The 572,490-nt window shown below is 41.4% G+C and overlaps 2 protein-coding genes, 3 long non-coding RNA genes and 1 pseudogene across 22 annotated transcripts; 3 read left to right on the plus strand and 3 right to left on the minus strand.

Moving 5' to 3' along the window:
* The first annotated feature begins 6,476 nt into the window (after window positions 1–6,476).
* Window positions 6,477–481,113, plus strand: ZMIZ1 (zinc finger MIZ-type containing 1). Of its 16 annotated transcripts, XM_048856919.2 has the most exons (26): window positions 6,480–6,699; window positions 77,925–78,058; window positions 117,225–117,326; window positions 124,379–124,503; window positions 167,790–167,869; window positions 272,991–273,101; window positions 295,777–295,890; window positions 315,124–315,229; window positions 416,508–416,652; window positions 440,111–440,225; window positions 441,945–442,162; window positions 443,917–444,115; window positions 445,150–445,440; window positions 449,516–449,698; window positions 451,320–451,494; window positions 453,052–453,238; window positions 457,137–457,347; window positions 458,587–458,692; window positions 459,840–460,000; window positions 461,064–461,131; window positions 462,047–462,115; window positions 462,790–463,037; window positions 463,437–463,517; window positions 466,502–466,665; window positions 472,771–473,019; window positions 476,832–481,113. In XM_048856919.2, the coding sequence occupies exons 6-26, from the start codon at window positions 273,042–273,044 to the stop codon at window positions 476,937–476,939; spliced, it is 3,258 nt and encodes a 1,085-aa protein (XP_048712876.1). In that variant the 5' UTR covers window positions 6,480–6,699; window positions 77,925–78,058; window positions 117,225–117,326; window positions 124,379–124,503; window positions 167,790–167,869; window positions 272,991–273,041; the 3' UTR covers window positions 476,940–481,113. The 16 variants fall into 16 exon arrangements, with proteins under 16 accessions (XP_048712887.1, XP_048712884.1, XP_048712876.1 ...); XM_048856927.2 differs by lacking the exon at window positions 117,225–117,326 and having other exon boundaries at window positions 6,479–6,699; window positions 453,097–453,238; XM_048856918.2 differs by lacking the exon at window positions 117,225–117,326.
* On the plus strand, window positions 89,078–89,212 carry LOC125640704 (U2 spliceosomal RNA; annotated as a pseudogene).
* On the minus strand, window positions 394,820–415,097 carry LOC142072773 (uncharacterized). 2 transcript variants are annotated; one of them, XR_012669340.1, is made up of 4 exons: window positions 414,662–415,097; window positions 409,626–409,887; window positions 400,371–400,480; window positions 394,820–395,697 (listed from the first exon to the last, which is right to left on the minus strand). It is a non-coding gene; the product is annotated as an uncharacterized LOC142072773 (long non-coding RNA). The 2 variants fall into 2 exon arrangements; XR_012669341.1 differs by lacking the exon at window positions 409,626–409,887 and having other exon boundaries at window positions 400,371–404,925.
* On the minus strand, window positions 428,948–429,523 carry LOC142072774 (uncharacterized). Its single transcript, XR_012669342.1, has 2 exons — window positions 429,445–429,523; window positions 428,948–429,019 (listed from the first exon to the last, which is right to left on the minus strand). It is a non-coding gene; the product is annotated as an uncharacterized LOC142072774 (long non-coding RNA).
* A 3,283-nt stretch (window positions 481,114–484,396) lies between the features above and the next one.
* Window positions 484,397–510,603, minus strand: LOC125639339 (uncharacterized). 2 transcript variants are annotated; one of them, XR_007357464.2, is made up of 4 exons: window positions 510,390–510,603; window positions 489,541–489,673; window positions 488,960–489,196; window positions 484,397–486,528 (listed from the first exon to the last, which is right to left on the minus strand). It is a non-coding gene; the product is annotated as an uncharacterized LOC125639339 (long non-coding RNA). The 2 variants fall into 2 exon arrangements; XR_007357463.2 differs by lacking the exon at window positions 510,390–510,603 and adding an exon at window positions 490,664–493,872.
* PPIF (peptidylprolyl isomerase F) lies at window positions 510,550–527,554 on the plus strand. The gene is made up of 6 exons (XM_048856154.2): window positions 510,550–510,783; window positions 514,545–514,575; window positions 516,540–516,628; window positions 520,505–520,601; window positions 523,056–523,131; window positions 525,296–527,554. Exons 1-6 carry the CDS (start codon window positions 510,616–510,618, stop codon window positions 525,429–525,431), a joined length of 597 nt encoding a protein of 198 aa, XP_048712111.1. The 5' UTR covers window positions 510,550–510,615; the 3' UTR covers window positions 525,432–527,554.
* Window positions 527,555–572,490: the final 44,936 nt, after the last annotated feature.

Below are 572,490 nucleotides of genomic sequence, written 5' to 3' on the forward strand. Positions count from 1 at the left end.
TCCAGGGACCCCCACCCTTATCCAGCCCCCCCGCTCCCTGTCCCCTGACTTCCCCGCCCCCTATCCACACCCCCACCCCCTGACAGGCCCCCCGGGACTCCCATGCTCCCCGCCCCCTTACCATGCTGGAGCCAGCCACGCTGCTGCTGCGCTGCCTGGCAGGCTGAGGCTGCGGGGGAGGGGGAACAGCAGGAGAAGGCCCGGGGGCTAGCTTCCACAGCCAGGAACTCAAGGGCCAGGAAGGATGGTCCCGCGGGCCGGATGTCGCCCACAGGCCGTAGTTTGCCCACCTCTGGTTTACACCCTTAATCTTACAAAAGAGTTTGATCTCCAGTGACTATAAGGGGCCAGGACCTCCGTTTTATGTCTCTGCACATGGCACCCCTAGCATGACCATGGCCCTAACGCTGTACTGGGACAATTGATATTTAGCACAGACTGGGAGGGTAGAACAACACCTGATAAATCAACACTACCACTTTTTGCAACACCTTGACTTTTCCCAGCCCCCTACAAATCCAGTCCACATCTGCTTAACTGGGAAAAACTGCGGGATCACAGCACAAGGTGGTATGGTTGATTAAAAACTCCACACAATGCAGTGATACAGGGGTTCTTTGGTGGCAACGTCCCAAAGAATCTTTAAGAATTAAACCAGTTACTACACAACATACCAATAACACAGCTTCCAATTTCCATTTTCTATCCCGTTGACATCAGTGGAAATGATGTTTAAGTATAGAGGTTAGAATATGGCCTTGTAAACATTTTTTCCATCTCAGACAGACATTTAAGTTTTAATTTTATAATACTTTTGCCTTCAACCAGCACAGTTCTAAACCATTAATTTTTAGAATGTGAAACATTAAACCTAGTTCTGGCCTTTGCCTTTGTGAACTGTTACAACAAAAGTTTTGACTCCTTAGCAAGCTGATCATTTAATAAGAGGAAATTAATTGCTAATTAATCCACTATTAAGGTGTGATGCTAATGACATATCATCTGTGTGATTATAATGAAATGACTGCATGGGTACAATGTCATCATTAGTTACTTAGAAGGCTGGGTTTATGCAGCCCACGTTTCAATAATGGGCATCAAACGCAGGCTCGGGAGCAGAATGATTTATGGGCTGCATTGACTAAACAGTATCCATCTTTTTAATTTCTGGACTGCTGGGTAAAATTATTGGGGTTTATATGGATCTCAAAAGAAGGGCAATGAGAGGCAAAGGGGCCATCATATGTAAAGGAAGGCAAGACACATTGGGGCTGATGGTCTTGTCCTCAGGCTGTCCCAAAATCATATGGGGCTTTCTGCAAACAGGCATTCTCACTCTCCAAGAGATCCAGCTCAGTATTAACCCTGTTTCTGTGGCAGGGACCCCTCTAATGTGGTAGGAAGTGAAACCCTTGTTTTTCCCAATTTAAAAACATGTTATTTAAAATATTCTAATTTTATTGGTAATGGTTAGCTCTTGCAAACTACTGTACATTTTTAAAAGGCTGCACAAACAGCCTGTCTAATCCTAATTGATATAAAATAACCACCCTATCCAACTTTAATACACATTTTGTCCCTACAGCCATTCAATGAAAATCCACTGAAGCTATTAGTACTCTTCTTATGAGACTTTATGTGGCTCTTTACAAACATGAAGCAAACACACTATAACACTGACATTTTTGCACTTCTAGCATAATAAATAAAATTACACTCCCTTTTTTCCTTCTAGGGAGCTTTCCATCTTTTTCAGATGATATCACAAGTAAAACACCTCATGGCAGGTAATATATGATGATTATTCCTATTTTCCAGATAAGGAAACAGAAGCATAAGTTGGTTAAGGACTACATTTTTAAAAGTGAGCATCACTCTTTTTGGGAGCCCAGCTGGAGCCACTAAGGACCAGATTATTAAAGGCAGTAGGTATCTGGGGGGATTTTCAAAAGTGCCTTGAAATAAATGGGAGTTAGGCAGCTGCATGTTTTGAAGATCCTTAGTAGTGGGTTACTTTTTGTTTGTGTATTATTGCTGTGGTAATACAAATAATAATAATCGAGCAGCCCATGTAATGGACCAGATCCCCATTGTGCTAAGGGGACCCAAGATAATCCTTGCCCCCCAAACATCTTACAATCTACATGCCTAAATACTAGGGTTGCTAGGTGTCCGGTTTTGGACCGGAATGCCCAGTCGAAAAGGGATCTGGGTGGCTCCGGTCAGCACTGTTGACCAGGCTGTTAAAAGTCCGGTGAGCTGCGCAGCGGGGGCCTGAGGCTAAGGCAGGCTCCCTACCTGCCCTAGCTCCACGCGGCTCCTGGAAGCGGCTGCCAAGTCCCTGCAGCCTCTAGACTAATGGGCAGCCAGGGGGGCTCCGCGCACGGCTCCCGCCCAAAGTTCCAGCTCCACAGCTCCCACTGGCTGGGAACCACAACCTGGGCCGTCCTTAGGATTTATGAGGCCCTACGCAGTATTATGAAACTGGTGCCCCTATGCCTGACTTGGGACACAGCCACCACTCCCGCCCGAAGACCCCCAGAAGAATCCCCCCCATTGTTGACCCACACTGAGCTTCACACACAGCAGACACTGTGGCAGCCCAGGCTTGTAGCCCAGGGCGGAGGAGTGACGAGGCAGCAAAGGATACCGAGCCCTCCGGCCAGCCTCACAGCAGCGGAGAGTCACAGTTCCCCACAGAGACCCCCGTACCTTCTCCCTCACGCAGAATGTGCCGCGCTGGCACATTAGGCTCTGTGAATATGGCCCCTGCCTAGGAGACTGCAGTGTGTGCTGGGTGTGCGGAAGCTGACCCGCTCTTATTTGCTCCCCCAGTGGTGCCCCAAATTTTCAGGTGTCCTACCCCAGAGCCCACACTCTAACCCTCTGCCCCAGCCTGGTGAAAGTGAGTGAGGTGGGGGGATGTAGTGGGCGTGGGCAGGGCCTCAGAGAATGGACAGAGCAGGGGCAGGAGTGTTGGGTTTTGTGCAATTAGAAAGTTGGCAACCCTACTAAATGCCTTTTAAAAATCTGGCTCTCTGGGGCTGAGTACCCCCCCCCCCAACTGATACCTATGAGAGCTGCAGGTTGCTGATGCAAAACCCATTGAAATCAATTGAAATATTTCTCTTGACTTCATGGTGCTTTGGATCAGTTCTATGCACTGAGCACCTCTGACACTCAGGCTCTGGGTGTTCCAAAATGGCACCCAGCAACTGCGGCACCCAAACTCTGAGGACCCATTTCAAAATTTAAATCTGCTGCTGCGCACACTTTTACGCTTGGAAATTTTCCCCTTGGAAGTCAGTAAGCAACAACACCCCCAGGTGAAGCTGAATAGGTGCTTAAGGGGTCCGAAGGTAGTGGGTTATCTCAGGGGATTCCTGAGTGCCAAGCCCAAGGTCACGCACGTGGAGAGAGTGACACAGAGTAAGAGCCTAGATCTTCTAGGTCCTACTCAGATGCTCTGACCACAAGATGCATCATCCTCCCTTTCTGTTACTGACCCAGCAGAGCAACGTGGAAAAAAGGAGCTTGGCCCTTCACAGCAAGCACCCTGTGGAATGAGCACCATGGCAATTAATGGAACTACTGCAATGTTTTTTTTCAACAATCAAATAATCTAGGGCCATCTGGTGTGTGGTGTCTGGAGTCTAGGCTGGTGGCCGAGGTGGGGCCCGACCCTGCACCCCCCTGCTCACAGGTATGGCTTATGCTGGTGAGTAAGAGCCTGCAGGAGCGGACCTGTTGGGGGCAAGAGCTGTGTCCGCCTCCAGGCCTATGCAGCGCCAGCAGCTGCCTTGAGCAAATAAGATCAAGGCTCCAAAGAGCCCCAAGGCGGGTCGGTTCCCGCACCCCGGTGTGAGTGGCAGCCAGGCACAGCGGGGCTGGTCCTGCAGCGGGGCGCGGCCCCTTTAAGGCGCGGAGCAGCAGAGAGCCCCGCGCTGCGTGTGGCGGTGGGGCCGAGGGGGGAGCAGCAGCGGCGGCGCGGTGCGTGTGTCAGCGCGGCTGGCACCGGCATTGTTCCCTGACGTCACTCCGCCAGCCCTGCCGCCGCGGCTGCGGCTGCCGCTGCTCTCAAACTTGTCTTTGTTATTCAGCGCTCTCCGGCTGACACGGCGGCTGCCTGCAAAACGCGGCGCCCGGAGTGGCCCCGCAGCACCTGGACGGGAGCTTCCTCCACGCACGCTGCTCCCCGTTACCACAGCGCGGGCCTCTAGCAACATGCCGCTCGTTTCCCCCCGCGGGGGCCCTCCGGATCTCCCCGCCTGTTGTACGCTGCAATAGCGCCGAGCTCTGCGCCCCGTATTTCTTCCCAAGTTTCCCTAGCTATAGAGGGGACCTGCTGGCGGGGATTTATTATTTACACAGCTGCATGTGGCTGGCGCTTTGCAGGCGCGTCAGGAGACACAGTCCCTGGCCGAAGGCGCTCGCTCTGTGCATTAAAGGCTCTCTACGCCGTCTGGTTGGTCTGCTGCAAACACGGTCAGAGGGGTAAGGGGAGGCAGAAAGCACACTGGGTTGGGATCAGGGGAAAGCACTAAGACCCTTCCTTCGGTGGGGTAAATTTGGGAGAGGAACGTGGGAAAAGCAGCGAGGAGCTCAGGTGAGGTTACTTTGGGGAAACAGGAAAAAAAAACCACTCAGGGACTGATCAAAAGCCCCCCGAAGTTAATGCCCAGGCTTCCACTGACCTCAATGATGGACTTTGGCTCAGGTCTTGACAGCATTAGTTAAAGTGAAATGAAAAGCAGGGAGAAGAACACTAGGTTAGACGGATTTTGGTGGGGGCGGAAGAAGATGGGGCTGCACTTTTTGAGAGTTAATAACAGCAACAAGAACATGAGGAGGTTAAATTTTGGTTTGATGAGGGATTTATGTATTAGGAAGCAGGCTGGAGAAGAGAAGGCGGCAGTTAAGGGTATGACCCCTCCCCTACCAATCAACCCTGAATTCCTACTCGCCCTTCTCCTTACAGACAAAACACCCCCGTAAATAAGCACCACTGAAATGGGTTAGGGAAACAATTGCAGTCGTTAGTCGGCATAAGTGCAAAAGTGTTTCCACAGTAAATAGTGCAATGTGAATAGAGTGCAGTTTGATAAAAACGTAGTCCCTCCCCCTTCTAGTAACCCGACATCCTTTAAATACTAGATCTCTTTCTCCTCCTCCAACAACAAAATAAATCCGAGCCGATGAAGAGCTCTATGGCACTGTTTAAATTGCTTATCTTAATTGCATAATCTAACAAACCCCATTGGAACCGGAATGAATATATTAGGCTTATTAACAACTCATCATAAAATATTGATTGTCCTGGAAGTGTTTTGTCGGGGGAGTTGTATTTAGAGGATTGGTGCTGCTAATAACAAGAAATTGTCCTTGTCTTTTCTTATTGAAAATCACGCTGGATTTGCTCTTTTTTAAAAAAACAACAACAAAACAACAACTCACCCTCTATTATTTTTGCTATTCGATTGATCCGCCTAGCAGTAAGGTCTGAGAGCCCATCTTAAGGCCCCGAGATTTGCAGTGACATGGTCAAAAAGTGGGGAGGACAACTCATTGAACTGATGGCAAGGAACACGATCAAACTTTGAGGGACAATTGGACACCCGCATCCGGAGTGGTTGCATTTAAAATAAAAAACAGCCCCTCCTCTTTTTTTTCTGTTCTCCCCTCCCTCTTCCCTAAGCCGTCCTTCTTGGGAGAAGCTTGTGCGTGTAGTGATACCGCCACTCCTCTTCGGGCTGGAGATTGTTAGTTGGGGCTGCTACTGGCAGTCAGAAAGCTCTCCTAAGGAACGATTCTATTCTCTTGCTAACCCTCGAAAAGCTTCTCTCCTTCCCCACCAGAACAGAGAGTCTTTTCTCCGTGGGGCTAGGAGGGGAATCCAGCGCTCCTCTCTATCGGTTCCTTTATCCCTTCCTTCCTGAATCATTAGTGCTGCTCGCCTTGAAAATAAAACCCCACAGAGCTAATGTAAAGTGAAACGCATCAAAAAGGCAAAGAGCTTGAACCTTGCAACCAGCCATTGAGTAGTCTGTCTCCTCCACCCAGTCTTTCTCCAAATCCGGGCAAAAATCCCCGTTGAGGAGAACATAAACTGGGGCAGCATTGCACGCTTTTAATTACATAAATTCCAGAGTGGGGATCCCCCCTCTTCAGCAATATCAAAACGCAGAGGGGAGGATAGTCCCATGCGTTCACTCTCTAATCTGGGATGGTTTGCACTGCACGCTATTCACTAGGATTAAGAGGAAGTTTGTGGGTTTTTTTTAAATCGTGTAAAATAATATTTTCATTTTTAACTTTATGGGATGCGGGGAGGGAAGAGAGGGGGCGAGAATAGAGAGCGAGGGACAGAACATCCCTACAGGAGGCAGCTCCCTTTCAGATAGGAATCTGGGACAGATTTTGCCAACAGCCACAAAGCATGGCCCTTTGGTAATAGAATAGCCAATGTAATTTGACACTTCAACTTGCTGTGCTCTCTGCTAGTTGATTCACTTACTCACCCACTAACATTGAGCTCCTTTTCACTGTCTGTATAGGGGGGGAGCAGGAGAGAGAAACCGCTTTTAAATGAAAAATATTTTAAAAGCACCTGAACAGAGCTGCCAATCAGCTGGGGAAAGAGGATTTTTGCTGCCTGCTTCCTTATTATATTTCTTACTGCAAGCCTGCTGTGCAATCTAGGTAAGTTTCGTGTCTATTTCAGTCTTACGTTCACACCTCCCTGTGTTTGTGACCGGGCAAGGATTGTGTCTTGAATGAGGCGAAACAATGGAGTAACCAAGCTAAGGAAATATATATGTGTATATATATATATATAGAGAGAGAGAGAGAGAACATTTGTTTTTTATAAGATAAGAAAATGTGTGAAGACTTCTTAAAGGGACAGGTTGTATCTGTGTGTCTGGAAAAGGAGGAGAGGAGAAGGGGGAATGAGACAGAAAAAGAAAACAGGAGATCCAGCGGAAAAGGAAATTCCTTGCCTTTTTGTGATTGTAGCGAATAGAGATTAAGGAGCCAGAGTGTTTTATATTATGTGGGTGTGGGGCTCGGATCACTCCCCCAACCCCTTTGAGCTGGGGAGTGAAGGGGCTAGTGTTGGGGAAATAGGTGTCTTGTGTGAAGTGACTGTAAAAGGAGGAATCCTTGAAAATTATAGCAGAAGGGGAAAGGATCTTTCGTGTTGTAGATCTAAGTTTTAAAAGCTGAAACAATGAGGCGAATTAGGCATGCCTGAGAGAAAGAGAGCGAGCGATCTTGTGCCATAAAAACAAAGGAGGTTTTAAAATAATCCGGATAGCTTCTGTTTTCTGGCCAGTTTACCTTTCCTGACTGCTCCGGTTGTGCACCGACAGGCTCGTAGTCAATCGAGCTGGCACTGAAGAATCTTTGGGGGTAAGGGGTGGGGAGAGGACGGTTGCAATAGCAAAGTATTTTTTCGGGGGGAGGGAGAAAGCGTGTGTGTGTGGAGGGGGGATCGGGCATGTTTTCCGGGCTTTGGGAAGCTTGCCTGAGTGTAAATTCCTTGTGTCTGGGTTTTGAAAGCCAGTTGGGACTGGGGCCTCTCTCAATCACTAGGCAGGAGTAGTCTCTCTCTCTCTCTCTCCTGTGTACATCTGTCCAGGAAGCTGGGGGGGGGGGGGGGGGGAGAGGGGCCGATTGAAAGAACCCAGCTCCTGCTTTCTTGCCATTGTGAAAAGAAAAAGGAGGGAATCGTTTTCACGGGAGACTGGTTGAGCTAGCTGCAGTAAAAGGGAGAATGCCAGCCAGTTAAAAGACACTTAAGGAATGTAAACATAAAAATAGGAGCCATCTAGTCATGCTGTATTCCTTGCTCTAATCATCTGGGATGGGGTTCTCCAGGTTGATTTTCTGGTGGGGGTGGGGGAGTGGAGATGTAAAAGGAGGAACGGGGAAGTTGTTACTATACCCATTTTTCTACACTGCAAACTTTTGTTTTACACGTGTATAGTTTAATTTCAATCCTACTTTGGAGTCTGTGGTGGAAAGCATAAGACTAGTTTTTTGAGTTAAGTTCCATCTGTAACTGCAGACCTCATTCATATGCTTAATAAAACTGACGTGTATAATGGCGAAAACATAACAAATTGCTCTGATTGTGGGTCTTACTAACTGGTCCAGGCAGCTGGACTGAGAATTAGAAACTACCACATATAGGTAATTTATTGAGACTGAAGATAATTCTAAGCAATAGCCCTGCATTACTGTCTGATTGTGCAGAGTGTATATTCTTTTTGCTTCAGTTAATAATCTGCAAACGGCTTAATGGCTCTGTGTAGTGACAGAGGAATTGGTTTTCTCCATTTACTTCAGCAGGCCTGAGTGAAGCTGGTATTCTGATTGCTTTTTTCAATGCATTGACATGAGGGAGGAGGATTTAACTTGGCAGCCTGAACAAATGCTCTATCAAAGGTTTCCTAAGAGACAGTAAGAGAGTCGGTGGGAGATGAATGACCTGGAGTAGTTTTAGGGTGCTACCTATGCAAGCTTTCTTTTAAATATGAAATGGCCATTTAGAACCCTGAATAGAACTGTGTGCATCAGAAAGGCAACAGGCTTATAAAATTTAAAAGGGCAAAAGCCCATTAATGCTTTGGCAAAGCTCTGGCTCTGGCCTCTGGTTGAGTAGTTCCAACTGCCTTGAAGTGCCAGAGCTTTTAAGGAATCTTTAGCAACAGCTTCTCTATAGCTGCAATATGGAACTTGGCCTTGTAAATTGGAAGGTTAATGATGCAGTCTCCTCCTCTCCAGACAGGAGAATGGGGGGTGGGTATAGGATATGGATGCAAAGGTAAAAAAAAAAAAAAAGCCCCATGATAAATGATTAGGCAGGGCTCTTGCTAATGAAAGACTATTCCAGCTATAATACTTGTGCAATAATTTTGCACTGTGGCAAAAGTTCTAACCCGAAATTAATATACAGGCAACCGAGGAAAAGTTTGACAAAGAGGTTCAGCAAAATTATACACTTAGAACTACTAACAGTCTTTGGGAGAATTAGGCTTAATCTAGCAGACAACAGAGTTGGTCTCTGCCTCAAACTTGCATCCCCTTCTTTTGATCGAGGGAAGTTTACTATGGCATCAATCTTCTCTTGGCGGGGCCTGATTCAGGTTTATGAATGCCAGAAGACTTGCGCTGACCTTTTTCTGTTCAAGTCGAGGATGTTGAAACACCAGCTATCAAACAAAAGACACATTGAAAGCAAGATCTGCAATAGAGCACGTGTGACTTTGAGGCTGGTTGAGTGCATTTGGTGACACTGTTTTCTTCTGAGTTCGGGTGGGAGTTGGGGAGATAAAAGGCCATTTATTAAAATGAGATTGTGGAAAAAAATGACTTAAAATAATGTTAACACCCCGAATTAGAGGACACAATTTTGCTTTTGTTAAAAATCATTACATTTTTAGTTTCTTCAAAATTCTGAGGCTAAGGAAGGAGACTACAATGTTTTCCTCCTGAGTGCAAAAATGATATGAATTTTGAAGTATCTAGCCTGTATATTTTTAAAAAAAATAAAAATTGTTTTAAGGAACAAGAGAACTGAAATTCTAGAACTGCCTTTTTAGGATGTAAAAAGAAGAACAAAATAAAAAAATTGCTCAGGATTTAATTGCTGGATCTGTGGTTTTGCCCTATATTAAAAGTAGTTCTTGTCTACTTTGTAGGCTAAGCTTAAAGGAGATTTTATTTTCATTTAAAAATAAAAAACAGAGCCAGTGAATTTAGTATTTCATTTGTCTGTCTCATGCATGTCAACATGAATGGATGCTTTCATTGTTTACAGCGGCTAAGGTCCACAACACCTTAAATAAAATGTAATGTTTTCAAAAATTGAGTCTATGGCAAAGGCACAGTTAAAACTTTGTTGGGGAAAGAACCATGTTGCCGGACATCTATACCGTGCATGTTTTGAAGCGTCTGAAATCATGAAAACTGGATATGAGTGTGGTGTAGAACTTTGTTTTCCAAAATATTGTACCACTCAAAAGATAATAGTTATTTTTTCCTGTTACTTAAAGGACTTTTTTTAATACTCAGAAAGGTTTACAAGGAGTTGAAGTGATGGAATTCTAGGTACCATATGTTTCCATTCATAACTTTTCTCGGGAGTTGCCTGCCCTTTTCCCTATATCTCTTCCACTTTTTATAGGTTCCAAACTCATGGATGGTAATTACATCAGTGACACTACAGTTGATTCAAAGTTGGCTGGTCCCTAGCAACTTGACATGTGTGTTATCTGCCAGGAAAGCTTGGTTTCTCACTGTAAACTGGAAAAACTGACAAGTTTGTTAATTTGGTTTTTTGTTTTGCCTTCTCTCTTGCTAACATGTGCCCTAGCATTTGGAGGCAACAGGCGCCGTGTATTTCCAAGTTACCCGGAGTACAGTGTGTCTTGAGGAGTGAACATAAGGGTGGCCCAGGATCCACTAGTTTTTGGCCATCATGGCATAACAACTTGGGGAATCAAACAGTGCAGAGAGTAATCTAGTTATTGTTCTACCTGTAAAATCTGTTTTATACATACCTGGGACTGCAATTGGTGCCTGTGGTAGCGAATCTGACCACTGTGCAATTGACTAATTTGTTTTCTCCTAGTTATACCAATTTCTTTGAAATCCTATACAGTATTACTGTAAAGACATGGAGAGAATATTGCTGCAGAGTTGAGAATTGGTTTATGATTGCACTCATCAGCTACTGTGCTGACAAGACTTCTTTATCCATTTAAGATGTTGGTTTGTTTTTTAAAGAGGAAGCATATTTCATCAAGATGTAGTACAAAGCAAATATGCATGGGGTATATCCAGTAGTTCAATATGGTAGGAGCATTTTGTTGTTTCACTGATCTTTGTGTGAATCTGAACTTCTCTGCTGACATAAGGCTAGGAAGTGTTAGTGGAGCTAGGAATAATTTATTCTTCAAATGGGTGTCTTTTTGGTTTAAAAACAAAAGGTTTGCAAATCCAAGTGTTACTTTGTCATATTGATTTTATTCCTCTCTCTTCCCCCAAAGCAAAAACTTCTTATTTAGCAATTTTTTTTGTTTACATTGGATTTTATAGAACAATCTGCATTTAGGTTGGTTAATTTTAGGAGGTTTTTAAAGGGGTTGTAGGTTGCAAGAGAAATGTCCAGGTGAGGAGGTATAATGGATCATCCTAGTTTGACTGTTGGAGGCAGTAGTGTATTATGAGAGTAGATAGAGATGGTCTTAGGCTTGGTCATGTGATGCTTTGTTTCTAATAGGTTGAGATGCATTGAAAATGGAGTGGTTTTTACTCCTTGCAAATGTTGGGCTCTGATTATATGAGCACAGTGGTACAACTTTCTCCCAAGGAGAGAAGGAAGAAAAATATTGTAGACAGTACTTTTTGAGTGGAAGAGAGAAAACTGTCTTGTATAGGTCCGTAGTCTGCCTAGCTGAATTATCCAGCCCATGGTAATATAAATTAACTTTAATCAGAGGGAACAACCCAAATCTGCAAGGAACATACCCCTCTGCGTAACTCAGAAATGTTCATTTGATTCAAGCTGTCTTATGTTCGCATCAGCTGAGATAATTATACCTTTCAAACCTGCATATGGGGTAAAAACAGTAGCTTATATTCCTATCATTCAATTCTGGAACAGCTGGCTCCAATTGTTTCTGAGGTGAGGGAATGATAGCTTACTTTTTAAAGGTGGCTCTAAAGGGCTAAAAACAAAATAGATCCATATGGCCTTTGTAATGATAGTTCAATAATTCAGGCTGGGTGTTTTGTTATTTAATAATGTTAGCATTCAAGTGGTCACATCTAAACTATCAAGTTAACGCTTCATTAAAATGAATATGGGAAATTTATCCTTTTGTTGATACTGTGTCTCTTTGACGCTACAAAGATGCAGTGAATTGCTTCACAAAGTAAAGGTGAGCCTATTGGTTCAATCTAGGTAGGATTTTTTTTAAATATAAAATCCCTTTACTATTCATGGCACTACAGATATCTGTGGAAGTACCATAAATCTGTGGATTTGGATTGCCCCTACTGTTCACTGTTTGTCTGTGTAAGGAGCTTGCTATTTGATTTTCTCCTGACTAAATGTTTATATGTCAGCGGATGGTGGAGAGTCGATTTATAAAACAGATGTCATAATACTAAGACGTCCTTCTCCAGATATATGCAGCCTTGAATTTTCTCTCTCTCTCTCTCTCTCTCTCTCTCTTTTTTCATACACCGCTCATAAACTATTCTGTGGCTCCCTGCCCTGCTGGCAGAACTGTTGCTATCTCCTTTGCAATAGAACCATATTTCAGTTTCTCAGTACTGTATTGAGTGCAAGATCAGAGGCATTCTTGGTTGCTCTGAGCCTTCTTTACCGTGCTAAGGCCGTGGCGAGGTAGAACTAACTTTGGCTGGCCCAGCTTCCATGTATATTGTGGGTGCAGACTCAACTGGTTGCTCAGATTTTTGTTGATTGTCAAGGGCACATGTTTTTATCTTACTACTCTCCACAGCAGCCACTACTTCCTGTAAGCTTAACGTAAGGTAGGAACTGGGAGCAATACCAAACTAGATATTAATAAATGTATCTACTGAAAATTAGCATGAGAATGAAGCCAGCAGACATTATATACCTTCCATACAGCGTGATATGAAATCAACATGGTAATTTTCTAATCACTGTGTCTGGCCTCTTGAAACTGCTTCTTGCCTCTGCTATTGTAAACCATGTGTAAGAAATCACTGGAGGAGGTAATGGGGGGTGGGAGGGGGAGAGGGGAAGGAGCTGTGTGTGTAAACAGTCTCCTGGCGAGTTATTTCACAAGCATAAGTCAATCTGGACCAGGATGGTATTAATTGAGGGGTACTAACTGGTCTATCTGCTTAATACACAAATGCATACAGTGTATATAAATTGTGCCCTGATCTTGTTACAGTTTTCTGTACCTGGTGAAATATTATCTGCCCTTGTTTTGTAAGGACCTTTTGCTTAACAGCTTAACACACTTGTTGGCAGAGGGGACTTGGAGGGGTGAAATAAATGGAGAAGTGCATTGGAGTTTATTTGTTTGTGCATGTCTGTGAGACTGCAGAGTATGATGATTGACTGGCTGACAAAGCCAGTGTTATCAGTCTCCTAGGGGTTTCCAGATAGTCTCATAACTAATCAGAGAAGTTTATTTATTGGGGCTTCAGTGACACAGCTATATGACAGAATGGTAAGGGCTTCAATTGGCCATTTAGTAGGAAAAAACAATTCCTCTGATAAATATCTGCTTGTCTCATGGCTGTGCTCCTGTTACCCTCTGAGAACAGAAGAGCTTTTCAGCCTGCTCTGAAATGTACACCTTCTGCGCCTTAGCCAGCAGTTTTTAAAGTGTAAGCGTCTCTTCTCTTTTCCTTGTTTAAACACCCACCCTCCCCAAATACAGTCAGCCTGAGCTTTCTGCCTTCCTCTGTTAATAGGTCATGACTGGTGATAGTGCTACTATAGTTAAGGTTAGGAGTACTAGTGGCACCTTAGAGACTAACCAATTTATTTGAGCATAAGCTTTCGTGAGCTACAGCCCACTTCATCGGATGCATTCAGTGGAAAATACAGTGGGGAGATTTATAAGGTTGAGACTAGCTTACTGTTTAACAGCTGGTTTTTCTAAGTGCTTTGAAATCCACATCCTTACTTGGATTGTCTTGAAAATTGTGTGCCTCATGAGAATCCAGGGAGGGTTAATGGTCCAGATCTGAGATCTTTTGAGCAAGGTGTTCCTGAAATACAGTCCCCACCCCGCCTCCTAAAAATCACATGATTCAAAATTTTACAGTTCTTAATGCTCCCCCAAACAGACACACATATTTGAAGCTCAAATGATGTCTCTGATCCTCCCCAGTCTGGTACCACACACTTGCAGTTGATTTCAGTTTGGCATCCTCATGGCACCTCCTACTATAGCAGGAGGCATGAAGGAGCCAGGAAGAGGGCAGAGCAGGTAGATGAATGGCAGTGAGGTATGCAGTGTTCTTGTAGCCAGGCCAGTTCCAGGATATTACAGATACAAAGTGTTTGAGCAGCAGTGAGGTGTTCCCCAGGTGATCTCCTTCTGCCCTCCCATCATGGCCCCCTCACTGCTACCATCTCCTGAAAAAACAAGGGTAATTCACTGCCCAGAAATGGTTAATGCAGGGTTGAGGTTGACCAGAGTGCCTCTTACCCCGTCAGGAAGTCGAATGCACCTATACTTCAATCTATGAAAAATAGGAACTCCAGAACTAAAGTACTGCCAGTTGTGGCCTGCACCCTTAACTCTGCCCTCTTTTGAATGACACCCCAGCCCACCCCGACAGATAATATTGCAGCACTCTGTCCTTCCAGGTGATACGGAACACTCCAGGGATAGGAGCTGAGTACAGCAGTAGAAAATGTGATACTGTGTCCTCATTAAGGCAAAAGTTATATTTAGGGTGGGTTTAGTGAACACCAGCTGGCCGTGCCAGGCCTATACCCCAGCATTTCACCCGTTCAGCACAAACCACCTCAGAGTTGGCAGATGTTACCTGGAACATCACCCAAACTTACCTCTTTCCTGTAATGTATTATCATGTATGCTTGCAGCTTGCTACAAATCCCTATGGCAACAACAGACCATTGTGCTCTTCTGCCCACACAACCGACATAACTCAACACAGAAAGGAGGGGCCCCGGATCCATTTGGGTGCAGATGCACCTTTCCTCATATCACAGTATGAGCTGTGGCCATCTACAGCAAGTATCCCTGCACCAGTCAATACAACTGCTAATACCACACTGAAGAGCTGTCGGAGCAGCGTGCAGACAAATGAGAGAATACAGTTCTGTGGGACACAGCCAACCACTTAAAGTAGCATATTCACTTAGTTATTCCTAGTGTCTTCCTATTATAAGTGCAGCCCTGGCTGAAACATACTTACGCTTTATCACCAGTGGCTCTTGCCAGCTCCAGGGGGCAGAACTGAGGTTGTGGGGAGGGATTGGTGTGTACCTTGACTATGTATTCCCTGGTTTCCTGAGGTTTCAGGATAGGTGCACTCAACGTTCTGGAAAGGAATGAGGCACTGTCAGGCAACCTTAACTGTGTGTTAAGGAAGCTTTTGGACAGTGACTTAAGTTGGGCTTAATGAGAAGATTCCTTTCTCACAGTGAGGTTTTTAAGAGCTCGCCTTTTCTGCCTCCAAATTTAATAACGTTAAAGCAAAACAAAGCCTTTATAGTCTGGAACAGGCTCTTTTTTCAAGAGCTGTAATGTTTTCAATTAAGTATCACACACAGCATGGTCTCAACACAAACCTTAAGGATTCCACAGGATTGTAGTTGCTCATAAGATTTTGGCCGCCTTAGTGGCCACAAATTGGAATGCTTATCTATAAGAAAAATTTGCCTAGAGTGTGTTTCTGGTTAAGAGGCAGTATGAGAATGCTGGCTACCAGGGTAAGAAGTGTGTGACAGTAAAGAGCCATCACTGTTAAAAGCGGGAAAGTGTTCATAGGTCAACAGAAATCCCATCTGGCTGTCTTTTCCTCTTCCCAAGGGGGAAAAAAACATTAAAAATAATTTTGAGACTTCCTCAGTGGCATTACGTTCTTAATAGAACAAATTATAAATGAGAGAGAGGGTTTCTTCTGCTGCAGTTTGCAGGGGGAAAGAAGAATGATGTGACTGTCATAAGGTCTACCTGATTTCTTTGTGTCCTTCCTACAATTTCTATGTTTGTTTAATGCTCTTATAACTCTTTTCCCAACAGTAGGATCACAGGAGTTAATTTGTTTACAACAGGTGCACAGCTTACTCTGGCTGTCCTTGCAGCAACCCTGTGCCTCCCCCAAGCATTTTCAAAGAAAGCTTCCTCTTTTTGTTCTGCTGCAGGTTGATGCACTTTTACATTTGATTTAACAATTTGTATCTAAGATTGGAATGCTCCTTCTAAAAGGAACCTGGTTTAGTGAACTTTCTTCTGACAATGCTTCTTTGATTATTATATCTCTTCAATCCAACTTTATTAAAGAACTTCATGAACTTTAAGTACACCTCATGATGGCACTGCTATGTAGGTATTATCCCCATTTTATAGAAACTGAGGCACTGCGAAGTAGTTCCTTGTTTGTGAACGCTGGGTGCAGATAGAGTATACAGTTACTGAAAACTCTAATGCAACTTAACTGTGGACTCCCTGCTGCTCCACCATAATAAAATCTGCATCTTTGTGCACTCCTAACCAATTCATCATTTCTGCTGCTCCTCCCCAATAGCCCTCTTATCTGACAAGCTTTTAAAACTGCTTGTGGTGGTTCTTCAAATGACCTGTGTAAGGAGTGTTGAAAATCAAGAGACTGAATGGGGAAGAAATATTTGGTCAAACTTTTTTAAACTTTTGTTTTTTGTTAACACACACAAAGCTCTAATGTGCAATGAACAGTTGGGAGAAAGGACATCTTTGTTAACTATCTCACACCCACATCTTTCAGTTATGGTGTAAGAGCTCACTTCAGTCATCCGCGGCCTACAAGAAGTCTTCTAGCAAAATCTCTAGTGAGGAATCTCTCCACTATGGCAGCTCTGGCCGGGCTGGGCTGGTCCGGGGGAGGGGCTCCTCTCTCCAGCAGCTCCAGAGGGGCTGGGTCGGGCCGGGCCATGGGACATGTGCGGCCCTAAATAGCTTGCTGCGTGGCCTTGCAGTTTACAGGGAACCTAGCGTCTAAGGTATAAGTGCAAGCAAAGAAAAACCCATTCAGACTTTGTTTATACTTCATAAAGAAGCATGAGGCAGACACAAGCCCAATATTTTTTAAAATCCTGTGCTGGTGACTTTGAATTGTAATTTCCGTGTCAGGTCTGTGTGCTAGGACTTACAGGGTTACATTTTCCACGGTGATAGGCACCTATTTTTAGGATTATTATTTGTGTTTTGTATTAAAGTAGAAATTGGGGATTGGGACTGCATTATGATAGCCACTCTACAAACACATAGTAAAAGACAGTCCTTGCCCCAGAGAGCTTGCAGTTGATTAAAATAGATGTGGGCTCTCGGTATTTCAGAAAATCAGGCCTCTTTTAACTCAGACCACTGGTTTGACAGGCAGAGGGGTATGATAGTAATTCTAGTAACTTTCTTTTGTAACTCCCTGAAATACTAATAAATATTTTTCTGTCAGGACTGTCAGAATACACAGTGGTGTGGTGTGTAGCTTTTACTGGCACTGGTTTGAATTGACCTACATAACTGACCAGTTGCAAAGCCATTTGATAATAATGAGGACATCTTAACCACCTGCTGATAAAATCTGTAAATCAGACCACACGCCATCATATATTCGCTGTGTGTGTGCGCATAGTATTGTGTATGCAGTTTTGCATTATGTATGTTTTGTGCTTTAAACTCTGGATCTTTTGGTTTCATCAATCTGGAAGTCCTCTATGCAGGATTCCGATTCACTTTAAAGGAAATTGTGCATGCAAATGGTCGAATTCCAGGATCAGGACCAGAAAAGGCAAGAGCCCTTGTATGTTGCAGCTTTATTGTGATAATTTGTTCTGCTGTAGAAGATGGAGAAAAATTTGCTCAGAAGCATTTATTTGGGAAGCTAAAAAACTAGGACCTTATCTGGCATTGATTTAAATAAGTGAAAGTGGCACTGATTTGGTAATATCATTGACACAGATTAAAAGCAGAGGGTATGGAAATAAACTGCTCTGTAGGAACTGTAGTCTGAATAGATGACATCTGAGTCTATTTATCCATGCTCTTACAGTTGCCATTTAAGGGCAGATTCAACAACAGTAAATAACGTGTCTTAAATGTTTATCCAGAACAATTTACTAAGTAAATCTGCCAAAATATGTACAGATCCACTGGCTCTTACAACTTTCCCCCTCCACTTCTCTCTCAGCCTGTCTTGCCAGAAAATACTTCTTTGTGCTCAGGAATAAGAAGAGGTCTGCAACAAAATATTTAATGTGCTCAATTTGGGTTTTACTATTGTAGTTCCCTTAACTAAAACACAGAGATGTTAAGCATCTGTGTTGAAGATTGGACATATTTCCATGGGTTGCACTAGAATGTAAGTTGACTGATTGGTGCAGTGTGTTAATACATTGTCTTTAATCTTTGGATATCTGGGTTCAGTGCTACCTTAGGCCATAGGGATTCCTTGCCCATTTTAACTGATATTAGATCTGTTAGATACAACAACAACACTGATTCATGTAGTACAACTGTCCCACAAGCTTGCGCTGTATCTCGTAGTACCCTGCCTGGCTCTACTCAGTGCCGTTAGGTGAATGTAGGGTTGCCAACTTTCTAATCGTACAAAACAGAACACCCTTGCCCCACCCTATGCCCCACTCCTTCCCTGAGGCCCTGCCCTTACACCTTCTCTGAGGCCACTTCCTCCATCATCCCTCCCTCTGTTGCTCGCTCTCCCGTACCCTCACTCACTTTCACTGGGCTGGCTCAGGGGATTGAGGTGCGGGGGGGGTCTGGGCTATGGGCTGGGGGTGCGGGCTCTGGATGGGGCCAGAAATTGGGGGTGCAGGAGAGGGCTGTGGTACGGGGTTGGGGAGCGGATACGGGGTCCAGGCGACGCTTACCACGGCTCCCAGAAAGTGGCTGGATGCATGGGCAGCCAGGGAGGCTCTGCGCACTGTCCCTGTGCTCACAGGCATTGCCCCCACAGCTCCCATTGGTTGTGGTTCCCGACCAATGGGAGCTGTGGAGCCGGCCCTTGGGGCGGGGGCAGCATGCAGAGCCTCCTTGGCCGCTCATGCATCTAGGGGCTGCAGGGACCTGCCGGCTGCTCCTGGGAGCTGTGCGGAGCTAGGGCAGGCAGGGAGCCTGCCTTAGACCCAGGCTCCCGCTGCGCTGCTGACCAGACTTTTAATGGCCCAGTTGGCGGTGCTGACTGGAGCTGCCAGGGCCCCTTTTGACTGGGTGTTCTGGTCAAAAACTAGATGCTTCGCAACCCTAGGTGAATGTATTTATCATTGAAGTAAGGAGGGGAAAAAAATCACATGAATATATACTAATTTTGTTCCATTTGCAACAGTTCATTACTAAGGCGAAGTGAGATGCTTAACAATAGGTTTTTGATCATGGCTTCATGTAATTGTTTCACTAGATTCCTTTCACACTTACGTGCAAAAAATGAAAACACCCTGATAGGTTCCAATAATTTGCCCACTCCAATCCTTATTGACTTTATTATGATGTGACATGTCTTGAAAGAATATGAAAATTATTTTCTCAGTGCATAAATTTTGTTACAACGGTTTGTGAAATTCTTGTGTCCAGTTCCTATTTTGGGAATAGTCCTGTCATGAAAGCGCAATCAAAATTTCTGATATTTCTTTGCAGAAGAATTTCAAGTATTTCTGAGACTGCTGTATAGTTTAGTACTTTGTACCTCACTGAACTTGGTTTAAACAAAGAAAAACACAGGCCTGGCATGTCATTTTTAGCTCCCCGTTGTCTGAAACTGTCTTTCAATACAGAGAAATAAAAATATTTGTAATATTGCCAGCATCTTGTCCTAGTAATTTCCCAGTGTATTAAGTCACAACATGATGAAACATAGTTCATATCTCCTGGCGCATTAAATATATTTTAAAATACTTATATTTTTCTGTTTATTCCCCTCAGGCTCTTGTGAATTCTCACTTTATTTTATGGCAGAAATTGGTAAGGCAGGACAGTGATCTGACTTTTTTTTTATGGAAGAAGCAAAGAATTTGGAGCCAAGTTTCTTTCCTCACTTCCAGTGTGGATACGGAAACATTTTCAAAGGAGGCTAAAGATGAGCTACACATATGCCAATCCCTTTTAAAAGATTGCTTGGCTTCTTTCTTAAATACAAAACCCTAATAAACAACACTGAAAAGGCAGGTGTTCTCTGGCAACTGCTGTGTTTGAAGATAGATATGCCTTGTTTTGTGAATGTGTAATATTTTTAGTTTGAGATACAAACACACACCCTGATATAACTACCATACCCTTTCCATTTACTTTAAAACCTAAGGGGTCTAAGGTCCAATTTTCTTAAGGTATTAAGGTGTTGCTGTGCTGAACCTTGCAATGCCTAACTGATTTAGGAGCCTAAATGTTGATTGAATGTAGCCCCCCAAGTGCCTAAATCCCTTTTGAAAATGAGATTTAGTCTTCTATATCACATAGAGTTCTGACACTGAGCACAGGAGTGTCTACATACTTTTAAAAATCTGGGTCTCAACACTTACAATTAATGTATATTGGCCTGCCCTTGCCCACACATGCGGATGAGCAACTTAAGTTGCATGTATAGTACACCTAGATGCTTGGGTTAGTAAAGATATGTGCTTAAATGTTCTCAGGATTGTGCCCTAAAGGTTTCATGCCAGAAAGTAAGTTCAGATCTGTGATTTATGTCTTAAAAACAAATATGGCTTAAACCAGGGGTCGGCAACCTACGGCATCCGTGCCAAAGACGGCACACGAGCTGATTTTTAATGGCACGCTGCTGCCTGCCGGGTCCCAGCCGCCGGCCCTGCTCAGCCCGCTGCTGAACCCAGGCCGGGACCCCGGTAGGCAGCAGCGTGCCATTAAAAATCCTGCCCACCCGGGCCCACGGTAGCAGGGTGAAGAAGCTTGCTCCTGCTGGCTGCTGTTGCAGGGCAGGCGAGGTCCCCCTTCCCCAGCCTCTTCCTCCAGTGTGCGGGGTTCCTGCCCCATCTCCTCTCCCTCCCTGCTGCTGATCCGCTGATGGCCCTTGCAAGGGAGGGGGAGAAGTGGAGCCGCAGTGCTCTTGCTGCTTCGGGGAGGAGGCGGAGAAGATGTGGGGATGGGGGCCTTGGGGAAGGGGGGTGGAATCAGGGCATATCCCCTCCAGCCCCCTGCCGTGAGCTGCTCTGGGCAGGGGGCTGGGAGACCCCCAGAACTCTAGCCCACACCCCCAGCCCTCTGTCCTGACCCCTGCACCCCCCCACGACCCCAGCCCTGACTCCAGCACCCCCCACACATACGCAGCCCGCCCATGCCCTGACTCCTGCACCCTCTCACACATCCCCACACCCCATGCCCTGACTCTTGCACCCCCCACATTCTCACCCCCACCCTGAGCACCATACAGGAACTCCTGCCCCCCTCCCCATTCCTACCTGCACCCCTCACACCAAATGGGTGCTGCCCAGGTAAGCACTCCACACCCAAACCTCCTGCCCCAACCCTGAGCCCCCTCCCTCATTCTAGCTCCTGGCCAGACCCTACACTCCAACCCCCAGCCTGCTCCTTCACCCCCAGCCCTGTGCTCAGTGCACTCCCACCCTCAGCTCAGTGAAGAGAGAGGGAAAGAGAATGGGCTAGAACCAGGGAGAAGGTAGGTGCCCACTCTATGTGGGCAGGGCCAGGATCCCAGACCGGAAGCTATGTGAGCGGGGCCAGCAGCCAGGACCCTGGGTGGCAGGAGCTGGCGGACGGAACCCCAGACCGGCAGCGGGCTGAGCTGCTCAGCCCACTGCTGGTCTGGGGTCCCGGCCACCGGCCTCGCTCAGCCCGCTGCCGGTCTGGGGTTCTGGCTGTCGGCTCCTTGCCAGCTGGGGTCCCGGCTGCAGGCCCTGCCCAGCCTGCTGCCGGCCTAGGTGAACGGAACCCCAGGTTGGCAGTGGGCTGAGTGGTCCGGCGGTGTAATTGTAATTTAATTTAATTTTAAATGAAGCTTCTTAAACGTTTTGAAAACCTTGTTTACTTTACATACGACAATAGTTTAGTTATATAATATATAGACTTATAGAGAGAGCCCTTCTAAAAAACATTAAAATGTATTACTGGCACGCGCAACCTTAAATTAAAGTGAATAAATGAAGACTCGGCACACCACTTCTGAAAGGTTGCTGACCCCTTGCTTAAACAATACTTGTAAGTGGATCAGGTTTGAAAATGTTCTGAGGTGTGTTTTTTTTTCCACGTTGATAATGCTTAAATCCTCCTGCCCCAATGTTAAGAAAATTTAACGAATGAGGGATGCTCCAAATGTTATTAGTTTTTCATTGCTATTTTTGAGTGACTAGGATGAGGAACTTCAAGAGTTCAGTTCAACAGTTGGAGTTCTCCACCTGTGTCTTTCTGCCACATCAGTGGATCAGGACAACATCAGGTGAATTTTAGGCAATTGGAACAAACTCCCCTTTTCAGTTGTGGCTCCCACTGTTCTTAAGAGCGTGTGTGAGAGAGAGACTAAGTATTTGTGATTTTCTTAATTTAACTAGAAACATTTGCTCCAAGCTGAAAGCTCGCAGGGACAGCCTCAGCCTGAAAGCAGCCTTTAAATTTGTGTGTCCTTGTATATTTGTGTGTTGTAGCATCTATAGAGAAGGATAGAGAGAGAGTGTCTTCCAGTTACACACAGAGATGGAGGAAAAGGGAGCCTAAGTGCGTGTGAGAGAAATTCCATTTGTAAAGAATACAGTATATCGATTAAAAGCTAGGCTAGCTTTTAGGTGGTTACTTTTATCCCTAAAAAACTGCAGGTTTAATTTTAGAGTGAACTTTTTTCCTAAATGTTGTTAGGTGGAGGATGAGGGGTTTAATACAGATGTAAATGTCGGTATGGTGAGCCTAAAAAATAGTTTGAGCATCATACAACTTTGAACAGCATGTGGTTCTCTATTTAGCATACTATTTAAAAGCTAAAAGAAAAGGAGGACTTGTGGCACCTTAGAGACTAACCAATTTATCTGAGCATAAGCTTTCGTGAGCTACAGCTCACTTCATCGGATGCCTGTAGCTCACGAAAACTTATGCTCAAATAAATTGGTTAGTCTCAAAGGTGCCACAAATACTCCTTTTCTTTTTGCGAATTCAGACTAACATGGCTGCTACTCTGAAACCTATTTAAAAGCTGATTTTGTTTTTTAACCTGGAAAGTAGACTACTGTGTAGAAACTAATTGGTTTTTTAGGGGCCATTATTCGACAGGTTCAATTCGGTACACTTCTGGAAATACACACTGATATGATCAGACCAAACTTTTCTAAGGGTGATAATAGGATTGCACAAATGCGACTGATCAATATCTGAATACTACATGGTTTTACACTCCAGCTGTCCTACAATACCTTAATATGATGGTATGAGCCGAAGCATGGTTTTTCTTTTTGCTTTTAGAGGTTTAGGTCAAGAGCCTTAATTTGTCATTTGTAATTTGGTTTTTGTGTTTTTTATCATCTTTTAAAATGTAAATAATGCTTGACTACAGAAATGGTAGCCTTCAGGCATTCTCCTTCTGTAACTTGACGATTAACGTTTTTGACTTGAGTGTTGTAGTTTTAGGTTGTATAGTTTGAATAGTGTTTGAAAGAGTGAATGTACTACAGAAACGGTGTTGTCTAGTGATTAAAGCAGACAACTAGGTGTCAAGAATCCAGAACTGATGACGTCCAACATTCATCCATTATGAGCCAGGCCGCCCAAAATCATAAGGTTGTAAATAATAATTCACTTGGGGTTCTTTTTATTTGCCTTCTGGTTTTCGTTCCTTTAGAATTCATGCCTACAAGTTTTTCTCCACAACCATCTGTGCTAGAAATGTCCTTTGCTTTCATTGAAAAAGAAAAAAAGGAAAAAAAAAAGAGATTTTCATTATTGCTTGAGTCCACTGTCTCACACTTTGCCCAAGTTTGCTGTCTCTGAAATGTTTGTTTATGAACAATTATTTATGAAACTGGGGGCTTAATTTTCAAAAGTACAAAACACCTGCAGCTCCCACTGACTTAAGTGGCAGCTGTGGAGGCTTGGTACCTTTTGAAACTCAAATTCTAGATGTGTAGAAAATTCTTCATCAGATGGGAGGATCTCTATATGGGGAAATAACGTAGCTCAGCCCCCACACCCATTAGTCTGAAATAGCCTGAATCTGTTGACTTATAGGACATGTTGGAAAGTCCATCTATTTGAAAGGGGGAAGAATAGTGAGGGAATAGTAAATGGTGAGTGGGGTTGTTTTTTGTTTGTTTACCTTTTGCTTGGTCATTTTGGGCGAGAGTGGGAGAAGAGAGAGGGTGAAGTGAAAATGCTGGATTTGTAACCTTTATAACATATATATTGCATTTTTAAATATTTGTCAGGGGCTCTGAGAGTCTGAGCTGTAGAAATTTTTACCTTTTATTTAACAAATGCACATAAATCCATAGTGCTGCTAGATACAAATACTGTTGGAGGTATTTAATTGCTCATGTTTGTGAGAGAGAGAGATACGACTTTATCTCTGTCGGTCAAGTCCACTTTAATTGCTATGCTCTGTTCATTGTTCTAACATCTAAATGCAGCTTTTGAATCGGTTTGATTAAAATTGCACCTCTAGGTGTACGCTCTAAATACCTTAGGTACTTCACCTACAAACCAACTGTAGAATTGCTGGTAAGAATGACAGCTGCAGGCAATAAATGAGGACAATCATAGAAGTCTCAGTGCTAGAACATCATAAATCATGAGGAGAGAGCAGTATGCGTGCTGACAAATCAACGAGCAGCTGCAAACAGCACTTTCCAGGTAAGAATTATTGCACTGGCTTCTGGTAAGTACCCAGAATACACCTCTAGCCCTTATATGTGGATGACTTCCCTGCTGCATTGCCAGTCACGGTCATGTAATCAATAGAGTTCTGGTAGTTTGACTTGGTGTGGTAACTGTTTTGCAGGGTGTCATATACATTCTGTACTATGGACTTTCATTTTCATCCAAGGCATATTCAGATGTGAGTTTTCTGTTTCTATGAGGAAAATCCTAATGCCTTTCCATCAGAGAAGTTATTTTACTTAATTTCCTAAGAGACTTTGGAGAACAGTTCTTGACAGCTGAAGAGAATGGATTGTTTTCCACTGTTTTAAAACCAATTTACTTTGTTAGCTCGTGGGGGTGGGAGTGGAGGGGAGGGGGGAAGAGGAGAGAGAATGCACACGTGAGTGGTTTTTGGTTTTTTGCCTTGGTAGAAAAAGATGAAAATGCAGCCATGTAGGTAAATGAGATGGCAATATGCATCCTATAGAAAGCCAGCGTGTATTCTACTGTTAAAAAAACCTAAAACTATTTTGTGTGTTTGTGTGTGTAATGATGGTGTAAAACAGTTGTCTGTCAAAGAATTAAGTGACTAGAATGTCTCTTTTGAACCCCACAAACTGGAGTATCAAAATGCATGTCCCATATAAAATAATCTTTTATTAAGTTATATTCATACTGGATTAAAGTGCCAGAACATGACTTTAACATACAGATGTTTGTATTTAAATTAAATCTAAATCTCCTGATTTGTTGTCCATTAATTTACTTTCATCTTGCCACATCATAGGTTTAATTTTAGCTCAGATCAGTGTTACTTTAGTGCTGTCTCATTTTAGTACCTATTTACAATGAGCTTGATCTTGGTCTAATTCTGAGACCTACTATGTCCACAGTAAAAAAAAAAAAAATCATTACAATTGTCACTTATCAATAATCTTGATAGAGATTTCAGCAGACTAATGATCTGTATTCACACCTAGGGGCCTTGCCTTCACTAGGAAAAAAGTGCTAACACATATTAAGTAACACCTGTTAAAATCCTAATGTAGACAAGGCAAATTGTAGATTTAACATGTTAGCTGTCTGAGGGAAATAGTAGGCTCCCAACCCCTAAGATTTACCTCAACCAGCTGAGAGGTGTATCAACAACAGTTACCTTTGTCTACACTAGGATTGCTAACAGGTGTCACAAAGCTCTTAGGCCTGGTTTAAACCTAAAACACAAGTCGACCAAGCGATGTCATTTAGGGGTGTGAAAAATTCACTGCCCCCAAGAGTAGGATGGCCACTGGTGCATCTCTAGAATACAGGACATCATCTCAGTTGCACAAACTTCCAGGATGGCATGAGCCTACCACAGTCTGTGTTACCTCACATGCATGGTGAGTGCAAGGTCACGCCATAGAAGGATGCCGTTTTGAAGAGAGCGCCACGCAGCTCGTGGCAGCAAGGGTGGAGCCTGCGCTTTGCAAAATGGAATCCTCAGTGTGTCCATGATGATACCAGATAAAACCATGTCCGGTTATATATCCGTACCAGACAGGGACAAACCATACAAAACCAAAACTGTCTAGCTTAAAACTGGATGAATGGGCTGCGTACCTGAAAGATGAAGTTAAGATGACTTAAGCACTAGTGTAGACATCACGAGGTCGATGGAAGAATTCTGCTGTCAACCTAGCTACTGCCTCTTGGAGGTGTGGATTAACTAAAGTGACAGAAAAACCCATTCTGTCTCTGTAATAAATGTTTGCATTACAGTTCTACAGCAGCCCAGCTGCTGTGGAGTATGCAGTGTAGACATAGCCGGAGTGAACTACCCCTAGATGCATTCTCCTGACCTCTCAGTCCATACCTCCAAAGAGGGTACAGGTACAATAATTAAGCAGATGTGAGGATACTTAAATTTTGCTATATCTGCTCTGTGGCTTCAAGTCACTGGACTCCAAGGTCTGTTAAGGCAATCATATGAAAGGTGCCAGATTGTCTTTATAATTTTTTTTTCCAGTAGCGTAGTGCAAACAGTATATCCTAAGAGAAATGTTTCTTTTAAACAGACAGCTTTTAAAGCAGACAGAATCATGTGTGCTCAAAACTACAGATCCCAAGATGCACTTAAAAAAAAAAAGTCTAGAAATAGCCATAGTTAGCCTGTAACCACTTCACACCACTCCCAAAGCAAAAATCAAAGGAATATTGTCAAATCTCTGAAGAAGGTAAATTTGGAGGTCTTCAAATCCAGTGTGATGGATTTTCTAGGGAAGAAACACTTTCTTTAACATATGTTTCTCTTCTAAAGCTGACAGGGTAAGAAACTTACATATCTACTATGTAGTCATTCATGTGTAGATGGCCCATGTAAGCCTTGACAAACAGAGGTAATCTTTTCCTAACATCACTTTGGTATAAAGCTCTAAACAAGGGTAACATTTCAACTTGGTTGGTAGCATCATTATTATTAGGGAGTAAGTAAAAGTCACAGTAAATCTGTGCTAAGAAGCCGTTGCTGCCAATGGGAATCATCAGGGACCAAGAAAAACCAAGAACAAAACAAACACAGACAAAGAACTTAACCCTGCCAGTCAGTGAGACTTATTGACTGTAGCCAATTCCCGTTTGAAGCCCTTGGTCCAGTTTATGAACTTAGAAGGCTGAAACCCTTTTGATCTTCAGTGAAGTTATTCAGAGAACTGAAAGGATGCTGGAAACACTCTGCCTGAAGCATACCACTTCAGGCTGTGATCCGATCATGCCTCTGAAAGTAGACTGGGTTAGCCTGGCCAGTACAAAGGAGAAATCTCCAAAGAACCCCCTCTTCCCTCCAACTGGTGCTTCAGGGCAAATTGTGTTTGGTTCTTCAGTGTGTCATTCTTCCCTTTGTCAGTACTCAACAAATGCTACACTATGGTTCTATAAGATACTGAGCCTAAGGCCTGGTTTGCACTAGGAACTTGTTTCTCAGGGGTGTGGATTTTTCACATCCCTGAGAGATGTAGCTATACTGACCTATCCCCCAATGTAGACAGCGCTAGGTCGATGGAACCCTTCCTGTTGCCATAGTTAGTGTCTACACTGAGGCTTTGTCTACACTAGAGAGCTTACAGTGACTCAGCTTTACTGATGCAGCTGCACTGCTGTAAGATCTCTCATGTAGTTGCTCTATGCTGACAGGACAGAGCTCTCCTGTCGACATAATTAATCCACCCCCAACGAGCAACGGTAGCGATGCTGGGGGGAGAACCTCTCTGGCCAACACAGCACTGTACACACTAGTGCTTATGCCGACGTAATTTATATCGCTCAGGGGTTGGAATATTCCCATAAGTTTTGCTAATGTAAGTGGTAGTGTAGACATGGCCAGAAGCATTACAGCGGCACAGCTGCAGCATTTTAAGCGTAGACATACCCTTAGATGAGCCATAGAGCCAAGGTCCTGAGCATTCATGGCCATTTAAGATTCCATGACAATTCTGGCAAGTGTAGATTTAGTTAACACAGATTTAGTCATTTAGTTTTCTCTAGAACAACCAGTTCAGTTCCTCTGGTTCAGACGAAGTTCATATTTCCACAGATCCAAAATCTTCATGTGAATCTTACTAAACACATTGAGTTTTGCTATAAAACTGGCAATTTATTAGATAGTCTCCCCTATCCTGGGACCTTTCTCCCTGAGAAATTTGGTGAGAGACAGGGCTATGACCTTGAAGCTCATGTCCTGACACCTTTGAGGTGGGATATAGCTAGGGCCCTATCAAATTCACGGTCCATTTTTGTAAATTTCATGGTCATAGCATTTTAAAAATATTGAATTTCATGGGTTCAGATATTTAAATCTTAAATTTCATGGTGTTGTAACAAAGCATGAATATGTATTTAAAAACAGCAAAATATTAACATGTAAAAGCCCTTGAGACTTAATGGTGTTTCTCAAACTGGGAGTCTCGACCCAAAAGGGGATCACAAGAATATTGGAGCAGGGTTGCAGTCGCGGTATTACCACCTTTACTTCTGCGCTGCCTTGACAGCAGCAGCTGATGGCCGGGTGCCCAGCTCTGAAGGCAGCGTAGAAGTAAGGGGGGGCAATACCCGTGAGCCCTTTACTATAGCATTGCAACCCCCTTTTGGGTCGGGACCCCAGTTTGAATATGTAATATAAGATTTCACGGTCCGTGACACATTTTTCACAACTCTGAATTTGGCCGGGCCCTAGGTATAGTTACGGAATAAATCCTCTGTTATAATAAATGAACAGCTGGGACTAGAACCCTGGTTCTCATGCTCCAGAAACACAGGCCCCTACTCACTGAACTAAAGGAGAACTGCAGTACCAGCAGCTCTCATAGCCTCTTTGCGGGCCAGCCGCTAGTTATCAACCTTGCTCACTCATGCATACAAAACCAGTACAGTACAGTCAGCTGCTTCTTGGGAGGGACTAGCTGTCAAGTAGGCCAAGTGGCCGAATCCCTTAGCTGCTTGCTTGACCAACTCCCTGTTCAATTTCTGAAGCTTTAAAGCTTAGATTGGCAGGGAGGGGGCTGAAGTACTGCACGAGGAGTTTGAGGTATTTTGCACATTGTACAGTTCCTAGCATAATGGGGTCCTGGTCCCTTACTGGGGCTCCTAGGCACTGTAGTAATACACATAATAAATAATAATCTCTAGTGTCAACCTAGAAATTAGTTCTAATATCCAATTGATATTAATTTATCTGCTTGTTTAAGTTCCCCAAGAAACACTGAGTGCAATATTCTTTGCACCCTGATTTTAATACTGTTGTGTAGTCTACGCACTGCTTCTGTGCGTTCTTAAGCAGCTGCCAAGTTTCGCCCTAGAGGTGGTTGCATCAGTTCAGTATTGGTGGATAAAGTCATTAGGATTACTCTGTGGGTGCTTAGGTAATATATCTGTCATGTGCTTTAGAATCCTTGGGAATGAAATATTTCTCTTGATTATATAAAACGTGTGTGTGTGGAAGTGTGTGTAAGAGAGAGAGATTTAAGGGGCTCTTCCTCCACTGATGTGCATAATGGGAGGCACAAAGCATATGTTAAATGGAGAATAGAAATAAATTGAATAAATGTCTTCAACTTCCTAAAGAACAAATAGATGGAACAAATGTACATAAACTAGGGACTTGGTCCTGCAAACGCTTATGCACGTGCTGAACATTGGGCACTCTGAGTAGTCTCAGTGAAGTCAATAGAACTAGTTTCTGTTGTGTTTGTACAGCACCTAGCACAATGCAGTCCTGCTCCATAATTAGGAGTGCTAGGCGCTGTAGTAATACAAATAACAATACATTAATTAATAACAAAGTTAAGCATGTGTACAAGCATTTCAGGATCAGGGCTAGGGCTCATCTCTGTGTTGTGTAAAATTTTTGACTAGAATAGTGCTGCAAACAGAATAACTGTCCTCTCTTTTCAGCCTTTATTATAAAACAACCCAGAAGAATGATCCTGTCACACATTCTCTGTAGCTGCTGTCAGGAAAGCCTCCCATACCTCTCATAGAGCCTTGAATTATGCATGCTTCTCAAACTTAAGTAATTTTTTTTAAAATTTTTTTTTACTAATTGCAGCTGGTTGGAAAACAAAAAACACAAAAATCATTCACATCTTCGTATAATTTTCCCCATAATTTTCCATCAAAAGTTGGTTTGGACAACATTTTTCTGACCAATTCTGCACATTTTCCCAGGTAACTAGTTTTTTGGGTCCATTAAATGAGATTCTGTAAAAGTGGCCCAAATCTAGTATGTCCTAAGCATTTCCCATGTGAAAATCAGGCCCTTTAAGGTAACTCAAGTTGGACACCCAAAAAGAGTCTCCCAAAATCACTAGTCACCTTTGAAAATGTAGAGCAAACATTTTCTTTGTGCATAGAATTTGTCATTTTTCCTTTCATGAATGGTTGCTTTAATAATAATTCTCAGGACAAAATTTCATGTTGAAACCCCTCTATTTCAAAAGGATCCGCCTTAGAGATTTGTACGTTACACATATAAGTGCTGGAAGTAGAGGTGCTGTAGGTGCTGTTGTACCCCCTGGCTTGAAGTGGTTTCCATCATATACAGGGTTTACAATTTGGTTCAATGGCTCTCAGCACCCCAACTATAAAAATTGTTCCAGCTCCCCTGATTACACACACATTTGATTAACACTTTTCAGACATCTATCTGTTGAAAAATACAGATTGAATTAAGTCAAATCATATTGTTTAAAATATTTAAGCAGAGGACTTCATCTTTAAACTCTCAGAATGTGTCATCAGAACCCCTTTTTATATGAAAACTTTTTTCCTATCAAAGGGAATGTAATATGTAGATGCTATAATCTGTAATTATTACTAAATCTTACTTTTGCGGGTTCACTGTATTGTTGTTTGAATAACACAAAGTAGGAAATTCATTGAAAGTGGCACTCATAATTAAAATTATTAATAATTTTTTTACCTGTGCCATTAATAACTTATTTACAGTATTAAAGAGATACCAATCTGAAATCTAGTCAGTTAAAAAAAATTGTTTCAAGTATTTCATTTACTACTGAGTTACCCTACCAATTTGCATGGCTTTATAGTCATACTTTCCCCTTTTAAAAAAAAAAAGTGTTTCTTTTTCCTTTTGGTATGTATAAGATATAAACAGAGGAAACTGACATATGAAATGACGAAACTGACTCTACAGAGCGCTGTCAAATGCACAATATATTACCAGGCCCTGATCCCACAATGGGAGTTGGGACTACTCACTATGTAAAATTAAGCACCATGCATAAGTCCTTGGAGGATTTGAGCCGTATATATTTACACAGTTAAAGAAATATGTGTATATATACTCTTTTTCTGGAAACAATGGACCCAGCCCTATAAAAGATTTCTACTGGATGGAGTGAGAAAAGAGCATCTCAGGATTAAGGCGCTGACTGAATTGGGATTCCGGTTGTCCGGGTTCAATTCTGTCCTGCACTACAGACATGGGTGAATCACTTAAACTCTCTGGAAATTGGTGTCCCATCTGTGAAAAGGAAAACAGCAGTCCCATTCTCTGTCTGACTTGTCTGTCTGGAGCAGGGATTGCCTTCCTTCATTTTTTGTACAGAACCAAGCACAATGGAGCATCAATCTCTGTTGGGGCCTCAAGGTATTATTGTAAAATAACTCTTTATGAATAATCTCAATTCAGTCAGTAGAACTAAGGATACTCAGGTGCCCTGGGTTTCAGAGAAAGGCTTGTGTGGTAACTGCTTCTGTGGGTAGTTCTTAGGTGCTATTATGTGTTTTGAGAAAAGCTGTCAGCACATGGAAACCTGAGAGTCCAGCAGCCATGTGTTGATGTGACACTGATTTTAGTTCCCCCACTCTGCTTCCTTCCTTGGAGGATTGGCAAGCAAATTATAACATCAACCAGTATGCTATGTAGGAAACTGCCCTTCAGGGAGAGGGATGGTGGGAGAACACTTGGATGCCAAATCGGATTCTCATTAGGCATTTCTGCTTGGACTTTACAGGTCTGTGGACAGTAGTTAAGACTCAAATGGAGATGCATGCTCTTCTCAGGAGGGAGAGGGGGAAATTCTGTTGGATAAACACAGGTGTTTTGATTTACCTATGCTTATCCCGCACAGAGATGCAGCACTGTGTGTTCCAGCAGAGCTGATGGGGAGAGTTGGGTTGTGGGGGGGAGGGAGAGGAGGGAATGGTGGCAGGCTTTCAGTTCAAATCAGTGCTTTGTATTTAGAGACTATGTTAAACAATGGGAATTCTGCAGAGAACTCTGTGTGTGTGTGTTTCCTTGCAAGTTGTGAAATCAGACTGAATTTTCCCAAAACCTGCTTAATGAAGAGTAATTTTACTCAGTCATGTGGTTGAATCAGATGACTTCCAATGTGTCCTCAAGCCCAGGGTTGCTGTAAACACCAAGATGCTGTTTAAGATTCTCATATACAGAATTATTTTAATGTTCACACTTTTATTTTTCTTTTTCAAGGAAGATGCCCTTGGCGGTTATTGACCTGTTTACAGTCTCTGAGATGGTTTGTGGGGGAAGTGGGCATTATCCATGTTGATTCTGTACATTCACATAAAGGAAACAGATGCTAGACACTAGTTTTGAGAAGCCGCTGAAGGAGGTGGTATAAAAGGAGTGTGCATCCAGGGGAGAATTCATCTGGGGGAGAGGGGTGTGGCAGGGGTGCTGGAACAATTTGTACAGTGGGGGTGCTGAGAGCCATTGAACCAAACTATAAACCCTGTAAACTATAAATGATGAAAACCACTTCAAACCCCAGGGGTGCTGCAGCACCCTTAGTTCCAGCACCTGGGCGGCGGGGGGGGAGGGGGTGTTCTTTCCATGATGATGCCCCACCAGAAAAGAGGGGAGGATGGGAGACCTGCTTGGCTTGTGTGGCTTTGGACCCACGGATGGGCTGCTGGTGCTAGCAGCTACAGCAAGAGTGTGGGGCTTGATGTAATTGGCAAAGGGGCTGAAACGTGTGTGTCTCTCCTCTTCTCCCCCCTCACCCCCCCCAGAGAGGGGGAGCCTGGGACTGCTGATGGAAACACGATTAGCATCAGCTGGGTTCCCGCAGCCGGCTGTGATGTGCCCTAGAGCTAGGGGAGCGAGGAGGTGAAAGATGGGGGAGGAGGCTGGAAAAGGGATAGGTATGGGGGGAGGAGAAGGAGAGAGAGCCTCTTAAGTGCAGATTCAGTTCCTTGTGATCTGTGCAAGGCAGAGGGATTAATTGGAGGAGAAATGGCATCGCCAAAGCTACAGCATCCCCTTGCTCTGTGGCTGAAGATCAGGTCCTTCTGGGGCCCTGCGATCTGCTCTGTGTGTGGATTAAGGTTGTGAAGCCGAGTGCAGCTGACAGAAATTCAATGCAGGCAGAGAAGAGCAGCTGGTCTCTAGCCAGTGTGTTTTAAATGCTTTTTTTTGCTGCACAGCTGGAAGCTGAATGAGTTTGCTTCAGTGGAAGAAAACTCAGCCCTTGGTGCTTGTGTAAACACAGTTTGAGAGACAACAGCCTTGACAAAGAAACTGAAATGTGACTTGCACATCAGAAGTACAGTGTGAGGGAGAACTGTATTTATACAAGTTGGTAAAGTTTTATGTTTTTGTTGTGTTTCAATGAAAGAGGTTGGCTCTATTCTATGGACTAGAGTGGCAGGAATCGACTGTGTAAGACCTTGTATGTATTTTTTGCCCAGGGTACCGAATGCAAACATTGAATCCTTGGTAGCTGGCATTCGGTGGTAAAAGCAGAGCAAACAATGCCAGAGGATCTGAGCTGTGTTGTGGCTGTATTGCACTTACTATCCAGGGAAGCATTTAGGACACTTAATCTATGAATATTGTGTGCTATGTTTTGCCTCTTTTGTGCAGTAAACTATTACAGTGATGTTCAAGTTCAATTGAATGGATTTTTATCTTCAAATCCCATTAAGTATTACGTTTTTTGGGGGAGGGGCATTGGTAGTTTTTACTTAGGAATATAGTGGATAGCAGGGGTCGGCAACCTTTCAGAAGTGGTGTGCCGAGTCTTCACTTATTCACTCTAATTTAAGGTTTCGCGTGCCAGTAATACATTTTAACTTTTTTAGAAGGTCTCTTTCTATAAGTCAATAATATATAACTAAACTGTTGTTGTATGTAAAGTAAATAAGGTTTTAAAAATGTTTAAGAAGCTTCATTTAAAATTAAATTAAAATGCAGAGCCCCCCCGGACCAGTGGCCAGGACCTGGGCAGTGTGAGTGCCACTGAAAATCAGCTCGTGTGCCGCTGGTTGCCTACCCCTGGTATATAAATATCTTTTAGTTTTAAATTGCAGCATTTTTGTGATCAACAAGCTGTTCAGTGTTTTGATACCCCGCATCCCCCGTTAGTTTAAAAAGCAATTACTTAATACAGCTTTCATGCTTTATTGGGCTTTTTTCTCTTCCCCCTGTTGATCTGGATTGTGTGTGTTGTCTGTGGGGGGAGGGAATCATTATATAGGTTGGTCGAGCACTTCCTTTTGTATATGCTTTTAGCTGTAAAAAGGGTGGTTGAGAGGTTGTGACCACGTGAGTGGTAATTTTATTTATGTTGGTCTCCTTTCAAACTGTCACAGTAAATCTATTTTACTTGTCACTTTGTAAATCATTATACAGGATTAAACCTTTTACCAGCTTTTAAGAATTCTGCAATCATTTTAAGCACCTTCTCTTTCCTCCCTTTTTCCCCTCCCCCAGTTCTGCTGAGTGTCTAGTGCTCTTATTAGAAATCCTGACTCTTCGCCCCATCTTGAAAAAGATATATTAGAATTAGAAAAAGTACAAAGAAGGGCAACCAAAATGAATAGGGGTATGGATTAGGGATGTAAAATATTAAACAGTTAAATAGTTAACCCATAAGTATTAATCTTACCGTTAATATGTTGCAGTTAACGTTTAAAACAGATTGGTAAATGATTTCATAACACTTTAATATCTAATGTGCACATTAAAAATGCCGCAGCAATACCTGGGGAGCGCTGGAGGTTGCAGCGCTCTCGCAGCTTGGGGCACCGCTGCATCAGTCTATGCCCGGCAGAGAGGACACCGCTGGGGGCAGCCCCGCAACACCTCCCTTTCCCCCCCGCCCCGGCTCTGCTTCTCTTGCAGCTGGCTGCAGCAGTGGGTCTGCCCGGGAACTACTGGCTCTGCCAGAACATTTGGATCTTCCCTGGCACCGCTGCTCTCCTGGCAACGATCCGCCAAACTAGCTGCACTAGGCAGTGCCTAGTAATTGGGAGAGCAAGGGGTAGGATCAGAGCAAGGCGCGCAGTGCCCAGCCATACACATGTAAATGATGCCCCAACCCACTGAACTCCACCTCTGAGGAGAGACAGCAAGGTGGGCCCCTCCTCCCAAGTCTTGTTAACGATTAAACGGTTAACCAATATAATTTCAATAGCTTAAATGGATACTTCTAAAAATGATATTTACATCCCTAGTATGGAACAGCTTCCATCTGAAGAGAGATTAAAAATAATACTGGGACCGCTCATTTTAGAAAAGAGACAACTAAGGGGGGAACCTGATATAATCACAGAAAATCATGAATGGTGTGGAGGTGAATAAGGAAGTGTTATTTTAATCCTTCACATAAAACATGAACCAGGGGTCACCCAATGAAATTAATAGGTTTAAAACAGCAGGTTTAAAACAAACATGAGGAAGTACTTTAGACAGCACACAGTCAACCTGTGGAACTCATTGCCAGGGAATGTTGTGAAGGCCAAAACTATAACTGGGTTAAAAAAGAATGAGAAGTTCATGGAGCATAGGTCCTTCAATGGCTATTAGCCAAGACAGTCAGGGACGCAACCCCATGCCCTGGGTGTCCCTAAGCCTCTGACTGCCAAAAGCTGGGACTGAATGACGGGGAATGGATCACTTGACAGATTGCTTGTTGTTCTCATTCCTTCTGAAGCATTTGGCATTGGCCAGTGTTGGAAGATAGAATATGGGGCTAGGTGGGTAATTGGGTTAAACCAGTATGGTGGTTCTTATGACTAGTCAGATAATATTGTACACGATTAGGAGGAAATACTTTGTCTCCAGAATGTAACTGACATTTTCAAAGGCAAAGCTGGAACAAAGGAGACTTTGAACTGTGCAAAGATTTTAAAAGTTAAATAATATTTTGAATGGTATAGTTCTAATGTTTTTCCTATTGTCAGGGGAGACTTGGATCAGGTCCCAGGACTTTGGTTAACTTTGCCAACACTCTTAGGTCTTATTTAGTACTGCTGAGGAGTTCAAAATATGAAACTGTTCTAGCTAATTCTCTTCCCCCGAGAAGACATGACAATATAGGATAAAGGCTCCTTACTCTCAAATAAAGAGTAATAATTATGGGTTTTTCTTTTATGTATGGTCCAGTTCTATTTTTAGTAGACGCTAATGAAACTTACTTAGTGCTACACAGTGTGGCAAGCTATTCACTGACCACCTTTCCATCTGAGGGGATTATCTAGTTTGAGATGTTTTAGTGAAGTCTATCATCACTGGGTTGGAAAAGTGAATATAACAACAAACGTGTGACTTGGGGTGAATGTAAATTGTAAGGAATGGAACACAGTTTGTGCAGTGTTCTATTCACATTTTAGGCTTTCTGAAAGGAAATAATTTCATTGAATGGGTATAAATAGGTCGGAGGTCAAAACTAGGTCTTTAATAATAAAAGTAAATTAATAAAAATCATGCATGCTTCTGAATGCCATCCCTAACAAAAACTATGGTGCCTGAGGAGCAAAAATAAGGTAGGCTATGTTCACTTTTTTTTCTAAAGCTTATTTCTTTAATGTAGTGGTAAGTACGGGCCTGATCCTGTAAACATTTAAGGATATGCACAATTAGCTAATGCTAGTCATTCTTTTGATAACAGATTTTACTAACTTAGGTGTGATGGGTTGGATCACAGAAACCCCCTGGGAGCTGCCACCTGATGTGCCCAGACTATTTCTGCTCCTGCTTTCCTGCCCTGGCAGCTTAGGACTTCGGTGCCCTGCCTGGTTTGAACCTGCTGCAAACCCAGACCCAGGTCTGAACCACGGTCTCCTAACAGCTGTAGGCTTAACTGAAAGCAGCGTACAGAAGTGTTCCTTTCTTTAACACTCAGATGCCCCACTCCCATTGGGGTCCAAACCCGAAATAAATCCGTTTTACCCTGTATAAAGCTTATACAGGGTAAACTTATAAATTGTTTGCCCTCTATAACACTGATAGAGAGAGATTCACAGCTGTTTGCCCCCATACTCTGGGTTAATTAATAAGTAAAAAGTGATTTTATTAAATACAGAAAGTAGGATTTAAGTGGTTCCAAGTAGTAACAGACAGAACAAAATGAATTACCAAGCAAAATAAAATAAAACCCGCAAATCTATGCTAATACAGTAAGAAGCTGAATACAGATAAAATCTCACCCTCAGAGATGTTCCAATAAGCCTCTTTTACAGACTAGCCTCCTTCTAGTCTGGGTCCAGCAAGCACTCACACCACCTGTAATTACTGTAGTTTGTTCCAGTTTCTTTCAGGCATCCTTGGGGATGAAGAGGCTATCTCTTTAGTCAGCTGAAGACAAAATGGAGGGGCCTTCCAGGGGTTTAAATAGACTTTCTCTTGTGAGTGGAGACCCCTTCCTCTCTCCTATGCAAAGTCCAGCTCCAAGATGGAGTTCCTTACCAGCCAAGCCACATTCCTGGGAAAGCTCAGATGTAGATTGGCGTCTCCAAGTTCATGAAGTGAGCTGTAGCTCACGAAAGCTCATGCTCAAATAAATTGGTTAGTCTCTAAGGTGCCACAAGTACTCCTTTTCTTTTTCCAAGTTCATTGTTGGCTTAAGGGCTTCTTGATTGGGCACTTACTGAGAATAGTCTTTTCTTAGGAAGCTGACCAACTGCTTCACTAAAACCTACTTAGAATCAGAGAGGTATACAGCCAATATTCATAACTTTGAATACAAAAATGATACATGCATACAAATAGGATTAATAGATTCAGTAGATCATAACCTCTACAGAGATATGTTACATGGCATATGTAGCATCAAACATATTCCACTTATGTCATATATATACATTCATAAGCATATTTCCATAAAGCCTTATGGGGGCACTGTCACAGTAGGGCCTAATGCTGGTGTGGAGTTTTAAAAATTCCAATGGAAAGGTTTGTTTTTTTGTGTGTGGTGTTTTTAAAACCAAGTAAAGAAACATTATAAACCAATATGAAACTGACTTGCTTGTTTTTCCATTGCCTGAACTTAAAGAAGTGCAAAAAAGAACTTTTAGTTTTAACAATCCAAGACACCTTGTTAAAATAGTTGTACTTTCAACTTAGTGTCCCTTTAAAGCTTAAATTATAAGGAGTATAATTTAAAAGGGGAGAAAATGCTCTTAGTACATGAATTCTGTAAATGCTTTAAATGTATGTGTAACATTATTTATGTGACTGGTTCAGTAGAATTCAGTGTGATTACTCTCACAAGATAAACATTTTCTTGCATCTTTCAAAGACCAGAGTCTAGTTATTTAGCTTTTTTCTCTTACGTCAGTTATTTGATATAAGATGTCATTAATGTGATGTCATTTATGTGACATCAGATTATCTGCATATGGTTGTCATGACAGCATTTGAACTTGTAACTTTAAGGATGTAAGTCTAAGGCTTTTATTGGTTTATGAAGTCTCTTAGGGCTCATTTTCCATTTATATATCCTTCCTGTTCCTTCCCGAGAGGCCTATTATTATTATAAAATGTAATGATAGCTTATCAGACCAGATTATCCTGGTGTAACTTGCTTTTAATATGTTAACTTTAAAGTGAACTTGGTGGTTGAGTTGAAAGCAAAGCACAGAACCGCATTTCAGTCAGTTTCTCTGGCAAATAAACTTCCCCTTTCAAACTTCTTGTAGGATATATTCATTTCCTAGATGGTAAGGTGAGTGTATGGCAAATACATAATAAAGGTGTGTTACATAGCTTCCTGTTGGACCTGGTAAAAATGCAGTAAATCAAGCATGTGGGGGAACCAGAAAACTAATCAGATGCTAAAGAGATTTCATGACTATTAAGTACTTTACACTTAAGCAGTCTTTCTTTCTTTTTTTTTTAAATAGTCCAAAACATTAGTTACTATGTCTGTCTCCATGCAAGCTGTATGGGGAGAAAAAAGTCTCAGTTTAGGGTGATCTTTATCAGCTTGCACATGCTAGTGTTTGACCTATAGAATAAGTCAATTTGCATTTTGGAAAACCACTAAATCTAAAAGCCACACAGAGTCAGCAGTGTGTACAAATAAATAGCATAAGCAAAGCATGTCACTTTGATTCTTGATACTAAATATAGAATTTGAGGATAGACTATACATCCAATGTGCCCTCTTAAACACATTGGACACAATTAGGTAACCGATTGTAATTGAAATGCTTAAGTTACTTGTTTTTTCAGGCTTTCAGTCTTAGTGCCTAGAGTTAGTTGTACTCAGTAAGTCAAGAATAAACCTGTAAATGCATGTTGGGTGTCTGCTGACCTGTTTGTTCCCAATTGAGTGGAGTATCCATTAGAGTTGCACGCTTTCAGGCTGTTACAAGTATTGCAAAACAACTATTGTGAAGTTTTTTAGACAATTGGTGCATTAAGTGATTTTAAAATGTAAGATGGGCCCAAATCCTCAGAGGTACATTTAGTTTTATCCAAATATGGTGGCTCAAATGCATATCTAGTACCATGGAAACAATACTGGGAAATTCTGCTTTCAGGGCCTTCCTTGTTTTATTCTTTTCTGAAAAGAGGTGAAATATTCCCCATGCATTCCTGTATACAGACTGCTTTCTCTGTAGGGAGTTTCAGCATATTAAATTACTCTGTTTAATGGGAGCGAATACAAGGGAATAAAAATCCCATGCAATAGGAAAACTCAATCTCCTTTTGAAAACTTTCCCCAGTTAGCAGTGAACATCAGCCAAAGAACCTTCATTGTATCTATGAGGGGAAAACTTTTTGTCATTATACCTGTCCCAAAAGTGAATGCTATAGGGTATGGTTGTACGATTTGAAGTAGTAGTATGAATCTAGGGGAATGTTTGCTAAATATGTTAATAGCTTCAGAGTAAACAAGTAATTCAGCTGCCCTTACTCAAAGGTATATGCTCAAATTCAAAAAGAGAATTTAACAGAGACAAGACCTCAGCCCAAATCTATTCACCTTCATAGCCGTGTGCTTGGGGAGAGGATGAGGCGAGCCTTGTGGAGGGGGAAGATGGAGACTAAATATACTGCAGCATTCATTTCTCAATCTAGAAACAATCTAACTGCATGTATATCTCATGTATCTCCCATTCATAAATATTAAATTAAGAGAAACAATGAGTGTGACATTCCTTAGAGTTAATTTGCATAAAGCCAGTATTACCACAACCAGCTGAAAACAGCTTCCTGCCTTCTCAGTGAGTTGGCCAATGAGAGTTTTCTGTTTCCAATATACAATGGTTGTAATTTGAGATCCTGCTGCAGAGCTGGGAGGGGTTTCTGTGGAACCAGATAGCTGGAGTTAGTGTAACAGATAATGGTATCATTCGTCACAAAATTGCAATGGTTTGTTTGAAAGCATATGTGACATGAATTCTTTGGATTCAATTTTTAATGGTACTCAATGCAGTCAGAGTTTTCGGCCTACTTTTGTCACGTAAATGACATTTGTATTGTTAAGTGGGAAAGAGTGTCATTTTGCTTTTGTCTTGTTTATTCCACTTAACATATGCACACTTTTTACTGTCATGTTGTAGATTGTCCCTTCCTGTTGAAAACCAGTATTAATTACATATAAGTAATTACAAATACATATAAGTATGAGTAAACCAGTATTAATTACATATATGTAGAGAGAGACAAGGTAGGTGAGGTAATAGCCCAATAAAAGATAACTTCTGTTGGTGGAAAATACAAATTTTTGAGCTACACAGATATTCTTCAGGTCTGGGGAAGGAAGGAGAGTGTCTTTATATTGAGAGATATTTTTGCCTTTTGAATACTGAAAATCAGAACTGGCTTAAAGCAGAGCTGCAGGATGGGGGAGGAAAATTATTAGTGCCGTTTTGGTTTCTTTCCTTTTTTAGGAGAGCTGAAATCCTGAAAAGTGTTGCTCACAAAAATACTTCATGTGTGTCTTTTTTAACCTGAGAAGTATTAGGAATAGCAAGTCCTATCTTAGGTGTTTTTGTTAGAGGGCCCCTTGGAGGACCAGAGAACTGGGAACTGGAATGGGAGATTTCAGAGCTCATAATTCAACAGGAATGGGTGTTGGAACTTTCACAAAGAGATCTAGCCTTCCAAATGTTGATCAGAATGTTGAATAAAATAGTTATTAACTAAAATAGCTTTTAATGGTCTGACATGTCACTTTACTCTTTCTTGGGGTTTGTGGTGTTGTCATGCCATTTGTTCACCATTCATGAATAGTTGTCCATGGAGAAAAGGGCAGACAAGACCCGAATTTCTAATTTGAAGAAAATCTTTTAAGGCCTTCTTTATAGAATATAGAGAGGCAAAATGGGGCAAATGCAATTCTTCCACCGTGGCAGGTTAACTTCAACCATTATGTATGCCTTTTTTCATTTTCCATCATTTTTATCTCATATCAATAGCCGTCATCTGTAGCAAAACTGGCTTCCTTGGTGCAGGAAGACATCACGGGCCCATTTTTGGCTTTCTTGGCCAAATGAATGAATATTAGTGTGTGCCATTTGTCATATTACAGCGTATAAGTGATTCAGATATGGAACAATAACACATAGGTAACACAGTGGTGTATGAATGATTCCATACTCTCCTGGTGAGAGAATGGGGTGGAATAAAGCTATGCTAACCACATTTAGCCTCAGTGTATTGTGTGTCAGCTGTGTCGCATTTTTAGTTATTGCTAAAAATTGTGGTAGGAAGCTGCCTGAAATGAAATGTGAGGAACTCTGTATAATAATAAAATCAATTGGACTGTTTCCCCAGTAATTCTAGAGACTGATGCATCATTAATGTTGGTAATACAGTGGCTGTCAGATCACAAACTTCTCAATAAATGTGCAGCTGGCAGGCTTTGATGGAAATTGGAGGCAAGCAGAGAATGAGATTTAGGGTTTTGATATATGGGGAGTCAGCCATGTGAGGAAGTTTTTATCAATTTTTGTCCTTTCTGTCTCTTGTGCTCACTACATCTGTGGTCTTCCTTTCCATTTCTGTTGGTGGCTGAAATGCTAACTGTGCTTTTTTTAAATATTAAGTGTTGGGAACGTTGTTTAAAGGAAGAACCAGCTTTGTGTTTTCAATATGTTGTTTGATTATACCAGTACCATAGCATTAGGAATGTAATGCTATAATTGGCAGCGATTAGGTATCCGTTATCAGTAAAAAGACTTTTGATGGAAATTGGAAGCCGAATTGTCAGCTAAGAACTTCCAGTGACACATAGAACAGCAAGTCAGTTATTTAGTATCCTACTTAGCCACCTTGTCTAGGAGAGGCACCCAAAGAGCCGATTGATGGATTGGCTCCTCTTTATTTGGCCTCTGAATTTTTTTCCTTTCCATTCAAGCTTTGAACCGTCTAATACTGATAATTTCTGATTTATCTTTTAAATAAATCATTCTAGACCGCCTGCTCCTCTTGCGATTACTTCAAAAATCAAATGGGTATGTTGCAGAGACTAAATGGATGGAAAGTGGTGCAAATATCTGCAACTTTAAGGAAAAATAAACAAACTAGTTTGCTTAAAGCAAATACTGATAAGAGAGCTAATATCCATTTACAGCCTGTAAGGAACACACAGCCAGGTGGATTTGCTCCCCTTAGGGACTGCTCTGATTCATACTTTCATTAAAGCCTTGTTCCCCTTTTTATCCAATAACACAAAGAGGTCTCCATAAACAAAAATGGGGTCCTTGCCACCAGAGGGAAAAGTTTATAACTGCATATTGCAGCGGTGGGGACTTTTGCATGGCTTTGAGACAAAGTTGGCGTAAAAGTGTTTGCTGTTAAAACTACTTGAAAGCCGTTTAAGGCAGGTGTATTGTTGCATTTTGAAAATAACCTCAAGGAGGGCATTCCCCTTCTGTTTTACAGCATGAGATCGTAAGTGATTTCTATTCTGACAGGATTAGGGGAAAGTGGTGTTGTTTCTGTGCTGTGAAGCTCTGTCAAAATTGTAAACCTAGCTGAGGGTAAAACTTCAAAAGAGGAGCCTCAAATACTTTGAATCGCACTCTCTGAATTGTGCGTAAACAAACTTGTGGCCAAACTTCACACACCACATTACTAAAAGATCACCTTGATGATAAACACTCTGATGGGGTGAAGTAAACCTCTAAATCAAACAGCAAATAATAATAAAAAGGCAGGAAATGCCAAAGTCCTTGGAAAATATGACATTCCTCAGAAAGAAATGGATAAAGCCCCAAGTGAGCCCAGGTGTGAATAAAACTTCAATTATAAAACTGTTTCAATCTCCCCCTACAATCATTCCTGTAGAAGGAGTAATAACCAAATCTCTCACCTAGTGAAGGTATGAGTGGTATCCAATGTAGTGAAGTCCTATAGAATTTAATAATGATAGTGTTCTATAGAAAATTAATTGGAATCTAGTAAAAAATTATTCTAAAAATCTGTAGGCCTGGATTCTTCCCGTGCTGCAGTTGCTTTGCATTGCACCTCTGGCAGATTGTGGATATAAAGCTGTTCTAGCTGGTGTATAGGGAGATTACCTCAGTGTAGGCAGGGATCTACCAATGGCTCAGAGCTGTTTAATGGCTTCTAAAACATGTGCCACTTCGGGGGTGTGATTAGGGTTCATCCGAGTTAGAACAGCTCTGTTGTCTTCAGCGTTGAGTGGGTACACAGCCAGCCCAGAAGTAAAAGGTGGCTTAAAGCAGAGTTGAAACTCTGATCACTGACAGATTGCTACTTCTGTGAATGGCAGCTTGGGTAGATGACCTAATTTCTAAAGGCTGCTGGCCTGTGAGTTTGGGGTACTGGTCAACCCCAAGAATTCTACAAATGTGTAATAAATACAGGACTGGAATACTTGTGGCACCTTAGAGACTAACCAATTTATTTGAGCATGAGCTGTAGCTCACGAAAGCTCATGCTCAAATAAATTGGTTAGTCTCTAAGGTGCCACAAGTACTCCTTTTCTTTTTGCGAATACAGACTAACACGGCTGTTCCTCTGAAATACAGGACTGTAAGCCTGTTAAAAGCACATCCGAGAAGCTGTTCTCCCCTCCCCCCCGGTGCCTTTTAAAGGTATTTTATTAAAGTAAGGAGAGCTGCTATAGTTGACAAATAAAAATAAAATAGTTTGTTTCCCAGATTATGGTGAGTGCCCAATACTTAAGGTGAGAGATTTGGTTATTACTCCTTCTACAGCCTGAAACTGTAGGCATGGGAGGTAAAGCAGAGATACAGAAACATCATCAGACTGGAAACTGGATTTCGTAGAAGAAAAGACTCTAATTCTGGTTCCAACTAGTTTAATCAAAGTATCTTTGACTCCTCCTGTGGTCCTAAATATATACATATATCTGTTCACCACTCATCTGTTCCTACTTTCCCTGGAGCTGTAGCATTAGCAGCTGTGTTTAGAAAGAAAACTATAAAGCAAACCAGATAACTTCATGCGAGGTGACTTGGCTGATTTGCTACTTGTTTTTCAGATGTCCCTGCTGGCGCAAATGTAGGTACCCACTCTAATCCTCCTTTTGTTGATACTTACATTTCTCCTTAGTTCAGGGTAATAGAATATACATGTTACTAGTGATATCTCTTAGGTAGCTGGCTTTCTCGAAACAAATTGCAGCCAAATAAATGCTTTTCATTCCATAGAGTTTTTAACTTTTTTTACATACCGTTTAACCTTCCTGTTTGTCCCTGTATTCTTCTCTTGCAGAGGGTGAGCATTTAAGGCTCTGTTCCTGTGAATTTGATTAGGGTGTTATAGTACCTGTGATATATTTTAATGTGATTAGAGTTGCATGAGTTGAGCTGGTTCCACAGTAGCTGTGTAAAGGAGCTGCTCTGACCTGATAGATTTGATAGTTTCCAGAAATTACAGAGCTTGTATTCTGACAGTGTGTAAAGCTCAATGGACTTTCTCTGTAATAGGCAACTGTACGTGTGTGGAACATATTTATTTTAGTCAGGGCTAAGGAGGTTCTGCATCTGGCACTTAGGCTACTATAGGCAGCGAGAGTGATGAGGAATAGCTGGTGATGTCAGATAGAATAGATGATAAAATTATTAAATTATGTAGCATTGTCTAATCTGCTCACACAGCTTTGCCTGTTACAAGTGACAAACTAATATGCCATCAAACTTGACAGCCCTCTTAGTTTATTGTAGAAACTCAACACAAACTGTCGTTGGCGTTCTCTAGACGTGATGTGTTTCAGATAAGGAGAAATATATTCCTCTGGCACTCTTTAAAAATGTACACTCAGTTGTGAGTGTTCTGTGTAGGAAAACACGCAGTCCTGCTTCTAATAACAAATTCAATTGAGTAGATATACCCATTCTCCCTTCCTCCTTTTGTAGGGGTCTGCAGGACCCAGTTTTGTTAGAGTAAGGCTTTGGTTAACAGCAATTCAGCATGTACATTATGTTTGTTATTTTAAAAATGTGTAGGGCTGGATCTTATAATGGTATAAATCGGTGTAGAACCATGATTTCAATGGAGCTACACTGATTTAGACTGTTAAGTCTCACTCCCCCACTGAAGTAGGTATTGTACAAATTGCTACAGGTGAGTGGGTGGCAGAACTGCAGATAGAACCCAGGAGTACTGACTGACTCTTGGCTCTGGGCTCTAATCGCTGAGTCCAGTTTCCACCCACTTGTGATTGTCATCCTCACAAAAATGGGAAACTAATAGCATTAGTTTGAGCCAGGCCTAGTCCGGGGCAGATTCTGGGCAAGTTTCACTGTAACATATCTGCCAGTGCTTCTCAATTCTGGTCTGTACTATCCATATTGTTAAACTTCAGTCCCCTTTTATGAAGATCATGATAACTATGTGGTGGTATTGTAATGGTGTCGATGAAGACATGGACATTAAACTGGCTTCCGCTGGTCAGATCCAGGGCATAAACTTTCCCCAGAGGCAAAGAGCTTTGCTGTTACACTGACTCTCTGCTCTATAGAGATGACACTAATCTGTTAAGAACATGTTACATCTTAGAATATATATAGCCAGATATTACCCTCAGATATGCTGGTATAAATCTGGAGTTAATTTACAGTGCAATAACTGAGGGCAGAATTTGAAGATGTGATTAACTATAGAGAATGCAGATTGATGTGGTTTATAGGTTTTATTGGCATGTGTTTGGTGTGGCTTGCATAATTCTTGCTGTTAGAGCCTTTATCCCATTCACTCATGTATCCTCTATATCTCATCTAATCTGCAGAATTCTGCTCTCAGTTACTCTGTTATAAATTGGCTCCACCAAAAAAGCTGCTGGTTTAAAAAATAACTGTTTTTATTTCTTCCTTTCTCAAATGTAGTGTCTAACCATTTATTTAATAATGTTTTTTTTTTCCTTTTGGGGGGTTAAAAGCAGACATAGAGTTAGGGTTCCATAGGGGCTAATATGGTAATAGATTATCTTCCCTAACTCTTTCCAGAAGACAAATAAATCCTATCACTTAAATAAATGAAACCACTTGTTTTTATCTATCTGCTCTCTAGAGCATTGTCACAAGCAAACCTGTTGTTTAACTTTTTTTTTTTTTTTGACACCTCCTCATTTTTTCTTTTACTAAAAATTCCTAAAAACAGCCGATCCAGATTAGGAAGAATTTGGGACACCCGTGAAGTATCTAACATGATGTTAAAAATTAGAATTAATGTGTAGGATCAAGGCCATTAAGATCCCAAACTAATCAGAGACTGATTTAGCTTTGAATTACATCCGATTTCATATCTGCTTGATATGGGAAGACAAAAGGAATGGTTACAAGTGAAGAGGCTGAGCTGTTTTAAAGACCAAACTTCTCCAGTAGAAAAAACAGAAGGAGGAAGATGAGACTCAGCTTTGCTTTGTTTATGCCTTAATTTTTTTCAGATTTTTTTTTTTACTCTCAGAAGATAGTGTTAGCTTTTCTTTAATGTTCAGCCACTAAATGATCCTACTTGACAAAGAGGAGGAATAGCTTTGGCATCTCATTTGCTTCATTTGTGTTGATCACCAGGGGATGGGTCACTTGTTGATTATCTGTTCTGTTCATTCCCTCTGAAGCACCTGTCATTGGCCACTGTCGGAAGACAGGATACTGGGCTAGGTGGACACTGTATGGCCTTTCTTATGTTCTTATGACAGCTTTTGGGTGTGCCTTCCAGATACTGCCCAACTGGTGAAATAGTGCATCCTCTTCCATAAACGAAGGGTATTTTGTGGAATGAGTTTTCAGTTGGGTGTATTTCTGTTATAATCATACAGATGATAAAACCTGTTTAACATCCAACAGTAGTCCAGCATTGCTTTGGTTTGCTTCCACTTTGTTTCATGAGATTAATTTTGATGATGGAACTGTGAGACCTTACTTGGGTTTCCCAACTATAACATGCTGACTTGGGTCAGTTGCGGTTGAGGTTTGTTCTTATTCAAGAAATGCATCCCTTGGATTGCAGTTTTAAAATGGCTTATTGTTTTAAAAGGTAGATTGTTGTCTTGATCTAATAATCCTTAGGACCAGTGTCCTCCTTGATATGGAATCTTATCATGGTTTTTTTCCGTAAGGTTGAAAATACCTCCCTTTAAACACTTAACAACCAGTTGGTGCAATTCACTTCTGTGGGTGAAGTGGGAGAGGGTAGGAGAGGTGAAATGTACATGAGATCCCAGGGTAAAGGCTGCAGTGCACATTCCTCCATCCTATGTGGCCACTAACCCACCCATTGTGTGCTACTTTAGTGGTTTGTTAGGGCCAGTGGAGCTGCGTAAGGGCCCCAGTTCAGCAAAGCATTTGAACACGAGGTTAACTCCATCCCTATTCAGAAAAGCTTGTAAGAGTACATGCTGTGCTGAATAGGGATGGACTGCTGAAGTCACTTGGCTTGCTCCCACTGCTACCCTCCATGTTGGCTGACGTGAGGTTGGTAGTATGGGAGGAAGGGCAGAAGTCTCGTTTTGGGCACATCATTCAGCCTCACTTTGGGGTGTGAGACATGCTGGAGCAGTGGTGCTGGAGCAGTGGTTCTCAACCAGGGTACCCATACCGCTGGGGGTATGCAAACGTCTTCCATCAGCTTATGTAGATATTGGCCTAGTTTTACAACATGCCGCTTAAGAAGCGCTAGCGAAGTCAGTACAAACTAAACTTTCATACAGACAAAATGAGACAGTAAGCAATGTTTCAGTAATAGTGTGCTGTGACACTTGTGTATTTTTATGTCTGATTTTTAAGCAAGAAGTTTTTAAGTGAGGTGAAACTTGGGGGTATGCAAGACAAATCAGACTTCTGAAAGGGGTACAGTAGTCTGGAAAGGTTGAGAACCACTCTGCTAGAGAGACTAATCCTGTCCCTGTACAGCTTGGGGACTCTCCCCTCCTCTGGACATCAGGGTTGTGTTTATTGATGCAGTTGTGTTCAATGTTCAGAGGGTTGGTTTGACATTAAATATCTTTTAAAAAAATTATTATGAGGGATCTTGAGTTAATCAATTACTGATAATACAGAGCATGATCATTGTTAAAGATGCCGTATGGGAGGCTTTTTCTAATGGCACCATAAAAATAGCTATTCTATGTTTCAGTGGGCCTGTTAACTGTAATTTTTGCTCCAGGTTATTTGTGTGATTGCCCTTCAAAAAAATCTGGGGGTTTAACACGTGATTGGCAGCCCTTTCAAAATTTATTTTGCATCTTTTAAAACTACCAGCGTATGACGATTCTGCATGTGAAAGCTTTATTTTCTTCTTATCTGCAGTAGCTCTACGTCTTATTAAAAATAAATTATTATTTTTTTGGTTTTGTAGTTGGAACAGTTTTGCCTCAAAGAATGAATGGGAGAAGAGGAGGGAAATGGGACCATTAATTGTGTTAGCGTAGCCAAATGCAGCACTAAGATGTGGGCACGTTTCAACAGAGGCTTAGACAGCTGCAAACTAGCTGTCATGGTACAGTTGTGGCTACTTGGTGAACGCATCCGATGAAGTGAGCTGTAGCTCACGAAAGCTCATGCTCAAATAAATTGGTTAGTCTCTAAGGTGCCACAAGTCCTCCTTTTCTTTTTGCTGCAGAAGTGTTTGTAATGAAGTTAAAGCTGTTAACTGAATGCACATCTTAAAGTTAATTTATATCATTTGTTGCTTTGAAGGCTTTGGTTTTATATAAAATGGTGTTGGTTTGAAATGGAGACTATTTAAAGAGTTCGTTGTTCTGATAAATGGCAATCTAGTTTTTTAGGTATTTGTTTTGTTTTTTGAGTTTATTGTAAGCTGGAAAGCGAACTTTCTGTCTTCCCCACTGTTCTGATGAAACCATCTGGTGGAAAGTCGATGAAGGGAACACTGGAATTTCCTGGTCCCTTTGTGGGTGGATTTTCCCTTCCCCCTGTGCAGTGGCACGATCTGAGACTAATTTTTTTAAGAAGATACAGTTAGGAGCTGTAGTTCCATTCAAGCAAAGCATGTAAGCACATGCTTAACTTGAATCACACACGCAGCCCCCTTGACTTCAGGAGGACGACTCACATGCTAGGAATTGAGCACTTGCTTAAAATCTTGACTGGAAATAGGCATATGTGCATTAGTTTTCACTTATAAATTATTTTGAAAATATAATCCAACAAGCTTTTTTAACTATTTATTTAGGAAGTTTCAATAGGTTTATAAATTCTTGCTATGTAAATATCAGAGACAGTACAAGCATCATATCATTGCAACAGTAAGCTTGTGTTTAGAGCAGGGGTAGACAACCTATGACACGCAAGCTGATTTTCAGTGGCACTCACACTGCCCGGGTCCTGGCCACCGGTCCAGGGGGCTCTGCATTTTAATTTTAAATGAAGCTTCTTAAACATTTTAAAAACCTTATTTACTTTATAAAATATAACTAAACTATTGTTGCATGTAGACTTATAGAAAGAGACCTTCTAAAAACATTAAAATGTATTACTGGCATGCCAAACCTTAAATTAGAGTGAATAAATGAAGACTCGGCACACCACTTCTGAAAGGTTGCCGACCCCTGGTTTAGAGAAATATTACACAGGAATATAATCAGAGCTCTCTTTTAAACAGGTTGTTTCCATATTGCAGAGTGAGCATCTTTATTCTGCCCATGACACATCATTTCTAGTCATTTTCTTAAATTGAGTGAAATCTCTTATATTTAACAAACCAGGCATGCCTTTCAAATGTTAATATTAAAAAAACTGGACAGGTGTGCTGGTTTGTTTTTTGTTTATTTTTTTTGGCAGGGAAGTGTACTTTGTCTGAGTATGGTATAAATAATAACCAAATGTCGAAGTATCTTTTGTCCAACAAGCTCTTTAATCACAATAGTGAATGTCCAGCTAAAGTAATCCACATCCAACCTAGGTTGGCTTACTTAGTAGGGATGATTGAAAAATGGTAAGTCTCGTCTTCAAATATTTTTGTAAAAATTGAGATTATTTTTGTTTTCCTTCAAAGAACTATTGGGCTTTTTGGCAATATAATTTTTTTTTTAAATGACTGACATTTTGGTATCTTCCCCCTCCCTTCTCTTCCCCCCCCTCCCCAAATATGTGCACGCACAGAGTAAAAACAACTAATTTTTGTTGTTCCTTTTGAGTTGTTAATTCCTTTTCTGTATGCAGAACAATTCCATTAAGGGGCTCTGGTGACTTGCTAAAACCACAATAGGTAAGTAGAAAATCTGCGGTATTTTTTATGAGAACATCTATATAGAATTTCTTTCTATTAAATCATTGGTTATTCTATTTTAATTAGATTTATTTTTCCATATTTCCCACACTCTATTCCAAGAAAATAATCAGTGGTGATATTTTGCACAGATACTGATTTAATGGTGGAAGTGGTAGAGTAGGAGAGTTTGGCATAACATCTGTTGAGCACTGATGCGGGAGTGTTCAGCGCTGTACAGGGAGAAAACATTGGCTCTACTCAAAAAAGATAGGTACATGTAATTTTTATTTATATGGTTTCAGAGCTTGTTAAAATTTTAAAATGCACCAGAGTTTTTGGACAACAAAAGTCTTCTGGTGGATATTGAAAAAGGGCTAATAGTGTGGTACGTTCCAAGGCCAGTGAAAGAATGGTCCTGATCTAAAGCCCACAGAAGGCAGTCTGAGTCTTTCCATTTATACTAACTGACTTTGGATCAGGCCCCAGAAACGGGTTTGTTGTAAAAGGGAAAAATTAAGTCAGTACCCATTTTACCCTCTACACTGCCACTGTGGAAATAAAGCTCCACAAACTTACTCTAAAATCCTGTAGAATTATACTGATAGGAGGGTTCAAAAAAACCCTGTGGAAAAAAATGAAGTAATAGAATTTAATGAAGAAGTATAAGGGTGAAAACCTTCTTTCTGCTGACTTTGGAATGCTGACCGAGCTCATTAATGGGTGTTACTTACCAATGCTGAAAACATGGGTGCTTACAATGTTACAAAGGAGGTACCGTGGCCTAGTTGTTGGATAGGGCAGTGGTCCCAGATCAGTGTTCTATTCCTGGCTTTGCCACTGACTTCCTGTGTGACCATTGCTAGTCACTGTCGCCTCTCTGTGCCTCAGTTTCCTCTCCCACCCTTGATCTGTTTAAATTGAAAACTCATCAAGGCAGGGATGTCTTGTGTCTTCATGTGTTTGTACCAGGGTAGAGCAAATTGAATTAAGGCCATTTAAACCATGATCTAAATCTTAATTTTTTAAAAAATGGTTTAAATCAGGGTGTGGCTTTTGTAAAATGAATTTGTGCTATTGCCACTTTAGATTAACAGTTACAATTAATTAAAATATAAATGTTAGGGTTTTTTGAAATGCCACTACTTTTGTGGTATCTTATTTGAATTTTACACAATTGCAATAGGCACAAGAAAATACTAAAATCTATTGTCCTGATCATGTACACACTTGAAATCAATGTAATCACTGGAAGGATTTCACTGTTCAACTGGTACATGAATTTAATCATGTGTAGTCCCATTGAAGTCAACAGGGCTATCCTTGTTAGCAAAGTGAAGCATGCGCTTAAGTGTTAGCAGCATCAGAGGCTAAAATTGTATGTTAATTAAAAATTTAGTGGCATACCGTCTTTATCACTCTAAAACAGAAATGCTTTAGCATTAACAATGAAAAGCTATTTAGATTTTCAATAAACTTGCGAAGTTATTGTGCACTTCTTTGTACACAGGCCCAAATTGATTTGAGCACCAGTCCCATTGACCTCCAGATGGAAACCCTGATGGAAGAGTTTGGCCTGGTTGTCGAATTTCAGCTTTTTTGACATGTGGCAGTTCAATATATTGGAAGGTGGTGTCGGTTGCAAATATAGTCCAGGCTTTTTGCTTATGAGTTTAGAGTTTATGATCTTCTTGCAGTAAGGATGCTAATGAGGCATTGCACTTGCCCTTTCCAGCATAGATTAACATGTTGAGTGTGAAACTTCTTAGTAGAAACTGTAAAATCAGAAATTCTGCTAATAATCAGGATTGATTAGAGAAACAAGAACAAAACCTCCACTTTAACAATTTAATACTGTAAAATAGAAACAAAGGAACTAGCAATATGTAAAAAATAAAATAATCTGATTTTGAAATTAAAGGAAACAAATCTCTTTATACACCATGGTTTTTTTAATGCCCAGTCCAGTGAGGCCCTGGTCTCAGTTGAGATATGTGGGCAATACTGCAATATATATATAATAATTAAAATAATCTGCTTTAGGGGTGCCTGAGGAGTGATCTGGTATGGTTAATGGATGAACAAAGTCCCTAACCATGTTTTAGAATAGTGCCTCTTACTCTTGTTATCCAATGCTATTATAAACCCACTCAAAGACTAGCCCTTGGGAAAAGGAAAAGTGTAGGTGCAGGACTTGGGTTACATGCGCCTGTTGAGGATTTTTGTTTTATTTAGGTTTCTAAAGTTCTCCCAAGAGTGGTACTGCTTTAGTTTGTTGTGCTTTTTTCACCTTCCGAAAAGATGTCAAAAGAGAAGAATCTGTTCAAAAGCATGATCTGAAGATGGGCTCAAAAGTAGTGAGGGAATGAAAATAAAGTTCATTTGTGGAGCTAAGCCTGCTGGGAAAGTTATTTGGGGTGTCCCAGATTCTTCCCCTTACGTGGCTCTGGTGGAGTTGGAGCAGTCAAGATGGCTGTGTGTGTGTGTGTGTGTGTGTGGAGGGGAGGGTTTGGAATCAGTGGCATAAAGGACAGCGGTTTGCATTTGTGGTACTGGGAATTGGTGTAAAAGTGCAAGGCTTCTAATTCTCTCGCTAGGTGTTTTCTGGTGGTTTTAATCGCAGGTTCCCCTTTTCTTTTGTGTAGATTTAATAAAATTAAACTCCTGGCAGTTTACATACTGAATTTGGAGTTTCCAGGGCTTGATCCAGCTCCCATTGAAGTCAATGGAAAGACTTCCTTTGATTTCAATGGCAGCTGGATTGGGTCCCAAGAGACTGCATGCTGGAGTGCCTACATGCCACACAGTGCCATACAGGTAAGTGCCCTGTCTATATTATATACCTGCATGTTTGCATTCCACCGCATCATCACTGCATTTTGGATCTCTGGCTCGGTCTCTGCCTAGACTTGCTTCCTTTATTTTAAGTCTCCCCTCAGTGTAGTTCTACTGATAGTAATAAAGGGGAGAGCACTCATCGGGGAGAGGTGGCTGCCAGAATTTTTAACACTGTGTTGCTTATGCTAGCTCTGAGCAGGGTTAACTGACAGTGGTAGAAATGCTGGACCCTGTCTATGTTAGCAGTAGTGGCTGAGGAGCTGTGGGAGACTTCCAGAAAGTGCAATGTAGATACTTTTGCAGTGTCTGTCTCTGCTACTGTAGCCCATATAGAAGCAAGGTGTGTGGTGTGACTACTGGTTAACTGTGTAAATACGATAGATCTGGTCTGATTCTGCAAGGTGTTTTTTCCTGGCCAAGCCTCACAGGCCAGATGTCATATTTTGGGAGGGGAAGAAGGAATTAACTCACTTTAGCAGTGTCTGATTTAACATCTGTTAGCTCTAGTTAGTCTAAATGCTCAGTTGTGTGCATCTTTTTTTAAATAAAACCCCAAAACAACTCAAACTCAGATGGTTTGGTTATTAACCTGAAATTAGGCCTAGGTTTGTCAGGATTTCTCCTACCCTTCAGAAGAATTCCTTCTCTGTGGGTGCTACAAAGAAAAGGTTTGTGTCTCAAACCCAACTGGTTTTCTCAGCTGAATTTTGGTTGAAGTTCAGGTTCACTCAAACAGTAAACTCAAAGCGAAACTTCAGTGTGTGAACCCACACACACCAAAAAAGAAAAAGTTGCTGTAACCACCGTTTGACACAGCTCTCTAGTCATTACCTATTGCTCAACCCCTCTAATCTGTGCATGGCATCTTGCTTCCTCCCTTTCTGGTGAGGTAAACCTATTTCAGCCGGGGAATAGACTAGTGTTTTGAGATCAGTGTTACATTTCTAGGAGCTTGTTAAGTGGAGCCTTCTCCCACGAAAAACCTAGCAGATGGGTGTTTTAGAGAGGAGCGAAGCTAAACCTTGTTTCCTGTATTGAAATTGTCTAAATTGTGTATTCAGTGATTTAAGAAGGTAAAACTGAAAGGAGGCAGGGGATTTCAGCTATGGCTTCTTTCTCTGTGTCCTTGCATTGTGGAGCTGAAGCTGGAAAAGCTTTGAGGAAGTGCACAGGAGGCTCAGGTGAAAGGTTCAAAGTGCTTATGCCTTGGTTGTGAGACGACAGCAGTTTCTGTTTGTGAAAGCACAGCCTTCCCAGCACTGGTGAGGGGAGGGTTAGGCTATCAAGCTGCAGAGGATGTCTGTGTTCAAGGAGATGATTGGCAGGGCTGGAACACAACTCATTATACAAGCTGCAGCAGATAGGGGAAACATTAGTTTATGCCAATTCAAATTGCTCAAGTCCCTAGAGACTTGGTGATGTGATCCACCAGTATGAAATATTCAAGTTTTAATCATTGTTGCCTGGTGGAAGAACTGTAACTCAGTCTCCTCTAAAATGTTTACTCTATTCTACATAAACAAGTCTGACTATATGGAGAGTGCATGCAAATAAAGAGAGATGTTCCATAGCTATATTTTAAACTTCATTATACATAATTAAGAGATTTGATACTTTGTTTTAGAGACTGTTTGTATTACAGCATAACAAGCGTTGTAGGGAGACTGGTGGGAATGAGGTTAGTATTCTGTATGGCTGAAGAAGAATAGGGTATGAAATTTGATATTATGAGTACCATCAGCTTAGTGATGGTGCATTGTAAAGAACAGAAGCTGAACACTAGTGTTTAGAGCCTCGACTTAAACGTGTGCCTGAAATGCTTTTGACGTTTTTAGTAAAACCAAACTGTCCTTTTTTCTTTAAACTTTTTTTAATAATCCCAAATTTTAGTGCTTTTTACTTCATTTGGCCATGCAATATGATCTCAATTAGCTAAAAAGCCCTGTTATCCAAAGTAATGTCCTCTAGTAATTACGTACATGATAGTATATGGTCAGGGCTGTCCCTAAGGCAGCGCAGGGCCCAGGGTGGAAGTGACGGATTGGTCTCTTCTGGGACCGACCGCACTGGCCAATCGCAATGGCCTGCGGTGCCCCCCAAAGTGTGGGGCCTTGAGTGGAGGGTTAGGGGTGGGGAGGAGAGAAGTGATTCGCTGGCCAATTGCACCGGCCTGCGGGGTCTGGAGCGGTCGCCCCGATTCGCCCTACTCAAGGGATGGCTATGTATATGTACTCATGAAAGTAATGTGTTCACTGGATTAGGGGCGGTAAGTAAGGAGGAGAGAATGCTGCATAGACAGCCTGCCCCCCAATTGTATGACTCTTCCAGTGTGGTTCAGTCATTATGACTTTAGCTACGTGAAGGATAACTTAATAATTGCGACAGTTTTGTAAGTGACCTGTAAAGGGGAAAAATGGATTTGTGCCTCTCTTCACTTCTTAATTATATAAGGAACAACTTGCAAATCTTTATTCTTTTAAATTTCCTGCTTTAAAAAAAGTTAGAGAACTAGGTATTGCCTAACCTGGGATATAGTGGATCACAAATGGGGTTATGATAACATAGCATGATCACAAGGAAATGAAATCTATTTACATGAGAGATGGCAGTTTTTACTTTAAAACTATGGTTTGGGTTTATTTGGGTATTTTAAAAGACCAGTTTAACTCAATCACCCTACAAACATTGGGGTGGGGGTGAGGGGAGGTGAAGCAATTGCTGAAGATTCAACACTCTCCTTCCCTTATGAACTGACAGAGCTGTACTGTCCACATCTGACTCCCCAGGAAAACCTTTTGAAGAGATTAAAATCCCTAGTATTTCTAATGTAAGGTACATGTTTTTAAATAGTACATTTCCAGAATTTTTCCCTCTGCAGTCACCTCAAGCTTTCATTTGTGAAACCAAATTGCCAGTTAGAAATAGATGCCATTAGTTGGCCATATGTTTTAACATAAAAATATAGATTGAAGGTGCTGAGCAAGAAATACTTTCCATAGGCATAGTATAGTTACTTGTTCTGCTTGGATTCTTTTTTTTTTTTTAAACAGTCCTAAGTAAAATCATTTTTCTGAAATTGCAGTGAAGTATCTGTATAGAAGGTTAAGGTTTACTCAGAGAGCTGCTCCCTGCCACAGGAAGGATTCAAATACTGTCTGATTTCTCTTGCAAGGTACCAGCCCGTTGATTAGTATTGATTGCTGAAGGAATTGGCCACTTGACTAGGAACGAATCAAATAATCCCTCCATTCTTGCTTTAGGGTGACCAGATGTTCCGATTTTATAGGGACAGTCCTGATTTTGGGGTCTTTTTCTTATATAGGCTCCTATTACCCCCCACCCCCATCCTGATTTTTCACATTTGCTGTCTGGTCACCCTATCTTGCTTCGCAAATCCATTGTCATGGAACAATGTGCTCTGAAGCTTTACATACACACCACACCGTGATGGGAAATTCTCCCTCAGAGTGGCTGTTAAAATGCACGCTTTAAAAGAAAAAAAAAAGAGAGTTTTAGCAAGCAATGACTGTTGATTAAATGAAGGGTAAAGAGTTTGTCCTAATACCTTATTCTGGCAGGTTTTAAAAGAGTGAAAGGGGGAAAAAAAGGCAGACAGGAAATATGGGCTACTGGTGAAACTTTCAAAAATGCCTAAATGACTTGGAATTTAGGTTTTCAAGTCTCAAGTTCTTTTGAACATCTTACTCTGTATCTACACTAGTCTTTTTTCCCCTGAAAAATTTCCCCATTGTTACTGCCGCTATCAGAGTGCTAGAGTAGAGCGGCTCCTGTGACCACTGGGGCCCTTTTAACATCATGTTATCTAACACTGCTAAGAGCAGGCCTAATGCAGCAAACCGCAGAGCCCTGTCTAACCTATAGCACTCAATTGTTGCTACTATCAGGAGAGTGGAACGATGAGAAAGTATATAGGGGAAAAGTTAGAGCAGAAGAGCTGCGGTGGCTGGCTGGAAAAAAACATGCATGCTTCAGAGAAATTCAGTGGGTTTGGTTTTGGATTTGCTCAGACTCCAAGGGCACAATCCTGCAGCTCATATTTGCATGAGTATTCCCATTGAAGCAAAAAAGTAAGGACTAACCCCTGGGTAAGAGATGCAGGAGCAGGCCCTTAGGCCCCAATCCTGCAAATAAAACCACACAAAGCCCCACTGAAATCAGGATCCAGCCACATGATTTTATTTACAGCATCAGGGCCTTGCTTTGTAATGCTTGTTGTATGTAGCCTACCCCTGGATTTTATTAATCCACTGAGAGCTGGCTATTTCTCTTTTGGTCCCTAACTTCCTCTCCTCGCTGCAGCCTTTTCCGATAGTATTTATGAGAAACCCCAGCAGGGCTAATCTCCTTGAAACACTAGTTCTGTTGCTTTCAGTTGATCACAAATTTAATTTGTGTTAAATTATTTATCAAATAATAATGCTAGTAACCTTTTAAAAAATATTAAATTGCTAGGAATATTTCTATATTTCAGGTTTCATATTCCTCCATATGAAGCTTTTGGAAAGCCATAAAATCCCAATATAAATATTATAAGTGAACACGGAGGTCAGAATTATTCTTTTGGATGCAATTTCACAAAATGAAAACCATTCACCTGTTTTATCTCTAATGCAGATTTTGGTTATCATCAATCTCTAGGGCTCTAAGGGGACGTGCTAACATAAGTAATACAACGTGCCAAGTGATTCCCCCCCAACATTTACAAATATGTATTCAAATCCAAAATTGCCAAATTCCGTCTGAATATTCCTTACTTGAAATTTATCCCCGCTCCAATTATTTCCTCATTTTAAAATCCGTGATCGCAGCAAAGTTTTTAGCTTAAATAGGATAATGTGAAAATATTTCCAATTTAGAAAAATTGAAAACAACTTAATTCATAAAAGTGAGTTATGGCAGGCATCACCGGGTGGCACTGTTTTTTGTGCATGCACCAGGAAGACAAACCAGAGTGGTGGTGCTTTGGGTAATGCAAATTTCTGTGCAGAGGCTGTAGTTACTGGAAGGAGGAGCAGTGGGAACGGGAGAGTTTGCTCTCTGCCTGGTCTCTAATTAGAGTCCGTTCTTGAGGCTGAGTTACACTTTGCGAACCAGGCATTGGTATTGGGGTGAGATTCCTGAGAGATGGGATTACCTGCGTGCTGTAGGGATTGCAGCTGTTCCAGGGCTGGTGCATATGTAACAATAAAATAAGTTACATTAAGAATATATTCAGACTATGAATTGATAATTTCTCCTCCATTGGGATGCCAGCCAGCCAGCAAGGCCCTGGCCATCTGCTGCTGTTCGGCAAGACATGATGCTGGTGTCAGAAAGGGATCCTAGTATTAGAAAAAGGGCCAACGGTATTTTACAGAAACATTGAAACTTCAAGGAACACATGACTGTTAGTTAAACGTACAGGTCTTTGTCACAGAATAGAACTAAGTATTTTAACACAGTGAGCGCTTCAAAATACCTGTGTAATGTAGAAAGGATGAGGGGGAAGGTATATAAGTGAAGCATTGTTAGTCATAAAAAGAAAAGGAGTACTTGTGGCACCTTCAAGACTAACAAATTTATTTGAGCATAAGCTTTCGTGAGCTACAGCTCACTTCATCAGATGCATAATAAATTTGTTAGTCTCTAAGGTGCCACAAGTACTCCTTTTCTTTTTGCGGATACAGACTAAGGCGGCTGCTACTCTGAAACCTGTCATTGTTAGTCATAGTACTTTCTCTGAAGGTGGTAATTTGTTTTAACACACTTAGGATAATGAGCAGGCTAGGGTGTATCCCCTCAGCTTTTAAGGTCACCACATTTTTAACATCTCCAGACTGTTGAAATGATTAGAAAATTGAGAGATCTGGTTGAGGTGAATTTCCCTATATATCGCAGAGAAATGCAACTGGACCCACTGGCAGGATCCTCTTCTCTCTTTGCCAGCACCACCCTGTGATTTTTAAGAGAGTCTCAGGTAAAATAGGATCCGGAGCAGAATTGCCCTGACTGTGATATTGCAAAACCAGAACTGACCCATAGATTTTAAACAGCTCTCCTCTGTTGCACATGCAATGGTTTGAAGTGGCAATGCCATTAGAAGTCCTTGCTAGTGGGGATGCTCTTGCCGAATGATCTTTGTTTACAGATAATTACATTTTGTCTCTTATGCTTGTAATTTCCTCCAGGTGTTCAGACCAGTTTTATTTATCAACAAATGACTTATGAAAAGGACACCTTACTCTAAGTTTCAAATTAGCAATCGGTTGGCAATTGTTTGCTCTAATGAGTGGCCTCATTATTCTAAGACTTTCTTGTCAAGGGATCAGTTTCTGGAAAACCAACGCTTTTAAAAACGTAGTAACAGTTTCTGGAACACCAAAGTTTTTTTGGTATAGCCATATGAGAGAAGTCCAAAGGTAAATGGGTACACTCTCTCTGAAAGAGGCCAATGTCAGATGTGGACCCACGATAGTGCAGCTAACTGTGCAATGTCACAGTGGAACAGGGTATGAATTCTGTCTAATTTGCTTATACCCTAAAGCATGAGGACTTCATTGCCTTTATTTATTGGTTCACAGAGCACCCTTCCCATTTATCATAGGCGAGGTAACTGTCGATGCTGTAGATCATTTTCATATTATGTTTTTCTTGGAGAATTGAACTTTTTGTGACCTTTGGCTATGTCTCCTCTCCATGAGAGCTGCTTTAAGACATGAAAGAGGGATACTAGGGGAAATCTCAAATATAGCATAGGAATAGAAATTCCAGATAAACCTACAGTTGTTGGGGTTCCAGCACTGTGCTGTGGGCTTCACAGAATGGAGAGAAGCTTTGGTCTCTTTGAATGTGTATTCTGTGAAAGGAGAGTGGGATCCAGTGATAATATATTTAACCGTAGCACTATAGCTGGTTGAAAATTGGAATTTCTGTCCGACAGGAAACTGATATTTCAAAATGTTGTTTTTGACCTGAATTGGGGTGAAAGTGCAAAGTATCCGTTTCTTTTGTGGAATGGAAAGTTCTGAAAAATATGTGTTTGGAAATGTCTAAACATTTCATGTAGCCTTTTCCCATTGAAACAGATTGTGTTAATGTTCTCAGATCAAGAAATGTTATTTTACTTTGGTTCGACATTCATCTGTTCTCGATCCACTGAGCTGTTTCATGGCCCTATTCTCCTCTAGAGGAACTTGGCCTATAGAGAAAAAGGGAGGCATGAGGTACCCTAACTACAGCTCCCAGGAGGCATTATACGGCAGCTCAAGTAGCTACAGTTCATTATTGCACTAACCCAAAACAAAATTTATTTGATTTTCCAGATGGAAAATTTTCCCATGGGGAAAACCTAAATTTTCCAGAAATTGCAATTTCCATTCAGAAAACATTATGATGGAAAACTCACCATATACTAAATGCACCATCTCCTGTAGATGAACTGGTATGAGGTCTGTAGGCTTCCCCATGGCATACCTGTGCAGATCAGTATCACTTATTTGGAGTCGTGCTGGAATATTAAAGCAGTTTTTAAGGCACTTAAATGCCAGCGATAGATAACGGCATTTAAACAGTACCATATACAAGACAAAAGCATCAGAGTGAACAGAGGAGATGGAGATCAATTATGGTACTTCTTGTCGTAACTTTAAAGATATATAACAAATCTGATAAACCTAAGCACATGGAACTGAGAAAAAAAATAGGTGCAAGAAGCTTATCCTAATGAGTGAGATGCATTCAAATAATAATGATGAACCATGTGTTCTCAGTGAAACATAAATACAGACGAGCTATGATGGGTTACATATAGAATGCTACAAATTAATGGGAACAGAAAGCTGTCTCCTGTTATGGATCAAAGTAATGGGTGATGTATGGGAAGGTGCATGGAATACTGTGCTGTCTATCGTATTGGCTCATGGTAGGAACATGAGGTGTTCCACCGTCCTCCTGAGGACCCCAGGACTTGTTTAATAATTGGCTCCTCTGCTTCCAGTAAATTAAATGTATCGTATCCAAAGAAGAGTAATGCAGAATGTCTAACTTCACACACCTGAAGCACATAGACATGGAGGTATAAATAGTGCTATAGCTTGTATAAGTAGGGGCATAGCAAGCAGATCAAGGGATGTGATCGTTCCCCTCTATTCGACATTGGTGAGGCCTCATCTGGAGTGCTGTGTCCAGTTTTGGGCCCCACACTACAAGAAGGATGTGGATAAATTGGAGAGAGTCCAGCGAAGGGCAACAAAAATGATTAGGGGTCTGGAACACATGACTTATGAGGAGAGGCTGAGGGAACTGGGACTGTTTAGTCTGCAGAAGAGAAGAATGAGGGGGGATTTGATAGCTGCTTTCAACTACCTGAGAGGTGGTTCCAGAGAGGATGGTTCTAGACTATTCTCAGTGGTAGAAGAGGAAAGGACAAGGAGTAATGGTCTCAAGTTGCAGTGGGGGAGGTTTAGGTTGGATATTAGGAAAAACTTTTTCACTAGGAGGGTGGTGAAACACTGGAATGCGTTACCTATGGAGGTGGTAGAATCTCCTTCCTTAGAAGTTTTTAAGGTCAGACTTGACAAAGCCCTGGCTGGGATGATTTAATTGGGGATTGGTCCTGCTTTGAGCAGGGGGTTGGACTAGATGACCTCCTGAGGTCCCTTCCAACGCTGATATTCTATGATTCTATGATTCAGGGACTGTCCATTTTAAACAAATGACTTCATGAGCTGCAAAGGTGGCACAGGACAAAAGATACCTCTCTAGGCAGGCAAGCCCTGTTGATTTCAACACATAGGTCTAGGAGGCAAGGCCTGGGATGGCAGGAATATAGCCACCCATAATGTCCCTTTTCAGCTTGATTGCTCAGCTTGTGTGTGATTTAACTGCAGTGTTGTTGGCATGCATACCATGGAACTGTTACAAGCAGAGTGAATTGTTGGACCCACCCTGATTTTTATCCTCCTTATCTTTGCAGTTAGCTAGCACTGCGGTATACTGCTTATGGCCTGAGGATAGGCTAGCACAATACTTTGAGGTTGACACTGGTGCCTGGCTCAGTGTGAAAGCTTGCGGTTGTCACCTTATGTTAATAATCTGAGTTATTACTCTTGTTGTTAAGTGTAGAGATGAGGATGAAATTTTGTACTGAAATTGATTGTAAATGAGTGCTTGTGATGCAACATAAAATCACTAATTCAACATTGTCATACCTTTTCATTTTACCAGTATTATTGTATTACTTTCCACGAGACTCATTATCGTATGAGTTATAAGTTGGTTTGGAAAGAGAAATTTTAAAGAAGTTTGATGCGTGCCTGCACCGATGATTTGGAAAAAAAAAAAAAAAGTGTTTGGTGGGGGGGTTTTGATGACAGTTTTTGATTGTAAACAAACATTGTACAAATGTTTTGTTATGACAGCAGCTTTTCCTGGCTAGTTGGATATCAAGTATCTGGCACCATTTCATTGCTTGACTCTGCTTTTTTTAATTGATTTCAATGAAAAACTCCTTAGGATTTAGGTTTGGGAGCAAATAGACTTAAATCGTGTGTGTTTAAGCATAGTTCTATTGTAACATCTAAATTATCTTTTTTACATGGAGAGAAATGTTCTACTTCAGTTTTTACACTGACATGCAATGCTGCATTCTGATCATCAGGAATCTCTCCTGGCAGTAATTTCTACTTGGGTTCTGGATAATGGGAACAGAGGCTCACAAATAATAATGCACATTAGTGGATCTAGCCTGTATGTGGTTCTTAATTGCTTTAATTTATTGAATTTTTTAAAAAAAGAACTTCAGTGGATTTTGTGCTGGTTGAAAGAATGCAGGCTGACAGTGGAATATTGAAGTCTTCCTTTTTATTGGGCCTTGGCATTATAGGCTTAACATCACTGCCTGGCCAGTATGTCACAACTAGAGCTGTGCAGATGATGGAAATTGCATTTCATGAAAGATTTAGACATTTTTCTTTGTTCTGATTAGGAATGAAATCTGAAAATTTAAAAATTATCCAGAAGACAATTCAGAAAAAAAAGTTCTTTTTGGGTCTATCAAAATGTGGTTTTTATTAAGTCATTTCCAAACCAATATTTTTGGAACAAGGTTTTTGTTTTTGTTTCCCCCTCAAACAAAATGTTAGTGAAAGGATCACAGTTTTGCATAGCATTTCATCTTAGACCCACCTACATTCTCTAATGGATGGTGGATCCCTTGAAGTTTTTTCCATTCAGCTGTAGTCCGCAGCCTTGACCGTGGAAGGCTCATATATGGGAAAGAGATCAGTCTCCATTCAGATTAACCCTTGGCTTTTGTGCTGAGACTACCAGTTGCTATTGGTGGGGGTGGCTTGGCTTTGTGAACAACCCATTTTACATTGACTGCCAGCCAGTTATCAGTGTGTGGTGAAATCTTGGCCTCACTGAAGTCAGTGGACTCAGAATTCCACCCCTGGTTGCTACTGAGATAGATTAGATTTGAACTAGAGAGCAAAGGGCCCAATCCTCTGAGTTCATGAATGCTTCCTGGATGATACGAAGTGCCTTCAGCAACCACTGAGGCGAATAAGAGTGGAGGGTGCTTGCACCTTACGCATTGGACCTTAAATGAGGGGAGGTGGATAGCCTGTCACCACTCTATGAAATCATCCGGTCCCCTGTATTGCTAACGACAAAAATCTCCCTTTTCCTTATCTGTTTCAGCCCCTCCCAGCAGAACTTTTTTTTCTTCTCCATCCACAGCAAACGAATTCATGCCTTCAGGATTTGTAGTCTTTGCACTGTGCTACGTGATAGCTACCCAGTGAGATGCTCTGGAAACTGCATTAATGATTGATAAAAGCTGAGAGCTGTTTAATTTTTTCCCTGTTTAATGGCTATCAATAATTTAATGCACTTACTGTATGTTTTTAAGAAATAGCACCCATTTTATAGGCTTGGGTTTCACAGGTTAAATGATTCAAGCTTTACAAATGTTGTTTTGAGGAGCTAGAGGTTTTCCCTTTTTAATTTAAAAAAAAATCTGGGGATATGAGGTAGAAGCATTTCTCTTGAAACAAATGGTTCTGGTTTTTCAGTATCCTTTAGTTCTGTTGTAGCAAGATAGCTGGTTTTCTGAATCGCTGAAAACTGTTTCAAAGCTAAATAAGAACCTGTGTCTGCTGTCATGTTAGCATGCTGCCCGTCGATAATGGAAAGCACAGGAGCCTGACATGGTGTAACTAACAGGGGTCCCCAAGAGAACGCCACTCGAGAGAGTGTATCCATGTGCCTGACATTCCTGCCTTTTATATTCTAACCCAGGGCTCAAGTCACACAGAAATGTTATTTGATATGTTTTATCTGCATCCAATAATCAAATTCATTTACCAAAAAAAAAAAAAAAAAGAGAGAGAGGGAATTACTTCTAGATGTAACTGCTGGGATCATTTGCCTCAGCCTGGTACCGAAAACTGCAAAATCAAGCATTAAAGTAGGGTTGCCACCTGTCCCATTTTTGGCTTCTGTGTCCGGGGTGCCATTTAGGGTTGCCAGGTGTCCAGTTATTGACTGGAAAGTCCAGTTGAAAAGGGGACCTGGCAACCCAAAATGGCACCTAAACCAAAAGTCTGGTAACTGCGGGGCAGTGGGAGGCACCAGGTCATTAACCTGCACCTGCCCCATCTGAGCCAGGACCACCTCCTTCTTGCAGAGAGGCTCCTTGAGACAATCCAGCAAGCGACGGAGGGAGTGGGAGAGAGGAATGAGCGATGGGGGCGGGACCTTGGGGCAAGAGGCAGGGAAGGGGGTGAGGCCCATGGGGTCCAGTTACCAGCACTTAGAAATGTGGGAACCCTGAATTAAAGAGAAGGGAAAATAGATATTTGGACTGATATAACTGGGTCTCTGCTTCTCTGGAAGGCACCAGTCCTATAAAATGATGAGCGTCTTCATCGATAGTCATCTTTTGGCATGGAAGGCACTTGGCACGTTGCTAGATTTGGTCCTCCAGGCCTTGTGTATAAAATATACACACACTGCAAAATCCTACTTGCCCTGGGTGTATGTTACATTGATGAAATAGTCAATATAATTTGCTTTCTTCTTCTTGTTGGTTATTGTGGTTAAAGGCTGTGCGAGTAAACTTAGTGCCTGGCATGGTAAATTTTAATGTTTGTTATATAAGTGTGTGTGTATAAATATGATTATAAGTATTAAACTTTGTTTCACATTGACACATGGTTTTCTTGTCTTTTTCCAGGTTAGAAAACATTTAAGAAAGAAACAATAGTTCTTAGGGTGTATTTGGGGGAAGTATATATAGGTGTAACATGAAAATGACCAAAATAAACCTATAACGATGTAAACAATGGAGCTGGTTGGGAATCTTTTAATGAAATGTTTTTCCGTCAAAAAATGCTGATTGAACAAAATTGAAACTTTCTGCAGTGTTAACAAATTTCCAGTTTTGAAGAAAGTTGAAATGGCAATGTTCTGTTTTGATGCTTTCAAAATGAAAAGTTCCGTTTTAGGTTTGAAACATTTAATTATTAAAATTAAAAAGAACAGTTGGGAGATGTAAACCAAATTTTTGTTTGAATTTTTGGTTTGTGGAAGTTGTTGATTTGACATTTCATCCCCATTCGGGATGGGAAAAATCTTTGTCAGCTTGAACATTTGTTCCCAGGACAGAAAAACAATTTACTGCCCAACCCTAGTAAAAAGCACTCTTGCTTCTTCAAATGCCCAAAATAAAATAGTAAAAAGATATTTACTACATTCAGAAGTTACTCAATTCAAGCCATTGTTATTATAAATATATAATACTTTTTATTTAGTATCTTTCATACAGATGAAGTTTAAAGTGTTTTATAGATTTCTACTAACGGGCAAACCTGTGTGTTCACTGGAGCTGGTCAGATTATGGGAAAACATTATTAATGAAATCCTCTTGACTCATCTGACCATGCTCCTACCCTTTGTTTTCATTTCCATAAATGTTTTTGCAACTTTTCTGTTTGCACAGATATTTATAGTGGAGCTTTTATGTTTGCAAACACCTATTCCAAACTGTAGGCTTTAGAAAGCAAGGAGAGACTAGGACAGTGATTTCAAAATAAATACAGCATCTGTGTAATGAGCAGTGAGGGAACATGCTCCAGAAAGGTGAAGATCCCTTCATCAGAGACATGTGAAATGTGTACTAGCCTTATAACATAAAGAAATATGTCTGCAGTGTAGACAGCCATAGAAGTTGGAGAGAACAGTGGCTGGAGACAGCTGGCCTGTGGAGCCAACTCTGCATACAGCGCAGAGCTGTGTATGGTTTCGTAGTAAGATGCGTAACTGGCTGGTGCTTTGTGAAATGGCTGCTGCTCTTTGTGACTGGTGGTGGATGTGGGGAACAGTGACAGAAACTAGAGACATTATTATTGAATTTACAGATCTCCCAGAAACATGAAATAATGTTATAAGGAACACTGAACTCCAACTTGTAAGGGTATGCATTTGGGGAAAAGTTCATGCACTTTTTGCCATTTCATCATCTGTTTTTGTGTCCCCTCCCTCCTAGTGTCTTTTTTTTCTTTCTTTCTTGATTTTTACAGTTAGAAACTTTTGGTTTTGTCCCGAGGCGCAAACTTTCTGTGTTTCTGGGGGGTACTCGATCCCTGCTCCACCCCAAACCCCACCCCCACTTCGCCCCTGCCTCCTCCTGCCTCCGCTCCTTTCCCTCCGCCCCCCCCCCCCTGCCTTCTGCATACTGCAGAACAGCTGATCGAGGCAGGGCAGAGGTGCTGGGAGGAAGGGGAAAGAGCTGATCGGTGGGGCTGCTGGTGGGTGCTGAGCATCCGCTGTTTTTTTTCCGAGGGTGCTCCAGCCCCCGAGCACCCACGGAGTCAGCACCCCTTGATCAGGGACTGTCTCCTACTATGAAAGCGACAAAGAGTCCTGTGGCACATTATAAACTAACAGACATATTGGAGCATAAGCTTTCGTGGGTGACTACCCACTTCATCAGATTCATGTAGTGGAAGTGTCCAGAGGCAGGTATAAATATGCAAGCAAGAATCAGGCTAGGGATAATGAGGTTAGTTCAGGGAGGATGAGGCCCTCTTCTAGCAGTTGAGGTGTGAACACCAAGGGAGGAGAAACTGAATATATACATAGTCTCTTACTATGTTTATGTTCAGCACTTAATACAATGGGGCTCTGATTTTAGTTGATTTCTCTAAGTACTACTGTAACAGAAATAATAAACTTTTGGGCTTTGTCTAAAATAATCAAGAAACAAAAACAGATTATAAACCAAATCATCTTTAAGAGAAGAGTTACCCAAATCATCTCTTCTCCACCCAAAGCCCTGGCACGAAGGCTGTGTGTGTGTGTGTGTGTGTGTGTGTGTGTGAGTGAGAGAGAGAGAGAGAGAGAGGGTGGGGAACAGGTGATCAGTCTTGACCAGTAATGCAATATATGTCAGGTAATGACGAGGAATAACTTCCCTCTGAATTGTCATTTGGACAGCTTAGGTAGGCAGAATGGTATAGCTCTCTGGAATGGATATTGGCAGAACAACCAAGGTTGATACTCCTACTCTTGCAAGCATGATGGGATTTTTGAATGATAAGAAATGGGTGGGATATGTATGGCGCCTGCAGTAGAACAGTTCTCCCATAGCCTTAGTATTTACCTAAAATTATCTTGCCTCGGCTGAGATCTAATGAAACTGCATCTCAAGCTGCATGTGACTGTAGGCTTATTTTTATTAAAAGTTTGATAAATTATTGGAATAAATCCTTGGTGAATTTATCAACAGCTCTTGTGAGAAAGCTTGTGTTGTGAATATGTGGATCTTCCCTTCAATTAGGATCAGTTACTGTTGATTACAGTGAATATTGACGTTTCCATATCAGTACTGAATGTCCTCCATTCTCCATTTCTATATTCTCAGACTATGTTGTAGTTTGTGTGTATATAAAAATGCTTGACATTTTTGTAAGCAAATTATCCCTTCGGTCTTGCCAGGGATTTTATGAAGCCTCTTGATATAATACAGGTCATTTGGTTAGGCTTCCCCTTTTTATTAATATTTGTACTACTATAGCCCATAGGAGCAGTTATGGACCAGGACTGCACTGTGGTAGGTGCTGTACAAACAGAACAAGAAGATGGTGTCGTGTCCCCACTCCCACCCCCCCGTGTTCACACTGGAAGTAGAAGACCAGTGATAATAGTTGGAGACAGACATGGGGGAGTCACGTTTCATGGCTGCAGGGTGAACTGTGCCTTAGACCGCTTTAGTCCCTGTGGAATGTAGCTCTGAGGTGACAAGCCTGCCTTCCTGCACGTCACTAGTCCAGTCCCTCTGACAGGATATCTGGGCTGCAGCCACCCAGTTTCCAACAGAGTTAATAACACAAGCTCGACTTGGGTTTGCCACCTGTAATAGTTTACCTTCAGGCGCCTGTGACCGTAATAAGGCATAGTCTAATGTCTAGATCTACATCATTCAGGGCTGTGAAAAATGTTGTGCCCTGTGCAGCCTAATTAGTTCTAGCTAGGTTCATGGAACAATTCTTCTTTCAACCTAAGCATCACCGCTCAGAGAAGTGGGTTAACTACTGCATCAGGAAAACCCCTTCTATCAACGGAGGAAGCGTCTGTACTATGGTGGTACAACACCGTAGCTGTACCGGTGTGGCTGTTGTCGTGCAGGCATGTCTTAAGTATGCGGTGACACAAACAGCATCATCAAAACAAAGCATCGTTTATTCATTCCTCTAAGGTACAAAGCATGAAGAGCAAAGGATAAAAACAATAAAAGGCCTCTTGGGTCATATTTACAACAGCTAGCAAAGAAAGTTTAAGGTGTAAGTTCCTCTCAGCTCATCTAACTGGCATGGAGAAGCAACTTCTCTGGGTGCAGCAGACTCCCTTGGCTGACCCTTGGGAAGAGTCATCCATTCTGGGATGGGTGGAGCCAGAAGGCGTGTTCTCCAAATTGTTCCCTCAAAGACTCTTGTCTTTGCCATTGTTTCATTTCCTTTTACAGCCTCCTTTTGATTTAACTCCTGGCTACTGGTTGCTCCTGAGGTTTTTGACTGGTGAGGCATAAATCACAAAATAGGCTTCCCAATGTTTAATTGAATAGCTTCTAAAAGCTGTCCTTATTTACAGTGAAGAAGCAGCAGGTGAACCCAGGAGCTGGAGCCACTACCCAGCCCAGCATGGGAGGGTCGGGGGCCAAACATAAGGCAGGCACAGGGCTTAATGGCAGCTCCTCACGCGCACACATGGGGCCAAAAAGGCACAGGGTGTAAGCCCCATGCCCGTAACCCTCCTGCGGCCCAAGCTGCTACAAAGTTGCCATGGCCTCACCAAGCAGTGGTTACCACAGCAACACCATTATAAAGTGACTCCTGGGCGTTGTAAATTGCCATGGTAACAAGGCAACTTCTTGAGGCACTATTAGGTATGCCAAGATTTGAGTCTCACGTGGCACTACGTTCTTCAGAGTTTTTGGCATTGTGTTACGCCGCTGGAAAGAGTGAGTTATGACATTTAAGCCCAGTGACAATTTGTCCTTAAATCTGTATATATTTATCAATGAAATAAAAAAGAATATGAAAAATGTATTTTATGACTTTTGGGAATTCTTGGTTTGGCTGTGCCTCACTTGCCAGCTGCCTGGACTCCTGGCATGCAGGCAAGTTAATACCACACAGATAACCTGAGGGGGAATATGATGTTTATAAAAAGAAATACTACACAGAATTCCCTTTTTTCTCTGCATCAATTTTTTTTGTAAGCATTATGGCAAAGGAGGATAACGAGAGAGCTTTGCAGATGTTTTGCTTTTCCATAGGTCCCATTTCTCTTTTTGTTCATGGTGGTGGTGGGAAGAGGAATATAGATATCTCTGTAAGAGCAGTGCTTGTTGAGTCCTGTTTGTGGCCCACAGTGGGGCTTGTGACTAGAACTGGTCGGAAAATGTTCGAGAAAACTGGTTTTTGTTGAAAATTCTGATCCAAAGCTTTTCCTGCAAAAGGATGAGTTTAGGAGAACCATTCATCAGGAAACCATTTGGACCAGGATGGAATTGGACCAGGATGGAATTGTGAAAGCAAGAGATGCCTCCTCCCTGTGTCTCCCCCCCCCACCCCCAAAAAATCTAGAATAGCCAATAGCTGAGTGGTTAGGATACTTACCCAGTATTTGGAAGACCAAGGGTCAAGTCCCTTTTCTGTTTTAGAAGACTGAAACTGTGTATGATTTTGATATATAATATGTATTTAAAACATATGATGACATTTAACTAGTATAGCAACTCCTAACTGGCTCCACCTGACTGGTGTCTGTGGTGTTTTTTTTTTATCATCCGTACAGACTTTTCATCATAATGCTGCCTAAAGCGTGTCTTTGATTTAATAATGAAAAAGGAAAGAAGGATGTATTTGATTTGTATCACTGATGAATGCAAAATGTGTGTGTGTGTGTGTGTGTGTGTATTTGTTTTGCTGTCTTTCCCGACATGGTCTGTGGTGAGTCTGTCAGTAAATATTGATTAGTGCATTGCCTCAGGAAGTACATGTGTCACAACCAGTTCATTGAGGGTCATTTCTTTTCAGTTCTCCACAATCAGGGCTCTAAGCCTACTCCCCTTTGCATGAAAAAGTGTCACATTTTGAGTACTGTACTTATTGTCTGAAATTGGTTAAAGGCAATTTAGTGCGAACAGCCATGGTACCTGATGTGTAGAAGAGATGCAAATCGGGAAACTGTATATAATTGTGCTTTTCTACTATGTGAGAGAGTCTGCCGTTGGGGAGGTTTAGATGATTCTTTTGTATCTCAGGATCTATCATTCTGGATCACTGGTTTATTTTGTCTGGGTACTTCAATGGGCAGATGTAGCAGGGCACAACAGGAGACATTTTGTGCCACTGATCTTGTTTGTTCTTTATCTCTCTCTCTCCTGTCGCGTGCAGTCTGTGTCTTTTCCTCCAGGATCTTTGTTGAGGTTTTCATTGTTTATTTACACTACCATTGTTGCTTAGTGAATTCTTTTTTAGGCCCTCACGTATCTAGAGGGGAAGCTGGTCAAAATTATCCTTGCACCTTTAAGTCTGCCTCGAAGGTAGAAAAGGGTGAAGAGTGGGGGTTTAGTCCCCCTGGCAGATGCAGAAGCTGTGCCCTTTTGGAATTGGAGAAACTGTACTGTGCATTGAATGGTTTTAAGAACAGATTTCCTTATGATGAGATTGACTTCCCTTTTCTCCCTGTTAGGTTCCCCAGCATCAGATAAAAATGACTTCTTTAGAGAGATGAGAATCAAGTGGCACAGTTAGCCACTGTTCGGTATTAGATGCATTTGTTTTTTCTTGTTGGGGAAAAGGGTAATCTTAGTTTCTTCTGTGTTCAATTCATACTCAGATTTTCCAGGGAAAATTCTTTAAATAAACCCTTGGTCAGAGAAGGGCAGAGAGCAGTTGGCCATTTCCTCAAATATATTAATCAGGCAAATTTATTTCATATGTATCTCTTTAATTTCCCTCCCCCCCGCCCTCAACTTGTTTGCCTTTCATTTGAGGCTAGCCACTAGTGAGAGAAAGAGGACCATGAAATCTGAGACACCTTAGAGTACTCCCTAACATTGGTGGTAGCTGTGGGGGAAAGAATGGGACAGGCTGTAAACTCCTCTCTTTCTGACAGTGGTATGTGGAGGGCAAGAGTCCTGGCTGGGATAACAGAAATGAGTGAAACTCTGAGAAGCTTATTAGGTGGTGGAGACTGAGGCTGAGCATTGGGTTCCTCGTTTTAAGTTTCTCTTTCAGCGAAGGGTTATGCTTAGCCTGCCTAAGGCTATGTCTACGCTACGGACCTTACAGTGGCACAGCTGTACCACTGCAGCTGTGCTGCTGTAAGGTCTCCTGTGTAGCAGCTCTATGCCAGCGGGAGAGAGCTCTCCCACCTGCATAATTAAACCACCCACAATGAGCGGTGGTAGCTATGGGCATGGCTATATTTGCAGATGTAGAGCGCTTTGAGTTAAACCAGCCTTCGTAGAGCGCAGCAGGGAAAGCGCTGCAGTCTGTCCACACTGACAGCTGCAAGCACACTGGCGTGGCCACATTTGCGACACTTGCAGCGGCATTGGGAGCAGTGCATTATGGGCAGCTATCCCACAGAGCACCTCTTCCCATTCTGGCACTGTGGCTTGTGGGAAGGAGGCGGGGGTGCGGGGCATTCTGGGTCTTGTCCCAACTCCCCATGATGCATTGGTTCGCATCGCAGCAATCCCTGTGCTTCAGTCCACATTTGGCACCATCTTTGAACGTTTTTTGTACTGCGCGCTCTGTCTTCCCTTTTGGTCTGCGGGAATGGAGCCTGAACTGCTGGGGAGTATACTGACGAGTCTTGCCAGCATGTCACGTTTGGCAGTTGAGTTATTCCTTATGATCCGAAGTGACAGTGAGGGCTCCGACGATATCGACTCAAGTAATGCAAATGACATGAGTTTGTTTGTGGCATTCACGGACATGCTCACCACTGTGGAACGCTGCTTTTGGGCTCGAGAAACAAGCACTGAGTGGTGGGATCACATTGTCATGCAAGTCTGGGATGATGAACAGTGGCTGCAGAACTTTCGGATGAGAAAAGCCACTTTCATGGGATTCTGTGATGAGCTCGTCCCCACCCTGCGGCTCAAGAACACGAGATTGAGAGCTGCCCTGATGGTGGAGAAGCAGGTGGCTATTGCAATCTGGAAGCTGGCAACTCCAGACAGCTGCTGTTCGGTCGCAAACCAGTTTGGAGTGGGAAAGTAGACCGTTGGAATTGTGTTGATGCAAGTTTGCAGGGCCATTAATTGCATCCTGCTCAGAAGACCCGTGACTCGGGGTAACGTGCCTGACATTGTGGATGGCTTTGCACAAATGGGTTTCAATAACTGTGGAGGGGTGATAGATGGCTCTCATATTCCAATTCTGGCACCAGTCCACCTAGCCTCCGAGTACGCTAATCGGAAGGGCTATTTCTCTATGGTTCTCCAAGCACTTGTGGATCACCATGGGCGTTTCATTGACATTAACGCAGGCTGGCATGGAAAGGTGCATGACGCATGCATCTTTTGGCCTGTTCAGGAAGCTGCAAGCCGGGACTTTTTTCCCAGACCAGAAGATCACCGTAGGGGAAGTCGAAATGCCCATTGTGATCCTTGGAGACCCTGCTGACACTTTAATGCCATGGCTCATGAAACCCTACACAGGGAGCCTTGACAGCAGCAAGGAGAGGTTCAACAACAGGCTGAGCCAGTGCAGAATGACTGTGGAGTGTGCTTTTGGCCATTTAAAGGGCCGCTGGCGCTCTCTGTATGGGAAGCTGGACCTGGCCGATGACAGTATCTCTGCAGTTATATCTGTGTGCTGAACCCTCCAAAACATTTGTGAAGGGAAGGGTGAACGATTCACTCAGGCATGGAACTCGGAGGTTCAACACCTCTGCCTGTTCAAATTCAGCCTCCAGATCAGGGCTATTAGAGGGGCCCAGCGTGGAGCTGCAAGGATTAGGGATGCTTTGAGGGAGCAATTTGAGGCTGAAAGTCACCAGTAATGTCTGGTGCCCTGCACGGGAGTGAAGTGCAGTGGTTCCAATGTTAGAAGGAATCTGTGTTTGCTATGCTGACTTGCAGTGCCTGTTTCTTTCCTGGGCTAAGGTATCTTTTACTTATGCAATCATAAAGAATGTTTTCAAAGCCAAAAATTCCATTTATTGAAAAGAAAATTCATTTATTGAAAAGAAACACAACTGCTTGGGAAACAGGGCAAGGGGGTGGGGTGGGGAACGGTACAATCACAGATTTGCGTATGTCCTGTTATCATGCTCAGCCTTCCTGTTTGGAGTGTTGTGCAATGAGTGCAGCACTTCAGGATGGCTATACTGCATAGTGATGGGGGTTGAGTGCAGTGCGTAAGGGTCATACTTTTTAGGGCTGGGTGGTGAAGCTACAGGTGTTGGAGGCAGCTGGTGGTGGTAAGAACCACTGTTCCCTCTAAGCTGTGCGTATATGCGCACACACAGATCCTAAACCCCGCATACATGGCAAAACACTGCGCACACAAAAATTTGCACAGAAGTACAACAATTTGCACAGAAGAAATTTTTTTTGCACATGGCCTGTCAAAAATTAGAGGGAACATTGGAACCCGGATGTTGGGGAAAGTGAGTTGGAGGTGATATGGGGGCACAAGGGAAAGTGGGTTGGAGGTGACATGGGGGCACAAGGGAAAGAGTTTTGGGACAAGGGCTGCAGGGGGGCACAGGCTTGGTAGTGCTTTGCCTGCATGGCTACAAGCGCCTAGATAGAGTCTGCTTTGCACTCCATTATGCTTATCAGCCGATCCGTGCTTTGCTGCCCGAGCACCGCGTTTTGTGCCGGCACTCCTCATTCTGCTGGCGGATCCTCCTTTCACTGTCCCGCCACTCCTGCACTTTTTGATTTTCATTACTTGAATGCTGCATTACTTCATGCAACATGTCTTCCTTGCTTCAACGTGGCCTCTTTCTGATTCTTTGGAGTCTTTTGGCTGGTGATAACATGAACGGCTGAGATCTCAAGGTTGCATCTGTAAAGGGCAAGCACAGTCTACTCAATAGCATAATTTGCCCATCCCAAAGCAAGCGCGCACAACCCACAGGAGCCCCAAAATGGTGAGTAAGCACAGGGTCAAGTGTGATTGATTGTTTCATGGCTGTACTGTCCTCTGGGTTTCTGTGCCTTGAGGAGAGCCAACAACTGCAGGGGGCCCCTGTACTGAACACTGTCCCCACATTTTCCACAGGAGTTTGTCCTGGAAGATATCTTGCTGCTGAGGGTGACCTGGGAAGCAAGGGAGGGACTTCTACTGCAATGCGGCTTCCGCCCTGGCCCATATGCAGCTTGTCTGTGTGCAGCAATGGTCCCCCCGCCCCTCACGGCACTGTGGCGCAGACAAGTTAGCTTTACTGGGACAAGGACCACAGTGGCTCTCCTGAGAAACCCGCACAAGTGCATTGCCCAAGTTCTGGATGAGACCTTTGAAGAGATCACTGAGGCCAATTATTGCGATGTGAGAGAGCACATCAACGCCCTATTCCGCATCTAGGCACGCATGCAGCCCTAACCCTCCTCGCCCAGAGAGCCCACACCAAATAACTTCCTTCCCAAAATAAAAGCTGCTTACCGGGCACCTCCTCTGGTGTTTGTCCTTCCTCAAGCACCGGCTGCTGCGACTAGCTACCTTCCTCCTGGCTTGAGAACAGCTCCTGGCTGCATGTATCTAGGGATTCCGGGGTGTCTTCCTCAGCCTCAGCACCCTCGCTCCTGCTTTGCTCCTCCTCTTGCCTTGTTGAACTGGGCTCTGAAGTGTCCCTGGTGGTACTTGGAGTGGAAGTGGGGTCACCCCCAAGTATCGCGTCCAGCTCTTTGTAGAAATGGCAGGTCTCAGGGGCAGCACCGGAGCAGCTGTTTGTCTCGTGGGCTTTGTGGTAGGCATTCCGCAGCTCCTTCACTTTAACCCTGCACTACAATGCGTCCCGGTCATGGCCCCTTTCCATCATGTCCCTTGATATCTGCCCAAAGGTATCGTAATTCCTATGGCTGGAGCACGGCTGGGACTGGACAGTTTCCTCCCCCCAAACACTGATGAAGTCCAGCACCTCACCATTGCTCCATACTGGGGATCGCCTGGCGCATGGAGGCATGGTCACCTGGAAAGATTTCGCTGAGAGCACTCCACACCTGGCTGAGCAAACAGGAAGGGGATTTTCAAAATTCTCACAGAATTTAAAGGGTGGGTCTGATGGTTGGTCACCTGAGGGCAGGGCAGTAGAGTTCAAAGTGATGACCAGAGTGGCTAGAATAGGCATTGTGGGACACTTCTGGAGGCCGATCAGAGCGCATTAACAGACCAGGGTGTCCACACTGGCGCTGTGGCGCTTCAGTGGGGGCGCACCAAACGTTATTCCTCTTGCCGAGGTGGAGTACCAGGAGCGCTCTACGTGCCTTGCTAGTGTGGACGGGTAGTGACCTAGTGCACTCAGGGCTCCTTTAATGCACTCTCACTCGCACGTGTAGCCAAGCCCTGTGTCGGCAGGAGAGCGTCTCCTGCTGACATAGTGCTGTCTACACCAGCGCCTTTCTTGGGGAAACTTGTGTGCAACAGGGGGCTGTTTCTTCACACCCCTGACCGACAAAAATGCTAGTGTAGACAAAGCCTTAGATGACCTTCCTTGGACATCCAGTTGTGGCAGATGGGGCCAGAGACCCTCTGAGGGGAGGGATTAAGCTTTTATGGGAGCTGAGTTGGGAAAGTTTCTGTTTTGTGAACTGGCTTCTTCAGTCTGGAGAAGGGTTATTGGTTGTTCCTCATCTTTTTGGGTTGTATTTTAAAGTATTTGTCAAAGAACATAACCTGGATTTGGAGTTCTTGGGTGTTTGTATACATTGGAATGAAAATAAAAAATAAAAATATTTACAATTGGTGCAGTGGTTATTCAGATGCATCACGTGTTGGTATTAATGTTCTTTGATGGGATGAGCACACAAGCATTTGTATGTGTGATTTTAAAAGTCTGTGTGTGTGTGCACGCATGTGTGTGGACACTTGGGCGTGTGACTTTAAAATGTGCTACTGTTGTTTTGCCAGAAAAAGCAGCTAATGTGAATGTGGACCTGAACGTGATTGAGGCAAATTCATTTGAATGAATACTCAGGTATATTTTGGCATCTCCCTTGCAATTATCCTGTTGTAGGTTATTTTAGGTTCACTATCTTGCTCTTTAGAACACAACACCTCCCCCCTCCCGATGCCCCCACAAACGTTTGGTTTGGATAAGATATCTGACAGTTCAGCTCAATCCATGCTCTTTTTTTTAATAATTATTAGCAGTTGACTTGGCCTACACATTCTGGACCTTGGCATGGCAAGCAAATCAGTACAGCCACAGATGGCTATTTTGGGGTGGAGAACTGGGGAGGGACTATAGCTATGCTGAGGAGTTGTTGTAATCTGCTGCACCTTCAAAGGATGAGAAAGCTGATATTTACCTTCCCCTTTTCTGTTTTTTCTCTCTCTTAGGAAATACTGTGTGTTACAGACAGAGACATCAATCCCAGCTCACTCCCCCCCCCCCCTTTTTTTTTTTTTTCTTGCCTGAATTAGAAGCTCCAGGAATGTGCTAATTGGCGGCGGCCTCTTCAGAGAGGTAAAAGGTAATTGTTATCTGCCCGCTTTAGGTGTCTTGCCTGTTAAACCTCTTTTGGAGCAGGTGGGAAAGGAGGGGAAGCTTAGAATAAGCTTGTCAGTGTGGAATTTTTATTTTCTTAGATCATCTCCAAGTTGATCGCGATGGTTTTCCATCCTCTTCAATGTACTCATGCAAAGAGAGGCTTCTGTGTATGTTCATTCATGCATACAGTCCTGTCCTGTGCCTATTTCTATGTGTAGGACAGAGAGCTAGTTTTGAGCAACCGGAGGAAAAGGTTTGCTTAAAATGTTAGTAGAAACATATTTTTTTTAAAAGATGCTCAGTGCATTGGTGGAATGATGACTTCTCTGCATTAGCTTAGCTCCTTGGCCCTTGCCCTCCACCCCAGGTCCTCTTTGGTCATTTGCAATCTCTTGCTCCATCATCCATTATGTCTCCAGGGAAGAAAGGACTCCCATTGGGCAAAATACTGGTTCAGGTAAAATCACCTGCATTTGAATAACTCTACATTTGAATCACATCTTTCCTTGAGATTTGGAAAAGATTGGGTAATAATTGTAATACCTAGATCAGGGGTGGGCAAACTTTTTGGCCCGAGGGCCACATCTGGGTGGGGAAATGGCTTGCAGGGCTGGGGCAGGCGGTTTGGGTGCAGGGATGGAGTGCGGTGTGCAGGAAGGAGCTCAGGGCAAGGGGTTGGGGCAGAGGAGGGGTGTGAAGGGGCTCAGGGAAGGGGGTTGGGGTGCAGGAGGGGTGTGGGATGTGGCAGGGGGCTCAGGGCAGGGAGTTGAGGTGCGGGGTGCAGGAGGGGTTCAGGCTCCGGCCCAGCGCCACTTACCTAGAGCGGCTCCTGGGTGGCAGCAGCCTGCACCGGGGCCAGGGAGGTCCCCATGCGTGCCTGTCCCAGCCCGTGTCGTGCCATACCACGCCACTCCGGGAAGTGGCCTGCACCACATCCCTGTGCGGCCCCTGGGAGTTGTGGGGGTGCAGAAGGCTCCAAGTGTTTCCCTCGCCTGTGGGTACCTCCCCTGAAGCTCCATTGGCCGCGGCAACCCATTCCTGGCCAATGGGAGCTTTGCGGGAGGTACCCACAGGCAAGAGCAGCATGTGGAGTTCTCTGCTCCCCCACCCCCACCCCCAGGGGCTGCAGGGACATGGTGTGACCGCTTCCCGGAGCGGTGCGGCGCCACGGGGGTGACAATCCCCTGGGCCAGATCCAAAGCCCTGGGGGGCTGGATCTGGCTCGCAGGCTGTAGTTTGCCCACCCCGACCTAGATCTTACATAGCAATTTTTATCAGTAGATGTCAAAGTGGTTTACAAAGGGAAATCAGTAACATTATCCCTTTTTTACATATGAGGAAAGTGAGGCATGGGTGGATGTGACTTGCTGAAGGTCACCTAGGAGACTGGTGGCAGAGTCAACAATTGAACCTGGGTTTCCTGAGCCCAAATCCAGTGCCCTATCTACTAGGCTATGCTTCCTTCCAACTGAACTTGTTTTTCATGTATTTAAATGCTTCTAGTTCCAGGCAGAAGTGCCAGAATATGGTATGTGTGAGCCTCTATGTAATAAATTCCATGGCCATAAATGGTGGTGTGACCTCATGTAATCCTCACCTATCTTTCCACTTCTTGGAATATGGTTTATATTCCATATCCCCAGTGCCATGCAAGTTAATGGTTGCAAAACAGTTTCTATCCGTACAAGCATTTTAGATGAACCTATTTTAGAACATGTTTTTAAATGTTGTTACTTCCTGCTGCAACTTTCAGGGGATGCTAAGGGAGTTAAGTGCCCAAGTTCCATTGAGAGCCAAGTTGATTTGAACACCTAATTCCTTTAGGCTCCTTTGGAAAGCCCATTGTTAAGTCTTTAGCTCTCTGTATCCTACGATAACTGATTCCTAAATGAATCATTAGCTCTGTGATTCAGGGGTATCCATAGTCCCATAGACTGATGTTTGGTGCAAAATGTAAAACCTCAGACTAAGTGCAGATACTGCAGGGTATAACTTGCTGACCAAATGACAAACTGCAGGTAGGCAAATCTGCCTGGAGCAGCTCTGTCCCATGCTTGCTACCATGCTGCGGACGGTGGGGAAGAAAGCAAATCCTTTATTAGAAGGGCCCCTACTGGGTGACTGATTACCTTCTGAAACAAAGCAATGGACCTTTCGGGTTACTTTTCTGGGGCGCTTCAATTGATACTAAGAGACAAGCAGAAACATACAGACCAGTTGAAGCATTCTAATGGAGTCTCCTGGAATTTCCCTCAGGCTCCTTCTAGGTAATTACCTGTCTATCACTTTGTCTCCTATCTTTTAATGAGGGAGGGTGCCAGACTCCCAGACCACTAATCCTTATTACTGTAGAAAGGTAAGTTTCACTCCTCTGTTTCTCACCTTTGAAAAATGGCACCAGCTACCCAGCTGGCTTGGCTCTCTAAATCATTTAAAAATGGCTGATAACCTTTCTCCATGGCTGCCAGACTAAATCATGGGAATCTCCTGACTGCTTCAGGCATGTATTCCCTGAATTAGCCATACTGGTAAGAAAGAGGGAGTTGATAGGGAAGGAAGACTAGCAGAAGCCACCTTACAATCCCTAAATTCACTTTCCCCCAGACAGACTCTTTATTAGAGCTGTGGGATATGTTCATTTCAAACCCAGAACTTGGAGCAAATTGTCTGAGATTTGCAAGCCTGGTCTGACCTGGAGTTCTGGGCGAAAGCCACTGCAAAACCTGGCAGTTCCAGCTGAGCTTGCTTACAGTCTCAGGGTTCTTTCAGACCCCAAAACTCACAGGAACTGGGTTAATGTAAACCTGTAAACCCAAATCTCACAGGGTTGGAGGGGTTTTTTTGGTGGGCCTCTGCTCATTAGCCTTCTGTTTGTGTTTTGTTTTGTTTTACTCAATTAGATTTTTCTACTGGAAACTTTGCATGTACCCTATATTTCCAGTCTCTTCCTGTGGAGGCCCTGCTTCAGGACTATTGCCATTTCTCTTAGGCCAGGGTACTCGGTCTGTGCCTCTGTTACCTCAGCATAGTACTGAGTTTTTCCTTGGATAACCCCTTCTGTTCCTGTTGCTGGCTCACATTACTGTAACAAGTCAGAGATATTTCCCCCCTCCTCAGCTGTTGCTTACGCCGGGAGCTCAGGCATAAGCCCCATGTCCCTATATGCCCCTCTTTTCTTTATTCTTCACCTGGCCAACATGTCAGAGGTCTCGGGAGATCGTGCTGGTTTTGGAGGTTGTCCTTTTCCAACTGCTTCCATGTGTCAGACTCCAAGAAATGTACATTGTTAAGCTCCTTTACAGTGCCTTAGTGCAGCATGTGCTTCTAACTGTCTGCTTATGTATGGATTTAAGCAGCAGAGTCTGCTATCAAATGCTATCACCCAGTGTATATCCCTTCGGGTGAAAAGCTTTAGGAGAAGAGGAGGGACATGGTAGTGATATTTGGGAAACGAAGCAAAAGGAAATTCTTCCAAGTTTGTTGGGCTGAAACCTTTTGCGGGGGAGGGGGAAGGTATTCTTGCTGGACTTTTAAGTATTTTTTGAGGGTGAGTGTGGGAGGAGGGAATGTCTGATTGTTAAGTAGCCAAACATTTGCTGTTTCATTGCTATATGTGGAGTTACCTTTTTTGTCCTTTCTTCAATTAAACTTGGGCAAAGATTTTTCACTCCTAGAAAGTATAAATCATATACAAAGTTGAGATCCTGTTCATAATTGACACACTTAGAATAATGAGAAGAAAAAAGTGCTTTCAAGATTGCAGCAAAGTCATCTCTTTATTTTATTTTTTCCCTCTCTCCTGACCCATCTCCAGAGAAAAGGTGATACAGCTTCTAGCTAACATATTTCAGGTGGGTGACGCTGTGGTATGTTAAGCGGTGTCTGTAATAGCTTATCTATCGGTGGTAAGCTTACTCTGTTTGTATTTTTCTTTTCACACATAAATCAAGTTAACAGTTTTCAAGACTTCGAGCAGTGTTTCAGCAGGATATTTGCTTAATGTCTTTAAAAAAAAAAAAAAAGCTTTTAAGGTCGGTTTTGAGTTAGGATTTCTAATACAGGAAACATATCCAGTGTCAAAGCTATGAAGCTATCCAGCACCCAGCCAGGAGTCAGACTTCTGAGTCAGAATGAATTAACAGCAGAGTTTGTGTTTCCAGGAGTTCCAGTCTCTGGAGACCTAATCTTCTCACAGGCCTTAAATCCTGATGAAACAGTACATCACCACTGAGCAAAGCACTTAAGTGCATTGCTTAACTTTAAGTTATGCTATATTTTAAGCAAATGCATGTGCTTAAGTACTTTGATGAATAGGGATGGACTTAAGCACATGCTTAAACTATTTGCTGAATTGGGGCCTTTCTACACATTGACCCTGTAATAGTTCAGCAGCACTCCTTGGATGGGAGGAGGAGCACTTCCTAGAGGCTTGCATTTTGTCTTTGCCTGAAGAGCTCTCTTTAAGCGCTGAGTAATGCCTGTGCTTGGAAGGATTAGATTTTTATTGGTAAATATCAGTAAACGTCAATTCACTTTCCACACACAAACCAACGAAAAAATATTTCTATCAATAGTAATCAAAATTTACAGATCGTCAAAGTAAAAAAAAAAAAATGCTGCCTCAGAATTTTTTTTAACCTATTAAGGATATTTACTTTGTATATTTTGACATGTGATGCTGATCATCTGTTGTGACATTTTAATTGTTACAAAGTTTTAACATTTTGAATCTCATCAGTGTCCACTGTCATTAAATAACTATTGGCTGACCTCCTCCCCCATAATTTGCACAGCTTTGAAAATTAAAATCGGAAAAAACACTTGAAATAAAAATTGATAATGTAAAATTATATTCAAAAAAGTCAAATTCTGCTAAGTCTTGGTGTACCATATAGGACTGGGGTGGGAAAACTACAGCCCGTAGGCTGGATATGGCCCGCAACCCGTTCTAACCCAGCCCGTGAGCTCCTGCTGGGGAGCGGGGTCAGGGGCCGCACCACGCGGCTCGGCTCCGCTCCGGTGCTCCAGCTGGGGCGCTGGTTCTCAGGGGCCGGACCATGTAGCTCGGCCCCGCTCCGGCTGGGGCGCAGGGTTGGGGCTACACCACACGGCTCGGTCCTGTTCCGGCCGGGGCGCTGGGTTGGGGGGCTGTCCCAGCCAGGGCGCAGGGTCAGGGCCACAACACGTGGTTCCCGGAAGCTGCGCCATGGCACCCCTCTGGCTCCTAAGTGTTCCAAAGGGAGTTCCAATGGGAGCTGCATGGGCAGTGCCTCCGGATGGAGCAGCATGCAGAGCTGCCTGGCCATGCCTCCACATTGGAGCTGGAGAAGGGACATGCCACTGCTTCCGGGAGCCACTTGAGGTAAGCGCCGCTCGGAGCCTGCACCCCTGAGCTTCTCCCCACGCCCTAACCCCCTGCCCCAGCCCTGGTCCCCCTCCCGCTCTCCAAACCCCTCGGTCCCAACCCAGAGCACCCTTCTACACCCCAAACTCCTCATCCCCAGCCCCACCACAGAGCCTGCACCGCCAAACAGAGCCCTCATCCCCTCCCACACCTGCCATACAGTTTCTATTCCCCGATGTGGCACTCAGGCCAAAAGGTTTGCCCACCCGTGATATAAGAGAAGAGGAGACCCCTCTGTAGTCTGTGGAGTTGGGGACAGGTCATAGATAGAGAAAACTTGGAGTGAAGAGAAGAAAATGAACACAGAATGTGGAGGAAGTCAATTTGTCAGATGAGCTAAGTTTTTTACTTGCATGACATATGATGGCTGGCCATCAGCATCATAAAGTACATAGCACAGAGTTAGTGGAATAGATCTGTGTCTCTTACATTTGTTTTATGAATCTTAACTAAGTAGACTTTGAAGTAAAGAAGTAAAAAAACAAATATTTTCAGACTTTACATTTAAAAGGAGCTGGTTAGAAATTGTTTGAAACTGCATTTTGTCAGAAAACGGCAGTTCATCAAATCCAAAACTGTTAATGGGAAAGGATAGATTTTGATGAATGTGTTGTTTAGAAGAAACTTAAGGGGAGAAGAGGAATGTTTTGAAATTGTTCTAATGGGCTGTTTTGACAATTTGGATACTTTAAAAAAAATTTAAGATGAAAAATGTTTTTTTGTTTGAAATGACTTTGTTTTTGCAATTCAACTAATTACAGTAAAAAAGAAGTCCAAATAATAACAAAACATTTTGAAATTATCCAAATCAATTTTTTCACATTGTTGGTTCTTGAAAATTTTCAAGATTTCAACTTTTTGTCCGATTTAGAATGGGATGTTTCCTCCCTAAATTTTTAAAATTTCCCAGGCCAGGAAAAGAGTTTCCCGCAGAGCTATACATTTAATGTCTTTTCTCTTGTACATTGTCTTCTCACTAAGAGGAGCTGTGATTAATATACTTTGCAATGACTGCAGCAGAGTTGTGAGAGTGCAACCTAACAATCCGCAGAAAGGAGTTTTTAAAGTGTGTCCGTGGAACTAATCTGTAATCAGTGACTGGGAGGAAAAGTGTATATGTGTGTGTGTCTATATGTTTGTATATGTATATATGTGTGTATGACAGTTTTTATCATTACTTTTGCCTATGTTCCACATTACTTCTAATGGGAAAGTTTAAGGCCCAGTCAGGCTTAATCCCATTTGTGGAAATTAACAATGAAAAGGGTTTTCCCCCCTCTAGTGCAGAATTGTTCCCTGCTGTTAAGGAAGCTCTGGTGTGTGTACACATTGCTCCATTCTTCGGTTCAGTATATACAAGTGTGTGAGATTCTTGTACATTTCAATAACTTGCCCATTCACAAATACAAAGTCAAAGGGGAATTGTAATGTATGATTCAAAAATCATAAACTAACCCAATAGGTTGTGTGGTCTTATGGATAAAGTACTGGACTGGGAATTGGGAGGCCAGTTTTCTATTCCCAGCTCAGTTACTAAATTGCTGTGTAATGTTGGGCAAATCACTTGTACTTCTCAGTCCTTCCGTTCTAACCCTTTGTCTTGTCTGTTTGGACTGTAAGCTTGTTCAGGCAGGGACTCTCTTACTCCTGTTTGGCTGCCAACACTCTGGAGCCCCAATCTTGGAAGAGACCTCTAGGTGGTAATGAAACAAAGTATTAAAAAATCCTGGTCTGTTTGGTGGGGTGGATTACTCACCTGAGTAGTCGTGATCTTTAAAATATTTCATATCTAATTTTTGGTGGAGATCAGAAGAATTTCCTCCCGCCTTCATCCCCGAAATCATGAGACCATTATTATTTAGGTTTTGAAGGGGGCTGATTTCCCTTTGGTGGTCAAATGTACTGTGGGCCTTATGTGTGGGGAAGGAATGCTTAACCTTTCAATGAAGAGGAAGAAGGGCATTTTGCCCTCTGCTCTTTGGCATTTTGTCGTATAAATATAATCAATTGAGGGGAAAGAAAATGTAGATCTGATTTGTAGCTAAGAGTAAAATTGGGTTTGGAGGTGTGACAGGAAGTCCTGTTTATCAGACAGAAGTTTGAATGGGATTATTGCAGTTCTTAAATACTTAGTTTAATTGTGATGGTGTGATTTCATTTATTTTTTTCCCTCTTAGAAATCTAGATACAGGGGTCACGTGCCATGGTGAACTTTGCAGGTATATACGGTAGCAGGTCTCTATTCATATACAGCACATGGAATTTGGCTCAGGAAGGGAATTCTTTCCTTCTTTCCAAATGTAGGTTTTCTTAATGGTGCTACTGTTTGTGATTACCATGTAAAACTATATCCTACTCCTGATAGCTAAATAATTTGCATGTGTTAATGGTATCTTTTGACCTGCCCTCACCAGCCTGGTCTTTCTTCCCATTCTTTTATTTCTATTCTTGTGGTCAGTATGGAAATTATTCTAAAATGCAGACTATTAAATTGCATTTTCCTGAAAGTTTTAGGTTACAGCTCCTGTCTCTCTCTCTCTCCCCCATCTCACCCCCCCCCCAAGGGAAAAAGAAAAAGCATTTTTGTGGCATATTTGAGGGGGAGGGACAGTAAGCAGAGAGGTCTGAAAAACAATGTTACTGTGGTGTGAATGATCAGGGAATAAAAAGAAAATAATGGAAATATGTAAGCAGTGGCTCACCAGTGACACATTAATAGCATCCTGAAATCAAGCGTTCATTCATTTTAACCAGTGGTTAATTAATCAGAGAGAGTAGATAAAATGATAAGCTGCTTTTAATGAAGTGAAGCAGCATTATTAGCAGTAAGCAAAATGCAAAATATTTGGTCTCCTCCACATCTGGGTTTGATTGGGCCTGTAGCGAGGCACTGGCTTTGGAGATTACTAGCCTCTTTTGTTGCACTGTGAGTTAGGGGTGTGTGTGTTTAGAATGTATGGCCATATGCAATTGCTGGGAAATAGGGGACTGGAATTAAATTAAAAAGAGATAAATTGTTCCTTGTACATTTTTGCTGTATGCCAGAGGCCAATAATTACTGGCCCTGATAATTCAGATACTTATTTTGCCTTTGGAGGTAAGTGGGCTTTCACAAAAAAACTGCACAGCTTCACAAATGAAATTAGAATATGTGAAAGTAAACAATTTGGTATTGCTTAGTTAATGTTGATGTATCCCAAACTGGTGCAACACATGATTGCCTGCATAATCTAGGGGAGTTCACAACCTCTGGGTAGTAATCCACAAGGGAGTTACCAGCTATTTATCTAGACTCAGAGGGTCATGAGTCAGTGTGTGTTTGGCTATTAAACTGAAGTAGATTTGCTTAGTCCCTTCCAAATGATGGTCTGCCATCAGCAGTGCCTCTCAACCATTGGGCTCCTTCCAGTGGTGTCTCCTGAAATGCTGTGGAAACTGTAAGAGCGTGTTCTGGGATATGAATGGCAATGCAAATTACAGTAGGCAAAAGGCTGAGAAGCTTTGCCATCTACTGAAAAGTCATTTCAGTTATAACAAATGGGAACCTTTCCCCCTTACAAAGGAAAAGTGTATTCTTGGTGGAATTAGCAAATTTACTCTGAGCTATCCTACATTGTTTTAAATGTTTATATTTCAGGCTGGCATAAAAATTGACTGAACAGGGCTTTTAATGCACAACTCATGCTATTAATTTGTTCCTGAGTTGCTTTACATGCAAAGTTTTGTAGAATAAGTTAATATGCTTGTGTGAACTAGAGAAATGTATCCAATGGATTTGAGTGGCTTGATAGTAAGACATAAGCAAGTAAAAGAAAATGTATTTAAAAGACTAAGCTGCCTACAGTCACTCAAGTATGAATCCCCTAGCAACAAAGGAGAAACTGAGGTCCCTAGTGGTTCAAGGGTATAAGTGATATTGCAGGCTTAAGTGAAAGGATGAGTCCACCGAACTAAAGAATTCCACTATAGTGAGACAAACTCTCAAAAAGCTAGCTAGAATGGTAGGGGAAAGGCCAGGGAGAGCCTTGAAAGCACAGCTGAACCAGGGAAATGAGAAGGTGCTACTCGGGAGAAGCTGGAGTCAGTAACTCAGGAATTGCATTTTGTGTGAGAGGTTTCAGAGTAGCAGCCGTGTTAGTCTGTATTCGCAAAAAGAAAAGGAGTACTTGTGGCACCTTAGAGACTAACAAATTTATTTGAGCATAAACTTTCATGAGCTACAGCTCGCTTCATTGGATGCAGTGAGCTGTAGCTCATGAAAGCTTATGCTCAAATAAATTTGTTAGTCTCTAAGGTGCCACAAGTGCTCCTTTTCATTTTGTGTGAGGTTATTCTCTTATGAAGAGAGCATGCTACCCAGCTTGGCGATATTGCAGTCCAAGTATTTTGTTCAAAGAAGGTGCCAACTACCTCTGGGTTTTTTTTACTTTATGTTTCTGCATCTAAACCATCATTTGGTTTTTGAATAACTTTGGCATAAGAATTTCCTTGCTAGCTCTGGAGGAAAAGCTTTAAAAGTAGAACTCAGAACAAAAAATGGTCTGTTTTCCTGTAAAGCAAGAAAAAATGCATGCAATCTGTTTGGACCATGTGTTACGTTGGATTTAACAGGATAACATTAGATTAGACCAGCGGTTCTCAAACTTCATTGCACCGTGAGCCCCTTCTGACAACAAAAATTACTTCACAACCCCAGGAGGGGGGACTGAAGCCTGGACCTGCCAGAGCCCCACTGCCCTGGGTCGGGGGGCCAAAGCCCAAGCCTCACCATTCTGGGCAGGGGGGCCAAAGCTGAAGCTCAAGGGCTTCAGCCTCAGGCTTTGGCTTCAGCACTGGGCCCCAGCAAGTTGAAGTCAGACCTGGCAACCCCATTCAGAGGGGGTCGCGACCCATTTTAGGGTTCCGACGCACAGTTTGAGAACCAGTGGGTTAGACTGAGCTAGCTAACATAATCTTAACACCTTCTATAACTCTACTCAAGGCAAAATTTTACTTTAGCATGTGCTAAACTGGCTGAATTAAAGCCTAGCGGAGGATAAAAGCCACCAAACTTATGAAAATAGCATCAGTGGGAAATTGAAGAGGATTGAACGTAAAGAAGGGAAGAAGCCTAGAAGTCCGCAACAAATTTGGAACTGGGTCTGATGAAAAAATGTAGGGGAAAATGCTTGTGTTTCACAGGCTGAAGGACTAATGCATGTCATCTCCTCTAACATGCTGCTAGAAAATGATTAATGTTTCAGAATGATGTATTTCATAGTCGTGGTATCAATGGAATTTAACATCTTGGTCCGTTCAGGTGGATGCTAGAATTTCTTCTCCTGAGTTGAACTCTGTGAATGAGTTCCCACAACAGGCTTATAAGTTAGACTGAGCATGAGAGACTCTATATCTGTGGCTTGAAGGGCAAGGAAACAAGTCATTTAGCCAGGTTTCAGGGTAGCAGCCGTGTTAGTCTGTATTCGCAAAAAGAAAAGGAGGACTTGTGGCACCTTAGAGACTAACAAATTTATTTGAGCATAAGCTTTCGTGAGCTACTGCTCACTTCATCGGATGCATTCAGTGGACAGTCATAGTCCTACACAGGCGCCAGCTCTAATTTATTCTTACTGTACAGGAAACTAGAACAATTGAGCTAAGATCAAGTGTAGTATCTGTTCTTATCAGTTTAATATCTGATATGTCCTTTATTTGAAGACTATATATTAAATTAAATTTCTAGCGTTATCACGAATTTACATTTCTTATTTTGTTAATATAAATAATGTGAAATAGGGTGCTCATCCACAAAAAAGGTGAACGAGATGACCCCGGCATCTGGAGGCCCATCTCCCTCTGCTCCACCATCTACAAGCTGTATGCCAGCTGCCTCGTGGCAAGGATCATGGACTGGTTTGTGGGCGGGGGCGCGGTCAGCTCAGCACAGAAGGGCTTCATGTCCTGCGAGGGATGTTACGAGCACAACTTCCTTCTTCAGATGGCCATGCAGGCAGCCAGGAAGTCCAGGAGGCAGAGCGCCGTAGCATGGCTTGACCTGGCCAATGCCTTTGGGTCCATACCCCACCACCACATGTTCGCCACCCTGGGAGAGTTCGGGATTCCAGAAACCTTCATCCAGATCCTCCAGGATCTCTGCAAGGATTGCACCACCACCACCCGCACTACGGACGGAGAGACGGACACCATCCCCATCCGCTGCGGCATGAAAGGGGGCTGCCCCCTCAGCCCCATCATCTTCAACCTGGCCATGGAACCGCTCATCCGAGCCGTCTCCGGAGGCTCAGCTGGCTTCGACCTGCACAGCAAGAGAATCAACATCCTGGCCTATGCGGAAAATCTGGTCCTGGTCGCCGACAGCTCGGTAAGCCTCCAGCGGATGCTTGACATTGCCAGCGAAGCCGCCGAGTGCATGGGCCTTCGCTTCAACCTCAAAAAGTGGGCCTCCCTCCACGTCGAAGGCAGCGCCAGGGCTCTGGTCCGGGCGTCACAGTTCCTGATCCAGGGCAAGCCCATGGCCTCCCTCGAGGAGGGAGAGGTATAGCAACACCTGGGCACACTCACAGGAGTCCGCGTCCGACAGACCCCCGAAGACACCATTGCAGAGATCTTGCAGGATGTGGCCCAAATCGACTCCCCCCTGGCAAAAGATCAATGCCCTCGATACCTTCCTGATCTCCCACATCTCCTTCGTCCTCAGGGGATCAGCCATGGCCAAGGTCCCCCTGAACAAGGCTGACAGCACCATCAGGCAGCTGGTGAGGAAATGGCTCTACCTTCCCCAGAGGGCCAGCACTGACATCATCTACATTTCCCACAGGCAGGGCAGCGTCAGTGTACCTTGGATGGGCGACCTGTGCGATGTGGCGGTGATCACCCAGGCCTTCCACCTACTGACGTGCCCGGACCTGACAGTGAGGAGCATCATGGAGGAAGCTGTAAGGGACATGTGGTCAGAAAACGCATCGCCAGGGCCACCTCCGAGCAGGATGTCGCCACTTACCTCAGTGGCTCTCTGGAGGCTGAATTTGGGAGAGAGGGGGAGACCTGTCCTCTCTGGTCCCAACCCGCAACACCTCAAGATGCCTAGAAAAGAGGATCAGCTGCTGCTGGAAGTGGTGCGAGGAGTGCCGGGAGCTGGGAATACTGGTGCTGTGCATAAAGATCCCAGACCACACCATCATCACTCTAACCACCAGAACGATTCTGGAAGGACCCTGAAAGACTCCATCCGCTGCCACTATGCCGAGAACCTCAAGTGGAAGCGGACCAGGGCAAGGTGTTTGAGGTGTCCAGCAAGTGGGACGCCAGCAACCACTTCCTCCCCGGGGGCAGCATCACCAGGTTCACCGACTGGCGGTTCGTCCACTGGGCCCGACTCAACTGTTCCCCTCAAAGGAGCCATCCACCATGGCAACCGGGACAGGCATTGCAGGAAGTGCGGCTACGCCAACAAGACCCTGCCCCATGTCCTGTGTGGATGCAAACAGCACTCCGGAGCCTGGTGGCACCGCCACAATGCCATCCAGAACTGGCTGGTGAAAGCCATCCTGCCGCCCCTGGGGAAGATCACCGTCGACTCTGCCATCCCCGGGACAGACAACCGACTGCGACCTAACATTGTCGTGACTGACACAGAAAAGAAGAAGGTCCTCATGGTAGACGTCACGGTGTCATTTGAGAACAGGTCACTGGCCTTCCACGACGCCCGCACACAGAAGGTGTTGAAGTACACCCCGCTGGCCGACACCCTGAAAGCCCAGGCTATGAGGTCGAGATCCACGCCCTGGTCGTGGGAGCGCTGGGTGCATGGGACCCCCACAACGAGCTGGTACTGAGAGCGTGCGGAGTCTGTCAACACTACCGCCAGTTCATGAGACAGCTAATGGTGTCCGATTCCATCAGGTGGTCCAGAGACATCTACATGGAACACATCACAGGACACCGCCAGTATCAGGTCGAGTAACCGAGAACGCTGACCAGGGAAATAACCCACTTCCTTCCCTGATGAACCGAGAGACGCACCCCAGCCAAGTACTTATTCTCTACACCAATACTGACATGGACTCTTAATACATTCCATGGGTGGCGTACCTGAGCCCATTTATCCACTGACACTTTAAAAATTCCCACTCCCCAATCTGGATCTATGCTGGTTATGTGATATGCATGTACCTCATGAACCTTGTAACTGATACTTGCAATCCCCCTTAACCCAAGCCTGACTCCAGATGTACAGTACCTTCCCTCTTATGTAAATTTGATTTTAAACATTAACTTTAATAAAAATTTTAAATCTGTTCTTATCAGTTTAATATCTGATATGTTCTTTATTTGAGGAATGTATATTAAATTAAATTTCTAGTATTAGCAAAAATTTAAGTTTCTTATTTTTTTAATATAAATAATGTGCAATAGGGTATGCTACATTTGAATTGTTGCTGGTAATGTATTTTCCATGTGTCTTTCTTAAAGGCAATACTGTATACCAGTGACTTGGGAGTAAGCAATTTATATTTCAAAAAATATTTTAATCTGAGGTTTGCAGTGCATGTCCCCTGCCTGTTTATAAATCTAAATTTTAAAAAGTATAATAATAATTTCCATATTTCAAGTTTTACAGATACAAACTAAAGAATAAACATGTACTGTTTTTGTGGGCCCTTTAGGTGAAATATCGACATTAGGTGGTGACCTAATATTGAATTGTTGCTTATGTTGGCTTTTGAAGCAACACCCAGTACAGAATATCAGTGTTTATAATTTGATTGCCAACCCTTCTGCCTCTACTTGTCCTCAAAATATATACTGGTTGCTTTTTTTATGATGCCATGGTTATTCCATTCTTCATTGTCCTATATTGGTTCAGGTCGAGTTCCTCTCTGCCAGCATGTAGATTCAGTGTTCTGTCTCATCTTGAGAAAGTCATCCCCCCTGTATGGCAGGGATTTGCTAGCTCACCAAACTTTTTGCTGTCTCCAGTAGGTGGAGGTAATAATACTACTGGTCACATGACACACAGGAAAGAGGGGGCCACGTATCAGGAGAGAGCCTTCTATTGGACTGTGAGCCTTGCCTGTGGGGGAAAAGGGAACCCCTTCTGATTGGCGGCCTTGCCCCCCTTGCCTGCCTCCTACCAATCAGAGCTGCTATCGGAAGAGCTCTGTCTCTTCCCCTTCCCCTCAGCAACCCAAAAGCATTCTTGAAAGAGGGGAGAGGGAGCTAAGAGCCCAGTAGCTCAGGGATTCTGCTACCTCTACCCCTCCTGTGAACAGTGAGGTCAGGAGAGTTTCTCTGCTCTTCCCTATTCCCCCCTGCAGCACCCAACCCGGGGGCGGCAGGGAACACGACTCCAGGCCCCACATCAGGCCTGGGACAAGGGGGAAGAACCCCAGGAGCAGCCAAGTTGAAGCTGAGAGGTAGAATTGATGCAGGGACTGGGGGGACAGGATTGGTTGGGAGGCAGCATTAGTTGCTGGTCAGGGGATGGGCAGATGTTGTGAAGGGGTGCTCCTGCGGCAGGGACCAAAATCATTTTACCTAATAACGTTGGATTGGCAACACTAGCTGTCAGTCATACAGTGCTGCTGGGAAGGGGCAGGTGGAATTCAAAAATCAAAAGAACAGATAAAAAAACACACCCTATAATTTTAAAAAAAAAACTCATGATGTTGGGGGTGGGGAGGGCAGGGACTAACAACAGATTTGTTCTCTTGAGGTTGACAATAGTGGGACTGGGACACCCACACTGTAGCTGCCCCTGACTGTTCGCAAGAGAATTGTCTCTCTGTTTAGTAGGCTCCTTGGTGAGGGATTCAGCATGTCTAACTATTCCCATTCCTTCTGCGGAAAACTCCAGCAGAAGACACTGGGACAGCTGTACACAGTAACCGAAGTTGGTTACTGGGGATGTGGGGGGAATACTCCTTGAAGGGTCGGGAGGATCATTCTTGTGAAACAAGGGGCAAGATATTGTTTTCCTGAAACCAAATAACAGCCAGAGAAGACAGGCAGTACCCCCTTCCTACAGGGCCCATAGTCTGCATTCCATTGAGCTGGTTGTGAGCCCTTCCAGGAAGTCTTGGGAGCTTTTTGGTGGATGTCATTCTCAGGCCCAGGAGGGCCCTAGGCACCTGTGAATGTTCCTTCTGCCTTTTTTATAGATGAGCAAACTGAGACACAGAAAGCTTAAATGACTTGCCCAGGGTCTCATGGCAAGTAAATGGCATAACTGGGAATGGAACCCCGATTTCCTTATTTCCAGCCCCCCTGCTAGGATTACTAGACAATGTTTTCTTCTTATGCCTGTGAACATGAATCCGTCAGAAATGGCATGCACAGTTAGCTTCTTGCATGAAAGGTCTGTGTGTAGGGGGGAATATTGCAGTGCAATGTGGGAGGCGGGGAAGGGCATTCAGGGACAACTGTACCTGCTTGGGCACAATTTAATAAACAGCAATGAGCCAAGGAAGCAGTCTGTGTTCCAGATGCATTGTTATCTGTAAAGTCTCCTATCTAGCAGAGTGCTGCAAAAGGTTTAATGCAAATCCAAGGCCTCTACCATTGTGAGAGACAGATTAGGTCTCATTTGCATTCTTTCTCCTATAATAATTACCTAGCAAGGAGTGCCTGTTACCATTAACTTCATTCTGTTTGCCTGTGATAACACCATCAGCAATCTCTTCTCCACGGATTATGGACACTATGAGAAAGGGGTGATAGGAGAAAATTTGAAAGCTGATAAATTGAAATTCAGATGAAAGTGTGATAATAGCCATTAAATATATCTGGAGAAATACGTGAACAGAAGAGGAAAGGCCAGTATTAATCTATAATATTGATGAGCTGCGTGGTTTCAATATAATTTAGTAAAGACAGCACATCATTTTTACTTATCTTAAAACACCTGTGCAGTACTTGTCTCAATGGTTTTGTTCCATTTTAGGAATTGGCTTTGAAGTAACTCTCAAACTGGTACAATACAGAGACCAATTTTAACAAAATGGTTTACATTTTAGCCATCCATGAGTGAGTGTAAGTGCACACCAAAAAATAAAAGAAAAAACCCAACGACCCCAGTGGCAGGCAAATCTGCGTAGGACTCAATCTTGACTTTCAGATTGATGTTAAAAATAAGAGTGGAGATTATTTATCTCTTTTTTTTTTTTCAAATTACTGCTATAAAAGGGCAAAACAAAAAGTGCAAAGAAGTTTGGGAGAATGGTGATCCCAGGGAAACCAGTTCTGTCTACAGTTTAATTTTGTATAAAGATAAAATAAAATATTTCTTCCCACAATTTCTGTTTTGGTTATAGTCTCTTGTCTCTGAGTTTGTGTCATTCCTGATAAACCAGTGGGGGTCACTGCAAGAGAGGCAGAGATCCTATTATTTAATCCTATCCATTCTCTTCCTTGGTTCAATCTGTTTGTTTCTATGAACTTCCCAGTCATGGGAGCAAGCTCCCTACTCTGCAAATCAAACCCTGAACCCTTGCACAGTAGTAGCAAATTGCTACCATTAGATCTAGAGCTGATGGCCCATTTCAGAGCCTTTTATTGCATATTGCACATGCCTTAGTAGAAAGTCCCCTTTTTGCAAAGAGGATTGAGAGCACAGTAAAGAATATTTTGCAGGGGGAAACGTTCTTAGTATCGCCGGTGCCTTGTGGAGAGGGAGCGGCATATACTGCTGATGTGTGTAATTTTTCTTTCTATTGGTTAGTAGAATTTTGTGTATTTCAAGGTTTTCACTGGAAAAAGCAAGCTCTGTGTGTGTGTGTGTGTTTAAATCATGAGCAACTATCGATGTACTGCTAAGCCTCTTTCTTATCTGGAACAGGGCATCAAAGCAGTTAGTTGTATTTTAAATAAATTTTCCTGTGGCAAGTATAGCATGTGTGGGACATAAGCTGTCACCTTCATCTTACATCCCCAGTGGAAATAGCAGTGTGTGAATGATTGGGCTTCAAGAGCCTGTTATAATGTTTCTCCCTTCCCCCAACCTCCCTCCTCCCCTCGTGGAGGCTCTGTGGGGAAGAAGGGGGTGGGTAAAATAGACTGTTGTTAATCTGTGGGTTAGTCACATAACCCAGCTAATGAATTACTAGAAAAATCCTTTGTTTACTCACTGTCACCATTCTTGGCTGTTAAAGATTTGCTAGCGTAACACAAAGCTTTTAAAACTTGATTCAGCCCTTAAGAGTTTAAAGATCTGTTTGTGTGTGGACTTGCTTAGGTATATGGCTGGGTTTCCCTGTTTCCCCAATTTGATATACTGGATTTACAATCTGTAAACATGGCCAAACAGAAGTGCATTTTTTTGAATCATGAATGGAATACCTTCAGTCCCTTAATAAGCAAATTCGGGTGTTGGAGAACCGTATTCACTATAAAATACAGTGCAGTTGAAATGTTTGGGTAGAACCGGTTGTTCTGCATTTTTTTCCAGTTATGGCATTTGTAGTGCCATGTGGAAAAAGGCACATATTCCAAAATGCAGAGAAATGACATCCTTATGGAAGACAACCTCTTTCCTGATTAGTCTGTGATTACAGTTGGACATGTTTAGAAACAAGTAGTAAGGTAGTCCTTCCATGAAGTCTAATAGTTCTATTGGGCGGAGTTTGGGGGCAGTTTTGGATCCAAATATAAATCTCTGTGAGTATGAATCCTTCTTCAAAGGAAACTGTTCTGTTGAAGGACACCTGGGCTGTTTATATCTTGCATCTCTGCCCACACCCACAGCATCCGAGGTACTTGGCCTGGGAGAGAAATTGCTACATTTTTCTATACGTGGACTTCCTTCATTAGGCTTATTGATGGTGTTTAGATCCTGTTCCACTGCTCTGATAGGGAGTTGTACAATCTGAAGGGTGTTCTCCTTTTACCCTTTCTCCACCCAACCAACCTCCATGAGCTGTCCCTGAGGGGCCCCCTAATGAGTGGGGGGAGTTAGGAATGTGGGAAAAGGGTAGAAGGAATATGGACCATCACCTTGGCAATGAAATGTCTCTTGCCATCCGTGGAAGTCTTGTGGTGTGTTTTTTAAGAAAAACATCTGGCCCAGCCAGTTGGCCACTGGTGGGATATAGTGCTTTGAATGGAGATACCTGGAAGACACAGAAGATCTGAGGACTGTAGGAGGCCGTACAGGAAGTAGGGTATCTGTGTATTCTTCTCTAGGGCTAGAAAGGCATTGGGTGGATAGGCAATTTTTAGTCTTCCTCTTTGGACTGACCCTGATATTAAGATAACCTGAAGGCACAAGTTTCTCTGGTTTGGGGTTTTGTCCCGTTCAGACCTTGGCTTCAGTATTCATGACCAGAAACCATGCTTCAGACTTGAAGTTTAAAATCTGACATTTTAGACCTCTGGTTGACCATAATTTGCCATACTCTTTTGTTCAAGTTCTCCTATGCTAACTAAGGGTTTCAGTATAGAAGAATCAGCTATTCTAAAAGCTGGCATCCTAGAGAGAATGAGGAAGCTAAGTATAAGCCTGCAAGCACAGCTTGTGTACATATTTGTTGAAAGCTAATTGACAATGCAGTTGCCTTTCAAACTTGTTCTTTCACCTATCAGCGAGCACAACTCTGGTACTTAATGTACTGTTGATTACGTAAACACTACCCTGAAATATTTGCACAGGCAATTAACTCTTGTATTTTACACTACTTAGGGTTACAAATGGAATCCTGTTAGAGAGCCCAAAATTATTTATATTGTGAAATGTATTTAATCATTAGATTAAATAATATTCGTATATACAAAATATAATAATATTGTCCTTCAAGCTGGCTAGTGTCAAATGTGACAATGTAGATCAGAAATGTTGTAAGTCCTTCTAGTTAAATGGGATAAAAAGTTTCTTGCCAGGAGTTGACGTGACTTTCTTGATAATTATTCCCTTTCCTGCACCCCTTATATTTTAGTGGTGGTATAACTGGCTGAAGTTTACAATAGCTCAGATGATTTTGTTTGGATTGCATTTAAAATAGAACACATCCCCCTTCTATTAGTTCATCTATTCCATGGCTATTTAATCCTTCTAGTCAGTATCTAACACACTTAGCTCTATCTGTTATAGCAAAATTTGGCTGATAATGAAGAAACTCATAGAAAGCATAGAATGCAAGACTAAAGGTATCTGAATGAGACCGAGTGCTCCGATAACTATGGTGGTAGGGCACTGTACAAATACCTGGTTAGATGCATCTCCACCTTACCCCACTCTCAAGAGAAATGTGATCACACCACTGCACCAGGGTTTTCAGTCTTCATTAATTTGCATGCAATATGTCCCTGAAATTGGAAACAAAGTCCCTTAGGCCATGTCTACACTACCCACCGGATCGGCGGGATCGGGGATCGATTTATCGCGTCCACTGTAGATCCGATAAATCGATCCCCGATCGCTCTGCTGTCGGCTCCGGAACTCCACCAGGGCGAGAGGCGGAAGCGGAGTCGATGGCAGCTGTTGATCCCGCACCGCAAAGACGTGAAGTAAGTGATTCTAAGTCAATCTAAGATACGTCGACTTCAGTTACACTATTCTTGTAGCTGAAGTTGCATATCTTAGATCGATCCCCCCCCCCTCTAGTGTAGACCAGGCCTTAGAGCCAAAAAGCAGCAGCTCAACAACTTGTGCCAAATGATAAATCTGTTAAAAGTGTAACCACCAGCAACAACCATCATCATGTCAGGCCTCCACCCCCTAAAGGGACAGATGTTTACAAACTGTGGGCCTAATTCTGCCATCGAATGGATTTGATGGTAATTTCTAGTGTGGGTTAATAGCAGAATAGTAAAATAGTGCTCATGACACGTGTGCTCTTTTGATTTTGTTTTTCTATTTATGGACTACACACTGATTTTAATTCTGTGACATGCCATTTTTAATGTGATTGCAGATAAGAACATAGTTCTCTTGTAGAATGCAGAGTGAGTCTGTTTAATGAGGGGTTGTCAGTATTATCCTATATTTTATTTCAAATTCTCTCTCTCTCTCTTTCTCACACACACATACTCTCACACTCACACATACACAGAAATATTACACTCATTTGGACTGGAACACTAAAAATCCTTTATAAATTTCATTTAGTGAAAGTCTGCAACCAGGAACACAGTTTAATCAAACTTATAACATGGCTGGAGATTAAACAGACCTGTTAGATAATCAAATCCATCTCTGTATATGTACAGGATATAGTTTATCAACTGAAGTCCCTATCTGATATTACACTTGATCTGAGCTAAAAATTATTGAATGAAATATATCGCTATTAGATGGAACCTTCCAAAGTATTTCCATTTATAATGTTATAGTAGATAGATAGAACAGGGGACACAGCGGAATATAAACAGTTACAATTAGCCATATGACAGGTTTCAGAGTAACAGCCGTGTTAGTCTGTATTCGCAAAAAGAAAAGGAGTACTTGTGGCACCTTAGAGACTAACCAATTTATTTGAGCATGAGCTTTCGTGAGCTACAGCTCACTTCATCGGATGCATACCGTGGAAACTGCAGCAGACTTTATATACACACAGAGAATATGAAACAATACCTCCTCCCACCCCACTGTCCTGCTGGTAATAGCTTATCTAAAGTGATCATCAAGTTGGGCCATTTCCAGCACAAATCCAGGTTTTCTCACCCTCCACCCCCATACACAAATTCACTCTCCTGCTGGTAATAGATCATCCAAAGTGACCACTCTCCCTACAATGTGCATGGTAATCAAGGTGGGCCATGTCCAGCACAAATCCAGGCTTTCTCACCCCCCCACACTTTTTTTTTTTCCCCCCAGGGACGGACACACACACACACAAACTCACTCTCCTGCTGGCAATAGCTCATCCAAACTGACCACTCTCCAAGTTTAAATCCAAGTTTAACCAGAATGTCTGGGGGTGGTGGTGGTGGTGTAGGAAAAAACAAGGGGAAATAGGCTACCTTGCATAATGACTTAGCCACTCCCAGTCTCTATTTAAGCCTAAATTAATAGTATCCAATTTGCAAATGAATTCCAATTCAGCATTTTCTCGCTGGAGTTTGGATTTGAAGTTGTTTTGTTTTAAGATAGCGACCTTCATGTCTGTGATTGCGTGACCAGAGAGATTGAAGTGTTCTCCGACTGGTTTATGAATGTTATAATTCTTGACATCTGATTTGTGTCCATTTATTCTTTTACGTAGAGACTGTCCAGTTTGACCAATGTAAATGGCAGAGGGGCATTGCTGGAACATGATGGCATATATCACATTGGTGGATGTGCAGGTGAACGAGCCTCTGATAGTGTGCCATATATATATTCTTATAACAAGAAGTCAGAAAGATAAGGTCCGCAGTTATGGTGCATTGCAAAAAGAGAGGAAAGTCTATAGAAGCAGAAAAGCACAACTTGACATGTATTGATGTGTCTATTTAATTAAAATTATAATTAAAATAATTAAAATTTATTTAAAGTGCCTATTTAATTCCCTAAGTGTTACTGAGTGGAGGTTTGTTGAGTATACCATAAGTCAAAATGCTAATGTCTGAATATGTTTAAGAGACAGCACTGAGGTCCAGATTTTGCTAATGGGGGAAAAATTACCATTTTCATTTTGAAGGAAGTAGCCCATTTAGAAATTTTGAATTTCACTTGCTTTGCAGATGGTATGAATTGATTGCCTGTAAAGTTAAATTTCCCTCTGCTTTCTCTTCCCCCTCCCTCTTCTTCTGCCCTGCTCTGTCCCCCCCTTCCCCCACCCGCCAAAAAGAGTGAGAATTGCTGCTGATTTCTTATTTTAGAAATATAGGAAACTCCAGGCAGAGTGGTGGACCATGTGCCCAGAAGACTTATTTTGGGTTATTTGTAGGTTTTACTTTACTGATTTTTGATGCAAGCTCAGTGACATCTTGAGACTGATACTTACTTTCAGATGTTTTTGACATTCATGTAAATTTCACCGCGAGTGAATCTATCCAACTGATTCGTACTTGTGATATAGTGGTGGGCGTTTGTAGTATGCTTTAAGTGCCTGATTAAAATACACTTAATACCAATGTTTTTTTCTGTAAGGTAGTAGGGATTGTCTCAACAGCCATTATAGAAAAATGTTCATTTGTGAGTGAATGGAACCAAAATAGAATGTACAATTGTTGATAGTTTTCAGTAATACCCAGAGATGGTTTCACTTAAATTCCATGATAGTCCCCTTGGGCTGTAAGAAAAAAAATACATTTACGAAATCATTACTTTTTTGCCAGATGAAAAGAAACAGGAATAATATTTTATTTTGATACGTTCCCACCTGATTGCTTTTTCATTTTTTCCTAGATTGGTTGATTGAAGTGATACTTGGGAAATGAGTAGTAATACATTGTTTTTAATTTCGGAAGAATTTGGGCTCACTTTTCCTTGTTTTGTTTGGAAATAAATCCAAAACAAATGCTTCAGTTTAAAATGGGTGTGTTTGCACGTGAGCTAAATAACTTTTGATACAGTATTTGAATATGATTCATATCAGTTTTATAGTCTAACTGATCTCTTAATTTCTTAATTAACATTTCTTAATCCCAGTTCAGTAGCCTGTGGGTTCTGAACCTGGATGCCACAACCCCTTTCAAAGATCCGGTGGCTCAAGACCACCCTGCATTTATGCACAAATGGGAAGGGGGGGAGGGCGGGTCATGGTATAGAAAAAGTTGCAACCACTGCAATAGTCACTATTCCTAAACAGATCAATTTGAGGAGATTATACTGGGAAACGTATTTTGTATGAGCACTTTAATTCTATAACCGGTTTAAACAAGACCAAACCTTTTTTAAAAAAAATGACAAATGATTTTAGTTTAGCATCTTTATTTCTACGGTATGCCTCTGATCCTTCCCCCACTGCCAACATTGCCCAGCCTAAGGCTTTTTGCTTATGGTGCATTTGCTAGTCCATCTCAGGGACTCTAAAAGCTGTGCATCACTTGGTTACAGGGCAAGATAACCAGCTGGTGTAAATTGGTATGGCTTCATTAACTTGAATTTAGTTGGTCAGCTGAGAATCTGACCCATGGACTGGCCACTACAACTCGTCTTTCATTAAATTCCACTTTACTTCAGCATGTAGTAGTATCTTTCATGGTGACCGAGTTTTAAGGCAACTAGGCAGTGCTCGCTAACGCAACACTGATTTCTATGCAGGGGCAGCTTTAGGCAGTGCCTAGGGTGCCAGATTTCAGGATGTGACAAGAGGTGTGGGTACCATAACTCAAGGACTGGTTCCGTGACAAAACTCTAGACCACACAAACTTTTCACTGTGCAGTTGATGTCATCCTCTTTTGCCAGTGCAGGATACATGAATTTTCACTTTTGGTCTCCTTCTTCCTCCTTTCCCCCCAGTTATTTTTTTTAATGTATCTGGCATTAAAATCTTAGTTGACCCTACATTTAAAATCTTAGTGCACCAGACAGAATGGAAAAGGTAGTACAGCGAACATGGAGGACTGGCTGGCGGGAAGGAAGAAACTAATTTAGGTGACTTCATTTGATCTGATCTTTAAATGATAACATGGGTTCAGTAGTTCTAAATAATATATCTGTCATAAGGTCTTTATCTACTACAAATATGTTATCAAGTAAGCTAAGGGACTGAATAACAATGATTGGTAGTCTTTAAATTGGAAAGAACCTAGTTATGTGGATATCATTCTTTCTAGTAAAAAGAAAAGGAGTACTAGTGGCACCTTAGAGACTAACCAATTTATTTGAGCATAAGCTTTCGTGAGCTACAGCTCACTTCATCGGATGCATTCCGAGTGAAGTGAGCTGTAGCTCACGAAAGCTTATGTTCAAATAAATTGGTTAGTCTCTAAGGTGCCACGAGTCCTGCTTTTCTTTTTGCGAATACAGACTAACACGGCTGCTACTCTAAAACCATTCTTTCTAGTAACTTTGTAATTGATGGATGTAACTTGAGCCAGGATGAAACACCATATATTGGTTCTATATAAGGAAACAAAGCTTCTAAAGCATATTATGGTGTTAGTTTGAGTGTTGGGTTTCACCCACATATTGTGAATCTGAAAGCCAGGTAAACACCAAGGTTGTGCTTTTTTTTTTGCCCCCCCCCCCCCTTTTTTTTTTTTTTTCTTTTCTTTTCTGGAGAGAGGGAAAACAGTAACCCAGTATTTGAAGCATGCAAGTTATGCAGATGTTCAAAAGGCCAAATAAAACAAATAGATGGGCTGCAGCTGCTGGAGCAGTCATTTAGCTAGGCATGTTTTGCTGCTGTGATAAGACTGCTCCATCGTGCCTCTGGCTTCTGCCTACTAGAGGGAAATAACACGGTGAATTAATTTGCCCTATTGTGATTGTAAATATGAAATCCCAATTGCTGTGACTTCTGAAAATTATTTTTTCCTATTAAAAAGAAAATACACAGAATGGAGTAGGAGGTGATGATGTTCTTTCCAATTAAGGAAAGGGGAGATTTTTCAAAAGCACAAATGGGAATTGTGTACTTAATTCTCCTTCTCCTTCATTGAGTTAGGTGCCTAATTTTCATGGGTACATTTGAAAAATCTCCCCCAAATGGAATAACATAATATTTTAGGGCCTGAAAACTCTCTGAGAGCACAGAAGGAGACTGAACATGCTTCATTGGTTAGAATGGCTAGAGACCTATGTCCATCGTTAGCATGAGTGAGAAAAGTTAGTGAAGCTGTTTACTATGAATACTCTGCCAGCTTTGGATAGAATGTATCACAGGGGAGACAAGAATTATTGGCTCAGAAGTGATGAGCAAAACTTCTGTGACCAATATACTTGGCAGAAGGGGTACGGTATTGACAGTCAGCCAAATGAAATCAGCAGGGAGTTGAACTACAATCGTACCTAACAAAGAGTTCCGTTGCTTTCAAGAAGGGTATTCTAGTGACCTTGTGGGGGATTCTGGTGAAGTCTTCCGTAGGCTCCCATCTTTGCAATTGACTCTCTTGCTTTTATATATGTTTTGAAGAGTGGTGTATGGAAGAGCAAGCAGGATAGTGATTCTTTGTCCTGTGACTTTGGAATTTGGTTGTGTGTTTGGAAATTATCATGCTGAAGTGTCATCTTTCAAGGTGGGAATCAATCACCCAGAAGAGCTATCCTGTTCAGGGTTTTTCATTTAGAATAATCTCCTTTCACAAAAGGTAAACTGGAGTTAGACCAGATTTGGGTGAAGAGCACAGCTGCCAGGGCACCATCAGAGCCAGCGTTATTTGTTGAAGGAGTATGGTCTTGGACATTGCAATATATCGGGCAGGAAAGCTGAGCGCTTTTGGGGAGTCGGGAGCTCTGTTTAGTGTTTCCTTTTTGCAAAAAGAAAAGGAGTGCTTGTGGCACCTTAGAGACTAACCAATTTATTTGAGCATGAGCTTTCGTGAGCTACAGCTCACTTCATCGGATGCATACCGTGGAAACTGCAGCAGACTTTATATATACACAGAGAATATGAAACAATACCTCCTCCCACCCCACTGTCCTGCTGGTAATAGCTTATCTAAAGTGATCATCAGGTGGGCCATTTCCAGCACAAATCCAGGTTTTCTCACCCTCCACCCCCCCACACAAATTCACTCTCCTGCTGGTGCTAGCCCATCCAAAGTGACAACTCTTTACATAATCAAGGTGGGCCATTTCCAGCACAAATTCAGGTTTTCTCACCCCCCCCACCCCCATACACAAACAAACTCACTCTCCTGCTGGTAATAGCTCATCTAAACTGACCACTCTCCAAGTTTAAATCCAAGTTAAACCAGAACATCTGGGGGGGGGGGGGGTAGGAAAAAACAAGAGGAAACAGGCTACCTTGCATAATGACTTAGCCACTCCCAGTCTCTATTTAAGCCTAAATTAATAGTATCCAATTTGCAAATGAATTCCAATTCAGCAGTTTCTCGCTGGAGTCTGGATTTGAAGTTTTTTTGTTTTAAGATAGCGACCTTCATGTCTGTGATTGCGTGACCAGAGAGATTGAAGTGTTCTCCGACTGGTTTATGAATGTTATAATTCTTGACATCTGATTTGTGTCCATTTATTCTTTTACGTAGAGACTGTCCAGTTTGACCAATGTACATGGCAGAGGGGCATTGCTGGCACATGATGGCATATATCACATTGGTGGATGTGCAGGTGAACGAGCCTCTGATAGTGTGGCTGATGTTATTCGGCCCTGTGATGGTGTCCCCTGAATAGATATGTGGGCACAATTGGCAACGGGCTTTGTTGCAAGGATAAGTTCCTGGGTTAGTGGTTCTGTTGTGTGGTATGTGGTTGTTGGTGAGTATTTGCTTCAGGTTGCGGGGCTGTCTGTAGGCAAGGACTGGCCTGTCTCCCAAGACTTGTGAGAGTGTTGGGTCATCCTTTAGGATAGGTTGTAGATCCTTAATAATGCGTTGGAGGGGTTTTAGTTGGGGGCTGAAGGTGACCGCTAGTGGCGTTCTGTTATTTTCTTTGTTAGGCCTGTCCTGTAGTAGGTAACTTCTGGGAACTCTTCTGGCTCTATCAATCTGTTTCTTTACTTCTGCAGGTGGGTATTGTAGTTGTAAGAAAGCTTGACAGAGATCTTGTAGGTGTTTGTCTCTGTCTGAGGGGTTGGAGCAAATGCTGTTGTATCGCAGAGCTTGGCTGTAGACGATGGATTGTGTGGTGTGGTCAGGGTGAAAGCTGGAGGCATGCAGGTAGGAATAGCGGTCAGTAGGTTTCCGGTATAGGGTGGTGTTTATGTGGCCATTGTTTATTAGCACTGTAGTGTCCAGGAAATGGATCTCTTGTGTGGACTGGACCAGGCTGAGGTTGGTGGTGGGATGGAAATTGTATGCAGGAAATAGCCCGACTTGATTATGTAAAGAGTTGTCACTTTGGATGGGCTAGCACCAGCAGGAGAGTGAATTTGTGTGGGGGGGTGGAGGATGAGAAAACCTGGATTTGTGCTGGAAATGGCCCACCTAATGATCACTTTAGATAAGCTATTACCAGCAGGACAGTGGGGTGGGAGGAGGTATTGTTTCATATTCTCTGTGTATATATAAAGTCTGCTGCAGTTTCCACGGTATGCATCCGATGAAGTGAGCCGTAGCTCATGAAAGCTCATGCTCAAATAAATTGGTTAGTCTCTAAGGTGCCACAAGTACTCCTTTTCTTTTTGCGAATACAGACTAAGACGGCTGTTACTCTGAAACCTGTTTCCTTTTTGTCTTCATTTAAGTTTCTGAGCAAAACTCTTGTAATTTCTTTCTGTTCCTGGATTTCTTGCCCAATGAGAGCATAGGGTGTTTTTTCTCTTTGTCTTTGTTTTGGTGGGGGGGGGGGGGGGAGTTGTGTACACACGTGCCAGTGTACATATTGTTTCACTAACACTTTCTGTGTCCATTGTAGACCATCCTTGTATGTCTGGTCTGACATTCTTCTGGTCAGGAAATTGAAGACTTTGTATTGCTCAGAGAGGACAAAGAAAGAAAAAAAGAAAACACACACCACACAGAGAGACGTCGAGGCTTCAGAGATCTTTGATTATTAATTCTCAGTAGATTAAAGAGTCAGTGCAGCTAGTCCTGTAATGGCAAGGAGAGACTTCCATGTATTTGAGTGAACAGTTATTCCATTGAAAGTATGGCTGGCTGTTGGATCCCGTGGGCATTAGTGAGATGGGTCTGTGTTGGACTTCTGTAGAGCAGCAATATGGGCTTCAACCACAGAAATTAGCTGCTTATTACCAAGTGGACTTTAGCAACCACAAGAGAAGTCATCTGTGGTTTTAAGGAGGATTCTCCAAGCTGAATATATAAAGGCTTTTCACCACTCCTTGCTGGAGGCATCCAGATGTGGTGATTGAGTATTGGAGTAGCAAAGGCATCAGGAAACTCAGGAGAGGCACTTACTTTTTTCACATTGTAGAAGGTAAAGGAGGGAGGTGTGACTGGGGTGAGGGAGAGGATGTAGAGTGGGAGCAGTCTGTTACTGTTGTTGTGGTAGCACCAAACTGGTCAATAAGATGTAGTGTCTGTCTGCCCTTGATACTTTCTGTGGCCCTCAATTCCATCTGAGTGCCTCAGAATCTTTTAATTTAGTAATCCTCACAACACCCCTATGAGGTAGGGAAGTGCTGTTATCCCCATTTATAGCGGGAGAACTGCGATACAGTGGGGGGGAGGGGTATGTCTATATTTAAACCTCTACAGCAGCACACTACCTATGCTGATGGGAGGGGTTCTTCTGTCGGTGCAGGTAATCCACCTTCCTGAGAGGTGGTAGCCAGCTTGACAGAAGAACTCTTCTGTCGATGAAAGTTCCCAGTGTAGACCAGCCTAAGTGATTTGCCCAAGGTCACAAAGCAAATATGTGCCAGAGCTGGCAATTGGGTGTTCCAGCTCAAGGCTAACATCCGAACCATTGTATCATCCGGCTTTTGAAACCATAATAATTAGTAAGCAGTATGAACTTTGCTCTTAGGATGTCACCTTGGTTATGTAACTTGGATACCTTATTATAAATCACTTACTCCAATTCCAACATCAACTGATAGCAAAGGATGGAATTTTGAAAGATTATAATATCAATAGTTCATACCCACATATCGTGTAAAAAAGTAAAGTCACCAAACATCTTGAAGAACAGAGAAATGTACTCATCTTGGAGCTATAATATTAATCTCAAACAGTAATGGTTCAGATTACTTTCAGAATAATCATTATTTGAATATTAAATGATAGTCAAGTTTTTAAAAAATCAGCTCATTTTTTGAATCAATATTGTAAGCATTGTCCAGATTGACAAAACCATCTTTGTTTACTTTTAAGAAGTAAGAAAGTATATGATTAGATTTGAGAAATAAGAGGTTTTCACATCATAATGAAGTATTGTGATTTAGGTCTTGGATGAAGCTAAAATTTGAGGGAAACAAGAGAAGCAGAAGAAACAGGAGCAGTGAATTTTGACTTAGATAGGAGCATTTGTACAGTAATTCAAATAATACAGAATGGAAAAGGAGATACAGGCCTACAGAGATGAAGTGTATAGTGGAAGAACCAAGAATAGAAACAAGATTTCTTGACTCCGAGTCCAGAGCTCTATCCACTGGATTGGAATGTGTATTATACTGGAACAGCTCACAGTCTTTAACCGTTGCTGCTGCGTGTAATTTATAAATGCACTAATGTATCTGGCATTAAAATCTTAGTTGACCCTACATTTAAAATCTTTTGATTCATTTGTTTGCCCAGCCAATGGCACGTTGTGATTCGGCTGCCCTGGCTGTCCTTTTTCTGCATTGTGTTAGCTGGAATGGGGAATCTCCATTTTAATAACTCTCAAGCCTATTTTTTAAAAAAAAACCCTCCGTTTAGTTAGCATAGCAAGGAGGTTTCTTGCTTATCTCACTTTTTGTCTGAGATCTTGAAGTTTTCCCCTCCTACAGCTCACTGTTAAATTATTATATTTAAGCAAATCAATTTCATTGCAGAGTTTTTCCTGTCATAATGATCAGTTTGCAGCACAAATCTAATTGATTTTTCAGAGCCCTGAAAAACAGTTGATGAATAGCACTGGGATAACTCTGGAGAGATGCGTTTTGTGGAAGCTTGGAGAAACCACGACTAACCCCACCTCACTTTCTCCCTGCCCTCTTTCCAACACCCCTGCTTCCCCCCCACACACACACGCGCACATCAAGGCTAGGCACTGAGTGGAACAAGCTGGGATCCTGGTAGAAATAAAATGACACTCACAAGGGAATGTGAGCTTTCATGGGGACAGGTGGAAGAGACACTCTCTGTCTTACTAAGAGAATATTGTAGCTGAGGTCAGCTTTGACCTATTAACCAGGGCGTGAACTTCATCAGACCTGAATCTTTCACCAAAGAGAACCAAATCCTCAGCAGCCCGGCTGATTGGAATGTGAGCATCCTGTACTTGCTCTGACAATCTGACCTCACTGTTTACATTTTGTAAACTCAGAGTCAGAATAATTGGTGTGTGAGGCTGACTCTTCCCCTCCCCACAACATTTTCATAACTGTTTCTTGGCAAATTCAGCTTCCAGGAAAACATAAAAACAACACTAGAAAGAGGAAAATTCTCCCAATTGTGTGTGAACTTGCACTGACTCTTACTTGATCTTCATTGGGTGCTTTTGTTTTGTGTTCTGATTTTCTCCTTTTTCTGCTACCCTTATGCAAAGTGTATCATCTTAGGCTTTGTGCCTACATGGCAGGTGTAGTTAGCTTGATTGAAAATCTGATTCTGGTAAATTTCCTACCTTCCCTACCCTTTCCCTCCTACTACTTTCTTTGTCTAGTTTCAGAGTAGCAGTGGTGTTAGTCTGTATTCGCAAAAAGAAAAGGAGTACTTGTGGCATCTTAGAAACTAACAAATTTATTTGAGCATAAGCTTTCGTGAGCTGTAAATTTGTTAGTCTCTAAGGTGCCACAAGTACTCCTTTTCTTTCTTTGTCTAAACACTCCAGTACTTTAATATAGTAGCAGTGGGACTGCTGTGCAGATTCTGACAGCACTGCTATGCTGCTGTTGGCCATTGCTTACTGTGTCTTACCAATCATCCATATAAGGTACCTTTTAATTTCCAGTCTCTGAATTTTTTTTACACACTGGGGATGACAATCTGAAATGACCCATCCTTACACTGCAATAGAGAATCCTGCTACTGAGACCTTTCCAGCTTACATTGCTTAACCACAGTATACCAGTACCAGGAGTTCTAAGAATAGACTACCTCTCATCTGCAACAAGTTATGGAATATTGCATATTGTGCAGGGAACCACTCTGCTGCTTGAAATATAGAAGTAAATATAGGACTTTTTAATATGACTACCCAAGGGGGTTGCCATGTTTGCTTAAATATTTGTTGGTACCCCATGAGCCTTAAAAATCAGTTGGTAGAGTGCAGCAGGATGACTGCTGGGAGTGCCAATGCTTCTTACTTTAATAAAAAAGGAACATGGTATTTTGGATAATGAGACAAAGTGAAGCGGAAACATAGGTTTCTTTTTGCTAATGATACTTCCAGACAAAGCCGCTCACTTACGAAATGAAAGTGTTTCCCTGATGTCTAGCATCATGAAGCTTGAACTTATGAAAAGCAAATGGCGATTCACAGCAAATGTGCATTTGGCCCACCTGGCAATTTTGTATCAAAACAAGAGCCATACAAGTTTTCCTGCGCTTTCTCTTTTAACAATCATTGTATAAATGAAACACCAAAAGGTGTGCTGCACAGAGAGAGAAAGCAGGAATCCCATCTGGCTTCTCTTTATGTAGAGAAACCATGGTATGAACAGTATCAGAGGGGTAGCCATGTTAGTCTGGATCTGTAAAAGCGGCAAAGAGTCCTGTTGCACCTTATAGACTAACAGACGTATTGGAGCATAAGCTTTCGAGGAAAAAGACCCACCTTGTCAGGTGCCACAGGACTCTTTGCCGCTTTTATATGGTATGAACAGTGAGAACTAATAAGAGGAACTGGTGGGAGAATTTTGCCTGCGGACCCTTTTCTGCAATTCTAAAATTGAAAAAAAGTGTATGCAGTGACTTATAAGGCATGTAAAGATCAAATTTCTGCCCCAAGTTCCTTATAATAGAATGCAGAAAAAAAATACACAGGACAACGGATCAGACATGTCAGTGATTTCATTGTGTGTTTGCAAAGGATATGTGCTGATTTTTTTTTTTAAAGGACTCATTTAAAGGAATGGGAAAGTATTTGGAACACGGTTGTTCCAAGCATATTGGCAGGAAGAAGCTAAGAGGTCAAAAGGAAGCATGACACAAAGGGCAATAGTACAATATTTGAATTGGGGGTTGTGGTGGTTCAAAAAATCCCACAAGTGAATAAATAAATATCCATTGGAAGCAAAAGTTGGGCCATTTTGAAAGTTCTAGCAAAACTTCCATATAATCTTTTAAAATAATACAATTGTAAGGGCACTCAGTGTATACATACACAGTTGGGAACTGACTGTATCCATACATCAGACATTCTGTGACTTGTTTAAAGTTAAAAACCTATGGCTGGCCTGTGCCAGCTGACTCTAGCTCATGGGGCTCTGACTAAGGCGTTGTTTAATTGCAGTGTAGACCTTCCGGCTTGGGCTGGAGCCTGGGCTCCTGTCCCTGAATTTCTACACTGCAATTAAACAATCCCTTAGCCCCATGAGCCCAAATAAGCTGGCACGGGACAGTCAGCGTTTTTTAATTGCAGTGTAGACATGCCTAAAGAGAGCTATTAGAGGCTGCAAAGGAATGCAAGGTGACTAATATACTATACACTGAAACTCCTTAGATGATAGCTGTGATAGTTACGGCCATTCTCTGTCTTATAATATGACAGCGCTCCTTTTGCAAGGGAAGGCTAATGCTGGAATCTTTGGACGAGGATTATTTCAGTCTTGCGCAGAATGCTCTGTATCATTAGCCTTGGGAAGAGGCAGTGAATGGCTTCTTGCTGAGGCCAGTGGGCAGAATGAAAGGCAACCCCATACGGGGTCTTTTCTATCCATCTGCTGCAAATTGTGCTCTTCACAAATTAGATTTGGCAATGAACCCCCTATCACTGGGAGTGTTCATATACAGCCAGGTACTATGTAATTATGCTTCCCAGGCCTGCCCGTGTGTATGAACAATATTAACCAGGCAATAAAGGGCTGAATGCGTGTGTGTGGTGGGGGAGAGGGTGTTGGGGCTGGGGGGATATTTGAGAGTGAACTTAATTTAAAAACAAAATGATTAAAACATGAATGTGCTTTGAAAAGGGGAATATAAAGAGAGGTTATGGATGCCTGTGCCTTTCACAGACTGACTCTATATGTTGCCAAGAGTGTTGCTGGTTCTCAGTGTATATAAATAAAGAGCAGATATATTAACCCTTGCAACTCTGGCATCTTTCTGATTGCTCCTCTGTGCTTCCCCCCACTGAATGTGTAGGAGTGGGCGTGTACTTGCTCTCCACATACCAGTCTATAGGTATAAGCATTTGTGATGGTTCTTTTCTTTCACAAACAGTTGCTTAAATTACAAATGATTCTAAAAACAGAGTTAGTGCTGCAAATGCAAATGTTGCTCAGCAGCGTAAGCCCCCCGCCCCAACTGTTCCACTACCTAACAGACTTCAAATGGGAAAACTCAGCGGGAGACAGTGATTTTAACAACATAGATGACTGGGCTGTGGGGGGTTACTATAAAGTTTTGGGGGGTTCTGTTACCACTTTTGGGAAGACATGCGTAACCCAGGAATGGCTTTGCCACTTGTAAATAATGACAAGAGAGGAGAGAGAGTGACTATTTACAGAGAACTTAGGGTGAAATCCTGGCCCCGTTGAAGTCAATGGAGTTTTGCCACTGACTTCAATGAGCCAGATTCTCAAATTGAGATTATACAAACTCAGAAGAAACCCCTTTATTACCCGGAGAAGCTTACAGACTAACTCAGGTAGCTGCAATACAAGGAATAAAAGATGAGGGGGAAAGTGGGAGCAGACTGGATTTGAGAGATGAAGGATGAGGTGGAAGAAGAGGGTTTTAAGAAGGTTTCTTGATTAATAGAAAGGGGGAAGATGTTCCAGATGTTTGCGCCTCTCTCTCCCCCTCCCTTTCTCTGTAATCTGCAAAATTTAGTGAGAAAAGGACTACTCAACATTGAATGTATTTCATTGTGTCACTGACAAGCTTCTGGTTTTGCCTGGCTGTTTAAAAAATGTTATAGATTGAACTTAGTAATAAAAATACAAAAAGGGGTGTATGAATATCTTATGACATAAAATGTGACTGAAATAATTCCTGAGGCAGAAATTGTTCTGTTCACCATTCATAATAAGTTCTAACAATACTATTATTCAATTTCAAATTATGTTATATTAAATATGATCTCTGTCCATTAAAGAACATTGTAATAAAATGCTCATGAATATTATTACTTCTGATTAATTACATATAAATTCAAATATCTCAATTTATATTTGCTACAGAATCATAGAAATGTACGGCTGGAAAGGACCTCAAAAGATCATCTAGTCCCCCTCCCTGCACAGATTATATGCAGTTATAATAAAGCCAGGAATAAATGTGTGTACCTCCTATAATTGTCAATTATTTGTAATACATTCATTCATATAATTTTATCATTTACACACACACACACACACACACACGTGACAGAAACCAAAAGTCCTGCTAGTTGTGTCCAAAATTTCCTTTCTGTTGTTCTTGTCATTGAGTAAAGTCACAATTACACCATATAATCTTTTAATTAAGTGGCTATCTATGGGTGCCAGATGAGTAAAATATGTTTAACCTTATGCCTTGTCACATAATTTCCAGTTAGAAATAGTAAATATTTTAACTAAATCAAGAAAGCATATTAGGCAATCTGCCATATTTCCAAAGGACAGCAATTTTGCATTTGGTGTTTGTTTGTATTCCAGTAGCATCTTAAGGCCCCAGCTGAGGTCAGGACACCATTATACTAGGACCTGTACAAATATGTACTAAGAGGCAGTCAGTGCTCCAAAGAGTTTACAGTCTAAATAGATGAGTGAGAGAGAGTGGATTATATTTCCCCCATTTTGCAGGAACTGAGGCACAATGAGATTACTGCTAATAATACATAACTCTTTAAAATAGCACTTGCCATTCGTAGATCTCAAAAGCCATTTACAAAGGAGGCAACCATCGTATTCCCATTGTACAGATGGGGAAATTGAGACCCAGAGGTGAATTTACTTGCCCAGGGTCACTCAGCAGGCCAGTGGCTGAGCTGGGACTAGAGTCCAGGTCTCCTGAGTCATAGGCCATTGCTTTATCCACTAGACAATACTGCTCAAGAATTCTACCACAGAACTGTCAATGTTGCTGCTTCATTAGCTAACTATGAAACCATGTGACAAAACTTCTCCTTATGTTCTTCATTCTAGCATGGTTACATAGATTCCAGACATACATACAATTGGGCATGAAGGTCTGACCACTTGAGTAACTGTGTATAGCATGTTCACAACATACGTGAAAATTCTCTTAATGAAACACAAGAACACAGCATATAAAATAAATTGTCCAATGTCACTTTACATTTGTAGATATGAAAAAAGAATCTAGGAAAGTGTACTAATCATTCCAGAGTAGTGTCTGTAGAGGATATTTAATTGATCTGAGAACTGTAGGCAGTATATCTTCAATTAAGGTTTTAGTCATTACTCTTTCATCCATAAAATGGATGTTGATGCCATTGCTAGTTTACGTTTTGGTAAATATTGTAGAGCTTTTTTAATCATCAGAATTATGGACAAGCTTTCTGTATGGTGGAATACAGAGTTCTCCAAACTTGTAAATAAATTTGGTCCAAAATATTTGCGCTGTCTCATCTGTAAATATTGATGAAATGCAATTTAACTCTTCTAATTACTCTTCTAATTTTGGCTTTTGAAATAATTTTAGTACTGTATTAATTATATCTAACTGACAAGGTATTATTTTCTATCAGCTAACAATGTTCATTTGAAGGTGCATTGAAATAATTTCTATATTTTATATTGTCTAAAAAACTGACTTCTTTTAGAGAGCCGACTACTTTGTTTCATATTTTAATCAAATTCCTAATTACGAGGCCACTTTCTTTAGCTTTGATGGGCTTATGTACATTCATTTGGCTCGTATTTTCATTGACTAGTAAAGTGAGCTCGTTTTCAGTGGTAGGGTTAAACATGGGGATAACAAATCGCCGTTCCAAATATATACCCTTAGCTCTGATCTTGCTCAAATTTATGCACTGTAGGCCAGATCCTCAGCTGTTTTCAGTTGTTACAGTTCCATTGACTTGAGTAGAGCTGGGACAGTTTACACTAGCTGAGGATCTGCCCCTATGACTAGATCCACTGACTTTAATGGGACTACTCACAGTGCATACAGTTACTTGTGCGTGTGTAAGTCTCTGCAGAACTGGGTCGCATTATTTGGCTTTGTAATCACAAATCCCGTTTCCATTGGTAGACATCTTATCTAAATTTATTCTAGCCCTCTTAGTACACCATAGGGATGAAGATAACATTTTATTTGTATATAAAGTATATGTTGCCTTTTGAACTCTATGATCTAGTTTGTCATTTTAATACCATGAACTCCTTCAATAAAATTCAGAGGTAAAGAAATACTTAGCCAATTCATTTGTTTGGTTTTATAATATAAGGGATTAGCTTAGATCAAACAATGTAACCCAGTTTTTATTCATTTTAATCTCGTTATTTTTAAGCTTATTCTTAATTTTTCAAGAAAAACATAAAAAATAACCCACCCTAAAACCAAACCCAAACAATGAACACACCACAGTTAATAGGGTGGGTTATTTTGAATCAGTAGAACTCCAGATACTGGTGAAGAGTATTCATTTTTCCTCTGACAACATTTTCCATTTTATTCCTGTGTATAGCTACTCACAGGATGCTCAGACTTTAGGCAAATAAAAAGAGCCAACCCAAATGTTTAGCTACCTATTAACGGATGAAATGATTCAATCTAACACTCTGTATGTATGGCTGGTGACTTCTAGCCCATGACTGGCTGTCCTGCTAGTTGTGAAATGAATCTTTTACATCTTCCTGAATGCTCAGTTAGCTCTTGCATGTACAGTTTGTTAATAGTATAGTAGTCTACACATCTCTGTGGTCTGGTGAGATTCTTTTTCTTCTAATGGGTATTCATGGAATTTTTTTTTTTAAATTTCAGTCCAGATAAAAAAAATTAAATACTATCTATCCCCACTCGAATCCTTCAGAAGTCAATATATGAAGTCTACGCTCCCTCCCCTTTTTTCTGATGTACAGAGTGACTAACCCTAGGTAGTAGTGTCTAATCTTAATTAAAACTTCTACTCATGTTTCTTGAACTGAGCAACTTGGCTACCCAGCTACTACCTGCAGGGAGGGGAGGAGTTCTGGAGTGGTAATATTTATAATTAATGCACCAACAGAAGATTTATGGGGAGCTAAAATGCTGCTTGCCCACAAAACCTGAGTTGGTGGGATCAACCTTGTTTGTTCTTGCCTGAACTTTGGTTGGCATTGTCTGTCTTTAAAGAATAAGGGCCAGATTGTCAGCTAGTGCAAGCTGAAGTCAATGGAGCTACACTGACTTACCACAGCTCAGGATCTGGCCCTTAAACATTATTTTGGGGGGTGTACCAATGAATTGTAGTTTTGGAATTTAACTTCATCCCTCCTGGATTAACTGCACTTTTCATTTCATCCTGATGCATGGCTCCCTACTTTAAATGCCCTTCAGCCCATCTTAAAGCCCTGTATTTTGGTGGAGGCTGGCTGGGTATTGATCCCTTTGTCTGGGTAGCTCATATGCCGACTAGAGGGGTTTGGTATGTACCTGAGACAGCTCTCCTTTTTCCCTTCACTTCCATCAGGTTATGTGCATTCTCCGCTCAGAGGAGGAATTGGCTTTAAATGCTTACAGCTGTCTTTTGACAGGGACAGTCTGCCAAGGTAGCTGAGGTGCTGGGTTGAAGGCATGGTGGTCTTCACCACCAACCATTGTAAGGGGTTGTGTGCACTTGAGTGCGTTTTAAGTTATTTTTTTCCTTAGAATGGTGATAGGAAAAGGCAGAAAGAAAGAGAGAACTAAAATTCACCTGAATGCACATAGTCTTCCACCTGCCCCCAGATCTCTGGGTTGTTTGTAGCAGAATTGTCTTGTTACGTTGGCTATTCACCCCGGTCATTCACCCTCACTGCTGACCACTTTGTGCTCTTGCTCCATTTCTCTCTCCCCTCCTTCAAACTGGGACAGACCTCTATGCCAGCATGAAGTGCAGGCTTTGCAGCCTTCTCAGCCTAAAATAAGTGCTAGCAGCTGCTTCTCAGCTTCAGTCAGAGCATCCCATTGAGCACAGCTGCGAGGCAGCCCTCAGGAAGGCAGGCAAGGTTGGAGCTCTTGCTGCTGCAGCTAAGGGCTAGTCTACACTGGCAATGCTAACGTGCCTTGTGTGGTCACGGCACAGCGCTGGGGTACTTCCATGAGGGGCCTAGCTCCCAGCGCTGGGGCACTGTGTACACGGGCACTTTACAGCTCTGAAACTTGCTGCGCTCAGGGGGGAGTTTTTTCACTCCCCTGAGTGAGAAAGTTGCAGTGCTGTAAATTGCAAGTGTAGACAAGCCCTAGGGTAGTAATCAGAGGAGGTGGGGAGAGGATTACTGAACAGCAGGGAAAGGTGCTGCTGGGTCCCCATCCAAGACCAGTGAGGTTGGCTGGAGCTCCCATTGCCTGGAGTGGCTAGGTAGGATCATGGACAGCCCCTGGGGAAAATGGGAATGCTGCTACTCTTTGTTATCTATATACAGGCTTGGAAGAAGTAGACATTTAACCGTAAATGTTGGCCAATGTCGATTTCACACAAACCAATGAAAAAGATATTTCTATTGATGAACATCATCACAATTTACAGAGAGGCAAACCAAGAAAAACGCTTCTTGAGAATGTATTAGAGTTTTCCATGATTTCCTGAAATTGGAAATTTAACTCAGGTTATCTTAATCCACGTTAAATAACTTGGATTAAAATATCAGTGAAGATACAGCAGCTTGTCTTTAAGCTCGAGTTAGCAATTCCAATTCAAGCAAGCCCAGGCTGCCCTATCGGGCAGTGATATGTCTTCACTGGTGTTTTAAAATGCGTTAGCTAATGCAAGTCAAGAACACCCTCTCTTTTTCCATGTAGACATACATAAAGAAAGAGCGAGACCTTGCTCCAAAGAACCCAGTGTGTTTGTGTCCTGCTCTCTTACTGATCCACAGGGGAGGAGATTACTACAGCTCCCAGGTAGGCCACTTAGGGTACATCTACAATGGAATTAAAGAACATGGTGTGACACGGCTGGCCCAGGTCATCTAACTGAGGTTCAGAGTGTAGGATTGCTACAATTGCTGTGTAGATGTTCAGGCTCGGGCTGGAGCGTGGGCTCTGAGACGCTCCCCTCTTGTGGGGTCCCAGAGCTCATGAAATCTCAACATCTGCACAGCAATTTTACAACCCCACAGCCTGAGCCTGAATCAGATGGTCTGGACCAGCTGTGGTTGTTTAATTGCTATGTAGACCCTTAGGGCTTGATCCAAGAGCCATTGAATTCAATGTGAATCGTCTTTTGCTCAGGGTGTGGAGATTCATGCTGTTAGCTCTGGGACAGCCTCTGGGGTCAGTCCCTGGTGATGGTCCACTTACAATCCAAAGTTGGAAATGATGCAGCAAATGAGCGTGACTAAGATTAGGTATCAGAGTAGCAGCCATGTTAGTCTGTATCCGCAAAAAGAAAAGGAGTACTTGTGGCACCTTAGAGATGAACAAATTTATTTGAGCATAAGCTTTCGTGTGCATCCGATGAAGTGAGCTGTAGCTCATGAAAGCTTATGCTCAAATAAATTTGTTAGTCTCTAAGGTGCCACAAGTACTCCTTTTCTTTTTAAGATTAGGTAGGATATAATGGGGGGTTATAGCAAGAGAGAGAACTTCAGTTCTCCTTTTTTGCTTCCTTTTGCCAAGGCTGTGGGGTACTGGCCTCTGCAGAATGACAGCTATAAAATTAGATAATCTGTTAATCACTGGTAAATTAACCTCATGTCTTTACGGAGAACAAATACCGTATTTATGTAAAAGTTGTTAAGAGTTTTTCTCTTTTTAATTAGCAGAAATAGATGCAAAATGAATGATAATTAGGCAGCTGATGAATTCAGTAGTACAATTATGCCTAAAGCTATGCCCCAGTACTTAATGCTGGATGCTCTGAGCAATCAAAGAAGCCTATTTATATAATTTATTTATAAAACAAAGTTACAAATAAGAGTGACACATATACTTCAAGTGCATCAACTGCAGCTGCTGGCAAGATCTTTTAAAAATTGAATATATTAATTAAAAAAGAAAAGAAAACTCTTTGCTGTTTGTGAAGAGACCTGCAATTGAATTTTAACTTTAGTAATAGATAACTGTCAAATTTGTAGAAAGGCTTTTATTTAATACGCTGGAAAAGAACAATTGAGCATTAACTAGAAATGAGCTGAGATTTTCCATGATTCAGGAAGCATGAAAATGAATGGGTTTTTTTCCATGCCCTCTTTCTTGTTGTTTTGTTCCTCCTTTGGGGCAGTCTGTGCCGAGAGAGCATAGGAAATTGTAGAGCCCTGGCTGTCTGCTCTATGAGGCTTTAAGAAAATACAAGCCATTAGAAACAGCTGCCTCACACGCATCCAAGTGGGAAGACTAAACTGATTAGCGTATAAACGCTGGGAGATGGTAGGCAGTGGTGTCAAAGGGGCTGTGACAGTCATCAGATTGTGGTTTATTTCAAGCTATTGTTTGAATGATGGATCTCTCCCCGTAGAGGCAGCTTTACGGTTTTGAAGAGGTGTAATATAAAACCAGAATGACGGATCCAGCTTTGGTATAAGCAACTTCTTGCTTCACTATTTTGTACTACCAACCTTGGTGTTTCATGAAGAAGCCTATTGTTTTTCTTTTTACCAACCAAGCATTACAAATATAAAATGTACTCGTCTTAGCACAGTCGAAATTGGCACTTGCCCATTTAGAAGGAAGTATTAGACTGCAATACTAAATCCTTTTGGGAGGAAAATGTAGGGGGCATTTCCAACAGCAGCATTCTGACGTTTCCTTTCCAGCATCTGTATGATGAAATACTGATATAAAGGTTACAACTGATTAGTTCAATTCCAAGAGATGAGTGTAAGGAGGCAAGTGTATAAACAGACTAGCTTATAATGTCTTGAGGGTTTTATGTTCTATTGGGGTGGCCAATTAGCTGCACCCCGAGTGATGTCAGCAGCAGGAATCAAAACTAGGACCTTTAGGATCTGAAAGCATGAGTCTCTGTGGCTTGAGTTAAAAGACAGGGCTCCTTTCACCAAGGCTGCAGCAGGGTCATCAACTTGTATATGTGGCCCAGCCACGACTAAAGGGAGACAGAGCACCATCCTGAATGGGTGTGGGTTCCATGCAGCCTGTACTGTACTGTGTTTGGGTCAAACACAGTTCTATAATGCAGTGTGTGGCAACATCAAGCATTGCATGCTGGCACTCATGCAGTCTTCACACAACTGTGTGTTAAGTGAGTTGGGTTTTATGCAACCTCCCCCCAAATATCCACTAGCTCCCTCTCAGCCTCCTGGCTACTTGCTATTTTGGCCCTAAATTGGGCAGTGTTTATGTGTCTGGGTCATTGGTGTTTCGGGTGAGAATTTGTTTATCTAGTGGTGCTGATGAGGAAATAGCCCTCACTTCCCACTTTTTAACAGTACAGGCTTTCTATCACTGATTGGACTAATCCAAGGGGCATATACCAAGATGTGTGGCACATGCTTCCCGGAGGCAAGATATTAGGTTGTCTGGAATTTTGGGATTTTTTTTCTGCCTGATCGTTAAAGGTTGTTATTTTCCATTGTAGAATCCCATATGCTTTTCAGACAGCGGTATTTTTGCATTATCCTTTCCAAAAGAGGACTGGCGGCCGTGTCTGAGGTAGCGCCCCAATTTTTCTCCTTGGCACATAGATACCATTTCCATGCAGTGATTGTCAAATGGTGGAGCCTGAAGGCACTCAAAAAGGCACCCAGGGTTGAACTGCTCTGTGGTAAAGTCTCCCAAACTTACCTTGAGTCAGACTGTTGTCCCAATGGTCTGGAATTGCTTTGAGATGCTACCCAGCTGATGGGTGTTGGAATAACTCCATCTTCAATGCTCTGGGAGGATAAACTTTAAATAGAGGTCTAGTCTACACTGAAAATTAAGGTTGACTTAGCTGTTTCAGTCAGGTGTGAAAAATCCACATCCCTGAGTAAAGTAGCTATGCCAACGTAACCCCCAGTGTAGACACAGCTAGGTCACTGGAAGAATGCTTCCACTGACCTAGCTGCTGTCACTTGGGAAGGTGGTGCTCCTATACTGATGGCTGTGTCTTTACTACACGATGGAGCTATGCTTCCTTAGCGTAGACATACCCAGCGCATGGAGTTGCAGAGAATTAGAATGATAGCTTGTTATTAACACTTTTTTACAAGACAGAAGATGCAGAGCATAGGCAAGATTAAAATACAAAGGGGATATACCATTCTATTACAAATTTGATCTAGAAAGCATTTGATCATGTGTTGGGAAGATTTGTAGCCGAGGAAAAAAGTTATTGGCTTTTATAAAATTTGTAACCCCCATTTCTATGACTTTCTCTGATTTTTGCATTAGGGGTCAGAAATGCTGGAGCTGAGGGACCATGAATGACTGAGGGAGTGGGATGGTTTGGTGATTAGGACATGGGATTGGGACATGGGACAACTAGGTTTGATTGATGGCTTTATCACTGACCTTGGGACCATTTCACCTTTTTGTGCCTCCATTTCCCCTTTCACCATTTCTCTTGTCCATTCAGATTGTGAGCTGTTATCTCTAGGGACTGCCCAGTGTTACAAGTATATATAGTGCATAGCACAATCAGGGCCTCTAGGCATTGCTACTGTACAAATAATAATTGTTGTTCCTATCATTTGTACTCTATGGGAACACTTGAAATATCTTGCTTTGTCCCTTCCTTCCTCCCACATCTCCTAAGGGTAAGAACCCTTCTCTTGCCATCCTGGTGGGTCAATTTAAAATTCGCCATATTCTGGTCATGAGCTATTTTTTTAAAATGAGGTCCTGGAATGGCCCCTCCATATTTACTCAGTGGAAAAGTGCATTTGAAAGACACAGAATTTGATTTAAAAGCTCTTGGCAACCAGCTGCAATAGGAGTATTTATCTCTGGTGTCTAAGTTGAATATTATGAGTTGTCTGAAATAAGACAAGTAAGAAACCAGTTCTCCTGTTCCGACTGCACTGGGCAGCTGCAAAGGTGATGACACTGGCTACTAGTTAGTGAGGATAAGAGGATATTGATTTCTGGCAAATGCATTACTGAGTAAGGCAAACATGCATAAAGGCTGTGGAGAGAGCCAAGTAATATTCAGCAGTGGAAATAAAAAATAAAATTGATTTAACATATTTTCTTAAAACAACGCTCCCTCCCTCCATTCTTCCCTGCTCTTGAGGCTCCATCTAGGCAACCTGCAAAAGAGCTGAAAGTGCTAGCTGTTCTAATTGCTTGGAATTTTGGCAGGCTGGAAGGGATGCCACTCATGTTTGCCTCCCTGGACATTTATAACTTGCAGCTGTGCGGTCCAGGACTCAGCTTAGTGTGGTAAACCAATCTGGTCCTTGGAAAGCAACGTTCCTTCTCCTCATTCCCCCCTCCCCTTGCCACCACCTCTCACCGCACATGCGCGTGTGTCATCTCCTCCATCCTGGTTGGTAGAGCAGTAAGAGAGTTGACTCTGGCTAGGATTTTCTTTGACCGTTGTGCAAGTGGAAAAAAAGAAATTTCAAATTTCTTTGTAGTTGTACGTTCTCCCCTATTAAAATTAAACCATTTAGCATTTTAAATAATTATAATGTGAAATACTTAGCATTTATGTAGTGCTTGACATTTTTTAAAAGTACTTTGCAGATGTTTGTTAATTATTCCTCCCAAAGTCCCGATGTGGTAAAGATTATCACTCCCATTTTATATAGGGGAAGACTGAGGCAGAGAGGTTGATTGACTTGGTTACGTCTACTGAAGAAACAGGCCTTTGAGATAGGGAACTTCTAGCTTCCACCCCATGCTCATTCCGATATGTCTCAATGCCTTTTTCTTTCAATTCTAATGCAAACAGCAATAGCATGGCCGATTTAAAATGAGGAGCTCTGGTGGTGTAACATTCTGGATGCTTCACTTGTTGTAAATTAAAACTGAGGGTGTTTCCTCTGACCTCCAGTGGAGATTAAGATCAATGTTAGTTGTTTTGCATCTCCTGATTTTATGGATGTTTGCATTTTGTAAAGGCTTTTAAAAGAGATATGTGCTTGATTCAGTAGAGGATGCTTTTTTTTGTTCTGTCACCCAGAATTCAGGAGTGGCAGGATTTGGGTTTTGCCTTTGGGAGAGAGGGCAAAGATGCAAAACTCAAATTCTGAAATACCTCCATGTAGGAACATCTAAAGTTTAGGGAGCAGTAGAGTTCTAGCAATGGGTGTAGGCCTATTTCTTCTTTAAAGTACTCCCAAACCATTGACTCTCCTGGTCCCGCCTCCTGCTTAGTTTTTTCATCACACAGCTAAAATATTTGTGAATGTTCTAGGTAATAGGAAAGGGAAATTGTCGTCATCCTCCTCTTCTGTGGATCAAGAAAAGGAGTACTTGTGACACCTTAGAGACTAATGAATTTATTTGAGCATAAGCTTTCGATGAAGTAAGCTGTAGCTCACGAAATCTTATGCGCAAATAAATTGGTTAGTCTCTAAGGTGCCACAAGTACTCCTTTTCTTTTTGCGGATACAGACTAACATGGCTGCTACTCTGAAACCTGTCATTCTGTGGATCAGTTCATCAGAGAGCAACCTCTCTGGCCTATTTCCCCTCCTAATTACCAACCTCCTTCTTCTCCGTCAGTTCTCAGTGTTCTCAGTCAGTTGTGGTTCATGAGAGAGTGGCCTTCAGACCATAGATGGAGAATCCGGGCTTCAATTAATTAAAAGTCCCCCCAGCCCCCTCTGTTCAACTGGAAGGCATTAGACGCTACATCCTCTGTCTTGATTTCAATAGTCTGAAACAACGTTACGAGCATATAGCATTGTCAGTCAGGGCTTTGTGGACTATTTCTAGTTTTAGGGGAAACTATATGATTTCTGTGTCACCACACTAGCCAGGTGCAACATCATTTTGTGACCTTTAGTCCAGTTCTCCGCTTCTTTTTCTCCCCCATAACTAGTAATTATTAACCTCAATGTTGAATGGATCTAATTTAGTCTGGCTTGGTGCATAAAAAGGGTTTTCTACATAATTGATATATAAGTGACCTGGGTATGCATGAATTGGTTAAAACCTTGTATGATTGACAGTGCTCCCCATTAAAAGCTGTGCAGTTGCTGTTTGCAGGGAATTAACATTGCAGTGGTATTCCTTATACCAAGTACAGGAAATACTCTGGCAGCGTCAATCTTGTGAAAAGTAAAACTGTACAGATTTTAATGGAGGCCTCTGTATATGAAATCAACATTAAATATTAGACTGTGTAGAAGAAGTTCTGAATTAACAAACATGCACTAACTCATACAGATGATTTCTAAGGACTGTTGAGTTTAAATTATTTTCTGTAAGCTTTTCGGGGGGAGAGTTAATTTAAAAGCAGCCTTTGCCACATCACTCAGTGATTTTTTTATTTTGCAAGTCTTGTGTAAAGTGGAAATACAGATGTGTGCACACACACGTGTGTGTGCAGACACAGTCTCAGTAAGGAATCTACTAAGTAATTCATAGCTAGTAAAGAACTTTACAGCAGGTCAGAGTGCAGCGCTGGGAGTGGCTGCTGCAACCAATGCTACGTGAGATCATTCTGAAGCTGGGTTGATGATTTTGGGAGGGGGGGAAAGGGAGGAGAGAAAGACAGACAGCAAGGGCTTTGTATATTCAGCTAAAATACTGGCCTTTCCCTGTCATAGTGACTGTCATCTTCACAGGCAAGATATGGCTTTGTTTTTCTTAAACAAAACCTGGCAAGTTGGATAAATCAAAGTTTCTTTCAATTCATGCAAAAGTGCTTGCAGCACAAATGAGTTGCTCAATGAAAACATAGATTATCTGCATAAGAAGATGACGTGTAATCTACTTCCAAACAGATCTCTCTCTTTTGAGAGAACAACTCTAGCTTTTTCTGTCACTTTTCTCAAGCAAAGGCTCATTTTTTTACTTTGTGTGAAAAATCTGCTTTTCCTCTTAATTTTTTTTTTTTGCAGAGGGAGTGCGAGCGATTTGCTCTACAAGATCCATTTGTCGTCAAATTACACGTCTTGTCAGCAGTGTCCGACCAGTGACTCAAACCAGACACACAGTTTATTCCTAAATGCTGAACAGTGCAAAGGTAAAACTTTCTCTTTTTGAAGAAGTTACAAAAGTGCCTGGGTTATGTTTCCACATCCATTTTGATTCCCCTTCTAAGTAGCTCACTTGCACACAGGAGAGTGTGGATGCTATGTTTTGTCTCTGGCTGCTCAGCTCTAGTATAAAAAGGAAAAGAAAATTTTGCGGATTTTGAGAGTTCAGGGACACCACACTTGGTACTTGCCAATTTCCTGGAAGCAATGTTTACTTCAGATGCCTTTTGTTCTTTTGTAATTATTGACACATGGCGGGAACTCTCTAATCTTCTCTGCCACTGATCAGACCTATCTTTATGCAAAGTCTGTCTAGGACTTCTATTTCTGCTAAATATCTATTCCTCTGGATTGCAGAGGAAACTCTATGTTGTTACTAGCTGTGCTGGGTGAGGGCTGGTCCTGAGTTTGATATTAGTACATACATGGGGCTAGTTTCAAGTTAATGCTTGTACAGAGCTTTGAAAATATGAAGTGCTATTTTAAGTGCCAAGCAGTAGTAATGTGAATTGTGATACGAGTGCCAGCAAGATAGAGAGAGAGTGGATTGGCTCAGATACTAATGTGGTGCCTGGCTCTGCAAGGTACTGAACAATGCCTGTGTGACCTGACTGCTGCTCTGGAAGTCAATGGATGTTGAGAGCACATGGCACCTTGCAGGAGGTACTCAGCACTAGGCAGAGGTAAGCCCTAAAGGAGGGAAGCAGTGATGTTCAACCTGAATAATAGCACAGGATGGGGAATTAGGTGAGTTGAATTCTATTCCAGGCTATCCTACCAATTAACTCCATGACCTCCAAATAAAATGGGGACTGTGACAGTTCTTGGGGCAGCCAGGACTGTGGGTCACCTTGTTACCCCATCTCCCAGACATGAGGGAGTCTTGCCTGTGTCTGACTGGATGTCAGATCCCTGACACCACCAGCCTTTCAGCTGCTCACGTACTCTCCTCTGGGCTATGCCAGCCCTACCTTCGCCTTGCAGGTTAAGAATAGGAGCACCCCCATCCCCAAGTGCCTTTGAATCGTTCCCTTGTGCTATCTAGCCCTTGATACTGGCTACTCACAGAGATCCCAGATCCTCTGCTCCCCGAGGTGCAGCATACCCTAGTTTACTGGTTTTACTTTAGACCACCGCTCCTGTGAACCACACAGTGCCTGTGAGCACTTATTTATAAAACAAAAGTCAGTTTATTTAAGAAACAATAAAGATTTAACTAGAAACAGGAGAGAGTGATGGAAACAAATGTTTACAATACAAAACAAAATCAAAAGGCGAACCTGCATCTATACTTTATTAATAGTTACCTTTCCTATCTAATAAAGTAGGTTTTCCCCATCAAGTTCATTCTGTTACAGAGCTGGCTGGTTTCTCAAGAACTAGGATACAATTTTTTATGAGAACACCTTGCTCCTCAAGATGGCTCTTCAGTGAAAGGATTCAGTGGCCTTCTCCCCCCTCTGTGTTATACTGAAAACAGCCTTATGTTCCCATGAACAGAAGGTGAACCCCTGTCTTGCAAAGTTCCTTTTTTACCTTCAAGTGGTTTTGATTGTTTGCAGTTACTTCAAAGTCCATAAAGCACACTTTATATTGAAAGACATTATTCCTTAAATAAAAAGAAAAGGAGTACTTGTGGCACCTTAGAGACTAACCAATTTATTTGAGCATGAGCTTTCGTGAGCTACAGCTCACTTCATCAGACCTTGATGAAGTGAGCTGTAGCTCACGAAAGCTCATGCTCAAATAAATTGGTTAGTCTCTAAGGTGCCACAAGTACTCCTTTTCTTTTTGCGAATACAGACTAACACGGCTGTTCCTCTGAAACCTATTCCTTAAATATTATTCATACAGACATCTCACAATGATTATGAATCTTGACAAGTTATGAGCTTTCTGTAGATACCTTACATATTACCCTTTATGGATAAATATCTGAAAGACGTGTGTCTGCTGTCGTGAGTTTGTCAGGTCTGAGGTGAAAGTTGTTTGTAAAGAACAGGGGACCCTTTTCCAAGGGGTTTTGGTATCACAGGAGTCTGGTCCTTCACCACATTGGCTGATCCAAGTACCACGTTTACCCCACACCCCCCAGCTCTTCCCATGGTAGACCTGGCATTAGTTAAAATCTGGGCAATGATTGAGCATGTTAAAGAGATCAAGCAATGTGTTAATAATGATGGGAGCCTTGATGAAGAGCCAAGGGCATCTACCAATAGCCATCAGAAATGTCATCCCCTGAGAGTTAGAATTGCCCGGCGTGGCATCACTTGCATGCTCCCATGTCTGTTTTTCCCCCCTCTGTGCATAGGTCACATCAGCTGTAATGGGAATTGCGTGACCGCATCCCACAGATAAATTACGATAATAGATCCTAATGAAGGAGCAGGATTTCATACAACGCTCTCCCTGCTCCCCCCCCCCCCCCAACGCACCTTACATATAAAATAAATGGGGCGGGAAGCATGATATTCTGTTGTATTCATATCAGCGCTCAGGAGTAAGTATGGGGCTCACAGGATGTCCACGCTGCAACTAAAAACCCGAGGCTGGGGCCGTGCCAGCTGACTTGGGCTTTTAGGGCTTGGGCTAAGAGGATGTTTAATTGCAGTGTCGAGGTTGGGGCTTGAGCCCAGGTTCTAGGACCCTGCAAGTTGGGAGGGTCCCTGAGTTCGGCCCCAGCCCAAAGGGCTACACTGCAATTAAAGAGCCCTCGAGCCTGAGCCCCACAAGCCCAAGTCAGCTGGCACAGCCCAGCCCCCTGTGTCTAATTGCCATGTAGACCTGTCCTTAGAGGTTCGTTTTGAATCCAAACTTGCAAACCTTTTTTATCAGAGGGTTTCATTAACACAGGATTACTAGTGTGAATGACTGCTTGGGTGAAGGTGTCAGGATCTTGCCATTCATGCTGTCTTTCATTTTCTTGAGGAGCTAGTATTTTTCTCAGCGCTCCAACTTCTCTTAATCGTTTTCGTGTAGGAGGGAATTTAGGTACAATCAATACCTTTAAATGCTATGGTTGAATGTAATTCAAAGGTAAGAGTTTCATAGCTGGAGGTATATTGGTTTGTCTAGCTTGCAGTTTTTTTAACTTAATTTTCCCTGACAATTTGCCTAAAAAGAGGAAAAATCCCAAAAGCTTACACCAGATTGTCTGCTTATTAATATGTTGATATTGTAGTAAAGCAAATATTTCATGCTCTTTGTTTAGGTTGGCTAGATTTTAGCTAGTGATTTGTATTGATTAATTACAGTCAGGATTTTAAAAGCAAATTGTCTTGAGTTAGGAATCTATGGAAAAAATCACAAGCATTCTGAAATGGGGAACAAATGTGTAGTAGTAATAAGGAGAAAAAATGAGGGCAATTAGTGTAAGCCATTGAAAGAGTTATGCTAGTACTAGGTTGTATTTTCAATATTTAGAATTGTAAATTTTTTTAAAGGAAATATTTTCTACTAGTCAGAGCAGGAGGCTTGGGGTCAGGATGGCAGGGTTCTGTTATTAGACCTTGGTTCTGCACTGACTTGCTGTGTGCCCTTGAGCATGTCACTTAACCTCTGTATCTGTTGGTCCATCTAAACAAGAAAATGTAGGTGTTTTGAATAATTATGAGACCCTATGAACACATAGAAACATTCTCCTGCGTTCCACAAACACCCCTAATACTGGCATGACTGAACCATGTGAAACAACTCTAGCAAATGTTCTTCCCTCACTGGCTGAAGTCATACCAGGTAACATTTTCAAAACATGTCTAAGTCTCTTAGGCGCCTTGGTTCCATTGTCACTTCTCCTAGTCCAGGTCTAAAATGGTCCTGCCCATCTGTCAGAGGTATTGGCTCTGGAAGCTGTCAGGCACTGCTGACATACAGCTACGTTATCTTCACCAAGTCAGAGAGCTGCAAGTCTGCTGATTTCAGCTCTCTGAGAACCTTCCCCTCTGCCCAGAAGGATAGTATGGGGGACACAACAGCTTCATCCAAATTATACTTTGTTTTAACAAACTCCTTTAACATTAAATATTTATGGAAAGCTTTAATGGCTCATACCCTGCTCCTGAAATAAGCAAAATGTACATGAACGGGGACACCAGTACTGTGGCAATTTAAAGGCACTGGGTTGGGAGCTCAGGTGACCTGGATTTTGTTCTTGGCAATGCCACTGACCTTCTGTGACTATAGGCAAATTACTTCACCTTTCTGTGCCTCTCCTTCCCTTCCCACCTTGTTCCTTTCTGTTTGGATTATAAACTCTTTGGAGCAAGGATTGTTTCTTTTTCTGTGCTTGCGCAGTGCATTGCACAATGGACTCCCAGTCTTGACTGGGGGCTCTAGGCTTTACTCAAACAGAAATAATTGACAATTAGAAATGATTGGCTGGGGGAGGGTGTGTCATGAAATGTTTTTAAGTTTTGTTATTGTTTCGAATTTATTTATTTATTTGAAAATCAAAAAATTCTGACCAACTCAATAGCTGGTCAAACCTTCCACCTCACCCCACCCACCTATTTTTTGGCTTGATTTTTTTTTTTCCAAAACCCCCCCAAATTTGGCAAATTGCAGTGCGGCACACTGTAATTATCAGTCCCTCCTCAGGTGCCAGTGAGGGAAAGTGAATTGCAGATATTCCATATGAAATGCCTGGTGGGATGTGCATGTAGTCATTGGCTGCTGCAAATGGGATGTGGAATGTCTTGGGTTTTTTTTACTGCTACCATCTCCTCTGGGCCCCAAAAGGAGAATTCTACAGAAGCAGTGGTTACACTTCTCCTTTACTCCCAATCAGGTGACAGTTCATGTTACTCCTACCAATAATACTTGGCACCTGTATAGTGTCGTATAGCCCCACCTGGGGCTGTTTGAGACAACAGAGGCTCTCTCCCACTCTCCGTGCTACTGTCAAAAGAGTGCCTGTCCAGTCGCTGGTGGTCTTCCATCTAATCTGTATTTCTGCTTTCTGCTGTAGCTGCCCTTCTCAAACTCCGTCTTTGGTGATAAGAACAGAGGCAAGGTTGTTACATAGTATTATTATTATTGTCTTATCCCCAATTGAGATGGGAGCTAAGTTCCCTCTAAGATGCGCGGCCACGCAACTACCTATTAAGCCCCACGCAGGGGCTCAGGGCTGTGGTGGGGAGAGGCGCTCCTCCCTGCCGGCCCCAGCACAGAGCTGCCAGGACCAGATTAATGCAGGGGCTTTAGGGGCTGCAGCACAGGACCTTGGGCTAAGGGGCGGCCCCGCAAAAATAAATCCATAATTATGTACAATTCAGTGGTCACCAACCTGTTGATTGCAATAGACTGGTCGATCCTGGAGTCTCTGTCGGTCGATCGTGATCTCCGGGCTGCTAAAAGTCCAGTGGCACAGCAAGGCTGCTTGCATGCCATGGCCCCACACCGGAAGTGGCTGGCTGCTGGCACGTCTGTGCGGCCCCTGGTGGGGGTGGTGAAGGCAGAAGGAGGGTCTGTGCGCTTTCTCCGCCCCCAGTACCATCCCTGCAGCTCCCATTGGCCAGGCGCTTGCGGGCACGGGCAGCACACGGAGACATACTGTCCTGCTCCCCCAAGGGGCGTGCAGAAACGTGTCAGCAGCCGGGTGCTTCTGGGAGCGGTGTGGGGCTATGGCAGGCAGGAAGGCAGCCTGCCTGAGCCGTGTTGCACTGCTGCCTGGGAGCCTCCTGTGGTAAGCGCCTCCCGGCTGGAGCCTACACCTCGCACCCCATCCTGCACCCCAAACCCTGCCCCAGGTCAGAATTCCCTCCTGCACCAAACTCCCTCCCAGAGCCCGCATCCCTCACCCTCTGCTGCACCCCAACACTCTGCCCCAGCCTGGAGTCCCCTCCTGCACCCAAACTCCCTCCCAGAAAGAAGCTAATATAATAGCTGTTCTAAGGTATGAAGTAGACTATTTTGAATTAACTTAACTATATTTTACATGTTTTAAGACTGAAATGTAACCACAGAATGGCTTTATGTTAATTAAAAGGCAAGTTTAGTATAGAATTAATAGCCTCGATGCCATAATTGTGATCATTTTGTTTTAAATTAGAAAAAAGACTTGTATACAGGGGCCCCATAAAATCTGATAAACCCAGGCCCACAGGAGAGTTAATCCAGCCCTGGCCGTGGCAGGGAGAGGCGTCCCTCCCTGCCGGCCTCAGCGTGGAGCTGCCCCGGGCTTGCTGCAGCCTGGGGAGAGGAGCCCCTTCCTCAGCCTGGACCAGGTCCGCTGGAGCTGCTGCAGCCGGGGAGAAGTGCCTCTCCCCCAGCCCTGAGCTGCTGGTGCGAGAGACAGCTGGGGGAGTCCTCTCTCCCCACTGCAGCCCCTGGGCAGTCTGCTTCCCAAACCCCTCATCTGCACCCCAGCCCTGAGCCCTTTCTCTCACCCTGAACCCCCCCGACCCCACACCAGAGAGCCTTTGCCCCTAGCTGGAGCCCTCACCCCTCCGCAGCCCAGCCCTGAGCCTCCTCCTGCACCCCGATCTCCTCATCCCCAGCCAGAGCCTCTTCCCCAACCCTGAGCCCCTTCCATACTCCGAACACCTCAGCTCCACCCCCACCAATATGAAGGTGATGATGTAAAAAATTTGAGGGAACACTGATTGGGAGCCCCACATTGTGTTTACTAGGCACTGTACAGACGTAGTAAGAGACAGTCCCTGTTCAAAAAGACTCTCAGTGCAAATAGACAAGTCACACAAAAGCTGGGAGTAGAAACAGGAACAGAGAGATCCATTGATTTGACCAAGGTCACACAGCTGGTCAGTGACAGACCCAAGAATGCACCATTGGTCTCCTTTTTCTCAATCGAATGTTTAACCACTAGACCAGTGTTCCAGCATTTCTTATTGGAGCATTCCTTTTGCATGTCCTGAGGAGCTGGGCTGCACCCAGCATGAGGGCAGCACCCCTTTCTCATCTTGTTTTCATTGTCATGTATTTAATTAAACCTTTATATTTGCCATAAATGTACACAACACTTTATAGAACATAGACACATGGGCTGCACCTTAAGGAGATTACTGTCTAAAACACGGAGTGAGGCGGCAGAGACTGGAAAAGCGATGAGCTAAAATAAAGCACCATTGTTCGTAAAATCCTGGAAGCCTACTCTACGGCTGCCTTGTAAAATTATAATGAACGCCCAGGGACAAAATCTGCTTGCCCACCCAAGGTGGGGGAACATGATGATTATGTAAATGACTAATTATGTATTACTAGACAAATAGAATTTTGCAAGGCTCCTCTATGGACAGATCACCATATAAATGTACGTTGGTAAGAGAGGCAGTGTCTTCTAATGGATAGAGTGCTGGGCATCGGCTTTGGATTCCAGCTCCTGCCACTGGTTTGCTGGGTAAACTTGGTCAAGTCACTTTTTTGCCCTAGCTATAAGATGGGGATAATGATACAGATCTCCTTGGTAAACTATTGAGAGATCTAGGGATGAAAAGCATTTATTATTATTATGTATGTGTTATGTGAAGGGTGCTTAATCAGGATTTGAGGAACACTTTTTAAAACAACACAACCTTCCTTGGCTCATGTGTTGTCTTGTGGTTATAGAATATGTGGGAAGATTTTAGCCAGCATAAGACTTCCCTGTGCCTCAGTTGTAAAACTGGGTAACAGCAGGGGCCTCCCTGACCAGAGCAGATGCTGCACGTGAGCAGCATTCTCCTGGGTATAAATATATCACAGTATAAAAGGAAAAGCACTGAGAGGAGCATGCTTTCTGGTGTGTTGATTCTCTTCTTGGAACTGATGGTGATGATTCCTTTCTCCTGAGATCATCATTCCAGAGGGGGTCTAGGGACAATAACTACCCCAGCCAATTGGAGAAATCAGCTCTTAGAGTAACAAGCAGACCTTCCGGGATTATCTTCTTACCAAGACATAGATTTGTGTTAGGTTTATTGTACCACTTGTTTTACTTCTCACCTGACCTATATTATTGCTTGTTTTATTTTCTCCTCCAAAAGGAGCCCATTTTATGAAATGGGAAATGGAGAGATAACGGAGAAGTTAATTTGAGTAAATCTCAGCTGGGTGAAAAATCCTTAATTTATTCAATTCCACATAAAAACTAGTGTGTAATAAACAGGTTATTGTGTGCAAAGATTTTCAAGAAACATTACCCAAGGCAAAGCAGAAACATATAACCTGGCCACTTGAGTCACTGGTGCTTGTACAATTTTTCGAAGAGTGCCATGCATGCTCCCTCCCTGTGTCAGGGAGACAAAACCTGGGTGGATTTTCCAATGTAATCTATCTTTTTCTAAGGTTTCCCATCACCATGGTATGAAAGCAAGCTTTCTGCTCCAGAAAACATCTTTGGATGTGACATTGGTCAGTCCAAAACATGTGTTACTTACATACTTTGTGGAGTTTTTAATGAACATGTACCTTGTACATTTTATCTTTCAGAAATCCAAATAAAAGATGGAAATTCTAGGTTCCAGCCACCACATGGTTGTTTGGTTTGTTTTTCTGAAGTGTTGGTCCTCTTCCTCATCTATCCTGTAGAATTCTCCTTGAAGAGAGAAAGGCACTTTAATTGCTACTGAAAAGCTGTTGCAATTCTCTGCAGAGAATTGCAAGTCACAAAGGGGGAGATTTTCAAAGACACAGGTAGGCTTTAGGCCCCTGGCTGCCATAGATTTTCAGTGGGAATTTGGTGCCTTTGTGCCTTTTGGAAACACTCCCCTATATAACTTTTGTCCAGTGGCAAAATCAGTAGCAGTACAAGTACCTCATGACATACTACACTGAGCATTGGTTCATAGCTTTTCTGCTTAACTTTCTCAGCCAATGCCCACCACCTTCCATTCAGTTATGTCACGCACAAATGAGCTTGGACTGTTCCATACCATGATTGTGGGAATCCCATGTGCCATTGTGGGGAAGAGTATAAACAGCTGAACTGGGAGATGGCGCTGGGGTGACCTAGCACAGAAGCAGATCATTAAGATGGGGATGGGGAAGCATAGAGCACTAATCAGAAGAAGCCGAAGTATCTGTGTAGCAGTGATTGGAAACCACTTGTCTAGAGCTTCTCTTTTCAGTCCGTCAGTTCTATGATTTAAGCACTCTCAGTAGTTACTGGGCCTTTCCTCAAACATCCCTTCTCCAGACAATTTTTTTTTATTTTGCCATAGGCCCTTTTAGAATAAAACATAACTTTGTGCTGCTTTAAGCTCTTAATTTTTCAGTGGGAAAGAGCAGGAAAGGCTGAGAGGAGTGACTTTTCTGTACAGGGTACACACGGATGGCAAGAACCACAAGTTAGTTTTGGCTCCACATCATATTTAGCAGAATGTGATTGCTTTTTGAGTTGGTGGGGAAGTTGTGGGGTAGTCTTCTGAAGTGTCATCTTCAGCAGAGATCCCCAAAGTGTGGGGTGCACCCCCTTGCTCCTGCACCTGGCTTCATCCCCAGCCTCGGCATAGATCCACGGCCCCTTCCAAGCCTTGCCTCTGGCCATGGCCCCGCTCCCAGACCCAGACCCATCCCCAGCTGCAGCCCTTTACACCTGTCCATCTCCCCGTCCGCCCCCCGAGCTGCGGCCCTGCTGGAGTAAGCAGGGGTGCGATCCTCTAAGGTTTGGGGACCGCTGTCCTAGAGGAACAAGAGTCAGTCTGTAGTTATTGGTTTATTGCCACTTCTTAAAGTGTACATGTTCTATTAATGAACATGTTGTGTGCTTTCCTGTAGGACATGATACAATTGTAATAACCAGTGGGTCTAGAGTGCATTAGGGTCTGGGAAAAGGAGAAGATTTGAGAGGTGGGCAATATTATTAAACAAATGATGCTGGGAAGTTTGTATCTTTCTTCCTTTAAGTAATTTTAAATGGGCTCATAACTCTGTCAAGCATTGTGTCCGATATTGTAAAACAGTAATTGGGCAAAAACATTTACATATTGTCTCAAAGCCAACAGTCAACTCTCCCAGCTGTCAATTCTTCAAAATCACATCTCCCAGGAAAGACCGGAAGGACAAATGGGCCCTAAAAGTTATCAAAAAAGGCTCTGATGGATCAAAAAGGAAATTAATTTCCAGAGCCAAGGCCCATTTGAAGAGAGCAGTATCCTCATCCCCCTCTCATTTACACAAAGGGAATAAGAGCTTGATTACCTTGGCATTGATCACAACTGCCATGAAAAGAGGAGGCCTTTACAATAGACAGAGCCCAAACTGTTTAAGGTTTTGTTGGATAAAACCAACACCTTAATTGTGACATGGTAATCAGCAGGGAGCTGTGACTAACACCACTGCAAAATCTCTTGGTGTTTTTGGGTTTTCCCCTTGTGTTCCCCTGTTGCAGACTGATGGCAAACCAAATCGCTGGGAGAGGACACGTTTGTCTGTATGCCTTGATTGAGACCCAAGGGGGTGGGTTATAGGTAGACTTGGCAGAATTCAATTTTTATTTTTTTTATAATTTTGATAGCTATCAAATTTTTATTGTTAAGCATTTTAAAATATTTTTTCAAGTTTAAATTTTCACAGTTTCTGGAAATTATGGGGGAGTCAGACAATAATTATTTAATAACAGATATTGAGATTCAAGAAGTTAAAGGTTTATAAACGTTAAAGCATAAATTGTCAAAATATACAAAGTAAAAATCCTTAAACTCTAATATAATCTCAAGGAGCATTTGTCTTTGTGCAAATTACTATTATCGATCAAAATATTTTTCGTAGGTTTGTGTGTGCATAGTGAAATCTACATTTACCAATATTTACTGATAAAAATTTAATCCTTTCAAGCTGACCCTGCTCCTCGGCATCTCTTTAGAGGAGATGGAGTACTCTCTTTTCTCATTGGGGGCAATTACATGAAATTACCCATTCAACAGTAATCTTAGCAAAAGTAAGATTTATTTGAGAGGAGGTGGAATTAAAACAAAATAAATAGTTTGCTTAATATCTCTAGATTTACACTTCTCATAAGCAGGATAAGGTTGTCTTATCTTCGAGTGAGGAAAAAAGTGAATTGCTTACATCTCTTGAAAGCAATCCCCTCTCTCACCAGTCTGGCCTGACTGTCAGCATCAATTACTGTCCAGATACCAACAAAACCTCAATTTCCCCCCTGGACATGCTTATTACATTTTTTAAACGGAACAAGTTTTTCCAAACTCTTTTCTGGAGACAGAGACACACAATAGACATTAGTAAAACAGTTTCATTCTCTACCTTATAGGAGATTGTCCATTGTGAAGAGAAAACCCTAGACAGTGATGAGTAGCTGCCTTTCAAAGACTTGATAAGATATCTCAGATACAACCATTCACAGACCAATTTGGTTGGCAGTGCCACTTTTGGTAAATCTCCCATGCAGTTTTTTCATTCTTAATATTGACATGTGCTATGAATTACATCAATCAATCTGTAACAGTAGCCCATACCGTTCACAGAGCACTGGTGTAATGTGTTCCATGCGGAGTATCATGTAGTGCAACCCTTCTCTGCACTTGCTGAAGCTTCTGAATAGTCCAGACATATAATCCCATGTGGAATACATTGGAATAATCCAACCTTGAGTCACAAAAGCATGGTCTTCATTCAAAGGGAAATGTTTCAGCTTCCTTGGCAACTGCCAGTGACACTCCTGGCAAGTGATCCTATCTGGTCATCCAACAGCATATGGAAATCCAACAAGACCCATAAATAGAGAGTTCTTATAACAAATGGACAAGCTTTTGATATCCGGAATGAGACTATAATCTCCAACCTTTCCAGTTGCTATCTCACCATTTATAAGAACTACTTAGGTATTATCTGGGTGGAGCATCAACCTGCTAGTCCATACCTGCATCCCAATCTGTTAAACTGAACAAGTCTTCCAGCTGTGCCATCTGTGAATACACTTTGCCACAGCGCTTTCTAACGAGATTTTATTTTTTTACTCTGTGGCTCTTTCATCCATGCACTGATCATCTTATATCTTGATTACTGCAACCTCCTGATCTTTGGTGTTTCAGACATCCACATCATCCCCTCTCAGCCATACAAAATGCAGCTTGTAAAATTGCCTACTGATCCGGCCACTTATTATCATCATCTTTGAATAACTCCACTGGCTCTGTTTTCTCCATCACCTCTGATTTAAAGGGCTTGCCCTTACTTTAAAGGTCTTATGTCACTTTGACACTTTCCTATGTATTTCACCTAGTCTGACTGTGTTGTCTTTACTCCCTCTGCTCTGCCAGCAACATGAGCCTTGATACCTTAATCTGTTTCTACTACAAGTATCTCCATGCCATTGTTCATGCTACTCTGTATGAATCATAGGGTGAGAAGGGACAGCAAGGGTCATCTTGTCTAACTCCCTGCCAAGATGCAGGGTTTGCTGTGTCTAAACCATCCAAGACAGATGGCTATCCAGCCTCTAATAAATGAAATGCCCTTCCAACCTTTATCTGCCAACCACTGCACTCTCATCATTTAAGTCTGTTATGAAAGCACTTCCTCTGGGGTGACCACAATAAGTGAGTCACTTACATCCACTAATGTCAGTGAACAGGGGGGAGCACCTCCGTTGATGGGATGTGACTATATTTTGAGCAGTGACATGAACCTTCTAACATAACTCCTTGTTCTTCCTAACCTGATTCCATCTCCGCTGTTTGTCATCCTCTCTTGTTTTGGCCTGTCAAGAACATAGAATGTGGAAGCTTTTCAAGGCAGGGATTTTGTCATTCCATATTTGCAGTTATGTACTAAATATGCATGTGTGTACCATAAATCCCCCAGGAACAACCTTTCTCATTTCATTGTTGGGTATTTTGTCTTACAGTAGTGCCCAGAGGCCCCAGTCCAGGATCCTAGGCCCCATTATACTAGATGCTTATAAATTAGACCATCACAGCCTCACAAATCTCGCCATCCAGAATTATGGCAAAGTACTGCAGGTGGAAGACATAGACAAAATAGAAATTGGAAAAAGTGAACAGGAACATGTTATGCACAGTAGCGGCAGCAATCCCAGTTTACCACCAGATTAGCTCACTGCTGTCAGATGGCAATAGGCCTAAGAACCAAGAAGATCCTGAAAATGAAAAATAACGAGGGCTAATTTTTTGGATGAATATTTAAGCAGGTTGGGGAGAAGATAGACAGTCGTTCTCATGGTTATTGAACCTCTCCAAATGTAGGGTGTTTTTTTTCCTTGTGGAAGTGTCCTGGCTGTCAATGGGAAGGTGAAGTTGCTGGATGACTATTTAAAACAAATTTTCCTTTCCCTCTTAGGTTGCTCTATTAAATGGAACTAATTGCAAGGCTATAAGATTAATTGGCGCTTAACGCTGTGGCTATGCTGGGTTTTTAGCTTCCATTTCTTGTTTAAAAAGTAAATTGGGAGAATTTGTAGTTTTCTGATGTTAGTTGCTAATTTTTTAGAGAAGGGTAGAAGCTGGCATGACCATGAAGTGAAATGCCAATGGTGGCAGAAAGTAATGGGTACAACAGTAGAAGTTCTATTTTTAAAAATAATTGGCATGCTTTACCTGGAGTAAGGATATTTCAATAACATGTAAAAACAAGTGGAACAAAGAAGGTGAGTTCCCTTCTTTCTTCTCACTCTAGGCCTCCATTTTAACCTCAGTGTCTGTTACAGCTATGATGATGAAGTGGTCATCTATTTCCTCATGCCTCTGCCGGGCAGCTGAATTCTGCCCATGTCTGGATCATTGTTATATAATGCCATGGAGCCCATTGTTATTACTTCATTGTTGTAGTATGTATATGTATATTGGATAACAACTGAAAGGCATGCAAGGCATGTTACAGAGGGCATAAAAATGCATGGTCTGGATCCAAAACCCTTGAAATCTACACAAGACGTTTTTTATTGTCTTGGCTTTTTGATGTATTGATTTGGATTCTTCTTCTTCTTTTTTTTTTAATAGTACCTGTTGCCTGGTAGCTCAGGGACAATTTTTTTAGTTTTTAGGTGTCTAAAGATAAAAAGCCCAAAATGCAAATTAAACACTTAAGCACCTTGTGAGATTTACAAAAGTACCTATCTCCATGTTTAGGTACTTAAAAGCATTGAAAATCAGTACTTTTTTCAGAAAAATGAAATAAGACTATTGTTGTAAACTGCCGAAATGAACAGCATTAAAGAATTGTCGGAGCTGCCTAAATAAAAGTTGACCCAGTGTTCCTCCATTGTAAAGAATAAGACAAAAGATAAAATGAACTAAACCCACAAAATCTAATGAAATATAAGATGAATTAATGTCCTGCACCATGTTTTTCAAGTAGTTTTCATTGGGTAGTTGTAGTACATTTCTTTTCTTCCTCATCCGGTTGGCATTTTGGTTATTTCATTTGGTGATGAGTCCTGTTGAACTGAGACAAATTCACATTAGCTAAACATTGTGCAGGGATTAGATGCACTTTATAAAAATGGTATTATTTCCATTTAATATTTGTTTTCTGGCCTCCTTGTGGAATATACTTGTCTACGCATATAACAAAACGACATCGCTGCCCAAAGAACTTACAGTGAAGTGTAATGTGTAGCCAATAGAAATGTGGTTTCCTGAAGGCTTATTTTTAAGAAAAATTGGTAGAATCTTGGCTCTATTGAAGTCTCAGTTACGATTGACTAAGATGGAACCAGGATTTCACCCAGTGTATTAAGTTTAGGGTTTTGTACTCCTGTTTTCAACTCAGTTCATTTATAATAGCTGTACAGAAAGAACCTGCATTTATTTGTCCATTGGTTTCTTGTGGCTATAATCCATAAATGATATCCCCAAAGCTTGTTTGCTAATACACAGCAGTCTTAGTGATAGCAATGTCTCTTGGCAGCTATTGGAAACGGCTGTTATTAAAAACCCTATGTTTCTCATTAGAAAGCTCTATTGTGTGTATTGTTTAAATATAGATTACTAATGAAATGCCTTTTTATTACTTTCTCAGTGAAGACTTTCAGAGTAAAGTTAATTTGCAGTGTTATGTAAATTCTGTTTAACTTCAATCAAGTTTTTAATTATGTTTTTACTACAGTAATTTCCATTTGATTTGTCATTTCCTGTTAGGTATTTAACATTGTGCAGGGTGTGGTTTTTTTTCTTCTTTTCCTTCCCTTTTTACTTTTTGACCTGACATGGAATGTACTCTTCACTTTTAGACTGGATGAATATGATTTCCTTCCATGCATGCATGATAGAAGGAGGAAAAGTTACACAAAACTGATATTGGAAATATTGTATTTAATCTATTGATTAGCAAAGAAATACAATTGATTGAACAGGTGTAATGGTGCTATTCCAAGGACATCTTTTGTGCCCTTTTCATCTGGCCTTCTTTTGTTTGTTTGCTCTTTTTCAGTGAGCCTTTTATGTCAACAGCACTTGGATTTCATTTGAAATATCAGATGCATTTTAGCACTTAATGCATTTAATGATTAGGGTTGAGGCTTTCTGACATGGATAACAATTGTCCCAGCAAACACTTGCCCAACACAAGGCTCTGATGGATAAATGGATCTTTCTTGGCAACCCGTCAACTTACAAATCACTTTGGTGCCGATAGAACTTGTCTAGTTGCATTTTTGAAACATCCGTATTGAGTAAAAATGAACCTGAAATGGTCACAGTTGTTTTCTTGTTTGCACTCATGATAGGAAGGAAACCTCTTCCAGGAAACAAGAATATAACTTGTTTAGTTTCTTCAGTGACCTTTTAATAAATATATTCAGCAAAAACATGCAGTGGAGGGGTATGCTTTAGCATTCTTCTTCCATCTAGCCCAAGATTTTAAAAAGTGACTGTGTGTGCCTCAGTATTTGGGTCCCCAACTGGAGATGATTTAAAGGGCTTTGATTTTCAGAAGCTGAGTTGTAGGCACTTTATGAAAATCAGGCGCATTTAGGGTGTTTCTGTTTGGACACCCAAAATCATGAGTGATATTTGAAAATCTTTGCTCTAACAATGTAGTGTGAAACACGAATTGCTATTTAATGTTGTAGTCTGCTTTTATTCATCATATTTTCAAGGCAAATTTATGAAATTAACTCCCAGGTTACATGGCACAATTTAGGGTTTGGCTTTCTTTTTGCTTTCTTGAAAATGCGGATATCACCTTCCCCTTTTTACTTCATCAGACGGGGCAGTACATCCTAACATTTAAAAATATTTTAAGTATTAAAATAATATGATGGATTGGTGGAATGGAACGTACACTCTTGTGTCTGCCTTCCGGTTCAGTCTCCTGCAACAGTACATGAGTATGGAAGGGGAGGGAAGAGACCAAAGATTATCTACCCAGATTATCTACCCAGGATGTAAGCTCAACTATCTTACATCAAAGTCCCTATAAAAAGAACAGGAGTACTTGTGGCACCTTAGAGACTAACAAATTTATTAGAGCATAAACTTTCGTGGGCTACAGCCCACTTCATCAGATGCATAGAATGGAACATATAAAGTCCCTATGTCTACTTGGCATGTTTTTGCATCAAGAGTGGTACTGGACAGACTTTACGTGTGCTTAATGTGGATCTCTGTCTCTGTATCAGAGAGAGGTTACCACGAGTTATCTATTCTGTGGAGGTCACTTGTATACTCACAAATTTGTTCTTAGATATGGGGTGGTCTTTCAAAGTGTGAAAGACCACCCCATATCTACCTCTTCTCCCATTTCAAGTTAATGGGAGCTATACCAGTGTGATGAGTTGTTTTAGAATCCTACCAATAGTATGCCTGTATATCTTTCATCCTGAGTTGGAGCTACTGTTCCAATGCTAGTCCATCAGACCTCATTTACAGCGGAACTAGAGCACTGGAGGGAGATGAGGAAACCAAGGCTCCCTACAACCCCCCCACATTTCTATATACAATATACTCAGTTTGAGATGGGAACTGTAACAATATCTCGTGGGTGATGTTTGATTTTACATCATTTAAAGAAAGTTCAATTTGATGAGCAATCCCCTCAAATAGTGGAATCGGTTAGGAAGATTCAACATCACCTGTTGCACCCTATTTAATCTTTCTTTGGCAGGTAATTAAATTGAACTCATTGATTTGTGCAGATGTTTGATATTTCCCTCAGACTTCCCCTCCCCCTTCCTCCAGGTGTGCGGAACCGTCACTAACTCAAACCCAATACTACACCTGTTAATTTCCTCATCAATGGTATAAACTCTTCTGTGGGTGAAGCCAAGCAGAAATCTAGTGCTCTGTGCTCAGACTGGCAAACACAAGGAAGACTTTTTTTTTTTAATTGCTAAAGCTAGACCAGCTCAGCCTTTAACAGTATCTAGGTACGCTAGTTAACATTTAAGACACGTCAGGTTTTTTAATCACCCTGTAATCTATAAATCTGTCAGAGTTCTATGGACTCTGGAAGCATTTTAGAGATGTTATTCCATCACTTTATTTTGTAATAGTGATGTTCTCTGTCTCCTCAATCTCTTTTGATAACTAGGATTAATTTTCTTTGAAGGAATGGTTTCCATTTTAGTGAATTGAGTGCTGGTGAAAAGTCCCAGATTGACAGCCCTGGAGACTAAAGCCTCCTTTGTATTCACAGAATACATATGGTGCAAGTTTCCCTCTCACTGAAGTTGGGCGTGTACTATTGTTAAGTGAGATGGGGGGTTATGTGATGTGAATACTAGTTCAGTAGGGACTGCGCTGAGGTCACCAAATAGGATTGGATAACTTTTATTTGCTATCAAGGCTGGATTCCATCTTGTGATAGAGGCATAAGAGGTCCATATTCTGCTAGCAATCTCTTGAAGTGACATTTGAGATTCTTGTCATCTCTTTGAAAGGGTTCTCTCTTGTTGGTTGGTAAAGAATGCTGGTGGTTTCTCATAATTTGTTCCTGGAAAGCCCATGTCTAGTGAATACGCAGCCATGACTACAACATCACAAATAAAGCCTTTTTTATTTTTTTCCCCAAACCCCAGATATCTGTATTGTCTGAAATTCACATCCAACCCAAAATTCATTTTTATGATATCTCAATTTTACAAGTTTTAGATGCTTCCCAAGGCCTACATACAATTGTGTGTTACCTGGATTTCACTGTCATCCAGTGGGTTTTCTCTCTGGGACACCTAATCCTTTGGAGAAGAGAAATTTTTGGCTGATATTTTTAGCTCTCGAAGCTCATCAGTTGCACTGCTGCTTGGGGAGGGAAGCTAAGTGATAGGAATGTTGGGCCACCACATTGTGTCAGGATTTCAAGCCCGCCAATGATGGGATATGTCTGAAAATATGAGAAGAGGAATGCTGGAACTTATTCTCTTCCCTGACACTCTATATCTAGGTAAAGTGTCTGTGCCTAAACAGCGACAAAGTCATGACATATCTCTGCTAGGTTAGCAAATTAGCAGGAATAGTTCATGTTAATTTTTTTTAAAACTGTTCCAGACTATGTAGAATTTCAAAGGGACACCTAAGAAAAACATGCACATACAAAAGCAGAAGTCTTGTTTTTACTATAAAAAATTGACTCAGAAAATGACAGCCAGGCAGCTAACGATCTCTCAGCCATTATTTTCACATCTCTGCATTTTTCCTTCAAATATAGATGATATGAATGGCTATTTTTCTAAAGACACCTTATGGATGGAAAGAAAATAAAAACCCACCGTCAAACAGTTACTCCATAAAGCTACAGAAATCAGACAGTCGGGTTGCTGCCATATGACCAAAGATTTTTTGAATCTCTTCCAAAGTGAATGAAATCTTACCCAGTTGTGTGACTATTTTTCCTATTTGTTAAGTAAGCACTTCAGTCCTGGTGGAGTTGGAAGTGGCTGACTTTTTAAGCTCCGGTGAAAAGTGGAGAGAGGAGACCAAGCGGAAGGAATGCCATTAGCACACAGTGAAGCCAAGAGTGGTGCTATTTAGACAGCTGCACGTGTCGGATCATGCACTTGGGCCTCTGTCAAACTGCTATTTCTGTCTGTTTAGCACAAATCATAGTATCTGTGTATGTGGGGTAAGAGGGAGGGTTGTCATACTTGAGGGAGAGCACCAAAAAAGATACGTTCTCATATATAAGCATTTAAAATTAGAAGAGTAGTTATAAGCTGTCTGTTTGACTGTGATCCTTAAGTTAGGAACATGGTAGAATCTGCTGTTGTAATGTCAGTAAAGCCTCAAGTTAAACAGTGGACTGACACTTTACTCCATGTAGGCATTTTAGAACAGTACCATAGTTTACCACTCCTGTACTATGTAAATGGGTTCAGCCTTCTCTGGTTAATAGTATCAGCAACCCCAAGCATTCAAAAATCGTAAGTCAGACCCTTGAAAATTGAGATTTTAAAGAAAACACGTATTGGGGTCCTTTATATTAGCCTTCTGGTTTTTGACCCTTTACCCTTTTTAAGCTTTTCTTAACAACAATGAGAGTTAAAATCTTATTTTTTAAAACATGTGAAAGCTGCAATTTTCAAATAATGACCTGAATCCAGATGCTGGGGCTTTAAGAAAAACGCCATGATAAAATTATGAGCAGTTAATTTCACAGTGAAAATTCATAGAAAGCATGATTTGCCTGCAGCTGAATTAGGAAACCTCCGGCAGAGAAAACTGCTCAAGAGGTATGGATTTCTTTTTAACTAACACCGCCACCCCACCCCCCAAAAAAGAAATAACAACAACAAAAACCCCAAAACGTGTGTAGCTGCTCAACCATAACTTTCTTCATTGTGTTTTCTATCTGATGGCCACTGGCTAACGTGATTTTGGATTTTTGTATTTGCTTGAAGAATACTTGCTCAAACCAGTGTGTTGAAGTATGAAATAACTTGTTCTTTGCAGTTCTACACTGTTAGCTGATCTTGATATAAAGTTTCATACCCTTAGCCAATAATTAGTATAGTTATGAAACCCAGGCAGACCCTGCATTCATGTTGTGTAATAAAGTGGTATTAAGGTTCTAAATTTAACTCAAAAGAGCGCTGTTTTCTGCTGAAATATTGTTCTCCTCCCCACCCCCATAATATTTACATAGTATATTCTTTCCAGGGCTTGCAGTTTGCTATACAAACATTAAGCCTCACTACAGCTCCATGAAGGTAGGTGGTATTATGGCGAGATGGCAGCGATTCCAGAATTGGTCTCTGAGGCTGGGCACCTAAAATCACTAGTTACTTTGGAAAATTTAGTTAATTTTTACTAAAATAATTGCTAATTACTATTTAGCAGCAATTTACTGTACATTTACTGTTTTGTGGAATCCTACATTTATTATTTACTGTTCTTTAGTATTAATTCTATGGTGGCAGTTTCATATTTTTCAACGCTGCAGAGGACTTTTAAATGTAACCAAAACGAACCTGCTTTGTGTGTTTACATTTAATGATATTTGTTTTCATACTGGGTTTTGTAAAAAAAAAAAACAACCTTTCCCTTTCTGTAAAAACGGGGAATCACAGTTCAGTTAACCTCTGCTCCGACTCACCCCATTGTGCGTAGGTTTTTGCAGTGTATTCTCATATGTCCTACACGTTGCTTTCTTCAGATTAAGGCCCTTAATTTTAATACAACTTTGTGGGGTAATTATTTTTCCCAGTACTACTTTTAAAGCGAATAAATAAACAAAACTCACTGGAGGTGGTGAGACTTATTATACCATTGAGTTCTGAAGGAGTTGTTAACATGAGTGCTGTTGATGCAATCATATTGATGGTTGGAACTATTACAGTTTGATGTGCAGGCTTTGGCTGGCCATAGTAGAGTGTATGGATTTTTGACACAACAGTCAGTTCTGGTTTTTTTGTGTCACCTCCTCTTTAGACTCCTTAATTAACTGGCACAAAAGACTGATCTGGTTTTCCATGCCAATGTACTTGATTGTTGCTTAATCTGGAAAATAAAGCATTCAAAAAGGATATCATTTAAAATGCCTCAGTGACCTGGTCAATTTATATTGGCTGCTTTGATCTAGTTTCATGTAAACCAGTATTTAAAATTGTAGTGTATTCATCTGGTGCAAATAGTGAGCTAAGAGAGGAGCTGGGTGGAATGTGTGCCAAGAACTAGATTGTAGTATTTATGATACTGACTAGAGTGACATTCCTAGACCCTGAGGTCACACCCTAAAGGGACCCTTCTCTAGGTCTGAGAATCTAGCTCAGTTTCTGCCCCACTGGTGATCACAGCTGTGTTTCTTGTGCTCCTCTTTCTCCACCTACTGAAGCCATTTGCATGACTGAAGACTAATCAGATTTCTGTCCCTTATTCTCCTCCCTTTACATACCTGCCTTCAGAGACCTTGCAGTGTGGCAGATCATAACCTAAAGTAGAGGAGGGCTAAGACAGCAGCCTCCAGAGCTTCTCAGCACCACTCCTGGAATGGACCAAAAAACTTCACTTGAAAACAACTTGAAGTACATACCTCTGATGTGGAAACAGACATTTTTTATTATAGAAATGCCTGGAAATCCCAACGGCGATCAGCCATCTGTTTTTTTTTCTTGACACTGTACAAACACATAAGACAGAGTCCCAGTCCTGATCTCTTGTGAATCATTATGCTTTTACCCCATAGACTATAACAGAAAATACATTTGAAACCATTGATATCCACTCTTTGCCATCTTGTTCCTATAGTTTCCATCCATTAATTTCCAGAGCTTCATTTTTATACTTTATTTATATGTTATAGATACCTGGATAGGACAAATATAAACTTGAAGCTAGTTATGGTTTTGCCTGGTAAGCTGCAGAATTAGATTCTTTTTTAAAAGCGTGCAGTGACTTCTGTTCTCTTCTTCTCCCTTTTAGATTATGCTAGTGTTAAGATTTCATGCATACTTGATGTTTCATCTCAAATGGTCTATAATAAATTTAGTCTGAATGAGCTGCACTTTTTATATATCATAAATTTTGCCTCATAATTTCACTAATACACTTCCTGCCACCCCCCACAGCATTTCAATTATGTACTGATAAACTCTTTGACATTTAGATACTACATCAGCTGGCTCAAGGGGGAGATGTGGGTCACACAGAGCTGTCAAGAGAGCGGTGTCTCTTTTATATCCAGTTGGATAGGAAGCTCCCAGCTGCTGAGAGTTCTGTGAAGTAGAGGGCAGTAGCGCAGAGCCTAGAAGTAAAGTGTGTTTTCATCTTAATTAATGTGTGCAAAGCATTTTGAACATTTTCAGAAGTAGGTGAGTTTTGTCCCAGTTTTGCAATTGGGAAAACTGAGGCAGACAGGTTATGTGACTTGTCTTTTGTGTCCTCATGTGTTCTCCCTTCCCTCCCCCCCCCCCCCCCCACGGGTATGATAAAAAGGGAAGACACCCTGAATGCGCAAGAACTTCTTGTCTCAAGAGCTCTGTTGTGCAAAGCAGGCTGTATTATGCCTCAGTTGGTTCTGGAGAGTGGGCCATAATCTCCACACCCTAACATCAATCTGTACCTGGGTTGGGTATCTCCATAAGCTGGGAGCCCTGCTGCAATGTCAGGTTTTGTCAAAATCACCCTTAAATCACCCCTGGGGTTGACAACATGGGGGCACTGGTTCCCTTTAACCAGTAGGTAGAGTCCCCTTGGACAGTAGCTAGGTCTAGCACATGGGATCCTTTGGATAGTAGCAAATAAGATGGCATTTCTACAATTTATATTGTTACATTTATATTCAGATGCCATTTATAAATAGTTAATAAAATAGTAAATAAATAGTTAATAAAAACTAAGAAATGGTTAGTAGATATTTTAATAAATGATAGTAGATATAAAGTTATACAGAACTTAATATAAAGTGGAAACTTAATATACAATGGAAACTTAATATAAAGTGACCCTACCATTCTCTTATTCAGCAACAAGTCATGGGCTTGATTCATAAATACTGGGTGAAATTCTGTGGATTGTGTTACCTAGGACGCTAGATTAGATGATCACAGTAAGCCTTTCTGGCCTTATAATCTGTGCATCCATTTTTCATGTACTTTGGTATTAATTTGTTTAGGTGTTCTCTAAAGCAGCCATCTAATCCATTGTAGTTTTGTATGAACCTGGCTGCTTTAAAAAAAAAAAAGATTTGAATAGGTCTCTTCTTTATTAGTGAATAATGTAATTTAAAGAGTAGATATTCTCATTAGAAGACTTAATCTTGAATGTAATGGGGAAAAAAAAGGTCATTTGGCAAACTGCTTTATCCAGGATTTTCCTGTACTAGTTGAAACCATATGTTATTAATAACTGTTTACATAATCCACAAAAACTTGTGGGTAAATTGTAACTCAGAAACCTAAAAGGGGGGTAAACATGAGAGGAGACTGATCACAAGTCTAAATTCTAAAGTGAACAGAAGGTTGCTGTAGCATTTCTACTCATTCCTTTTGATTGAGAAGGAATTGGTGAATTGTGAATGCTCTTCTGGAAAAGTGGTGTGTGGTTTTTTGGGGGAAGTGATTGTATAAATCCCCTTCAGACTGCTAACTTCTGGCTGTTAGCCAGCTAGTTTAGTGAACAGGCTGGATTGATTACCCAAAACAGTTATTTTTGCTTTAATGCTGGTTTTGGTATGTATGGTGTCAGATAATTTACCTTCATATCTTTGCTAAATTTAGTTGCAGCAAGTGTATTTTATGCTGTGGTCTCTACGAAGGGAGAAGGAAAATGTATTTTTGACATATAGATACAGTAAACTGGTTAACAATCAAAAAAGACGTCAGTCTAGGTGGAATCCTCAAGCAAAGAATAGGCAGAAATGTGGCACTAGATTACACTATAAGAACCCCTTATCGTGTCTTTCAACAGAGAATCTCAAAGCTTCTTGCAAGCAACATGCAAATATCATGATTTCCCTGCAGGCTAGGTGGCATTGTCAATGTTATGCATGAGTAAGCTGAGAGACATAGGTGCTGATGACCCACTTACTCAGCAAGCCAGTGGCAGTGCTGGGACCAGAACATAGGAATCCTGTACCTCAATCCCAGCTCTAGCCACAACTTTTCCTCGGAGGACTGGTGGTTAATAGGAAACACGGAAATTTTTGGAGCAAAACTCCCATTCTCTCCTCTTCCCACCAAAATTTAAAATGATTTGAGAGGAAACCTTTGATGATAAAGGAAATGCCATTGCTTCCCCTTCCTAAATCACTGGGCTGAAAGTAAACATGATTAAGAGTATGTCTACACTGCAAGTGAAGGTGTGATTGCAGCTCGGGTAGGTATACCCATGCTAGCTTTAATCTAGCTATCACAGGCAGTGAAGATGTAGTAGTATGGGCAAGCAACCAGCGAATATACTGGAGTCTCTTTATATGAATCTATCTAGAACTTCAAGCTGTGATTCAAAACTGTTTTGCAGATGTTGTCTTGTTGATCACAAAAACAGTGCAATAAAACTGTATCAGTAAAGGTTTTACAATACATAATCAACCCACAGTTGCCATCAGCATTAGTTGAAGAGAGACTGGGAAATAGAGCTGGACTGCTGTGTTGCCAACATTAGTGATTTTATCATGAGTCTTGTGATGCTTTGTTTTACTTAAAGCCCCAGTTCCTGGAGTCATGTGACTATAAGAGAATATCAGCTGTCATTTAAAAAACGGAAAGTTTCTAACCAGTCTGGTTGCAGAGAAAAGCTTAAAAATATGACCCCAATACATCCTAAAGGCTCAAAAACTAAGGCAAATAAAAAGAAGCCCAAATGTATTATTTTGTAATAATATGAATTTGGGAGGAGGCTTGATTTCATTATTCATGAACATTTGAGGTTGCCGGTATTGAAATAGCTAGGTTTTTTTTTTTAAACCCATGAATACAAAAATTATAAACTTGTTTTTTCAGATGACAGTCTCCTTACATGTTGACTGTTCAGGTTTGAAAAGGAAGCATTATTGATAATAAAAATCACTTTAAACTTGGAGCGCTTCACAGGCACGCAGTAAGATACACACCATGGTGAGAAGAACTTACAAATCAAGGGCACAATCCTGCACACACTTACTCTCAGGCACAGTGCTCATGACTGAGGATGAGTCCTGGCTTCACCATCTTTGTCCCTTTCCCAATGCCAGCCTCAAAGCACTTTTTATGATCCCCTGCTTTAACAAGAACCTCTGCATCTACTTCTATACTGCTCCAATCGTGGAATGTCCCTCCTAAGCATCCGATGAAGTGGGTATTCACCCATAAAAGCTTATGCTCCAATACATCTGTTAGTCTATAAGGTGCCACAGGACTCTTTGCCACTTTTATAGATCCAGACTAACACAGCTACCCCTCTGATACTTCTCCTAAGATAGTCTGCCAAGCAGCTACCCTCCGCTCCATCCAGACCTAGTGCATTGCCAATAAGGAACTAACCAGGTGATCATAGCACAGTCCTGGGCATTTGGGGATAATCAATATAGTTCAACGTTAACCAAGGAAAAGAAAAGTGAAGAAATACAGTGTAGCAAGAACACTACCAATTAGGTAATGTAGCCTAGTACCCCTTTGCATGTCACTTGTATGTTTCCCTATTTCCCCCTACTGTGGTCTTTGTCAGAGGCTGTGATTTGGAGATCGTCTAGTAATAATCATAAATAGTTGTTTACAGGATAGACCTTTAATAAGTGGAGCTGGGGAAGATCAAATTTCTTTCCATTGTGAGGATAATGAGTGAAGTTCTATCTTTATTTTAGCTTAAACAACTTTTTATATGCTTCATTGTGACTTGTTTTTATGAAAGGTATTTTCCAGGTGGGCACCGTGGTCTAATGCAGTGGTGGGCAATCTGCGGCCCATCAGGGTAATCTGATTGCAAGCTGACATTGACCGCCCACAGGCATGGCTTCCTGCAGCTCCCAGTGACTGTGGTTTGCCATTCCCGGCCAATGGGAGCTGCCCACCACTGGTCTAATGGCTTGAGCACAGATCTGGGAGCCAGGAATACATTCTAAACATCTCTGTGGATCTGGACGAATCACTCAACTTCTTCATGCCAAGTTTAGTGCTGCTGTGAATGCAAGTCTATGGAATTGCATCACATTATGCCAGTCAGGAATGTCTTCCTTTTATTATATATATTACCCATCAGTAAAATGGGGGTGATAATATGTATTCACCTGCTTCTCAGTGGGATCTGTGAGGATTAGTTATGTCTCTGTAGCACTGTATAAGTGGTAAGTTTTATTACAAAGGGCAAAATTGTGCAATTACGCCAGAGGAGCAGAGAGCTGCGGGTGTCTTGTTACACTTTCATAGCAGAACAGCTGTCTGATGAGCTTCCCTGACCTGTGTAGTTAAACCAGATTTCAGCACAGTTGTCTCATTTATGGGCCAGTCTGATTTCTGATGTCAGGATGTCTTATTTTCTAAGGGGTGGCTTAAGCATAAACAGCAGCCATTCAATGTGGTTTGCACTTTTCTTTCACTCTCCAATACCTTTCTTGGACACTCTGACTGCATTGCACTTGTACTTGCCAGAAGGCTTTCTTTTTGGCAGTGCAAGTCTTGATGCCCCATTCATCCACTTTTCCCACAACAGTGTTCGTTCTTTTTGTCCACATCAACCTCTATGCATGGAATGCACTTCCAAATAAGTCGAGTCACTATGGCCTCACTTTGCTCAAATCCCTCCTAAAGACGCAGTTCTTTCATGATGCCAACAAGAAGTAAATCAATAATAATAATCCTATTTATTCTCTTTTATGGGCTTCCCAGTGCATCTTGTCTATTCTTGAGTCTGTCTTATTTATATTGCAAGCTCTTTGGTAGAGGGCCTGGATGGATTTTTTTCTCTCTTGTACAGTGTTGAGCACACTGTCAGTGCTTAAACAGTAATTAATAGGATTATCTCCTCCTGGAACACTGCACCCCACTTTATTTGGATACTTGGGGGCACTTCACTTAAAGGTATCCTAATTCATTGAGAATGATATGAAGCATGTAAGGCAGTAGGAGTTCCCCTTCAGTGGCGCTCAGTGTATGCTCTAAGGCCCTTGAGAGGTTAAGTTACAGTGACTGCTGAAGTTAATGAGAGTGAGTGATAAGAAAGAGGATTTACTTGTATTTCTATTAGGATCTATTAACAAGAATTTAATCAAGTGAGATCAAAACGTTATCACCTTGTGAGCGTCATTGTCAGCAAATGTAACAACAACGATGATTATTTTAGTGCTTTACCTTGGGGAAAAGTGGACATAAGAACATAATTTCAGACTTGTGCAGTGTATTTAGTTGCGTGACTCCCATTCATTTTAAAGGGATGTTATTAAATAGCTTAGGACCATGTTGATTCACATGCTGTATCTGGCTTTCATCGTGGCATATATAAATTAACAGAATCCCTGTGCAAAGAAATGCCCAATATTTAGGTTTTCTGTGATAAAAGAATGTTATTTATTTTAATGTCAGAAGTATAGGTCTGCACGTCTGAAAATGACCAGTTTTGAGTATCTCAGTTCTTACGTGCCCAGCTTGTGACACCATCAAGGAGCCTGATTTTCAAAAGCAGACTGCACCCTGTATTTTCTGAAAGCCAGGCTTCTTCAGTGTGTCTCAGTTTGGGCACTGAAAGGCACTAGTCACTTCTGAAAATTTAAGGTATACTTCAGTGTAAATGTTCCTATCAAATATGAACAATATTGTAATTATGTGAGAACCAAGTGGTGAAATTGGGGAGAAACTGATCCGATTAGTGTCATTGTGCAGTCTGAGTGAAATGCAGCACAGATGATGAACATGTCATTAGAATTTTAAAAAATGTTCACTTGAATGTAAGTTTAAAATATATAAAATCCTTATTTACGGCCTGATCCTGCCAATACATACTAGTAGACAATTCTGTTTGCGTTTGTTTTATATGTATTTAAATGTTGGCAGGATCAGGCCCTGAGGAGGTTAGTAATACATGATATTTATCTTGATGGTGTCCTGGTTAATGGAAGTTACTACTTGTGGCTAAAACATTGTGTGCCACTTAGAAAATGTGCTCATGCCACTTCAGTTTTCAGCCCTGGGATTAACATTGTGTATCTAAATCTCCCACAGACTGACCTGGAAATGTACCCCATAGTTATGTAAGAATAACATATTACAGATTGAGGAGGGGAGCATTCATCTCCACTGATAAAGAATAGACCCACATCTCATCTGTATGAAAGCCATGATTTATGGTCTTTATCTGCCCTGTGAGGATTAAACTGTTTAGCCTGCTATTTGTTTTGTGTACTTAATTTGTACTTGTTTTATATGTATTAAAAGTCTCTTTTTTTTTTATTATTTCGTAGCTCTGAAAAGAAGAGGAGAAGCTTCCTCAAAATGTATTTTGTTAAATACAGTAGTTAATGCTGACACAATATTTTAAAAGAGGAAATGGAGAAAATGTACTAATTATTTCTCTTCCTTGCTATGAAGGAGATTCCTATTTAGCTTCAGATCTTAAATATTATGAACATTTAAAAGCCTGATCTGAAATTAGTGGGAGTCTTTGCACTGATTTCAATGAGATTTTGGGGGAAATAAGTGATAAGAGCAGATGGCCTCCACCGGAGGCAGCAGGTCATGGTGGCATTCTACACACAGGGAGACAGGTGAGGGGGGGAGGCTACCAAAGAGACGAGGAACAAGAGGAATTCCACACAGACAGAAGTTTCAAATCTATACCAGGGCATCAACGTGGAAACTTTGGAAGATTCCTTTCAAGATCAAGTCGGTCTTAGGGAACGGAGAGATACACAAGGCACACGTGTGGATGGCAGGTTAGGCCAATCTGTAAGAAAATCAAGTTTGTGTGCAAAGAGTTATCCAGCTGTCTGAGGAAGATAGACAATCCTTGTTGGAGATTCAGTATTCAGAAGAACTGAAAGAACATTTTGCAAGGAACAGGCAGATTACAGGACAGTGTGCTGCCTTCTTGGAGCCAAGACAAGAGATGTCACTCCAAGATTGAATAGGCTTCTGAAGTTGAAGGGCAAGGATCCATTGGTGATGGTTCATATCGGCAGTAATGACACTGTGTTGCAGGATATCTCATAGACAATAGATGGCTTCAGGGAATTCAGAAGTATGCTGAAGAAAAAGCAATCTTCTGACATACTTCCTGTCCCACAAGCAAAGGAAGACAGAAGGTGGTAGATTGTGGATGTGAACTGCTTGTTAGGTAAATGCTATAGGGTGGAGGGTTTTGGTTTTGCAGAACCCTGGTCCATCTTCCATTGGGAAAGGGTTGACTAGTTTGGATGGCATCCACCTCAATACAAGGGTGACCAATTTCTTTGGGAGTAGGCTGGCAACAGTAGTCAGGAGGGGGTTAAACTAAGAACCAAAAGGGAGGGTAAAAAGAGGGAAGATATGAACACTCAGTACAACATCAAGATGTTGAGAACTACATGAATCAAGGAACCAAAAGGATATAAAAAAGGCAATTCAAGAATTTCTTCATCTGCTAGGAACCTAAGTAACAAACAAGAGGAATTGGAATTGCTCATTTATGAGCATAGTTTCAGTCTAGTTGGTATTACTGAAACCTGGTGGGATGATTCACATGAGTGGAATGTTAAAGTCAATGGTTACAATCTATTTAGGAAGGATCAAGTGGGAAAAGGGGAGAGGGAATGGCACTCTGTCAAAAATGACCTTTTTCCAAGTCACTGATGCCTCAGAAGAAAATAATCTTGAATTCTTATGGATCATTGTCCTAACAGATAAAACACTGAGGTGTTGCTGCAGAGGGCACATGATGAGGGGAGTGGTAGGAGGAAGTGGCAATGTAGCCTCATATTTTTGTTTGATTGTGTGGTTTCTTTATGCCTTTGCAGTATTGCCATTTACTGATCTTGATGGTGTTCCAGGCGAGTACAGTAGGCTTCCCTTGTGAATGCTCTCCTCTGAGGTAGTCAGGTCCCCTGGAGATTTGGAGCAGTGTGAACTGCATGGCTGGGCCTTCCTTCAGATCCCATTCGTAGCTTGGGGATCGTGGGTAGTGAGATGCCGATCTAAGCTTGAGGCTTCAATCAGCTGGGAAGGATGGGGAAGAGCTGATGCAGTGGTTCATGTGTTTGGAGCTCTTAGTGCAAGAACACTTCTTGCCTCAATATGACTTAAGTTTCTGAGGCTTTTTGATATCAATAAAACATTTTTGATTCTTTTAAAAGCCAAACCGTATTATTGATACACTGTATCAGTCTTTATTTCTAAATGCTATAATCTATATTTTTTTCAAATGTGTATACCAGTTACATACAAAAACCTAGATTCTGAGAGACCTAGAAGATGAATATCAAACAAACAAAACTTGCTAGTTCAAAATGTCTTGTTTATATGGAAACATGAAGGCATCTTGTCCAAGTGTATTTAGTGTCCTGTGAACCAGCATTCTGGGCCACAGTTGTGTGTGTTTGTGCCAGTTCAATGTCATGTGTCAGTAATTTTGCGGTAGACTGGCAGAGTCTCTGGGTTGAAACCAAATGTCGGTGGTTGGCAGGCTTGGCAGCCAGAATGTCTAATTGCAGCAGGGTATAAAGAACCCTTGTGTACTCTGACAGCACCATGGAAAATTTAGACTGCAAAGAAGTGAGATTATAAACGTGAAACTTTGTTCAAACCTTTCTCCCCCTCCCTTTAGCATAACAAAATTGGATTTGTTTTTGAAGTACGTTAAATATGGGGCATCCCTGTCTTAATGAAACCTGATCCCTATAATGTTTTAGAGAAGACCTTGATGATTTAGTTTTTGGACTAAGTAGAGTTTTGGGTGATTTAGCCACTGGAGTTATTTTTAGAAAAACAGTGCCTTATCTCTCCTATGTTTTCATAAAGTTAACAGTTTAAGAGATGATCGTTAAATAATTTTATCTGGGGAAAAACAGTGCTGTTTTCTCTCAGGTTTGAGGTAAAATAAGTGATCAAATTAATAATTCATTTTCAGGTGTCCAGGATGTAGTATAGAATTGGCTCTGTTCAGACCACAGTGCCATATGTGAAGAAGCAGCCAGCTCAATTATTGCATCATGCTCGTTAATAGCTTCCCTTCCCCCCACCCTTGTATTGAGTTTAATTGTAATCGCTTGCAGAGACCAAAAAGTACTGATGAAAGCTCCCAATGGCCGTGTGCTTTTTTAGAATGTTACCCTCTTGGGCAGATGCTGCTGTTATTAAAAGAAGACAGTCCCAGGAATGGAGGCAAAGGAAAGCCATCTGTATGTAGGGATTATTTACCATATTCTGTGTTGACGCCATACTTATGGTAAAAAATTTACTATCAACAAAAAGCCAGATGATCAATTTGTGTAAATGGGTGTAGCGCCATTGACCTCAGTGGAGTGACAGCACTTTGTACAGGCTGAAAATCTGGCCTAAAGAGTTTATTAAAGTCTTATCTTTCATGTTCTAGCTGTCTGGTTTTAGAGCTAATCAATTATGCAATAGAATTATGAATTCCTTCTTTTGCTTTCAGTCATCTTTTTGAAAAAGCAGCAACATACCTAGTAAAACCCCAGTATTGATGTTGAGCAATAACTGACATACAAATGCTTTGTACTTATGGAACGGTAAAGAATAAAATGACCATGTGAAAATTTCTTTAGTCAAATTTTGACTAAACAACAATGAAAGAGTGTCCCTCTAGCACTCTGGGGAACCTTGGTAATATTTTAAAAATAGACGAATAAACAGATCCATCAGTGACTCCAGATCAGATCAAATAACTCAGGGACAAGGTACACGCACACAACCAAAAAAATTGACTTCCCCACACACTGCTACCCAGCAGTGTTTACATCACTTTGGGGGTTTTAGACAGTAAAATATGCAGCCACTCAAAGAGTTGTGAAATTGACCAGAGCAATATACCTATCTGCTACTTCAAAAAATCCCAGTTTGTCCCCAGTAAGTCATGAATTACTAACAAGTAACCTCCCCCGCCCCTTAAAGGACACCTGATCTTGGAGGGTTGTCACTGTGCTGCGTTGGATACAAATCATACTAGTTTTATCTCTTTGCTACATAAAAAGAAAAAAATGTGTAAGTATTACAAAAGGTCAGGTAGTTTTTGTCCAAGTAATACACTGCTCATGGCTTTAATATGATGCCTGTTTATGATTCTGCCATCTGCAGGAGTAGCAGCCTATCATAAAGTTACTGTATTGATCTGTCACTAGGGCTGTCTTGTCTGCCAAATGAAAGATGGCTTAAACTCATAACCCGAGCCAGCAGTTTTCTTATTGTGAGCCAGACAAAAATGCCATTGATCTTCTTTGCTGAAGTGTTCTTTTCACAGCTTGCCAGCACAAACACTCTGTTGTCCTTAGTCAGGGATAATTAGCTAATAATTTAATGCAACTGAGACAGCAGTCTTAGTTTAATTCAGCAGTGAAAGGATATGCAGTAACTTTTAAATGATGAGGTACCTTCTTTAAAGCTTGGCCATGTTAACAGGACTTGTCTCAACTTTTACACTCTCACTTTAGGTTTGATTTCCTTGGTACTAAAGAATAATGTACTTGTTACAGTGGCTAAGATGGGTTGTCAGTTTAGGTTTTATAGAAAAAACAAAAGACAGATGGAAGATTGGTATCTCTATCCTTGAGTTCTTGGTTACTAAGTAACACCTGAGCCTTATGATCACTTACTTAGTGAAATCAAATATTAGGTTGATTTAGATTCATCATGAAAACCCAATGATCTGTAAGCCACAAAGCTTACAGATTTAGTGATATCCAATCAATAGAGGGACTGCACCTATCTTCATCTTGTTAAAAAGATACTGTTAAGTTGGTTTAAACTCTAAATTTAGGTTTTATATCCCTCTTTTGAAAATGAGGTTTGCTCACCCAATGTGAAAATAAAGATATAACTGTGAATTCAGAAGTTTCTAGTGAACTTTGGGGCTGGGAGCATTAAAGGTATTCAGGCTGCTGCTCTGGATTTGTAAAACACATGCAGGCTTCACACAACACGGTGTGTGTATTTAGTTTACGTTTTTTATAATTTGCTGTTTGGAAAGAGAGAGAGAAACTGAGATCCTGGTCCAGATCCTCAGATGCAATCAAGGAGCAGTCAGCACAGCTTTGGAGGAGGGCGATTAATATGGTATTAAACCATGTCTCTGTCCCTGTGCATCTGTGGCTGGGCCAACCCCTGGTATAAATTAGAGCAGCTCAAAGGCTTCCCTAATCTACAGTGCCTTCTTACAGCACCTACAGATTATCCGGGTACAGGGATACTTGGCCTCATCTCCTACTCTGGTTGCTAGGGAGGTAGTACTGATGGGGGATGATTTGTAATATGGGAGCTGCTATTGTGACTCTGTATCACTTTAAGGAAAAAAAAAACTTTTCACAGGGTGTGTGTATGTGTCTCTTTTCAATGGTTCAGGTCTGATGGGTTTAGGTCTTTGAATGAGGGACTGGCTCAAAACTTCCCCAGGATCTGGCCCCCTGTGTGTTTCTTTTAGAATGTGTGTGGTTCTCATATTATAGCAATGAGAGCATTATAGACACCTAGTGAAAAAAAGCAAATATCACCCTTCTATAGATGTGATGTAAGGGTATTCACCTGTCCCTGATTTTAAAGGAAGTTCCTTTTTGGAGCTTAATATCCTGCATAATGTATCAAGTCAATAGAAGTGGCATTAATTATGCAGAGGGTCATATGCTGTTTTTTCTACTGTATTATTTTGCGTTATAGTTAAGACTGTGTTTGCAAAGAGGGGAGCAAAGCATTCCTTAAGTTTTCCTGTATTGTTCACACTTACATTTAATGTCTGTGGAGCATGGGTGGGTATCCTAATTCTAGTTAAGAATGGGAGGTTAATCCATAGGGAATTTTAAAGTTGCTTTAAATTTGGGGATTTAGATTATTGTGTCTGAAACCACCTCAAAAATAGGCACAATTTACTATCCTGTTCTTTTGGTAAACTGCTTAGAACATATTTGTCAGATTTGGGAAACTGGTGTGCCAGTGTATGTCATTTTAACTGTCTGGCTATAAATAGAAATATTGGGATATATACGCCATAGTTGGCAATAATGTCCGTCTCTTAGATAGATTATAATAGTATTTCACAATTGCCTCTCTCTGAAGATTGCAATGTTCTGATGAATTATATCACTCTAACACTTGTGTCCTATCTTTGCAAATTGTTTAAGCTTTTCTTAATCTGTTATAATTTCCTTTTTTAACACACAGGCTAGAGAGTTGTATTTTTTAATAAAACAGAAAAATTAAGAATTTCTTTGTCTTTTTCTGAAGATTCCCAATAGCAAATGCAACTGATTTCAGGACTGCACTCCATCTGTCTAGGAAAGAAAAAAGACATTAGTAGTCCACACATGAGCAACTTATTAGTTCATTTGGTGAATGCAATACAGTGATTCAAGACTGATTTAAAATATTCATCCACAATTACTGGTGCAGCACAGTTCAAAGTGCTGCAAATCTGTGGGTTTGACTGAGAAATTTAAGGAAAATAGCTGCAAATTGATTCTGTATGTAATTAATGAAACATTTCATTCTAATGTAAATATTTAATGCTTGGGTCTTGTTTTGCTTGTTTCCTTTCTCTCACTCATCCCTCCCAATCCCCTTTATATGTTTGTTTGCTCAGGGAGTGTGAGTGGGGGTGGGGAGGAATCCCCTGGATAGGGAATATTCATTCTGTGGAAATATACCTTAGCTGAGCTGCATCTTCTGCTGCCACAGCCGCTGATCTGAGAGGTCCTAAGGACTAACAATGTCCATGGACTTCAGTGAGAGTGACAAATTCTCGTCACTTTTCAGGATCAGACCCTGTGTTGTGGAGGGAATAGACAATGATATAGATTAACTGTTTAGGTGGGTGTGAGAAATGGGGTACAAGGAGGTAGCTTTTGCCCTTAAATGCCACAGCAGTTTAACTGAATTTTGCCATCCTCATCAGTGGCAGAGTTTAGGAAGAGCCTGTAGTAAAACCTCAAAGATCCTGAGGCAAACTTCAGCTTGTTTTGGAATTATTGTCTTTCAAGTCAGTTCTGCACATTGGACAGAGATTTTGCAGTGTTTCCTGCTTTTAACTGCTTCTCTGTGTTGTTGACGGTTTAGAATTTCAGCGTGGGCCTGCTGATAGGGTTTGTCATGAGGGCAGGACCTGGATCCTAGTCTAAAGCTCTCCAAGATGATCAGAAACCCAAGATCAAGGGCTACCGGTTTGGGAGTACTTGCATAACTGCTTATTTGATTAAATCAGTGAGGAGAGTTCTTGACCATCATTTGTTGTAACTGAACAAATTGGAAAGCAATGGGGGAAAAAAGCCCTCAAGCCTTCTGCTTCTAGCCAACAAACCCCTGTATATGAAGGTTTTTCCTTTGAGGCATGGTTGTGTGACGAGTTGTTTTCTTCAGTGCTGGATTTATGTGACATTAATCCAAAGTAAAGGGCTTGGAACTGTAGAATCAAACTAGATAATGTGCTTGTATCTCCTTTAGGTTGTGATGCTGAAGCTTTTGCTCCTTTGTTCCCAGAAATAATGGGACTACTTATATGAGTAAGGGCTGCAAAACCAAACCTTCTACTGCTCTGTGCTGTGTATAGTGATACAGCCAACAGAAAGAGATGGATACAGTATTGTAATTTAGAATACTTTCTGCTGTGGTGAGCCAAAGTTGCAGATGCCTCACAGAAAAATGAGAAGGAAAAGGTTTGGCTGTGCACGTATACATGCAAGCAATGTTTGGATATTCTTGTGTGAAATACTCCAGCTTCAGGATCCAGTTTGATATCTCAAGGCTTTTACATATCTGCTAACCAATGAGGTTAGTGGATGATATATAGACTTATAATAATATATATTGGTTGGCGGCAAAATTGAGTTATCAGAATTATGATTTTCTTCTGGCAGGTAGGCCTTGGTTTTGCTAATGCAGGCCTTTAGCTTACCACCTAACATTCTCCATTCTTTTTTTTTTTTTTTCCTACAAGAATGAAGGAGTTTAAACTTTGCAAAATGACGAAACCTCGTCATATCATTATTTGGGAGAAACTGAACTAAAACAGAACTTTTTGGTCCTTCAAATAAATTCCCGATAAATAATTCACCTAAATAAAGAATCCTGTTCTTATCTGATGCAAAACTAAAGCCCTTGTGCTGGCTGAAGTATTTCCGCACATGCATAAACTGTTGAAAAATTCAGTTTAACCAAAACAGCAATATTTTGTGAAAATATTTTGATTTTTTTTCAAAGTGTTTCATTTTTTTGAATAAAAATTTGGCAGTTTTCCAAAACACTTAGTTTCCTTTTTGGTTTAGTTTCTTGTTTTCTCTCACTTTTGCACCCCTTCCCTCCAGTTCTCCGCTCTTCCCCCACTTCCCCCTTCAGAGTGGGAGAGTTTTTTTTCCTGACCAAAATGAAGCAAATTTTTTCATTGATGAGCAATTTGTTTTAAAAAAGTGAGAAATCATTTATTTCAGTCATTTCTGAAAAAAACGAATGTTTCTTTTTTCAATAGTTTTAATGAAATATACTTCTCTTTTTCAGTCAGCTATGGTAAAACACATTGGCTAAGTGCACTTATATATTAAACTCTTTGGAGAGTCCACACTGTTTTGCTCTGTGGTCCTTGAGTGGAGATCCCAGAGGCTCTTTAAAAATCTATCCATGTGTGGCCAGAACTACTATGATAGATTTACTAGACCCAGCAAATAAAGTCTTAAATTTATTAGATGTTGGTATTTTATATCTTTAAATTTTGTTTAATCCACAATTAAAATGGCTTTCATGTCAACTCAGTTTCTGTCCAGATTACAGAATCATCCTATGAATTGTGCATGATTGATTGTTTCTGGACTCTCAAACCAAGTTAATTTGTCCTTTTTGAAACATTTTGGATTTTTTTTTGCCACTTTACATTAATAGCCTACGAATACATAATTGCTATGTATAAAGTTAAAAGCATACATTCTGAAGGGTAATAATTTCGATAGTAAAGTTATGCTGTTAGCGTTTCACTGGAGAGAGAAATGAATGGTTAAAAACAAGCATGTCTAATCTTGTCTCAGTGTTTATGCACCCAGTAGCGATACTGTCATTTGAGAATTAAGTTTATAGCACATATTTGGGTGGGAGGCTCACTGCTGGATGCAGCAATAATCTACTTTAGGAGTACCGAAGACATTTTCTCTCCTCCCTACCTCCTCCCTGTGTTTGATATTGTATGTAAGTCTTGTTCATACATACTGCTTTCTTTCCTTGTTATCCTGCTCAGACCTTTTCTCTTAGCAGTAATAGCTGCTGAGCTACCTGGTGACTCATCTATATCATTAGTCTTTCCTTTAAGAGTAGTTTTAAGGGACTCCTTTCTGCCTACAGGTTATTTGGTATCCAACACATGCACCAAAAAAATCAGTAACTTCTGCTTCTCTGCAAATGTGTTCCTTGGCCATACGTAAAGAAGAATCTGATGCTCTAATAATGACAGAAGCAGAACCTTTTTGCATGCAAACCACTTCTATTGCTCTGATAGACTGGATGATAGTTTGTGTGTTTAGCTACAGTTGTGGGGGTGGGGAAGAGTTCAGTTAAATTAGAAATATGAAATAGACTAAGAATGCTCACGGTGGGGGTGGATGGCTGGTGCTTCTGGTAACAGGATACAGTGCGGGTTCTCCCATCTCAGTGGTTCAGCTCCAGCCAAGATTTGTAATGACTAGAGATGGGTAGGAAACATTTTTGCCACCATGTGAAAACTTTCACAGAATTTCTGAAATTTCCCTGTTCTACATGCAACTGACACCTTTCCAAAAACAAAAGAATTTTTTTTTGAGAGAGAGAGAATAGCTAATAGCCCAGTGATGAGGGTGCTCCCCTGGGATGTGGGGGGAAACAAATGCCAGTTCTTGCTCTCCCTGGTTCTCAACAGGGATTTGAACCTGGGTCCCCCACATCCCACGAGTATCCTAACCACCATGCTATCGGCTACTTTGGGATGTCTCTCTTTGTTTCTCTTCTTGGACCTGTGCCATTGAAAAATGCTGAACCCGCTCTAGTGATAGTCAGTATTAGAGTGCTCTCCACACAAACGGTGCTTCACATGCACTGCACCTGATGGGTGGTAGCCCTTTCAGGTTGGTGGTTCTTGGAGGGCTAATTTGGACATGGCATTTTGATCTGGCTGAACTGCAAAGCCAGGTTGCATGGGTCATGGTCTTGGAACACTGACCTCCAGGTCCTCAAACAGCAGGGGGTCAGGGAACAGATTTGAAAAGCCTGCCCCGCTAATACGGGGATCATTGCAGAACTGGCTGGGAGTGGCTGAACGGCAGCAGAGCCTGGGTATTTTGATGGGTTGGAGGAGGCTACTTAAGACACATGGAGAAGTCTGAGGATTTATACGCTTTCATAAAAAACTAACAGAATGTTAAGGTTCCACTGTTAGGCACTTAGAAGTCAGGAAATTACAAAGTTAAGTTAATGTATATGCAGTACAGTACCGTCTGTGATTAGATGCTGTCTCTCAAATAATACAATCCAATGTATAAACTTCTATACGTAGGTGTAGCATCTTGCACAGAGCTAGTTGAAAATTTACCCTCATTATTTTGTGATGGAAATTGTTTTTGACAAAATGAAAAAAAAATCTTTTAAAAATTGCCCACTTACTTTTAAACAAAAACAGGGTTTTGTTACAAAATGGAACATTTTTCAGCCATTGAAAACCAAAAAATTCCAGTTTTAAACCACTGGAAACCTGACAATGTTGACAAAATTTAAAAATGCATCAGTTTTTCACAGGGGAAAAAAATCCATTCCTGACCAGCTGTAATCTGTTAGTACTGCACCCACTAGGCAGTCGGTTATAGTCATTTAGGAAAAAAGTACATAGTAAGCTGTTTTTAAGTAATATGTTACGGTGTAAACGTAAAAAGTGCAAATTTGATAGCATGGATAAGCCACACAAGTGTACACCTAAGGCAGCTTCATAATCACTGCCTCATTGTGTAATCTGCGCCTACAGAATCCTGTGCTCCTGTTGGAAGAGAAATTATGTAGCACATGGCTGTTGACGAAGGGTTCATTTATGCCTTTAGGGCACCAGCCCTCTGCTGGGAGGAGAAATAATGGTAAAGAAATAATGGATATAGAGCTATCACTGCCCTTAGTGGGAGCTCAGGGAAAACAGGTTGCCTCCCTGAAGCTCACAAGCATGCAGCAGGGTCTGCCCACAACTACAGGGAAAGAGACAGCCTGTGGCCCCTGTGCAGCCAGCCAGTTCCCTTGGCTGATGAATGGGGGTATCTAAGCCTGTCCTGTTTTTAAGGTGATGTACAGGGAGTACACAAAGGGAGCAGTGCTTGTGCTTTGGAGAGAGCACAGACTGATGATGCACTGCTATACAGGAAAGCACCCATGTGCATTTTGAAAGAAGAGTTAACGAGGTTAGTTAAATCAAATAAATGGTCTTATTACATCTATGCTGTGACAGGGCTCTTTGATCTATATCCATTATTTCTTTACCAGTATGGCACTTAAAATCTGTACCACTAGGTTCTTAGGCTTTTCTTCACTATAAAACTAACAGACACTTCCCCCTTTTTAGGTGGGAGCTCTGTAAGGGCCTAAGAAATATGTAGAGAGTTTAAATGATGCTGAATATAAATTGCTACACCAAATTTTGCAGCAATAAAATTGCAAAAACTTTGCAAGCCTATAGAGGGCTCAGTTAACTAACTTATAACACAGTCTGCATAATGAAGGTTATATTTGATGTTTAAAGATGCTATTTTGTACATATTTGTTTGTTTTCCTGAATACCATCGTACACTTGTGAGTTAACAATCTTATTTAGGAAGTGTGTCTGTTGAATGCTTCCGGTGTGGGATACAACTATAATACCGGATACGGTGTTTATGAATGAGGAGGCAAAGCTTCTGGCACACTAAACAGTTCATTCTGGTATTAGGGGTATTCCTGATTTGAATGGTATCATCCATTTTAATGAGAATATTAGTGGAATCGGTAATAACTCTAAAACCAGAATGAAATTTTTAGTTGCACCCACAGTAATTTAGGTCTCAGTGAGACTGTGGTTGTGTGCTTAAGGCACATGTGTAAGTTTTTGCAAGTTTGGGGGCTAACTGAGGCCATTTTGGTTTGCCCGGGGTGGGAGGGAATGTGATTGTTCTTCTGGCTGAGGAAGAATATCTTGTGTTCCTCAGCAGTGACCTCTTTGGATGACTATGGAGCAGAGTTGCTTGGCTCTGAGAAGAAGTTTTGACCATCCTGTGTCAAAAGGCTGGTAGCTGTGATGTCGGACCACTGTATGTGAGAGGAAGGGAAAGTCTTCTTTTCTTGTGAGCCGCATCAGTAGGTTCAGATTTTAAGATCCAACACTGGTTTTCCACTGAATGCATCCGATGAAGTGAGCTGTAGCTCACGAAAGCTTATGCTCAAATAAATTTGTTAGTCTCTAAGGTGCCACAAGTCCTCCTTTTCTTTTAACACTGGATTGTGTCACTTCCCTATTTGTACCCTTTCACTGGCTTCCCTTGGCCTTCCAAGCTTTTGCTCAGCTCTTCTCCGGCTAAATCACTGCTTATTTCTCTCTGCTCACCTCTTTCTTTTTTTCCCTTCACAAGCCCCTCCTGTTTAAGAGCTCACTGTGTATCCTTCTCCCACTCTTGCCTTCAGACCTTCTTCCTTGCTGCCCTTTTGTGCTCGGAACAGGCTTTGTTCTAATCCCTCTTTAAAAAAACCCTGCTCCATAAGGCCTGACAATAAGCCACCGAGGAGATGCATTTAAATGAGAAATATGTTAAACTGGCCATCGTGCATGGTTTGCTCTGTGTGTGTCCTATGCACTCTCAAGCTATATTTTCCTTTCCCGTTGTTTACTCTTGCAGAATTGCTAATTACCAACCCCAAGTGTTCAAAAACCATGAGTTGGGCGCCCAAAATTATGATTGGCTTAAAAGTCATTATACTTATAAACCGCGCGCTGTCACCCCACCCCGTGTTTTGGGTTCTTTTTATTTGTCTTGTGTTTTTCGAGCCTTTCGGGTGTGCACTCAGGTCACGTTTCTGAACTTTTCTGCACGACGATGGGGGCTAGAAATTGGACAACTGCCTTTCTGTTTCCTTTTTAAAAGAGATTTTCTTGTAATCACAGGATTCCAGGAGCTGAGGCTTAAAGAAAAACACGACATATTGTCAGACTCGTGATAAAATCACAAGAATTGGCAGACAACTCTGTTGTCTTTCCATCACGCCCACAACTTTCCTAGTCTGTATGTAATGTGTTGGTTATCCTTTCACATATTGATCTTAGACTGTCATCGCCTCAGAACAGAGATTTTAGTCTTTTATAACTTGTAATGCACCACACATGCCTTTGGTACTAGAAATAATCTAATACCAAGTGCCTTGGATTTTAATGATTGAGCATTTCATAGTCAAGAAACTTTATTTAAAAAAAAAAAGTCTTCTTTGGGTCCCATAAACTGGTTATTGTGCTCCCTCTGCTGGCTCTACAGGAGCAGCAGATATACACTGTCTTCTCCAAGCCATGATTGCATTGACAGTGCTGACATGCAAACTGGAAGCTCTGTGAGGAGAGATTGTCCATGTTCGTATAACACAGTTCCTCTTCACAGTGCACTGCTTATACAACTGCCTCACTGGAAGTGCAGTACTTACATGAAAGTGACCAGAAGGACTGAGAGAAGTTTGTGATACTGAACCAATGGACTGGTGATAGCGAGTGTCAGTGGGGGTATAGGTTATGGGTAGCATGGAAGAGATGGGTTTGGGCCAATTTTTTAAAAAAGCGATGGAGAATCCATAATGTGGGATCATTAATAATGCGGAATGCTTTTCAGCCATAGGTCTGAAAGCACTTTAAAAAGGAAGGTCAGTAGAATCATTCCCATTTTACAGATGGGGAAACTGAGGACCAGAGAGGTGAAGTGACTTACCCAGAATCACACAGTGTGTCAGTGGCAGAACCTGAAATAGAACCCAGGACTCCTGACTCCTCTACTGGGTGGAACAAAAGTCTAAGCTCTAGTGGAAAGAAGTTAAAATTGTGGGGGGAGAGGGAAGGTATCTGTGGAAGGGAACAAATACATAATGGAGTTTTGAAGAGCTTATTGTATTGAAACTAAAAGATCAATTTTTCACCAATAGTGTCTGTCAAAATGCAGGCTTCTTAAAATGGTTATTTTTTACCTGGACAAGAAATACAGCCAAATCCGTTTTTGAGGCAGATTGTGTCTTTATGAAAATATACTTCTTTCAGTTGAGGATGCTGTTCTTAGCAAATAATTTAATTTTTAGCTTTTTTACTTTTTGTGAATTATCCATTAACAAACTAAATGCTCCTGCAATCCAAATAGGAAGTAATCATAACTTACATTTTTTCATTATTCTACATTTGTCATCTAACCCTGAATCTGGGTATTTTGCAGCGTCTGAGTTGTTTCCTAACTCTCTGGTTTCAACTCCTAATAATTGATCATTAGCAGTTGCTGATTGACTGGGCACTGAAATCACATGGGGTATTTTCTGCTTCGGAAGACTGGCTTTTCATGAACGTTCTTGCAAACAAAAAATCATTGTGTAAAAGTTAGTTGAAAATTAATAAAAAGGATTACAAACTGTGTTTGTGTGTGAACATTCTTCATTTTTTCTGCCTAGTATTCTCTGAGTTTTAGTGCCTATTAACAGGAGCCTATAAGGATATCTTGCTTGACTGCTGAGACAGCATGTAACAAAACCCATGTGCCAGTAAACATTCCCCTGTCCCTCCTTACAGTATTTCTTTTATGATTTAAACAGCATTTCCTAGAAGTCAAGGGGCCATGCCAAAGTAATCTGTAAATTTGCTTTGTTTTGCTTCAGACAGGGTAGTGTTTTGTGGTATTTTGTTATTTTGTCTCCTCCACCTAAACAAAGTTCAGGGTTGGATTTTTTTTTTTTTAAACGATAGTTCATAACATTCAGCAAAGAGTCTCCATTAAGAGAATGAAAGAGAGTTCAGCATGGCATTTAACTGAAGAAAAAATATTTACCTTTTCAGGTTAATAAATCTGGATACTCACTTTAGTAGAATTCACTAACAGCTTCTCATCTTCATTTTACAGATGGGCAAACTTTGAGGTTCAAACTGATAAAGTGGTTCACCCTAATCCCACAACGAATCAGTGGAATTGCTGGTTATAGAAGCTGGGGTCCCAAATCTTAATCCTTTGCTCCCACGTCTTGCTTTTTAGAACTTTTAAAGTTCCATGAGTTTTTGTAGATCTGCCTTAGCAGCTTAAATGCTTCGTTGTACCGATGAGGATGTGTGGGTAACGCATCTATATTTCATTGTAGGAAAATGGATCGTGTTATGTGAAGGCACTGAGAAAATAGTCATCAGATCCTGAGAGGAAGAAGGCACTTGTGGAACTCAGGTAGGAAGATTTTTATTCTCAGTTGGTAAAATACCGATGGGCCTCTTGTCTTTTCCAGCCAGTGCATCATGGTTTATGCTTTAACTACTCATCTGGTTGCTATCAAGGTTCATCAGCTCTTTTGAGAAGCAGTTCAATTGATGACAATGACAAAACACTGCAAGCAAAGCCCTTGGTATAAACATTCATTGGCTACCTGGGTTTAATTCTGTTGATACTAATATACAGTACAAACAAATTACGCGTGCACTGGCCTTTCCAGCTGTAAAATAGAGCAATAGCATATTCTGCACGCTCCCAGTAAACATGCACTTATAATAAACAAACTAGCAGTCCCTTAGTAGAAATTCAACAGTAGTTTCAATGAAGTGGTGTTTAGTATTTATATCCAGGAGTAGTGAGAAATGAAAAGTACACAACAAGTATTTTTTTGTTTATTTGTTTTTGTCATATTTAGTTATTTCCTTCAAACTTGTTCTACTCTCTTTGTTTGGTTCAATCTATTTTTTGTAGTAATTAAAACCCATAAGATGATAGGTTGTTGTGCCTCTGCCTTTGGCATAGTTCCAGAGTACCTGAGTGGATTTCAAGTGTTTTTGCAGCGTGGTTCATGTTTTGTCTTATGAATCAACTGCCCCCTCACTTGCTATTATGGGGACCATTTCCACTTCAACTCTCAAGAATGCCTGTGTGGCACTGCGTAGGTGGGGAAATAACTTTAGGGAAATGTTTAATGTATTTTCAGTTGTTTTTAATGCAAATTAGCAGCTGGAAATAAGGAGGAGGTGTTAGTACCACGTGACCATCCAGCTTTCTGCAGCTCACCAGCCAATGGTGCAGAGATCATAATTTGAGAGCCCACTTTGAGAGGGATTGGCATTAATGATTGAATTGACTTCCCTTGTCTATTACTACCAATATTTCTCCCCAGCATTTCAGTGATACATCTTGGTGAAGTGCAGACTGTTGATCTGAAGCATTTCTTCATCAGTGTTTCTTCCCAGCCTCACCTCCAAACACCCTCTGCTCCCACCCACCTGCTTATTTCAAGAACCAAATGAGAAAAAACTGTTTGACCAATATTTATACGCCAGGAGGGGGGGAAGGAGGTTATAGTGTAAGTCTTGCTTCCAGCAGAAAATGCCATCCCAGTTTTGCCTCTGATAATTAGAAACATTTTTTACATGGCCACTGGAACCAGTTAGTGATGTGTGCCTGCCGTTTGCTGTACTTTATTACTGCAGTGCTGTCTTCCTTTTTTGTTTTGTTTTTTTTTCCTTTTAAACCAAGAAAACAAATATTCACTGGTATAGAACAGCATTTTATGACCTCCCTCTTCCTCCTACATCATGAATGATTACTTACAAATACTGATAAAAATGGAAGGCTATTATTCAAGCTTATGCTTCAAGTGATCTTTGGTCACATTTAGCAGAACTTGAATGGGCAAATCCATTCATTAACAGTACTAACAAAAACCAAACTGAAAAATGGGAAGACCAAAAAAAATAAAAAGGGAGACCAATGAATCAAGTCTTCATTGCTGGGGGGGAGACGTCTTAATTATTTATACCAAGAAATAGAATAGCACAGAACAAGAATGATAAACCTTGCTTTAGAATACCCTGGGAATATTTTTGTAGCAGTCTCCTAAAAGGTACGTTCGGGTTTGTGCCCTACATCTGAATATATGTCTAAAGACTTGACCCTTTCAGTACAAAATAATATGATGTGTCCAGCCATGGGTTAGAGAATTCAGCCAAATAATCTTTAAAAACAACCTTGTGTATGCTGCCCTGGCCATGGATTCTGGCTTCAAAGGAAAAATTTCCTTTTTCCATTCCATGAAGAAACTCAAGGGAAAGAAGTTCTTGGCTGTGCCTTCAGATCACATGGTTTCACTGCTGTAGAGCAGGAATGTTTGCTATGGTATTTCCGGAGGCTTCATAAACACAGAGAAAGAGCAGGTTTTTTATTTTTTGCCAGCAGAAGGACATTACAATCTGGGAGTGCTAAGAGCTCAAACGATGAGGGGTTTCTGTTATAAACTACACAAGTGTGCCTTAAAGTGCATGTTTTTAAAGAAAAATCAGAAAAGCAATGTCAGGCAATGTTTTTGTTGTTGCACTTGTGTGAGAGAATAAATCAGTTGTTATTGAAATTTGATTCTTGGGAAGCTAAATATTAACGCAAACCCCTCTGTTTAGATGCTCTTAACAGTTCACTTTTGACATGTGTCATTTTAAAAGGCATTCTGGAATCTGTCTTGATAGCTGTCATCTTGCAAACCGGAGTAAATCGAAACAAAAGATGATCACTCAAACAAGGTTATAGAGAAGAGCCATTCCCTAAGTCTTGCTGTCACAGTGTAGAATCCCCAAGTCAAATTAGGAGAGCTTTGAATTAGTTCTGGCTCCTGGGATCCTGCAGTTAAGATTATGCAAACCTGCTCTTCCTCATTGTAAGAAGAGCACACATTCCTTCTGAGATTCTGTAAACACCAATCCAGACTGGGCTGTAGGATGAAGTGTGAGGGCCTCAATCTTGGACAAGATGGGGACCTTCCACTTGAGTGACACTAAACTGGGAGGAGAGGTAGATACGCTGGAGGGTAGGGATAGGATACAGAGGGCCCTAGACAAATTAGAGGATTGGTCCAAAAGAAATCTGAAGAGGTTCAACAAGGACAAGTGCAGAGTCCTGCACTTAGGACGGAAGGATCCCATGCACCGCTACAGACTAGGGACCGAATGGCTGTGCAGCAGTTCTGCAGAAAAGGACCTAGGGGTTATAGCGGACGAGAAGCTGGATATGAGTCAACAGTGTGCCCTTGTTGCCAAGAAGGCCAATGGCATTTTGGGATGTATATGTCGGGGCATTGCCAGCAGATCGAGGGACGTGATCGTTCCCCTCTATTCGACATTGGTGAAGCCTCATCTGGAGTACTGTGTCCAGTTTTGGGCCCCACACCACAAGAAGGAAGTGGAAAAATTGGAAAGAGTCCTGCGGAGGGCAACAAAAATGATTAGGGGACTGGAACACGTGACTTATGAGGAGAGGCTGAGGGAACTGGGATTGTTTAGTTTGCGGAAGAGAAGAATGAGGGGGGATTTGATAGCTGCTTTCAACTACCTGAAAGAAGGTTCCAAAGAGGATGGATCTAAACTGTTCTCAGTGGTAGCAGATGACAGAACATGGAGTAATGGTCTCCAGTTGCAGTGGGGGAGGTTTAGGTTGGATATTAGGAAAAACTTTTTCACGATGAGGGTGGTGAAACACTGGAATGCGTTACCTAGGGAGATGGTGGAATCTCCTTCCTCAGATATTTTTAAGGTCAGGCTTGACAAAGCCCTGGCTGGGATGATTTAGTTGGGGATTGGTCCTGCTTTGAGCAGGGGGTTGGACTAGATGACCTCCTGCGGTCCCTTCCAACCCTGATATTCTATGAGTCAATGATTAGTGGAAGCTTTATAGCCATATCAATACAGCTTTATGCATGAGTGAGATTAGTGATGAAATTAGAGGCGAACATACTGGTCCCATTGTAATCGCACTATATAACATCGTGGCATTGTTTAAACTTCAAAAATATACCCTCTCTCAAGGACTGTGTTGAAACAGCATTACAAAATTTCATACTGTTAGATGCGTCTAGCCAAGGAAGAGCCATTTGCCCCAAGAACAGCAAACACAGCCTTCTTATAGAGGAAGTAATCTGCCTTCTGTTAAAAAGGAGTTCTCTGGATTTCTCTGAAAACTCTCCATATATTTTACTCTCTCATTAGTGCTGTTTGGATAATGGTAAGTATAATCCATGAAAAAATGGAAAGAAATGAAAAAATTTGATTAAAAATATTGCTGAAATTGTCAGGGTTTTTTTTTGTTTGGGGAAAAAAATAGATTTTAAAAAAACTGTAACTTTTTCCGTTTTCATTGAAATTAGAAAATTTTGAACAATTTTGTGAAAATACTCACCTTTAAAAATGGAAGGTCATTTTTCATAAACAAAAAATGCTTTTGACATGCTCCATTAAATTATAACATCGTAACTTCTAGAGGTCCCAGCAGAGGTCTAGGACACATAGTGCTAGATGCTACACACAGAAAGACTCAGCCCTTGTCCCGGCGATCATACACTCAGAAGAGGCAAGACAGAGAAAGGACAGGGAAAAGAAGTAGCATTACCCCCATGTCATGGTTGTGGAACTGAGGCAAGGAGAGATTAAGTGATTTGCGTGAGGTCAAAGAGGAAGTGTGTAGGCGAGTCTAGAATCGAGCCCAGAGCTCCTGCATCCCAGACCAGCACATTAACCACAAACCATCCTTCTCTGTTAAGCTTTTCTTCAGCAGTGAATGGATATTTCTGTTGAATGAGACTATCTTGGTCTGCAAGTCTCAGTGGCTTTATTGAAATTGGAATATTTTTCTGTTCCAATAAATTCTGGGATATTGATCACACCAGGTGCCACCTGTCTGTCTCAGCTATTAGCGTTGAACTCCTGTGACTGCGTCCAGGGTCTGTTGGGAAAGTCTGACAGAAGGGAATAAAGGATACTGAGTGGAGAAGAGCTGTAAATGGGGAAGAGAGGGAGAGGCAATCTGCAGGTGGGCAGGTGAGAAAACAAAACAAAACAAAAGGACAATAATGGATGACAAAGAAAGAAGGAGAATAGCAAAGGAGAAGAAGAAGTAGGAGCTGTGAGGGAGGAAAGGAATGGAAGAGATTAAGAAAAAAAAAAAAAGCAAAGCTCACAGGAGGAAAATATTACATGAAAGGCAGGAGACAGTAACCTGTATAGGGAGAAGTAAATGTACCAAACCTTGGGTCTCAAGGCTGCAGGAAGTGTGGGTGGGAAGTAACAGCAGTTCTGGGTTTTGGAACTGGAAATGGGTGTCATGCTATTCGTTTTCTCTTCCATTATTTTCCCCAAGACCGAATGGAAGTACAGCTCACAGCTCTACCTCTTATAATTCTACCTCAGCAAATAGGGTCTCATTAGGTCTTCCTGCAGCGTGCACCATTGGATGAGTTGAATTGTTAAGGCGAGCGTTAAGGGATCATGTGATAACATCACTGTTAAAGATCAGTGATCAAAAAAGAGACTCAAATAATCATGTATGTATTATGTTAGAGAACAGTTAGAAAATCTCACATGTCACTCTGGCCTTCTGAGAGGCTATTTTTAGCCACAGTATGCTGGTCAGATCTGTGGGTGTTTGGAAAGATCTACAGGCATAGTAGAGGGCTTGGGTCAAATACTCTTCCTTGATAAACAGATGTTTCTTATCTCTCCTCCCCTCTACCATCAAGAGGTCACCACAGCAGATGTGTTTAGCTGTTCCTGTAGATTGGTCCCTGAAAAGCAATTGACATGTTCAGGAAATGGAAATGGTCCAGGAATGCCTTTAGATCAGAAGAGTTCTCTCCACACTCAGCGCAGGCTGCAGGTTATATTCAGTGACTTTTCGGCTTCTGTTGGGTACTTTAGCCTGGTTTAGAGGAAACTATAGGGCTTGTTACACTTACTTATCAAGGCTTTATCCTCTAGCACAGTGCTACTCAAAGTGGTGGTCTGCGGACTGGTGCCGGTCTGCGCGCCCATTGGAAAAAAAAAATTGCCGGTCCCCCACATCAGATAGCTTGAGAAGCACTGCTCTATCAGCTGTACCATGGTTGTGAGGGTAAAGAAACTGGATGCCATATTTTACAGCCCACCACTAACTAGTCCTGCTCTGCTTTTCCTGAGTGTAGCTTGAAATGAAGAAAGGGAAGTCTCTTTGCCTGAGAAGGGACTACAATTCCTCTTTGGAAGGGGAACATGGCATACAAGGCAATCTCAGTGAATTAATATTCAGTTTTACTCCAAAGCTCTTGATTGGCCTGTAAAAGTCATGCCTAGTTTGTCCTCTGAGACATCTCAAGAAAGAGACAGAGTCTGTAGGTTTGTCATGACCTAAGAAATAGAAGCCAACAACAGGCAGGTTTGCAGGTCAGAAAGCTATGTAGTTCCTGTAACCTGAAGAGCAGTTTGCACCTGGGCTGTATTCCCTTTGTACACAGTGACTGTTTTGGAAGTGTTCTCTTGAGTTCATTAAATTTTGTAAATTTAGACAGGCTGCAGCAAGCGCTACCTTGGGCAGCAGTGTTAGCACATCTGGTTCGTTAGCCTATCTTGCTTCAGTGTTTGAAACCCATAAGTTTGGGTTGATGCCTGCACTGAATCTAAAAATGGGTAGGTTTTTTAATGTTCTATTTTTTTTCTGGGTCTTATCAACCTGATGCAAGACTACTCACCTGACCCTAGTGGAGTTTCATTTAGGGATTGGAAGTGTGCACCATAGTTTTCCTTCATACCCGTAAGGATTTTCAGTTGAGGAATCCAGAGAAAACTACTGCGTCCTGAGGCATAAAAATCATATGAAGGTTATTGGTTGCCACTGTTGGACTGGCATAGACTGGAACGGGAATACCCATCGGTCTGTGACTAGAGAAGCCAAGTGACAGAAAAACAATCTACAGGTAAAATGACTCCTTAAATAACTCTAGTCTTTTACATGTGAAACAAATCCTGTCTTAACCAGGTTAAATATAAGTGTGCCAGAACTTTAAGTATATATTTCCTTCAAAAGAAAAGCTTGATACAGAGGAGAAATGTGTTTTCAATTCAGAATTATCTGCGTATACTAGGTTTTTCTAAGTGAACACACAGAAATATAGAGAAATACGCAACTAACTTTGAATCAGATAGAACTGAATAAACCTTTATTAACCTTATACTTGAGCTGTCTTCAAGGCTGTTGTGCTGTCACATGTAACACCCTCTTAAATGCCTAACTGGAAAAAAAGACAATAACATAACTTTTTAGATAGTGCAAACATTTGTATGAGTTTCATTTCCTGGAGGTAAAATGTCTCAGTGCTTTCCCTTGTCTCTTAGTTTATCTTGCCATTGTCTGAGAGCTGTGTCTTAGTGGGAACACCAAAGGGAGTTTCTGCAGCTCATTTTCATTTAACGGAAGTTTATTTTTCGGAGGCTATTTTTCATACACAGACTTAGCCATCCAAAGTCATCTTAAGCCCTCTAAGCCTTTGTAAGGAAATCTTGTATACGGTAGACCAAAGGGATTCACAGTTGAAACTAACTTTTCACGAGCTATACTTTCCTCATTGAATTTCACAGCAATTGGGAAAGATGGAGCTTCACTGTAACGCAAAGTGAGCAGAATAGGTTCTATTTTTGACCCTGCGTTCTTAGAACTGTCGAAGTTATACCGACATAACTGCACCAGGGTAAACCCCCTAATGTAGACCCGCTATGTGCTGATTCCATACTGGCTGGGATAAATTATACTGTGTAGCACTTCCACATCAGGGATTTGTGCTACGCAGGTGCAAAAAGAAAAACTCAGTGTAGACAGGCCCTTAGTTTGGTGTACCTTCCTCTGAAAATAGGGCTTCTTGTGGGGTGTTTTTTGTTTCTGTTTGGGTTTTTTTTTTATCTGCCCTGCTTTAAAGAAGACTGAATAAGAGCAATTTTTCAAATACTCTATCATCATGTAACCTTTCAGGATGGTTATTGCTGTATCCTGTACTACAAAACATTTTATTTTGCTATGGAGAAGATCCAAGCATATTTTCATGTCCTTTTAAAGGGTGTTAGTGTGCATTTTTTCTTTGTGTGCAGAGAAATATTTCCAAAAGAAATAAGATACTGCCCACATCTTTATTTTTTTCTGCTATATAAAAACAGTTTATTGGCTAACTGGCTACATTTTTACTTTTTTTCTTAATCTTTTTTATCTGTTCAGAGTGTTCTTCCAGCTATCAGAAATCTATTGTCCTAGGGGTCTTTCATAAGCTGTTCTAGCAATTGGCATGTTTTAGAGAAATGCATGTCGAAGGGATAATTGGGTAGTATGACTTGTGTGGCATATGTTTCTATAAAATTAAACAAAAATAAACAAAATTAAATTATGTATTAAAAGCATAATACAAACACATGGACTAGATTCTGGATGCTGAAATGTACTTCTGTTCACACCACCTTTATACCATATAAGCTTTGATACACTGGCACATTGCGAGTTCAATCTTAACTCTGAATTTCCTTCCCTTGTGTATATCTAGAGATGTCTCTTAACCTTACTTTAATCTTTTTTTTACCTTTAATCTTTTTTTAGTTACTTTAATCTAGTTTGTATTCTTAAATTTCCTCTAGATTTATTACAATAATATGTACAAATGGGAGGGAAGCGGGAAATCATTTGACGTGCACATTAATTATCTGTTCATGTAAATGCTGGTTAATGTCATAAAGATATGTAAATTGCAGTTTTTCTATTTATATAATATACACTTACACATACAAAGTGCTATGTAATATGGCTACACGTGAATGGAAGAGAGACAAGGTTGGTGAATGTACATAACTGATTTAACATGTGAATGTAATTTAACATATGAATATAATTGATTTCAACTCAAAGTAGATCAGCTGTTTGTTAAAAATGTCTACTTTACCCCACAAAAAGAAAAGGAGTACTTGTGGCACCTTAGAGACTAACCAATTTATTTGAGCATGAGCTTTCGTGAGCTACAGCTCACTTCATCGGGTGCATACCGTGGAAACTGCAGCAGACTTTGTATATACACAGAGAATATGAAACAATACCTCCTCCCACCCCACTGTCCTGCTGGTAATAGCTTTTCAAAGGACACTTTTTGAGTTAGCGAGACATCAGACGTCCCCACATACAAAAAAATCCCTTTTTTGAAATCTCCTAAATGAACATAAATAAAATGCGGCTTAAAAATGGTAACAAGAAAAGATCATGTCGTCTTGATGGTTTATTTGCACAAGGCAATTGCCTCTTACTGGTTTCTACCCTGAAACATATGCAGTATAAAGCCAAAAATAACAACCAACGTTAAAAATTGTACTTTACAAATGAGGTAAGAAGAGGTGTGCATGTGGAAGCAACAGTTTTGAAAGTTGCTGGACTAGATTGGATAGGACCTATTGTCCATCTAGTCTCCAGTATCACCAAATGCTTCGGACAATATGCAAGAAACATTGTGTTAGGCAGATGTCAGATAATCTGCCTCCTATGTTAGGTGTCTAGTACTCCCTAATAGTTACTTAAAGATCAGTTTGATTCCTGAAGCATGACATCATGTGGCAGAGAGTTCCTCTGTCTTATTACACATTAACAAAACAAAAACAGGCAAAAAGAATAAAAAAGTTAAGGTATTGGAAAGGGAGAGGAAGGAAGGGGGCAGGGATGGTAAAGGAGAATGACATCTTGATTTCCATGAGCCAGAAATTAACCAAGGATTTCCAATAAGTCAGGCCAAATCTTTTCAAATATGTCTGAAGCCCCATTTCTCTGAAATGTTACCTGCTCTTTAGCTGCCAGATTAGCCAAGTTGCTAAGCCAAACTCCTATCCCTGCAGGCAGTCTGCTCTTCCTGCTGAATAATGTGGCGTTGGGCTACAAGGAGTGCTCTGGAGAACCAAGCTTTCTGTGAATTGGAGAGTTGCAAAGATGATGGGATATATTTAGGACCTCCCAAATTCATGGTCCATTTTTGTCAATTTCATGGTCATAGGATTTTAAAAATAATCTGTTTCATAGTTTCAGCTGTTTACATTTGAAATCTCGCCATGTTATAACCATGGGGGTCCTGACCCAAAAGAGGGTTCTGTGGGGGGTCACAAGGCTATTGTAGGGGAGTCGTGGTATTGCCACCTTTGCTTTTGCACTGCTGCTGACTGAGGCGCTGCCTTCAGAGCTGGGCAGTCGGAGAGCAATGGCCAGTGTAGACGTGAGGGTCAGATGGTATTGGAGGGGGTGGTGGGCAGGACCAGCCTTACAGGTGGGCGACTGCTAAAGGCCTTGTGGTCAAGGGAGTACCGCGGTTCCTCCCCCACCCCGAGAATGCCCAAGGCCCCTTTGACCCCTGAGTGCAAGGCCTGGAGCCGGGGAGGTGCAAGGCTGGAGGCAAGGGCACCAGAGCCTTTGTAGAAGTGAGGGGGGGTCCCACTGGTGCCAGAACTGAGGAGGGCTGGGGGCCATGCTCCCCACTTTTTAACATGGGTGTAGTTTGGGGGATGGAAGGTGTTCCCCCCTCCCCCCGCCCCAAACTGCCACCTTGGGCAGGCATAGAGCTGATCACTGTTATCAGTTCCTCTGCCATGAAGTGTAGCCCCTCCCAGTGCCACTCTGCGTTTGACTGAGGCTTGCAGTTTGGGGGGGGGCGCAAAGCTGCCCCTTGTCCCCCCCAAACTAAGCCCATGTTAAAAAGTGGGTGACATGGTCCCCTGGATGATGCCACTCCCCCATTCTTGTGCCATTGGCTGGGGTGCCCCAGCCGGGGGCTTTTGCTGTAGGGTGGGCTCCAGCTGCTCGTCCCAGCTGGGCTGGGGAGGGATGGGACTTCCTCTTCTCCTGCAGGGTCTGCTCCCAGGGCCAGGTCAGACCCCCCCCCCCCCCCCGACCCCGCTGGAAACCCCCTCTACCCCCCTTGCTGCATGAAGCTTCGTGGCTTCTCCCTGTGCAGTGACCTGAGTGATGGGGCAGGAAGTGGGACAGGGATGCAGAGCAGCCTCTGCAGGAGAAGAGGAAGTCCCATCCCTCCCTAGCCCCATCAGGACTAGCAGCTGGAGCTCAAGGCATGATAGCAGCCCTGGTGGGGGCACCTTCAGCTCTGCCCTGATTTCACAGGAGAGATCAGATTTCACGGTTCATGACACATTTTTCATGGCCATAAATTTGATAGGCCCTAGACACATCCCAAAACACAGTTCAGGGCCATACGTTTTAGGAGGGCTCCATTTTATTATTCCTTCTGCCTACTTCTGTTCTGGTACAGTCTCAAAACATGAGCCCATGAGGCTCTGGGAGACCCACAGGCCCTATTAATTTTTGTTTTCTTTCTCTGACACCCCCACAGAATTGCCTCAATTCTGCAATATTCTGTTTGCAATGGGGTGACCAATACTGCACAGAGTACAGTAGGTGTGGCTGCACCATTGATTTCCATAGTGGCATTATAATACTTTCTGTATGCTCCTCCATTCCAGTGTGATATGAGATATTTCATTCTCCATACTCATTCCACCTTTGGTCTCTCTGCTGAGACGACCAGTAGGGCTGCTAAATAGGGTGTAGTTTTTCTTTGTTTGGTCATATTGATTCCTGCCCACTAGGAGCTGGCCTGAGCCCATCGAACATCTGTCATATGGTAATGCCTTTCAAACATTAGCATCCTGGACCTGGTTTGAACTGATGACCTAGAGGTGAAATGCTCCTTATTTCCATTACTAGTCCCCAGAGCCATCTCCTCCTTCCCATCCCTATACCCACAGCTGTTTATCTGCTGCCTTAGCTCTTGCAGCTCCCCTGAAATCCCCAGAGTGCCAGTGGTCCCTGTTTCTTCCATCTGCTGTCTGTAGAGGCACTAGTAAGCCTCAGCAAGCTTTTCTCTTATCAATCATGCAGTAGTAGCATTTGGAGCACTTCAGTGTCTATGCACTGGCAGGCAATAGAAAAGAAACAGGCTCAGAATAGTCGGGAGCAGTTACACAGGAGATCAGGACATGAAAGGGTCTGTCAATAGTAGGAAACTGTGTGTATGGGGAGGGGAAAATATTATGTCCCGGTGAGTGAGTGGACTAGGACAGTACTAATGAATGAGGAGGCAGGGAGCAGTATTAAAGAGGAAAAGGCCTGATTATTCCAGATGTAGGCTTGCCACCACAAATGGTTTTCATTCCCTGTCTTTGGCTTCAGTGCATTTTCTCCTGTTCTTTAGAATACTACCAAAATACACTCTTTTTCTTTAATTTGTCCAGGGTATTTTCTCTCATACTTAAGCTGCTTCATTATGAGGGAGGTGAGTAACCTAATGTCTAACTGGGGAATGAGAAGAGAAATTAACCTAAAATACAAGTTTAGAAACCCACAGAATTCCACAGGGGAAAAGGTTTGCTCTTGATCTCAACCCTCTGCCCCGACTACTTTCTGTAACGAATGCCCTTGCTTGTCTGTTAGCAAATGTTCACCGCTGAATTATACATTGGTAATAGGAGAGTACTAGACTAGTATCCCTCAGTGCCAGTAGTTATGAAAAAAGTTAAAGGTATGCAATACTCATCTAGAAACAGGACTTAATGTCAAAACAAAACTGAAAAGCCAGAGTTTGTGTATTCAGCTTTGGAAAACCATAGCACAGCGAAGCCTGTGAGCCACATCCTCAGTTGCCATAAATTGGCCTACTTCAGGAGGTTTAGCAGCAGCTACATGTATTTACGTCAGTTGAGTCTCTGTCCCTACATACGTGGCTGGTAATTCTTGGGAAATTTCCCAATGTTACTAGCAGTGGGGGATTGCCAGCGTAGAGAAGACGTGTGCATGCGAGAGAATGTGCATGCAAGTTTGTGTGTGTGTGAGAGAGAGAGAGAAAATTTTGAAACATTTAATGAAAGCTAGACCAGTCTAGTTTTTTAATGAAATAACAAAATGCTTCCTCAGCACATTTCATACCAACTCTTCTGTAACTCGATTCAATGGTCCTCAAATTATTTCTTTCCTCCAAAGTTTTTCTGTGTCGCACACAAACCTTAATGCATCGCTGGTACTAACTCACTTGCTGTTTAAAAAGTAATTTTTCCATTTAGCCACTATCCTTAAAAAGACAATATCAACCTTAATTAGTTGTAAAATTGCTTTTATTAAACTAACTTGGGGGATTGTATCTGTGCTAAAGACAGAACTGAATAATGATTTGTCTCATGGAATTAATTTGAAATTTCAGCAGCATTGAATAATATTTTAGTGGCAGCATAATCATGTACGTTTCATATTAAGTCTGCAGATAGTGCTGCTACTAAAAGAACCCTAAAGTAGTTAAATGACACTATACCACAGTATTACATTCAGGTCATTAGGAGGCATTTTATAGGATTGAGGATATTTGGCAGAATGTCAAGGGTGAGTTGTATAAACTGTGTTTACTTTGCCTCTCCAAATACATAGATTAGAGGTTTTATAAAAACAATTACACCTAACGGACCAAAGCGCTTTCTCTGCCTCAGCCCAGAAGATCATCTGTCTGCTACTTGTACCTCTAAGTAGCACGCACGCACACACACACACACGAACGACACGGGAAATAAGAAACATGGCCACTTAGATAGATAGTTCAGCTGCTAGATGACATAATTGGGAAAACCTGGATTTGAGAGATTTTCAGGTCCAGACCAGTTTTACAAAGAATATCTGCTTAAAGATTTTTTCTATTGAGGTCAAGTGATAATTCTACATTTATTGAGAGTTTCTCTGATCTAATCTAAGCAGTCAGTGACTAGGTGCATAGTTGAAGATTTGGTCTTCCTATAAAGCACCAGATATTGTCAAGGTTCAGAACAAAGGCCAGGACTTTCAAACATACAAGGCTAAATTTGGCTTCCTTATGAGGAGATTTTGAAAGGCACAAAGGGCAGTTAGGCCCCCATTGCCTATTGAAAGCACAATGGGAACTGGGCATCTAGCTTCCCTTCATGCCTTTGAAAATCTCCCTCTAAATTCATATTTAGACAGCTTAATCGGTGTGTTGATTTTTCAAAATGCTGAGCCCCAGAATCTCCTATTGACTTCAGTGAGAGATGTTAGGTGCTCAGCAGTTTTGAAAATTGAGCTACTTATTTACCTTGGTCTCAGTCAGGGGTGGGCAAACTTTTGGCCCGAGGCCACATTGTAGCTGCGAAACTGTATATGAAGGACTGTGCTTCCCCAAACAGCCTGGCCTCTGCCCCCTCCCACTTCCTGCTCCCTGACTGCTCCCCTCAAAACTCCCGACCCATCCACCCCCCCACCCCGCTCCTTGTCCCCTCCCGGAACACCACCCCCTGTCCACACACCCCATCCCCTGACTGACCCGACCGCTGTCCACACCCCTGCCCCCTGAAAGGCCCCCCCGGGACTCCCATGGCTATCCAACTCCCCCTGCTCCCTGTTCCCTGACTGCCCCCCCAGGACTCCCTGCCCCTTATCCAAACCCCAGCCCCCTTACCATGCCGCTCAGAGCAGCAGGACTAGCAGCTACTCCGCCACGCTGCCCGGCAGGAGCTAGCCATGCTGCCCAGAGCGCTGGTGGCATGGTGAGCTGAGGCTGCGGGGGTGGGGGAACAGCGGAGGGGGCGGGGGCTCAAGGGCCGGGCAGGACAGTCCCGCGGGCCGTAGTTTGCCCACCTCTGGCCTAAGTAGATAGATTCTGTACAGTATGGCAACTCTGTTTCCCTCTTGCTACATTCCATGTGATTGGAAATTTTTTTAAATGTCAGGAGCGGTGCTGATGGCCACTTGTCAATCCTATAAGCAGTGCATAGGATGCTGGTGGCTGAGAAGGTGGCAGCCTAAAGCAAGTTGCAATAATAAATTAGAAGAATGAGATAAGGTAACATTTAAAAAGTTCATATTTTTTAATGTGATGGCAAGATCTTGCCACCCAAGCCCATTACGTGGCTTAACCTCTGCAACAGAACGTGGCAAATTTGCATGACCTGTCAAATGTGTGATTCTTGCCAAGCACCTGTAGTTTTTGCTAATGTTTTGCTGCAGCAAGAACAGAATACAGTGTAAGCTGTGATACTATATAATGATCACCATTAAAAAGTCAGCATTTACCAGCAGCTAGCACACCTGAATGTCTGAGACACTGCATTCTCCAAATGTAATGGAGGTGGTGGTATCTTAGTATAAACCTATATTTGAAACTAATAACAGCTGTTCAGTGTTGCTAGAATTGAATATGATGTAAAGGCAAGGGGATGTGGGCAGGGTGTTGTGTGTGAGGGCTCTGACTTTTGAATGCATTCTCCCACCCCCTTCTCTGTCCAAAATAGCCTGAATCTTTTGATTTTTAGGATACATTGCAAAACTTATATTCCCCCACCTAGAACATATGGATAGGTGTCCTTTATTAGGATTTGTACAAATCTAAAGAAATTAAATATGTTGTTTGTTTTTGTGTGTGAGTGGGAAACCTTGGATTTGATCACGTTAATGATTTGGGTTTACAAATGGATTAAATTCACCCATGTCAGAGTATCATGAATGGCCTATGCACCACGTAGACACTTGTAACAGAAGTTAAGTAGGACTTAAGTGATAAATAGATTTAGTCCTGGCCCTCTGCACAGAGGTAATTTCCACCCAAATCAGAGCAGATGGTCATTTCACAGTTTTGGTGATGGTTTAAAAGTAATCAGCCTTCATTTTAAAATGGGCAGCATGACCTTAGCTTCCTGCTCCATGTTGCTCTCATGTTGGATGGATTTTTGAAGTGAAAGTCAATGGGTGTTTTTTCAGAAATTTCCCTAGATAGGCAGATCTCAGGTGGAGATGGTCTAGGAGGTTGGTGACCTAGGAGGCTGGTGATTAATCACCAGCTGTCATTTTTGAGTAAAAATAGAGAACTTAACACATTCATTGTGAAACTTAAATGTAAGAAAGGTGTCAGCATAATGATCCCTTAGGAAAAACTAGGGCAAAATACATAATAATCTGATGTTGTTCCCTTTATTGGATTAATGAATATTTCCTGTGTTTGTTTCAAAATGCAAATGGGTGACCAGAAGCTGCTATTAGATTGGCTGATATTTTTTAAGTGGATTTTTAAGTGGGTTAAGTGTAACATGATGTTACACTAGCCCAGCGGTTCTTAAACTGTGGGGTTGGAAACCCAAAGTGGGTCACGACCCCCTTTTAATGGGGTCACCAGGGCTGGCTTAGACTTCCTGGGACCTGGGGCTGAAGCCAAAGCCTGAGCCCTGCCACCCGGGGCTAAAGCCTGAGCCCCACTGCCCAGGGCCAAAGCCAAAGTCCAAGGGCTTCAGCCCTGGACAGTGGGGCTCAGGTTACAGGCCCCTGGCCTAGGGCTGAAGCCCTTTGGCCCTGACCCCATCCCAACCAGGGCAGCAGGGCTTGGATGGGCTCAGGCTTCGGTCCCCACTCCTGGGGTTGTGTAGTAATTTTTGTTGTCAGAAGGGGGTCACAGTGCAATGAAGTTTGAGAACCCCTGCACAAGCCTGAAATAAAGTTGGGGACCTTCTGTTAAACCTGCTCCTGCCTGAAGGACACAGGCACACCTCAGGGAAATAGAAGTAGCACACACTTCAGGCTGGGCAGAAACCTTAACCCTGTGCCGCCCCAGGCGTTTAATGCTTGCTTTTACTTGCTGAACATCACCATGCCAGTTCAGTTGCCCTTACAGCATGTCTGTGGCAGGACAAACTCCTGTTTTCACATTTTGTAGTTAGGGTTCGGATGATCCAGCCGCTGAAAATTTCAGTCAAAGCAGGAAATAATCTTGCCAGTCCCTCTGATGGTAAATAATTGAAAATTATTTCTCCCCCTAGTTCACTGGAGGCAGATATCTGGAATACAAACTCCTTTGGCATTCTGTGACATGCAATTTCACCCATCATGGGTTGTTTGGATAGACTAATTTTGAAACAGTGTTGGCCGAGTATTTGGTCTGGAAACTTGCCACACTGTGCTTAAATTCCCTTGTCTGACTGTTAAAACTAGATTTTAAATGAAGCTTGAGTGCAATAAACTAAACCAGCTACACCTACAGCTCATTAAGCCCTTATGAGTGTTAGGGAGGTAGTGAGCATAGCACCGCTGATAACAAACGCAAATGTCTATATAAGATTATACATATTTAACGGGCTTTGCTACTTATTACAGAGTCAATTGGATGCTTCTTTATGTAGATACGGAGAGGGTAGCACACATGCCCTGTGCTGGCTTGGTGAAATTTGTTGACTATGCTGTCAGTTTAGTTTATATTTATTTACAGATCAGTGGATAGTGCATTGCTCTGCTGGCATCCAAGAGATTTCTAACATTTTATCTGTAAGGCTCTTAGGCAAAAAAGAAAAAAAAAAGGAAAGTGTTTCTAAGTGAAGTTGCTAAATAATTTAAGATCATATGTTTATATAATTAAAGCTTTTTCCAGGCAATATATAGAGGTTTATGTAAGAAACTGGGAATTATATCATGTTGTCATATGTCTTCATGTCTGTTGCCAGGCAGCAACCCATGACAACATAATGTGATGGAATTTTTCCAACTATTGTACTGGTGAGAGGAACACTGGTAAAAGTGTTACATTATGTTTATAGGCAGATTTTGGGGCCAGTGGAAATGACAACATCAGAATACTGGTGGAACAATGAGAGGATAGTCTTGAATTATAAATTCGTACAGCACCTAGTACGCTGCTGACTGGGTAGTGTGAGAGTTCAAGTTATAGTAATAATAGTGCAAATTCGTATTGGTGGTACATTATAAAGGCTGCTAGATATGCATGTTTTTATTATCTTGTATCTTACACCACATGCAGCTTCCAGAGATGAAGAGTCTTATTCCTGGGACAAGTACGTTGTCAAGTACAAATTAAGCCTATTCTTTGAGGAAGAGGAACATCTACAGCAAATACTGCCCCTCTACTTCTTCCCCCCTCCCGCAAAATATAGCAGTTTATCATAGGTCCATTCTGCAGTTGTGGCTTAATACAAACAGCTAAAAATATTAGGTTACTGGTAGCAATAAATGCTACTCAAATTATGGATAAGTGCTCTTGCACTTGGACTGCAACTAATTACCTTTGATTCCTTCTGTAATTGGATGATAATTACACAGAATAGTGTTTATATTGGCATTTTTATAATTTATAAGTTTCTGGACTTGAAGGGTGGGTAGGTGGTGTGCGCAAGTCTACATATGTCTGCAATGTTTAATATTTCTGTGATGTGAAGTCTTGTTGATGCATTTATATTAACATATTATACCCAATTTGCATAGTGATGGATACATAGGAGAATTATTAGCGTTTGGGGAAATTATATTTAAAGGTACTAGATGTTAAAATAGAAGCTAAAATCTAGCGTTTCAGACTCCATCTTCTTATGATTAAGTTAAATGTTTGAAAAGTGGCCCATGTCTGGGATCTCATTAAAGTACGGATATGTGTGTGAGAGAAGTTTGGAGGGACTGTGATTCTTTGCAAGAGGGCCCCCCAACATTTTTAGAGTCTCAGGGAAATTTTTCAAAAAGAGATCACTTAAAATATTTCCTTGGCAAAAGTTAGTAGCAATATTACCACAAAAATCACATGCAGATGTCATACATCCTTTGCAAAATTATTGTGCTATGTTTGGAGACTGAACTTGATCATTAAAACATGAAATAGAGGGATTTGAATCCAGCTTTAAGGACAAACCTCAATGCAACTTTTCTCTGGAGAGCTTCCAATGGGTAGTGTGGTTCACATTGTGCCAGTTGACTTGTCTGGAATGATCAGAGGCTGCCCCACTTCAGATTCTGGCCACTGCTATAACATCACAAATTAAGGTCTCCATTTAAAAGTTATAAACACTTAAGACTGAGGATCTAGTTTTCAATTTTTCCAAAATATGGCTAGGTTAGCCTTGTATATACTCATTTTCCCACTGAGCTTCTCAGAAAGGTATTGAACTGTAAGAGGCATAAATTCACCCATTAATGCAACCATGTCATACCCATTAGTGTGAATGGAAGTTGTGTGCAACAAGAAGACCGATAGTCCTAAGTGAGTCTGAATGTTAACAAAGTTTATTGGCTGCACTGTTCCCTCCATACACAGTTTATTGCCATTACTGTTCCCTCACAGAGATATGATTACTGCCATTTGTGTCACTAGTTTGTGATGTGGTCACGTGTCCACTTGAAGCTGGACTGAGATGAACAATTTGTTTCAGAGTGGCCCTACAACAGGCATCAAATGGTACCTACTTTGGGTTGCTGACTTCCAGTGCTACCATAAAACTAAATCTGAAAGACGTTTCATAATGAACACTGTGCCGACATGAGGCTGAAATTTTTGCTGCTGGACAAAGGCTTGTAGGTGTATTTAGTAAAGCCCTGTATGTGCAGAAGGAGCTCTGAAGGGTTTATGACAGAAAAAAATGACTTAATGCTATTGAGAGTGCTTCCATATGTATATTTAAAAACTAACGACAATAGGCTGAGTCTCTGACACATGAACAAGTGTTTTGACTAGATATTCTTTGGATTTAGATACAGGACAGGATTTCATCTAATATGCTCAGACGACCGGATGACAGGTTTTATTTTATTTTTTTACCTTTTTAACAGGCTGAGCCCCTGACAGTCTTAACAGCAGATAACAGTGGTTAGATTGTTGGGGAAATAAGTGTCTTGTGCAAGCATATCAATATTTTAAATACAGTTCATAAAAAATTGCGAGGCATAATCCTATCGAATGAGATACTAGGAGTCTGAAAAACTCTGCTCAATAAACTGATACGTTCTTCAGGAAATTGATGATATTTCAAAAGCTGTTTCACCAGATAATAATCGTTGGCTTAGCTTCCCAAAATGAGCATGGAGTTGGAGCAACGAGAGAGGCCTGTATCCGCTTATAATGTTGCCTGTTTTTTGTATTCCAAATTCTGTGCTTATCTTGTAGGGGTTCTGACATACAACAAAACTGATAAAAACAGTTTCAACCACCAGTGGTTTCTTGTGACCTTAAAAAGAAAAGGAGGACTTGTGGCCACAAGTCCTCCTTTTCTTTTTGCGGATACAGACTAACACGGCTGCTACTTTGTGACCTTAAGTATCCTTTAGTTTATGTGTATAGGATTCATTCAAAGAGGATTTGACGTTTTTATTTTTTTGAATGACCAAATATTCTGGGAAAAAGAGCTCTTGCAATTAAAAGATAAGGACACAAAATCAACACCTAAACAGCAAATCAGTTCTTCTATGCAGGCAAAAATTATTTAGATAATTTGAATCTGTTTTTTATGCTCATCTGCCTACACAGATCCTGCATAGAATCCTAGAATGTAAAAAGAAAGCAATAACCTAATGTTTCCTAGAATTTGACTCTCTTGGGGTTAGTCTAGATATTTTTTTTCCTTGTCCTCAAAAATGTGGGAATGAAGCAGTCTCCAGTTCATACAACAGGATTTGTGTATTTACCTATTTGTAGAGAGTACTTAGGAACATTGTTTTTCGACTTTGGGCAAGCGTGACCGTGTTTGTCTTGTGTAATATAAGTTGTAATCATATCTCTGTGAATATATGAATCACTAGAGCAGTTGTGCTATAGTGAAAATGACCTTAGAAAAATGTGGTGTTCTCTCTCTCCTTTTTTTTTTAATCGCTTGACAACGCTCGAGTGTTCCAGGAGGTCTCTTTCTGCAGCTGCCTGAAGTGGGGATAGCTCAGAGTTTGTGAATAGATAGCTGTAGCCTCTGGCAGATCCATTAAGATCTGTGAGTGCTCTGGGCTAAAACTTGGGTCTGTATTGTGGGCACAGGGAGCTTGCCGACATTGCTTGGTCACTGTGTTTGTGCAGGTTGCTGTTTGTCTCTGCCAGATGCTGTTGGTGTTCAGTGCATTGAGCAGCACAGGCAGGTGCTGTCTCCCTGTGCCAAGGCACTGCAATGATGACCAAACATGGGCATGAGGTTTTTTGGGGGGGAGGGGGTGGCGGCAAGATGGCTTAATCATTACTACAGGAGAGGAATGGTATGGGTGAAAGAGCTTAGCCAATATTGCAGGGAGGGAGTGGTATGGCTTAGCCATTATTTCATGGCAGGAGTGGTGGGGCTTTACCTATCATTGGAGTGGGAGAGCGGTTGCTGACATGATGTACCTAATGTGGTTTTCATGTCATCACTACTCAATGGCACTCCATTGAATTGTCCTATCTTAAACAAAAGGTGGCTCCTTATGCTATGCTGTATTTTTAATAGGGGGCTATGCTACGGTTGCCAGCCCTCCAGGATTGTCCTGGAGTCCCCAGGAATTAAAGGTTAACCTTTAATTAAAGATTATGTCATGTGATGAGACCTCCAGGAATACGTCCAACCAGAATTGGCACCTCTAGGCTATGAATGACCGAGGGCCCCAAAACAAGCTGCTTCAATCATCTAGAGGAGAGAACAATGCCATTGATTCCTAAAAGCTCTGATCAAAATTTTCAGGGTTTTCAAAGTCAATAGCACTGCAAGAGCCCCTTTGTCAGCTGAGGGGAAGCCAAAACCAGTTCGACTGTTGTTTCTTTTGTGAGCAAGATGCAATGTTTTGTGTTGCCAGCGTTGGCACTGCCTTCTTCCTTTTTGTCCTCCTTGTCCCCCACTCCCGGGACCTTGGCTTGCTGCTTGTGGGGTGGCAGTAGCAGCTGCTATTGCTGTCCTGTAATTCTTCCATCTCGGTCACAGGGGACTGAAAAGGAAAAGACGGTCTGTCTCAGCAGCAGTCCACCAGCTGCCAGTGCAATGTATAATGCGTAAATTTGCAAAATGCAGCTTTCAATTTTGCTTTGCAGTCAGAACGAAAAACTAGAACACGCCACCACTGCTATCACTGATGGATTAATAAAAATTTACATACCTTTTGCCAGTGTTCAAACCCTGACAGAAAGTACTTGGAAAAATAAAAGGACAAAGGAGTTTTACAGACATTCAGACAGAGTAATCAAGTGTTTGGGCAAAAACTGTGTTTTTCGTGAAAATGTTAGTGAATATGAAAGATCCACAAATTTTAGCACAAATTATTCTCCTGAACATTCAAATTGGAAGCATGTTATTTGCTCTTCTTCCTTAGTTGATTGCCAGATCAGAGAGTAGCAAAAATACCATGAATAGCATATAGTAGTGGTGAACAGGTCACAAATAACACATGGGCTGAAATTTGTTCATAACACATGGGCTGAAATTTGTTCTTTGGTGAATAACAAATGTGTTCATAGTACTCAAGATCCTTTCATGAACAGTCAGCAAACTATCAGCTAAATTTGTCAAAGCATGTATTTGCCACAAATAATTTGACCGAGGAAATGGTGAATAATTCAGAAGACAATAGCTGTAAAAAAAATGTTCATCTGTAGAAATTATTCTTGAGGTTGTGATATATCCAGTATTGGCCAAAGCTAGAAGGTAATGTACACAGCCATAGGAGCTGTTTTTAGCTGTAAAATTGACTTGTAATGTCTCTGAACAAACCATTAGTATATCTGTATCTCTTTAAATACCCTGAAGTCTTTAATCTCATAGGTCTTATAGGCACTTCAGTGCCTAAAGACTAGTACAGTAACATGTCTATGCCAAGTTGTCATGGGGAACAGGAGACAGTCTGCTTGCAGGCTTCTCTTGGTGGTGGGAGAATTTGGGGCAGCTGGCAGTTTCCTCTCCCACAGTTGGGGATAGCTGGCTGGCTTCTCTTATAAGGGACTCAGGGGAGCCAGCTGCCATGTTGTCTGGCCTGCTTGAGGTTGTACACCTGGGATATCAGCGGCGATATCAGATACAGACTGCTGCTGTTCTGCGTGTGCTATTGAACAAATCCAGATTTAAGCAACAGCACAAATCTAATTTTGACAAAGTGACCACATATTACCATTCCATTCAACATCTGAGAGCATGTGTGTTAGGTTGGCGGTTAAAACTTAACTATTAATTACGAAGAATGGGTTTGAACCAAAGCCTCAGACGTAAATGCCCCTGGACTTTGGAGAATTTCGTGGCATAGACCCATCTTCACCAGTAAGGGTGATAGGGTAGTATCTTGGACCTGCCATGAAAAGGGTCAGTCCTTAATTTTGTGCACTTTGTGTAATATTACTATTGACTATCCTTAAATGAAAGCATTAGGAAATTCTACTCTCTCCAATCACACCATTCCCAATAAATAAAACCTACAGGGATGCTGTCAGTATAATTAAGTGTAGGTGCATCTCTGGGATTCCTTGAGAGGAAAAAATTGTTTACAATAGTTTAGAGGATAAATCAAGCATTTTAACATAATGTCCATCCCCCCTCTTCCCATTCTCTTACATGTGTTGGAAGACGTTGAATTGCAGCCTGAGGTATGTTGTACTTTTTCCCAGGGCAAATATTGTATGAAGAAATTTATTACAGGCTGACCCATTATTCTGACAGCTGTATTACTTTATCAGTTAAAGGCATGAGTGGAGTGATGCCTGCATGTATGCAAGGAGAAGCTTAAAACCTTCATATCTTAATATGTCTGTAGATTCTATGTATTTTTGGCTCTTTAGGAGGTAAGAGGGAGGGAGGGAGGGAGGGTTTTGCTCAAAAATGCCTTTCAGTTTTTTAAAATACAAGTGAAATATTTGATTATAAGATAAAAATGGTGGTTAGTTCTGCCACTCAATTGAGACATAAATGTGATTTAGCAGACGAGTGTTCTTTGTATAGTTAAAATACAATATTTTGACCATGCTACCCACACATGCACAGAGGAAAGGATAGAAATTATCAACGCACAAGGGACCAAACAATAGGTTAACTAACAGTGAGATGCAGTAACTGGGAGCCATTGATGAAGGATACAATACTGTACATAACCAATCTTTCCAAGGATCAGAAAATTGACTGTTTAAAAAAAAAAAAAAAAAAGTCAGTTGAGCCTTAGGCTTTAAAGATCATTAAGAACACGTTTTAAAACGCCAAGGGTAGCAATATTGATTTAGACTTAGAAGGATAGTGTCTGACTTTCCTTTACATTATACTGTATATCTGTTTTTAAAGTTTGTTTAACATTATAAAGATAAGAAAGTGAAACTCCTTTTTTCCTTTTATCTTTTTATTTCTCCTCTTATTGCACTGTATCCCCCTGTTCACTTCTCCCTGAGCTCTGCTAGGGACTCTTTGGAAGATTATAGCATCTACATCTCCTTGACTGTGTTCCTTCCGTCAAAAAAAAAAAAAAAAAAAAAAACAACCAAAAACAGTTTAACTTCAACACTGACCAGTCCACAGGTGCAGTTGCCTAAATAATACAGATTGTTATCTTAAACCTACTAACTAATTCCATAACAGAACCTGCTACTAGAAGCACAAACTGCTGTCACTCCACTCTGGAAGGGAAGGTCTTTAATGAAAAACACACCGTTACATTCTACATAGCAAACAAGATTGACATAATTCTTCCCTTATGAGGGTCTGGTGCAGCTGCTTGCTCAGTAATTGCATTGATGCCATTTTGGGGGCAGTACTCACCTGTGAATAACTGAAGGTGTGGCCTCTGAGGAAATACGGTGTGATTGAACATGAACTGGGTCAGTAAGGACGTGTCATTCATGGAAGGGTAATCTTCAGTGATTTCTCTGGGCTATGACCTCTGACACATGAGGGCAAATCCCCATTTACGTGCATGTGGATATTGTCATGCACTTCATAGGAATATGTATATATAAGAAAAAGGGGTTCACGTTATGGGGAAAATGGTGCTAATCTCCCATTTTAGGCCCATACTCTAAGCACCACCCGTACCTCTGCCCATGATCTCTTCCCAGTGTGTGTCATGTCTCCCTTCCTGGACAGTTCCTCAGTGTCATACCCTTCTCATCTCCTTCTTAGGAAAAGGAGGCAGAGAAATGGAGCGGGGACGACGGAACGAAGAAGGGAAAGAGCCTTGGCCACAGTGGAGGGTGGGAGTCCCATTGCTCCTTCCTGTTGCATGGGCTGTGGAGGAGAGGGCCCCAGAGATACCATTAAATATCTACTTACAGAGTTCGGATTCCAAAAACAACAGCATTGGGCCAGCACATTAAGCTGAATATAAACAAACCAGTCTAGTTTCACTGCCAAGATAAGTGCGACAAGCAACTGGCATAAACCATGCGAACTAAACTAGACTTCTAAATGTCTGTTTTAACTATCTAAAAGTGTTAATAGTAATGTAAGTAATCACTGATTCAAAAATTAGGTGTGACTCTGTCATGCAGTTTATGATCAGAGAAGTGAGAACCAGGTGTTTTTCTTTAGTTTTGAGATCTACAATCTAGAGAGGTGCACAATAATCAATAACATCAAAATCTGATTTTCATCATGTCCTAATCATATTTTTGGTATAATATGGCTGGGAGTAATATCTATTTCTGTAGCTATAGCTCGGTATACACTCACTAACTCAGGATAAATCATGTCACTCATGTCATGAAATAAGTGACCTAATATTTTATGATATGTCATGGCAATTGTATGAATAACTGTGCAATTAGTATAATTATTTGTGAAAAATCATGCTCTCATGTGTCACAAGGCAACTCAGAACTTAACTTGCATGTAAACCCATCTGAATAAAATTCTCCAAAACAGCTTCAATTGCAAAAGTTTCCCAGGAAATTTCTATCATCCAAACTCTCTTTGAATTTTAATTCTGGCTGAATTCTGTCCTCACAACTCCCATTGGATTTCAATGCAAATCGCACCTATGTATATCAGAGGCAGAATCTGGCTCTTGAAAATATAGCCCTCTTGTAAAATTTGAACACACACTAGGCTATAGATCTCTTTTAGGTGGCCCATAGAATGGAATGTTTTGAGAACTAAATACTGGAAGATTGGGACTGGAAGGAGAAGTGTCTCAGAAGAGGGTCTTACTCTTATAAAGTGGTCTGTAAAATGAGAAATTTGGGATCACATTGAAACAGGCTGTACTAGGTATTGAACACCGTACTTCATCAGCTTGAAAATTGTTCTGTGATGGGAATAAATAGACCTTTAAAAATACTAAAGTATTCCACAAGATCTCTCTTTTTAGAAGGTGGCAGGGAGGGAAAGAAATAGGCAGCAGAATAAGAAAGGAAGTTCTGAACATGCTAAGCATGTCACTTGGTATAATATTGACCCTGTTTGTTCCCCGTAAACACAACACCAGATCAAGAGCCGGAGAATAATCTTTCACTCTAAATTGTTTTTCTGTAATAGTTGAGGCTATACAGTAGCAAATCTGTAATGGGGAAGGCTATCCTCATTGTCTGGCTTTGTTTGCAGATACAAGCATGATTTCATTATACAAACATTTTACTCCATTAATAGTAATTACTTCTAATCCTCCATTTTGCTTAATGGCAAAGCAGTTCACTGCACATGCGTGCACACACACTCAAAAAAGTGAAGACTTTCAGATAGTAAGAACTAATTGAAACCTGGAAGGGGCTCCTGTGCTGTGTATATGAGCTACTCAAAGATTATTACTGAGGTACCTTGACAAGCAATACCTGGAAATGGTTGGAGATGCAATCTGAATTAAGTTGCTTTGTGACTCTTTCCTGCCATGGTGGCATGTGTTTCATCATGCAATTTTATAGGAAGGCAATAATGCTAGGGGTTTATTAAAGCAGAACATACGCACGTGTGTGTTTATGTATCTGTATCTATATCTAAATAGATACAGATATATTGGACTTTCTGGGTTCATGTGTTCAGGGCTGTAAAAGCAGCAGTGTGTCAGTTGTAGGGGTTAGGAGGCAATGATCATGTTTCTTGCTCTGCGGTGGCTTGCTTTTTGGTGTCTCAGTTTTCCCTATCTGTAAAAACCCAAGTTTATGAAGTGCTTTTATGATGAAAGTTGCTCTTTGCACAAAGTGTTTCCCCCCCCCCAAGCTACAATGTACAAGTGTCTAGGCCTTGCAGTATTTAATGTACTCCTGCTACCCTGTGAAGTAGGAACATGCTATTATCCCCATTTTACAGATGATGAACTGAGGCACAGAGAAACTGACTTGCCCACAGGTCACGCAGGAAGTCTCTTGTGGTGCAGGGAGTTGAATCAAGGTCTCCCAAGTCCCAGGGGAGCATCCTAATCAATGGATCAAAATTCTTTATTGGATGGGTGTGTCTAACCTACATATACAAAAACTTTGGGAGAAGATGCAAAAGTTGCCACTGATGTGTCTGGGCAAGTTGATTAAATTGTGCCTCAGTTTCCCATTTATAAAATGTGTAGGGTAATACTTTACCAAGTTATTGTGAGATGTAGTGTTTATTAAAGCACTTTAAAAGTGAAAAGTTGTTATACTCTGAAGGACGAATTCAACTCTGATACTCATGCACAACTCTCATTGCTCAAGGAATTGAAACCTATATGATTCTGGATCTTTGGGTTATTTAAACCTTGTCTGATTCTAAATGAAATATGTAGGCCATACATATTGGTAAGGAACCAAATAAAATGGGAATTCATGTGACTAAAAATGACTTTGTATGAAATCAGCTAATTCCTGTGTGTTTTCTATTCTCACCTCCCCCAGTCCATTAGGCGAAAGTCAGATTAGCTCAGTGACTATTATCAGACCTCTCTTTTCTGTTCCCCCAAATAAATTTATATGACTTAAAGAGCGAGAACGCCAGGCATAACCTTATCCTGCTGGGGACAAGAACTGCATTTGCTGAATTTCTGTGCTGGTGTATAACACCCCACAGTGTTCTGTATAGAAAAGTGTGTGGGTGACAATTTAAATGGTAAACAAAGGCAAGCAGAGAAGGAGGATAGTACTTCTGCTTATGCTTCTTATTACTTTAGTTCTCCCTAAAATGTTGCTCATAGAAGATTAGCAGCAATAAACATCTCAAGAGGAAGAATTTTTCATATTTTATGATTTTAGGGTCATAAGCTTTAATTAAAATTTCTTTTGTCCATTTGAAAGTAACCTTATGGATGTAATTCAGGAACTTTCACACTCATCTTGCAATAACACAAATTCAAGAACCTTACCTCCAGCCCTTCCACATCACCTCAGAGATGTTAACTTCATGGCTTCATTGGAAGCATTTATATTTTAGCAGCAGTGAGGGCATAATTTAGCATGATTTAACATTGGGGGGATGCTCACCCACTTTCCTTCCCAGCCAGAATTAGTGCTTTGCTCACTCCTTCTTCAAGCTTCAGTGAAGCAATGTGGTTTAGTAGATAGGGTGCTCGCCTCAGAGTCAGAAGACAGGAGTTCTTTTTTGAGGAGTGTCCCTGGGGTGCTCCACTTCAGATGAGCATGCACCTTTGATCGGAGATTTTTGGTAGCAGTGCCTATTCAGCCTGCACATGGGTCCTATGCATCATTGTGCTCCACACTGATTACATGTAAGGTTGCACAGGTGAACTGCCCTCAGTTCCTTTTCAGCTGCCTTATAGCCTACGATGGAGTGTCTGGTAGTGACCACCTTCTACTTCATAGCTATAGCCTCAAATTCTAATTTTAAAATTTGATTTTTAGTCAGTGTAGTTTAGTTTACCTTGATTTAACTTTGATTTTATTTTGAGGGACTCCATTTCCATTTCTCCCCTCCCCCCGCTCCGCCCCATTCGGAGGGGTTTTGTTCAGGAGCCCTCTCATACTGGTATCCTGGGATTTCTGTGATTCAGATGCTGTCTTGACTGCCTGGAAGCTACCTCGTCAGCAATGGACATTCCCACTGGGTCCGCTGTGTGGGTGATACCCACATCCCAGCAAAGAGCAAGATCTGCTCAGCTTTTAAAAGTAGATCCTGTAAGAACTGGGAGATTAAACTTATGCTTCTCATGGTGGAACACTCCCTGTGACCAGACTGAGGTCCAGACCTGGATACCACCCTTGGACATTGACCTCCAAGCAAACACAGTGCCCCACTAACCTCAGAACATAGACTTTCACTGGGTAAGAGCTCTGATAATGCTCATAGAGCTTCCAAGAAGAGGAGTTCTTCATCTCCTCACAGAGAACCTACCTCAAAGAAGCCTGTGTCACAGTCAAATTGGAGACTTCATGTTCCAGAAAGGCTACTGCTGAGGCAGCCTATGTCTCTGGTACAGGCAGCTCGTCAAAGTTCCCTTCTCGGTTGCTGAAGCAATAAAACCATGGAACTGGTGAATAGCCAATCACATTCTCATTTCAGCTTCTTATCTTCCAGGCATACAGAATACCATGGGCAATATTCTGAGCAGACATTTTTCTCTGGACTACGAGTGGGAATTGAACACTCAGATCCTCAGTTAGATATTCCTGACATGGAGGTTTCAACATGTGGATCTTTTCCCAACTGCCATCAACAGGAAGCGCAAAAGGTTCTGTTCAAGAGGAGGTCTGGTTCCTCATTCTTTTTGAGATGCCTTCCTCATCCCTTGAACAAGGGTCCTTCTTTATGCATCTCTTTGATTGGATTACTGACCTACTGGATGGGGGGAAGTAGTAGATGTGATATACCTTGATTTTAGTAAGGCTTTTGACAGAGTTCCACATGACATTCCGATAAGCAAACTAGGAAAATATGGTCTAGATGAAATTACTATAAGATGGGTGCAGAACTGGTTGAAAAACCATACTGAAAGAGTAGAATCAATGGTTTGCTGTTAGACTGAGGGGTATATCTAGTGGGGTCCCACAGTGGTCGGTCCTGAGTCTGGTGCAGTTCAGTATTTTCATTAATGACTTGGATAATGGAATAGAGAGAATGCTTATAAAATTTGCAGATGATACCCAGTTGGGAGAAAGGATGTTCTAATTGCTAAAACTTGCAACATGGGCATAAGTGCACACTTTTTCCAAACACTATGCTCTGATATCTGTCTCTAGATCACAGCAGTCCTTTCTGGAGTGTTGGATCCTGTTCTGAAGCCCCCTCCTCCTAACAAGAAATACCGTTAGGAAGTGACCTGAAGTGGCACACGCATAGGGATATTATTGAAAGAAGATGGGAAGAGGTTACTTACCTTGTGTAGTAACTGGAGTCCTTTGAGAAGTGTGTCCCTAAGGATGCTTCAGGACCTACCCCGCTTCCTCTCTGCTTTGGAGTTTCCTCTCCGGGTCTTTGTGGTGGAGAAGAAACTGAGAGAAGTTCTCCAGTGCAGCCCTTTATATCCTTGGTACAGGACACAAGGATGTGTACGGCGTATGCGCGGGCTGAACGGGCATTGCTACAAAAACCATTTCTGATCAAAGGCATATGGAGTTCATGCACATCTGGAGTGGAGCACCCAAAGGGATGCACAAAGCAAAGAACTCCAGTTACTGCACAAGGTGAGTAACCTCTCCTCCTGTTCTCGCTTCTGTCATTGGCCTGCTGTGTAACTGCAAGCAAGTCACTTCCCCTCTCTGTCTTGCCTAGTGAGAATGTAAGTTCTCTGGGGAAGAAACTGTCTTGTATTTTTTTTTGTACAGGTTCTAGTGTATCGTGGCCTCAGTCTCAGTTGGGTCCTCTCAGTGCTACTGTAATATAGACAATAATAAGGGGGCCCTTTTGTGTCACACACTTGAAAACTTCATTCTTGGAAATGATCATCTGCTTCCCAGTATCTTCTGGTCTATAGCGACTGCCTTTTTTTTTTTTTTTAAGTTTTAAAAACTGCTGCTTAGCTTGTCAAGGGGTGCTCAGAAGACCTTCCCCTCTGATTGGCCATATACCTTTGCAGTTCTCTGACTTGTATGGAGTTCAAGGCTGCTGTGTCAACCTAGATCCCCGCTTAGCTGCAGAAAGTAGCTACATAGAGTCTCCTACATACTGCTGCTTTCCTGATTTGATTTTTGCCAGAGTGGAATCTGCTTATGTTATTTTTAAAGAAATTTCCATAGCCACTTGATTGCATTAAATAAATGGAATAATTGAGTGATCTTCCAAAAGTTTTGCACAAGTACATACAAAAATAAATGTCACTAGTGTTTTCTACTAATGTAGCAGTTTTTACTGGCAGTTTCCTCTTTGGCTGGTGATTAGACTTGGAGGCACAATGCATGCATTCTTAGTGGAAGGCAGCCAGCCAGTCATAACTTTACCTGCATTCGTATAAACGTCATAATGAGCCTGGCTTTTGTTACTTATGCGTAGTAACTGGATTATTATACATGATCAAGCTCTGGTTCCAAACACTTTCCCTTTTTGAGCTGATAATTGTTGCCTCTGTTGATGCTGGAGAAGAATCTTCACAGGGAAATTGCCTCTCCAGATGATTGACTTGTGTCCAAACCACTTACTTACGTTGTGATGCTGTGGAGCTGCTGAGCTGTTCTTCTTTTAGCCCATGGCCTGTGTAGAAAAATATCCTGTTGCATAATAGGTCATCTCAAAATACTTTACCAATACAACCAGCCATTATTAGAAGATTGCTCTCTTGCCTCACATAGAGCTTGACTTGCCATGTGTGTGGCTCATGTGGAAATATAACCCTGTGTTTTGCAGCATTAGCATCAAAGATGTTTCATTGGGGGAAAAAATCTTAGCTGCTTGTACCTTCTCTGACCTCTTCCCCTACAGAAAAGCTTGAAGAACTTGACTAAAACACTTAACTTCTAGTATCAATGACATGCTGTAATATGTCTCTTTTTAAAAGAAAATTAATAATCCCAGAGTTACCAACACCAACCATTCAAATATCATGCATGAGTCAGATGCCAAAATATCATAAGATTGCTTTAAAAATCATGAGATAAAATTCATTTGGGTTTCCTTTTATTTGCCTTCTGGTTTTTGAGCCTTTACAATTTGCTTGGATCATATATTTGAGCCTTTCTCCACAATTGTGTGGGTTAGTAACTTAATAAAGGTTGAGATTTCTGTCTAAGAGTCACTTGTCTGCAGGAGCTGTGACTTAAGTAAATATCAACTATTGCTAACATCATGATAAAATCAAACAGTCCCTCCCATCAGTGCAATTCAGTAACTTTTTTCAGATAATGACTGCTATACCAAACTACGGTTGCAACTAGCCCGTACAGTCTTCGGAGCATACTGCATGCACAGGGAATTCAGCTGGCCCTTTTAACAATGCAGAGTGCTGGGTAGATAGGACAGATCAGTCTTCTCCTGGGATCTTGAGGGCTCACGCTACAGGGGAATGAACGGTTTCCTCCCTCACTGTGGGAAATCTGCTTCTGAGGCCTTGTCGGCATTGGAGATTTCAGACAGTGATAGGAGCCCCTCTTGGAAACCCCCAGTGCAGACGGGCAAAGCTGCTATAAATGGCATTTTGCACTTCAGTGAAGCTCATCCCTGCTGGATAAGCAGGCGAGCTGGATGGGGCAAACTGTAGCCTTACCTGTTTCCGTTAAAGGTTTAGATTGGTTCAGTTGCCCTGGGAGCTAGCACCGATAGATGTAACCAGTGCAAATTGCTAGTGCAGGTGAGGCCTCGGAGGTAGCTTTAGAAAGTTTGTGTGTGTTTTGATAGTGGGAGGAAAGTCTGATTTTCATCAATTCATAGATCTTTAAGGCCAGCAGGGAGCATTGTGATCATCTAGTCTGACCTCCTGCATAACTCAGATCACAGAACCTCAAGCAGTAATTTCTGCATCAAGTTTATATTTTATTTATCAATGTTTCAAAAAGATCAATCACTGGATACAGCAATAAAAAACATTTAAAATGTTCAGAGGACCAGTGTACGGCAGGCATAAAAAGTAATAGTCAAGTGGTTAAACTGTTCAATTTATCTCCCTGGGCATGGTTTTGCTAACAGTGCTGAGGATATTGGCAAAGGCCTATGCTGATAATTACTTCCAAATACAATTAAATGTGAACATGGTGCTAGCGAGGTGCTAATTGGTTTACTAATAAATTTCAGTCTCCTCACTTCCAATTTCCCGTGACCATCAGATTAGAGCATTTGATACAACACTTCTCCAGAAGTGGCGACCTGTGATCAAACTGGAGAGATATGAAAAGTTTACCTGGGTAGACTGACCGTCCTATGGGATGGCAGGGAGAATGATGGTTTTGTGGTTCAGGCATTCAGGAAACCTGGATTCAATTCTTGGCCCTGCCACAAACTTCTTATCTGACTGTGGGCACTGTACTTAATCCTACTGCACCTCAGTTTCTCCTTGTCTAAAAGGGGGACAATAGTACGTCCTTTCTCCTATCCCTCATCTTTTTGGATTGTCCCTGACCATATTACAGTATGGTTTGATGTAGATAGACCATGCCCTAATGGTTATAATGATAACACTGATGTTAAACTATGATCAGTTTGCCTGTTGTGACAGGTCCTTGTTGTATGGAAAGCACAACTACCTTATTTCTTCTAAGATTTTCTTCAGAGCTTTTATGTAAGCAGTAAATGTTTTCTGTAACCAGGCTGCGGAAATAACATAAGTTAGCATCTCTAGCCTTGCGGAAGGAGGGTGAATATTTTTTGAATGAATTACATGCTTGTGAAAAAGTACCAGCTCAACAGGCCTGGAGAGTGAAGTCAGCTGTTTGTCCACAGAACAGATGCAGCAGAACTAATATCCGCTTCTTTCCACAGTCTTGGCAATGTGCCCTAGTGCTCTTTTGGGGTAGACCCCTCCCCTCCCCGCAGGTTTGTCTGCAGTACAATAAAACTGGGGGAACCCAGTTACAACACAGTTGTTCCCTGTCCCGGCTATGTCATGGTGAAACGTATATCCATATTACATAACTGAGCTAAAGCTTTGGTTGTGTCTAAGGCTCTGTGCCTGTCTGGGAACACAACCCAGCCGTGACACTGTTCAAGCTACACGTTTAAACTTGGCCCCTCGAATTTGGGTTGTGTTTTGTTGTGAAGAGAATCCTTAAAGGGGAGAAGATATCTAACAGCCTTGTCCATTGAGTCATTGGCCTGAGACTACCTTTGAAGGATTCCAGTGTGATGAAGCCTTTCACTGAGGATACAACCAAACTGAGACCAGGAATCATTTCAATAGGCTACTAACTGGCCACCATCAGTATACAACATGCGTATGTAGAGTAATCAGAAACAAGAATAGTCGCACTATTAAAAACTATTTTCCCAAACATTTAGCCATTTCTAAAACAAAATGTAGTTATTCTTATAGATGTAATGTTTCATAGATTTTGGTGCCAGAATGGATCATGAGGTCATCCCTTAATATAGGGCTCCAGACTTAGTTGGAGTGTAAGCAGATGCTGCTCTGTAGAAATTAATGGAGATACACATCCAACGTTTGGCCCCAGCAGGTGTTAAATTGAACATAATTTGAAGCCTATTTGCTGCGTCAAATAGTTGGAGCCTTTGATTTCTCTTGTAACTACTCTTAGGAGTTGATTTTTATCAAAGTTTCATTATATAAGTCTTTTTCAACCTTGAGATTATAATGCATCCTTGTGCAAAATCTACTTCCCACTGAAATCAATGAATAGCAAGGCCTGATTGCTTTCAGGGTGCCTGCATTGTTACAAGGTTAACTGAAAATTAAAGGGAGAGATCAGCTATTGGCTTGAGTAACTCCATTGGGAAAGTATGGACATAAACATATCTACATTGTAAATGATGCAGAGTAGTTGCTGACACTGTTGAGATTCTGACCTTTGCTGTAGAAGGGTTTTAATGCATTAACTGGTCCTAAAAGGCTGTTACATGGACGTCCCGTTTGCACAATAGAATAAACTATTGCATTGAACATACCTTGTAGTCGTTATGGGTCACATTTGTATGTGATGACAACTAGGCTGCTGGCACGACCTGTACCTATCATTGCTAACCAGTACTGTACCACAGTTTCCTTGTACTCCCCCATGTTTGGATCCATTGGTTGTCTTTTGTCTTAAATTTAGACTGTAAGTCCTTTGGGGTAATTTTTTTTCTGTTTCAACAGCACCTAATAATCATGTGCATGTCCTACTCTAAAAGGAAGTCTTAATCCAAAAATGTTACTGAACCTTTTTTAGAAGCTTGAAAAAGGTATAGATAAACTTTTGCAACATTTTTAACATGCCTCTGAACTTAATGATTTTGTTTGGAATAAGAAAGAGAAATGCCATAGAAAGGTCTATTGTTGAAATTTTTCGGACCAGTTTGGAACCAGGAAGAACTGGAACTCTCTCAGGATTTTTAGATCAAAGATGTTGGGTAGGTATGTCAGCTGTCAATACAAGCCAAAACCTCTGAGAATTTTGAGGTTTGCTAGTCACTACTAATGATGTCAAAAAAAGCTGATGCATGTTTTGCTTTTGAAAAACAGGAAACTTGCTACAATATGTAAAATGTACTAGATTTTAAAGTGGTTTGGGGATGAGAAACTAATCAATTTGGGTCTTCACTACCCTGGGTTTTTCTTCTTAAAGATCTCCTCTCGCTGTATCTGATACAGCTGCACCAGTGGAAGCAAGGGTGCTCTTGGCACGCTTGCATTTTAGCCACTGGCTTTGAGTAGATGGCTAAAGCACCACCAGGCAATCTGCCCTGGTTCTTTTACTGTTTGTACCACCAGTGGAGCTGCACCAAAGACAGTGGTGGGAAATTTCTAAGAAATGTCTACTGCAGATGCAGTAACAGAATGTGAGAGCCAGCTATATATAAGCACAAGATGCAAAGCTGCATTCTGCTCTGTTATTCGAGAAAGTATTTTCTTTTAATCTTTAACCCCATTACTACTTAAAAATAATAAAAGATGATGATACTATGTATTTGGAATTCTGATTGCGCTCATTTGAATTGTACCAGCTAGTCAGAGTTAATTGAGCATAAGTGGCCTGATCACCCTCTGGAGATTTGTGCATGCAATTCCCATTGAAATCGTTGAGAGTTGCATGCTCGTCTTCTGGGATGAATCCAGGTCCTAGGTTTGTCTTCGTCCAGAACAGTGGCCCCAGTTTACTGCTGGCAAGTGGATAGGATGGTGCAGGGTTGGCTGTTGGTTCTTTCTCCACTGACCTTGTTTTATTTATGTTTATGTATAAAAACATGATGACCATATCCATTATCTGATTAAGGAATTCCAGTTTTGCACTAGCAGTCTGGTTTTTCTTCAGGAACGTGGACTGGTTCAAGCTAGGAAATTTCCTCACCTGTGTCACTAATACTATCGTAGGCCCAGATCTAACACTGAGCTCTGCACAGGCCCAGGGTCCCACTGTACAGAGTTCCTTGAAAGATCAGAGCCTCTCATTGATTTAAAAAAGAATCCATGCTAAAATCCATGATCCTGAACTTGGACATAAAGGACAAAGCTTTTGGTTGTTGGATTTAATGTGTAGGTGGCTTGTGATATACAGCAAGTCAGACTATATGATTTGGTGGTCCCTTCTGGCTTTTAAGTATCATCCTGTGTTTCCTATTGACTTTAATGGTGCATGCCTTAATTTCCAGCTTGGAGACTGATACTAGGTTTTTGCTCATTCCACTTTCTCTTCAGTTAGTTATAAGTACATAAGAATGGCTATAGTGGGTCATAGCAGTGGTCTATGTAGCCAAGTATCCTGTTCTGACAGTGGCCGGTGCCTGATACTTCAGAGCGAATGAACAGAACAGGGCAATTTTGAGTGATCCATCCCCTGTCATCCAGTCCCAGCTTCTGGAATTAAGAGGTTTAGGAACACCTGGAGCGTGTGCACACTGCATCTCTGACCATCTTGGCTAATAGCAATTGATGGACCGATCCTCCATGAACTTACCAAGTTCTTTTATGAACCCACTTATACTTCTGGTCTTCACAACACCTCCCGGCAACGAGATCCACAGGTTGACTGTGCATTGTGAGAAGAAGTACTTCCTTTTGTTTGTTTTAAATTGCCACCTTTTAATTTGACTGGGTAACCCCCAGTTCTTGTGGTCTGTGAAGGAGAAAATAACACTTCCTTATTCACTTTCTCCACTTCAGTCATGATTTTATAGACCTCTATCATATCGCCATTAGTTGTCTCTTTTCCAAGCAGAAAAATCCCGGTGTTATTAATTTCTCTCTTATGGAAGTTGTTCTATACCCCAAAATCATTTTTATGCATCTTTTCCAATTCTAATATATATATATATATATTATAAATTATATATATATTTTTAGATGAGGTGATGAGAATTGTGTGCTGTATTCAAAGTGTGGGAGTACCATGGACTTATACAGTGACATTATGATATTTTCTGTCTTATTATCTATCCCTTTCCTAATGGTCCCAAACATTCTGTTAGCATTTTTGACTGCTGCTACACATTGAGCAGATGCTTTCAGGCAACTATCCATGATAACTCTAGATCTCTTTTTTGAGTGGCATGGCTAATTTAGAACTCATCATTTTGTATGTGTAGTTAGGATTCTTTTTCCAACATGTGTTACTTTGTCCTTATCGACACTAAATTTCATCTGCCATTTTGTTGCCCAGTCACCCATGTAGTTAGATCCCCTGTAACTCTTTGCAGTCAGCTTTGGACTTATAAAATTATTCAAGATAGTTATCATCTGCAAACTTTGCCACCTTGCTTTTCACCCCTTTTTCAGATCATTTATGAATATGTTGAGCAGCACTAGTACCCATACAGATCCTTGGAGATCCCTGCTATGTACCTCTTTCCAGTGTGAAAACTGACCATTTATTTTTGTTTCCTATCTTGTAACCAGTTACTGATCCATGAGAGGACCTTCCCTCTTAGCCCATGACTTTTTACTTTGCTTAAGAGCCTTTGATGAGAGATCTTGTCAAAGCGTTCTGAAAGTTCAAGTATACTATATCCACTGGATCACTCTTGTCCTCATAATTGTTGACTCCCTCAAGGAAGTCTGTTAGATTGGTGAGGCATGATTTCCCTTTACAAAAGCCATGTTGACTGTTCCAACATATCATATTCATCAACCAGTTTCCCAGTACTGAAGTTAGGTTTACCGGCCTGTAATTGCCCGGATTACCTCAGGAGGCTTTCTAAAAATCGGTGTTACAGTAGCTATCCTCCAGTCATCTGGTACAGAGTCTGATTTAAAAAAAGAAAAGGAGTACTTGTGGCACCTTAGAGACTAACCAATTTATTTCAGCATAAGCTTTCGTGAGCTACAGCTCACCTTGGTTAGTCTCTAAGGTGCCACAAGTACTCCTTTTCTTTTTGCAAATACAGACTAACATGGCTGTTACTTTGAAACCAGTCTGATTTAAATGATAGGTTACATACTACAGCTAGTAGTTCTGCAGTTTCTCATTTGAGTTCATTGAGAACTCTTGGATGAAATCCATCTGTTCCTGGTGATTTCTACTATGTATCAGTTTGTTCCAAAATCTCGGGTATTGACAGCTCAGTCTGAGACAGTTTCTCAGATTTGTCATAGAAAAAGAATGCCTTAGGTGTGGGGATCGCCCCCTCATCTTCTGCATTGAAGACCTGATCCAGATAATTCATTTAGCTTCTCTGCAAAGGTCTTGACTTCCTTGGATGTTCCTTTAGCACCTCGGTCAATCAGTGGCCCCACTGACTTGTTCGGCAGGCTTTCTGCATCTGATGTCCTTAAAAAAGTGTACTGTTAGTTTGTGTGTCCTTAACTAGTTGCTCCTAAAATTCTTTCGTGGTCTGTTTTGGTATACTTTTACACTTCACTTGCCAGAGTTCATGCTCTTTTCTATTTTCCTCGCTAGGATTTAACTTCCAGTTTTTAACAGAGAGACATTTAACAGTTTACCTTGCTGGTTCTTCTACACTAGTAAAATTTTATATCATTAGCAAATTCTGAAAGTGAAGTGAGAACTATCATCACAGATTTTAAAAAATGTTTATTAAAGAGTTTTCATTGATACTAGGCTTTTCAAAATTTCAATTTAAACAAAAAACCTGCCTTTCAGACGTTAGTCACCTGACCAGAGAGTCCCTTTGTGTTTTTTGTTTGTTTGGTTGGGGTTTTTTTAATTTTTAAGAAAAGAAATGGATTGTTCTTGGAAGCAGTGCAGCATTCATATTTCGGGTTTTTAGTGTCCAAGAGACTAGCGATAAATATATGTGGAGTGGGATTATTGGTATTAGAACTTTTGCCTATTTTCTCATTCAAGCAAATGGGAGCTTGGTGAGAGAACAGGGACAGGACAACATTGAGATGCCTTGTGGCTTTCCAGGAGTGTCTAGAAAATGAGAGCTAAAGCCACTTTATCGTATTTCACTGATGATTTTGTAGCCACTCTAGAACCTTCAGCTTAGTGTGATATAACATGAGTTTTATTTTTAGTGTTCTGATTGAAGTCTGCGTCTTGCAGGTCCCAGTGGATTTGAAGGGAAAGTATAACTCCAAGAAAACCCTCCCCCACCATGACATGCTCCTTGAAGGTTTTACTAGGCTTTTGGTAAGCCTGTTTACTTTACCAGGCTTTTAGAATTGGAATTAACATTTTTCGAGACTTACCGTTAATTTCAATTCCGAAACCAAATTTGCTGATTCTTATTTCTACATTTATTCAGCTCAAAGTGTTCAGATGCCGTGTGTTTCCACAAATCAGCTCTCTGCTACAAAGCTTACATTTGAAAAATAAACACAAGTACCTAAGGGAGAGCTGATGTATTTTCCTTTCTGCTGTATTACCATTTATTCTGTTTTTAAGGAAGAGAATAAACTGCAATTTTGAGTAGAGCAATGTGTTGGAAAATAATGCCCAATGATAAAAATGACTTTACATTTTTAGTCCCTTGTGTATTACTTATGGTTATGAATAAAGGAGCCGTGCTCAAATCTGTATTACAAAGCAAGTACTGTCTGTGTTTTAAACAAATATGGTGATTGTGTCTGACCAGCGAGGAACTGGTGTAGTATAGATTTTTTTCTAGAAACACATTTTGCACACTGTGGCAAATTGCCAGCACTACTTTGATAGGTCTTGCACTTTCTCTTCTTGGGGAGGGTTCAGAGCACCGTTTCTTGCCCCTGAACTGGGGTATTAACTGCCCCACTAGTGTCCTAGAGGAGGGGAGTGGAGAGGGAGGGACCCAGGCCCGCCCTCTACTCCAGGTCCCAGGCCAGGGGCCCTAGGGACAGCAGTAAACCGCTTGAACTAGCGGTTCCTTCCCCTGGGCTACTTCTTTCTCCTGCCCTTCAGCTTGTGGGGCTTCCTGCCGTCCCTCTTCACAAACCAGGTGTCCCTTTACCTAGGGTCTTGGACTTCTTAGCCCACTGCAGCACTTCTCCAAACTCTCCTCTGCTTCCCTCCAAACTGCTCTCTGCTCCAACACCAATCCACTCTGCTTCAATTCCTTCCCTTGTCTGATTGAAGCAGGGGGGGTTATCAGGTGACTGGCTTCAGGTGCTTTAATTGGCTTCAGGTGCTTTAATTAATCTATAGCAAACTTTCTTCCCTCTACAGGGAATAAGGCTCCCTTCTAACACTCTCGTGCTGCCCTCTGGCCATGCTGTATCACGACACCCAGAGCTTATTCATTATAGATATCTGAGGTTCTATAACCAGTGAATGGATTTTGAGAAAAAAAGCATGCTTCCCAAAAGTCATGAGATGGTGGGAAAATCTCCAGGATAGGCCCTGTTTCAGAAAAGGACATAAGGACATGCTTAACTTGAAGCATAAGCGTAATCTTTGCTGTATTCTGCAAAGCTTTTAAGCATGTGACTTGAATGGGAGTTAAATGCATGCTTAACATTGACCACATGTTTCGCATACTTTGGTTCTATGCTGAATCAGCACTGTAATATTAGAAAAAATTGTACAAGTTAGATACAGGAGAATAAACCCTACTCTAGTAGGGTTTGTGGCGTATGGGGACCTACCAGTCCAGGGAGCCCTGCAAAAGCAACTGTTGCCACGGAGGTAAATGCAGAAAGACTGAGGTTCCCTCTACAGCTGACTGCCTGTAGTGAAAGAACATAACATAAGAATGGCCGTACTAGGTCAGACCAATGGACCGTCGAGCCCAGTGTCCAGTCTCCTGGTGCCAGATGCTTCAGAGAGAATGAACAAAACAGGACAATTTGGAGTGATCCATCCCTTGTCATCCAGTCCCAACTTCTGGAAGTCAGAGGTTTAGGGACAGCCGGAATATGGGATTGCATCTCTGACCATTCTGATTAATAGCCATTGATGGAATTATCCTCAACGAATTTAAATACTTCTCTTTTTAACTTAGTTTCACTTTTGGCCTTTACAACGTCTCCAGGCTGTGAGTGACTGTGTGTTGTGTGAAGAAGTACTTCCTTTTGTTTGTTTTAAACCTGCTGCCTTTTAATTTCATCGGTTGACCTCTGGTTCTTGTGTTATGTGAAGGGGTAAATAAAACTTCCTAATTCTCTTTCTCCACACAATTCATGATTTTATAGACTTCTATCATATCCCTCCCCCCACTTAGTTGTCTCTTTTCTAAACTGAACAATCCCAATCTTTTAAATTTCTCCATACCCCTAATCATTTTTGGTCCTTCTTTGTACCCTTTCCAATTCTAATATAGCTTTTTAAAGATGGGTGACCAGAACAGCATGCAGTATTCAAGGTGTGGTCATACCATGGATTTATATAGTGGCATTATAATCATTTCTGTCTTATTATCTGTCCCTTTCCTAATGGTTCCTAACATTCTGTTAGCTTTTCTGACTACCACTGCTCGTTGAGCAGATGTTTTCAGAGAACTAGCTATAATGACTCCGAGATCTCTTTCTGGAGTGGAAACAGCTAATTTAGTATCTCTCATTTTGTATATATAGTTGAGATTCTTTTTTCCAGTGAGCATTACTTTGCACTTATCAACATTGAATTTAATCTGCCATTTTGTTGCCCAGTTTACCAAGTTTTGTGGCAGAGGAGGAACAGCAGGGAATGGTGGAGGGGAAGGGTAGGACCACGACTGGTGGAGGAAAGCTGCCAGATCTCAGCTGTCACTGTAGGAAGTTCCCTCCACTGCCAGAAAATTTGTGTAGCTGCTTTCATGTTTTTTCCTTTCCACCAGCCCATGTGGTGGCCCCTGGAGCAGCCAGCCAAGGGATTAGCACACATAAGGCAGCCACCCACTCTAGGGTGTGGTAGACAGTGATGGCAGCTTCCTTTACTATACTCAAATGCAAGTGGGCAGAGAAACTTGGGTGAGGGACAAAGCCAGCAGGAACTTGAAGGATGGGGCTGGTGAGGAGCCACCAGGAGCAGGGCAAGGGTTAGATAAACGTTTTAGGAAGAATGGGAGGATTTTCAAAGCTGTGTAGGAAACTCTCTTTAAATCTGTGCTTGGGGCCTATGTAAATGTTACCATGGCTGTAATATATTCAGAGAATATTAATTAAGAGCCAGTAACAGGGTTTGGGGACTCTGGAATAAAGGGTCTCGTTTCTGGTTCTGCCCCTCATTCACTTTGTTTCTTGGGGTTCTCCATTTTATTCATTGGTGAATGGGTATACAATAATACCTACATAACAGAGTAGGTATTGTGAGAATCAAGTACCATATATTTAGGTAACAGTACTGGATTCTTATCCCTTCCCTTCCTCCCACCCCCACAAAGAAAAAATAAATTTTGAAATTGAATATAGTATTTATCAATTAGATCAAACTTGTTTGATCGCCCCCCCTTTGTGTCTGTAATCCTTTACGCACGCACACACACCCTTGCCCCCACAAGTACATACACCGCCACCCAGCTCTGGAGACAAAGCAAAGAGCAGCCGCTGTTGGCCAGGTGCCTAGCTCTGAAGGCAGCGCCATGCCAGCAGCAGCACAGAAGTAAGGGTGGCAATGTGAAAAGTGATATTTGTCAATGTCACTTTTCACAGTAGACTTAGTGCCCCATTGCCATCTTACTTCTGCGCTGCTGCTGTCACAGCCGGAGCCCTGCCGGCTCCAGGTGAGGGATTTTGTGTGTGTTGGGGAGCAGAGCCTGAGCCTCCTGGTGGGGGATTGGGACGGGGGCGGAGAGCCTGGGTTGCAGGCTGTCAACCCCAGGTTGGTGGGGCTCTGGCTGTACCCTTTATCCTCACCTCCCAGATGTGCGCGACCATTCTGCACAAGCCCCAGCCACCTGGGGCTTACAGCCAGCACTCTTTTTTTTTTTTTTTAAAAGGCACACAGCTTGCGCTTCTCGTGACACATTCCCGCACCTTCCTAGGTAAGCCAGCATCATAGTTTGAGAACTGCTGATTTAAATCAACCTTAAAAATGGGGACATTTTTGTAACATTTTTAAGTTAAACTTGTTGTACAACCTACACTGTTCAAGATGTTTCACAGCCAAGAATTCATAAACAGGGCTGACTAAACATTAACTAAGAGAAAAGATGTTTTTGTGAATATGGCTGTATTTTAAAAATGTGAAACTATAAATAAAATAATAAAGGCACAGGACTGGGACTTGGGAGCTCTGGGTTCACTTTCTCGCTCTGCCACATACTGCTTATGTAACCTTGGTCAAGTCACTTAGCCTCTCTGTGTCTGAGTTCTCCATCTGTGCTAACACATCTTTTCTCACAGTCTCCCTTTGATGGATACGTCTATTTTAACCCCAATTCTGCAAAGATAGACACATGCCAGCATTGCTCTTGATGCATAAAGTTAATCTTGTGCTTAAGCCTTTGCAGGATCATTGTACTAGGTTGTGAGCTCTTTGGGGAGGGATTCTCCCTTCTGGTGTGTTTGTACAATGCCCAGTTGAGGCCTCTCACGGTTACTATAATAAAAGTAACAAATAATTATGAATAGATATTATGGTGTTTTTCCTCAAGTCTCAGAAGGTCGCAGTCAACATCCAGGAAAAGAAGGTAAAAGTCAAGACCGGAGAGAATCAGGGCTGCCTTTCCTTGATGTTAAAAATTCCCTTTTATTGCTTATTTGGCAGGTAAGCTCTTCAGTGGGCAAATGGTATTTTATCAAAACAAACCACTTGTCCAGTCTTTAGCTGGGGTTCCACTACTTTGTGCTGTGCCCTCCCCCAGCCCAATAACACAAGTTTTGTTTTTTTGTTTGTTTTTACACACACTAGATTTCAATCTAAACATAGGGTTTTTTTGACCAGAAGTATTTTCAATCGAAAAAGCTGCAATTTGTGACACTCTGCGGTGTGCTTTTTAATCACATCGGGCAGCATCCCAGGGGTGCCACTTTACCATTGCAACCAGCCAGCAACTTAAACTTAAATAGGATTTTAATGGAGACCCTGGTGAGGAGGTAGTAAAACATCCAGGAAGGGCACTAAAAGCTACCTTTGTTACTTTTAGCTTCTGTGCTGCAAGAACTCTTTTCAAAGACTACTTTACACTGCAGTGAAACACAACTCTTAAGGGTTTTCTCTTCCCCTACGTCCCCTCCATTTTCTTTCAGATCAAGCTGAGAGTTGTTTTTGTTCTTCAGTGAGTCTGAAAAAGCCAACCGGAGAACAGTTACAGATGCTATCCATTAAGATCAGCTTCCTCCCTTTAGCCACTCAGATGAGGCATCCCCCACTCCTCCTCCCAACCTCGAAGACTGATTACCTTCTGCTAACCTTCCTTCAGACAGTGTTGCTCTAAAGAAGGTGGTACGGAGTGGAGGAGGGAGGGGAGAAATCACGGGGTGGGGGAAGAATGAGACTCTGCTTCAGTGCCTCGTTATAGATAAATTTCTCTAGACACTGCAAAGCCTTGGATCTTTACAAGCCTCCCTTGGAGTGTCTTTGTTCTTTGTGCAGCTCACTTGCAAAGCTGGCATGTGGAATTGTGTTTTATTCAAAATGAACTGAAAGACAGGATGTACCTTACCATTAGAAATATGATGGGCTGTCAGCCCTTTTCCCCAAATTCTATCAGATCTATACAGTTCTTAATAAGCGAACAGACAGCTTATTAACCAGATGGTACAACAGGAGCCTTGTTCTGTCGTAAAGTTTTAAATCATGTTGTTTTTAACAGGTATGCAATTTATCTCCACCTCTTCTTTGGGAATGGGAAATGAGGAGGAACAAGTGCATTCTTTATGATTGAGGGTAATATTAATAAAAAATTTCAGCTATGTCAAAAGATAAAGGGCTGAGTAGCCTACAGAAATATTACCAGGCACTGAGAAATTAAATGTCTTTGCCAAGGGTTAAGAGAACACTTAAAGTATTAAGGGAGCTGTTAAGCTGGTCTGTTTCTTTTAATGGTGCCTGGTAAGTAAGTGTCATGTCTAACAGCAAATGGCTATCATCTTATAAACACCTTATTTTTTTTCAAGTTATGTGATCTTAATCAAAGTAGTATTTATTATGTGGGTTCTACACTGACATTTCTGTTCAGTTTTCATTCTACTTCTAGATATACACATATGGCCTTGGTAAGGAAACCACATCTCTATATTTACGTCACTGCCTACCGTTGTTTTCTGCAGTACATGCATTTAAAAATGAAATTTTAAAACTATCAAACCATTTTATAATATCCATAGTGTATCCCCCAGTGAGTAGAAGTGCCCTTCTAATGACCAGATATAAAAATGCCTAATTCTGGAAGGCTCAGTGATCAAGGATCTATGAAGCTTTTCACCTCTAAATGATTCACTGGTTGAAATCCATCCTAAGAAAAGCCTTGTTCAGACTTGAAATTGAAGTTGACATCTATGGCACTCAGGGGTGCGAAACATCCACATTGCTGAGCAACTAGTTATGCCCAGCTACAGACGCAGATAGGTTGATGAAAGAATGCTTCTTGTCAACCTAGCTATCCTCACTGAGGGGAGGCAGTGTCTCTACATCAATGGAAAAACCCCTTCCGTTGCTGTAGGCTGCATCTACACTTAAGGGGTTATGCCGGATCAGCTATGGTGCCATAGCTCTGCTGCTATAACCCTTGTAGCCTAGACATGGTGATAATAACCAAATGTTATCACTGACTGACTGTTCTTGGGTCTTTGTGAAATGATTGTACGGTTCTGATTCCATTGCTAGTGGTCAGCTATTTATGTCACAGACATTACGATTGCAAACCAAGGAGCCTGTCACAGTCTTACCAGGGAGGTTGAAGTTTGAATCGGACTGAAGTGCCTTATCAGCACTGTCACTGGTTCCCTTACAATAATTAAATAATACATAGTAATACATTGCATTTACACAGCTCTTACCATCCAAAGCTCTCCATATGCTTTCCAAACAATCAGGTTGAAACACTCTGTGCTGCACCGTAGGTAGCTGTGCTTTACCTTTTCTACTGAGGGCTCTGCCTCCATGACTGCCAGTCTGGCAAACCAAAGGGGGAAATAAATAGTCACTCCATATGAAATGATTCTTCTGTCTCTGGGAAAACCCAGACTGCTTCTTGAATAAAATATGGGGTGTATGATACCAAATCACAGCCCCCAAAAGGCTTCTGCTACTCAGGAATAACCATTTGCAGTCGGGTCAGCCTTTCTCTGTCAAGTGTGAACTGCTTTGAACTATATGCTGGTAGAGTCCTTTCTGGCCTGGACCATATACTAAATATGTGCACATTCCTTGACCTTAAAACACAGCTATGTACATACTGCTGTGTGAGAATTCAGGGGTAACGTAAATTGAAGAGGAAACATTGTTTTGTATTTTGTGATGCTACAACAAGGTTAAGATCCATTTCTGTTTACAGAAGTAATCCTTGAACTGTCTCAGATTGTTTTCTTTTTGTCCTTTCCATCTACTGTATTATAAATTACAGTCATATCTATTTGGATGCAATGGCTAAATTGAATCCAGCATTTTAAAAAATACTTTGGTTGATATTAACACAATCATGCATTTAAAATTCTGCCTGGCTTTCCTACCTGTGGCGGTTTCTCCTACTTTGAGTCAATGCATTCTGCTTCTGAAATAACTGAATCAGGCTAGCTATATGTGGTCACCCAAGTATTTTGTTAGGTTTGAGAAGCACCAGCAATTATAATCATCTTCTCGGTTTTCCAGTGTTACTGGGACTGGCCGTAGTCAGGAAGGAGGATCATGAATAGCTAAAGTGCTGTAGAATGAGAATGTTTGTCAGATGTTTTGCCACCTGCAGATTTATGTTGTTATGACAGTGGTTATTCTAGAGATCAGGGCGAGGAGAAAAGAGTGTGTACATCCTGAATCAGGAATTTATCAATATCAAGGATATTTCCTCCCCTTCTCCCCCACCCATTTGTCCCCATGCTTAGATTTAGTGCTTCCTGTATAAACATGTTCATATTCACATATTCACTTATTCCTTATATCTTTATTCCAGACTTTCTTACCAGCATACACTTATTTTTCACATCCATGTGCTTCCTGGGTGAATTACTATTCCATAATAAGAATAGGAGTACTTGTGGCACCTTAGAGACTAACAAATTTATTAGAGCATAAGGTTTTATGGAGAAAAAAAACTTTTGTAGTGATAATCAAGATAGCCCATTTAGACAGCTGACAAGAAGGTGTGAGGATACTTAACATGGAGAAATAGATTCAATATGTGTAATGACCCAGCCACTCTCAGTCTCTATTCAAACCCAAGTTAATGGTATCTAGTTTATATATTAATTCAAGCTCAGCAGTTTCTCATTGGAGTCTGTTTTTGAAGCTTTTCTGTTGCAGAATTGCCACCCTTAAGTCTTTTAGTGAGTGTAGATTGTCCCACCATAAAGTTCATCTGAAGCTTAACCAGGCCTCTCTGATCGGTATGCCAAGGTGACTAGCAAATATACCTTGAAATCCAGTATTTGAATTGGCTCAGGGAGAGCAGGAAAGCTGCAGATTTGGTTGTGGTGCCCTGCTTAGAATTTGACTCTGGTTTTGTTTACAGTGCGCTGTTCAGTATGTGTTAGTTTTCTTAGAGTTGCCATGCTGGAAAAATCATTTGAAGTGACGTCAGTCAAACAGGAGCAAACTCAATTTAGTAATTTTTATGTATTTATTTATTTATTTTTTAAAGCAGCCATCTCCCAGTGCAGTGGCTGGCAAAGCAACCAAATGATAAGCAGACTGCTTCTGGGCTGAGATTCACCTATTGGAAATCTTGGGTGCTGACATTGATATTGTTGCTAATGGGGTAGCAGTGTTGTTATTCCAGAGCTCAGCAGCTCTAATGCTATTCTTTTCATTGATCTTATATTTAACTCAATCTCACCCTAAACAGGTAGTATCCTCCTACTCCTACGTCTTGATAAGATCTCCTGCTTTAAGTGCTATTCTGTTCAAAGTAATTAATTGAATGTGGGCATGTATTTCCTACAGAATCTTAGTGGAGTCTTTCAGTAACATTCTAATGAAAGGCAAAATCCTCATCAAATAAGTGACGTTTCACACACTTTCCGTTCAATATAGCATGGTGTTACTTTTTTGGTATATTAATAAGAAGTAAAAACGACATTGCTGCTCTAATTAGAACTGTTCTCCACCCCCATCCACTGGTCCCTTAACATTGACCAACTCAAATTGATTAGTTTTCCTCTTATAACGAGCAAATAACACATGAAATAAGTTTTCCCGACATCTGCAATTTACATAGTGTGTGCACAAACATGTTCAGACTTACATATTATTTGTTTGTATTTCAGTAGCACTGAGAAGCCGCAGTCATGAGTGGGGGAATGGATTGTGCTAGGTATTGTACAAACACATAACAAACAGATGGTTCCTGCCCCAAACAGCTTACAATATAAGTCTAAGACAAGAGACAACCGATGGGGATACAACAAACAGATGGGGGGAAGCACAAGGAAATAAAAAGACAGTGCTGGTCACCAGGTTATGCAGTGGCCTCATCACACCAGCTGCTTGTCTATTAAATACACCCTACCTAAGAAAGTGGTTAGGGAAACGATTACATTTTTAATTTATGGATAGTGTGACAGGGTCGGGCCAGATGGCTACAAGAGAGTGATAGAAGGCAGATATATTAGCTCCAGGTTAAGTGGGTCCCTTTTCCCTGGGTAAGATAACAGGGAAGGTTCCAGAACAATCAGGAACTTTCTGGAAACAATTAAGGCAGACAGGCGGATTAGAACACCTGCAGCCAATCAGAAGCTGCTAAAATCAATTAAGGCAGGCTAATCAGGGCACCTGGATTTAAAAAGGAGCTCACTTCAGTTTGTGGTGTGCGTGCGAGGAGCTGGGAGCAAGAGGCGCAAGAAGCTGAGAGTGAGAAGGCATACTACTGGAAGACTGAGAAGTACAAGCGTTATCAGACATCAGGAGGAAGGTCCTGTGGTGAGAATAAAGAAGGTGTTGGAAGGAGGCCATGGGGAAGTAGCCCAGGGAGTTGTAGCTGTCATGCAGCTGTTACAGGAGCCACTATAGACAGCTGCATTCCACAGGGCCCTGGGCTGGAACCCGGAGTAGAGGGCGGGCCCAGGTTCTCCCCATCCCTCCATCCCCCCAACTCCCTACTTGATATTGGAGGCGTTGACCTGGACTGTGGGTTCCACCAGAGGGGACGGTCTCTGGCCTGTTCCCCGATCCACTAGGTGGATCAGCAGAGACTGTGGGGATTGTTCTTTTTCCTTTCCCCATGCTGGCCAGTGATGAGGCTAACTGAGTGAACGGCAGATTTGAGCCATGAAAGTGGCCAAACTGAGGGCTGCCATGAACCTCTGAGGCAAGAAAATCCGCCAATAAGCGCAGGACCCACCAAGACAGAGGAGGAACTTTGTCACAGTAGATATAAAAAAATTTTTTTGCAATAAGCCAATATATGCTTAATGAAGCATCTCCTTTTCAACATAACCTCTCTGCTACTTCAGTATAATTGCTGACTTTCAGAGAATGAGGGTTTCCAAACTGCACCAGGCCCACTGATGTGACTCATGCCCATGGTTTGCCCTCTTCAAGGACCACATGAGTACATAAACTGCAAAGGGTACAACTCCATTGTTATGTAGGCCCTCATGGACTACAGAGGGCGATTTATGAATGTCAGCATGAGTTGCACTGGGAAAGTTCATGATGCCACGGTTTTTTGCTGATTGGGAATCTGAATTCATTGTCAGGCTCTGATACTATTCCTACCAAATGACATTGGCATAAATAGAGCTACTATACCCACCATTATTGTGGGGGATCCCACAATACACCCTTTTACCTTGGCTTATTTAAACCGTATCCTGATTTAAGAGGCCCTGGAAAAAGATGCTTTAATTACACTCTCAGTAGCTTAGTGTGCTTTTGGCAGATTGAAATCCCGTTAGAGATGTCTACAGACCTGTTTGTAGTCCAGTAGCATCAATACTGTATACATTACTATGGCTTTTTGTGCTCTTTCCAATGTTTGTGAAGCCAGAGGTGAGCCATTTTCCCCTGAATGGACCTGTGACAGCAAGGGGCTGCTGAACTGATACAGCCAGAAAGGGCACCTACCACAAGTGGAGCTTGATGCTTGAGGTCAGGGATGCTTGATGCTCCCACATCATGGACTTGCATGACCCAATGGAAGAGGGGGAATAGTACCTTTATGAATGTGCTTGTGGGAGGTTGATTGCAAAGTCCTTTGTGAATAACTTGATCACTTATCAAATGCGGGGTGTGTGTGAGTTGGGGAGGGGGTTAATGCACCCTATGGATTGATGTAAGGAATGATCTGTGAAGGTATGTTGTCCCAGCCTTCTGCTGCTGCAGTGTGGGCAGCCAGTAGAGGTCGAGGAGCCAGGAATAGGACAAGACAAAGGCAAGTTTATTGTCTTAAAGAGCTCAGTGGAGGAGCACAGAATAAATACCTGTTGAATTTCAAGGTTATAAATTGTTACTTTTCCAAACTGAACTTCTGTACACTGTGAGAGGGATGCTTCAGATCACAGACGCTCTCTGAACCCGGCCTGGTTAATAGCAGTGAGAGAAGTGCAGAGACCGTGGTAAGTTTAAAATTCAAACGGTTTTTTGTTTTCTAAAAATTGCAAACTTACTTGTTTGTAGGGGCTGTGCTACAAAAGCTTTTTCTATCATTTCAGGACTTCTGCATTTTGGAGACATAAAAGTTCTTGTTGTGCCCAATTGCCAAAGGGAGATGTTATTCCAAGTTGCTGTTGGGAAACCTGTAGTGGATGCAACCCAAGTATTCAAATGTATAATGACTGAACAGCACATCTATGAGTAGAGTGAGCTGGTCAACTATTGAGCTGGTCCTGGAAAATCTGTCATTCTCCGTAATGTGACCATCTATCTAGAGCAGTGCTTCTCAAGCTATCTGACGTGGGGGACTGGCAATTTTTTTTTCCAACATGTGCGCAGACCGGCAGCCGATGGCTTGCGGACCGGCGCCAGTCCACAGACCACCTCTTTGAGTAGCACTGATCTAGAGTTCTTGCTTCAATATGGAAAAGTTTGCAGCTCTGAGCCCCCAGAATTGGGTCACAATTCTTGATGGAATCAATGGGATGATGCATTAGCTTCCACATGGCTGAGACTTATGGTTACATGCAAACACATGGAACTCCACAGCCATCTTCCTTACTCCCTTTCCTCCCCCACACCACGTTGTGCCAAATTCAAATGCGGTTTGAATTTTGTCCAGAAACGATTTTGTCACCTATGTGTTAGGATATAGATATTCAGGCCTGTCTGTAAAGGCCTGTACTTTAAGAATTTAGGTGTGTTCTTGTCACTTGGCTAGTTAGAGGTATAAAAGAAAGAATCAAAATCACTGTCTGCCAGGTCCTTCTCTTACTGTGACAGTCTGAGGCCCTGTTCTTAGGCTAAGGCCTTTGGCTAAGCGACAGAGGCAGCCATAAGCTGGGAAGCGACCGGTCACATCCTCACATTCCAAAGTAGTCACATTGAAAGAAGGTGCTATTGGGCTGTTAGGAATACAATCCTGTCCTGATAGTGCCTATCACCTCCAGAGAAAGGGAAGTGCCTAGAAAATGTAAAAGGAAATTGAGGTTGATAGTTTTCTGTCTGGTAAGAACTCACTTATCAATAGACACAGCTGGGAAACTCTTATGTCTTCATAGATGTAGTTGTGAAATCCTCACTTCTGTATTGTTTTGTCATTATAGTTCCCACTTTGCTATTGTTTATTGGCATGGTCTCTGTCTGGTTCTGTGATTGTTTCTGTCTGCTGTATAATTAATTTTGCTGGGTGTAAACTAATTAAGGTGGTGGGATATAATTGGTTAGCTAATCATGTTACAATATGTTAGGATTGGTTAGTTAAATTTCAGTAGAATGATTGGTTAAGGTATAGCTAAGAATATTACTATATAAATTAGGGGCAAACAGGAAGTAAGTTGGGATTTGAAAATAAGGAAAAAGGAACTTGTATTTAAGCTTGCTGGAAGTTCACCCCAATAAACATCGAATTGTTTGCACCTTCGGACTTCGGGTATTGTTGCTCTCTGTTCATGCGAGAAGGACCAGGGAAGTGGGAAAATGAAGGAATAAGCTCTCTAACACTATGGACTGCCTTTAACTGAAATGGACGAGATTGTAAATGGAAAACATTTCCACCTCCCCTCCCCTCGACTCACTGTTGTCATGTGGCGTGTTACACTATCGAGTGGTTACAGCACAGTGTACTTATAGGCATGGCAACGTTATTATTTTTAAGAAACAGGAATGCTCTAACAAAAATCTATGCCATCTCAAATTAAAATTCCCATTCAAGGCATTTTTACTGTTTTCATTTCCTGGTCACCATTTTAATGGGGAGTGAGGGGAGCCAGGCTGCTGGTGGCACACAATCTGACATTAGTGGATGCACGCTGCTAGGTGGGGCCTTTAATTTTGAATTGGTTCATAGAATGGAAATCCCTCCCATTACTGTATTAATAAACATTAAAATGGAGCCAGAAACTTACTGAGCTCAGGGGCAGCTCCGATCACTTTCTTGTCTGCTACAGTCTCTGCAGCCAGCTGTTCCCCAGGGGTTGGTGTCACGAAGTCCCCAGGTGATGCTCTGGAACTGCTCCCTACAAAGTCAGTCAGGACTGGTGAAGTCTCCTCTCTGTGAGCAGACTGTCTTCAGGACAAGAAGCTCACACGGCTTCCGCCTTTCGGAATCCGACCTTGGAACATTCAGCATCCTCTGCCCCTCCATGCACTTCCCATGGTGAGTCCACCCAGGCGGGGTCCAGGAAAGCCAGAGGGTCCTGCACCCCAACTTCACAGTCAGACGTGACTCTTAGCCAGCCAGTAAAACAGAGGTTTATTAGATGACAGCATGACAGGTCTAAAACAGAGGTTTATTAGATGACAGGTCTAAAACAGAGCTTGTAGGTACAGAGAACAGGACCCCACAGTTGGGTTCATTTTGGGGAGCAATGAGCCAGAGAACCACATCTGCACTTCACTCCACATCCCCAGCCAGCCCCCAACTGACTCACTCTCCACCCCCTCCTCCTCTGGGCTTTGTCCCTTTCCCGGGCCAGGAGGTCACCTCATTCCTTTGTTCTCCAACACCTTTAGCTATCACCTTGCGGGGGGAAGGGCCCAGGCCATCAGTTTTGCCAGGAGACAGAGTGTCGGCCATTTATGTACACTGGCCCTTTGCTCTGCAACAATTACACCCCCTTATCCCACCACCTAGAGACTTAAGAAATGCATAGGGGAAACTGAGGCACCCCTACAGTATTCAGAGGCAACATTAAGAACAGTCCCAGTTTGTCACAGGTGGGCATTAAACAGCTCCTCTGAGTATGGTCCCAGGATGTGCTGTTGCTGCTTCTCCTCCAAAACCTCCTCTGAGACTGGTTTTAGCACCAGACAGCACTTCACGGTCCTCACTCAGTGCCTGCTGCTGGCTCCCAATCAGTGCCCGTGCTGGATTCTGGAGCCAGCAGGACGCCATCTCGGCTGAGCAGGTCACTGTGCACCACCGATACCTCTGTGCTTGGGACAGTGCCCAGCATCTGGTCAAACCCATCATGCAGTGATCATGATGTCAGAGAGTTGCCCAAGGTGCAGTGTGCTTTGCAGAAGACTTCTCTTCAATCTCCATTACAATCACAGAAAGCTCTGCTGGTTTGTTAGCAGCTCAGTGTTCAGAAGACAATGGAAGGGTTAAACACTGACCCACCGAGCTGCTGCACTACACCAAGGGGGCCTGCTCCCATTTCCCTGGGGTCTGCTGGAGTTCCTTGGGATAGAGAGGACAAAGGAAGTCGGCCTATGGGATTGTGTGTTGCTTTTGGTGGACTCCCAGGATCCGAGTCGGGGAGCTATGTTTACCCTACAAAGCAATAGGGCCTGAACCCCAGGTCCCAGCTTGGCTTGGGCTTGAATCATCCAGCCCCTGAGAGTTCAAGGACCTTAGTTCTGAGCTAAATGGGAAAGATTCTATGTGGACAGAAGTAGTGTTAGGACTGTTGAATCTCCATAAATACTGAACATTTTTGGAAAAGCAGAAGATCGTGATGTGAGAGCTGTTCCACTCATGTTACCTCCTAAATAGACTGAAAGTTGACTTGTTAAAGAGATTAAAGAAGAGGTCTGTTAAATGATGGTTTTGATACACAGACAAAAATCTTAATTGCAGTGCCTGTCAATGGAATTTATTAGTCATGTTTTAAAAACTTTTTTCTTCAAAAAATACTATGCAGGTCTACTGTTTTTCTACTGTTGAAATAATACTTAATGGACATGACTGCAGGTTCTCTCTTGACAAATTCATATTGAGTCTTTTGAATCTCATGCATAGAAATAATTTAATTTGCCACTGTGTGCACGCACGCGTGTGTGTGTGTTCTTTGCTACCACCAATAATAATAGCAATAATAATAATAATTAATAATAATTTCCAAGTTATTTCTTTTTTGTGGAATATTTGGTGGAGAGCAGAAAAACAGCCTTTATTTTCTATTGCATATTTTGTTTTTTAAAGAAAATAATGCACAATATCGGCAAATAATGGCCTGTTCATATGTGACACAGAATGTAGAAAGGAAACACTTTAGTCTTTCACACGGAAAATGTGTCTCCGTACCACAGGGAAAATGAATCGTATGTTAAGATCACAAAAGCAAGACTTCATTATGATTCCCATCAGCAGAGGGGATCTGCTTTCAAGCACAGATATTTATGTTTATAATACACAGGGGATGCAGGTATCAATTTTTTCCTCTAAGGGGAAAAAATATAGTGTCATTCTTAATTAGGGTTTACACTGAACCTAAATCTTTGCATTAATGAGGGTTCTGCATTAACACCTAGTAATAATGAACAATTCATGAAATGTTAAACTATATTAAAAATATCAAACATTTCTGTTTTTACTTAGGATACATTTCAGCCCCATATCTTACAAATGCCATAGTATTCTCAGGATAAAGCTTTATGTGTATACAGTATATACAATAATGTCAAAATTTAACTTCGCATCCCTAAAGTATCCACAGAATAGATCCAACTCTAGTGGTATAAGCTTCCCACAAACATCCTCCCAAAGATCATCAATCCTGACTTCAAAGGTACCTACGCCTTAGGGTGTAATGATGATTCAGTCTCTATTCCCATGCAGTCCTTGACTGAGACAGCAAACACGTCTTGGTTGTGGTGCTGGTTTCTTGTATTGCAGATAGCTCTAACTAAAAGTTAGACTGAGATCACACGCTGATTCACATAGGCCACGAAACACCTTTAGAAAGTCACAGTGGCTGGTCACGACTACTTCTGAAACATAGACCAACTTTGCGCCAGGGAAATTAAATCAGAGAAGTTCCATATAGAATTACCAATCCCATGAGTCATCTGAACCCTAAAATAAAATTATCAGTGCTGTCATATTGTGCATTTCCTTGCAGTGGTTGAAATACATATTTCTTATTTTCAACTTTTGCTTTTCTTTTTATAGGTGAAAAGCTTGTTTTAAAAATATATATGTTTTTTATTATTTCCTCCATGATTAAGAAATATGCACATTATAGAAACAAAGAAATGTAGGGCTAGAAGAGACTTCAAAAAGCAATCCCACCCATGCTGAGGCCAGACTAATTATGTTGGCATGCCTGGTTTTAATGGATTTTGACAAACAAGGTCTTTGTCTGCGTCACCAAATATTTGGTGTTTGAGAGAGAGAGAGAGAGATTCTTTATATTGCATGGGGAGCTGGTTCAGTGCAGAAATATTTTTCATTTTATGCTATGAAGAATATACTTTACAGTTTTGTGTGTCAGAGAAATGCGTATTTATATTTAATTGTTTTATTAAAGGGGTCTTGGGTATCTTTAATAGAAAAATCAAGAGAGAATTTCAAATTAAAGAATACTTTGTTACACTTCAGGCTTACTACAGGAATGGTTCCTATAGCATTCCCCATGTAGATTTGTTGTTGATATGAACTCTGGTCTTGTAGATGGAAAAGTTTTCAGGAAAGCAGCATAGAAGTGGCCCTTGTGTCAGACTTGGGTGGAACGTGAGGGGTTGGGAAGAGCTGGCATGAGGTTTTTTCTTTTGTAAGATCTACAGGTGCTGTTGTTTTGGAGCTCCCTGTTTTGTCTGTTGAACGCGTGCTTGATGTAACACTTGGCAACACACCTATGATTAAAGTAGATGCAGTGTATTTGTGTAAATAAATGGTAATCTGTAAAATGAGAATCATTTGAGGTACCAAGAAAGTCATGAATAAAAAGGCACGTGGGAGAGCAGAGGGAGCTAAGATTATGACTACAAGCACCACCATGGCAGGGAAGCTGCTTACAACTCCTTTGCCTCCTAACCTGTTTATGGGCATTGGTCCCACAGTTACCTCCACTGCAGGGGCAAGGTCTTGGATGTAATTTTTAGTGAAGTTTGGACCATAGTAACATTTGATAACCACTCTAAAGAGCTTTTACTGAAGTGTTAGTAAAGGATGCTTCAGCTTGATAACGAATCACTGTTACGGTCTAGACTTTAGTACAAATTGGAACCATGTTTCTCACCAGATTACGAGACAGCTGAGTGGTGACCAGGTTAACATGGCAGTATTTGTTCAAGACAGGGCCTAAAGGATCACATTGCGTGCAACCTGGCTGTTGCAAGTCATTAAATGTCATCATTCCAACCATTCATGCCCCAAGAGATTCCACATTCAGTTGTCTGGACACTAGATAATGCACAGAAGTATCAGTGAGTTAACTTGTTGGAAAGTATTTATATATGGAAATATAGTTCAAGTACTTGTCTCTAGTTATGACTTCCACATTTCTTCTGGAGGCTTTTCTTCATTTACATGTTGCTAGTAGTGGGAGTCAAGCAATAATTTGTAGACCTAGTTGAAAATTTTTGAAATTTCAATTACGTTTTTCATTAAATGTTTGAATTTTGCTGACAAATGGGACAAAAAATTTATCAAGCTTTTGCTTAGCTCTCATAATTTGATATGATGTTAGATTGATGGGTCACTTTTTAACAGATAAAGTGTAATTTAATCTTATTGGTCATTTTTTCCTCTTTGATGTCGCACTGACAGTGTAATCAGTTAGAGACATCCCCACATTTGACTTACATGCCCTCCACTGGTCTCATGTTGTTAGTTTACTCTGTGGAGGAGTCAACTACATTCTTCAGATACTAAATGATAGTTGAGCCTCTACTGGTTAATCTCAAATTGTCAGCCTAAATGTATTGTTTAGCTGTACAGTCTGAGAAGCTTAGATTTCTTAATTGTATGTAGCAATGAATTTGCCACCATGGAATATTTTATACGTGTCTCCAAAATTAAAATTGATCTTTATTTTTCTGGCTCTGTTTGGTTATCAGATGGAAGGAAATAAAAACTGTATATCAGCTGAAGTATGACTTGTTTTAATTTTAGGCAGTTCTTCTGATGAATTCCAGTTATGCTAGAGAAGATAAATGGTGCAACAGTTAGAGAAACATATAGGCTTCCACTGAATTAGTCTTTTGTAACATAAGTAAATTATCTGGAAGGCATTCATGCACAACTCTTTGATAATACAGGTGTTTAAATGGTAATAGCTATTGGAATTCGAATGGGAGTGAAACAATAAAGTCATTAGGGTGTTACAACATGAAATTAAACTATTGCTATTACTGAGCAATATTATTATCTTAAAGTCTGCAACTGTACACACACAGCAAATGAAAGCAATGTAAAAGCCGTCTAACTGGAGTTTACATTAGGATTTAGTTTAGCCATGGTGTTTGCTAGTGCTATGATATTTCTATTAAACAGCATTTCTCAGCTGATAAACAATAGTGTAATACAGAAAGGGCAAAATAAGAACTACTGGACATTTAGCCAAGTAAATCTCCTCCCATAAAATTGCATTTTGTTGCTGCAAATGTGTATAGTTTGTTAAGGTTATGGTTAGGGAAAATCTAGAGTGTGAAGAACTCTGTTGTGTGTAGGGCATAAACTTTGTTAATAGGTCATAAACAAGCATGCATAACTTGTCAGCCTCTATACTGATATATTTTAAATACTGTCATTTAAAAAAAATCTTCCTCTTGATTTATTCAGTATGTGTAAGCTAATAAGAGTACATAAGAGGTAGCTTATAATTTGAGAAACTATTATTTATGTGCTTTGTGGACACAATTATTTTTTCAAAGCCATTTGCACATGAAAGCTTTAGTTCTGTTCTACAAAAGGATCCACTAGCATGTAGTTCTGTGCCTGTGAGAAGCTGCATAGATCTGTGCTAGCAGAAGCCAGTGCGGTGTAGGGGCCTAATCTATATAAGGGACACACAGGGAAAATGAATTTAAAATTTATGTTATTTTATATTTAAACATTCCCTGCAACATTGGAAATCTAAAGATTGCACCATGGAGCTGCTGCTATTATGTATTATTAATTGTTGTTACTGTTAATCAGTTAAGCAAAACCAGAACATTCAAATAGACTAGTTAATTTTCGTTGTCCAAACTAAATAAAGAATTATAAGTAAGCAGCACAAATTCTTCCTGTTATTTATTTGTGTTATAATAGCACCACAACTAAGATGAGGGTGCTAGTTGCTGTTCATACACATAATGGTGAAAAGTAAAAGATATATATATATATTTATATTAAAAAAGGCAAATACTCTTTTGTTAAAATAACTTGGGGCAGACCTTCAGCTGGTGTGAATGGTCATATCTCCATTATCTTCATGTAGCTATTAACATTTATAGCAACTGAGGACCTGCCCATTTTGTTTCTTAAAATTAGGATATTTTCAGACTCCAGATTCCTCTAAATATTTTAGCAATAATAATCCAATGAATTGCAAAATTCAGGAGTAGTTTCTCAACACTAAGGTATTTAAGCATGTACCTACCATTAATCTTGTGAGTCACGTCAAAGGTCTACTCACATGCTTAAAGTTCGGCCCATACAGCACCTAGCACAATGGGGTCCTAGTCCATGGCTAGTGTACCTATCTTGGTGTTACTGCAATACAAATAATATTAATGCATAAGCACATCGCTGAATCAGGGCCTAAATATATGCAGTCCCATTTTAGAATATAGCAATTCAAACTTGTTTTGTTAAATGTTTTTTGGTGAAGGATTTTTGCTGTGGCTGTTGTTTTGGTTATGTTTGTTGAACAGGGAGATGTTTCTAGCCTTTTTCCCTTTCAAGTTTTCTTCTCTCATCTCTTCTAGTTTATTTGTGATTTTTTTTGTTCTACTTCTTTAGTGATGTCTTCCATATGCTGTTGTCTAGTTTTTTCATATGCTTTTTTATTTCTAATTAGTATAGTAAAGCTGAAGTCATTTCTCCACAAAAGAAGAGAGAGAAAAAATCCTGTACTGAATAGTTTGTTAGGCCTGAACAATGTTACTCTGGGTGGATTTTAAAGCTAGTTTGTCAAGCTAGCTTGAAAGTTTGTCTCTGGCTCCTATCAAGCTACATTCACCATAATTTCATTTTAAGATATAATTATTTTTATATCTAAACATTACAGATCTTCATGTGGACACTGAAATTTAAAAAACTGTCTATGTAGATGCATAAGTACAGGTAATCTATTCAACCCCCCTGTTTTCTTCTAGAAACTAAGTATTACGTTATTTGTAAGTGATTGTAGCTATTGCTTTTAAACCAAAATATATTTTCAGTGGGCTGGTTCTACAGAATGGGTTTGTCTGACATTTTATCCAGAGGGTCATAGCCTTGAATCTTGACTGAGCTGGCAGGAGACGAAGGACTATATTTCAAGGTCTGAAATGACAATAGTTCTATGTTCAAATACACTGAGGTTGTTTTGATTTATATTGCTGTCTTCCTTGCGTAAGTGGTGTCTGCTTTTTGGTATTCTGTCAGTAACTGAGATCACTGAAGTAGTCACCCCTTAGAAAGGAGAACGTTTGTTTGAAATTGGGAGAAAAGGAAAAAATGATTATATATAAGTATGTACACACAGTCATCTGTTAAAATTTACTCTTTGTCTGTACTTGGAGCTCAGTCAGGTTTTGTGACTTTGTTCTTTTGATCTAGGCACAAAAAGTTAGAAATAAAGGGGAGGAGGAATGGGAGGGAGAGGAACTAAAAAAAGGCATGCCAGCTAGTGCAGCTGCAGGTTTTAAGCTTTGTAGGGGCTGAAGTAAGGCTGTTGACTGTCAGCACGCATGAAGAACCAGAAAAGATCTGACAGACGTTAACAGGACTGCTTTCTTCAACTGTAGAAGTGCAAAGGAACAAACACAGACTTTGACACACATCTTCCTCTTCCTTAGGTAGTCTTACAAAATATATTGTTAGTCACTAGGTTTCCTAATTTATCAAAGTCAGCTCCCTTGAAAACAGCGTGAAATCCATATAGGTCTTATATTTGGGAGCCAATTAGAAATGGCAGAGGTTTTAGTGTGGAGACAGTTGTGTGTGTATTGTAGACCTGGCTTGACATGAGTAATTGGACATGAGTGAGGAATATTTTTTTGTTTTCAGGAATTTTAAACAAGGTAGTGGCACAGTAATTGTTGACATTCCAAACTCTGGTACTGTTATAACATTTCATCAAATGTCTATAGCTTCACAAAACCTGATTATTTGTGCACACTGGCTATTTAAACCAAGCAGAATATCTGCTACCTTCACACAATTCAAAACTTGGAGTATGATTCTGTAACCCTTCCCTACGCACACACACAAAATCCAATTTACTTAATGAGGGCTACTTGACAAAGTCAAGATTACTCGTATGTGTGAGGCTTGAAAGAGTGCATGGAAGAAAACTTGAAGGGAGAAAAACATGAATCTTGTACACACATTCTTGTTTTACATAAATCCACTTTATTTTCTTAAAACAAAAATGGCCTGAATGTGATTCCTAAAAGAAATAAAACCTTCCTGCCACCAGCACGGCCACTCTGGAGTGAAATAAGGGGAGGGGGACTTACTTGATTAAGTGTAGAACTTGTAAATTGGAAACATGATGTTTCCTGTTTGAATTGTAAAATCTTGGACTTCATCTGAGCTTGGAAAACTGGCTTTCCCTTCAGGAAGTGTTTGCTCCCTACTGCTCTGCAAAAACAGTGGAAAAGTGAAACATTTTCAAGTCACTGTTTCCACTGTAAATAGAAGAAAAACTACGTCTCATTTCCATTTTCCACTTTGTTATTACTGGGGATCTCAAAGTCCCTTTTTTCTTTCCTGAGTGAAGTCCACAAGGGATATAAAAGCAAATAGACAAGAAGCTGTAGTATAAAAGCTGGAAAAAGGCTTTCATGGGGGGGGGGGGTCTATAATCTATCAAGGGATTAAACTAGTTTCTGCTGTATAATTTTTTTTTTTTTTTGAGGCGGGGGAAGGCTGAGTTAGCAAGTGTCTGTGTTTGCAAATGTCCATTTAAAATGTCCTGTTTAGTAATAGACTTAAAATAACAATACTCAGCTGTACATCCCATGCAAATACTAAGTGGATTGAATAAACAGCCTTTCCTGCTGTTTGTTGCTCTTTGTGGGAAGAATCCCTATTTCTTCCTTTCTCATGATACACTGTTTATTCTCTTCTTCAACTTACTATTAACAAAACCAAACTAGGCAAGATAGTTTACAGCATAGGTATGAAAAATGCATCAAATCAAAGAAATATTTCTGCCCGTACTGATTTTATTATTTTAGTGGGTGAGTCCTGTTGTTTGTGTACTGAATTGATCCAAGCAAATCAGGTTCCTGTTTTATCAATAATACTATCTTTCTAGAATTCCCTTTAAGTAAATTACCTGTATAATCACATGGTGATTGTATTTTAAAATATCCTTTCTACTTAAAGAAGCAGAAAGTAATAAGGGTTACAGAGAAGCTCCAAAGAGTCCATTTTCAAGTCAGTGAGGTATAAAATGTCATATTAATAGGAAAAAGTAGGAGCACAGCTGTTGCTTTCTGGTTGTGACTGCATTTTACTTCTGTTCTCAAGGGAGAAGTCTTTAAAACATAAACATAAATGCAGAAGCACTGTTGATTAATTTGGCCAGTGCTGTAATTATTGGTACATATCAGTGTAACTTTCTCTCTTTTAGTCACACATCATGCTTTAACTGGTACTACAGAAAACCTGATTATATTACCCTGGCATTCTAGGGGGCTGTTAAGCAGGAGTCTCCTCTCTTTTGCTCTAAAACTCATCTAAATGGAAAACACATTGTCTTCATTATATGCCAGTGTTGAATGAACAGAGTTACCATAGCAACAGCCATCTGAGGCCTTGCTGATTTCAGGCCAGTGAATGGGGTAGACAAACAAAGTACCTTCAAAACCAGAAGGGAACAATTGCTATTCATTCAAGCCAGGTTTAAGATCAGCAAATGTCTTTAGCAAGAGAAATGTAGATAAGAAAGTATCAGACATGGCCATAGAATAGTAACAGAAAATTATCATAATCTTAAACTTTTCTGCCTGGTGGTATAGCATTAAAGACTTTCTGTTTTAAAAGTAATTTTTTTAAGAGAGCTGAAACAGACAACGATGATTTGTCTACACAAGCTGGTGTCGTGGTTTCAGCATTTGTAATTACATTGCACCCTCTTTATAACCCCAGCAATCATGAAGCCAAGCATTTTGAACATTTGAAAGAAGGCACTGTTATAACCAGGGCAATTATAATGTCATTGAATGTGCTGGAGAACCAAGGTAGAGTAGTCCCATTCAGAAAGCATATTATAATAGAGGTGCTCATTTTGGGGTGGGGAAGGAATGTATTTTGAGTTCTAGATTATGACCAAAGATGCTGAATTATCTGACTTCAATCTTCTGCCTCAGCGATTTACTGGAAAACTCTTCAAGTTAAGTCCAAAGTTCAGATGTATTTGTCTTACCATTCTGTTGTTGGTAAATGACTGTTTTTGTGTATAAAATGGTTGAAATAGTCAACATAAACCCTGCTTAGAGTTAATACACATCACATAAATAAAATAAAATAAAAACAAATCAAGGAGTTGAGATAAATGCCTTGATGTAATAAAAAACAGACCAAGGAGCTGAGTGTGAAATGTTCCTATTGAATTAGAAATGGGGTGTGTGTGTGAGAGAGAGAGAGAGGATATTCTTTCTTCCTAGTTATAGGAAGAAATTTAAATGAACACTGGTAATGTTATAACTACAGTGCTATTTGGTAGGGGGACTGTGAGGCTAGAAAACGAACATCGGCAGATTGTGTATGCTATTGGCAGCACGCTGAAAAGATTCCTGTGGGAGCTGCAGATTTGAGTATAGACCGTGAGGAAGGGGTCCTTGCTGGCTTCCGCTTCGGGTCTAACAGAATGCAGTAGCTGTAGTATGTAAAAGTAGCATAGGCACTAACCAATAACCAGGCTCAGCAATAGAATCAAAAGAGCAGGCATTAAGTTCAGAAATGGGTCTGCTTTTGAGTCCTTCCTTCTTGGAAAGAGTTGTTATCTCAGAGACTTGTCATCTTTTATCTAAAGTGGCCACTCTTGGCAGGAGGTTATCTTGAGAGCTAAAACAGACCCCTACATCCCACTCTGGAAGGTATCCAAGCAATTTTTTTTAATATTAGGTAGGCTTAAAAAAACCCAGAAGTCTCTCCACATGGTACCACATAGGTAAATCAGACAGCATAACATAAACCACTTGCTATGACATTTGGGGAGTTGGAGACAAGGTGCCTTTGTGAAAAGAGAGATCAAGCTCCTCAGTAATAATAGGAAAATTGTTATCTTGGGAGGCTTGTCTTGAAGATGGAATCTGTCAAATTTTAATTAGTTTGCCTTCCATATTTCATAGAGTCTGTATATCCGAGGGTAGGGGGGAGATCATAATTAGTAGCCAGACACAGATTTCAAAGAAGCTCTCCAGCATAAGTAGTGATATAGTACTTGTAGCACTCTAATTACTAGTTATGTAGGGGGCAAGTATGATGTGGTCACAGGTTGTCATTGTCAACAAAGACAAATTCCATTGTTTGTTCAAGTCTCCCATTAAAAAGCATGCGAACGTTGTAACAAGGTGAGTGTTTATGAAGAGGGGTTTTTGTTAATGTAATTGGATTCTTAATTAAGAATAGAAGTTAAAAAGGCATGTAAGAACCTTACAAGTAAGTAGTGAAAATGGAACTTAGGTGACTTTGAACTGAGTAAAGGAATGGACAGTAATGCTGAAAATAGCATAATGACATTAATAAAACAATGGTACATCCTCATCTGAAATAAAGTGTCCTGTTCTGGTCATCAAAAAGTTGTAGTAGAAAAGGATTAGTGATAAATTGAGAGAAATAGCAGATTGGGACTGTTTAGTTTTGAATAGGAAGACTGGGATATATGATAGAGGTGTACAAAATAATGAATGACCTAAGAAGGTAAATCAGGCCCTCCTGCTTACCCTCTCTCATAATACAGGAAGGGTGCACAGTTCATGAACTGAAAGGCAAAATAATTTAAAACTGATAAAAGAATACACTTTTACACAGTGCATAATTAACATATAGAACTCATTGCCACAAGATTATTAGTCAAATAATTTAGCCGGATTCAGAAACTGATTTGGTACTAACATTAATATGGACATGTACAGTTACATTAGGGAGGATTTTTGAAACATGTGAGTTTATGTAAAATCATATGGTTTAGGCCATTCTCTCAGTGATAGTTTCTGCCCAGCCTCCCTGAAGCTTATTCTACTTATTCTAGTATTATCCACTACAAGGTTTCTTACACCTGCCTCTGATGTTTGTGGTTCTGGTCACTACTGAGACATGATACTGGACTAAATTGCATGGGTGTGTGTGTGTGACAATTACTGGGTTAGCTGTACTGCTCTCCCTTCGCAGGGTCTCATCAAGTTTACCCCCACAGGTGTTTCTGGGATAGAATTCTGCAGTTCACTCACTCTTAGAGCAGCACATGGGTTACAACATGCTGGGACCCATCAGATAAATTCTTGTGACAAACCATGAAAAAGGAACGGTGATTTAGTGTTATCCACCAACAAATGAAAGCGCTGAACAGGTCAAAGATTATGTCTATGAAAGATTGCAGAGCATCCTTGGCAAGATCAGTAATTTGGCATTGTTAACCTCATGGGAGATCTAAATGCACAGGGTTAGTCATTATAATACTGGCAGTATGGACGCATTATGGGCAGATATGGCAACCCAGGGCAGGCTGCCAATGGATAATGTTTTGTTGAACTCTTTGGCCTGTGCAGTCTTTGCTTTGGTGGTACATTATTTCCACACAAGGAAAGTCATAAACTGATGGTCATAAACATGATGGTTTTATCCAGAAACCGCTCATGTTGCCATTAATAGGCACTGGAGAAGTTCACTGTTGGATCCCAGGGTGTGTAAGACTGCCGGTGTTGGAAGTGACTACCATCTTCTTACTGGGTTAATCCAAATAAAACAAAGGAAGGTAACACCACGCAAGGTGGGGAGGGTTTGTATGATACTATGAAGTTAGTAGATCCAGCAGTTAAGGCACATTTCAAGCTGAAACTTAACAATGGATCTGAAGAGTTAGACACTGATGGAGGACAAAGAAGAAAAAGAAGAAAGAAGCGAGTGTGGATGCAGCCAGGACCACAGTGGGGCTTCTAAGAAAGAAGAATGTCTCCAACCAAATATATGGAGGCTTGGTGAAGAGAGGCAAAAATTAAAAAAGAGAATTCAAAAAGGATGAGAGAGCAGTAAAAGAGCTATTCTGCAACAAGAATATTGCAGACAAAGCCATGGAACTTAAAAGATGAGCCAGAAGAAATAAGAAAGAATGGATGGAAAATAAAGCAGGAGAAGCTGAGGAGACATAGAAGAGAGGGAGTTCTAAAAAGGTTTTTCTAGTTTCTAAACAACAGAGGTCATAGTTCTCAAACCATTGTGGCACTGTGAATGCACAAGATGGCACACTTTGTGTTGCAGAGGAAGGACAGAGAGCCCAATGGATGGAATATTTCCAGACTCTGCTCAACCAGTCAGAACCACTAACGCACTTTGTGAGAGATGTGTAGAAATAGAGGACTTGCCTTTATCTCTAGAAGTAATCACCTTTGAGGAAGTAACTGAGGCCATAAACTGACTGACGAATGTTAAAGCACCAGGCTGTGCTAAGAGAGATGCTATAATGTTAAAACTTAGAGAGGAAGTGATGGTGAATTACACGTGCAGGTTGTATGGACTGTTTTGGGAGAAGGCGATTTCTCCTAAAGATTGGAAAAGAGGTGTTATCCGCAAAATTTCTTAAGAGGAGGGAGGACCATCTTATTTGTGATAACTGGAAAGGGATGACATTCTTATCTCTTCCAGTAAATGTGTTTTGCATGATCATTTTTAATAGGATGAAAACTGCTGGTGATGGTACTCTGATACTCAGAGAAGAGCAGGCTGGATTTCACTCTGGTAGGTCATGTTGAGACCAGATTTTTATCTGGAGATGACTTATTGAGAAAGGCTTAGAATACCAGCAGAAGATGTTTTTCCTTGGTTTTAGAAAAGCAAGTGATACTGTCCTCAGAGAAGCACCTTGGAAGATCCTGAGACACTAAGGAATTCCAGCAAATATGGTTAATTTGATAAAAGCTTCGTACAATGAGTCTGTGTGCTACATCAATACAGAATGGAGACACCGAATGGTTTAAGATTGTTATTGGCATACGGCAAGATTGCATACTGTCCCCACTTCTCTTCGGTATTGTCATAGACTGTGATGAGAAGAGCAATGGCTGCTGCCAAGGACACTGGTGGTATTCAGGCAAGAGATAAGCTGTGAGACTTGGATTTGTCAGATGATATAGTCATACTGGATACCAAATTGGATGGAATGAAAAGACTCTTCAGGAGCATAAAGGCAGAAGCTGCTAAAGTGAGACTTTAAATCAATGTGCAGAAGACCAAAGCCATGGAGATAGGAGAGAATGTTGTTTACATTGGTGTATGTGTAAATGATGGAGAAGAGTACCAAAGAGTTGATGACTTTGTTTGTCTTGGAAGTACAATATCTGCTAAAGGCCAGCTCACTAAAAAAGTGAAGGCAGTGGATAGTTTTTCCATTTGTCAAACGCCTGGAAGCTTAAGAAGATACATCCACACACTAAAATGATTATTGTCCTTAAAATACTATTGTCTCTCTCAGAAATGTGGCAGAAGGTGGAAGTACACAACAGAAAGCTGAATGCGTTCCACAAGTGTTCAAATCTTGGAAACGTATTGGAGAGATTATGTAACCACTGTGGAAGTGCTGCCCTGCATGGGTTAGCAAACTGTGGATTCAATAATTAGAAAGGAATGGCTACGGTCATTTGGCCATGTCATCAGGCTAGCCTGTCACAGAAGCACAAGGTACATCTTAGATTGGATTCCACCTAAAGGAAAGAGAAGGCATGGAGGACAAAGACTGACCTATCACAGGACAATCTGAAAGGATGCTGCTGTCATCGAGAGAACTGATGATGGAGTCAGACATCTTGCTGTGGACAGACCACTGTGGGGAAAATGGTCTTGTGCCACTAGGCACAGAAGATGCTAAGTTTGCAGTCTAAGTACCAACAAGGCCTACTTAAGTAGTTCCGACTGGTGTTTGAACTGTACTGGTAACTTCTCTTTGGCCTAGTGCAAAATATACAGGGATTACATAGACTTCCCAGACAGTATTGTTTAATGTTACCCGTAGGACTACAGTAGTGAGAGACATGGCTTCAACACAAAAAAAGATGTAACCTCATGGACCTTACCCAGCCTTTTAGCTTCTCCTGGCCTAGATGCTTAGGTCCTGCTTAGACAGCCTGCCTGCCTACCGCTCCTGCCTCTACCCCAGCTCTGTCAGCCTCATGGAATGCTGACCACTCCTCCTCCCCCTTTTTTTCTGCCAGGACTACCTTTTATCTGGTCAAGATCCTTTGATCTTTAGGGTCTCAGCCACTGGGATAGCCCCATTGTTCCCTCAGTTGTTTTGCAGTTGTGTACCTGAGGCTGTTTTTATCTGTCATTGTTTCACTTTTCCTGCTCCATTCTTACAACCCCTTTACAGTCTCCTTTGATTAAACTTTGTGCACTCAGGCAGGCAAATTGATACAGGAAAACAGAACCACCAATTATATTCATAAGAATAATGCAGTTATCTCCTAGTTCATCACATTAGGCATTTTACTGGTGGGAGGTCAGCAAATGTAATGTGCTGTGGTCAAATAGATTGTCTCTTAGACTAGAAGACTTTAGCACAGTTTGGAGGACACAGTTCAGTCTAACATGCTGCAAGCTGCAAACACAGTTGATTGTGTAGCGTAGATTGGACCTTGTCTATCAGAGGTCTCCCACCTTGCCAGTATACAAATGACCAGCTAGCTAAGGCTCCAGAATTCACTTGTGTCTTCAGCAATTCACATGTTCTGCTTGGTTTGGCACCACAGTATTGGCTCCTCAGTGAGCTAACTCCCAGTAAATACAAAAGCAGACTACAATAAAATGACTTGATAGACTTACCTGCAGCAGCTTTGTGTGTCTTTAGGGGTGTGATAATGGGTCTGTATCTGGATTATATTCAGCTGATGATGCACTTGTCTATGTGGGACCTTAGTTAGGTGTACAGTTTTTGGTTTCTTTTGCTTTACTAAAACAGCAAAGATGTTTAAATAGCTGAACATTTAAACATAACTCTTAATACTGTGTGTTTCCTGGTGATTTAGCAAGGGGCTACATGGTACTGTTACTAGAGGACAGAAAATCATAACTTTGTGTAATGAGTGATGAGCATTGTAAAAAGGGCTAGCTTCCTGGGAGCAATTTTAAAGGGTAGAAGTGTGTCTCTTATTTCTAAAGGTGGCCTGGAAATTGAATATCCTCACCTTTAGCAGTACATATGGAATATTTCCCAATAGCCAAGCTAAGTGAGGCAATTCAACACACTCCCATAAAATTACTTTTTTTCCCCCTAGGTTCGGTGACAGCCGGTCTCACTAGGTTCATTGTCTCCTACTTCAGTATAATGTTCCAGTGTGCACAGCACTGATGACAATTTCAGGCGCCATAGTCCCCTGCTGAAACACGGTCCCTTATTCGGAGGGGTTCATTTGTGTTCACTATTATGCTGTATTGCCCAGATTGAAAACGGCTGACTCATTACTCGGAGGCGCTCCCAGTTTGATGTGTTGTCACCAGCAATCGCGCATGCTGGGTTCATCACAGAATGAGAGCTGGCAATCTTAGAGGGGCTGCTTAGCTCAGTGTAAGGTAAGTATTAGAGTGCTGAATGCACCATAGACAGGCTTTTGGGGGTGGTTGCTAAAGATGCAGAGATTTTCACAATTCTCTTTACCCTAGTAATTTCAATGAATTATGGGCATCAATTTAGGTTATGCTGTGACCTAACAACGGAGAGATGGTGTACAGATAACATTATTGTTCATATTATATTAGTGCCTCGTGGCCTCAGTTAAGATCAGGGTCTCATTGTGCTAAGCACTGTTCAAAGGCCTAGCAAGAGACAGTCCTGAGCCCAAAGAATTTATAGTCTGTCTAGGTAAAACAAAGGGTGGGAGGGGAAACATAAGGGTGGAGAGGTGAAGTGATTTGCCAGTAAGTGGCAGACCTGGGAACAGGACCCAGGTCTTCTGTCTTCCAGTATCATGTCCTATCATGAAACTACACTGCATTCCTGGCAATTAGGAAATCTTAATTAACTAGGGTGATGCTGCAGGACAGATGGTACCATATAGGGTTGCCAACCCTCCAGGATTGGCCTGGAGTCTCCAGGAATGAAAGATTAATCTTTAATTAAAGATTATGTGGTGTGATGAGACCTCCAGGAATACATCCAACCAAAATTGGCAGCCCCAGTGCTACAGTAGGTGAATGAGACTCACTGGGAAAGGAATTGCTCACTCAGTGAGGTAAGGAAGAATTGCACAGTAAGTGACTCAAAGGCTGAAGGGGAGGAGTGATCTGGCCTCCAATATGTGTTGTGAACAAGACACACCTACACTTTGGTTGGTACTTACGTGGGCAGGACATTAAAAAGTTAGTGATTTACCTACATCCTTGGACTGACCCACTCTCTTTTTAGATTTCAGAGTAACAGCCGTGTTAGTCTGTATTCGCAAAAAGAAAAGGAGTACTTGTGGCATCTTAGAGACTAACCAATTTATTTGAGCATGAGCTTTCGTGAGCTACAGCTCACTTCATCGGATGCATACCGTGGAAACTGCAGCAGACTTTATATACACACAGAGAATATGAAACAATACCTCCTCCCACCACTCTAAAGGATCTGAACTATCCATAGCTGTTTCTCCACAGCCTGTCTTGAAACAGAAGTTAATTGGAGATTAAAACTTGATGGCTAAAATAATTTTCCATTGTTTGTGAGGACCTCTTCTGACTCCCTTTGTTGGCTCCTCCTCTTTCTTGCAGCATATGCACTCATCCATCTGCTGCCACGCCAAAGACAGTGCAAATCTTTGAAAGGCTGTCATTTTCCAGGAAGTGAATTACAGGCTTCAAGTACAGATAGAGAAAATATAATTAGTTTTTCTTTATTTCCTGAGGGAATACAGCCCCCTAGCCTTATGTGTAGTTTTGTTAAGTGAAACTTCAATAAGCAGCAATTTATGGTAAATTTTACAAGGAGGTTGACAAATAGTTTTGGCTCAATATTTAGTATTTTCACTACCAGTCCTTCCAAGACTGACTATTTAAATCTTAGCTGTGTTTGTGACTTTCAGTGCCTACTACATAAAACCCTAGTGGCTTTGGTTTGTAGTGGTTGTGGTATGGCTGTGGCCATGTTAACATGTCTGTAGCATCATTCCTCTGTCCTTCAAGCTGGATGAAATCTGAGGCATGGTATTGATATTTAATGATGTGGTTTTGTAAGACACAAAATCGGCCTACATATACATATACCCCCAGCTGGTTACAAAGGAAATGGGTACCTATTGAATGGCTAAATTTAAATTAAATTATACACTTCCTTTATTCGATTGTTTCCATTTTTATATGACTTCCGTTCTTGTGATAGGCATGTCACTGTAAGCTCAGGAGACTGAAATGCTCTTTATCCAGAGAACAAGGACCCAAGTACCTTAACCCTGATCTAAAGGGCCTGTGTGACTGGGGTCCTAGTGGGGGCCAGCTATGTCAGTCAGGGTGAACTGCAAATAATGGGGCAGATAAACTCCAAAAGGCTGGTGGATATTCCAATACTTAGATTCACCAAGCCAGCATAAAACAGCTTCTTTATCACCTCACTGGTTATTCAGAAGTCCAAGCAACACAGTTCCCTTAAAAAGAAAAGGAGTACTTGTGGCACCTTAGAGACTAACCAGTTTATTTGAGCATAAGCTTTCGTGAGCTACCTAAGTCAAATATGATTTCTGAAAATCTTATTTCATCATAGAAAAGAAAAGGTTCTACCAATCCCAAAGGATCAGACACATTATCTCCCAGGTTAATGAATGTTTCAGATCTTACCCAAATATACGCTACAGCCAATTCTTATTAACTAAACTAAAATTTATTAAAAAACAACAGAGCGAGAATATGGTTTAAAGATCATTATACATACAGACATGAGTTCAATCCATTGAGGTTCAGATTCATAGCAGAGATGGTGAGCTTTTAGTTGTAAAGAGTTCCTTTGAGTTAATAGGTTATAGTCCAATGTCCAAATATCATATTCAGGGTGTACCAGCGTAACTGGGACCTCAGTCTTGCGACTCAAACTTCCCCTGATGAAGTTTAAGCAGATCTGAGATGAACAGGATGAGGACCCAAGGGTCTTTTTATACAGTGTACTAGCATCCACTTGACCACACAGTCCTTGTTAAACAATAGGCTTTTGATGTAACCTTTTGCTTTCTAAACACCACCAGTAATTAGTTACACACATTAATATAGGGCAATTTATCCATTAGGTAGTCTATTACAAACTTTAAAGAGACATATAGACAGTGACATTATTTTACCCATGATTCAACTAAATGTTAATATTCCCTTTTGATCTCTGAATCAATAGTTATAGTGAGAGACAGGAACTGTCTGTTTATGGGTAGCATCTAAGATACACACAATTAGTATTACTTCTAACAATATAGGTTTGCATTTCAAAGTTCTAGCCTATTTAACATGAATGGCCCTAATTATCATTCACATACCTTTCTAACATGACTTTAAAAGTGGACTTTGGGTCATTCAGCCTGCAAGCTGTTTAACTCTTTCTAGCCATGCGTCACAGCCTGCATCCTTAATCCGTGCATTCAACCTTTGCACTCGTTCAGTCCATGACCTCTCTGCTGCAACTCCCAGTTAGGGCCACTTGTGATGGTGGTTTCTGTGACATGGATTCCGGCCCACTAAGAACAGAACAGAGGCCATCAACCCAACTCATCTCATATAGGCCACTGAACAGGCAGATGGTAACAATGTTTGGTCACTGCTGACTTAGACTGCATTTGAACTGTTGACCTAGAAGTGAAAGCCTCCATCTCCCATTAAGATCCCATGAGCCATCAATTGAATACATTTATTCTGATACCCAGCCTAGGAAATACATAACACAAATAGGGCATGAATGTATGCAATACAGGAAAGCATTTTCTCCTTCAGCTGTAAAGACTTTGTTTTGTTTATTCCAGAGGTTCTCAAACTTCATTGCACCGTGACCCCCTTCTGACAAAAAAAAATTATTTCATGACTCCAGGAGGAGGACCGAAGCCTGAGCCCAGCTGCCCGGGTGGCAGGGCCAAAGCCCGAGCCTCATCGTCCTGGGGTGGGGGCAGCCCAAAGCCAAAGCCCAAGGGCTTCAGCCCCAGGCAGGGGGCCTGTAACCTGAGCCCCGCCACCCAGGCTGAAGCCCTTGGGTTTTGGCTTCAGTCCCAACCCCAGGCCCCAACAAGTCTGAGCCAGCCCTGGTGAGCCCATTAAAATGGGGTTGTGACCCACAGTTTGAGAACCGCTGGTTTACTCCATAGTTATAATTCAAAATTGTCAACTTTTCCTGTCATAAGCCCTCCTGTTGTAAGATAGTTACACGTTAATGAACATTCATGTTTGGTGAGAGCTTGATGCAAAATGTCCCATCTAAAGATCAAAATGTCCCATCCTTCCCTTTGAAAAGGAGATTTTCAGAAAAACAGGTTTAGCTATTTTTTACACTTTTTAGAAGGTATTCAGTGTGTTGGGGACTTGCCTAATTTTGCTATTTTGACAGTGACAATGGTTTCTGGATGCCTTCCTTTCAGTCAGTCCAGTAAATATCCAGTTGATAGTTTGCGTCACAACAGCTTCGTGAGAAGTGGTTTACACCTAGACCTGGACAGAAACTGGAATTCCTGTTACATGGGAAATTCAAAAATTAAAAAAAAGAAAAAAAAATATCCAAAACAAAACACAAAACCAAAAATTTGAAAATTTCTACAAAACAGGAATTCTGCAGTTTTGTTTAGAAAAAGCCAAAACAACATCAAAATGTCTCCAAGGCTCCTGAGCTAGGGAGCTTGGGGAACTTGGGAGCTGGGGCTCCAAAGACTTTCGGGATATTAAGGAGTTGGGAGCACTGAGAGCCATGGCTCCAAGTTGGTCCATCCAGTGGGCTGTTTTGGAGCCAGGCAGCCTGGAAGTCCAGGTGGGCTGCCGAGGAGATGTGGAGCTGGGGACATTTTTCCAAGGAAAACTTGAATATTTCCTTTGGAATATTTTGATTTTGCAGATAATGCGCTTTCTGTATGAAAATCATTTGCACAGAAACTTTCTGGCCAGCACCATGTATACAGTTGCACAACCGCCTGTGAGATTCTGTTAGCCATCCAATGATTCAACACCCACCACTTACATGTGTGAGTTATTCCATGTTCTTCAATGGACAGCTTGCTGTAATTCAGCTTTCCCTGGCACCCCACACCTTCCCACAAAATGTAGAGCATAAAGACTGTCAGTGTATAATGGCTTGTATTGCTCCTTTGTGCAAATGGTGTAACTGCCATTCCCAGAGTACGGTTATAGAATCATAGACTATCAGGGTTGGAAGGGATCTCAGGAGATCATCCAGTCCAACCCCCTGCTCAAAGCAGGGCCAATCCCAATTTTTGCCCCATATCCCTAAATGGTCCCCCTCAAGGATTGAACTCACAACCCTAGGTTTAACAGGCCAATGCTCAAACCATGTTTATTAGTGGCCATTAGATAATTTTTTTTTTCATGTGTTTCTTCTAGATCTCAGTCCAAACAGATAAACACACTCCCCAATCCATCCAAGTTCTTAGTTTAAAATATTCATATATTTTTATTTATATATTACTAACGAGGGTGGATATGGATGCTATTTAGTCTAGAAAGTACTGCCATTACGAGCTGACGAAAAAGATCTACAGTAAGTTAGAATAGTACCCTGAGGTATCAGCTGCAAGCAGTGCCAGGCATACTACAAGATTCATGATTACAGTAAGTGAATAAATATTATAGATGGATATTAATAATAATAAATATTATATTTATATAATATTATAAATATTTATAAATAGATGGATCGCAGTTTTGGAGCCTGAATCAGTAAGACATGGAATTTCTCAGTTTACCTATTTGGCAGTCATACACCACATTTTACTTGCTTAGTGTGTTATCTGCATCTGTTCACACAATAATAGTTTAACTTTCCTGCACAACACGATCGGGTATGTTGATAGATTACAGTTGAGCATTACAAAATGCCTCATATGAAGAGAAGAAGTGTACCAGTTTGTGCACATGTCTCATTAAACTTTTACTTGTATTAACCAGTACTGCATCCCATTAACTATGCTTGGAAGGATTAGATTTTTATTGGTAAATGTCGATAAATGTCCATTTCCCATGCACACAAAAACCAATGAAAAAGTATTTCCATTGATGATAAACATAGTTTATAGGTAAGCAAAGTAAGAAAAATTCTGCTTGAGAACTTACTATGGTATAATTATGGCTAAAATGTTGACATATGATGTTGACAGTTTGTGTTTTAATGGTTACAAAGCTTTAACTTTTTGAATGTATACTGTCATTGTCTGACTCTTCCTCCCTCCAAATAATTTCCCACAACTGAGAAAATTTTAATTCATAAAAATAAAAAAGGCTTATAAGTAAACATTGATATTATCCATCAAAATTATTTTAAAAAATCAAATTCTGTCAAGCCTAATATTAACCAATATAAACCACGACAGGAGTGAGGTTCTGGAGGAGCCTTCCAATAGGAATAGTGTGTATAAACCACCTAACTAGTTTTGAGATGGAGTGTGATAAATTTATGAATGGGATTGTATGATGCAGTTGCTTATGATCCCAGGAGACTGGTTTCACTGACCCAGGAGATGCCTTCCAGGTCTATGCCCTGTGTTTCTATATACATCCTGAGCCTAGGCTTCCAACATTGCTCAGCAAGTAGCCCTTATGCAGCAGTAAAATGGGTCCATGTTGACTCTTTTTAACTTTGCATTAGTTTTGTGGTTTCTTTAGCCAGACAAAAGATATTAGTGCCAATTTTCTGAGCTATCAGTACTATCTATAGAGTCCACTGATGATTGGTAATGCTTTTCCATGCTTGATGGTGCGTTATGGGACAATATTATAATAATTGCATACCCAATAGAGCAGACCACTGCCACTTTCATACACATTCAGCTGAAACAAGTGGAGGGTCTGATATCCTCTTTGGGGACTCTCACTAGAGGGCACTCGCACGTTTTGAGAGTGAAATGTTTCTCCTATTACATCACCTTCTTAGCGGGTGAGGGAGCTCTGTAGTAGGCTACAGGTTAATTAAATTGAGGTAGAAGTGGCTTATTAGACTCCACCTTTTATGTAAGGCTGGTGGCAGTAGATCTCTGGGAAAAGTGAGCTCAAGAGGGAAGAAACCCTAGGAGCTACCAAGCATGATGGGAAGAGCTTAGGAAAAGTCAGGCCTATGGAGAAGGCTTTGACGGGGGGATTAATGCAGCAGTGTTAGCCAAAAATAATTTCAACATAAAATCACATCATAAAAGGGGTGACTTCCTAAATTGATAAGAAATGTGCTTCTCTTGTTTGGAATATGATGTTGCCAGTTCTCCATATACTGCATATTGTCTGAACAATTCCAGCTGTATAATTTAGATTTTAAGTTCCATGCAGCAGGTACTGCATCTTCCTTCTAGTTTTGCATTGCAACAGCTACCTGAATGCGAATAAAAACTAGATGCACAGTGGACAGAAATTAAGTTGCAGCAGCTCACGTGTTCAATATCAGAAATGGACACAAACTGTTCAATTCTGAGGCAATCAGATCCAGATTTGTGGTTTGGGCCTAACTCTAGTTAACATTAAAAATGATTGAAGGGGAAAATTGGTTTTAGAGTTTCATTAGTGGAAATAAGTCCTTTAATAACATATCTTAACATTTCAGATTCACTGGGAACTGCTAAACAACAGAGCCCTTTCTTGTTTAACAATAATGCTGCTCATCCAGATGCCAATAATTAAGTAAAAGAGTGTATCATCTTGATTGCCCAGTGGTTGGTAATCAGCACAGAGCTAAAGATTGCTTTGTAAACAGCAGTTGGTATATATTAGACTTCCTTTGAATGAGCTGTAAACCGTTTGAGCATAACAGACACAGAAGGACAGCTAAGCAGCAATCCGCCAGCAAATTAGAAGCGCAAGTGTTGTGTTCGGGAAGGTGAGAGGAGGTGGTGATCTGTCTATTCCAGGGAATTCATTACATGCCTGCACATCCCTAGTTGGGTGATAAGGAAGATTTGTGTGAGAGATTTGCAATTCTGTTTACTTTTAGAGTTGTAAATCAGCAGTACTGTCCGCTGTTCAGAGTATAGTCTGGCAAAAACAGAATGTCTTAATGGTTATGCCCAAACTTCAGTGTTTTTTGTGCTCTTTGGAATTTTGTACTAGAATCACCTCCTTGATAGGGGCAAAGGGCCTGAATAATCTGTGTGCCTTCAATTTTTGTGTAATTAAAGGTAATTAATAAAGCATAAGGGACTACACAAATGTATAGGTGGCACTCTCGGCTAACAACCTACTTGTAGGAAATTCTGTTGAAATGAATTTTTGTCATTCAACTTTGTATCTATTTTTAACAGATTCCCCTCATTACTGTAGTATCTGTCTTTGATACTCAATCTTTGATGTATTTACTCTTATAACACCCATGTGAGGTAGGAAGGTGCTATTATCCTCATTCTATAGATGGGAAACTGAGGCACAGGAAGACTGAAGGCATGTCTGCATAGTGTGGCAATGCACACGATGAGGGTTTGATTTCTAAAGGACACTGTGGTGTGCAGTAATTGGTTCACATAGACCCTGCTGGTGCATACAAAAAGTTCCCTAGTCCAAAGTGTTCTGGGGAACTTTTAGTGGACTTTACAAATCACATGACTGTAGTGCCCATTGCTTCACTGTATAGATGTGCCCTAGGTCACAAAGAAAGGCAGAGTTGGGAACGGAGCTCTGTCTCCCAAATCCTTGGCGTAGCATCCTAACTGCTGGACAGATTCTTCTCACCCTATAATATATGATGATCTTGTGTATGTGTGTATGTGCCTTGTAAAACTTAGCACCTCTAGAACAAAGTCTAGTCACCAGCCCCTTACCATGATGACAATTGGCAATAAATAGTACTTACATTTTACTAGTGGGCAAATAGAATTTTGCTCATTTATATTTAAAATAGAAATATTTCTGTAATTGTAAACAGGAATTTTCAGGTTTGAGGTTTAGTTCTCTTGAACTGAAAACCAAGGATCAGGCTCCTTTTCTTTCAGCTCCTTTAGGATCCTTTTCTTTCAGAAATTTTATTCTATTAATTTTTATTTTGGTAGAGCTAATTCTACTGAATGAATGTCGCAATGCTTCCCAAGTTCCTTTGTGAACTATGGGTAAAAATTTTGAAAGCAGAAAGATGATTTAGGAGCCTAATTCCCATTTTCAAAAGTCACTTAGGTACTTAAATGAGTTTTAGGCTCCTAAATCAGTTAGGCATTGCAAGTCTGAGCACAGCAACACCTAAATATCTTTAAAAATATGGGTCTTGGGCACCTAAATCTCACTAAAAGTCAATAACACCTAGGCTTGGTCTACAGTTCCAACTTCTGTTGGTATAACTACATTGCTCAGGAGTGTGGAAAATCCACACTGCTATGCGACGTAGTTATACCGCCCTAACCCATGGTGTAGAAAGTGCTATGTCGAAGCGAGGACTTCGCCCGTTGACATAGCTACTGCCTCTTGTGGAGGTGGAGTACCTATGCCGACTCCCGTCTTCATGAAGTGCTACACAGCACAGCCGCACTGATGCGCTGCAGCGTTGTAAGTGTAGACAAGCCCGTAGGGTCCTAAATTACTTAGATGTTTTTGAAACGTTTATATGCTCAGATGTCACAGTGCTTTGTACAGTTTAAGAACCCGAGTACGTAGGAAGCTATGGCTACAGAGGTATTAGAATTGAGGCTTCTTTAGATGTGTGTTTCTTAATAAAATAATTTAAGTAGAAATATATTGGGATTCTTCTTTTAGAGTATAATCTCTTTTTGGTTTTATAGATCAACTTGCTACGTGTGTGGAAGGACACCTTAACTACAGCTGAAGTTGGTACATGGAAACAGTTTGAAACTTTATTTCAATTTGCCTCAGATTGGAATGTCACTATTGGGGTTTGCTAAGAGATAGCATCTTGCTACAGATTATAATGTCCAAAAGAAAAGCTGTGATGAATATAAAAGTTTCTTGAGTTGTCCCACATAACTTCTCATGAGGTGCTTTTTGTGAAATAATTTTCATCAGCCTCTCTAGAGTTCTTATAAACTTGCTTCTTACAAAGGTAGGGAGAAATATTCATTAACGAAAATTTGTCACTTTCAGACAAAAATAGGGGCAGGATTTTCAAAGAAGCCTAAGGGAGTTAGACACCCGAATCCCCCTGAAATTCACCTAGCTCCCCTAGACTTGTTTGAACACCCCAGACTTCATCCATTTACTTTCATCTTTTGCAAGATAGGGAACTAATATATCTCCTGTCATAGACCATTTAGATCATTTAAAAGCTGTGTTTTTGTTTTTGGTATTCTTTGGAGGTGTCTTCATGCATCATATCATTAGGTCACACACTGTTGGGTTCTCTATTAAAAATTTAGATATATGCCTTCCCACATCATGTGCCCTCTATGACTATGCAGCAGGTATCTGATCCAAAATACAAACCGAAGGCAGCTGTGAATATGTAGTATCTGTAAACCAGCTGTTTATATACCAGAATTATATTAAGCAGTTCAGCAATATACCTACTTCATATATAAATCTGAAACTTCTGTGGCTGTTTCTAAATGAGAGACTGTCCCATATTTTCATTTTTCTTAGCTATTTTGATATTTCATTCAACTGTGAAAGTGAAATGAATGTCTGTACAGATTTGTCTTTTTTCTTCTGTATTGCCCAAAACACTTATTGTTTCCTTTTTCTAAAAGAGCTTGAAATTAACAATTTTTAAAAAGTATTTCCTGGGTTGCGTACATCCATGTTCACTAATGTCTGAAAAAAAATCATCTAAAACACTTTTGCATAGATCCCAAGTAGAAATAAGAAATCAATTATGTGTTTTGTGTTGGCAGCGACTAATTGAGATACATATACACACACATATATAGTGTATATTTATATATGTATATTTCGATCCCAGTTGTAACTTCCCCCATCAAACAATAACAATTTGAAGATAGAAAACACTTTACAGTCTAAATTTAAATGTCACAATTCCTCTATAAAAAACAGTGCAGGATCTCTATCCTTTTTCAGTGATAAAAATGAAACTTGTTCAGTTCAAAAGAGAAAAAGCACTTTTTGTAACTTCCAGTGCTGCAAACTTAAACTTGGATCTGATTATCAAGCTGACTTTCCTTTGGACTTCGAATATAGTAATTGGTAATAAAGATTCTGCAATCAAAGGTTGGCTGACAATTCTGTTCCTGATGCCGGAGCCAGAATAGAATCCAGCTCACTCACTAGGTGTTTTGATTCTGCAGGGCTAATACTAGTAAAAATTGCTTTTAATTTATTTGTTGTTAGTAAAGTAGGCACCGATCGCTCAAACATACAGAGAGCAGATAGGTGATCTAAGAATGTCACTTTCTTATAGAGTGATTTTTCTGACTGTAGTCTTACACTAAGTGATGGTTTACTAAAAAGAGTCAGAGCTGCTTTTTATTGTGGATTTTATGGTGGGTTTTTCAGGAAGAGATACTCTTACTGATGTTTGCTTTTAAATGCCACATAAAGAGCATCATTTTGCAAAGCAGTTATAGCTTGTGGAAAAGAAAAAGATTAAAACTTATGATAGTTAGTCCTGGAAAACAGCACTCCTTGACGAAGAATAGGAAATATTGGGTTAGCTTTGGGGGGGAGGGGAATGTTCAAAGCTGAAGAAGAACTCTTTGTGACTAAGAGTAATTTTGTAAAAATTAATTTTTCTGCGGCGAGTGATTAGGTTGAGTTAGATAGTTCCAGGGATAATGAAAGTGGGGAGAAGAGAGAGGGAGCTTTATGGCATTGTACATAGTTAATTTTTCACCCAGAAATCATTATCTTTTTCTTAAATACATTTTGTTTACTTTTGTATTCAATATTTCTATTGGCAAACATAGATCTGTGGTGAGAGACCTATTAGAGACCATTGCAAAAGTCAATTCTAATTGTTAGTACATTCCAGGCAGGCCCACTAATAAAGTTTCTAGTGGTGAATACTATATGCAAAAAGTCAACAACTGAGAATGGCAAAAGACTGTGACCTATATTTTCAAATGTGGCCGGTGATTTTTAGGTATTGAAGGAGCCTGATTTTTCAGAACGACCTGACCACCCATCCTCTGAGAATCAGACCCGTCTCACGCATCTCAACCTGGGCACTTAAAATCACTTATCACTTAATGAAAATTTTGGCCGTTGATCTTCTGTACAGCAAGGAAGTAAACTCACTGATTTCAGATGTAGGTCCCAGTCCTGTGAACTTTCACACATGTGAGTAACTTCTTCCATGACAGAAGTTACATGCGTAAGTGTTAGCAGAGTCAGGCTGATAATTTGTGTGAAGGATTCCTCAGGAATGAACAGGTTTTTTTCTAGTTAATAGTTTGAATATTTGATATGGAAATGTAAATGACTGAAATACCTTGCAACAGGTCTTCTGTTTAGCATTATACTTTCACACTGTACAGTAAACTAATGAATTGCAGCATGATTACACAGCACATAATTAACTTTGTAATTAATATGCAACTGCCACTTAAACTAAAGCACTGCTTATAAAGATGTATGGCAACAGTAAATCACAGGTCAGAAATAGCACTTGGAATTTTCAAAGGAATGAGAGTAAATTCAGAATCACTTACAGCAGCAGAGCAAGTTAATTAAAAAACAGATTAATTGTGAATGTCCTGTTTAATTTTAAATACCTTTGTTATTTCTTTTCTGTAAGAAAGAATCAGTGTAAAGCCCAACCTATTTGTTGTTGTCTTGTATGATATCTTTAAAACTGAGCCATGTGAAGCCTTGTTGTTTAGTTTTTGGAATCAGTCAGTTTTGCTTTCTTTACCGTGCTATGTATGTATATGGTAGAATATAAAGATTTTTTAAAAAATTATTTTGCTTAGAAGCTTTAAGCCATAGGGCTTTTCCTCCTAAACAACATTTCCGTTCAGTGATATAAACTCAGTCAAATCAACTTTCTCGAGACGTGCTACTGAGTTGTCTGTACTGGACCTGGGTAAGAATGAGGTTTAAATTGGGTCACATAAGTGAAGCCTTGCAGGCCATGTTGTCACAATTTTGTATGATCACCAATATCTGTTCATCTCCACTGGGGTTAACCTCATTAGCAGCCCTAGTATAGACGGGCTTCATGTATTTTTTTTATTCCACATCGGAGAGAGAGAAGAACACGACACAGTAGTTGATAAAGTGTCTTTGGTAGCCAGAGATCCCTTTTTGCTAAGACTACCACTGGTGCAACTGAATGGATATTAGCATTGGTGGAAAGTCCTTAGAAATTTCTCTAGTGTAGATATGGCTACTCAGTCTGGATTTTAGACAGCGTAGTGCTCCTGATCTATGAAAAGCAGCATTTAATATGGTGCCTGACTCATGTACCAGAAATTTGCCTTTTCCAAGAGATGGGAGTTTAATACCCTCTAAAATTCCTTTAATATATGCTATTGAACAATTGTTGGCTGTAACATTAACGTAAAACAAACACAGCTGAAGTGGATTCATTTTTTTCCCCTCAACAAATATTCACAGAAATGGTTTTAGGTATAAATTAGGTAATGTAGACTCCTAAGTCAGTGTCATCTCCATCATCACAAACCCACTGATACCCTTTCCAGAGATGTGTGCAGGAACTTTAGAGGGCTGGAGATCAGATAATAGTTATTTAACATTGATATATAAAAAGTTAAACGTTTGTAACCATTAAAAGACAATTTGTCAATACCACATGTGAAAATATACAAAATAAATTTCCTTAAAATAAGTTTTTAAGCATCATTTTTCTCACTTTGCTTATCTGTAAATGTTGATTATTATCCGTGGAAATGTTGTTTTTGTCGGTTCGGGTATGTTGGGTGAAATGTTGCTCTATCACTAGCTTAAGTGGTAGAGATCTGTTCTGGAAATCTGAAGATCCAGAGTTCAAACCCTGCTGACTGTCCAGGACAGGGGTCCTTATAATTATCCCATGATGGAATTTCCATTTTCTCAGTTTACTTAAGGGGGAAAAAAATATCTGGTGCATGAGAGAGTCAGTGAGTGAGAGAAACAATCTTTAAGGCAGGTTTTACCATTAAAAATCTGTTACCTGCCACTTATGGCAGACATGTTACAAAAGCCAAGTGATCCACAGTTCAGTCATTTGCCACACGTTTCAGTTGCTTGTGTCACACGTTGCAAGGTCAGAAGGTTGAGAAAAATGGTAGGAATTGCCGTATTGAATTAGGCCAGTGGTGCATCTAGTGTAGTAACTTGTCTGACAGTGGGCAATAGTAGAAGCTTCAGAAGAAGGTATGAGAAACTGCTATAGTTGGCAGCTATAGAGTAACTTGTGTACATTTACAGCCGTAAGGTCTGGCTCATGAAAGAGTAGCTAACCAGATGGGGTAGTTGATGTTTTCAAGCATCAGAAAAGATTTATGAGCTTGGGGATAGCAGTTTATGGGGTTAAGGGGAAATTGCGCCTGTGCGAGTGCTGCTTTTTTAATTTTTAACTTACAAGTTCCATAGTTCTGAGTAATGGTTTTCAACCTGTTTTTTTTTCATAAACTGAAAGTCTTTGGTTTGAAATCTCATTATTAATTTTGTATTATTTGTAGTTGGTCACACTAAAATCAAGTTGTAAAGATTAAAATGCGTCCTACCGTACACCATTAGGAAAACTGTTCACTCAGGATGGGCTGTATGGCATAGGTGAAGTGCTGATCCCACTGATATCAATGGGAGTTTTGCTGTTGAATTCTGTGAGTCAGGACTCCACCCCCTCTTGAAGGTCAACTGACTGGCTCTGTTGGATCAATGAATTCCTGAGTGGAGAGGCCTTGTCTCAAAAAAAAAAAAAAAAAAAAAGACCACACCACACATCCACATGCTCCAAAACCACCCTCGCATCACAGTCCCCCTTACAGTCCCCCTGGGGAGCTTGTTTAGTATTTTGATTCCCAGGGAAGAATCTGACTTACTAAATTTACACTAACACTACTCCTTTTAGCCCTTCCTGGAGGCCTCTCCTCCAAATACTGATCCAAACAAGGCATGGGGGAAGATGTGACAAAAAGTAATAAAATGGAATTGGGCAATGGAGGACTAGGGCAATCTGTGTGCAGGTGAAGGACGGTTACAATCTGGACAGATTTGCAGTTGGTTAATAAAGTATAAGTAAAACCATCAAATAGCATCCGTTGCGAATCAGTAGAGACATCAGCAACATAGCAGTATATTATGGAGGTGCCAATTATAGGTCCATTGTTGCATTTTACACTGTGTGTGTATTTGACAAATACATTGCAAATAAATTTAAAATGTTGAAAAATTATTTAATGTCTTGGCAACAAAATGCAGTGCTTCATATTATTAAATATTTTATTTTTAATTTTTTAAAAATTGCCATCTACACTTACAGGAATCCATATTGGAAGCCCCAGCTGAGCCTGCAGTGGTAAAAGAACTCAGCTTGGATGCTTTTACCTCAGTAATAAATCTCCATTTACAACTTTAAATTTTAGGGGGGCCGGGGGAAATCAAATGGTTAAGGAGAAAATATTTCCTTAAGCCACTCCTTACAAGCAGGTCTGTTCTATATGAAGAGAGTGGATGAAGCTTCTCTTCCCACTACACAGCTTTTTTTGTGATGGGGTTGGAATATATGTTAACGTTATGTCGACATGGACAGCTCTAGTCAATAGGCTAAAATTGCTGGGTAGTTTGTCTTTTTGACAGATCTTGTCTAGCAATTTATATGACCTTCCAACTCTGATATTTTCCTTGCCAGTAAGTGTTGTAAGAGGCTCCCTTCCGGATACCATCATAATTTCTTTCTTCCTTATCATTCACTGAATCCATAAAGGGGCCTACCAGGTCATTGCCAATGGTAAACTGGGTTTGCGGATTATATATTTCTCCATGAATTTCTGAACATAGTTTGTTAAATTAGTGTTTAAAAAAATCCAAATGTATTATACTTTTTTCCCAGATTTTAAAAATTGGGATGTTGGCAATATAAAAATATATTTATCATACATTCTTTAAAATTTAGTTCATGTTATTTACATGTTGGATGATTTGCAAAAATTTAGGCCGTTCTGCAAGCTGCTTGGCACAGGCAGAACAGTGTGTACAATCATGGCCCTAATATATTTAAACCATTTCTGTTGCTTCATTTTATGCATTTCATTCATTGTGGACAATGAAAAAATTCTGGTCAGTATCATTTTAGTAAACTTCAGCCTTTTGGACACTACCAAAATGCTATTACAGTTGGGTGTTCAACCTTGTAATGTTTGTATTTGTTCTTACAAATATCTATATGTGTTCCCTACTCGTCCATCCAGATTTATTTTTTTTAAACCAAAACCGACATTTCAAGTCTAAACTCAGTTGGTTGAGCCCCAACTGGGCTCAGAACTTATGCTGAAAACACTAAAAGGACGAGGTGTTTTTCTGATCCAAATCAGAAAGCTTTGTACAACTTTGCTTCTCAGCATGATCACAGGGATTTGCATGTGTTCATTTCATAACACTAGTTTGGATGTCATCCATGAGTTATTCCTTGAGCTGCAGCACAGGGATTGGTATTATAAAAGTGCTTACTAAAGTGATATGGAAGTTTGGGGAAACTTGAAGTACAAGTAATGTAAGCTGACCTTTTCTATCATTTTAAACAAGTTATATATGGAATTTAAAACTGCTAAGGGAAAGGGATAATGGTTATGATATTCTGAGAGGCCGACTCCTATATACTGTAGCGAAGATTTAGGAAATAGCACACAACCAATTGAATTCTTGTTGTTGGCATTAGGAGGACTTTGTAATTAAGCATATACAATGAGAATCATCCCCAACTTTAGGAACCTAGCACGTGAGGAATGAGCATTTGTTCCTAGCCTTTGAAAAGCATAAGACTGCGTTGTTAATTTTATTTGTAAAACAGTGCCTCTTCTTCTGTTTCCTCCCCCAAAAGTCCTGGTAAAGTGCTTGGGCTCGATACATAAAAATAAACATTAATGTTGTTGTCATAAATCTTGAATATGAAATCCCCACATACAATAGTCAAGCTCAGTAGTTGAGCCGGTCAAAAATGGTGAACATTTAATAAAAAAAATAATTGAAATTTTTTTAAAAAGTTGAAAAATATGCTAATTTTTCCAGGACAAATTTCAACACACTTTTGAACAATCAAAAAATGTCAGCCAGATTTACTCAGTATCATTTAAAAAGGAGAGAAGTGTCCCACCTTTGAATTAACGGTGATTTAAAATAGAAGGTATGTTTTTTCACAGCACTGTTTAGAAGAGTTGGCCTGTTGTCACTTACTATACCATAGACCTTCCATTTGCTTATATCTCCCCTAATATTGATGGCAAGGTGAAAGAACTGTGCTAGCAGCTAGTGTGTTCTGTTTCGTTCCTACAACCTCCCTTTAAAAATATATATTTTTAGTTGTCTGCAGCTGAAGTTCAGTTTGTGGTTTGTTGTTTTGATCTCTCAGCCATTTGCTATTTGCAAATGGCCATGACATTGGCTGGTGAACGGAAGAGATTCACGAAAATCTACGCTGTACGTATTGTCTTACTGCCTACAATATGTCTGCTTGCCTAGAGATTGAAAGGTGAAATTAGAAGTTTAAGAGTTAGAACTAGAAGAGAGATCAACGACTTTATCATTGTTTGTTCTGTGAGATAAAATAATTGTACCATGATACTGCTGCCCTTTCCTTGTGATTCTGAACTGCTATGTGATAACTTTTCTTCCATATGTCTTGACACAATATCCTTAGGCCCAAAATAAAGTCCGGTCTATTTCATTGTCCTGCAAGTGAATGCTCACAGGATGCTGGCCAAACTAAATGTAAAACAGGATTGTACCATGATTTCTGAAATGGGCAGTAAATTAATATTCCTGTTAAATATTAATATTTCTGCAACTCCATTCCAGCCATATAATGACTTTTCATGGACATTTTCTAATCTTAAAGTTGAAGCTATTTAGAGTTAGACTTGGGGCAAAGTGGAAAGTTCCTAGGTTTTGCCTTCCTGGCCTAGTCTCAAAGGCCTCTGTCAAATATGCAGTGGTCTACACTGCATGAGACCTGTGAACTGAGTGCATTGTGCTTGATCTTGTGCTGGTCAAGCAGACTGTTGGTCAAAGAGAGAATCTCTGTTTTGCTTCTGACTTCTGTATGAAGCCAAATTGGAAGTTTAGCATTGGACAAAACATCGTGATTCATTTGGAACTGCAGTGTCCTTTCTCTTTCTTGCTAGGAGTGTTAGAGGGAGAAATAGAAACCACCAGAAATCTTCACCTAACATCACCACCTTGGGGGGCGGGGGGAAACTCTCCCTCCAAAAGAGGAAGATGGAGCTGTCCTGCCCACCCCGCAGCCAGCTGATAGGAAGAATATAGTACCCAGGAAAGGGTGAAACAGTGCAGATCTCCTCATTCCAGAGCTGTGCCAAGGGAGTGAGGAGGGCGCCAGCATGGTGGAGGGTCATTCATTCATAGGCCAGTCAGGAGAGTACACTGTGGCTTGATGGAGGAACTGACCTTAGTTTTGAATTCTGCCTGACTCAAAGGCAGCATCAGCTGGTGGGAAAGGAAAAATAAAAATCTCAGCTACAGGTTACTTCATACTTTTCCTCAGGGCTTGTTTTATATCCAAAAACACATTGCAAAACTAGAACAAATCAACTCTAACTACTGCGTACTAGCCATCTGAGACCCCTCTTCAGCCAGCTGGCAGAAGTAAGACCATCCCCTTTTTATATGCCTCCTTTGCTCCAGTCTTCTCTTTTCTTTGATAACCCAGCCATGTGATAGGCAGGAACTGGGTAACTCCTTATAGGCCTGGTTCACGGTGGCTACTAGAACTGGTTTAAATATCACAGAATTTCAGCTCTGCTGGTTACTGGCAGAAATAAACACTATGCACGGTGTTTTTATTTAATGGCAGAAATAAGCATGTTGCACGGTGAAAAATGAGCAGCCCTTCCAGGGAGCAAAAAGAGAAGAAAAGAGAACTTGTTACCGATGACGTGGTTAGGAATTGCCAACGGCATGTCCCCGAAGGAGTTTTATCAGTATGAAAATGTGGTGTATATGTGTCATGGGGTTACTAGCCCCTTTCAAGGGAGTCTGGACCCACGGTGATCTAATTTAAGGAGAACAAACCTATCTAAGCAGTTAAATGCATAATGAGTATGTGGGCCTGATAAAAGCCCATCAGGGCTCAGTTGTAGCCAGGTGCTCAAAGAGAGAGAAACTCTCCTAAGGGAGAGGAGCTGGCAGAGACCCCAGGCCCCAAGAAGGAAGGCTGTGCAACCTCTGCATCCAAGAGCAGAGAGTCAGTTTTCAAAGTAATTTGTGTTTAATTATGTAGAACCCCAGTGGGGGAATTTTGTCTCACTTCCTTTTGGACCGTCTGGAGTTATACAGGGGCCCTGAGAGAAGCGAAACTGAGGGAGTGTCTGCAGTGCTACACTAGGTCAGCAGGGGGCACTACAGGCCAGTTACATATGTCTATGTACAAAGTATATCCGATGTTGTGTTTGTACAGATAGTTCTAATTCAAAGGCGTATCCTTGTTATTACATTTGGTAGAACTGTGTATTGTTTCAAAGAATAAGATGCTGCACCTACTAATGCCTACAGCACTGCCAACTTTGTATGCATGTTACTCACTCCAGTGTGTGTCTAATCAAGCAGGGGTTCAGAAAAATGTGAAGGCTATAAAGCTGACCTCTGGAGTGTGGAGTGTTGCAGTTCAGAACAAAAAAAGAAGTGTTCAGCGTTTTGAGCCCTGTTGTGCCGTGTCATGCCATAATGAGCATTTTGAAAGAAAAGAAAAGAAAACCCTATGAAAGGAGGGGTAGAGGGAAGAGGAAAAGAAACTGCCATCTGGACCCAGACTACTTTATTCCAGACATCATGTGCATGTGCAATATGAGTTTAACAGATTAATTTATAATGATGAACATTTTTTGTTCTACAAATAAAAGCCCATAACTCATATTTTAATATAGTAGTCTTACCTTTCTAATGCCATGAATGTGCCCTCTCTCCCCCTATGCGGCAGCCCCCGAGCTGGGGCTGGCAAGGAGGGGGGTCTCTCCCCCACCACAGTAACCACAGAGCTGAGGCTGGGAGGGAGGGCCATCTCTCCTCAGCAGCCGCAGCCCTGGAGCTGGGGAAAGTCACCTCTTTCTCTGGCCACCGCAGCCCTGCATGTCCCAAATTCCCCCCACCCCCTCTTCTCACCCCCTATTCCCCCCAAGACCACCACCTCACCTTACATGTGCATCTTCTCCAGGGTCCAAGCACCTAATTAGTGGAGCCACGCCTGCGCAGCTCCACTAATTAGGTGGGTGGCCCTTCGTTCTTTCATGTGCAGCTACCCAGGTGCACACCTTAGAGCTATCCATGGACCACCTGAATGGAGCTGGTCCGTGGACCACAGTCTGAGAACCTCTGAATTAGAATTCTGAGGCTTTCAGGGGCAATGGAGATGGTGGTGGTGAACAGTGGTGGTTGTGCCATCTCCTGAAGAAAGGATACGTGACTAATTGGGGATTGGTGATCTCTTCCATCTCTTACCAGCAGGAGAGTGGGGTGGGGGGAGAGAAAACCTTTTGTAGTGATAAACACCCATTTTTTCATGGTTTGTGTGTATAAAAACATCCTCTGTATTTTCCACAGTATGCATCCGATGAAGTGAGCTGTAGCTCACGAAAGCTTATGCTCAAATAAATTTGTTAGTCTCTAAGGTGCCACAAGTCCTCCTCTTCTTTTTGCAAATACAGACTAACACGGCTGTTACTCTGAAACCTTCCATTGTGTCAGTTTTTGCTCAAGACCCAACTTGGCATTTGTACAATTAATGCTTGTGACAGGGGCCACTCACTGCAGGTTGCACCTCCTCCTGGCTGTCCTGGATATTAGCTCTACTAGGCATCGTAGAGGCATCCTTCCTCTGGTAATGTCTTCACCCATCCTGTCTCATCCTGCGGCCCCTCTTGCTCCAGGAACTGCAGCCTCCTCTTTGTGACTTGGCCCTCCAGTCTGGCCACTACATGGTATCCCCTTCCGCGTGTTACCCAAAGTCCTTCTGTACAGTCTCGGGCAGTCTTCTTCAGCATTGTCCTGATGGTGCCACTTTCCCGGTGGCTGGTAGGGGAATCCTGGCTTGCCCACTACTTCCAGTCCAGGGATGCTGTACCCGGCATGTTCGGTCTGCTTGCCTCAGCCGTTGGTGCTCCTTCCTGGGATTCTTTCCTACTGTGTCTGGTTCCCCCACTTCTCTGGATGTACTAACTCAATATCCCTCTTCCCAGGGAGTAACTGTTGACTACTCTCTCTAGCCCAGTGGTTCTCAACTCTGGTCCATCGCTTGTTCAGAGAAAGCCCCTGACGCGCCGGGCTGGTTTGTTTACCGGCCGCGTCCGCAGGTTTGGCCGATCACAGCTCCCACTGATCGCGGTTCACCAGGCCAATGGGGGCTGCGGGAAAGGCGACCAGCCCATCCTTCGGCCCACGCTGCTTTCTGCAGCCCCCATTGGCCTGGATCGGCAAACTGCGGCCAGTGGGAGGTAAACAAACTGGTCCGTCCCGCCAGGGGCTTTCCCTGAACAAGCGGTGGACCAGAGTTGAGAATCACTGCTCTAGCTGCAACACATGTCCCTTCTGCCAGGGAGTGACTGCAGCCTACTTCCCTGCAGCCTCTGTCTGTTGCCAGCTTCCTAGCTTTATAAACTTGGCCCAGCTGCTCCCCCAGCTGGACTTCATCAGCAAATTAGGCCCTAGCGTTCTCTGGCTTTCCTCCAGGAATGCCTATATGTTAATTGTCCTAATGTACCCCATCAAGCTTGTGTAGGGTAGACTCCCTATCACAATGCTTCTGAATACCTGGGGGCTTTTTAATGCTTTTGTCTAGTCAGTGTCTACACTAGTCTTTTGCTGCATGTCATCTCATATCTGTTCACATGGTCACATGATGCAGGTTACAGAAGTTACAAGTTCTAATATAATTATAGCTAGCAGAGATCTTCTGTCCGCTTGGAACAAAAAGTGCTGAATTCTAGACCTGACCATGAGGCAGAATTTTATGCAGCTGCAGTGACCGGAAATCTGCTGCTATGGAATTGTCCAGACTTCTAGAAACAGGGTTGGCTGTGAAATTTATTTACCAGATATCCTGTTTTTCACTATAATTCTACATCTTGAATTTGGGAGTTTCTTTGTTGGCTCATTAACACTAATATCTGTCTATACTTTGTGTTATTAGATCAGATTAGAGAATATGTAGGACAGGACGTGTTAGTAGTGATACATGTGTTATCTGTACCTTACTAGTGGAATTAGTTAAATTTCTTAGAATGAATTCTTATGTGGTGGAGGTCACAAATGAAATTTATTTCTCAGTTCCTTCTAGAGAGCAGTCCCCTTTTCAAAATTGCTGCACAATACAAATCATCTACACTATGGTAATTTCTGCTCTATATACAAAGAAGTATCTGTATGGTGAAATGCATTATTATTTCAATAGACACCTGGTGATGTGACCTGTAACCTCAGAATATGCAATGGCTTCATGGGCTGGTATTCCCAGTTTGATGAAGTGCCCTCATATATTGTCACGCACAGTGGAATCTCGCATATGAAAGCACTTTCTTTTAAAAATGCCTGAGCCAGTCATTGTTTGGCCAAGTACACTGAAAAGTTCATACTTGTTGGGAGTTTCCTTGTGCTCTTAGGGGCTCTATCTGCACACTTGTGTGTAATTCCTTCTGACATTAATGTCAAGTCCATAGGCATAGTGAAAAGGAAATTAGACTTAAATGGGATTTTGTACAGCTCTCTCTCTCTCCACCCCACCCCCTTTGACACCAAAAAGGAACCGCAACAATTTCCGCTATTCCTGTGGCTATCCATTTTGCCTACTCACGATGGTAGTAGGCCTGTGTATTGCTTGCTTGTACAGAATGAGGAACCTTATCAAGCATATCTGTGCCATGAAGATGCATGAGCACCACTGCCCTTCAATGTCTGGGGATGGGGGGGTTAGAGAAGATAAAAGCCCTATTGCTACTTACAGCCAAATGAGATTTTTCTTTTAGTTAAAGTGGTTAGGGACCTACCTGTGTTCCTGAAGCAGAAGATACCCAGTGTGACATTTGGAAAATGCTTTGGAACTGAAGATATTTAGAATGTCTTGCATCTATGCAGAGGTTTTGAAATCTGTGTACACAGAGGACTCTCTATATCTCTGGAGAGAGAGCTAATTATGAGGTGGAAAGAGACATGCAACACATGGCAAATTAGAGAGTGGATGGCGAGCGTGGTCTGACCCAGGACAGTCAAGGGGAGCTATTTCTCTTGGAGAAGTACCAGAGGATCCTAATTTCTATGCAGAACAGGCAGGATCTTGGACTTTGCCATGTCCTAAATATTTTTTTTCAGAGGAATTATATCAGGGATGAACTTGCCCCTTAGTGTGCTTGAATGACAGCTGTGGAAAATGAAATATTTAATCCACAGAATAGGTATGGCTGTGACAGTGGCAGCCCAAGCATCCCTTGCACTGTTCTGATAGTGTGCCTCACTCCTGACCAGCAACGGCCAACATTAAGGATGTTATTAGTTACTCTTCTTGCCCATTCAACCCTTGGGTTTTTGTTGTTTGTTGTTGTTTTTTTTTTTGGGGGGGGGGGGGGGGAGGTTGTGCAAAGGCTGTGAACAAGGCTGTCCGTTTCTGTCAATTGGGACTTTTGAGATGTGGCCACTTGGACCTGAAGAAATGGACCATGACCAAAGACCATTGTTTTCAAGGTCTTATTCCAAAAACTTTCACATGGTAAACTGCATGGACCTCTGTACCTGGGAAGGATGAAGGGTTAAGCTGAACATACAAGGTATCAAAACTGTAGGTCTAGGTACAGCGTTTCTCAAATGTGGCCACCAGGAGCTTTTTGCGCAGCTACAGCCTCCTTGCGGTCACTGGGAAGGCAAAGCAGTGTTAACAAATATACACTTTTCACAGAAACAGACTTATTAGCTAGCAAGTCTTTAAAAAAAATACCAACCAAAAAAGCAAAAGAAACAACAACAAAAAGACAAGACCGTGCCAAGCAAATTATTTGTTTCTATTCTGTTTAGGTCTGGTAAAGACTAGATACAATTGTATATTATTTTTATTATTGAGTCTGCAATAAAAACCTACATAAATAAATTATGATGTGGACATGTATATGTCCATATTTATTTGTTTTTTCTAAAGTTAATTAAGTATTGGCAGGGGGGAGGGGGAGGAAGTTGGTGGCCACACTCTGAGGCCACCAAAAAATTTTGTGTGAGAACGCCTTCATGGTGTAGGAAGCGTAGATGTTTAATATCCTGTGCTTCGGTCATTATCAACAAGCACCACCTCAAATGCTAGAACTCCTAGTAAACAGAGATAAATGTGGACTACAGAGAGGTTACATTCCATAAATACTGGAAGGCAATGTCGAAAATGTAATGGAGCAGCCAGTGACTACTTTGTTTTTCTGGTTCAAAAAAAAAAAAAATTGCTCAGCCATCTAATTTCTACCTTCTTCCTTCAGCTATGTTTAGCTTTTATGGGTTTTGCCCACCCCCCTGGAATTCATTGTTCTTTCATTCTGGGAAATTGGGTAAATCTTTACTTAAATTTCATCAGAACAGACCAGGATAATGGTAGATCAAGTTGTTAGCGTCCATGTCCCACAGCAGCTATTCAGTTCTCTCTGTTCTCTAGAGGTTTTTTTAATTGCAGCAATGCTTTTCTTTTTTCTTCTTTTTTACCCCCGGTGGTTTTTTCTGAAAGAGTGAAGCAATCCCTGATGGCTAACCAGAAAGTATTGGTCTTGGGAGCAGTTTTTCAGTTCTCCTAGAATGAAAGAGCAACAGAATAAATTGTGTTGTGTTTATGGACCATAAAAGGAAATTGCTGGCTATTTTAATTAATTATATATATTTTCTGGGTTATGTTTAATTCTAGTGACCCAAAAAAAAAAAGGATCCAAATCTGTCCACATTTATGTGTATGTGTGTGGGGTGGAATATGGTTTTGAAGAGAGAGATCAAGTACTCTGTATTGCTAATGGGTTCTGGGGAATACAAGAAAATGCTTGATAGTACAGTGTTGTTTTTAGTTTTTAACAAATGCTAACTTTCATGTCAACAAATGTTCCCTTCAAATTTTATGATGCAGCTTCCCAAACATGCCTAGTTACATTAAACAAACACGAAGGCATTTCATGTCAGAGTGCAATCCTTCTCAGTTTTCATTCTTGGTGGACTTCAGATTTACCTTGCTAGGAGCGTTTCTGCTGGCTGGGCCTAGGAGGCTTTGACCTCTCTCTGCTTGATATCTTGTCGACTGTCTGGTCCAGCAGGGATATTATCAGAGTAGAGCAAACACAAAGCAGCATCTTCAGTTTTTGATAGGTAATTGTTAAATTGTTACTAACATTTGCTGCTAGTACTGACTCTTTTCCATCTTTCTGAAGTCCTCTCTGTGAAGCTTTTGGCGCTGCTGGTCACTCTGGTACCTAGAAAAGTATTTGCTTTTTTTGCTTCTGTTCTTGTTGCAAAACCCAGCATCTGTGAGCCTGTAGCCAAAGAGGACCTGGGTGAACCTGTCCAACCCAGTTGGGGTTTTATTTGTAATTTACTGGCCAGCAAGACAGCCTCTATAGTCACAGTGCCAAGGCACCGTACTGATATCCCTGGAGCCTGGGGCCCTTACCCACAGAACACGTACAGCACATGTGGCGGCAGCAGCAGAAGTTTCCCTCTGCCACTTCCAGTGTGCCTGTGGTCCATCCTTACCTGCTGAGACATGGGATTGGTCTCTGTAGTCACTCCATCCCGAATCGCACCACTGAGCCTATCAACGGGGACCTCAGCTGTAGTGTTCAGACACTGAGCAGGCTGATCTCTGGAGAGAAAATGCAGCTCTATCACTAACCAGGTGGCTAGTCTGCTCAGTCCTGTCTTCTGCTTAGGGGTCTCGGAGGCCGCCGCTCTGTTGAGAAATCTGGGAGGCCATAGGATGGTAAAAACATTTAGTCATTACAGACCTAACTTCAGATCTGAACATCCAGTGAAGGGTGTCCTGTTCGGATACCAATCCCATTCCTTGCTCTCTTCCCCTCTTAAAGGGACCTATTGCCTCAACAGACACTTCGTTCCAATGCATAGAAACGTCCACTTAATTTACGCAAAATAGCTTTCTTTCTTTCTTGGATATGGGACCATGGATTGGAGAAAGGGGAGTCTGGTCCCCTCTCATTTTAGGCATTTGCAAGTATCCTGGGGAGTTTCTTTTGATGGTAGTGGTGTTAGCTGAGTGATCAGGGTCACTTGTTAGAGATGGCTCATTTGCTTGTAGCTGTCCCTGTGCAGATTAGCATTTCTTGCCTGCAAGCTACAGTATATTTAATAAACCACTGGATCAGTGGACTTTGCTGTGGAACTGTCAATGTTTGTGCTGGCTGATCTGTCTACATGGCAGTGTGCAAAGCCTCTGAGGATGCTACAGCAGGTCTGTCAGCTCTTGCTCCTTAGGAGCACACATGTAAGCATTTTTTCCTCTAATTTTGTCTTATTACTTCTTGCTGTTATAAACTGAAGTGTCTATCTTTCCCCCTACCTTCTCTAAATATAAGAAGCTTGACAGAGTTTTTGATGCTTGGGCTTAGGTGGAATGTAGGGAAACCAACCTTATAATACAAGCATGCAGCAGGGCGATTACTTGAAACTGGATTTGCACAGATACTGTATTTGGCCTGGGGAAACCAGTCATTTCAGCCAGTGGGCCAGAGGTGAGGGCCACTGGTGAAAGACCGTTCATGTGCTTTAAGTTTATTGTACTGGCCAATGATCAGTGTGTAGAGATTTAAAGAAGTGTTACACTTGGGTAGAGATGTGATACTGTTCTGTCCCTCTGATCCCACTCGTCTGTGGTTCCCCACCCCCCACAGGTCGGATCACAGTGCTGTGCGCTCTCCAGACAACCCTACCACCTTTGCTTTTGTAATCAGGCTGCAGATGTGCTTGATGATTGAATAATTTCTGTGCACCACCGCTCCTCCTCCCAGAGGGGTCCAGCAGGCTTGCTTATGCAAGCTGTCATGTCGTCGTCTTTTTTTTTTTCAAAAGCCTGTGTGGATTTGGTTTTCTGTGTGTCTGTGTACATGTCTGTATATAATAGACCATGTATACAAACATGTTCTCAAGCACATGGCTGTGGAAAAAGCTTTCTTAACCCAACATAACTGCCAGCGCTCACCGTTCAAGCCACCATAAATTAAATAAATCCACTCCCACCCCTCACTGAAGCTGTGAGTTTTGGCGGCATGCATGCACACAAACTCAAACTCTCTCTCTCTTGCTTTCTCTCCGTCAAAGATGATAGAAAGTCTTTGGGGGATTATTGCACATTTATACAGCAACAATGGAAAGCAGTACTGCACAAATATCTATTCTTCCTCGCCCAGCATAACAAACGCTGCTTTGTCTCACATCTGGCCCTTTTTAATAGCTCAAAGCCAAAAGCAGTAGCTATTTAGCAGCTTATGGTAAATAAAGCTTTATTAAAACTACTTCCTTTTTCAAGTGTTTAATGACTAAATGGCCTTTCACCTGACATTTCATGCTTCTTATTTTTTGAAGTACTGATTTAGCAAGGGAAATAAAATAGTTGTCATGGATGGATATTAAACTTCTCACAGTTTTATTCTCTAGATGAAAACAATGTTTAAGTGCATTTTTGAATTTTTTTTGGAAAAGCAGATTTAAAAACAACACTGTTTTAATGTTTTTATGTGTATGCACAAAGCATTATACATTGTATCTTATTTTTAGGTGCCTATGCCCAAAGGTCTATATGTCATCATTTTTTTGTTACGATATCTAAGGATGTTAGCATAAGTACCTAAAAACGAATGTAATATATAATCTGTGTGTATACGCCACCACCACTCCTCAACTCTGCCCCTCCACCCCCACACCTATAGTTCAGGACGTAACTTTGTTTTTAAATATGCTTTTCAATAAAGAAAAATGTTATAGTTTATTTAAAATGTTTATAATCTCGAGCATACATAAACCTACTATAAAATTTTATAGTTTATAAAATATTTAGTAGGACAAGTGGTTTCCTTCAGTGTCTTTCAGAAGGAAACAGAAATACCTTAGCACTCAAACAGTCCTACTTGGTCTGTAATTGGAAAGTATGTTTTGAGCCTATGGAGGGCATTATTTAATCCTGAGGCTTAAGAGTGATGGTTGTATTGGAGTAATACAGTGTTTAAAATGTTGAAAAATATTCTGTGATCTAACTATTGTAAAAGCTGGATAGCTTAGAATATGGTATCCAGGACCATTTTCAGTATTTAGCATGCCAGTGGTTTTCTGCCCTGTTCCCTCCTCCCTGAATTTTAGGGGAGCATATTGCTGTGAAAGGAAAGTGCAGTGGATATTTTTAAACCAATAAATAATTGGGTTTAGGATTCTTTTTTCCCCTTCTCCTATTTGTGTTGAATTGTTGTAACAAATTTATATTAAACGGTACGCGCTGTCAGAACCTGTTTGGTATTTAGTCTTGACATTAACGCATTTGATCAAACAGCAGTGTTCTCTCTCTGCATCTCCAAAGGCAGCCCTTTTTGAGAATAGCTGTCAGGGAGTATGACTGCAACTCCTTAGCTCTCTATTTGCAAGCTCTGGAGGTGTGAAAGATGGCAGCGAATGGGGAGATAGTTAATCAATAACCACAAGGTCAGACAGACAGTGTCAGTTTTAGTGCTCCCTGTTAGGAAGCAGCAGCAAAGGATTTGTAGGGGCTTGTAAAGGCTTAAAGAAACACAAGACTGCTGTGTGAGAAAGGAATGGAGCTCTCTCGGCTTTAGTAGAAAAGGGAGACATCTGCTGGCTTGTCTAGGAGGGGGGGAAATATGTGCAGTACTTTTGTTAATCAAAACAGACCTACAATCTCACTTCAACACAGCTAATCAACAGGAAGGTTCTTTAAGTACTTTTAAATGAAATAGTTTCATTTAGCATTGTTCTTCCTATTAATATAGATGTATACTACAAACCAACATATGTAGTAGCAATATAGGACATGTGTGCATATAAAGTGAAAACAGTGCATGTCATTTCAAGGCATGTTTCAGTAAATAGAGTACCTTTATATTTGAACAGCAAATGTTGTGAAATCACGAATGGTGCTAAATCCTCCATGCTTACATCTTAATATGTAATGATCTTCCTTGGCCAAGTTTTTGTGCAGAAACTAAACTCCTTTTGTATAGGTGAAGCACTCAGTTGGCTGCTCTCCTGACAGAGATGGTATGTTAGGCAAATTAATTGTTTTTAACCCCCCTGATGTGTAAATGGTACAATACAAATGTCTCATCTTAATCATCTCTGTGTTAAACTTCAACACCATAGCTTGAGCCACTTCTTTGCTGATGACTTAATTGATTCATTAGCCAATGTAATCCCCTCCCATCCTGTTCATAGCCTGGTTTGTAGCCTGATCAAAGACACTTATTAGATTAAAAAAAATTCTTAGCCTTCTCTTATGACTCTCAGCATAGTAGAGACATATAACAAATTATTCCATTGTATCTGATTGAATAACATAGCAACAGCATTCACCAGCAGTTTGTGCTTCATCCTATGCTACCATCCGATACTGAGGGGAGACAGGGTTATTTTAAATGTATTGTAGAATTCTTGCTTTGGAAATTGTTTTCTTTGCCTTCCTCGCACCTCGTTAAGGTTAAAACAAAGAAATGAAGTACACTACACCAGTGTGATTTCTTTTCTCAATAAATTTCCCACTTCAATTGACTGGTTCCAAGTGGCTCCAAGTCTGACCCTTTTATTGATAACAAACATGTGATTTCCCAGATGGTGGCTGCTAGAGTGCATCTTCTTTATACCCTCAACTTGTAAAATTGAAACCAAGTATCTTGACCCACTGAGCTCTCACCTGACAACATCTTTAGGCCCTTGTTGTTTGCCCCACAGCAGTTATTTTCTCTCCCTTTTAGACACTAGCTGTTCTGAGCACATACATTGTGGTGGATGTTCCTTTACGTCTCGGAGAGCGGAAGGGATAAAAATCAATAGATGAGATGCAATGAGTTAAGAGGAGTGCACTCCTACCTAACTTCTTCTCCTTTATCTTGTTATCTATTTGTAACTCCATCTTTAATTTTTAAAACATTAACTTTAAATTCAGGTAATTACTTTTTGTTCGTGGGTATTACTCCACTCTACTTATTTATTTATATTTATGTTACCACTAATCTCTTGAGTCTAAAAACGCCATCTCATTTGTCAGTGACGTTCTAATCAACGGTTAGGTTGATTACATGAATTAAGTAATTAAATTACAAAATGACGTATTATTTATTACCCATCATACATGCTGACACATTGTTTACTTTCAAGACAAGTTCCATTCTCTAGTTCTGCCTGTATGTTAAAGGATCTCCCATCTATTTGCCAAAACTAATCAGTTAGTAATTGTTCACAAATTGATCTCTTTGGTTTATATGCTGGGCCTATATGGTAATGAGAGTAATGGTTTCCAGGCAGTGTGCGCAAGTATTATGTGAGCCTCTGTGGTCTAGAAATAAGGCAGAAACTTACTGAATAGGCTTTCTTGTGACATTCCCAGTTACTACTACTTCCATGGATCAGGCATAAGCAATTTCCTATGGTATTTCAGTACTACTTGCATCTCAAAACCAGAAAGTGGAGCGGTATGAAAGTGTGTATGGGCACAAGCACTGAGTGAAGAAGGGACCAAAATTTTGATACCCTCTCGAAAAGGTTGGACTCAGGTTTTAGCTGGTGACTTGGGTCTGCTCTTATTTTATGCAATCCAGTTTGTCTACTCTTTATGGTGTCTGATACAGTAGTGTACACATAGGTAGCTGCTTTGTGTGTATGTGTAGAGCAAGGAATTTGGTCAGCAGCTTGAGTGCTCATGAAAGTGAGTGGTTAACAACATGTATTCGTGCTAGTTGTAAGGCAAAATCTGTGTCAACTTCCTCCCACCAATCTGCCGGTGAGCTTCATACCTGGGACCAGAAGACTCAGGAATTCTACTCTTACATGCCATTGACTCTCCGCATGGCAATGGGCTAGTCAATCAGCTCTGATTGTGTTTTGCCACCTGTAAAATATGGCTGACACGTACCTATCTTACAGGGGTGTTGTGAGGTTTCATGGATGTAAAGTGCCAAATACAATATTTTTGAATCTACTTGGCACCCTAGTCATTCTAAAGGTCACCAGCCAGCAATTCTCAGTTATGTCACAAATGACATGCAATTTTGAAGTTTGAATCTGTTCTGTGATTGATTTAATAGCGGTTCATGTCATAACCTACCATATGAAGTAGCAATGATAAAAAAAAAAGTCACAATTTTTTTCAAAACAATCATTCTTTTTCATTTTAAAAAATCTCAAATTTTTGAAATGTTGAAATGTGTGACTTTTGAAATGTTTCAAACAGCTCTAAAACTGATTAAAAACTTAATTTTTTTAATGATATGCTTTTTGAAAATATTTTTGATTGAAAATCAAACTTTTGACAAAAAATTAATTGAAAACTCAAAATGTGGGGAATATCAACCAATATAATGAACTAGAACAGCAAGATGAGAAATTCCCTTTTCCATTTTTTCTATTATCCACTACATAATCCCTACTTAAGAACATATTTCTAACTGTAGTTCACCAGAGAAAGATTCAATACATTTAAGGTTTAAAAAAAATCATTGTCTAATAGGTCAATACATCTGTTCCTTTAAAAAAAAAAACTTTCCCCCTTTTGAGGCATCATAAATATGTAAATGAGGTCTATTTAATTACTGCCTGGGGCTATAAACTCACATGCTTGTGGGGAGGGAAGGGAAGAATAATGTACATAATATTTTCTTTAAAAGAGAGCAGGTCTATGCCACAGAAACACAACAGGAGAATACATTCTCCATGCACGGAACAATATAACCAAAGGGAAACAGGAACAATTCTTTTCATCCTTGTAGATGGAGTTAGCATGTAAAACAGTAGTAATTTATTTGCGTGTGTGTGTGTGTGTGTGAGAGAGAGAGAGAGAGAGAGAGATTCTTTTGTTTTTTAAGGCACCAAGTAAGCTTCCTCTTCCCCACAGCTCTGTTGATGCCCTTTAATGCTGATCAGCAACCCCTGCTGCTATCCCTCTGAACAGAGGCTGGTTGTTGTGCTGAATCCTGCTGTGGTTTGCTAACGCTGATATACAAGAGACTAGAATGAGACCCAACAAAGTCATTTTCACTTGTGACCTGATACAGCACTTAACTAAATAATAGAAGGCTGGTCCCATTCCAGTCTGTTGAGTTTGCCCTTGCTTAAACACTGTTATTTTCAAAGTAAGGTACAGTACTACGGCTAATCTTCAGTAGGGTTGCATCCTCATTCAAAGAGACATAAACTAAACCAGAAAAGAGCACTCTTATTCCAGAATGAGTGTGTCCACACACAGAGGTCTATTGGTATAACTATAGTAGTGTAATTATACTAGTATAGTCGTGCCTTTAATTTTCCGCATGTAGCCAGCCCTCAGTACCTTGGCAATTATTCAGCTTTCTTTTTTCTCTGTGCACATGGTGTTCTTTACTTCCCATCCAAAACCATTAAGTGTTGCTATGGGCAATGAAACAGCTTCCATGTTACTCTGAGGTAGCTGCATGACTATCATGGTTTATTTTTGCATGTTGTACAGCCCTGATTTTCCTAAAAGTTTCTGAGAAATTTACCGCTGTTGGGGAAGATGTGGTTTTGGACAAATGGGAGAGTAATGCATGGTTCAGGTAGCTGAGATCAACCATCATTTACACGTGGTTAACTGGAAGTCAGATGATTGGAGGTGTATTATATACAGTTTATAAATCAATTTGTAAAATTCTTTGCAATCTTCTGGCATGAATGGTACTACATAAATGCAAGTCATTATCATTATCTCTATAGAATCCCCCTGCAGTCTCCCAGCCCCACATTGTACTGCCAACAGCACCACAGGAGTTTTCTGTTGTTATTAGCTGACAGCTTCAGTGCCTGGTACATGCAGCCTTGCAGCGGAATCATGTTTTCTGGAGGTATTGGGGATGTCCTTGAATCTATTGCCTGGAGTAGAGTTGTTTTTTGAGATTGGATTCTACAGGGTTCTATAGCTGTGAGAGGGTTAACTAAAAATGCCAAAAAAGGGCACTTATCTCTGTTCCAAAAGCAGCTTAAACACAGCATTGTGATTACTGGCTGGTTAAGAAAATTTCTACTGTTTTTGTTTTGTTTGTAAAGAGTTCTTTTCCTTCTGTCCCAATGAGCAATTAAAATGCAGATAATGTATTCCAGTTCTTAAGATGGATTGTTGCTGAAGTGGTGTCATGTCTGGGCTAGCTTATCTCATGATAAATACCTCTGCTGTCCACTGAAAGATTAAACGCCATGGCTACTGAGGTTGTTTTGGGGTCTTGTAAGCAGATAAGAATGTGTTACTCATTTTTAATAAAATATATGAATCTGCGTTTTCTAAAGGGTTCTTAGACAGTGCCTGCCATTGAGAAGGTGGTGCAGGCAAAGTCTAATAATGATACTTGTACATGAAACTGGCTTTACCATTCCATGAGTATTATAATTTATTGACAGGAGTGCTTTATTGAACCCTCTTGTGTCTGGAGTGTGGGGATGAGGTGCTTGAGCTGCTGTTGTAAGACCTCATTTAGCTGTCTAGCAGAAAAGATTTCTCTCCCAAAGTCTAATCCGGCAGGAGCCATGAGAGAACGTTATCAGTTAGGTACAGAAATCTCAGACGGCTAGGGTGCGTGGGATACACACGGATGCCATGGTCTGGAATCCATCGTGCTGTGACAGTGATGCATTCAGCATCTCCATCCAGGGGAGCACAGTTCCCTTTCTGGGGGCTGGGCATTCACACTGCAGACTTTTAGAGGTGCTCTAATTGTAGGGCTTTAAAGTGATGTGAGGTGGGAGTGGGGAAGGGTTTTAGCTTCCCTAGGAGAACAAGCATCAGAAAAATCCACCCTCTCTTTCAGAGTGTGTGTGTGTGGAGAGCGAGAAGACTTTCAGGGACAGAGCTATGATAAACAAAACAAACTGCTAGGTGTGATAGGAATGAAACTAGAATTCACAATGGCAAAACTGGAGTGCAAACTTGGAATCCTGTTGTGCCAGTATAAAGTTTGCAGTCATGTAAATATGCCATGAAAATGTGTCGTGCAGATTCTGTCCTTCCCCTCTCATAGAATCATGGAAGATTAGGGTTGGAAGATATCTCAGGGGGTCATCTAGTCCAACCCCCTGCACAAAGCAGGACCAACACCAACTAAATCATCCCAGCCAGGGCTTTGTCAAGCCAGGCCCTAAAAATCTCTATGGATGGAGATTCCACCGTCTCCCTAGGTAACCCATTCCAGTGCTTCACCACCCTCTTCGTGAAATTGTGTTTTCTAATATCCAATATCCTAATATTCATTGGGTGTGAGAAAGCAGCCTCTTACAGTGTTCTTCCAAGCTGGCTATCACAGTCTTGCAAGGACAGAGAAATCAATATGGGCAAAGACCAGTTTTGTGACACAGTATTCACTCCGTGTCCGCTCAGAGTGTCATGAAAGGGGTTAGGAGAAAGGGGCGGGACGGCCTGGCTGGCTGGCTCATCACCCTTGCCTGAGAAAGGAGTATTAGAAAAAAGCCTTTAAAACTGTTAAGCCTGTTACTTACAATTATACATAGCTAGAGCCTTGTTACAGTTCTGCTTTTAAACAAATTGCAGTGTGTAGCAGTTGATATTGTGAATTATGGACAGAAATTGCTGGTTGGAATCCAAGTTTCCGTCTTTCCAAGCAACTGCTCTTCCACTAAAGTAAAAGAACAGATAAAGCCAAGAGGGACTCTGTTAAACTCAATCCACAGACAGTGCGTATGGACTGTGGGGCTCAGCGGGTTACCTTTGTTTGTACTGCATTCCAGTTGGCCTAGATGCCAAGCTTAGTGTTGACTACAGTAGTTGAAAGGCCAGAGCAAAATCCCAAGTGGATATTTATCCCTGTCTCTAAAATGGATTGAGCCATAAGTGGCATAGCTTTTAGCTGTGGGATGGGTTGAGGCAGAGATAAGAAGGATTTAGAAAATAGAATCCAGAATGAGATGCAGAGGTTACTTGCTAACCCAGTACCTTCCTTGTACCTAGCATGGTCACTGATCTTAATTCTTTACTTGCATTTCACCACCACTGAAAAACAATTCTGTGCTGATATATTCACTGAAAAACAATTCTGTGCTGATATATTCATTATTTTGACCAGAGATGCTCATGTGCAAGTGCAGGGTAGCATGAAGCCTGACTCTGAAAAGGGGTTAACAAACCGATTTAACTCTGGCTTCTCTTGATAGCTGCCTACATTCGCAAACATAGCTCAACATGCTGAGTGTTAATAGTGGGGCCAACAGATCGCAGTTTTGCTGTTTATATCATCATAATTCCTTGGTGTTGTTTCTCATGTGATGATTTGCTCGTGCTATACCCACGCAAATCAAAATTCTCAACACCTCTTTGAGATGGGAGTATGCTGCTCATTTTCCAGATGCATAAAATGAGGCTCAGAGAGTTTGTGGCTTCCCTAAGGTTACATAGCAAGTCAGAAGCAAAGCCAGGGATAAAAACAGAAGCAAAGATTTTTCAAAAGCAACTAGTAGTTTTTGTGGCTTAAAGAGAGACATCTTAAAGGATCCAGATTTTTAGAGGGTGTCTGTTGCTCAGCACTTTTGAAAATCAGACTCCTTTAAGGTATGTCAAGATGGGCACCCAAAATCACTCGTCACTTTTGAAAATCTTGCCTGAGTCCTGAATCCCAGTCCTGTGCTCACTGCTACCACAGCTCCTTCCAGAACCATTTTTAAATGATGTTTTATATCAAGGCATTCTTATCAGTCTAACTGAAAGTACCGAGATCCAAAGCTTTCCTAACAAATACTTAGGCAAGTGTATTTAGGCTCAGTTGTGTAATCCCAGTCCTTATTTGCTGGCCATGTAATAGTACAGTGCATCCGAAACACTTGTGAGAGCGAGAGGTGTTTTTTCCCATAGAAAGAGGAGGGCAAATCCTTTATGTCCATGTCTTCATAAAATCCAGACTTCTTGGACGTTGCCAGCAGTTTTGCTGTTTCATTTGGCATTTGGTGAAGTAGTTCTGTAGTTCTTTGTGTAAAAGGAACCTTTGTCATTGACTTCACAAATGCTCCCAGTGGAGTTTGCTTCACCTAGCTAGGTGTCATCATGTGACTTTGGAATGTCATTGTTGAATTTAAAATACAGAGCCTCTGCCTGTGCATACCTTGTGGGCCCCCTGACAGAGCTCCCTTTCCCAAACCAGAAGAGAAAAAAAATCATCCCCAGGAAGGAAGGATAAACCCCATGATGTGTAACATCCATGGTCTCTCTGTCAGTAGAGTTGGCAGAAGTGCATGAACTTTGTTCAGTGATCTTTCCTCTTCTTTTTATCTTGCAGATTGAGGGATTTTAATGGCTTTCAGGTAGAAGCCAAGTGGAGACAATCAAAATGAATTCTATGGACAGGCACATACAGCAGACCAATGACCGGCTGCAGTGCATAAAACAGGTAAGCTGAAACTGGAGACCACTACTATGAGTAAAGCTAGAGCAGCCATGGCATTGCGTTGCCTGGTATGGCACATAGCTGCTTTTGGAGCCTGTGTAATGATCATCCTCTTTATCTTTTTGTAAGGGGTGTGGAGGGAACCTTCTAATCTGGCTGAGTAGACAAACGTCTCCTGCAAGGATCGCCACAGAACAAAACCTTTCGAACTCCCCATTCCAGAGAGTCGTCTGCTTGGGTTAATCAGTTTGCTCCCCAGAAGCAGAGAGTGGTGAACAAACCAAATGAATGAGTTCATAGTCAGTTGATGTTTGTTCTTAATGTGTGGTTTTTAAAAATGTTTCTGGCTAAATAACTAAGCTGAGGTTTAGGGACTGAAGACTGGGGCTAAATGTTCATAAGCATCTAAGCCCCATGTTCAGAAATGACGTAGGCACTTAGGAGCCTAAGTTTCATTGAAAGTCTGTAGGACTTAGGCTCGCTCCCATTGATTTCAGCAGGAACTAGTTGCTTTGAGGATCTGGGCCCTAAATACCTAAATCACTTTTGAAAATGGAATTTAGGCTCCAGAATTCCTTTGGGGCTTTTAAAAATGTTACCCTCTCTGAATTACTGGGGGTGGAAAGAAGTAGTTCCAAATGCTTGTCTAATTGATGGCAGAAGAAGCTGACACCATCTCTGCCTGCTCACTCCTCCTTGTGAGCTGTGCTGCCTGATTCCCGCCCTCCAGCTGCATACTTTCTCTGACAGGAATCTGTCGCTGTGGGTGGGTGATGGTGGGGGTGCAGTTTCTCAAGTTGAGATGACGCTAAAGGTTGCTGTATTTTATTTCCAACCAATTTTAATAGGGACCCCCACGCCCACCCCACCATGTGGCCTTTTAAAAATGTATTCGGGAGGTCTCTTAACCCAAATGGGTCCCACGAGATGAACTCTAAAATATCACTCATTAGAGCCGGATGAAATGTTCTGAATTTTTGTTTCAGTGAAATTTCAAATTACAACCAAAAAAAGGTTTTTATAACACTTTCGACAATTTCCCCCCTTTTTTACCAGTTCACCTCTCATAATACTTCCTGAACAATTGTCACCATGATGATCCAGAGGCCAGTATAGATTATTTGCTTCCATTTTTTTAATTTCTGCAGGGCAGGGTCGGTCTCTATTATATGTTTATACAGTACCAACATGATGGGGTTCTAGCCTCTAGGTACTGCTGTGATACAAATAATAAATAATTCTAGTAGGATCCCCGGTTAATGTGTGTGTTAACTATGTATGAAATCTTACCCTTGTAGCATAAAAATCTCTCTCTGTTAAAAACATTCTTCATGCTGTGGTCCTCTCTCCCCTCATAACTTTCTTTTGCACGATGGAGTGAGAATTTAGTACCCTAACTTAAATCCTCATTTGAAGCTCAGATTAAAGTAAGAACAAGTGGTGGTATATTGGCTACACCTAGACTTCTGAAACATCGTCTTCTATTGCTTTTATCTGCTTCCTTGCTCTTAGCTTTAGAAATAGCCACCATTGTATAGCATCACACTGTGCAGCACTATCTGGCATGTGGCTGTTAGCCGAGGATTATGTTTTCTAAGTTAAAGGATATTTTTTTCATACAAATCAATTATTTTAAAGCAGCTGGAGACTTTGGTTCTGAAAGTTTTTGTTTATTTTCTAGTCTGGTTTTACTGACGTGGGGAGCTGAAAACAGCTGGTTTTGGGAAGGTTAGAAGATTGTCTAAAACAGCTGATATCCCCCCTGTGCTTCACCCCCCCCCCCCCCCCCCCACAATTTTTAATAAGCGCAGATGCTGGGACAAATTCGATGAGTCTGGTTCATGGACTTCAGTTGGTCCAAATCCAGTCCTAGTCAAGGGACCTGAAAGTTATCTCATGGCTGTACAGAGGCCCAAGTGAAATCAAGTTGTGGGGCCTCAGCCCCGCTTCTTGGGGATAAGTATCCACATCCCCCAAATCAATCTTGTTTGGCGCTAATTGGCCTGCTTCCTGACAGTCCCAACTGAGAGGCCAAGAGCAGGTGGAGCATGGGGAGCAACCTTCTTTCCCAGCCCTAGAAGCAGACCTCCAGGTCAGGCTGAGAGAGACAGATGGGGCTGGATGGAAGATGCTGTTCTCTGTGTATTCCATGGGTAAATGAAGGGTCTCTTTCTCCAGAGGCGCCAGAATTCACATATATTTTTTTGCAATAATCCAAGGCAAAACACAATGAAGCTTTTTCAGAAGAACAGTTTTTGGCTGCATAGTGGATAATTTGTCAGTTAAACCGCTAATACTGCACCCAAACACTGCTGCTTTGAATTAGTTACCTAACCTGTGTTTCTATGAAACAATTTAGTGACCGGAAAGAGGAGGAAGGAAGGAAAGCCAATTACCTTCCCGGCATTCATAGGACGTTCCCAATTGTGTGTGGAAGGGAGGCTGTCTGGAAGATGAGTTAATAGGAGACTTTGTGTTCCATTTGTGTAGGTTAGGGAATGGTGCCACAACCCAGCAAACACAGTGATTTTTGTTCTGCCAGACACCAGGAGGATAAGTGGCAACCCTGGCAAGTGAGAATGCCCCACCACCTCCTACAGAGGAGGAAGTAGAAGAGTTCTGGCTATCTAAATTTGAAAACGGTTGCTTTTTTACCCTCACCCACTAACAACGGTAGCCTGGCAATCCAGCAGCTGGATGCAGAGAATGCACACCGAGTTTAGTTCCTCAGCATAAGCTTCTTTGGTTTGGGCTTTTTTTATATAGACTAATGTATTTTTTTCCGTGAAAAGGTTAGCCTATAAATAGCCCCTTAGTTTTTCACAATTTTAGTAATGGCAATTTTAAAATCCTATACAATGTCTTTTTATAACAGTGGGAAAAGATCACATAAACTGATCCTGCCCTACTGCCTCAATGCTGGGAATCTTTGGCCCATGCATTTCTAAATGCCCTCCTGGTATCAAGAGTCCTTGCTTCAAAATGTTAACTGGGTTTGCCCGTCGGTTGGCCCAGATCCCCAGATGGTATAAATCTGTGGAGCTATGTTGCTTTACAGCAGCTAAGGGTCGGGCCCCTTGCTCTTACTCACATACAGCTTCCTTGATGTGGGGAGCCTGATAATACTTTGTGCTATGTATTGACAGTTGGGAATCGTGCCTGTGTCAGACATCCTTCCCTACTTTATCTACTCCACTCCACCCCCACCACCTAGTAAACAAAAAGTAACATTGCCCTTCTTTCCTAGAAAGATGTGTGCTTTGCGAGATTGTTAACACATCAGGAGCACGAAAGGCAATGCCAAAAAAAAACCCCACCACCCCATCAAAAATCCTTCCTTGGCGTCCAGTGTCTACACATTTTATAACCTTTCTAGCAGCTATTGGCCCATGCAACCAGACTGAGAACTGTCTGCTGCACTCCCTGCCCCTCACCCCAACCCCTGAGAAACACTACAAATGGTAATCCCTATACCTCTTTAACTGGATCGGGTTACAACAGAGCGTCAGCTCAGGTTTCTTTCTTCCCAGTCTCTGAGACTCAGACAATATCCTTTTCTGACTCCATTGACTCCTGTTTCAGGATCAAAGTTGTGATTTTTCTCCTTATTTTTTTGCGTTTTAAAAAAGGAGACAAAAACCTGTATATTGATCCGTTAGCGAGGAAATGAGGTGTATTAGTAACAAAAATGTTTCAGAGTAGATAAAACAGGACAAACAGGAGACAAGGAAATATATTAGCTCTTTAAAAAAATTACCAGCCTTCTGTGAAACTGTAACAGCTTGTGTGGTCTCTCAGTGTGAATACTACAGCATACATGGGAGTATGTTCTCTAAAATCAAGGGTACATTTTTTTCAGTGTTCAGTAGAAAAACTTAAGTGATATTCTTCCCTAGGTATGTACAATTAGTTCACCATGTCACAAAGGAGAATTGTGGGTGAACTGAGGGGGCAGGGTGGGTGGGTGTGGAATAAACCTTAGTTACATTTTTACATGTTTGTTTAAGCGAAGTGCTCATCAAAAGTGCAGGACTGGTAGCCCCTGCAAACTGAAGTGCTCTGTTTATTCACAGAACACTTACAGCACAGACAGATCCCCCACACCATCTGGCTAATATAGCTTAGCCCAGGGTTTCTCAAACTGCGGTGTGGACCTCTGGAGGTCTGCAAGGGTACTCCAGGGAGTCAGTGAGTCATATCTGAGGTCGCTGGCTGCACTGATCAACTTCTCCGTCTCCCTCCCAGTGGGGTGGAGTGGGGCCTTGGGTGAAGGGGCTGAGCGGGGGAGGCTTGGGGGGGAGCCAAAAATTTTTAAATCAAAATGGGGATCCTCGGGTTGCTAAAGTCTGAGAACCACTGGTCTGACTGGCCCACACAGGGGTGAGAGGGTAGTTTAGTTTCCATGCTCTCCTTCAGTCCTCTGCTGTGACTGCCCAATGAGTGCTCAACACTGTGGTGTATTTTGGGAGGCAACGCAATAGCCTTATTCACACTGGTAACTTTCAGTAACTGCCAAACAACTGGGTTGGATATGAGCTAGCCACTAGGAGAATAATAATAATAAAAGACTGACTGTATATCCCATGACCAGTACTCCCAACAATCCTGTCATTCCCATTGTAGTATTTGCTTTTTTACTCATTCCTCATAATACCCTTGTGATACTTCAGCCAAGTAAATAATGACTTGAGTCATACCATCCATTATTTTTCTTAGGCAGTATGAGCAAATTCCAGGCCTCCTGCAAAGTCTTTGGATTGGACCCCTGTAACCTTAAAAATATCTAGATCCAAAATGTAAAGCTGCCCCAACCCTGAGACTTCCTGGCTGCTGTCTACTGCTTTCTGAACTGGCTCTGTGTGCATGTAGCTTTTTATGGCTTTTGTGAAATCCTTGAAGTGAGGAAGGTCAGAAAATCTTTCCACGTAAAAATTACAAGGAAATCACCCCTTTCAAAATACACCTGCTATCTTGATCCTGGATTGAGGATTGCCTTCATGATGCATGTTAAAGTTGTGTTGAAATAGCCACGTTTATTTCCAGTAATAGGTTAAAGGAAGTATCTGGAGGTTCTCTAGTATCTGGGGGTATTTTGCTGTGGTGGGAGTGGAGAGTGCTGTTTCCGCTGCATGTGTCATGTTACATCAGGGTGCACTGAGCAATATCACATCAAGCGATGCTCTATCACTCGTTGACCCCAACCTAATGGGAAGCACACATCATATTGCTGATTTCTAGAAGCAGATTAGCATTTCTTCCCCTTCTCTTCAAAGAAGGAGCTTGCTGAATTGCTGTGGTTTGAATGCTTTTTATTGCCTAGCTGGCCATTCAGCAGATAGATGTATGCTAAAAAGTCTAATTGTATGTGTTTGTGTTGCTTCTTTCTTTCTGCAATTGCAAACTAACCTTGGAACCAGACTTTTTCTTTTTCTGCTTTCAGTGCTTGGATTTTTTTGTAACTTGCCAGGAAAGTTGGATTCTTCACATATTTGCATAACTTCTGTTAGCATGAAAATCCTGAAACCATTTGAAAAAAAATCTTCCTACTTTCCAAAATCTCTTGTTGGAGATTAATGTCAGTGTTCCCAACTCATAAGCATAAAAGCACTACACTATTAATGTATTTTGTTAATAGTGTTTAATATGGACTGGCGTGGGTTAATAGTGTAAAGATACTTGAAAGTTGCATAATTCACTAATTTTAAAAATTAATGGCATTTTGCCATAGAGAATATTTGGGCAGAAACACCTTCTTTTTAGTTGTTGTAGTTCCATGTAGCTACTGCTGTTTTTAATACTGAATTATCCAATAGCTTATGCCAATAAAGATAAGGTTGAAAAAGGTCCTTTCTTTACCTTAAAAAAAGTCATGTTTGTTATAGATTATTGGTTGGTCTGTTCATCAAAAGTGTCCTACTATCTATCTTGCTCCTATTTTTCCTGAGGCCTGTATAGTTACATATAGGCCTGTATGCTTCCCTCCTCGGTCATTGGAACATCTCTCTGCTGTGGGCAAATAGGTTTAGGAAAAGTCTTCCCATTTATAGACTTTATCAATCAACATTTCTACCATCTTTGATCCTTCATCTTGGTAGGCTGCCCTTCTGATGTGGGCAGTCAGGATGTGAGGGAAAGAGAAAAAGATGTGGCGTGGTTTAAACAGGCCAGGGGAAGGAAACATATGCTTTGTACCCATGTTTGTGTCAAAGGCAGAATTTGGGTGGCTTGTTACTTGAGAATTGGCTGGGTTTATGAAAGGTGCAGCCTCTTGAATATGATCCTTCAACTCTTTGAGCTCAGCTAGTGGTGAGTGTGCCTATTCCCCAAGTTCTATCAATTGCTTTATTGTAGCACCTGTTTTTAAGGGATGAGTGATTTTTTCATAGAGGGAATGTACGCTCTCAAAGCTTTTAATCTTTAAAGTCTACAATATTAGGAAGAATATTACTCTTCCACGTAATTATCTCATCTGACCTACTGCTAAAAATGGCATGTGATTTTCATGGGTAAATAAAGGCTATAATTTTAACAATACTGGAAATCCAAAAGGCTATGGGTCAATCATGCACATGGAATTCTTTGATTAGCAACTGGCCTTCTCTCTGCAATAAATATGTGATACAGATGGTAGCATGTCTCTGATTTTTGACATCCCGTTTTTGTCTTGTCCGTCAAGTTGAATATCTTCACAGGAGCAAGGTTCTGCTTATTTCCTTTCATATGCTTATATGTGGTAGTACAGTAATGAATCCATGTGCTTCAGACAATGGATACAATTAATATATTATCCATGGACAGCTAGATTAGATTAGATCTGTCCAAAAATGGGGGCAGGGGTAAATACCGAATAATGTTTTTTTATCAATTTTTTTCTTCAAAATTTTCTTACCGTCTCTCTTTTAGCACCCTGGTCCTTCCATTTCACACATCTCTGCCACTAAAACTGAAAGAGAACTCTGTCAGTGATGGTGGAACGTGCTGCTCCATACACCAGACAGGAAAGTCCATTCTCATTTATTAATGTGCAGTGCACCAAGACAGCACGTTGTGATACTGAATGCAATTTCAGAATGTTGGTTAAACCACACAGCAACATGGGTAGGTGTGCTGGGGCAAAGAGCATGCTGCGGTTCTGAAAGTGGGTAACTGCAGAGAGATTCGATTTTTAAAAAGAAACACAAGTTTTCACCATTTTTATGCATCTTCAAACTGGAGGTTGTGTCTGAGCCTTGAGCTGCACCCCAGGGTATGTTGGTTGTTCGCTACATTGGCCTTTGTTTTTCTCTAGTGCCAACTAGGTATGCACTATCTACCATGCAAATGATTAGTGTACCTAACTTAGGTCTTTGGGTGATGGAATCAGTTGCACAACTGTGGAATATGTCCTGCTTGCTAGGTGAGAAGTTAGCCTGACCTTCATTTACTTAATGGTTCAAACCCAATCAGTGTATGAATTGTTTAAGTCCGTAAATCTGTTATGTTATTGCTGTTAATAACGGGTATTGTGTGGGCCATTCCAATATCTAGATAAAAGTCTGCTGATTAGATATTTTAAAGCGCAGAATTGACTTGGGGTCCTAAGTCCTATTTTCAAAGGTGACTTAAGTACTTAGGATCTGAAATCCCATTAACTTTCAATGAGACTTAGGCCCCTAAGTGCTTATATCACGTTTGGAAATGGGACTTGGGACCAGATTTTTAAAGGTACTTAGGTGCCTGTTACAGATACAGATAAATGCCTAGTGGGATTTCCAACAGGATCTAACTCTGATTTCATTTTAGGTGCCTGAATACCTTTGAAATATGGCCAACAGACTCCTGAGTCACTAAGGCACTTTTGAAAATGTTACCCTATGTTCCTTTTTGCTCTGGCAAGTCCCCAGGTTTCTGTAAGTTTCCACAATGCTTATTGGCATGTCTCTACAGAGTGTAAGTGCACAGCAAGCTGGGGCGTAAATCTACAGCGCTCTAGCCTGCTGCACATGTGGACCCTCCTATTGTGCACTAAAAATTCCAGAGTCTGCTTCAACCTAGCAGAGTCCACATGGCCAGTCAATGCATGGCAGGCCAGAGCGTTACAGATTTACATCTCAGCTTACCATGCACTAGCTCTCCACATAGACAAGCCCCGAGAAAAGTCTCCCATCAGCCCTGACATTCTGCTCTGCTAAGGAGGAGGGAAGAAGCTTTTACAATGCCAATTGAAGTAACTTATTTTCCATCAGGTTCTTTAAATTTTGGATCAGGGTAGGGGAAAGACACTGTTATTTCCAAGCAGACATAATGGCCATTTATATTAACAGCATCATGGTGTTCCATGGCATATTGGACCCTTTCTTCTTTTGCTGGTATGGGCTAGCTGCCAGAAATCTTCCCGCCCTCCTCCCCGCATTTGAGCTGTTTGATTTCTAACTGAAAAAGAAGCTGACATCACAGAGTTGCCCTCCTCCCCCAAATGCATAAAACACAGAAGTACATGGGGTAAGGAAGGGAAAGGAGAAGGGTAATTTCCTTGGGGGAGGGTCACTTCCTATTTGGATGAACTGGTTACAGAAGCAGTGGGGGAGATAGTGCTGCTGAAACTTTGACTTCCAGCAGCAACTGTTTTTCTTTGGGTGGGTCTCGGTGTCCTCAACTGTCTGATTACCTACCAGGAGGTGCCATTCTGCTACTCTGAGCATTTGACGATTCCTGGTTTTCCTCTTCCCTTTCTCGCTATTTGTGGGAAGCATTATGGCTCCCAAGAAGAGAGTCAGTAGGGCTGCTCAGGAATCTGAGGTCAGAGCTTTGGCAGTTACTCCAGTTACAAAGTTATTGTTACAGCAGTCTAGACTTGCTGAGATGGGGGTTGGAATCAGAGGTACGGTGACAACTGATTATCCCTTCTTGGTCAGCCTCTCACAGCCTGAAAATGAGGAGGAGGTGATACTACAAACAATTCAAGCTTTGGAGCAGTGCATTGGACAGGTAATGTTGTCTAGCCAGTTTAGCTTAGTAAACAAGCACTTCGTTTAACTTGAAATTGAAGCCAGAGGATAGAAACGAGGGAGCAACTAAAAGGAGAGCATCATTTGATGACTCAGCAGGCTATGAGGGTTATTTTGGGGCATATCCAACAGGCCCAGCCCTATAGCACAAGTGACTGAGGAGACCTCCAGGTGTCATGGTCTTCAGGGACACTGCATTCCTGTTCTAGCTCAGGAACTCCTGGGCCAGCCTGCTTTCCCCTTTGGCAGCAGGATTGGAAAGGAGAGGATGTTTTAACTGTCAGTTTCCCTCTACTCCTGTCTGAAAGCAGAAGTAAGATTCAGAAGCAACAGTGCAGTGCCTGGTAGAGCTTTAATTAAAGACAAGTTTTCATTTCACTCCAAACGTGAGAGTCTGAAATGAATCCTGAAAAGGATTTTTTTGAATATGATGCTTACTGGGATTCTTAGCTTATATAAAAATCCAGGATCCCAAATTATTTATTACTCTGTTTTGAAGCAGTCCTACACTGAAAACTGTAAATGCAGATGGAAATGGGAAAAATGTATAGGACTGTAACTAAAAGAGCCCTATTGGAGCCTCTGTTGCAGGGAAAGAAAGAATAGAACAGATAGAGTATATACCTACAAACTTGTGCATTCCTGTCTGGTATTGCTGCCTGCAAAACCTTTTTCCCTTCAGAATTATCAGTCCTATTTTTTCCAGACTAGGATAGGGATAAACAAGAAGAGGAGAAGGAAAGTGGATGCTTGGACTCTAGGTTTCAGGAAGGTGGATGGCAAGTGTCATTGTTGTGTCCTGGAAAATTAAGGATACTTAATGGTTCTGTGGGGTATTTGTCTACTGTTTGTGGTCAGACAAAAGCATTTTTAAATGTTTGTTCAGGCTTTCATGAAAAGGAATTGATGACTTTTTAAAGACTAAATCAAACTCTGAACAGCTGCCTGCAATGCCAATTACAAATATTCTTCCTGAAACTGGAGTGGACATTGATGATTTAAAAAAAAAAAGTGCTGAGTTATAAATCTAATGGTCTCGGGAATTTGACCCCTCAAACTGAATCTCTGAAACAGTCACCCTATATAATGATAGGTTTCAGAGTAACAGCCGTGTTAGTCTGTATTCGCAAAAAGAAAAGGAGTACTTGTGGCACCTTAGAGACTAACCAATTTATTTGAGCATGAGCTTTCGTGAGCTACAGCTATAAGTCACCCTATAAGTGATCATAATGTGAGAAATTAAGTTAAATTTATCAGGTTATGATTTGGAACAAAGTTTGAACATTCAGATGTCTTGTGTTGTTTCTCAGGGTAATCATCACTGAATGCTCCTTTGTACTGGAAATCGTAAAATTGCTATTGGCGATGGAACTTTAATTTCCAGTGTTAGTTGTAACCTTCAGGTTGGCCATTTAAAACAATGAAGAGGTTAATCAATTACATGCACCTCCTGCTATAGGTGGCCCTTTCTAAAAATAGACCAGAGGCTTTCTGAATGCATGTTTATCTTTATTTCAATGAGTATTGCAAATTTAGTCTTTCCTAGGAATACTGAAAAATCATTCCCATGCAAACATTTTATGTACGAATTTGAAACATGTTAAGAATGTATAGGTTGCTGATAGGAGCTGGTGAGAGTAGGACATGTTTGGATGTATGTCTTATTAGACTGGCATCAGTTCTATTCATTCTGTATGGACTATGAGATTAAAATAATAAAGCTAAAACACTGAAATACAAGGAAGACAGATGATAAACATTTGAAAGTGTTCAGTAAATGAGTAAAAAACCTTTGAAAAGTACGTGTCAAACCCAATACAGTGTACATAATTTGACTGTTGACTGTGGATTTCTTACGGTTTTTCAACAAAATCCCTGCCCTTATGCCACTAGAATTGAGAAAATAGAATAAAAATTGAGTTTGGTCCATTGGAAAGAGCAAGGATTAATACTTTCCTATCATTCTCAGAGCATTGTGACCTTCATTGACATCTGTAAATCGGTAAGATTCTCCAGTGGAAGGTGCTATAGAATTACTTATCAATTGTATTTAGCACTTGTGTAGCAATCTACGGTTTCCAAAAACTGTTCAGACATTACTTATGAATAAACCCAGATAATTCAAAATGCTGTCATTTCAGCTTCAAATTATATAATTGTTCCTAATGTGGAATTTTTCAGACTGAGGACCCTACTGTTGTCTCCACATATCCTATTTTAAAATACATTGTGCAAGTAGATTCTTGTAAACAAGACAAGTAAGCATGTGTGTGGAACAAATCAGCTTCCGTCAATAAAATCCATTAACAACTTCACCTGAAGTAAAGGTTTAGGTTGTCATCCACGTAGGGCGACCTGGTATATTTTGGAGGGAACGGCTGGCAGATACCTTGAGAATGGTAACTCAGAAACACGTTGAGATATTTAAGAACTCAAACTGCCTTACTAAATGGCACAGGCATTGCAGATGGAAGTTCCTATATCATTAAATTGGTTCCTGGTTAAAGCGCCCCAACACCTTTGCTGAATTTTCTTTGTGTAAACAGCCTGGCTAACTAGAGTGGCAATATCCAGTATTCACCCACCCATAATGGAAAGGGGTAAATGTTTGACTCACCCACCCATGGTGTTGTATTTTATTATAACCTTTTATATTGGAAATCAAATGGAGAAGGGGGAGAGTCCAGTATGAGTACAAATGTTTTCATGAGTCTTACTTAAATTTCACAGCAGACAGGATGTCACAGATCTAAATGGCTTGGAACCTGCCCACTTGAGAGACCCACCCTTTTCCACATATCACTGTTCTGGAGTTGAGATCAGCAAAGGTGCTCTAGCTTGTCCCCCAGCATAAGACAGAGGGTCATAGTAAAGAGTGTGTTCTATTTGAAAGCCCATTCGCTCTGAACTCATCCCCCCACCCCTCCTGCTCCAAAATGGCCCACGTTTCTTGACCTTCTAGGGACACTGCAAAATCGTACATAATTGATAGGAGCTGCTGAAGTTCTGGGGCTTTGTGTGGAATAGGAAGGGGCAGTATATTTTGCTGTGTATTTTCTTGTGGGTATGTTAACTTATGAGTGGTATTCTAAGAGACTGTGCATTTAAGTTTTGTTGGGGCACCTAGAACTCATGTACAGGCATTTTATTTTTAATATATTTTCGATGTAAATGTATAAGTATACATAAAGTTCTCCAGAAGTGCTATATAATCCCAAGTACTAGTGCCTTGAGCTAGCACATGTGAACCAGGTCAAGGTGGCTAGAAAATGAAATTGACCAGTCTAGTTTCATTCTCCTATATGAGTGTAGTGCACCAGTTAGATATACTAGATGTCATAATTTTTTTGGTATTAATAATCTTAGACAGTGATGCTTAGACATGAAGATGTGAGGAACCATATAATTATTAAAAAGGGTCCTGAAGTGCCACCAAATAGTTGTGCCAGGAAATCCTAACTTTACATCTTTACATGTTAATGTTTGCACTGTAATACTGAAGCTTTGTATCATTATGCCTGGTCAGGAAAATATGATTAAAGATGCAACTTAATAACTATGCTCTGATTATCTTGAGACTCATTGTGGCTTCTTGCTTCTCTTTTGCTTGCCACGCTCTCCCCCTCCCAGGGATGTTGGGAAGGAAAGGTACTTTTCTCCTCTCTGAAGGAAGGACTCAAGAAGCAGTGTCCATAATGATAATCCAGATGTCCGGCACTTTCCATGTGGCCTTGAGTGTCATGGAGTGTTCTTATGATCAACATTGCTCTTGTTCCACCTTAGAATAGGCAGAAGGGGAAGCACAAATCAGGCCTCCCTTACATGTACCACATTGATCTGAGAGCTCCAGGTTGAGTATTACCATTCCTCAGGTGGTGATGGTGACATGGCTAAAGACTGGATTGGCAAATGTTGTTGTAACTGGATATATGCATTACTATTGAGCAAGATGAGCTGTTGCCGCTAAAGTGAGCCAGTTTTCTCTGCTGGCTATGAGAATAAGATACCAGGCTCAGGTCTTAAACCGCAAAAGCACATTGGCCGGGGCAGAGCATAGCGCAACAGCACCCAATAATTTTTGTTACAGAGAAGGTGCTTTTGTCGTTTTCTGCCTTAATAGGAGATAAAGGTTCTATTGTAAATATTCAGTGTGTACTGCAGCTATTTATATACTAAGCATATAACCCAGAAAAGAGATGCAGCCCTTGTAATTCTGATCAGCAAAGTCAAACAGTAATCCTCATTTCAGCTCTTTTAGCTTCTGCTAATGGTTTTCAAGAACAGCCTCATGATGAATATATTGCTGACACATACCATGGCTTTTTAAAGTAGGTGGATAAGATGGAGTTGCTCCCAGACACACATTATCCCCTACCCCCACCCCCACTCTCCCTCCGCAGCTCAAAAGCAAATCTTGTGGTCACTAAATTAAGGGACCAACACGGCAAAGTGGTTAAGCTGACATTGCTATTTAAATTTTGAAAAATAAATTGGATAAATTCTGGAATCAATTCTGCAAACATCTGTGTGTCATTGTGAGAGTGGTCTTTGTTTTGCAAGTGATCCCCTGCCCACAGGGGCAATATTCTCATGGGAATAGACTATTTAACATGAGTTGGGAAAACTCAGTGTGGGCCAGATTCAGTTCTGACCTACAGAATGGGGTCAGTTACCTGTTTGGGGACAAGCAGGTTGGAAAACAGCTTGTTGAAAACTTCAGAAAGAAAGGTAGTGAAACATTTTTCCATGAACATTCTTTAGCTGAAACTTCAAATTTTTGAAAAATTTCAACCACTCTATAAACTGAACAAAACCCAGCAACAGTATTTGAAAAATTCTTTGTCAAAATTTCCAAAATATTTGTGCAGCCCTAGAAATTGATTTGGTGTGCATTGGCCATGCAAAAAAAAAAAAAAAAGAATTTCACTTATAAATGGTGGGGAAGCAAATGGGGCTTTGCAATAAATGTGTTCGTATAAGATTAAGCAGAAAAGGTGTAATAGGAAAGCAGGGAGATAATTAAGCTTGGAAGCATTGCTTTATTTTGTACACTCTCAGTGCTTTTCCTCTTAACACACAGTATGGTCTGTTGGTTTGTACACTGAGAACACTTTGCATGTCTGCTGAATTCTGCATCAGTGTAAGTTACGCTGCCTCATTGATTACTATACAGTTCCTTGTGTCTATTTTCAACACTGAATTTTGCTCAGAGATTTCCATGGGAGTGGCACATACCTACCCATTTGAATTTGACCCTGCTTGTCTGTGCTGACTTTTTTTCATATAAATGCTCTCGATAAAGATGTTGTTTCCTTGCTCACTATTTATTGTTTTCCTTCCCTTGAAACGGGAACTGCAAATACTGAAATGTATTAAAGGCGGTCTGCTTTCACTGTATCTTCTCTTAGTAGCTGTGGATTTAATTCTTAGGTCTGTGGCCTTGTATGAGTCATTTAATCGGTCTGTGCCTCAGTTTACCCATTGATAATAGGGAGTATTTGGAAGTTTAATAAACATTTGTAGGGCAGTTTGAGAGCCTCCGATGAAAGATGCTCCATATAAGTGCAAGATATTCTTATTGTTTAAAGACTAGTCTGACTGAGAAAAGCATCTGAATGTTGGAAAAGTTTCTATCTGGATGCAAAGTTCATAGCTTGAGCCTTTTTATTTGCCTAACTATAAAACAATCTTTGCTCCGGAAGGAGTCCGTAGAGCTATTCCTTTTAGAGAATTGCACTATGTATAGCTGTATGTAGATAAGCACAGTTCAATTCCCTAGAAGAAAGAAAATATCTCAATATTTCCCTCTATCCTCCTGAAGAAAGAGGACATTTTGATTCTTGGTTTCAGTTGTGTTTTTAATTTACTAAGTATAGTTCCTTACGTCTACAGACTCTCAGATGTATAATCACATTACCTTAGCCGTCACAAAAGAGAAAAACCACCTATTTTGGGTCATGGCTTTTTCCGTTTTAGAAGCACATCAGCAATTAGTGACTGATATTTCTACAACACCACTTTAGTTCCATAAGAGCCAATGAAGGGCATGTCTGGGAGTGAGAAAGGGACTTAATTCATGAATGAAGAACCGTAGCAGTTATCCATGCATGAGAGGGAGGGGAGCATGGCTGGGCTTACTCACTGAGCTTTTAGACTAATAAAAGGCTGTATTAATGAATTACAGTGAATGATCATTTGATCAAACACAGCGAAAAGCAAGTCCAGGTGAATATTAAGATGGAGAAAATGATTAGAAAACATTGACTGATTTTAGATAGAAATGATAGTTTTTGATCTTTTCAGCCAAAAAGGTTTTCTTGGCTGGTGGAATCTACAAAAGCAGCTGGACTCCATGTCTTCCTTATTAAAGGAATAGGTTTAGGGAGTGCCAGAGATGGAGAAAATGCTTTTAGAGGTAGATAAATTTGGCCAGATTTTCAGCTGGTGTTAATTGACTTCTCTGCAAAGGAACTAGGCCAATTTCAGTGTTGCCAACTCTTGAGATTTTAATATAGAGTCTCATGATATTTGGTGGATATCTTTTTTAATCCCCAGTTCTTGGAGTCATGGGTTAGTTTCTGAGTGTAGAAAAGGCAATATATGACTAGTTGGAGCAAGTTGATATTGTATGTCTTTTTCCACACAGTGACAATCTCCATTTGTTGGTAGTAGTTTTCTTCTACTCTAATACAAAATTGCAAGGCTTTGTGTGGCTAGTGAAGCCGGACAGCAGGCAGGGGCCAAAGTGGCTATCCATGTGAGAAATGCAGTGACTCTAGGCCACTGTTAATTAACCTAGAATCTAGCAACATGTCTTAGCGTCTGTGTGATTAGTTACATTATCATTCAGAAGTTCAATTGAAGCGAGACATGAGACACAGAGCAGACGTAGCTGGGTAAAACAAACACACGACTTGAGTCAGCCTTCATAATTTGGTGCAACATCACATAAATAAATGCAATAACTTGTTTAGCATAGTTAAGCAGTTTGCTACTCAAAAGCACCCTATTTGCATGACATCCCATTTGAGCAGCAAAGCTATGGTAAATTAGTTGTGTGTTTTCAGAGCCAGGCATGTTTCAAAGAAAAGAAAAAAAATATTTCTCCCCCTCAAAAATATGCAAGCTTGTAAACTAAAATTCCACGTTTAATTTCCATAGCAACATATAAAAACACAGAGTCTGCACTGAAATTATTTTGTTTTCCATATTATTGCTGTCATGTTAGTGGAGTCTTGATATATGCATGATAACTTTAACCCTCTGTAATTACTCTTAATTTTGCACTGTTGTTGTCCTAGTATTTACTGCATTGCTATATCTACAACATGTTGGTATACATTTGGGTTGTAATCTTCTATATTTAGAAGAGATATACCTGGTATCCTAGCCATATTTCATTCCAGGTAACTGATTTCTGTCTTCCTAAATTTTTTTTTTCAAGGTTTCAGTTGTATAAGGCATGCATTTTGGTGTGGGGGTGTAGAGAACGCAGTATATAAAGGGTATATGACTTTGTTTTACAGTGCTTTGGGATCCTTTGAAAATTAAAAATCTATGTGTGCATGAACTGTCATATACTGATGTGTGTGTGCAGGTTGATGTGCATGTGGTTACATATTGTAGGCTGGGGTAGTCAATAGGCGGGCCAAATCCAGACTGCCAGATGCTTTTGGACGGACCCCCAAATCTTTTTATTTACTTATCCTTGGTGTTATTTTTTTATTATTTTCTATGGAGTTTGGACCTTGACTATATCTTTGCCCAAGAAATGTGGATCTTGATCAAAAATAATTACCTATCCCTGTTGTAGGCCCACAGATGAGCGGTGTCAGATGTCAGGGCCTTGCAGGTTGAATTCCCATTGAAGGAGAAATCAGTGATGCAGAGTTTAGATATAATCTTAATGCAGCTTCTTTTATTTATACATATATACCAGTTCCAAAGCAGAAGTGCTCACAGACAACTTATAGATAATTCTCTCTTTCAGGAATCTCAGCCCAACCACCAATTCCTACTTCCCAGGGAGCAACTCTGCCTCAAGAAGTCAGTGAGATATTAAGGCAGAGAGAGAACTCCCTTGCTTCTTGCCATAGCTCCCCTGCGCAAGATACTGCATCAATAAATAAATAAATAAAATTTGCTTGCAAGAAAAAGAGCTTGGGAGACTGGTAGCACCACCTGGTGATTCCTGCCCATAACAATATATAGTCGCATGTCGCTGATTTTTGTGCATTTGAGTCTTTCAGTTTCATTGAGTTAAGTCAGTTGGAGTCCTAAGAAGCACTTATTTATAACAACTCAGTGCTGGAAACTTCACTTGAAGGTTCTGATAGGTTGTGAAATAATGACATTGTGATGTTTTTTCAATAGCTGTTTTATAGTAAAATTAAGTAATATTGAAGATCAGTCTTGTAAGTAACTGATTCTTACAGTTTGTCTTGGTTTGTTTGTTTCTATTTTAGATTGTGAGTTCCCCGCGACTACCTTGATACAAGTGTCTTCTGCACTGTTGAGCACATTGCTGGTGATGAAAAAATAATAAGTAACACGTATTTAAACATCATGGTTGTAGGTTAAACATTGTGGTTCTCTTGTAGAATCTTCGGGCTTAGAGCTCTGCCAGCCTGTTAATGTCCTGTGTGCCTACTGTATTAGATGTAGTAGCCCAAAGTGAGTGCTGAAGTCTTCAGTTTGTTCGTAGTAGTAGTTTTTAATGTTTTCTTGCATAAGGCAACATTTCCTAGGATGTAGTCTCTTCTTCATATTTACATTTTGGTTCATGCGTGGTTTCCTTTCAGCTCCCCATTCCCACCCACAGAAAACATCTTTGGTCTCTGTAATCCTGAGAAATTTCAGGGAAACCCCCCCCCCCATTATTTTAAAAATTATTTCTGAGAAAATTAGAAAGAGGATGGAGATCTAACCCATTAATGTTTTGGCAAATTCTTTTCTTCCTTTAGATTAGTTGGGACTTTTGTCTTTGACAGAATTGACAAAGGCGGGGAGTTATTCATCTTGCATAACTAACCTATAAATTAATTTTCAGTAGCACAGTTGCTGTGTAGGATGTCAAGTTTTCAGCATGCTGTGTGTGTATATAAAATTGTTTTTTGTAGAGACTTGTAGATTGTTTTTTAGTGGTTAATTTATGATAGGTCCCTACTGTGCTTGACCACGCAAAAAAAAAAAAAAAGAAAAGAAAGCCTAAGTGCAATGGGTTGATAAGATGGAGACTTGAGTGAGAGTTGCATAACGCATAATTAATTGAAGTCCAAGTCACTATCGACATTGCATTAGTAGCTTCACTTTGAGGTAGCTTCTGCTGTGACATATTCCACTGAGATGAGTATGTATCTCTAGAGTGAAGTTTAAAAATGAAACAAACTTATTTCTGTCCTTTACTCCTGTAAAAGCATATTGATTTTTGATAGCCTCACATTAAATAGGTGTTAGGGTATGATACAGTGAAGTGAAAACTGAACCCATGTTTAAGGCCTCTTTAATGGTGGCCTAAATCTCCAAAAATGGTAAATGATTGAGTGCCTCCATTTTTGGGTGTCCAACTTGACTTCTTAAGGAGGCCTGATTTTTCAGAGGGAAGGTGCTCAGCACTTCTGCAAATCAGGCCCCTTTAAGATATCTCAAGTTCAGCACTCAAAAGTTGAGCCACAAGACTTACCTGACGATCAGTAAAACAAAAATAATTATTTTTTTTCCATATTCTGAGTGTGTGGTCACTGTAGATGGAGCTGGTGAAGTGATACTGAAATGCATTTTGTGCCCAATGATCTCAAACCGCAAACAAAAAATAGCCATGTTCTTCTGTGCTTTGTGTTCAGGATTGGTGAGTTCTTTTCTCTCAGTGCAGGATGTGTCCAATGGAAATATCACTTACAAAACCATGTATGGTTAAAAATATATATTAGGGTATGTCTACACTTACCTCCGGAGCGATCGATCCAGTGTGGGTCGATTTATTGAGTCTAGTGAAGACATGATAAACTGATCGCTGAGCACTCTCCCATCGACTCCGGTACGCCACCGGAGCGAGAAGCATAGGCGGAGTCAACGGGGGAGCATCAGCAGTTGACTTACCGCAGTGAAGACAGTGCTGTATGTAGCTCTAAGTATGTTGCCTTCAGCTACGCTATTTTCGTAGCTGAAGTTGCATAATTTAGACCGACTTAGCTCTGTGCCCCTCCCACCTCCCCCCCCCCCCGAGTGTAGACCAGGCCTTAGTCTTGGTGGCGAAACCTACAATGCCCAACAACACGTCCACACCACATTTCCTCTCTATTATATTTAATGTTGGTTTTGTGTTATTGAGGTTGCAACATGCAATCTTTTTGGTGCCCTGCAGCATGTGATTATCACAGTATGATTTGTGCTCCAGTTATGCTCACATTTTTCTTTCTCTGCAATTTTTGCAGACGCATTATCGCAGGAGAAGTTGTCCTTGGAGTATGATGCTTTAAAGGGGTTTTGAGCTGTTTTTTTGCGTTTTTCTGCTGAATGAGAATGGAGGATTGAAATGACAGTAGATACTAAGAGTTTTTGCAACAGATATTTGCAGCTTTGAAGGCTCCCAATCTCTCACCTTTCTGCTTGCTACAGTCAGGACAAATAACCTAAACTACTTGGCCAGTTGGTTTTTATAACAGACATAAAAGATCACTCTTTTCTTTGTTTAGCTGGATATGCTAATATTCATAAGTATACAAAGAGCTTTGACTCCTCTCATTGAGCTGGCATGGAAATGTTGCTTTGAAAATACAATCCAGAGGAAGTCACGCAGTTGGTATAAATTTGGCTCCATGTTGTTTAGTAGGAAGATACCATGTTGCATAATGTCTGTTTGTTTTTTTTAATTCTTCCATTGTTTTAAAACTTGCTGTCCCACATACCAGTCATCTCTTGTCAATGTAAGGGCTTTTGACAAAGATCCTCCATAGAAGAAGGATTAGTGTAACAGGATCCAAAAGGTCACAGACATAAGAGCTTGTCACACCCTGGTGTGGGAGGATACTTGTTTTCACTCCGCTGTCTTGGAGCTAATTTATTTGGTTTATCTGGCATGAGAATAAGAGGGGGAGAGAACTGAATAGCCTTTAATGTGAATAGATTTTGTATGTAGGACATATGTTTATAGCAGTGCCAACTTCAAATATTCAAAAATCATGAGTCAAACAACCCCCCAAAAATCATCAGATTGGCTTAAAAATAACGAGAATTTAGTAAATTCCTTTTATTATTTATAAATTCCTTTTATGATTGGTTTCCTTTTATTTGCCTTCTGGGTTTTGAGTCTTCTGGGTGCACATTTTCAGACTTTTCTCTGCAACCACAAAGGCTTGGACCTTACTTTTTAAAAATCAAGCTGAGTTTCCCATGTGAGTTCTTGTCTTTTGAAGTTTGGTCTTTAAGTGGAACATCACACCTGTTGCGAGAGCTGGCATCACTGTGTATGTAGCCTGTTTAGGAAGATACTTACAAGAGATTATGATGATACACATGGGAAAGGAAATAAGTGAATCTTTAGAGTTAATATCAGTATTTTTTTAATTCCTGTGAAGTCTTATTGGAACCTGTATAAACTGAGTAAAGTAGTTTTGGGTCATCACTGACCACCTCGTTTTTGTCAAAACTGCTGGCTCTGTTGAGCTGGAGAGTTCTTCAAGTTTTACATTGACAGAAGTCCTTTTTATGCAAAATCTGTGAAGCAAAAAGCCAAAGGGCTTGAAAAAATTTGGTTAACTCTCAATGTTGGATATTTGGATATGCCAGAGAGGACGCTAATGGGTCACCCTTTTGATGAACTGTATGGGCCAGTCCGATCTCCTTAAAATGGCAATTCTAGGAATTGCTGACAATTTCCTGGTGCATATAGTGTGTAGTCCTTCAATAATGAGGTTTGGTTTGGGGGTTTTTTGTTTTGCATTTTCCATTGCAAGGTATGAAGGACAGATATAATATACAGAACTTTGGTATAACCAGGTGCTGTTCTCCTGGACATAGAATATGTCCTCCAACTCTTAGATAAATGAATACATAAAAAGGGGAAAGTATAGGAAGATGGCAATCATAAATAGGGGCTTATCTGGGATTCAGATGACTATGAGTCTCAGAGGTCGGGTTGAGCTTCCTTTGATCAGAGAAAGTACGTAATTTGCTGGTGAGTGTATGTTACAGGGCCTTCTCTATGCCCAATCTGTAGAGGATATGAGCCTTACAGCCACAGCTAGAAAGCATTGGCTTGTTAGCTCGAGGCCATTTCACCACAGGCTAGTGGAAACCCTTTATACACCTCATATGCTATGGAACTGATTGTCTCCATTCGTAAGGAATTCTTATTTTATTCTTCTTTTAATTCTATTGTTGTTTTAATAATAGTATTTATTAGTTTATTATTAACAGAAATAACAAAAATTCTTATCGTGCCTGATCTGTGCTAGGTGCTTTACACCAAATAAAAAATGGCCTTTCCCCAAAGACCTCACAAATGAAGGCTCGACAAGCAAAGACTTGTACCATGTGGCTCTCTTGTGCCCATAATGTATCCTCATCCTGGATGTGAACATTGTACCAGTAAGTAGGCACACAGGCATCATGTTGATGGTGACCTTATACAAATCCAGATAGGGATATGGATATATGTAAATGTCAGTTGTTTTCAAAATCCAGACAAATAATGCTCTCTTCTCAGGGGATGTAATGGCTAATGTCTTGCTGTACATTGAGTTCCACCCCACGCTAAAAATTTGGAGCATTTTGGTTTTCAAGTACTTTGAAGTATGAATTCTACCCCCACGCTAAAAATTTGGAGCATTTTGGTTTTCAAGTACTTCAAAGTTTTACAAATTTTTAGCATGGGGTGGAATTCAGTTCAAGTAAATAATACTACTAAGTGTCTCCCAAAACAGGACTGTAATTTGGCCAGTGCAGGGGAGGGTGAGAGAGCAGCAGTTAAATGGGTTTCTTTCTCCAAGTCATGCCGGCTAATGAAATTCTGCCCCTGCAGGGGTTGTGAGATTTCCTCTGGATATTTCTCAACACTCTACGCGCTTTTGTATTTTCAGTTGTAGCAATGTCAAAGCCATACCTTGGTGTCAATGTTTTCCTCCATGTGCTGTTATCCTGAGCTATAGCGCTGTAAATGTCTCAATATTTGTTGCAACCACAGGCTAGCTACAGTTGTCAAACTGCTTAATAAGTATCAGCAATGTCCATAGTAAGGCACTCGGGCCAAATTCAGTAAGCGGGGAAATACTGAAATCTAGCTATTCTAAAAGCATTGCTGGCTCTGAGTCCACCTTTCCAGGAGTTGGCGTTGGGCCTGAGGAAAAGAGTTGAAATGCAGAATGAGATTCAAGTCTGCCCAGCGTTGGGGTTGGTGAGCCTTGGTGTCCTAGTTCAACTCATTACATCTCTGGGCACAATTCATCAAGTTTTGGGGAACTGGATCTGGACTTTCAGTTGCATCATTACCTCTACGCAATAAAATTAAATTAGGAGCAATATACAGATAATAGAGAATGAATTAAGTTGGTCTGCTCTATTCATCCACTCATGTGACTGGATCTCTTACCATTTCCTGGGTTTTTTGGCTTTGAAATAGTGTGCTGAAGAGAATGCATCTAGCAGTTAACATTATTTATTTACCATGTTGTTTAATCTTCCCCCCTTTTCAGCACTTACAGAATCCTGCAAACTTCCATAATGCAGCTACAGAGCTCCTGGACTGGTGTGGAGACCCGAGAGCTTTCCAGAGACCTTTTGAGCAGAGTCTGATGGGCTGTTTGACGGTACGTCAACTCTTTCTGTGATGGCATTTCTTCCTCTCTGTGTGCTGTCTGTCAAAGACTGGTAACTGAGTCTGCAGTTAGTCACTGCTTTTGTACAGCACATGACTCCTTAATCCCCACATACTAATATCTATTTATTTCATAGCAATCAGGGTGACTAATGTTACTTAACATGCAATATAAGAAGGTAATAGGAAATTAATCATTTGGAGGGGGAAATCTTATATAGCTATACTGCATCTCTCTATATACACTAACTGAGCCACTAATGAGGGGAGCCATCGAAATTTCAGACAAATCTCCCCTATTGCTTATTTTTGAAGAAGTGGGTGGAAGGACACGCTTCTGAGGTAACCAGGGCTAGTCCGTCAGCTGATGAGCACTCTAGAGAAATCCATTTCATTTGGCTTAGCCTGTTTCATATGCTGAAGTGGGTCAAATCCTGCCTTACTATTTGTGAGAGTGCTTTTGACTTTAATGGGACTGCCTGTGTGAGTCAAATTAGCGGTGATTGGTCCAAGAGCAATGATCAAATGTAGAATGTACATTTCAGGGACTACAACAGCAGCAATTTTTGTTCTGAACAGTGCCGCTTGCCTGGCAGATTTAGAATCCAGCCCAGAAATATTCACAAAATCAAGTAAACACTATGTGGTGGGGGTACTCAAAAGCTTTCTCGCTATTTTCATAACATTATATAATAAAGATAAATTAAAACAAAAGCCGACAAAATAGCAAGACAAACAAATAGATCACCTAGATAGCTTATGCCATTCTTCAGCATAAGTGTTGACAGATGCTTGTTATCCAGGCAAAAATACACGAATTGGTTTCATACAGTTTGTAAAGAGCATACATATAGCAGTTACTAAGAGCCAGATTCAGCTGTAATACTCCAAACGTTAAGGAATGGCTCCATCTTAATGTGTTGAAGTGTATAGCATCTCTCAGAACTCTGTCAAGGTATGGAATGAATCTAGTGATCTATAAGAAATTGCATATCATCCTTCCAAGCAGGAAATATTTTTTGAGAGAATTATAAATGTTATTGGACTCCATAGACTTCTGATGATGTTTAAACTGTAAGTTGTCTTCAGAAAATACCCTGACTTATCAAAATACACACATGATGTAATGTGGCCATAGTTATACTGTCCCTATAAATTTATGTTGTATCTGGCTATTGATAAACACTGTGTCTGAGTTTGGTGCTTGTGAAAAGGAGACAAATGAAAGACTGGCGCATTATGAACTCATGTAGACTCCTGTGTCTGTGGGTTAACTTTGCCCACCTGACCTCATGGCTGAAGACAGCTCAATAAGAGAGCAAGAAAGAAAAGGAACGCCAAGCTCACCCTGCTCTATTTCATTTGATTGATTCAACTCTGTGCAAGTGACAGAGAATCACCCATTTAGACCCCAAGATACCACTCATGACCAGTTGCCTATTTTTTCCCCATCGGAATGATTTATTGTTATTTATTCATTTGTGTATTTTTTATTATTTGTATTGTCGTGCCACCTAAGAGCCCTAGCCATGGACCAAGACCCTACTGTGCTAGGTGCTGTACAAGTACAAAATAAAAAGATGCTCCCTGCCCCAAAAAACTTACAATGTAAACAAAGCCACACATATATAATATTATATCTGAAGCCCCCAAAGGCTTCAGTTGGGATTAGGGCCTCCCTCTTCGAGTGCTGGATATGTGTATTTCACTGTGGGCATGCATGCACTCCATGTGCCAGAGATTTCTTGCAAGTAGTTCCATTGGTCCGTGCCCATGCCCCTGCTCTCCATGTGTTCGTCACATAAAAGAGGGGTGGACCCTCCGCCTCTCCAGTTCCTTTTTACCCCCTCCTGGCCTAAGTCAAAATCCTCCAGTGTCTGGAGCTTCTCCTTTCTCTTCGTCCTGTAAATATTCAAATTCTGTATTGGTCTTAGTTTTGTTGTTGTTAGTGTTTTGGTAATCCCTACATTAGTGTGTGTTAGAATTCCCACCCCAGGAACCCTCCTGGCTTCCCAGCAAGGGATTGATCCTGGGATTATGCCCTGGCTACTGAGCTTCAAAAACTTCATCTCCTGCCCCTGCTCCTTTTTGGCCTGGATGGCCACCAGCTCTGCCTCTACTGCCTCAGAGAAACTCGTATCGCCACTAAGTGCAGCATGTGCTGCTTTCCCCCACCAGAACACCGCAAACATGAGAGCTTTGGTTTCAAAAGTGGAGCATGCAACAAGGTTCCAGTCGACCCAAGCCCGGGAGATCCCCTGTGCATTGGCCAGAGTTGGCAAAGATAGGAGTGCAGAGGGAAGGAACTTTTGGCTGGGCCATCTCATTAGAAGAAGGGGCACTCTCACAGACTCCCTCCTGTAGGAGGAGAGATTCCTCCACAGCCCCATCTAAGTGGGGTGAGCTCTCACACCCAAGCCATAAGGACTTAGGCACTCCTAAGCCGCATGATTGTGTTCAAAAGATTCCAGGGAGCAAGTCTCCTTCGGTAATGGTCTCTGCATCTACCTCGACACCAGTTGCTGTACCACCTAAATAAAACACTGGGACCTGAAGGACTGGGAACCATCGGTACCACTGAAAACTGCGATGTTGGTGACTCATTCACTGGTGGTACCATCACGTTCCTGCAAGGGGCCTCTGTCTATACCTACTCTAGTGGTATGTGAAGTGACAAGACACAACCTTTCCAGATGATACCTTCGTCCTCCGGGTCCCACAATCTCCCTTGTTATTGGGAGCAGTCCACACCAGGGAGATACAAATGCCTGTGGAAGTGCAGGACTCTGGGAGAAGTCTGTCCCCTTGTGCTGTGCACTAGCAGCGGTTTCCTCTCCATGGATCTGTCAGCACCACTGAGGAACCAGGATCTGACCTTTACATCTTTGGGAGAGACAGATGTACCAGTGGAACCAACTTCTCCTCCACTCAGTGAATTCAGCCCAGACGGGATTAAGACTTTCCTGGAACCACCCTCAACCACAGAGACAGGAACTTACTAATCTGGACAGGTGGTCCCATCACAACTTACCTTCGACTCCTCATACCGACCTTATTGGTGCCCATGGCATCTTTACACACATTACCTAGAATCCATCTGTTCCTACAGGAAATCTTACTACCCTTCTGCTCCAAGGGGACAGTCTGAATCCCCTGAGCCCATGGAAGAAGGGGAAGATGAGCTGGATCCACTGGTAATACTGGTTCTGAGACGGGTTCCATCATTGTTGCTAGATGAGGTGGTTGCGCCAGCCTCTTCTTTTCCCCTGGATAATCATAGACAGTTTCAAAAGCTCCTACAGAGAGTGGCGGAAGAGCTCCAAATCTCTTTAGAGGAAATCCAGGACCCTCAGCATAAACTCCTGGATATCCTGCAGCCTTGGGGCTCCCGTCAGGCTGCACTTTCAGTAAATGAAGCTATATGAGAACCAGCAGGGGCTGTGTTGCTGTGACTCTAAGAGCACTGCAGGGCCAGATGGCATGAGCCCCCGGCTATGTAGCAGTGAGTCATGGCCTGGCCTGGCCAGCTCTGTGCGTCTCTCACACTGTTGTCATCATGATATTAATCCAAAAGATGGCACACAATAGAGCACTGGAAAACTATAACTCACTGGTATATATTGTTGCATACAGAGCCTTCCCTTGGGTAGGGTGAATCGGGAAGACTGTTCCAGGCCCTGCGCTTTGTGGGGCCACACGGGCCAGTGCGATTGGCTGGCACGACCAGTCCCGGAAGAGACGAATCCATCACTTCTGCCCCGGGCCCGCAACCCCTTAGGGATGGCCCTGGTTGCATGATGAATGTATGGTTAACCTACAAAGAATTATACAGATGTGCTGGTCATATGTGACTAGAATGTGTTTAAATCAGACATGTCAGGGGAAGTTGATAAACAGTTTTTCCAGACAAAGAAAAGAGGCTGACATCTCAAGCCAGGTCTAGCCAAAAACTTTGGACTATACGTTGGCATCAAGGAGTGCGGGAAGATCCATTTACATTGTAAAAATCACAAGTAGGGGAGAAACCAACACGGCGTTTCCAGACAACAGTATGAGGGGCCAAAACCTAGTGCTTTGGGCTCTGCGTTTGGATCCTGGCTAAGGACTGTGTCCCCATCCCCAAGAAGACAGAGAAGCAATACTTAGTTGCAGCTAAGGAAGCAGGCAGCCACTGAATGATCCTGGCAACAGCACCCGAGGGCTGCCCCTGCAGATGGGGAGGCCAGGCATCTTGACCTTAAGGGGTGGAAGGTGTTTACATATACCATCCCTGCAGTATCAAATCTCAGACTCTCAGGCCCTTCACGCCAAATACGATTTCTTGAATTACTCTTTTAAGTTCCTGGATGTCAGGAACACGTTGCTTCAGAAGGACAGGGCTCAGTTTCAAGCCCTTATTGATGAGGGCAAACTAGTGGCCACAACCTCTTTACAAGTTGCAGTCGATGCAGCTGATAGGGCATCAAATTCCACCGTGACCACAGTGAGAGTCTGTACCTTATTTTCAGTAACAAAACAATCATAAGTAAGGCCCTACTTAATTTACGATATTGTGGAAATTGTGGATCCCGTAATATTAGGTTTCCACTGCAATTTTATTTTAATTAGCTCACTTTGCGTAGTCCACAATGTTGCATATCTTTTTAGGTTTACAACACACGCTTCTTTCCTCATTAATTTAACAGTAGAAGCCATTTATCCGAGCTGATAGTGGGTGGGGCTTGTGCTGTCAGCCCTGGGTGGCTGGGGCTCGGGCTCTGAGCCCCATGCACTGACTGTAAGATAGTTGCAGCAAAATGTCAAAAAAATTAGCTGGCATAGCATAATACTTAAGTGTTTATATTGTTCCAGCAAATTTTTCTTAACCAAATAGGACTTCTCTGGCTTTTCCAAATTACCGCAGTTAATAAAGGTCCATTATTACTTTCCATGATTTTCCATGTCTTGTCCGCAACCCAGCCGCAATTATTTGACAGTCATCCCGCAATTCAAGTAGGGCCTTAGTCATAAGCAAAATTAATATTAATTTAGCAACTGCATATTCTGATATTTAGAGCCAAAGCTGCTTATCTTTGGAAATGTTTATCAATCATTTTACCTTGTGGGGGGATTATAGTATGATTCCCCTCCCCCCCAAAAGTGTCAAAGTCTGTTCATTCCATTGCAGCAGGATTATTAGTTCTTTATTTCTTCAATCCCTAAAATGACCTTTGAAAACAAATTACTTCGGAACTTCATTACTTTTGGGATATAAATTAAAAAGCACTTAGCCTCTGGCATCATTAGAACATTTGCATTGCACGGGATTCCAAAGCAGCTCGCGCACTGATAAATGACCCAGGAATTTCTACAAAACATTAGAAAGGTTTGCAGTATTGGCTCCTCCTTTTCCATGCATAAAGAAATTTTTTTGTTCTTAAGTTTTTCACACAACACACAGACATGATTTTCTTTGCACACTGCAAAAAAAAAAAAAGTTCAACATGCAACTACTCCTCCCAGCACATAAATGACATGAAAGAACAACTTTCTAATGTGGAGTTTGTGCTATAGGATAGCACTCAGGAAACACTCGGCAACATCCCAATCCTAAAGTATTCAGAGAATGCGAACAAAGGACTGTCTCTCTCTAAAATGAGCAGAACATCCATTCACAAACTGTAAAATTTAGAAACGTGAGATGCAAGAACAGGTCTTCAACACAGACCTGTGTGCTGTTATGAAAAGCCCGTCCAATGTGCTTGGCAGATCTGCATGAACAGCAGTTTTCTTCCCTGGGTAGTTCACTTTAAAACCAATATTTTTGCTGAAATAACAAATAAGAGCTCTGCCCTTACAAAAGATAAATTACTTCAAATCCCTCAAACTGTGGTTTGGATCCAAACAGTGGTTCTTGGAAAATGGTAGGTTCGGGGCTACACCCCAGTTTCCTGTGTACGGTCTCAGCTAGCTTTTCTTAGCTTAATAACAAAAGCAATTATTTTCTCCTTCTGCCAGTCCCACTGAATCAATATAGCTGCAAAAGAACATGCTGCATATCATTCTGTGCATCATCTGCAAAGTTGCCTGCTTTGATTGCGAAATCACTGTTGTTGATGTAAGAAACAGAAAGCCATCACCCCATGATTTTCAGATCCTAGATTGAGTTTGAAGTGCCAGCAGTTATGGAAATCTTGTTTTGACTGGTAAACTGTGTGAATCGGATACATAGCATGCGTGGAACATCAAAACATAATTTTCACAGTATCTCTTTTCTCCCAGTGTCCACATTTTAGGCTAATGAATAGATTTGCCTTTGTGCATCTGCACTTGGCATTATTCAGGTTGAAATTGCTCCTATAGGAGCCAGTGAGAATATACTGGAGATAACAGGTGTGGCTTTCTCATTTTAAGAGTAAGATCAGAGAGCTACTGAAACTTTGCCAGAAAAGAAAATGGACAGGTTTTTTTTGACCTATAGTGAGCTAGATTTAGCTTTTTAAATACCCTTTCCTTGTTAAATAAGACCCTTTAAGGGACACTTCCTTTAAGGGGATATAACCTTAGCCTATGAGCACTACCACCATGCAGAATGATGTCAATCTCACAGTAATCCTAGAACTGATTTTTATATCTGACCCATGAAAACTCCTGAAATGAGAGCTTAATGTAATTTTAAACAGAAATCCATTTAAACAGATAGAGAACGTGCAAGGAGGTGGAGGGAAATCTTGCCTACATTTTTTTTTCTTGCAAGCCACAGACTCCAAAGAGAGATTACAGAAAACAGTTTGGAGGAAATAAGTAGACACATATATAAAATGCAAACACATATTTGTGTTCTTCTAGCGAGAACCTGTGTGTGTCTTCTAATTTGCAAAGGAAAACGAGGTGCTGTGTGAACTTTTCCACAAGGGTTACCTTGCAAATCAGATTTGAGGATCTGTATTCTGAAGCCTGAATTCTGTCTATAAATGAAATTGTATCTGTCCTGTTAATATTCCTGAAGTTTCGGTTGGATGTAGTATTCTTCTCTGTCTGTCACTAACTGTTGTATACAGTTGTAAAAAACTGAATAAAATAGCTGCCAGTTTATAACCCAGAGTGGCTGCATTTCATTGCTAGGAGAAATATTTTCTAAATATAACTGGTGTGAAATTTGTAAAGCAATTTGGAATTAAATCTGCTTTATAAAACTAAAGTTACGTTATGTGAGTAATCATCTTTATGCTCTATAAACATAAGAATATTCATTAGTATTATACATATTAGTATACTATGTATGAAGCTGTACTTACTATCTTCCCAAACAATGGCAACCTCAAATGGCCAAGTCCAGATTAGTGGGCCGCTGAGTACCTTTGGAAGTGGCTTCATGAGATAACACAGGCACACGATTGAAGCATCACTGATTTATGGTATGGTCCATAGTTTGTGACTGGTAACACACAATGTGACTGTGGACATCAATTTTCCAGAGTGGAAGAGATGACAGCATGTGCTGTTCAATGTTCTGAAATGGTTCAATGAGAGTTATTGTTTCTGGGGCAAGTTGAAGTCTGGAAGTTTTTTTTGTAGGGTCGGCAATCAGGTGTTTGTTTTTCGAGACATTCGCATTATCCCAAAATTCTCTCCAGTGTGCCTCGGGATTGAATGAGGCTGCTTCAAGAGTTTTAGCTCAATCTCAAATAGGTTTGTGAGATTTCAGGCATGTCTTTGGAAGGTTCTGGAGATCCTCATGAATTGGTAAGTTCTAGTTGGCCATGGTTTGATCGTATGCACCAGTTGTGTGTGTTTGCGCATGTCCAGATTTTGGATGGGGCTAAATGTGCCAAAGTGGGCAGCCATTGAAGGAGGGTTGATTTTAATGTTCCAGTTATGATTCTCCTTGCGGCATTAAACTACACTTCCAGAGATTTAAAATATGTGAGCTGGTACGCAATATTCAGTGATCAAGTATACCAGTGCTAGAGTCGCTGTTCAGGGTGTGTGTGTGTGTGTGTGTTCATCATCACCCTATTTCGTGTTTGCAAGTGTTTGGATGAACTAGTTCTTGCTTTTACTTTTTTGCATGCCTTTTCCAAATAAGGTTTAAAAGTCCAAGCTTCTGGCCAAGGTTACACACAGGTACTTCAGATAGGGCTCATTTCAGTCTTGCTGTCTGTAAAAGGTGAGACTGAGTGGTTCCTTAGCAGCTTTGTTGTTTAGGTGAAAGGCTATTACCAAAATTTTGGAGGCATTGGGGTAGAGCTTCCAGTATTAAAAGTATTTCACCATTATCTTGAGGTGCTGAAAGGATGTCACCAATGCTGGTGAGGTCTTTGCCTTATACCACAAAAGCAATGTCATCGACATAAGTGAAGTTGTGTGAAATTGTGTTGGGTAAGTCACTAGTGTAGATGTTGAATAGTAAAGGAGCCAGCATGGATCCTTAAGGTAGACCATCGTTAGGGATGTGTGCTTTACTGATTGGCCCATTCAGAAGGATGTGGTATGTATGGTTATTCAACACCGTGGCCAGGAGTTGTGCACTGCTACAGTATTGGATGACCCTTGATCAACAGGCCATATCTCCATACTGTTGTAGGTGGCAGATAAATCTGTCCGTTCTGGTTTGCTTTTAAGATTCAGCTGGAAGCCAGCGTATGACTAGTAATGGTGAGAGCTGGGTTGCAGAAATTTCCCTTCTGCTCTGAAACCGGCCTATTCCTTTGGCAGGATGATATCAAAGATAGGGGTGAGATGAGCCAGTGAGACCCTCTCTTTCAAGTTGTGGAAAGGCCTGATACTGGGCAATATCTGGTGGCATGATTTGGTGGATTCCCATGTTTGAGGAGGGCAATGATGATTACCTCATGACTATCACCTCTTTGGGTGTCTTCCTCCATCAAATTGCAGTAGCGAATAGGACTGACCAACCATGCTCATCTCTTTGGCTCCAAATTTTTAAGAAATTCAGGATAAATGCCATGTTTGCCAGAAGCTTCTCTGCTTTTAGTGTCCATGAGGGTCTTGTTTATTTCTTCTCTAGTATATGGTGATCATAGAGGCAGGACTTTGCCAGACTTTTAGGAAGAGCTCTTTTTGAATCTTCTTTCTAGTCAGCTTATCAGGTATTGTCTTTGAGCTACAGAGAAAGTGTGAGGCAGTGGCACTGACCGTCACTTTCGATTGTCGGTGTTTGCTGGGTCAGCGACTTTAAGCTTATGGAGGAGTGCCAGGGTTGCAACGGGAATGCATGAAGTCAAGACCCTCCACTGTCTCATTCCATATCTTAAGTTGGCATATTTCAAAGTCTCTTAGTGCTTTTGTTGTGTCTGGATCTCCACTCTTTTCATACTCTTTGAAGAGTGCTTCTGTCTCCATCTGCCAAGCAAGGAGTGTAGACCTATGATAGCCATGGGAAATGAGCTTCACAGTTGCTTTGATAAGATAGTGAACTTAGTGGCCATAGTTTTCTGTATTCAACTAGATACAATTCACCAGTCTTCAACTTACGCAGTATGTGTAACCCAGTTTGCTTTGCGAAAATTTCAATGAAGTTTTTGGATTGAATTCAGTCAGTAGAACTCCACAGCTGACATGCAGAATAGTGGAGCAATACTGGCTGCAAGGTAAGTTACCAACCACTGTTTGTGAAGCTTGCAGGATAACATAATTATTGTCTTTCATCAGAAAGCAGAGTTCAGGGTTGTGTACTGTGGTACCTCTGGTTGAACAAAAATTCTCTGGTCATTTAGGGTCGAAAAGAAGATGGACAGCTGTGAACAAGGCCAATGTGTGAGTTACTCACCAGGTGCATCATAGCCCTGTTGTGAGTGGTATCTATAAGTAAGGCTACATTTTAGTCAGGGTTATTTTTAGTAAAAGTCATGGACAGGTCACAGATAGTAAACAAAATTCATGGCCGAGGACCTGTCCATGACTTTTACTAAAAGTACCTGTGACTAAAACTTGGGCGGGGGGCTGCGGGTGCTCAGGAAGGTATAGGGTGGGGGGCTGCGGGTGCTCAGGAAGGTGTGGGGCAGGGGTGCCGCAGGTGCTGGGGAAGGTGGCCCGGGACCCTGCTGGTGATGGGGGAGGAGGGCTGGCAGGGGCTCACTACCCAGCTCCTAGGCAGCGGAAGGGCTAGGAGTCTCTGCGCGCTGCTCCTGCCACAAGAACCGGCTGCGCATTGGCCAGGAACCGCAGCTAGTGGGGCCTGTGGGGGCCGGGCCTGAAGGGGCAGGCAGCGTGCAGAGCCCCCTGGCCCCTCCGCCGCCTAGGAGCTGCAGGACCACGACAGTAGGAGCCAGGGAGCCCCGCCCCCAAGGTGAGCGCTCCTGCACACCCACCAACTCCCTAGTCCTGAACCCATCCCACACACCCAAACTGCTGCTGCTCACCGCGGCAGAAGTCACGGAGGTTACGGAAAGTCATGGAATCTGTGACCTCCATGACAGACTCACAGCCTTAGCTATAAGTCAGTAACTTACATGGCTGGGTGGAGAGAAGACGGTAACATGGCCTTTGAATATTCAAAGTATGTAGGTTTGTAGATGTTCATTATAGTCATTTGTCCAATTCTTGGTGCAGGAGTAGAGATTCTCATGGTCTTGGATTGCTCCAGAATGAGGCATCTTTAAGACCATGCCTGATGTACATGGGGAGGCCATACTTTGCGTTGTTCAAAGTTAATTCATAGGTATGAATTTTGTAACTTGCTGCTTGCTTGTAGCCTGTTAGTATGAGTTTCTTGTTGAGGAACATCAGTGTTATTCACCTTGAGAACTCTTGAAAGATAGTCATATTTAGCATGTTAGAGAGAGAAGGTGGGTGAGGTAATATCTTTTATGGGACCAAATTCGGTTGGTGAAAGAGACAAGCTTTTGAGCTTGTGCAGCTCAAAAACTTCTCTCTCTCACCAACAGAATTTGGTCCAATAAGATATTACCTTACTCACCTTTTCTCTCTAGTATCCTGGGACCAATACGGCTACAACTACACTGCATATTTGGCATGTGACCGACCCTCATATTGAGTTGGTACATACATAGAATTGGTCCTGCGGTTCTTCAATGAAGTCCCAAACAAGGACTCCTAAGAAATTGATGACATTCATTGTGTTAATCAGTAACACATAACAAGAGCACCATGTAAAGGTTGTTGTCTTGCTCCTTCCCTCCCCCCAAATAAAACAAAGCCAATAGTAAAATAATTCAGACCACTATATCAGGTAAAACTTAAATCTGGTCAAGAGTTGTAACTCTCTCTTTCGCCCATTCTTAAATCCATCCCCATCCCACCACTTTATTCTACCATTGACAAATGTCCTAGCATATTAATGAAGATGTTGAGGAGATTTCCATCTTGTGTCATGGTATGGAGCAGAGAGTTCCAGCAGTAGTAATAAGAAGGGGAGAACTAAGACCACTGGACGTATCTAAGACCACTGGACGTCTTTGACTGCTTTTGGCAAGGAACAATAATAGCAGTACTTTTGCACTCTTATAGCACTTTTCATATGAGAATACACAGTACTTTACATTATTTAGGGCTCACAACATGCCTGCAAGGCAGTTCAAAGAGAGGGACACACCGCTTCATGCAGTCATCTCTGGTGTGGAATACTGCAGTTGTTTAACAGTTCAGGATAGGTATGAAAAGGAATGGCATATGTTTGGATGTCAGGAGGAATTTAGGCAGGCCAAATGTAATTACCAGAATGGGCTGTGGTCAAAACACTGGCATCATGCAACTCTGCTTATCAAAAGTGGTGTGGGATTACTGACCACAAATGGTCAGGACCTTGGTTTCTCATCTCATCTGACAGATGTCACTTCCCCTGCCACCCAGCCCACAAACACTATGCTGAGGTATTTGTTAAACATTGATAGAGAGAGAAGTGATACCCCATGAGTCACAACACTTCTTTTGTTGTCTAGGTGTTCTTGGAGGTTTTCTATCCAAATAATGGCTCAGCTCAACCTTGCTTAGCCGGTGTGACCTGATGGAGTCATAACCAAGGTGGTATGACTGCACTAAAGTGACAGAAAGATTGTTAGACATAAAATTATTTGATAACTCTGGTCGTGCTGTATCTGAAACTCTACATTTTCATTTGTATCCTTTCTGTAATCTGGGGTTCTCGATATACTCTAAAGAGAAGCATTATTCAAAAGTGGTTGTATTAAAATGTCCAAGGGAACAATGCTTTGGGCCATTTATTTGTGGTTGTGATATTGCGTATGCTCAGTCATTTTACAATGCAAAATAACCTTCTGAGTTCCATTTCTCCTTGAAAAAATCTTTGAAGCAAGGCTCTTGACGTTTTTCAGATCATTTTAAGAATGGGAAAGCTGTTGTCAGTTTTGTGATATGGAAACCCATTTTAGCTCATCAAACGTGTAATTAAAAAATTTAATTAAAAACAAAAAGGACAAGAACCATACGTTTGGATGAGGTCAGGTTTCCAAAACAGGATGCATCAGATGGCAGAAACAACAAAGTTAGGCTAATGTGTTTGCAAGGTATCTGCTGCTAAATTGACTTCATGCCTGGCTGGCCTCTTTCTGTTTAATACAGAGAAGTACAGAATCGAAAATCAACATGTGACACTTCAAAAATCAGATTTCAGATCTGATCAGGATCACAGTAATTACAGATAGAAGATCACATCAATACCCATGAAAGGACAGGAGGACAGCCTGCAGACCCTTAAGGATGGCACACACTGACTTGCTCCTAAGGCTTCTGAGGAGAAATTCTGATTCCATCCTGTCTGCTCCCCACATTTATTAGACAAATATTTTTGTGTGTTTCAAGTGGTGAACTGTGTTCAGCTAAGTTCAGGATCTCTCTCAGGGGTGTGCGTCATGGCCACCATTCTGGATGACTAGATAGGAAGATTTCCCTCATGCTCATTCAGTACCAGTCTTTAACTGTCAGCGGGTGTTGCTCCTGAGCTCTGACTTCAGTGTGTTACTTAGCGGTAAGCCCTGCTTTGTGCTGGTGCAGCTCGTCTACATTTGGGGTTTGCACTTTGGGTAGCTACATCGATGTAGTTACGTCAGTGGAAGTTTGCTTAGTGTATACGCAACGTCAGACACTCCCTCCAGGGGTGAGGAGTGGGGGGTGGGGCTGGAGGTCCTTATTGGCATGCCCGGTCCTTGCTGGTGCAAGTAGTGAGGTGCTGAGGTTGACAAAGGAATTCATATCTCCCCCTAGCATTTTTGAGTTTTACCACGGGATTCTCATCGCTAGCTTCAGTGTCACAGACTTGAGATGTGTTATCCATTTTTCTCTTTTTTTAAGATTTTATTTAATACACCTTTTAATAATACTCCAACTACCTGTGAAACAGCTCTGCTTATGAAGTAGTATGAGAGTTCATATCTTCTGTAGACTGCTGTCACTTACATGATCACGCTGAACTTATGAGCGGGCGCTTACATTCCACTCAGTAGAAGCCAGCTGGGCACATACGAATGGTGGGAGAACACAGAGCACTATCTGTCCTAGGACAGGTTTGTATCTGTTCCTGGTCTCTCATAATGTGTGTATATAGTGCACTCACTGCCTTCTGTGGGCGGAATGTGTGGCTGCAGCCAAGAGGGGATATATTGTGCAAACCCTAATGCATATGAATTGAAAAGGAGGGAAGAGATAAAAAGAAGGGGAGCTACCTGTGTCAGTGCTACCTACTCGTGAGGTTTTCAGATGAACCAAGTAGTTATATAGACATCTCAAATGTATATAGTGCCTTTCATCCCAAAGGATCCCAAAGCACTTTATTGCTTTGGACATACTGCACCATCAAAAGGCAGCCAGCAGACACAGAACATCCTGTATAACAGCAGGAGCATAAAGACACCCATAAATCCCACTTTTACTGGGTCAGTCCTGTCTTTTCATATGAGATCTTGGAGTCCTATGCACTTATTTTGTTCTTTCACTTTGTCAGTCAAAATGTTTGAGTATTTTACCACTTGAAAGTGTTTGAGGTAGACTGCTAGCCCAACTTAAAAGGCTTTGTGTGTTCCTATCTCACTTTATTACTCACAAACCACTGTTCAAGGTCAAAGTTCGTCATAATGTGACAGGTGACAATATTGCAATGAGTCCAATGAGCTGATTACCCTGTAGTAAAAAATCCCTGCTTTGGCCCCTGAGGGGACAACATTGGGAACATGATCTTAGGTCCCTCCTTTCCCTAACTAATCTCTGTGGTTGCCAGAACCATAGAGAGCAGGGAAGGGAGGGACAGATGTGGGGCAAAGGCAGAGCTCCACTCCACTGCTCTGGGTGGAACTATTCCAAATGGAGCAGATTAAAAAAAGGAGCCAGGAAGCAGAGCAATCAAATATTTCGCAATGCTAATCATTGTTGCCACAAGGGTTGTAGGGTCTGATTTTCAAAACATGATCCTTATCCATGTGATGGGAGGGAGGGAAATGTGGAAAATGTCTGCTTTAAGGAGCAGAGACTTTATGGACTCTTTTATGTCCACAGAGAATAGGCACAATCTCAGTTTTAAGGTCCATTGTGAAAGACTAATAAATTGTGTGTCATTTTACTTACCTACTTTGGCTATCTGAATTGCTAAGGCAAACCTGCTGGATTTGTGTCTCTGAGTCTAGTCAAACCAGGTGCTGAGATCACTAAGGTAACTCACCTCCTCTCCCCTCCCTTCCCTCTTGTTCTTTTTAAAGCAATTCTCTAGTCATGCTGCAAAAATCCTATTTGCTTTGTGTTTATCTGATCTTCCTCTGGTACTGGGAGGGGCGGGGGGAGAGAATTACCATCTACATTGCAGAATTGTAATTATAAAATTTCTGCTGTAGTCTTCAAACTGTATTCAGATAATTTCAAGGGTACACAAGTGGCTGAACACACAGCCCTCTGAACTAGCAATCAGTTGGCATTTTTATTTTTTTGAGAAGCTGGCAAATTGAATTGGGAAAATTCATTCTGATGCCAGCAGGGGGGGTGCTCTTGACTGCTGCCAGTTAAGAGATTCATTGAAAGTGCAACATAATGGGAAGGGAGTTTTGTAATAAGCAGTCATAAAGCTCTCTTGATTAACAGGCCTGTTAGGTTAAGAGGTGCATTGTTCCGGTACTTCATGTTGCGATGACAAGAAGGGCAGGGAGTGGAGCTAGCTACAGCAAGTCATGCCCTTTGCCTCACAAAAAGGAAAAAAAGGGGGAAGAAAAGCAGTGCTACTTTTTAATGAGAGAAGTTGATAGCTGCATTTCTGTGCTTACTTGGTATCAGTTTTCCATTATTACAACCCAACACTAATATCTTTTTGCTCATTATTGATGCCCATGAGATTCCAGCCTGCCGGAACCCTGCTGAACTATGGCGCAGCGGCTAAATGTGGTGTTTCAGTCACGAATGCAATGTGGTGTAGGTTAAAGGTTTTAAAGTACTGGATGCAGTCAGATCTGCCTGTAGGCAACCATTTGAAATAATGCAGGAATCTGAAAATAGTGTATGTACTTCTCCTAAAAACACCTTTTGAAATTGTTAACACATCTAAACTAAAGTAATCTCACCATTTCATGTAGCAAACTATGAATGTCCTAAGGACTTCTATAAAATTCCATAGAAAAATTTTAAATACAGACCTTGGGCTGGCCAAATGTCTTTGAGCTAGTGCTTTTACGTCACCATGAAGGAGACCCCGGGCTCAGTTTCTGGTCTTGGCATAACTATCAGCTGCACCTTTTATAAGAGATGGGTCTGATTTTAAATCCAGTTTTATGGCTCGCTGTACCTGGCCCAGCAGGGATGCACTTTCTACATTATAAAATTACATCATGTATGACCACGGTGGTAAACAATTAAGTTAGCTGACTCACTGCAGAACATGAGTTCGCAGTCTACTTAGGCCAGGACAAATTGCCGCTGGTGTTGTGTATCAGCTAATCATGACTGAACCCTGCAGAGTTAGTTGAAATGATGCTGATCACAATTCATCCTGGCCTAACCTAACCACTAACTTGTGGTCACACTGTGTAATCTAACTTGCATCTGCTCACTTTAATTTGCAGTTGGGTTCAAACACAATAAAACTTTATAATGCAGACAAACTGATTCAAATTGGGTTGGGTTGTACCAGTCAGCAAATTAGTATTTCTTTCCGAGACTGCCATCTTGTTCTCCAGAATAGGTGTTGATTTAAAATAGAAGAAGGAAGAGAAGAAAGTCTCTAGCTCTGGTGGCCGTGGTGGCTTTCAAAAGTTCTCTAGCTGTTACAGTTGCAAAGAAGGTATCAAAAATGTGAACCAAATGTAATCAATGCAGAGATGTCTATGTGAATTTGCAGAGAGCCTAGGACAAAAGCTCTGAGAGGTGGGAACTGCCCTATTCATGTTAACTTAGATGCCCAATAAAAACAGAGATAGGTGTGGCTTCATGAAGCCAAAAGGGCAGAGGAGAGGAGGGGAGCCCAGAGGGACATCTGAGAAGACCATTTTGTAGACCCTAGCAGGGCATCCACCATCAGGCACAGAATGGGTGGTCCCACTACTTAGTATAACTAATGGGGCGGGGGGGAGGGAAATTCCCCAGTAGAAAATGGCTGCTTTGTCAAAATGGAGATTTCCACAGGAAATGTCCATTTTTGATTACACATGCTGGATTGTTGTTGGAAAAAAATATTTTTAATGAAATTTTTCATGTAGGGAATAATTTCAAAAATTATTTCTGGACCAATTCTATTATTTACACGTCCATAGATTGATTCACAGACTCCTACTTACAGAAATTACTTTATACATCACTTTTGGATTGGGCCTGGACACAATATAACCTGCCCAGGGCCACAGAGGTGTGATCAGTATCAGAGACGAGCCTGGAGGCCTTAAACCCAGTCGTCTTCTCAGATCAAGATCATGCCAAGTACAGAAGAATATTTACTATAATTAGTTAAATAAATAAATTAAATAAAAATTGGTTGCAAATAATGAGCATAACAGATAGTGCCTTTTCTGTATTTAGGCTTAAACTGACCCTGACTTTCTGATCTGAGTAACGTTACTATAATCATAGACTGTGTGTCATAGGTCAGGCTCTATGATTGTGTCTTTCCTGAATTAATGTCGAGAACTTTTTCCATAATTAGCAAGATGTTGGTTGGAAGTCCTTACTTGGCTTTTGGCCATCAGTATCTGTGTCCATTAGTCCATATTTTAAACAGAACCAGGCATAAAAATGTCAATGAATTTTGCAAGTAAACACAATTTACTCTAGTTTCATTGATGAACAGACGTATCCGCTTTCATTCCTATCCAGTTTCAAAATATTAAGCTTGCAGATAATGTGCCAGTCAAAACAGCATTTTAATAAAGGCAGGCAGGCAGGTTCTCTTTCTTATCTCAATGAAGTGAGCTGCACTTTAAATTAGCTAGTGTGCGATGTTAGAATAGATGGTGCCTAAATGAGTTTCAATTATGTTTGCATAATAACAGGACATCCCTCTCAGGAGCCTTTAACAAGATTAAAAAATGAGCTTCCAGTTTGCTTTTTCCAGATCTCTTTCATGACATGTACCTGACGGTATGAATGGGCAAATAGATTAATATTTGGATTCTGGCGATACTCCGTTTAGGGGGTGCAAACATCTGGAGCCCGCCAAATGTGAGTATCCTCCAACTCCAAATATCTGTCTGACAGCCTTCCATCCCAAAAGGGCTTAGGCTTCTCGCCGCTCATGAGCCATCTGGGGGTTTTGTTAATGTCTCCAGGGCCCTGATCCTGTGAAGACTTTTGCATGAGCTTAACTTTATGCAGGTGAGTTGTCCCACTGCATCAATATTTTGCAAGATCAAGACCTTGAATCTTAACAAAGACACCAATACTAACAACTGTGCTGTTACATGTAGAGGTTTGAAGATTATTTTACTGAGTTCAAAATGTTTCATGATTTATCAAAAAATAAACAGGCCTTTTCTCCTAAATGATAATTCTCTTCCTATCTAAAATTTTACTTTATCTCTTCAACTAACATAGATAAACTGGATGTAAAAGGGATGGCTGCAGTGTTCCAGACCTGTATATTATTATGTTGATTATTCCAAATTTAATCTTATTTGTTTGTCATGAAGATCTCTGGTGCTCGATTTTGAGATTAGAAGTGTTAAAGAAAATGAAAGGGGAAACCACCTGATGCAGTTGCATAAATTTTAGTTTCCAAATTAACATCAACAAAAATCTATCCATAAACTGCAGCAGTATCTGTAGTAATACTCTCTTAATAAGGAAATCTGATTCTTTATTGTTAATTAGGAAAAGTAGATACTGGAAAACAATTTGGAATGAGAAGATTCATGTGATAGAACTGACTACTTAACACAGAATGGTACATTTCATTACCATTTATAGGTTATTGTGTATCTTGGTTTCTAACTCTGTTCTGTACCGTTGCTCTTTTGAGAGCTGGTTCTAAACAGAGATAATTGCCCACGAATGTGCACTGTCTTTTAATTTAACGAGTGGATTTGATCCTGAGACAAGGAAGGAAAAAGAATATTTTATTTTTTGGGTTGTAAGCTACTGAGAGCATGGATTGTCTCTCATGGCACCTAGTGCAGTAGAGCTTCAGTTGTGGCTGGGGCCTTTTGGTACTGTTGCAATACAAATAAATAAAACTGGCTCTATTGCCTACACCTTACTTAAGTTCTCCTTTCAGCTTGTATGATATATGTTTGGATAATACTTTGTTTATATAGACCTTTTATTATAGATCCTGTTTATCCAGAAGGTATCCCAAGATATTTCCCAGAGAGTATACAGTGCTACTGAAGTGCAGCCACCTCTGGGGTGGAGGGTGGCAGCTGACCAGAACATTGCGTGTTGCATAGCAGTGAGGTGGGAGGATTTTTTAATCAAGAAGATCAAGACAGTGCTCTTAAGAACAATGCATTGTGCTTGTTAATGTCTGTGCAGCAGTGTTTAAGATCTGGTCTGATAGTTCCTAAATACAATAAAATATGTCATGCTTCAGTGTATATGAAAGTTCTACTGTTTGTTTGTATTAAGCTTTGCCTCTCCAGGGGAACGAACAGATAACAGATGCAAAAGTGCAGGTTTCTGTGCTTGTTTGAAAAACTGTTGGAGAACAATGCCTCATCCCCATGTATATGCTATGGATGTCACAGCAGCAGACAGTTGTGTACCATTTGTGTCAATATGCAGGTTAATGTGACTTTGCAAGGAGCTAGAATTAACCCCCACTGAAGCTTTCTCTTTCCCTTCACAGGTTGTTAGTCGAGTGGCAGCACAGCAAGGATTTGACTTGGATCTTGGATACAGGCTACTGGCCGTATGTGCAGCCAACAGGGACAAATTCACTCCAAAATCAGCTGGTAGGAAAAGGCTATTTCCATTATATCAATGGTTCTTTCAGGGTCAAATTCTGAACAAATATCACCAAGTATCTTGCTCCATCATAGCTACTGAATGTGCTGGCCATGAACCAGGGATACCTGATGCTGGGAACCCCTGCATTCTCTCCAAAAAGTGTCACTCGCTGCCCTGGTGCTCCTCCTAGTTAGTGTTACTTCCAGAAACAAGGTCCTTAATATTCTATAACCCTGAGATGGAAAAAAATCCCTTAGGGAGAACCTATACACCCAATCCCACCATTTTAGTGAACTCTTAATCTCTCGCATTGCCTTTCTATAATGTGTCTATTTGTCTCATTCTTTCAAATTCCTTCTACAATCCTAAGTGTATCTAGTGTGGACTTTTTGTTGTGTGGGCCATAGGTGTCTGTATAAAAGAGTACCACTTGTTCTTACAATTTGTGCTGTTTGGTAGTATTCCCACCTATTCTTAACCTATATAATACCATGCAACCACCATTCCAATAGTCTGGCATACAATGCATTCACTTCTATTTTACCACAGCTTTCTACCAAAGTAGCAATAATGGACCCTTGACATGTCACCATTGTGTGGGAGAGATGAAGAATCCATTGTTTTGTGTCTTTTTGCCGCACTTGCTTACATTTATTTACTGTGCTTAATTTTCACCTCTTCTCTTAGTTGACTAATGTCAATATAGCACACACAGTCTAGGAAAATGAGCAGATAACTGCTCCTTTTCAGAATTGGACATACTTAATTGTATTGCCTTCGTGCTTAGTATCGACTGCCATGCCACCACAGTCACAACCTCAGCAAATGTTACCTCCTTCCAAGACAATAATTCTTACAGTGAACTGATTGGATCCTACCACTGATGCTTATTGGTGCCAAACTTCCATTCATGGGTAACTTTTGCCTTCAGTGTTCAAGGCAGTTCCTTATCAAATAGTGGGTCATGCCTTATGTCATACTCATTGACTTCACAGATTTGCCTTTTGTGTGATTACCAGATTATTAATTTTGCTAAATGTCCAATAAATTGTACATGATTTTCACTCCTCTAAGCACCTCCATGAAATATTTATTGGCTCTCAAAATGTTCTATCCAATTTATTAGGCATGATCTCCCATTTGTGAATTATCTCCAGTGATAGCTATCTGTTCTTTCCCTGATTAATCTTATCAGAGGCTTTTTAAATCCAGCTTTGTGTGCATTAAGATTCCTCTATTTCTAAATATGTTTAAAATAGACCTACTAAAGGTGCCGTGTAATTTCTTTTGCAACTTTTTCCTGATGTGGATCCCATCACGGTGCTGGCAGAGGGAAGGTTGTCAGTCTTCAGACATTTTCATTTCTTGATTCACTTTTCTTGCGTAGTCTTGACAACCTCCAGTTTTTCATTCCTTCTAGGGAAATGTTATGTCTGTGTTTGGCTGCTGCAAATAATTATTTTTTAGTCATATCTGTCTTCACTCAGTGCATTTCCCTTGCAACCCCAGAAAGGTATTGCTGTCTCTGTCATTAGCTGCTTGTAACTTTATGTATTTGGGAGTAAAAATCTTTAATTTTTAGCTTAACATATGATAGTAAGAATCTTCTTTTCACTCTCCTCCTTTGCTTACCATTTCCTACTCATGTACACAGCTTCATCCTTTAATTCCAATGACCTGAGGTGTTTGCTTTGACACGTGCCTGTTTTGCCTTGTGTTTCACCAATAATATTTGCATTTCCTTTTCCATAAACATCAACTTTTCACAATCGCCCTTGTTACCAAATTTGCTAGAGTAGGAGCATAACCATGGGCATCTATTAATGAATCTGTGAAAAGTCGCATCAGTAGACGTAGTCCGTGCCCAGACGGGCTTATGTTCGCATGGCAGACATGTGAGAGCTCCTACAATAAGTGGGGAAATTGGAAGGTGGGCAGACCCGAGTTACAAAAGCAAGGTCACTCCTAATCATTCTGACAGGAGGGGTTCATAGTAAATTCCAAATATCCTCACTGCTTTATGGTCTGTTAAGCCACAATGATTCTACTCCCTCATGCAACTTCCGCTAAGATCTTCTGTCAGTTTTTTCTTGACACTACCTTTTCTCCTTCAGCGTTTTCTCTGGATCTTTCTAAGTACTCTATATTCCTCAGTATTTATAGCTCCCTTCATGACTCACTTCAGTTATTATGTCAAGAAGTCTTGCATGTGTAGTTTCTGAATAACATTTTCTTTTTCCCCGGCCTGGCTTGTTGATTTTCTTTAGGACACTTTCAAAACTTTATCTGAATGACCCCCTTTCCTACTCCCAAGATGTGCTGATGTATATCCCGCATGATTTTTTAAAATCAAATAGTTTTTTGGAGTATTTTCTTTCTCTGGACTTAATGTTGAGGAATGTGCAAGGGTTTGAGTCCATTCCTACAAATTACACTTTAATGTTATTAAGGAAAGATACTTCTATAAATGCTGTTATTCCATATTGTCCACCACTTTGACATGTGAGATAAGCAAAATTTCATTAGAGAGAGGTAACCAGAAATTGTTGAAAACCCCTCTGCAGCCCATAGTTTCTAGATTACTTATTTGGTCTAAAATGACTATGACCCTCATTTTTTATGTGTAAAAATCCAAAAATATGAGATGCAGTGATTATTAAATGGTTCGTTATGTATCCCCTTTCTATTGTTTCTATATGTGTTACATAGAAATCATTAGGAAAGTCAAGTGTTGCCTTAAAAAATAAAGTTGTTCCCATTAACAGTAATTTCTTGCCAACATCTTTTTATAAGTTAAAGTGGCTTAGCTGAATCTTTTTTAAAAGGAGGTTCCAATTAGAAAAGTAACTGTTAAAATTGCCCTTACTGCGTACTTGCTGCGTGTGTATCCCCCAAATCATACCTGCTAACGTTACTGAAAACCTCTTTTGTGTGGGTGTGTTAGAGTATTGCCATACAGGACATACAGTTCTCGGAGATCAAGCTGGGGTATATTCTGACTCATGCATCAGTGGCCAAATTGTAAGCTAATTTCTAACGGCAGAATCTTTGTTACTGGGATGATGTAAGTGGGGAAAATCATAGCTTGATTTTCAGTTCTCAGATTTAGTTTGCAGAGCTGATAGTTAGAATAAACATCTTTTTTTACTTTTAAACTGAGCAAAATTAATCTGGATATAATTGAGAGGCTAGATATGGTACCCTAAAATAGCCTTTTTACAGAGGCATTTTCTTGTATTTGCAATCCAATGTCTTGAGAGCTGAAGATCTGCTTTTTATTATTGTGCATATTTTGAACTTTTTTCCCTTCATGAGTTGGAATTGCTTTACTAGAATCAGTCACTTTGTTATAGTTAAAGGGGTTGGTACTGGCACTTCCTGTCAGTTAGGAAAGTATTTCCTTTTCAAGGAGTGTCTTCTTTACAGTTAACACTGAGTCTTCATATACCATGGTGAGACTCCAAATGACTTCAGTGCAAAATGGAATTTTGGAGAGCAAACTTATCACATGCAAATTCTTAACGGTCTAAATTGATCCATCTATTTGTTGTAATGCAAAGGGTAATATTTTAACAGTCTTGTGTTTAAGAAAAAGTACATGACTGTTAACTATTTGCCCTTCGGTAATGTTTTTCATATTAGGATCCCAAAGCATTTTGCAAGCATTAACTGTGGGACTAGATTTGGAAGATGTGCAAACCCTTAGTTTATTTAAGGGTCTGGTCTCCCTGTTCTAGTATGATAGCTCCCCTTAACAAAGAATGACTGGCAAATCGGAGAGGCACAATACCCGAGAGCTCTAAACCCAGAGGCTCCACAGCGGTTTGTGAAGTACAGACAAGAGAGCAAATGTTGGGACAATGCAGTGGAATGTGTAGTGCAGTGGTTTGTATTGTGTAGGCAGCTGAACAGTTGGATTGACCACCAGACACACTGCAAGAACGTTGCGTCCCAAAAGACCTGAAACATCCTGGCTATTATCTTTGATTCCTTCTGTGAAAAGAAAGTTCCCATTGGCTTCAGTGGGACCAGGATATCACCCCGATATATAAATGGGCCTTTTTGTGTATCACAATACAAGAATTCTTGCAATACACAAGTCCCTCACTCTTGTAGAAGAAGTGCCTAACAATTTACACTCGTATCAAGTTCACAATAAGGCCAGAATTGGAATTTATACTGACACGCTCCACAGTATGGTTGAGGGACTTCGAGGAGGTGGTGTTGGGAAGCTGGCACTGTTGCTGTTCGTGCTGCAGCTTTTCTGTGGATGAAGAGAAAATTCATTCTGCCACTTTTCACAAACATTAAATGTGTTTATAAAGTTCTGTTTCCCCCCATGCCCCAACCCCACCCTGAAAAAAGAAAGAGATTATTGTTACATTGGCAATAAGACAATATGCATTCAAAAATGAGGGTGCCAACTGTAAATATCTATCCCATTTTCTTAGAACTATGATTATTTTTCCTTTTTTGGGGAGAGGGGCAGGTAAATGGCATACCAAAATAAAATTAATTTGCTAAACTACTCATTGAGTTGTGTATACTATAGGGATGAACAAACGACTTTTTGCCAGATAACAAGTGGCTTCAAATGTCAATCATCTCCAAAGTTTTCTGGAAGCTTGGATTGGTCCAGATCAGTGTCATTCACTGCCTCCTCTCCTCTCTAAGCCCTGCAGCCACTATGTCTTTCCTCTCACTACTCTAGGGTGACCAGATGTCCCGATTTTATAGGGACAGTCCCGATATCTGGGGCTTTTTCTTATATAGGCTCCTATTACCCCCCACTCCCGTCCCGATTTTTCACACTTGCTGTCTGGTCACCATACACTACTATTCCATCCCCCTAACATTTTAATTTGGGGCAAATCAGTTCTTAAGTTTTCTCTGCTTAGCTCTGAATTGCTGCCCACTGGATTTTAGACCTCTCCATTGACTTGTGTCCCAGAGCACTGTGTATATGTGGTGTGCACTCTGGAGGGTCCAGTCATTGCCAGAGTAATGATGTGAGCAACATGTAGAGGTCTCCAGACCTGGTGGCAATCTGAAATGACAGGGAGGAGGAAGTGGCGGGGGAAGGACAGAGATGAAGGAAGATGGTTCATTGGGTGTGGTGGGAAGGAGAAGCTTCTGATGGGGTGCATCTTTAAAAGGTGTGTTCTTACATTTTATTAGCTAATGCATTGCCACTAAAAGGAGGTAAAGTCCTAGTGAAGAGAAGGCAGTTTGTAGTTTTCACATGTGTTTAGCAGTCAGGGTGAAGACTCTGGGAGCCTACAGGGCCAGTGCAACCACTAGGCAAACTAGGCGGCCGCCTGAGACGTCAAGTGGTTGGGGGAGGCCAAAAGCGTGCTCCAGGGAGGTGGTGGAGCGGAGATGAGCTGGTGCAGGAGGGCGTGGGGAGGGCCGCCTGCAGCAAGTAACGGGCGGGCAGGGACACAGGGGAACCGCTCCCCGCCCCAGCTCACCTCTGCTCCGCCTCCTCCCCTCAGCATGTTGCTCCGCTCTGCTTCTCTCCCTCCCAGGCTTGCGGCGCCAAACAGCTGATTGGCGCTGCAAGCCTGGGAGGTGGGAGAGGTGGAACGGTGGTGGCGTGCTCAGGGAGGAGGCAGAGCAGAGGTGAGCTGGGGTGGAGAGCTGCCGCACGGCTCCCTGGGCTGAGGGGCCAGGGGGTGGGGGGGAGTTGCCGCAGGGGGGGCACCTCAGGGTGGAGGGGTGAGGAGCTGCCGCAGGGCTCCCGGGGGGGCTGAGTGGGGTGCAAGGTGGAAGTTTTGCCTAGGGAGCGAAACATCCTTGCGCCAGCCCTGGGAGCCTAGGGTTTATCTTGATCTGCTAACATGTGTTAGTTGAAAAACGGCGTTGTCTTCACTAGGACTTTTACTTCCATGTTCGTTGCCACGTGTTAGCTGCTGTAAGGTGAGAATACATGTTTTTTCCTAATGAAAACAAAGCCTGTTAGGTTATTGTTGGGGAAAATATCTGCCCCAAACTCTTCTAAAGTTCATCCATTACTGGCACAGCTCCTACATAGTGTACTTGTGCAGTTTTTTTCCCCACTTTTTGGCCGAAGCCCTTTGGGCATGGAGTGCAGGGGTTGCAGGAGGGGTACAGGGTGCGGCAGGGGGCTCAGGGCAGGGGGTTGGGGTGCAGAAGGGGTGCAGGTTGCGGCAGGGGGCTCAGGGCAGGGGATCCGGGTGCAGGAGGGGTGCAGGGTACGGCAGGGGGCTCAGGGCAGGGGGTCAGGGTGTGGGGTGCAGCAGGGGGCTTATGGCAGGGGGTCGGGGTGCAGGAGGGGTGTGAGGTGTGGCAGGGGGTCGGGGTGCAAGAAGGTTTTGCGGGGCAGGTCCGGCCCGGCGTGCACGAGGGGCAGGGCATGCTCCCCGCCTGCCTGCCTGCCTGTCCGTCCTGCCCCCGCGCTGCTCCGGGAAGCGGCCGGAACCTGGAGGGCGGGGAGGGGACACAGGGGTCTGTGTGTTGCCCCAGCTGTGCCTCCAGGCACCACCCCCTGCAGCTTCCATTGGCTGGAAACTGGAAACTGTGGCCAACGGGAGCTTCCGGGGAGGTACCTGGAGGCGCAGCCAGGGCAACACACAGGCCTCTGTGGTGTCCCGTCCCGCCCCCCAGGTCCCAGCCACTTCCCGGGCAGGCAGGCGGGGAGCCTGCCGTGCCCCCGGTGCGCGCCAGGCCGGAGCTGCCCTAGGTAAACGGTGGGGGGGCTGCGGGGAGCTGGCCGGCCGCAGAAAATCGCGGGCCGCATGTTTGAGACCCCTGTTCTGGAGAGTGCCTAGGGAGACCCGTCTGGCATGAAAAGTATTAAAAGTTATTGTGTGGTTTTTCAATAGTAATGGTGATTTAATGACTTGTGCCTCTTGCCTCCGTTTCTTGGCATTTAACCTGTCATAATGGCTGCACCTCCATTTACTCTTATAGCCCATGCTGCTGTGTCTGGGCCACTGCCTCTGTAGCAGGTCGAATGCAGCATTTCCCACCCTGAAGACAGATGACACAGCTTTTAAAAATAGATGTTTGTCTCTTTTCATGACAGCTGCTCCCAAAATATCAACAGTAAATTCCGTTGACTTGTTGACACCTATAGGGAATGGCCCAGCAGGTTAGTTACATGCTCATTTGCTTCTGAACTACAGGCTACCTGCATGCCTTTGTGTTTGCCTGTCTTTTCTCTCCTCTTAATGCCTCCTCCCTCAGTGCGGCCTGAGTTCTCCTTGCAGCATAGTGCTGATTGGGACCCCTAGAGGTTCCAGGATTTAAATGAAGGCTCTTTGGAGCATGAGCTTGGCTGCTTTTGCCCTTCCAATCCAGCATTTTCAGTTGTATAATGCATTTATTTTAAGGCCTATTATGCAAGTAAAATGGAGTTCACAGATCATGTGGTTTGTTTTTGTTTTTTTTGGTAAGTCAGGAAGGAAATAATTTGCTACAGGTTTTTTTTTCATAAATACTTTAACAAGCTGCTGAACTTTTCCTTGCTCCCAGAGTAGCTTTTGCTTTTGTCAGTAGGCCAAGCTGGGGCCAGACAAGGGGACGACAGGATGAGATCATACAGGAGCTTTGTCGGAAAAAGACAGTGTTCGATATCTCTGCACTGAGAGAGGCCTGAGGGCAGTATTGTGCAGAGAAAGTACCTCAGCAGTCACTGAGAAACTGCAGCAAATGAATCCTGTGACAGCCTGGATGGGCGGCTAAGTGTTAGACATTTGATAGCAGAGATAGCAACTCTTTCTGTTAGATAGAGTGCTGTGATTGGCTTGTTTTCAACCACAGTTGTCTCTGTTTGGCTTTTTTTAGTATTGCAGTTAAACAATAACACTACTTAATCTTCTTAATTATGGACTTTATTAAATAAAGTATGAAACTTCATGTCATTAGGGTTTTGTGTATTAAGATTTGTTTGGTTTTGGGGTATCCTTTTAAGACCATAATGGCTTAACGTAAGAGTAATTAAGCTGTGCTTTTAGTGGGTCAGATACCAAAGTTATCAGTACAAAGGATCCTGAGATAACCAATTTATATTGCAGTTAAGTGAATTGGCAAGTCCCAGTTTTAAAACATAGCCTTGACATGATGCTGGAGCCAAAGGGTTTGTCTTGAGTAGGATAAAAGGTCTTTTTCTTGTTCAGTGTGTTAGCTAATGTGACTTAAAACATTGGTGTGGACAGGGTGAGTTGTATTTTAACACAGGTTATCTAGTCAGTGAACTCTTGGCTCTTCCCTACACTTCCAGCAAATAAGTGGATTCTGGTCTAGATATACAGTATCCTAAAAGAGAACACCGATCATGGGTGGTTAAATAAGGGTGGTATTTGCTTTTAGGCCTCACCTTTTGTCTTGTATGTACGACGCTGGACTGGGTTCAGTTCCCAGGTCTCCCACACACTCAGTCTGTGCCCCTAGGCAAGTCAGTCAATCTCTCAGTGCCGCAGCTCTCCATCTGTGAATTAAGGATTAAAATGCCTCCTTTCTCTCACCCATGGCCCACCTGGTCTGTTGAAATTGAGAGGCCTTTGGGGCGGGGACTGCTTCTAAATCTATATTTGTGCAGTGCTTAGCACAGGGGGGCCTGATTACAGGTGGGACCCCTACACACTGCTAGAATTTCAATAATAATAATAATTCTATGTTGGAGTACAGATCCAAGAAATATAGCTCTATTAAATTTACGAATCTCCTTCTCAACAATTTATAGTGGCTTCAGCACACAAGCAGGTAATTCATGCCTAACTACTTAGTTTAGATTAATGGGCTAGGTTCACCAATTCCACATCCCTGCGCAACCTGAGTGATTCACCACATGGGAGAGTAGCCAGTGTTAATGCTACCTAGGGGGAGCAGCTGTAGCTTGTGTCTGTGCTCCGTGGGCACCACATCAGCATAGACTATGGAAAGAATACAGTGAATTAGCTCATCCTGTCATTCATTTCCCAATGAGCATAATCCACTTTGAGGCTAGGCTGGAGCTGACAGTGGTTGTGGAAAGATTTCAGCCCTTTTTTATTACTGTAACCTTCCCTCAGTGGAACCTCTACTTCAGTGACTCTGCCCTTGGGTTTTTGGTGGTAGAGACAAACTTAAACCTGAGCTGACTGTGGCCCAATGCTTGTAAAGCACTTTGAAAGTGAAGAAATTGGTGACCTAACTGTCCAGCAGAAACCTGAAAGGAAAAGGGGTAGAAGATAGGGGAATGCATATATGCATATGGAGGAGAGAAGTAAGGAAATTCTTTATAGTGACATTTGCCCATCACAAGGTGCCCTTTCTGAGCTGTAATACAGTCTGGCACGTTATCCTTTTCCAGCTGTGCTTCATCCAGATGTACACCATTGGGTCACTCCAGTGCCCTTCTGTTGGTCTGGATGTACTGAGAGCATTCAATTAAATTCATGGGGAGTCCAGCCACCTGGACAGTAGGATTAGCTGCTTCCGATAGTATTCATAGCTTTTTGCCACTGATGTGCTGCACTACAGGAGCATGAATTGGATGAGCAAATCAGCTCATTCTATCCCAAGATAACAAGTGCAGTCAATATATGCAACTGAGTTTCTGCTGGTCAAAATCCCAAATCTATTTCTTAATTCTTGTATTCCTGTGTCACTTAGCCTTAAAGAATGTTCTTGCTCTTAACCCCTTGCACAGGAAACTAGTATTGCCAAGTATAAAGGTTAGTAGACAATGCTTATTTTCAGAGAAGAATTATGAGTTAGGTTAATTTCCATGCAGAGAAGTATTATTTTTTTAATAGTTTTTACTATTACATCTCCTTTCATTCTTCTTAGTTCTTTCCAGATATAATACACCTGTAACAAAAAATTTAGAATAGGTGCTGTGTGATAAAACATAATTTTAAACGTCAGTTAAAGAATAATCAAAGAATCAAGCAGATCCAGTCTAATAAATTATGCTGATTTTTAAACCATATCTTTCTGACATCATATGGAAGTGGAAGTAAAGGAGCAATGTCCTAGAGTAATAGAAATTAGATAAGGAGAGTAGATATGAAGCAACCTTTTAGAACATATATTCCCCTCATCGGTGAAAGATTGTTCCCTACAGTGTATAAACGTATGTTTTCTGTGAAACTCAGTGGAGGTAAATTTGTCCATCTTTGAAAATGCACCTTGATTGTTCTCTTTATATACACTGTTTTCTTCCATTTTACTTCACTTTTTAATAACGCATAAAGAAAACAATCAGTGCATGTTTCCTCTGCAGGTGTTCCAGGTAGAGAGAAAACTGCCTTATTTTATTTATTTATTTGTTTGTTTGTTTACGTGATTGGCTTTTTTATTTATTTATTTATTTTGTTGACCTGTTCTTTTAATTCTAACATCCCCTTGTTCTTTTGTATTCTTGACATCCGAGCATGCTAAATCATTGTATGTAGCAGTTGTAGGTAGGAAATAAATTAAGGAATAAGGGGAGAAATAGCTTTTCACTTACAAAAATAAATTAGTGTTCAGCATAAAGACTGATTTGGACCTAAGACTAGAAAGGGGGCCTGAATCAAACCCCTATATGTAACCAACACTCTCCAACTGCAGGTTGATCTGACCTTAATAGCTTGAGCCCATCTGTTACCAAATGGGGGTGGGTGTGTATGTGTGTGTAGCCAAAGTGTGGATTGGTGGCAGCATCCCTAGTGGAGTTTATCACAACTCTGGCTCACTGAGCTGCCTTAGACAAGACTTTTGACCCCGTTTTCTCCATATGTAAAGTGAGGATGATTATTACCTACATATCGACACAGGGGCATTGTGAGGATAAATTGTTTAAGACTTGTAACACATTTTGTAGGTGGGGTAAAAGTGTTTTTTAATGTTAAATATTATTAGTTCATTCCTCACTTTGCAACAATTAGGCAGGTGTATGAAGAGCCATTGCTTCCCTTTGTTAAAGCTGAGTCAGTCTGTATGTGGATTCTAGAGCACCAGCCTTACACTCTCAGCACTTTACAAAACGTTATACTGTACTCCATACAATAATGTTAAGCATGAACAAATTCATGAAGCTGCCATGAACCCCTCTGAAATCAAACCCCACACAGAAGTCTCATTAGCCCATTGACCCTTCCCTCCCCAGATGGAATGGAAACTGAGAGGCTGATCAATCTGGCCGCTCAGATTCCAGGTTTGGAGAGAGCAAGTTCCAAAGTTTAAGTGCTTTCATGGAAAATGCTTGCCAACGCCCCCTGTCCTGGTTAAACCAAGGAGACACTGGCTTGTGCATCTCTGCTGATCACAACTATGGCATTTTAACACAAGGAAAGAGAAGTTAAGCATGGAATCATTTCCCAAACCATTTAGGGCTTTACAGATAGAAACCAATACCTGGAATTTCAGCTGATCACTCTGAGCCCTGAAAACCTCTAATGCAAGCTCTTGCAGTGCCTCATATATTAAAATATTTTTAATAGTCAATTTTCTTTCTTTCTTTCTTTACTTTGGAGTCATTTAAACATACAAATCTGAACAAGACTGGTCCCCAGGAAGTAATATTGAACTTCTGAGAACAGAGTGGTTGGGTTTTGTCTGATGGTCTCCTCTACAGTTGCCTGGCTGGACCCAAATAATATTCATCTTACTTGCTTTGTAAAGTAAGGCCTTTTCATCATAGTAAAAACAAATCACACGTTTTAGTGTGCTAACTATAGAAGCAATTTCATTAAGACAAAGAATTGTAGTGGCCTCTAGATTCTCTATGTGAAAAATGATTCACCGCAGGTCTAAAAATGAGATTGGTAGATGTAAATTGTTGGGAATTTGTAATAGTCATCGTCTCCCACTGGGTATTATTGTGCAGGCCTTCTGGCCTTGAAATGCCAGACAGCAGTGTGAAAGGGAAGGGGTTTTTTTTTTTGGAAGACTCATGGCTTTTTTTTTTTTTTTTTTTAAATACTGCAGTTAAATATGTATCTGTCTTTCATTGAAATAATTAGCGGTAACCCCAAGAACTGTGAATTGACCTAAGTATAAACAACAAAGCAGGAAGGCATGTGGGGCGGGGGGCGGGAGAGGATGAAGTTTTCTTGGGAACAAAATCTTAGCAGAGAATCATTACAACAAAAGTACAGTTACAAAACATACTCTCCCTGCCCTGGTCATGTCAGTCACCTGGAGTGCTACACCGGGAGCTAAATATATGGCCCTGTCGTTAAATTGTTTGGGATGTTGTTAAAAATACAGAAGGTGCTGGAACAATTTGTATAGTGGGGGAGCTGAGAGTCATTGAACCAAACTGTAAACTGTGTATATGATGGAAACCACTTCAAGCCAGGGGGAGCAGCATCACCCCTAGTTCTAGCACATAGGTTAAAACATTACACAAAATATAAAAAATAACCCCCATGGCACAAGTAAAAATACCAAGGAGAGGAACGTCAGTGAGCAAAGGGAGGAGGAGCTAACAGTGCCCCAGGATGAGAGAGAGATTGTCCTATATTTTCCAAAGAGCAGAAGAATGGGCTGAGGCAGATGCTCTGAGTGGAGCAAATTCCACACCCTTGGAATGCTGCTTAGCAAAAGTTTGGCTCCACGTTGCAATAGTTAAACCTCTACAGTAACATAAATAATACTATAAAAAGAGGGCAGGTACTTCTTAGTTGTGGCTCAAAGGGAGGCTTTGATTACTCTATATATGTTTGTATATAAATTAACCTGCACATGTGCATGTTAAAATTACTTCAGGGTGCTTTACCTTCAGATACAGTATATCACCTTATGCACAAATATGGGAACCCACACCACATCCAAGGGCAGAGACTCAGTTGACCAAAGGGAAGCAGCCAGTCCTTCTAGTGCATGCACATTTTGTAGGAGTCACACTTGTACCCCATGCAGACTAGCTGCTCCTCAAGTGCGGCAGCATTCTCTTCTGGCTGGAAGGTAAGACTCCCCATTGGAACAGTTTTCAACACATGCTCCACTGAAGGCTGGGTATTCTCTGGCACGTCAGCATTTTTCTTCTCCCTTGACTCAGTATCATCAAATTGCCTCTTTCCAAAGCGCTTCTGAAATTTGGCCTAGGTGTATAAACTTCTGTGAGAGCACATACACTCTAGAACCTATTACAGGGAACATGAAGGACTTCAAGATATTTGACAGCTTTGATTATGAGGAGGGGAAACAGAAACACCGAAAATGATACGTGGAAAAATGGAGAAGAATCCCAACAGTCAGAGCCATCTTGACAATTTCCTATGACACAGCCCTCTTTGATTCACTGAGCTCCGGAGCCTGCTAGCCTTTTGTTTTGTGAAAGGCTATGTTGTCTCTCTCTCATTTCCTTGTGATCTGGTAGGATTCATGTCTTAGAGACTTCACTGAGAAATGTACAGGTTTGAGAGAGGTTGGGATTGTTCAGAATGGAGTGATTTGTTTTCAAAACCTGTCCTGTGGGGGGGAGGCTCAAGCACTAAACATGAAGGGGTATGTATGGTGGTCGTGGGGGGAGATGGATAAATGTGCTGAACACATTTATTTAACCTTAGCTCATCAATCAATGAACAATTAGGTAAGTGTTTTAGACTGGATAGAATGATGACAGACCAATGTAATTGGTACCTCCAAAGAGGTTCCTTTGTCCGCTTCAAAATGTTGAGATGCACAAGTGGGTGATACCCTCCATATAATCCTGGGAACAGATTAGGATTTTGGATACAAATCTGGGGATTTGTAGAAGTGTGTGTATGTGTATTATACAGTAAATACCCTGTGCTTGAGTGTGGTATAAAGTTTCTGTAAGCATGCTGTAAATTTGAATGATCATACTACTCAGGTGAGTAAATTACACATCCTATACCACTAAAGCTCTTATTCTGCATATGCCACTTTTGCTAGAGGAAAAAACTCCGATAGCAATGTTTTTGGGCTTGTCTAGCCAAACACTTAGTTCGCATCTAGCTGGATTGTGACTTTACCTGTCACTAGCCTGCCTTGATTAAAGCACACTAAGGAACTGTTAATGCACATCAGCAGGATCTGCATGGACAGTCAGTGCATGGTAGGCTGGCTACTGCGGGGTAAAGTCACACCCCAGACTGCTGCAAACTAAATATACATATAGTCAAGTTCTTAGAGGATTGTAAATGTACTATTTTGGGGCACCTCCCCGTATCAATGTGCAGAGCCACATGCCTTAGCTACCATGAGATCAACTGAACAGGCCTTGGAACAATGAAGATGGATTAGTGGGCAGAGTGCAGGTGAGGTAGTCAAAAGATACATGATAAATGCAATTTATCAGCTGCTAGCTCTGCAATTAATCTTCTGGCTCTCACTATCACATGTTTGGGTTAAAAAGCAAACAAAACTACCAATTAACCAAAATTCTTAGTTAACTGAAGATCCTTTTACATCACCGCCCAAGATGAGAATGTTGGACCAGCTTTGCAGATTGGGTGGCCTTAAATGGATTATATTAGTTTGACTATTTAAAGCTAGTTGGTTTGAAAATTCAGCTGGTATATTCTTTACTCACTCTGATTTTTATCACAAGATTATGGGAATTGAGATTGCAATTTTTCAAAGCCTTGTAGGGGATTTAGCCACACATCTTCCATTAAAAGTCACCGAAGATGCATAGTTAAATCCGCTACAGGAAAATCTCAACCTGTATGTCCCCTCCTCCCCCCACATGCACACCTAATGCGACAGTCTCACAGAGGATACAACTAGTGCTTGCTTGGCTTGGTTCCTCTACACCAGTGGTTCTCAACCAGGGGTACGTGTACCTGTGGGGATACACAGAGGTCTTCCAGGGGGTATATCAACTCACCTAGATATATACCTAGGTTTACAACAGGTTAAATAAAAAGCACTAACGAAGTCAGTACAAACTAACATTTCATACAATGATTTGTTTTTACTCCTCTATATACTATACACTGAAATATAAGTACAATACTTATATTCCAATCTATTTATTTTATAATTATATGGTAAAAATGAGAAAGTAAGCTACTTTTCTCTTATAGCATGTTGTGACACTTTTGTATTTTTATGTCTGATTTTATAAGCAAGTAATTTTTAAATGAGGTGAAACTTGTATTACACAAGACACATCAGACTCCTGAAAGGGGTATAGTAGTCTGGAAAGGTTGAGAACCGCTGCTCTACACAACAGTAATATTGTCAGCAATTGTGGCCTTGATGTAGCATGATAGTGAAGAATGTGCCTAACTTTAACCATGTGAGTAATCCCATCATGTGGTAACGTGTAAGTACCTTGCTGAGTGCGGGCCTCTGGGGACACTGGAGGTGAATTCTGCAGACTGGTGAGACTAAAGGACATATGGCACTCCGTAACTGTCCTATTTGTTTGTTGCCTCGTTTACTTGAAAATATTTGTATTTTTACAGTCCTGAGTTGCAACAAAATTTACCAGTCTAGAAGTTACATGTTTGCTTGATATGTTTACTGTTTTCCCTGCCCCGCCTCACAATCTGTACCCTTCCACATCCACCTTTCATTGCAACACTGCAGCACTTAATAATGGTTGTCATATAGTCCATCAAATTAAATTTTAAATGGCCATAAACAGAGGGGAATGGGCTGAATTATCAAAGCTAAGGCCATGTCTATACTACCACTTATTTCAGCAAAATTTATGTCGCTCAGGGTGTGAATATCTCCCTCCCCCCCCCCCCCCCCCCCCCCCAGCACTATAAATTTCGGCAGCATAAGCCACTGGTTGTTGGGGTGGATTTATTATGTTGATCTCTCTCCAGTCTGCATAGAGTGGCTACACGAGAGATCTTATAGCGCAGCCACTGTAAGCTCTCTAGTGTAGACATAACCTTAGAGGCTTGTTTGAGCTGGTCTCTGTGTGCCGACTAAAATTGCAGAGGCATGTAAAAAGAAATCAGATATTCCTGTGGAAGTGTTTAGCAGAGCAGTCTGATGGGAGTCTGGGTTTTGATCCTGCTGCGTTGCCCTGATGCTTTGTGTTGCAGAGGCAGCTAGCTGTATTTTGACCTCCAGGGACTCCCGTTACTATTTCTGCTGTCTGGATAAGGTTTGTTTATGTTCTCAGAACTATTAGAACTGTTTGCTTTTGTTTAATTAATACTTTATTATTTTTAAATTGTTAAAATGTTTCTAGAATTAACATGGATATAGAATTAAACAATATTCTGTTCAGTAAATGAAAGATCTACAGCAGGCTGGTACACGCCAAAATTAGAAAAGGATTCCTACAGAGGAATCAAATTCTATCTAATGTATCTACTCACTTGTAAATTTATTTTCATTGGAGGCAAGCTGTATCAGTCTGCAGCTCATCCCTTAAATAAGTAAAAATGGGACATTTTGTCACTGCCAAAGAATTGGTGCTGTTGAGCTTTTTAAAAGGGTAATCTTGCCCCATTTTTGTCATCGACTTAATTGGCCAATCATAAAATCATCCTTACTCAGAAAAACACAAGCACATGCTTAGATTTAAGCACATGCTTAGTTTCCATTGAACTCTGTGGGTTTTAAGTGCATGCCCTTATAGATAAGTACTTGCTTAAAGTGCTTTCTTGAATCAAGCTGTTAATACTAACCCTTAAGGTTTCAGAGGAACAGCCGTGTTAGTCTGTATTCACAAAAAGAAAAGGAGTACTTGTGGCACCTTAGAGACTAACCAATTTATTTGAGCATGAGCTTTCGTGAGCTACAGCTCTTGGATTTAAACTTGGAGAGTGGTCAGTTTAGATGAGCTATTACCAGCAGGAGAGTGAGTTTGTGTGTGTGTGGGGGTGGGGGGGATGTGAGAAAACCTGGATCTATGCAGGAAATAGCCCGACTTGATTATGTAAAGAGTTGTCACTTTGGATGGGCTAGCACCAGCAGGAGAGTGAATTTGTGGGGGGGGGGGGGGGTGGAGGGTGAGAAAACCTGGATTTGTGCTGGAAATGGCCCACCTGTTGATCACTTTAGATAAGCTATTACCAGCAGGACAGTGGGGTGGGAGGAGGTATTGTTTCATATTCTCTGTGTGTATATAAAGTCTGCTGCAGTTTCCACAGTATATATCTGATGAAGTGAGCTGTAGCTCACGAAAGCTCATGCTCAAATAAATTGGTTAGTCTCTAAGGTGCCACAAGTACTCCTTTTCTTTTTACTAACCCTTCAGTTATTACAAACGATAAAGGAGGAGAGGAGGCAACAGAAGGGAATATGTGGCCAAATCAGAATCAGTGATATTCTGCTGAGATGGCTTCTGACTCATCAAGAACATGTAAAACACTGAGCATACCAGTAGTTTCATTGATATCAAAGTTAGTTTAAAGTGCTTAAATTTAGGCAAATGCTTAAGTTCTTTGGTGAATCAGCTGTATTCAAACCACAGAGTTACAGGAAATGGTTATTGGTGAAACATACACTATTGTGAATGGGAAGGTGTTCCAATACCTTCTCCTAGTCTCTAACAGTCTCTATGATGTATTTCTGGAGTTAATTCCCTTGTGAAACAATGTTAAGCATCTGTGTCTTTGAGTTTTTCCTAATTTAAGTCAACAATACTGTAAGAACGGAATGAAATGTGTGTCTGATTTCAGGTATTTTAAACACACCCTTCCTCATGGTATCCTTAACACACCTTTCCTCATGGTATCCAAGAGTAGTGCCTGACACACTGATCTCTTCAACTTTGTTTTTTTTCATTTCTTTTTTGAAATGAGTCTCTTTTTGCCCATGCTTTGAAATCAAATTACCCAGCCGCCTCTATTACAAAATTGGAACCAAGGAAAGGGTGTAAGGGGGAAAATAATTTAAAGGACGATTCCTTGTCTTTTGTGAGAAGATTTTATTCTTTTGGTTTTCTATGCTTGATTTATTTATTTTTAATGTCATACCATTTGCTGGTTTTAGATCATTAAGGAGTAGGAATTTTCCCCAAAGGGATGTAAAGGAAAACATGATACTCCTTACATGGAGATATACACGTGGGACCTTCAGTAAAGCTTCCTAAATGACTAGGGTTGATTGTGAGCTTTTAAGTATGCTCACTGCCTAAATAACTCAGTAAACTTGCCCCGATGTACTAGCAAGGGATTAATCAAGTAGGTATACTGCAAAAGATCAGATTTCTTCCACTTGGTAAAACTCCTGCCATGGGGACTGATGGGCTGCATGGGAAGTTAATAAAGTTATCAACAGCATTTAATTCAGAAAGGAAAAGCAGGTAAGAGGGCTAAATAAATCATGACTTCTATTTTAAAATGTACTTAATATTCTGATCAGATGCACACATCTTCTAATCCTTATTTCCTGGTAATTGCTTGAGCCTACAAGTTTAAAAATATAGGCTGCCCTAGGATACTGGAAATGAAGCACCATGTTTGATGATTGCATGTGTGTATTTTTAAACAGAGAAAATAAACACCTTTCCCTTCTAGGTTTCTGCATTGAATTCTTCAGGTTAGTATCCACTGAAAGTTGTTGGTTTCTGAAGTTGCTTGATTGTCTTTGTGAGATGACTTGATGGAGGAGAGGTTCTCAGCAAATATGTATCTCTATCAGAAATGTTACTTGCATGCCAGCGAGCAGCTGTGTTCACAGTCTCAGGTTATGACTTCACTGCAGAAATGGTGGGGTCTTTACAGCAGGATAATGAACGTGCATTAGCTATCCTGCTGTAAAATCCTAGTGGAGACAAGACACTTGTCATTTTTATCAGGAGGTGTGAACTAAGCCAGATCAGCTACAGCCCGGGAGCATATTGTTGACCGTGCCTACCCTAGTGTGTGGCTAAAAACTAAAGGTCCCTTCTGCTGAGCACTTACAGTTTCTATTAACTTGAATTGGAGCACCTCTGAAAATCAGGCCCTTAAAGTTTAAAAAGAAGGAAATATACCTCACTGTGTTTTCAAGTGATGTGAGAAAAGAAAACTTCTGTGGTTACCTTTTTGCTATACTTCAACTGAGTGTGCAGAGATGAAAGGTGATGAATCCATTGAAATAATCCTTCTTTAATGGAAAGTTGCTACACAACCTTATATAAACCATTGGATCTATTCCATCTTCTAGACTTACTCCTTTGAGAGATGTTATGCTATCAACTGTGAACATACAAATTTATGTTTTGCCTCAATATGGCAAATCTTACAGCTTAATATAGCACACTTAATAGAAGTATTTTGAGTATACTGTATAAAATGAATCTTTACTAATTTTTTTTACATTCTGTTGGCCAATTTTACATTTTAGTCAAGCTCTTGGTTCATTATATATTTGGCTATTTCTTTTTGTTTGTATTTTTATCTACATGTAAAATTCAACTTAGGATTTTTTTAAACACCCACTGACACAACCCACCACATTGTAAAGTGCATTTATCCCATCAAAAGTCCTGTTGTGCACATTTCTCCTTGTATTCAGATTGCTTACACATTCAAATTGCTCGCTTTAAAATCAATATATACTTTTCCCTTTTTAGTTTTGACTGTTGCAGAAGACGATAAATTTAAGTTATTTATAAGGGACTGATTGAAAAATGTTGGTGACCGTGAATTTTATTTCTATTTATTTCTGCATTTGCTGGCCAGTTCTGTTAGATTCTGTCATGATTCAGCAAACATTTAATGCATGTGCTTAACTTCATTCCCTGAAGTAGTGCCACTGAAATCAATAATTACAATATATATAAATGTGATCCTTGGCAGGATCATGCAACAGGAGGGTGCTTCATGTTGGCTGGCCTCCTCTATGTCTTCACTGCAGAGTTAGCCCGGGCTTTTACTTGGGCGTTGCCCCTAACCCCCTTCCATTCATACACAAAACTTCTTACCCAAAGCTTATTCGTGTTTTCAACCTAGGCTACCTAGTTTGGCTGCCGTAATGGGTTAGAGCCGGGGTTCCACATTCACTTGGGCTGGTAACCTGCCTAGTTTGCAGTGAGGACACAGGCTAAACCACTGCAGTGCTGATAGTACTCCAATGCCATCCCACAATTCCCTGCTGTCTACCTAGAGGACAAACAAGTTCTCCCGTTATTCACTGGGAAAGAATCAGAGCCAGGTGCCGATCATCTGGGCTAATTCTGCAGTGAAGACAAACCCTATAATAAGTGTTAAGTGATTGGATGGGTGAATTTAACTGTGGGACTAGTTTTGTCTGTGAACATGTGATCTCAGAGAACTGCCTGTTCTTTGTTCAGGGTGGGGAGAGAGAGGAAGGGATGTGCTATGTTTTGGGAGAGACTGGCTCTTATTCATAGAATACTCACTGACCATTATTATACGCACAGTTTCTTGTAACACTAAGAGCTTACATGGAAAAATTACAACTTTTGATCTGAAAAAATCTGCCCTTTTCAATAATAATAGATTTCCTAGAGGAGCAACAGGTACTTTTAGTGTCTTCCTTTGGAAATAATGATAAGATCCACTGTACTGACTCAGTACAGTGCTTAACAACAGCTATTTCCCACATCCTCACTTTTCAGGTCAGTGTGGCACATTCCAATTTGCTTTTGCTTCAAGACACCCAAAGAATTCCTCATATAAGGGGAGGAGTTGGTTTAACACACTTTAATGCACAAAAATATTGAGTCCTTTTCTTTCCTCAACAGTGCCATTTTGAGACTGTTTGTGGGGATCCTGAATTTCCCCCCAACTCCAGAGGCACAGTGTTTGTTTTCTGCCACAAATGAAGTGAAACCCATAATCTGGGAAAATTATGGAGTACAGAACAGGAGTGATGAAACTGATGTCTTAACAGCTGGCAAAGATTTAATCTTTTGCTATCTTGCTTCTTAAAACAACCACATTAGTTCCTTAGGTGGCTATGAGTGGGCCACCGTAACTTGTTGGAGGGGAGAAAGCACATGCTTTTCCATCTTGAGTTGTTCCTTCTCAGCGGTTAATTTAAAAAAATATTTTTAATATTTCAAAATGAAGGTACATGCCACAAGTTGGGGCAACACCACCATTGCCAAGAACTATGAATTATGTCTGCGACAAAATGAGACCTTTTAACATCACTTTAAGCAATTATTTCCCCTGCTTCTGTTACCCTTGGGATTGACTATTTGTTTGTTTTTTTCTGGAGGAAGAAAGGCACAGTTCCATCTTATAGCATTTTCAGAATAAAGAGTGGACAGTGCTTTCCACCAAAGTGTGTTTCACATTGTCCAATATGTGTGAGCTTGGTAACCTGTGACCACTGACCTGTGAAGGTTTCCAGGTAGCCCAGAAGTGGATTCATGGCTTTCTTTCCACACAATAAAATTATCAATCTTCTAGAGAAAAGTGTATTGCATATAAGAGTAAAGACAGGGGGCTGACAAATTGTGTGGAGTCATCTCTTCCTCAGGGATGCCATCCCTTTTGGGTTGCCCTGAACTTCTTTGTTTTTACCTTCAAAGTCTTTGACTCTCCATTAGATTAAGAAAGGATTTATAGTGGGAAGTCAAGGAATATCAGCTATATAAGGGAGAATATTACAGCAAGAACACAGCATACTTGCCTCCCGTTCCTTCAGATTCTGCCCGGGCATCACTCCAGTGTTTTTGTAGGTCACATATCCTGAAATGTTCTTTTGATATTACCCAGCTCCAGTAGACTACCAGTGCTATTTACAGGGCACTCTAAGTAGCAGCTCATCGCTCCCAATGAGCCGATCAAAAGGGTTGGTTTCCCCCTGCAGAACATTTAAGTGATCAAACGGTTTTATAGAAAAGATTTATGGGTCATTTATTTCGTTTATGAAACTGTACGATATCCCTGTGTAAGTTCAGCCTTTGCCATTCAATTGGCTTGATCCTAATTCAGTTTAAAGATTTCAGCATTTTAGTAGTCTCAAAAATCAAATCAAATCAAAACTTCACAGTGATGCTATCCATTTAATTATTGATGTGTGTTTAACTATTGGAATGATAAAACAGTGTTTTCATACTTGTCTGAAGTTGGGCATCTAGGGCTACATGAGACACTGAGCTAAGTGGTCTCATTTTCAGAGATGCTGAGCTCCCACAACTCTTTTAACTCCTGTCACCTCCAACCATGGGACAGTTATTTTATACATTCCTGGTGAAATAATGTATATTTTAAAAATTACTCTAATACAGATATTACTGAGTAACTTTTACACTGTGGTTGGGACTCAAGTGGAAAGCTATAAGTTGCTTAGAATATTATTCTCTTTTAAAATAACTTAAGATCCTAATAGTATAAAACACAGGTGCAAGCAAAGGACTTTTGAAGTTACTGACATAAAGGAAGGACCAAGAAAGCATCCATATTCTTAATTTAAAACCATTCCAACATTGTCAGTACAAATCTGCTTTTTGCAAATGCTGCTGTGTTTAGTCACCTTACAAAAAATCTTCAAAGCACTGATGAAAAATGAAAACTTCAGAAAACGTTTCTTGGGAGATGGATTTATTACACCTGGGCTTGTTAAACTGTATAATGTGGACGAATTCTTAAAATTGTCTTGCGGATACCTTTCACAGTTACTTGTTTAGCAGCCCCTGTCCTGCTGCTGTCTCCAAGTACTTGTGATCCACTCTGATTTCCTGTCCTCTTCCTCCAAGGTAGTAGCAACCCTAGCAGAGAAAGCTAGGTTGATTAGTCTCCCTTGCTACTAGCTGGTTTTACAAATATCCCCAGTGCTTCTTCGCAATAAAGAGCCTAGAGTTTTCTAGATGTAGCTGGAAACAACAAGGGAAAGGAGCAAGTATCATGTAGGTTGCCACTTTTTCGTGGGCCACCAGCAAAGGTTCTGCAGTGTGGTTAGAGAACTGCTGTAGGACAGGTTTCAGAGTGGTAGCCGTGTTAGTCTGTATCAGCAAAAACAACAAGGAGTCCTTGTGGCACTGTTAGTCTCTAAGGTTCCACAAGGACTCCTCATTGTTTTTGCAGTAAGACACTGTCTCCTGCCTTTTTAGTGAAAAACCTTACAATATTTATATATACTACATCTTCAGCCACCCAAACCATATTCTTGTGACGCACCTGAGATCCATTGCATTTCATCTTCTAAATATTGTCTATTTTAATTTGCTTCCTTGAGGGATTTAAGGGCCTGGTACTAAATTGTTTCTGAGTTTATATTTTCCTTTTTCCCCAGGGGGACAATTTCTATGGATGGCAGCACCTTCTGTTGGTCAAACACTGGCTGCCATCAAATGTGGCTATGATTCAATGACTTTGTATCTTTTAAAGCACCATCATTTTTCTGTTGCCGGGAGGGGGAGTTGGGGGGAATGTTGATGGCTCACCACTGAAACTTCTGTTTTTGTTTATTATGTTCATTCTCCTAAATACACAGTCTAGGAAGTGACATAATTGCATACAATTTAATTTCCTTTAGGCTCTGTGTGGTCTTCAACCACCTTCTCAGATGTTGGTTGCAGATGTTTAAAATCACTTCTTTCCAATTAAACATCTGCCACAAAGTGTCGAAGTGTAGGGCTGCATATGTCTGAAGGGCCCATGTCTGCGCAAACAGGTTTTTTTTTTTACTAGATAAAATGGAAACTTCTCCCTCTGCCTTGGCTTTTAATGCACAGACGGTGAGAAATTGCTCCACTTATTGAACTCCATGGGAGAGACAGAGTGGTGGTTTTAAGTACATTTTAAAAAGTAAAGTTCTTTTTTTGTGTATCTTCTGTGGTGTTTTGTTAGTGACATACACATGTCTCAGTTGTCTCTGATTTCAAGGGATATTACTCAGTCGTCCAAAAGTTCCCTCATTCCACACAAATTTGGCCTCTCCTCACTTTTGTGATTGAAAATTACTTACATCAGAAATAAAGAATCATGAAGCTGGGGGTATAGAATGTTATTTAGGCTAAAGGAATGAATCTCACCTCATTTAAAGTTAAATGGATAATGTCTGTTTCCCTCATTTTTGTCTGTTTCCCATCCTATATTTGGGCCTTGTCAGGTTAAGAGAGATGATAACGTGGATTTATGTGGTAATTTTTTATCAGGAAGGAGGAGGGCAATTTTAGCTAGTTGGTTTTCTTAGCTTCAACTGTTTTATCGAATGAGAAGTTCGCTGTTTAAAAAATTAAAAATCCAAGCATGGTACAATGAGACTATGCTAGCAAACTGGGACGCACATGACAGTCACATTCTTTGACCACCGAGTTCACAGAGGTCTTGGAAGTGGGGGACATGGGCTTTGTGGGGGTATGAATTGGGGCTATGACATATTAGGACATCATTCTTCTAACTGGCAAGAGAGATAGTGAGGTTGGCAGCTAGAAATGCTTTTGTAGTTTCCCTTGCCGAAGTGAAATATTGAGTGGTGACTGCCTTAGGGGAGAAGGAGGGAAGATTAAAAGGAGAACTGCATTCATGAGGAAATTGGAAAAAAAAACCTTAATTTTATCCAATGAGGGAGAAACCAATAAAAAAGCAAATAGACCCGAACATAAACCTTTGCAGATGGAAGTTCAGCAGCTTCACAAATAAAAGCTTGTCTGGTGGCAAATTAACTTGAATTAAAGTAAGTGTGTGTGTGTGTGTGTTAATAGCAAGAAGTGGTGGTGTCAGATTCGTGATAAGATTCCACAGTATGTTGTTTCTTTTGTTACATAGATCTTAGTCTGCAGAAGTGCAAATGGTTTACAAGAGAATGATGACAGATGTCTGTCTGTCTAAGTAGCTATTTTAAGGCTTTTATTTAAGGCTGATGGCCGCTCCCAAAGCTTCTTAGGCCTGGTCTACACTATGAGTTTATGTCGAATTTAGCAACGTTAAATCAAATTAACCCTGCACCTGTCCACACAACGAAGCCATTTTTGTCAACATATAGGGCTCTTAAAATCGATTTCTGTACTCCTCCCCGATGAGGGGATTAGCGCTGAAATCGACATCGCCGTTTCGAATTAGGGTGAGTGTGGACGCAATTTGACAGTATTGGCCTCTGGGAGCTATCCCACAGTGCACCATTGTGACCGCTCTGGACAGCACTCTGAACTCGGATGCACTGGCCAGGTGTACAGGAAAAGCTCCGGGAACTTTTGAATCTCATTTCCTGTTTGGCCAGGCGAGCTCATCAGCACAGGTGACCATGCAGTCCCAGAATCGAAAAAGAGCTCCAGCCTGGACCGAATGGGAGATACTGGATCTGATCGCTGTATGGGGAGACGAATCCATGCTATCAGAACTATATTCCAAAAGACGAAATGCCAAAACATTTCAAAAAATCTCCAAGGCCATGATGGACGGAGGCTACATCAGGGACGCAACACAGTGCCGCATGAAACTTAAGGAGCTCAGACAAGCGTACCAGAAAACCAAAGAATCAAACGGACGCTCCGGGACAGAGCCCCAGACTTGCCACTTCTACGCTGAGCTGCAGACAATTCTAGGGGGGGCCGCCACCACTACCCCACCCCTGTCTATGGGCTCCAATGATGGAGTACTCTCCCCCATGTCTGAGGATTTTGTGGATGGCGAAGATGAGGAGGAGGAGGATGAGCTTGAGGAGAGCACACAGCACACCATTCTCCCCGACAGCCAGGATCTTTTTATCACCCTGACTGAAATACCCTCCCAACCCAACCAAGCTGGAGAAGGGACCTCTGGTGAGTGTACTTTTTTAAATATAATACATTTTTAAAAGCAAGCGTTTTTTAGTGCTTAATTTGCCCTGAGGACTTGGGATGTATTCGTGGCCAGTACAGCCACTGGAAAAGTCTGTTAACATGTCTGGGGATGGAGCAGAAATCCTCCAGGACGCTCTCCTGGAGGTACTCTAAAAGCCTTTGCAGAAGGTTTCTGGGGAAGGCAGTCCTATTCCGTCCTCCATGGTAGGACACTTTACCACACCATGCTAGTAGCAAGTAATCTGGTATCATTGCATGACAAAGCCTGGCAGCATATGGTCCCAGTGTTTGCTGGCATTCAAGCAACATCCGTTCTTTATCTCTCTGTGTTATCCTCAGGAGAGTGATATCGTTCATGGTAACCTGGTTGAAATATGGGAATTTAATTAAGGGGACATTCAGAGGTGGCCATTCCTGCTGGGCTGTTTGCCCATGGCTGAAAAGAAATCCTCCCCGCAGTTAGTCAAGTGCGGGTGGGGCCCGGCAGCGGCATTGGCGCTGAGCTGTTCGCATTTGGCTAGCAGTGATCTCCCCTGATACCAGCCACACAGTGGGGGGAGGGGTAAACCGATCATCCCAGAGAATTGGATGGGGGGGAGGGGTTAGTTTGGTTTCTGCTGCTGCACATTAACACGAAAACCACAGAACTAAGTGGCCAACTCAACAGGCTTTGCTTGGTATGGGAAAGGAGGGCGCTGCTGTTATGAAGGTTGCAGAAGCCAAAAGACTATGGCTTATCCTGGCCACCTGCAAGCCAAATTCTGTTGCCCGGCCCTGCGTGTGTGATCTCTAAAACCAAAGCCGCAGGCACTCAATATAAAATGCAAAATGCGACCTTGTACCGAAATCACATGTGCTATATAATGTGAATAGTGTTGTTCACCGTGAAAGAGTATAGCCATTGTTCTGTAAAATGTATCTTTTTAAATACTTCACTCTCTTTTTTTCCTCCGCAGCTGCAAATGTTTCAAGCCTCCCTCCTCTGTCCCAAAGGCTATCTCAGATAAGGCGGCGAAAAAAATGCACGCGCAATGAAATGTTCTCTGAGCTCAAGCAGTCGTCCGGCACTGACAGAGCTCAGCAGAATGTGTGGAGGGACACAGTAGCACAGTACAAGAAAGTGGCCAATGAACGTGAGGACAGGAGGAACGATCGAGATGAAAGGTGGCGGCAGGAAGATCAGAGGAGGCAGGATGCAACGCTGGGGCTACTGTGGGATCAAACGGACGTGCTCCGGCATCTGGTGGAGGTTCAGGAATGGCAGCAGGATCACAGACTGCCACTGCAGCCTTTGTTTAACCACCCTCCCTCCTCCCCAAGTTCCATAGCCTCCTCACCCAGACACCCAAGAACGCGGAGGGGGGAGGCTCCAGGCACCCAACAACTCCACCCCAGTGGACAGCCCAAGCAACAGAAGGCTGTCATTCAACAAGTTTTGAAGTGGCCTTTTCCTTCCCTCCTACCCTCCTCCCACACCCCACCCAGGCTACCTTGTGAGTTATCTCCCTATTTTTATAATCAATTAATAAAGAATACATGGTTTTTAAATGATAGTGACTTTATTTCCTTTGAAAGCAAGCTGTAATCGAAGGGGGGAGGGCGGGTGGCTTACAGGGAATTAGAGTCAACCAAGGGGGTGGGTTTTCATCAAGGAGAAACAAACAGAAGTGTCACACAGTACCCTAGCCAGTCATGAAACTGGTTTTCAAAGCTTCTCTGATACGCAGCACTTCCTGCTGTGCTCTTCTAATTGCCCTGGTGTCTGGCTGCATGTATTCAGCAGCCAGGCGATTTGCCTCAACCTTCCACCCCGCCATAAACGTCTCCCCCCTACTTTCACAGATATTGTGGAGCACACAGCAAACAGCAATAACAATGGGAATACTGGTTTCGCTGAGGTCTGAGCAAGTCAGTAAACTGCACCAGCGACCCTTTAAACATCCCAATGCACACTCTACCACCATTCTGCACTTGCTCAGCCTATAATTGAACAGCTCCTTACTACTGTCCAGGGTGCCTGTGTATGGCTTCATGAGCCAGGGCATTAAGGGGTAGGCTGGGTCCCAAAGGATAACTATAAGCATTTCAACATCCCCAACAGTTATTTTCTGGTCTGGGAAGTAAATCCCTTCCTGCAGCCATTTAAACAGAACAAAGTTCCTGAAGATGCGAGCGTCATGAACCTTTCGCGGCCATCCCACGTTGATGTTGGTGAAACGTCCCTTGCGATCCACCAGTGCTTGCAGCACCATTGAAAAGTACCCCTTGCGGTTTATGTACTGGCTGCCCTGGTAGTCCGGTCCCAAGATAGGGATATGCGTTCCGTCTATTTCCCCACCACAGTTAGGGAATCCCATTGCAGCAAAGCCATCTACTATGACCTGCACGTTTCCCAGAGTCACTACCTTTGATAAAAAGAAAAGGAGTACTTGTGGCACCTTAGAGACTAACCAATTTATTTGATAGCAGTAGTTCAATGATTGTGTTGGCTACTTGCATCACAGCAACCCCCACAGTAGATTTGTCCACTCCAAATTGATTACCGACTGATCGGTAGCTGTCTGGCGTTGCAAGCTTCCACAGGGCTATTGCCACTCACTTCTCAACTGTGAGGGCTGCTCTCATCTTGGTATTCTTGCGCTTCAGGGCAGGGGAAGGCAAGTCACAGAGTTCCATGAAAGTGCCCTTACGCATGCGAAAGTTTCACAGCCACTGGGAATCATCCCAAACCTGCAACACTGTGCAGTCCCACTTGTCTGTGCTTGTTTCCCGGGCCCAGAATCGGTGTTCCATGGCATGAGCCTGCCCCATTAACACCAAGATCTCCAAATTGCCGAGGACCGCGGTTTTAGAGAAATCTGTGTCCATGTCCTCATCACTCTTGTTACCGCGCTGCTGTCGCCTCCTCACCTGGTTTTTCAGGTTCTGGTTCTGCATAAACTGCACGATAATGCACGAGGTGTTTACAATGGTCATAACTGCTGCGGTGAGCTGAACGGGCTCCATGCTTGCCGTGCTATGGCATCTGCTTGGGCAATCCAGGGAAAAGGGCGCAAAATGATTATCTGCTGTTGCTTTCATGGAGGGAGGGTGGACTGACGACATTTACCCATAACCACCCGCGGCAAATTTTTGGCCCCATCAGGCATTGGAAGCTCAGCCCAGAATTCCAATGGGCAGCGGGGACTGTGGGATAGTTACTCACAGCGCACCGCTCGGAATGTTGACGCTTGCCACGGTACTGTGGACTCACACTGCCAAATTAATGTGCTCAGTGTGGACGCATGCACTCGACTTTATACAATCTGTTCCCAAAAATCGACTTCTGTAAAATTGGAGTAATTTTATAGTGTAGACAAGGCCGTAGGCATTCGGTGTCATCTGAAAAGTGAGACCGCCTCCAGCTGTATGTGTGAATATAATGTTGCTCAAAGCAAAATCCCCCAGGATTGCAGTCTTCTAGTTATCCAGTGGACAGGTACAGCATAGGAAAAGGCATTGTAAACTGTCCCTGTCATTCCTGCCCGTGCATTTCAAACCTAATCTGGGAGAGAGCATCCCTGGAGCTCAGTATCCAGGCCCTTCAGCCCTTCAAGGCTGACAACAAAGTTGCCAGATTTAGATGAAGTGTTTTGGTGATGTGGACACTTGTCCACTGGCAACTAGACTGCGGCCACTGTGTTTGTTTCACATAGGCCACTGAACAGCCATCAATGGTAACAAGATAAACTGGACGGGATAGTTGAAAGGCTGCTTTATCCCAATAAACAAAAAATGGGACTTATGGCATGGCACTGCCATCCGGGGTATGAGTTGTGAAATATAGAGTTCACACATGTAGTGCTCTTACATGTTGCAGTCTCCCTGCCTTGTGTAGACCCTGTTGGCGTGAACTACAAGGTACCTAGCTCACACTGATGTCGTCCCATTTTAAACAGGATTAGGTTAATGCATGCTAGGCATCTTTTTTGTTTGCTACGGCAGAGCCTACACGGGGCAGTTGGAGTGCAACACATTATCGCACTCTGCAGTTCACACCCCCATAGACTGCGTTGCTGTGTAGACAAACCCTTACAATGAAACCTTTTTTAAAAATTATTTTGAATTCCCTTCTCGTTATTAAATATGTAGTAATCCCCTTTGAAGTAAGCAACCAAAAATTTGCTTGCCTTTAGTTAATTCCTTAGATAACTAAATAATGCTACATCAGTATTTACAATATCCAAGTATTTCCTATAAGTAGTATAAGGAAGGAAAGGGAATACTGCATCTGCTAAGAAAATAACATCTACCACATTTATCAAAGGTAAAATTGGAAAATTATAACAGTGTCTACTATATTTTCTATCCTATTTTATGTAGAGAGTCTCTTAGCTGTTATGCTGCTGTTGTTTTTTATTTGTGTGTTAATAATGTCTAGAGGCCCTAGTGAGATTGGGACCCCGTTGTGCTAGGCACTGTATGCATACATAGTTAGTCCCCTGCCTTGAAGAGTCTATAATTGAAATAGACCAGGCAGCCAAAGGGTGGAAGAATGTCAGTGTTATCTCTGTTTCACAGATGGGGGAAAGAGGCACAGAGTGGGTTAAATGACTTAACCAGCGTTACCCAGAAAGTTTGTGTCAGAGCAAGGCATTGCACACCATCTCTTAAGTCTCGGCCTAATGCAATAACCACAAGATCATATTTTCCCTGGTGAGATCTTATCTCTTTGTAGGAGGATCGGAATAAAGAATTTGCTATAATCCTGAAGCTGTCCATCGAATTTGACAGTCTGTCTGTGGCAGTGATGGAAACATTGCATTTGCAGTGGAGACTCCTACTTATGAGTGATTTTAGGGTGACTGTAACTAATGTGTCACCCCTGTGAGTTCCTCTCTGAAGGTGGGAGATAGAGAACAGACTACAAGGTATTTCTGTGATGGGCCGTTATAAATGTCTAAGGAGTGTGGATTCCTGGGAGCTAGTTTAGAATTATAATAATAGATGAGTGGAGAAGGAAGTTTTCAGTTTTCACTGTAAGGGAAAGGTGCCACCTCTGATGCCATCCCAACAGAAGGGATATTGTCAGCAGAGGACTCACAAACACGGAGTTACAGCTCCTGGTAACATAGATTTAGGCAGCTAGTCTACCCACAGTAACTGAGAGTTCCTGATCTGAGCCCAACTCCAGATGTCTCCCAGAGCAAGGTGATTTCCCAACCCACTACCTATCAGACATGTCAGCAGACCTCTGGTTCATTTATTCCTTATTTGTCAGGATTACAAATGAATGGTGAGTTAATATAATTGATTCATTTAATGTGTTCATCTCCTGCTGAAATGGCAACACGGTGAACTCTCTTCTTTCTTTTTTTCCCTCAGTTCTCGGACTCTGTGTATATTTTAAGCTAATTAAGGTATTGCATCTGGTTGCTGCTTGTAAACTGGGGATGGGTAGGGAGACTGGCTTTATTTTTTTGTATTTTAAAGGGAAAGTTTAAGGGCAAAAATGTCATCTCTCCTGTGACTTTCTTTGAAGTAGGTGTTTATGTTTACAAACTAGAGTGAAAAACATTCCAGGTTACCTTGGAGGATTTGGTACCACCCCCAGGAATTCCATGTTGAGTAGATCACACATCACGGTTGCCTTGATTCACCCAAGCATGTCTGGCCAGTGAATAGCGTTTATAGTAGAGTGCTTATGATGATCTCTGTATCTTGGCTGCTTGTACAAAAGGAATCCACTTGCTGCTACTAAGCATTGCAGGTGCAAATGGAAAAGATTGTGGATTTTTTTCACGATTTATAATTTGTGTTGGATTGTATCCTCCAGTTAGCATTGCAGCTGGCTGACATGCACATATCAGTGAGGATGATTATGTAATAAAAATATGGAAGTGGTGCCTGCCCATGTTTTGTCTTACCTTTGCATGTTTCTTTCTAGAAGATGACTGACTACTCTAAAAACATATTGAATCACTAAAGTATCGCTTCTATAATCCAGTGTAACTGTTTCAAGAATTGTTTTTATCTGTTTGAAATAATCAGACATCACAATCAATACTTTGCTTTCTACTTAGTATAACTTAATATAAATATTTGATAACTTACCTTAGTCCTATCTTCCGAAGTTTAGCATATGAATTACAGTTTTCCTGTTGGAATTGTTGTTTTTCTTAAATTATTAGATATCAATGAAAATAATTCTTATATTTGAATTAGATAATGTCCTTGTGTCTGTCTGTGTTTTAAGAGTAAAAATTATTAATTGCATTTTCCTCTTTGCACTCCAGTGTCTAGCATAATAGAGCCCTAATCTACATTAGGGCCTCTGCGAAGCACTACTATAATACCAGCAATAAGTGCTAATACTACTACTAATTAAATCACACCTGCAGTTCCTTCAGTTTAATTGGTGTCTTCTGGCCTGTGGGTTTTTTTATTTTATTTTTAAAAATGGATTTGCTCATTACCCTGTCCCATGTGGTTACTGCTTTACTGTCAGACCTGACCTGATGGGGGGGCTGCACCTCAACTCCTACATCACAGGAAACTAGTCTTGTGTGTCTTGTTGCTTCAGCTACCTGCTGCCTCCAACTCCGTGGGCATTTCATTTGCCTCTGATGGACCCGTCCCCTGCTCTTGCTCTTAGAAGCCATGTCAAGTAATGGGCAGATTAAGTTGCAGGAAAAAAAACAGACTGTCTGTGAATACTGAGAGTATGTCTAGCTGATAGCAGCATAGCTGCCAGGGGCAGCTTGGGCTAACCACCTGAGTACAAACCTGCCCGGACCCTTTTGATATCTACTCAGGCAGCTATGCTGAGTTGCCACCCGTGCTGCGCTGACTACACTGTTATTTTTGGACCACTAGCTTGAGCAGAGCTAGTGCGTGTCTGTCTACCCACACTGGGAAACATGCTCCCAGCTTCAGTGTAGAGACAGGGGCAGGGACTGTCTTTTTGTTCTGTGTTTACACAGTGCCTAGCACAGTGGGGTGCTGCTGGACTAGGGCTCCTAGGCACTACCACAATACAACAATAACAGGTGCACAGAGCTGAGTGCGGAGCGGAGGCCTTTTCATTTTATGCTGGGCTCCACTGAAGCCACCAGAAAAGCATTGAGTAGAGGAAATTGCCTTCTTCCCTCAGAATCATTCTGTGACCCCTTCCCTACAACAATTGCTGCTAGGCCAAGAGGAAGAGGGGAAGTGTTAAAAAAAAAAAAAAAAAAAAGCCCCAGAATACTGCCTGGATTAATGACGAGCCCAGTATGAAGAGCCTAACGTGAACAGCTGGGCTCTGGATTTCAGCAGTGTTATCCCAGTGTGCTACTGAGGGAACTGATCACTAATGGCACCCAAAAAGGAGATATATCTTTGTGGCATGGGATTAGGGTCAGGAAACTCACTAGTTCAAGACTGACTGTGACAGTAGCTGGTACCTACATGGGAGAAATACAGTTACAAGTGAGGAAACCAACCTGACCATTCCCTAGATCGCCCTCCTCCGTGTCTCCTGATCTAAGGATCCTAAGCTCACTGAGAGACTTTGTTCACTTTGCTTACAGAGGAGGTGACAAATTGGAGGGCAAATTTTCTTCTCGGCCCCACAGACCTGAAAACCCCCAGTCCTACTCTGATCCCGTGGGTGGGAGGCAGGGTGCTTTTGCTCTGGGATGAAACGGGGCTCTGTCCGGCAGGAACATGGTATAGATACCCTCTCTTCGACAGGTGCCTGTGGTCCAATGGCCTACCTGTGCCACTTCCAGTCCACTCCAGCTCAGATGTTGTCCTCACTGTCCCTCCCTTAACTCTTAAAGGGGCTACAGCCCCTTTTCTTTCTCTGACCAGACAAAGTCTCCCAACATTGAAGGTTGTGGGTAGTGCATTGTATCTGACAGTTTTTATTGCCAAAAATGGCATGGTTTATGAACCCAAATTCTGAGTAATTAGTCTTCTGTGTCTTTCTTCTAACTAATATAAGATACGTTCTTCGGTAACGTTTACTTACAAGAAGTTTGAACACAAGAAAAAGAGGGAAAAAACACATAAGCTGTTTGAGAGAGTTGCGTGTGCTAGGGGTATAGTTCTCCATCTTCCACTGTGAAGGCCTATTTTAAAATGCATCCTTTCATGATCCAGCCTCTCCTCCCAAGATCCAGTCTCCTATTACTTGGTTCTCAAAATGTTTCATTCTGTGGATCATTACTGTGCTAGGGCTTTGCATTGTGTGTGTATGCCAGACAGGAGGGACAAATACCAGCTAACATCAGTTAGTCTGAGTGCAAAAAGTCTTTGACTTGTTCAAGCCAATTGAATGGAGTGTCTTATTATGGACAGGAATCCTGCCCAGTGGCTGTAAATCATTAACAGTCTACTTTTGTGCAGGCCTCATGAGTGCATGAGAAATTCAAAAATGATAGTTTATACACTGATGGATAGTTTCCAGGTTATAGCATAATATGTACTTTCGTAGCTATGCTATTGACACATGTACATGCAACGCATAAATTATTTAACAAATGGATGAAAATGCTCAAAATGTTGAGCTATGAACTTTAATATTTATTTCTGTATCTTCAAACAAGGTGTTTTTTGTTTGGGGTTTGTTTTTTTTGCGGCGGGAATTAAGACAAGCTCCTAATGAGGGGCTTCTTTGCTCTCTGAAACCATAAATTCATGAAATTAGGGCTGGAAAAAGACTTATTAGGTCAAACTCTCTGCCTAAAGAGGATTGCTTCTGACAGTGTATTTCCCAGTGCTATCAACAGTGTAGTTCTAAATATTGCAAGCAATGGGGTTTTTACCACTTCCTCTTGCAGATTATTCCAAAACCTGAACAATCGCAGTGTTAGGAAAGTTTCTTTTCTTAATAGCCTAAATTTTCAATTCATCTGGTTGAAACCTAGTTTTACCCCTTGCATTACCCTAAAGAGTTACCTCATCTTGGGGTGTTTCTGTTGTTTAATACAAAATAACAGAAAATGCACAGGAAATTTACCTCTCTTACCACAAACCCATTTTCATTTAGAAGAAAGTTTCGTATTGTGTTACCTTCTGACTGTCTATTGCGCATCAACTTTGCATTAATCATAGTTATTGGGAACATACCCAATAACTTTTGTATTACTACTTTACAATGTTTAATGATTCATATCTATTTCCAGAAAATAAGATATCCCAAGTGAAAACCTGAAAAGCTTTCCTAATTTTCTGTTTGTGCAAAGAGGGAAAATGTAGGCACCTGCAACTTGAGCTTCCCCACTATTCTGTACCAATGTGTGTAAACCTTGGCTTACAGGAACAATCTAATCGTGGAAGGATGGCACAGTCTCAATGCCCATTCTGTTCTTTGCCTGATCTTACACCTGGTCTATGCACAACATAGTTAGGGGTGTAATTTTATAGTGAGTTAGTTAGACCGGTGCAACTTTGTGTGTTGACATGCTCATATTGATTAAAACCTGACTTACATCAGTTTAACCTTTAGCTGTACATTCGCAGGCACAAATAAAACCAAAATACAGTAACCCATTTCAGAATGATGTGGGAGAGTCCTTACACGTGCACACAGGGTACATCTACATGGCAGCTGAGAGCGTGCATCTCATCATAAGTAAACAGGGACGTGCTAAGTCTCCTTGACCTAACACTCTAAAAATAGCAGTGTAGTTGGGGATAGCATGTGCAGTGACTTGGGCTAATTCCCCAAGTGCATACCCACAGCGTGCGAGTGGGTTTGTACTCAGGAGGCTGTCTGTGCTACCCCCAGCCATGAAGCTATTTTTAGTATGCTAGCGTGTGTCTATGTACCTGCCCTGGGAAGCATGCTCCCAGCTGTATTGTAGACATAGCCAAGCACAAAATACACATCTATATAATATTATATAGCATTTTTCATCCGTTGATCTCGAAGTACTTTACAGAGGAAGTAGTCATCATTATCTCCAGTTTTACAGACGGGGAAACTGAGAGCAAAGGAAGATGAAGTGAGTTGCCTGAGATCACTCATCAATCCAGTGGCAGAGCTGAGGATAAAAATCCACAGCTCCTGAGTCCCAGTCTAATGCTTTATACACTAGGCCTCACTGAAGTTAAACCTGTGAGACCCTTAAAGTGCCAATCAGAGGTGCCATCTACAAGAACAGGGTTGTGTGTGTGATATGAATACTTGTCTACTAGAAAATGGACTAGGATCACAACTTTGATTTCACTTAGGCCCTGAATAGCGATCAGATGGGAATGGGTTAAAACTGGCACACTTGCTACTTGCTCCAAGTAAAATAGCATTTTTTGTTTAATAAAAATATGCATTATTATAATGCCATGTAAACAAGTCTGTCCTCTGGTGTCTGTGCCTTGTCGTGGTGGAACAGCTTGCATGCTCTAACAATCCCCAGAATCTGTGTCGGCAGGGGTTTTTGTTCCTGGTAGGTTCAACCATGCCGGATTGGTCTGTAGGGGAGGGGCCAGACAAGACAGACACCCTGATCCTCCAGGTTGGAGGTTAGGCATGGGGCTAACAACCCTGTCCCGTAAAAAACAAAATGTGTTACAGAAACAGCAACGGAGAAATCGCCCATTACTGTGTCTGATGGCCTTCAGGAGTCAATGACGCATATGACTGCCAGTGGTGAAAGCCGAAAGGAAGCCATTGACATGAAGACTGAAGTGCTCAACATCAAGACAAAAACCAAACTTGTGTTTTGGATTGTACGGACAATGTACAAAACAGGGAAGCTAGCTCAGGTCACAGCAGAGATGAGATGCTACTGCTTACACATCCTGGATGTCAGCGAGAGCAGGTGAATAGGATCAGGAAGATTAACAACAGCCTCAGGAGAAACTTTGCTGTACTCTGGATGGGATGATGGACAACAACATGAGGGTGTTGCCATCTTTTTGAAGAAGGAAGTGGAGCAGTTCCTGCTTGCATGGAAATCCATCAGCAGCAGACTTATGAGAGCCTGACTGAATGGGATACATAATAATATCACCCTGATTCAGTGCTATGCTCCGACAAATGACAGTGATGAAGAAGTAAAGGACAAATTCTACCTTACACTACAGGCAGAGTTAGAGAGAGTACCACGCCACAACCTAACTATCGTCATGGGAGACCTGAATGCCAAGGTTGGTAACGATAACGCAAACAACGACAGAGCAATGGGAAGACATGGGTGTGGCACCCTCAGGGCCAGCTCCAAGCACCAGCGAACCAAGCAGGTGCGTGGGGCAGCAAATGTAAAGGGGCAGCAATCTGCCCTGAGCAGCAGTGGGAATTCGGCGGCCGCTCTGCACAGCGCGTTTCGCACTTGGAGGCAGAGATGTGACTCTTCTTCGGTCGCCAGCATCAAGTCGGCGGCCGCACCATCACTCCACCTCCGTGTTTGACGGGCAGGATTTCGCCTCCCCATTCAGTGGCAAGTTTGGGATTTTTTGCCGCTTGGGGTGGCAAAAACGCTGGAGCCAGCCCTGGGCACCCTGAATGAAAACGGAGAAAGGCTTGTTGATTTCTGTAATATGAATGACCTAGTCATTGGTGGAACCCTATTTGAACATCGTGAAATTCACAAGCTGATGTGTTGTTCTCCAAATGGCAGGGATAAGAATCAGATTGACCATATCATGATCCTAGCCTCTGTTTGTCAGAGGGTGGAGATGGATGGCAGAAGAGAGATCACTTGATCATTACCTGTTAGGTTCACTCCCTCTGGGGCACCTGGCATTGGCCAACCGGTAGACAGGATACTGGGCTGGATGGACCTTTGGTCTGACCCAGCATGGCCATTCTTATGTTCTTCCTATGTTCTTAATGGCAGATGGCGACACTCACTGGCAGATGTGAAAGTGAGAAGAGGTGCAGATGTTGGCAGCAACCACCACCTTGTGACAGCCTCCATCAGGCTAAAGCTGAGGAGTGTGGGTCCACCAAACAAGGGACATAGACATTATGATATTGACAACCTAGAGTCCCCTGAAATACAGAAATCCTTCGTTCTGCAGTTAAAGTACAGGTTTCAAGCACTTGCAGACCTTGGTGAAGAGGAGGGGAATGCAGATGAGGAGATCAACAAGAAGTGGGACAAAGTAACACCAATTTATTATCAGAGCAGTGAAGCCTGTCTACGCTACAAGCAGAAGAGAGGGAAGGAGTGGATTACACCCAGCACATGGAAAGCCATAGAAACCAGACAAGCCCTGAAGAAAAAAGTTTGACACACAATCCCAGAAGATAAAGGACAAATACTGCGAGCAGTATAGCAAGGCACACCAGGAGGTCAAACACCTTCTGAGAGCGGACAAACAGCATTATATTGATAATCTGCCAACACATCGCAGTTGCTCGTGGTGAACAAGGAACAGTCTAAAAAATGACACAGCTTATCAGTGGTAAATGGCACACACCAACAAACACTCTTATCAGGAGCAAACAAGGACACCTACTAACAACTGAAAAAGAACAAGAAATGCGCTGGACAGAGCATCTCAAAGAGTTGCTAAATAGGGAGCTACCTACAGAGGAAACAAACATCCAGGAGGCAGAAGAAGATTTTGATATCAACACAGACACCCAAACTAAGGAAGAGATCATTCAAGGCATCAAATCTTTAAAAAATGGAAAAGCATCTGGCAAGAATCACTTGAATGCAAAATTGTTCAAGGTAAATCCTAAATTAGCAGCATCTCTCCTGGCCCCTCTATTTACATCAGTTTGGGAAAGGGAAAAAGTGCCGAATGAGTGAACCAATGGGGTTATAGTGAATATACCAAAGAAAGGAACTCTCAGTGATTGTAAAAAGAAAAGGAGTACTTGTGGCACCTTAGAGACTAACCAATTTATTTGAGCATAAGCTTTCGTGAGCTACAGCTCACTTCATCGGATGCATACTGTGGAAAGTGTAGAAGATCTTTTTATATACACACAAAGCATGAAAAAATACCTCCTCCCACCCCACTCTCCTGCTGGGAATAGCTTATCTAAAGTGATCACTCTCCTTACAATGTGTATGATAATCAAGTTGGGCCATTTCCAGCACAAATCCAGGTTTTCTCACCCCCCCCACACATACACAAACCTACTCTCACTCCTTTTCTTTTTGCAAATACAGACTAACATGGCTGTTACTCTGAAACCTGTCAGTGATTGTAATAACTGGCATGTTATCACTCTTTTATCTGTGCCAAGCAATGTATTTTGTAAGATCATAGTCCAGTGTATATCAGAGGCAGTTGATATCGTTCTCAGAAAAGAGCAAGTTGGTTTTCGAAAGGGACATGGATGCACAGACCAGATCTTCACTCTATGAAACATCATAGAACAGTGCTTAGAATGGCAACTTTACATAAATTTCATAGACTTTGAGAAGGCTTTTGATAGCATTCACAGGACCATCCTATGGCTCATTCTGCAGGCATATGGAATTCTTTTACATATAATCAACGTAATCAAAAGCTTCTATTGCAACTTTACATGCAGTGAGCTCAGTTTTGAAGTCAAAACTTAAGTATGTGAGGGGTGTCACGTCTGCAATCCTCTTCAACATTGCCATCGACTGGGTAATTGATGTACAACAGAAGACATGCCAAGAGGCATTAAATGGACACTCTTCTCATCCCTTGAAGACCTGGACTTCACAGATGATGTCGCTCTCCCATCACATACACAAATACAAGAAAAAACAACTTGACTCAACGCATTCAGCCAGCAAATTGGACTGAAAATCAACCGCAATCAGACAGATATCATGACCTTTAATATTGGATCACTGCAGCAGATTGCAGACTCACTGCCGCAGCGCTTCCTGTTGCTCGTCCGGGAATTAGCTCGATTCTAGCACTCAGAGCGCCCCCCAGCTGGCCAGTGTTTCTCCTGCTTCAGGCCCCTGTCCCTCCCGGACCCCGGTGCCCCTTTCCCTTGGGGTTCTACCCACAGCAGTACTCCCACACTCTTGAGTCTCCCCTCCTGGGGAATCCCCAATCCTCTAAGCCCACCTTGCCTCAGTGGCTACTGCCAGTCATCATCTAGCCCCCTTTCTCTGGGGTAGACTGCAGTCTGTAATGGCCACTCATCACTGGCAAGGGGGTTGGACCTGCTGCCTTTCTTGGCCCAGCTTCTCCCTGCAGCCCCAGTACCTCCTTTGGCCTTCAGCAAGGCCTCAGCCTGGGGACTCGCCAGGTCAGAGCTCCCCAGCACTGCTCTGCTTCAGGTACCCTGTGCTCCTAGGCAGCTAGGTCCTTCCCACTGCAAGGGTGGAGTGGGACTCTCTGTCTCCTGGCTCACCACCCTTTTATCAGGGCCAGCTGTGCCCTGATTGAGCTAGCCACACCTGGGGCCAGCTAGCCAGCCAGCCTCCCTCATCTGCTTTTAATCCCTTTTCTAACTGGGTCTCAGCCACAGTCCTCTCCAAGGGCTGCTTTTAACCCCTGCTGTCCTGCAGCCGCCCCACTACACTCACCATCACCAGTACAGATAGAGGATTATCTTCTCACCAATGTAGAAACATTCACATACTTGGGCAGCACCATCAGCCAGGACAGTGGAACAAGCCAGGACATCCGGAACAAAATCAATAAAGCCAGGAATGCCTTCAGGAGCTTAAATACAGTTTGGAAATCCTCAAAATACAACACCAAAACCAAACTCAAGATTTATCAGAGCTGCGTACTTTCAACACTACTTTATAGTGCAGAATGCTGGAGAATGAAAAACTATGACATGTCCAAACTTTCTTCATTCCATACAACCTGCCTCAGAAAAATGCTCCATATCTTTTGGCCCTGAATAGTCTCAAACCAAGATCTATTCACACAGTGCAGCCAAGAGGATCTGTGTGCCATTATTGCCAGGAGGCGTTGGAGATGGATCGGTCATGTGCTTCGGATGGAAACTGATTCCATCACCAGAGTGGCAATAAGATGGACACCTGAAGGCAAGCGAAAACAAGGCTGCCCGTAAACAGCTTGGCGAAGAGCTGTGGAAGCCGAGCTGAAAAACCTGAGGCACAGCTGGGGAACCATTGAAAGTCTTGCCAGAAACAGGAGCTTTGTCACTGAACTAAATGCCGGAGGCATAATAGGAACATGATGATGAAAACTGGCACAGGTGAAGGATGCTATCCTGTTTCATTTGCAAAGACCAAGGGTGAAAGTAACTTAAAGGACTTACTGGTACACCGGAGTCCTGAGCAGGGGGCGTGGGCTCAACCGGAAGAGGTGTGGCCTCAACCAGAAGAGGCGGGGCCTTTAATACCCAGGCCCTTTAAATCACCCCTGGAGCTACCAGCTGCAGAGGCGGCTGAGAGCCCCGGGCCCTTTAAATCACCAGCTTGGGGAAGCTCTTGCCGGTAGACCGGATCGGACCAGCTTACTTTCACCTCTGGCAAAGAGTGAAGCTAAATGCAGGGTAAGCTGAACAAGTGGAACTTTATTAAGCCCTCTGCACTGCCCTCTCCATGTGGCTGAGTTGCTTCTAGTCTAACTCTGAACGGTGTTTGTTTTCCTCGTGTCTTGTCAATAGCAGCCCCTCCAGAGAATGTGGGCCCTCTAACTCCAGTTTCACTGGTCACAACAAACTCATTACCAGTCTCTCAGGGGATTTCAGTCTCTCATGCTGTCATCCTCTAGTTAAGCCAGGTTTACACTGCGAACTTTTGCTGATATGTTTGTTAGGGAGGTGATTTTTTTTAACCACATTTCTATATTGGCAAACGCCCTATTAGTTACACTGGCAAAAATGGGCTTGTGGTGGTATAGTTTATTTATTGGCCAAAGCACTCTTTTTTTGTTGATATGTTGCATCTCCCTAGAAGGGGTTTGCTATACTGGCAAATCTTTTCTAGTGTAGGCCTAAGTGATTGTTGCTTGCCTTCATTTGTTCATAAATAATAATAATAATTAATAATTAGCTCTTTTTGAGCTTTTCTTCAGTAGATCTCAAGGCACTTTACAAAGGAGGTAATAATGATCAAGCTTATTTTACAGATGGGGAAACTGAGGCACAGAGAGGCAAAGTGACTTGCACAAGGCTACTCAGCGGGCCAGTGGCAGAGCCATGTATAGAAACCAGATCTCCTGAATCCCAGTCCAGTGTTCTAGCTAATAGGCAGCACAGCGCCTCCTGTGACTTGAGAATAGAGATGGTGAAAAATTTCCACCATTGTGATATACATCTTTTTCATAGAAACTTGGCTACAAACATTTTTACAAAATGTTTGTCATATTTTTGACCACCTCTAATTCATTGTATTTTAGTGGTTAATAGCAAAACCACAATTTGCTGTCACTTTGCTCAGTTGTTCTAAATTTGCTTAGTCCATAATCTGTGATATAATATGCACCATGATCTAATTGGGGTTAAATGCTCTTTATGAATCCCCATAGTACACCTTTTCATACTCTCGCTATTGTTTTGGTTTTGACCCTCCATTACATTTCAGGGATTAAATAAATAAATGTATTTTAGAAGACAAAACTCTGCTATATATTGTACTTGTGGGTATAGATGCTTCTTGCATCCCCATAATAGCCAGAAGGTGAAGAGTTAAAAATGTAAGGCCTTATTAATGTATGGAAATGCTGATACAAGTTTTTCAGTTAGATTCTGACAGAGCACCCATCTCTAATTTGCTTGTCTCTTTACCCATATAACATTGTATATCTGTCCTTGAAAACAGCTCTTGCAGCATGAGTGTAACCAATAGAGTCAATTTAGCAAAGGTTGCTGTCTGCGTCCTCGCAATGCAGGCAGACAGCCTGGAGCTACAACTTATTATCAGCTAAACAGGTATATGAATAATTACTAAAGATAGAAGCCTGTGTTAATTGCTGTTTTTAATTTTGTTCTCATAAATTGTAACAGATATTTTTCCCCTCAGCAAAAAATGTTGAAGTGAATCTTTTTTTCAGAGTCTGAATAAGCTACTGGGGTCTAAGACATTTTTAGCTATAAGAAATGCTTTTCCAGTATTGAAACACACACACTGAGGCTCCTTTAGACTGCCAAAGTGGCATAAAGTGTAAATGAGAATCAGGCCCATAGTATTGAAATACCAAGATTAAGCTGTGGACTTTCTTATAATAAGGGCCTGCAGATTTTGCCGAACTACCTGCTTTGCACAGAGTGCTGTAGAGAGTAATTTGGTAAATATCTGTTATCCCTGAAACTCTTCTTTATGTAGCCATAGCAATTACCTACAAGTGTTCTCTTGGTATTCCTCTGAGCTACACCGCTTTCCATTCAGGTCCATTCCCTTTCTTCTGAAGTAACTGCATATGTTCACTTTCAAAATAGGCAGAAAAGCACAAAACTTTAATAATTGTATTTGGGTTTTGCTAATATTGTAATTCTCCTCAGAGTACAGTCAAATATGGGTACTGAGATCCTCTTAAAGTCAGGGAGGGATCCTCTTAAAGTCAGATTGGTAAAAGGAGAAAAAAAGTGACAACTGAATTTGGTCCACATCAAGAAAAATTTGCCTTATTGAGCTGAAACACCTGATCCATGCTTCATCTCAGTATCCACTAAAAGCAATTTTGGATGGCTTTCTGTCAGATTAATATGAAAAGCAAGTATATGGCATATGTGCACAGGTTTGTAGACAGTTAGCAAAAGACGTAGTGGTATTTCCAAAAAGAATTGTGCGCATGCGCACACACACACTTTTTGCATGTAGAAGGGAAAGATTTTCCAGACTTTGGTCCACTCTCAAGATAGGTCAGTGTTTCTGGCCTAAAACCCTGATGCTATTCCTTACATGATTCTGGATAATGTTGCCTTCTGACAACTTCTGCATCTTCCTCTAGCATATGCAGTATGGCACCAGTAAGAGAGCTGTGTGCATTTGTAATGGTTTTCATGATTTGATGGTGGTCTTGGGAGAGGGGCATCCAACGTTGTCCTCGGTTTTTTTGAATGGAGTCAGATCAGTTTCATCTCAGCTTTCCCATTACATTTGAATTCTAATGCTCTAACAACTCACGTCCAGTGTAGGATTGGTGTTCTCTTGTTGACTTTCCAATGCAGAAGGTGCAAACCATTGTGGGAAGATGAGGGGATAGCCTCAGCTTTTTCCTATCTTCTTCATGTCCCACTCAGTGCATTTGCATCACTTGTTCTTTCTCAGTTCTGGTCCCTCTAACACTTTGGCTTCGCTCTTGTGGCTATATGTGAATGAGTTGGGCTTGAGAGGGAACCTTTGCATTCCCCTAGGCTGTTGGAGCTCAGCTGCGTCAGACAGTAACATGATTAGACTCAAGGAAGTGAGTACAAGCAAACCCTGAGGCTCCTATTCACAGCACCATTTGAATGGCCCTGAGTGGGGGACTGGGGATGGAATGAGGAGGAGATGACATTTGGTGATACAAGGTATGGTATGATATGTGGTAGTGAAATGTTTGTAATAATCAAAGTAAAAACAGTCATTTAGGCTGACCTTGTTTTCCTGAAGGCTTTTATTTCCTGAGGGTCTTAGAGAGCAACCTTGACAGCAGCTGAAACAAAACAAAATGGTCTTACAGTGCCAAGAAAAAACAGAACCCAGACCAGGGTTTTTATTGTTAGTCTTGGAGTGACTGGGGATGGAATTTTCTTTACTGCAAGGCATCCCCACCTGCCACCTCCTTGTGGAGTTTCCTGTCCTCTTTCTTTTTAGCTTGCTGTCTCCAGACCTGCCTCATTATCCACCCCTGAGCACCTTTTGCAGGGAGAGGAAGAAGCTTAGCTATAGTTAACCCCCTGCATGCCTGTGCCAACGTGTGGCTTTAGTTCGCTGTCACACAGCAAATCCAAAACAAATAGAGGAGTGGAACCAAATAAAAAATAGTAAATGCCTGGTTAGCATTGGTCTAACTCTGCTCCAGCTGAAGTCAATAGACAGTTACTCTAATCCCCAAGTGCTTAACAAACAGAGACAAAGCTACCTCCTAGATGTAACTGGTCTCCCATTTATGGAGAGGCATGGTGGGCTTTGAGCTGTGCTTAGATGCTGGAGAAGGCACAATATGAAAATGAAACAAGTGATGCCTCTAATGAGCTTGAATTATCATCAATATATAATGCTAGACTAGGCAGGCACAAAAGGGTGGTCTTGTGAAATAAATATAGGCAAAAACAGGGAGCTTTATCCTTTAAATAACATATAAGCCCATTAGAATTAGTCAATCATATTTGCCCCCATCTAAAAGTAGTCCCTGCATCTCTAGACTTACTCAAGTAAAAAAGGAAAATTGGGGCAGCTTGCCAGCCCCTCTGCATAAGTATCTACTTACTTAATGAAGGCTACTGAAAAAAGTACAGAGATAGTTGAAAATAAATGGTGCCTGGTTTTGGGAATCCCCTTGATCACGCAACAGTGTAACAAAATTGGACTTGGTACAAAAAGGCCTCAATGAATCTCTGTCTCTGTCTAATTCACCAGAAGTGCTTTGCATGCAATGGACTCCAACTGCTGTGTCCAAAGGAGGCATTAGAGATGCAAATGACTGTTGGAGATGTACATTCCTGGCTTCCACCTATATGGTAGTTTGTATGGGACTGTCTTCAAATTAGGAGCATTGGTGAGTAGGGACATGTAAGAATTTAATAACTAGTAGGAGCTTCTCTTTTACTGCCACCAGAAATGTTTATATTGGGACTCCCCAATCTAAATCTTCCACATGATGAATTCACAAAAATGCTGGTTCCTGTGAGCCTCATTATTCTTAACGGTATGACGTCTAATCTTATCATGCTGGAAGTCACCTACACCTCTAATGGTAGAAAACTGTCCTGGTGAGTTAAGTGAAAAAGTAGCTCTTGAAAGACTAAAAGAAGGAAAAAACTCCACAGATTTGAGAATATTTAGTCTGTCTTTTTAGAGTTGTCTGATAGGTAGCGATGTGTACAGGGAGCTCTATTGATGGGGAACAGCACTGGAGACAGTTCTAGACTGACGGTGTCATTGTATAGCAATTTTCTGGTTCTGCAGGGTATGTTTTCTGTCTGCCACGCTATGTTGGGAGTGTGATCTTTCCCTTGTGTCCTCCTTTCTCTTTGCTTTGGTTCCTTTTCCCCTCTTTTTTCTTACAGTGGATAGCAGTGAATAAAATGTAAATGTATGAACATGATGAATTTGGCTTTTTTCCTATCTTTCTGTACTTTTCCATATTTCGTTGTAATTGTCATAGCTCTTTTGTGTCTATGTATGGTAAAGACATTTAATAAAAAAGAAAAAGAGATGAGAAGGTAGCAAAATCCTACACTAATAAGTGACTAGGGGTTGTAAGGTGGGCTTCCTCTTCCCGAAGATGATGGTGATTATAAAGGGGAGATATTTCCTCATTACAATAGTTTTGAGCTTCCATAATCACAGGCCATCCTGACCCCTCTGTAGGGTTGACAGAGAGAAGGTTCTTTCATAATGGGGTTGTACAAGAACATAAAAATGTCCAAGGTCTTAAACATTAAAAATGGCACCTGAGGTTGTCAAAGAAAATATGAAGAGGTCAAGTCCACTTGAACAGATATAGGGTGTGCTTGTCCAAAGGGTAGTGTTTTCAGTATTTCCAGTATTCTTTGGTACCTCAGAATATTAAAATTTTAGAGTCCGTGCAAGTTAGCACAGGGTAGCTGTGGTGAAAAGAGGGAGCCTGTGTGAATCAAGATGCTACATTACATTCTGGAACTTTTCTGCCTTGCTCTCGGAGACACCTGGCAGAGATGGGGACTCTAGGGGTATGGACTGTAGTTTTTTAGGCATAGTGAGATGTGTAGTGTAGCAACCTTTGATTTAAAGAAAAGAACAGGACTAAACCACCTTACAGAGTTTGTTTTCCTTGCTTAATATGCTGGGCTTCCTCTCATACCTTTCTGGATTGAGTTGGTTTGATCTTGGAAAAGTGGATTATGCATGAAAGGCACTTGATGCTGAGTTAAAGGATCTTCTTTTTTAAGTCTATTGCTGCTTTCTGATGAGGATGCAGCCTTGTGATTTATAACAGCTTCTACTGATGCAGTCTACTGTGAGACATTTAAAAAAAACCCACAAGGCCACTGACCCATGTAGTCTCTGTATTTTTAACATGTAATTGTAATTCTTCTAAAGGGTTTTTAAAAGCCATTGCATCAGTGCTAAGAGGTATACACAGCAATGGCATTTCTGTCTGCATTAGATAAATAATCTTTGAAGTAATGTACTAAGGGAGCGATCCTGCAGTTAAAGACTTTACTCCACTAAAACTCCCATTGAATAAGGATTGCCAGATTGGGCCTTTGGATAATTTTAGATGCTCTATTTCTTTCATTATGGGTAACTTGCCAAGTCGGCAGTTATACTTTAGTTATACAAAGTGTCATGTTATTCCAGAATTGGGAATAACTGACATCGTCGCTGCTTGACAAAGAGCATAAGTGGTTCCTTCACACCCTGCACTTCATGTCTCTAAACTGCTTTGCCCCTCCACATTAGTGTCTGGCCTGCCATGATAATGAAACCATGCTATCATGATACCCCAATACATTGGGCACCACTGATGGTGTGTGTCTGACACTGTAATGACACTGCAGCCCACTTATTTTCATTCTTCTGCTTGCTGAGAAATGTTTATTGTTGTTTGTTTATTATTGTTATTATGATTGTTTATTTTTTTAGGTTTTATTTAGCATTAGTAATGTGCTTGGCACTGCACAGTATGCAAAAATAGGTAGTCCCAGCCTTAAAGAGTTTATAGTTCAAGGTAGATATAAGTGCTGGGCAATACTCCTTTGGGAGCCTATCACCATCTCTCCTTAATCAGCTAGAGGTGTTGCAAATAAAGCACTCATCGCTCTTCCCTCAAGGGTTGAATGACACTGAGAGTCCAAAAGACACCAGGCTTCTCTAGTCACAGGAGTGAGGCGGTTTTCCTGGCAGTAGAATCTGTGTTTTCCCAAATGGCAACACAAAGCACAGCCACTGGGCTTGCTCTCCTACACCGGTTTTTAAAAATGGCTTCCCCAGCACAGACACACACTCCTCCCAGTAGTAAATGACTTCAGTGAGTCTTGTTAATAGTTATCACTGCACGAGACAACCCTTCCTATGATGTAATTTGACAAACTGCTGTCATTGGGGCTTAAACATAGTAATCTTAAAAATGATTGGGAATTTGCCCTGCAGAAAAAACTCTTATGATTAATTTCTACAAATGATAAACCATTTCTTTGCCAAAATACGGTAGGCTATGAAGTATGATTTAATCCATTTGACTACAGTGCCAGATTCCTCTGACAACTGTGACTCAAAAGTCATCACAGAAAGTGGTATTTCAAGTGTCAGGGTGGGATTAAAACCTGCTGAAGATTTGTCAAAGGAGAAGTAAGTACATAATTTTTAGATAAATGATTTGTCTACTCTAAACCACTTCCGTTGAAAAGACAGGCAGTTTAAAGAGAAACCTACACTCTGACACTGGAAAGTGAATATAATAGCAGAAAAAAAATAGTTATCTTTTTTTAATGAAAGTTTAAAAAAAATGTAAACATATTAAATTATATCTATATATATTTTCTTCTGAAAACTCAGATTTCAGTGTGGTTTTCATGCAGGGAAGCAGTCAATCTTGATTTTGAAAAGGCTGCTCCAGATGATCTTAAAAAGTCCTATTTTTTTTACTATGCAATATGACAACATTGGGATTAGAGCTATGTGAAAGTTTTGTAATTGCAATAAAATCTGAAACCAGCACAGCACTCTGCGTATGTATATATGTACATATAAATTTACATATTTAAATTGTACATGTAAATTTATAAATAAAGTGAATATTTGGGTTAATTTTTTCGTCGGGCATAATTTCAGACTCTGAAATCAGTGGAGTTACACCAGCAAGGAATTTGGTCTTTGTTCAGGATTATCATCCTAAATTCCTCATAGTTTTGCCAGTTCCAAATAACATTGTCATCTGAAACTCAGGCATGTTATCATTTTCTCTGCCTGCCAATCAATATAATTCACATCTTCTTAAAGTGCAGTTCTATTCTGAAAAGTGATAAAAACAGTTTCATGAGATTCTGTGTGTTTCTCTCATTGCCTCCATCTCAGATTTGATCAGTTTGCAAATTAAAATATTTTTTGTTTTGAGGTTTGTTTGTTTTTTCTATCAGTCCTGCAGACTCTCTCTCTGGGCTGTGAGAATCTAGCTGGATTCCTTCCATCTCATGCATGCATCAATACTAATGCTTATATAGGCCAAATTTGCCCTTTGTGACACCTGTGTAAACCATATTGTTTTTAAATTCTGTTGTTAGTTGAACTTGTGCAGCTTTGGGGTTTGCGGAGGTGTAATTGAGAGGAGAATTTGACTTGCAGCAAGCACCTTTTTACACTGCCAGAACTATGAGAGGAAGAGAGAACCCAGTTTGACTGTCTGACCTGAAGCTGTATTTTCAGGGATGGAAGTTAGTGAAAATAAAATGTATTTTTACTTGTGTGATCTGGATTCACAGGAAAAAAAAATAAACACTGAACCTAACAATGTCATTTTTATGAAATCACTTTTCAGAGCAGAACCACATGTTGGTATCTCTGGTAGTTTGCTGACCTTATCAATCATGTTGTAGACACTTTTAATTTATTTATTTATTTATTTAAAACATGGTTTGGTGAGTAATTGTGAATACTGGAAACAAATGAAGAGCCTTTTTCGGTTCTTTAACAAAAAGGAATCTAGGTGGATCTGCTAGTATTTTTTTTTTTTAATTTATAGTCCATTTTCTTTTTTTTGGCATGGAAGCGGCAGCATATTAACTCAGTGAGCTCTATGCTAAAATGTCCCAGTACCCCTTTAAGAAGTGGAGGTACATTTGTGAAGGTTGTGCCTGGGAAGGAAGCGGCTATTTACCACAGGATGCGATGTCAGGAAAAGGCTGATTCTTGGTCAGCCACAACTTAAACTGCCAGTTTTCCCTCAGAGGAGGGGAAAAAAAGTCACATACACTTCCTGTACGTTTCTTTCTTATCTTTTATATTGTCAACTCCGTACAGAAAGCCTTTACCCAGAAGAGCTTATTGAAATATCTTTCTTTCTCTGTAAAGAGTACTTTGAAGTGTTGAACTGACTTAAAATGCGCACGAATCTAATTTTAAACTTAAACGGTTTTAGTATGTTACATGGAAAATTATTGGAGTTAGTAAGAAGAATGAGCCACAGGTAGGGAGTTGAGGGGGCTCGAACTGAGTTCTAATCCTGCCATTCTCTGTGGTCTTGAGGAAATCATTTGAGTGAGATTTTCAAAGCAGGCCATGGAATTTCCATTGAATTCCCTTAGGCTCCTTTGAAAGCACAGTCTTCATTGCTCTGTGCCTCATTTTCCCCATCTGTAAATTACAGATAATATTTCCTATCCATTTGGCAGGGCTAAATACTTGGATGTTGCTTTGTATATTTAAATGATACATAAATGCTCAGTATTATTGCAGTATCTTGGATTATCAAGGCTAAATAAAAATGAAGTCTCAAGTAACACAGTCCTTCCTTCATTCCTCACAACCCACCCCACACACACCCCAAAAAGAAATTCTGATATAGGTGCTGATCAAATGGCACTAACCAACCTTCCTGTGTTTCAACAAGTAACTCAGATCAGTCATGCCCCTGATGCATATTTAACATTCATCCGACTAGAAAACTTGTCCATTCACTTCCTCCCACTCTGCCTCCAGTGGACTGATTCCTCTTCACATAGGAAGCCACCAGCACTGCCTAAATGCAGAGGCTTCTCTTGGCGCTAATTAGCATGACTAGTTTGATGAATTTAGTCAACAGCATTCTGAGCAGGGGAGGAGGGGAAACAAGTGTAGTAATTTTTCCAATTCTGAAGGCTTTTCAGCCTTTGCACCCTTAATGATTTGTTATACACACTCGAACTAGAGTTGCTTCAAATTAATTGATCAAGGGATTTTATTTTAGTATTTTGGCTGGATGCCAAATAAAGAGGCTTTGTCCTAGTGCTCTAAGTACCACCCCTCCTTGCAAGTTTGAAATGTGAGCTGCCTGGGTTTTTTCCCCCTCCCCTCCTCCTTTCTCTCTCTCCCTTCTGGGCAAAGTGGCTGTGATTGCTTGTGTGTGTGTGTGGTGTGTGTGTGTGAGAGAGAGAGAGAGAGAGAGAAGGGGATGTGTATATGGATGAGAGAGAGGTGTGTAATGGGAGAGATGGATCACTAGACACAGAAAAGAAAACCAGCCATATCAGTAACATGCAGCTGAGGTGAGATTTTCTGAGTGTTTGATTTTTCTTAAAACCCTTTCAGAAGATTTAAAGCAGCCTTCTTGCATCCTGGGCGCTGAAGACATGCTCCTAAGCAATGTCATATGGATGCTGACATGCACATCGCTGTTTCAGGTCTGTTTGTGTATGTGTGAAGTTTTAAAGCTTAACCTGATTCTCTTTATTGTCTCTGGAGGGTTGTAGCTTGAGCACAAATAGCCTGTTGGCAAGTACGGCATGAGCCCATTAGCAAGACTCCATCTGTGATTGGTTTTGCCTGGAAACCGGGAGACAAGCAATGAATAATTGATGTGTGTTGTGCAGTGGCTGGACAGGCAAAGAGAAGAGAGAGAGGGAGAAACAGAGCAGCGCAGGGTGCCCTCAGAGGGGGGAGAGAGAGAGAACAAGCTTGAAAATAGCTACTGGCTGCCTTATGCTGAGATTAAGGCAACCCTGGCTGTCTTTGTTCTGCACTAGATGGTTTCTGCCTAGAAGTGTTTTCAGACATATGTGGCCTTTTTCTGCAACAGAAGAGAGGCAGAAAAAACAGAGGAGGGGGAGCAGAGGAGGACTAGTTTTTGAATGAAATATAACTTGTGGGTAAGTTGGTTTCTTTTGGGGGGAGGGAGTGTGTATGGATGTGTGTGAGCGTGCGTGCGTGTGTTTGCTCCAGTCTGTCTGAGACTGTGTGTGTGGTGTATGTGTGACAGAGAGAGAGACAGAGCATTGTGGGAAAAGCCATGCTGCGTGTTGTCAGATGGAAAAGGCAGAATAAGGAGATGAAAGACAGACCTGAGTAGGAAACTGGGACATATTTGCATACAGTTACTGTTCCTTGTGCTTGCCCCTGAAGAGAATTTGGGAAGCTGGGGGATATTCAGATCTTGTTAATTTGATTGACTGATCCTTAGGCATTGTTATTTTAGAGGGTGAAATGTTGACTTGTAAGCAGACATCTTACAAGATTTTTTTTGCTTCTTTTTACCTGCAACCATAAAAGCAGAATGTGCATCAAGCACTGATGGCATTTCCTTAAACTGTCTTTACTGTCAGAATGTTGTATATTCCAAAAGATATTCTGGAAACAGCAAATACTATAAGTGTTGTCACCATTTCATTTACGCTGCTTTCATAAAGACCTTGCTGTATGTAACTTACAACTAACATGCATCCTGGCAAGTGGTTTCAAGGAAACTGGCACAGACATGGTGGTGTCAATAGCAATCTCAGGTTCTAAAGTTGACAGGTATTCTTTCCTCCCATGTAGAATGCAGTCTTCAATACTAATTGTGATATTTAGCTTTATTTAAAAAAAATACAGGACACCATTGATACATTTGAAAGAGTATTTCAAAAGTTTGGAAATTAAAACTAGTGACACTGAAGCATTTGAAGTCCTGCTAAATAGTCCGTTGGTGATGTTCTTAATTACATGGAGCAGAGCAAGTGATAGTTTTACAGAGAAATAAACCAGTCTCAGTTAAATCTGGACAGAAATTAGTCATGCAGAGATGAAGATCTCTGAGATGAAGCAGTGTATAAATTCGGAACTCAGAACTGTGCATCTAATAAACATCAACGACATGGGTGTAAAGAATGGCATGCTTTCAGCTATTTACTGGTGGGAGAGTAGTACAGTATGTAACAACTCTCCTGATCCTGTGGAATCCGGTTTTGTCTTGTGTAGTTTGAGCCTGATCCTGTGTCCAGTGAAGTTAGCAACAAAGCACCTATTGATTTCAGTCATCCAGGGTCAGACACGCAGTAGAACTGTTTCCATTTAGGGCCTGATCCAAAATCCATTGGCTTCAACAGGCTTTGAATCAGGCCTTCAGTCCAGAGTGGCTTGAACTGAGCAATTATAGTGATTCTTGTCAACCACTTACATGTTGCCCTATGCCAGGATGACACAACTGTAGAAAGGGAGATTGCTATGAAAACCTATGGATTTAATTTTTGAAGCCGAATAAGTAGAAATATATTCTCTTCTGTGTGCAGGATGAAACTATGAACTAGCCTGATAATGAAATAGCCAGGTTTATTTTAAGAAGTGATATCTTGATCAGGTTAGGTTAGGCAGTTAATTGGGCCAAGATGACAAACTTCATCCATAGGAGCAATATGCCATTTGAAAAGTGGTAGTTCTTAAACTAAAAATAAAGTTCAAAGAAATTATTCATAGTTACCCAGTCTTTTTCTTTTTTTCTTTTTTTGCCTAGAGCTTTATTACAATTTTATTAATCAGATCTGTTTAAGCATCTGTTGCTGTGGATCTTGTTGTAGATGTGAATGGGTTCTATCACAGAAATCACTTGTCGGTTGACTTTGTCTTGGTTTTATAATAGATAGAAGTAGATGCTGCATTTTAAATGACCAAAAACATACATTCTCTTCCTACCTCGTGCCACACTGCTCTGCAATTTTTTGATTTCTCTTTTGGTTTATTTTGTATATCAAAATAGCATTCTGGAGCAAAGTGCTTGGGCTGAAATGGAGGTGAAAAATTGCTTACAAACATTTAAAATTAATTTTAGGGAGAAGCAGGTTCCCTTTTGAAGGAGCCACCAGAGAAAGTTCTTGGGGGAAATGTAACTGCATTGATCGTATCTTTTTATGAAACATGTGACAATCTGAATATGTAAAGGACAATTTTATGGTAGGAAATGAAAATGTTTACCTAAGAGGGGTCCAAAATTGAGTCTTAAAGTCTTTGATCTTGCATAGCTCTGTAGTAGAATGGGTGCAAACATAAAATTTCCACATCTCTGTTTGAATGGCCTTGAGAGAAATGTTGCATTGAATGTGCTTGAGTGACACGCATATAAAATTTGTATTACCATAGCACCTAGGGAAGCCCCAGTCATGGAACAGGGCAGGTGCTCTTCAAACACAGAACAAAAAGACAGTCCTTGCCCCAGACAACTTACAATCTAAGTATAGGAAAAGAGACAACAGAGGGTTATGGAAAGACAGGAATACAAAGAAACAGCGAGACAATAATGTGGGGAGTACATTTTGGGATGGGGGTTAATAAGTCGCTTGTCGATGTAGTAGCTATGTGGTTTTAATTATAATGAGGTAATTTAGAGAGAGAGATCTGGTAACATAGGCTTCTTGTGTGCTAAAGGTTAGCATAACAATTAGGTTAAGAGTTGCTGTGGCCTACCCAAGATGTTTAACCAGGGATAAGAATCTGCGTATAAGCTATTTATTGCTGCTCTGTATGTTACAAGCTGAACTGATAGCACGTAAGTCTGTGTGTTAGTTGCCACTGAGGCTTTTGCATCTCAAGGGTGTCTTACTGTAGATCATGCTTTCTCATAGCCAGGTGACCAGCAAAAGGATGTTACTGAACAAAAAGAAATCCTATATGAGTTCAACCAGCAGGCAAGTTTCACCCCATGGGATTTCATACTCTTTCCCTCAAAAGAAAAGATCGAATTCTGTGTTAAGACAGGAGGCAAGTTTACTTTTCCTGTTCACCTTTTATTGCTTTAGGAATGTCAGCAAACAAAATAAATTTTTACAATTTGCAAAGTTATTGACACAAATTGGCATTCCAGAGATATCTGTTAACGTCTGTAAAAAGAGTCTGACAGTGTAATTTCTTCCTCTGCTGCTGCCCCTATAAATGGGGTAACTCCTAGGTGTCTTATGCAGAAAACATACAGGAAGTCATTACAGAAGACTTCCATGAAACAACCTGCAACAAGCTGGGCTGCAGGGATGGCCCATTGCAGTTTTCAGACAGGCTGGAAGAAACAAGCCTCATCTCAGCATAGGGTTGGAGTGCTGTAAACATAGCTACCCCAGTCTTTTTCACTGCTCTCCCCTCCCCCAGTCCTTCTCCCCAGATCCTCTTCAGGTCCAGTGAATCCCTTGTTCTGTGGTGCTTCAACAGTGGGATAGAAAAATACAGAGAAAAAAACCATCAGAAAAGATGGCAAAGTTTCCCACTCCAGTTTGTAGCAGGGTTTGGAAAGTGACACAGAAAGTCAGTTTACACAGACAAGGAGAGGAGGTGAAATTAGTAAAAGTGAGCACATCTTTTCTCATCAGTGCCTAAGAAATACTGCTACACAACACTAATCCATCGCTTAGTTTTTCTAGCACTATGGCAGCGTTACTCCCCACCTAATAAGTACCCTAGATAGAGATCGGAATAGGAGACAGGGCACAGATGAGTTGATCTTCCCCCTCCGCTACTCTAAATAAGGCCCTTCTATTCTATTACAACAGTATTGTGATCAAAAAGCTCCTCATGATTAGTGTGTGCAAAAGTGTGTGGGACAGAGACAATTAGAAAGCCTTCTCTACCTCTAGTGGAACCAAAAATGTAAAACACCTGTAGATAAAGCCAGGGGGTTCTCCTTGGAATAAGCATCCTGAGTTCCCAGAGATAAATAGATAATTCAAGTGAATATGGTTGTGCCAAGTTGTCTCTTGGGTGACAGGTACTGGAGATGAATGAGAATTAACTGCCCACATCTGCCCTTGTCATCCCACAGACATACCCCAATCAAAATGGCATCTGTGGGTCACTTTGGGACAGACCCCAAGAACGGCTTTGGGCAGAGCAATCAAGGCCTGTCAGGATAAATAAAAGCTTGCAAACAGTTGGCCAAGAATCAAATGTGTTTGGCTGAACAAGCCCTTCAGCCAGGAAATCAGTATAACATTAAAAGATGGTTGAGCCCTTATGAAATGTAAATGTTCGAAAATGATAAGAGGTACACAAATGCACAATAAAATCATGCAGTAATTGCTGTTAAATCGTGGTGAAGTGTGTCTATCGTTCATCGTCAATGTGAAATGCAGCCCATCTGGCACACAACTAGGATCATTCATTCAGGACTCACTGAAGAGAGCAAAGCCCAGAACACTGATACCATCTTTTCACTCTTAATTAGAAGTTCCTTTAAGAATTTCTCCTTCAGTATCAAGACAAAGTAATCCTGAGAACAGAGGGATGAAAATGAATGACGTTGAAACAGTAAAAAGAAAAGGAGTACTTGTGGCACCTTAGAGACTAAGAAATTTATTTGAGCATAAGCTTTCGTGAGCTATAGCTCACTTCATCGGATACATTGAAACAGTAGTTACTTCATCAGTATCGAATGTTTCCGAGACACATACCTGTAATCATGCTGCATTTCACTAACATAGGTCATTCCCGATATTTTACAATTCCTCCACAGTACTGTTAATCCTGATACCCACTTCAATAAGACTCCTTCTGTTGAGAATTAGCCCAAACCACCTATGTCACCGAAGCATAAATTATGTTTATAAGTACAAAAAAAAATGTTCAGCCACCCATTCATGTCCCTAATTTTTGTCTATTATAGTCCAAGTGTAAATCCCAAAAATGTTGTGAGAAATCAAACCTTGATACCTGTTCTTTTTTTCTTGAAACCTAATTCCTCAAACCAGATTTGAAGGCTTCTAGCTATGACTCCTAGTATCTTTCAACCTCTTGCTTGAAGCTCATCCATCTATGAGTGTTATATTTTATCTTGGCACCACTGAGGAAGTGAACAGAAACATACAAGCCTTGGCAAATGTGAGCTTCCTGTAGTTTATTTTTAGATTGTGTTAACATCAACTAGGTCCTTTTCTTTTTCAAATACTTGACATTTTAAAATTCTCGGGTGGGATTTTCAACAGCACTCAGCTTTGGCCTCAGTTGGCTCCGATTGAATTCAATGGCAGCAGAGTTAGGACAGCGCTCAGTGTAAAAATCACACTACTAATATTTTAGTGGCTGTCATTCTTTTTTTCAAAGATCAAACTGATATTATTAGAGGCCGGTTGTCCCACCACTTCCCCTCCAGACTTCATTTAGCCTTGTTAAACAGGAGTGGGTGGGTGAGTGCAATGTGCAGCAGGTTAGATCAGATGATCATGATAGTCTCTTCTGACCTTAAAGTCAGATCCTGAGTCTGGCCCCTTGTTTGTTTGAATGATATAATAAATTTAGGCAAGTGTCAGAAGTTATCTTATCTCTTTACTGGGCATCACTAGGAAGCAAAAAATGTGCATTGTGAGAAAACTTTGCCAATGAATTACCTGTGCTTTGGCCACATCTCTAGGAAGTGTGTTCGTGGTACAGTTACTTGCACTGTCTTATCTAGCAGCTGTCAAACTGTTTGGGAAATTTCACTCTGGTTTCATTCCTAGCTATAACACCAATACTTTTGGTAAAGCACATCATGATTTACTTGTTCGTGCAAACTTCAGTGGCTTAGGTAGCCTTGATCCTGCTTGATCTGTCAGCAGCATTTGATTCTATTGATCACAGAATGTGATTTGACTGCCTTGAGCAACTTTTAGGTCTCCCAGGTTCTGTTAACTTGGTTTACTTCTTATATTTCTCTACATTCTCATTTTGTTGCTGTCAATAGTTTGATCTCTGATTCTCTTTATGTTCAGTGTGCCATGCCTTTTACTCCATGTGATTATACCTTTAGTAAGCACTATAGCTGTAATCTGGGTTTATTCCTAGATTTTTGTCTATTCTTATCAATACATCATTGTTGGTTCCAGTGCACTTATCTGTCAGATATCTATCTGGCCTTGGGTATTGGAAAACTCCTTCTGTCTCAGCTCTAATAAAATGAAATGCTTGTAGCCCTAAACAGCACGTTGTTTTTTTGTTACTACTACATAATATTTCTTTTGTTTGAAATCATATTCTTTTTTTAGCTGTACAGAAATGAAGGGTTGTCTTTGAAGAAACATTTGGCCTATATCTTCTGACCATTTAGGGAGCATTTCTAGAGTATGCTCTTTTCTGTTTCAGTCAGATCTCCTGCTGGCTATCCCTGTTTTGTTTCTGCTCCTCAGGGAAGAAACATTATAATTTCTTAATGGCTGATTTGCCTACAAAGACTTTACATCGACTCCACAGAGCAAAATGTGGCGGTCAAGAATGTACTGGGCTGTGCATTGCATTCTGCTTAAAAACTGAGATCCTTATTTCTAAGCTATTAGATGGCCTTAGTCCGTCAGATCTTGCTGATCGTCTTAATCCTGTGTTGCAATGTGTTCTTTGAGATTTGCCAAGTAAAATTTGTTTGTGGTTCCAAGATTCACTTTCAAGCCTTAAAAGAGATTTAGATGGTTGTGCTTCTGTTTTATTTCTGGATAAACCTATCTTCTAAAGTGAGGGGACAACCTATGTTCCTTTTGAACCCCCAATTAGATTTTTCCTGGTGCATTAATTTACTTATCTATAGTTCTGTGCAATGTTTTAGCATAAAAGGTCCAATAAAATAGTTTGCGGGGGGGGGGTGTAATTACTGTTAATTTCCACTCTAATTCAGAGTGAAAATAATAATAATTGTAATTTTGAACTTCCAGAGCAGCTTTCTTTGCTTTCAGCATGTGCTGTGATGTATGTTTTTTTTATTTCCTGAGGCAACATTTCTTACATTGACTAGCAAATGTTTTTTGACCTTCATTAGACTTCTCATTAACAGGCTTCCCAATATCCATAACCAACTGCATCTTAAGCATTAGTGATCATACAGTGTTTAGAGGCATGTCTTTTATGTTATATTGTGGCCATAATTTGGGCAGGAGGCAATGGCTCAGAATCAGCAAGATAACCATGGAACATTGCCTAGCTAGTGGCTCCTGAATGTTTTATTTGTAGAGCTCTATCAGCTGAAATTAAATATAAGAAAACTGGAAAATTATACTGAAGCTAACTTTAAATCCACTAAAACCAAGATATTTATAGTTAAAACTGCCATTGTATTCTTAATTCAGCCCATCAATTCCATGTACTGTAGCTCGGAGCCAAAGAGTCTCTGGACACTACAACCACATGAAATGCATTTACATTGGTCCCAATTCTTCATTCACTCCATGTGCCGACCGTCTATTGATTCTGCCTCAGACAGTAAGAACCTATCACAGGTGCTGCAAAGATGCATAATATATAGGGGCTAGCAGGGAGAAAAGGCAGAACATGAGTTTGTGGGCTTGGAGGAAAACATTCTCTGTAGGTGGAGAGTAACGACAAGGAGAGTGAGGGCAGAGAAGATACTAGCACAGCAGGGAAATGCAGTGACCAGGGGCCGATTTCTGCAGCAGTTTTTTTAGCTATAGAATTGTGAGGGTCTAAAAAGACCAGGTAGGCAATGTACCGCAGAGCACTGAAGGCTTCTATCCTGCTGTCCATCCGTGCCCCTCTCCTGCAAGCTCCTCAAAGTTCACAATCAGATTAGAATATTGCCTTCATTTCTCTGAGCTAGGTTTTCTTCTTTCCCCTCCCACATAGAGAACTTACTGTGGCTCTCACGATGGTGCCAAATCTTGATCATTCATAAAGTTTAATGCACTCCTTTGCTATAATTTTGGACCCTGCATTTTGCCCCCAAGAACCACAGTGGGAAGCCACAATCTTGCCAATCAGGGCTAAGGAACTAGGTGGAGAATAGGAGCTAACTGTTGAAAAAGCCCATAAAGACACTATTCTCTCTAGATTTTTTTTTAAGTGTTTGTAAGAAAGCATAAAAGACCCATTCTGTACACCAACTGCCCCTACCGTTTAATATGGACTTCAAACTGATACAAGTTACATTTGATGGATTCTGAGTAGGAAAAAAGCTTTATCAAAAGAAATCCTCCTCCTTGTTAAATGACTATAATTTAGCATGCTAGATAGGGCTAACTAAGTGATTTATTTGACATGTATTCCTCAGGCATTTAACTAAATCTATTGCACGCCCATTCTGTTTATTTTGGCTGACAAACTAACAAGCTATTTGCACGTTAGGTGGGGGTAGTACCTCCCCCTCTCACCCACACTCCTCATATTTGAACAGCTTTTAATGTAATTGTTTATCATGGAGGCAAATTATTATCCAGACAGGTGTCAATCAGAAGAGGACCTTTTTTAAAAACTGAAGTAATTGTTTGTTAATATGATCATAAATAAAGATGGATGAAAATATTGCACTTGAAGCCTCTTACATGTACATTACAATATTTCTGAAACAATAGACACAGACTATCTGAGGAGCTTTCTTTTCCTTGAACCCATTTGGGATGTTGAAATGTTAGTTTTATGGATAGTAGAAGGGCTCAACTTCATTTATTCTTTCTATCTATCTCATCAGCTTATGATGGTGCCCATTTCCATCATATCTGAGGACCCCAAGAGACAATAACCAAAATGACGATAAGTCAATGTTGTGTTAGTAGTGTGAAGTGTTATTATATTATTTATTATTATGCAAGTACAAAAGGCGTGAGGTGTGCTCTATAATCTGTTAAAGTGTCCTTTTGCCTTGCTACTCACGCATATAGTTCTGTAGTGCGTTCAGTAGAAAAATGAACATGGTTTCTTTTTTGGGTTATCACTGTGTTGTTCTAAGCCTCACCTTTCGAAGGTAAAATGATATGATTGTATTGTAACAATAGAGACAATACATGTTTTCTGACAATTGCAACTAAGTATCTTCACTGGTTATGTGCTGGTTGTATATTATTGCTGGTCTTTCAGAGTTCTGAGAACGTGCAACTCCCTGCTGTGGGAGCTCAACACTTCTATTCTAATCAACCTATTAATTTACTTATACAAGCCCATCCTCAAGAATAGACTGAAGCAAACTGGTGTATTCAACTGAATAAGTGTCAGATAGTGGTTTGTGCAAAGTGAATATAAGCTTGTACTTGTACACAGTGAGTTTAAAATGGTGTTCAGACTTCAATTAGTCAAGCAGCAGACATCACCGATTTGATTAACTTAATGTACCTTGTCTACATGCATTTGAAAGCTTATTATGTCTACTTCAAAATGAAGTGTGATATAGAGCTGTCAAATGGTGCCTTTACCATAGAAATGGGAATAAACAATGACACTAACAACATGTTAAAATGACCACTTTGAAATATTTACATTTGTTTCTGTTAGTTTAATATCTCTATGTATTATTTCAAAACATAAAATTGGATTCCTCTGTGACCTCAGATCACCCCTAACAGCAATCTAAAGGGTAAATCAAAATCTAATAATAAATTTATCCAGGTATCCGTGAAATGTAATAGTACTGGTGACATTTCTAGTCAACGTTATCATCTTATTCATCATTGTGATCTCTGTTGAGAGTGTGTGGGTTACCACTATCTTCAGTATATACACAGTTTGATGCAGGGGAGATTGTTCTGACTACAGACACAGTTGATTGTGCAGCGATTCCTACTGGTACAGGCACAAATGAGGTCTTGTAGAAGCTCAGATGCCATTGGGCCCTTGAAGAATACAGGAAGCAGTTCATCATCCACATTTTTCCATGTATGTTGCAATCCAATATCTGGTTTTGGTACGTGTGAAGACATCTAACTTTTTGATTGCCAAGATCCTCTTTTGACATGTTTTTCAAAACTGTCCTCACATGGTGGGAGTTTGGCTAGTGACTTGTCCTTTTTGATGGTTAGGTTGAGGCAGATAGAATTCAGGTGTCTGTGGGTCTCCTTTTCTTTCTCTCTGTGGTCATACAGCACTGCTCCCAACATCCTTGCTGCAGAAATTGCGGCTTGTCCGTCACTCTCTCCTAATTTGGCAGGATCGCTGAAGTAGTAAGCTCCCTTTGTTCTGATAATATTAAACACAGATTTTTTTCCCAGTACCGAACAGGGATAATGCAGAGTCACGTCCTGTTAATGCATGTATGGCAGAAAGTATGTTGCAGAAGCCAGGAGTGAGTGGATCACAGATTGCACGTCTGCGTATGAAGCAATGCTTGTCACTGGTGCTGGTAATGGTGCCTGTTTCAATCCACATGTTATCTGTGTGTTCCGTTTTTGGAAAGTAGCGAACAGCAAGAACCAAAACATCTGTATCTGGTGACCTAATTAATATGGTTCCTCGGACACCGAGAGACAGAAAAGTCATATTGGCACATACGGTATGCAAAAGCATCCTGTTTCTGCTTCCTCTAGAATACTGTAAAAGACTTGGGTTTCTTCAACACCCCTATTGGTGATGGACTTTACTACTTCACTATTGGAAAAACCTCCAGCAAGAAGGATTGTTTGTGTTGGGTGTACTCCTACACACTTGGGTGCATTTTGAACCATATATTCACAGAGGAATTTTACAAATGATTGTTTGTTAGATGCCACATACAGAAATTTTTTCCAGGGTGTGCACTTATCACCTGGTATTTCTTGAATCCAATCTTAGATCTTGTCCAGCGCTGTCTTTCTGAAGTTTTCACAGAGTTACTGTTGTCATATCTTTCAAAGAGTCAATTACAGAATTAGCTTTGTCAAATCCTTTTAGTACCTTGCCTCAAGTACTCAGCAGCCAATTCATCAAATGTGTGGAATTTGTGTCCAGCCATCATTTGTATGACAGCCATGGCATCTCTGATGTACACTCTAGTTTCTTGTACGTATCATTAGCTCAAGGACTCGTTTAGCTTGAACTTCCAGCTTGATGCCCTAATTCAGCTTGGTCTGTTTTTCTCACTGTTGCATCCTAACACAGGTTTGATTGGATGAATAAGAACAGTTGCCACTGAAACATCATCTTTGCATCTTGTTAAGGACAGGGCTCTGCGAAAAACAATTTTCTGGACTGTTGGCTGCTGTGATTGTCCCTTCCTTGCTAGATTTAAATTTGATCCTCTTGGCCATGTCAGAAAACGTTTTGCTGCCAGGTTTCTTGACTGGGCCTGAAGAAGCTACATTAATCACCAGAATCAAGTGCACCTACCACAAATCTCCCATTTCTTCTTCACCAAGGTCTGCTGTTTTCAGTAATACTCTTGTACTTGACTTCACTACTTCTTGTTAGGTCACTTCTTTCCCTCAAAACTTTTGCATATTCACACAGAACATGGCTTGTGAGGGTCAATCTGACAAGGGCCAGCTTCTTTCTTCTATGTCAATTACATTGCAAGACCCAAACTCATGGTGTAGCTGTGCACTAAGGGTTATGTGCAGTGGTGTGATAATTTTGCAACTGTTACATACACTGGACCCTCGCTAGAACGCACGTCTATATAGCACGAATTCGCATATAACATGGTAGCGGCCATGGATCCCTAATTTAATTACCTTAATTACAGTTCATTTTAACTCGGTCCCCGCGTTAACGCGGTACCATGCATGGATCCCAAATCCCGCATTTTAGCGAGGGTCCGGTGTACTACATACTCCGCAGCTGAAAGGGACCTTCTCTGAATGTCTTTGGAAGGATGATACACATTGCTGGCTGAATTAGATGCCTCTTTGTATATCAACCAAAGGAGAAACTCTGGCACAAAAGTAGCTGACCTCTGTAAACTACAGTCACCTGGCTTTGGATAATGTTCTGAGGCTTTCATTTTGGCTATTTCAGACCAAAGGATTGAAGCAACATTGTACAAAACCACTTGTTTACTTGAAAGCTGTTTATCAGGCTCACTCGCCAGAAAAACATCCATAAACATTTGGATGACTTAAGTTCTTGCTTCAGATTACGAGCAGCTTGGATAGCAGCTAATGTTGTTGTGCACGGAACAAAATTGCAGAACCATGTTTTTCTGATCTTGCCTGTAACTTGCTACTGGAATAGTTTGCAGTTTCTACATCTGAGGGAAGTAGGGCTTTATATCTTGGTAGCAGCTAGGACAGGAGAAGAGCCTCTTGTATATAAGATCATTGTTTAGGTCTTCAATCAGCTGATAAAATGAATAAGGTGACTGTATTGTTGCAGTGGTTTTGCTTAGATTCATTTAACTTAAGTAGGAAGAAAGGCACGGTGAGTGATAAACTACATTCTTAGCAATCAAGTCTTCCACAGGTATTCTGCGCAGCATGTCATCTTTTCTCTGAAGAGCTGCCTCCTTTAGATTGGTTGCTCTTTCAAATCTTTCTGTTTTATGAAGGTTCTTGTCTGTTTTGTGTGTGTTTCTCAGGCAAACAATACAACAGGACTAATCGCTGGAGGATGTGCTTGTTCTGGTGGCTATAAAAGCAGGTCAGCATGATGCTCTCTGATTAGATTTTTGATTTCTGTTTTCTTTCCTTGGTTCAATACAGTTCTGACATGTGCCAAATCCGACTTGCTTGTGTATTTCTGAAAGCAGCCCCTGCAATAGAATATTGGTGACACATCATTTAAATTAGAAAACTCAGCCAGTACAATTAATCTCTCCTGGTTTCTGCTGCCACCATCACCGAATTCTCTCCGGCACTGGTGGCTTTTGACAGTTTCTGCATTCTTTTGAATTTCTTGACAAATAACACATTTTTCAAAGTTTGTGGAGAGTCTTTTTCTCCTTGATGTAAACTTTGAGGGGCTTGTATCCTCCATGTCTTCATATGCAGTAACTTTCCTGTAGAAGTAAAATTCCTGAAGTATATTGTTAGCATTACCATGCCCACCACCACCACTTTTCATTTTGTACATATATACAGACTTGTGCTAAATTAGATATAAATTAGATCCAGAGGTTAGTATCAAAATAGAATATTTGTTTAGTAAGCTCTTTGAAACCCAATATGAAGCTATATATTGTCACCTCTAACATAATATTGACCTGTGCATAAGTGTCACTGAATTAAAAAGCTAGTTTCTATAACATTTCAAAGGCTAGTACTGCATGCATAGGCAGACTAGATGCTACATTGTACGTACAAAAGCTTACAAATGGAGAAGGATTACATTAGGAATTCACGTACATTTATATCTACCCAGTATGCAGTACAAACTGTGGGCATACAATCTACTGCTTCTGGTACACAACCTTCAGTGTGAGACTGATCTGGTCAGAAAATTTCAATTAAAAATACAGAATACTGTTGTAATCACTTGTGAGATATTTTGATAATTAAGAGTATACAATGTGAAAGCATCTCATGTTAGTATATTGCAAAATGCTGACATCCTTTTTGCCACATGCTAAATAGTTTAATCATTTCTGGGGGGAAAGTATTTTTCCATGCAAAACCAACAAAAATCTTTTAATACATTGTTGTTTGGTAGCTTTGACCAATAAACACCATATTAAGGTGTTGACATAACTTAAACAGTAAACACTGTAGTCCTAGTGATGTTGCCATGTTTCTGAAACTGTGCAAAAAAGTGCCCCATTCATTTTGGGTACCATTGTTTCACCTTGCCTACAGGGTTATGGCACCACTTGAAAGCTCCACATCCTATCTCATCTAAATGTACATAAAATAAGCTTTTAAAGTGAGTGTGTGTGTGTGTGTGTGTAGTATGGGTAGATTGAACTGTAAAAATACGGTCCTTTGTGGAGTATTGTCATACACCTAAATGTAATGAAGAATGTATTTACTTAAGTATAAGCATGTCCCATATTACACGAACTATGCACACGTCAAGAACCATTGCAAACCCTCACGGAAATGCTGTTTGTTCTCGAAGTCAGTGTAACTTAAATCTGGAAAAGATGAATAGATTTTTTTTCTCTTAAGTAGCTGCATGTTTCCTAGTTAATGTGGTTGGCATGGTACAGCTTGAAATGTTTTATAGTCGTGCATCTACTTAACCTTTAATGTTTTCTGTCAACATCTATCATGACCGTATGACCTATAGTTAGTAAAATATGCCCTTTCAGGCTGCCAGATACTGTAATGGAATTAAGCCTTTAAAATAATCAGAGCTGTCAAAGGGAATCCTATAAGAGCTTTAAGTGGTTTCTTACCTCCACTTGAATATACGTTTGACCTGGTTAAAGGTCCCCTCCCCTATTCTTATTTAAAAGCTTGTAAGAACCAGTTTCCTTTCCATATGGAAGAAAAAGTACTGTACAGGCTTTCCTCTCCTTGGTTCAGTTTCACTAGTATTTTTTTGATTCCCTACGCTTCTCCCTTCACTGCACCTGTAGAGCTCCCATTAGCAGTAATGGACATTCTGCAGGTTTTTCGATGGGAGCATAGCCCCTTAAGTAAGCAATAACCACACTCCAGCACATGCATTTATCAGTCAATTTACACCACATGATGACATGACTTAGAATGGAATGTCAGTCTTGCTTTGTATGTTTTTTAAAAATCAATGTTGTGCTCATGGAAGGTGTCAAACTGACAGCTCCAGCAACTGATGTCATCTGCTTAATCTGCAGTGCAAGTGTATAGCGGTAGCAGTGCAAATTTCCCCACACTACATCACCAGTGTGCCTCGCCCTGAGGTCAAGGGAATAAATTGCAGATACAGGGTAATCTGCTCTTAGCTAGTTCAGTCCTTGCTTCACTGCTGATACTGCCCATAAAAACTACTCCCACCTTGTTGTTCGCACCTAGAAATAGACTGAGTCTACTGGATCCTTGCACACAAACCAGTAAGCAGCTGGTGACAGCTTGAAGTCACTACCAAAGTAGAATGTTTTCAAATAGGTGTCGTCGAGGTGAATAGCTCTCCTTTCCAGTTCCCAAGCCACCCAGTCCCCATCTCCATTATTCTCGTATAACATTACAGCCAGGCAGAGTAAGATGTGAAAAAGAAAAACAAAATATGGTCCTTACACTTGAACTCTCATCCAATCTAATTTTGGGAGTAGTAAAAGGCCAGCTTGGGGCTGTTTAAAGGTGAAATTAATTGGGGCAGGGGATGGCGCACAATGAGGGAACAAATAGAAGAATATACATCCTTCTGGAAGGGAAATTGCTCCTGCTTCTCTGACAAAAGTCTCCAGGAGCCTCCAGGAGCACTCAGGCTCAATTCTGAGTCCTGTGGTGGTGGCTAGGAATGCTCAAGGGCCTGACCTTTAAAATAAAACAGATGTGCTGCTTTTCCTTAGGGAATCCTAGTCCTGAGGATTCTCCTTAGGCCCCCAAAACGTACTATACAACGATCCTCCGTACAGTGTACGACTGGATGTAGTTACATTACTGAAGGCAACCAATGGCAAGTATTATGAGATGGCTTACCCCTCAATACACTGTCAAAGCACTATTCTCAATCCTTGGCAGTCCAGGAGTGAGTGAGTTTAGCTCACCGTCTGCTGCTGCTAGCTGATCAGAACTGATGTTTTGAAGCAGTACCCACAACTGTAAAATATTATCCCGGGTGACTGACTGCATCAGGGGATTAGCTAATGGCTACTGCTTTGTTTTTTGTTACAAGAGTAGTGCGTTCTCTGATTTTCATATTTAAACATAATTGTCTGACATTTGATATTTTGGGAATGTTGGGTGTGGATTAGAGTTAAATCCTCATCTGACAGAGAGATGGACCCCACCCCCTCCCCAAATGAATAGGGACTAATGGGTTGCCATTGGTGGGCTTCTGTGATTTCTCAGGTTTATGCTAAATACAGACCCAGCGCTTACATAGCTGGGTTAAAAGGAGTCTGTGCAATGCTCCTGCTTCCATTGCAAAGATGACAGGAAAGCAGCTCTGAAAAAGAACTTTCCACACTGCTGCTACAGCACTGGACTACCAAACCCCAGGCTAGTGGTTTTCAGTGGGTTTAAGATGCTGATTAAATGTTATGGAATGGAATGGGCTTAACAAAGGGGTGTTCTGTAGTTATTTTTTGTTTGTTTGTGGGGGGGGTTTCTTCCCCAAGTTGCAAAATGAAGGGTGTTTTGATTGAAACCAGGAAATCTGTGACTTAACTATACATTTCTGATTTGCACCTTTTTCTTCCCCATGATCAGACCATGACTTTTCATATAATTTACTGCAATGAGCCACTGTCCCTACCAATGCAGTATGCAGCCATTCATCTCTCTCATTTGTTGAAATCTGTCCTGGGTCAATAGTGACCTGACATTATTACTCATGGCCATCTGATGGCTGTTCTTTGGCGTCTGTAAAATGAAGAGGTGGAGTCAATCCACTTCCTTGTGTGCCAGCACTTGTGCAACAAGAACCACCATCACAGCTTGCACTAACTTGCAGCCTCATTGACAGCCATAGCTGAGACACCAAGGATTTGCCTGAGCATTGAAACTGCTCTCTCTCATTTGTAGAGGAAATCACACCAGCACGTAGTCCAAGGCACAGGGGCAAGAGACATGCCCGAATATGGCTGAACTGTTATAGTGAGACGTTGTGTATGGGATGCTTGTACTGCCACTGCGACTTTCCCCAGTATCAAATTCACCTGATTGTCCACTGTACTCTCCCTGGAGTCACATCAGTAGTGCAACCCAGTGGAAAATTGGACCTACATGTTTAAAAAACAAACAAACAAAAAAAAGCTATTCCCTGTCTCACATGCTTCATATTTATTAATGACCAAGAAAACAATTAATGAGACTTTTCAAATACATTATTTTAAAATGTGTATGTTATTCAAAGCCTTTGTTATGAATGTGACCGGCCTATGCTCAGCATTTCTAGAAGGAGAATTATAGTTCTGTGGATTACCACTGGAGACAGGATCTTTATTTATAATTTTGGCAGCACGGTGACTATTTAGATTAGAAGCCAACAGGACTGATTCGCACCATGTATTAGATCACTGTAGGTACTAAGATTTCTTTATCTGAAATCCCACCCAACACGAGCCCAGTGTTCTCTCACAGCTCCACAGTTGTCAATTATACATGCCCTCCTTGCAACTAGCCCACATGCACGCAGCCCATTTGAACACTCAAAGGGTTTGCCTAAATCATCCGAAATACTGGGTGACAGGTACTTTACTTGAAATATGCATTCTGTTCTCCAGCCATTTAATCAGTTTAAGGATGTACAAATTGCAAAAGGTGTCAGGGTGACCCAGAGCGGATTGAAACGGGAGAATTTATTTCAAGAAGGCAGAATCTGATTGCAGAATAATACCATGTGAGTTAAACACTTTATTTTTAAAGTGAAGTCCTAAATAAAGTCAGTGTGATTCTTTTGTAATTCAGTCCTATCTACATACAGCTTTAGTTTTAGGTTCTGCCTACATTTATGTGATAACCTAGCTGTAAAAATGTTTTAGGAGCTGAAATATAGCAGCCAGTGTCTTAGGGTGGAAGTAATATTAATTTATTAATCAGTTAACATGACACTGAAAAGTCTTTAATCTTTAAAAAGCATATCAGAAGGTTTCAGAATTTCACAAAATCTCTTTCTGAAAGCATCTGTATACTTTTAGCTGTGGATAATTGTGGATCTCAGTTTCATGTCATTATACCACCCTTCTAATTATGCCATTTAGATCTTTTGTATAGTTCCATTGGTAACACTGGGTAAAATTCTGAAAAACGCCCAACTTCCATTGGGTGTTAGGCTGCTAAATCACTTAGGCACCTTGGAAAATTTTACCCAGCGCAAGCAGTGAAACTGTACATAATATTTAAAGTCAGTGGAACTCAAGCTCCATAGTTACTAAGGCTCTTTTGAAAATTTTACCCACTGGCATAATCTATAACAAGAATCTACAGCAGAGCTTTCCCACTTGTATTTGCCGCCTCCTGCTAATCTCTTTTGAAACTGATTATGCCTGAACTAAGTTTCCTGGGAGAAAATCTAACTTGCGAACTCCAGAAGCTTCTGCTCAGATTTCATCAAAGATTGAGACCCGTCCAGCCTATCCTTTACTTACCCAGTTTTACTTACTTAGGGCAGGGGTCAAAGCTAGTGTTACATTCCATATGTGCTGCAATATTTATGTACACCAGGGTGAATTAAAGATACAGGGTCATCCACCTTTATACTTCCCACGCTGAAGATGCTTGTCATGTAGTTTTGTTGTATGAAAGCACGCTCTCAAGTCTTTTTGTCTTTGCTGGTGTTAGTCTTGGTCATTCCTTCATATTGACAATTTCCCTCTAACAAGCTTGAAAATAGTTCCACTTAATTTTTGGTGTAAATTCGTATAGGAAATTGTGACAGACAGTGACAGTGTTCTGTAATATCCTCAACAAACCTTGTTGAATGAAGATGAACTTTATTGAGTGAAGTTAAACCTTCTTGAATTCAGGTTAACACCTTTGGGGTACATTGTATTAAAACAGGTTTCAGAGTAGCAGCCGTGTTAGTCTGTATTCGCAAAAAGAAAAGGAGTACTTGTGGCACCTTAGAGACTAACCAATTTATTTGAGCATAAGCTTTCGTGCATGTGTTATTGTGGCATTGTATGCACCTTCTCTAGGAGGAGGGTGTTGCTCATGTACTTAGGCCACCATCATCACTTGGAAGCCACACCTCCCCTCGCCTTCCCCTCAGGGAGGTGTGCATATACTAGTTCGAACTGGATTCTCCAGGGACCAACAGACCAAAGGAAAAAAAAAAGATTTTTGAATAAATACCCTGGTTTTAAACTGGCTCAGGACCACCTTCCTGGTCCTGTGAGGGCCCAGTCCTTAGGGTAGGGTTGGAAGAACTAGGCCTACGTACTAACTTTTTACCACAGGGAATCCCTGTGGTTGGGGATTTGAAGAACTGTGCCCACCAGAATCTATGTTAGGGTTGGGTTGATCTCTGGTAAACGTATCAGCATGTGTATAGGTTCTTTTATTGTTTTTAATGTTTTCTCTGTAATGCTTTTACCTTAAGAATGCATAAGAACTGTGTGGTACTTATAACTGTAGCAATTGGTGCCACAAGTACTCCTTTTCTTTTTGCGAATACAGACTAACACGGCTGTTACTCTGAAACCTGTTAACTGTCTCTGAAGAGAAAGCAAGCAAGTGTGCTTAGACAGCCTGCCTCTGCTGGGAATAACACAATGAAGGCACCGAACTGCAGGCTGGAAACACCCCAGTCAGAAGGCAGTGAGACACAGGTCTCCACCCAAGAATGGCAACGGCTAGGGAGTTAGGTGCCTGAGAGCGGGTGCCCTTGCTGATCCCCTGAGAGGAAATACAGGGATAGTTGCCATGAAGTGTGACAGAAACACTGTAGAACCCTGATCTGACTTGAGAGAAGAAAGACTACCAAAACAATGATCCATTCCAATCGCAGCGCAGTATTATGGGACCAAACTTGATGAATAGCTCTAAACTGAGCGTGACAGATCAGTTCTACATTTTGAGGGGGAATATGGGATTTTACTACCATTTTTAAGTTCATAATAGGTTTGGCAGTGAATCAGTCCACCAAGATGATGATTGCTCACCTCACATCCACCCTGCCTTTGCATAACTTCCAACAGGGTTACAGATTCCTTTCCCCAGCTCTGGAAACTCTGTACCTCACCACTGAACTCTAGTTTTTTACGCAATTTGGGATATGGATTTTTTTCGGGAATACTCTGAATCTTGATAAAGTGATGTCTCCAAGGCCTGGGACAGAGGCGGTAAGCTGTAGCGATGAGGAGTTTTGCGGGGTGGGGAAGAGAAGACGGGTCTAAACTTAAAACTTTTGCCAATATGGTAATGTTGGTTAGGGGTGTGATTATTTTTTTTAATGACGTTTCCATATTGGCCAAGCCCCAGTATAGATGCAATTATACTGGCAAAAAAGTGCTTTTGCTTATATAGCTTATTTTGATCAGGGAACCAGTATAAACTATACTGGAAAAGGCACTTTTTTGACAGTCTAAGGGTATGTCTTCACTACCAGCAGCAGCGCTTTAATGTGGCTGTGTAATCACAGTGCCAGCACTGTACAAAAAAAAAAACCAAAAATCCCACCCCCACAAGGGGAGTAGTGTTTTTTTACATGCCTGAGTGAGAAAGTTGCAGTGCTGTAAAATGGCAGTTTAGACCTGGTCTAAGCTACATCTGTGCTAGGAGGAATTGCTGGTATATTTACACCAAACCTTTTCTAGGGTTGTTGGGTGGATGGAAGATTTACTTGAATGGTCTCAAGTAGCAAAAGAAGCAAGAAGCATTAAAATTCTGGGAGTACCTAAACTTCTCAGGGCTGATTTGAACTTGCAAACTTTTTTTTGAGGTCTCACCAATCACTGGTTTCTCTGTACTCCTCTTTGTCTCTCACACTGAGTAATCATACTTAGATCTTCCCTGTTGTTCGTTAGTGAATGTCAGAATTATTGGTTAGTCTCTAAGGTGCCACAAGTACTCCTTTTCTTTTTGCGAATACAGACTAACACGGCTGTTACTTTGAAACCTAGAATTATGAATATACTCTAAAAGCTTGTAAGGTTAGTTCAGGCTGCTTCTTTAGGCTCTCATAAAAGAAAAATAAAACTCATTCCTAGAAAGTCTCCTGTGGACACTCTTCAATATCTAGCTAGAAATAGTCATTCTCCTTGTGGCATTATATTTTCCTTTATCTTGTGACATCCCTTTAGTGTCACAAGTAATGGTATTGTGCCAGTAAACCTGAATACTCTGCAATTTTGCAAAGAGATAAAGAAAAGATCTGTAGATTTGAAGTGATTTAACTACACTAGAGCAGCTTCTCAGACTTGTTCTTTTTCTTCCTGACATTATAAAGAAGCATTAAAAAAACAACAACTTTTTTTTCCCTTTTGCAGGTCACCTTTAAGATGAGTCCTAGTAGAGCTGAGCATAATTTGGAGGTTTCAGCTTGGATGGATTTGATCCCACCCTAAGTTTCACTTCAAGTTTCTGGTTCAAAGAACCACAAAAAAATTCTTAACAGAACTCAGCTGAAACAGGCTTGGCTCTGCTAATGATTGTAACTAGTGAGTTTCACATTCTCTTTATCTGAATTTGTAGTCGCTCAAGACTTGACCCTAGGTCATTCAGTCTCTTCTTGCTCTTTGGACAACCTGGCCTGAGTTTCCTTTGATAACTATACTGAAAACTAAGTCAGGTCAGCCTGGTTTCAAGCAAATAGTTCACATTGCTGGATCCCCGAGTGAAAATGCTTTCACATATACCCTGTATTACCTGTGCTTTCTCTGCACTCCCACACTTAGACCCACCTCTTGGAAGAAATCGATGCGTACGAGGGCAAGACATACTTGTAGCTTGAGAAACACTGATCTAAACCACATGTATGGAGCTTTAGTAAATTAACAGAAATGCAGTAATGCCTTCTAGACCAAAATTCGTGTGGTCCGTTTTTCGAGACTGTCGTTGGCTGTGTTTAAAAAAATATATTTAAAAGATCTTTGTAAAGATCGACATTTCTTCTTGCCCATTTTCTTTGTTGGCTTACTTGTCTAGAAAATGTTATCATGTACCTTTTACTTATCTTATAATGATTAGTAAATATCAGTTGTTCGTATCTAATCTTTGGTAGAACCTCTCTCCATATTCAGGAGGTCCAATTAAGCGTGATCATTATTTCAAGCATTTTATAATCTCTGCCTGGAATATTATGTTTATCTTTTTTTTAGTTTCTCGTTAATCCAGCGATAATATACTATTGATGTTACAGTTAAGTGAATCCAAGCCATAAAATATGAATCTAGTGATTGACCAGCCCATTATACTGGATAGGACTAGAATTCTTCCTATCAAGGAGCCTACTTTCAGCGTACCTAATCCTTTTATCTGCACTAAACCCAAACACGCATTGTTTGTGCTGCGCTCAACTTCTCCTGTATGCTGCAGCAATATAAACTTGCAGATTCAAGCCATTTTTATCTTAGCAAGTTTGCTTTCAGTATTTTTTTCCTTCTGAAAATTAATTCCTTGTTTTTATTTGAGTATCATTTATTCAAAGTGACATCTTGGAGTAAAACAAAATCAAATAATCCAGTAGTTCTCAAACTTTTGTACTGGTCACCCCCTTTCGCATAGGAAGCCTCTGACTGTGCCTCCTCCCTTATAAATTAAAAACACTTCTTAATATATTTAACACCATTATAAATGCTGGAGGCAAAGCAGGGTTTGGCAGTAGAGACTGACAGCTCGCGACCCCCATTTAATACCCTGGCGACCCCCTGAGGGGTCCCAACCCCCAGTTTGAGAACTCCTGAAATAATCAGTGGTTTGTTTATGTTTTTGTTTTGATATTTTAAGTCTTATCTTCAGTGGTTTTATGAATTGCATCCCATCTTTCATTTCCCATGAATGAGTGTTAGGAGTTTCTGTTTTCACTAAAGCGAACAAAAACAAAAATTCGGACAAAAACTAAAGCACCAATCCTGCAATGGGCTGAAAGCAAATGGAATTCAGTGCAGGACTGGTGCCTAATACAGTCAAGGATCGTGACCCTGCAGTGCCGTTATACCCACACATAGTCCCACTGAAGTCACAGGGATCTCCGTGCGTGCAGATTCCTTTGCACTAAAGTAAGGTTGTGTGTGTCAGCGGGAGAGAGGAAGATTGTATGTAAGTCTTTAATCATTTTTTGTTAGTAATACTTTATTTCCATCAGAAAAATCAACACAAGATGTTTTCTACTCCATTAAAATGTATTTAAAACACAGCAAGAAAACAATACAAAATAAATAGGGAAATAGGGAAAAGCAACATTTAAGTGAATAAATATAGTGAAGAAAATGGTTTGATGCAGTAAATCTGTAACCCAGTCTATTTGCACTATATAAAAATGGTGCTTCTAGCAATCTGATTCCAAAATAATCACGGCTAAATAAACAATGGAACACCCACAAAACTACAGTCATTATGGTTGAAGTCAAGAGGACCTGCACGTACATGGGTAATCACCGATATGTGCAACTATGGAACAGATAGCACCAGATTCGGATCTCACTTATTCCAGTGCAGATCAGAAATAAATCCATAAGTCAAAGCAACTGTGTACTGGTGCAGATGAGGTGGGAAACAAGCCCTATAATAAGGTATCCAAATGTCCCTTTTTGCTGCACATGTTAATACTTAATGGAAACAATGAGTTTTTCATTGTCATTTTAGCCTGAAAACAAAACTTTTGTTGAATTAAAATGTGAAAGGCGAATACAATTCAAACTACAGTTTAAGAAACCTTCTCATTTTCAGAACTGTTCTTTTTTGCTGGAGGGGGCTGCCCGATGTTATGCTAGGTCTGCGTAGACAGATGGGTGAATGTACCTGAGCGACTTCTCTGCATCACAGCTGTACCCATTAGTCTGCATTTGCTATTTGAGTCTCTCCAGTGCCATATGCTCTTTTCTTTAAATAAACAGGTATATAATAGTTAGGACAGATGTGAAAAGCAAAATGACATAAGCAGAGGCATGATTCTGAACCAGAATCAAATGATTAATCTTGACACTCTTAAGTAGTCTTGCAGAGCACCAGTTTGTGAGGGGACGGAATTAGTATGTGCTGTACACTTTCTTCCATTGTCCTTGTTAATGGAAGGGTAGTTTTCATCGAATTGTAATCTCAGTTGCTATCTGTCTTCTTACAATTCATTAGTATTTATAATTCCATCCCTTTTAAGCTTAGTGGCTTGTATATTGCTTACTAATATGATTCAAGGATGCTGCTGATCTGTTTAGTAGACAGCCCCAGTCAGTCTGTTCATCAGAGGGATCCATACAACAAGTTTTTGTTCTATTTAATTTAATTTTTACAAGGGGTACAAACTCACTGAGGTAAATACTTTTTTTTTTTAAATAGTGCTTTAGAAAACAATAGCATTATAAGCATCAATCGTAAACACACAGGGAATTACCTTACAATTACAGTAGCAAAATATCAGCCAGAGATGTAATTGTGTAGACAAGTACACTACAGCAATAAATCCAAAAACAATTGCAAGATTTACTGTGGAATTACACAAAATTTGCTTAATGTGTATCAGAAGTTTGTCAAAATGTTAGAGGAGGGAGGGCAGATCATTTTAAGCATGACATTTTCTCCACTCAGGAAGGTAGTTCTTTTAGTTTCAGAAGTGTTTCTGTACTATTATTAAATCTAATGCTTGGAACTTTAAACTGTAATTTTTAGTCAGAAAAGTCACTAACTGAAAACAGCCTCTTCCAGTTCTTCATAGCTGTTTTCTTTTGGGTTCTTATCTACATGCTTTACTACTGTTAGCCTTGAAGATAAAATACAGCTTTGGAGAGTGAACCGGGTTTTATTCTCATGAATCACCAACTAAATTCTAACTTTTTTTCCCTCTTGCAGTGGTGTTAATGAGCAAAAAACACAGTTGAGTTTTGAAATCCCAGGGCAAGACTGCAGAACAGTTATAAGAATCAGCTTTTGTCTTGTAAACTGACCAGATTTTATCTGAATGTCAAGGAGAGGGAATAAATAAGAAATCTAACAATCTCCTTTCTACAGTTGAGTTAAATCCCCTTTGAAACAAGTTAAGTCCTATGGTTTAAGTTCAGTTCTAATATATATTCTATGTCACTGATTTTCATCTGATGTGTTGTTGCCATTTATGTGATGACACTTCTATTTCAGGAGGAAATAATAACATTTTCAGTGTACTCTTATGTGCAGGGCTACTGCTATGAAGGTAAGCAGGGACTCTGCAGCTCTGATTTAGCACAGTATTGCAAGAGTAGTACAGTATAACTATACTGGAAAAAGTACAGCAAGCCCACCTATTGTATTAGGTTGCTCTAAGTTAGCAGGAGTGTTTGTTGTGAAAGGAGTATCTTTGCCTGTCGCTGATATGTAAATAAATAACTAGCCAGTCTTTCATCAGAAGATAACAGAACTGATAGAAACTTCCAGTTTCTTGACCCAGGGAATGCTGCAAGGAAATGCAGGGCTAGGGCAGGGGCAGGGCCACAGCACACAGCTCTGCGATGATTCTGGGTGGGGCCTTATCTTAATTAAGCCGGGGGCTGTAGAGCATTCCAGGATCAGGAGGATGCAGTTGGCTTAAAGCCACCTTTAGAGTATGAGTTCTGAGCTGCATCTCTTAGAGCAGGGATGGCCAACCTGTGGCTCCGGAGCCACATGTGGCTCTTCAGAAGTTAATATGCGGCTCCTTGTCTAGGCACCAACTCTGGGGCGGGAGCTAGAGGCACCAACTTTCCAGTGTGCTGGGGGGTGTTCACTGCTCAACCCCTGGCTCTGCCGTAGGCCCTGCCCCCACTCCACCCCTTCCCACCCCTTCCCCTGAGCCTGCTGTGCCCTCGCTCCTCCCACCTTCCCTACCCCATAGCACGCCATGAAACAACTGATCAGGAGGTATGGGGAGGGAGGGGGAGGTGCTGATCGGAGAGGCTGACTGCCGGTGGGAGACGCTGCGAGCGGGGGCTGGGGGGAGGGAGCTGCTGCGGGGCTGCTGACGTATTACTGTTGCTCTTTGGCAACGTACCTTGGTAAATTCTGGCTCTTTCTCAGGCTCAGGTTGGCCCACCCCCTCTTAGAGGCACAATCAGAATCTCATCCAAAGGGATGGAATCCTGGCCTCACTGAAGTCAATGGAAGTGTTGCCATAAACTTCAGTGGGGTTGGGATGTCACCACAAGAGTTCTTCTTCTCCTATACTTGTGTCTCCCAAAAACTAAATTATAAAGAACCTAACAAATAAAATCAATATATTTGACCAGTGCATATACTTCTGTCGTCATGGCTAACAAATTTTGCTGTGTATTTTATAATTCAGTTTGTAATTTCAAAATGATACCCAATTTCCCTTTAAAAAGGAAGCAAGCTTTACTATTTGTGGTGGGCATACAAGGCTTGCAATTGTCGTCTTGTCATCTGGACGTAATATCACCTCACATCATGTTTCCTTCGTCTCTTTCTATTAATTTTTTATGAGCTTCATCAGAAATGTAAGGCGCAGAGTTACATTTTTGTAGTGATTAAACACTGGAGACATGAAAACAAATAATTGTCTTGATGTACACGCTGCCTGGAATGAACAGCTTGCTTTGAAATGCACCAGTCCAGCACACTGTATAGGCAACGGTCTTATATAATGCAGTTCTTTTTTCTGACCCTTGATTTGCTAACCTTGTGTTTTCTGATCCTCTGATTTGATTTGTTGTCCTTTATAGCTATTAGTCATACAAGAGATTTAGAAATGCTACTTTCATTGTGGAGGTGAAAATCAAAGTAGAATATTAAATAACATTAATTTGATGGGTCTGAACTCCCATGGTATTCCATGTTTCCGCAAATGGATGAAATGGTATGATTTATTCTCTTCTGTGCTTTAAGTTCTTAAAAACTACAAACATCACCACACAGTCAGAATGTGTGCACACATGCACACACACTGGATAGCTATAAGGGCCCCAACCAAGTTAGTGGTTGGCTAATACCAATGCCAACGGTCCCTTTGTGTCCCAATTTTTTTATCCTTTCTAACATCACTGAAGACATGCTCATTATTCACATAAGCACCTAATCATCTTTTGAATTTTGCTGTGCTCTTGGCATCAGTGATATGTTAGTTCCACACACTAGCATTTTGGATTATGTGAAAGGAGAAACAGGAGTGCCTAACTTCCTTTTTCTAGACAATTCATTATTTTGTATACCTCTCTGTCCCCTCTTATTCATCTGCTTTCTAAACTAAATAGTCCCAACCCAAATTATCTGAGCATGTTCTGTTTGACATGTTATTTTGTTGACATACTCAAAGAATTCTAGTAGTTTACCTCTCTCATCTGGTTGTTTTATTCTTGTATTTTTAATTACCATTTCAACTGGTTTCCCTAGCACTGAAGCAAGGTCTACCGGTCTGAAATTCCCAGGATGACCCCTAATACCTCTGCTGCTTTTTCTTTTTAAAGGGCGGATTTAGATCAAATGTCCTGCAAAGTGTATGTAACAGACTCTACATGAGGAGAAGGGGAAAATTTGTTGATACTGCATTTCAGTCTAAAGCATAATAAATTGTTGCCAATACAGAATGTTAATGATTTATAGTATATAATTGTAAACTGATGGCTGTCGCTGGGTTCGAACTGCAATAAAAAACCTTCCTTTACTTCTTGGAGCTATTCTATGATACTGTAATTGTCTATAGTACTAAGTATTAATTGATAGGCACTTCTTGAGCAAACTTTTAAAATGTTTTATTCCTGAAGCTCTAATTGCATGGCGGTCAGAAGGGAGTCTTGAAGGCAAAGGAAAAAGCTGGCATTTTGCTGACGTTCTAGTGGAAGTCAGCTGTCTGCTGGCGCTCTCTGTTATTATAAATACAGTGCACTGACTCACGGTCTAGTGGATCGACAAGGTCAGCTTGAGAAAAAAGATAAAGGAGAAAGTAGTGTCTGACTGCTGTTTATGCTGTGTTGGATAGATGGACTCTGTTCATTTTGCATGTGTGGTTTTTTTGTTTTTTTTAATTCAACATTCCCTACTGTAGTCATTCACACAAAGGGTGCTTTTAAATTAGTAATGAGTGCTTTCCGTCTTGGCAGTTACTTATACTGCACTTTGTGTCTAGAGCTCTTTACGATTCACTCATTCAAGAGGGAAAATAGTCAAGACTAGTAGGGGGAGCAAAGCTCTGTCTCGCTCATGCTGTTTCTAGGAAAAGGGAACCTTGGGGGAAAAACACCCTGCAAAGACTTACAAATTATGCACTGCCTTTTCTATCCATGAATAGTTTCTCTTGTGAGCAAACTAGGTTGTATTTCTGGACAAGCAGACAAAGTTATGTAGCTAGGGCTTTTCTCCGCAGGTACACTTACAAAACTTGTTTTCATAATAACAGATGGACTTAAATAGGCCTGAGGATTCAACAGGGATTCTCACTTCATGTAAATGTAAACACATGTGTTTGTCTTAGTGATTGGATGAACAACAAGTAGGACTCAATGGACTTGTAAGCTCTGAAGTTTTACATTGTCTTGTTTGTGAGAGCAGTTACATAACAAAAAAAATCTACATTTGTAAGTTGCACTTTCACGACAAATTGATTGCACTACAATACTTGTATGAGGTGAATTGAAAAATACTATTTCTTTTATCATTTTTATAGTGAAAATATTTGTAATCAAAAATAATATACACTTTGATTTCAGTTGAAACACAGAATACAATATATGAAAATGTAGAATAACATCCAAAATAGTTAATAAATTTCAATTGGTATTCTATTGTTTAACAGTGATATTAATCACGATTAATTTTTTAAATCAAGATTAATTTTTTTTGAGTTAATCGCATGAGTTAACTCCAATTAATTGACAGTCGTGCTTTATTTCTCTTGTAAGCATTTCTGACTTTCATGCCTTTTACTTGTACTCACTTAAAACTTATCTCCTTGTAGTTAAATAAGCTTGTTTTATTCTTTAATTAAAACTTATCCAGTGTTGTGAATTTTGGGTAACTCCGTTTACGGTAGCAGACTGTTGTATATTGATCCCATTAGAGGGGCAACAGATCTAATATTTCTAAACTGTCCAGGAGACAGCTGGACGGTGCAGAACACCTGTTTTTTGGGGAAAATTTGAGCCTGGAGTTGTGTGTTGGGATCACCCTGCAAACAGTAACCAAGATAGCTGGAAGCCAGAGTGTGGCTGATGTTTGCTGACAGGTTGCAGGGGTCAGAGCTGCTGGACCAGGATGTGACTGTACACAGATACTCAGGGTGTGACCTGCATGCTGGCAGACTATTTGTGAGAGGCCCAGGTGGGAGCTACAGCAGCAAAGCCAAGCGAAGCACCCCAGGTTGCAAGGCAAACATGACATAGCCGCTTACTGATCTGGATAGCATCCTGGAATGTCGTACCTCGTGAGACTATGTTGTCTCCCATAATGAGATGGTTAGTACTTCACAGCTATGATAATGCTAGTTATTCTTGTATTGCACTTTGAATCAGAGTAAATTTCAAATATCTATTTCAGACAGAGAAACTATGGCATAGTGAGGCCAAGTGGCTGGCTCATGATTGCACAGGAAGTCAGAGGCAATTGGGAATAGAATTCAGGTCTCCAGACTATTGTTCCCCAGTTATTGCTGCCTCTTGGCAGAGTTGTAAATAATGCAAGAACAGCCTTTTCTCACAAAATGTTGTTGTGTCCTCTTCTGGTTCCATCTAGAATTAACAGAAGTCAGTTAATTTGCTATAGGTATTTAGTGCCTCTAAAAATATGGCCCTATGCATCTCAGCTTGGATACCTAAAATCAGAGGCCACTTTAGAAAATGTTGATTTTTAGACTGTGGGGCAAATTCATACCTGGGGTAAGCAGGTACAACCCTACTGACTTCAGTGTAATTGCACCTTCCTGCTTATTCCAAGTTTGAATTTGTTTTTCTGCATTTTAGCTTTCCCAGCTTTAAAATGGGAATGTAAAAAAGACTTTCTTGCCTCATCTGGATGGGAATTAATTATTTTTCATTTAAAGAAACTTGTGCAACATAATCCATTAAAAGATACCATTTGCTAACTTTTACCACAATCTCTAACTACATGGGGAAGCACTTAAATGATGCTTCCAGTGAGTGCTGATTTGTTGGGTAGGGGAGGGGTCAATGTATTTATTGACTGCTGCAGTTTTGTACGCTTGGGCGAACTGGTTTTCACTATCCTATTCATTTGCAAAGTACAGTTGTGAAGATGTATGAAGATTAGAAGGAACTGCTTGAAAAATGAAAAAATAAAGGTATTTGTTAAAGCTGAAAAAATTGCACCTAAACAGTTTATGCCGCTTAAAAAAGAATGAGCTGTTGTACAAGAAAAAAAGACACCTTTAACATCATTATCTGTAACTTTAAGATCTCTAATCTATCGTGTTACTTATATCCACTCTTCTCTGGAGCATCTGAGCTCCTGATCAAAAAACAAAAAACCCACCAAGCAATGTGAAGTTTCTCTCCCTTCTCTCATAAAGGAGAGAGTTAATTCAAGTAGCTGACCTCTGACAGCGATTTCATGCTTTCTTTCAAATAAGCCATTGATCTCACTTCAGTTGTTAGTGAACAGGTGTCTGCACCTCCTAAATTACCATTACAATTGGCACTCATGTTGTAGTCTCAATAAAGAGACCAGTGATTAAATGGGCATCGGACTGAAGTGCCCTCCTTCCCAAAATGCAGTGTTCTTCCAGGTAAGGGATATTGGTGGGCCATGTAGAAAAGCTCATGTGTGTTCTCTGTGTTGTAACTTTTCTGTGGTTAAATAGAGGGCCTTAGTCTCCCAAGATTGTCACTCCAGAACCTTTCATGTGCCCCTAAATTCACATTAAGAAAAAGTTCAGTGACTCTGGCACCCTTGAGGGTAGCTGATAGTGGTACTAAATGTCATAGCCTGTAGGAAAAATGAGGCTTTTAGACTGCCTGAATTCAAGTTATTCTACATTTCACCAGTGCGGGGGGGGGGGGGGGGGATGAGGCTAGAAAGAACATATTTTAAGGGTTTTTTGGTATAAATAACTTCACCTTGTTAAAAAATCATCCTATAATAGAAGAGTTTCATTGCTTAGGAAACTAAATCCTCTGTGTGTGTGTGTGTGCGCTTCCTATACACTGTTCATTGACCGCTTTTTCATGTAGGCAGGAAAAGGCTGACCTGACCAAAATAAATCATCATATTGTAAGCTGTATCAGTGCTTTATGCCATACGCTTTAGGCTGCATTTTAATACCCAAATGACATTAGCAGTTACAGAGGGAAATTTCATCAAGCTTTCTTTGGTTTAAAGCTTTTGACAAAGGATCGTTGGCATCATTTTAGTCTTACGTGGCACAGTGGTAAACTCTGAGCATGCAATTCGTATATTTATTTTGCAGGTAGGGCTGGTAAGGTTGTTAAGGTAGTCTGTCACTTCCTATTATTAGACCCTAATTTTAGTTTATTATAATTTTGCCAAACTTTAACCATTAGGGTTGAAATTTTATATGATGAGTGTCTACCTCAGTCTTGTATACGAATTTTAGCCAAAATGGTACAGCCATTTCTGTGAACAAAGCTAGGACGAAAATACATGTGTTTTGTTAAAAAAACAAAAACTGGTGACTTTTTTTTTGAACAGCTCTAATGCCCCATGCTTTGAATCAGGGACTTGAAATTCAGCAGGAGGTGGCCTTTGTGAGAGGTATGCGCATTTGGCCATCCCCTTGAAAATCTCCCCAAATTTGGCCAATCATAAGCCTTTGGAAAAATGTAGTTTGCAGAGGCTCAGTAGCAACTTCTTCGATTTTAGCAGCTAAATCGCCAAAGATTCTGGCCTCACCTGAGCATGTCAAGCCTCTCTTGGCTCCTAGTGTTGACCGGACAACACATGACTCTTCCCCACAGAGTGACTTAGGGCTTGTCTACACTGGCAACGTTAAGGCGCTGCCGTGGTAGTACTTTAACATGGCTTGTGTAGTCGCAGCACAGCGAGGGGCATACCTCCACGAGGGGCATAGCTCCCAGCGCTGGTATGTGCACTGTCTACACTGGCACGTTACAGCGCTGAAACTTGCAGCACTTGGGTGTGTTTTTTCACACCCCTGAGCGAGAAAGTTGCAGCGCTGTAAAGTGCCAGTGTAGACAAACCCTCTGCCTGCTCCATCGCTTCACAGCTCCTGTGTGTAACAGGACTTTGCATGTGTCATCCCCAAAGATGTGACAGAGTGACAAAGCATGCAGGCAAAGCTGAAGGGTCCCTGCTACTCCTGGCCAGGGGACAGGTACCAACCACAACTGAGAGCAGGGAGCTTGTCTCTCCTGTGGTCTCAAAACTCCCCCTGCTGGCACTCAGGCAGCATGCAGAAGGAAGCCATTTGATTTGGACACAGCGGGGACAAAAGCCAGACTGGGGGAAGGAAAAGGAGTAAAGAGGGACAAGGAGGAGAATCTGGGACTGGGAGTCTGGGGGAGAGGAAGTGGCAAGGATAGGAGGTTTTGGAAGGGAAGGCTAGTTTGTCTCGAAACACTGTAGGTCTCATGAACTGATAGACTGATATTGGTGCTTCAATAGCCCCTGGTGGTGACTTTCTCTCATTTTTGTGAATGAGCTATACAGAAATCTTGTTTGCTTATAGGGTTCTAATTGGTCAACGTCTCCCAATTTGTTTGGGAAGCAGGTTTTGCAATATAAAATGTTTGCCTAGATCACATTTATTATCTTCAGTAGTAGAAAGCAGAACTATTTAGTTCCCCTAACTCATTTCTTTTCACTGAGAAACAACTCTAGAAGCAATGGCAGCATTTCTCTTCTGAAATATTTGAGCTGTTTTCCTAATCGTTACATTGCCTCAAAGTATCTAACATGCTAATCAACAGTGTCCTGTAGAACTGAATGTCTAAGGAGTTTTTTATACAGCGTAGTAATGAACTCCTGCTGCAGGGCTTGAACCTTCCTCCTTTGTAGGGTAAAAAGGAAAGTTTCCCAAGCAAGTGTTATCAGTGTTCGCAAAATATAAGCTTTGATTTAAGTATATTTTTAGCCCTTAGGTGTGACAATAACCTTGCAAGCATAAACTGAACATTGCCCTTCTGTTACTTGTACTTTGTCACAATATGTTTTAAGCACATGTAAATCCCATTTTTTATCCACTATGCTTACAGGTCATTTTTTGTTAGCACTTTGTCCACTGACCTGTTTTCTCTTTTGGCATATAGTTCGCAGATATATATCTATCTACCTTCTCCAATTGCATGTACTATCTGGGCTAGATGACATAATTATCTAAAGTTCTCCTGTAGCTGACTAGATTGTTTCTCATTACTTTCTTTGCCTCCCAATTAATAAATATTCTTTTGAAACTTTGATATGTATTCTCCTTTTGTTTCCAACAGCTAAACAACTTATTTAAATATACAGCATGGCTTGTTTTGACTCGGGACACTAAGTTAACTGCAGTCAAATGCCAAACTTCTGTAGCCAGTGGCCACATGGTTTCACGTAGAAGAATGGGACTGGCTCTCAGAACTGATGCACCTGATGCGTTCTTGTTGGCTCCTTCCTGCTTAAACTGTTTGTGGCTTGTGTCTTGTGCCCCTTGCCACTTTTGACTTGCTTTTGATTTTAATTTTTCACCTTTTTGTGATATTAAGAGTTAAATATCGACTTATATAAGGCTTCAGACACTATCAGCATGCCATGCTAAAATTGCTGGGTTCCCATTGTGCAGTTTGTGAGCTCATTCAGGGCACCTTTGGATTTTACAAGTTTTCTGTAGCAATGTAGACTGCATTGTGAACTCTCATGATTTATGCAAGATCACCTCGTTTTTTAGCTGATAGCACATTAAGGATCCACACTCCTTCCTTATCACCGTAATATCTCTAGTATAACAAATGCCATCACAGATACACTGCTTTCCTGAGATTATAACATTTACCACTATTGCTTATTATTTGTTTAGTCTTCATGCTAAACAATACCAGCTGAGCATCCCCATTGTGCTAAGCATGCAAACACATACAGACACGTTCCCTGCTCCAAAGAGCTAAGCAGATTTCTAATTTAGTCCTTTCACTTACTTATAGTGATTTCTTTTCACCACTCATTTCTGATTATCTGATAGATCACTTGTGCATTTTTGTAGTTATAGTAGCACTTTTTATTTATCTGGTTTTTGCCTGGATGGAATATATAAACTCTAGTAGATCAAAAAGATTCCAGTACACTGTCAAACAGGAACACAATTAAATTGATAAAATTCATTCACTGATAAAATAATTCTAGAAGCAACTGCTGCATGACCCATTAAAATCCATTTAAAAAAGGATTTTTTAATATATTTCAAGACTCTATTCAGAATTTAGGTTTAACTTACCTGAGCATGATTTTGTGACCAGTTATATTTCTAGTTCTGTGTGCATAGAAAATTATAGTCAGAGCTCATGTGTCTGGGCTTCAACTGTGCACCGCGGGAGTTGGGAATTCCTGGAAAACACAACTGAATAAGTAAACATCTTGGAAATATTTTCTCCTTCCTCTAAAGCATCAAGTTTGGCCACTTATCAATGAAGAAAACTGGGCTTATTGAACCAATTGGCTGATTCACTATAGCTTCCCATATGAGCAAAGATTTCTCTAGTAGTGATGTCATGTCTTGCAGACTGCTGTGTGCAACATCAGTGCTATAAACATTGTTTTATCAGTTTTAAAAACTTCCAGCTTTGTTTGTTAATTGCTCTATCATCTCTTGTTATAATAGTTTCTCATCTCCTTGCCTAAACATCTTACCCTTGACTTAGGCAAGTGTTCTCCATTTATAAAGAGAGTCACTGTTCTTGCTTAGTGACTATTCTTCATATCTTCAGTTTCTTCCTCATCTTAGTCCTCTTTAAAAAAAAAATCACTATTCATCTATTGTCTGTTCTTGAGGAACCATTTAGTTAGTTAAGATGTTCTCTTATTCAGAATGTTAAGTTTCATCATGTCATCTTCAGTTTTATGGGCTGTAGACCATATAATTCTTCCAGTCTTCCCTTATACCAAGTCATTTGTACCTTTTCTGTGCATTCCTTTTATCTTACATACGGTTTATCTTGGCTTAGCCATGTTGCGTCCTGCTATCCTTTTTGATTCCTAGATTTTACCTGGATGAATTTACACTACTGCCATTCTAATGCTTCCTTAAACATATCCTACTTTTCTATATTAGTTTATTCCAGACTTTAATAGCATGAGCTTATTCTGTACTTTCTGAAAGCTTTAAGTCCAGGCCTCTTGAGGTGCTGCCTTTCATGTATACTTCAGTGAACTAGCCTACTTCATTTTATATTGTTGATTGCTAGATCCTGTTCCTCAGCCTCTACTCCTTTTTTTAATGTACCTGACTTACTTTCTAGAGCTAAAACCAGAATAGCCTTTGATCTTTATTGGTGTTGATCAAAATGTATAACTAAATCTATACATTATACCAAGAACATGCACTAACCTCTGTTAATTTCAGGGTATTCCTGGAATCGCACCCATTAAGAAAGATTAGTGTTCCAGCCTTTACTTCTTTACAAGTCTTCATTGGTGTGCTCATCACGCTAGGAACATTTTTACAATTATTCCTTTATGAAATAGAAATATTACATTTGTGACTCTTCCATCTGTCTTTGCAGAACTCATTGTGACATGCAGGGTTCAGTTTCTTTTGTATCTTTCTCTTTTATCCCATATAATTATTAGTTCATATATTTTAAATTGCCCCAAAGAAACAGAGAGTCCAGATTCTCAGCTGGATTGCTCTACTGAAGTCAAATGGAATGGCATTGAAGTTGATGGAGCTACGCCCATTTCAACCAGCTGAGGATCTCTCCCAGTGACAGTGCAAGACATTAAAAACAATTTTGTATGGTCTAGTGAGCTGAGCACAGACCTGAAAGGAGTTTGAGTCTTTATTCCAGCTCTGATGCTGATTTAAGCTATGTCCTTGCCTTTTAGGATGCTATGGTCAAGTATGCTTGTCCTCAGGAACTGACAGTGAGATACTGAGTTTGAAGCATATTCATCCTCCAGCACAGTTCCCTCCCTTCTTTCCAAATTTGAAGAGTCCTCCCCTATATGCATGGCCAAGCTCTAGGTCTCCCTTGTACTCCTCATGTCCACTCTTACCCAACAAGGGAGACCGAAATACAATAGAAGAAATGTGACCAATAGAAGAAATACAATAGCAGAAATGTGACCAAACAGACTGTAGGCAGGAGTCCTGCCCCAGAACCACCACCCAGCAGCCACAGGCTGCTGTTTCTCCCTGGTGCTGTGTCCACTATGGGGTTCTCACCAGACCCCGCCATGAAATTAACTAGTCCCTACAGCACATCCATCTGGCCATTTTCCTAAGGGATAACCTCGCTGCCTCAGTTTCTCCCTTTGTAAAATTAGGGTGCTGCACGATTCACAGGTTAGGTGCAGCTTTGCGAGTGTTCATCAGGTGACTTAAAGATGAAAAGTGCTTTTATGTACATGTATTTCTGTTGTACTACATGATCGTTGACAGAGGTACTGCGCATTCCTCTGTTTGGAAAGTACCTATTTTGGGATGCTGCTGCAGTGTAAATATTACAAAACAATAAAAGAGATGCTGAGTATTAGCAGAATTGAATACGGCCCTCTTAATCTTGATATTTTTCCTAGTTTGAAAATATTCCACATTATTATTGATATTTAATATTTTATGATGATAATACCAGGAGCCTCAGTTAGGATTCTGGTCCCACTACGATGAGTGATGTGCAAAAGTAGAAGTGGACACTGTCCCTGCCTTGCTGAAGTGTTGATCATCTTAAAAAGGAGTTAGATAGGCACCTTATTGTCCTCAGTATCTTCCACATCAATTGTCCCTTGTTTACAAGTCATAAGTTATTTTTTCCCAGCTGTCCAGTCCTGCACAGTCACACCAGAACCTGAAATGAAGATGTTCCTTCTGCTTCTTCTATCATTTCTAGCAATACAAATTTTGCAGCTAGAATGTAGTTGATAATTTTGTTGATAATGCAGGAGAGAGCACAACATGTATCTTGTTCTTCCATAATGGTTTTGACCCTGCAAGGCTTTTGTCAGTCGCATCAGTGGATATGACTCAGGGAGAGAAGGTATGTTGTGCAGGAAGGTAATTTTGATACTAGTCTTCTGGCCATTGCAACACTTGAACCACAGTGACCATACCATAATAGCAGCTTTTCTCATTTTAATTTTTAGACTTTGGATGGCAGGCATTTGAACTTGAGCCAGTATTCTGCATTGATCCCATTCCACCCACATGTAATAGATGCTTGTACATGTGCAGATCCATGTTCCTGATATCCTCATCAAGAAGAATCTAGGCATCAACCCTGCTCTTCTCTTTTAGTGGGACTACACCAATATGGGAGCTTGGCCAGATTCCCTGTGTATAGTTTATTCTTGGCTATTTTGAAAATGAACAATCATCTGGAATAAGAGCAGGAGTAATTCTATTGTGCAACACTTTCCCCAGGTCAATCACAAGATATTTGAAGTGGTTTCTCCCGCTTTCTTTTGCAAATGGCTGCAGTATCCAACTTCTGGGCATTATTCCAGACATTTGGGAGCTCCAAACTTCAGGTTCATGGTATAGGTGTGTTTAGGTTGTAAAAGATGAGAACAGAATGGGGTTCGTGCCTTTATTATCTCAATGGCTGCATTTTGGCAGATTTAATATTTACTACTGGCCTCTATTCCATGAGTAAGGAAACTTATCAGCTTAGGTGAATGGCTCAGAACAGGACATCTCAACTGAGCCTAATCAGCTCTGTCTTTAAACAGTGAAGAGGGGAAGGTCAAATGGTGTCTAGGTCTCCTGAGGCAGAGCCCACTCTAACAGGTAGGAACACCTGTCCCTGCCCTCTCTAGCTAGTTGTCAAAACAAAATGCAAACCCAAAACTGGGGGAAATCTTTTAATTTCATTTTACTTTAACAGGCTAGTTACACATCCTTCATTCGCCTTTACCAGTGCCTATCATATCTACTTTACTTTCCTGCTACTCTCATTCCCTATTTTCCTCTCTGCTCTTTAGGGCTTTCTTCATTTCTTTCTCCTGTTTCACTCCTTTCAAAGCTGTTACCCTTGGAAGAGTTTTCCACTTCCTGTCTCCAAAGCCCTCTTTCCTTTCAATCCTTTTATAACCCCCGCCCCCACACACTGCCCCAGGAAACTTTCCTACATTAGACTCTTTGAGAATTCCTTGTCCAAGCCATCTTGTTTTGAATTATTATCCCACGTATTGTGTTTGTTTCAAGTTCAACAGAATAGGGACCAAGTCTTTTGTATTTGCAAAGGGCCATGTATGCGCACAACAGTCCAAAGACAGTTGATAACTTCACTGGAGTGCTATCTCCAAACACTGGTGAAAATCTGTATTTCTCCACTTTTATAGAGCTCTTACCTTCTGCTCTCTCTTCTCTTCTTTTCCCATCCCCATTTCAGTCATTTTTTCCATAAGCTATATGATCTTGTCACTAAAGTTTTAAAATGTCAGACCAGCAGATTACAGTTTTCTCTGATTTGAAGAATAGAAATGCCTTTTGCAACATGACATCTGACTGTATGTCCCCATAGAAGGATCAGAATTGTCGGCATTATACAGAGGTAACAAAAGGCTTGGTCCTGCTACCCTTGAAGTCAATTGCAGAACTTCCACTGACTTTACTAGGAGCAGGATCAAATCCAGAATTGTGCTGATCAAGAAGAAACTGGAACTGTTATTCACCATCTTATGTTCTTGGATAGCATCCTCCAAATTGTCATGTAGTAATACTTGGTGTTTTGATATCCCCTCTGTTTCCCTTTCTCCAGATGCCATTGAATTGTCTCACATATTTAGTTTCTGTTCCGAGAGAATGATCAGTGGTGATGTGAGCTGTTGATTTCCTGCAGAATAAGATATCAGAAAGGTTGTCCGTGTTTATGTTAAAAACAAAGACTCCCACACCTCCACACACAACAACAGCTCTGTAGAAATAACAGAACTGAAGCCTTGGGAACATCCTTTTTTGTTGTTGTCCCCCCCTCCCCGAATTTTCTTCCAAATATCAAAATCTATCCCCTGATAATGACTTGGGGTTATTACAGATAGATAAACAAAACATCTTTTTCATTCTGCATTGACCATGTCAACTTCTGTTCCAAACATTTTCGAAGAGAAACCCTGAGGAGTCATGTATAACTTGTTTGAAATGGTTTCCTATCTACCTTTGTCACTAATACTGTAGAATTACTTAAGCAGTCAAAGCAGATAAAATCATTTGGTTCTTCTGCATTTCTACAACCAGTTTTGCCAGATAAAATTGGTCTTAAGATCTGATTTCTTGACTCATTCAGATTTTATTCATTTCTGTGTTGTCCTAATCCTGCTTCTGAAATATTCACAGGAGGGAGGGGGGAGACACTCTGCAGTTCAATGCAAGACTGCAAAACTGTTTTACTGTGTGGCATCCATTCTGCGCTGTTTTGTGCATGCTTGCTCTTTTATGCCACCCACCCCTTTCCTTCATCTGCGTCTCTCAGGCCGATTTGCCTTTTCAGTGGTTGAGATACTATGTCAATTAGAGGGGAAGGAGGGTTAACAGAGCTGCCTCAGGAATTGGTTCTTGTCTGCCTTTCTAAGCGATCTGTGTGCACAGCAGCACATGATATGATTTTACACAATACCCTGTTAATATCCTACTCAGAAGCTTCCTAGGGAAGAGCTGGATTGGAAAATAAATAAATAACGGTACTTCTCTGCAGACTAGAGGGAGTGAAGGGACCAGAGCTAAATTTGGAACACTAAAGCTTGGTTTCCAAATGCATGCTCCCACACACATACATATATCCTTAGTCAGCTTTTCCACGTGACCCTGATGAATCCAGTGCAGCTGTTATTTATAGATGGTAGGGGTAGTGATGGCATTATCTTTTAGCACTGTTCAGGGCTGAAATTATAGTGTTCTTCTGCAGCGATACAGGGCCAGATGCCCTCCACAAGAATTCAGATCGATGGCTCGTTTTGTAAATGTTCCAACTATCAGATGATTGCAGAATAGCCTTCCCCACCTTTTTATTTGTAAAGGCAGGAAATAAAGGGTATTGTAAAAAATTAGAATGGGCTGTGATTGTCGCTGGCTTCTTCTCTGGATGTGCATAACAAAATATAATCACCTCATCCTTAAATGATCATCCTTTTCTCTTCTCTTCCATTTCCCCATACAACCTGTTGTAACCTGGGGGGAAAAAATAAGTGTTCCACTGAAGACAAAGGCCAACTTTTCCCAAATCAGGCTATCTAGAGTTTGGCTCCCAAATAATAACTGTCTGATATTCCAAAGTTCTGAGTATGTGTAGCTCCCAATGATTTCACTCAGGCTTGTGTGTGCTCACTTAGTATCTGTGAAAATCAGTTGGTATGTATTTAGGTTTTTGGTTCCTTCTTTTAGGTCCCAGGTTTGAAAGCTTAAGCCTAAATAGAAAATAATAGCTTTATTTTCTTTGCCATATTTGTGGAAAATAAGCTTTAGAATATATAACAAATCATATATTCCATTTTCAATACCCCAGAAGTATAATGCAGCCACCTCTGAGGTGAAACACAGAAGTTGTTGAATTACAGTAGAGAAACACAATGAATGCATGTGTAAGCATGAAAAGGGGATCAATTTATGAATTTGCCAAGATGTCATTTAGATTTTATAGATGAAATATAGCAAACTCGGTTTGGCAATATATAATCGAATCCAATAGGATGACACTTCTTTATTGAGTCTAGGGAATGGTTAGCCTTAATAGTTTTAATGCTTGGGTTTTTTCAGGTCACCTTCTAACTTGAACAGTATTTCTTAAATCAGGACACTTGTTTATTCTTAACCAATCAACAATGTATTAATTCACCCAGAACCACATTAATATACAATCACCAGTTCACCACTCAAAAGTAAATGCAACCAACTGTGTGTACTACACGCACAATTCAGTTTTGAGAGCAATTATCACAGACTGGAGTTGAGGCTCAGCAGTTATATCAAGAAACAGTGCAAATTACCAAGATTTCTTATTACATGTACATATGATCATGAGTTCCCAGTTCTTTAGTACCTAACACATTTATAAAAAGAAAAGGAGTACTTGTGGCACCTTAGAGACTAACCAATTTATCTGGGCATAAGCTTTCGTGAACTACAGCTCACTTCATCGGATGCATCCGATGAAGTGAGCTGTAGCTCACGAAAGCTTATGCCCAGATAAATTGGTTAGTCTCTAAGGTACCACAAGTACTCCTTCTCTTTTTGCGAATACAGACTAACACGGCTGCTACTGTGAAACCTAACACATTTATCACACTTCCATGGGTATACCTGTCTTTAAGGAGCTTTGAAGCATGTGGTTGTGTCTCTTTGACTAGATGAATCCCAAAGGGACAAGTTTAGAATATTAAAACAAATTGCTTAAAGTTATTGTTTTCAGTTTTTCTTAGGCCAGTTTGCTTGGACTTATAAAGGAGTTTAAATCTAAAATATGGTTACTTGAGGTATCACTAGAGAATGTAGACTCAGCAAGATAATGTTTAGTTATTTATATAAAAAAGGAGAGGAGCGAGTATAGTCTTTGAAATGAAATCTCTCCACTTCTTATCCTGTTCACCCTGGGATGGGGGAAGGGGCCTTTCCCACAGGCATTGTTCGCAGTCAACTCTCTTGAGTGCATGGTGACTTCAGTTTATATAACTTGGTTTCAGGTCTTGTAGGAGGGACTCCTATCACCTACCCACCCCACCCCCATTGCGACTGGAAACATGCCAAGAGAGTGCTCAGGTTTTAATGAAGTGAGCTGTAGCTCACGAAAGCTTATGCTCTTATAAATTTGTTAGTCTCTAAGGTGCCACAAGTACTGCTTCTCTCAGGTTTTACAGTTTTCAGTTGCTTTGCAACTTCCATTGTTATCCAGTAGATGGTGATTGTGTATAACAGATTTTTTCAATCCTTTTCTTATCGGAGGCTTTTAAAGACTGATCCATTTCAAGGATTCTATTATTAGCCGCTACTATCAGTTGGGATCCCTCCTTTTAAGCAATTAATCTTAATATCCCAAAGTTTATACCTTAATTTATATCTTTTAACATTTCTTTTTCCTTGTGCCAGTGCCAGACAATTCCTATTACTTCTACAGTGCAATTATTTACAGTGATAACCAACACAATCCTTATAATCTTCTGTATTTGGAAGGCTTGTTGCCAGAGGATGTTGTGAAGGCCAAAACTATAACTGGGTTCAAAAAAGAATGAGAGAAGTTCATGGGGGATAGGTCCATCATTGGCTATTAGCCAATATGGTCAGGGGTGCAACCCGATGCTCTGGGTGTCCCTAAACCTCTGCCCGCCAGATGCTGGGACTGGACGACAGGAGATGAAGCACTGGCATTGGCCACTGCCGAAGACCGGATACTGAACTATATGGACCATTGGTCTGACCCAGCATGGCCATTCTTATATTAAGACAAGTACATAAGCAGTTCACCTTATTTAGGACTTACAATAGACTTTTCCCACATGTAGAAGGATGTAAATCTGACTCACAAGGGAAACAAATGTGCAGATTCTAATTTGGGGTGAAAGACTTGGAGTTCTTTTTAGCTAGATTGGGAGAGAGAAAGAGCTTTTATCCATATGCAAATTCTGAGATTCCTGCCTAGGTGATTAATGATACTCTCATTTAGCCATTTTAGTTTCTATTCTTGGGGAGAACTCCTGAGTTTGGTTGATCTGTGGGTCCTTCGACAAAGTGTCTCATGTCATGCATGCCATTTTCTTCTCTTTGTAGGTGGATCATATTTTAGGAATAAACAGAAGTGAATAGCTTTTCTAATTTTTAAGGGCCAGAAGGAATCAGTAGTTATTAATCAGTCAAGACATATCTGTTCTATATATCCCTTACACATGTTCTGCATCATTCTAGCTACCTTGCATCATTAGGATTATGATTAACTTCAAATCTCTTGTAGGCTAAATAGTCTTCTGGAGTTATTTGCATATGAAAAACAAGGGGGAAACTGGGATGTGATGGTCAAATCAGGTGTCCCCAGTGAACTGGGTGGATGTCTCAGTTCAAGTTGTCAGGTGTCCATGTCACAAAAAAACAGCTCCACACCCAACAGATTTCAAGACTGATTTTTTTAACAATTTCAGTAAAATCGTTTGGGACCAAATGATTTTATCCTTCTTCTCAAAGGATCTTATCCTTCTTCTCAAAAATAATATTTTCTGGAGCTATCTAATAATAAATCTTCTCAAAGGATCTTATCCTTCTTCTCAAAAATAATATTTTCTGGAGCTATCTAATAATAAAACTTTTTTTTTTTTTACACAGAAGGTAAAAGTGTAAAATTCAACTTAAGCTGAGCCTTAAGCAAAACCTCAGAGCAAAAGTTCCAAAAATAGCTTTTGGGTCTTCTGCGGGAATCTGGCAGCATGATGTTAAGTTAGGAAATACATTTGTGCCATAAATTTTGGCTGCATTGTTTTCATATTTTTTCTCCCTTTTTGAAAGCATGGACAGATGTTCTGTGGTTGTTGTATGAAAATATGGGGTTAGAAAATTAACCTTGATGTGGTTGGTGTGGTTTTTCCTTCCACTGAGAGGAGGGAGTGTGGTCTCCTAGGCATCTGGACTCCTCGGTTCTCCTCTTCATTCTGTCACTAACAATGTGACCTTGAGGAATTCCCCTCTCTTGTCTATGCTGCAGTTTCTCCATCTTTAAAATTTAGTCACCAATTGTTTGTTGGGTGGCTTAGTTTTCTGATCTTTGTAAGGCGCTGTTTATTCTATAACTGAAATGTTATAGATTTCAAGTAAAATTATTATTCTGTAAAAAACAGAAGACAACAAGGAATTTAAACTTAAACTTTGCTCAAATGCAAAATCTTTGTTTTGAATAGCTGTGTATAGTAATGTGACAGAGCATAGATTTCCCATATGCTAGACAATAAGCATCAAACACCTTTCCTAATACTTACTAGCATAAACAAAAATGCTTCTCAGAAGATGCTTTTGTGGTACTTGGCTAGCTTAGAGGATTGATAATGGGAAACATGGCTTCTCATCTTTGGGTCACTGATTTGAACCTAACCAGGTTCGTTAAGTGAGTGAAAGTGATTTCCAGACCATAGTGGTGAGCTGGAAGAATAGGTCTTTAATCAGTGAATTGAGTAGTTTGGGCCACACACTTGCCCCTCCCTTCTCCAGCTCCCCAAACCCTGCCACCCTTTTAAGAAAGAGAGAGAACACTCAATTTTGCTGTATTCCAAAATCATGACTGAAGATGATCATCAGACTTTAATCTATGTTTGGTATGTGACAGTTAAATATTGATTTGAAATCTATCTAGCATTCATATAGACAGAGATGTGACTGTATCTTCTGCATCCTATTTGTCCCTTGTGAGGAGAGAAATGAAATAAATAAATAGCCAGCACAGTATTCTTTCTCCCCCAGTGCCACAAATTATCTGCCAGGATGATTTGTCAAAAGGAGTGTTGCAGACTCTGCTTGTATAGCAGAAGATACAACACCACCTAAAAGGTCTAAAAAATTCTGCATACAGAAAATGTGAATTTTCCTTTAAAAGCTATATGTGTGATTTATTGGTGTAGATCTGTGAAAGACGTTGGATTTTCTTGCATCTGCCCCAAAGCCCGAGCACCTTACTGCATTTCTTGCTGAGATTAAAAAACAAAACAAACTGGGGGATGGTGCTCAACAGATATTCCTTCACAATTTTCATTGCACTCAATTTTCATTGAGTAAGAAATATGAGTCTGCCAAGCTGCCTGTTGAACTATCTGCTGCAGCTTAACTGCAGCAAGAAAACAGTAATCCTATTGTGCTCCTACAGCAGTCTCCTGGGAAGCAGAAGGCATTGAAATTACTGAGCAGTTGTCTTGTCCCTTCCTCACCTGCCTTTGTAGCTGTAAATATAGTTTCTGCCTATAAATAACAGTTTGCTGCACCTTTAAGCATGTTCCCTAACAAGAGGAGGTGATTTACTGAGGTGATAAGCTGTAACTAATACTAGGGTATCATAATAGGTAAATAGATTAGCACTGGGCTTCTCTGTATTTTGCTTTCCAGGGAGTCCACTGGCTCATTCATTCATTGTAGATGCTTACTACAGCACTTTGCAATACGTCCAGTTAAATCAGTTCCAGGATTGTAGCTATTGATGGTTGTATGTATAAAGCTAATGAAATGCATTAGTGAATCTATCGGATAGCATTTATTGTTTAGGATCTCTTCTTTTCTCCCTCAACATCTCTCCCCAATAAAAGGGTTATAATGGGCAGAATCCATTATTCAGTACCATGATTATGTATTTTGAAATGCATCATCATTTTGTTTTGTGGTTTTGAATGATGTGAAGTACAGTTGGATCATTTGCAGCAAGGTGTTAAAAACCGAATATGCATTCTGGATTTCATCCATGGATTCCCCATCTTGGATTAATTACTTTTACATTCTTAAGAGTCTGGTTTTTCTGGAGACTATGGATCTTTAATTAGCCAAAACTATTGTTTATCTGTTCTGTGTTAATGACCTAAGCCAAGGCTGCCCTCAGGGCAGATAGTGATGTGTTCTTCAGTCCGGACCGTTGTCTGTGTAACAGGTGATCGCTCTGGGCTGAGTCAGGACCACTAAACTCATTTTACTAATTAAATTGTACGAGTCTTTCAACCTTTGAACACTGATGCGGAAGCATACATTTTACCCATGAGCCCTTCCTGTTCTGTCATTCCTCAAATAATTTCTCTGTTCTTTCCAAACAGGCTGCTTCCTTTTCCCATTTCTCCTGCACCACCTAGTGACCAGTCAGGAACGTGACTGTCTGTTTTTGGTCATGTCAGCGCATATGTAGGCACTTGCAATGACTGTGCTACATCCTGGGTCCACATGAACTTGCATAGCACTTTCTAAGATCATAGTTATCAATATTTTATTAAAATACTTTTGAAAAACATGTTTTTAATTTCAAGACAATGATTGATCACTTATAATTATGCAATACTTCGATCAAATACACCGGAGTATGTTGGGTGGAAACAATATTGCACTGTGGGCAACGTATCAGTATAAAGGGGGCCTAAGAAGATAGGAACAATATTAAGGGATGTTGCCAACGCTCAAGATTTTTTTATCACAGGTCTTGAGATATCGAGTGTTTTTCTTTAAAGCTCCAGATTCTAGACTCAAGTGATTGTACAAAAATCTCAGTGTTTTTGTAAGTTTGTAGCCCACATGACTGCAGAGAGATGTTATTCAAGTGTCTCTTAAAAGTCAGAAGGAAATTAAAAGATTAAAAGAACACCACATGTGTGTCTATATATATAATGTTTTTAAAACATTCTTCATGATTTTTTGAGGCTTAACTCATTTAAATATGAGGGTTTGGCAATAGTGGATCTTAAATATGCAAAAGGCTATAAAATGGATGTAATAGGACGTGATTTTAATATTGAGGAGAGGCGATATGGGTCAAACTCTGCCTTCAGGTATGCACATGGGAAGGCATCATGAGGCACTATATTTGTAAGTCCCCCCTGGAAGAATGAAAGTAAGACAATAGGGCTAGATGGCAGGAGCTGACACTATTGAAAGTACCTTTCCTAACTTTCAGATATATTTTTCTCACTTTGTCAACAACTCCTTGGCTGCTTGTAAATGAAACCGCTCCCTTTTTTTTAAAACTGATTCCATTTTTCTCCATTTCACAAACATACAGGCCTGTTGCTATGGGGTTTGGTGTTGGGTTGCTCCTGTCATCCAATTTAGCAAGCTAGCATTAATTTGTTTTAATAAAAATAGTGAAATCCTTAAAATAAAATAATCACATGAAGAATTATACAGGTTTTACAAAAGAGAAGTAGGTCAAATATTGTGCCAATCAACCGTGAGACTGTCCCTTTAAGCAAAAGAAATGGGGAATACACTAAAACCATCATTTGATTGCCTGTATATGCTGCTTTGGTATGAGCTGGCAAAGCCTGTGTGACTGAGTATTGGGGGGAAATGTCAATTTTAGTATTTTAATCAGAATATCCTTTATATTTGGGTTGGGGGTGGGGATGTGGAGGTATAAAGAATTCCTATTCTACCCTTGCAAACATTGACTTTTTATTTTAACAAGCAAGCTACATTATTATATTCAAGGGGCATTGTAGCAATGCAGCATAGGAACACAGTTTAAATCAATCATTAAACTGCAGCAGAAAGAGGCTGTGAGAGATAGTGTGGATGGTCCATCTGCAAAATCTGTGTTCCTGTATTACAAGGAGGAGGGGTTAGAGGGCGGGGGGAGAGAAAAAGCAGCTGCTTAGCTGTTCTCTGAGAGGGAGAGACTGACTGTTGACACCATCTGTAGTTGTCCTTTGTGCTTGCTTCTTTATCTGTTCATTATAGTGATGCTGAATTTCTCTTGCTTTGAGTTTAAATGAGTTGAGATGTGTCTAATACTGTCAGCACAAAAAGCTGAAACTACGTACACTAAAGATGAATAGTGTAATCTGTAAATTCATTTTCATCTTACTTGAATAGTCACAGGAAGTAATGTTCTTCAGAATCCAGCTGTACCAGATGCTTGTATGGCGCATTTCATCTCACCATACTAAGTGCAAACCAGTATAAGAGGGGGGTGGGGGGAGGTTGCAACATTTGAGACAGACAATGGTAAAATCGCTGAGGGTATGTCTACACTGCAATGTAAGCCCAGGATTTGAACTCAGGCTGAAGCCTAACCCCTCTTCAGTCTACACAAAAATTGCACTAACCCCGGGCTCGGACCCCAGGTCCAAGGATCCCACTGTGTTGGAAGGTCCAAACCTGAGTCAAACCGGGACCCAGAGTTCAAGACCAATTGCTTTGCTGTGAAGACACAACCCCACTGGACTCATGATCTGGGAGTCCACCAAAAGAACCCCACCGGCCGACTTTCTTTGTCCTCTGGACAGTAAAGTTTTCCCACACTGCATCACAAACACAAGGCTAGAGTGACCACATTTTGGGAGAGTGCTTGGGAGTCTGGGATACAGGTGGTTGGACTCAGGCCTGCCTAATGCAATGTAGATCCTCAGGCTGGAACCCAAGGGTTCTGCAGTTCCTAATCTAGGGTTACAAATGAATGTAGATGCTCAAGTCCTAGGTTAACAAATCCAGGATCGGCTACCTCAAGTTCCAATTACCCAGGGCTTACATTGCAGTGTAGGAATACCCAGGGTGTTTTGTCTCCCTCGCTTTGATGGAGATAACGGTGATTTAACATTTTTAGAGACAGTTCTGAACTGGTATGTTTTCATTCAGTGCATGAACACAAATAATTATTATACATGGTACATGACTGGGAAATGTCCCAGGAGAGGAAAGGTTAAACCTCTCAATAATGAGCAGTGAGATGGGGATGAGTACATTTGTTATGTTTTATACCTTCAAATTCTTACTTTCCAAAAATGTGAGTCATTTCCTGATAATTTGTAGCATGTAACTGTCTCCCTTATCTCAAAAGCCTGGCCATTATCTGACATTACATTTCACCTTTACAAATGTGTGCATTTGATATTAGTAATAATAATAATAACTCATTAATATCTTACCTTCCCTCCCTACTCAATGCGATGTTATCTCATTTCCATTGCAAATTATTTGGCCAGGAGTTAACTCTGTTTTTTTCAAAGCAGGTACTGGCTTTTGTTTGCAGATTCATGTCCTCAAATCCATTAGGCGGCTGCTTTTTATCTTTATTTGTCAAGCGCTTATATGTGTGCACTAGGAACAGCTTCCTCACATCAAAGCCACATTTAAGATGGACGGTTTCCATTCGACACCATAGTAATTACAATCAGCTGTGGAAGTGCTCAGCATCCGCTATTATTCTGACATGGCTGCATTTACAGCTCGGCAGAACACTTTGTTCATTTTTCTCAGAACTCAAGTAGCCATAGTGTGCATGAGGAAACTATGTTAGGCAGTGATTTTTATCTGCAGGCAGCATGAAAAAGGGGTGAGGGGAAGACCCTTTGTCACTGGCACATAAGTAATAACATGCCAGGGATAAAAGGTGAGTATAATTTGATCAAATGCTTGTTGACAGATTCCTTGGCTAATAGAGAAGCAGCTTAGAATGACACTCATTGCTAGAACATTTTGGCACGGAGCTCAGTGAGAATGCTTTCTATAGGCTAGATGTGATGCTAACAATTTCAGAGAAACCATATTTAGTTATATAAAGAAGCAGTATCCCCTTCTTGTCACAGAAGGACTCTAAAGCACCTCCCGAAGTACCATTATCGACCTTGCATGTGGTAAATACAAAGAAATTACTACATCCTCAATACCCTGATGTGTGTTTACTTTTCTTTAATAGTATTGCTTTTATTAAATATTTCTCTGGTATGGCCAGTTGATTTTTTTTTTTCATTTCTAGTGTTTTTATATAGAGACATATTTTTCTGTGTTCCTGTCAAAATCTGGTAATCTTACACTTTTCACAGTGTAACTTTCCAATTACATCCTTTGAAATGGTTCCGATAATTATCAATTACACCACTTTTGAGTGTATAATGGAAGAAGGTGAGGTCCCTTTTAAATGACCTGTCCCATTATTTCTGTGGCAGTTGCGGATGTTTAGTGCCTCTGAAAATCAGGCCACTTATTTAGGTGCCTAAGGCCCCAATTCATCCAAGTGTGTAAGCATGTGCTGATGTGTGAATATATGAGTAGTCCCATTGACCAAAGGAATATTTACGTACTTAAAGTTTGGCATATGTTTAGGTGTTTTGCTGAATTAGGCCCCAAATATGGATCCAGGTGTCTAACTTTAAGCACCAAAGTTTGAATATCTTGGCCGTTCTGTTTTGTAAGCTCATTCACAGTTGGGGTAGGTAATATAAAGTTGCAAATTAAATCCAACACCTGATTTTTCTTTTGTAATCTGTGTCTTCTGCAATCAAATTTAATACAAAGGAATTGCAATATTGTCAATTGTATGGAATGATACTATTTTAGTTATGCAAGAAGGCAAAGAACAGCCATCACAATAAATCATATATAAGACTGGCTAAATTAAGAAATGCTGATTGTGACGAGTATCTCTAATAAACTAAATCCAAACTAGAATAACTAGCAGAACTAAAACTATCATCTGCTGCCTATTAACATTAGCGATGGAAGGGGATGTGGGAGACTAGAAAGAAATCTTGATTTCTCTTGCTCCCCTCTCTTCTTATCTACCAATGATCTCGTCCCTGTTTCTTCCCATAGTTTTCCCCCTTTTAGTGTAACAACATATTCTTCATATGATGGTAGTGGCTCATGGGGAAAGTTTTCAGAACTGGGGTGTGTCCATTCAGTTAGTGACTAATGTGGTTAAAATATCCTTTATCTCAACACAGCTACACTCTTCATTGAGTTGTACACCTTCATTTTGTTCTGTTTGCACAGCGCTGCTTTCGTCGTGGTGTGAGGAGTTGGGACGGCTCTTGCTGCTTCGTCACCAGAAAAGCCGGCAAAACGATCCTCCCGGGAAGCTACCCATGCAACCCCCCATGAACTCTATGAGCTCCATGAAACCCACGCTCTCTCATAGGTGAGTCACACAAGCCTGCTATTACGAGAGTAGATGCATATACAAATTCATGACAGTGAGAAATCTTTTAACTGAAATGCTTATTGCCATGACAAATTGGGAGGAACTAGTTGAGAATTTGCAAGTGGAAGGCAGCTTGCGTGAAAGTGATAATGAGATGGTAGAGTTCATGATTCTAACAACTGGTAGGAGGGAAAATAGCAGAATAAAGATAATGGATTTCAAGAAGGCAGACTTGGCCAAATTCAGGGAGTTGGTAGGAAAGATCCCATGGGAAGCAAGTCGAAGCGGAAAAACAGTTTGAGAGAGTTGGCAGTTTTTCAAAGAGATATTATTAAGGACACAAAAGCACACTATCCCACTGCATAGGAAAAATAGGAAGTATGGCTTAACCAGGAGAGCTTCAATTATTTGAAACTCAAAGAAGAGTTCTACAAAAAGTGGAAACTAGGTCAGATTACAAAGAACAAAAGCATGCAGGGATAAAATTAGAAAGGGCAAGGCACCAAATGAGATTAAACTAGCTAGAGACATAAAGGATAACAAAGGGTAAGAAAACATTCTACAAATACGTTAGAAGCAGGAGGAAGACCAAGGACAAGGTAGGCCCATTACTCAATGAGCGGGGAAAGACAATAATATAAAATATGGAAATTGCGGAAGTGCTAAATGCCGTTCTTGTTTCAGTTTTAACCAAAGAGGTTAGTAGAGATCAGACGTCTAACATAGTGAACACTAGGGAAAATGAAGTCACATCTGAGTCTAAAACAAGGAAAGAAGAAGCTAAAAATTATTTAGACAAGTTAGCTGTCTTTGAGTTGCTAGGGCCTGATAAAATCCTAGAATACTCAAGGAGCTGACTCGGGAGATATCTGAGCCATTAGCAATTATCTTTGAAAATTCTTGGAAGGGTGGAGAGATTCCAGGGGACTGTAAGAGGGAAAATATAGTGCCAATCTATATAAAGAGGAATAAGGACAACCCAGGGAATTACAGACCGGTCAGTTTACCTTCAGTCCCCGGAAAGATAATGGAGCAAATAAGCAAGCAAGCAAGATGTTAAGTAGCAGTCAACATGGATTTGTCAAGAACAAATCATGTCAAACCAAGCTAACAGCTTTCTTTGACAGGGTAACAAGCTTTGTGGATGGGGGAAAGCGGTAGATGTGGTATATCTTGATTTTAGTAAAGCTTTTGATACTGTCTTGCATGACCTTCTCATAAACAAACTAGGAAAATGCAACCTAGATGGAGCTACTATAAGGTGGGTGCCTAACTGGTTGTAAAACCATTCCCAGAGAGTAGTTATCAGTGGTTCACGGTCAACCTGGAAGGGCATATTGAGTGGGTTCCCGCAGGGATCAGTCCTGGGTCCAGTTCTGTTCAATAACTTCATAAATGACTTCGATAATAGCAGAGAAAGTACACTTACAAAGTTTGTGGATGATACCAAGCTGAGAGGGGTTGCAAGTAGTTTCGAGAATAGGATTAAAATTCAAAATGATCGGGACAAATTGAAGAAATGGTCTGAAGTAAATAGGATTAACTTCAATCAGGACATATGCAAAGTGCTACACTTAAGAAGGAACAATCAATTGCACACATACAAAATGGGAAATGACTGCCCAGGAGGGAGTACTGTGGAAAGGGATCTGGGAGTTATAGTGGATCACAAGCTAAATATGAGTCAGCAGTTTAACTCTGTTGCAAAAAAGGCAACAATCATACTGTGATTTATCAGCAGGAGTGTTGTAAGCAAGACACGAGAAGTAATTCAGCTCTACTCCGCACTGAAAAGGCCTCAACTGGAGTATTGTGTCCAGTTCTGGGCCACATTTCAGGAAAGATGTGGACAAATTGGAGAAAGTCCAGAAGAGAGCAACAACAATGATTAAAGGTCTAGAAAACATAACCTCTGAGGGAAGATTGAAAAACTTGGGTTTGTTTAGTCTGGAGAGGAGAAGACTGAGGGAGGACGTAACAGTTTTCAAATACATAAAAGGTTGCCACAAGGAGGAGGGTAGAAAGTTGTTCTCCTTAATGTCTGAGGATAGGACAAAAAGCAATGGGTTTAAATTTTTATCACGGTAGCTAAGCACAGGAAAAAATTTCCTCGCAGATTGTGGAATCTCCATCATTGGGGGTTTTTAAGAACAGATTAGACAAACACCTCTTGAGAATGGTCTAGTTGTTACATAGTCCTGCCTTGAGCGCTGGGGGCTGGACTAGATCACCTATTGAGGTCCATTCCAGTCCTCCACTTTTATGATTCTGTAACGAAGAATAGCTAGATTGGTTCATTCACCGATTGGAACTAGAGATACCAGCACATACTAAATAAGCTAAATTTTCAGTATTGCTAACTACCCAGTACGTGGTGATGTGACTTTTCTATTTCCCAACTTGAGTTCAGGTTTAGCAAAGCAGTGTGTAATTGGCCCCCTGAGACATCAAGCCTTAAGCCCCACCCTAAGGAGGCAAACTGTACTGACATTAATTAAAACAACACTGCTGTGCATCACTCATCAGATTTTTTCCCATGGAGTATTTAAAGAACACTGCGTTTTCTCTGGCCTGCAAACATTTTATTGAAGGTTTTTTTCTTTTAGGTTCCATGGTGATGGTTACATTAGAAATATCTGTATAGATTAGAGTAGATTGGATGTTGCATCAAGATGGTAATATTTATGGGGTTAATCAGGGAAATGAGAACCTTCACTGCACTCTAATGTCATCAGTCAGGAGAAATTCACAAAACAGTTATCACATTTGAATGGAAAAGTGAGCCCCAAGGATTGTCTGAGAAGAGACTAAAGCATGCAGGATTTGAAACCTCTAGTTCCCAGCTAGCTGGGGGAAGAGCAGTGGCATTACTTCAGGTCAATGAGAGATTGGGAGAATTTGTGTAGGCTACATCAGACATTGGAACTGCATCCCTTATGTTTCTGTTTTTATTTATTTTTAACATCACAAACCAAAAATAATTTCTACAGCTGCTCTGTTTATAACCAAAATGTAGGAAACTTTTATTATTAAACCATTATAACACTGTACGCTAAGTCAAATTGCCATTTAAATTCTTCATGTCCTTACACAGTGGTAAGACCTAAACAATACATTCTGAACTTTGGGTCAGACTATGATCTGTTTTGCGAGAGTACCTGGAGTTGACTCTACTTTATGCCAGTGTGTTTGGCTCTGTATTTTGAGGTTTGGGTTTCTGTGTTTTTCTGTTGTTTTTGTCTTGGTATATTTCTGTTTCATTAATGGAAAAAATATGGAAGCTACACATCATTTACTAAAAGTAATACCCCTTTTTCTAATATAACTCATTTTAGTGATATCTGTGGCTCAACTGCTTCTTTTCTAATTTAGCTTATGAAATGATCTGGATCAAATACTTAATTACATTAGTTTGATGAAAACAAATTTCTTACTAGAAAACCCCTTTGATTCTAAAAATAATAGTTGATGTGCTGCTGTTTGGACTTTAAATAAACTACTGTCCTCTTTTCATCATCCAAGATGAAATCAGATGGGGAGTCTGCATAGTAACACACTCTTATTGGGACCCAGAGGGGCTAGTTTGTAGAGCTAGGGAAAGACAGAATGGTCCAGTGTTTAGGGCACTGGTATGGGACTTGGGACACCTGAGTTCAATTCCCTGTTCCACAACAGACTTGTTGTGTGACCTTGGGCAAGTCACTTCTTTTTTCTGTGACTCAGTTCCCCATCTGTAAAATGAAGATAATAGCACTGCCCTACCTCCCAAGAGTGTTGTGAGGATAAATACATTAAATCTTGTGACGATCTCAAATAGTACCGTAATGGAGACCATATGAGTAGCTAAGAGAGATAGCAAAGGCAATCAACAATAATCTTTTATGGCTGTTGTCTAGTGAACCAGTCCATTATGTATCAGTGTAAATAATATATCCTGTCAAAGCCTAGATTTAGATTCTAAGATTGTTAGGTCTTGAAATACCTGACTGACTTGTGTCACAGTTCCTGAGTTAATTGCACCTCTGACCCCTTTGTGGCCTCTCTGAGGGCATCCCACTTAAGGCTTAGGCCTCTAGCTGTCACCTTTCTCAGGCAAAGTCCTGCAACACTCTCCCTGTAGACCACGGAGTTAGTCTATAATTCCTTCTGCAATTCACAGTGAACACCTTAGCAAGTCTGACTTCAGTTCAGCATCTCCTGTCCTGTTCTCTCAGAGGCAATGACCAGGGTTATCCGGTGCTTTATAAAGCAACTATTATTTGTTCCTAACATAAGCATTACAGAGAAAACTTATCTTAAAACCCGTAAACAGCTTACCGGGCAGACATCCCTCTCCCATCTGGAGACCCTGGCAGGGTTCAGAGTCCTTCAGACCCCTTCCACAGGGTCTGTCCCTGTTGGTCTCAGCATGTCCGTTCTTATATTGGGTGAGAGTGACCACCCTCTCTATGTCAGGCTGGTGACTTTACACAGTTCTCCTTTCTTTGTGTGTCAGGTCTTTTAAACCAGATTACACTAGTATATGCAGTTTCCCCCAGGGGTTGAGGTTACTGTCCTAGGAATTTGTATCCCCCCCCCCCCCCGACAGTGATTTTTTGTTCCCCTAGGAAAGTCCTGTAACTCCTCCATGGGGCTAGAATAAAATCCCTAGCCCATACTGATACATCTAATGTTTATAAAATCAATTGTAGTCTTCGGGTATTCCATGTACCCATAATAGGTCACTGCCTGCGCTAACGCATACCCTCCAGTTATGTTCACAAGTGGGCATATCCAATTTCAGTTGAACCCCACATTTCTCTCTCTTTCTCCTGGAATACAGCCTTGAAAAAAAAAAAGCTTTAATTTGGCTGGTACTATGAGGTAAATCCCAAATCAGAGTAGTCCAATGCTGTGATGTCCCTCTGGAAACAACACTTCTGTGGCATATCTTCTCGTACTAGTGCAATTTAACAAAATGGCACGCAGCAGTCTCTGAGGCCCGTTGGGTATTTGTATCATCACTTCAGAATGTGCATTCGTTTCAGCTCTAAATTGGACCCTAATCTGACCACTGTAAATTTTATATCAGATGGCAGGACAGATATAGCTGATTTGCAACTGCCTCGCAGTCCTTGCTGAGATTGTACATTTCCATGATTGTTCTTCAGTGAACTCATAAAACAGAAATTAAGTATAGAGTGGGGATTTACTGGGTTGTTTTTTGGTTTGGGGGTTTTTGGGGGTTGGGGTTTTTTTGGCCTTTTTAAAAAGAGGACCAACGGCAACCATGAAGTCCTCCCTCACGGATACAAAGTCAAACTGGGTTGAGGAGGCAGTTTTTGAATCCAGATTAGGTTCTGGTTTGGATTTGAGGTTACATAGATGCTAAGGTTGAAAAAACTTGACTCGGTGCCAAAATCTCACAAGCCATTTTTATGAGATTTTGTCTGCATCCAAACCAGAATAATGCTTGTTCAAGCTTTGGGACTTAATGCCACAAGAAATTAGTGGATCCAAGTGCTTCATAAGGTTCATAAAAGTATTAGATATTTACTTGCATAATGAGAGCACCCACAGTTACATTATTTAGGATTTAAAAAGGAATGCTAATCTTCATGCTTCAGGGCATAAACCAACCACTAAATTGTTTCTGATCAAGAAGAAACGTTTTCTATAGGTAGGTTATCACAAATTATTCATTATGGACCTTCTTGAACCTTCTTCTTTAGCATCTTGGGATGGCCACTGTCTAATATTTGATACAGGTCTCAGACAGACAAGATTTAATATGGCAGTTCCTATGTTCTTTCAACTGGAAAATGGGCTATATCCATGAGAGTCTGGTTCCAAGGATTCCTATCTGAAGCACCTTACATATACAGATTCATAGATCCCAAGGCCAGAAGGAACCATTACAATCATCTAGTCCTGTCTAACACAGCCCACAGAACTTCCCCAAATAATTCCTAATTCTTTTAGAAAAACATTCAATCTTGATTTAAAAATCATCAGTGGTGGAGAATACACCACGACCCTTGGTAAATTGTCCCTTTGTTTGATTACCCTCTGTGTTAAAAATTTACATCTTATTTCCAGTCTGAATTTGTCTTCCATTCATTGGATTGTGTGATACCTTTCTCTGCTAGATTGAAGAGCCCATTATTAAATATTTGTTTCCCATGTAGATACTCACAGACTGTAACCAAGTCATCCCTTAACCTTCTTGTCATTAAACTAAATTGATTGAGCTCCCTGATTCTATCACTATTAGGTATGTTTTCTAATCTTTTAATCATTCTCACGGCTCTTCTCTGAACCCTTTCCAATTTATCCACATCCTTCTTGAATTTTGGGTATCAGAACTGGACACAGTATTCCAGCAGCAGTAGCACAGTATCAAACACAGAGGTAAAATAACTTCTCTACTCCTACTCGAGATTCCCCTTTTTATGCATCTCAGGATCACAGTAGCCCTTTTGGCCACAGCATCACACTGGTAGCTGGCTATCCACCACAATCCCCAAATCTTTTTCAGAGTCACTGTTTCCCAGGATAGAGTCCCCCATCATGTAAGTATGGCCTTCATTCTTTGTTCCTAGTTGTACACATTTACATTTAGCCATATTAAAGCACATAATGTTTGTCTGAGCCCAGTTTACCATGCGATCCATATCGGTTTGACCTGTCCTCTTCATTATTTACCATTCCTCCAAATTTTGTGTCATCTACAAACTTTATCTGTGGTGATTTTATGTTTTCTTCCAGGTCATTGATACAAATGTTACAGTGTAGAGCCAAGAACCAGTCCCATCCAGGACCGCACTGAAAACACAGCTGTTCAATGACTATTCCCCATTTACAATTATATTTGGAGACCTATCAGTTATCCAGTTTTTAATCCATTTAATGTGTGCCATAGTTTTTTAATCAAAATGCATGGTACCAAGTCCAAATGCTTTACAGAAGTCTAACTCTATTACGTCAACACTATCATCTTTATCAATCAAACTTGTGATCTCATTAAAAAATATCAAGTTAGTCTGACAGGATCTGTTTTCCATAAACCCATGTTGATTTGAATTAATTATGTTCCCCTCCTTTAATTCTTTATTAATAGAGTCCCATATCAGCCGCTCCATTATCTTGCCTGGGCTTGATGTCAGATTGACAGGCCTATAAACAGATCATTCCATTTACCCTTTAAAAAAATGTCCACAACATTAGTTTTCTTCCAGTCTTCTGGAACTTTCCCAGTGCTCCAAGACTTACTGAAAATTAACCTTAATGGTCCAGCAAGCTCTTCTTTTAAAACTCTTGAATGCCAGTCATATTCACCTACTGATTTAAAAAAGTCTAACTTTAATAGCTTCTGTTTAACAAACTCCAGAGATACTAGTGGCATAGAAAGAGTGTTATCACTATATGATGAGACTATATAATGTTTTTCCCCAAATACATGACAAAAATATCTATTGAACACTTAGCCTTTTCTGCATTATTATTGATAATTCTACCACTTACGTCTACTAATCGACTAATATCATTGTCACGGTTCTTTTTGTTCCTAATATGTTTTAAAAACTCCTTCTCATTCCTTAACTATGCTGGTCATAGATTTCTCCTTGTGTCCCTTGGCTTCCCTTATCAATTTTCTACAGTTCCTAACTTCTGATTTATATTCAGTGCTATCAACTTCCCCATTCTTCCATTTGTAATATATTTTATTGCTTAAATTTGCCTTTGCTTCCCCTCTAAACCAGGTTGGTTTTTTAACTAGTACAGCCTTCTTCTGGGATTTTGGGGTTTTGGAGATATAATAAAGCTTTTTTAAACGATTCCCAATGATCATTCACATTTTTTTTATTAAATTCTTCCTTCCAGCTGATCTGGCTCAGTTGTTTTCAGCTTTGGGAAATTAGCCCTGTTAAAGCACCAAGTATATACTGGTCTGGAATTTATTCTGCTTGCTCATTATAAATATGATCAAGTCATGATCTATTGTACCTAAGCTACCATTATTTTTTCGTTGTGTGATCTGTTCCTCTTTTAGACAAGCTCTAATAAAGAATTCTTCCATGTTGGCTGCAACACTTTTGAGTTAGGAGATTGTCATCTATAATGTTTAGGAATTCCAAGGATGTTTTAATACTGGCATCATGAGACCTCCAGCCTATGTCACTCAAATTTAAATCCCCCATTATCATACAGCTTTTTTTTTTGCCCTGTACCTTATAGATGCATAAGGAAGCAATCATCCTGTTCCCTAGTGTGATTTTATGGTCTGTAGCATATGCCAACTAATACCCTATCTTGTGTTTTTATCTGTTAAGATGTTGAATCAAAACATTCAAGATAATTTTCATCTGAATTATCAGTGACTTATACATGCACATGAATGTCAAAGGAACTCAGGGGCAAGATTCCAGGTTTGTCCGATTTCTAGTGTATAGTCCTACTGTTTTTTGAAAGCTTAAGCTGGGTTGGTGAAGAGTTGAAATGACTAGTCCAAGAGGGCTCTGGCAGTAATATTTCAGGTCAAACACAGGGCAAAGGTAAGGAGAAAGCAAGGCTGAAAGTTTCTTGTGTTAAAAGGTATATATTTGGATGGTTTTAGCATTGGCTTCTGGTTGTGTGGTTCTGAGCACACAGAACCCGAAAATCCCTCTATGCTTGGGTTTTTCATAAATACAGAATGTTGTCTTTTAAAGATTAGAGGCAATTATGTGCTAAGTCTGTTGCATACAAGCCAAACAGTTCAATAAAATAAAGACTTCAATTTGAAAAAAGACATGCTTTTGGTTTAACATGGAAATGTGGTTAGATTGTAAGTTCCTTGTGGCAGGAATTGTCATCTGTGTTTTATGCAGGATTGAGATATCTGTTGGCTCTTAAATAACTCATTTGATATTTCAGTAAACACAATGTGGTGCAGTAGTTAGTGCAAGACTGGATAATAAACACATGAATTTTGTTCCCAACACTGTTAATGGTTAATGAAAATCCACCCCTGAGCAGAGCACCAACATGAGACCTGTCCATCACTTAAGTCCCAAATTAGCCCTCCTGTGAGAGTTTAAGTGGGATTTAGCACATAATCCTGGGGTTGGCCCTCAGCATAGGGTAAATTTCGTACTGTGTGACTGTGGGCAACTGACATACACTATAGTTTCCCAATCTGTACTAACATGTATAACAACACATACTTATCACACAAGGTAGTTGAGTTTTAATTAATATTTGTAGAGTACTTAAAGATCCTGGGGGAATGGTGCTGTGTAAATACAAATTATTATTATTACAGTATCTTCCTCTTATTTTGATCAAGTCTATACTTACCGCATTCATTGAATTAAGTGGTTTACCTTGTTCTACACAGACCTTATTAAGCCCAGCTTTACATGGGCACAGCTTTCTTCGAAGTGTGTGGGACTACATGTTACTGCTGCTTGTGATGAGTTTGACTCTGTACAAGTGCCAGGGTGCATATTACAGATTGTACAGTGCATATCTATGATTACACTGTCAATAACAATGTCTGAAAACACACAGCTGGCTGCTGTAGTCTCATATGTTACCATGAGTCTTCCTTTGGTTCTTTTTATCTTCTGTCTCATTTTGAATTTTGGCCTTCCATATTAATTAAATGGCAGCTTTCTTATAGCCAGGGATTGAATTATAATAATGCCTGCTTAGAGCAATCAAAATTGATTGAAATAAAGGGATACAGCTATTTTTTAATACAAATGATTTGGTTCTGGAGGTTGTGATAAAATTAAACTGACATTCAAATTAACCAGTAATTCAGTTAGGTTTTAGGCACTTTATTTCTTAATTATCATTATTATTTTTTGTCTAAGCCATGGCTCCAAAATAGCACTTGCGATATTGTTCAAAATAGTTTTAAGGTAGGTAGCGTGGTGGTGGTTTTTTCCATTTTAAATGTAGCCAGTAATGGAAGTATTTTGTAAGGAGGTGTTTGTGGCTTGTTGGAGATAATTCTGCAGCTAAATTTTTTGTGTGCACTTAGGGTCCTGCCCTGTGCATAGTTTGTTAAGTTCAGATGTCATCAAGTTCCAGAGTATTGATGGAGTCATTTCTGAAGCAACTGGAGAGCCTGCCTCCGTCACTATCGCTGGCAGTTTTGACTAACAATGAAGATAGCTGCTTTAATCACTTTCCAAGTCCAGTAATTTTAAAAGTAGAAGCAGTGGAACAGAGGCCATTTTTTGTTGAAAACAAACCTTTCTATATTATGTAAACCTCTGTTCTAAGAGTCTGGGTACTTTCCACACCTAGCTTGGGCTTGAAACATGGGGAAAATCTACACAAATGCGGCATTGCTAAGAGAAAACATCTGCAGGCTTTCAAAGCATTTCCATCTTTTTGTGAGGAAAATGTGAACAGGACTAACAGATGGTGAATGCTTAATTTAAAGGAATATGTCCAGTAAGGCAACCTATGCTACTCCTGATTCTGCAAGAGCGGGGGTGGGGGTTGTTATCATGTGGGGAGGTGGTGGAATGCACCATCAGAAGGAAATAGATTAAAGAAAAGTTCAGAGTCCAAAATCTGTTGGGTTCTGTATGATAAATCCTTGATTGAGTAGTAAGACTTTAGGAAAGCATTGCGGTGCCTAGTGTTCGTTTGCTTAAAACTGTGGTAAAAGTGGCCACTCGTGCCTGAAAACTTTGTACAGAAAAGGTTGTGATGTGATTGTTAGGAAATGATTTCCCAAAATGTTCTGTGCAGCCTTCCCTTTGCTCAACATGCTGCTCTCTAAATGAGGTGTTACTGATAGAAATGGTTGTTGCTTTGATAGTTATTTAAAGATCTTTCTGAAGTGATGGAAACCCAGACACTTGATTAGCATCACATTCTTGCTTGAAAACCCAGAAGTGACAGGACTCTGAATGGAAAGTGAATTTTCCAATCTAGCTTCATTTTCAAATCTAAGTGAAGTGCAAAAAGTAAAATAAATAAATTAATTAATTAAAAAAATAAAATTTTTTAAAAAGTATAAATAGTAGAAAGTACATTTGTTTCTTAGAATTCTTCGTTAATACTCTAATGAAGTGGTTCTCAAATTTTTGTACTGGTCACCCCTTTCACATAGTAATCCTCTGAGTGTGACCCCCCCCCCCTTATAAATTAACAACTCTTTTTAATATATTTAACACCATTATAAATGCTGGGGGCAAAGCGGGGTCTGGGGTGGGGGCTGACAGCTCGTGACCCCCCCCCCCATGTAATAACCTCATGACCCCCTGAGTGGTCCCGACCCCCAGTTTGAGACCCCCCTGCTCTAACGTTAGTAGTAACACCTATGAGAATTTTAATGATTTTTATCCTGATACCTTCTCTTTAAAAAAATACCTGTAATTAATTCCCTTCGATGAAAATATGAATCTCCTCAATGACCCTAGCTAATAAGTTACCTCAGTTGAAGTGGAAATTATAAAAGGAGTAAATTCCTGATCTATGACTCTGTTCAAAAATTAAAAAAAAAAAATTCTCATACACTTGGGTCTCAAGTTTCAGTAAATTTCAGAGTGGGAAGAAAGGGAAGTAGTCACTAATAATTGAAGTGATGGAAAGTGTTTCTAATGGTTCCCCTAAATTAAAGTGGGTAGGAACTCTAGCTAAAATCACTGCCTGTGTTTCATTAGTGATAACAACAAAGACTCTGTTCAATAGACAGAGCACATCAATAACCTGTACAGATGTATCTGTGAAATTAATTAGATACTGACAATGCCTTTAATGGGTATTGGTTATTTCTTCAAATAAAGAGGCTGTTAAAAGAGTGAGGAAAAACACATTAGCCAAGGGAGCTGCTTCAATTTGCTCGTATCCCACCATGCTAAGTAAAGAATTCAGGGAAGGTGCAGTAATCCTGTTCATGCTCTTATTTACCATTTACCATGTCAAAGGAGATATGATGTGATAGTTTGTTTGCCACTGTCATTGTTTCAAAGCAATAGCATTTTCCAAATAATTTTGACAGGTATTAAATACTTCTGTGAACATTTCTCAGACATGTCCTTTACATGCCATGAAGTTTAGTCACACCAGAACAGTGAAGTTGTATTTGCATAGGGAAGGCTTTCCCCCACATCCCCCTTCCCCCTCACCCGCCTTTGAACCACCCCAGTACAGTCACCCTGGCTAATCTGAACCTCTGTATTAACACAACATACACACATCCCTGATCACTGTGGAAGCACTATGCTGTGTTTGTCTTGCAAGACTACTAAGGACTTAGTCCACAGACTGCATCTCAGGGTAAAACAAAGGAAAATCCATCCACACGTTTTACTTAATTACTTTGCTTCATTCTAAAAGCTCAGTCTCTTCCACTGGGCATGGACCAATTTGTTCTGTCCTAGAAATTGAAATTTAAAAAAAAAATCATTCAGTGGTTCCGATCAAAAGGCACAAGCTGCTCATTCAATAATTTCTTTCTATTCAGACGTGTTCAGGTATCTGAACTGCAAATCGATCAGCCCCTGAACTCGCGTCTAAAATTCAAATTCAAAACCAAGCTAATCTCATTGTGACTTTTCCATCGGAAATAATTCATCAGTTCCAGTAGGGTTTTGTTTTTAAAGAAAGCAATTTTTCTGCTTTTTTGGGGAGAGTAAATTAGCTTCATCTGTAATCTCAGAAATGCAATTCCATCAAACCCTCCTGGTTGCTGCTGCACCTTCTCTGTGAGTCAGACTCTCTGCAGATCTTCCAGTAGTCTTATTTCTGTGCATCCCCCCACCCGCTGTCTCAGAGGCAAAAGCAGAAGTGGAATCTGCTCACGCTTTCAGCGGTTCCTTCCTGGGTTGTTGTAGCAGTCGCTGACCTCCAGGCATTATGAATAAACAGCAAAGCTGGGAACAAAAGGAGTCTTCTGGCTGCCATTATCTCCCATTAACATAGCAGACGCGCTGCGGTGTGAACAATGCGAGTCTCATTCTCCGATAATCAGCGAGTACCCAGGCATTTGGATTACCAAGGCAACAGGCAATGGTAGAATACTGGGTGGGTGTGTTGTTGGTTTTTTTTTTTTTTTTTTTTTTTTTTTTATTGCAAAGGAGCAATCGGATATGGAATCCCAGGTATATTGATAAACCAGAGCAAAATGAATGCCTTGCAACTGACTGGGGGGGGAAACTGAGGAATTGGTTTTGCATTCTGTCACATGTGAGATAAATGAGACATGGGTCTCGCTGTACTATGAAAGGCAATAAAAATTAAACTGCGTTTGTCAAGCTGAAAATGTTCTTAAGATATTTTTCAACATCTTAGAAAAGGTAACAGGTGGCATATTAATAACAGGGCCATTAGTGGTGGAATTTGTAACTGTAATCTGTGACTGTGATAGCACATTGCATGGTCTACTTGTATAACAATAGACAGAATTGGATGTGATGCTTTAATCTTTCTTCTTTAATCAGAATGAATGCTGTAGTCCCACAATGTCATATGGTGATAACCCCATCCAGCTTCTTTTTGATGCAGGGAGTGTGTTTGTTTCTTAACTGCATAGCTTTGATGTCATTTGTTCTACACAACCAGAAATAAGTTGCATATAGCTGTGTATGTTTGCATGCACATGTATCTAGACATGTGGAATATTTAATATAACAGGACTCTGTATGTAGTTTATACTCAGGCTGAGAAACGTGAATTTATTTATAAGGGAAATACTCGGGCCTGATTCATATTCAGATATAGAGAGTCAGATCCCAATGCCCTAACTCAAGTTGAGTAGTGTCTTACTATGCAAGTAACCACAATGAGACTGCTTGTGGTATAAGTTGCAACTCAGCATGAGTAAGTGTATCCCTGTCTGCCCTGTAGAAAGCCAAATGTGAAATGGAAGGCGGTTTTCCCACCCAATGCGATACATAAGCTGTGTAGGCCTCACAGGCTCGGGCCATTGCACATCTCAAAGAAAAAATGTTCAAGTCACACTGCATCCAGAGATGCTATCCTCCCCCGACCTCCAGGTTTAATTTTGCAGTGTTAAACATCCACCAGATTCCACCCCAAGAATAGCTGAAGTTCAGTAGCGATGGTGGCTAATGAACATCTGTGTGCACGTGGTGGTGTTAGCCATGTGCTAAATTACAGAGCCATGTTATGAACTGCATTTATCATGCACATGTCACCTGCCTTCTGCCTACTGACTAATCTGTATTGGGAGTGACATTCCAAACCTCAGAGCAGTTTTAGGGTGGTCACTCTTGCATTCCCAGAATACCAGACATTCCAGTACTTCCTGGAACAGTATGGGTGGGTCCATCCACACTGGCATGACCTTGCATGCATGGAGGACACGATTGTGAAGAGCACACCAAGCCCCAACCGGTGTGACCTTGCACACATCATGTATACAAGGTCACAATGGGGGCAGAGCAGCACACTCTTGAAATTGGCAGCCCTCATCTGTGATACCTTACAAAACCACATCTGGTTTTGTCTCAGAACTGGCTAGGGGACAAACCATTTAAAAACAGACTTGTCCCGCTTAAAACCGGACAAATGGTCTGCCTAGAGCAGTTTCGATCAGCTACTCTTTTTCCCCCACAAACAACCAGCCAGAAAAACTCTTCCTTGTTTTCCACCCAAAAGTGGAATTCCTAACCCCCTTCCCTTCCAATTTACACTGGTCCATGGCCCAATATAGGCAACATTCAGTCCTGGAACAGTGGGGTTCAGGCAGATCTTTGTCAACCAGGCAGAGCTAGAAATGCCTGCTTTAATGCCATTGGAAATAGGAGATTCAGGGCCTTCCAAAGAGAGACACAACACATGCATCTTGTTGAGAAATTTGAGAGATATCAGACTAGACGTTTTTATGTATAGAAAACATCTTGGGGTCATTTTTTGAAGTTTAAAAAATTATATTTTGTCTTGCCCTCTGTGGTTTGTGCATTTATACTCATGCTACTAAGAAAGTCTGGTGGAGATTATACGAAAAATATTCTTAATAAGAACCTTTTGAAACATTTCTAAAATAGCTTTTCTATAACATGTGGCATATTCAGAATAGTCAGTGTTGTGGCATGAGATAAAGTTTTTATGGTGCTTGGGGCAGAGACCATCTCTTTGTTATATGTTTGTATGCACAGTGAGGTCCAAATTCATGATAAGGGCCACTAAGAACGACCACAATACAAATGACAATATTAAGTAAATATTGACTCTTATTTTAGGAAGAGCTGCAGAATTCACTATCGCTTCAATAGTCAAAAGTGTTGTAGCCACCCCAAACTTATGCTAATACAAATCTTTACACCACAGCACCATCATGCTTGGGTTCTTTTCTTTCTCTCTCTATCATATATATACACAAGTAAAACCATCTTTTGGAGGATATTACATAAATTGAGATATTATTTGTTGTCCTTACAATGACTCCTTAGATGTCCCTGTTGGCTTGGACCACCCAGGCTAAACCCTAAATCGTTAATAAAAAATGAATTAATCAAATGTATGTGATGCTCATGCCCATTCCCATGCTACTGCTTGCATGCTGGTCCCTACCTTGAATATATTCAGAGTCTGGCCAGCCCTGTACAGAAAGGCATCTGATTACAACTCTCCTCATTCATTGTGGCAAGCTTCAAATGCATCGATCTTCAAAGTTAAGACTATATATGCTTATATGTAAATATGTATTTATGTGTTTATGTATGGTATGCAGTGTTTTTTTAAAATCCACATAAAAGATAGCCTAAAAGGACATGTGACAACTTCACTACATGTAACTTTTGATAAAAAGTTGTTAATAATAATGCTTTATTTAAAAAAAAAAAAAAGTTGAATCTAAACTAAAAAAGCTCCAAATTGGGACACTCCATCTGTGGGGGTTTTGGAGGGCCTACATCTACACTGCACCCAACTGGCAGTGGCATACAGCATATGTGTAACTACACACTGCAGGGAAAAGCAGGCTGTGTCCACACTGTAGTTTGTAGCTGCATCTGTCAGTGAAAGGCTCTGGCAATGGAGAAAAGCTTCAGCAGCTCCCCGCAGCTGGAGCCTTTCCTTGTGGGGGGGAAAGGCTGTGGCAGAGCCTCTTCCTGCAGCATGGAAAGGCTCCAGGGCAAGGAGCTGCCTAAGCCTTTCTCCATTGCCTTCCCCCAACCAGATCCTTTCCCTAGTGGGGGAGTCTTTCCTTGTAGCGGGGAAAGGGTCCAGAAGGAGGGAGGCAGGAGGACACCACACTGCTACAGAGGAGACAGGAAGACATGGTTTGGGCGAGTAGAGAGCATGTATGATATGTGCTTGCATACATGCCCACACCCTTCAGGTGTGTCTTTCCTTGCCTCAGCCATGCCCCTTCAGCTACAGTGCTGTTTACACCTGTGCTAGGGGGACTCTGCAGGTATGTACTCTACATTCTGCTGAATGAACGGTGCACTGTATACATACCACATGTGTATGTTCCAGCTACTTGGGAGTTTGTTTTTGTTCCTGTGAATAATTTCAACAAAATGGAAAATGTCAAAAGTTTCTTCAGAAGTTTTTGGGGGAAGGGGGTTGTTGAAAAACTGAAACCTGAGAATGTTTTGCTTTTGATTGCCAAAAGCAGAAGCACTTTGATTTTCAAGTTTGGGGTTCCCAAAATTTTCTCACAATCAGCTATTTTCCATGGGAATTTCTGTGTTGACCACTACAAAAGCCATTCTTCATCCAAAAATAATTTCTGAAGAAAATTTTTGCCTAGCTGTAGTATATAGTAAAAAGGTTACCAGGAACTTCCAGTTTCAGAGCTGTGGTGAGATACAACCTGAGTTCCTTTCTGAAGCCTTCTACTGTTATCAAAACTAAGGTATTAATGGAGTTCTGTCCAGTTTTGTAATTTCATTTTTATTAAAGACGATTCTATTCATGTTGGCAAAAGGAACGAAGCAGAGAAGCCTAATGACACTAACATCCACAGTAGGCGGTGAGCACACTGAAAAATCTAAAGAATGTTGGAATTCTGTGTGTGTGTGTGTGTTTAGTAATATAACATATCTTCTACAATAAGAAACCGTTGAAATAAGTTGACACTAAGTTTACAATGGTGACTTAACTAAGAGGGCTCACTGCCGGCAATATGTCATTAGTTAACTTATATAGCAGTTACAGAGAATCTCGTATAAACATTAAATAAAATAAAGTAGAAAGTCAAAAAGCTATTAAATTTATAGGCATATAATAAGAAATCCTTTGATTGGTACAAGAGAAGCTTGAGGGTTTATTTAGTTTTCTCACTCTTGACTTCTTGTATTTATCCATTGTAGGTGTAATGGTTTTTTTTGGTTTTATTTTATGGGTTTTTGGGGGGAGGATATTTATTATTAATAATTATTATTTAATTTGTATTACAGTAATAGCATGCCGGGGTCATAACCAAGGTTGAGATCATTATTGTGCTACGGACTATACATACACATAATAAGAGGCAGATTCTGCTCCAAGGAGCTATAATCTAACTATAAGACAGCCAAAAGGCAGAACAAAAGCATAGAGAGGCAAAGTGACTTGCCCACTGTCAAACAGCAAATCCAGGAATAGAACCCAAATCTGCTGAGTCCCAGTCCAGCATACTATCTACTAGAGCACACTGTTTTCATTTAAATGATTGTGAAAAGGAGCCAAGAGAGTTGGTCTAGTTTTGAACTCTGGAATTTCACTGCCTGCAACCAAGTGTCTCTGTAGGTGTCCATAGGTGACTAACAGACAAGGAAATGGGAGAAATGACAGTGAGTGTTGTGATGGCTGTTGTCTATCCACATCACTGTCATTCCAAGGATCACTGGTGCAGGCAGTATACTTAAAGGACTGTTTTTATGTATTAGCAGTTTTGCAGATACTGTAGTTAAGCCAAGGAGAGCACCTACACCTCAAATGACAGAGATTCCACCAAAACTAGAGAGCAGACGTGGGGGAAAACAATGGAAAGAAATTGCTGGGAGCCTAATTGCATGAAATAGCTGGGTTTATGCATAACCTTAGCCTAACTTTGAAGCAAAAGTGGTGACTTTTTTCAGGAAAACTAATGCCTAGTGCTATAAAGTACATGTGGGTTGTGTGTCCATCAGCCTTTAGGACTTTGTGGGGAACCCCAGAACTATAAAACGGGAAAAAGGTAATGAGAAGTATGTTCATCACAGCATATGCATGGACTGGAAACATTTTAAAGGTTAGCTACTCTGTCCTTTCTCCTTCCTTCACTTTAACTTTGCTGTGAGATTTGTATTACATCTGTATATCAGTAGTTGTCCTTTATGCTAAAACAAATACCTAACAAAAAATCTTTCATACATCTTCATTATTATTCTTTGTTAGATTACCTTTTGCAAATCCTTGATGATGTAAATCATATGTTTATTACCTCATGAACAAAGCTGCCCATTTACATACTGTAGCTAATGTATTTGCTATGTTTAAACTGACTGTTTTTATTAAGGTATATAGTTTATGAACATAAAGTAATTGTCTAAACAAACCTCCCCGTGCACAAAAAGCAATGTGAATCGCTTTTCTCTCAGCAAGTGGAGGTGTGTAAACGGAGTGTCCGATACACACACACACATTTGCATTAACAAGCGAACTAACAAATTAGTGTCAGTTATGTAAATCTTTTTTAAAAATAAATCTTAATTTACACATACGCACAGTATTTCCAAATAAATGCCACAAATCATGTGTGAATCATTGCAAGTCACTAATTTCTATTCACCACGTAAACCTCATTTTTCATGCAGTGACTTCTCATAGCGAATTTACTAACAATCCACGTCAGACATGATGACTGGTGTGGTTGAGAGTAATAATTTGTTAGCGGTCGGTGAAGATTTAACTGTAATTTTGGTGAGGGGAGCCCAGTAGAAGGAGAAGCAGGTAAATTTGGCTTTGGTAAAAGAAATGCAGAAGGAGAGAGGTGAATTGACTGGTGCTTGTTTAATGGGTTTTGAGTGGTAACTACATGGATTGAAAAAGGAGAATCCTGCCTGGTAACATACTACAGTGGAAAAAGTAAAGCCTGTGTAGACTGTACTTTGATAAGAAGAGAACATATGAAAATGGTTAAAAATATAAAGTAAATATGTAGCAGAACAACATACATTATTAATAGCTGGAATCCGACTGCAACCTGAGGAAAGAAGATGAAATTGAGGAAGAAATTGCATTGGTGGCTATGTAAGGGAGGGGAGAAAGGAAAAGTTTTACCAAAAAGTCAGTGAAGGCTTTCATGCATTGCCAACGGCAGTGAGTAAGTGGGGGAAGAACAGAGGAATTTTTAATGGAGATAATATGTGGCAGAATGAGTAGAAAGATGGCATGCTTTTGGAGAACAAGGTGGTGATAGAATGTGATGTACCAGAGAAGTTAAAAAGAATAAAAGTATTATTCAAAAAGTTTGAGGAAGCAGGTTTTGATAATGAAACAATCAAAAATTCAAACAGGAAAAAAAGGAAGTTGCTAAGGCATGATTGGAGGCTGAAGAGGAATTTGTACAGAAAGCTGGAGGAAGATGATGGCAGGAAGTTGGGTTTTGGGTTGGCAAAAAAGAAACAATGAAGCACAACAGATGAAGAAATCAGTGACTTAGTCTAAAGAGTTAATAGAGGTATGGAAAACATATTTTCAAAGGTTGTTAAATGAGAAGAAAGATTTGCGAGCACAAACACTGTCAGCAATTATGGGGATATTTCAAAAGACATCAATCTCTGTACATGAAGTAGAGCAGCACTGAATAAGATGAAGAATGGTAAAGCAGATGTGAGGATGACATAATTGTTGATATGAGCAAGGTAGTTGGAAGTACTGCAGTAAAGAGCTTTCACAGATTACTGTGTGTTTACTGTGATCAAGTAAGGATACCAGACTGGAGAACAGGATTGATTGTGGCTCTTTAGAAGAGTAAGGGTGATGTAAATGATACCAATGCCTATTGGGGCATCACTTTGTTAAGTCAACCCTCAAATTCCTTGAGAGAGTTTTGGAGGCAAGTTTGAGGGGTAAGGTGGAGGAAAATGCAGGAGAGGAGCAACATGTTTTTTGGAAGGGAAGGATATTTGCAATGAGACAGAAGTGTGAAAGAATGACAAAGGGAGGGTGTAATTGCTGTGTTGCATTTATTGATCTTGAGAAAGCCTATGCCTTGGTTCTGCAGGAGTTGGTATTTGGAGCATTGAGATGGATGGCAGGGGGACTTCAAGAAGTGGAGATAATAAGGAGTTGTATTGAGGGTCAGGAAATGTGGTGTATAGCACTTGGAATTTTGAAGCATTTTGAGGTGATGGTGGGATTGAGACATGGCAGTGTGCTGAGTCCACTTAACTTCATCCTAGTTATGGAGACAACTAGTAGGAGAACCGAGCCTGTGGAGAGACAGAAAAAACTAATGCATGTTGACAATCTAACCCTTTTTGCGGACGGCAAAGAGGAATTGATAAATTGGTATCAAAGTGGGCATCTGTGTTTGAAGATCATACTCTGAAGGTAAACACAAAGAAAACTGAAGAAGTGGAAGAAGAGCTATTGATGGAAGTTTCAGGAGAGAAGCTGAATCATAAGAAAGAATTAGTGTACTTGGGAAGTACACTTCGTGCCATCAGAGGGAGATCTGGAGAACTGAAAATAAGCACCCAGTCTGCGTGGGAGGCAGTGAAAAAGGTGGTAGGAATACTGCAGGACTGGCAATTAAGTAACAAACTGAAAGAAAAGATATATCCTGCATGTGTTTGTCCCTGCCTGCTCTATGGTTTGGAAACAGTGGGCCTTATGGAGTTGGAAGAAAAGAAGATACAGGTAGTAGAAAATAATATACTGAGGAGAATGGCAGGCAAGTGGAGGGTAGAGCATGTGCCAGGGAGAAATTAGGGGATAGATGGACTTGGAACTCTACGCGATAGGCCAAGAGCGCACATCTGAGGTGGGCTGGGTGTGATAAGATTGGGAGAAGAATGACCAGCAAAGAAAACATAGGAGGAAGAGGGCTACAAGAAAGGACATGGAAGACCGAAGGTTCGATGGAAAGACTGTCGAGAGAAAAGGACTGGAACTCCAAGACCTATGAACCTGTGCCATGGACTGGAAAGCGTGGTGAAGAATCATGGGAACCTGCGACCCTGGGTCAACCGGGAAGAGGAGTCGAGAAGAGAAGTGAATCAGGGTCTGATAAGGAAATCTGAAACCAACTCATGGTGTTAGTTTGTCTGTTTGTTCTTTGAATCCAACTATTTTAAAAAAGTTATTTAGACCTAAAGCCTCACTTACCTCTTTGACATCAGCGTTGACTAATCATTGGCTTCAATATGCGTTAGCAGCTAGGAAATCTTTTTTTATATCTTTCTTCTTTGCACTGTGTTGAATGGTTGCAGCATCACTACATCATAGCCTGAGAAGTAATATCCCTCCTTCTCTTCTTTTTCATTTGATGGCTTCCTCTGCTGCTTGGTCCGCCTCAGTGCTGACCCCTAGCATGTGGTGGTTCATTAACATTGTTTTAAATTAGTCAGTACTCTTTTAGTGGACTCCAGCTGACTCACTGCCCTCCAGGGTGCAATGAAAAGACTTAATTACCCTTGTGCTGTTCAACAAGAACAATGTTGTGGGGAGGATTTCTCTTCAAATATTAGGATGACTACAGAAGGCCAGTGCAGACATCCACCAAAAGGAGTAAGGAAAGAAGTAAAAGTGGCAAATATCACATGGGTAGAGGGGAAAAAAGTGGAAGGCATTACGACAGAAGTCCAAATCAGCCCCTAATTCCAGACCCTGAAGATCTCCCATCCCTGGCCGTATATGCTTTTTGCAGTGTTGATAGAGGGATGTTGCTGCTGCATGTATTTGAAATATTGCATCATGCTGAAACATTGTGCAGTGAGGCAACATTGTGATGTACTGTATGAGACAGAAAATGTAGATTTGGTGGTGGACTTCCAGACTGGCCAGGAGAAAGTTTTTTAAAAACATTGGATAATCACAGTTTTAAAGATTTTTCCCCCTTTTTAAAATGTATGTTAATTACTTAATTTTAATTTATATTATTAATTTTATTGTTAATAGATTGTAGTCTCTTTGGGAGCAAGGAGCATGCATGGACACTACTTAACACAAGGGCATCCCAGACCCCAAGTTTTGAAAAGGAAAATATTTATATCTTTATCTTTATATTTATATGTATGTTAGCTCACTTTTACACTTGAGTAGTCCTGTGGCCCAGGGGAACGGAAAGATTGTCCAGTGGTTAGAGTGATAGCTGGATACCCGTGTTCAATTCCCTGTTCAGCACAGATGCCCCACATGACACTTCTGTGTCTCAGCTGGAAAATGATAAGAGTATTTCCCTGCCTTGCAGGATAAAGATTTTGAGGCACTCAGATTCTATGATAATGGGAGTTGTATGAGTTCCTTAGACAGCTAGATAAGCATTTGCAGGGTCAGATTTGTAATTTAGTTTAAAAATGAATTCATGGCCTAAACCGCTTGCCAGTATCTCTTTAAAATAAAAGGACTATATATGTGTTCCTTAAATAGTTTGTATATACCTGGAAAAAATCATAAACATAAAATCAACTTTAAAAAGTGATAAATAATAACACATGAACCAAATAATGTTAAATAAGATATGTGGGAAAAAAATACTGTATTTTTACCTCTGGTTATTTAACTGAGTTTGATGTATTCAGTAATTATATTGCATATATACATATACATATTCCTTCTCTGTATTGTATGCACCAAGACTTGTATGTGACAGGCTTCTATCTGTTTAGTTTATGGAAAAACCCAATGCTCTTCCCCACTTAGTTATCTGAAAGAATGCATTTTTAGTTTCAGCAGCTGATTTTCTAGAATACTGATTAGCTAATACTTTTTGGCATACAGCTCATCCATCGTGCGGTAGGACGCCATCTGGATTTTAATTCACTTTTTGAAAATTATTGTTGGGCTGCTATTCCTTTAAAGGCTCTTCTGGTCATGCTGGTTCCAACTGCAGACAATGGGGCTGCAGTCTAGTCTCAAAACCTAATTGAATTGGAATGAGACAGCTGAAGCAATGATTGTTGAAGAGCTTGAGATGGATGACTTTTGCAAAATGAATGCCTCCGAATATCCAGATAGCTTAATGTTCTTGTTGAAAGCTGTGGCCAAGAGTTTATTTTTACTTCTGCAGGTGGCAGAGTTTTAGGGGTGAACTCTTCATTTCATCCATTACCACATGGGTTTATGTGTCATGAATTAACTTAATTTCCCTTCTGCTTTGATGCTGTGGTGATTGCTCTGCTTGTAACCAAACAGAAACTGCCCACTTCTTAAACATACTAAGATACTTATAAAGCTGATGAGTTGGAGAAGAGTTAAGGTTACTCCATCTGCCTTTGTCAGTTAAGAGATCAATCCCCGCTTCCTCAACCATCATTCATTTAAACTGTTCCAAACCATGACTCTCTGGTGTGTTTGTATTTTACAGTGATGGGTCTTTCCCCTATGACTCTGTTCCTTGGCAGCAAAACACCAACCAACCACCAGGTTCTTTATCAGTGGTCACTACAGTATGGGGTGTGACTAATACCTCCCAAAGCCAGGTAAGCTTCATTTTATGCTCCCTACCCTGAGTTATGCATTTTGGTTAAATGTTTGTCAGTAAAATGAAAAAAAAAATAGAGAAAAGTAGGGAAAGGACTGTCATAAAACGGTATTTTTCCCTGCTTATTTTCTTCTTCTGGCAGCACAATGGCTACATATTAGGGTTTTACTTATTTTGAGTTGGTAACACACGGGTGGAAGTGTCAGATTATATTGGTGGCAGTTGCAAGCATCACTTGCTTTCTATACAGGAGAGGGGTGATTATCAGACCTAACATGTTTATCACAGCATTTTTCTTGAGTCCTTAATGGAAAACTTTTCTCATTTAGCCTGGTGCAATGTTCTGAAGCATTGGGACAGAGGTAAGAGCTAAGTGGTTAGTACCAGGGTATAACTGTCCAGAAAATGGGAATTTGTTCCCATGAAAAATTTTGTATTTTTGAACAAAATGTCATCTCATATTGTGATGAAAAGTCCAAAATGCAAAACTTTTTACAGGAAGGGACTTCCACAAAATTCTGTTTCAGGAGAACTGAAATGGAATTTTTTAGCTTGCAGGCAGCCAGCCTGGACAGTTCTTGTCAATTTCACTTTTTCCCTGCAGGCAGAAAGTGAAATTGACCAGAACCTTCCAAACAAAATGCCAGAGGCCAAGCACCTGGCTCTCCACCTCTCCCCCAGCCCAGCTACATTTGTCTGGCTGCCTGACTGCAATGTTCTTGTCCATTTTTCTTTCTCTTGAAGGCAAAATTGACATGAACTTTCCACGCAGATAGCTGGGGAGCTATCATTTCAATTTTTTTCAGTGGAAAATTGATATTTTTCAGAGAAATTGAAATTTTGCCACAGAAAATTTCAGTTTTGTGAAAACTCCATTTTCTGTTGGAAAATCATTCAGATGGCAAATTCCCAACCAGTTCTCTATGTGAAGGACTCAAGTCTCCATCCAACTGATGTTCAAGCCAGTGGAAAGACTTCCCTTTACTTGAAAAGGAGCTGGATCCAAGAACATTAGTCAAGTCACTGAACCGCTTTATGCCTTATGCTGTGTCTACCCTATGGGCTATGGGTGTGATTCCCCATCTCGTGTGAGCATATTTGTGTTAGTCTCATCGACCTAGCACGAGTGTTAATAGTACTGTAGCCACAGCAGCACTCATGATAGCTCAAAGAGACTTAACACAAGTACACATTACATGGGCAAGAGAATCACACCACAACTCATAGTGCAGACAGCTTTGGTTTGGTCATCGGTAAAATGGAGATACGTCTTTATAGTAATGTTGTGAGGCTTAATGAGTATTTGTACATCATTTTGAGGTCCTACATCAAAGACATTATGTTGGGGGCGGGGGTTAAATCAAATTGTCATCTTGCAGACCAACAAATTGTCAAATAACACAGTTGTTTCTTGCTTCTTCACTTAATCAGATGGATTCGCCACATAATAAAAAAAAATGTGATGTCTGCTGTTCCTTATTATAACTTTTCAGAAGCTTCAGTGAGAGACTAATCTTATGGTAGGGATCAGAAAATGGCAAGGGAGAGCTCATAAGAAATTAACATACCTAGGTGCATACAGCATAATGAACCCAGGACTCATTTGAGTGCAAGTATATAAGTTAGTTGATTGTACTTTAATGTCTGTAGCAAACTAACATTGTTTACAGCCATGCTTTAAGGGCTTTTTCCTTATTTTGAGTATTTCTCCTCACAGGTGCTGGGAAACCCAATGGCAAATGCCAATAACCCTATGAACCCAGCAGGAAACCCCATGGCTTCTGGGATGACTACAAGCAACCCTGGCATTAATTCCCCTCAGTTTGCTGGGCAGCAGCAGCAGTTTTCAGCCAAGGCAGGCTCTGCTCAACCCTATATGCAGCAGGGCATGTACGGGAGACCCAACTATCCCGGAAGTGGAGGCTTTGGCGGGAGGTAAGACAAGTCTGTATGGGATGGCAATTGGATGTGAATAGTTCAAGGTGTTCTAGCTTTGCATAGCAATCTACTGTATGTGTCATAGGTTCCCTTTGGTTATTTAAAGGGTAAGTCTACACACCAGCCGGATGGTGTGATTCCCAGCTTGGGTAGACATACATGGGCTAGTTCTGCTGAAGCTAGTGTACTAAAAATAGCAGCATGGCTGCAGCTGCTCTGGCAAGCCACCCAACTTCCTGGATACATACTCAGGCCACTGCAGCCACGCTGCTATTAGCTTGAGCAGGGCTAGCACATGTGAGTTTACTTGCTCTGGTAATCACATCTCCCAACGGCTGCTTAGAAATACCCAAAGTCTTGGTGGTTATTTCATCAGGCCTACCTAAATAGCATACTGGGTCCGTTGCTCGAAAAATTGGCTACTCAAAGAGCAGGACATTCATCACTGTATCTGGAAATTAGGTCAATCAATTACCCCTGACAAACACCAGAAATAAAGTTTTAATTACCACACATATAAGACACAAACCAAGGTCCTAGGAATGATTAACATTCAGTAGGGCTAGTATGTGAGAAGTATCGGTGGTACAACTTCCATCAGTCTATATGAGGAAATTAGCTCAAGTATTAGTAAGGGTACAGCACTACAAAGCTAATAGGCAGACCCCTTACTGCAGGAATTTATAAAGCACTTTGTATGAATGAGGGACAGGGCTTTGGTCTTAAATTTTAAGTTATGTGTTTATTTTTGTGGGGTAAGTGCAGTTCTTGTGAAATGTGCCAAATTAATAGCCCAGGTTATCTACAAAACACAGGCGTGGGCCGTTAAAAGGTAAACACAGGCAGTAAGCATGCAAGCTTCCCACGCTCCTAATGCTTTTCCTGAATGCACTTCTGTGGTGATAGTGTAGCTCTGTCTCCGGGCCTAGTCAATCTCTGGGTTCCTTTGTTGTTACTGCCGAAAAGGGTACCAACATGGTAGACTGGAACATGGGAGAGCTAGCCTCTGTTTTCATCTCTACCACTGTCTTGCTACATGAATTTGTACCACTCACTTAAACTTTCTGTACTTCAGTACAGTTCATCTGTAAAATGGGCATAATGTTGACCCACCTTTTTAAAGACCTTTGAGATCTACAGGTGTGAAGTACTCTAGATTATTTATTTGTTTACTTAGTGGTACTTTTGTGATTAGTACCTGAAGTATGCAGGCACAGCCAACTTGCTTCATGCAGAACTCTGAAGAGGCACCAAATGACAGCTGTCAGTCACTGTCGATAACAAATAGCCCCTGTCGGCCTCTTTCCTGAGATCTCAGTGGGACAGATTTCCTTTTCTACTCCTGGGAAAGCTGATGCATTCCACTGCTGAGGCACATAGATGGCTCATTGTGGAGGAAGCTCACAATGGATCCTACTGTCCATGCTGCCCCTAAATTGTGCACACATTCGTTTACAGCCTCTGAGTCCAGCCGCGTGGTAGAACAGAGTAATAAAAATGAGTTAGAAACTCCTGAAAACTGTAGTTTCTAACTCCATTCAAAAGTGCTGACGTTATCTTCCCTCTGTGCCAGAGCAGCTCTTGCATCCTCATTGGCATGCCTGCTTCTCGCTTTCTGTCAGAGTGCTTGTTTTCAAGAGAAACTTATACATGGTTTTGGAACTGTTCCAAACGACATCAGAGTGAGGCCCCAAATCTAAGCTCAAAACACTCGGCCCATTTTAATATTCCTTTCTTTCTTCACCTGATAGTTACCCTGGCGGCCCAAATACTCCTGCGGGAATGGGGATCCCTCCACACACGAGGCCGCCTGCAGATTTCACTCAGCCGGCTGCAGCTGCCGCCGCAGCTGCAGTCGCAGCTGCCGCCGCCACAGCAACAGCGACAGCTACAGCCACTGTAGCAGCCCTTCAGGAAACCCAGAACAAGGACATGAACCAGTACGGACCGGTAAGAAAGTAGATCTTGCAAACTTGTATCCTTCTGACTTCTGCCTTTAGCGAGAAGTGAGTGCCCCTGTTTAGCATGTAAGATATTCGGGTATCAGCTGTATTGTGTGTCTGTTTGCACAAGAGACGGAGACCAAGCGATCTCTTGTAGCAGGGATAAGGATGTATATGATAATGACGTAGAGTGGCCAATACGTTATCTTTATGAATCCCTGTTACCTGCACTAGTCGTGCATTTGTATTGCAAAGAGGTCATCCCTTAGTTAAAAAAAAAATGGTATGCAAAGTTTTATACCCACTTCTAATGGGATGCATTAGGACTTCACCTCCCCCAAACTTTAGCACGCAGGTAAGTGTTCTAAAGCTTTCTTTTAGGGCCTATGCTGTTTCTCTAATTAATTATGTTGATCAACTCAGTTTAGTTTTTCTAAATACAGTAAAAAAAACCCCACCTTTTAAGGTATTATCTGTGAGAATAGCAATTTGAACCATCCATTTTTGGTGACCCTAAGCTCAACACACAATTATTTCCTGTACTAACTATTAATGAAAAAGGAATGAGTGTTTGATCTGTGGCAGCTGCTTTTCTCACCGCTTCCATTCCGTGTAGTATTTCTAAGCATCGGGGTTAAGGGTGGGGCACATGCAGAACCTCAGCTGGCGTAAATAAGCAAAGCTTCTTTGAAGTCAATAAAGGGGTGCTGAATTACACCAGCTGAGGATCCTGGCCTATTACCTTGGGGAAGATGACTGGTCACGTCAGTGGATTTTTATTTGCTCACATTAAAGCCGTTTTTCTCTTACTAAACTATTATTTTTCTCTCCTGTTGCTTTTAGAATTGCAGTTGAATTATTATTATGCCAAAAAAACCCAAAACCCCTCACAGAAGGTTACAGAACATAAAAAGAAAATGCGACATAATCCCACCCCCAACCCCTGCTAACAAACATGTTAAGCTCCCCACTCCCATTTTAAATGCATGTCGCATTTTATTCTTTTTTTTTCTTTTCTTTTCTTTTTTTCTTCCGTTGAAGGTTTGTTCCTCTTTCCAGATGGGTCCAACTCAGGCTTACAACAGCCAGTTCATGAATCAACCTGGCCCTCGCGGCCCTGCTTCTATGCCAGGCAGCATGAACCCAGCGAGCATGGGAGCCGGAATGACGCCTTCCAGCATGAGCGGGCCACCTATGGGTATGAGCCAGCCGAGGCCCCCTGGGATAAGCCCCTTCAGCAGCCATGGGCAGAGGATGCCGCAGCAAGCTTACCCAGGTCCACGCCCCCAGTCTTTGCCTATACAGGGCATGAAGAGACCGTACCCAGGAGAGGTGAGTATTCTCGCTTCTTTATTCCTTTTGTCTTACAAACGATACCAATTATGCTACAGATGAAATCCACCCTGTGCAGAAAACCTGTATAATACCCTGGTGAGTGTGTGTAGCAAGTCACCTCTGTGCTTAGCCCACAAATAGTAGCCCTGCCTAGGGAACTTTAGCTCAAGCTGTAGCTGCTTGTGCTTTTTAGCTCTGGAGGTCCCCAGAGTTCAGTCCCTGGTGCGTCAGCCAAGGTGGCCGCCACCAAGCCCAAACTGCCCTGTGAAGTTCTTGAGCCCTCAAAATATCACTTTGAAGCCCTCATAATAGAACGTAAGTTCATAGGTCTTATAGAGACTCTGCGCAGAGATGAATTTCAATCTGAATGCTTAAAATAAATTTGTCAGGGCAGACCATACGCTTTATTTACTCTGGGTTTTTTATTGTTTTAAAGAAATATGGGTCAGCACCTTGCATAAACACAAAAAGCATGTGAAACTTTTAAAAATCCCATTGCTTTCCAAACCTCCTGTGGCTTGATTTTCATAGGTGCTAATACTCAAAACTCCTGTTGAGCTCAGCATCTCTGAAAATTCCCACGTTGTCATTTAGGTAATTTTCTTTTGGTCTGGGGTGAAGATTATCTGAGTTCTTTTCCTGTTTGTCTGTCTATGTCTATTTGTCTCTCCAGGTTTTTATAAGATTAGCATAGGATGAGAACATTTCCCAAGACGTAGTAATCAAAATCACACAGCCATTGGCTTGCTGTATGACTTCAGGCAAGTTCTATTGAAATCAATGGGAGTTAGGCACTGAGATGCTTTTGAAAATCCCACTAGTCACCCATCTTCATCTTTAGGGGCCTATATACCTTTATAAATCTAGCCCTTAGTGTGTAACTTTAGATAGAATCACAACATATACTAAACTGATGCTATGCTATTAGTCAGTAGAGTTTACACTAGCATTTTATTGGCCAAAACATAATAGTGGCAATGTAAGTTTACAGAAAATATACACTGATATCCAACATTTAACAAATATTTATTGAGTTTCTTGCAGTTTTTCTAAATGCAACATTTCCTGGTCTGTAAATGAATTCTGTTGTTGTTGTTACCTTATGCATCAAAAATGACTTATCTGCTGCAGGAGTTGCTTATCTAACAAGGCTTTTCTACTATGTAAATGCTATCACTCCTTTCCAATTGAGCTAAAAATGCATAGTTCAGATGATTATTTGTACCATTATATTTCATATTTCACACCTTTGTGGAAGATTGGGAATCCCTCCTCGCTGTTTCAATAGCATGTTTTTCATCACAAGTGAATACGAGAATGTTCTCAAGTAACATGCATTTTACAGTGCTATAAAATCATATGCTTGTTGTAAGGGTACTGTGTAAGTTTAGTAGATGCTATTTATTTATTGATTTATGAAAATTTCATAAAGGGGATATTTGTTATAAATTAGCTTGCTCCAGAATTATTTTGTTTTTGTTGTAAGTAATCAATATTCATAAATAGATTTGCCATCAGAACAGTAATATTCTTGACCTCGCCCTAAAGGTGCTGAGCAATAACCATGCCCATTGACTTCCTGTTGGACCACTTCAGGGAAAATGGGGAGGAACTTAGGTCGAGGAGTTAGGGCACTAGCCTAGGATTTAAGAGGCCTGGGTTCAGTCATCTACTCTCCACAGACTTCTTTTGTGACTTGGGCAAGTCACTTCCTTCAGCGTTTCAGCCAGCCACCTATAAGGATTTTTCCGCCACAATGTATTCTAGTTTTGGGGAAGGTTATTTCATCCAGGATAGCCACAGCTGGGGATGGAACATTGGCCAGAAAGGGCCAAGGTTCTGACGTGGTATGAAGCATTCTCTCTCTCGGGTGCTTGGCTGGCTGACTTTTAATCACGTGCTCAGGGTCTAACTGATCCATGGGGTCAGGAAGGAATTTTTCCCTAGGTCATATTGTCAGTGATCTTGGGGGGCTTTAGCCTTTCTTTCCAGCAAAAGAACATAAGTCTGGCCATACTGGGCCAGACCAATAGTCCATCTAGCTTTATATCCTGTCTTCTGAGAGTGGTCAATGCCAGATGCTTCAGAGGGAATGAACAGAACAGAGCAATTATCAAGTGGTCCATCCCCTGTCATCTAGTCCCAGCACTTGGCAGTCAGAGGTTTAGGGACACCCAGAGCATGGGGTTGCATCCCTGACCATCTTGGCTAATAGCCATTGATGGACCTATTCTCCATGAACTTATCTAGTTCTTTTTTGAATCCAGTTATAGCTTTGACCTTCACAACATCCCCTAGTAACGAGTTCCACAGGTTGACTGTGTGTTGTGTGAAGAAGTACTTCCTTTTGTTTATTTTAAACCTGCTACCTATTAATTTCATTGGGTGACACACACACCCTGCTTGTTTATGTGCTATGTGAAGGGGTAAATAACATTTCCTCTTTTTTTTGGTCCATCCCATTCATCATTTTTTATTTCCTCCTTAGTCATCTCTTTTCCAAGTTGACCAGCCCTATTCTTTTTAATCTCTCCTCATATGGAAGCTGTTCCATACCCTTAATTGTTTTTCTTTGCCCTTCTCTATACCTTTTCCATTTCTAATGCATCTTTTTTGAGGTGGGTTTCCAGAACTGCATGCAGTATTCAAGTTGTGAACCTACTCTGGATGTATATAGTGGCATTATGATATTTTCTCTCTTATCATCTATGATAATGGTTTCTAACATTCTGTTCGCTTTTATGACTGTTGCTGCACAGTGAGCAGATGTTTTCAGGGAACTATCCACAGTGACTCCAAGATCTTTTTCTTGAGTAGTAATGGCTAATTTAGATACCATCATTTTGTATATATAGTTGGGATTATGTTTTCCGATATGCATTACTTTGCATTAATCAGCATTGAATTTCATCAGCCATTTTGTTGCCCAGTCACTCTTTGTAATTCTTCACAGTCTGCTTTGAACTTAACTATCCTGAGTACTTTTGTATGGTCTGCAAACTTTGCCATCTCACCATTTACCCCTTTTTCCAGATCATTTATGAATATGTTGAACAGCAATGGTCCCAGTACAGATCCCTGGGGGATCCCATTATTTACCTCTCTCCATTCTGAAGATTGATCATTTATTCCTACCCTTTGTTTCCTGTCTTTTAACCAGTTACTGATCCATGAGAAGACCACCCCTCTTATCCCATGTCTGCAGAGTTTGCTTAAGAGCCTTTGGTGAAGAACCTTGTCATAAACTCTCTGAAAGTCCAAGTACACTATATCCACTGAATCACCCTTGTCCATGTGTTTGTTGACCCCCCACTCAAAGAATTCTAATAGCATGTGGGTGTGGGTCCTTGCAAGGATTATCTGGGTATATCTCACTTAATCCTTTCCCTGCCATTGAAGTGGCCTCACGCACTGGTGCTCCTCAGTTCCTCCTGTTTTTTGCCTGTGGGACTATTATGTTATCTCCTGGGGGGGTGTAATAATTTTGGTCTCATTTTGGTTCTTTCGTTTAGTGTGTATGTTGGATGGTGGTTTGTGGTACACAGGAGATCAGACTAGATGATTTGGTCGTCCCTTCTGGCCTTAAACTCTATGGCTCTGTGACTTAATATCCCTGTGCCTCAGTTCCCCACCTGTAAAACATGTAGTTAATAGCCCTTCCCTGTCTCCCAGGGGTGTTGTGAACATTACACACATGAGATGGTAAGGCCCTCAGATACTGTGGTTATGGGACCATAAAAGTACTTTAGATGGATGGATGCAGGTGCTCAACTCCTCCAAAAATATGGCTACTTATTTAAGGGCCTAAAGTTAGGCATCCTGGAGTGGAGATTTTCAAAGGCACAAATGGTTGAGTGCCCCAGACTGAACATTAATAAGATTTGAGCACCTTTGTATGTCCGCAATCCCCGGTCCCTCAGAGGCCCAACTCCAGGCACCCAGGTTTGAAAATGCTGGACAAAGCGTTCATGAGACAGGGACATCAGCCTGATTTTATTTTCATTTTAATTCTATATTTCAAAGTTCAGTTTAAAATTATTTCTTGTTTTGTTTCATCTCTGTTGTAAAATAGCCAAATTACGGAAACCAGCAATATGGACCAAATAGCCAGTTTCCTACCCAGCCTGGTCAGTATCCAACTCCCAACCCTCCAAGACCTCTTACGTCTCCTAATTATCCTGGACAGAGGATGCCTACCCAGCAAAATACAGGGCAGTACCCACCTCCAACAGTCAACATGGGACAGTATTACAAGGTGAGACTTTGGGTTCATTAGCTATCTCATCTGGTGCTGGTGAAAGTTCTTTCTTCTGTGTTAGTGGATAAAATGAAACTCCGGCAATACCATAGGATCCCTAGATAGGGCCTGATAATACACCATTAAAGGCAATGGAAGTTATTCCATTGCCTTTGATGAGTCAGAATCAAGCCCATAGTACAGTAAGCTATGTCACATCATAATTTGGGGGCACTTTAGCTAAATGTGGGCCAGAAGTAAAAGTGAATGCCAAACTGAGCCCGCCTTAGTTGTGGCAAAGCAAAATGAGGGCACACACTGCACGGTTCTTGGATTAATTGAGAAAATTTCAGTAAAGCTGGTAGATCAGATCTGCTTTAAGATTAGAATAGTCAAGTCATTTCTGGTGTTGGATTCTGAGCCAGAAGAATCTTAGGGCCAATGGGGTTATTTTGTCATTATTTGCATGGAAGGTGGGTACTGTTTGAGATGACAGCACTATTGGAAAAGAATAAGGAATCATTTCCCACAGAACATCTGTATACAGTCAGGTCACTTATTGCCTGATGTGAGATGTCTAGAAACATTGCTTTTTCTAAAGCAATTTTTATTATACTGTGGCAGCTTCTGTTCCACATTGTCAAGATGAATGCATCAAGGGGCTAGATGCTCAGCTGGTGTAAATCAGTGTAGCTCCATTGCAGTGACTGAAGCTACAACGATTTATGCCAGCTGAAGATCGGTCACGAGTGTTTTAAAGGTGAAGGATTTTATATATATTTTTATCCTGTTTATTTTTGTTGGGGTTTTTAAAATTTTGTTTTGTTTTATAGCCAAAGCAGTTTAAGGAACAAAATAGCCTTTCCTGGGAGTGATCCAGGGCTATGTACAAGGGAATCTTAGTTTGGTTTGAGAAGAAAATAATAACAAAATTTGAAAGGGGAACCAACCCTTGGTCTATCGAACTGTGTTGCATGTTTTTCATGGAAATGTAGATTGATGTGGTGACAGGGTGAATAGACAAGATGAGCTCATGGACAAAGGCAGTTCTCCCAGCTAAGGGGCAAGGCTCTGAGTTGTAATATAGATGACCTGGTCTTTGGAGTTTGAAGACTGTGGAGACTAGAGACTTGATGAATTGAGAACTGTGAGGAACTTTGGTCTCAGCGGAGACAGGAATGGGTATAGTCGGTAGTGCCTTTCAACCTGTGATTGCTCAGTGACCAAAGATAAAATGTTCTCAGCCAAAGATGAGGTGCTATATTATTTACTGCTACATCAAGAGGAGAGGAGAAGAGTAAGAAAATTAGGGCAAAAGTAGGAGAGATCAAAGGTGGAAAACCGGATAAAGAGGCAGGAAAGAATGAAAAAGTGTAGCATCTGCAGTTTCTGAGGTTTGCACTCCTTGCCTCAAATCTAAACTACTGTATGTTTTAAAAATGAGAAGTAAATGCAAAGAAAAAAATAATTAAGGTTTTCAGTTTTAGCTCTCCTACTCATTTCGTTTTAAATAGCGCCAGGCCCAAGCCACAGTACCGATATATAGATTCAGTGTTTAATAGCAATACATATGATTAGGGCTTCTTTTTTTTTTTTTTTTTCAAAATTCAATAACAGCTTGGTATTATTTATTTTCTAGCCATCAAGGCCTGTACCTGTGGCAAATTACCCTCACTCACCGGTTCCAGGAAACCCCACACCACCCATGACTCCAGGGAGCAGTATTCCACCATACCTGTCACCTAACCAGGATGTCAAACCACCATTCCCACCTGACATTAAGCCAAATATCAATGCTTTACCGCCACCGCCAAGTGAGTAGCAAATGGAGCGGTCCCTCAGCCTTTTACTGTCTCTCCTTCCTTTGCCATGCATATCACGCAACCCAGAGTGATGCTTTAAAAATAGCATCTTGATGGCTATTTTTTGACATGGAGAGAAATTTTGATAGCCAGTTGATATATGGCGTCGACCAACCACATTATGTAAGCTACTCAGAGAGGAAGGAAACAGGAAAGAAGAATATTTGTTTCCAAACAAAATATTGGAAAATTGCAATGGAAAACTCTCTCCAAAGTTAAACTTTTAAGGATTTTGCCCCTTAAATATTCCTGTAGTTGATTTCTCAGAATGAAACTCTTAATTTTCAACTGTTTCATGTTGTTGGGTTTGTTTATTGCATAGAAACTCCATCAATAGTAATGTGGTGTGTTTTGGTCAAGGGCAAAGCTATTGAATACTACTGAAGAATAGCTTAAAGGGTGAATATTTATAATGGTACTCCTATTATGTCCATGCAGACCTCTTAAAAATGTTCAGTAGTGTGCCATAAAAATAATGTATACTCCTTTCAAAGCCACTCAACCTCACAGCTATGTTTGGCTGAGAGCGAGTCAGGAATAACACCATCTCAGTGGCTGTGTACTCATACAATTTGTCTAGGGTCTAAAAGTGACTAAAGAATAATCAAAAGTTAGGCACTGGAAGAAGGAGTATGTTCTCTATAGAAAGACCTCTGTTGTGTTAGCTCTTTTCAACCAGCATTTTAGGGTTCATGGAGATCTGAAAGATTAAGGTTATTGGTACTGTTTTAGCTTCAGCAGCTTCAGAGAGAGGAGAGTATTTTAAGTAAGAGTTGAACAGCAGCTTCTGTTTCTGATGAGTGAAGAAGAAACACAATCTTAAATCCAGTGATTACAATGGACAGCGGTAACCTTTTCATACTCCAGGTCTTCCTGCTTCAGAATCACTTCAAACAAACCTGTTTTTTCAGCCAGAACATATCTGCTGAAAATGGTTGGCCATCATAAATTGTGCATAACAAGCAGCAAAGCTCTTCATGATGGGAGACTGAATGGCTTGTGGAACTGGTAATAGAATACCTGAGCCTTCCATCTGCAGATCACCATTAGAATCGAGAGTCATTACCATCTACTGGCACACTTGAAATGAGTTGGATAATCTCAATTCCAGTTTCTAGGGGGAAAATAGCCACATCACAGAAAAACAAATAGCAATGCACAACCACAACTGGCACTAATTGGCAGTCTCAACAGAGTGATTGAATGGGTATGGTGACTGAACTAATCTCTCACAATGAAAAATGGTCCCCCCCACATCAGGTGTAAGGCACGTCTGTGGTGAGAGGCACTTTTGCTGCTCCTTTCATAAACCTTATCTGTGGATATAAATAGAAGACATCAGTCTCCAGAGCTGTCAGTCTGTGCCCTGTCACCTGCACGAAATCCACTTATACAGTTATTTGTCATTTTCTTTTCTATATGTGACTTTACTAGGTTAACCCCAGCAATAGATCACTGTATCATTTGTCATTATTCTGTGTAAATATACACATTGTTATTGCACTGCAGATGCTAAAGGGAAAGTTCACACTTTCTCTCCCTCTTCGATCCCAGCCAACCACAATGATGAGCTGCGTCTGACGTTCCCTGTGAGAGATGGGGTGGTGTTGGAGCCCTTTCGGCTGGAGCACAACCTGGCAGTCAGTAACCATGTCTTTCACCTACGGCCAACCGTCCATCAGACGCTGATGTGGAGGTAGGTTTGAGCAGTGTTCTGAGGCAATCTTGCGTGACTGAAAGCAAAATGGTGGGTCAGATGAGCTTTGTTTGGGTCAGTCATGGATTTTGACATTAGGAAATATGGTCTGGATAGGAAAAAACATCCCTTTAGCTCACATATATGTGAATAACCCTCAACTTCCAGAGAGTAAAGTGCAATAATATACTTCTTGATTCAGCTCCCAAGCCGTTTGCTGGCGCCAAGTTGTATGCCATCCTTCCAAGCAAACCTGATGGAATCAATGTGAATGGGGCAAGGGGCAATGTCTGGAAAATAATTATTTAAATGTACCTTTTGACTTGCTTCTACTCATTCCAGTAAAAGTGCTAGGAGCATGCGTAGCTGAAACCAGCATGCAAGGATCATTCATGGAATATTTCTGACCTAGGCATACTCCTTGCATCATCTGGAGATGATCTTTTGGTCCTGTGTTGGTAGTTGGCCTGGACAATCTGTGATAAGCTTTCTCGCAATACCTTGGCAAGGTTGCTTCTATTTTCAGCTGGAACACAGAGGTGTAAAGGTATCTGAAAATAATAATAGTAAGCAAATTAAGGACCTGATTCAGAGAGATGGTAAATTCAGTGGCAGTTATAGGTGCTAAGCCCCTCTCAGGATAAGGCCCAAATTTCAGAGAGAAGGTGGATTTTAGAGAGCTGTTCTAACTTACCCAGAACAGAAATGAGCCAAGCGGCTGAAGTGCAGCTTTCCCCACGCAACAAAGCTCTTTCACCTACAGTAAATATTACTTTTCATCAGAGCGAGAGAGAATAGTCCCTCTGGATTATATTCTGCAGCTCTGTAACTCAAACTTGCATAAAATGATTCCAGATTCTGTATCGGTTTTGATATATGGACAAGGAATCAAATGGCATGAAATTAAATCAAAACCAAAGCCTTGATTTGTTTACGTTTCCAAATACTGTAGGGTGGACTTGTTTTGAATCTGTGCTTGTGTGCCTTGAAGAGTTTAGTTTCTCATTATCTTGTCTTATTGTATGGAGCTTTTCTTTGTTACACATGAAATAGCTGAGCAAATGAAACCTCTTCTTGGCAACACACTTTCCAGTGTGCCCAGAATTCCCCTTCTTCCCGTTTCTCTAAGTCATCCTTCAAGCCTGGGCTAGGTGGATTATTGGATTAATAATGTTATGACCTCAACATTTTCCGTAGTGGGACCTTCCTTCCAACAAGCTGTGATCACCCACCAATTTTGTAATGTGGGAAGGGTGGGTGGTTGTAACCTCCTGGGCATCACAGCTCCTGGTTGAGATTTGACCTAGGATACAGATACTTATTTGCCTGCATGGTGTTGGTAGTCTCAAGCCTAGGAATTAGAAATGTGAGAGATTTCAAATAGGCGACATCCAATAATTAATGCCTAACTTTGAGGTCAGTTATTGCTTACTTGCATTTCATTATCCTGGAGTACTCACAGCAAGAGGGAGTTTTGGCAGTTATTTGCTGGTTCTTATTAATAAGTAATCACCGTAGGGGATTGTGCAGGCTAGTTCTGTTGATTTATAGAGCTGCACTGAGGCATAAAGCTGTTTCTTAATACCTGATCTTTTTTTTAAAAAAAAAAAAAAACTTCTTTAGCACACTGACTTGGACTTGTATTTAAATTCATTTTAATGAAGACTTATTGGTAATTTGTGCTCAGGTTTGCCACCTTGAAAAACTTGTTAGTGATGGGAGGGCAGGGGCAGCCTGAACACTCAGAAAACTGAGTCTTGTGTCTGTCATCCTTATCTTGCTCATTTTTCTCTCCTTGATCACATAGTTACACCCACATAGAAAATGCCCATACTGTTTTTCTTGCCCTGTCAGCTGTGTGTGGCGCATCAGTTGTTTTAGCATTTGTTGTACAACAGCTCAGCTAAAAGAGAATAGATATTAGATGGCATTAAGATATTTTGCACGTTGAAATTATAATGAAGTAATATGACGTTTACCTTGGATTGCATGGATTCCAATACACGTATTAGTCACGTGAATTCTAGACCAAACCTTTAGATTATTTTTATGCTAGTTAAAATATTGAGTAAAACATCCCTCTCATAATCACACAGCTGATGGCGACACAAATATTCTTCTCCCTACTGGGAACTCCATGCTCTTACAAAGCAAAAGAATGGAGACAAAATCAACCAGGAGAATTTTGCCTTAACAGTGGATCAGTCTTTGCTCACCACAATTTATGTATTATCTATCATTGTGGGGCAGCATGGCTAGAACACGAGATTCTCCATATTTCCATTCCTCCGTATGTGACCTTGGACAAACTTTTTAAGAGGGGTCAGGGAGGCAGTTTTGTCCTTTACAGTGTCTGTGTAATGTATAAAGACTCTCTCTGTTTTTTTTAATCTACTTGTTTTTAGGTTAGAGATATCAGGTCCCTGCTTCTCGCTTTTTATTTTTTGTGCTAACTAGATTTCCATAGGTCCTGAATAGCGATGTCACTTGAGATCTTCACCTGAGTTGCTTTCCTTCCCCAAAAATAGAGATTGTGATTCTGACCTAAATCTCCTGAATTTCCGAACATGACCACACCACCAGTACAGGACATAAAACATGACCTTTACAGAGGAAAAACTGAGTACAAATTATCTGAGCTTTCAGTAAAAGCAGTCTAAACATGAGGCTGCCCGTTGGTTTTTTTTTTTTTTTTTTTTTTTTTTTTAATTATCAGATACTAAGAAACAGCCTCAGCACAAGACCTCCATTCTTAGACTCTAACCAACTGGATCCTCTTCACACCTGCTGCATCTCGGATTATGGTCTCATATGACATCACTATTCATGTCCTTCAAAGGTCTTACAGGAGAGTCCAGCAAAGAGAAGGGAATGAGCACCTGATGTTTCTTATGTAAAAGATGGTCAGTGATGGACTTTGTGGCAGTCATTGTTCATAGTAAACAAACAGTGAAGGACAAAACCCCAAAATTTCAGTTTAACTTTCCAGTCCACCTTTAACCTCTCTGTACTTCAGTTTACCCATTTGTAAAATGAGATTAATACCAATGTGATGGGGTGTAAGTGCGCTACTATCTACTGAGGCCTGGTCTACACCTAAGATTTAGGTTGACCTAGATACATCACTCAGGGCTGTGAAAAATTTTGTGCTCTGTGCGACATGGTTAGGTCGACCTAACCCCCACAGTAGATGCAGCTAGGTTGATGGAAAACGAGAGAGATGGATTACAAAAACAACTTCCATCAATGTAGGACTTGTCTATGCTATGACACTATTGCAGAGCTCTAGCTGTGTCACTGTAGCTACTGTAGCCTAGCATACCCTCAGTTACTCAAGACTTAACGTCAGCTCAGCTTGGTATTATCTATCATTGTGGTAGATCAAGAGTGGTTGCTTTGGAGATAGAGTGGGACATATGTTTTTAGGTTCTGCTACTGAGGTGATACCCAGGCTGGGTGAGTTCTGCTTACTCTCTGAATGTGTGAACGTGCTTTATTTTCTTGTTATAAACACTAATGCTTGAGGAAAGACCTACCTGACTGCAACTTTTTCCTTTCTGCTGAGTCATTCCACTGACTTATAACCCACCTTTGTAAAGCACTTTGAGATCTTCACATGAAAAGTCATGTATAAGTGTAAAGTATTACTATTATTATTATTCTCTCAAATTTCAGATGTGTCAGCCATCCTGTCTTGTTTCTGTTAGTGGCTTTTATGGGGAGAACATGTGTTACGCATTTATTATTTGTGAGGCATTTCCAGAAAAAAAAAATCAGACTCAAGCAAAGCAGAGTAAAAGTGAAGGGGGTGGGTTGGCATAGAATTTCTAGCATCCAAAAAAGATTCCTTTAGTCATATGAAAACTGAGTTTAAGCCAGCTTTTGCCTTGCGCTACAGGTCTGACTTGGAGCTGCAGTTCAAGTGCTACCACCACGAAGACAGACAAATGAACACAAACTGGCCAGCATCGGTCCAGGTCAGCGTTAATGCAACCCCTCTTACCATTGAACGTGGCGACAACAAGACATCTCATAAACCTCTGCACCTAAAGCACGTCTGTCAGCCGGGAAGAAACACAATTCAAATTACAGTCACAGCATGTTGTTGTGTAAGTACATGGGATTTGCTGCTGCCACTGACTCTACAGGTTTGGAAATGTTCACATAGGCCAGCAGTTCTTACCTCTCTCACTTTTACTTTTTTTTAAATTTTCATTGTTGGGGGCAGGGAGGTGTCACTGATTGTAGCGCTGGTGACAGGACAGGGCGAGAGTGATAGTGCTAAAGACCAGATCATATATTGACCATGTCATATTTTGCTGTAGAACTAGGGCAGCATGGGCAGAGCAGCTACTTTGCCAATGTGTCTAGAAGGACCCACTTCTGAAGGAGAGAGTGCATCAGATCTCTGTGCCCGTTCGGTACTTGCCTATCTAACAATTCTGATAGCAAGGCGAGTAATGTGATGGTGGATGGTTTTCTTGCTGTGGACACTTGTCCACTGGGAATTGGACTGAGGCCAAAAACTTACTTCACACAGAGCATCAAATTACCATTTGTTTGCCACCGTGACTATGAACTGGGTTTAAACCAGTGAGATAAAGGTGAAAGGCTCCTATCCCATTACTCAATCCACTGAGCCATGCAACTTGCCTCCCACTGATAGCTCTCAATTACAATTAGCATAGATTGTACTTTTAATGGAGAAGGACTGCACACTTCGTAGTCAGGGCTTTATGCCATTTAATTGCCATTGGCAAGGGCAGAGAGTCTGGGGACAGCTTTCCCAGAGTCAGAGTCTGAGACAATTTGAAGAGAGACCTCAAGCTTATGCCCATTGTTTTACTTCAGACGACTTCTTCCTTGCACAATCTCACATTCCTTGTCTTCTGCCCCACAGTGTAGGGGTGGACCACTTATCCAGTGGCTAGGAGGAGAGGTCATCTCAGCAACCCTCCTTGCTATTCTGAGTGCAGGGCAAGTGGGCAATAGGGCAGGGGTAGAAAATCCAGAGGTCACTGTGACAAACCCCATAAATAACAGATTATCACAACACATCTTGGACTTTAAAGGGGAAAATGGTGCCGCGAATGCTACTTTTTCTTAACAGCAGTGTGGCCAGGTGATAGGTGTTACGCAATCCTAGACTGCAACTTCAGAATACTCTTAAAGGGAGTGTGTTAACTCAGATGAGCAAAACCAGCTCTAGCATGTATTTGCAGGGTTTCCATTGGAGTCAGTGCAGAGCTGCACACCTGCCATCCAAGGGCAGAACTCTGCGCCACCCAGTGGTCTATAACAACGTAACGTGCTTGGTTCTGTTTAACTCAGTGATTTTTTTTTTGCAGTCACACTTGTTCGTGTTGCAGTTAGTGCACCGGCCATCAGTTCGTTCTGTGCTTCAAGGCTTGCTAAAGAAACGTCTTCTCCCTGCGGAACATTGTATCACTAAGAGTGAGTTTTGTATGTGTATGAGAGAGAGAGAGAGAGAGAGAGAGAGAGAGAATGTATTAGAGACATGAGGGATTATCTTTTATTGGATCAGCTTCTATTGGTGAGAGAGACAAGCTTTGAATCTACACAGAGCTCTTCTTCAGCTAAAAAAAATGTAACCCCCTCCTGTCCACCATGCCAGCGTGGAGTTGTTCAAGGCAGGATAAGTCTGCCTTGTGGCTTTTTACACAGCTTTGGGGGTCTGGGCCTGAGGTTCCTCAGTGTACTCTGCTTTGTGTGCCAGTGTGTATTCAACTCAGACCAGACCCACTCAGACAAACCACCAGGAACAAAGTTGTATTCTGTAAGAAAACATAGAACAGGATTACAGTCCAGCAGCTTCCTCTCTCCCTGCCTCATGCTCCCAGCTTCAGGAGAGCTCTGTGTAAGCTCGAAAGCTTGTCTCTCTCACCAACAGTAGTTGGTTCAATAAAGGATATTACCTCACCCACCTTGTCTTTATAATATCCCGGGACCTACCTGGCTACAACACTGCAAACAATGACTGTATTAACTGTATTAATTGTATTAACCAAGACTATCCAGAGTGCCTTATACTCAGTTATAATATTTTATTCCTACACCATTTTTACTCACCTATTGAAACTTTTAATAACACGGGCCTGGGCTTGCCAGAGCATCATGCTGTTTGGCTACCGCCCTGGCATACTCTGATTCTAGATTGGGAAATGGGGCAGAGCAACCAATGATGTTCGCTTTACACAACCGAAGAACTCTGTCAGGCTGGGGGAATCCCTAGCCATGTCAGCTTTTTATCACTCAGAGATCCTCCCAAGCTGGGGGAATCCCTAGCTGTACATTTAGGGCTGCTTTCCATCCCCTTTGCAGCACAAATTGGACAAACTGGGGCTGAGCGCCCAGCCCTGTAACTTTTCAGTATGTGATGGTTTCTCTAAATTTGATTTTTATCAGACTTATGCTCATATTCACTTGTGCACACAATACCTGACTTAAGTATATAGGATTCTATGCAGTTTATCAGGGCAGGGGAAGGCACTATTTGCACAGCTAGACTTCAAGCAGCTACATTAGAAACCATAGTGCATGTGTGGTTTCTTTCGCATACATATACCATCTTCCTAAACAGTCAAGAGGAACTTCAGCAGCGTGGCAGCCTCCTCTGGCAATGCAACACTAAATGGTGAGGATGGAGTGGAGCAGACAGCTATTAAAGTGTCTCTGAAATGTCCAATCACATTCCGGCGAATCCAGCTCCCAGCGAGAGGCCATGATTGCAAGCATGTACAAGTGAGTGCATTTCAGTGTCCTGACATTTTTCTCTGTGCTGTGCATCACAATGTCTTTTGAGTGGTTTTGTGAATTTGTCTGTTTTTCATATAGATTTTATGGTTCAAGATTATATTTTAAATTTGTCTAATTTCAACCAAAGGGCGTGACTGTTTTTTAAATAAATGCTAAGTTGTTCAATTGATGATGAAAGCTTTAATTCCTCTTATCCTATTGCAAAATCACATGGAGTGAGATGAATGAAATAAGAAATGTCACATAACATTTCACTTGTAATCGTGAATAATACCATCATTGGCCAGATCCTGAGGTTGCTACTGAGACTCCAGTCCTGAAACACTTACACATGTCAGTAATCCCATTGAACTCAGTGGAACTACTCATGTTTGTGTTTGGAGGAACAGCGCCTGAGTCCTTACTCAGGCAAACAGGCAAGCTGCTACTGACTTCATTGACAGAGTAAAAACTAAGTAAGGACATCAATTAAAAAAGTAAGGCCTTCCAGATTTGGCCCAAAATGCTCTGTGTGCAGTCTCTGGTGGCTTGGCTCACCTTTATTCCCAGGCATTTGAAAATGGGGTGAGGAAGTATTGGAGGGATCAGATGGGGACTGAGTTTTTAAGTTACCCAGTTTTATTGGTTGTGGGTCCTCTTGAATTGTACTGCTGCACTCAAGGAATTATTTGTGAAGTATTTTTAAGCCATAGAAAATATGGTCAGCACTTGGCTTTAGCATTTTGTAAATGTAAATAAATAAAATGAGTTTAATAAACATATTGCATCTGCTTGTTTTGAACAATTCCTCTTATCAATCACTATCCAAGAAAATGATCCCCCTTCTTTGTCTTCATTTTTTTACCAAGGGGAGAAATGTTAGAAAGTCTTATGTGCCTTTATGCAGCAGGGGAAAGGATATTTCCCGTAAGCCACCTTCTTGCTTCTGTAGATTTATGTCTCAGTGCTTGCAGTCTTGTTTCTCCACTGTCTGCAGTTTTATTTTTGCTCAGTTGGCTCAGTTAATATGGTCTCTTTGTGTGTGTGTGTGTGTGTGTCTGACTTGCAGTGCTTTGATCTGGAATCTTACTTGCAACTGAACTGTGAACGAGGAACTTGGAGGTGTCCTGTATGCAAGTAAGTGAAATGTTATGTCAAATGCAAGTTTCATAGAATTTGTCCTAAGTTATCTTCCAAAACAAACAATAAGAGGCGATAGGATAGATATGTTTAAAATTGTTGAAAAGAATGGAGAAGGCCACTAAAAATGTTTGGTTTATCTTGTTCCATGTTATACAAATATGGGGACACTCCATGATATTTAAAAGGCAACAAAATTAAAATGAATGAAAGAAAATACTTTCCCCTGCAATTCATAACCTGTGGATCACTGATTCAGGATATTAATGAGGCAAGGAGTTGTGCAGGATTCAGAAGAGGTTTTAACCTTTATATTGATAAGATGGGTACCTACCAGGTTATTTCAGCTAGGATAATAGTTCCTAAGGCTGTCATTCCTTATGCACCACAGCATGAACTCCAAGTAAATTTAGGAAGAAACTCTCTACCAAGCAGTGGTGGCATTGGACAATTGAATTGTGGGTTCATTGCCTTCCTCTGGATCATCAAACGTAAGCCACAATCAGAGACAAGATATCAGAGAAGAAGGTCTTCTGGTCTGTTCTGAGATTGCATTTCTGTTCTTCTATGTTGTAATTCACAAATGACTGAACTTCAGATGAATAGATATTAAAGTGCTCCCATTCAGTACCCCCACTGGGGAAATATAGGCAAGGTCATGTTTTAGAGGTGGGAATCAATCTACTGTAGAGTGGGGGAGGAAATCTACACTGAGCTTGAAACAGTAATGCACTGCTCCTTGTAATATTTTAACCTGGGGATGGGCTCGTCACAAAACCCAAGATCCTGAAGAAAGTGTGTGGCACATCCAGGAACTGAACAGGTCCCAGTCTGGTGATTTACCCCCTAAACCATCCTTCCGCTCTATATACATACATGCAGCTATTACAATTTAGGGTTCTTCCTTTCTAGTAAAACTGCTCTACTGGAGGGCTTGGAGGTCGACCAGTATATGTGGGGTATTCTGAATGCTATACAAAAGTAAGTGAACGCTTTTTATTTCCAGTTTTGGTTTTGACCAGCTGCTTCAGTTCTCTGCTTGGGTTAAAAAGACTTTCCCCAGTTGTATGTAATGATTAGGGCTGTTTAAAAGTATTAGATCTGAAAGTTGCAAGGGGGAGACTGAATAGCTTGGGTTACTGAGTATGAAGCTTGTCACCTGTTCAGTTCCAGGGCAGGTTAGCAGTAAATGAAATTCATTATAAATCTGATGGTTCTTTGGTAGCTTAGGACAAGTGACTTGGTCTCAGTCTGGTTGTTAATGGACCTGGTTCCTCATTGGCACTCTTGATGGCAGACTCATCAGAGAGGCAAAAGATGGAATGGGGAATGAACTATTTTCTCGCTCTTAGAAGTGATCCATCTAACTTGGGTTGGTGCCACTTTAAGCAGGACCGTACAGAGATGTTTGCAATGCTGCAGTCCTACTGTACCCACTTGTGGACAAAGGGAGGAGTTCATTTTTCAAGGGCTCTGAAACTATCACCTTTTAAGAGTGCTGCCTACACGCTCTTTGCAAAGGAAACACTTTGAGGTTGTATTGTGTTTGGGGCAAATGGAATTCACAAGTTACAATGCAGCTTTTCATGGGAAGTTCAAGAGAACTGATAGCAAAGCAAGAGCCAGTGATATTGTAAGTTGTTTCTGTCTTACAGCTCTGAGTTTGAAGAAGTTACAATCGACCCAACATGCAGTTGGAGGCCAGTCCCTATAAAGTCAGATATTCACATCAAAGATGATCCAGATGGCATTCCTTCCAAGAGATTTAAAACCATGAGTCCCAGCCAGATGATCATGCCAAATGTGATGGAGATGATTGCAGCTTTGGGTCCTGGCCCGTCACCTTACCCATCCCTTCCACCTCCACCAGGGGGCAATAACTCCACTGAGTATGGTAACCAAGGTTGGTTTTATTGTTTCAAGAGTATAGAAGACATATCCCAAAAATGGTTGAGTGATTCAGTCAGTTTTTGTGATCCACGTGCGTAGCAGTGTAATCTATGAATGCCCTTGCATGGAAGATTGTTTGAGCAAGTAAGAAAATATACAGCTACTGATAAGAAACACTAAAGCAGCCCTTTCACTTTAGAATGTATTTAGGCAAAAATCTTTAATGAAGTAAATCAATTATTCTCACCCATTTTATGATAAAGCACCTCTATCCCCCCCTACAATGGATGGGCAGCGGCTGCTCCCATGTCTGCTTGTGTCATGCCCCAACACAGTTCCCTTCATCTTGCTTTCTGTCCATTTCCTCCATCCCTCCCTTTGGTGACTTCCTTTCCCTGTTCCCGCTCTACAGAAGGCCACATACTGCTGAGGGTGATAACCATGGAGAAGCTTGGGCCAGTGGGCTGCCGTCTGAGCCTGCAGTCCTGTACATGTAAGCTTCTCCATTGGCCAGCTTCATTAAGGGCCACTGTGGGTGTAGGGACAGAAGGTGGGCAACTTTTAAAGAACCATACACCACTTTGCTGAGAAGCACAGGAGTGTTTTTGCATTAGGAAGTCAGATTTAGAGTCATGCAAATTTCTCCGCCACCACATGCCCCAAGGTTGGGAAACACTGGACTAAATGCAGGCAGTGGAGGTATCTGTTCAAGGACCTGGTATATTGGGAATGACTAGATTATAGGGGCAGGTAGTAGCTCAAATTCTCATAATATTGTTGTAAACTAGAGACAATTATCTTTGCAGTGGTATGATATGACTCTCAGTACAACTCTCAATAGTTTCAGAAAATGTCATTACAAGACAAGAGTTGTGCTTCTTTCAGGCATTTTGGAGAGAATATATATATAATTTGCTCCAATGATTGTGAGACCAACAACAGATTATCCAGCTTTTTGAATTATCAAGTAGGTGAACAAACACTATTACAATATAATGGGTACTCCATCACAAAGTGTGTTTCACTCAGTCAACAGGGAGGAAGCGTAGTTAGAGCATGAGACCAGGAGTCACTTAATTTGGGTTTTGCTCCTTGCTCTTCCCACTGACTGTGACACCTGGGGCAAATTACCTCTTTTCCTCTCATTACAATAGCCGTGCAGTGAGGCTGAGTGCTTAAAAGCATTTAATGTCCTCTGATGAAAGGCACTGTAGAAGTCAAAGTCGTAGCAATAGTACTTCTTTGATGTTCGTAGCTTAGTTGTAGTTATTTATTGCAATATTTTCCAGTATAGCAGTAAACACACTGCAGTATGAGACCTCACTCCAGCTCCCTGCTACTAAATCTTTCCTGAGAAGTGGGGTGAGACCAGCTGTGTACTGTGAGACTTATCCGGTTTGCAGATTAGCAAAGTGAGAATTAGCAAGGCTCTACAGCATTTACATGATAGATCAAAGTCCCAGCTTCTTTGAGAAGTACTCTTACATGGCTAATGACTTCTATTCCTCTGAGATTAAACTTCTGCTTAAAATGAGCTGTGCTGAAAAGCAAATGATGCAGAGACTTCAGTTTGTCAAACTACCTGCTTGACTTGAACATTTAAAGCTGCTCTACTTCAGCTGACAAACTGCAAACAAGCTCCAAAGCCGTTGTATTATTTCAGAGCTCAATATGATCCCATTCAGTGGCTTATATGATAGCTTGGTAGCTTTAGTTCAGTTTCGACTGTTCATATCAAGTAAACCACCAGAGTTGGCAGCCCAGTTGGAAATCTTAACAGAGACACCCAGGATAGAAAAGGATATGGAGGGTGAACTTATCTGTACACCTATAGAGGATCAGTTCAGAAGAGAGTTGGAGCACAGTGGCTGGAATAGAATGGAGCAAAACACACTGGTCCTGACCATACAGTACTTTATCTGCAGACAAAAATCAGAGTAGCAGCCGTGTTAGTCTGTATCCGCAAAAAGAACAGGAGTACTTGTGACACCTTAGAGACTAACAAATTTATTAGAGCATAAGCTTTCGTGGGCTACAGCCCACTTCATCGGATGCATAGAATGGAACATATAGTAAGAAGATATATATATATATAGACACAGAGAGAAGGTGGAAGTTGCCATACAAACTGTAAGAGGCTAATTAATTAAGATGAGCTATTATCAGCCGGAGAAAAAAACTTTTGTAGTGATAATATCCTCACACCTTCTTGTCAACTGTCTAAGGGGGCCATCTTGATTATCACGACAAAAGTTTTTTTCTCTGGCTGATAATAGCGCATCTTAACTAATTAGACTCTTACAATTTGTATGGCAACTTCCACCTTCTCTGTATGTGTGTGTGTGTGTGTGTATATATATATATATATATCTTCTTACTATACGTTCCATTCTATGCATCCAATGAAGTGGGCTATAGCCCACAAAAGCTGATGCTCTAATAAATTTGTTAGTCTTTAAGGTGCCACAAGTACTCCTGTTCTTTTTGCAGACAAATAGAGGATTTTATTCTCTAGATATGGCAATTCCCCATCCCGCACCAGTTCTAACTTCATTTAAAACTAGGTGAGTGAGGGCTAAAACCGAAACATTTATTTTGAAAACCCCTGGAACTTCTGTGCTTCAAGGAACTCAGACTCAAACCAACCTCACTTTAGTTTTGGAAATACATTAATCTTCCATTCAGAATGTGCACTTTGTGTTTTAAAATGTTGGCCACAGTCAGATTGTAACACTGCAAATTAAAAGAATGAATGCCTAAAAAGGTAGATCATTAATGTTCAGTTTTCCAAATGACTGAGTGAATTTTATTAAGTTTTGTGAAAACAAGGAATATGATAGCACAGGCTTGAGCCAAAGCATTGAGGCCTCTTCTGTATTAATCTTAAAGGAAGCTATATGTTTATTCCAAAGAGGGGGCAGTAAAATAGATGCCAACTGTGAGCACAGTAACTTCCTTATGCAGTTCTGCCAATAAGACGCCAGATGAACTGCAACAAGCGTGTAATCCTAGTTAGACAATAATCTTTAGGAACAAAGACCACCACATACTTTTGGACTTGGACATCAGTCAAATTTGAACCCATGTCCCCAGAAGTGGAATGTCCTCCAGGATTTTATGTCTTCACTATTGTGTATTGTTTTTCTCCTTTCTTAAATGAATGTGCTAAGTTGAAGTGGTTGCCATTTAAAATACCAGCATTTGCCAAGTTACTACATGAATGTATCTGAACTGCTCCAGTTTCCCCTTATTCATAGAATAGGAACTATGTGCTATCAATCGGTGAATGGTTACCTTTCTGTGGAAGACGACATATAAGAGACTGGTTTGGTATTTGTTTCTCTTCCTCTACTTTGCTCTAGTACACAGAACAAAATTCCACAGTAAGAGTCCAAATCACTGCATTGCACTGTTGAGGGAGCAGTGTGAGAAAGCTAAGAGTCTCTTTCATGGTAACTCTTTTTTGGCTTTTTTTAGGCAACAATTACCAAGGTCATGGCAATTTTGATTTCCCTCATGGGAATCCTGGTGGAACTTCTATGAATGACTTCATGCATGGGCCACAGCTGTCTCACCCTCCAGACATGCCCAGCAGCATGGCAGCTCTTGACAAACCCCTCAGTCACCCCATGCAAGAATCAGTAAGTAACCTTACACCAGATCTTTCCGATTTTTCCTTATGCAGGTTGCGGGTCTTGCAGCGCGAGAGGAGTCTGTATCGGACTGTGAGCTGTTCTTAGCTCTTAGTGGATTCCCCCTTGTCAATTCTTAAAAAAGATATGTCCTGGTAATAGAGTCAGAAGTGCCACTTTTAGTGTCTGGTTTGGGGCCTGTGAAGCAGCAGTTCTGAGCTTTTTGAGCTGTCAGTTAAGCTTATCTAGCTGAAAGAGACAGCCTGGTCCAGTATGTTAGTCGTAGTGGTTTGCACTGGCACATGGAAAATATAGATTTCATTCCTAGTGTTTCATTCCCGAGGCAGCAGGGTCTGTAAATACTCATCCTCAGCAGAGAGCCTGTTAAAGCATGGCACTGGTGCTATCTTGTCTGCCTTTGTCCTTTGGAACAGAATTTTGCATCACAGCATTATAACACTGTATCCTTCCCAAGGTTAACTGAGGGGGGAAGAGGGTAAACAGCCTGTAAACTGGTCTGGCAGGACGTAGGAGAGTACCTTGGATGAGGAGAGGTAGACCTGTGGATTTCAAGGATAGATGCCAACTATGCTCTGAAAGGACATCAGTTGTTGAGGAGAGAAAAAAACAGAGGATGCTCATATCTCAGATGGAGACACAAGACTGGCAGGTTAGGAACAGAGTTTGTTCATTTCAGAACACTGGATTGTGATTATTTCATGTACCGAACTTTATATCCAGAAAATACAGCACTTCAGCAACAGTAGCAGTACAAAACCTACCAGCAACACTTAGCTTTTAGGCTTGGCTAATCATCTGTTTTAAGCAGAGCAGTAAAATTTAATGTATATACACATATCCCCCTCTGTATTTGTGTAAGTAACAGTGTAGGGGCTGTATATCATCTGGCAATGTGTTACATGCAACGGAAGAACGCAAAACTTGACATGTCAGATGTGCTGCGTTTTTAGTGAGTGTTGTGAAGCACATTTACAGTGTGTAACATGGACATGTGGTGGCAGCAGCTTAGGTCAGGTCTCTTCTAGATGGCAGCAGGTTTTTCTGAAAGAAGATGGTGGGGAATTAGGAAGACAGTAAGAAAGGGAGCAGAGAAAAGGGAAGTTACAACAGGTCCAAGTGCCCCAACAGAAGGCTGGCAGCAGAGGAAAAGTCCAGAAACCATAGCAACTTCATGAATTGTAGGTTAAATAAGCAATAGTGCAAGGCATATGTACAAGCCTTGGGAAATCAGCTTGTTGAACCATCCAGACTATCTGTATCAGAGTCAACTGAAATAGCCCTAAAATGTACTATAGAGAGGATTTGCTACCAGCAAGAACTTTCCATGCAAAGCAACTATCCCTTTGTATAAAGGCTGCAAGGACTTCTGCTTTGCCTCCAGCTATGAAACACTTCAAACAAGAGTCCTAAGCCAGCCAGTTCATCAGAGTTAAGCAATGTCACTGCTCCTCTAGTTGACCCAGTGACATTTCACATGACAAGTGGCGGAAGATTCAAAAGGCAAGTGGTTTGATATTAGAATGCAGAGCTTGAGGAGTTGTGTGGCCAGCGGTAAGCTAAGAGAAAATATGAAGGGCAAAATTCTCTCCAGTCTCTGGCCTTCACTTGGTGCAGGAGACTGAAGGGGCAATTATGGAGCTATTTACAGCTCCTTGATACTGTGGTCAGTTTGTGAGCTAGTTACTCATACTAGTTGGTAACGGATGGAACAGAGCTTTGGTTCGCTTCCTCCTCACCGTGACATGCACCCTATGCTAGTGGAGGGGAGATGGCACTAAAGTAGGCTCCATCAGGTCTATATCAGCTGATAGTTCCTTCCTGCACATGGGGGGGATTCTCAGCTGACAAGTTATGGCCAGATTCCATTTCCCTTGTGCTGCTTGAATAGCACAAGGAAATGAGATTGGATTAGAGAATCTTTCCCTCAATCTTCAGCTATTTCCTGTAGAAGAGGTTACCGTATATACTCGTTCAAAAGCTGAATATTTTTGGTAAAAAAGTGATGCGTCAAAGAGCAGGGGTCGGCTTATAAACAAGTCTACACCAAAATTTGATGATTTTAAACTCTATGGAATCATTGAATTGAATATCTAATACATTGTCATTTTGTTTCCCTGGAGCGTCTGCAGGCATGGAACCCTTCAGCTCCCTTTGGCCATGGTTCGCAGCTCCCGTTGGCTGGGAACGGCGAACCGCGCCCACTGGGATCTGAGGGGCTCCATGCCTGTGAACGCTCCAGGTAAACAAAATGTCCAGGCCCGCTAGCGGCTTACCGTAATGGGCCAGGAGCCAAAGTTTGCCAACCCCTGAAATATAGGGTCGGCTTATGAAAGGGTCATACAGTTTTTACCTAACCATCTTGGGGGGTCGGCTTATAAACGAATGGGCTAATGAATGAGTATATACGGTATGTTAGGATTCTAATTTAGCTATTTGAGTATTATAAAGTATCCATTTTTATCCCTTTGTCTTTCTTTCTCTTCCCTCCCTTAAAATGATAAATCTTGACTTGACTATAGCAAGCATTCAGGAAAGATTACTTTAAACCCACAGCGTTTCAGTCCCTGCATTTCATTGCACAGACTCATAAAGTGCATACCTGAACTGGACATAAATACATTAAAATAACTAAGTAACACACTGCATGATAAGAGATGTATTAACATAAAAAATGGTCATTGAGTAGTTTGTGTATGCTGTTTACCTTTAGCTCTATACAGATAGCTTGTTTATTATTCTGCTTCTCGCTGAATATAGAAATATAAAATTGCCATACCAATGGCCATCTAGGCCAGTGTCCTGTATCTAACTAACATTGACCAATGAATGCTGGATACTTCAGAGGAAGTTGCAAGTAATCCCTTAATGGACTGTATAGAGTAGCCTGCATAGAGGGGAAGCTAGTGAAACTTGATCCTTCTTCACAGATCATGTAGATCACTCCAGGAAATGGAGATACAGTGTGGTGAGACATAGGTTCTTGTAACAGTGAATTCGATCATCAGAAATATCATTTGTCAACAGGGGTGTTCCACCTACGTAGCAAGAAGAGAAAATCAATCCCCAATCCAGCCTGAGGCTACAAGGGGAGAAATAAGATCCTAGATTATAAAGAGTTTTGGTACTCTGTGGTGGGAAAGGCTCTTTACAAATGTAAGATAAGACTGCAACATAGTAAGCGCAATTCCTTCATATTTATATGTTTTCATAACATTTCAGCGGTTGCAAATAAGTGTTAAGGAGAAGGTTATTTCAGACTAATTTCAAGCCTATTGCTCTGAAAAGCAGAGGAGGAGAAGAATTCCATATGAACATGGTACTCAGATTAATAACGTACGTTCAGTAGCACTGTGACTCTCTGTGGTGAGATCCAAAGATGGGCTGCTGAATTTACATCTTAGTCCTTTTCCCACCGTCAATTTTCTGTTGAGGTCAAAGGAATATTAGGTTTTGGCTGGCATTTTCAAAATAGCTGTGCAGGTGTACTTCACATCAAGATTCCTAGAACTTAGTGTCAGTCTTATAAATGTGGTCAGTGCTGTTTTGTGACATTAAATTGGAGAAGGGGCTTGCATCCCTATTTGTGGTATAAACTGCTATTGTATAGATTGTGTACATCTCCATCTGAAGTTATAGGAGTACAAAACCCCAGAAAAGTTTGTGGTCTTAGAAGTCTTTGGTGTGCATGCCACGCTGTAAAACGAAAGCAGTTTTGTTAGACTGTGCAGCCTGCTTTTTTATAATGTGGTTTAGTGTTTTTAAGAGAAAAAGATAGGGACATGAAGAAATTAAAGATGTTTGAGTGATGTTTAGAAATGCTGCATCCTGCTTTTGCATCCTCATGGGCTTTTTTTCACTGGTAGATTTTATGGGGTTTTATGGTCTTGAGTAAATAATACATTAAATAAGGTGAATTTAAAGCCCAAAATGTCTGTCTGAGACACAAGTTCACCTTATAATCAACACTTAAATGTAGAGTTAGACATTGGTCTGTAATGCAGCTTTTTTGGATTCCCTGTCCTTTGATGATGTTCTGAACAATCATTGTCCATCCAGCAAATAGTTCAGTCACCAAAATATTTATCTGACTAGTCAGAAATATCATTTGTCAACAGTGGTGTTCACATATTGCCTAAAATATTTCTCTGCTTTGAAGTGTGTCTATCTGAGAACATAAGAATGGCTCTTGGTTTAAATAATTGGTTTTATAAATTTCTTGCAGTTATTCCAGCATGCTCATACTGTTGTGCCTGTTGGGTTTAAATGGCATAAATTAAACAGGAGTCCAAGATAATCATATTTTTTTTAAAAAGTTCCCATTTTATCAACACTACTTTGAATTATTAAAAATAAATATTTTTTTAAAAAATCTAGCTCATTTTCCCAGACATCTGGTGTACATTTATTCACTTTGTTAGATAGACAGTGACTGTCCAATTTTTCTTGCATTTCATAACGTTACTAGCTTTGACCCTCATTTACAGTAGGGCCTGTACTGGTATCACTACATCAGTGAGGGGTATGAATTTTTTTTCTTTTTTCTTTTTTCTTTTTTTTTAACCGATCTAGTTATACCAGTAGAACCCTTACTGTGGACACAATTATACTAGCATAAAGGTGCTTTATACTAGTATACAGCTTATTCCTCTTCCTGTATGGGAATAATTATACTGGCATAACAAAAACCCACACTAGAGTGGGTTACACCACTTTAACTGTACCAGTATAAGTAAAGGAGTGCAATTTTGTGTTGACAAGGCCTGAGGCTTCTTTGCACTATTCTGGCAGTATAAAGAGACCTAAATTACAGTTACACCCACTTTCAGCACCATTTACATAGCCAGAATATTGTAAAGGAACCTCTGTGTAAATGACAGTCAGGCCCACTGGAAATTAAAATACAGAATTGTAGATAAATATTTGAATAAAAATGACTGGTTTTTGACTGTTGTAAAATATTTCAATTTACATAGGCTTTTATAATAAACCTCCCTTTTACTTTCCAAAATTAAAATGTTCCAGCTAAATAACCTGACAATTCCCTTTGAAGTGAAAGGGTCAATTCTGACAGAGTTTTGCTGGCTTTTGTTGGTTTGTGTTGGATTGTTTTCATGCTGTTGTTTGCATTTGCTCTTTTATTTCAGCTCTACTTTATGGCAATATGTAGCATTCCTCAAAAAATGTTCACATTTGCTTATCCATCTACCCAATTGACGTGAACACATTGGTTCCATGAACATTCATGCACTTTTTTTCTTATGGCACCAAGGTCAAATTCACAGGAACACTCCAACATTAAAGGTAGCATGGAAAGGAAGGGGGGAAAGTAGGGCTTGTGCCCTTTGATTGCTTCTTTATGATGTGAATAGAAGAACAGAAGACCATTCCCCAAAATCCCAATAACAGAATTTTGAAGATTTGTTTAATTTGGGGGGTTAGAATTTTTTTGCACATCGAAATGTCGGGACTGACAAGTCCTCACCTTCTCGGATTTTGAAAGAGGACTTCTTGGATGACTCAGAGGTGGACTGGGAACTTTCTCAGCCTTTAACTGAAGGACAGAGATCCCTGACAAAGAAAGGTTTTCTGTCAGGTGTTTTTAATTAAGTAATAACCAGAATGGAGTAGAGTGTTGTTAATATTGCCAACTTAACCAAAATAGTCTGAATAACGATCACTTGTCTTCTCAGTTAAGCAGGTTTCCCTTGACTACCTTCTTTGATGTCACCATCCTACTATTTCTCCAGACATCCATAGACCCTTCCAGGAAAAACATGGTCATCCATACCTGGGTTATTAATGCAAAGAAATAAACAGAACCTTCCTACCCTGCTCTTTTCTCACCTTTAAGGCTTCGTTTGCTTATCATGAAGAAGCAAATAAATAGCACAAATCCAGTGCCCTCCCCCCTTTGCGGAAAACCTTAAAGAGACAAACATTTCCTCTGATATTGGGATATGGGATTCTCTTTTCTGATGGCTTTTTTTTTTGTTTGTTTTAACATTCAGTTGAGGAATTTCATTTTCTTCAAACACCTTGAGCACTGTACCTTGTGGCCTCACTTTCTTTTCCTGCTTTTTTCCTCCTTCGCAGATCCCTCATCCTGGCAGCACTGATCAATCCCATAGTTCCATGCAGCAAGGTTTGCACGTACCTCACCCCAGCAGCCAGTCAGGGCAGCCATTACATCACAGTGGTCCTCCTACCCAGCAGTCCCGGCAGCCGCCACAGGCCGCTTCTAGCAACCATCCACACAGTGACCTGACTTTTAACCCCTCCTCAGCCTTAGAAGGTCAGGCTGGTGGACAGGGAGCATCTGACATGCCGGAGCCCTCACTGGATGTAAGTTTGTGTCATACTATCATCTGCCTGCCTTGGAATGTGCTTTACATTTCTGAGAGATGGCGGGGGAGGGTAGGGAGAGGGAAGGGGAAACAGCTTGCACAGCACATCATCGTTTCATGCATTGTTACATGAACGTAATCACTGAAGCTGAGATGGCAGGCGCTCTTGGCTTGCTGAGAAAACCTTTCTGTTGTAAGCAGCTGCATGACACACAAGCCATATCTTTGTTCTAGTGAGGGTGTTTCCATGGGGCCAAGCTTTTCTCAAGACAATAGATCATTTAAGCATCTGATTTGTTTTTCTTCTTTGGACTGGTGAGCCTGCATATTAAGGGCTAGATCCTGAAGTTTCCACAGGCCCTGAGTAAGGGGCAGGGCACAGTTGCCCTGCCCCAGGTGCATGGACTGAATTGTACTGAGAAAGTCATAGTTCAGAGCCTGCTTCCCCCCTTGCTCCTAGGACATAGTAATCTGCGCCAGCCTGGCATCACTTATCATCCCTTTCCATGCTAACTGGTGTCTGGGTGAAAGCTTTTCTCCACCCACACCCACCTGTGCAATAACAGCCCTGCAATGGCTGTTCTCCCTCACCATGCACTGACCAGCCCTGAGGGTAGCCACTGCAGGGGAGCAAGCTAAGAGAATGCCTTTTGTCCCTTTACTCCCCTGTTTGGTTGCTTAAGGCAGCTCATGACTGAATCCTGAGTTACTGCTGTATCCGTTTCAAAGCAAATCGTAATCCTCTCTTTCAAACAAGGTTAAGGAGTTAGTTTATCTGTCTCCAGGAATCCTTTTGGTCAGCCAAGCACTTCTTCAAACATACATTTCTTAATGCTAGGGTTTGGTTGTTTGGTTTGGTTTTGAATACCTTGCTCCAGTCCTCATATTTGCAGTCTCTAGTGTGAACTCCATAACTGGTGTGATTATAACTTCCAAAGAAGTGCTTACTGTTGTGCTGCATTCTTGCACATGTATTTATTGCTCATGCTTTTAAATGTCACAGAACAGCACCGTGTCTTTAAATAGCCATACTAAAGGAGGAAGGGTGGAAGTAGGGGAGACAGGATGACCCATGTCATTCTGGTCGTTCCTCCTTTAGTAACGCTGAAGGTTCTAGGCGGGTCAGTTTCTAAGGCCATGTCTACACTTACAAGCTTCCAGCAGCACAGCTGTACTGATACATGTGTGCTATGGTGAGAGCGCTCCTGTAGCCCATTATGCTGACGGGAGGGAGCTCTGCCATTGACATAGTGAAACCAGCTCAACGAGCGGCGGTAGCTAGGTCAGTGGGAGAGCGTCTCCTGCCAACATAGCACTGTGCACACGAGCACTTATGCTGGCAAAATGTATGTTGCTCTGGGGGTGTTTTTTCACACCCTGAGCGACAAAAGTTTTGTCCATATAAGTGCTAGTATAGACATGGCCTTACTGTGAGCCAGATTCTGCTGCCATTCTTAGCAAGCTCACACTGAAGCCATTGGGGGATGCACTTTGAGGGACAGCTATTGAACAAAGCCATTAAAGACCACATTCAAATAGTGTGAATGGGTCGCATAAACAGCGAGGCTCCTTCTCATACAAATGTTTAGGTAACATAGAGAAAGCTCTTTTGGTTGAGGCACTAGGCACTCATTCTTTGGGGATAATCAGAGTATAAAAATCTGGATAGAGATGGTTATCACCGATAGAATCACGTTGGATTCTTGAGGAGGCCCTGAAATTGCTTTACCTAGGTAATGAGACAAATACTGCAGAATGTGCAGTGGGAGTTCTTTGAAACATAGGTAGAAATTCATTAGTTGATTCCTTTAGTCTTCAGTGAACATGTTATGAAGTAACGATTGGATAAAAATGCCATGCAGTGTTTGTTATCAGTGAACTAAAAGATAATTTCAAAATATGCAATGGCTAGTAATCTAGCATGGTGTACTCATTGTTGGGCAGAATAATCTGCTTTAGTGTGGCTCAGTATGATGTTTCCCATGATATGAGAATTTCTCTTCTGTACAAAGATCTACATTATCCAGATATAGATGTAGATCTGTTCTTGTGTTTATACAGCAATTCAAGACACTCTAGTTTTCAGAAGTCTTCTTTTTACAAGTTCAGACAGTGTGCAAAGATACCAAATAACTGGCACAAATAACCAAACAAAGATTATGTTTACACAATAATTCACTGTGGGCCACACACGTATAACTGCTTGGCTTCAGCCAATGACTCCCTGATCTTTTACAACTGCTTTTTTTTTTTAAATGCACCCCCAAACTTGGAAAAGTATGGCTTGCGGGATAGGGGAGAGAGAGATTGTTTAAATCCACCCTTCCAAGCAATGCAAACAGTGAGCCTCAACAACATTCTGTTAATTCTTTAGCATTAATTAATTGTAAGGTCTTGAGAGTGGGGGCTGCCTTGTACTCTGAACAGCAGTTTGCACGGTGGGGCTGCAGTTCTGAACAGGGCCCTTGGTGACCATGCTTTTTTTTACATTTAATGCATGTTCCTGAACAGAAGGTAGATATTTTAAGAACAACAACAATTATTTCCTCTGGGAGATGTAACTTTTTTAATCATCGCAGTCATACTTTTAAACAGCAAATAAAAAAAGTACAATCTTTGTGTTTCTCATAAAACTTAGAGATTACATTTACATTTCATTTTTAAAATATTGCAAGATCAATTTACCTGTTTAAAGTTAGGGAATGAAACTATATTTGTATAAGAATACTAAAAATATATTAGTGTAATATTAATATATAAAGTGTAATATATTAAAGTCTAGCTTTTAGTTTTACAGCATTGGATAAACACATAGCAACTACAAGTGTGCATCTGAGCTGCTATTCCATTTGTTAAAGTAATCCATATTTTTTATCTTGGCACTAAAAGAATTTTGGATATAAAAAGGGCTTATTACATACTCCTTTTCACTGCCACACTTTAATTTGTCATTTTTGCTTTTTACCAAGAAATTGTTAGGAGCAGAATAAACTGTAAAATGTCCCTGATTGTGAAACGGAATAGTTAGGATTCCTGGGTATATGTCAGACCAAAAAGGGATCTGAATGGAATTTTGAAGAAGAAATAATTTTCCCTGTTTGAAGCATTATGTCAGTGGAAATATATCTCAAAATATTTCTGCTGTTACTCTTCAAGAGCTGTAGTGAATAGTGAGTGCACTCTGCTGTCAGACAGGGGTATAGTGCCTCTGAGTCATTAACCCAGCTTGGGTCACCCATAAGATACTGCTGCCGATTCATCTTTCCATGCAGATATGCATAATCCTACTTTACCTACTTAAAGATGAAAGGTAATTATTAATCAAACTTAGTGCATATTTAGAGTATGTATTTGTGCATAACTTTTATGAGTGCTCCCTATAAGAAAGTCGTATACATGGGCAAGAAAAACCTTTGCAAATATCACCAGCCAGGGAATTAATTGTAACCCATGGAATAAGCTCACTTTGCCCTACACAACAGTGATTCATGTTAAGGATGTTGGCCTTGAGACTGTAATTGCCACAATACTGGGATGACTGCAATTCTCATGCCAAAAGTGGGTTATACAGACTTGCCCAGTCAAGAGTTCAGACTAGATGATCGCAGTGGTTCCTTCTAGCCTTATACTCTATGAAGTGGCCAAAAAATCTTGATATTACACCATCTTAATTTGTTTTGTTTATGCTTTGGATTTGTTTTGATGTAGATACATTACAGTCAGTTTCCAGGTATGTGCAGTTTTTAATCCCTTGTTCTGCCAATCTGTTTCCATTACCTTTAATTTTCCTTTTAACTTTATATTTTGTAGCTGCTTCCAGAACTCACAAATCCAGATGAGCTGCTTTCATACCTAGATCCTCCCGACCTGCCAAGCAATAGCAATGACGACCTTCTCTCTCTCTTTGAGAACAACTGAAACCCTATGTATTTTCCCCACTCCCTCACTTGTCCACACGTGGGTAGCTGCACAAAGAAGAATCTTCACACTCCCACAGAAAAACCAACAAACTCAGACTTGATTGAATGGTGCACTCCCTGCTTTCCTCATCTCAGAACTGGTTTTGTCAGCTTCACTGACTGTGAAAGCAATGGGAGGGGGAAAAAAGAAAGAAATGCAATGATCTCACAAGGAAGCATAGACAATAGTGCAGCTAATGGAAACCCCATTCATTGTTAATCTATAGAGAGAGAGTTCTGTGATACACATAGTGTGAAGTATACTGGCAAGAACCAATCTTGGCAAGGAAACAAAAGGCAAAAGAATGGAACTGTCCTAATTGACCGGTCTCAGAATGTCCTTCCAACGAGTGTTCTTCCATTTTTTTGAAACCCTTCCCCCACTTTCCCTCTTTCTCCCCTCAACTGCAGATTTGTGTTGGACAAATTGTATTGGCCACACACTTAAAGGAAAACAAACAAACATCTTAATCACCAAAAAGCACAAATAATACAATAAAAATCAAAAGTCTGGAAGAAATGAATCAAAGGGAGACATCTGCATAACTAATGTTTGTCTTCAGTAGAGGAGCCCTGAGAATCTCCAGGCTGCAGACAATGTGTGTTTGTGTTTATAAAGCGTAGGAATCTGCGACACCTGTTTGCAAGGGATCCCTCTGCTTAGACATACAGACTCGGAAAAAAAACCTTTAAATTTGTTTTGGGGTTTTTTGTGGGGGTTTTGGTTTCCAATCACTACCATTTGTGACTGTGTTGTTATCCAATTGTTGACATGATTATTTTTATCCCATATATCCATTCAAAGCAGAAAAAGAGCGGGGAGGGAGTGTAAAAAGTTTTCTGTCTCCCAGAGCCTTCAGTGTGTTCCATCTCTGTGTCATTAGATCCTCTGTACTGCACAATACATAGCAGGACAAGCTGGATGAAGGCGGGGAAGAGCTCACTGCCGGATGGGGAGAGTGACATCACTCTTGGCAATTTTTTTTTTTTAAGAGCTTGAAAGGAGCATTGAAATTGGACAGACACCTTAGAGCTTCTCTTTTATTTTGCTTTGTGTTTTGTTTACAAGACTGTTACAAGTAATTAAGCCTTTTTCCGCCTTGTTTTTTTAACTCTTTAGCAGCCCAGGATGTTTTATTTTTCAAGAAGGATGGGCCTGGGGAGAATAAGTAATTGTTGGTAGGTTACTACTGCCCTCAACAGACCCTGCTGCCACAATCACTGTCTTGCCCTTGTGATCTGTGCTTCTCGTGTGGTTGCTTCTCCTGCATGAGCTTCCTATTGCTTCGGTGCCCATTTTTGTGCGTGCGCTCTCGCGCTCTCATAAATTATGTACAGTAGCCGTGTAAAAAGTGCATGTGTGCCAACTTTGCCCTCGTGGTGCGACATTTCAGCTTTTGCCCACTGTACAGTTATTGCTTTCTTTATTACAAAAGCAAATTTGACCACCACCACCCCATCCCACATCCCATCAAATAGTCCCTTAGCTGTTCTGAACAATATGTTTTAAACTTAACTGCCAGATGGAATTTTGTTAGGATTTTTTTTTTGTCCGTTTGAATATGTAATCTCTGACCCTCCCTCTCCCCCCTGCCCCCATTTCTCTTTTAGTTTGCAACGCTGTAAATGGCATGACATATGCTTACAGTTCTGGATTTGCTTTCCTCACCAAAGTCAATATTTGTAAATTCTTTGCGTATTTTTTGTTAACATTTCCCACTACTGCTGTACATGCATCGTGATATATATATATGCTAGTCCGCAGCACCTTGCTGTAGATATTAAAGGAAATGGCGGTTTAGTTCTTTTATTTTGCTGTAGGCGTACTGAATTTGTCAAACATTTTATGTAGAGGTGTTCCCACGCTTATATTTTTCCTGTTTTATGGTTTTTTTAAAAGGCGCTGTTCATTATGCAAAATCAATTATTTTAAGAATTGCTATTGTAAATATCTTTGTGAATATTTTAGGATCGTCTTTGATTATATTCAACATTTTCATCATCTGGTTATCCTTTTGCTGGTGTTTTTAAATACCTTGTCTGGGGGGGAAAAAAGAGGGGGTCCTTTAAAAAAAAAGTAGGGTTCTTTAACAGAATGAGGGAGCATTTTTTTCTTTAATAAATTAGCCCAATTTTCATATCCATTTCTCAAATGACTTGATACATCAGGCAGTACCTGGGCAATCAGGTTCCAGCTCTGTCATGCAAACTGAATAATAATTTCCTGGGGCAAAAAATAATCTTCATTGACTGTGTGGGTGATTATGGGCTGGTTAGTGGCAGACATTTTGCCTAAATCAGCAGAACCCAAAGAGCCAGCCCTGAAAACAAGTAAACTTACACTAAGGCAAGCAGCAAGTATATAAGATACAATATGTATATCATTTTCTGGTCCTCCAGCCTTTGAGACTGGAGCTAACACTTGAAGGTGTTGGTGGGTGGGGCAGGGAAACAGTACAGTATGTTTTATTCTGCTTAGAACTGTCTTTTTCTTCTCTAGACTTGACCACCTGTAGAGGATCTCTGCAGAATGTTAAAGATATCTTGGTATAATACATGGTGACGTGGTTGTGGTGTAGTGCCACTCTCACGCAATTAGTAGGAAAGACCATCCTTCAGTTACCAATGTGTTTTGTAGCCGGTTTTACTGTAGTAGTTTTCCCCCTGTATTTTTGCTGCATCATTTATGTAGGTGTTGAAGTCATTTGCATGGGCGGATAATGATAAACTGACTTTGTATTGCCTTTAGGTATTTGGGGGTTTTTAGTCATAGATCTTGGAATAAAGAACACTTCTCACTCTGAGTTGGAATTGGTTGCTCGGATTCTGTAATTGATTCTGTTAATGATTATTTAATTGCTCTACCCCATTGCTGCTCGAGCAGCTGGCTAAATTAGTCACCTGAAATGATTCGTCTATTAAAATGAGCCTATGCTTTTCAAACCAGATATGTTAAGAATCAATCTATTGCTAATTGGTAGTCGTCTAACTGTATCGTGTAGAGGTACCTGTTGGGAAACATAAACAGAAAAACCCACAGAGAACAGCAACGTGGGTGGGGTGGTTTTCTACGTTGTACATTAATAACAGAGAATTAAATGAACATTTTAAGCCTACAGAAACACTTGGTTCCTAAGCAAAAGTGACACTAGGATTTTTAGCCATCGTCAAACTGTCAGAAATTTGAGACAGTTTCAAAACTGTTCGTCAGCTGACGTCAGGTACTGTACAATAGATTCAGTATGAAAAAACTTCTAAATGAAAACATGGATAATTCTTAATCTGTTCACTGCCATAATGTTAAAATGTAGGGAAAGACCTACCAAACAGGATTATCACAGTTATTTTCCTTTAAAGCTTAATTATTATATCAAATTCCCAGTAGTGTTTTAATCTGTTTTTTGGTTTTTAAAAATTGTTTCCTTATGGAAGCTCATCTGGGAAAGAACCCACAACAATCTACAGTTCTGCTGCCAAGACATTATAGGACTGACCGATCGATACACACCGATGTCTGCAGTGGAGACTCAAGGGACATCTGTACATATGTAAATGATGAATAGAGACATGTTAACAGAAACGCATTCATTTTCCTTGGAATGTGCATTGTTTTTATTTTGCAGGAAAAAAAAAAGCTTGAAGCTCCATCTTATGTGGAAAATGAATCCTGTTCGTTAGCGTTTGTGAAGTCTCAGCATTTGTTTCACTTTCACTTCTGTAATATACTCTGACCCTTTGTGGAAAGAATTTTTTGTTTTGTTTTGTTTTTGTTTTACCTACATGTAATAATTAGCTTAAGTGTACTAGTCTATCACCTGTGTATTTTTAGGGTGCTACAGAAATAATGAAGAAAATAAGGGGATTTAAAAAAATTGTAACCAAATTCATACTTTGTACAATTTTTGATATCATGATCAGAGGAGAATTTAAAAAAAAGTACAATCTGAAGTAACATGCAAAAATGGCCATTGTCTTTGTTTGTACATTGTATGTACAGTACAATGCAATCATTTCATACTTTAAACTGGTCAGAAAAAATAATTGTGATTTTTAGTCTTGCAAAACTGTATGTAGTTAGATGATGTGACAACCTAATATTTATCTAATAAATATGTATTCAGATGAAACCTGTATATTAAGTGTTCATGTGGTTATTTTGTATTTAAAAATCAAATTATTTGGCAATTGCTAGACACATATATTCTATTGTAACACTGAAAGATTCTCATTTGTTCATGTTAATTTGTTTCCGAAATAAATTTACAAAGTTAAGGTTTGGCTAATTGGCAGCTGTTTTGTAAATTTGAAGTTTCTTTTTGAAACAAACAAACAAAACCAAACCCAGTTTGTATGTTAATTTAAAAGTAACTCTATTATGGGATTTTTGTGGGAGGAAAAGTGAGAACAGGGAGGGCCAATATTCTCTGTGAACATTTTTGAAAGAAACAAAATAGTCTTTTCTTCAAAATGTTCAATGGAATTTTTCTGTTTTTCAATGGAAAAACCAAAAAAATATTCAGTTTGAGGTTTTTCAAAGTAAAACTGGAAGTTTTGAAAGAAATATTTTTAATGGAAAATTTTTGTTTTGAATAAATGCTTACAAAACTTAATTTTTTCCACTGGCCGTATAAATTATGAACTTCAGTCCTCGTGTGAAAAAAACAATATTTTCAGATTCCTATTTCATGACTGAGGATAAAAGTGTCATTGAAAAACATTGAGTCAAAAGGTTTTAGGCTCCTAAGTCACACACACATTAAAGTTTTACCCTGTGCTTTTAAATATTCTATTTAACGTTTCATTGTAAAATCTTGTTTATCACCTGTTGTGAAATTATACACGTGGCACAGATACTAATGTACTCTTGACAATTATACCAGAACAACAGGTGAGGAGTTACGTAGCCAGTGAATTGCCTCATGCAGTTGTCATCAAGGTATGTCGTAAAGCAGTGCATTGACAAGCAGGCTAACATGGTTAAAGACTGAAAGGTAATCCTTTTATATATCAAAAAGTGGAGCTAAGAACAGAGGAAGCAGAGACGTTATCATGATATGTGTATTCTAGGATGGACTTCAATGTTAAAGAATTAGTTGGAATTTTAAAGTCTTGTTGCAAGACTAATGGAGCTGCCTTTTTATTATAATAATAATAATAATAATAAAAAAAAATTACAGGTAGGTTTCCCCAGGATTAATTGACTCTGCTCCGAACTAGTACCTAATTCTACTAGCCATTGTTAGCTCATAGATTTCTGCTGTAGTTCCGTGGGATCAAGAGCAGTTGCCTCAAAACTATTATTATTGCTAGGCTGCCTGGTGCTGTACAAGACACAGTGGAAGAATTGCTTCAAAGAGCTTACAGTCGAAGTAGCCACAATGCAAAATGCACTAAGAGGCTCAGAGGAAGTGTCTGTCTTGAAAGGTTTGGTTTTGTTTAGATGGGTGGTTGATATTTTTATTAAATATTTGTGGGGCCAAGTGAGATTTGCGAAGGGGTCTGAGAGGAAAGAGGGTGGGTGACTAATATGCTGGGGAAGGGTAGTATCAAAACCCATCCCACAAAGGATTTAATTATATTGTCTGGATATCTAGTAGAGCTGATCAGAAATTTTCCACTGGAAAATGCTGATTTGATTAAATCAAACATTCTATGGGAAAATATCAATTTCATTCACCTTGTCAATGGGAAACTATCAAAATATTTCATTTTGACATTGTTTTGATTTATATTGTAATACAATCTATAATATAATAAACAGGTGAAACAATCATCTAGAAACAAAATGTTTTGATCCTATCAACACAAAACTTTTCAATAAGATCAAGATAAAATATGACATTTCATTTGGCAAAAAATTCCAAGATTTCAACTTTTTGTCCTGGTTTGGGATGAGACAATTTCATAATGTTGGAATTTCCCATGGGACAGAGATTCCATAGGGCAACATCAAGCAAAAGTCATGTTATCTAGTGGGTAGGGCACTCTACTGCGACTCAGGAGTCCTGGGTTCCATTTCCGGCTCTGCTCCAGACTTGTGTGACTTTGGGCAAATAACTTCATCTTTGTGTGCCTCTGTTTCCCTTCCTACCTTTTCTCTGTCTTGTCTATTTAAATTGCAAACAAGATTAGCCCCTTACAGCTGCCATAATCTGCAATTTTACAGCCCCACTCTGACAATCTTAATATATTCGAAATATATTGGCACTTTTTATCTTAACGCATACGTTTCTGACCGTAGATACTAATATAGCATGTGGCGTTGACAAGCATCCGGTTGTGATGTCATCAGGTATCCTTGTATAATCAGGTTGAGACGCGGTCAGTAGAGCTGTTGGAGGAGACAGATGGGGGAAAACAGGTGCAGCAAGAAGAGGTATTGCAATCGCTGGCACACTTCCATCTGAGTCAGTCGTGTAGTAATGTCCTAGTAGGGTGCTGGGGGGCAACGTGGTGCTGGCTCTGCCATCCTGTGGGATGGAAGCTGAGTCTTCAAGATCATTAAAGAGCTCTTTGCCCTTCTGTAAAAGTCCTGGGCCACTTCCATTTTGATTAACTGCGTTCTGCCTCCTGACCCCCCAATTCCCCTCTTGCTTCAACTGGATAAGGCAATGTTCATATCCTGTTCCAGAATTAGTGTGGCTGGTTCTATCATAATGGTAGCTGCTTCTCACGTCAGAAGTGGTATTTTACAGTTGGTAAAGTGAATGGGTCCCTATACATGTAGAGTTTTTAATTCAATAACGCAGGGATTCCCAAATGTTTTCACAGAATGGGGCCTCATCTTAATAGAGATCATCTCCTGGATCTTCTCTTTCACAATTGTGCAGACCTCTTCCCCTCCTACAAGTGCTCCTGGAACTCATTGATTTTTAACAGGAGGTAGGTGTTAATGGGTATTTGTAAATCCCACTGGGCACCTATCTGCATCTTTAGGCAATGAAGAACCTTTTTAAAAACTGGCCCGTTGTGACCAAACAACTCATTTGGACCACTAGTAACTGCTTTATAGACCACATGTTCCATTGACCACCCTTTGGGAAGCACCCCTGTAAGACATTCTGGGGTTAGCTAAAGGCATTATATAAAATGATACATAGTGCAGGTCGACTAATGAATTCCAGGCCCACAGCATCATTCAGTACACTTGAAACCAAACTGCCTAATCATGGTAATAAGAAGCATGAGTAGGAGGATGAGGTTTTTCTCATACGCTTTTTTGCAGATAATTAATGTGATGTGGGGAACTCTATTCTTTCTGGACAGTGTGTGACCGAGAGAAGGTTTGTCAGGCAAGACAGGTCACTGCATGTTTGTAAGAGGAAGTCGAGGAATAGACCTATTAATCAGAGCAAATATTTATTAGTATTTCTTTCAAGCTATAAACACACGTGTGTCCCCCATGTAAGAGCTGGGGGCTCTTACATCATTTAATTTCACAATCTCTTAATGTGATGGACCACTATTTCACCCTCTTTTCCCAGGCCAAACCAACTAATGAACAAAATACACACCAGCTAATAAAAGCTCTCGATAGCTGACATAAATACCACATCCACTCTCAGCCAATCCTCCTCAAACCATTGGGAGAAAAATGACCCTTATAGTATGCCCCGCAGGGTAACAGTTCCAGGCTCTGGCAGATTAAGGGTGGAAGAAGGGGTAATTGCAAAGCTGAGAACCTTTTAACGGTAATGTCCTGCCAACAGCCAACTCCCTTTAAAACTTGCCATGACCTTGACACAGTTTCTGAGGTCCCAAGACATATGCTAAAACCAACACATTGGAAACCTACTTCCTGGCAGTGCAGGCCATAAGTCACAGGGGTCATGTGCTTCTCATGTGAAATGGTGCTTGATAAACAGATCTCTGCAGTCTGCATTCAGGTTCTTTCCTGTGGAGTCTCAAATGTGTAGGCCAAGGTAGAGCACGTCACAGCAATCTCATCTCAGAGTGCCAAAGGCGTGGATAATTGGGGCTAGATCCATGTCAGAGATAAACGGTCATACTCTTATCACCACCTAGAGGTGGAAGAATGTGCTTCTGGACACAGCTGCTACTGGGAATGACCCAAGATCTATTAATATACCTAACATATGCATTTGCATTATAAAAGAGCAGATGGACTCTCTGTATTAGGAGTGCCGGTATAGCGCAATATTGAGAACTGAAAAGTAATGTACACTGTGGGGAGGGAGAGAAATACCCCAACTCTACACCTACAAAAAACTCTAAACTAGCTATTACCACCCAAGAAAGATGTGATGCCTGTTATAACAATATCCTCATTTAATACCAGGCACTCAAATTCACTCATCTTAGTATTTAAACTTCTAGCATTTAAGGACTTACAAAATTTGTCAAGTTAGCTGTCTGCCATTGTGTGATGTAATTGAGACTCCACCAACTTCTATCTTCTCCTCTTTACTATGATATAGAGTAACCCCTTTAATAGATCCTCCCCTAGGGGATGTCTTTGTTTCAACTGTGTGCTCCTCTGCACCTGCTGGCATTCCCCCAGCCCTTAGTTTAAAAACTCCTGCATGAACTTTTTACTTTGACATGCCAGCAATCTGACTCCTTTTTGGTTTAGGTGGAGACCATCCTTCCTCTAGAGGCTCCTTCTTTCCAAAAAGGTTTTCTAGATCCTAATAAACCTAAATTCCTCTTCCCAACATCATAGTCTTATCCACACACTGAGACCTTGTCTAACTGGACCTGCATGGAAACTGGAAACATTTCAGAGAATACTACCATGGATGTCCTGAACTTTAGCCTTTGACCTAACAGCCTAAATTTGGCCTCCAGAACCTCTCTCCTACTTTTCCCTATGTCACTGGTACCTACAAGTACCACAACCACTAGTTCCTCCCCAGCACTGCACATAAGTCTATCTCGATGTCTTGAGACATCTATCATATAGATGATAGTCTATAAAATCGTGCACAGTGTGGAAAAAATTAACAGAAAAGTATTATTTACCTTTCCACACAATACAAATTCCAGGGGTCACCCAATGAAATTAATAGGCAGCAGGTTTAACACAAACAAGAGGAGGTACATTTTCATAAAACATACAACTAACCTATTGAACTCATTGCCGTGGGATGTTGTGATGGCCAAAAGCATAACCGGGTACAGAAAAGAACTGGGTAAGTTCATGGAGGATAGCTCTATCAATGGCTATTAGCCAAGACGGTTAGGGACGCAACCTCATTCTCGGGGTGACCCTAATCCTCTGACCATCAGAAGCCAGAAGTGGAAGACAGGGATGGATCACTCCATACTTGCCATGTTCTGTTCACTCCTGAAGCTCTGGTATAGACCACCTTTGGAGATGCTATATTGGGCAAGGCTGACCATGGTCTAACCCAATACGGCAGTTCTTGTTTTCGTAACTTCGATACTTGTGCATGCTTCATCAACCCACCAACATTTCTTTAGGCTTAGCTGTACCAAGTTGCAGCCAGCTAGCTCTTGTCAAAGCCCCAAGTTCATCTAGATATTGAGTTTGCGTCAGGCAGAGCCTTCAGGAACTGAATCAAAAACTAAAAGAAAAAAATCCAGTTTGATTTGAACCAAAGCCACTTTTATATATATATATATACATAAGTTGAAGAACTAAAAAAGAAATTCATTTCAAATTGACCAAAATATTTCAGGTTGATGCAAAATTATTTTTTTCTTGGTTTCTTTTGAGTCAGCCCATCTATTTGTCAAAATTTTTTCACTCAGCACCACCCATTCTGGCTCTGGATTCCATACCAGAAAATCCTTTCTACTTGCTCAGTCATTGCTAAGAATGTATGGCCTTTCAGTTGAGAGCATGTCTTCTCTGCAATTGGAGCTTTAGAGAAGAAAGTAGATGATGTGTTGGTGAGCAACCATCTGTACTCATCCACTACCTCATAGGACAACAGCCTCAGTGGATGTGTCACTTTAAATGAGGGAGCAAAGTAGAGCTTCTTAGCCAAACCCATTGTTTAGAAGTTCACTAAAATGCTGTCATCTACTTTTCTCCTAGCCAAACATCTCAATAAATTCTCAGTAGATTTAGTTCTTAGTCTGAATCTGAGTCTGGATCTAGATTTGATGGTCTCAAGGCAAAACTCCCCTTGACTTCAATAGGGTAAGGCATTCACTCCTAGTGAGTGACTGTCCCTACCCCGAAATGCATAAATTCTACCTAAATTAGAGACAAAGTGTAGGAGGGGAAACTTGGGCAAAGAGAGATGAAGTGAATTGACCCAGGTCACACACCAGGTCTGCATGCAGTGCAGTGGTAGTCATGTCAGTCCCACAATATTGAGAGATCAGCTGAGAGAGGCAATATCTTTTATTGGACCAAATTTTGTTGGTGAGAGAGACAAGCTTTTGAGCTTGTCAGTGTCAGGAATAGAATCCAGATCTCCTTCCTTATCGGTCCAGTGCCCTGTCTACTGGACTATCTGCCACTTCTAAGTCCCTGGAGACTAGAACTCCTGAGTTTTCATCCTGGATCCTGCATTTACCCCCTCTGTAGCTTTGAGCAAGTCACTTAACCTGTGAAATGGGGGTACTATTTACTGACCTACCTCACATGGGTAAAGAGCCTGGAATTCGAAAAGCACTGTATAAATACTAAATACTGATATTACCATATGAAAAAACTGGAAATCCCCACGCACACCTCAAGTGCTACATACATTGATTTCTTTTCCCTGTGGGATTTTTTTTAATATGTCTTATGCAGGGTCCATTTATAAGCCCTCTCTGTAAGGCCTTCCTGTTGGTTTCTTATGTTTGTTTACTCATATAATTTTGTATTGCCTTTTGGGGGACAGAGGCTTGGAACTAACTAAAAATCTCTGGGACAAGTCTTGTTAAATGGATGGCTTTTGTGGTTTGTTTTGTTTTATTGTGCTGGAAAAATATGTCTCTTTTTTCTGAAAGTAGTTGTCATTTGTTCAATACACTTTGCCTCTTTCTCAAGGGCACACACTTTTCTGGCTGTGCCACAGAGGGGGAAGTATCAAAGCAGGAGAAGGCAGACTTTAAAAGGAGAACTGAATTTTTAAGTAACTTTTTAAAATAACTTAAGATCCCATCTAATAAGCAGAATGTGTGTAAACACAGTGTAGGCTAGTGAGTAGAGTAGGAAGCAGGCATCTGGGACTCCTCCTAGGTTTTAATAACCACCCTGCCAAATACACTTTCTGTGAGCTGGGACAAGTCACTTAAGGCCAAATAAAACCGAGGAGTACTTGTGGCACCTTAGAGACTAACAAATTTATTTGGGCTTAAGCTTTCGTGGGCTAAAACTCGCTTCATCGAATGCATGCAGTGGAAAATACGGTAGGAAGATATATAGACACACACAGAGAACATGAAAAAATGGGGGTTGCCATACCAACTGTAATGAGAGTAATCAATTAAGGTGAGCTATTATCAGCAGAAGAAAAAAAACTTTTGTAGTGATAATCAGGACGACCCATTTCCAACAGTTGACAAGAAGGTGTGAGTAACAGTAGGGGGAAAATTAGCATGGGGAAATAGTTTTACTTTGTGTAATGACCCATCCACTCCCAGTCTTTATTCAAGCCTAAGTTAATGGTGTCCAGTTTGCAAATTAATTCCAATTCTGCAGTTTCTCATTGGAGTCTGTTTTTGAAGTTTTTTTGTTGGAGGATTGCGACTTTTAGATCTGAAATTGAGTGACCAGGGAGGTTGAAGTGTTCTCTGACTGGTTTTTTGAATGTTATAATTCTTGATGTCTGATTTATGTCCATTTATTCTTTTGTGTAGAGATTGTCCGATTTGGCCAATGTACATGGCAGAGGGACATTGCTGGCCAAATGTGTCTGACCTTGTGCAAGTAAGGCTCCTTCCACCCTCTTACCTCCCACCTTGTGCCCATGTGCCGGGACTAGACACGATCCCATTGAATAGATGGAATTTCTAGTGCTTATATAAAGTTCCTTAATAACTCTGCCAACTTACCTGTCCTTACTTGTAACCAAGCCTTCTCATTCCACTTTTTATCACTGCAGGTGCAGAGGGCACCACTTGTATGTGTGGACACAGTTAATGTGTGTCTGTTTCTGTTCCCATGTGTAAAATGGGGATAATACCACCTTTCGTCTTTCTTGTCTGTTGAGATCAGAAGCTCTTCAGGGCAGGAACTGTCTCTTATTCTGTGTGAGTACAGTGTCTAACACAATAGGGCCAATCCGGGTGCTGCAGTGATACAAGTAATATAATAGCAATAAGAGCTTCATTTCTTTCATCTACATTTCTTCTTGTATTATCAATCAAATGAAATAAAATCAGGGAAGAGAGAGAACAAAACTAAAGGGTCAGATAATACACACCTGCTCCAGCTACTGTGAAAAGCACCTTCTGCCTAGTTGCTAATTATAGTTAGAGACTGAGTGGATTGTTTGCCTTGTCCCATACATGGTAAAAGCCTTGGCACTTTCTCAGAGCTGTAAGGAGCATGTCACATTTGCTCAGCCACCCAACCCCTTCTATAATTCCTCCCAACTTTGAAGTAAAGATGTCAACCCTTTCAGTAGGCTCACCTCAGCCAGCTGTTCAGGAGCCTTCTCCTTTCCTTTGATCTGCTGATGTTACAAGTTGTACACAGGTTGTACGCTGCTTTTTCAGATGTCCTTTCCAAATATCCAACTGTCTACTCTCCATCTCTATCTTGCACTGAAATCAAATGTTCATTAATAATTCTTCATTAGCTGTATGGTTGTCATGACTGGTAATTAAAAGATACATGGTAGGAGGGAAGAAAAGTCCTGCTCCATTTTATGTTGTGTGATACCAGTATGATTGTGTTATTAAAGGCATGTCAAGGGCCCCAAGAGCTTTGGCTGAGTGCCTTTTGGTGTGGAGTTCCTTTTAGACTGAAATGGAACTAAATGAAATCCAAATATCCATTTCCTTTTAGGTGATAACATTTCAAGCTCATATCCATTCCCTGCCCCCCCCCCCAGCCCTTCTCTACCTCCCTTTGGCCCCTGTGAACCTCTGGGACATGTCATTTATTCTTTACATTATGGCAGTACCTAAATGCCCTGTAACAGCATGGTGTGTCCTCATTAAGAGAGAGTGGAACTCAGGGCCAGTCAACCCCTGTTTCATGACATGGCCCCTTTAAGGAAACAGGTGTTCAAGGGAACAGCAGACAAACTGGGGACTAGGGGACTGGTGTTAATCAGGGAGCTGCTTCTTGAACATGATAAAGCCCAGAGGTTAGCTGATGCTAGGAAGAGGTGAGAGAGGGCAGATAGCCTGAAGAACGCTGAGTTGGGAACACTGAGTCAGCTAGGCTCCCTGGGGTGGGAATGAAAGGGATGGGGAAGCCTGCCTGAACTGTAGCATAGCCCTAGAAGGAGGGGTGTGAGGGCCCTGAACCAAGGGGAAGACGTGTGTTAGACAAAGGGCACATCCATGTAGTGGGGCTGGAACCTAGATCCTGGTGAGCTGGGGAAGCCTGCATAACCCCATCAAGAAAAGGGCTCTGGAATTCCTTAACCTGTATTTTGATTCCCCTTGACAAGTAGGGCAGATCACTTGAAGTACATACTTCTGAATCAGATTGATTTTTCTGAAAGAAAATACTACTTTGGATCTGTGACAAATCAGAAAACAAGGGAAACTGAAGTAAGTAAGTATAAATACAGCATATCTTACCACATAGTCATGTGTCCTTCTATCCGTTGAGAAGAAGGTACGTTGACTGGTACATATTCTATATTTCTAAAAATTACACTTGAGAGCCCAGGGACCAGGGCATAAGGATGCCAGCAAGAAAGTCTCTTCAGAGAGGCCAGGGGCTGTCCTGGGACTGGGAGAGCTTCCTTGTTCAGAGGAACTGTATGGGTACTGTGCGCCTGAAGCCTTGGAACAACAGTGAACTGGAATCCCCAAGAGGGAAGAGTTTGGGTCTGAGGGGCCAAAGGGGGACTCTATTTTTATAATTAGATCCCTAGAAAAGGAATATACTTTCGGGCACAAGTAAGTTATTGGGAGGGACCTGAGCCATTCCATGAGGGGGCACACAGCATATGGTGCCCTGCCACAGGCCCCAGCCAAAATCAGGGACCCATTTCACTAGACCCTGTGCAGTTGCTCTTTAAGAGACATTAAAATGCTCATTAAGCCCTGGGGAGCTTACAATTTAAACGGGCAAAGGGTGGGAGTGGAAAGGGGTGAAGTGACGTGACTGCACAGCAGGTCAGTGCGGAGGAAGGAAGAGAACCTAGCTCTCGCTTCCCAGTCCACTGCCTTATTGATAGACACTGTCTCTCCTGTATCCTGTCCATAGTCATTCAAGAGCCCGGCTAACACAGTGAGGCACAACGGAGTGCGATTAGAACAAAACGGAACTTATATTTATGAATAAACACGTTAGCATAATAGAGGTCACACCATCTTTCCTATATGGCTGAGTGAGCCAATTAGCTTGGTGTAGTACGTAGCTATCTGATCTTTTAGAGGTTAGTATAATAGTCTTTATAATAGTCTTCTTATTAAATATAGATGAGCCAAAAACAAGGGTTAATTTGGTAAATACTGAGTTGGCTATATGGTTACAAACACAAAATGTTCTAATTTTGCTTCGGAACAATGGTAGCAATTATTCCAGCAATTAGTGTAAAATCAGCTATCTGGCATATTTAATTAGCTGGTTTCTTGCAGTAACAGCATTTGTTTGTGCTGTTTAAATATATGAAAACATACAGAAATGTTCTCCAAATATTTTCCTTCAAATGTACTGAATGGTATGTTTAAATCCTCTGTAACATACACATTGCTAGATTTTTAATCTTCTGGATATACACGTACAAAGGGATATACCATGGAAAGTCATTTTTATTTCCTAAGCACAATATTTCTTACAAGCTTCCCTTCCATTCCCCAAAGGATCAGGCATTTTAACAACTGTTGAATCTCTCCATCTGACTGTTATCTGAAGTGTAACAGATTGTATTTTGGATCGTGGCAGGTTCACTTCATAAGATGATGGGTATATGTGGTGGTTGGGGAGCGAGGGTATGTGTATAAATTTTGAATAGCTGACTGCCTTTAGGGAACCCTGCAGGGCTGTGACAGTCAGCGTGGCTGGCGGTAGAGTTTATCGGTCTGCATCAGATTTTTTGAGCCAAACTAATCGTTAGATAATTGTAATTTCTGACTGTCTGCATAACTGCTTCCTGTTGAGGGAAAGAAATGAGAGTTACAGTGTAAGGTTAGTGTAGGAGAAAACACCCAATTAACATACTGGCAAAAGGCACAGCTACAGAAGAACCATATTGTAAGGGGGAAAGGAATGTTTAAGGTGTGGCCCATGCTTTAAATAGACTGTACAGAAATAGTGCCTTCTCACTCAACAGCTCTTCTCGCAGTGTCCATTTAGGGGCAGGTCTGCTCCCTCTGCATTCAAAACCAGATTTATCCCCTTGGGTGACAAAGCTAAGTTTTTAGTACTGCAGAGCCAATGCAACTGGGAGAGACTGAGATTAATTCCTTTCTGGTAAATGTGATATGGAAAACATGGAGATGTTAAATACGAAACCCCGAGATGCCATTTGGGCACGGTATCTTTTCAGAGTCCTATTTGTTCATGGACTGGCCTACCTGGGCTACTTTGAATCTAGCTAGTGTGGGTAACAATAGCCGTGAAGACAGTGCAACATGGACTCCAGCACTGGTAGTACAAGCCTGGCACGGACCATAGGTACGTGCTCAGCCCACTAGCCTGTTCTGAAGCCCACGCTGCTCTGTCTTTGCTCATAGTGTTACACATGCAAGCTGAATTCAAGCGAGGGTGGGTAGACCAGCCCGTGCACATCTTTTGCTGTGTAGGCCTAACACATTATTCAGTTTTGGGGTAAGGAGAAGTTCTGCTTTGGTGAAGCTTGGGAGCTTTGCTATGCTAAAGCTTTGTGAAAGACTGGGCTGCAGACCCAGTTATGTTGGAGGGCAGAGGAAAAATCAGTACCTACTTGAAGAGCTTCCAACCCCTCAAATCTCCCCACCCCAGCTCTGTAGAGTGAATTCCCAGTCCTATGCAGGCAACACATTTCCCTGACTGTTAAAATACAGTAGTGTAGCAAGCTGCTGTGTGTTTGGGGAAGGCTATATTGGCAAAAATCTACAAGTAACTGCTACATCACTGTCTGGTGAAGTGCTGTGGTGCCCATGTGGGTCACTGCACTGAAGATTTAACCTTACACACTGCACCTAAATAAGCTTTGGTGAGATTATATTTTTTAATTAAATATTTTTAATTAAAGCAAAAGTCTGTAGTCACACAACAGTATGAGCTTGTTTGTACCAGGTAATATATCGTAAGAACATAAGAATGGCCATACTGGATCACACCAATGGGCCATCTAGCCCAGTATCCTGCCTTCCGACAGTGATCAATGCCAGATGCTTCAGAGAGAATGAACAGAACAGGTAATCATCAAGTGATCCATCCCCTGTCGCCCATTCCCAACTTCTGGCAAACATCAAAATATTTGTCATTATTTGAAGAATGGACCGATCTGAGAAGTTTTTCTTTTTCATGAAGTTATGCTGGCACAACCCAATGCCCCCCTCCCCTTATGGAGTCCCCTGGGAAGGTAGATCAGCACTGTATATTGCTAATGCTATTGCAAGCATCATGAAGTATTTTGGGAAGGGCTAAAGGTTTGTGAGTGGAGAGTGGAAGATTCATTTGCAGGAGTACAAGAGGCCGAGGGGGGGGCGGTGGGAAAGAAGAAAGCAGAGAATGGGTTAATTCAGCACTGCAGCTTGCAGGCTCAGTCTGAAGATAAGAAGCTAATTCCAACCCAAGGCCAGCTGCTACCTTCTGCCAAGACAGAAGAGGGGAAGTCCAACCCCTCCCCACCCCCCACCCCAACCAGCCCTGTAAAAAGAAGAACTAAGTGGAACAAAGCTGCAGAGAGAACAGTGAGAGCGAATGAAACAGCAACAGCAAAGGCAAAAACAGAAGGGAAAACAGTCTCCGGAGCCGGGATGTTTTGGGAAACCGGGAAGGCCACAGCAAGCCTGTTTGGACTGGTACAAAGAGCACCAGGAACAGAAGGCCCTGGATGAAAACACCCCCAAAGGAACCCAGGACTTATAACCCTCCCGAGAGTCAAAGCAAGTTGGAGAGCACAGCAGATCCTTGGACAGCCTGGACCCAGGACAGCACTCCCATCCACCTTCCCCACCCTCTCCCCCCTTCTTCTGATGTTACACCCAGACTTGGCCAGTCTGGGTCGTGCGTGTGTATGAAAGTGGGTTAGGGATTGGGGCATTAACGCTTTCTTTCTTCCCCTGAGTGACATGGGAGCGTTCCCAGCACTCTCTGCTATTTTATTATTTTATCAATAGAGCTTTAAAATGTAGACACTTAGTGTGCCTCATCATCTCCTCCCCAAAAAAGATCCTGTGGCCCCAGCCTGATCAACTGTGGCCCAGGCAGATTGGTAATGAAAATCTGTCACAATGCAACTAAGATCCTTAACCCCTAATTATAAAATGTTTTTTATGTTTAAAATGCTCTGGCAAACTTCATGAACAATACCCAATCACTCCAGCAGCTCATGGACATTTAAATTTCCCAAGGGAAAAAACTATTCAGATACACTTCTGTTCTGGAAAAACTATGGAATGGGTTTCTCCCAACTACTGATGGATTACATGGTAGCAAAGAGAGACAAAAACAAGTCCGTGGAGCATGAGACATTTGCAGAGATTATTCCATTTGACTTCCCGTATGGTCATGTGAATTGTATAAATGTAGCAGAAGATGGATAAAAATCATGCTCTAGCTGATGGTCAAGGAGTAGTATACTGAATTGCCAGACCCTTCGGTGGTGTACGGCATGATGTGGCCATCAAGCAATTTCTGAACAAGGACTGTGAGACTCATCAACATCTTTGCATGAAAGCTAAACCTCTGACCAAGTATTACCAGACTGCACATTTTAAACCAGCTGTAACAGCTTTGACTTAACAAACGTGCAGAATGCAGCCTTCAGTACCAAAGAAGCTACCTCAAAGTGCATTGCTGCAGATGAAACTCCTATCCAAGAGATCGTAAAAGCTGAGACTAAAAGAATGACAAATCCTTTTAGCATTGAACCTGGAACAATCCCAGACAACAGAATGCCACTTGCAGACACTGCATCATCTACTGTGACCACACCTGAAATTGCAGAAAGTTTGTACATAAGAGAGAATGGCACACAAGAAATGAAGTAGTTCTTAACCAGTAGGCTGCAAAGGGGTGAGGGAGAGGGTCTTTGATTCCATAAAAAGGCATAATCTCAAATCATTTGGAAATCTCAACAAAATGATCAAACAAAAGTTGAAGTAGACAGCACAAGAAATAACTACTGATCGCTAGCTATTCAGCAAGCTGACAGTTATTTCCCAGTGCTGAGAGGTTGACAGCCAAGGTCTGATAAAATATAAGTTGGCACCTTTCCCTTTTCAACTTGAATGGATCTCTAAGAAAGACTCAAAAAAGCAACACAGTCTTAGCAGGAGAAAAATCTGTCAATGTTTGAGCTACCACCATCCAGTGAGCCAACATTAGCTATTATTGGCCTCAAGATCTTCTGCAGATGATGTGCACTAATAGTGTAATATGTAAAACTTTTGGGGAGCTATCCAATCAGCTGCTGACCATTATCCTTGGACTAAAATGTCAATACACTTCTGTTGGGTGGTGACAATTATGCCAATGATGAATCAATCAAATCTAGTGAGAGAGCCTGCATTGTCCAAATGCAAGAAGTTCAGAACCCCACTTTGTTTATGTCATATCAAAGCAATGCTTTAAGATATCAAATTCAAAGAATAAACCAAACATTGCAAACTTTCTCCTCAGTGACTGGGTCATGGAGTGTGAATGGAGATTGTCACCTCATCATGAAGTATACCTTGCTGTTGGCTTTCGTGACACTGCATGAGCAGTGAAAATAGTGCCTGGCAACCATTCTGCAATAGGAGAACTTGAGGCAGTTCACGAGGAAGCAGATTCATGCACGTTTTTGCATGTTCACGCAAAGCAAACTGTCAGAATAAACAGGGTGCTAATGTGGAGATTGGACTCAGGTGTTGCATCTATGTGCCCAAGATATTTCTCTGTTTCTGGGGTAACTATCTATTTAAAAGAGGTTTTGGCCAAAAGAAGAGATTCATTCCCATGCATGGAGTGGCTACAGAGCTAAGAACGGACATGTGTCTTATTCTGCCAAACATTCATGCAGTCAATGGCTCTGACTCCAGTTCAGCTTTCAGTGGCATGGGAAAAACGATGACTGAAGACAGCAGATGAACACCCAGAGCTAATGGAGGGTTTGAAGCATCTTGGGAGCAGTGCATCTCAGATTAATTCTGTCTATTCCTCTCTCTGTCTCACTGGTATCTTTATTATACTGTGGTAAGAAACACACATCTCTGGATAATGTGTACTATGAGTTGTTTGCTAAGAAAAACAAAACAAGTGAGAAACTGCCATCGACAATGGACTCCTTCAGGCAGTACCTGAAACGTGCAAATTATCAGTCATACATATAGACTCGTGCAACAGTTCAGTATTTTCAAGTGTCCCCTGTCAACAACGGATGGGTGGTACATAGCCCAGGGCATCTTGTTCCTAAAATAATGGTGCTACCACCTGTTCCAGAAGTCATCCCCACCTCTGTGCGGTGTGGTGCTGTGAGTACCTGTGCAACAAGGAGATGCAAATGTCACAGGGAAGATTTGGTGTATTCTGATGCATGCAGTTGTGACAGTGACAAGTATAGCAACAGAGAACTGTACTCATGAGACACAGGTTCAGAGGGCGAGTAGAAATGTTTCAACTATCTGCAAATTACTGTGATATTTTTGTGAGTAAACACAGCTTGAAGAGGTGTTGCATTAGACATTCAGTAGCTCATAGTTATATGTAGGGGTTGTGAAACCAGGGGCTACTACCCCTGATTGGATCTGTAATGGCTCCCAGAAGAGCAGATTACTGTCATACCAGTGAAAAAGGTCCACAGTAATTAACTTGCATACAATGCAGTTTATTTAAGAAGGAATTACACAAATAGTAAAGGGTTACATTAAGCACATAACTCCTATGTTAGACATTAAAGGACTACACAGTAAGCTATATGTAAGCTGGGGAATAGTCCCGCTATTGTGGGGAACTTTCCTGGCTTCTGCACTACCCCAGTGAAGTGGGCTAGCGAAAGGATCTGAGTCCTCGCTCCCACTTCCTTTACCCAGTGGCCTTCCTGCCCTTGAGGACTCCCCTTCCACTCTCCTGTCTGGCAGAGTACTCGTAACCCCAACAAGGCTGGGCCCAGGATTCCTGGGGGGCTCGACCCACAACCCTGCTGTGGTCACCTAGGACAGGGGCTAGGGTGTCCCCACTCCAGGGTACTCTCTCTGCACTGGACATTTCTCTGACCCACTGACCATTACATACAAGTTAAAGTAAACGCAAGTTATTTAATCAACAAGTAATTTTAAAAAGAATAAGGAAAAATGGGAAAGGTTAAAGGAAACACATCAACCATCTCTGTGGCTGGGAACATCACAAACAGTGTCTCTGGAATGTCAAGGCAGTTCACAGTCTGTTCCTTGTAAGTCCCAGGCCTCCTTCTCAGGCCCTGGCTGTGCTGCAGGGATCTGTGGGTTGGACACTTGCTCTGGTGGTGGCCACACGCTCTCAGGCTCTAAGTGGTAGGACCCTTCTTCCCAGTGTCGCCCCCGCCCTGTCGGGGTTATGATCCAAGCCTGGCCTGCAGAGCCTCTTGGCTGAGGCATCTCCCTGTGCTGGGCCCGCTGCCCAAGGTCTCCCTCTCTCTCCCAAGCTGCTCACCGCACCCAGCTCCGGACTGCTCCAGCCCCAGCTCCACCACTCGGTCTCAGTGTTATACCAATAAAATAAAAACCAGCAGGATCTTATTAAAGGGGAAAAGTCAAAATACCACATTTATTGTGAATACAGAAAGAATCATAGTAAGCAGCTAGTTATAGCTATAACATTCCATTCAATTTCATATTTATTCACACACACACACAGGTTCTGCAAGGTTGTTATCACAGTTACCAGCCTTAGAGCTGCTCATGCCAAGCCACTGGCCAGGTGGCCTGGACATGAGGAGGGAGCAGGGCCTTGTCAGATGCACATCTGATGCTCCTGGAAGTTGGTTTGCAGAATCAGACCCCAAAGTTCTCATTTTCTAGAGTCCATTTTTATAGGAATTTCTTCCTATGCCAGTCTGTGGGAATTGCTTCATCATGCTGTTGCTGAATCAATCAGCAGATGGCACATTCCTGACAGCTCCGTGCTGCCAGATGTTATCTTGTTCTTTGGTTCTCCCATCCTTGAGGCTGTTGGGTGGATTCCAGTCTGCCCCCCGGGGGTCCTCTGGTTATTTCCACTTGACGCCTTCTTCAGCCGATGGACACTGGATTCCTAGGCTGGCACCTCCCTGATCATTCAGTTATTATCCACACCAAGCATCCATCCACATACATCCTCTATCTCTATTTTAATCACAATTGTTAACAAAGCAAGATGAATACAACAAAAGGGCGGGTGCTGTTTCTGTTGTTACAGAGTATTGCTTTGAGTCTCTCTCTGTATGAGTAGTTGTTACAAAGAATTGCTTTGAGAACAGACTCTGTCTCAGAATGTACTAACACAATTAGCAGCTTGCAAGTTTCACACACACAGGGAGAGAAACGGTACCAAAAACCAAGAGACCTCTTAGTTTAAATTGCAGGGTATTACTAATTATGGGGAATCAAACTCGTTTGTGATTTTAATACAGAACTGTTTTAATACGATCCAACATCAGCACTGCTGCTGCTCTGCCTCCAGCTCCTTGGGCTGCTTCTTTGGCCCTCTGCCTCTGGTTCCTACAGCTCTGTTCCCAAGACAGGTCTGCTCTGCAGGCTGCTTCTGTGACTCTGCTCCCAGCACTGACCTGCTTAGTGGGCTGCTTTTCTGGCCCCTCTGGCTCTGGTTGCTGCAGCTCTCCTCCCAGGGCAATTTCCTCTCTCTGGGCTGTGCCTCTGGCTTTGGGGCTGCAGCTCTGCTCCCAGGACAGGGTCTGCTCTCTCTGGATCTGGCACAGCTCTGCTCCCCAGCTCAGCTTGTGTCCCTGCTTTCTCCTTAGCTCGGCCCCACTCTGTCTGACCCAGGCAATTCCAGCTCACACGGAGGATGGGACCTCCCTGGCCTCCTGACTCCCTGATTAGTCTGCCCGCCCTGTCATTCAGGCTGACCTGGAGCATTGGCCTCTCCCCATTGTTCCTGGGGACTATCAGTCTCAGGGTCCTGATTCCCCATGGACCCTTCCCCTTTTAGCACTGGGAGCTAGCAACTAAAACACTCCCACTGAATGTTAGTAAGGGGGCAACAGTCCCCTTACATATACATTCTTCTTAGTGAGCCTCTCTTTAAACATACACACAGACCCTGTGCTAGCCTCACACAGTTCCTGCTTGGCAAACAGAGAAGGTGGTTACCAATTCTATGGAAGATTTCTTCCCTCCAGGTCTGGTCTCCTCAGCCCTCTGGTCTGTCTCGGATTCCCTCGAGGCAAGGCTTTGGCTACCTGGAAACCCCTCAGGCTCACAGTCCTTCTCGAGCCCAAGGAGCAGAGTTTTGGCTACTCTGCCGAGCAGTGTTGCTTCTTTAAGTGTTAATTAAGGAATTCCCAACAGTAATTTAATTCGCTTGATTTTTATCCTCTTTTTTCCTCAAAGGAGTCACATGTCCTACAAGCATGCCCAGTGGGCGTGTGGCTACTCATTTTTACCTAATTAATACTTTAGGAGGAGACTGCAGAATGGTACCAACTGAACATTACCCCACATTCACTCCCTTATCAATCATTCACTTCAGCCCCCTGCGTGATGTCTTTCAACGGGGTCGAGATGCCCCGGTCAGCCTATAGTCCACTCAGGATGTTCCACACGTGTTGCTTGCTTTCAAGTGGACATATTTGCTGACCCAAAGATCCGTATTGATCATATACGCAGCATGGAGCCAGTCAGTTTCACCTCCGCCATCTGCCTGATCCTAAGAGAAGGATTCTGCTTCCAGAATCCTCTTTTGGAGTTCAGTCATGTCAAGCCATGTTCTGACCATTCATTCAGTATGGCCACATCAATTCGGCACCATGCCAACAGGGGTTACATAACCACACATGGTTATACTTTGTTATTCACGTGACCTATTCATACAAGACATTCTATAGCCCTTCTACTAAGAGTCTTTACTGTTACATAAGTAGTTTCCATGTATTTTCATTTTATTCAGTAATAGAAAGAAAATAATTATAGGTGTACTATGTGTGCTTTAGAGTTATGACTCCAGCTGAACAGATAACATAAAAAAGTTCTATAATTAGGGGGCAGGAGTCTTATCTATATAACTTCATAAAAATAGCAGATGAAAAAACTGTTCTCAAATAAGTCCATTCTACAAATAATGACAAATATTTTGATGCATTGCATGGTACAAACAAGCTCATACTGTGGTATGACTATAGATTTTGCTTTAACTGGACAGAAAGAAGTATGGGAAAATGGACAAAATATATTACCTGGGGCTAAATATTTCTCAACCTTTCCAAAACAGTACTATTTTCAGTACGTAGTTGCATTATAGATTGTATTTAGAAGCTAGCTGCCAATTTTGGCCAACATTAAACTATGTTTTTATGAGTTATGGCCCTTTGTGTGATTTTTATGATTTTTTCAGACTTGGTGCTCAATAATGTTTAAACATTAAGTGATAAAGAAAAACTGCATCATTTCATCCATCTTGGTGATAACCACCACACATATGCCTAACATGTGGCAACAATTAAAAAATTTTTGCTGATGAGTTACATCTTAGTGTCAAAAATGGGTCTGGGGTGGTAGACTAAGTCCAAATGGTGTGTGGGCCAATTACTGTATATAATAGCTGTTGGGGCTAGCACCCAGAACCTCTCATAACCCGACCTGATGCCGCCTGCAAGCATCTGCTGTGTTTCTAGTAAGGGAGGTGACAAATCTGAGGAACTGTCCCAGTCTGAGGTATCAATAGAGGAGGTTTTGGAGCAAACTGATAAATTGAACAATAAAATCACCAGGACCAGATGGTATTCATCCAAGAGTTCTAACAGAACTCAAATATGATATTTCAGAACGACTAACTGTGGTCTGTAACCTATCACTTAAATCAGCTTCTGTACCAGATGACTGGCTAATGTGATGTCAATTTTAAACAAAGGCTCCAGAGGCAATCTGGGAAATTGCAGGCTGGTAAATCTAACAGCAGTAACAGGCAAATTGGTTGAAACCATAATAAAGAACAGAATTATCAGCCACTTGGATGAACATGATTTGTTAGGGAAGAGTCAACACAGCTTTTGTAAAGGGAAATCATGCCTCACCCATCAGTTAGAATTCTCTGAGGGGGGTCAACAAACATGTGGACAAGAGTGATCCAGTGGATATAGTGTACTTGGCCTTTCAGAAAGCCTTTGACAAGGTCCCATTCAAAAGGCGCTTAGGCAAACTGAGCAATCATAGAGTAAGAGAAAGTCCTCTCATGGATCAGTAACTTGTTAAAACATATGAAGCAAAGGAGAGGAATAAATACTCAATTTTCAGTGTGGAGAGAGGTGAATAGCACGGTCCCACGAGGATCAGTGCTGTTTAACATATTCAGAATTGATCTGAAAAAAGGAGAAAACAGTGGGGTAGCAAAGGCAGATACAAAATTACTCATAAGAACAAAAGAATGGCCCTACTGGGTCAGACCAAAGGGTCATCTAGCCCAGTATCCTGTCTTACAACAGTGGCCAGTGCCAGGTTCCCCAGAAGGAATGAACAGAACAGGTAATCATCAAGTGATCCATCCCCTGTCACTCATTCCCAGCTTCTGGCAAACAGAGGCTAGGGACACCATTCCTGCCCATCCTGGCTAACAGCCATTGATGGACCTATCCTCCAAGAATCTATCTAGTTCTTTTTTGAACCCTGTTATGGTCTTGGCCTTCACAACATCCACTGGCAAGGAGTTCCACAAGTTGACTGTACGTCATGTGAAGAAATACTTCCTTTTATTTGTTTTAAACTTGCTGCCTATTAATTTCATTTGGTGACCCCTAGTTCTTGTGTTATGAGAAGTAGTAAACAACACTTCCTTATCTACACCGGTCATGATTTTATAGACCTCAATCATACCTTCATTAGCTGTCTCTTTTCCAAGCTGAAAAGTCCCAGTCTTATTAATTTCTCCTCAGACGGAAGCCGTTCCATACCCCTAATCATTTTTGTTGCCCTTTTCTGAACCTTTTCCAATTCCAATATATCTTTTTGACGTGGGACGACCACATCTGCACACAGTATTCAAGATGTGGGCGTACCATGGATTTATGTAGAGGCAACATGATATTTTCTGTCCGATTATCTATTCCTTTCTTAATTATTCTGAGCATTCTGTTTGCTTTTTTGACTGCTGCTGCACACTGAGTGGATGTTTTCAGAGAACTATCCACAATGACTCCAAGATCTCTTTCTTGAATGGTAACAGCTAATTTAGAACCCATCATTTTATATGTATAGTTGGGATTATGCTTTCCAATGTACATTACTTTGCATTTATTTAAATGTCATCTGCTATTTTGTTGCCCAGTCACCTAGTTTTGAGAGATCCTTTTGTAGCTCTTTGCAGTCTCCCTGGGTCTTAACTATCTTTTTAGTAATTTTGTATCATCTGCAAATTTTGCCACCTCACTGTTTATCCCTTTTTCCAGATCATTTATGAATATGTTGAATATGAGTGGTCCCAGAACAGACCGCTGGGGGACACCACTATTTACCTCTCTCCATTCTGAAAACTGACCATTTTATTCCTACCCTTTGTTTCCTATCTTTTAACCAGTTACCAGTCTATGAAAGCACCTTCCCTCTTATCCTGTGACAGCTTACTTTGCGTAAGAGCCTTTGGTGAGGGACCTTGTCAAAGACTTTCTGAAAATCTAAGTAAACTCTATCCACTGGATCCCCTTGGTCCACATGCTTGTTGACTCCCTCAAACAATTCTAGTAGATTGGTGAGGCATGATTTCCCTTTACTAAAACCATGTTGACTCTTCCTCAACAAATTATGTTCATCTATATGTCTGACAATATTGTTCTTTATTGTAGTTTCAACCAGTTTGCCCTGTACTGAGGTCAGGCTTACAGGCCTATAATTTAAAACTTGGCGTCACATTAGCTATCCTCCAGTCATCTGGTACATAAGCTGATTTAAATAATAGGTTACAGACTACAGTTAGTAGTTCTGCAATTTCACATTTGAGTTCCTTCAGAACTCTTGGGTGAATACCATTGGGTCCTAGTGACTTATTACAGTTTAATTTATCAATTTGTTCCAAAACCTCCTTCTCAATCTGGGACAGTTCCTCAGATCTGTCACCTAAAAAGAATGGCTCAGGTTTGGGAATCTCCCTCACATCCTCAGCCGTGAAGACCGATGTAAAGAATTCATTTAGTTTCTCCGCAATGGCCTTATCGTCCTTGAGTGCTCCTTTCGCACCTCGATCATCCAATGGCCCCACTGGTTGTTTAGCAGGCTTCCTGCTTCTGATGTACTTAAAAAAAAATTGCTATTACTTTTTGAGTCTTTGGCTAACCGTTCCTCAAATTCTTTTTTGGCCTTCTAATTGTATTTTTACACTTCATTTGCCAGTGTTTATGCTCCTTTCTATTTTCCTCACTAGGATTTAACTTCCACTTTTTAAAGGATGCCTTTTTGCCTCTCATTCCTTCTTTTACTTTGTTGTTTAGCCAAGGTGGCTTTTTTTTTTGGTTCTCTTACTATGTTTTTAAATTTGGGATATACATTTAAGTTGAGCCTCTATTATGGTGTCTTTAAAAAGTTTCCATGCAGCTTGCAGAGATTTCACTTTTGGCACTGTACCCTTTAATTTCTGTTTAAATAACCTCCTCATTTTTGTGTGGTTCCCCTCTCTGAAATTAAATGCTACAATGTTGGGCCGCTGTGGTGTTTTTCCTGCCACAGGGCTATTAAATTGACTATATTCACCTATATATTAAATTTAATATATTCACCTACATTTAATATATTCAGCTATGTTCACCTTTTGGACCAGATCCTGTGTTCCACTTAGGGCTAGATCAAGAATTGCCTCTCCTCTGGTGGGTTCCAGGACCAGCTGCTCCAAGAAGCAGTCATTTAAGTTGTCAAGAAACTTTATCTCTGCATCTGATCCTGAGGTGACACGTACCCAGTTACTATGGGGATAACTGAAATCCCCCATTATTATTATTGAGTTTTTTATTTTAATAGCCTCTCTAATGTTCCTGAGCATTTCACAGTCACTATCCATCATCCTGGTCAGGTGGCCGGTAATATATCCCAACTGCTATATTCTTATTATTAGAGCATGGAATTTCTATCCCTGGAGATTCTGTGGTACAGTTTGATTCATTTACTTCTCCACTTTCTTTCATATATAATGCCACTCCCCCACCAGCACAACCTCCTTCTGATATATTTTGTACCCTGGTATTACTGTATCCCATTGATTATCCTCATTCCACCAAGTTTCTGTGATGCTTATTATATCAATATTCTCATTTAATATGAGGCACTCTAATTTACCCATTTAGACTTCTAGCGTTGGTATATAAGCACTTGAAAAACTTGTCTCCTTTTAGCTGTCTGCCATTACATGATGTAATTGAATGGGACTCTTTTTTATTTGCCCATTTCTCATCAGACCCCGCCTGTATTTTAAGATTTTCCATCCTCTTGTCCTCACTAGAACATAGAGATTCTCCATTAATAGATCCTCCCCTAAGGGATATCTCTGACCAAACCATGTGGTCCTCCACACCTATCAGCTTTCCCCCAGCCCTTAGTTTAAAAATTGCTCTATGACCTTTTTAATGCTCTACGACCTTTTTACTTAAGATAGTAAAGTCCAAGGCAGACTGTGAAGATTACAAAGGGATCTCACAAAACTGGGTGACTGGACAACAAAAGGACAGCAAAAGTTGGCAGCAGGTATGTTAGCCGATGGCCAAGGATGTTTGGTGAGGTGCCAGCTATGCCCGTTTATACCATCCGTGACTTTAACCGCTAGGACGCACTGTCCCTTCGCGGCGGGCAGCCCGGGCTAGGCTGACGGATGCCCCAAGGTCCTAACCACCCGTGACTTTAACTGCTAGAGCTCAGAGCTCCTTCGCAGCGGGCAGTCAATACTGACTGACAGGTGCCCCAATGGCAGCACTAAGAGCCTCTCCACACCCGTGACTTTAACTGCTAGAGCTCAGAGCTCCTTCGCAGCGGGCAGCCAGGATTGACTGACAGGTGCCCCAAGAGTTTGCCCCGTGGAGGCGGCACAACTCAACGCTAGGCTCTTAGTACTCTCACCTAATGGCCAGGCTTTAGAGCCAAAATGGCTGAGGTTCTTTAATTGTGTTGGCTGCTTTACAGTAAACCAGAGAAAACAAGTCAGGCTTATGCACAAATGGTTACCAAAATTTATTAAGCTAGATTCTAATCATGTGGTTACAAAATTGCTAGTGCCTACTTATTTAAATGTAGAGATGTTACACACACAAACAAGTTACAAAACTGAAGCCACAATCCCAAAGAAAGAAAACAAAGTATAGAGCTCTATTTCAAAATATGTGTACACTAAAGATAGGAGATCAGGTGTGGGTGCTTCTTACCCTCCTTGCATCTCTCGATTCCAGCGGTGCCAAGCCAGGATCGGTCACTCAATTCCGCGGAAAGACGAATAAGGGACAAGGCTTAGGGACCCTCTTAGCCGCAGAAGCCTTGGGAGGCTGTCACTTATCTGACCAGCAGATAGATAGTGAAAAGCACTCCAAAAATCATGGTGCTGTAGGTCCCCTACTTATACCTCTGTACTCCTTTATTCTCTTTCTCCTTTCTTATGCCAAATTGAGGCTGGTCTGTCTGGGTGACGCCAGCTTTCGCAAGAGTAGTTTACACTTGCAAAGGAGAGAAACAATAAGTTTCGACTACTGGACATTTCTTTTATCAGGGTAAATATTTTCCCACCTAGGATGTTGGTGTGTGTGCATCACGCTATTTAGTAGGGGCTAAGAGCCATGTCTGTCACAGGGCCTCTGCCTGCTGTGAGCTTAATCGTTGTATCTGCTCCCAGAGGCACATTGTAGCAGCACACCTGTGCTTTCACAGCTTCAAAGGCTGTGCTGGAATATATGTTAAGTGCCCTGTTCCGGCTTCCTCCTGTGTTTCCAGCAATGCTGGTCTGAGAGGGTGGGGGCTGGCTGTCTGGCTACAAGGTATCAAGTGGAGTCCCCAATGGGTAGGTCCTGGGGCCGGTTTTATTCAACTTCTTTATTAATGATCTGGATGTTGGGATGAATTGTACCCTCAGCAAGTTCACGGATGACACTAAGCTCGGGGGAGAGGTAGATACGCTGGGGTAGGGATAGGGTCCAGTGTGACCTAGACAAATTGGAGGACTGGACTAAAAGAAATCTGATGAGGTTCAACAAGGACAAGTGCAGACTTGTGCACTTAGGAAGGAAGAATCCCATACACCGCTACAGGCTGGGGACCAATTGGCTCAGCAGCAGTTCTGCAGAAAAGGACCTGGGGATTACAGTGGATAAGAAGCTGGATTTGAGTCAGCAGTGTGCCCTTGTTGCCAAGAAGGCTAACAGCATATTGGGCTGCATTAGTAGGAGCACTGCCAGCAGATTGAGGGAAGTGATTATTCCCCTCCTTTCGGCACTGGTGAGGCCACACCTGGAGTATTGTGTCCAGTTTTGGTTCCCGCACTACAGAAGGGATGTGGACAAATTGGAGAAAGTCCAGCGGTGGGCAACGGAAATTATTAGGGGGCTGGGGCACATGACTTACCAGGAGAGGCTGAGGGAATCGGGGTCATTTAGTCTGCAGAAGAGAAGAGTGAGGGAGGATTTGATAGCGGCCTTCAACTACCTGAAGGGGGGTTCAAAAGAGGATGGAGTTAGGCTGTTCTCAGTGGTGGCAGATGACAGAACAAGAAGCAATGGTCTCAAGTTGAAGTGAGTGAGGTCTAGGTTGGATATTAGGAAACACTATTTCACTAGGAGGGTGGTGAAGCACTGGAATTGGGTTACCTAGGAAGGTGGTGGAATCTCCATCCTTAGGTTTTTAAGGCCTGGCTTGACAAAGCCCTGGCTAGAATGATTTAGTTGGTGTTGGTCCTGCTTTGAACAGGGGATTGGACTAGATGACTTCCTGAGGTCTCTTCTAACCCTAATATTCTATGATTCTATGACAGATGAAATTCAGTGATGATAAAGGCAAAGTGATGCACATTGGAAAGGGATAGATAAGAAAAGAGAAAATATCATAATGCTACTACATGGTACGACCATATCTGGAATACTGCATGCACTTCTGGTCGCCCCCTCACAAAAAAGATATATTAGAAATGGAAATGATACAGAGATGGAAAAAATGATTTAGGGTATGGAATGGCTTCAATCGGAAAAGAGATTAAACACACTGGGCCTGTTCTGCTTAGAAAAGAAATGAATGAGGGGGGATATGACAGAGGTCTATAAAATCATGAATTGTGTGGAGAAAATGAACAAGGAAGTGCTGTTTACCCCTTTACATAACATAAGAACCAGGGGTCACCCCATGAAATTAATAGGCAGCAGGTTTAAAACAAACAAAAGACAGTACTTATTCACACAACACACAGTCAACCTGTGGAACTCCTTGCCAGGGGATGCTCTGATGGTCAACACTATAAAATGGTCAGGGACGCAGTCCCATGATCTGGGTGTCCCTAAGCTTCTGACTGTCACTTGATAATTGACCTGTTCTTTTCATTCTCTTTGAAGCATCTGGTATTGGCCACTACTGGAAGACAGGATATTGGGCTAGAAGGAAAAATTGGTCTAGCCCAGTATGGCTTGTCTTATGGAGGATGAATATGGAGTTTACTTACCTGCCATTGCATCAGGAAGTCAACTGTTGACTTAGCATACAACACTGCATTTGACTCAATTCACTCTGGTGCCCCTTCACTTACTTTACATTATATGATGGTATCTGGGAATACATGCCTTGAAGAAATGGGCAGTGAACCAGGGACAAATTTGACCTAATGTGCTCAAGTCCATAGAGAATTTCTCATAATCCTTCATAGTTTTATACTGTATCCTTGCCATTTATCCCATAGTTATCTTTTTCTTCAGAGTGACTTTGGAAGAAACTTTGTTGCCAGCTTTTTGAAAATTCAGGTACATTATGTCAATCAAGTCATCTTTAGCGGTTACTTTATTAATTATTTCAGAGAACTTTAGCAGGTCTGAGAATTACTGTTTCCCTTATGGAAACTGCACTGCAATGTTTTTAAAAAACAGAAAAAGAAAGCAGGGGAATGATTTACTAGAGACTGCATGCTGCTACCAGTGAGAATTATTGGAAATGTTGCCTTTGATTTCAACAGAGTACAACAAAGTCCCAAGAGGGCTTGTAGTAGCAGGAGATTTTGAAAATTTTGGCAAATGAACAGAATATGGAAACTCAATGGGAATAATTCTAAAATAATGGCTGAAATTTGCTTAAAAAAAGTTAGTAATGTGTTAATAAATATTGTTGAACTAAATTTTACTAATTTAGGGTGAGGAACTGCAACTAAGCTGCCAGACGGTGGCTTTTTGTTATTTTGTAAACTGTTAATCTTACTAAACAGAAACACAACTTTCCTTTATAAACCAGCAGAACCTGGAGCACCACGACATGGTATAATGACATACTGTATCATTGTAATAGTCTCTCAGGTAACAACAGGAAACTACATAGGATTAGGAAAGCACTTTAGTATCCTGGGCACCTGTGGAGCCTTCTGGATATCTGCGATGTCACGGTCACATCACACACCTGTGTGTGACTGTTTTACTTATTTCTATTTATAAATACCATTTCATAATAGGTAATAATATGTTCCAGTCAATGCATTTCTAAAGGGTTGCTGTACAGCATCGGTAGCTAATTACTTTTCTTCTCTGACCTTGTGACTCATCACACTACCCAATGCATGTGGTAATAACCTATTTAATTGCATTTCACATCTTAGTGCTCCAAGTGTGTGTCTTATCCAATGGTTGTTCTGGGACTCGTGAAATTAGTTGATGGCTTCTCTTTAGCTCCCAGAGGGTAGATTGCCAACTCTCTCAAAATCCACTTTCACCCTTGTGCATAGGCTCAGAAGGAGTACCCTGTCTTTGAGATGGTCATTGCATGTCAAAGTTAAAGCACCTCCTGGGGCAGTTTACAAAAATAAATAAATAAATAAATAAATAAATAGCTGAGTGCCTACCCCACTTTTGAGCACACTAAAAGTAATTATTATTATAAACATATTGGTCAGCTAAACTAGTTTAGGCCCTGACCCTGCATGCTGGTGGGCTGTCAATTGCAGAATTGGGGTTTTAGTTGGCAGAGTATATTCATTCCCTTCTTAACACTTAATGGTGATGACTATTCAGTTTTGTGAACTAATAAGATGAATCGCCCTTCTAAAAGTTTTTGTACCTCTAAGTGGCAACTCTTAAGAATGTAGTTATGTATTTATGTTAAGAAATTAAACATCTCCTGTGATCATGACAGAAATGGTCAAGAAAGAGGTGCACGGCAATGAGAATCAGGCCCTAAATTTCAGTTTGGCAATGTCCCTTTATGTGGAAACCAGCCAGAAACGCAACCTATTTTGAACACTTTAAGTGGTGCTGGTGCTCTTTCCGGAGGTGAATTATGGTTGGTTTATGGTCCTGAGTTCTACTCCCAGTTCTGACATATTCTTTGTTCCAAAACACTGATGGTCTCAGCCTGAGGTTCTTAAACTTTTTTTTTTATAGCATGACCCAGGCCTCACTACCTAGACTGTCTCATCGCAGCCGCCTTTCCTATTCACAAAGGTCTAATGCAGTGGCAACTCCAGCACTTGCTTCCATAGAAAAGTAGCATTCGGAAAGTATTTAATGTGTTTTTAACTGTCTGAGGTGATTTCACAGCTGGAAAGATGGAGGCAGACGTGGGCAGCACCATGGCACCCGCCAGCCTGCTGCAGCCCCCTGTGTGGGAACCTCAGCTCTAAACCGTTGCGTTGTCAAGTCTGAAGGATGCTGTATTCCTTACTAGCGCAGGGTCTCAGGGGTGTGGGTAGGGTAGGGCTATTGGTCAGGCTGGGGGCCGGGCCAGCCGGTGCTGAGGCAGCAAAGCAAAGGCGGTCACAGTGTTTTTTTCCCTGCCCTTCAGCCCAGCTCCCCCGGCTGCCCATCTCTCCCTGGCTCCCCTCAAACCCTTTTCCTACCTGCTTCTTCCTGCATCCGCCTCCCGGCAGCACGTGCCTGGGCCGGGCCCTCTCACCTGGCCGCCTCCTCCCGGCGCTTTCCGCTTCCAGGGGCGCTGCGGAGGCTCCCGGCGGAGGCCATAAAAAGCGCTGCAGCGGCGGCAGCCCCGCAGTGTTTGGCGGCCCCGCCCGCCCCCTTTCGCCGCGCAGAGAGCCGGCCGCGTGCGCCCTGCTCCGCCGCGCCAGCATGTCCGCGCTGAGCTCCGCCCGCCGCCTGCTCCTGCTGCGCCCGCCGCGGCTCGCCTGCCCGCGGGCTGTCTGGAGCCGGGGCTGCAGCAGCGCCAGCCCGCCCAACCCGCTAGTCTACCTGGACGTGGGAGCCGACAACCAGCCCCTGGGGCGCGTCGTGTTGGAGGTAGCCGCCCCCTGGGGTCCCCTGTTCCCGGCCGGCGAGGCTCTGCTGGCCCCAGGCCGGGAGTCAGCCGGAGCAGCCCCGAGCCAGGCTCCTGCAGCGGGCTGGGGCGGTGCGCAGGGTGAGGGAGACCGCGGCTGGGGTGATGGTGGCCGAAGCAGCCTGGGAATCCAGAGAGTCGCGGGGGGGGGGGGTTCCTGGCTTTGCCACTGGCTGGCGGTGTGACCTTGGGCGAGTTCCGGCTGCTCCCTGAGCGCGCCGCCCTCGCTGCGCCTGGCCAAGGAGCTCAGAAGGGGCACGGGGGCAGCTGTGGAAAGCCCTTTGGCAATCGGGATTCAGTGAGGATTGTTATCGGGAAATAGTGCTTGCTCCAGATCTGAACCACCTGGATCGTACCGAGCTGCTGCAGGAATATTTGCCTTATAAATAGCCATCTAAAAACTCTTCCCAACCGCCTTTGAAATCTCCAGGCCTGTGTCTCGCACGCACAAGGAGAGTGTGTGGTAGGGACATTGTCGAGTATCAAATTATGCAACAGGACAGTCCCCATCACTGCCCTTTAGAGATCACTGGCAGACTGAGTTCTTATTATTTACTTTGCACCCACCAAGGTCACACAGTAAGTCCGGCCAGAGCTGGGAATGCATCCCAGATATCCTGACTCCCAGTCCTGTGCCTTAATTGCTAGACCATGCATCCTTTCAATATAATATGTCCCCTCCAGTCCCCTTTCCCACTGCTGAATGCCTTTTTTAGGTAGTGACAGAAGGAACTCTAGGAGGAATTGGTTTCATGTTTAGTGTATGAAGTGGCTGAGACAAAGCTGGGTATCCAGACTTATTTGTATGTTGATTTACTCTAAATTGATGATGTGGTGGAAAAAAAGTCCTGTCCTAGAGGAAATGAGTGCCTGGTTTTGAAAGTGACACAGGCAAGGTCAGGACTGGCAGAGGAGCAGACTTTACCACATGAGTAGAACTGTCATTTACCAAGGGAGAGCAGCAAAATGTAATGAACAGGAAATGTTACTGAGTAGGGGATTGCAAGTGTACACTCCCTAGCCAAACTCAAACAGCAAAACCCTCAGCTGGTGTTGGTTGGGTACATATTGAGCACTCAAAGAACTGTTGCTTTGTCTTCAGGAACTCCGCTATGAAAGTACATAAATACTGATACAATGGAGTAGTTAAGACTGTGTAATTCTCCTTTGTAGAATCACTCAAACTACTGAAATTCAAGCTGTACAGTTTTAGTAACTTCCACAGACTTTGGATCCTCTCCTACTCCTCCCAAAATCATTATGAAAGTGAAACAGCCCACTTCCTGTATGTGGCTCTTATTATTTAACTTCCGGATGGGGCAGTTGAGAACTTTTCAGTGCTAGGCTTCTGGCATTATATGGGGTGGTTGTCTTCTTACAGCTAAAGAGCTTTGTTAAGGCTGGCTTCTTTGTTAAGGTGAAGTATGAAAAATACCTGTAAAAGAGTCATAGAAATTGTGGGGAGATGGACAATTATGAAAGGTCCTGGGAATGAGTATGTGTTTGTAATACACACAGAAAATGATCCATCTGTTTTTGCTTTCTCACTTTTCTGTGGAGAAGTTAAATAATGCATTCAGAGATGGAGAGAAATGAGTAATACTGGTTTGCTTGAACTGTTTGAATCTTTGAACTAAGAGGCAAGTTTGGACTAAAATGCTTTGAAGAAAAACTCTGAATTTTTAAATTGATTAAAAACAAAATGTCTCTAGAAAATTATGCTTAAATTGCATAAAATAAGCAAAGTGTTTCTGGTGTTGATTATTTTGGAAACTCTATTTTAGTTGTCCAAAACTACCTTTCTGGTTGCAATCCTCAGTATAGCTTATGTAAACACACTTGAGACTTTTGGGTATGTAGCTAATGTCTCTTTCATTATCCTAGGCTTCTGAGTTTTCAGCTTCTTTATTTGTTAAAAAATACTTCCATAAAGTTTTAGGGTTGCCTGTTTTCCTTTATTTTGTTTGTTTTGTACTCTGGCTAAGGGGGCAGAGTTCTCCATTCTGGTTCCTTATCTTGTTTCCTGGAGGTGTTGTCCCAGTTCCTATGCTTTCCATTAGGTTCCTGCAGGATCACACTCCACAAGTTTGTGCAGCTGCTGTCTTTCACATCCACTCAACCACCCAATTGGTTGCTTGCTAGCTCATAATAATTCAGATACTGGAAAATCTTTGCCATTATAGAAACAGAAAAACAGAAACAGAAAAATCATGCCATGTATTACTCCTGTGATCGTCATGACAAATGCTGAATCTATAATAGCGATATGTCCCTTGTATCTTTAGTACCTGTTTGTGAACACACTGCGTAGGAGAAGGACTGAAATGTTTGTTTCAGAATATGAAGACAAGAAAGACTGTCATGTTCCATTCTGATTGATATTGATAGAAAGTTCATCACAGCTTCTTTCTTGCCCACCCATCCTTAGGTCTCTTTTGATGTAGCACATGAAGGTTCAAATGTGCTCTGAGAAGGGTTTCATGCGGCCAAAACCTTTGTTGAAAGTATTGCTGTGAAAACTAACCAAAACCAAATAGTCTTCACGTTGTCTTGAACTGTTTGAGGGACTTCTGGTAAAAATACCATTGTGCAAGGAGTTCATTACCAGATAGTCTTCTCTTTGGTATCATAAAATCATTCCTATAAAATTAATGGGATTATAAAGGTCACACCTTCTTGTGACTGAATGTTAGGGCAAAAGGAGGAAGTCAACATGCTTGGCTGTAGCATGTTCATGGTTGCATGGTCTTCCAGTGACTGTACTTGTGTGGCAATAGTGTTATCCTTGTGAGTAACTGTTGAGAACATATTACAGGATCCCCCTCTGTGCTGAACTGCATAGGATAGGAGTCTGTTAAAGCCCCAGCTAGAGAGCTTTGGTCATGCTTTTAGCTCTAAAGGCTCCCAGTTCAGTATGTGAGCCAAGATAACTGCCATTGCACTTACAGATCCGATACACTCCCTTCGTGGATCTGGCAATGCCTGCATCTTCACAAGGATATCTCTCTGCTCTGATTTGTGGTCTAAGTTGATTGAGGGACAATATGTACCCGAGAACAATCATGTACACTTTTTTGCAGATGGTCACTAGTCTAAAAAATCCATGCTGGCTGTTATGAAGAGATTTGTAGGGTCTACAAAAGTACTTCCTGTGAAATCTTCAGAAATGAAGACTTAATAATTTGACACTGTGTGACTTTGGGAATCAATTTTAGGTGTGCAACGTCTGCTCTTCTTTCTGTTCCTGCTACCTCAGTTTCCATAATATAACTATTTTTAAGCAGGCTTCAAAGATTAGTCTTTGCTGGAAGTAATTTAATTGCAACGATAGTCCAAAATACTTTTGGTCAATGATCCTGAGTCTTTCCAGTCAAATTTCAAATTCTTCCTGAATCTCATGTTGTATTGTTAATTTTAGTTCTTAAATACAACTACAATCAGTCTGAAGTGACTGACCAGAGGCCCAACAAGAAAGAGTTGCTTCAAAGAGGTGGTCTTTAATTACAGGCAAACTGCATTAAACTATTAGGCTATGTTAAAATGGTTGTTTAGGACATGGGGTTGCTTATTTTATATACAAGGTCATCCTTAGTACAGGTCTCCCCCTCTTTGGATTGGCTTAGTTCATGAAACCAATGTAGGTATCTTTTTAACTTTTTTCATGTGTGTATTTTGTTATGTAAAAGCTCACTTTTTGTGCTCTCTCTTTCTCTCTTTTTCACAGCTAAAAGCTGATGTGGTTCCAAAGACCGCTGGTAAGAAAGTGTCTTGAAAGTTTTATACTTTGTGATTTTAAGATTTAGATTAGATGGGGCAGGGGGGAATTGAAATTGGAGGGGAAAATGCATTCAGAATTAAAGCTTTACAGAAACTTTAACTAGCTCAATAGTTCATTGAAAAATAGGACAATATTCATTATGTTTTGTCACCAATTTTTCTAATTTTTTTTCCTGACAAAGTTGAGTTCACTACCTTGCCTGTGCATGAAAGTTATGTGTTTTGGTTACCGACGCTGAACAAAAATGTTTAACAAAAATAAAACACACACTTCTTTCACTGAAATCCAAAGCAACAGCAAATTGGAGGAATTGTGGAGTGGGGACAGTGTGGTTTGGGAGATTGGTAATGGGAGATAGAGGTGAAAGGGAGAAAAATCTAAGATGGTTTTAATCCTCCTACCCTGTTAGTGATCAAAAGTTTTTCTTTGGGGGCTGTTCAATGACCCAAGTGAACTTGAAGTCTTTAAAGCATGATTTGAGGACTTCAGTAACTCAGCCAGAGGTTATAGGTCTGTTACAGGACTGGATGAGGGTCTGTGGCCTGCAGTGTGTAGGAGGTCAGACTGGATGATCATGATGGTCCCTTCTAACCTTAGTCTATGAGTCTGAGTTGGTTGTCTTGGTCTACTTCCTAGTAGACAAGCGTCCATGGGAAAAATACCACTTTCACAAATGAAGCAAGAGCAAAGGTTTAAAAGGCATGGAGACTGAAATCTCACTCCTAGAGGTGTTATTTCAAACTGAGATTAAGGGCAAATCTATACTACAAAATTAGGTCAACCTAATTTTGATGTACAGCCACCACAGTGATTGAATTGCTTTTGCATGTCCAAACTACTCTCCTTGTGTCAGCAGTGTGTGTCCTCACCAGGACCCCTTGCACTGATTTAACTTTCAGGGTGGGGCATCGTGGGATGGCTTCTGAAAGGCAACCATAGTCGATGTAAACAACACAGTGTCTGTGCTGACACTGGATCGACCTAACTATGTAGTCCTCAGCGCAACATCTCTCACTGAGGTGGAGTTAAGTCACTGTCGTTGGTGGGTTACATTGGTGGGAGCTATGTTTTAGTGCAGACACTTGCAGAGTTTGGTCGAAGGAAGCTGCTTTACGTCGACCTAACTGTAGTGCAGTGTTCCCTCTAATTTTTCCCACGCATAAGTGGAATGAATTTTGTTATGTGCACCAATGTGGAGGAGGTGTGACGCATCCCCTCCATATTTGTGCACATAACAAAATTCATGTGGTGGGGGTGGGGCCGAGGGGTTTGTAGTGTGGGAGGGGCGCTCAGGGCTGGGGCAAAGGATTGGGGTGTGCTGGGGAGGTGAGGGATCTGCGGTGGGGCCACGGATGAGGGGCTCAGGGCTGGGGCATGGGGGGTTGAGGGCTTTGGCTGGGGGTGCAGGCTCTGGGGTGGAGCCAGGGATGAGGGGTTTGGGGTGCAGGCTTGCCTCGGGGCTATGGTGGGCAGGGAGAGAGGACTCCCCACAGATTTCTCTCCACCCGCAGCAGCACCTGGGCTGGGAGCGGGAGAGGTGCCTCTCCCCTGACCATGGGGCTTAATAGGCAGCTTAGATGGAACTTAACTGTAACGTAAACTAGGCTAAAAGAGTGCAAGTGAAATGACAAACGTTGCATTGTGGCTACCTATAATACTGCATGGTAGTGGGGGTAAACAAACTCTGACTTTGGGGCTCTCTTATTAGTACCTTTCACTAATAAAAAGTTCTCAAGCATGCACAATAGAAGAATTAAAAAAAAATTAATAGGACTTTATTTCACTGTTCGAGACTAAACTTTTTTTAAAGAACGTGCTTTAAACTTTTTTTAAAAAACACTGATGTGGGACCTAAATTACCTGCCATTTATTTTAATTTGGTTGTAGGGTACTGTATAATGATGTTACATGGTAGTAGTTCATATGTTTTTGTTTTACCAGAAAATTTCAGAGCTCTTTGTACCGGTGAAAAGGGTTTCGGGTATAAAGGATCCACCTTTCACAGAGTGATTCCTTTATTTATGTGCCAGGTAATGTAATCGTCAGTATTTTCACCAAACTTTTATTTTGGGAAACATATTATGGTGGATCTATTATACTGAATTCTGATATCTGATTTAAGAATTATTTTTATTTGTACAGTATTAGAACACAAGTTTAACACTGACTTTTAAATAGTTTTGCTGTTGTAACCTCTTAACAGCAGAAGGAAGATATGACAATGTGCCTTGCATTTCTGAACCTGTTGCTATGGCTGTTGTGTAGCACATCAGTTTGTACAAGTAAATGCAAATGCCACTCTAGACTGCTTTTAGAAATCCTGATTTTGGGAGCTGTGCTTTTGTGTAGTGATGTATTTTAACAAGTGGTGTGCTCAGTAAAATGGCTGTTGGTAAGGAAAACAGTCTGTGTGTAGAATTATAATCAGTGCAATGTAGCACATAAGAGAACAATGTACCCAATCTTTCTTTGCTGACAACATCTTGTTAAGCTATATTATGTTTGCTGTTGATATACAGGCATTTAAAAGAAAACAATCGGAGATTTCGTATGAACTACTCACTGTGTTTTCCAAGTAAATAGGCTGACTCACAAAAAGAATACTTGGTGTCTTAAGAGATTCTGAATGTGGCAATTACTTCTAATTTGAAGACTGAATCATTCTAAACTGCTATAAATAATACACAAACATGACAGTGATCCTGTTTAAAATAAAGTGTATATACACTTTGGAAGAGAAATTAATAGCCTACCTGTTTTGTGTGGATGCTTTATTAACATTCCATGATGCTCTGCATGACAGAAGGAGTGTGTTCCATTGCACTTGGACACAATTCCCCCCACCCCCAATTGCTGCAGTGTACTGGACTGCATGATAATTGGTTGCTTTCTCTCACCCCAGTGAAGGCTGCATTTCCACAGTAGTGTATTTATAGAGTTTTTGAATGGCTTTGTGATTTATTTGAGGTGAAAGGCTTTATAAACATGTAAATGCTGTTTTTAATCAATAACCTTGGAGGCACTTGCATCTTGAGCAAAAAACTGCATTTAAAATTTAAAAAATACCAAAACTCAAATGTTCTCATGTTGTCCCACTTTTGATAAGGGAAAGCGGACAAATATGCTGCAGTAGACTGACTTTATTTTGAAAATACGCTTTGGATCCTGTGGTGGTGGTGGAAAAGAATCAAGGTCTAGACTATGACCTAGGGGTCAGGAACTTGAAAATATTGATTGCTGCTCCACCACTAACTTACATAGTTCTATCCAAAATTAGTTGCCTGTCTCTCAGAAGTGTTGAGATGATGAGTTAGTGTTTGTAAAGTGCTCTGTATTTGCAGATGTGTAACTGCTACTATATGCTTCAAGGACCATGTAATAATTCTAGGACAATTTTTCTTTTAACATTCTAAAAGTGGTGGAAATAGTGAAAGCCATTCCACTCGTAGGAGGTGCAATGTTAGTGTGATGCAGCCTGACGAATACACCTAATTAAAGGTTGCCATGAACTTTACTTTGCAATTCAGATGCCTCTTGATGACACACAGCACGTAAAGCATGCTTCTGGGATTACACAAGAATTGCCACACTATTATGTAAAGCACAACTTTGGGCAGCTCAAGCCAATCTTGAAAATGTGAATGTCATACACAATATCTTATGATTCCAAAGAACATAAGAGCTGCCATACTGGGGGAGACTATGGTCCGTCTTGCCCAGTATTGTATCTCCAATAGTGTCCTGGACCAGAGCTTTTGGGGAGATATGCAGAGCAATTATAAAATGATACACCCCTGTCTTCCACTCCCCGGCTTCTGGTAGTCAGAAGTTTTAGACCTACCCCGAGCATGGAGTGGCATCTGACCATCTTGGCTAATAGCAATTGATGGACCTATTTCTCCATGGACTTTTCCAGTCCTTTTTTGAATCCAGTTGTACTTATGGCCATCACAACATCCTGTGGCAATGAGTTCTATGGGTTAGTTGTTGTGTAAAAAATTACCTCCTCTTACGTGTATTAAACCTGCCAACTTTTCATTTTATCAAGTGACCCCTGGTAAATAACACTTCTTTATTCATTTTTTCCACATTTTTCATAATTTTATAGACCCTATCATATCCCCCCTTTAGTCATCCCTGTTCTAAAATGAAGCGCTCTAATCTTTTTAAGTCCCTGCTCATATGGAAGCTGTTCCATACCCTTGATCACCTTTGCCCTTCTCTGACCCTTGTCCAGTTCTACCGTATCCTTTTTGAGATGGGTTTTGAAGTACTGGATACAGTTGGCGCACCATGGATTTATATAGTGGCATTATGGTATTTTTTGTCTTCTATTCTATCCCTTTCCTAATTGTCCCTAACATTCTGTTTGCAAGGATTAGCTTTCGTTTGCAGCAGTGTGCTTGGCACTGTACATACATAAGAACTCTCAGTCTGTGTCCTGAGGAACGTTCAGCCTATGATAGTTACAAGGCAGATAAAACAGGTCAGACATAGGACACATCAGGTGATCCTATGAATTAGGATTAATTGCCTAACAATTTTTGTCCTGTAAAAGAAAAACTATCGGGGGCATGATCCTGCGGCCTCTGCGAAAACTCCCTTTCAGCTCTGAGTGTGACTAAAATCAGATCATCTTTCCAAATTTAAAACTACAAAATCAAAATGTTTGGATTAAGACTCCCACAGTATCGGAATCTCTTCCATTGAGGGTAGGAAGTCTGCCAGTACTGCATAATCACCAGGTGAGTCTTCAGTACCTCTGTATTGAAGTGGTGAATAAAGTATCCATTGGGGACCTTTCCTGCAAAGTTACCCTAATTGTGAGCTCAACTGGAAAAAGTGAGTGAAAGTTTATAAAATTGTTACAAGAACCTATAACAAATGATGAGAAGACTTTCTGGGAAAATTATCAGAAGAAGCTGTCTGACAACTGCAGACTGAGAAATGGGCAGACAGGACAGGAGCAAGGTATATGATCCTTGCTGCCATCCCCATCATTTCCTGGTACCCTGGGATCCACCACATCACTGTTGAGCCTTCATCATCCTAATCCTGACCTGACCAGGCCAGAGAGAGGGGGACCCAGATGACATAGCCACCTTCAGTGGCTCTGGCTAACTAGGATGTGAGACTTTGCCACCAATCCCCACTCCCACCCACGTGTCCTTTTTTCTTCCCCACTTTATTTCTTCTCTTTCCTAACCCTCTCCTTTTGCCTTCTGTCTAATAAGGGTCGATGTTGGTATGAGTTTCCCAGGTCTCAGAGTGGCTAATAAGACCAAGTGCCATGTATTTGTTTTTCCAGCAGTGAGGTGGCAAGTAAACATTGACCCAAGACAGAAGCTGTATTTTGTGTCTTTGCTATTCTTTTCTCTCCCGTCTTGTGTGTGTTTGTCTTATTTTGTCTTCTAGGAAACAGGATTGGGATTTTAACAAAAACAGCACCAGCCTATCTTAATTAACTGTCTTTTTTTGGGAAAAGGAGAAGTTATTTCCACCTTTAATACTATCTAAAAGACTGTTGAACGATGGTTTTGGGTTTTTTCCATTTAAGGACTCTCTACAGCTAAAGGGAACAAGATGTTAAAATGAAAGTTCAACTTAACGCATTTGAAATATAAAGTATTAACTGTTTTTCCTCCATTTCTATATCTTTAATAAAAGGTTTAAAATTTTTAATCATGTGTTTGCTGTAGTACTAAGCAGGCTGAAGTCTCTATACCAAAGCCTGAACCTTGCTTAATGTTGTTTAATGTTGGATAGTGACAGGGTCATATTAACTCCTTTGAGCCCGTATATTCCATGTAAATTAATTACAACAGTGCGTATATTTTTAATAGCACCTGTTTTAGTATAAAATGCAACCTGTACATTAGTAAAGTTAAAAACCACTTATGTTTCAGGCTGGGGACTTTACCAACCACAATGGCACGGGAGGAAAATCCATTTATGGCAGTCGATTTCCAGATGAAAATTTCATACTTAAGCACGTTGGACCTGGTAAATAAACTTATTCCTCTTCCCTTCTGCTGAGCAATTTGTAATGATTGGTACCTGTAGAAAATGTCATTTTAAGGAGCACATATTTGAGGTGGGTGAGGTACTTGATCATTACAAAAAGGTCCATTGAGGTGGTGTCGAAGTGGTGAGGTGTTACTAGTTCAGCTGTGTTAATATACACATCATGTAGACAGCCTATGATGGGTGACAGTCAGATCATCACACCTATTGCAGTTTGCTTTAAGTGGATGCTATGCAAATTATCATAGCCTAACATGTTTGTTCTATTTTATGTTTACAAACTGTCCCAAACGTGGAACAACTCTTTTTGTAATGGAATGGAATTTGGCTACATTTTCTGTTTTCTGAATTTCCTGACTTGAATTTTTACTCAGAGTGAAATGAAGTGGTCATGGGTCTGTCTGACTGGTCACCATGGTGTTGGCTGTCCACCAGCTAGATGGTGTGGAAGGGAGCACAAAAGCTTTTAGCCAAAAGATCGGTTATAGCAACAGACGAATTATAATCAACTATAGTCAAAAGAGCAGGTGAATACAGGGGTGAGGGGGAAGAACCCAGTCACCTAGGAACATACACTTAGGAAATGTCTATGCAATTCTAACATATCAGACTTGTTCCATTTATCATGGGGACCAAGTCAGTTGGTTTTCCCTATTTACCATGCAAGCCACAATAGACATTACAAGGTAGGAGCCACCTTCAGGTTCCCAATCAGTGGTGAGCTGGAGCCAGTTCTAAAAGGGCTTCTAAATTTAACAACTGGCCAAAAGTGGCACCTTAGGCGCTGACTCTGTCGGTGCTCTGGGGCTGGAGCACCCATGGGGAAAATTTGGTGGGTGCAGAGCACCCACCAGCAGCTCCCCTCCCCGCCCCCAGCTCACCTCTGCTCCACTTCTGCCCCTGAGTTATGCTCTGCCCCATTCTGGTTCCCCCCCCACCCCACCCCCGTTTCCCACGAATCAGCTGTTCGCGCGGGAAGCCTGGGAGGGCTGAGACGTAAGCAGCTGCTTCATGCTTAGGCCCAAGGAGGCGGAGCGGAGGTGAGCTGGGGTGGGGGGGCACAAGGAGGGCCGCCCGCACCGCAGCAGGTAACCTTCGGGGGGGGACACGCAGGGGAACTGCTCCCTTCCCCAGCTCACCTCCGCCTCTCTGGGCCTGCCTGCTTCTCAGCCCTCCCAGGCTTCCTACACAAACAGCTGATTTGCGGGAAGTCGGGGGTGTGGAGAAGCAGAGTGGGGTGGCACATTCAGAGGAGGAGGTGGAGTGGAGGTGAGCTGGGGCCGGGCAGGGAGCTGCCGGTGGGTCACCCGCCAAATTTTCCCCAGGGGTGCTCCAGCCCCGGAGCACCCACGGAGTCTGTGCCTAAGGTTTCAGAGTAACAGCCGTGTTAGTCTGTATTCACAAAAAGAAAAGGCGTACTTGTGGCACCTTAGAGACTAACCAATTTATTTGAGCATGAGCTTTCGTGAGCTACGGCTCACTTCATCATTTTAAAGAGAGTGGTCACTTTGGATGGGCTATTACCAGCAGGAGAGTGAGTTTGTGGGCGGGGGGGCAGAGGGTGAGAAAACCTGGTTTTGTGCTGGAAATGGCCCAACTTGATGATCACTTTAGATAAACTATTACCAGCAGGAGAGTGGGGTGGGAGGAGGTATTGTTTCATGGTCTCTGTGTGTATATATAATGTCTTCTGCAGTTTCCACAGTATGCATCCGATGAAGTGAGCTGTAGCTCACGAAAGCTCATGCTCAAATAAATTGGTTAGTCTCTAAGGTGCCACAAGTACTCCTTTTCTTTGTGCCTAAGGTGCCACTTTTGATGTGATCAATGTGGGGAGCAGCCGCTCCCCCTGCTCCCCCCCAGCTATGCTACTCCGCACCTAGGAGCCAGAGGGACCTGCCAGATGCTTGCCGGGAGCTGCCCCAGGTAAGCACCGCCGGGACTCCCCACCTCGCCCCCCGGCAGGTCCCTCTGGCTCTTAAGGCCAGGGCACGGTGGGCACCCACTACGCTAGCCCACGAGACCCTCCTGCCTGGTTCCGGGGGCAGTCAGGAGACGGGAGGAGGGTGGATGGGGCAAGGGTGGGAGGGGTGTCAAGGAATGTGGGGGGCTGGATGGGGCAGGAGTCCCAGGGGGTGGGCCACGACCCCCTTGTGGAGTGAGGAGGGAACCAGTTGTTAAGATTTTGGCAGCTCATCACTGGTCCCAATGGCAGATGAACTATCCCCATACTACCATTGCTGGAGGAGAAAGGAAAGGAGAAAGAAAGGGTGGGACATGAGCAGCCACGCTGAAGCAACATGCCTTCCGCCCTATTCCGCATCTCTACTAGCCTTATGTATGCAAAGGAAAAGTGCATTTTCTCTACAGTGCATTTTCTCTACAGCACATTTTTCAGATGAATACATTGCTAATATGTTCATGTTTTTGCAGGTATACTCTCAATGGCCAATGCAGGACCCAATACAAATGGGTCTCAGTTCTTCATTTGCACTGCCAAAACTGACTGGTAAGTTTTCCGTAGAAATACATATGGTAACACTTACCCCATGGGTCTGCAGTTTTTAAAAATGTATCTACATTAATTGCTCTGTCATTACAAGTCTTGAAGTTCTGCAGAAAAGGACCTGGAGATTACAGTGGATGAGAAGCTGGATTTGAGTCAGCAGTGCGCCCACATTGCTAGGAGGGCTAATGGCCTATTGGGCTGCATTAGTAGGAACATTGCCAGCAGATCGAGGGAAGTGATTATTCCCCTTTATTGGGCACTGGTGAGGCCACATCTGGAGTATTGAGTCCAGTTTTGGGCCCCCCCACTACAGAAAGGATGTGGACAATTTGGAGAGAGTCCAGTGGAGAGCAATGAAAATGATTAGGGGGCTGGAGCACATGACTTACGAGGAGAGGCTGAGAGAACTGGGCTTATTTAGTCTGCAGAAGAGAAGAGTGAGGGAGGATCTGATAGCAGTCTTCAACTACCTGAAGGGGGGTTCCAAAGAGGATGGAGCTCGGCTGTTCTCAGCGGTGGCTGATGACAGAACAAGAAGCAGTGGTCTCAAGTTGCAGTGCGGGAGGTCTAGGTTGGGTATTAGAAAACACTATTTCACTAGGAGGGTGGTGAAGCACTGAAATGGGTTACCTAGGGAGGTGGTGGAATCTCCATCTGTCGAGGTTTTTAAGGCCCAGCTTGACAAAGCCCTGGCTGGGATGATTTAGTTGGTGTTTGTCCTGCTTTGAGCAGGGGTTGAGCTAGATGACCTCCTGAGGTCTCTTCCAACCGTAATCTTCTATGATTTGGGGAGGTTGGAGGAAATGAGGACATAAGGGAGATAAATCAAACAGTTGATGTTGCGCTGTGCATTTGAATGGATCCAATAAGTGGTTTCATTTTCCTATTATAAAATGAAGGCATCACGTTTATTTTTATTCTCATTTTCTTTGGATGCAGTAATGTACCTCTTGCTGTTCCCAGCATACTTCAGTAATACCTTCATCATTGCTGGAACAAGCCTTTGCTTCTTCCAAGTCCAAAGTTGATTAGCATTGGTAGCGCAGGGTGAAGCCATAGGTCAGGAGTGGAAATTAAGAAAAAGGAGTCCGCCTTCACCAGATATTTACCCTGTGAGTTGTAAATTTCTCCATCACTTCCTAGGAAATAATCTGTTTGAGCCAGAAGCTCTAAACATAAGTTAATAGGATGAACATGGGTGGAGGACTGCTCTCCCTTGCATGTTTAAAAAGTTTACTTTTTTTAACTTCTAAAGAAATTACAAGTGAGTCTGGACACTGGGACTACTTCATTAGCATTATGTGAGTTAGAAAAATATAAAACCTTGGGTTAGCTGAAGGTTCATGCATCTCTTCCTCCCCGTTCCTCCTCCTCTTCCCCCCAATTACAACAATCTTGTAAGTGTATTGAGACCTCCTACAAAACTGCAGGACAGTAATGAATGCAATGTTTGCTTTCCCCTCCCCTCCATGCAAAACGATTCTACGAACAAATTCTCACTGTAGCCCCAGGATGTGTAGAATGCTTACTGACAAGTGGAGATAGAAAGGTTAAGTGATTTGGTCAATCCTGGGGCTTCCAGTCTCCCAGGTTGGGTTGCTTCACTAGACACCATGCTGCCTTACAGTCCCGAAAGGCCTGACCCAGATGCAATTGTACTCGAGAGACTTATATTGACTTCAGTGAGCTTTGGATTAGCCCCACTTAGAACAGCCTTTGCTATTCACGTCTCTCTCTCTACTGCTCCTGTCATTTGGAATACCTTTTCTGTAGCTGTCTGCCTCATCGTGTCAGTACATTTTGCTCCCATATTTAAGACGTTCCCCTTGCCCTCCCTCCCCAACTATACCACTTCCCTTCTATCTCCATCTCCTTCTGCTATTGGTACTTAAGGCTTGCAACCTGAAACGCTTTACGTTCTTAAGTAATGGGCACTACGCAAGATAAGGCCATTATCCTGCTAACTTTTATTCATGTGAGGAAGGGCCTGTAGGATCAGGTCCTAAAGCTGTATTGTATTCTTTTACTTTTTCAGTAAGTAGAGTTGATCAGAATGTCATCAGCTAGTCTGAATATGCATTCATATTCAGCATCCCCCTTACTTTCAGTGTGTATTTAGTTTAATATTGCTTTTACTTATACTTATTTATTATTCATATCACAGGCTAGATGGAAAACATGTTGTGTTTGGCTACGTAAAGGAAGGAATGGAAGTTGTGAAAAAAATCGAGAGCTTTGGTTCCAAGAATGGAAAGACATCCAAAAAGATTGTCATTACTGACTGTGGTCAGCTGTCGTAACCCACTGCCTGTAACTCAGGAGAACTTAGGTGCTGTGAAAAAGAAAAATGAGGAAGAAGCATGTCTGATTTCACTTTTAGCGTTGTTAATTGCTGATGTGAAAATATATTTATGTCTGTTCAAGATAATTCATTGAAGATGCTATGATCAGGGACAGTAGAAATGTGAGGAATTCTAGTTAAAAATCTCCATCTTATTGTGGGTAGGGTCTAGAGTCCACATTTTCTATCTAACTTGGCTCTACTTTTACATTGTTGTATAATATTATTTACTCACAACAATGAGAATATTCTTAAAATATGTATTAGCGTGTTAAACTGAACTACCAAAATAGAGGCTTTCAGGCCAAGCTTGATCAAGAACCCCATAGTATCCTGCAAGCTGAAGTGCAGTCATTCAACACTGTATTGGGCAGCAATATGAATATTAATTTTGTCATAAATTACAAGGAACATTGTGAGCCTTATCAGAATATTTGAAAGATTATCCTGTTGTCGACTTGGCTAGTCAGAGTTTGCACCCTTCTCTATTTCAAATGAATGTAAAGTTAGTGTTTGACAAATCCATCCAGGTTCAGTGAATAAATTCATTAGCTGGATGTTTCAGGCAGTAGGATCAACAGTGAAGTAATTAAGGATGTTGCATTTAAACTTTTGTAATTGGGGTTAAAATGCTTCATTAAGATGAAATAAAGAATGCTGCATTTCCTTTGGTGCTATGTTTCATTCCTGTCTGGTTGCGGACTTGAAGTTGTACTGATAAAGCAAATTAGTTAATGCTCTCAAGGCTATCTCTGCAACCAGAAGGACTAGAATCTTCTTTCTGCAAAAGATGACAAAACTTACAGTGCAACTTAAATCGATGGATTTCTATTGTCTTGGACCATTGCTAATTCTTTAACAGAGGGGGGAAACTAAGACTAAGGCTTGGTCTACACTGGGAGCGGGGATCGACCTGAGATACGTTGACTCCAGCTACGCTATTCTCATAGCTGAAGTTGTGTATCTTAGGTTGACTTACCTCGCGTCCTCACGGTTGACTGCCGCCGCTCCCCCGTCGACTCCGCTTCTGCCTCTTGCCACAGTGGAGTACAGGAGTCGACGGCAGAGCGATCGGGGATCAATCACTACCCGCCAATCCGGCGGGTAGTGTAGACGTACCCACAAAGTATCTTGTATCTAAATGAATTGATCAAATTAACTTTTTGCTTTACATTATATTAAACTGGGTTGGTGGGCATGCTACCACAGCTCCAGTCATTTACTTGATAGAGTCAAGAGATAACCAGAACTGATCAAGTGACCTTCTTTGTAATGCAACTGCTAACTAACCGGCAGTGCAGCTCTACTCTGAAACCTGACTAGGTAAAAATAGCAGCAGATCCATTTTCTGTGTGTATTCAGAATGCTATCCCAAATGACAAATAAGTTTTACTGCTTTTTGTTTCTGTTAGCCCGTCAGAGCCAATTTATCTTGGGGATTAGCTGGATTCCATTTCTTCTGGTGCATCATCAACAGAATTACTAATTTAAAATTGGTTACTTCAGTGAGAGGGAAGGAATCCAGATGGTCTGATGGGAGTCCATCAAGAGTTTTCAGGGCTGGCAGTTAGAAAATACATCTTTTCACTCGTAAACTGTGTACATCTGATAGGGAAGCATTGAGAAATAATGGTAATAAAACCTTACAATGACATTTCTAGAGTCACTTAAGCTGCTAAATATATATATATTTATATACAAGTGGTGGAGGAAGTGTCTTGGTGGCTGGTACAGTAATTATTCAGGAAATAAAAATAAAATGTGAAGGCTCTTTCCAAATGTGAGTTAATGTCCATCATATAGAACAACAGTATGCAAGTTTAAAATGCATCATGCACTAGATGGATGTCTTTTTAGCTAATTGAAGATTACATACATTTGTGTATGTGTGTGATGGAATTTCAAGTATAATTTCACAGAAAATAGGACTGAACCGCTTTTTATTATAGTTCCACTATTGATTTCTTTTGAAATATTTAAAAAATATTTTAGCTAATGTTGAATGTTGATATAAAATATTTTATATGTTCCCTTCATTTGTGTGTGGAAAATCATTAAATACATTTTTTGGTTAAAAAAGAAGTCTGTTTCTTATGTGAGTTTAATGTTGTCCATTGATTTAAAACTGGCATGTGAACAGCTGAAATATCACAGTATTGGTTGTGTTTCACTCGAGCTGCACTATTCTCTGAAATTCCCCCTTGTCATATTGTCTATATCAAGGGTGGCCAACCTGCGCCTGAGAAGGAGCCAGTGTGCATTGCCAAAGAGCAACAGTAACACGTCAGCTTCCCCTCAGCCCGCTTCCCTCCCGCCCCCAGTGTCTCCCACCCTACAGCTGCACTGCTGATTAGCACCTAACCCTCCATCCCTGCACCTCCCACCTGCTGCGATCAGCTGTTTAGTGGTGTGCAGCAGACTCGGGGAAGGGGTGGGAGCCTTGGGGAAGGAGTGGAGTGGGGCCTGGGGCAGAGCCAGGGGTTGAGCAGTGAGCACCCTGTAGCACACTGGAAAGTTGGAACCTGTAGCTCCAGCCCTGGTGTTGGCGTCTATGCCAGGAGTTGCATATTAACCTCTGAAGAGCCACATGTGGGCCACCCCGGTCTATATCAATGGTCCTCGGAGCTGCCACTTCTTCATTTAGTAGATACTCAGAACCACAAAACTCGTCGTAGTCAGCAAGTCAAACTTTCATGATTGTCTTACACTGGAGAGAGAGCTCTTCTAAAATGGGTTAATGTGTGCATGGGGAGATTAATGCCAGAAGGGATCATTTGATCATCTGGCCTGATATGGATAACACAAGACATAAAATTTCACTGTTATCCCTGTACTGAGCTCAATAACTTCTGTTTGACTAAAGCATAACTTCCAGAAAGGCCTCCAATATTGATTTGAAAATATCAAGAGATAAAAAATCCATAACTTCCCCTGGCAATTTGTTCCAGTAATTAATCACTCACAATTTTTTGTTTTTTTTGTTAAACAAGTGCTTTCTTTCTAATTTGAAATTTGTCTGATTTAGCTTCCAGTCACTGGTTCTTTGCTATCCCTGTCTCCGCTAGATTAAAGAGATCTACTATCTTTTTTCCCGGTGAAGGTACTTATACTCTGTAATACACTTCTACACTGTGAAGGTACTTATACGCCTCTCTGTTTTTTTTGATACAGAGCTCAATCTTGTTCAGTTTATCTTAATGGAGGGAATTTTCCCTAGCCTTCAAATGACTTGTTTTTCTTGCAGCGTTCAATTTTTCAACATCCTCTTTAAAATATGGATTCCAGAACTTGATGCAGTATTCCACTATCTGTCTCTCACCACTGTCATATGAAGAGGTAAAAGCACCCTCCTGGTCCTACTCACTACTTCTGTTTTATACATCCACAGATTGCATTAGCCCTTTTTGCCACAGTACTCCACTGGAAGGTCATGTGGGAGTTGCTTGTCTATTATGACCCCCTAATCCTTTTTGGAGTCACTGCTTCCCAGGATAAAGTTACCCTTCCTGTAAGTATGAGCTACATTTCTTGTTCCTAGAGGAATAACTTTGCATTTGGCTGCATTAAAACACATTTTTTTTGAAAGGGCCTACCTTACCAAGCGATCACTGTATGACTGCCCTGTCCTCATTATTTATCATTTTCCCAATCTTTGTGTCATCTTCAGATTTTATCAGCAGTGATTATGTTTACTTCTGAATCCCAAATGTCAAATTGTATCAGGCCTAGTACTAATCTCTGCTGAATCCACTAGAAACGATTATTCAGTGATGATTCCCCATTGTCTGCCACTACCTTTTTGTGATTTGTCAGTTAGCCAGTTCTTAATCCTTTTAACGTGGAATCATAGAATCGTAGGACTGCAAGGGACCTTGAGAGGTCATTTTGTCCACTTGTGGCAGGACTAAGTATTATCTTGACCATTCCTGACAGGTGTTTGTCTAATCTGCTCTTAAAAATCTCCAATGATGGAAACTCCACAACCTCCCTAAGCAATTTATTCCAGTGCTTAACCTCCCTGGCTGCCATTTAAGCCCATTGTCCTATCCTCAGTGTTTGAGAACAATTTTTCTCCTTGTAACAACCTTTTATATACATGGAAACTGTTCTCATGTCCCCCCCTGTCTTCTCTGCAAAAATTGGGTTTGTTTGGTCTGGAGAAATCTTCCCTCACAGGTCATATTTTGTAGACCTTTAATAATGGTTTTTCTTCTCTGGACTTTTTCCCATTTGTCCACATCTTTCCTGAAATGTGGCGCGTAGAACTGGACACAGTCCTCCAGTTGAGGAAGAAATACTTTTTGTGTCTTGCTTACAACACTCCTGCTAAGAGATCCCAGAATGATGTTTGCTTTTTTTTTTGCAACAGTGTTACACTGTTGACTCATATTTAGCTTGTGATCCACTATGATCCTGAGTTCCCTTTCTGCAGTACTCCTTCCTAGGCAGTCATTTCCTATTTTGTATGCAGGCAACTGATTGTCCCTTCCTAAGTAGAGTACTTTGCATTTGTCCTTATTGAATTTCATCCTATTTACTTAGGACCATTTCTCCAATTTGGCCACATTGGACGATAGGATTGAAACAAACCCCTCCCAGCTTGGTTTCGTCTGAAAACTTTATAAGTGTAGTCTCTATGCCATTATCTAAATTATCGATGAAGGTAATGAACAGAAATACACCCAGAACTGATTCCTGCAGGTCCCCACCTGACATGCCCTTCCAGTTTGACTGTGAACCACTGATAACTACTCTCTGGGAATGGTTTTCCAATCAGTTATGCCCCCACTTTATAGTAGCTCCATCTAGGTTGTATTTCCCTAGTTTGTTTGAGGTCATGCAAGATAGTATCAAAAGCCTTACTAAAGTCAAGATATACCACACCACTGTTAGACATCTGTCAAGGTTCCTTCCCCACTCTAAACTCTAGGGTAGAGACGTGGGGACCTGCATGAAAGACCCCCTAAGCTTATTCTTACCAGCTTAGGTTAAAGATTTCCTCAAGGTACAAACTTTGCCTTGTCCTTGAACCCTGTGCTGCCACCACCAAGCGTGTTAAACAAAGAACAGGGAAAGAGCCTACTTTGGAGACGTCTTCCCCCCAAAATATCCCTCCAAGCCCTACACCCCCTTTCCTGGGGAAGGCTTGATAAAAATCCTCACCAATTTGCATAGGTGAACACAGACCCAAACCCTTGGAACTTAAGAACAATGAAAAAGCAATCAGGTTTTTAAAAGAAGAATTTTAATTAAAGAAAAAGTAAAAGAATCACCTCTGTAAAATCAGGATGGTAAATACCTTACAGGGTAATCAGATTCAAAACATAGAGAATCCCTCTAGGCAAAACCTTAAGTTACAAAAAGACACAAAAACAGGAATATACATTCCATTCAGCACAGCTATTTTACCAGCCATTAAACAAAAGAAAATCTATCGCATTTCTAGCTAGATTACTTACTAACTTAATAGAAGTTCTGAAGAACATTCCTGATCGGTTCCTGGCAAAAGCATCACACAGAGAGACAGACCCTTTGTCCCGCCCCCCAGCTTTGAAAGTATCTTGTCTGCTCATTGGTCATTTTGATCAGGTGCCAGCAAGGTTATCTTAGCTTCTTAACCCTTTATAGGTGAAGGGGTTTTGCCTCTGGCCAGGAGGGATTTTGTAGTTCTGTATACAGAAAGGTGGTTACCCTTCCCTTTATATTTATGACAACATCTAATCACTTGTAACCCTTTTGGTGAAAACTGAAACAAAAATGCCATTTAGCACTTCTGCCATTTCCTCATTTTCTGTTTGTTTCCCCCCCTCATTGGGAAATGGGGCCTACCCTGTCCTTGGTCTTCCTCTTTCTTCTAATGTATTTGTAGAATGTTTTCTTGTTACCCTTGTATGTCTCGAGCTAGTTTGATCTTGTTTTTTGCCTTGCCCTTTCTAATTTTGTCTCTATGTGCTTATGTTCTTTGTTTATATTTATTCTTTGTAATTTGACCTAGTTTCCACTTTTTGTATGACTCTTTGGAGTTTCACATCATTGAAGATCTCCTGGTCAAGCCATCGTGGTCTCTTGCCATACTTCCTATCATTCCTACACAGGGATAGTTTGCTCTTGCGCTCTTGATAACGTCTCTTTGGAAAAGCTGCCAACTCCTTTGAACTGTTTTTCTCCTTAGACTTGCTTCTCATGGGATCTTACCTACGAACTTCCTGAGTTTGCTAAAGTCTACCTTCTTGAAATCCATGTGCTTTATTGATATAGTGCTCACTTTTAAATCCATCATGTGGTACTAAGTCAAACACGTTACAAAAGTCTATGAATCTACATGGTTACCTTTATCTGCCAAACTTTTAATCTTAGAGAATTAAATCTGGTTTGACAAGATCTTTTTCAAAACCCATATTGACTAACCTTGTTCTGTTCCTATCCTTTAATGGAAAAGCTGATACATCATTCAACTGATAAAGAATTACTTTGCCTGGAATTGATATCAGGCTAACTAGCAGTTCTCAAACTTCATTGCGCTATGTCCCTTTTCTAACAACAAAAATGACTACACGACCTCAGGAGAGGGGGCCAAAGACTGAGCCTACCCCAGCCCTGCCACTCTGTACGGGGGGCCCAAAGCCGAAGCCCAAGGACTTCAGCCCTGGGCAGGGGACCTCTAACCTGAGCCCCGCATCCCAGGGCAGCAGCCCCTGGGCTTTGGCTTTGGCCCCGGGTGCTGGGGCTCAGGCTTCGGCCTCGGGCCCTGGAAGTCTAATGCCAGCCCTGGCAACCCCATTAAAACAGGGTCGTGATCCACTTTGGGGTCCCAACCCACTGTTTGAGAACTACTGAACTAGCCTATAATTACCAGGTTATCCCACTTACCCTTTGAGAATATTGGCACAACATTATCCCTCTTCCGGTCTTCTGGCATTTCCCTAGTAATCCAAGATTTATTTAAAAAAAAAAAAAATCAGTGGACCGCTGATCTTCTCAACCAGTTCTTTTAAGAATCTTGGGTGCAAGCTTTTTCGGCTTGCTGAAATAAAAATATTTATCCCTATTTGATATACATCATCTTCTGTTCCTAATGGATGGGAAAGTACTTCATCCGCATACAAGTGCATCATTCTGTTTCTTTCCAACTACAGATGTGATGCTACACTCCATAATATTTAAGGAAATATGCTTGAGTATGAATATAATGTAACTGGTATATGCTTTATGCAAAAGGTCTCTGTGAGGTATCCTTACAAATCTTATAATCTACTGACTGTGCTCATCCTATTTGTAGGAATTATTCTTGTATCTGAAGCTAGAAATATAAAGTATAACTCTGAAGTCCTATTGTAATTATGCAAAGTGTGCATTGATGGTGGTTTAGAATCTCGATGGCTCCCATTGACTAGGACAATTGGTTGTAAATGGTCTGTTTACTTGCAAACCTTCCTGGGTGAGTGTGGGCCAGCCCTGGAAGAATGGAGGCTGGGGTCTCACAAGACATGGGGTCATGTCACTGGAATCCATCTTAAACCTGGTACTTTTTCATTTAGAAGGAGGGGCGGGACCCAGAGAGACACAAGATTCCTGCCTTGTGCTAAAGCTATAAAAGGGTGGAACAGAACAAAGGGGGCTGCCAGTCATGAGAACACCCCTGCTTTCCACCTAAGATGTTTGCTGGAACTAACAAGAACTGTATCGGGGAAAGGACTGGGCCCAGATTAGGAAGGAGTCTAATCTGTGAAAGAAGCTTATTGGAACATCTCTGAAGGGGAGATTTTACCTGTAAACAGTTTCTTAATGTATTCGGCTTAGACTTGCATATTTTGTTTTATTTTGCTTGATGACTTTGTTCTGTCATTACTTGCAACCACTTAAATCCTGCTTTTTATACTTAATAAAATCACTTTTGTTTGTTAAGTAACCCAGAGTAAGTGATTAATATCTGGGGGAGCAAACAGCTATGCATATCTCTCAATCAGTGTTATAGAGGGCGGACAATTTGAGTTTACCCTGTATAAGCTTTATACAGAGTAAAACAGATTTATTTGGGGTTTGGCTCCCATTGGGAACTGGGTGGCTGGATGCTGGAGTCAGGTAACCTGAAGAGCAGTTTTTGGTGAAAGGCTGCAGCTTTGGGGATATGGCCCAGATCCTGGGTCTGTGTTGCAGCAGGCTAGTGTGTCTGGCTCAAGGCAGGGTTCTGGAGTCCCAAGTTGGTAGGGAAAATGGGGTCAGAGGTAACTTCAGCATGGGTGACAGTCCCAAGGGGGTCTCTGTGACCGAACCCGTCACAACAGAACAAATATTTATTGAACGCTTCTCTCTTCTATATTAGTGGTTCTCAGACAGTTGATCGGGACTACATTTTAATGTGGTCACCAGGGCTGGCAGTTAAGACTTGTTGGCGTCCAGGGCAGAAGCTGAAGGCCAAGCCCCACTTCCCGGGCCAAAGCCTTCAGCCCTGGGTGGCAGGGCTCAGGCTGTGGCTTCAGCCCTGGGCAGCGGGGCAAAGATAGGGTCAGGCTCCAGTACCCACTCCTGGGGTCGTGTAGTACTTTTTGTTGTCAGAATGTTGCAATGAAGTTTGAGAACTGCTGTTCTACATAGTTAACAGTTTTACTATCTTTATCTAGTAATAGGCCTATACCGTTGCTAAGATTTCTTTTGTACCTTATATACATAAACTTCTTTCTTGTGCTCAGCCCTCCTAGCCATGGATATTTCCCCCCCCACATATCTTCAGCTTCCCTTATCAATTTTCTGTGCTTCATAATTTCTAATTTATATTGATTACTATTGATTTCCACTTTCCCTCATTTATTTATATTGCTTCTTTATTTCTAAATTGTTACTTTCACTATGCCACTGAATCAGGATGGGCTTTTTGCCAAAGAGCTCTTTCTGGATTGTGGAATCATGGCGTTTTTGGCAACCTAATGAACTCCCAATTTTTAGTCACATTTTTTGGTCTAGATTTTTATTCCCAGTCAATTTCACTCATAATTTTTCCCAGCTTTGAGATATTAGTCCTTTTGGAAGCACCAAGTATATGTACTACTGATGGATGCAGTCCTCTGTTTGCCCATACTGAATGTAATCAGGTTATGATCACTTGTCCCTAGACAACTATCACCTTCCAGTCCAGTGATTAGTTCATCTTCATGTGTGATAATGAGGTTCAAAATAGTTAACAGGGGTTGGACTCAATACCATTTATGTAAGAAACTTTCTGTAATTTTTAGAAACTCTAACGAATTACTACTGGATGCATGAGACCTCCAGGGTATGTCTCCGATAATGAAATCCCCTATAATACGCTACAGTATTTCTTTCCACACAGACCCATGTTCGAGGGGTAACTCATTCTGTTCCATGGTTTGAGTCAGGGGTCTGGAACAGACTTCTAGGCCCCTTCTGGCTTAGTTCAGTAGCACTTTGATCCCTATTCATGGATGGTGCTGTGGTTGAGTTATTAATAATTTTAAAACAGGTAATTAATAAAGAATGCCAATTACTAAGGAATGTATATTTCAGTTGAGAAGCTCAGTGCTTAACAAATATTCATTACTCTGTCAAGCCTCCTTGTGGTATGAATAGATGTGGCAAGATTAGTTCAGCTCTGCACGTGTAAATTATTGGAAAACAAAGGGATGATTACGTAAATTCAATTAAAGAAAAATATGATCTGTTCCAGGTGATTAATGCAGTCATCATGTTCTGATTTTTATCTACAAACTTAGCCTTACATAGGAAATTAGCATGGTAGAAGATAAAACACTGGTGCCAAAACTTTCAAACAGCTACCTAAATTTACGCACCTAAATAAAAGTTGCTTTATTTTCAGATGTGTAGAGTACCAACAAGCAGCTTAATTGTTTACAGTTAAACTGGTGCAGATTCCTGTGTATATGCTCTGATTTTCATTTAGCTTAAACTTGTTCCCAGTGGATTTAAACTGAAACAAGACTGTCCATACCGCAGGTTCACCACATTAGTTTAATTTCACACCTTAGGATAAACCAGTGCAACTTTCTTGTGTGGCCAAGCCCTTTCTGGTAGATCTATTATGTGCTTAGAGGATATCAGTCACTGAAGCTGTTGCGGAGCTTTAAATAAAAGTAATTTTGGATATTGAAATGGTTGTTACCGTAATAAAGCACCCCAATGTGCAACATGGATATTAATTTAAATTGTGAGATTTAAAACCCTACCTCATGCATTTGTCCAAACGCACGTAGAAGGTAAAATCCCTAATTGGAAAGCATATTGGGTGTGGTGATATGGTGAGAATTAAAGATATACCTGAGGATCTCAAAGCATTTTACAGACAATGAATAGAGGGGTCTCAATTCTCCTCTCAGGTAGATAACTAGTATTGCACCTATTTTACAAATAGGGAAAGGGAGGGGGAAGCTTAGGGACAGAAACTTTAAACTTGGGTGTGCAACGTTTAAGTACTAAATCAATATTTAGGCCCAGTTCAGGATAGCATTTAAGCATGTGTTTAAGTCCCTTTGTATTTGGGACAGCTATGGGAGTCAAGCATGTCCTTAAGTGTTGTCCCGGATAGGCATGCTGTCCTGAATTGGGTCTCAAGTACCTGAAAAATACCTTGATCCCCAAAACACTTAAGCAGGTGCTTAACTTTAAGCACATGTGTAGTCTCATAGAAGTTAATTAGCCTTCTCACCTAAATTAGGCATGTGACAACTTGCAAGAGTAGAGCTGAACTGTGATAAATTTTCCAAAGGAGCTACAGCTCCCAACACTGTGGCTTGTGCAATGTCATACAGGAATCCTACGGCAGAACTGGGAACAGAGTGGAATACTAAATACTCCACAAAATAACAGGAGCGCAATTACTTTGGATTTAGTGACTAGTTCAGATATGGTAATTTTTTTCATGTATTTACATTTTAGTAGTCAAGTTAAAATTTTGAGTCTTGGCTTGGAATTTTCTTCACAATTGTATCATTGTACAGATGGGGATTTGAGTTGGGGTTTTAATTCTGCTGTAGATGTAGTATGTTCTATGGCTGTGGTGCATTTGATAGTCTTGCAGTGCTGTGTTCAACTTGCTGATTGTTAGACAATGATGCATTTTAATTCATGAACTGATTGTGGGCTGGTACAATATTGCTTTAGCAGAAGACTAAAATTATCTAAAATATCTTGTATAGAACTTGTATCTTAATGATCAGTTTCATAAATATAAACTAATTTTCCCTCCTACTTTTTATTGAGCTGTCCCATAGCATATTTCATATAACTCTTTCAAGAGGTGATGCTTACTACCCAAGGCCTTTGCAATGAGCTCCCATTAATGCCTTATGATCCTAAATCTATAGGCTTTGCCAGCAAAGGGAGTTTTTATTTAGTCTTATTGTACCACTAGGTGGCACCAAAGGATTGTCCCTTGCTCAGTTGACAGCTGCTTAGAGCAAGTCCCAATGAAATGCATTTTCATTAACATTCAGAGCAGAAACCCTGAAGTCACAGTATACAGCTTTTATTAAATGCATCTGAATTCTAAGTAAAATTCTAATACTCTTTCTATGTAATGCTCTTAGTTCTCCTTCAGTTACATTGCATTCATCTCATCCCACTCGTATAGTCTTCAGAGGTACTAAAAGTGACTGCATTTTGATTTGCATGACTTGCTAAGAAGAGGTGTAGATTAGTTTAGTGTTTTGGCATTACGGGGGTCAGACAGTGTTATTAATCTAATAAAATTTTACTAAGTGCAATTGCACCACTACATTATCATAATCTAACGTAAAGATGATATGGGAGATGTTATAAGAGTGGAAATACATGTGCTAAGAGTCTTTTTGATTTGACTCATCTTCTACAAGCCTTGAGCAATTCTAATTTTCCTTGTTCAAAAAGGATAAGAGTGCTTCTAAAAGACATTGTAGATAGTTTTATTAATAAACTGTGCTAAGAAAGGTTCTCCATGCTCTTAAGGACAGAAGTTTATACCTTGATATTTATGGTGAGGATTTTCACACTGAAAGAATATTTTATTATGCCCTCTGTAGCCAATGCTGAATTCTTCTGGCATGAGATATGAACGCAACAAAAGAATACAAGGGGCAGTGTTATTTGTTAATGTGGATGTAATTCCAAATGCAATACACGTGTGTTAAACATCCTTTAAGGATTCTATTTTTTTAGCATGCATCCGATGAAGTGAGCTGTAGCTCACGAAAGCTTATGCTCAAATAAATTTGTTAGTCTTTAAGGTGCCACAAGTACTTTTCTTTTTGCGGATACACACTTACACAGCTGCTACTCTGAAACCCTTTTTTTTTTTAGTATTACCAAATATTCCCCGCTAAAATAAGATCAGATTTTAAAGTTGTTCCAGCTGTTCAGCAAGCCTTTTTGTTTAGCCTTGTGATGTAATTTTTTGTTCCTGACCCACAGCTGATGTAAATTGATTTTACTGTTGCAACACTGAGGATCTGTCCTCTTGTTTGGAAAAATTAAAATACTTGGAGAAGAGGCACCCACAACGAAAATTTTGTTCTCTCATGATCCTGTTGGATTTCAGCAGGTGGCAGAACTTCAGTATTTAAGGACTTTCAGCAAAGTGTATTTATACAAATTTGCAATGATCACTTTATTTGATTTTAAAAGAGGACCCACTTTGCTCAGTTCCACATTATGAAAATTCCCAGTGTAAGAAGCACTTCTCTGCAGATTAAAACTAGATGTGTTCAGACTGGAGCCTCAAATCTGCAACTCTTTGAATCTTGAAAGAGTTGAAGCTGAAATAGCCAGATCTCAATCCACCTGGTTTGGAGTTTGATCCAAAACAAGAAAGAGCTTAATTCCCAGTTCCAGTTATAAGGAAGGCACCATGTCAATATAGGTGAATTTATGATGGCAGAAGATTGATCTCAGAAGATTTATGCAACTTTGGGCCAAAATCTTTAGAAGATCCCACAGCATTTTGGCACTGTCAAATCCAAACTGGCACCCAGCTGAAAATCTTAAAAAGTCCTAGTGAAAACCACCTCTTCAGCCTTCTCTAATTTTAAACTGACGTTTCTGAGAATACCCTCCATTTTCTAGTACGCTCTTGCTGTGAGATAGTATACTGAGGGTGTCCTGATATCATGCTGTCATTAAGTCCTCTGGAAAAGACTACACAAGATTCTTCTACAACATGAGGTCCATTTCATGCTCCCCTCCCCCTTTACCAATAGCTGTAGAGCCAATCAGCAGGAGCAGAATAAATCAGATGCACTGACAGCAGCATAAACATTGCTCATGTAACCACCTCCTGTGTGGATCAACAGTGAGAATTGGACATAGGTCCTCTGGATCAAAAGCATGAGTGTCTAGTGTTTGAGCTAAAGGACCCACCAGGTACATTAGTTCAGAGGCAGTAACAGACTCTCAAACCTTACTATTTGGTCTAACCACTAGACAGACACCCATCCGGCTGTTAACGTGGGTTTCTTTCTCGTGCCACAGGTGCATTAGAAGGGGAGCGCCAAGGTATGACTGGAAAGAGGGAAGGCCATCGGGGTGAGGGAGGGCACGGGGGGAGAGAGAAGTGACATAGCTACACTCACCTCAGGCACCAATTACCATGAGCCAGCATACAGTCCTTTTTTTGGTTAGGGCTGAGAGCTCCCTTCGGGGTAGCCGTTCCACATATTCGTTACCTGACCAAACCTCAGCTCCAGACACCCAAGTGCTTAAGAGCAGCTATGTTAGGCTTTCATGCTCTGCACCTGTTCTGTCAAATCCCTCATTCTTGAAGGATTTCTTCTTCTTGTCTCTTCTGTAAGTCTCCTGCAGACCAAAGGCCAGGACAACCTCCCACACCAGAGTCATGCTACCCCTCTCCAATGCAGTTAGTATAGCCTCAGCATATCATAATATAGCCTCAGCATATCAGGAGAACTCTTTTCAGGGGAGGGACCCTGTTTTATATAGTGCCATGGATACAACCAGAGAGCTTAACAAAAAGCAATTACAACAGTGATGCTATTCAGTTGATGCATAGGTGAGGTACAGTCTAGCAGCTCCTACCTACAGGAACATGGAGAAGAGTAAAGGCAGAGAGGCTTCTCAGCCAACTGAGGAAAAAAAAAGTATTGACAGGAAATGTGGTATTCAAACTGGTTACTCCCTTTTCTGACATGCCCCCCAAATGGGGCTTTACCTCATGCCCAACTCCTAGAGAAAGGGGCACTCCCACCTTCATGTCTTAGTGGTGTTCAGTATGCTCTTATTGTACAAGATGTCTCCTCCCCATATTGCCTCATGATGCCACCAACAGTGGGAGGTGGCAGAGACGCAGGCCTGGATGACTGCAATGCTTTGTGGACGGAGAAGGTCCAGCAGGATGGAAAAAGCAGAAGGTGGTATGGGGAGTGGCAGCAAGAAGGTAAGTGGATTGACCACAACTCTGGCAAAAACAAAAAAACAGCCTCTAAGAAGGAGAATCTACTGGAAGAAATGTGATTTAGGAGTAAGGGGCTAAAGAGGAGCCTCTGGAATTTGGCAGGGTCGGGGAGGGCCCAGGAGAGCCTAACTGGGAGTGATCTTTAGGCTTTGGGTGGGGCAGAGGCTTTGGAGAAGCATCAGGTGTGATTAGAAAGCTTATTGTGGATATTGTAAAGAACAGGAAATGGGGGATTGGAAATCCTCTGTCACGGACGATGTGGGTGAAGGGGGTAGAATGAGGTCATATCACATGACCGGGTGGAAAAGGACTGCGTGGGGCCTGATTTTAGAGTGTTGTTAGGGTATGTCTACACTACGGAATAAGGTCGAATTTATAGAAGTCGGTTTTTTAGAAATCGGTTTTATAAATTCGAGTGTGTGTGTCCCCACAGAAAATGCTCTAAGTGCATTAAGTGCATTAACTCGGCGGAGCGCTTCCACAGTACCGAGGCAAGCGTCGACTTCCGGAGCGTTGCACTGTGGGTAGCTATCCCACAGTTCCCGCAGTCTCCGCTGCCCATTGGAATTCTGGGTTGAGATCCCAATGCCTGATGGGGCTAAAACATTGTCGCGGGTGGTTCTGGGTACATATCGTCAGCCTCCCGTTCCCTCCCTCCCCCCGTGAAAGCAAGGGCAGACAATCATTTCGCGCCTTTTTTCCTGAGTTACCTGTGCAGACGCCATACCACAGCAAGCATGGAGCCCGCTCAGGTAACCGTCACCCTATGTCTCCTGGGTGCTGGCAGACGCGGTACGGCTTTGCTGCACAGTAGCAGTAACCCCTTGCCTTCTGGCAGCAGACGGTGCAATACGACTGGTAGTCGTCCTCATCGTGTCCGAGGTGCTCCTGGCCGCGTCGGCTGGGAGCGCCTGGGCAGACATGGGCGCAGGGACTACATTTGGAGTGACTTGACCAGGTCATTCTCTTTAGTCCTGCAGTCAGTCCTATTGAACCGTCTTATGGTGAGCAGGCAGGCGATACGGACTGCTAGCAGTCGTACTGTACCATCTTCTGCCAGGCAGGCAAGAGATGAGGATTGCTAGCAGTCGTATTGCACCATCTTCTGCCAGGCAGGCAAGAGATGGGGATGGCTAGCAGGCGTACTGTACCATCTTCTGCCGAGCAGCCATGAGATGTGGATGGCATGCAGTCCTTCTGCACCGTCTGCTGCCAGCCAAAGATGTAAAAGATAGATGGAGTGGGTCAAAACAAGAAATAGACCAGATTTGTTTTGTACTCATTTGCCTCCTCCCCTGTCTAGGGGACTCATTCCTCTAGGTCACACTGCAGTCACTCACAGAGAAGGTGCAGCGAGGTAAATCTAGCCATGTATCAATCAGAGGCCAGGCTAACCTCCTTGTTCCAATAACAACGATAACTTAGGTGCACCATTTCTTATTGGAACCCTCCGTGCAGTCCTGCCTGAAATACTCCTTGATGTACAGGCACCCCCTTTGTTGATTTTAGCTCCCTGAAGCCAACCCTGTAAGCCGTGTCGTCAGTCGCCCCTCCCTCCGTCAGAGCAACGGCAGACAATCGTTCCGCGCCTTTTTTCTGTGCGGACGCCATACCACGGCAAGCATGGAGCCCGCTCAGCTCACTTTGGCAATTAGGAGCACATTAACCACCACACGCATTATTCAGCAGTATATGCAGCACCAGAACATGGCAACGCGATACCGGGCGAGGAGGCGACGTCAGCGCGGTCCCGTGAGTGATCAGGACATGGACACAGATTTCTCTGAAAGCATGGGCCCTGACAATGCATGCATCATGGTGCTAATGGGGCAGGTTCATGCTGTGGAACGCCGATTCTGGGCTCGGGAAACAAGCACAGACTGGTGGGACCGCATAGTGTTGCAGGTCTGGGACGATTCCCAGTGGCTACGAAACTTTCGCATGCGTAAGGGCACTTTCATGGAACTTTGTGACTTGCTTTCCCCTGTCCTGAAGCGCATGAATACCAAGATGAGAGCAGCCCTCACAGTTGAGAAGCGAGTGGCGATAGCCCTGTGGAAGCTTGCAACGCCAGACAGCTACCGGTCAGTTGGGAATCAATTTGGAGTGGGCAAATCTACTGTGGGGGCTGCTGTGATGCAAGTAGCCCACGCAATCAAAGATCTGCTGATATCAAGGGTAGTGACCCTGGGAAATGTGCAGGTCATAGTGGATGGCTTTGCTGCAATGGGATTCCCTAACTGTGGTGGGGCTATAGATGGAACCCATATCCCTATCTTGGCACCGGAGCACCAAGCCGCCGAGTACATAAACCGCAAGGGGTACTTTTCGATAGTGCTGCAAGCTCTGGTGGATCACAAGGGACGTTTCACCAACATCAACGTGGGATGGCCGGGAAAGGTGCATGATGCTCGCATCTTCAGGAACTCTGGTCTGTTTCAAAAGCTGCAGGAAGGGACTTTATTCCCAGACCAGAAAATAACTGTTGGGGATGTTGAAATGCCTATATGTATCCTTGGGGACCCAGCCTACCCCTTAATGCCATGGCTCATGAAGCCGTACACAGGCAGCCTGGACAGTGGTCAGGAGCTGTTCAACTACAGGCTGAGCAAGTGCAGAATGGTGGTAGAATGTGCATTTGGACGTTTAAAGGCGCGCTGGCGCAGTTTATTGACTCGCTTAGACCTCAGCGAAACCAATATTCCCACTGTTATTACTGCTTGCTGTGTGCTCCACAATATCTGTGAGAGTAAGGGGGAGACGTTTATGGCGGGGTGGGAGGTTGAGGCAAATCGCCTGGCTGCTGGTTACGCGCAGCCAGACACCAGGGCGGTTAGAAGAGCACAGGAGGGCGCGGTACGCATCAGAGAAGCTTTGAAAAACAGTTTCATGACTGGCCAGGCTACAGTGTGAAAGTTCTGTTTGTTTCTCCTTGATGAACCCCCCCGCCCCTTGGTTCACTCTACTTCCCTGTAAGCTAACCACCCTCCCCTCCTCCCTTTAATCATTGCTTGCAGAGCCAATAAAGTCATTGCTGCTTCACAGTCATGCATTCGTTATTCATTCATCACACAAATAGGGGGATGACTACCAAGGTATCCCAGGAGGGGTGGTGGAGGAGGGAAGGAAAATGCCACACAGCACTTTAAGCACAGCACTTTAAAAGTTTACAACTTTAAAATTTATTGAATGACAGCCTTCTTTTTTTTGGGCAATCCTCTGTGGGGGAATGGCTGGTTGGCCGGAGGCCTCCCCACCGTGTTCTTGGGCGTCTGGGTGTGGAGGCTATGGAACTTGGGGAGGAGGGCGGTTGGTTACAGAGGGGCTGCAGTGGCAGTCTGTGCTCCAGCTGCCTTTGCTGCAGCTCAACCATACACTGGAGCATACTGGTTTGGTCCTGCAGCAGCCTCAGCATTGAATCCTGCCTCCTCTCATCACGCTGCCGCCACATTTGAGCTTCAGCCCTGTCTTCAGCCCGCCACTTACTCTCTTCAGCCCGCCACTTACTCTCTTCAGCCCTCCACCTCTCCTCCCGGTCATTTTGTGCTTTCCTGCACTCTGACATTATTTGCCTCCACGCATTCGTCTGTGCTCTGTCAGTGTGGGAGGACAGCATGAGCTCGGAGAACATTTCATCGCGAGTGCGTTTTTTTTTCTTTCTAAGCTTCACTAGCCTCTGGGAAGGAGAAGATCCTGTGATCATTGAAACACATGCAGCTGGTGGAGAAAAAAAAAGGGACAGCGGTATTTAAAAAGACACATTTTATAAAACAGTGGCTACACTCTTTCAGGGTAAACCTTGAAAGTTAACATTACATACATAGCACATGTGCTTTCGTTACAAGGTCGCATTTTGCCTCCTCCCACCGCGTGAACGGATTTTGGTTGAATGCCAGCAAACATACACTGCAATGCTTTGTTCTACAGTGATTCCCCAGTACGTGTTGCTGGCCTGGAGTGGTAAAGTGTCCTACCATGAAGGACGAAATAAGGCTGCCCTCCCCAGAAACCTTTTGCAAAGGCAGAACCGCAAATGCCAGGGCAAAGTAATCCTTTCACATGCTTGCTTTTAAACCATGTATAGCATTTTAAAAGGTACACTCACCAGAGGTCCCTTCTCCGCCTGCTGAGTCCAGGAGGCAGCCTTGGGTGGGTTCGGGGGGTACTGGCTCCAGGTCTAGGGTGAGAAACAGTTCCTGGCTGTCGGGAAAACCGGTTTCTCCGCTTGCTTGCTGTGAGCTATCTACAACCTCCTCATCATCATCTTCTTCGTCCCCAAAACCTACTTCTGTATTGCCTCCATCTCCATTGAAGGAGTCAAACAACACGGCTGGGGTAGTGGTGGCTGAACCCCCTAAAATGGCATGCAGCTCATCATAGAAGCGGCATGTTTGGGGCTCTGACCCAGAGCGGCCGTTCGCCTCTCTGGTTTTCTGGTAGGCTTGCCTCAGCTCCTTCAGTTTCACGCGGCACTGCTTCGGGTCCCTGTTATGGCCTCTGTCCTTCATGCCCTGGGAGATTTTCAGAAAGGTTTTGGCATTTCGAAAACTGGAACGGAGTTCTGATAGCACGGATTCCTCTCCCCAAACAGCGATCAGATCCCGTACCTCCCGTTCAGTCCATGCTGGAGCTCTTTTGCGATTCTGGGACTCCATCATGGTCACCTCTGCTGATGAGCTCTGCATGGTCACCTGCAGCTTGCCACGCTGGCCAAACAGGAAATGAGATTCAAAAGTTCGCGGTTCTTTTCCTGTCTACCTGGCCAGTGCATCTGAGTTGAGAGCGCTGTCCAGAGCGGTCAGAATGGAGCACTCTGGGATAGCTCCCGGAGGCCAATACCATCGAATTGTGTCCACAGTACCCCAAATTCGAGCCGGCAACGTCGATTTAAGCGCTAATCCACTTGTCAGGGGTGGAGTAAGGAAATCGATTTTAAGAGCCCTTTAAGTCGAAATAAAGGGCTTCATTGTGTGGACGGGTGCAGGTTTAAATCGATTTAACGCTGCTAAATTCGATCTAAAGTCCTAGTGTAGACCAGGGCTTAGTAGCTAATGTATCTGGGCTGAAGCAGGAGAGCTCCTGGGCCATTCTTGATATTGGAAACAAAATGTTTTTTGTGTCTTGAACCTGATTTCAGGGGCATTACTTCAGGGATAAATCTGCTCCCACATTTTTGCTTGATTGAAAGAAACTCAAGCAGCTGATCATGGAGGCTTTAGCTCAAACTAACTGAAGCAAAGCTGCTTATTATCAGTGCTCCTAGTCAGTCAATAAGGCTCTAGGAAAAGTCCCAGGTCTCAACTGTTTGTTTTGAAAGTGCAACAAATCCAAGGTTTCAGAGGAACAGCCGTGTTAGTCTGTATTCGCAAAAAGAAAAGGAGGACTTGTGGCACCTTAGAGACTAACCAATTTATTTGAGCATGAGCTTTCGTGAGCTACAGCTCACTTCATCAGATGTATACCGTGGAAACTGCAGCAGACTTTATATACACACAGAGAATATGAAACAATACCTCCTCCCACCCCACTGTCCTGCTGGTAATAGCTTATCTAAAGTGATCATCAGGTGGGCCATTTCCAGCACAAATCCAGGTTTTCTCACCCTCCACCCCCCCACACAAATTCACTCTCCTGCTGGTGCTAGCCCATCCAAAGTGACAACTCTTTACATAATCAAGTCGGGCTATTTCCTGCATAAATCCAGGTTTTCTCACATCCCCCCCACCCCCATACACACACAAACTCACTCTCCTGCTGGTAATAGCTCATCTAAACTGACCACTCTCCAAGTTTAAATCCAAGTTAAACCAGAACATCTGGGGGGGGGGGGGTAGGAAAAAACAAGAGGAAACAGGCTACCTTGCATAATGACTTAGCCACTCCCAGTCTCTATTTAAGCCTAAATTAATAGTATCCAATTTGCAAATGAATTCCAATTCAGCAGTTTCTCACTGGAGTCTGGATTTGAAGTTTTTTTGTTTTAAGATAGCGACCTTCATGTCTGTTATTGCGTGACCAGAGAGATTGAAGTGTTCTCCGACTGGTTGATGAATGTTATAATTCTTGACATCTGATTTGTGTCCATTTATTCTTTTACGTAGAGACTGTCCAGTTTGACCAATGTACATGGCAGAGGGGCATTGCTGGCACATGATGGCATATATCACATTGGTGGATGTGCAGGTGAACAAGCCTCTGATAGTGTGGCTGATGTTGTTAGGCCCTGTGATGGTGTCCCCTGAATAGATATGTGGGCACAATTGGCAACGGGCTTTGTTGCAAGGATAAGTTCCTGGGTTAGTGGTTCTGTTGTGTGGTATGTGGTTGTTGGTGAGTATCTGCTTCAGGTTGCGGGGCTGTCTGTAGGCAAGGACTGGCCTGTCTCCCAAGACTTGTGAGAGTGTTGGGTCATCCTTTAGGATAGGTTGTAGATCCTTAATAATGCGTTGGAGGGGTTTTAGTTGGGGGCTGAAGGTGACGGCTAGTGGCGTTCTGTTATTTTCTTTGTTAGGCCTGTCCTGTAGTAGGTAACTTCTGGGAACTCTTCTGGCTCTATCAATCTGTTTCTTTACTTCTGCAGGTGGGTATTGTAGTTGTACGAAAGCTTGACAGAGATCTTGTAGGTGTTTGTCTCTGTCTGAGGGGTTGGAGCAAATGCGGTTGTATCGCAGAGCTTGGCTGTAGACGATGGATCGTGTGGTGTGGTCAGGGTGAAAGCTGGAGGCATGCAGGTAGGAATAGCGGTCAGTAGGTTTCCGGTATAGGGTGGTGTTTATGTGGCCATTGTTTATTAGCACTGTAGTGTCCAGGAAGTGGATCTCTTGTGTGGACTGGACCAGGCTGAGGTTGGTGGTGGGATGGAAATTGTTGAAATCATGGTGGAATTCCTCAAGGGCTTCTTTTCCATGGGTCCAGATGATGAAGATGTCATCAATATAGCGCAAGTAGAGTAGGGGCTTTAGGGGACGAGAGCTGAGGAAGCGTTGTTCTAAATCAGCCATAAAAATGTTGGCATACTGTGGGGCCATGCGGGTACCCACAGCAGTGCCGCTGATGATAAACTGAATGTAGACAAAATTAACTGCATCCCATCCCTCAGCATAACCCATTCAAGAGGCAGTACTTCCTCTCCACTAGCAATGTGCAATGCATTTTGTTTTACTCACACAAGCTGAGCTGCACTCTGTAGCCTTGTTGGGGATTACAAATAGATGCACAGTTTGTAGTGCACAAAGGAGTGGTTAAAGTAGAAATCACATCACAATCTGAACTGTAGCCTGTGCTGTGATTGTGTTAATGTGTGTGTCTTTAAGCCCCACACTTGGATAATGCTCGGCTTTCAGTCCGAGATTCAGGCTCTTGTAGCGGTCTCTCCATCCTGTCTCTCAAAATCTCAGGAGTCTTGGTGCTACAGCTGTGAAAGTGACATTGAACAGAGCAGAGGAGGGATAGACAAACAAATCCTGTTAAGGCAGAATACCAAGGAGACAGTTCTGAGCTCTGAGACGTAGGTCCACACTCACCCTGAAGTGGGGGAATAGGTTATTGAGATTTGACATAATTTACATCAAACAGAATCTTTTGGGAAAAAGGTACAAGAAACATCTAGGAGGAAAATCTCTGGCTTTTCAATTTCTGTGTGTGTGTGCGCACGCGTGTAAATACACAAGGTATGCCCCATTATATACACTCATTAGGTATATACACTCATTAGGGGGGTCAGTCTAAAACACACCAGCAGCCTGAGGGTTGAGGTGTGCAGTTCTAGAGGTAGCAAAGTTGAAGTGTAGCTATGCATTAGGATTTCAGTACCTTGTCGTCCAAAGGGCATTGAAAACAGCGCTCTTTTGGCCCCCTGTTGCCAGTTCTTCCTTGTTGAATAGGTGAATACTAAGCTCAGTTACTGTCCTTAGTAGAAAACTATTTTACATATTGTATATACTCTGCTTAAACCGGCTTTTTGGTTGAAAATATACACCTGTTTTCGAAGAGTTGGGTTATATGCAAGTCAATCTCTGCTCAGGTATCCAGTCCTCACTGGAGAGGGAGGCCACCACCACTTCCAAGGAGATACCTGTCCCAAGCAGGATGCCCAACCCTCAGGGGAATGAACAGGAACCGCCTGATTCCTATAGGAGCACTCAACCTAATGATTCAGCACCAGCCCCCATTCCCCTTTTGTTCAGAATGGTAGATGAAAACAGATAAGTTCCCTTGGATACAATGACTTGAACAAGAAGAGACTGTGTGACAGGTTTAAATCGGTCCACCCAGCCTCTAGGGGGTGATGGAGAGCTACTGTCCCACTGGCAGGCCTTAGTTACACCTTTCAGGCACAGGGGAATTAGCGGAGAAGGTGTGCCGGCCAGAGTCTGCAGCGCGCCCTTCAGGCAGGGGGAGCACCAGCACGGGTCTGCAGCGCTCGGGGTTCTGCTACCCAAGGCGGGTTGGCCGGCCACCCAACTCCACTGCGTTCCAGCCCAGGGCCCTGACGGTGGCGGGAGGAGAGGGTCCCGCCGCAGGGTCAGCGGAGAACCATCCGCGCCCCGCTGACCAAATACACCCGCCACACGGTGCAGTTCTGCCCCTGGGCTACTTCCTACCCAGTCCCTCCAGCTCGTCCAGGTATTCAGCTGCTGGCAGCTCCAGCTCCCCCTCTGTGTCGGGCTCACGCTGGCCCTGGCTACAGCCTGGCCCCTCCGGGTACTCGGCGGCTGGCAGTCCTGGTTGCCTCAGTCCTTCCTCCAGGTCAGGTTCCTCCTGGGTCGGCAGCAGGGTCTGGAGGGAGCAGCCTGTGTCTGTCTCCCTCCCTGCTGCTGCCCTCACTGGGCAAAGGGCCCCGCCCTTTGTACTTTCTGTCCCACCCCTCCCCTTCTGGGGATTGGTGTAAGCTTGGTCTGGCCCCGCCCACTCAGGCTCACCCCGCTTGGTCTCACCCCGCCCACTCTTTACCCTCTGGCTCCCGACAGACTGGTAATGATGTTTACATGTAGCATATTGTTTAGCTACTAGAGGTCCCTGGGAGCTGTGCAGCGTGCTGGGCATGACATGCTCCCTGGCAAATCAAGTAAATGAAGCTGGAACTTGAGCTGTGTGGAAGCCTTGATGTCAGTGAACAAAGTTAAGCAAGCATGTTAGTCTTTGTATCATAGGGGACTATATCTTGGATTTCTTGCTATATACTTGCCATGTAGGCTCAATCTACATTTACATATAGCTGTTCATAATTGATAACAGACATGTCATGGAATCTTCCTCACTTCTGTGAAGTATTATGGATTTGAGAGAGAGCAGATAAGAGACAAAAGCAATAAGCCTGGAGCTAGCTATTAAAGCTAGCATTCGTTACCAGCAGAAAATAAATCCAAGTGCATTGACCTAGATGGTTCTGTGTTGTTTATTTTGAAGACTGATTCCATTATTAAGGACCACAACAGGATGTGATGCTATATATTTAGCTTGCACTTACTCATTCCCTTGTTTAAAAAGCTCCAGATTTGTTCATTTGTATCCAGTCTTAACACCTAAAACTGAAATTTCCTGTTAAGTCGGGGGAGGGAGGGGAGACAGGACAAGCCAAGAGCAGCTGTTCAGCTCATTCTAGCGCTCAAGTGTCGTTGTTTTCAACACACTTGAGACACAGGAGTTTGAATATCCAGTTATTTTCACCCACCTGGACCAAAAATATGTGGCTGGGAAAAATGGGTGTGTGTCTTTGAGAAGAGGTCACGGAGAAACTGCAATGTGTGGAGATAGAGGTTGAGGGAAAAACCCCTGTCACAATTCTCATTTTCACTTACCTCTTACTTAAAACGTATCCAGCAGGGTGGGCAGAAGGACACAACAGCGGCTAAAATTACCAAGCGGAAATCATTTTTAGCAGGCGCAAGTGTTTTGTGGTGTTCCTGCTTTCTCTATCCACCTCTGCCTTATCCCCTACTCACTGCAATATCCTCCAGAGAAGCTGTAGAGTCACTGGTGTCTCTCTAATAATAGCCACTGGAAGAGCCAGACGTAATCTGTTTGTGATGTGTGTCAGCTGGAACATGAGCCTCCAGTGGGACCTCAGCCCATAGGAGGGGCTCTGGACAAGGTCTAGCATGGACCTCAGAGGAGTCACTAATCCAGCCCCACCACTGGCACAGCTGATGTGAGGGGGTCCTTTGAGAGATGGAGGAGTGCGATGAAGAGGCAGCTGCTAATGTTTAGGGTTTGCTGGAGTAATAAATTGTACATTCGTGCTAACCAGCTCAGGGTCCAAATGCGGCAGTGTCTTGGATATTTTTTTTCTGCCAAAAGTCAGTATGTGGTTAGGGTTTTATTTTTTTGGAAGCGATGTCGCTGTTAGATTGATGATTGCTAAGGCCAAATAAAGTGCAGAGTCCTCTAAAAGAGCTGTGTAACTCTGTACGTTAAGAGTCACGGGATGCCAGCACATAACCACGCTGCTGCAGACTGTCACAGGACAGGGCCATACTGCCAAACTCTCAGAAAGCTTTCAGTGCTTCCTTTTTGTATTACCAATGTTCTTGTTCAAACTGCATGAGTGAAATATTTTCTGATCTGTTTTTCTTGAGCACGTCAAGGGCTGTGCAGCCACACTTGGATGTTTATGTGTGTTAGCTGGGTGGGGGAGGGCTGGCTATAAAGAGGTGAAGAAGATGTAACTTGGATCCAGCATTCAAGTTACACCCAACGCTCACAGTTACACCCTATATTCCACACCCTAAGTATGAAATGAAATGATAATTATGCATGTCTTCACCCACTGTTGACTCCCTTGTGTTCGCGAACACTAAACACATGTTCAATGCTGTAAAAACAATGCATATTGTTACATCATGCACACAACGGTGTGTGCATTTATTACTTTTTATGATCATGCAGTCCGTTTCAGTTATTATTTAAATTACAGTAGCACCTAGAGACCCTCATTGGAACCGGGGTGCCAGTATACTGGGCTCTGTATTAATTCATGGTGAGAGATAGCCCCCTATCCCAAAGAGCTTACAATCTAAGTAGACAACGAGTGGGAGAATGGAGGTCTTCTTATCCCCATTTCATAGATGGGGAAATTAGACACAGAGAGGTTAAAGGTTTTGTCCAAGGTCACATAGAAAGCCAGTGGCAGAGCTCAGAATTAAACCCACATCTCACTGAGATCAAACCCAGTGTCTTAACAGCAAGACCATCCTTGTCTTTCTGGAGTCCTTAAATTATGTACATTAAAGCTTGAGTTAGCACCAAGACCCACACATTATTCCACTTTTGGTAACAGGCATTATCTGCTTGGTGCACCTGAATGAACAGCTAATTGTAGCTTAAGTTATACAGGAATTGCCACCACTAAATTACAGCTGCCTCTGTGGTGTAACACGGCAGCCATTTATGAACTAATCTTTTGATTCTATGACCACTGAAGTCAATGAAATGCTTCCATTCACTTCAGCAGACATTGGATTGAGTCATACAGTACAGAGCAATAAAACATAATGGTACTGTATAGGAACTGTAATGTATATCCAAAGCAGTACAGTATTTCAAATAGTTGGTTATAACTTAGATTGGAATTTGATCCAGGCACTGATGCTAACAGCCCATCAGTGAAAAAAGTCATGGGATCATTAATGGCAACAATTCTTCCACAATAGTTGTTTTGAATTCTCTTCAGTATCCCATTACAAGGAGGAATGAAAAAGTATCCAGCAGATTTCTCTGTGGCTAACCCAAAAGCCCACTGTTATTTCTCTCTCTTTCTCACGCCAACACACACCGTTTCTCTCTCATATGGGAAGAAGAAGATAAAACATTTTTAAAAATCTGGACAATAATGGCTCAGATCATTGTCAGGGGCCAATGAGTGCACAGAACAAATCAGGAAGGGGACAGCAAAAATCTTGATCCTGGGCTGGTTATGGGCTGGGCCAGTCCTCTGAGGGAGGAGACCAAGCAGGCAGCCTGAGGGTAGCTCTAACTTGCACCACTTGCCAATAGTCCCAGTAGGTGGATATGGAAGCCAATAATCACTGGGGTGCAGGAACGCCCATGCTCTCTACACTGGCTGCAGGGAGGTGAAATGTGGTAGACACTGCTACCCCAGTTTTATACGCCAAGAGGATCCTCCAGCACTGGGATCGTTCTCTGAGAGCTGGCTTTTGGGGGTCTCTACACCAACAGGGCACAAGAAGGTAGCCACATCACAGCTCTGTATCTGGCCTTAGGTACATGCCGGCCTAGCCTTGAGAAGGAAGGGCAATGGAGAGTTTCAGGAACTGTGTTATTTAAAGCTTGGATGTACTCTAATGCCATCTCTCTCTCTCTTAAGCCTCTCATCTATTTAACATCATTTTCACAGCTGCAGTGCCAAAAGCCCTGAGAGTTTGGAGACAGGCCTAAGGAATCCCCAGGAGGCCTGAGTCCAAGGCCAAAGACTCTGGGCTAGGCAGGTGTGGTTCCCTGTCATCTCACAATGGAAGGTGTAGTAGACTGTAGCTATTCCTGTCTTTCCTTTGCAGGCAGTTACATGTACTGGTCAGCAAGGGCAGCACATCATGATGGGAGAAGACACCCACCTGTTTGGCAAAAATCCTTGCCCTCAGCTGCTAGTGTACAGAATGTTCCCATTGCAGCTTGATTAGCCAGGAACAGATGCAGCTTCACAGTTAGATATAGGACAAGTCAATTAAAAGCAATGGTTTGGTTTTTTTTTAAGTAAACATGCAATTAATTGTGGTGACTTCAAATCCACTTGATTCAGTGAAACTTCCAGTTGAATCTTAATGAGAGTCTTTTGTTTTAAAGTAAATTCCTTACTTTCACAAAGACAAAGGGCAGTACAGATTCTTGGACTTCCTGTGATTCACTGTCCTCAGGTCAATGCTACCATTATTAGTTCATTTTAATTTTTTAAAACAAATCTAGTGCACCTGGAAACTGTTGGATTGGCAATGCTGGAAACCGAAATCCTCTGTTTAACCATAGCACAGGATCTTCATGGGTAACAAATTACTGAGCAAGCTTCCTCCCAGAACCTCACCCTTTAATTCAGAAGGCCTGCTGCTAGGAGGGAAAGGGGGTGGGGTTCAGTGTCTGAGCTCCTTCAGACTTTGGCACCTCAGTGGTGTTTGCCAGTAAGGGTGCCAGCTGTGGTGGCAGGTGTGTGTTATGCACATGGGTCTACTAGGAATAGGACAGAGACAACCAATCCGTGCCACCTATGCCACTGAAGTATCTTTGGACAGGGGACTTAGACGTGCATGTCTCTGTAGCTTAGGACCATCTTTCAATCAGAGTCCCACCAGAGCTAATATGGGGCTAAATCTTCACTTGGTGTAAATCTACATGGCTCAGTGGAGGTCATTGTTCCAAGTCACTGAAGTCAATAGAGCTGCACTGATTTATACAATCTGAGGAACTGGCCCTATAATGCAAAGCCTCTTCCTGCACCCATTTCACTCAGTGGCAAATATCCTATTGACTTCAGTGGGACCAGAAAAGCAGGCTGTCTTGTCTTCTACAAAGCAAACACATAACTGCTGGACTATTTACCTTTTATTTTGAAGTGGATGTTTCTACCAATAGTTCATTGGAATGAACTGAGTCATATTGGGTCAAGACATAACAGTTCATTTTCCAGTTGTCTTAATTCTGTTTCATTTCCAAGTATTGTGTCATCATGATGCTTCTAAGCTTTGGAAAATAGTATTCATGCACACATATGCAGCAGGACATAATGAAAGAAAACAAGATGTTTCCTTTAAATGGAATGAAGACCTCATTTCTGGCATAAATTGGGAGATTATGTTTTGTTTTATTATGGATGCGTGAAAATTGATTTGGAACTGGTGTGAAGATATTTTTGATTTTGATTGGGATTTAGCCTAACATTGATTAAAGGAAAGTGCACACTATTTTAAACTTGCTCTCCAAGTCTTATTTCCCCACACCATTCTGGCTTCAGAATGATTGGAAGAAAATATTTTATACCCTTATAATGACATGAAAGAATTTGGTAAACAATGTACTCCGCCCCCACCCCATCTATTATAGATACTGTGTATATTTCTGATGTCACTTATTTGAACTTAATGTAATACAGTAAAGATGGGGCCCTAACTGGAACCCTAGAGCTGAATGTCTTTTGGTCTGCGGGTGTTCAAATATTCAAATCTAAATCCCAAAATTTCTAGCTAGCTCCTATTTCTATAATGGGTGAACCAAAGACCAGATCTGAACAGACTCGAACTTCGGGGGTTTCAAAATTTGGTTCTCAATTTTGCAGCCCAGTCATCTGTGTAAAATTTTAATCTAGGCCAACTATATCTTCTCGCTGCTGCTCACTTACACCAGCCTCTGAATGATTCGGAAGAATAGGGGGTCACAGGATGCATTCCATCAATCTAATCACAGACTGAGAATGTAATCTAAACTCTATCCTTTGTTGTTAATGAAAAATATAAACTATTTCAATAGCACTTGAGACTATAGGGGAGGGAAGACTCGTATATTCTTTGCCATTTATATTTTGCACGCACAAATGTTCCCATGAGCAGCACGGTACAAATGGAAGGGTGCTGATGCAAGCTGTGCTAGAACTCCGGAGGCAACATGGCCTAGAAGATAGTATGCTGGTCTGGGACTCCTAAGACCTGCGTTTTAGTCCCAGCTCTAACACTGGGTGATCTTGGGCAAGTCGCTTCCCCTCTCTGTGCCACTGTTTTCTTATCTGTAAAAGGAGGGATAATGAGACTGACCCTTTGTAAAGCACTTTGAGATCTACTGATGAAATGTGCTACAGAAGAGTTAGGTTTTATTATTATATGCCAAATCTGCTGCTGGATTACAAGTAACGCTAAACAGATGGAAGAGATAGTAGTGGATGTGGTCATAGCTAAAGAGGAGGGGCCAACAGTAACACAAGATATACTTTCTTAACTTGGTCTCTTGCTGTGTATCTTAGTAGGCAAAAAAGATGACAGAAATGAATTGAAGTTGGCTGGTAATTCTTCTCGGTGGTTAAACAGGATACGTGTTTGAGTCTGCAGGCAGACAAGAAATGTAGACAGACCACGTGGATATGTGGAGTACAGTGAGTTCATGACTCCTAGGAGGATATTCCTATTCCTTGTCTCCTCGAGATGATTGCTATGTGGACATTTCCCATGTGTTTTGGATCGGTGTACTTGGGGGGGGGGGGGAGGCTGTTTCCCCTATGGTTTGTGGCATAGTAGTTTACACATTGAGATGATGGCATGGCACAGTGCATCTTAAAAGGCCCCCTAAACCATGGCAAGTACAAGCAATGTATAACATGTAACCAGTAGACCATTCTGGCTTCCTTACTTAGGCCCTGCTCCTGTAATGAATTCTATGTGGGTGGCCCCCTGGTGTTCCATTGATTTCAATGCAGGAGCAGAGCCTTGGTACAGACATGCACCAATGGGTGGTCCACTGTATTTTAAAATATTTATTGTAATATGCTTTTTTTCTCCTATCAAAGTTTGCCCTGACATCTGAACTGAATGTGCCCCCAGCGAATTGGAACTCGGCACAAATGCTAGTGCCGTACAGAACTGCCATGTCTTGTAAGTGAGAACTCCGTGGTGATGCTGATCTCGGTCTAGTTCCTACTGGATGTGGTCCACATCCCAAATATCTGTCCCCTTGTTGGCAGTCCCAGCTGAGAAGCTGTGGATTGAATGGCCATGAAACTATCTTCTCATCCTTGGAAGTGTTTCTCAATTCAGGGTTGAGATACATAGCTGGGGAAACTTGAACACCTTCTGCCTTTACAATTTGTGTTCTTTCACATATCAGGAATGTCAACCTGATCGCTTCCACAGGCATGAGAAATAATGAATAGCTTGCAGAATTGCCCTTTAATCCTTTAGATGTATCTTACATTTACAGCATAACGGCTATTCCTTTATATCAGTGAGGATTCTCAGTTGCAACCATTATTGTGTGTCGTCAACTAAGAGTGATTCAGTTCCTTCTTTTCACATTGCAAAGGAATTGAAGCACCATTCCTTGCTGGCTTAGTCAACCTCCAGAAAGTCATGTCTCGATTTCCCAGCAATGAAGCAGGCAGGTTTGCAATGGCTGTTAGCAGCCCTGCAGATACATCAACTTACTCCATGTCACTCTTTTGAGAGTAGGTGCCTAAAAAAAATAGACTGAATACTATATCAAGGAGTCAGACAGGTTATACCAATATTGCCACAGCATGAAATTGCTGACTAAGGCCCTAGGTTTAACAAGATCCCAAACTGTTCATGTTCCAGTGATGTCATTTGTTATCCTGTGTTTTAATTATTTGACTTCTCTTGTTTCTAAAACCATGGCTTCAACATATATCCTTCAGTCAGTCAAGCCCTCAATAGCGCTGGGAGAAAAAAAAATGTGTCTGGATGATAAACTAATTACACTAAATGGAAACAAGAAAGGCAATTAAGACACCCGCTTCCCACTGATCTGCACTTTGGGCCTGATTCTGTTCTCATACCAGTAAATCAGGAGTAACTCCATGGAAGTCAATGATGTTCACCAGTGTAAGGCAGGCCCTGTGTGTAGTCATTTACACCAGCACAAGGTTAGTGCAAAGTGGGTGTAAAAAACGCTACCAGATTAGTAGTGGTTTATAACCACTTTGTACTGGTGCAAATGCCGCCACAAGATGCAGTGCAAAGATGCCTTAAAATGGAATTGAAAAGAATAAAAACCAAAAATAAACTGTACCCCTTACTCTCTCCACCTCCGATCCCAGCAACTACTAATACTCACCAGTGGCACACCAGTTATCTACCTTGCAGGTATACTATAAACTATACAATGGTATACTTTAGTTTCCCATGTTCTACATCTCCCCTTCCTGTGCTTTAAGCACTAGTCTATTAAAAATAGAAATGGGCCTAGATCAAACCACTGGATCTGAACATCCCTGAACTTTGGAAAGGGTAGATCTATATGTGGACTTTGCAGCTTGTTTAAAATATGCGTCAATGTTTTTTTTTAAAGGCACTCGTAAACATCATTGCTGTAAAGCTTGTGCGTGAAATCCTAGCCCATTGAAGTAAATGGCAAAACTCCTGCTGGGGAGAGTGGAGTCTGAAGCTGTTCTAGTTTTATGGTTCCTTTTAAACTCCTCCCAGACCAGGCAGGGATCAGTGATTTTAATTTTTTATAATTCATTGATGTTTTGTTCTGTCTGAAAAAATAATTTACACTGAAAGTATTAATTTCCCGTGCCCATGCTCCAAAATGTCATATTCATCTCCAACTATTTTTACTGTGGATTCTTTAAGGAATTTTGGTCTTCTGGCTAATTTTTATTGGCACTGCTTTTTAATATTCAGCAGTCCTGCCTAGATTTTTTTTGTAACAAAACTGAGATAGCTTAAAAAAAAAAGCTGACAGCTTGAAATGCAATATTTTTTTAAGACAGTCATAAATAAAGGCCTGATGGTAGCTCTGTAGTGGGAAATGCTCCCAGCTTATCCAGAAATTATGGTTTTTCAGTCTACACTGATAACAAGATCACTGACTTATTTTTTCTTTCTATATTAGTTGCTAATGGTTACTAAGGCCCTGATCCTGCAAAATGATCAACATGAGCAGCCCCTTGTGCATGCACAGATTTCCCATTGACCTCACTAGGGATCTGCTCATGTACATGGGTCTGCCTGTACAAACCAGTGTGCAGGATTGGGGCTTTATTTAGTAAAAGGAACAGTAGCTATTCAACAAAAGATTCTCTGCTGCTTGATTCAGCTTGTGGGGAACTTTATCATGAATTATTATCATAGTTAGTTACCACTTGCATAGTGCCACAGACGTGCACGGAGCTGTACAGAGAACATAAAAGGCACCACCTTTGCCCCTAGACACTGAATATCTACTGTTGTTTGGATGCAATCTGATGTGACATTGGGGGAGGATACCATCAGGCAAAGGGAGTGGAGGAGGAAGAGTTCACACAAGATGATTGTTTGCATCATGCCAGTTCCCTTTCATGGTGATTATTAGATTTGGGAAGGCCTAAAGATGATTGGTGTTTGTTGCTACACCACCGAACTTTTATTTACAGATCGGAAAAATTGCCCTCTATTTATGTATTTTTCACCAATTATAACATGGCAGAAAGTGAGATCAGTTCATCTAAATCAAAGGGCTAATTTTAGCCTGGGGCGACCCGGACTCAAGATAGAAAAGAGTTGTTAGTCCTTCATCCCCACCGCATTTAGTCTCCCTCAGTAGAGATGAGCCTCTGGAAAGCACCACTGAGTTGATCACTAGCAAATGCAATACTCTTGCAGAGAAGGTTTCTGGGATTGATTAGAGTCTGTTGGCAAGGACAGTCAATGATTTTGATTGGAGGTTACTACAGATGGGCTTGACAAATTAATTGCATGGATTTTGAAAAGGGGGAAAAGCCTAGATGATGAAAAGTAAACATGCAATGCTAGCTCCTCCGCTGCTGTAAAGTGGCATAGCTCGACTGACTTCAGTGGTGCAATGCCAGGGTGTACCAGCTGAAGATCTGTCCCAGAGCGCTTTCTTTTGTGGGCATAGCAGATTGCTCAGGAGATGGAGACTTGGAGAGGGCTTCACTGAATAGGCTGGCAGAAGTCCTTGGACTTTAAGGAGAACTGTGGGTTGCTTTTCCCCACCAGTCATAGGAAGGATCAAAGGGTAAGACGCCCTTGTCAAAATGAATTAACTGTGAAACCCATTTGTTTATGCTGTTTTTTTTTAAAATAGCAATTGGCATTTCTGACCCCAGTGCTGGAAAAGAGATGTCATTTGTGATTCCAGAGGTGTGACAGAGAGCAGAGCCACCCCTTGGGTAGGGCGAATCGGGGTGACCACTCTGGGCCCCACACTTTGGGGGGCTCTGCAGGCCGGTGCAATTGGCCGGTGACGTTGGTCCCGGAAGAGACTAATCCGTCACTTCTGCCCTGGGCCCTGCACCCCCCTAGGGATGGCCCTGACAGTGAGCGAATTGAGTCTGCTTCAGTAATCAGAAATGCTTCTAATCTTTTAAAATTAGGCAGTTTTTCTTTGGACTATTCAACTGTTCTAGCAGTAGGTTGGAATCTAATTTATATTTCTTTGAGTCATCCATTCCTCCCATTACAATGTGTTTTTAAAATCTTCCCCATGAAGCTTCAGTTCATCTTCAGCTGCCTCACAGCACATTGTGTTGACTGTCTTCCCATTACCAGGTAGACTGAGGGCTGTATCAGAAGAAACATGGTTTTAAAGAGCTTACACTTGCCACCCTTCCAGCAGGTTTTCTTTCTGCTTTTCTCTATCTATGTAGAGCCCAATGAGAACTGCACCTCCCACACACCCTTTACTCCAAATACAAGACAGGATCTGACACTAAGGACTACACTGTGACTCTGACAATGTCCCTTGGCAAAGGAGTAAGGTATGGGCTACACTTAAAATCTGGCAGTATTTTTCATACCCCTGTGTGCTGTAGCTATGTCAACCTAATCTCCGGTGTAGACACAGCTGCCATCGCTCAGGGAGGTCTGTTTCTACAGTGATGGAAAAACCCTTTCCTCCCTGTAGGCTGTGTCTACGCTATGGGGTTATGCTGGCACAGGTATGGTTTTGTAGCTATGCCACTATAGTGTTTTTATCTTTAGTTACTATTCTCCAAGCCCAAATACCATGGTGATGGGTACCCTATAAATATTTGCAATAAGAAAAACAATAATTAGAAGGTAGAGAATAAATGTCTGCTGTCAAATATGAATTTTCTGCAGTGAAAATTATCAATGCTGTTTTACTGGCTGGTTATCTCAAAGCAGCAAGTATCCAGAGTGTGGTCTCCAACTTTTGTTATGAAGGTCAACAGGAAATCCATCCCGTCCAGAAGAATTATAAGTTTTCATTGCTCCTGGAGATGTCCAAAGATGTTAATTTTTTTGTTACTCAAGTAGCCTGCCAGCGAGTAAGTCTCACTCACTGTTTTGATCTCATCCCTTAGCTCTGGGAACTAGGTAGCAGCCAGAGAACTGATGTCAACATCTGGTCCAGTGGTTATTTATGAAGCAGCTCTCCTCAAAACACCCAGATTACTCTGACTATAAATACATTGTTGCATAACCAACCAACAGGCAAAATTAGTATAACAGCTAGACGTGGATCTCAGGTGCAATTAGCCTACAGTTGTTGCCATTAAGAAATCAGCATTTGTCAATCGTTTCCATAGAATATTGCGATGATACCAAAGTTTTCCCTTGTACTTAAAAATAACAGTGGTAACAACAGCTCAATGCAGCAGTCGCTAGGTCACAGAAGAAATGGTCCCTTGTGCATCGTGAGGTATGTGACTGAAGACTGAATATCTATAAAAAGTAGTAAGAAGAGGAGGAACACAACTGGAAGAACCTTACACCCTCTTAAATGCCATTCGCCTGATCCTCTTTCATGGATACTGTTTTCACACCATCAGCTGCAATAGCTAACTGTCAATAAGGAGGAGGAAATTGTGCCCGGTGGGCTTGATTTGTCAGTGCGCCCTGGCTACCCTGATGTAAAGAGCTGTAAGGGCTACCTGATGAATTTCCTTGATTTATAGGGAGTACTTGCCAGGCATAAAATCAGTGGAACTGGAGCTATGCTGTCCCAGCAGAAGCTGGAGGGGGTCTATGCTCAGGCTATTCCTGGCTGTTGCAACAACCCATAAGGGCCAGGGGCAGCCATGCACAAGTCAAAGCAGCACCTGAGACTTCTCTAGTCTGCAGTGGTATCCCTCTGGTATCCCCAGCATAAAAAGTTCCCTAACACCTGTCCCTCCACTTCACCATAGGCACAGAGCACTTTTAGACACATCTACTACTCTTTCCAGCCGGACTCCTGTCCTCAGGCAGTTTGAGAAAGAGGAGGGGTTTGGAAAGTTGCATGCTGAATCTTGACCTGTCCCGGTGCTGCAGTATTCTCTCTCTCTGGTAAATCCAGTTGGTCACTTGTCCTGGAGAGATAGATCTCTCCTGCTATGACCAGGAAAGCTTCTCAATGCAATAGCAGTGCAGGGTGTGAACAATAAGTGCTCCTCCAAGGGATTCTTCCAGGCTCTTAAATAAAAATCTAAACTTGCTTCAAAACTCAACCTCAACAAGAAAATCATTTTATTCTGGCAAACTAAATACATGAACATTGTAAGTAAATGAACCTGTCAGGACTGCATTTGGCTTTTAGAATAACACCATGACTGGGGTGGTCTGGCAAAAGTCTCCTAGAGAAACATTACAGCACTACTATGCTGATGTAGCCTTGAGCAGGTAATAACATAGCGCTGGAGCTACCAAGATGTTTGATTTACAAAAAAAAAGACTTGTGAGGGTAACTATAACAGGCCCCAGAAAGCACATATTTTTAAAGGCACATTGTTAGCATTGCAACGTAATACATGGTGTAATGACTCAAGCATTGCAATAAGGGGTGCAGAATGTACTGTAGCAATTGCTGCTTCCAAGTAATGAGGAAAATGTTCCCAAGCTGTCTTTCATAATAAAATATGAAAGCCCTAAATAGCTTGGCTTCAAGCATAAACTGTTTGGAAAGCACTGCAGTCTAGGTGAAGCTGGGGACAAAGCAGAAGTGAGGTAGCAGGCACCAGCCAGGGGGCTCAATTCTTGCTTTACTTATTCTTTGACTTCAGTGAAATTACACCTGATTTACACACAACTGATCTGGAAAAAGGAGTAAACAGTGAGGTGGCAAAATTTGCAGACCATACAAAGTTGCTCAAGATAGTTAAGTCCAAAGCAGACTGAGAAGAGTTACAAAGGGGATCTCACAAAACGGGGTGACTGGGCAACAAAATGGCAGATGAAATTCAATGTTGATAAATGCAAATTAATGAATATTGGAAAACATAATCCCAACTATACATACAAAATGATGAGATCATTTAGCTGATAACACTCAAAGAGATCTTGGAGTCATTGTGGCTAGTTCTTTGAAAACTTCCACTCAATGTGCAATGGCAGCCAAAAAAGCGAACAGAATGTTGGAAATCATTAGCAAAGGGATAGATGATAAAACAGAAATATCTTAATGCCACTGTATAAATCCATGGTACCCTCCACACCTTAAATACTCTGCACAGTTCTGGTCGCCCATCTCAAAAAAGATGTATTAGAATTGGAAAAGGCACAGAGAAAGGCAACAAAAATGATTAGGGGTATGGAACAGCTTCCATGGAGAAGAGATTAATAGACTGGAACTAAGAGGGGATATTATAGAAGGCTATAAAATCATCAATGATGTGGAGAAAGTGAATAAGGAAGTACTTCCACACAACGCACAGTCAATCTGTTGCCAGGGATGTTGTGAAGGTCAAAACTATAATTGGGTTCAAAAAAGAACTAGATAAGTTTATGGAGGATAGGTCCATCAATGGCTATTAGCTACGATAGTCAGGGATGTGACCCCATGCTCTGGGTGTCCCTTGCCTCTGATTGCCAGAAGCTGGGAATGGATGACAGGGAATGGATCACTCAATGATTGCCTGTTTTGTTCATTCCCTCTGAAGCACCTGGCATTGGCCACTGTTGGAAGACGGGATACTGGGCTAGATGCACCATTGGTCTGATCCAGTATGGCCATTCTTATGTTCTAGGTGAGAGGGCAGTGTATAAAGACCTGACTTTGTATCCTTAGTTCCACAGGTGAGGAGGGAATGATGAGTGGCAAAGTTTAAGGGATGATCAAAGGGACCAACTAAACTGATAGGTTTCAGAGTAGCAGCCATGTTAGTCTGTATTCGCAAAAAGAAAAGGAGTACTTGTGGCACCTTAGAGACTAACAAATTTATTTGAGCATAAGCTTTTGAGAGCTACAGCTCACTTCATCGGATGCATTCAGTGAAAAATACAGTGGGGAGATTTTCAGTGGAAAATACAGTGGGGAGATTTATATAAATCTCCCCACTGTATTTTCCACTGAATGCATCCGATGAAGTGAGCTGTAGCTCACGAAAGCTTATGCTCAGATAAATTTGTTAGTCTCTAAGGTGCCACAAGTACTCCTTTTCTTTTTGCAACTAAACTGAGTAAGGCAACCTAGTAAGAATATTTCTCGGCTCCTTGTATCATTTTTCCAGCTCCCCACCTCTCCGATTCATGGATTTTGTCCTCCATTAGCAACTCACTCATGTTTTGATTTTGTTTGTTTAATTTTCACAGTGTGTGCCACCTACCATTGTATCGCCTGGTGCATTGAGGACAACTTTCTAAAAAAACTGATTATAGCTGTAGTATTACTAAAAGCTAGAGGTTGCTTAAGCATTTCTATGCTAAACACACTTTTGCTCATGGTGTTGCTCATAATTTTCTGAAATTTTCCATGTATAGTCTTGTAAATGGGAAGAATTTGAACATAACTGGCTGAACAGTGCATTTTTCTTCTTATAAAAAGATATGCATTTTTTGAATACTCGTACCACCATAGCAGGCAGGGGTGGACATTGGGATGGGGAGTAGTGAAAGAGGCAGAAACTATTCCCAGATGTTGTAACATGTCTCCAACTCCCACCCAAACTGCAGGGGGTTTTCCAAACAACTTACCACTACTTGGGAAACTGTTGTAGGGAGCAGAGAAGCCTAAGAAGTTCAGGTTTGACCATTCAGTACAAACCTTTATGAACTTTGACCCCTTTCTAGAGCTTTGGGTTTTACAGATGACTGATTAAAGAGATGACGCAGAAGGTCTTATCTTGCAGATCACTTACTGGTATAGGGAGGTCTTATTGAACCACTTTCTAGATGGGTTTTTTTCTATTGCCCCCCCCCCCCCATTCTGGTGTTGTGTTCCTGTAGCAAGTACCTCATAGTATTGATATGTTTGGGACATGGGACTACAATACTATATTATGTGGCTACATGCAGATTTTCTCTGTTGAGCCGGCTTTTGAATTATATCATCCCAACCACTGCGATTGAAATTAGATCAAGCGCTCTCACAAAGAGTGCAGGTTTCAGCTAGTTGGTCTTTAATCGCTATACTCAACTGGCAAAACTGACTTCTATTTGTTCAATGGAAAAAATCTAGGATCCATCATGAGCAAGGATCTCTTCTGTCATTTACAGCACGTGTGGAACATGCTTCACCAGACCTACTGAATGCCAGACCTCCCTTCCTCCTAACTCATCCTTTTTGCTCATCCCTGGTCCCCTTCCACTTTCCTTTTTCTATTCATGTCTGTCTTCTCCTATTTTATTACTGTTACGCCACCCTAAAATGTCACGTCTATGTCGTATTGTCTGGTTGTGTATTATCTAGTCTTGCAGCTTTGACCAGTTGTAGAATTCCATCTTTCTATTGGAGATCCCATAAAGCGCATGGTATACAAGCTGTAAGTCTTTACCTTTTTGTACTTTTCAGTGTCTGTGTCTTTAGGAAATCAATAACTCATTAATCACACACAAAAAGTAGTAGTGTTAGTGATTCAACGGGTGGCCTTCTTCTTTGTACTGAACCAATGACCAGCATAGCGTTGAAGGCCATGGTGCAGCTGGAGGAATGATTGTTTGGTTTTTAACATGCACCAGATCCACCAATAACTTATGATCCTGAGATTTTATGCAAAAGCCATAGCATTAACCTGGTAAAATTCCAGCCTGGGGAATAACATTATGTGCCTACATTTCTCCTTTCTGCTGCTTGCATTGGATACAGAACAATTTATTTCCTGACCTAAAATATTGTCTATTTTTGTAATGTACTGTTAAACAGCTGCACCTAGGAGGTGGCTGCATTTCAGTAATAGATTAAAGTCATTCTTCTGTAACTACATGTTAATTGTAAGAAACATGGCACTTTCAGTTCTCTTCAAATAAATAGCAATATATTGATTTATTTTTATTACTTACAAAAAATCCTGTTAAAATAACTTAAATACAGCAGAATAAACAATTTATGAAAAGTAACAGCACATTCAGCATGATACTAGGAAGGCCTACTGTATTACTTAAATTATAAGCGATTTGCAGCAGAGTCTAACTTAGCTTGATGTATGTACAGTGCTAAGCACAATGGGGGCGCGCCTATCAGGGCACTACTGCAATACAAATAATAATGCTGCGGCTTCAGCCTTAAATCAAGGAAACTGCAGGGTAGAGAGTGTAGCTAACCCAGATTTAAAGTACAGAGGCCCACAAGAGACAAGTTAGTATGCCAACTATAACAAAGCACATATTATTTTGGGGATACAGGGAGAAAATGGGTAGGAGGCATCTATAGACTTTTAAGAGTTTACCGTTTCAGTAAACACACACCCACACCAGCAAGTTTGTAGAGAAAGGAACCTCCATCAGAACTGATAAACTTTGTAATCTAAATTTACCTGTCTCATTACTATGGTTAGGAAGATTTTAGCCAGATGTTCACTTAAAACTTTAGCTACAGAGAAACCTCGCTTGGGGGAGGGAGGAATTGAAGGAATTAATACCAGATTATTTATTTTTTTGACCATTACATTTTCCTGAAAGGAATTGCTAATAATTTTAAGGAATATCACCATGGGGAGGAGAGCTTTACCTCCTAAGAAAACAAAAATACCTTCCATAGGATAAATTGCATTTTTATACCCATTGTTGTAAAGTTAAAATGATACCAGCTGTATTCTCTCTGCTTACAGAATGATCTCAGCTGACAAATTTCTCCTGTTTCACAAGCTTTGCAATATTTAGAAAGCTGTTTAAAGACTACCAGGTTTTTCTGGTAAGGTGTAAAAGAGGAAGACTGAGTTTATGGAACACATTAAATTGTTATTTTAAAATCTTTAAATTGTATTTCACATGTATAGTCCTTGAGGGGACAAAACCACACATACCAGACTGAACTTCACCGTTTATAAATCTTGATTTGAATGTCTACTTCTCCTGCAATTGTGCTAAATTCTAAGGAGAAAGCATACAGACTCTGAATGTAGGAAGGAAAGTGGTAGGGGATAAAAAGTTCAAGTTCTTCTCATGGCTAAGTTTATTTTACAAAAGCCTCCAGATGTAACTCCTTGTGTCTGAACGCTTCTATCTGGCTCAGGCTGACACTTCCTTTCATAGGAGTGCAATGAACAGAGTTCTGTGAAGAGGAAGAGGCCGCATTTTAAATGGTTTCTTAATCCAGCCTTTGCAGTATCAGGCATGTATGTTTTTTCATGTTTACTGTACATTTTTGCCTATACAAAAGAGGCATAGGACTGGGAGAGACAGATCCCATTACCGCCTCTACTGCAGATTAAAGACTTGTTTACACCCACAGTTCCACCACCCGCTTAACTAAAGGTGTGATTTAAGATCAGTTCATCAGGAGATTGCTGGCACTCATGTGAGTGAATTTAAAGTGGCAGACCACAACTTTATTAAACTTTAACCTTGAAAGGGAGGGGTCTAACCCCTTCCCTCTAACAACTTGGCATTAATCAGGTCCAGAGCAGGACTGAAAGGCCTCAAGCCATACGACCGAGGAAGGAGGGTTGGCTCACTTAACCCAGCCCTCCTAGTACTCCACTAACGAGCCTCCTGGCCAATGAAGGGGAATGAAAGTACAGATGAGGGGAATTCTGTCTGAGGGAACTTTAAGAGCGCCTCCCTGTGCACAGGTTTACCTCAGGAACGGGCCCTTTGAAGCCTCTTACACAGGATGCCAGCTGTGACAATATTTGAGATTTGCACATGCTTCCTCTTATTTTTTAAGATGTAACATCTCTTCCTTCTTAACCCCACCTACCAGGTCTCCCGCATGCAGTGAGGAAGGCATAAAACTCCACCTGACACTTTCCCGAGAGGGCAAAATTCCTTCCTGACTACAAAAGGTGACCCTGGAAACCCTACGCTGACCCCTATAGGGTAAGGCAGTTTTCTGCTGTCATGTGCCCAGCAATGCTTAAACACCCAGGAAAGGGGGTTTAGTGGAGCCAGTCAGCTCCCAAACCCTGTTTGAATTAGCAATTGGATGGCTAGAAGAGGTGGAGCTCCCTGCCACTCATCCTGTCTTCACCCAACCCCCATGTGCAAAGAGGCACAGGAAAGGGCTGGGTGGTCAAAAGAAGACACTCACCTTCCCTGTAGCAGAACCTTAAAGGCTAGCTTGTCTTTTCCCCAGCCAGTCTGATTATTCACCCTTCCCATGCCTGAGAAGGAGCGTTGAGTTAAACCAGAGCAAAAGGCGGTGTGGACACTCTTCAATCAATATAAACGTGGTTTGTATTGATTAAGCTTAAACTGATTCATTTTTCAAATAAAAATGTCTGCACAAGGTCTTGCACTGATTTCTAAACTCTGACTTTAGTTAAACTGGTGCAACATTTTTTTCTAGACTACAGTTTACAGTGCTATTTTAATTAGTTATTTGCTCACTGACTCAATTTAACACTTTTTTAAATACTAATCTGGACACTCCACAGAAGTTTGTTGCAATACACAAATGTTTGTAAAGTATCTAAATGAGCATTTAATAACTTGAGTTAAAATCACACCACAGACTCTAACTAGACACCTTTATTGTGTGACCTTGGGCAAGTCCGTTTTAGGGGGGACACTTTTAGTTTCAAATGACAGTGGGATGCCTAATTCCCATTGAAAATTAATGAGAGTTAAGCACCTGAGAGTATGTCTACACTGCAATGAAAGACCTGAGGCTGGCCCAGGCTGACTTGGGCTTGCGCTGCGGGGCAAAAAATTGTAGTGTAAATTGGGCCTTGGGCTGGAGTCCGGGCTCTGGATCCTGGTGAGGGGGTTGGGTCTCAGAGCCTAGGCCCTAGCCCGAGTCCAAACACCGACACTGCAATTTTTAATCTCACAGCTCAAGCCCTGTGAGCCTGAGTCAGCTGACCGGGCCTCTGAGACTTGGTGCCATTGGTTTTTTTTATTGCAGTGTAGATGGATCCTGTGCGTCCCCTAAATCTGTGCCTCGGTTTCCTCATCTGTAAGGCTGTTGCGAGTCTAAGAGCATGACAGTTTTTGCAAGGATTTAATCAACTCTGTAGGAAAAATGGGCTTAATTAAAGTGGTGCAATTCCCTAGTGTGCATGGAGCTATATTGAAAGAAAAGGGTATATGACACTTTTCTGGTGGTGAAACTGCCTTTGCATTTGTTGCACTGATTTAATTATGTTGGCTAACTACGTAGTTAAACCTGTGCAAAAAGGCATAAGTTAAACAAAGCACATGCAGACCTCAGACCCAATAAATGTGGAAAACATTAACTACCCAATTTTGTACTTATGGGGGGAAATGCACAAGAGAGTTTAGATGCAGTTTGATTCTGTTCATTTTAAAAAGTATTTACACTAAAACTTCTTTTTAAAAAAAACCTTACTTTTGCATATTTCCTGTGATGAAAATTCTATAGCTGACCAAGACTGTTCTGTGTTGCTTTTAATTATTGTGAAAATGAAAGCTTCTGAGCAATATTTCCTAATTACAACAGAGTGATCTGTCTCACCTCACTTTTCTCTTAAGCAGTCAGGTTTGCTGTTCTGGGTTTTTTTGTTTTGTATATGTGAATAAGTGGGATATAAATGAAGTGTGAAAAATAGTAGTTGTCTTTGTTCTTACTGCAGTATTTTCTATCCTTCTAAGAAAAGCACCAAAGGACAAATATGCAAATTAAACATACACACCTGTGGACAAGTTAATGCAGATGATGACTTCCAGTGTCTGGAAGAGTCAGATGCAATAAGTTAGCAGTAGGGGAATGTTAAGAAAGATAGAAAGCTCACAGTAGTATGTATCTAGTTCTGACTGCTAAGCCAGGGTCTTTGTGCTGGTATTGATTATCTAGGCTTGTGGTGTTTTGGAAGCTTTTTCCCCAAGGTGGGAAGGACAAATATATGCAATTTTCCCTACTTTGATACAGCACGTTTTATTTGTACTTTACAAGAAGCCAGCTCAGCTATTTGGTCTGACACCAATAAACCAATTTATTTCAAGGCTTTGATTCAAACTACAGTACTATGCCAAAGTTCAGAAGTGTACTCACATATTTCCCAACGGCAGTAGGCCAAATTCAGACACAGTGTAAGTTATGTCCAACTCTACTGAAGTCATCTGAGTTGCACTTGCTTATGTTACATCTGGATTTTGCCCATTAAGTTTGCAAAACTGGACTGGAAACCTATGAAAACTGGCTAATATTGGACTGCTGGTACCTGCCACTTTAGGTCAGGCCAGAAATAACACTAGGGAACAGTTCCTTGTGGTATATCAGCTTTTTTGTTTTTCATCTCAGCTGGAATCAGAAAGGGCAGAGGAAAAATGAAAAATAGTTGGCGAATGGTGCAAGCCAAACTTTTGGAAACCTCTAAAAAGGCTTGGCTCTGGTTTTCTTTGATTATTGGGTTGGGCTTTTTAAAAGCCATTTCAGCTCACCCATTCTTAAAGAAGTCATGATGCTTTAACAAAATCTGGATGAAACTATGAAGGTTTAGTCTAAGGAGAGCGGAAGCCAAATAAATCTAAGTTTTCCAAAGTAGGGCCATGTTTGACGGGTAGGCAATCTCAATCGTTTTAAGTCCATGATTACTGCATTGTTTCCCAGCATGGGTCACAGAGTGTCTACAGAGAATGACCAAGGTCATGGCTGTTCCCATGGTCTGCTCATCTGCCAGTTTGGGTTTGTTATATTTCTGGATTGTGCTTAAACAGTTAAGGTGGTCAATCATTTTTTGTTTCTTGCAGAGAAGCAATGGACCTGGCGTGTAACTCAGGGAGGTTCTGACATCCATTAATCTGATTGCTGAGACTTGCATTTCAGCTCATTAAAGAAAGAACTAAACAGTACTGATTGAGGTAGGTTTTCCCATTGCATTACATCACCACCAACAGCCTTTTAGATTTTATGATGTTTTGAAGGGGAATTTTGTTTTAATTATGGTTTTTAGGGTCTGTCCTTTCTAAGAAGGCTGTGCCAAGGATCAAAACCTTTGTTGAGGATGGGTTTGAGGCAAAGATAATAAGTGAAGATAATTGTGTTAATTTTCAAGACGCTAAACACTATGGGGTCAATTGTGAATCTGATCCCTGAGATTATCAATGTGTTGGGCCAAAAGATATCTGATTATATTCACCCAGAACTGTATGCTAGCAAACAATGGAATTGGACGTGTATTGCAAGTTACTCGTTTGTTATATTTATATGTTCTTTATGTGATACTTTTTATGAGTTGCTGCTATGAATCAACACAACATACTCTAAGCATTACCAACATTCTGGGATCTGGTGGTTCATTTTCCTCTCTACCCTTTGCTTTGCCTTCCCTATATCTGGGGATGGAGATAAAAGGGAGACTTTTTACTTGCTGATTTACTGGATGTACAATGCAATACTGGAGGTAGTAATAATCTTAGATGGCTTGTATGTGTTTGCTATGCACAGGGATGCACAAGCTTGAATATGCATTTCTCTTGCTGGACAGCAGATTTAGGCATACATCATATAGTTTATACTTAACCCCATAGTGAATAGAATAAACCACAGTAATAGTGAAAAAAAATTATTAAAATGTGATCTCACTGTGTTTTGAAAGGGTGTTTTTGAGCTTTTGACCTCTGCGTACTAAAACTGAATTTAAAAATCAAAGGGCTTCGGTAACAACAAATATTGTAAGACTTCAATGTTGTTTAAACATTTCTTCTCTCTTTCTCATATATTTGTGTTGCTTATCTAAAGTATGGACAATTAATATGAAGAGCCTATTACTTACCTGTTTGTTTGGGCTACAGAGGTACTACTTTGGGGGTGGGTTACTTTGACGTGTGACCTCAATCCTGCAGTCTTCTGGAAAATGTAGTCTGGTGTTCATTTTGTTAACGCAACGGTAAATATTGTTTGTATTAGTGTTTGGTGTACTAAACATAGGAAGCCATTTCTATAATGAAGCATTGTAAGAGGGAAGTATATAACAGCATGGTTTGTCTACTCTACGTAGTTTATCTTCTGCTTTTTGGTTTAAAGGGCATGTTGGCCATTTAAGGTGCAGGATTCTGCATAATTCCTGAGTATAAATCGAGGGCTAGGTTACTATGCAGTTTATTTCAGCTCTGAGTTTTTGTCGTGTAGTACATTATGAGTACGAGGAGTAAGTTTTCTATCAAAGGGCAAAACTCTCCTTGGGATTATAGATTAGCAGGCAACTTTGTAGTCACTTTTGTGGGGTAGCAGCACTATTTTATAACTTTCATTTAAAATGAAGAAGCCACTTGGTTTTCCAAATGATGGTAGAAATTACTTAACCAGTCAAAAACTCCTTACAATTTAAAGTTTGAGGAGTTCAAAGTCACTGAATGAGGATAGCTGCACATGCCTTTCCACGGAGATCAAGCTACACTTACAGTATACATTGCATCTCCTAATGATAATACTGTGGATATCAAACCTGCACCATGTTTCTTAGGGCAAGTATATGCATCTATAAGGTGTTACATGTTTTTCAAATAATATGAATTGGAATTAAAAATAAAGGGAAGGTTTTATTTTAGAAGCAGCATATTTAATTAACAGAATTAATTTTAATGATCCATTTATATTTTTAACACTTCATACCTCTAAGGTATCTCTGACAGGCTTAATAGAGCAGGGGTTTTCAATCTGTGGTCTATGGACCCCTAGCAGTCCGCAGACTGTCTGATTTCCAAAGGGGTCTGCACCTCTGTTTGAAATTTTTTAAGAGTCCACAAATGAAAACAGGTTGAAAATCACTCTAATAGAGAAATCAACTTTGGCTGAGGTTGCAAGGATGGCTTGTGGCTTTATGAGTAAGGCTACGATTTTGTCATGGACACTTTTAGTAAAAGTCATGACCAGGTCATGGGCAATAAACAAAAATTCACAGAAGCCGTGACCTGTCCCTGACTTTTACTAAAAATGTTCATGACAAAACGGGGAGGGAGGAGGGTCCAGCACCCTGCCCTGCTGTGGCTGGGAGGGACACCCGCTCGCGGGGACTGGGGAGCTGCCAGGGGATTCTCCCTCACCACCTGCAGTGGCAGCTGGGGGGCTGCTGGGGGATTCCCCCTCACCGGTGGTGACAGGGGTACCCCGCAGCTCCCAGCCACCACGGGAGGTGGAGTACCCTGCAGCTCCTAGTGGCTGCGGGCTGAAGTCACAGAGGTCTGCAGAAGTTATGGATTCCCTGACTTCCGTGACCTCCATGACCAAATCGTAGCCTTATTTATGAGCAGTGAATTGAATGGATCTCAGCGTTGGAACCCTACATATTTACAAATCATTAGTTTGTCCCCCACCCAATCACGAGATTGACTTAACAGTCGTAAGACTTTTTAAAATAATGTTTTTGTTTTTTTAATTTGCCTTCTGGCATTGGAGGTTTTAGGGTTCACATTTTCGAGCTTTTCTCTACAACCTTGAGGGCTAGAAACGTACCCTTTCTGTTTTTTAAAGAATGTGAAGATTCTCGGGTACGAATATGATTCCGAGGGATTTAGGATGACCAGATATCCCGATTTTATAGGGACAGTCCCGATTTTGGGGGCTTTTTCTTATATAGGAACCTATTACTCCCCCACCCCATCCCAATTTTTCACACTTGCTATCTGGTCACCCTAGAGGGCTTTAAGAAAAGCAC

The sequence above is a fragment of the Caretta caretta genome, chromosome 7 (genome assembly GCF_965140235.1).
Source record: "Caretta caretta isolate rCarCar2 chromosome 7, rCarCar1.hap1, whole genome shotgun sequence".
Taxonomy (NCBI): domain Eukaryota; kingdom Metazoa; phylum Chordata; order Testudines; family Cheloniidae; genus Caretta; species Caretta caretta.

What these genes read in the sequence shown, in the direction of transcription:
- ZMIZ1 (XM_048856919.2), top strand. Translation starts at nt 273,042, where the DNA reads ATGAATTCTATGGACAGGCACATACAGCAGACCAATGACCGGCTGCAG. An exon ending in TGGAGGTGTCCTGTATGCAA is followed by an intron (nt 461,132 to 462,046) that starts GTAAGTGAAATG and finishes CTTCCTTTCTAG; the next exon opens with TAAAACTGCTCTACTGGAGG. An exon ending in GAGCCTGCAGTCCTGTACAT is followed by an intron (nt 463,518 to 466,501) that starts GTAAGCTTCTCC and finishes GGCTTTTTTTAG; the next exon opens with GCAACAATTACCAAGGTCAT.
- PPIF (XM_048856154.2), top strand. Translation starts at nt 510,616, where the DNA reads ATGTCCGCGCTGAGCTCCGCCCGCCGCCTGCTCCTGCTGCGCCCGCCG. An exon ending in TGGGGCGCGTCGTGTTGGAG is followed by an intron (nt 510,784 to 514,544) that starts GTAGCCGCCCCC and finishes TCTTTTTCACAG; the next exon opens with CTAAAAGCTGATGTGGTTCC. An exon ending in ACTTAAGCACGTTGGACCTG is followed by an intron (nt 520,602 to 523,055) that starts GTAAATAAACTT and finishes ATGTTTTTGCAG; the next exon opens with GTATACTCTCAATGGCCAAT.